The sequence below is a fragment of the Trichosurus vulpecula genome, chromosome 9, assembly GCF_011100635.1.
Source record: "Trichosurus vulpecula isolate mTriVul1 chromosome 9, mTriVul1.pri, whole genome shotgun sequence".
Classification (NCBI taxonomy): Eukaryota; Metazoa; Chordata; class Mammalia; order Diprotodontia; family Phalangeridae; genus Trichosurus; species Trichosurus vulpecula.
This window is the reverse complement of record NC_050581.1, coordinates 46,793,588-47,260,070: the sequence shown is the minus strand read 5'-3', so window position 1 is coordinate 47,260,070 and position 466,483 is coordinate 46,793,588. Positions and strand designations below refer to the sequence as shown.

The 466,483-nt window shown below is 38.7% G+C and overlaps 3 protein-coding genes, 1 long non-coding RNA gene and 2 pseudogenes across 6 annotated transcripts; 5 read left to right on the top strand and 1 right to left on the bottom strand.

Moving 5' to 3' along the window:
* Positions 1-75,718: 75,718 nt before the first annotated feature.
* On the top strand, positions 75,719-89,651 carry PLA2G10 (phospholipase A2 group X). Its single transcript, XM_036739427.1, has 5 exons — positions 75,719-75,871; positions 76,042-76,094; positions 79,304-79,454; positions 81,965-82,071; positions 88,578-89,651. The coding sequence occupies exons 1-5, from the start codon at positions 75,825-75,827 to the stop codon at positions 88,718-88,720; spliced, it is 501 nt and encodes a 166-aa protein (XP_036595322.1). The 5' UTR covers positions 75,719-75,824; the 3' UTR covers positions 88,721-89,651.
* Positions 89,652-91,161: 1,510 nt separating this feature from the next.
* On the bottom strand, positions 91,162-115,156 carry BFAR (bifunctional apoptosis regulator). Of its 3 annotated transcripts, XM_036738197.1 has the most exons (9): positions 114,873-114,964; positions 114,566-114,653; positions 100,634-100,965; positions 99,558-99,762; positions 98,184-98,353; positions 96,357-96,501; positions 94,896-95,060; positions 93,819-94,021; positions 91,162-92,398 (listed from the first exon to the last, which is right to left on the bottom strand). In XM_036738197.1, the coding sequence occupies exons 3-9, from the start codon at positions 100,891-100,893 to the stop codon at positions 92,206-92,208; spliced, it is 1,341 nt and encodes a 446-aa protein (XP_036594092.1). In that variant the 5' UTR covers positions 100,894-100,965; positions 114,566-114,653; positions 114,873-114,964; the 3' UTR covers positions 91,162-92,205. The 3 variants fall into 3 exon arrangements, with proteins under 3 accessions (XP_036594092.1, XP_036594091.1, XP_036594090.1); XM_036738196.1 differs by lacking the exon at positions 114,566-114,653 and having other exon boundaries at positions 114,873-115,156; XM_036738195.1 differs by lacking the exons at positions 114,566-114,653; positions 114,873-114,964 and adding an exon at positions 112,047-112,098.
* LOC118831028 lies at positions 114,222-117,271 on the top strand. The gene is made up of 3 exons (XR_005009121.1): positions 114,222-114,496; positions 116,329-116,463; positions 117,044-117,271. It is a non-coding gene; the product is annotated as an uncharacterized LOC118831028 (long non-coding RNA).
* Positions 117,272-122,064: 4,793 nt separating this feature from the next.
* On the top strand, positions 122,065-135,822 carry LOC118832097 (annotated as a pseudogene).
* An 18-nt stretch (positions 135,823-135,840) lies between these two features.
* Positions 135,841-322,016, top strand: PARN (poly(A)-specific ribonuclease). Its single transcript, XM_036738871.1, has 24 exons — positions 135,841-136,022; positions 136,440-136,517; positions 137,997-138,076; positions 138,587-138,654; positions 138,740-138,821; positions 146,434-146,494; positions 149,987-150,152; positions 153,067-153,132; positions 153,978-154,016; positions 155,275-155,317; positions 157,413-157,493; positions 160,547-160,603; positions 163,312-163,389; positions 174,428-174,471; positions 176,045-176,087; positions 176,505-176,580; positions 179,438-179,548; positions 179,873-179,942; positions 199,464-199,519; positions 200,838-200,924; positions 221,398-221,472; positions 275,569-275,758; positions 311,999-312,192; positions 320,901-322,016. Exons 1-24 carry the CDS (start codon positions 136,004-136,006, stop codon positions 320,951-320,953), a joined length of 1,917 nt encoding a protein of 638 aa, XP_036594766.1. The 5' UTR covers positions 135,841-136,003; the 3' UTR covers positions 320,954-322,016.
* Positions 322,017-379,226: 57,210 nt separating this feature from the next.
* LOC118832096 lies at positions 379,227-381,416 on the top strand (annotated as a pseudogene).
* Positions 381,417-466,483: the final 85,067 nt, after the last annotated feature.

Sequence of the window (466,483 nt, the reverse complement as noted above, 5' to 3'; positions counted from 1 at the left end):
GTTTGTGTTACAGGGGCTCTTAAGGTCCCATCAACCCTAAATCTATGATTCCAGATTATATATACACAAAAATATAAAACAATTACTGTGGTAACAGTATATAAGTGCTTAAAATATGATGACCTGACTTTTAAAAAAATAAGGCAAGATAATAAGTTGTAGAGGAATTGTACATTTTGTATTTAGGAAGACCAGAGCTTTCTATCTAATGAAAAATCCCCTCAACAGATTGTGAGCCAACTTTCTCTTGAAAATATTCAGTGAAAGAGAACCTACTACTTTTCTACTTAGAAGTGTGACTCTGGGATCTCACTGTGTAGAAAATTTAAACTCTGTCATACAGGAGGCTGGGTTTCAGGAACTTTATCCATGATGCGGCAACTATGTTTTCCACCATTGCCTTGGGTGTCACCCTCTTTTAGGCTAGGAAAGTCCAGTCTCAGGATCTCTCCTCAGGCTATGTAGGCAAATACATGTGGTTCCCACCTTCCTCTGCCTCAATGCATCCATTATGGTTGTATTCAAGAAGAAAAGTTGGAAGAAAAAGGGAAAAGAAATTTAAAGGGAGGATGGAGCTAAACAGCTCACTTTTACAGACCAATAAAGGTGGTAGATTTTTTCAACAGAATCTATCTTCCTAAATGTATAAGCAAGCCATATCATCCTGAGGGTAATCCCAATCATTAAAATTCATCTTCTAGGAGAAGCCCAGCTGGGACCCTAATTAAACTTGGGGCTGCCCCCATCACTGAAACTTAAGAGCAATTTTTTGTCTTCTTAACAAGGTGCCAATGGTCAACAGAATTAATATGTAACCTACGGCAAAGGCCCCCAAGTTCTGGGCCCACACAGACTGTGTTTGCTTACCGGGAGTTATTGCTATAGGGACAGAGGTATTATGGATAAAGTTTCCAAACAAAGACTCACCTCCCAGTAAACTCAACAAATTGATCAGTATACTTCCCTGAGTTTAGTGGAATACAAATTAATAAAGTTTTACAATATTTCAACTGATATTTACATGTTATATTAAGTTTTGCAAAACATATACATTTGTGAAGTAACATAGATTATTTTACATATGAGGAAACTGAGGTCTGGAAAGGTTAAGTGACTTGCCTATTCACAAACAGACCTAGGTTTGAATCTCACCTCTAAGTCCCGGAATTACAGTGTTTGAGAGTTGGAAGGGACATCAGCAGTCAGCCAGTCTAGTTAATATGAAAATGGAATTCCCACTACAACTCTGACAGGTGACTATCATCCAGCCCCTGTTTAAAGACCTCCAATGGAGGTTGGAAAAATTGAGATGCTGTAGATGGATTGCTGTTTATATTGTTAGAAGAAATAAGCTTCTCCCTCACTGATAAGAGCACAGATCTATCGAAGTATGAAGTAAACATGATCACAGCTACTCTGATTTGCCATTTGTCTTTCCTTTTCTTTCTAAAATACCTTGTTTCCCATTTCCCGGCTTTCCACTTTCACTTTTCTTCTTTAAGTAGTTTTCTATTTTCATCTCTCCCTTACTTCCACTCCTCCTCCCTTAAAAGCCCTGCTCTGAATATGGTAATTTGCAAGTGAAATTACATTATTCTTTTTAAAGTATTTCCAGATCCACACTCCCTAAAGGGAAAGTTTTGGTTTGGTTTTATTTTTTTAAGTTTTTGATGGGATACAATCTAGTAGTGACACCCTGTGGCTATATACTGCTAATTCAATGTTAGTTCTCTTTCAGAACTTTAACTGGGGATTCAGCACCTCAGATCTAAAATGTACAGGAAAAAATAAAATAAAACAAAATAAAATGTACATAAAAATCCTTTGCTTATACTGGGGTACTTAGACTGAATTCAATAGGCAATTGGGAATTCTATACAATTCTTTTGATGATACAAAATATACTTAATATTTCTAAAAAAAACCCAAAACATTATTTTATCTGCTAACCTTAAAATGGATGTATACAACCTTGAACTTTGTTATTTAATTAGTACTTTCTAGGAATTAATGTTTAAATGTGTATTTATATTGAATTCTTTAGTAGTTTTCAAGTGGCCTATAATAACAGTTCTATTTATAGTAAGGGGTATATGGGATATTCAGGAAGGACTAGCACCTCTGGTGTGAAGACTTGCTGAGCTCTTTTTAGGGTTGCTCATCCACCTTAGATGTCCACCTGTCACCACACTCTCACCTATGTCTCCAAGAAGCTGTAACATGTGCAGCTGCCACACCCCAGTAAAGTCTTCTCTGCAGATAGGCTAAACCAGGTTGAGTGTTATTAATAGGCCTCAAAACCTTCAGTGATTTAGGGGGATGTCTACCTCAAGCATGTGCAGACTTCCCTTGATAGGATAGGCAGATAAGAACAATTTTCTAATGACCATGAAGGTGGCTGAAGCAGGCACCATGGAGCACTTAGTGCTTGGTCAGACATCAAAAATACCAGGGTCATCCGCTGCTCACTTGTATCCTGGGTCATCATCAGTCATCCTGATTTTTGGGTTTTTGCCACTGGACTTCAATGACTCTGGAAGAGAGTGGGGTGGATGACTTTGTGCAACTCTCCCTCACTTAAATCCAATTCATGTGCAAGTCAAGACATCATGCCATAATGTCATTGGTCCTCTTCAAAAATGAAGGGTGAACAATATTTATAGTAAAAATAGTTATTCAGTTAGCAATGTCTACTTTGAGAAATATTTTGTGCATATCCACTGGATACAATTTGAAACCCTACCTACTAAAAGTTAAAATAATAATAGCTAAAATGTAGAGTTTTAAAATTTGCCAAGTACTTTGCATAGACTGTCTCAGTTGATCCTCACTACAACCCTATGGGCACTATGTCTCCATTTTACAGCTGAGGAAACTAATGCTGATAGCTGAAGTGATTTGCTCATGATCACAAGCCAGTCAGTATCTGAGGCAGAATGCGAACTCACTTCCTTCTGAGTCCAAATCCAGTGCTCTATCCACTATACCTGCTAGCTGCCTCAACCTAAGGGAGACCGTCATCTCTATATCTTCCTCTAAATTTCAATAGGAGTATATTTTAACCTTTATTATCCATGTTCCTCTTCAGGTCTCTTCTGTGTATTCTGTATTTAGATAGATGTTTGAAACATGACTTCAAGTTTTCAAGTGGTATGGGGTTACTTGTTCTCCAAAAGGACTGGAAAATAACAGTGCTGTAAGAGTATCGTATGTCTTTTTTTAATTCTAAATAATATCATATAAATTCTGCTAAAGTTGATAGTGACCAGAAATTACTTATTATGTTTTCAAAGTTAGAAAACAAACACTGAAAGTTAAATGTTACATGACTACCTACCTAGGAGCACAAAAAACTTTTATTATTTCTTATTCTATGTACTTTCAAAACACTTCATCCTAATTGAAAAACTGAAATTGGGACCCCTTGTCCTATTTTTGTTAAGAAATAGGCAGAGGCCTGCCAAGACAAATCCAGAGATTATAGAAACACAGTTACAAAACACTTCACACAAATACAAACATATCTAAACAATTGGAAAAACATTAATTGCTCATGGGCAGGCTGAGTCAATATAATAAAAATAACAATCCTACCTAAGTTAATTTACTTATTCAGTGCTGTACCAATCAAGCTACCAGAGAGCTATTTTATACAGCTAGAAAAAATATCAACAAAATTTATCTGGAAGAACAAAAGCTCACAGAATCAATGAAAGAAATGTTAAGGAAGGCCATCTAGCAGTTCCAGATCTCAAACTATATTACAAAGCAGTAATCATTAAGATAATCTGATACTGGCTAAGAAATACCGTGGTAGACCAGTGGAATAGATTAGGTACACAATACACAGTAGTAAATGATGATAGTAACCTAGTGTTTGATCTAAAGATCCAAACTTTGGGGGTAAGAACCTAACATTTGACAAAAAAAAAAAATGCTGGGAAGTAGTTTGGCAGAAACTAGGCATAGACCAACATCTCACACTGTATACCAAAATAAAGTCAAAATGTATGAATGATTTAGACATTAAGGATGATGTAAATAAATAACTTATGGGAGCATAAAAAATGTATCTGTCAGTTTTATGGATAAAAGAAGGATATGTGATCAAATAAGAAATAGGATTATGGAAAGTAAAATAGATAATTTTGATTGCATGAAATGAAAAAGCTTTTGCACAAACAAAACTAATGCAGCCAGAGTTAGAAGGAAAACAGAAAACTGGGGGTGGGGAAGTTACAACAAATTTCTGTAATAAAGGCCTCATTTCTCAAATATTTAGGGAAATGAGCCAATTTCATAAAGATGAGCCATTTGCCAGGTGATAAATGCTTAAAGGATATGAACAGGCTGTTTTCAGAAGAAGAAATAGAAGCTATCAATAGTATCAATAGTCACATTTTAAAAATGCTCTAAATCACTACTGATGAGCAAAATGTAAAATGAAACAATTCTGAGATACCACCTAATACCTATCAGATTGGCTAAAATGACAGAAAAGGAAAATGATAAATGCTGGAGGGGATGCCAGAAAATTGGGACACGAATGCACTTTTGCTGGAATTGTGAACTGGTCCAGCAACTCTGAAGAACAATTTGTAACCATGCTCAAAGGGCTTGCATACCCTTTGAACTAGCAATATCACTACTAAGTCTGTATCCCAAAGAGATCAAAGAAAACGGGAAAGGGTCTATTTATACAAAAATATTTATAGTAGCTTTTTTGTGGTAGCAAAGAATTGAAAATTGAGGGGATACCCATCAACTGGGGAATGACTGAACAAGTTGTGGTATGTGATTGTGATGGAATTCTGTTGTGCTATAAGAAATGACAAGCAGGATGGTTAAAAAAAAACTTGCAAAGACTTACATGAACTGATGCAAAATGAAGTGAGCAGAACCAGGAGAACATTGTACACAGCAATATTGTAAGGAGAATCAACTGTTGAATGATTTAGTTATTCCCAGCATACATTAATCCAAGACAATTCTGAAGGATTTATGATGAAAAGTGTTATCTACCTCCAGAGAAAGAACTGATGGAGTCTAAATGCAGACTGAAACATACTTTTTTTTTTATTTTATTATTCCTTTTTTGGTCTGCTTTCTTTTGCAACATGGCTAACATGGAAATATGTTTTGATGACTGCACGTGTATAACCTATGTCATGCTGTCTCAGGGAGGGAGGAGGGATGTGAGGGAGGGATGAATTTGGAACTCAATAATTTTTTAAATGACTGTTAAAAACTTTTTACATGTAATTGGGAACTAATTAACAAAAAACATTTTAAAGAGTCAAAAAAGAAATAGGCAGAGAGAACTGAAAAACTGCTTCCCTGGGGATATAGAAACACTAGAGACAGAAGGAAAACATCTATTCTTAACTTCACTATCAAGGTCCAACAGATAGCTAGTTACTACTCAGATGCTCTTAACTGGTGCTAAACAATTAAGCTACTATTACAGAATGAGGGGTTGGGGGCAGGGGAGACTGAGTTGCATTTCTCAACTCAATTATTATACTACTGCTATCTATTGTTTTTGTTCATCCTTGATTTTATTTTTTGTTTGTTTTGTTTTTTGTTTTTGGCAGGGCAATTGGGGTTAAGTGACTTGCCCAAGGTCACACAGCTAGTACATGTGTCAAGTGTCTGAGGCCATATTTGGACTCAGGTCCTCTTGACTCCAGTGCCAGTGCTCTACTCACTGTGTCATCTAGCTGTCCCTATCCTTCATTTTCAAAGAGGTCCAAAATCACATTATCTCTTTCTAAAGAATTCACTCTTCAGTCAAAGTATGTTAATTTTTTTCTTCTAATATCATAATAATGATGATTAAGTGGAAACTGATGTGACAGAATAGGAGGAGATTATAAAAAATTACCATCTGAACATATTGGAACATTGCTCCATAAGTTCAATCAGTTGATGATATGGTAAGTTGAAATTAGTTATATTTTTGGTTTCATTTTCAGGTGAATTCTACAGGTTTAAAATTCGGTATTATAAAGATATTTTTTAAAAAGTACCATCACTGCCACTACATTCCCAAAGTAGGGATTGCAATACAAAAATCAGATGGTTCTTATAGCAATCTATTTCTCTTAATGGATTGGCTCTCTTTTTATGTAATTGTTTGGTTCAACAAATTATTTAATTCAGGAAAGACTTAATAAGTACCTAGTGAATACAAAGCAGAGAGTACATGGAACTGTGGAAAGAGAAGCAGCTACTGAGTCAGGAAAACATGTCTGGGTCCAAGTCCCTATTCTGACACATACTAGCTATGTGATCCTGGGCAAATCATTTAATCTCCCATTGTTTCACATATACCTAGAATGCCCTCCTGTTTCACCTCCACTTCTTGGGATCCCTCTCTTCCTTCACAGGGCAGTGCTTAGTACTATATAAAGCCTTTCCTGATTCTTCCCCTACCTCTTCCTTAGTGTTCTTCCTTTCTCTGAAATTATTTTGTATTTGATTTCCATATTTTATTTAAATAACTATGTACATGTTATCTGATCCAGCAAAATGTAAACTCCTTCAGGGTGGAAACTGTTTTGGTTTTTTTTGTTTTTTTTTGTTTTTTGTCTCTCTGTCCTTAGTACTTAACACAGTGTCTGGCACAAAATGGTTGCTTAATAAATATTTGCTGAAAGGAACAGTTTACCTAACAGATTTATGGGAAAGGAAGAATTCATGACACAACAAGAGACAGAGAGCATAGAGCTCTGGGGGCAGAGCCAAGATGGCAGCTGAAAAGCAGGGACTAGCATGAGCTCCCTGCCAAGTCCCTGCAAAAACCTATAAAAAATGGCTCTGAACCAATTGTAGAACTGCAGAACCCACAAAATAGCAGAGGGAAGCAGGGCTCAAGCCCCGGACAGCCTGGATGGTCTCTGGGTGAGGTCTATCCAACATGGAACTGGGAGCAGAGCAGAGCCCAGCGTGAATGGCGCGGACCAACCAGATCGGGAGCCAGGCGGAGCGGGCCCTAGAGCCCTGAATCAGTGAGCTGCAGCAGTTACCAGACTTCTCAACCCACAAACACCAAAGACAACAGAGAAGGTTAGTGGGAAAAGCTGCGGGAGTGTAAGGAGTTCGCTTTTTGGCTACCGTCCCAGGGGCAGTGGAGGTGGTGCAGCTACAGAACTACAGATGCAGATGCTTCCGGCCCCAGGTCCACCTGGTGGGAGGAATTAAGTGGCGGTTCAGAGCAGGAGTGCACAGCCTGCTGAAGATCTAAGTCCAGTCCGGGTTGGGGGTTCTTGAGGAAGGAGGAGTGCTGGTGTGGCACAGCTGGCCCATCCCCCCAAACTTGGAACATGGAACTTCTTAGTCTACAAGCAGTCATACCCCGCTGAAAAACTCAAGGGTCAAGTTAGTTGGTTGGGAATATGGCCAGGCAGCAAAAGCACACCCAGATTCAGTCTCAGACTTTGGATTCTTTCTTTGGTGACAAAGAAGACCAAAACATACAGCCAGAAGAAGTCAACAAAGTGCAAGAGCCTACAACAAAAGCCTCCAAGAAAAACATGAACTGGTCTCAGGCCATGGAAGAGCTCAAAAAGGATTTGGAAAAACAAGTTAGAGAAGTAGAGGAAAAATTGGGAAGAGAAATGAGAAGGATGCGAGAAAACCATGAAAAACAAGTCAATGACTTGCTAAAGGAGACCCAAAAAAATACTGAAAAATACACTGAAGAAAACAACACCTTAAAAAATAGACTAACTCAAATGGCAAAAGAGCTCCAAAAAGCCAATGAGGAGAAGAATGCCTTGAAAGGCAGAATTAGCCAAATGGAAAAGGAAGTCCAAAAGACCACTGAAGAAAATACTAATTTAAAAATTAGATTGGAGCAAGTGGAAGCTAGTGACTTGATGAGAAATCAAGATATTATAAAACAGAAGCAAAGGCATGAAAAAAATGGAAGACAGTGTAAAATGTCTCACTGGAAAAACCACTAACCTAGAAATAGATCCAGGAGAGATAATTTAAAAATTATTGGACTACCTGAAAGCCATGATCAAAAAAAGAGCCTGGATATCATCTTTCAAGAAATTATCAAGGAGAACTACCCTGATATTCTAGAGCCACAGGGCAAAATAGAAATTGAAAGAATCCATCGATCGCCTCCTCAAATAGATCCCCAAAAGAAATCTCCTAGGAATATTGTCACCAAATTCCAGAGCTCCCAGATTAAGGAGAAAATACTGCAAGCAGCCAGAAAGGAACAATTTGAGTATTGTGGAAACACAATCAGAATAATCAGAGATCTGGCAGCTTCTACATTAAGAGATCAAAGGGCTTGGAATACGATATTCCGGAGGTCAATGGAGCTAGGACTAAAACCAAAAATCACCTACCCAGCAAAACTGAGTATCATGCTCCAAGGCAAAATATGGATTTTCCAAAAAATAGAGGACTTTCAAGCTTTCTCAGTGAAAAGACCAGAGCTGAATAGAAAATTTGACTTTCAAACACAAGAATCAAGAGAAACATGAAAAGGTAATCAACAAAAAGAAATTGCTAGGGACTTACTAAAGTTGAACTGTTTTGTTTACATTCCTACATGGAAAGATGATGTGTATGATTCATGAGACCTCAACACTAGGGTAGCTGAAGGGAATATTCATATATATATGTTTATGTATATGTGAGTGTGTATGTATGTATACATGTATGTGTGTATATATATATATATATAAAGAGAGAGAGAGCAGGCACAGGGTCAGTTGAACATGAAGGGAAGATATCTAAAAGAAATAAAATTAAGGGATGAGAGAGGAATACATTGAGAGAGGGAGATAGGGAGAGATAGAATGGGGTAAATTATCTCGCATAAAAGTGGCAAGAAAAAGCAGTTCTGTAGGAAGGGAAGAGAGGTCAGGTGAGGGGGAATGAGTGAATCTTGCTCTCATCAGATTTGACCTGAGGGGGGAATACCATACATACTCAATTGGGTAATTTACCCCACAGGAAAAAAAGGAGGAAGAAGATAAAAAAAGGGGGGATGACAGAAGGGAGGGCAGATGGGGGTGGAGGTAATCAAAAACTCTTTTTTTTATTTTAAATTTATTTATGTAACATATTTAGTTTTCAGCATTGATTTTCACAAGAGTTTGAATTACAAATTTTCTCCCCATTTCTACCCTCCCCCTCACTCCAAGATGGCTTATATTCTGGTTGCCCTGTTCCCCAGTCAGCCCTCCCTCCTGTCATCCCACTCCCCTCCCATCCCCTTTTCCCTTTCTTTCTTGTAGGGCAAGATAAATTTCTATGCCCCATTGCCTGTGTATCTTATTTCTTAGTTGCATGCAAAAACTTTTGTTGTTTGTTTTTGAACATCTGTTTTTAAAACTTTGAGTTCCAAATTCTCTCCCCTCTTCCCTTCCCACCCACCCTCCCTAAGAAGTCAAGCAATTCAACATAGGCCACATGTGTATCATTATCTATAACCCTTCCACAATACTCATGTTGTGTAAGACTAACTATATTTTGCTCCTTCACAACTCATGCCCCTTTATTGAATTTTCTCCCTTGACCCTGACCCCTTTCCAAAGTGTTTGTTTTTGATTACCTCCACCCCCATCTGCCCTCCCCTCCATCATCCCCCCATCTTTTTATCTTCTTCCCTCTTCTTTCCTGTGGGGTAAGATACCCAATTGAGTATGTATGGTATTCCCTCCTTAGGCCAAATTTGATGAGAGCAAGATTCACTCATTCCCCCCTCACCTGCCCTCTCCCCTCCTCCCACAGAACTGCTTCCTCTTGCCACCTTTATGTGAGATAATCCACCCCATTCTATCTCTCCCTATCTCCCTCTCTCAATATATTCCTCTCTCATCCCTTAATTTCATTTTATTTCTTTTAGATATCTTCCCTTCATCTTCAACTCACCCTGTGTCTGCTCTCTCTCTCTCTTTTTATGTGTGTATATATATATATATATATATATACACACACATACATATATACATACATACACACTCACATATATATATATGTATATGTGTGTGTGTGTGTGTGTGTGTGTGTGTGTGTGTGTGTGTGTGTGTGTGTATATATATATATATATATATATATATATATATATATATATATATATATATATGCCTATTCCCTTCAGCTACCCTAACACTGAGGTGTCATGAATCATACACATCATCTTTCCATGTAGGAATGGAAACAAAACAGTTCAACTTTAGTAAGTCCCTTGCAATTTCTTTTTCTTGTTCTTTTTCTCGATTATCTTTTCATGCTTCTCTTGATTCTTGTGTTTGAAAGTCAAATTTTCTATTCAGCTCTGGTCTTTTCACTGAGAAAGCTTGAAAGTCCTCTATTTTTTGGAAAATCCATATTTTGCCTTGGAGCATGATACTCAGTTTTGCTGGGTAGGTGATTCTAGGTTTTAATCCTAGCTCCATTGACCTCCGGAATATCGTATTCCAAGCCCTTCGATCTCTTAATGTAGAAGCGGCTAGATCTCTGGTATTCTGATTGTGTTTCCACAATACTCAAATTGTTCCTTTCTGGCTGCTTGCAGTATTTTCTCCTTAATCTGGGAGCTCTGGAATTTGGTGACAATATTCCTAGGAGATTTCTTTTGGGGATCTATTTGAGGAGGCGATCGATGGATTCTTTCAATTTCTATTTTGCCCTGTGGCTCTAGAATATCAGGGTAGTTCTCCTTGATAATTTCTTGAAAGATGATATCCAGGCTCTTTTTTTGATTATGGCTTTCAGGTAGTCCAATAATTTTTAAATTATCTCTCCTGGATCTATTTTCCAGGTCAGTGGTTTTTCCAAGGAGATATTTCACATTGTCTTCCACTTTTCCATTCCTTTGGTTCTGTTTTATAATATGTTGATTTCTCATAAAGTCACTAGCTTCCACTTGCTCCAATCTAATTTTTAAAGTAGCATTTTCTTCAGTGGTCTTTTGGACCTCCTTTTCCATTTGGCTAATTCTGCCTTTCAAGGCATTCCTCTCCTCATTGGCTTTTTGGAGCTCTTTTGCCATTTGAGTTAGTCTATTTTTTAAGGTGTTGTTTTCTTCAGTGTATTTTTCAGTATTTTTTTGGGTCTCCTTTAGCAAGTCATTGACTTGTTTTTCATGGTTTTCTCACATCCTTCTCATTTCTCTTCCCAATTTTTCCTCTGCTTCTCTAACTTGTTTTTCCAAATCCTTTTTGAGCTCTTCCATTGTCTGGGACCAGTTCATGTTTTTCTTGGTGGCTTTTGGTGTAGGCTCTTGCACTTTGTTGACTTCTTTAGGCTGTATGTTTTGGTCTTCTTTGTCACCAAAGAAAGAATCCAAAGTCTGAGACTGAATCTGGGTGTGTTTTTGCTGCCTGGCCATATTCCCAACCAACTAACTTGACCCTTGAGTTTTCCAGTGGGGTATGACTGCTTGTAGACTAAAGAGTTCTATGTTCTTCGTTTGGGGGGGATGGGCCAGCTGTGCCACACCAGCACTCCTCCTTCCTCAAGAACCCCCAACCCAGACTGGGCTTAGATCTTCAGCAGGCTGTGCACTCCTGCTCTGATCTGCCACTTAATTCCTCTCACCAGGTGGGCCTGGGGCCAGAAGCAACTGCAGCTGTAGCTGCCCCACCTCCACTGCCCCGGGGGTGGTGGCCGAACCTCAAACTCCTTCCACTCCCACAGCTTTTCCCACTAACCTTCTCTGTTGTCTTTGGTGTTTGTGGGTTGAGAAGTCTGGTAACTGCCGCAGCTCACCGATTCAGGGCACCAGGGCCCGCTCTGCCCAGCTCCCAGTCTGGTTGGTCCATGCCATTCACGCTGGGCTCTGCTCCGCTCCACTCCCAGCTCCATGTGGGGTAGACCTCACCCAGAGACCATCCAGGCTGTCCTGGGCTGGAGCCCTGTTTCCCTCTGTTGTTTCGTGGGTTCTGCAGTTCTAGAATTGGTTCAGAGCCATTTTTATAGGTTTTTGGAGGGACTCGTTGGGGAGCTCACACTAGTCCCTGCTTTCCAGCCGCCATCATGGCTCCACCCCAAAAACAAACACTTTCAAAAGAGGACAGGGTCAAGAGAGAAAATTCAATAAAGGGGAATAGGTTAGGAAGGAGCAAAATATAGTGAGTCTTTCACAACATGAGTATTGTGGAAGGGTTATACATAATGATACACATGTGGCCTATGTTGAATTGCTTGACTTCTTAGGGAGGGTGGGTGGGAAGGGAAGAGGGGAGAGAATTTGGAACTCAAAGTTTTAAAAACAGATGTTCAAAAACAAACAAAAAAAAATTTTGCATGCAACTAAGAAATAAGATACACAGGCAATGGGGCATAGAAATTTATCTTGCCCTACAAGAAAGAAAGAGAAAAGGGGATGGGAGGGGAGTGGGGTGACAGAAGGGAGGACTGACTGGGGAACAGGGCAACCAGAATATATGCCATCTTGGAGTGGGCGGGAGGGTAGAAATGGGGAGAAAATTTGTAATTCAAACTCTTGTGAAAATCAATGCTGAAAACTAAGTATATTAAATAAAAAAGAGATAGAGAGCATAACACAATGCAAAATGGAAAATTTTCATTATGTTAAGTTGAAAAGTTTTTGTATAAACAAAGCCAATGCAACAAAGATTAGGAGGAAAGCAGAAAATTGGGAGAAAATCTTTACAAATAGTGTCTCTGTTAAAGGCCTCACCTCTAAAACATACAGGGAACTGAGCCAAATTTATAGGAATACAAATTATTACCCAAATGAGAAATGGTCAAAGGATATGAAGAAGCAGTTTTCAGAGGAAGAAATTAAAGATATCTGTAGACATATGAAAAAATGCTCTAAATTACTGCTGATTAGAGAAATGCAAATCAAAACAACTCTTAGGTACCACATCTCTCCTGTCAGATTGGCTAAGATGACAAAACAGGGAAATGAGAAATGCTGGAGAGAATGTGGGAAAATTGGAACACTGTTACAATGTTGGTGGAATTGTGAACTGATCCAGCCATTCTGGGGAGCAATTTGGAACTATACTCAAAGGCCTATAAAAATGTGCATACCCTTTGACCCAGCAATACCACTTCTAGGGCTGTATCCCAAAGAGAACACACAAGTGGGAAAAGGACCCATATGTACAAAAATATTTATAGCAGCTCTTTTTGTAGTTACAAAGAATTGGAAATCAAGGGGATGCCCATCAATTGGGGAATGGCTAAGTAAGTCGTGGTATATGAATGTAATGGAATACTATTGTGCTATAAGAAATAGGGAAGATATGGACTTCATAATAACCTGGAAAAACATACACAATATAATGCTGAGTGAGCAGAGTAGAACTAAGAGAACATTATACACAACCACAAATATATTGATACTGTGATGACTAACCTTGATAGACTTGGCTCTTCTCAGCAATACCAGGTACAAAGACAACTCCAAAGGACTCATGATGGAGAGAGCCACCTACATCCAGAGGGAGAACTATGGAGTCTGAATGCAGATGGAGGCAAACTATTTGCTCTCTTTTTTTCTCTTCTTTTTTGGTTTTGTTTCTTCTTTCTCATGATTCATGATTCATTCCATCGGTCATAATTCTTCTTTACAACTTGACTATTGTGTAAATAAGTTTAATGTGAAGTTATATGTAGATGATATATTGGATTGCATGCCATCTTTGGGAGGGGAGAAAAGGGGGAAAGAAAATCTGGAACTCAAAATTATGTGGAACTGAGTGTTGTAAACTAAAAATAAAAAATCTTAATTTAAAATAAATAAATGCTGAATCGAATGCCCAGAGAAGACAACTCTTCAGGGAAATATCATTTCTCCCTTCAAAAATCTGGAGTTGTCTTGTGGAAAAGAAATTAGATTTGCTTTCTTTGGTCCTAGACAGCAGAAAAAAGACCAAAGGGTAGAAACTGCAGAGAGGCAGATTTTAACTCAGGTTAAACAACTTCCTAATAATTAGAGCTATCTAAAATTGTAATGGAATACCTTAGAGAGTAGCAAGTTCCCTAGCATTAGAGGTTCTTTTGTGAAGCCTGGATTACCCTCAAGTTACAGAATGTCTGACTGGCTGATCAGAGCAATAGGAGCTCAGAATGCCACAGATTGGGCACAAAGAGTCCATGTGAACATTTGGGGAGGATTCACCAAATCTGTGCATATTGCATTTCTTTTGAGCTTTTTGAGGGTTAGACCAGATGGCCTCTGAAGTTCCTTCCAATTCTTGATCTATGTGAACCTTTGACCTATGAAGTACCTTCCAACTTTTTAATTCTATGATTCCATGAAGTGTCACCTTGTCCTGGGAATTCATACCTTGTCCAAGGGTCAGTAGCCAGGGAGGAGCTTACTGTATTCTTCTTGGTCCATATCTAGACATTCTTGATATATTAGAGATTCTGATGAATGTATTTTTTTGAGGGGTGGGGACAAATGTGGGGTGAGGGAGGGGAAGGTTAAAAATATCTCCAAATCTTGCTCATAGCAGAGTTGTAAGTAGGAATTCTCCTATTTACCTGGGGCAAATTTAATGATATGGTGGTGGAGGGAGATTTTAAAGGTATCCAATACTGTTACCTATTAAAGTAACATGATAGGCAGAGATTATGGGTGTTGAATAGGTTAAGGAACTGGGAAATCAGAGTATTTGAAGGGGGCAAGGACTGAAGGAGAGTCAGGATAGTGTAGTGGATAGAGAGGTGGTCTTGAAACCAGGAAGACCTGGCTTCAAGTCCTGCAATTGAAACATATTGGTTGCTTGACCCTGCTCAGGTCTTTTATCTTCTTAGAGCTTTAGCCAACTCTTTAAGATTACAGGTTACAAAAAGGTTGCTAACCTGAAGTGGTGAAGGAAATTTCCTTACCTGAAAATTCCCTATAACAATGAAATCACAGGTTTAGTCATGCCTAAGAATTAAGGTAAAGAAGAAAATACTGTGAGCCAGGTATCTTTTGGGGGAGGAAGAAGAATTACCTAACTGTCCAAAGGTGATACCAACAAGGATCTTGACAGGATGGAATCAATTTTGAAGATGGTTGCTAAGTGAGAGTCTGAAAGTGGCATCAGGGAGCAAGATGTATACTAACTTTTATTCCTGGTCCTGTGTGTCAGAGGATGTAAGAGCTGAAGCAGTCATCCTTGGAGAGGGTGCCAAGAGATGTGATGTCTTCAGGAGAAAGCTCAGCTTCGGTATGTACCAGAAAATGAAAAGAACATGAGAAGAAGAAATTTAGAATGAAGGTTAGTTTGTTAAAACAAAACAAGATAGTTTCTGAGTGTGGGCAGTAGAAAGCAGGGCAGAGAAGTATGGGGACTGGGATGACCAGAGCTGAGTTTACTCTTATGGTTGGGAGCCACTTTCACTACTGAAACTCCTACCCATTCCTGGGGTTTGGTGTAGGGAATGAGAAGCATCCCACTAATCCCAGGGTCAGTATCTAAAGCAAAAACCTGCTAGTTTTGGCTCTGCCTCTGGGTTCCCTGAATTCCCTGAATTTTACTTAGTCTGTATTTTGGGGATATGACCATTGTCCCTTTTGCTGATGGGCTAAATTTAAACAACCTGTATGCCATTGGAAATCCTGTCATAGGATCATAGATTTTGGACTGGAAGGGATCTTAGAGGCTACTGAGTCCAACCCCCTCATTTTACAGATAAAGAAACTAAGACTAAGAGAAGTTAAGTGACTTGCCCAGAATCCCACAGCTAGTTAAGTATTAGAGGAAGAATTTGAACTAGCATGTTCCTGATTCATTTTTTTCTTTTTTTTTTTGTAGTTATTCATGTTGGGTTATTTTTTTAATTAAGCTTTTTTTTTATTTTTAGTTTACAACACTCAGTTCTGCATGTTTTTGAGTTTGAGATTTTCTTCCCCTCCCTCCCCTTGCCCCTCCTCCCTCCAAGATGTCATGGAATCTGATATATCTTCTACATATACCTTCACATTAAACTTATTTACACAATAGCCAAGTTGTAAAGAAGAATTGTGACCAATGGAATGAATCATGAGAAAGAAGAACCAAAAAAAATAAGAGAGAGAGAGAGAGAGAAAAGAGAGCAAATAGTTTGCCTCCATCTGCATTCAGACTCCATAGTTCTCCCTCTGGATGTAGATGGCTCTCTCCATCATGAGTCCTTTGGAGTTGTCTTTGCACCTTGTACTGCTGAGAAGAGCCAAGTCTATCAAGGTTAGTCATCACAGAATCAATGTATCTGTGGTTGTGTACAATGTTCTTCTGGTTCTGCTGCCCTCATTCAGCATCATATCATGTAGATCATTCCAGGTTATTATGAAGTCCGTATATTCCCTATTTCTTATAGCACAATAGTATTTCATTATATTCATATACCACAACTTATTTAGCCATTCCCCAATTGATGGGTATCCCCTTGATTTCCAAATATTTGCTACCACAAAAAGAGCTGCTATAAATATTTTTGTACATATGGGTCCTTTTCCCACTTGTGTGTTCTCTTTGGGATACAGCCCTAGAAGTGGTATTGCTGGGTCAAAGGTTATGCACATTTTTATAGGCCTTTGGGCATAGTTCCAAATTGCTCCCTGGAGTGGCTGGATCAGTTTACAACTCCACCAACAATTTTCCCACATCTTCTCCAGCATTTATCATTTTCCAGTTTTGTCATTTTAGCCAATCTGACAGGAGAGATGTGGTACCTAAGAGTTGTTTTGATTTGCATTTCTCTAATCAGTAGTGATTTAGAGCATTTTTTCATATGCCTATAGATCAATATCTTATACCGTATACCAAAATAAAGTCAAAATGGGTTCATGATTTAGGAATAGAGGCTGATATTATAAGCAATTTGGGAGAGCAAGGAATAGTTTACCTATCAGATTTATGTGAAAGGAAAGAATTCATGACACAACAAGAGATAGAGAGCATTACAAAATGCGAAATGGATAATTTTGTTTATGTTAAATTGAAAAGTTTTTGTATTAAAAAAAGTCAATGCAACAAAGATTAGGAGGGAAGCAGAAAATTGGGAGAAAATCTTTACCATCAGTGTCTCTGATAAAGTCCTCATCTCTAAAATATACAGAGAACTGAGTCAAATTTATAGTAATACAAGTCATTCCCCAACTGAGAAATGGTCAAGGGATATGAACATCTTCCTGATTCTAAACCCACTGCCCTATCCATGTCTGTGACTGAAAAAGCAGGGGTAGAAACATCTAATGCTAAGCCTGTATTGTAGGCTTATTTTAATTTCATGGTAGTAGAAGCAAGAATTTTTCATGTACAGCTAGTAAATTGACACCAGTTGAATTGTAAAGTAAAGTTCTACAACCTAAGTCCCATGCAAACCCTTCAGAATTACATGGGAAAATAAATCTTCATTTCAAAAGAAGACTTCTAAGTTTATTTTTGAGGTGGAAAACAGAAAGCTACTTCCTGGTATACCTACATACTTTTGAGAAAGTTGGTAGATCACTTGTATTGGCTTTAAAGTTTCTTTGGCATTAAAAACATACCAGGTTGGCTTACCCTGGCTCTTTGAGAGATTAGGACTGCCTTATTACACAATTCTAGAAAGCTCTATTTGAGGGCCTTTTTGTAACAGTCTCCTGTTGGTTGGCGTAAAGTACAAGGTTAGATGTAGCCAAAAGGAACAAAAGTTCTCTAGTTTCACCACTCCTAATGTAGACAAAATGATTGGCTGATTTAGTGAATATTTTACTTTTCGACTAGGTCTTCTAACATTATGTACACATAGTTTTCATTTTTTACTGAAAAGCAAAATCAAGATATCATTAAACTGTCCCCAATTAAAGATTTTTACTGTTAAAAAACACTTTCCATTTGTATGTAGCTGACTTCATTTATTTGAGGTATAAGGTCAGAGACTTTGAGCTGAAAGTGACCTTATAGGCTGTGTAGTCCAAAACTTCAATTAACAGATTAAGAAACTATGGCTCGAAAAGTTAATTGACTGACCCATATAAGTAGCATAGATAGTGAAGTCGTAAGTGGCAGGGCTGGGATTTGAACCAACATCCAAATCTTACTCCAAATCTAGAATCCTTCCCACTGTACCTTTCAGCCATCCATAATAGCACTCACACACAGGAGAAGCATATTCCAATGTCCCTATAAGGGCCTGCTGTATTGTAGTGTTTTCTATCTCATAACAAAGAGATAAAATTTTTCATCCTAAAATTAGAGGTAAGGTTTTAAATGCAAAGATCCCTAGGAGAAGTAAAATATTGACTTAATTTATACTAAAATATAAATCTCCCACCATACTTTATAAGTTGCTGAGCATACGATGGATGATTCAGAAATTCTCCTTGAATCAAAAAGTTTAGTTTGACATAATGATACACTGTAATTATAAGTTCCTTTCCTAAGAAAACCTTTCATTAACAACGAAAATGAATTTGGTCCATACATATAATTCAACAAAACTGGATCTCAACTTTTATTTTTGTAAATGATGTGAAGCCAAATCATGTTTAATGCTATAGTTTGTTTCCAGATTTGAATCACCATATCATTTTCCTGGATTCTTCACTTAGATGAGCTGTGCTTTGAGTATTACCACAAAATTGTTTTCACTTGTAGCTGGCCAGCTATTGGGGGGGAGGGTTGCCTTCTTACATGTAAACTTAGGGAACTTGGGAATCTTTTTACTAAAGCCTCTTTCCTGAATGCTGGGAAGTTCTTTACATTAGCCACTCAGAATTAACCTAAATAAACATTAATGTGAGTGTGCAGATTTTCTTCTGTTTAGGAAGGAACTGGGAATTCCTCTTCTTTTGTTGTTACTTTTTAAATTTTAAAGTATTTTCCCAGGTGTTTAAAGGTAGTGATCAGGACAAGTAAAGGATTCCAGATAACATTATTCTAGATAATCTATATCAAACTGAAGTGTTTGGTTCAATTCATTGTGGATTTTTAAGAGCAACAGCCACATGCCCAGCAACGCACAACAAAATATGAGGAATCCCAAAGAAATATCTGTCAATTGATCTGTTATCTCATCTTTGTGAATATTCTTTCCATCCATTGTTCCATGGTCCCCTTTGGCTGAAGGCCATGGATCTGCTGAAACCTATAGACCTCTCAAAATACTATTTTTAAATCATAAAATAAAATGCATAGAATCACAAAGGAAACCAAGTATACTGATATAGACCTATCAGAATATTTGAAAACCAAGTTTGCGGATCCCTCAGTTAAGAACTCTTCCCTAGATCTTTTTAAATTTTGTGGCTACCAGTACAATACTTAGGCTCAGAGGAATAATCTGCCATTTTGATGCCTGGAGCAAACAGCACAAAATAGGCTGGAATGAGATGGGGGACACAGCTTGCCTGGGAAGTTCTCATGAAATATTTCAATGTGCAAGGAATGAAGCTGATTAAATAAATATTGAGACTGAATCACTAGGATACAAGGAGACTTGGTGTTAATTAATATTGGTGGTGACTATTTTATTCCTTTGGTCTTGTTTCAAGATGTTTATGTTTAAGTTTTCTTGGTTACCTTGGTGACATGTAAATTCTCCCTTCTCAGAACTAGTCCATTGTGAGCCCTCTCCGTAGTTTAATCTGTACCTGACTTAATGTAATTGTGCAATTACGAGAATTGTGAGAAAACTTTATTGCATTGTTTTAATCTAGCCCTGCATGGCTGAGAAACTGGACCCTTTCTGTGGGCTTTTTAGAGACGCCTAACCAAAGGCCTATATTATGCCGACAGAAACTCAGATCCAAAGATTCCAAACTTGTGTGTGTGGACTCCTGGGCCATCTGAAGAAAGTCCCTACTTCTAAACGGATGGCAAAACTCTCCAGGGACCTCAAGCTTGTCTAACATGAACCCAGAAGCAGCCAACATCCAGATGAGACAGCTGTCCCAAGACTCTGAAGGAGGGCTAAGTATATTGTCCTAGTTTTTTTTTTCTCTTCCCTTTTGTTATGTACCCAACCACCAAGGCCCTGATTCAAGCATGTGTTGGCATTTTCTCCCTCTACATTCTTGTCCCCCACCCCCAATTTTCTGCTTGCAAGGAAACAATGGCTAGACAAGACCTATTACTCTATCTGCTTTTGCTCTTTGCCCTATTGAGAGTTTTGCAATGATACCTGGGATATATTTCCCTGATAGGTCCTTTCAAGGAATTAACCCCCTGGGCAACATCTCATCCTGGCGCTGGCCCAACTGGCCTTTCACAGCATCTTGGCTTATGCCTGCCTCTCTTTTGTTGCCCAGAAGGGGAGGGGTTCATGCAGACCCCCTTCCTTTGGCCAAAAGGGGGAAATGTCAAAATATTAGGAGACACCCTGTTTTCCAGAACTAAGGTCCAGCAGGAAAACTGTGCCCTGCGCTTGGCATAACAACAATCCTTTGCACTCACCTTCTCTCCCGATGATCTCACCCTCTGGTAAAATCACATAGTTACTGTATGGCTTTGACCAGCACCAGTTATTCTTTCAGCTTAGACAAGCACCAGACAAGCTTGGACAGGTACCCATGCTCTGGTCATAAAGTCCTGCTATGAATCCAATTTCTCTTCTTGTTGCTATTACCCCTCACTGTCAGGGCTACAGTTCACTACACAGCCATAAGTATAAGTATTGAGATCTGCCTACACTAAAGTGGGTCCCCCCACTAGGAGCAGGGCTCCACCATACGTGTCTTTGCTTACAAGCCTTTTCCCTCACTTTGAAATTAAACTTCTGTTTGGTTGCTGACTCTCCTGTCCCTAGACTGCTTTGTTTTAACTCCAGTTGTCCACAGACGAGAAGCTAGTTCCATTGGGTTGACAGTACTGATATACTAATTCTATACACTAGCATTGACTGAACATCACGCTCTGGACATCTTTCATTTGGTTTCACCTATATGAATTTTAGGATAATCTCTTAAGTTACCATGTATTTCACTGAGTTGGTATGGTAATGTTTTGGCATTTGAGGCAATCAGCAAAATGGAATGTGCGAACATCAAGGGGACCTCACCATGTCTATAGAATCCCTCTTCCATTAGAAGCCTATACAGGTCAGTCTCCATGACAGTGAATACCTTTGGTGAGTATACATCTTCCAATTTTAACCTTGCTGGACACTAATGATGATGCCTTCACTAAACAGTTATCTATATTGTACTGATAAAGGAAACTTGTATGACATTAACATATCATTATGAGACTCCTTGATGAAAGAAACCCTTAAAGGATTCAGTTTATATTTTGCTCTATGGAGTCAAATGCTTTAAAGTAAAAATTATTAAGCACAAAAATGCAACAGGGATCTTATAGTCTCTTTACCTTTTAGTCACATATGTGACTATAAAGATGTAATATGCTATAGAAAGTTTTATGCAAAAGCCTGCTTGCTCCCTTCTCTTATTTTTTTTAATCAAGGATCCTTGTGAGATAAATAGATAGATCGATAATTTCTTTTGGAGGAGGAAAGGCAAGGCAATTGGGGTTAAGTGACTTGCCCAAGGTCACATAGCTAGTGTCAAGTGTCTGAGGCCAGATTTGAATTCAGGTTCTCCTGACTCCAGGGCCGGTGCTCTACTCACTGCGCCACCTAGCTGCCCCATATAGATAGTTTTCATAAAGATTTTATAAAGATGGAAAAAAGCATATTGGTCAGGGGTTATTAGTGTCTCTTGATCATCTTTTTGGATTATGACTCTCCAATCCCCATTCTTTTGGCATTTTCTTCTTTCTAAAATATTTTATGAAATATCTCATCATTGCTTTAAAAAATGTGGCATCATGAAAAGGATCCATATGTATAAAAATATTTATAGTAGCTTTTTGTGGTGGCAAAGAATCGGAAGCTGAGGGGATACCCACCAACTGGGGAAACAGATGAACAAGTATATGATTGAGCTAGAATACTATTGTGCTGTAAGAAATGATGAAGGGGTTGGTTTCAGAAAAACCTGGGAAGACTTAACACGAACTGATGCAAAGTGAAATAAAGAGAACAATTTACACAGTAATAGCAATATTGCAAAGATAATCAACTGTGAAAGACTAACTCTGATCAGTATAATGAATGATCCACCACAATTCCAAAGGACTCATGATAAAAAAAATAGAGAACTGATGATAGAGAACAAAGTGCATACTGAACCTTTGTTTTTGCATTTAGAACATGACTAATATAGAAATACATTTTGCATGATTTCATATGTATGATGGATACTATAATTCTTGACTTTTCAATGGATGGGGGGAGGTTGGAACTTAAAAATAAAATCGAATTTGAAAAATGACATCACCAGCATGGATTTCCTTTGTGTGCACTTAAATGCCACTTAATAAACATTTATTAAGAACATATTATGTATAAAGTACAGTTTTAGGCACTGGGGACACAAAGATGAAAGTGAAACAGTCTCAGCCTTCAAGAGGCTTACATGCTACAGGGGAATGGAAGAGATGCAGGAACACAAGTAAATACAAAATGTATTGTAATGACTTGCTAGTCAATGAAGATCCAATCCTTAGATCATGCTGATGGGGTGCTGGGTGCTTGTGCTTGGACCCTAATTCTAACATTTCTCCTTAGTCTCTGCTTGGGTGCCTGTCTCTGGACCCCAGTTCTAAAATCACATCTCTCCCTAGCTTCAAAGCATTGACCCTAGCAGTCCCTCTCTAGTTCAAGGACAGCATGCCTTAGCAAAACACTTATCTCTCCTCTTGATACTGCGGCCAGCTGCACCTATAGAATTTATTAGTTTGGACACCCTGTGTATTGTTAATTGGCCGTGCACTGGGACATAACAATATTTACTGCTTACTGACCTTCCTGATGTGTATCCTAGACATAGTCAAATGTATACTCCCTTACATTCATCATGTCTAACAAAACATTTGATGGAAGCCACCTGAATATTTCCAGTCAGCTGTGACTGCTAGTTGACTTAGTGATGTTTCATGGTCAAAACCACACCCCCAGGTAGCCCTGCCTTGGGCTATTTCCCAGTGAACTCTGGGTAAGATACCTGCGCAGTAGATACAAAAAGTTCATGTTCCTTTAAGAACTGACCACCCCTTAACCACTCCCTAATCCCACCCCGAAACACCTAATTGACAGGCTTCACCCCCAAATCTCGTATTTAAACTTTCCCTGCACCCTGGTAAGGTTGCAGGTTCCCTAAGAACTCTTGCCTGCTGTAAAGTGTAATAAATCTTTGCCATCTTGACTTAAAGAATGTTTAAGATTGTGAATTCATTCCTGATGGTCCCGACCCTCTCCAGTACTCAGGAGACCTTAAGCAGTTAGAGTCTGTAAAGGTGCTCCTCAGGATCCCTTCCTAAGCAGTTAGAGTCCATAAGGATGGGTAAAACCAATTTGATTTCAGAATCCCTGGGTTTTTCCCCCTCAATAATGCAAAATTTTTCTATTGTATCTCTACATGCAGTCTTGGCAAGCCTGTTTCTGTGATAAAGGGACCCTTTCCCCCAATTCAGAGCATGTGCAGGTATCTTGAATGTTTCTTGTTGACTTAATACATAATAACAAAAAGATTTTTAATTGACTATTGAAACAGGATTGAGTATGAATACAACAGTCTCAAATAGAGGAAATCTCTCTTTTTCCTGGTGGCAATTAGGTAAAAACTGCTAGGATCCTCTGGGTGGAGGAAGGTCCTCAGTCTCTCTTTCTTCTTTAGCCCACATGTAGCCATGAATGCATGACACCACTGTTCATTTCTTGTTGTATTTATTCTTCCTTGATCTGACTCATGGCCCTCATCCATAAAATTAGGAGTTGGACTTAATTTCCTCTAATATATCTTATAAGAGGCAGTTGGGTGACTCAGTGGATTGAATACTGGAACTGGAATCAGGAAGACCTGAGTTCAAATCCAACCTCAGACACTTAACTGTGTGACTGTGGGCAAGTCCTTTAACCTCTATTTGCCTCAGTCGACCAGAGAAGGAAATGGCAAAACAGTCCAGTATCTTTGTTAAGAAAATCCAATGGACAGTATGATCCATGGGTCATGAAGAGTTGGACCCAACTATACAACAACAAAAGGTCCCTCATAGCTCTAAACCTCTGATCTTATGAATGGCTTAATTGAATAGGCTATTGTAATGATATACATAATCACTTTTTTTCTTTTCCTTCAAATTTGATCTTGATTTTGACCTTTGCTCTGACCACTTACTGGTCAGATGTTCAAAGAAAGCTGATTCTTGTTAGATTCAAACATTCCCTAAAATTCTGTACACTGTCTCACCAATACTTATAGAGTCCAGGGAGAAAGTAGGTTTAAATACAGAGAACACATGTGACATAGGGATAATTGACACTTTCTGGTTTACTTTGTAGAGCATGGTACTCATGAAATTCCCTTTAGGCCTGGTGTAGCTTTTATGCTGAGTTCTCTGAAGAGTTTTGAAGCTGCCTTTCCCTAGGACTTTTACTTTTTCCACAACTCTTGATGTAGACACTTCCCATAGCCACTGCTGTCCCAGGGATGCTGCTTGGATGCTGATGAAAAGTCCAAATCCTCCAATCTTCCAAAGTTTTTAAGTTCTTCCTCTAGTCAAAGGAACTGAGAAGAGACCAAGACAAAGGCTGAAGCCAGAAATATTCTCTTTCCATTGAGTGATTACTTCTCTGGAGCTTGACTCTCTCTCCTCTAGGCTACCAGATATGCAAATCACTGATTACAAAGTAACTTGCTGGTTTTATTCAAGCTCCTTGGGGTTTGTGCTCTTCAATAATCCAAATACTTTTAAATTGATCAAGAACTTTCTGCTCTTCAGTGTAAAACCTAGTATTCATTGCTTTATGTCAGAGGCTCTTTCACATCTAGTTCTGATAGGAAGGAAGGAAGGAAGGAAAGAAGGAAAGAAGGAAGGAAGGAAGCCAAATCTCTCTGGCTCTCACCCATTGGCCACAGGTCTCAGCCCAAGCCTCACTTGGTCATTGTTTGGGTTTTGATAGCTCAGAATGAGTGTAAATAGCTCTGTTTTGGCCAGCAACCCTGTGGGTCCTTTTTTTTTTTTTTTTACTAGATAAAAGAGGCCATTTGGGGCCTCATTTCTTAGCTAGCCTTAATCACTGAATGGGCATTGCCTCAGACAAATTGAGACTTGTGAAAGACCTTAGCTTAAAAAGGCCAAGGTCTTCCACTGCATCCTGGGCCATCTCTAATCATCCTGATCTGTCTTGCCACTGGACCCAAATGGCTCTGGAGGAGAGAGTAAGGCTGGTGACTTTGTGCAGCCCTGCCTCCCTTAAATCCAATTCACTTTCAAGTCATGACATCACCTTCTGATGTCATTGGTCCTCATTGAGAACAACAACCACACTTCTGATTGTTCTCACCAACAAGAGGCACCAGAATTAACATCTTGGCAATTTCTTTAACTAGGGTGGGATAATTGACTCAGTGGTCCCCTACCCTGAAAGGCAAAATAAAAAATCAGGCCTAACCCTTGAGGAGCTTACATTCTACAAGGAGAGTTTGTTATTGTTTAGTCTTTTTCAGTCCTATCCTAATCTTGGTGACCCCTTTTGGGGTTTTCTTTGCAAAGACACTAGAGTAGTTTGCCATTTCCTTCTCCAATGTATCCCCATTTTATAGATGAGGAACTGAGGCAAAGAGGTCATACAGCTGTTAAGTATCTGAGGCTGCATTTGAACTCAGGGCTTCCTGACTCTAGGCCCAACACGCCATCCATAAGGCCACACAGCTGCCCCAAGGGAAAGTGTATGTATAGTGTGTGTGTGTGTGTGTGTGTGTGTGTGTGTGTGTGTGTATTTTCATTTGAAGAGGGAAAGAGTGTCACCAACAAGGGTATTCAGGAAAGATTTCCTGTAGGAGATAGCATTGAACCTTGATAGAAGACAAGAAGTATAAAGACTGAGGTAGGAAGAAGTGAATTCCGGGCATGGAGGCATAGCAATAGCCTATAGAATGATAAATTTGGGGGACTGCAAGTAGGCCACTTTGGCTGGAACATGCTGAGAGGAAGGAATAATATGATATAAAGGTAACTTGGAACCAGATTGTGATGAGATGGAAATGCTAAGTCAAGTCGTCTGTATTTTATCCTAAGAACAACAAGGAACCACTGAAGGTCCTGAAGCAGGGAGTCACACGATAAGGCCTGTTTTAGGAAAACCATTTTTGGCCAACTCGTGGAGAATGGATTGGAGAGGGAAAGATTCAGAGACAGGAAGCCAGTTGGGAAACTCTTACAATACAGTTGAGAGGTGGTAGGGGACTCTTGTAATTCTTGTATGGTTACATGTGTGGAGAGGAAAGGATAGAGGCGATGGTGTTTAAATCAACAGAATTTAGCAATTGATTTGATGAAACTTTGTGTTACCTTCTCAATGAAACCTCTCTTTATTCTTTTTCTCCTCCTCCTCCTCCTCTTTCTTCACTCTCTGTCTCTTCATATGACCTCTCTCCCCCACCCAGTGTTATTTCTGTTCCAAACTATTCATTCTCCTCATTAAACTTTGCGTTCCCATTTACTTGACTTCATAGAATCACAGAGTTAGAAGGGACATCAGAGGCCATATTGTCCAACCTGTATTTGAAGAGCAATGCCTTATACAATAACCCCAAGTAGTCTTCTTATCGCGTGAAGTCCTTAAGTGATGAGGAACCCATGACTGCCTGTGGCAGCCTATTCTGCATCAGAACAACTCCAAGCCTTAGGAAGTCTTCTGTTCCATTCCTGATATCTTACACTCCAGGATAGTGGAGTTTAAAATCTTTTAGATCTCTGGGAATTTATAATAAGTTAATTCAGTCTCCTTTCATACATTTCAGTTGAGTGTAGGACATGAAACAAAACAAGGGCTCCTTTGTCATTTACACCTTTTCTTCCTGGCTCTGTCCCTGGGGAGTAGCAAAATGAGTTCACTCCTTTCATGAGATAGTCCCTCAAATATTTAAGTTCTGACTTGGATCGTAGATATTTGCTTATGTGTCTTAACTCCCTGTTGGAATGTAAACTCTTTAAAGGTAAGATTATGTCATATTTCAACTTTGTATAGCTAGTACCTTGTAAATTTTTTTAATTAAAAAATTTGCCCCATTACAATAATATATAGTCAATCAAAACAAATGTCCACATTGGTCATGCCAGAAAAAACTTTTTTTATTCTGCAATCTGAATCCTTTACCTCACAATTGGGAGGTAAATAGCATATTTCATTTTTAGTCCTCTAGAATTTTGTTTGGTCATTATGGTGATAAGAGTTCAACACAATAGTGGCATTTTTTAAAAAAATTCAATTTTACTTTATTCTCAGTTCTAAATTCTTTCTCTCTCCCCACTCCCTAACCCACTGCAAAAGTAAGAAAGACAAAACCCATTATATGGTTACACAAAACAAATTCTCACATTACCCATGTCCAAAAAAGAAAGAGAAGAAAATACCTTTCACTCTGCACTCTGAGACCATCAGCTACCTGGAGGTGGAAAGCATATTTCTTTCTTCTTTAATATTTTATTATTTTTCCCAAGTATATGAAAAATAATTTTTCACATTCATTTTTTTTTTAATTTTGAGTTATGAGTTCTCTTCCTCTCCCCTTCTATCCTCCATCTCTGAGATAGTAAGTAATTTTGATACAGGTTATACATGTATAGTCATGTAAAACATATTTCCACATTAGTTGGGAAAGAAAACACAGACCAAAAAAAAAAAAAAGTAAAAAAATAGTATGCTTTGATCTGCATTCAGACTCTATCAGTTCTTTTCCTGGAGGTGAATAGCATTTTTCATCATAAGTCCTTTGGAATTTTCTTGGATCATTGTATTGCTGAGAAGAGCTAAGTCATTCACAGTTGATCATCATACTGTGTACAATGCTCTCCTGGTTCTGCTCACTTCACTTTGTATCGGTATTTCTGAGAGCATCTTGCTCATCATTTCTTATATCGCAATAGGATTCCATCATAATCATATACTACAACATGTTCAGTCATTCCTCAATTGATGGGCATTTCCTCAGTTTTCAATTCTTTGTCACTGCAAAAATATCTGCTTTAAATATTTTTATACAAATAGCCGCCCCACCCCACCCTCACCCTTTTAAAATCTCTGTGGGATACAGACCTAGCAGTGGTATTGCTGGGTCAAAGGGTATGCATGGCTTAAAGCCCTTTGGGAATAGTTCCAAATTGCTCTACAGAATGGTTGGATCAGCTCACAGTTCCACCAACAGTGCATTAGTGTCATAATTTTCCCACATTCTCTCCAACATTTATCATTTTCCTTTTGTGTCATATTAGCCAATCTGATAAGTGTGAGGTACCTCAGGATTGTTTTAATGTGCATTTCTCTAATCAATAGTGATTCAGAGCATTTTTTCATATGACTATAGATAGCTTTGATTTCTTCATCTGAAAACTGACTTTTTATAGTGGAAAACCAATTTCATCATGAGTCTTTTGGGATTGTGGTTAGTCATTGCAGCCCAATGGTATTCCATCACACTTCTACAACACACCTTGTTCACTTATTCCCCAAATTATGGGCAGCTCCTCAGGTTCACATTCTTTGGCAACACAAAAAGAGCTATAAATATTTTGTATACCCTTAGAATTTGTTTTGTTTAGAACATAACTAACCTTTCAACTACACTCCCTCAAAATCTCATCTTTCCCTCCTATTTTGTTGATGGAGATGCATGTGTGTATATATTCTTCCCTCTTTTGACCAGTTTAAATGAGTGTGAGGTTCAATTGTCAACTGCTTCCCCACCCCACCCCTTCTCCTCTTTGTATAGATGTCTATTTGTGCACCTTAATTATTTGAGAGACTTTTCCCTAAACTTCCTTTCTATTCTCAACTGCTTGGTGTACCCCCTCTTCTCCTCTCCATTCTTTTGTCTTTTTTCGGATAGATGCTTGCAGCTTTCTTAAAAGGTGATTTAGCTAGGTAACTCATGAGAAAAATCATTGTCCCTTCCAAACTCCCTTCTTAAGGACTAAATGAAGGCCAGTCTTTCTATTTGTCACAGAATGAGATAAAATATATATATATCTAAAACTTTACTGTGATAAAAGGGAGGGTGGATTTGGGGAGGCAATAGTCAGAAGCAAAACATTTTTGAGGAGGGACAGGGTGAAAGGAGAGAGAGAATAGAGTAAACAGGGGAATATGATGGAGAAAAATACAGCTAAGAATCATAACTATGAAAAAAATGTTGAAGCAAGTTTCTCTGATAAAGGGTTCATCTCTCAAATATATAGAGAAATGAGTCAAATTTATAAAAAAAAAAATAAGAGCCATTCCCCAAATGACAAATGATCAAAAATATGGACAATCAATTTTCAGCTGAAGTAATCAAAGCTATCTACAGCCATAGGAAGAAATGCTCTAAATCACTATTGATTGGAGAAATGCAAATTGAAACAATACTGAAGGTATTACCTTACACCTATTAGATTGGCTAATGAGACAGAAAAGCAGAGTGATAAATACTGGAGGGGATGTGGGAAAATTGAGACATTAATGTACCATTGATGGATTATGGAGAGCAATTTGGAACTATGCCCAAATATTTATAGCAGCTCTTTTCTGGTGGTAAAGAATTGGAAATTGAGGGGGATGCCTATCACTTACAGAATGGCTGAACAAGTTGTGGTATGTGATTATGATGGAATACTACTGTAATATAAGAAATGGATATGCTAGATGCTCTCAGAAAAACCTGGAGAGACTTACATGAACTGACGCAAAGTGAAATGAGTAGAATCAGGAGAACACTGTACATAGTAAGAGCAATATTGTAAGATGATCAACTGTGAATGACTTGGCTATTCTAAGCAAGACAATGATCCAAGACAACTCTGAAGGACTTATCTTGAAAAAATGCTATCCATACCCAGAGAAAGAACTGGTGGAATCTAAATACAGATCAAAGCAAACTTTTTTACTTTCTTTATTTTTCTTGGGTTTTTATTTTGGTCTATATTTTCTTTTACAACATGACTAATATGGAAAGATGTTTTGCATGATTATACATGTATAACCTATATCAAATTTCTTGCCTTCTCAATGAGGGATATGGGGAGAGAGGGAGAGAATTTGGAATTCAGTTTTTTAAATGAATGTTGAAAATTGTTTTTACATGTATTTGAGGAAAAACAAAACGTTAAATTTTAAAAACTATCCTATGGAAAAAAAACCATCAAAAAAAGGTGAAGTTCTCCATGGGTGTCGCAAAATCACCTTTTTTTTTTCTTCCCCTAGTGTGAATTTGTTCATTGCTAGAATGTTATTGAGTTTACAAACACAAAGCCCTGTTAATGGTTAAGACATAGGCATGGTTTGGACCAGATCACAATGTACAAATTAGGGTTACTTGAAACAAGACAACTAATTTAGATGCTACAACTAATCACCTTGTATTATTTTAACATTCAAAAGAAAGTTTTCATGTGAGAGCTTTCATCCACAGCTACCTTAGGTCACAGACACTGAAAAGATGTCGAGCGTTATTGATAAACTTTAGTCCTTCTTCATTTTTCTCCTTTGATAAAAATCCTTTAAATGAGTTAAAATAGGTTTCCGCTTTTATTTTTTTAATTTAGTATTTTGTTTTCCTCTAGTTACATGTAAAAACAATTTTTAATATTTGTTCTTAAAACTTTAAGTTCCAAATTCTCTCCCTCCCTCCCTCTCCACATCCCCTCAGTGAAAAGGCATACAATTCAATATAGGTTATACATATGTAGTCATGCAAAACATATCCATAATAGTCATGTTATGAAAGAAAACACAGATTAAAAAAAACTCAAGAAAAATAAAGAAAGTTTAAAAAAAATGCCTCAATCAGTATTCAGACAACATCAGATTTTTCTCCAGGTATGGATGGCATTTTTCATCATGAGTCCTCAGAGTTGTCTTGGATCACTGTATTGCTGAGAAAAGCTAAGTCATTCACAGCTGATCATCTAACAACGTTGCCATTACTTTGTACAAAGTATATGACACTTTGCATCAGCCCACGCAAGTTTTTCCAGGTTTTTCTGAGAGTATCCCACTCATTATTTCAAATAGTACAATAGTATTCCATTATAATCACATACCACATCTTGTTTAACCATTCCCCAATTGATGGGCATCCCCTCAGTTTCTAATTCTTTCCCCCCAGAAAACAGCTGCTATAAGTATTTTGACATAGTTCCAAATTGTTCTCCATGATAGTTGTCAGTTCACAACTCCACCAATGGTGCATTAGTGTCAATTTTCCCACATCCCCTCCAATATTTATCATTCTCCTTTTCTGTACTCTTAGCCAATCTAATAGGTATGTGGCAGTATCTCAGAATTGTTTCGTTGTTGTTTGTTTTTTTACAAGAGGGAAGATTTTAGCATTTGTGCAGGGCTACAAAGAATGAGATAGTGCATAAAAAGTGTTTAAAGGTTAGAAAGACAGAAGGCAATGTAAGGAATTTATAAAAATACAGTTGTTGTTCATCCTTCTTTTTCAAAGAGGACCAATGACCTCTTTGAAGGTCTTGACTTGAGTGTGAATTGGATTTAAGTGAGGAAGCATCACACAAAGTAGTAGGCCTCACTCTTTCTTCCAGTCACTGAAATCCAGGGACAGGATAAAAGTCAAGACAACTGGCAGTGGCCCAGGATGCAGTGGATGACCTTGGCATCTGTGATATCTGACTAAGATCTAAGTCCTTCCCAGCTCCTGTTTCAGCTGTCTTCATGGCTGTTGGAACAAACTGTTCTTATCCTCCCATTCCACCACGAGAAGTCTTTACATGCTGGGCTAGATTCACCTTAACTCACCCATGGGTTTGTGGCCCATCCATTTACCCTCAACCTGTTTTAGCCTGTCTGCCAAGATAGTTTCCTCAGGTATGGCCAATGTGTATGCTATAGCTTCTTGGAGCTACGGGTCAGAGTTGAGTGCCAGGTGAACACCAAAGGCAAATGAGCAGAACTGAAAATGACTGTGCAAGCCTTCATACCAGAAGGTTCATATAAGTATGCTAGTATTCCTTGAACAGCCATACATCAATAAATGCAGTAGAACCAGAGCCATTCCCCAATAGACAAACGGTCAATGGTTATGAACAGATAATTTTCAAAATAAGCTATCAACAACCATATAAAGAAATGTTCCAACTCACTAACAATAAAAGTAATGCAAGTTAAAACATCTCTGAGGCTCCACCTCACACCTATCAGATTAGCAAAGATGATTTTAAAAAAACAAGGAAAATGATAATTCTTGGAGGAGGTGTATAAGGACAAGCACACGAATACACAGCTGGTGGAAGTGTGAAATGCTCCAGTTGTTCTGGAAAGCAACTGAGAACTATATCCCCAAATTCATTTAACTGTGCATACCTTTTAATTTAGCAATATTGGGCTTATACTTTAAAGAAATCAAACAAAAACAAAAAGGGAGTAACATGAACAAAAATATTTATAGGAGCACTTTTTGTTGTAGTAAAGAACTGGAAAGAAATTGAGTGCCCATCAGTTGGAGAATAGTTGAATAAATGATGGTATAGGCACGTAGTTTAATATTATTGTACCATAAAGAATCACAAAATTGATGGATTTATAGCAACCTTTGAGGATTTTGTGAACTGATATGGAATGAAGGGAGCACAAATAGAAAAATTATCTATACAATGACTATAACATTGTAAAGAAAAACTACTAAAAGAGTTAAGAACTATGATCAATACAACAACCAATCACAGGTATAGAAATCTAATGATAAAGATGCAGATTCAAGATGCAGAATGACACGTACATTTTGAAATATAGCCCATATATAGATTCATTTTGCACAACTGTATCTATTCCAGGGAAGGGCTTTTAGTTTTATTTGAGGTAGTTTAGGGAGTAGTAGTTAGTGATAGTGACATTTTAAAAAGAAGAGTGGCAAATATCCATTTAAAAATAAAGAGAAGGGATCAGAAGGAGGTTCAACAGAGGATGCAGGCAAGCAAGACAGCATCGAAACTACCACGTTAAATTTGAATTATACAAAGAAAAAGTAAAATATTTATATGCAATGGGGGGCAAACCAAGCTGCACATAACAAAAGTTTAGTTTCATAAATAATCTCCTTGTTTGCTCTTCCTTGTATAGTGAAATGTCCAAATTTGTGGTTTATTAAATTCACAATTTAAAAAAAAAGAAACAATGAAGGAAGAAAAAAGAGAAAGGATGTTTGACTAGGGTCAAGCTCCAAGAGCAGAGGGGAAGTAACTAGATCAATCAATGGACAAGCATTTATTAAGCACCTACTATGTGCTGAGTAAGCAGCTAGTGGTGAAGCGGCACCAGGCCTGGAGTCAGGAAGATCTGAGTTCAAACCCTGCCGCAGACACTTCATTAGCTCTGTGACCCGGGCAAGTCACTTAACCCCTGTTTGCCTTGGTTCCTCATCTGTACAATGGGGACACAGTGGAGAGGGAAATTGCAAACCGCTCCAGTATATTTGCAAAGAAAACGCAATGGGCTCCATGGTCTGATATGACTGATTGACAATAATGAAAACAACAAAAACAACAACATTCAAGTCACTATGCTAGATGCTATAACTTATATTCCATCAGAAGAGACAAAACATATATATACATACATGCATGGATATACACACACACACATATATATATATATATACACACACAGATGTCTGTATGTGTATGTATGTACGTTGTGGAAGCATATTTTAAAACCTTTTTTTCTTTTTCATATTTTTATTATTTAATATTCTTAGTTTTCAACACCGATTTCCACAAGATTTTGAGTTACAAATTTTATCCCCATTTCTACCCTCCCCCCACTCCAAGATGGCATATATTCTGATTGCCCATTCCCCAGTCTGCCCTCCCTTCTGTCACCCCATTCCACCCTCATACCCTTTCCCCTTACTTTCTTGTAGGGTAAGATAGATTTCTATACCCCTTTGCCTTACTTCCCAGTTGCATGCAAAAACAACTTTTTTTTTTGAGCATTTGTTTTTAGAACTTTGAGTTCCAAATTCTCTCCTCTCTTCCCTCCCCACCCACCCTCCTTGAGAAGGCAAGCAATTCAACACAGGCCACACATGTATCATTATGCAAAACACTTCCATAATAGTCATGTTGTGAAAGACTAACTATATTTCCCTCCATCCTATCCTGTCCCCCTTTATTCAGTTTTCTCCCTTGACCCTGTCCCTTTTCAAAAGTGTTTGCTTTTGATTACCTCCACCCCCATCTGCCCTCCCTCTTATCATCCCTCTCTTATCCCCTTCCCCCTACTTTCCTGCGGGATAAGATACCTAACTGAGTGTGTGTGTTATTCCCTCCTTAAGTCAAATCCAATGAGAGCAAGATTCACTCATTCCCCCTCACCTGCCCCCTCTTCCCTTCCAATTGAACTGCTTTTTCTTGCCACTTTTATGTGAGATAATTTACCACATTCTATCTCTCCCTTTCTCCTTCTCCCAATGTTCCTCTCTCACCCCTTAATTTCATTTTTTAAAAATATCATCCCTTCATACTCAACTCATCCTGTGCCCTCTGTCTATATATATATGTACATTCCCTTCAACTATCCTAATACTGAAAAAGGTCTCATGAGTTACAAATATTATCTTTCCATGTGGGAATGTAAACAAAACAGTTCAACTTTAGTAAGTCCCTTATGATTTCTCTTTCTTGTTTACCTTTTCATGCTTCTCTTGATTCTTGTATTTGAAAGTCAAATTTTCTATTCAGCTCTGGTCTTTTCATCGAGTATGCTTGGAAGTCCTCTATTTTATTGAAAATTCATATTTTGCCCTGGAGTATTATGCTCAGTTTTGCTGGGTAGGTGATTCTTGGTTTTAATCCTAGCTCCTTTGACCCCTGGAATATCATATTCCAAGCCCTTTGATCCCTTAATGTGGAAGCTGCTAGATCTTGTATTATCCTGATTGTGTTTCCACAATGCTCAAATTGTTTCTTTCTGACTGCTTGCAGTATTTTCTCCTTGACCTGGGAACTCTGGAATTTGGTGACAATATTCCTAGGAGTTTTCTTTTTGGGATTTTTTCAAGAGGTGATTGGTAGATTCTTTCAATTTCTATTTTACCCTCTGGTTCTAGAATATCAGGGCAGTTTTCCTTGATAATTTCTTGAAAGATGATGTCTAGGCTCTTTTCTTGAGCATGGCTTTCAGGCAGTCCAATAATTTTTCAATTATCTCTCCTGGATCTATTCTCCAGGTCAGTGGTTTTTCCAATGAGATATTTCACATTGTCTTCCATTTTTCCATTCTTTTGGTGCTGTTTTATAATTTCTTGATTTCTCATAAAGTCACTAGCTTCCACTTGCTCCAATCTAATTTTTAAGGTAGTATTTTCTTCAGTGGTCTTTTGGACCTCCTTCACCATTTGGCTAATTCTGCCTTTTAAGGCATTCTTCTCCTCATTGGATTTTTGGAGCTCTTTTGTCACTTGGGTTAGTCTATTTTTTAAGGTGTTATTTTCTTCAGTATTCTTTGGGGTCTCCTTTAGCAAGCCATTGACTTGTTTTTCATGTTTTTCTTGCATCACTCTCATTTCTCTTCCCAATTTTTCCTCTACTTCTCTTACTTGCTTTTCCAAATCCTTTTAGAACTCTTCCATGGCCTGAGACAAATTCATATTTTTCTTGGAGACTTTTGATGTAGGGTCTTTGACTTTGTTGACTTCTTCTGGCTATATGTTTTAATCTTCTTTGTCACCAAAAAAAAAAGATTCTATAATCTGAGTTCTTTTTTTGCTGTCTGTTCATGTTCCCAGCCAACTACTTGACCCTTGAGCTTTATGTCAGGGTATGACTGCTTTTAGAGTAAAGAATACTTTGTCCCAAGCTTTAGGGCACTTGTGCTGCTGTTTTCAAAGCTACTTCTACTCCACAGTCACCAAAACCTCTGCCATACCAGCACTCCTCCTCCCTCAAGAACTGCCAACCAGGACTATAACCCACATCCAAGCAGGCCAAAGCAAGAGAACCCTGCCTCTGTACCAGCAAAGCAATTCCTGCACTCCCACTCTGATCCACTGCTTGATTCCTCCCACTGTGTGAGCCAGGGACTCGGGAAGCAGCCCCCTCTGTAGCTCTGGAAGCAGCTGCAGGAGCTTCTTGCTGCTGCTGCCACCACACCACCTCCACGGCAGGGGGGGGGGGGGTGCCCCTCCACCCCTGGCTGGGGCCAGACCATGCACTTCTCTCACCCAGATCCAGAAGTTTTCCCACTAACCTGCTCCATGGTCTTTGGAGTTTGTGGGTTGAAAAGTCTGGTAACTGCCATAGCTCAGTGATTCAGGGCCCTCAGCCCTGCTCTGCCTAACTCCCAGTCTGGTTGGTCCTTGCACAGCCCATGCTGGGCTGTGCTCCAGTCCCAGCAAGGGACCCTTCCCAGCAACCATCCAGGCCATCTTGGGCTGGAAACTTGTTTCCCTCTGTTATTTTGTGGGTTCTATAGCTCTAGAATTTGTTCAGAGCCATTTTTACAGGTGTTTGGAGGGATTTGAGGGAGAGCTTAAGCGAGTCCCTGTTTTCCAGCCACCACCTTGCCCCCCCCACTATAAACCTCCTTTCTTTAGTAAAATTGAAAATAGTAAGAAATAACATCTCTCTATTCTAAAATCTCTTTCCAGACTTTTACCTTTAGGAAAGTCGGTAGAACAAAAGCTAAGGCCTTTCTTAGGAAATTAGATGAAGGATGAAAACCAAATTGAACTCTTTCCTAGATAAGATTACTACCTCCCCATTCACCAGATTGATACCCTGGGACAAAATCCCAGTTCCATGCTTCCCGCACTGATGATTGCAGTTCTGGGCCTTAATAAACTGTACTATCTTAATGATCATAATTTTCATTCGTGAAGTGCCATAAAAAATCATCCAGCAGATAGTCAGAAAAAGGAGAGCAATTTATCTAGCAAGATGCAAAGACCATTAAAGGGTTATCAGAATGCAGTCCTTTACAATTTTAGGTTAGCTGAACTGCACACAGTTTCTGAGGCAAATCTCTACTGAACTGATGTGAACTGTGACATTTCATTTTGCTTATTTTCAAATGATAACAATATTCTTTTAAGCACATTTATATGATGCTTTAAGGTTTAAAACACTCTTGGCAACCTGGCAACAATCCAGTGATGGAGGGAGTACAAGAATTATAATCCTCCTTTTATAGATGAAAAAAATTGAGACTCAGAAATTTTAAGTGACAACTAAGTCACACACCTAATTTAAATCAATCAATCAGTGAGCATTTATTCAGTGCCTACTGTGTACTGGGCATTGTGCTAGGCATTAGGGATACATAAACAAAACATGAAATAATCTCTAAACAAGAGGAGTTTCTTCTGACAGGGAAGCAATGTATACATACATGCATACAATACAAGTAAACACCAGGTAGTCAGAGAGTGGGTGGGGTGACTCAGGAAAGGCTTCATACAGAGGGTTGAGCTAGGGAGGCATTCTGTGAGGTAAAGGTAAGGAGGGAGGTTATTCCAGGCTTAGAGAACAACCAGTACAAAGGCACAGAGGTTAGAGAGGGAGGGCTATGTTTGATGAACAGAGAGAAGACCAGTTTTTCTATATCTAAGTACAAGAGAGGAAGGTAATGCACAACAAAACTGGAAAGATAGTTTGGGGCTAGACTGTGAAAGTCTTTAAAAGCTAAACAGAGCTAGGATTCAAGCTGGTGTACTCTGACCCTATGGGCAACCCTTTCTGATCCACCCAACTGTTAGTGCTGCACCCCTTCTGAAATTACTTTTTTATTTACTTATCTAGACACATGTAGTTACCCACCCAAATCCTCAATTAGGATGTAAGATCCTTGAGGACAGGAGCTATTTTTTTTTTTTGGTCTCTGTATCCCCAGACGTAATGCCTTTCACTTAATAGAAAACAAAATCCTCCTAAGTATTTAATAACAATTTTAATGCTCCCTAAAACAATCACAATTCTATAATAAAAAATTGTAAATGTATTTCTGGTTTAAAAAAAAAAGCTACATGGTTAACCTTACCTTGTATGAGGGTAGCCAAAGCTCCTTGCCCTTGCATTCTGAATCTAAAACACAAATTGAGTCTAGTAGACATAAACACAGGAAAAAGTATTATTGCCAGTTCATTTCCAAACAAGCACCACTAATAGAATTTGAGAGTATGAATATTTCAAAAATGGTTTTTGGATTATGTTAAATGCTTACTGGAAGGAAAAAAAAACACCAACAAGTGCCAGCTATTGGAATGGCTCCTGTTTCCGCCCTTATTTACAGAAATGAGTAATATTTATAATCTCTTCCCTTCAATGTTTATAGTCTAATAATACATAGCATTTACAACTAAATCAGCAACTCTGAATTTGTCACCAATTTTTTTCCATGAAAATAGAATTTTCAAGATGCAAAAGGTTAACATAATTTTAAGCTTCTCTGAAAATAGCTTAAATTCCCTATTATACCAAACCCAAACTAGCCCAATGAATATAGTGACTACATTCAAAAGATATAAGAAATCCCTTTCAGTATCCCTCTAGGAAAGAATTTTTATAAGAACACTTCACTTGGACAGGAATCATTTATTTATCCTATACCCTCGGAAGTGTGGGGAGGCAAATATTATTGTCCCATCCCCTTCATAGGTGGAAAAACTAAGACAGACTAGGAAAGTGAAAAGCAAAAATATGGTGATATATAATGTTAGGACTTCCAGACTAGAACTTTCTCCACTAACAATAATAATTGTAATAATAATGGGTGGGTGGGTGGGTGTGTATGCTAAAGTTTGCAAAGAGCATTATATTCATTAACTCATTTAATCTCTAGGTTAGTAGTTCTTAAAATATAGCCTGTGGACCACTGACAGTCTTTGTAGGTCTTTCAGGTATATATAATGCAATAGTCTCTTTTAGTATTAATGTTTAGAAAATAATTATGTCGTTTTGATTTCTAGTATGACTTAATCTTTCTTCTTCTGTCCTTTTAGTGATCTCTCAACAAATGTAGCAGCAATTTCCTCCATTAATTCTGATGAGGTGTATTTTTGTTGTTGGTAGCGGCAAAATGAATATTTTTTATTCATTTTGAACTTAAATACAAAAAGACACCCCCCCAAAAAAAACCATTTCCATGTACACAGCACAACATAAAAAGAGGATTCACTATAAAACCATGATTTTACATTTCACATTGTTTCCTTTTTTTAAAAAAAAAACTACATAATAAGTACTACCCATCATTTTCAAAGCTACTCTCCTCTCTATGCTTCCTTCTAAATTTTCTTTTATTCTCTACTGTGCACTTTTTACATTTTTTCCCTCTCTTCCCACCCTGCACCAGAGATGGCTACCATTAGGCACAAATATGTATGTATGTATGTATGTGTATATATATATATATATATGTGTATATATTATGTATATGTAAAACCATACTATGCATACATCAATTTATTGGTTCTTTCTCTAAAGGCAGATAGCATCTTCCTTCACAGATCCTTTGTAGTTAATTTGAGTATTTATAATGCTTACTCTCTTAAGAACACTCAAAGTTGTTCTTAAAATAATATTATGGTTACTATATACAATGTTTTCTCGGTTCTGCTCATTTCACTCTTCATTATTTCATGGGTAAAATGAATATTGACCCATCTGTACTTTGACTTACATATATATAAGCCTTCCCTTGAGCCTATGCTTTTCAACTATTATCCTGCGCCAGTCCTCTGACCACTGTGAGTCTCAGTTTCCTTGTTTATAAGATAAGGGGACTTAACCAGATGACTTCTAAGGCCCCTTTCAGCTTACGGCTTTAAAGAGTCATTTAAATTACAACCAGAATTGTCCTGGGTTTTATCAAACTTGGAGAAAAGGCCAGGAGGAAGGAAAGGAAAGGGAGGAAGTCGCTATATCAGCTAGTCCTGGAAACATCCTAATTCTCATAAAATGGACCAGCACCAAAGTGAGATTAATCCTTCTCTGTTCTGCACAAATTCATTAACTCTTAGAATGTGCTTTGAGAAACGCTTTTGCCTTCAAGGCTGTTTTTGTTCATTTCAACCTGATTTCACTGATACCAAAAGGGCCTTTATACGCTACAAATGGGCTGACTTAGGGTAATAAAACTACCGCTTTCCAGACTGCCACTGGTAAGGGACATGAAAGATATGTGTGAAAGTATGTCGTCACCATACTCATAAACAACATACAAATTCTCATTGACTTCTAATTTGCCAAATCCTTCATTTTGTAGGCTGTCCAAGGGAGAGGAGCTTGTATATACTTAGCTACATTGGGCTAAAGTTTCTGCTGATCAGAATTGTGGAGGTGTTTCTATTTTACCTAAAGATGTTTGTTGCAGCTGTCCTCCTTAAATATGAGCTTTTCTTGTTTTTAAGAAATGCTTTATTGATATGTTTTGTTTTTTGCATGACTTTTATTTATGAATATGTTCTAGACATAAGTTCTTCTGGTACGACTGGAAGATAAACCCTATAATGTGTTAGCCAGTGTTGTGGAGGATGTCCTACCCAGAGCCGTACCTAAAACTTCTCTGTAGGAACAATATGGTCCAATTTGCAGAAGGCATGCTAATGGTATCTAGCCATGGAATATTCTTTTTAAAATATCCTGTGAAATCATTAGTAATGAAAAAGAGATTAGCCTAACCATCCAAAAAACACCAAGTAAATGAATAATGAATACAACACAGACAATGAAATGCCAATAGCCCATTGATTTAGTTGATAGCCAAATACCTTAGAGAGGAACAGTCAAATGGACAATAAACTGATCCCAGAAGTAAAGGGTAAAAGGAATTTTAGCCAGATTACATTTTGAATTTTTCACATTGTTCAATGCTCCCAAACTACCAGCCACTACAAAGCCCATCTCTTTAACATTAATATCCCCCCAGTGAATGAATTCAAACATCAGGCTTTCAACCTAACAGGATAGTTATTCACCTCTTGGTGCCCCCAGGCAACTTTCTAAGACAGAAAGTTTCAGAGAAAGTATTGACCTGCGTCAGAAAAGGAAGTTCCTCACTAGCCACACCCCACACATAAGAAATCACAGGCCTCAGGCCTCCAAATCACGGCACACAGGGGCAGCTAAGTGGTACACTGGATAAAGCACTAGCCCTGGAGTCAGGAGAACTTGAGTTCAAATCCAGTCTCACACACTTACTTAGCTAGGAGACCTGGGCAAGTCACTTAACCCCAATTGCCTAAAAAAAATCATCATGGCATTCCATGATCTCCACAAAATCAAACTTAGCAAACAAGTCTGCAACAGCAGGGATAACCCTGCGATCACCCTATGCCTCTAAGTGGGTTACAGCATTTTACTAAGGATACTCTGTATGTGAGAAGTGTTGACACAGATGTCAAATACATAAATGATGAGGAAAAGAAGAAAACTAATTACGTACTGAGGAGAAACAGGAAGTGACATAGGCTAGATTTGAACCCAGCTCCTCTGACCCTGGAGCCAATGGTTTTTTCCACTGAGGATTACGCTTCTATCTCATGAAGAAGAAGGAAAAGCACCACATTTAGTAAAGAGCAAGTTAATATTCTTATTAGCAAATTTGAAAAGAATTCATATCCTGACATAGAAAGAAGATAGAGAACTTTTCAACCACCTCCATATTCTTGAGTCTATAACATAGGTTTGGCTTCAAAACCAAAAACCCAGACAATTAGCATAACAGGAAAAAAATGGGCTGTTATGGCTTCCATCAGCTCAAGAAGATAGATGGGCCTGGAAAACTCATAACCAAGTTAAATTCTTGAGGAGGACCTCTCTGTGAATGACTTATCACCACCAAATGCAAGCAGGTCCTCCTTATGAGCATGGGCAAATGAGCCTAGTCATGGAATTGAATGAAAGAGTACCAGCTCCATAGATAGAATGACTACAGCTTCAACCCCAGAGGCTTCCTCCTTACAACGTGGTGTTTCACAAGGCCATCACTTTGGCTCTTCCCCAAACATGACTCTCAACTGAATTTCAGTTTTCCATCTTCTTCAGGCTGGTATTCCAGGAAATTCCAGCCAGGGCATATCTTCCTGGGCTCTGCAGCAGTCCGGCCACTATGGTATGTACACATCCTGACTTGAGGGGCAGGTAGGTGGCGCAACAGATAGGGCACAGGCCCTGGAGTCAGGAAGACCCTTTGAGACCCTGGGCAAGTCACTTAACCCCAACTGCCTCAAAAAAAAAAAAAAAAAGAGGACCTGAACAACAATGTTCTTTGGAGCAGTCCTGGACAATGGAACAGTTGTATTCACACTATCCTCCATTGTCTTTTCCATCTGGACAGGAGCTGCTGCCACCAACACTGCTGTCTCATCATCCCACCTGTCCAGGTATAACAACTGGACAGCTATTGGACAACAGATGGAAAACAACATCTCAGCATCAGTCACTACAGGGGCATCAAAGCCAGATAGAACCACCCTAAATGATGAGGATGAAAGAGGGGCCGAATCAATTGTTCCCTCCTCTCAACCAGCAAGAAAAACTATAGACCACTAATCTATCCAAAATAATTGGACTGCTTAGGGCTTCATTGCTTCTCCCCAAGATCTGGCTATCCCCCTTCTCCCCCTCAGTAAGATCTGGTTGAGACACCAGGTACTGGAGCCAAGTAGCCGAATAGTCCAGATGGCTTACCGGATGACCTAAATGATGACTTCTTGAGTCATCATGGAGAATAAGGATCTTTTACCATCATGTGACAGGCACTATAATAAAAGTCTTTATAATGTTTGTCCATAAGGGGTAGGTGCAGTCTGAAGAAGCTTGAGGATGTCCAAGTCTAAGCATTTTGTTTAGTTTGTTTTGTTTGTTTGTATGTTTGGTTTTTGTTCTGTAGGATCAGTATTTAATTCAAAGTCATCTAGGGGCTTTACTAACAATAGCAACAAAACAAAAATACCGGGGTTTAACCTAACACTAGGGTTACTAGCCTCTCAGTGCCCCCAGGCATCTTTGTAAGACTACAAGTTTCAGAGAAAGTGTTGATCTGCTTCAGAAGAGGTGGTTCCTCACTAGCCTCAAGCTAGTGAGGAAAAAAGAAACAAAAGACCAGCATGGTAATCATCTCAGTTCTCTATAGCCAAGGATACTCTCAAGGTACTGGAAAAGATAGATACAGAGAGAATGGGACCCAAAAATAAAATTAATATGAATATTTTGGGGCACTTCATTTTTGTTTTTTCTTAATTCAGTTTTACTTTATTTTCTGTTCCAAACTCTCTCCCTCTCCCTTTCCCTCCCCACATTGAGAAGGCAAGAAAAAAAAAACCCATTATAAATATATATAGTCCTGCAAAACAAAGTACCTCATTAGCTACGCTCCACCCCCACCACACCCCCCAAAAAAAGACAGGGAAGAAAACGTTTCAATCTGCACTCTGAATCTATCAGGTCTCTGTCCGGAGGTAGATAGCGTTTTTCATCATAAATCCATTTGGAACTGTGGTTGGTCATTGTGTTGACCAGAGTTACTAAGTCCTTAGAAATGTGTTTTGCATGACTACAGACATGTATAATCTATGTCAAATTCCTTGAGTTCTCAATGGGGGCGGGGAGGAGGGGGAGAGAGAGAGAGAGAGCGAGAGAGAGAGAGAGAGAGAGAGAGAGAGAGAGGGAGGGGATTTGGAACTAAAATTTTGAAAATAAAGAATGTTAAAATTGTTTTTACATGTAATTAGGAAAAAATATCAAATAAAAATCTATTTTACTTTTAAAAAAGTGACAAAATCTTTCCAAGTTGTCTCTAGGATACTGTTATTACTGTATAAATCATTCTTCTGGTTCTGCTCAGTTCACTTTGTATCATTTTGAGTCTTCCCAAGAGCATAGCAGTATTCCATCATGTTGAGGTATATGGGGTGTTCAGGAGGACTAGCATCTCTGGTGTGAGGGCTTGCTGAGCTCTTTTCAGGGCTGCTCAACCACCTTTGGTGTCTACTTGTCACACAATTCTCACAGCACACCCAAGTAAAACTCTCTGCAGATGGGCTAAACCAGGTTGAGGGTAACTGAAAAAGCTTCAGACCCTTTGGTGAGTTAGGGAGATGTCTACCCCAAGCATCTGATGACTCCCCACTAGGAATAGGAAGATAAGAACAATTTGTTCCATGGCCATGAAGGCAGCTGAAGCAGGCGGCTATGGAGCTTGTCAGACATTATAGATGCCAAGGTCATCCACTGCATCCTGCTGACTTTTGTCCTGCCACTGGACTTCAATGACTCTGGAACACAGAGTGAGGCTGACGACTTTGTGCAACTTTGCCTCACTTAAATCCAACACATCACCACATAATGTCATCCCTCCTCTTGGAAAAGAAAGGACAAACAACAGCATTCCATCACATTTATATACCATGATTTGTTCAGCCATTCCCCAATTGATGGGTACCTTTCTTGGTTTCCAATTCTTTGCCATCATAAAAAGAGCTGTTATACATAATTTTATCTCTTTCTTTGATCTCTTTGGGGAATGAAACTGAACTTTTTAAAAAGAAGAAAGACAGGTACAGAAAAGACTTGAGTGATCTGGAAGAGATTGTCCGCAATGTCTGGACCCTCAAAAAAAAACTGTTGAATTTGGGAGTGTCTAGGAGAGTAGAATATGGATTCATGTCTGAGCTCTGCCAAGATTGCTAGCTATATGACTGAATAGCCTCAATATCCTTGTCTGTAAAATGGAGGGGGTGGGAAGGTTGTGCCAGATGATCTCTAAGGTCCAGTTCGGCTCTGACATTTTATGATTTTTCAATGATAAATCTTAAAAGCTTTTTTTGTCTGGATGCTGTTATATACGAATTGGACTTATAGAAGGATGTGATAAATTCTTAAATATTCAATGAGGTATGCTTTGTTATAAAGCAGATCAATAATACATAATAGCAGATTTTCATTTGAAATTCTTAGCTATTATGAAAGTGTATGGGGTGGTTTAAAGATGCAACTTCAACATATTAATGATGAGTCAACTATCAGGTATTTGCTGTATGTCTGAAGCCCCAGAATATGGGTAGTTTTAATTTATAAGTCAATGATAAATGAAATGTTGACTGTCAGAGAAATACCAGGAAAGATGTTCAAGTCCTAAGTTGTTGTTGGTGAAATTTTGCTATTTAAGGTAAAAATTCCTGGAACTGTAATTTACTATTGTTTTGAACTCTGATTACAGGGATGGTTCCCTGAATTGTCATGAAGCCAGTAGTAGAAAATGGGCATGGGCTGAAGTTTGGGAACTGCTAACGATGGATGTCTGTGCCTGAGAAAAGTTTTGGGGACAACCTCAGACACGGCCTAGGTAAGAACCTCCTGATTCTATTTCCCCATTGTGCTATTTCCTTTCTGGAAAGGAAAATTCCCACCTGGTTAATCCTGAGTCTTGCTTTTTAACACTCTGTGAATACATGATTGGCTATCAGATATGACTCACGCCTAGAATCAAACGTAGCTAAGGGAGTTTTTCATCCTGTTAAAATATATGACATTGTTATAACTGTCCCTCTTTTTCCTTTTATGGCAAGTTTCTATAATCATCATGTTTGGTAAATGCAATAATAAATCTATTAAATAATATGTTGATACTGGAAAACCTCTGACTTACTATAATAGGATGTAAGTATAAACATCTTACAATCTTAACCTACATTTGTGGTCAAATTATAATATGGGGATAATGTCCTCCTAAAGGGGAAATGACTAAGCAAAGTAATAAGACAAAGATGAAATAATAAATGGAATAGTGAATTTGAGAAAGGAACAGAATTGGACTGTTTTCTCTAAGAACTATATATACATGTATGCGATTGGCTTCAAAATTTATTCATCATGGAAATTCAGGCTTTGTGTATATTTTAGTAATAAGTTCTCAAAATTGGGTTAAGGATTTATTAATTAAGGAGAAAGGATTTTACACATAAATTGTATTGGTAATGGTAAAGAAAACAAAATTATTTTCCCATTTTTATAGTATCTGATAATTTTAAAAGGCAGAAGAGTAGGTCATAAATGAGCTTCCTAAGGAAAAAGTGCCCGGACCAGATGGATTTACAAGTTAATTCTAACAAAGATTTAGCAACTAATTCCAACATTAAATCAATTATTTTGAATAATAAGCAACAAAGGGATGCTATCAAACTCCTTTTATGAAACAAATATAATGATACTTAAAACCAGGAAGAGTAAAAACAGAGAAATAAAACTATAAAAAGTTTCATTAATGAATATGGATGCAAAAACCATTAATAAAATACTAGCTATAAAAGATTACAACAAAATCATGATTATATCAATAGATGCAGAAAAAGCTGTTGATAAGAATAACACTCATTTCTATTTTAAAATTTGAAAATAAGGGTATAAATGGGTTTTCCCTTAAATTAATAAAGAGCATGTTTATCTAAAACCATCAGCAAACATTATTTGTAATGGGTATAAACTAGAAACCTTCCTAGTAAGATCAGGTGTGAAACAAGGATGTCCACTGTCACCAATATTATTCAATATTGTATTGGAAATCCTAGCAATAGTAATAAGAGAAGAAAAATAAATAGAAGGAATCAAAATAGAGTTGAGGTAGTAAAACTTCCCTTTTTGCAGACAATATGATGATATATTTGGAAAATCCCAAAGACAACTAAAACATTAGTTGAAACAGTTAATAACTTTAGATATATCACAAACAAAACCCTGCAAGAAGAGGTAGTAAGAGATGCCCCATTTAAAATGACTCTAGACAGTATAAAATACCTGGAAGTACATCTGCCAGAAATACACACACACACACACACACACACACACACACACACACAGAGGAACTGTAGAAGATTTAAATAATTGGAGAAATATAAATTATTCATGTGTAGGCAGGGCCAATATAATAAAAAAAATTTAAAGCCAAAAATCATAAAGGAGGAGAAGGCCCAAAAGGGCTTGCCACCTGTAACAGTAGAGGCTGCACGCACACTGATGAAACCACAGATCGGAAGAAAGTTCTTATTAGTTAATCCTACGTATCAGACTTAGGATGTTCACTGGTAGATTCACCTTCCAGCTCAGTAGCAATGGTATGCAAATGTCCTATTATTAAAAACTTTGCTAGGTGGTGAAGTGAGTAGAGCACCGGCCCTGGAGTCAGGAGGACCTGAGTTCAAATGTGACCTCAGACACTTGACACATGTACTAGCTGTGTGACCTTGGGCAAGTCAGTTAACTCCGAACTTCCCTGCCCAAAAAAAAAAACAAAAACAAACAAGAAAAAACATTCCAAATCACTAATAATTAGAAAAATGCAAATTAAAGCAACTCAGATTCTGCCTCAAACCCCTCATCTTGGCAAATTTGACACACAAAAAAAAGAAAACGACAATGTTGGAGGGGTAATAGTAAATAAAAGAGGCACATTAATTCACTCTTGGTGGAACTATAAATTGGTCCGGCCATTTTGCAAAGCAATTTGGAACCACACTGCAAAAGTTAATAAATGTTACACATCCTTTGACAAAACAGTACACTGCTAGCCCCCCCAAAAAAAATCAAAGAAAGAGGAAAAGGATTCATGTATGCAAAAGAATTTATAACAGCTCTTTCTGGTAGTGGAAAAGAATTGGAAACTGAGGGCTTGCCTATGAATTAGGGAAATGGCTGAACAAATTATGTTATGTAGTAATAATAATCTATCATTCATATATTGCTTTAAGGTTTGCAAAGTGCTTTATATACATAATCTCATTTTATCATTGTACATGAATAATGTACTTTAAGAAATAACGAAAAGGACAACATTGCAAAGAAAACAACTTTGAAAGAACTCTTACTGTGCAATGAATGACCAACCATAATTCCAGAAGACTAAAGGTGAAACATGCTATTCATTGAAAGAGAAGTAATGGACTCAGAGTGCATAATGAGACAAATTTTTTGGGATATAACCAATTCAAGAACTCATGTTGCTTAGCCATGAATATTTGTTACAAGGGTTGGTGATCTGCATAGAATGCTGGACCTGGAGTCTGGAAAGACCTAAGTTCAAATCCAGACTCAGATACTTACTTATTTGGGTGACCCTGGGAAAGTCCCTTAATATCTGTTGCTTCAGTTTCCTCAACTATAAAATGAATAATAATAGCATCTTCCTCACAGGGTTGATGTGAGGATAAAATAAAATAAGAATATCTGTAAATCACTTTGCAAACCTTACAATGCTATGTAAATGCTAGCTATTATATTTTTCCAATGGGAGGAGGTGGGAGAGAAAATAGATTTTTCTTAATTGAGAAGTTTAAATTGAAAAAAAATAATGTGCTATTACTGCTATACTGGCTTATCTCAGTATCCTGGGTTATAAGTTTGTAGGTTTTGTTTTGATTTGGTTTGGCTTTCCCAATTTAAAGAAGCAGAAAAGAACCCTGTAATCTATACAGAAACTTTCATTTTTAGCATAAAAAGACCTAGAGAAACAAGTCTGAATAAACATGCCTGTTAATGCCAGCCAAGGACATTTGGGAGAAATCCAGTCATTGCTGCAGTCTCGAATTAGGCAAAAAATAAGACAAAACAAAAAACAAGCACCACTGTGCCAAGATTTTTGGTCCAAGATATTTTGCATGAAATTTAGTTAAGTAACATCAGAGGGCACCACATGCCAATGATCTTATTTGCTTTGATCACATTCACACTGTTTTCCCCTGCTCTAAAGGAAGATTAAACACAGCCAATGCTACAGCAGTCTTCAGATATTCAACTGCACTTTAAATCTCATCAGTCCTACCTACACTGGGATGTGGGGGTAGGAGGAGAGAAGCATTGGCAAATCACTGCTTAGAAACTGACTGCTACGGCACCACCCTAATATACAGTTCCCAGGATAGGTCAAAGGCAACATAGCGAAGTAGGAGGCATTTTATCCTGAATATCCTAATCCACTCCCTCTTTTTATAAAAAATTCTTTAAAAATTTATTTTATTTTTAATTTATGTAATAAAACAAGCATTTCCATAACATAGTATAATAATAATTATGATAAAAATATGATTGTACTTTCTCTTCAAAGATCCACTTTCTCTCCCTTCCCTATTCCTTTGTTGAGAAGGCAAACAAAACCTGTTTTAAACACGTATAATCAAGCAAAACAAATTCCTACATTGGCCATGTAAAGTCTTAATCTGCATTCTGAATCCATCACCTCTCTGTCAGGAGGTGGGTAACATGTTTCATCAGGAAACCTCTCAAATTATATGTTCATTAGAGTTCCCAAGTCTTTCAAACTTGTTTGAATATTGTTATTGTATAGTATGTATATCTATCTATAGATCTATCTACATTATCATAAGGCCTCAGGCATTTCACTACTTCCTAAGGTAGGCCATTCAACTTTTGGGACATCAATCCTAAATTTTTTTCTTATATTGATTTGAAATCTGCCATTAAAATTCCCACAATTCCTCCTAGTACTATCCTCTGGAGTCAATCAAAACAAATATAATACCTGTCAGTCATCGAGTCTTCCTGAACCCCTACACTATGTGTAGGAAAGCTCAACAAGGCTTGCCATACTCCAACTCCTCCCCGGGTTTTATCATTTCCACCTAATTCCCATTTTCCTCACTTGATAACAATAACTTTCTTTTTTTCAGCTCTGACCCACAATGACCCAAGAGCTCTGAATCTCACAGATTCAGAAGATCACCTCCAAACTTGCACATGTCCATCTCTGAATATATACTGATTCACCTAAGATCAGGAAAGAACAAACATAAAAGCAGAAAAGGCAGACAGGGACCCAGACATAAGCATGCCTGGTTGAGTCCCCTTGCTATATGACAGTGGGGGTGGAAAGGGCCAGCCCTTTACTACCCCTCACTGAAAATCTTAAAAGTTAGATGGTACCTCCTGTCATATAGATGTAAGACTGCTGGAAAGAAACTGTTTCTTCTTTTAACTGATGTAAATCCCTCTTTCTTGTTGCTGGGGAAGGGAAGGGTTGGGGAAGATCTACAGATGATTCAAAATAATGGTAGTCATACTAAAACAACAAGTCATTTCAGCATGGGATGGGTGTGGGGGGTGAGGGTGGTCATCACATGACTAGGAGCAGTCCTCAGAACTCCTGAATAGAAACCAGAAGGACAACTGATCATGCTCCAAAGAACAGTCCCCATAGGCCAATTCAGCCTCTGCTATGCAGATAAATTTAGACTTCTGATTCTTGTTTTGATGAGGTTTGGGGTTGAGGGGTGCTCAAGACCCCAGAATACCCACACGTCAGGTCCTGACGAATGAATTCGACTCAAGCCTTCTCAGCTAAGGAAAAAGACAAAGTTTATTAAAGGTTCGCTATATTGGGTAGATTTTCAGGGAGCCTAAGCATTTGTGATGCTTATACTGGGGGGCCAGATCAGTCTGAGCTGAGCTAGATTGAATCTGAGCACCTTCATGGAGGCAAGATGAAACTTATATACACAAAGATTGTGGGAGGGATATAGGGTGGTCCTGGGGTGATGGGAGGAGGGGTTTAGGGAGGGTCTTGAGGAGGAGTCTAAGGAGGAGCTTGATGGGACTGGGATGAGGTCAGATTCCAGGAACCAAGAGAATGGGATTAAGGGTGGGAAGTAGCTGAAGGATACCTGGAGATAACAGACCTTGTAGGGCTAGGCTAGTTTAAGGGTAACAGATTTGGGCATAGAAACTTTGACAAGAACAAGAGTGGAAACTAGCCAGACAATGGAGGGCTAGGCTAGGTTACAGTAACCTAGCCTAGAGATTTGGGCCTAGCAATAATGAAGGGTTTATGGCCTCAGGGAAACACCTCATCTAGTGGGAAGATTCAAGGGTAGTTCAAGGGGGCTCCCACAGTCTAAACCCCAACAGTTTGACAGATGATTGACATAGAAGTTGAGAAGTTTCCTTATTGGAATAAAGTAGTTAATTGAATACACAGCAGTAGATGTCATCCTGAAATGAGAATACCAAGTGGGGTTTGAATCACCATCCATGAAGTCCTTAGATATAGCAGTCTCCCAAAGAATCCCCAGATCACATGGAAAGAGTTTTGAATTACAAGAACTTTGTACCCACATGTTCTTTTGTTAGAGCTGGAACTCATTTTCCTGCTGTTCTGGGAGTGACTACAAATATTGACTAGGCTATAAAGCAAGGGTGGGGAAATTTTTCCTTCTAGGATCACTTACCTAATACAAAAACAATTCACTGAAGGTTATCCACTATCAACCAAGCGAACTAGCCTCAAAGTGAGGCAACTATGCGGTGCAGCTAAGATGGCAGAGCAAAAGCAGGGACTTACTTGAGTTGTCCCCCAAACCCCTCCAAATATCTGTAAAAGATGACTCTAAACAAATTCTAGAGCAGCAGAACCCGCAAAGTGAGGGAAATGGAAAATGCAAGAAAAGACACATGTGCCGGAGCCCTGCCTCTGGTGCAGTTTGGGGGTTCTGGCAACCCCCGAAATGTCAGGGTACAGGGCAGCATCCACCTGGAATGAATTCAGAAACTCAAATCTTCCTTCCAGTTTTTTGACAAGGTTTATTTTAATGTCAATAGTGATGACAAGATTCTTAAGGAATCTGCAATTTAATGAGGGTGAGACTGATGCTTATATGCAAAAAGGATAGAGAAAGGAAATCTGGACGGGATTAAGGAGTGGTAAACAGTCTGTGTTGGGCCAGGTGCAATGATGAAAGGACCATCAAGCAGATTAATTAAGTGACCTAGGTGGGCTGGGGTGGGCCAGATGCCTTGGGCAGAGGTGCCCCTGATCTGGGCTTCTGAAAAGTATGGAAAAATTCAGGGACTGGGTTGCTTTCAAAGACACAGTTTTCTCCTTTTAGGGGTCCACGTCTCATCACCCCATCACCCCTGCTGGGGAAACCCGCTTTAGTGTAGGCAGATCTCAATACTTATACCTATGGCTATACAGTGAGCTGTACCCTGACAACGAGGGGTAACAGCAACAACGAGGCAGACTTGATTCATAGCAAGACTTCATGGCCCATCAGGTGCCGGTCTGAGCTCAGAGAACACTTGATGCTGGCCAAAGTAATACAATAATTATACGAAACAATTCTGGGGTTTTGTTGTGTCTGAAATCAGCCAGAGGGTGAGTGCAAAGGATTGTTGTTATGCCAAGCTCAGGGCACAGCTTTCTGGAAAACAGGGTGTCTCTTAATATCTTCACACTACAAATAAAAAGCAATTTGGCTAAGTTTGTCTTGTTAGAGGTATATAAAATTCATTTATTTTTCAATTGAGAAAAAGGTTGAGCATGACCCATTTGTCATTCAATTTTGGATGCATACAGATTATAGCATTCAGTGTGAGGTATTTCAGATAATCCATCTACCTCATTTGCCTCAAGCCCTTAGCCAGGCTTAGTGATTCAACAAAATTGGATTTAGTCAGTTTGGTCAGTTTGCCACTTACTACCTGGTGACTTTAGGCAAATTGCTTAACTTCTCTCAGTTTTACTATCTTCTTTTATAAAACGAGGGGGTTGGCCTATGTAATTTCCAAGGCCCCTTTAAGTTCTCAAACATTCTAGCATCTAAAACTTAGCTTTCACTGTGAAAGTAAAATGTTTAAACACGTCTAAAGCAATTAGTAAATGAACATGAAAATGAATGTTAGCATATACACATTCTCTTCAGAGATTAGAGTCTCATTCCCAAACCAATGGTGCAAAAAACCAATCTCACCCAAAGCTGAACTTTTCAGCATGGCAATGACCTTGTTATAGCAGTCCCCGAAGGCTGGGAAGATCTATTCATGTTATATCTAGATCTGTGCTCAGAGTGTCCACTTACTGGTCTCTGTTATTTCCATCATACTGGGAAGTCCCCTTTCTCTCTCTTTCATCTCTCTTAGACTGATCTGAGCAGTTGGCAAAAGATGACACCGTTGCTGTTGCACTTCCTGTATTGAGTATGGCCATGGCCATCTTCTCATAGGGCTTCCTTTCTTTTTGAAAGTCTCCTTTACCCTCCTGATGCAATCATCCTCTGCCACAAGCATGGAGTTTCACAGGAATTGAAGTACCAGCAACTTCAAACAAACCTATTCTTGGAATCCAGGGTCTTATAGGAAATGTAAAATTGAAAATTGATTTTAATTCTATTTTGCTAACACTTAAACTAGGTTTAATATTCACTTTGCCACTTCCTTCCCCTTTGTAAATTTCACCCAGCACCCACATTCCAGAGCAGCTTGCCTAAAGGCCAAGCTTCTGTCTTGGTATTTGGAGGGGTTTGGGGGACAACTCAAGTAAGTCCCTGCTTTTGCTCTGCCATCTTAGCTGCACCGCATAGTTGCCTCACCTTTGTAATCCCACTCAAAGGTCAAATCTCATCAATTTAAAATATTGTTTTCCCACCACTGGAAGACTACTCCCTCCACTTGAGAGTCTCTGTTTAGGGACTGGAATCACTTGTCTTGGCTGGGGTTAGGTGGTTTCAAATGAGGCAACCTAAATTCTGACTTAATTCTTGACTCATCACATCAGTCAGTGCTTAAAGAAATTAATTCGGGCTATTCATTGGAAGATCAAACACTGAAACTGAAACTCAAATACTTTGGCCACATAATGAGAAGATAGGACTCACTGGAAAAGACCCTGACATTGGGAAAGACTGAAGACAAAAGGAAGACAGGACTGCAGAAGATGAGATGGATAGAAAGTGTCATGGGAACAATGAACATGAACTTGGACAGATTTTGGGAGATAATGTTTCAAGGAGTCATGAAGAGTCTGACATGACTGAACAACAATTCTGACAATATCATCTGTACTGTTATAAAGAGATCTATAATTTTCATATTAATCGGTACGTGTAGTTTTCTTTTGATTCCCATCTCTAGCCTGATCTGTTCATTCCTGGCCACCCACAGGTTAGAGACCAATCTGGTCCAATTGACAATAGCCAACCAGAAGAAATCCCACCTATGTTGCTTGAGATTTTGCTCTCTTTGTTTTTATTGTTGAGTCTTCTCTGTTGTATCTGACTGACCCCATTTGGGGTTTTCTTGGCAAAGATAATGGAGTTGTTGGCCATTCTCTTCTCCAGCTCATTTTACAGATGAGGAAACTAAGGCAAATAGGGTTAAGTGACTTGCCCTGGGTCACACAGCTAGAAAGTCTCTAAGGCCAGATTTGAATTCAGGAAGATGAGTCTTCCTGACTTAAGGTTTTGGCACTTAACCACCTAGCTGCCTTGTCATCTTGCTAATTGTTATTAAAAAACCCAACAGCCTTCACTCGAGGTCTTTGGTTGCACTGATGCCATTTATTGGTAATTGCTAGCCTTTTTGATGGGGCTTAGAACTTTCTCTCTCAGAATTTCTATGTCCACAGAACCCAGGTCCTTTCTTTTCAGATATGCCTATATTACCTTTACACACCCTCCAAAAGTTTATAGTCCCTGAAAATTGTATACACCCAGTGTACAACTTCATAAACCTCCATTAATTTGCATAAATGCACTCCCTTCCTCTACATATTTCTACATCTCCCTCCAACTCCTTGCCCCACAAAAGATTTGCAGTTTCTGAAAATCATACTGGGAATATAGGTATAGCTATAGTTACACATGACAAAATCTTCATCAATTTGCATATAGTGTCATCATAGGCAATTATCCCACTCCTTGACTCTCCATCACTTCTGTCTTGCTTTTCTCCAAGTAGTCTAATTCATTCTACCTGTGGGTAGGCAGTAGGTTGATTAAAAGACAAAATCCGTCAAGCTTATATTGCTCAATTTATAAACTACTTTTACATACAATGATTATCTCATTTGGTCCTTACAAGTACCTACTGAGGTAGAGAAGGCAAAGTATCGTTATCTCCACTCTACAGATGATAAAACTAAGGCTCAGAGACTTTCTGGTCAAGAGTCACACAGCTAGTAAGTGGCAAAGCCAAGATTCAAGCATGACTTCTGACTTCTCAACAAAAGAGAAAACTAGACCAAAAAAAAAAGGAACATAATGGACTCTGAGGAAAGATTATTCAGATTATGTCCCTTCCCTGGCTTACAAATCATAAGCATTCATCATTGTCTATTGAATAAAGTAAAAATTACTGTAATTTTTTTTTGTATCATCCTCCCTCCCTTTAGTTTTGGAAAGAAAGCTATATCCCAAAACAGTGACATTGAGGAGAGTCTGCTTTCAACCCCACATTTTGGGAACTTGGTCCAATGGCTTCTATACCAACTAGCATAACAAGCTGCTAATTTTGCTTTTGGCAACTTTAATCTTCTTGTTGACATTTGGATCACTCTCCCTTTTTGTCTGGAATTAGGTTTCAAGCTGTGTGACTTATTACCTTTGAGCCAAAAAAGAAAGGTAAGGAGTAGGTGAGCCTGAGGCAAGGGAAATTTGAAAAACACTTGAAATCAATTGGGAGGATAACCTCAATACCCCCACATTACCTTTCCCTAATAGCTGTTTGAGTAAAGAGGCACATCTGAAAGAGTGGCCTTTATGGTTTATAATGTATAAAAGGTACAAAGTTGAAAATTCAGTATAAGATAAGTCTCTTCTAGAAAGGACCTTTCCTTCAGAGGAGTATAGGGAAATGCCAAAACCACTATGCTAAATTTAATATACACTTTAAGGAAAAAAAAAAAGCTTTGTGTACTTGAGATTCAATCAATGTTTCACATAAAACCTTCTTTTACTATTCTTTGCATATGTAAATATTCGTGTTTGTTGTTCAGAATAAAAACACTTTCCCTCATCAGAAAAACCTGGGAAAAATTATAAGAACAGAGTAAATAAAATGTTGAAAACAATAGACACTGTAACCACAACAATATGTATATGTACACACAATATCATCACCGCATTCCTGGACTCCTGCAATATCTTGCTGATCTCCCTGCCTGAAGTCTCTCCCCATGCTGGTCCATCCTCCACTCAGTTTTCAAATTGATCTTCCAAAAGTTCAGGTCTGACCATGTCCCCTTCTATTCAATCAAGTCCAGTGCCTCCTTTTCATCTCAAGAATCAAATATAAAATCTATTATTTGACTTTAAAACCCTTCCTAACCTGCCTTCTACCTTGCTCCTCTTCAAATACTCGTATCTTCATGTATATTCAGTAACACTGACCTTGTTATTCCTCTAACAAGACATTCCATCTCACAATTCTATGCATTTTCATTAGCTGTTCCCCATGCCTTTGAATTCTCCCCTCCTCATCTTCACTTCCTGGCTTCTTTCAAGTCCCAGCTAACATCTCCCCTTATACAAATGCCTTTCCCGATCCCCTTAATACTAGTACCTTCACCTGTGTTGATTAGTTCTAATTTATGTTGTCTATGCCTCGTTGTATATAATTATTTAATAATTATTTATACATTGTCTTTCCTATAAGACTGTGAGCTTCTTGAGAGCAAGGACTGGTTTTTGTTTTCGTTTTGCCTTTCTTTGTATCCCCAGAGATTAGTATAGTGCCTGGAACATAGTAGGTGCTTAATAAATGTTAGATGATCTCATTCAACAAGAATGTCATCCTTTTTTGAAGAGGACCAATGGCATCACAAGGTGATGTCTTGAGATGAGTGTGAATTGGATTTAAGTGAGGCAAAGTTGCATAAACTCACTCTCTTCCAGTGTCACTAAAATCCAGTGCCAAGGCAAAAGTGAAGACAATGGCAGCATGCAGTGGATGACTTTGGCATCTGTGATATCTGACCAAGCTCTAAGTGCTCCAAAGCTGTCTTGATGGCCTTAGGAACAATTGTTCTGATCCACCTATTCCAGCAGATCAAATCTTCACATGCTTGGGGCAGACATCCCCCTAACAAACCAAGGGGTTTGAGGCCTTGTCAGTTACCCTCAACCTGGCTTAGCCCATCTGCAGAGATACTTTTTACCGGGGTGTGGCCGATGGGCATGCTACAGCTTCTTGGAGCCACAGGTGACAACTGAGCACCAGGTGGACACCAAAGGTGAATGAGCAGCCCTAAAAAGGGCTCTGCAAGCCTTCGTATCAGAGGTGCTAGTTTTCCTTGAACACCTCATACACTAAAAAGAAGGCAAACCTTGAGTAAATAAAAAACTAATAATGGCTCCAGAAGACAAATAATGAAACATATCTCCCTCCTTTCAGCAGAGAACATTAGAATGGCGTATTTATGTTTTGTCAGATGCGGCCAACATATCTGATGTTTTCTTTGTTATAAGACAGGGTTCAATTCCTGGGCAGGAAGGGATAGTCCCAGAAATGAGCATGATGTAAAAGCGATAGGCATCAACAAAACTTTGTTTTAAAGGTTCCTTCCCTCACTTCCCCCTCCCCACCAAAAAGGAAGGGAGGGGGAAAAAACTTTCCTAAGTACATCAGCATTCAGACCAAGAAGGCAATAAAAAATAATCCCTTACATTAAGGTAATTCTATAGAGTTTTTAAAGTACCCTCCCTTGTGTGTCAGCAAGGCAAGAATAATGATATGGATGATAATTGACAAAATGCCTATGTGGTTCCATATTGCAAAGTGTATGAGACTCTCCACATAGAAGGTAGAAGAAATAAACCATTTATTCAGACACCAGAGAATCGTATCCCATAAGCCATCTGCTCAATCCATCACAGCAGCAAAGAAGTTGATATATAATATCATGGTATGGAGCCTTGCTGTAAATCCATCAGTAAAGCCATCTGCCCCCTGCTGGGGCCTTCCCACAAAATAATCAAAACTTACAGTATAGCTATCACAGGTCGGCTCTCTTTCCCTTAGCTCTAACTGTCATAACTGCCGTAACTGCCATAACTGCTCTCTCAGCATTTCCTGTGACACAACTTCCTTTTCCTCTCAGCAAGCTCCTCCTACCACATGTGACTTAGGTTTCCTGTGACGTAAGCAGGTCACATGGCCTATTAATGAATTGGTGGGAAAGATCTTCAAATCTAAATTGCTAGTACACCTTGCCATTTGTCCTGTGTGTCTCCCTACTTAACTCTGCCCTGAGATGTCAGGTAATATTTACAGAAATCTTGAACAAGGAAAAGGCTATCTTAAAATTCAGTCTAAGTTAACCTTCTGGAATTAAGCAACCAAGTCCCTATCTCATTCCCCTAGAACCACTGCCCAAGAGGAATCAATGGGGTCCCTTCCAGAAATCCATATAGAGAAGAGTAGACAAGAGTACTTCCCCAGCACCAATCACTTCAAGTGGATGGGAAGGCAATGGTGGAAACAAGAGTTAAATTTGGTTAAATCACCTCTTAATACATTCACCCAATCAAAGGCATCCCTCCCTTCCATTCCATCTTGACCCATCTTACAAGGATTTTTGGAAAGGGCTTTAGAGAAAAATATTATTTCTTAATATTTTCAGTTTTATTTTAAAGGAGATTTTAAATATGCTTCATAATCCCTATAACTACTCTTTAAGTCAAACATGGATGACTGTTTCTATTTGTCAGATGAAGAAACAGAAGCTCTAGAAAGGCTAGATGACTTGCCTAAAGGCACTAGGTTTGTAAGTGGCACAATCTTCACCTAGGATGCAGTTCTCCTGACTTCTACCTCCGGTGACTCTCAGAAAAGGTTCTATTTAATGCATGAACACTCCAAAATTAGGTTAATTTTCATGCCCAGTATCTTTCTTTTCTCACCTGTCTTGTATTTCAGGACAAATTTTGAACAGGGAAATGTATAAAGGTCACTGAAAAAGAATCATCATAAAGGAACTATTTATAATGTATTTTGATACTATGAGATGGTTTAAGTCCCATGACATTTTGCTCTCCTTTTGGAAACTGGAAATTGACTTACAGTGTTAGTAAATACATCAAAGGAGATGGGTAATATCTAATGCTGTGCCCAAGTATTACTCCACCTACTTGTCAGCTATCTGGATGGTCTTAATACCTCTTGAAGAGATTCAGATCCCTGAGTCGGCTACCAATAGCCTATTCCCTAACAAACTTAGATCATCTATATCTTTTATTCCAGGGAGAAGCTAGAAGTAGAGAATCTAGGAAGGAACTTCAAAGTCATCTAGGGTTATAGATTGAGAGCTGGAAAGAATCTTGGAGACCATCTAGTCCAACCTTCTCAAGTTACAGGTGGAGAAACTGAGGTCCAGGGAGGTTAAATGACTCGCTCCAAGATCACACAAGTAAACACCTGTGACTCAGGCATATCTAGGCATGGAGGCCCTTGTGTCCACTACCATGTGGGAGGGTATGACCTCCTTTGGTTGGCTGCATAACTGGAAAAGGCTGTCTTTAAAATTAGTAACACAGACAATTACTCTCTTTCTGGGACACTTGCTTCTTTTAGTATATCTACAGGGTGAAGATCACAGTGACCTCTCAGCTATTGAGAAGGGAAGGACTTCCTTCCCCTACTTGCCCCCTCTCTTTTACCCCAGCTCTGAGGAATGGGCTTAGGGGTATTTGTTTTTGTTCTGTATCCTTTGTTATTAGATTTTTTTTTTCTCCAGACCCAGGAATTTAAGCCATGGTGACCTCTGAGCCAGGATTCCAGGCGGGATATTGCAGCCAGCCAGCCCAGCAGGCAAGCCTTGAGAAGCCAGGGTGCACAGGAATTCAGCCTTATGGGAACATTTTGGATTGAAAACTTGGGCCTATGCTCTATCTATAGGAACAGAGCTAGAGAATCCTGTGGGGAGGATGAAATCTAACATGTGAAGTCCCAAACCACCCCATCTACAATAAAAAAAACTCAGGCAGAACTCCAAACTAATAACCATTTATTAAAATAGGACCTCAGATCTTCCTCATGATCTGAGATACTTCCTTCTTCCAGGGCCTTAGTTTTATAGTGCTTGATACTAAGATGGTACAAATGAGGCAAAGTAAAATACGGAATTGTATTGGTCGATAAACCTATATCCTGACCTTCTACAAAAACTTTTGGTTCATGTATATGATCAATGACCATGAGAGGATGTCCAAAAAATGGGCAGAGTTGATGGTCATTCACTAGCCCCATGTTGGGCAATTGAGAGCCATAGGCAGCTCTGACAATTTGAAGATAAGGTCACCCATTAGTCAAGTGCCCATAGGCCCACTGTCCCACAAAAGGGCAGAGTACGAGGGTATAGGCACAATCAAAAATAGCCACACTGGGCTTGGTCACCTACTCTTCAGAAAGAAAGGGTAGAGGTTCTCTGATTAGCTTCCTATGATTAAACAAATGAACTTCAAAACAAGCAAGTGTACTTATAATCTTGTAGTTTGGGGCCTGTTATAAGGAAAAAACCTATTTTATCTAATTATCTCTAAATATATTTACATGCATATATAAAATATATGTTAACACATATATTAGTGTTGTAATATTAGTTGACTAGACTGGCTAAATGTATATTGATAGACAAGTATAATACTGATAATTCTGAATAATTACTACCCCTATGGAATCACACTAAATGGATTGATACAGATTGGAATAAAATAGAGGTATAATGAATCATTTCACATACACACCTGGCTTTCAGACAGTGGGGACCAGGGTGGTTAGTGTTATATATCCAAGTCAAGATTTAAACTCAAATCCTTTGACTCAAGAGTCAGTGCTCAGACACCCTTACCTCCGTACCACAATGCTTTCTCAATCCAGCCTCCTACTCAATACAGGAATCATCTCTGCACATCCCTCACATTTGACATCTAGCCAACATTTAATTTTCTTTTATAATTCAAGAGAGAATATGGCAGAATAATAGTGAGAAAAAGAAAATCTTCCAACAAACAAGTCATGCAATAATGATTTAGTTCTCATATAATTATATATAGTCTTGATTTCTTCATTGAAAAACTGCCCGTTCCAGTTTTCAGAGGAAGAAATTAAAGATATCTATAGGCATATGAAAAAATGCACTAAATCACTATTGACTGGAGAGATGCAAATCAAAACAACTCTAAGGTACCACATATCTCTTGTCAGATTGGCCCACATGACAAAACAGGAAAATCATAAATGCTAGAGAGGATGTGGGAAAATTGGAACACTGTTACATTGTTGGTGGAATTGTGAACTGATCCAGCCGTTCTGGAGAGCAGTTTGGAACTATGCCCAAAGGGCTATAAAGATGTGCATACCCTTTGACCCAGCAATACCACTTCTAGGGCTGTATCCCAAAGAGATCACACAAGTGGGAAAGGGACCCATATGTACAAAAATATTTATAGCAGCTCTTTTTGTGGTAGCAAAGAATTGGAAATCAAGGAGATGCCCACCAACTGGGGAATGGCTAAATAAGTTGTAGTATATGAATGTAATGGAATACTATTGTGCTATAAGAAATGAGGAGCAGATGGACTTCATAATAACCTGGAAAGACTTACGTGATCTTATGCTGAGTGAGGGGACCAGAACCAGGAGAACATTATGCACGATTACAGACACAAGGTATCTGTCATGACTAACTTTGATAGACTTGGCTCTGCTCAGCAATACAAGGTTCAAAGACAGCTCCAAAAGCCTCATGATGGAAAAAGCTATCCACATCCAGAGAAAGAATTATGGAGTCTGAATGCTGATTGAGGTAAACTATTTGCCCTTTTTTTCCCCTTCTTTTTTGGTTTTGTTTCTTCTTTCTCATGATTCATTCCATTGGTTATAATTCTCCTTTACAACTTGTCTATTGTGTAAATAAATTTAATATGAAGGTATATGTAGAACCTTATATTGGATTACAAGCCGCCTTGGGGAGGGGGAAAGGAGAGGGAGGGGGAGAAATTTGGAACTCAAAAATTTGTGGAACTGAGTATTGTAAACCAAAAATAAAGAGTAAATTTAAAAAAAATAAAAACTGCCTGTTCATATCCTTTGACCATTCATCAATTGGGGTATACCTATTCTTATAAATTTGACAAAGCTCTCCATATATTTGAGAAAAGAGACCCCTATCTGAGAGATTCTCTATGAAAATTTTTTTCCCCAATTTTCTGCTGTCCTTCTAATCTTGGCTACATTGGTTTTATTTTTACAAGAACTTTTAAATTTTAAATAATTGAAATTATGCCTTTTATACCTCAACAATGCTCTCTACCTCTTGTTCCTTCACATATTGTTCTCCTATCTGTGAGTCTGATAGGTAATATGTTCCATATTGTTCTAATTTTCTTGTGATATCTTTATATAGCTAGGTCATGTATCCATTTTTACCTTATCTTGATACATAGTTTAATACTTTGGTCTATACCCAATTCTTGCCAGACTGCTTTCCAGCTTTCCCAACAATTCTTACCAAACAATGAATTCTTATCTCCAAAACTTTCATCTTTACATTTGTCAAACACAACTTTACTATAGTCCTTTACTACTGTGTATTGTATGTCTACTCTGTTCCACTAATCTACCTATCCATTTCTTAGCCAGTACCAGATAGTTCTGCTATCCTTTTCTGCTTTATGGGTAAATTCATCCCATTCACATTCTAAGTTATAAGTACTTGTTATGTATTTCCCTCCATCTTATTTTTCCTTACTATCCTTCTCAGCCTATTTACTCATCCCTCCTCACTCTAGTTTATTTCTACCCATTACCTTGCCCTCCCATTCCTTAATCTATCCACCCCACTAAGAGTCCCTCCCTTATCTTCTACTACCTTCCACCTAAATCTACCTAAGAGTTTCTTTCTTATCCCCTTCTCCCACTTAATTCTTAATCTATTCACCCTTCTAAAAATTCCTCCCTTATCCTATCCCCAAGCCCTCTTATTTCTTTCTAAATTTAGAAGATTTTTATACCCTTCCCTATGAATATGTTCCCTCTTTAACGCATATCTGATGAGAGTAAGGTTTTGGTACTACCCACCCTCTCCTCACCTGCTTCTTCTATATCAATTCTTCCTTTCATGCCTCATTTGTACAAGATAATTACTTCTTTTTCTTTCTCCCTATGCAGTTTTATTTTTTGGAATTTCCCCATTCCCCCAAAGCCTTTCTTTCAAACTGTCCAAATAATGTTGATAGTCATAAGAGTACAGATAACATTTTCACATATTAGAAGTAAAAAGTTTGACCTTATTGAGGCCCTTATAATTGTTCTTTAATGTTTACTTTATGTTTCTCCTGGATCTTATGTATTGAATTTTCCATTGAGTTCAGCTCTTTTTGTTACAAATACAAAAGTCTTTCAATTTGTTAAATTTCTTTTTTTTTTCATTCAGAATTATACTCAACTTTGCTGGGTAAGTTACCCTTGATCCTAACTCCTGTTCTTTTGCTCTATGAAATATAGTGTTCTAAGACCTATGGTCCTTCAACATAGAAGCTGCTACCTAGCAGCCTTCTGCATCTTGTGTAATCCTGATTGCATCTCCTCAACACTTAAATTGTTTTTTGTTGTTTTTTGTTGTTGTTGTTGTTGTTGTTGTTGCTTGCAATATTTTCTCCTTAACCTGAGAGCTTTGAAACTTGGCTAAGATATTCCTGTAAGTTTTCCTCCTGGGATCTCATTCAGGTAGTGATCAGTAGATTTTTTTTTCTATTTCTGCATTATCTTCTTGTACTAGAATGCCAGGGTAATTTTCCTTAATAATTTCTTGTACTACTGTATCATTTCTTTTTTTGATTGTGCCTTTCAGGTAGTCCTATGATTCTTATATTGTCTCTCCTTGATCTGTTCTCCAGATCAGTTGTTTTTCTAATGAGATGTTTCACATTTCCTTCTATTTTTTTCATTCTTTTTGTTTTATTTATTATTCCTTGGTGTCTTATAATGTCATTAGCTTCCCCTTGCCCCATTGTAGTTTTCAAGGAATAATTTTCTTCCTCAAGTTTTTGATTCTCTGCTTCCAGTTGGTTGAATTTCTTTTCATAAATTTCCTGATTTTCTTGGATTGCTCTTCCTCTTTTCCCCTAATTTTTCCGTGATCTCTCTGGTTTTTAAAGTCTTTTAAAGTTCTTCCAAGAGCTCTTTTTGAGCTTAGGATCATTTGACATTTCTCACTGAAAAACGAGTGGCTTTTTTAGGTCCATTATCTTCCTCTGAGTATGAACCCAGATTTTCTCTATCTTCATAGTAGAAATTTATGGTTGGGTTCTTTCTCCTTTGCTTACTCATTTTTATTTTAGCGCCTTATTACTATAACCAAGTTTTAGTCCTGAGGTGTGAGGACTGATGCCCCAGGCCTCAGGTCCTTCTTTCAGTTATTTTTCCAAGCTCCATCCTAGGTTCTAGCCTTAGACATTCCTCTCTATCCCTAAGCTACAGCTAGGACGCCCAACCACACTGTCCCACAAACACTCTTGCTCCTGGTGGTTCCTCTGGTGGTTGTAAACTTCAACCGTCCTCTGCCCTGGAACTGAAATCTGGGACTCTACTCTCCTGCAAGTGTTCACAGCCAGCAGGGTCCTTGCCCCTCTGTTACTGCACTCAACAGGCTTGTGCTAGTTCCTTCTACCCCGGAGCTGCAGCCCAGGACCACATCTGGTCAGCACAGCTGTGTCTGGCATCCATTGACAGGGCAAAGTCCTTCAATCTTCTCTCACTCAGGCATCAGACCCCCGACACTGTCTGTGAGGTGAAAGTTCCTTAGGCTAAGGCTACCTCCCAAACCAGCTACCCCAGAGCTTGTGTTTGTTGATTCCAAGGAGTTGGCCTGGTGGTGTTTGTACTTCACTCAGGCCAAACCTCCACCCCTGGAGGTCCAGTCTTTCCTAGGGTGTTCTTAAGTTGTCTTAGGAGGACAACTGCTTTACTCGAACTTTTGTTTATTTCTGCTGCTCTACATTCACTCTGAAGAAATGTTCTCTTTTTTTGTGGAGGAAATTTGGAGAACTCGAAGTTTTCTGACCTACCCTGCCATCTTTCCTGAATCCTCCAAAACAAACATTTTAAACTATAAAAATCTTTTCACACTAAGATTGAAGGAAATCCTTTCTTCTTCCTCCCATTCCACAATTGTACAAACCTGAGGTGGTGATATCTTTGGGGTAATCATGCTGAAAGGAAAAAAAAAAGGGCAGAGGCAGATTCAGCAGAGTTTGGGAATTGGTCAAGATAGTTCAGACAGGAGATGAGGAGAGGAAGAAATGTATTGCCTTCTTAGGGATACAAGCAGAGACCCTGGACCAAGAGTAGTCTAAACCTGACAGTCTAGGGGGAGGCTTCTAGATCTGAGTGATTCAGGAAGGTGTCGTTAATGAACAAAGCTGAAGTCTGCCTATATTTTCTGCACCCGTAATTTCTGAACTGGACAGTTTCCTTGTTTATACTCATGCCTATTCTGGGAGGCTCTCAATACAGTTGCCCAGAGAATCTCCATTGTGCTCTATTCATTACTATGTATCACACAATTTAGTGAGAAGATATGGATAAAAGTTGTAGGATGGGAAAGCATAGACAGGTTGCAACTAGCATCACTGGAGGGAATGGCCACATCAATGAGATCACAGAAGCATCAGCAGTTAGTTGTTAGGTCATCAAACATTCTTTAAGTCCTACTATGTGTCAGGCACTATAGTAAGCTTTGGGGGATGGAAAGAGAGTCAAAAGACAGGGTCCTGCCCTCGGGGAGCTCAACAGCAAGTAAACAAATATGTATAAACAAGCTATATACAGGATAAATAGGAAATAATTAAGAGAAGGAAGACAATAGAATTAGGAGGGATTGTATATAGAAAATGAGATTTGAGTTGGGACTTGAAGGAAGCCAGGGGAATCAGGAGGCAGAGATGAGGAGAGAGAGCATTCCAGGCAAGGGGAACAGGAGCTGACAGATGGAGTGACTTCTTTATGAAGCAGAGGAGACCAGCAGCACTGGGTTCAAAAGTACTAGGTGAGGAATAAGGTGTAAGAAGACTGGAAAGGTGAGGTGGGACTGGGTTATAAAGGGCTTTGAACATCAAAGAGAGGATTTTGTATGTATATTTGAGAAGAGAGAAAAAGGAGCGTGTTCAAGAAACGCTGCAAAAGTGAAGTTGACAGACCTTGGAAATAGATTCTATAAAGGGGGTGGGAGGAGTGGGGAGATAGTGAGGGATTGAAGATGACATCTAGGTCGCCAGCATAGGAGAACTGGGAGGGTGGTGGTGCCCTTGAAATTCAAAGAGAAGTTTGGAGAAGGCAGATATTTAACAGTAGGTCAAGCTGTATAAAATTTAGATTTTGATCAATACTTAATTTAAAAGTTAGCTGTCATCCTTTCAGAATCAGAGTTCAGAGTCCAGGTAATGAGTTATCAGCAGATACATAAATAGTGCTGAATTCTAGGAAAGGAACCATTTAAGAGATCTACATGCCAGGGGATATAGGGAAATTGGGACACTAATTGACTGTTGGTGGAGTTGTGAACTGATTCAACCATTCTAGAGAGCAATTTGGAACTATGTCCAGAAGGCTAAAAAACTGTGCAAATCCTTTGACCCAGTAATACCACTACTAGATCTATAAACCAAAGAGATTTTTTTAAAAGGAAAAGGACCTATTATTACAGCATATAGCATATATATACACATATATGTATATACTGCTATAATTATAGCAGGTTTTTTTGTGGTGGCAAATAATTGGAAATTGAGGGAATGCCCATCAATTGCAGAATATCTGAATAAGTTATGGTGTATAATTGTGATAAAAACTATCGTGATATAAGAAATGAGGAATAGGATGCTTTCGGAAAAACCTGGAAAGACTTAGATAAACCAATGCAAGGTGAAATGAGCAGAACCAGGACAGCACCGTACACAGTAACAGCAATGTTGTACAATAATCAGCTCAGAATGATTTAGCTATTCTCAGCAATACTGTGATCTCAGATCCACAAGATTTATGATGAAAAATGCTATCCTCCTCCAGAGAAAGAACTGATAGAGTCTGAATGCATCTCAAAGTATATCTTTTTTTTTAAACTTTATTCTTCTTGTAGGTTGTTTTTTTTTTTTTTTGGTGTGTGCTTACTTTACAGTATGACAAATGTGGAAATATGTTTTACACATTATGTTTACACATAATTACACAATATGTTTTGCACATATATAACCTATATCAAATTACTTGTGATCTCAGGGTAGGGAGAAGGGAAAGGAGGGAAGGAAAGAATTTAGAACTCAAAATTTCAAAAAACGAATGTTAAAAATTTTTACATGAAAATTAGGAATTAAAAAAAAGGAGATCTCCATGTCTTAACTATTGCTTAAGTAGTACTATTAGTTAACTATTGCTTAAGTAGAGGCCTGATTGAGAATACTTAGGTGTGTGGGGGCAAATCTGGGGACTAGCACTTTCTCAGCCAGTTTACAGTTTTGTGTATTTTAGAAAATTACAGGCTAGGGCAGAAAAATTTGAATAATTTTTTAAAGATAAAGGAAACAGGACATGCAAACTCTAAAACCAATATCATTCTGATATGACAGACGTATTTTTTACAGATACTCAGTGATTTGCTATATTACTTTTTATAAATCTGTATAGAAACAGAAAAACAGCTGGGCCTAGTAAATAAAAGGAAGAGAAAGGGAAGGGAGCAAGAATTTATGAAGTGACCACTATGTGCCAGGCATTGTGCTAAATTCTTTCCACATATTATCTCATTTAATTCTGGCCTTGAAGTCAGAAAGACCTGGATTTGAATTCTGCCTCTGACACATACTGGCTTTATAATTCTAGATAAGGACTTCCAGGGGTGGGGAATCTGTATCCTCAGAGGCCAAATGTGGCCCTCTAGGTCCTCAAGTGTGGCCCTTTGATTAAATCTAAACTCCATAGAACAAATAGTTCAGATTCAGTCAAAGGGCCACACTTGAGAACCTAGAAGGCCACATGTGGCCTTGAGGCCGAAGGTTCCCCATCTCTGAACCTCTCAGTCGTCTAGGAAACTCTCTACGACTACAAGGTACAAAGAAGGTGTCAAAGTGCTTTAACTCCCTACACCAATGAAATCGCAGGTCCATTCCCTATTCCTTTGTATAAATAACTATCATTTCTATAGGAATTTCATTAGGTCAGATATCTATAAACTGTCAAAAGTATCAGTGGTAAGAGAGGTCTCATTTCAGGTCAAATCTAGACTTGATTCAGATTTTAAATAAACAAATGTTTGTTTATTTGAATGACCTAACATTTAATATAATAATAATAATAATAATAATAATTATTATTATTATTATTATTATAGCCAGCACTAATGTAGCATTTTAAGATCTGCAAACACTTTACAGATCTTGTTCATTTTACCCTCAGAACAAACCTGTGATATGGACACTATTATACCCATTTTACAGGTAAGGAAACTGAGGAGGCTGAGTGAGGTTGTTCAGAGTCACACAGCTAGGAGGTATCTGAAGGAAGATTTCAGTTCAGGTCTTCCTGTCTCTATCCAGTACTCTGCAGGTTCTGCATTGAATATTGGATATATAACATATATAATCTATTTATAATATACATGTATAGATATACATATACACACATACACATACATATATACACACATACACATACACATATACGTACATACACACACACACACACACACACATATATATTAAAACATCATGCAGTAGAACCTTCTACAGAAAAATAGGTATATTCAGGGTATAACTGAAAATGTTTGTGTCCACGGCAAACACCACCAATTGCAACTGGGTCAATGGCATTAAGCTTCCCTTCATACCCTACTCCTTAGACAAGAACTACCAGAGGACACAATTCTGCTGCAGAGGCCACTGCTAGAAGAAGAAGGAGGGGAGGAGAAGAGCTCATTTCAACTCAGCATCTGGTAGGTTCCTATTCTGTTTTTCACTAATTCAGTGTTAAACTCTCTTACTTATAAAACTGAAGTATAACACAAGAGGAAGGATACAGCAGCTAGGTGGTAGAGCACTGGGCTTAGAATCAGGAAGACTCATCTTCATGAGTCTGAATCCTGCCTCAGACACTTACAAGCTATGTGACCCCGGGCAAGTCACTTAACCCTGTTTGCCTCATTTTCCTCATCTGTAAAATGAGCAGGAGAAAGAAAAGGCAAACCACTCCAGTATCTTTGGCAAGAGATCCTCAAATGGTGCCACGGAAGAGTCAGACAACTCAACTACAACAAATAAGAGAAGAAATGCATTTACACTACCCTTTCTATGGCTCAGAGGATACTAAATTTACTCCATGACTCTAAATACACTGATTGCCCCTTCCAGTTTGACTGTTCAGTCCACTCTGCATCCTGTGATTCTGAGATTCTGTAATTTTGTGTATAATGTTCCTGATACATCCTGATACAAGGACTAGTATTCCCCCTGTAGAGTGGAAACTCCCCGAGAACTGGAACTGTTTCATTTTTCACTTTGAATCTCCAGCATTATCAGACAGAAGGTACTTATAAATGGGAAAATGAAGCACCCATATGATAAATTCTTACTTGAGTTTCCTTGCAAGTAAGTTCCTCTATGCAGATGAATCTATTTCCTACCATCAGACAATGAAAACCATGTTAACCTCATGTATTTCCTTTTTTGTTTGGCAGCGCTATTGTTTTAACTGTTGCCTGGAGGCATTGACTATTTGTGTATGTATATACCAAATTTACCAACTATACTGCCATAATAAGAAACATTTTTCTAGAAGTTAACTCAATCTGGCTGATAAATATGCATTCTTTTGGGCCTCTATAAAATGTTTAGTAGTACTCAGATCCTTTGTGAGTTCTAATTTCCTAGTATCAAAATCTCTCTGTTCACTAGTTAGGAAGCACATACAAGGCAGTCATAACTGAAAGTTATCATACAAAGATAATAATCTTCTCCTTGGGTTTCATTTATAGAATTTTGGGGGGAATTCTATAATATATTTACCATGTAATGTTGTGTATTATCATTTTCTGTGCTTGCGTCTCATACTAGCCTTAAAATTCCATGAGGACAGGATATACGATTTTTACCTAAACTTTGTATCTTCCCTATATATAGCACAGTTCTCTGTATACAAGTAGTGCTTAATATATGTGTCCTGAACAAATGAAATATTGCCACTCTTTCTCATACCCGTACCAGTGGCAGCACAGTAAGGATGATAATAGGACAGATGTGGCAAGTTTAAAAAAAAATTTTTTTTTAACTTGGATTCATGCTAGAATGTTGGGATCATTTGTTAGACCAGTTCAACAAAGCCAGTATAAGGGTGAGGATTGATTGACTAGATCTATTGAGGTATCCCATCCCTCAAAGTAAATGATAAAATGTTTAACAAGGTAAGTACACAAATCGATCAATTAATCATAGGTTTTGGAGTTAGTGAGAAAAAATCCTTGAGCAGATGGTGTGACTTTTGGGCACAGGAAGTGTGTTCAGGTTGATTGAGGAAATGTGGTAACAGAAGTGAAAAGATCTAAGCAAATGGAAAGTGAATTCCAGATAAATCCCTAGAGAGGAGAGCCCCAGGCTTTGGGTCTCAGTCTCCTTCCCACACACTGCTTGACCAGAAAAGGACCTTATGAACTTCAGTGGTCCAGAGGACTTGCTCTCTTCCCATTAGCATCCTCAGATCAGCTAATGACCATGGACAATATTGTCTGCATCAGGAGCCATAGACAGACTAGATACAGATTCACTGTTCTATGAAGAGTTCAGCACAAGAAACTACATCCTTTTGGGGGTGGGGGGTGGCATGCAGTAGAGACTACAACAAAAGAGCTTCCAGAAAGTGTGAGTTATCCCTTTGCCACATATGCTCTAAGGTTCAATTCACTCTCTACTACACTCTGTGAGTGGGGGAAAGACTTTTTGAGGAAATGTATGTACCAAATTTTTTGAGGAAATGTATGTACCAAATTTACCACCAACTATACTGCCATGTTAAGAAACCTTTTTCTAAAAGTTAACTCAGTCTGGCTGACTAACTGATAACTGAAAATCATGGTGGGAAGCACAAAGGAAGGGCTTGTGAGCTCTAGCATTAGAAAAACACTTCCAACCGCTCACGGTGTGCCCTAAAGACCTGAGGAAACATAGCTAGCCTTGTTCTGGGTTCCTGACTTGTTAGAATGGGAATTAAGAAAGTTTTCTTGGAGCATGTGCTATACCAGTAAGACCCTAGAGAATTATTTCTCTCTCATATTAATAACCAATTATTGAATTAAGACCTTAGTCTTAATTTTCCCCCTTTCTGTTTACTCATTCAGAAATCAGTTCCTTGTAGTCAGCATCTGAAGGACATTGAGATTGGATTAACTTTCTCCTCAATCCTGTTAAGACCCCACCCAAGTGGGGAAGCTAGTTGGGTTCTACTCAGGCTTAGGGGGTGGGGGTGGCATAGATCCTTTGTCTAGATTGCCCCTGGCTGGGGGTTGTCTGGGAATAAGAGTGGCATAATCAATCCTGTCCCCCAGTCCCTCATTCAAATAGGTCCACCTCTCATAATATTCATTCTCTCATTAATTATCAACTGATCAGAATTAATTGCCAAACACCCACTCTTCCAAGGGCATATAGGCCACCATGATCCCTTTTTCGGTCCACGAGAAATGGCCAAATGACCAATCCTTTTATTATTTACTAGCCATAATTAATAAAATGATTAATTATCCGGAAATTATGTCTCTTGAACATTTTATACATCACAGAATCCATCTTCAAAGAGTCCTCAACACATATGCAGAGTTCCCAAGAAACACTGGGAAAGTTAATGAAATTGAACTCAAAGCAAAAAAAAACCTGACTGATGAACAATTTTTGTGCCTAGATGTAATTCAACAATTCAACAGGCATTTGCCCTATGCCTACTGTATGTAAAGCTGTTTTTGGCATTGTTCTAGAGTCAAAGTTTAGTTGAAAAACTGTCTCTGCCTTCACAGAACTTAGAGGGAAAAAGATACACATAAACAGGTAGGGAGGGGGCACAGTGGATAAAGTACTGGAGCTGGAGTCAGGAAGACCAGAGTTCAAATCCAGCCTCTGGATTGGTGTGGCCCTGGGTAAATTACTTAACCTTGTTTTGAGGATAAAATGAAATATTTGTAAAGTACTTTGAAAACCACAAAGGGCTATATAAATGCTAGCTCTGTTATTGACTACCATACACAATAAACATTAAGCACTTTAGATGAGTCCCTTCCACCCACCCCAAACACACAGAAACTCAATAAACTCCAGTGGCTTCTAATCTTTTTTAGAATTAAATACAGGTTCACATAGCAGGTAAGTGTCTGAGGCTGGATCTGAACTCAGGAAAATGAGTCTTCCTGAGTCCAAGCTTACACTCTATCCACTGTGCCGCCTAGCTGCCCTTCTGAACTTTACTAAGTAGACAAAAGAGATCCAATGAAGTTCTTCAGCAGATGAGGGAAATGACAAAATCTATATAATAAGGAAGATTACTCTGGCAGAAGATTAGGGGATTTCAGCGAGAGGGAGGAAGGATAGAAGTAGGAAGACTTATTAGAAGGTGACTTGTAACAGTCCTCTCTGGCTTTTGACCCATGCTTTTAAAACAATTTTATTTTTAATTTATGGAATAAAACATGCACTTCCACAACAGTATAATAAAAAAGATGATTGCATAGTGAACTATAAATATACTACGTACAACTTGCTATTCCCTTACATATACAACAATTTATCATGTAAATTTCTTTTTCTTCTTCCCTTCCCCCCAACCTAGAGATGGCTATCATTAGACACAAATAGGTATATACATATGTAAAATTATTCTATATATGCTTCTATTTATCAGTCCTCCCTGTGGATGTAGATAGCATCTTCATATGTCCTTTAGAGTTAATATGGGTATTTATAAGAGTCAAAATAAATTATTCGCTCAAAGTCATCCTTAAAACCGTATTGCTGTTACTGTATACAGTGTTCTCTTGGTTCTGCTCATTTTGCTCTTCATTATTTCATGCAAGTCTTTCCATGTTTTTCTAAAATAGACTTGCTCATCATTTCTTACAGCACAGTAGTATTCCATCACAATCATATACCACACCTTGTTCAGCCATTCCCCAATTGATGGACATCCCCTCAATTTCCAATTCTTTGCCACCACAAAGAGAGCTGATATAAACATTTTAGAACATACAGGATCTTTTCCTTTTTCTCTATTTATCTTTGGAAATAGCCCAAGTAGCGGTATTGCTGGTTCAAAGGGGTATACAGGTACAGGTACCGATACAGGCAGCAATTCCAGATTGCTCTCCAAAATGGTTGGATCAATTCATAATTCCACAACAATGAATTAGTGTCCCAATTTTTCCACATCCTGACCCACGCTTTCCAAAACTAGGCTCACAAAACTCAACCCCCCACCAGAGATGCAACTGTCGAAAGGGAAAGTAGTTTATGTCTAAAGAAAGGTCAGTGGGCTGGCCAGAGACTTTAGGGAAAACAGACCCCTTAACGAGTTCAAATGCCATAAATAATATGTCATATTGATTGGGATTAGTTCAAGGTTAAGTTTTATTGAAAGATTATTGGGAAGAGAGGGAGAGAAAAAGAAAAAAAGAGAAAAGGGGGGAGAATCAAAATACAATTCAGACATACAAACTAACATACAGAGTCAAATTTACATAAGGGCAGTGCCTCATTAGGGATCACAGAGAGATGGGTTCATTCAATTGGTCCATTCAGGTGGAAAGGCTTGGTTCCATGAGAGTAGCATGTTCCCAGGGAGGGGAGATGTAGTCCAAAGCATCTTTCTGAGAGTGGGATATTTAAACCCTAGTGGACACCTATAGCTGGCCAATTTGCATATCAAGGTTCAGGGCACACAGGGGATTTTTGAGGCACACAGGTGCAAAGTGAAAGACAAAATGGTAGTTGGAAAAATACTATTTTGGGTCACACAGATGTATTAACCTTAAAATATTAATGTCAGTATTTTTTCATGGACTAAACTTAAAGCAATGGTTTCCATGCATAGATTTTTTAAGATACAGGCTTCCTTAAAAGAGATGGTCATGGTGATCTTAAGATCATCAGCCCTTAGAAGGCTATTGTAATAGCCCAAACAGGGAGGAATAAGGTCCTGTATTAGGAAAGCAGAAATAAGAATAGAGGGCAAGAGAAGAGATATGAAATATTGCTCAAATAAAACTGTTAAGACTCAGTAAATGATTAGGTATGAAGGAGAGGGAAAAGGCAAAGAAAACCTTAAGATTACAGACACAGGAAGCAGTGAATGGTGGTACCTACTACTAAAACACTACCAAAACAAACAAGGAAGTCAAAGCTTGTACTCCACTGGCATTGCCCTCGAGAATACAGAGCCACCTTCATGCCACAAAGTGATATCAGAGGAAGACTTCATTGGAGGGTCTTATACCCAGACCTGAGGCTGAATTGTCTTACTGATGACTGAGTAAAAACCTACCTAACCCAATATATCTAGCTTTCCCCAATCTATGTTTCACATTCCATATAGCCATCCCCAAGGATACCAAGACCTCCCATGCACAGGTATCAGGAAATCTGCCCTGTCACTGCCCTTCTCCCAACCAGATATATTAATTCTCTAGACCAAGACTTCTAGAAATCACCCCTTTCTCCCATCTTGAAGGAGTTAATCTGTTGACTTTCAGGATTCTGACCTAGAGCTATTCTGACTGATGCATGAAAAATTAACCTATATTATATTTAGCTGGTCACGGACAATGCTTTATATCCCATCCAGTAATCCACCATTATACCAGGGCCTATCCAACACAAATACCATACAATCTTCCCTGCCACCTCTCCCATCCCGACTTATGCCTTTCACTGTAGTTCTGGCAACAATAATCAAATAAATACTGGCATCACTAGTGGAAGGGGGTCTAACAATTTACTTTCATATGCCTCCACTCAAAACCCATGACTGCCCAGACCTAAACTCTGCACACTATTCTCCTATTATGCGTTGTACCCCCCATTAGAATGTAAAATCCTTGGGGTCAGAGACTGTCTCACTTGTGTATTCCTCTAAGTGCCTAGTATGTGGGAATTACTTAATAAACGATTGATTGCTAGATGCTGTTGTGTTCATTTGTGTCTGACACTTCACGATCTCATTTGGGGTTTTCTTGGCAAAGATTACTGGAGTGGTTTGCCATTTCCTTCTCCAAATAATTTTACAGATGAGGAAATGGAGGAAAACAGGGTTAAGTGACTAGCCCAGGGTCACACAGCTAGTAAGTGTCCATATTGTGCCACCTAGCTGCTCTGATTGATAGATAACTGGTCCTTAATATATATTCATTGAATTGACTCAGTTTTTTTTTTTGGTGACACTAACATATACTTATAAACACACACACAAAGTTTTATGGTTTCTATTTTCCTTGTCTTTTCTATGAGAATACTTTTTTTTCTTGGCAATTCAAAAGCAGATATTCAGCAAATATTATGTGCCCATCACTGTGCTAAGAGTTGAGATGTCATGGATCCTCTTAAACTTGCTATTTCTATTAGAGTCAGCATGCCAATCTGGCCCTGGTATCAGAAGCTTCACCTCTAAACTTACCTGTCCTGAGATTACCCAAAATAGCCAGGAATCAAGAGTTAAACTACATGGAAGTTGGGATAGAAGATGTGGGAAAGGGGGAGGGGGGCGCTCAAAGCTGACACCTCCTCTTGCCTCCTTTCTGAACCTTACTCTCTACTCTTTAGTATTCTAACACGCCCTCTGGTAACTGCTTGCATGCCACAGGTTAAAAAAAATGCTCTATAAATATTGACTCAATTAATGGGATCCTTTCCCAAGGAAGGGAGGAGGCAAGCCAGGAAAAGGATGGAGAAAAGGAGAAGCGAGAGCAGTTGAAGAGAGGTGTTTCTCAGACCCAGGCGCTTGAGCCAGACTTATCTTGAGTTCAGCGGATGGGGACCAAGGTGTTGAGGGACTGGGACCAGAAAGGGAATGTCTGAACAGGAACTCAGCTACCCCAGCCCAGTGACTCCTCCCAGGTATCCAGCCCCCTAGGCCAAATTGAACCTCTAGCACTGGTCAGCTAGGTGGGGGTGGGGTCGGGGCGGGCTAGGGGTGGAACGCTGGGGGTGGGGGAGGGGGGAGATAACTAGAGCGGCTAGGTGTCTGTAGAGGGGTCAGCCATCCACAGCAGCACTTACACCTGCAGCTCAGACGAGATGGAACTTCTCCCTCTGCTTCTACTGCTGCTCTTCACAACTGGTGAGTGTGGTGAAACTTCTTAGAGCGCGCGCGCTCCTTCCGACTCCAAAGACCGGTCCGCGGATCGGTGGAGTGGAGGAGGACGATCTGGGCACCTAGAGAAAAAGGGGCTGCAGACCCAGGACTCCTATCCGTTCCTAAGCATCAAAGACTCCGCCCGCACTTGCTCCTTTGGTCCCAGTTTGTGGAGTCACCCCCTTCCTCGGGCTCTCTTCCAAAGTCTAGCTGGATAGGAGGAGGAAGGATGGGGAGGGGTGGGGGGAGAGGGGGAGGCGCCAGCTTCTGTTCCCTGGGCAGGGCTGTGGGATTTTATGGGAGACAGAATTTGGGGTATTGCCTAGTTCTCTGGACTGAACACGAAGACACAGGAAACCTAAATATCCTTGAAATCTTCACGCGGCAGGGAGATGGACTGGATCTTAACCACAACGAAGAGTAGGTGGGGGCTGCCCTGAATAGGGAATAAGGGTAGGGGCAAGCTCATCACACAGTGACCCCCTGGTCCGTTTTCATGCCGGCGGCAGCAGGTGAAAATGAACCTCAAGCGTGCTTTATAGGGGAAAAGACGCGTCGAAGGGCAGTCTCAGGGTGGGTGTCTGTAGGAGGAAAAAAGCGCCTCATCCGCCTTGCTTTGATTATAGTGGGGGTGGTGGGGTGGTGGTGGTGGTAGTGGTGGTATGGATGGGTTTCTCGTTTTCGTACTTGAGCCTTGGATCCTTTTTTAACTTTTACTGGTTTAGTTCTCTGCTTCTTCTCCCCAACTACCAACTACTTGAAACATGCCTGTTAGGAAAGCTCCCAAAGTACGGGGTATGTAATCACTTCGGACTGCTAGCCAGAGGTGGTAGAGGGTAGGAGGGCAGGATGATTCCTGGGGATAAATGAAGAAAAAGGAACTGTTACTGCTTGAGACCAGCTCTGTTTTCTAAGACAAGATCACTTCAGCTTGCCTCCAGTATACTTAGACCCAACTGTCGCTTTGGCAGTCAGACATATACACAAGACATAGTTTCATTAAAGGGGCCTGATGTAGTATTTTCTTTGGTCAGCATACACTGTTCCCTCTATGTACCCCATCCTGGTTCTTAGGACGTATTTGGGTCCAGCCAGAGTCAACTACATGGAGAAATGGGTGGGTGAAGGGAGGGAGGATGGAAATTCAAACTGAATGTCTGTTGTAGATGGGGCAAGGAACAGTAGGGTAGGGGTTAACCCGTGAGTATTGGAAAGTGGGAGGGGGTGCAATTGGGGGAGGGAGTTGGAAATCTTTCAATGGAAAGAAAAGGTTGGAAAGAAAAGTAAGTGGGAGTCTGAAAGGAGGGTGCCATGTTTCCCTCTTCATAGAGGCAGCTAAGCAGCGCAGTGGATAGAGTGCCTCTTCTGGAGTCAGGAAGACCACAAATTACAAACCCATCCTCAGACCCTTAGTAGCTTTGTGACCCTAGGCAAGCAACTTGACTTCTTTCTGCCTCAGTTTCCTCAACTGTAACTGGGGATCATAATAGCACTTACCTCATAGGGTTGTTTTGAGTGTCATTTTAGATGTTTGAAAGCATTTAGGATGATACCTGGTATATAGTAGGCCCTTAACAAATGCCTGTTCTCTTCCTTCTCCAATCCCATCTCTCTTCCCACCCCCACCCCCAACAATGTTCTATCAGGGTGAGTGCTCAACTCTTATTTCTCTTTTTCTCTCTTTTTCTGCCCTCACTTGGTACCTGAACTCCTCTTTATTCCGCCCCTGCCTGGATCTAGGACTCAAACAAGCTCTCTGTGGGGCATGTACTTCCTAGGCAGGACAAATAAATTGAAGCTGGATTTTTGTATTTGCTCACCTCCTCTTTTGGGACCATCTCCATCCTGGGTGCCTGCCCCTAAGCACTTGCCTTTCTGGGGCAGTAACCCAAGATCTGGGTTTCCTCCCCACTCCCCACTTCTCCCTCCATCAATTTCAGTCTCATCTCTAATTTCTTAGCTAGCTACCTCCTTGAACAGCAAAATGGTTAGTAAATCCTTTTCAGCAACTTGGAAGGTTAATGACAAATAACAAACCCCTTAATAAGCAAACTTGAGGGAAATTTATATTAATGGATGACTCTAGAAAATGAAATTAACTCTTAAGGAATGAATCTCTTCAGCTACTGGGAAGTGATTTTAGGGGGAGGATGAAAATGGGCCATTTTGATGTTCCTTAAATCATAAGATTTTGGTTTTGAATCATTTCAGTTATGTCCAACTCTTCATGACCCCATTAGGGGTTTTCTTGGCAATGATACTGGAGTGGTTTGCCATTTCCTTCTCTGGTTCATTTTACAGATGAGGAAACTGAGGCAAACAGGATTAAGTGCCTTGCTCAGGGTCACACAGCTAGTAAGTGTCTGAGGCAGGATTCCACCAGCTGCCCTTATTTATAAGATCGGCTTGGCTCAAATATTTTTCACTCTTTTGTCTTGAGTCAGGGGGTTGTTTACAGAAATTGTAAATTCCTCCCCTTTTTTGGAAGATTTGTTCAGATGAGGTTTTTGGATTATCTGTAGGTTTGTTTTTTAATCTACCATCTCCTCTCTCCACTCCTACACAGCTATAGATAATCAAGAGATTCGTAAAACAATCATCATTTTATAGGTCCCAATAAAAAACTTGATTAGATTTTTAAAAAAATATCCTGGAATGTATAAAAGAGCATTGCCACCATTTTTACTTCTCTTCATTGGGAATAAAAGATCACACAGAGGTTGGATACAAGCAAGGACTACATTATAGTGAGTTTTGCCAAACATTGAAACAGGCACCATGGACAAATGGTGTCCTTTGAGACATGGAAACAGGACGATGAACTCGTGGACTTCCAGCCCTGGAACTCTGGAAGTGGATCAGCTTTGGCAGGCTTTGGTTCCAGAGCTATTCTTAGTCACTTCAAATGGGGTCTTGCACTGTTGGGTAAGCGAGGAGGGAGAAGGTAGCCCATAATCACTAGCCCTTCTACCACCAAGGCAAATCTGTCCTTCCATATGCTACAGAAGTGGTCTTTTGGTGCTTTCCTTACCCTTCTAAAATGCCCTTAATGTTGATTTTAACCTCATGTCATCCGTTAAAAAAAACACTGCAGTGGAGGAGTGTGTGTGTGTGAAGGTGTGGGGAGAGCTGATAATCAAACACTCCTATGGTTCTGATGGATCCCTTCTAACTTAAATTTTTCCCCCTCTCAGTTTCAGGGAAATCCCATGTGCATAAGAGGGGACTCTTGGAGTTGGCAGGAGCTATCAACTGTGCTACAAGCCGCTCAGCACTTGCTTTTATGAGCTACGGCTGCTACTGCGGCATTGGAGGAAGTGGTTGGCCCCGGGACAGAGCTGACTGGTAGGTATATCATCCCAGCCCTCCAACCTCCCCAAGAGCCTACCTGGACTGACCCTGCTCAGATCATGTGGCCAGGAATACCTGAGCTACTCCGCTACTTGACTTGTTCCTCATCTTTCCTCCCATAATCAGTTGAAGACTGGTTTTGATTTTGGTTCTCGCTGAGAGTCAATTGCATGGAGATAATCCAAAAAGGGATTTGGCTCAATAGATTTCCACTGTTATTTATGATACGCTGGTGCTGACCTTCCTACGTAAAGATGTTTCAAGCACTTGGAGAGGCAGTGGGTTGGGCTGAAGCAACCACACTCTTCACGGTCCTCACATGACCAAAGATGTCCATTTGCAAGGGGACAGCATTAGGCATTTAGTTTATTGCCATGGAACAAAGGAAAACTTAACTGATTAACACAGGGATTCAGTCCAGAACTTTAATGGGTTTTTTTGAGTGCTCTAACCCAGTAAAATTCATTTTTAAAATTATTTTTAGAAGTAACCATATTATATTAACTTGGACCCTCTATCTTGAGATGGAAACTTCCTGCAGACCTGGTTGGGTTTTAGTGGATAAGAGTACTGGACTTGGAGTCAGAAACACCCAGGTTCAAATTCTAAAACACTTGGTATGTCTAGGCAAGTCACTTAATCTCCCTGAGTTTATTTCTTTTTCTGCAAAATGAGAACAGCCCTTACCTCCTAGGGCTGTTTAAAAGATAAAATGAGATATTATTCTAGTGAAATACACACACCTCTGCTTTTCCATCTGTCTTCTAAGTTACCTAGAAGTTTTTTAGTGGCCCCAGAGCTATGAGATGCAGATTATAAGTTCACTTGCTTAATCATAGGAAGCTAACTAGAGGCCCTCCTCCACTCTTGTTTTTACTTGTCAAGGTTGACCAAGCCCAGTGTGGAGGTGACCCAATTACATGGAAGGTCTTCCAACTTATTTTTGTACCTCCAGACCACTCTCTTGTCCAACATGAGCAGGTGACCATCTTATGATCACTTAGTCAGTGGATATGTACCATGCTTCTCCCAACCTGAGACAACTTGCCCTTCTCTCCCCCCACCCCCTTAACATACCATTTCTAGCTGATGATCATTTCTGGCTCATGAAGCAAAGACTTTGTATAGTCCCTTTAGAGTGTTTAGTATCAAATCTGGCATCAAGCCTTATAAGAATAAGGCCCTGGAAGAAGGGGGAAATCACAGATTGTGAGGAAGATCTGAGGTCTACTTCATTAGAGGGGATCATGGACCCTTTGATAAAGTGTCATTGGCTTAGGGCTCTGCCTCAGTCTCTTTTGTAGGTTGGACAATTTTTGTTTTTGTTTTTTTTTTTTTTTTGGAGGGAGAAGGCAGGGCATTTGGGGTTAAGTGACTTGCCCAAGGTCACACAGCTAGTAAGTGGGTCAAGTGTCTGAGGCCGGATTTGAACTCAGGTCCTCCTGACTCCAGGGCCCGTGCTCTACTCACTGTGCCACCTAGCTGCCCCAGGTTGGACAATTTTAAACCTCACACTTTTATCTCCCTATCCTCTTCTTTCATTTTCTTAACAAATCTTGCCTTGCTTATCCACTCTCTTAATTCCTTTTTCTCTTTGTCTCTTCCTCTTTTTTTGGCAATAACAATAAACAACTTACATTAATAAAACACATCAACCTTCTCAGCCAGGTAATTCAAATATTGTCATCCCTACTTTTGAATGGCAAAACTAAGGCCTTAAGCTGTTAAGTGACTTGCCCATGATCTCACAACTAGGAAATTTCTGAGAGATTTGAACCTAAACTCCATGACAAAGCATTCTTATCTACTGCCCCACAGTGCCAATCAACATCACTCCAGAGGATCACTTAGGTAACACTACAGTCTAGGATTGCTTTTTCTTCTGTGTTAATCTTATTTCCCTAGGTAGTTTATAAATTTTAGGCAAGGATAATGCCATGTGCTTTTCTTGGCTTCCCTGGAGTACCTAGCAAAGTTTTAAGAACACAAAATTAAGTACTGAGAAGGAATCAGGTCAATATTTGGTGAAGCCCTGAAGTGAGAAATCATACTATGTACTTTTTTCTATGCTTCACAGTACCTAAAAATTGGACAGATTCATGACTTACTAAGGAAAAATGATATGTGGGAGACACACCTAATTGTTGAAATAGATGCTGGGGGTGGGAATGGTACCTTCCCACAACACATTCCATGGTACCCTTGTTAGGAACAGAACACGGAAATGGGCTGAACCCACTACAGCATTTCTAATGTTCCTTGCTAGCCAAATGTCACCATGGATAGTGGGTGAATGGAGGAGGAAAGCCAACAGGTGATTCTGTACGTCCCTCCTGTGACTTTCACTCTTAATTTTGCCTCCCACTCCTACCACCTAAATTCAAGGGTTTTGTTTTTTTTGTCTTTGTTTTACATATGTATAGTTTAGATCTTAGTCCCCTCAACTACAATGATGACCTGAGTACAGCTCCTCAAATAAATTGCATCCATAACCTTGTTTCCAGGTGCTGCCAAAAACATGATTGCTGTTATTACAAGGCTGAGAAGGCTGGTTGTTCCCCTAAGATGGAACGCTATAACTGGGAATGCAGAGACCAGAGGGTGGAATGTGGTAAGTCAAGAGATTCCTCTTTCCTAGCCCACCCCCCCTTGCGATCATGTCCTTTTCTCTGATAATAGCCTGGTTGTGCCCTAAAAGCTGGGCTGAGTCTAGCCCTTTATTTAGCAAATCTCAAAAACATCTGTTAGGTAGTTAAGTTTTCTTTAAGTGGACTACTGAACTGGTCACTGAATTACAGCAGGTTAGAATGGGCAGAAATTCCAGCCTGGAACATTTGGGTTGGAATCTTCCCTGTGACATATCCCCTGTTAAACCTATTCCATTAAGGCCAAGTGACCTAGTAGACAGGGTGCTGGATTTGGAGTCAGGAAGACTTAGGCTCAAATCTTATCTCTAACATAACACCGACTGGAGATGAAAAGCACAGATGTCAGTAGCCAAATTAGCAAAAGAAGTTAGGGGAGACAGCTTTGGTTCCACCTGTGAGTTATTTCAGTGACCCAGGAGTACTTCCCAGTTAACCAGGCCCTGCCCTTGCTAACAACCAGTTCACTGAACTCAACCTAAAATTAGGTACTGGTTCTGTGCAAACCAACTAAATCCCACCATGCAGTTAACCAGAGGGAAAGGAAGGATTTCGGTTTTGCTATAATCACCTTTTCAATGTGAGGAATCAGAATATGGAAGCCAGACAAAGAGACCATGAACTAGACTACATAGACTGTACACTGAAGCACAGGCATTGATCTTTATTGGTAGAGGGAATTTTCTCACCAAAGAGCTCCTTAGTCTGATAAATCACAGGTTAAAGCCACATATTTCCACTAGGGGGTGGCATGGAACAAGGAAGAGAAACAACAGTTATAAAGCAATACTCTTCTGGGTGTGTGTATTGAGGAAGAAGATGGCAGAATTAAGACTTTCAGATTCAGTGATTATGTTTCCCCTCCCCTTACCAGACAGTCTTGCAGACTTATCAGATAAAGGTACCATAGGGGTGGGGGGGGGGAATTTATTCTATTATTAAATTATTACTTCTAATAATTTAAACAGGGAAATGATTTACCTAATGTGGTCCAGGGAGATTCAATAACTTGTCTCGTCACAAAGCTGTTTCACAGCAGAACCAGTACTAGAATTACAGTTCTAGAAAAACAGCTAATCTTACCCCCCTCATTTTACAGTAAGAGACTGAAGTCCAGTAATTAACCAACGAACTTACCTAAGGTCATACAGTTAGGGACAGGTCCAGAACCAAAAGACAGTAGTGTACTTTCTACTACAAGCACTTTCCTCTACATCACTAGTATTTAGTGAGATAGCACCTAAAATATTTCCCCCTGCCTCCTTAATGTTAGTGCCTTCCCTCTGTGGCTATCTTTTATCTCATTTGTACAGTTGTTTGAATATTAGCTTCTCCACTGGACTATGAACTCCGTGAAGGCATTTGCTTTTCCAGTGTGTCCCTATTTTACAGATGAGGAACTGAGGCAAACAGGAGTTGTGACTAGCCTAGGGTCAAACAGCTAGTGTCTTATCAGACATTTGAACTGCATTTGAACTCAGATCTTCCTAACTCCAGGACTGTTGATCTATCCACTGTACCACCTGCCCAATACATAGTATGTGCTTAATAACTGTTCTGACCTTAAAGGTGCATGTTACATTGTTTTAACTGAATGAAAATTGTTTTCAATATATTTGTTTACATACCTTTGGTTTATATTTGTCATGTATCGTTGGTTTAAATACATACATAACACCCCCACCCACGTCCCAAAAAACTCACCTCACCCTGTTTGGAGATACTCTAAATAGTGTTCTCCATTTTATTTAAATTATATGTTTGCCCAATTTCCATTTATGGGACAAGCTTAAATATTAAGTAAAAGCGGAGTATGGTAATATTTACTTATACTCCTCCAATAATTTAAAATGTGGTATGCAAACCACTTAGCTTTTTAGTCTTTCTTGATACTTTCGGGGGTTATCCTCTCATTTTTATTAGTCCTTGTGAAATATTTGTTTCCCATACCCTCTGGCTCTAGTAAGAAGCTCAGCCAGCATATTGTTTTGGAAAAATTAGACCACACCTTGCACTGGATTGGGCCTGAGGCATGGCTTTCATCCTGCTCTTTCCCCTAACTACATGCCTGATGTCTTGTTCTTCCAGCAATATGGCTCAAAAAACCAGTTAAATATGGCAAAATATCAAAATGATCCCTATGTTCCACCCATTCCACAGCAACATCTCTGGTCTCATTAGCTATCATTCTTCTCTTAGCCATAACTAAGGTTTGCCATATAGTAAATGTGAGCCTTTGCTTTCCTGTAAAGCAAAATGTATGGAAAAGTTCACATCTTGGGTGTCAACAAGTACATAAAATTTAAAAAGCTTGATGCCATCTAAGTCTGTTCCTTGGAATACAATGTGCTGAGTCAGAAATAGGTAAGAGGGTGAAAAATTAAAATTAGATTTGGTGAGAGACAAAAGTTGGAAGTTATCTTAGGAAATCATCTACCCCAGTGATTGCTAATGGGTTTTTTTTTCTATTTTATGAAACTCCCAGGATAACTTAAAGTACTACTCATGATAATTCTTTACAATTATTTACTGCTTAAGGCATGAACCCCTCAGACTATGGTCATGAGAACCATTTCCCCAATGCAGAAATCCTCTTTACAGAATCCCAGACCAGGAAGTCATATAATATAGCCTTTGCTACAACATCTCTAGTGATGGGGACATCACTACCTCCTAAAGGCATGTTTCATTTGGAAATAGCTCTAATTATAAGACATTCCTAGAACAAAACAATCTCAAGACTTGTTTTTTTCTGGTGGAATTTTCAATCATCATCCCTGGAAAACAGACTAAATTGAGGCTGAAGAAGGTTAATATTCAGAGTCCATGGAACACAAACCAGAAGTAGACATTAAGTCCTGATTAGCATGCTCTAAGTGTGTTCATACAGGCAGGTACATTTATTCTTGTTTTTAAAATCTACCCGGGAATCTGCTTGGTCCACTCAACTCATAATTAGCTTAGACCTAGAGTTTGCTTCCTGATCTAAGATCCTAGTAAGTATTGTCTGAGTCAACCCTCCCTAAACATGTCTCTCAGAGCTGAGGTTGAAGTTTTTCTCAGGATAAGTCAATAATCTGTACATAACAGGGTTAACTGTAATAAGACAACACAAAAATCAGCTTATTCACTTGAATTTACCATACATAAGCGACCTGTACATATGGGCTCTCTCTCCCTTGGATATTCAACCCTCTATGGCTCAGTACATAAAATTCTCTTATGTAGATTTGAAGTGGATTTTAACTCAGGTCTTCCTGACTCCAGGACGGAAGAACATGAATCATGTTATAAAGCTCATGTGACTTAGCAACAATATTCTAAAAACTCAAAGATGAAGCTATTAGCATAAGAGAGTGGAAACTTTTCTACTGAGGCCCCTTTCCTTCTGAAGAATTTTTACTTGATTATTCATATGTGTTATAAGGCATTTTTTTCTTTTTCTTCTTTCCAATGGGTGAAGAAATGAGAGAAAATAGAATTTTGTTGAATGAAAAAAATTAAATTCCATTTTTAAAAAAGAAAAGTTTATGCAAAAAATGTTGCTTACAGAGCTTCCTTCAACATTCAAGAATGGCTCTTTCCAGCGGTCTAAAGCCTTTCACACAGCATGTCTTTACTAGGCCCTGGGCAAAGACGAGGTAGGATAACCTGTAGTCATACTAAACCTTAAGAAAGATGAGGCCTAAATCACAGTGAGGAGAAAGATAAATATGAAAATAAAAGGAGGTGAAAAACCCACTTTTAATGCTGTGGCTCCTCTGAAATTCTGTTAACCCGAGAAAGTGCAATAGATTGAAACAGTTTCAATCACACTTTAAGAATCCACTGAGTGTATAAATATTCCAATACCTAAATCTTATCGTGAATTTCCACAAGTCTAGAAGAAAGCAAAGAACAGTATTTGCTCCTTTTCAACAACCCAAAGTCACCGAAGACCAAACCAACCTTATCCCATGTACTAAAAAAGTGAGATTTCCTCCACTGTTAGCTCTGTAGTCTCTATGGACTAGAAGAAGACTTGTAAAAGGAAAAGATCTGGATTCCCATTTACATGTACAGTATCTGAGATTCTGTGTCTAACTGCAACCTAATATAGAGTGCCATTAGATTTGGAATAATAGCTCACAGATCATCATGAGAGCTGGAAGGGATGTCAGTCCAACCTATTTATTTCAGATGAGGAAACTGAGGTTCAGAGAGGTTACTTGCCTTGTCCAAGGTCACACAGAGAGATAGCAAGTTCGGTGTGCTTCTCACTGTACTAGAATGCCTACATAACATTAGTTAACGCTCCCATTTTACAGGTGAGGAAACTGAAACTCAGAGAGGTGCATTACATGACTTTCTTGGTACACAGGTAGCATGTAGGAACTGGACCTGAATCTCCTGATTGAAACAGACGGTGGTAGGTTTTGTACTAAGTAATCTGGATGTTCTCATTCTCAGTCCTAGTTTCACTTAGATCTAGGCCTGAGTTCTAGACCAAATTCTTGAGTACCTGAAGTTGTTTTGGGCTGTCCCTTCAATGTTCTTTCCCTTTCATGAACCTCCTAGCTCCCCATCTCCATCCCACTCAATGGCTTCTGTCTACGTGGAATCCTGGAGGAAATAATGTTCATTCGCACTAAAATGTTAACAAGGTTCATTTCTTGCTCTTCCCGGATTTATTCAAAATTGGATCTCTTATGATCAATTGGACCATATGATCAATTTAAAGGTGGTAGAGCACATCGCTTTGCAGTTGAGGAAACTAAGGACCAGATAGGTTGAGTTGTGAAGTGCCACTGAGGCAGAGAGGCAGAATTTGAACACAGGTCTTCTGACTCCCAAGTCTAAAACTCTTTGCAGTAAACCATACCAAGTAGGATTACTTAAAAGTAATACATATGTATTTACTATAACTTTCTGCTGTTAGGGATCTTACTTAATGCAATCAGGTGTTCAGAAAAAGCCCAGTGGATGTCTTCCAAGCCTCTTCATCTAATCACTACTGCCTCAATGGTCTAATACAGAGAATTAATGCCCTTTGATTCCTCTTAAGGAGTTCTAGGGACCTGAAATTTTAATAAGAATTAATGGCATTAACTAAGCTACCTCACACCCTACCCCAAGACTGATTCAAAAAATGGGACTCCACAAGGAAGAAACATGGAGATCTGGTATCTTTAGCTAAAGTGTTTCTATACTGGTCTAGTCAGATTCAAGAGATTAGCATCTTTTTGATAGCCTTTCTCTTTTAGGTACAATAGCTCTTTTTGACTTTGTATCATAGTCAATTTGCTATCTGTGAATAATAAATTTATTTCTGGTTCTATTTGCCCTGAGATTCTCTAAGCTTTTCATCTACTCTGATAAGTAGAGATAACTCTAGTCAATTCTAAGTTTGCTTCCATTGGAGTGGAGGAGAGCTAGACCTTCTGTTAAGGGATAGTTGTTTGACCAGAATAATGGCTCATCCTAGACACTGCAATATAGGGTTATGTGCCACTAACGTTAGGCAGTCAGTCAACAAGCATTTAAGCCCGTACTATGTGCTAGGCACTGTAGATACAAAGAAAGGCAAAAGACAGTCCCTGTCCTCCAGAAGCTCACAATCTAATAAGGGTCAAGTTTGAGAGATTTGAAATGAACTAAGGTTACCACAGTACTCAAAGTGCCATGACTGCAAGTTCTCTTTAATCTGGCAGCAAGAAATCAAATGCTACCATTTGGTAGCACCAGGAAAATGATTCTGTAGAGGGCACCTACATTCAGTGACAAGGTCACAGTCAGCCCTGAACAATTGTGAAATAGGTGTGGTTTCCTATGGAGCTAGGAAAGAGAGAAGTAGATAAGAACCTTTACTCTGCCCTAACTGGAGCACTGGTGCTGTTCTTGCTTTGGGAAAAGAATTTTTACATACCCAGAGTCAAAGAAAATTTCTAGGTCATGTCAGTCATACTTGGGCTCTGAAGCCTCACACTTGGAAACCTCTCTCTTTCTGGGATCTCAATACTAGTCCTCTCTATCACTGTTTACCAATCTTGAGTTCTTTTCTCTCATTGACTTGCTCTAGGTAATTTTCTGTCATAGTAATAGTAGAGTAAAAGAAAATTAAGGCACATCTATGCTGGCCAGAGATATTCAGAATAGGTTAATACGGGAAAATTTCCATCTAATAATGGAATTTCAGATGTTTTGTGGTTCCATATACAACTCTCAAATCACGTAAAAACAGCTACATAAATGGCTGCCTATTTCGCTGACTTGACTTGTGAGGATAGTCTTGTATTGTTCTCCACACCCAGGGAAGAGAATAAAATCTTGAAATGAGAGATAGTGTAACAGTGCTAAGAGATACTGTTGAATCGTACAGTGTAGTTGGAATGTCCATTTTTCCATGCCTGGGTGTTCTACACCTCTCTTGCTTCTAGCCTGTACTGCTCAGTGTACCTGCCACATCTAATCCCCATCTCTCTGCCTCTTTCAGGTGCCAACCTGAACAAGTGCCAAGAAATGATGTGCAAATGTGACAAGGAAATTGCCCACTGCTTGGCCACAGCAGAATATAATGCAAAGTACATTTTCTTCCTCCACCTACGTTGTGGAGATAAGCAGCCGGAGTGTGACTGACGTACCTTGGAAATTTTCTTTTTGAATGCGGGTATATAAAAATAATTTTCCGTAAGCAAAAAACAGTATCAGTGTTTAGTAAGGGTAAAATAAAGGTTCTTACCTACTTCTCTCATAGGCCTAAGGCATGGACCCCATCTATTGCCATGCTTCATCTCAGCTGAAACCTAGCTGGAGGCCATTTTCTTACTTTCACCCCACTGACAAATCCAAGAAACCGAGCTGTTCTACTGTGAGAATGGGAGGTTAAGCAAATTCTTCCCGTTTTACCCATATTTTTATTTTTTACTTATATTGTCCCCTTCTGGGAACAGTGACAAACCTAGAACTCAATAAAGATGGGGATTTAAGTCAAAGGAGATGGGCAAAGGTGGTAAGCAGGCCTAATGTCAGAAGACATGGGTTCTAATACTTCTTATCTCACTGTGTGGCCTGAGGTTTGGCATCCTATAAGACAAAAGCTTAATTTCTTAAATTCTGCTTTTGCAATGGTAAATTGGCCTTATCCTCCAATATTTTTTATGGATTTCTCTTACCTTTAGAAATTTTAGCTGGTAAACATTTTTTACCCTGTTTACTCTAAGGATCCCAAGCAGCTAGGTGGTGAGGTAGATAGAATGCTGCTCAGGAAGACCCGAGTTCAAATCTGGCCTCAGACCCTTACTACCTGTGTTGACTTTGGGCAAGTCACTTAACTTCTGTCCAAAACAACAGCACCTGCTCTCAGGGTTGTTGTAAGGATCAAATGAGAATATTATTTACAAAGTGCCTGGCACAAAATAGGTGCTATATAAATGGTAGCTATTATTATGAGGGTTGAAATGTCATTGAAAGTTTATAAGTATAGTTTCCTGTTAGAACTGTAAGAAATGGAGATAGGGTACAGGCCAAGGACTACCTCTTTCTTCTATTTCCAAGTTCTTGTAATTAAATCAAAACTTATTTACCTGTTTTACAGAACTGCTATTATATTGATAATCTTATAAGTGCTAAACTTTAAACTCTGCATTTTATCTAAATATTTTACTTTTCCTGGTGTCTAGCATTGATTCTCTGTACAAAAAAAATAAATGTTTACACCAGATTATTGGTATCATTCAACTCTATTCATGTGCTTTGTGTTTATGAATTATTAATTATTCCTGGTCATTTATTTTTATGATTATTAAAAAACTCATTTATATAGAACCTGAGGTTTTACAAAGTGCCTCCCTTATACAAGGACTCAGTAAATATTGTTAGTACTATATTTCAGATACATTCGGAGATTAAGGGATCAAAGGCAGGTCTTGAATCAAACTCAACCTTAGGTCTAGTGTTTTATCACCACACCTATCCTCTATCAAAAAACCAAGCTTCAGGTGGACAATAGTCCAAGCAGAACACAGGTGATAAGAGTGCCAAGCCTCAGATACTTACTAGCTATGTAACCCTGAGCAAGTTACTTAACCATGTTTGCCTCCTCCTCATGTGTAAAATAAGCTGGAAAAAGAAATGGCAAATCCCTCCAGTAACTTTGCCAAGAAAAGCCCAAAGGGAGCCATGAAGAGAGTCTGATTCACTACACAACAATAGGCATGTGCCCTAGAGCAACTTCAGGGGAGGAACTGTTGATTTGCTTAATTAAGGTTAATTACCTTAAAGAAAGTACATTTATCTGTTTTGCACATGTGGTTTTTTCATCTCAACTGCAGCTAAATAACGTTATCTCCCCCCCCCCCCCAGGCTTGTTTTAAACACTGGAGAAGGCAAAACGATTCAGTATTTTTGCCAAGAAAACCTTAAATGGGGTGACAAATGGACACAACTGAACAAGAAAGGCTGGGTGAGAGAGTTGCTTTTGGTCTTTTTGGGTTTTCTTGACAAAGATATTGAAGATACAGCCATTTCCTTGTCTAGCTCATTTTACAGATAAGGAAAGTGAGGCAAACAGCTTAAGCGCCTTGCTAAGGATCACATAGCTAGTAAGTATCCGAGGCTATCAACAACAGAACCTCCTGGCTGGTTTCTGAGGCTGGATTTGAACCTAAGTGACCTGGGACAAGTCACTTAACCTCTGCATGCCTTGTTTCATCAGCTATAAAATGGTGGATCATAACCCAAGGGTTGTTATGAGGATCAGATGAGATAAGCCTTTGTAAATCTAAACATGCTATTATCAGTAAATGCCTTTTCATTTCTACAGTTCCAGACTCATAAAATAGGTAGAAGGGAATTTAGACATCTTGTCTTATCACAGGTCATAGTTATTAGTGGCAAAATAGAGATTAGAATTTCCCAATCCAGTCTGGTTTCTGCCCTTACTGCCTCTGTTGACATAAGTAATGATGAAGCCCTGAGGTTTAGTATCCCATGTATCTCAATATCTAAGAAATTTGGATGTGTTTAGTATGTCAGGTCAGTGTGATATGTCTCCAAAAATTCAGTTCTAAATTCATAAGGAGTTTTACAAAAAACCTTTTATTTTTGTTTAAAGTTATTTGTTGAAACCTTCAGATGCAAATATGAAATCCTCACTTCTAAGACAAGATACAAAGGGTCAAAGAATGGTTCAAGAAGCCACCACACTTCTCTTTGGATAGTTCATCATACTATTCATATTTACAAATCACAGCTCTTGGTACAGATATCACATCACAAAGACAATGATACAGTGTGAGGTCAATTATCAAATGTTTCTTAAACAAAAGTACAATCTTGAAATTTGTCACAGATCCAATTCTTTTTGAAAAAATGATTTTTAGGAAGCATTGAGACAGCAAAGAATGGCTAAAATTAGTCTTCATTACTTGCTCAAAGTTGTTCAATATCCCTTTTCAAATGAAAGGACACAAAACATTGATTAAAACTGGCTAGGAGGGAGTATGTCAGCAACTCAATGACTGCAGTTTTCACTATGTCACCAACAAGACAGCATCTTCCACACTACTTCTGGTCTGCAGCTGTTTGTCTATGGTTATACCACACAGCCACACTGACTGAAAGTTCACTTACTGAGAACATTTGGAAGGCAAGGTCCTGCCTGGTAGAATTTCATTTTCCCATCATCAGTACTCCAAACAAGATTGTCGTCACTTACCGGCTCTATCAAACTAGACCTCTGAAGGCCTGTTGAGAAGCAAACATACACAACCTAATTCCATGATACTTTAATGTATGTCTCATCTTCTTTGATGTCCTTCACAGCCATCATCTCATTGAGCCTCACAACACCTTTGTGAGGTAGTTATAGTATGTGGCAAGTATCACTGCTATACAATCTGAATAAACCAATACTGGTTTGGGAATGATGGGTCCTGTTTCCCATGCCAAGAAAAACTTTGTTGCGTAGCTTTTAAAAAAAGCAGCTCCTTTCATCACTATTTATAGAAAAGCAGACCCCACCCCCCCTCACCCTCATTCCCACTGCAACTCCCACCACTCTTCAAATTTCAAAGCTCCAACCTCCTGGAGGCCAGCTTCACTTGGAGCTGGGGCAGCAACACTCACAACACTTGGGTTTCTAGTCTGCGCACTTCTTTGACCACAAGATCAATGTTGATAATTGGGTTAAAGTACAGGGCCCAGTAAAATAAACAGTTGCAAATAAACTGAGGAATAATAGGCCAAAAAATGGCCACGAAAAGTCCCTGTGTTGATACTTTCCAAAAATGGCTCCACATTATGTGAGGAACAGTTCTGAAAAAAGAAGAGGATTATGTTAGAATGAAAGTGTCTGTTAATTTCTATGGCCACTAACATGCCTTTTTTCAACTAGTGGAAGAATCATCTCACTTATTTCCAAAGAACCTAATCCAGACAAATATATATGACCTGGTTTGTATAAAAGAGTATTGTGCACAGTAGTTGCTTCTGATTTATTTGCCCCCAAATTTGCAGGTACTACAAAGTTAAATCTCTTTTCTTGAAGAGAAAAATGTTTCTCTCTTACTGAATCCCTATGTGAAACAGCATAGTGTCACAGAAAGAGCACTGGACCTGAATTAGGAGAGAGCTGGGTTCAAATCCTGGCCCTGACTTTACTCTGGGAAAGTGACAACCTCTCTGGAACTTAACCTTAAGATGGAAAAAATAATACACACAGTACTGGTTTCATAGGATTGTTGGAAAAGAACTTTTTAAACTTGACAGTTTACATATGAGTCATCAGTTTCTAAGATGTCTTATTCTAGATCCTCTGGGGTAAGTGAACATTTGCATTATCCTTTAGAGTGAACATCCAACTGGCAGTGTTGATTATTTTCTGACTGTTTTCATGGGGATGCTGGGGCTATGGGAAAGAATGAATACAGGAATGTAAAGGGAAGAAAATGTAAAAAGGCAGAAATACAATTTCTTTAGCATTCTGAAAGGAAAAACATTCTAGCCTCCCCTGCCCAGTTCTGATCAATATTCCTCCAGGAGTCATTTTATAATAGGATCATAGAATATTAGAGCTGGGAAGAAACCTTCAAGATCATTTAGTCCAAGCCCCTCATTTAGAGGAAGCTAGGTGGAATATGAAAGGATCATTATGCTCAAGAGTCAAGAAGCCCGGAGTTCAAATCCTGCCTTAGATACATACTGTGTGAGCCTGGGCATGTCATGTAACCTCTCAGCCTCAGTTTCTTCATTTCTAAAATGAGGAGGTTGGGATGAATGACCTCTTTCCAGATCTAAGTCTATGATCCTATTATCAAATGAAGGGAAAACTGCTGCCCCAGAGCGATTAAATGACAGTAAGTGAGATAACAGTATTTGTAAAGTTTGTGGCATACAGTAGGCATTTAATAAATGCTTGTTCCCTCCCCTTTCTTCCTGTCAAGTCACACACCGGGAAGAAAACCTGGACTGCCTAATGTCCATTTCCTGTTCTACTATATCATTGTGCAATTTGCCAAGAAGGAAATATTTTACTTCAATCCTTTTCTCAAAAGATCTCTTCTCCCAAGAGTATGTTAATGTACATGTGTAAATAATACTTGGGGAAATATTTTATAAGTGATTTTTTTAAGAAGTCCCCACAAATAAGAGAACTTTCAACATATTTCAGAGAGCTAATTGCCTTGAAAAATATTTCTTTCCCAGACCCTGCTATTTCATCCATTTCTATACTTACTTCAATTCATTCCTTGACCAAATCCTCCAAAAGGAAAATAACTCCAGAACAGAGAGCAACATGGCATTAACAATAAGAAACCGCGATGTCCAGTAATGCACATCCAGCCAATCCCAGGCAAATTCAGCAATCAATTGATATGGAAGGAAAGAATATTTAACAAGGAATTCTCTCCACTGCTTCCAAGTGGGCTCTTTAAAGTCCTTGGGGAAAAGAAAAAAAATTTGTGATTTTTATGAGAACTAGTTGGTTGTACCAACCAGTTTACTTTTTATTCCTTTTTGAAACAACCTAAACTGAAGTTAATCTTAAAATTAAAACAATCACCCAGACTATATTGTGATTATAAAGGCACTCATAATACTTAGTTTCTGAAGCTCTCCAATAGATCTTTTATTAAATGATGTTGAATGAATTAAAATAATGAAGTCCATTAATTTTCCCCTAACACATACATAACTCAGGCACATGGGGTAGAGAGGAAGAAGAAAAACAGAACAATGAAAAAAAATCTTAAAAATCATAATTTGTTCCTTTAAAAAAAAAGCCCAGTAAAAGAAAGTACAAGCATCAGCAAAAAAATTGGAAGAATGACTAGTTAAAATAATTTATAAAAGACTATTATTTCAAAATAACATTAGAAATCCAAAAACATGTGTGCCATTGATTCAAGAATCTAAGCAAAGAGATGGCTAATTGATATTTTAAAAAGTTAATAAAACACACACACACACACACACACACACACACACATACCCCTTTTTAACAAATGGAAAGACTGCCTAATTGAGTAGAACAAAGAAGCCTACAAAATCAAATGTGAGAAATCAGGTAGGCCACCTTTCAGAGTTAATAGTAAGAGGTCTTTCTACATCTTAAAGTGGAGCATTATTATTAAGTCAAGGCAAATTAAGTTATTTCTGTTGTTCCATACCAGGTTCTTATCAAAACATTTGTTTTCATCATGTTATGTATATGTATGTATGTATGTGTATTTTATATATGTGTATACACACATATTTTTACACATATAGAAATAAAAAATGGTTGAAGTCAACATATTCTAAAAAAACTTACAAGAAATTTTGTGATGATATCCTCTTTTTCTTGCACAGGGCATATTGTGTGGATGAAAGGTAAGAAGGTTTCTGCATAATCAAACAAGTACAGATATAACATACTCAGTCTTGGGGAGCTCTTCAGGGCATACAACAGGAATAATGATTTGCCTGGGTTGACAGCCTGCAATGCATTAGAGGTTGAACAATGTAATATTTAAAACAGGAGGAAATTATCCTTTTAAACTCACTTCAAATCACTTTGTAAGATAAAATTTACAATTCTTTTTTTTTTTGGCAGCCTTAAATAAATGAAGTAATGCGGTGAGAGAGACTAATATTTATCATTAACATACAATATGTAACTTAGATTACATAAAGTCCCAATTTCTAAAATAATCTTTAAAAGTTTCTTCTACATCTGGCGAGCAAAGATTCTACAGTACTGCAAATTCCGGTTATAGAGTCTGACAGTGCCAGGGCTGGTTTCATTAGGAGTCTTCAGGAAACAGCACTCAGGCCAACTCTAAGATTCATATTAATGGAATACTTATTTGATAGGAAAAAAATACTCTATTATGATATAATGAAAATACCACAGGAAGGAGCAAAAGGACACTGCCAATAACCATGTGACCTTATGCAAATCATGAAACCTCTTTATACCTTCATTTCCTCAAACATGTAAGTTAAGAGATTCTATGAATCTATACTAAATAATCTCTTTTTTAAGGTCCAAAATTTGGTGCTCTTGTTATGGTTACATTTCCTTTCCTTATATAATCAACCCTCAAATTAGTGATATAGGAGTGAACTCCTGGGTGAACAATTTCTTCTACTAATGTAGGCTGGCACCTTCTCTGCAACTTGTAGTCTTAGAGAATTGTTTATGTCACTGAAGTGAAGTGATCAGCCAGTAGGGGGCAGATGCTGGACTGAAATCCAGGCTGGCTCACTATCTACTATGCTACATTGCCTCTCAGGTTGATGGAATGGAAATCACTAACACAAAAAAAACCAGTTTGGCTACAGAATACAGCATTTCCTTTTGCAACAGAATTTTTTTTTTAACCAACTATGATATTCTCAATATCTTAAAGATCTACTTGCTATCTAGAAGTGAAGAATTTAGGATTGGGAAATACTTTGGTTATTAAATCCTAGAAGCTAACCAAATGGTTGGAATATATCTAACTCTCTCAGACTTATGGGGCTTTCATAGTATATTACAATTATGCTATATTCATAGAATTTGAACTTAAAAGGATCATTTGTTCTAATATACCTAATTTTATAAATGAGGAAACTGAGACCCAGAGATCAAGAAATGACTTATCTGGGGTCATCTATCTGGTAGTACTAGAGTTGGGACTGACCACAGGAGGGAGACCTAGGTTCTAATTCAGTACTTTATCTTAAAAACTTAACCAATGATTTAATCTATGTATGAAGAAGGGAATCAGCTGCTATGAAAGTTTACCTTGTATTCCCAAAGATTCTGTGGGGGCTTTACTCCTAAAGTTTTGACACGCTCCAGTTCCATTATGATGGCTTTTCTGTGGCTACTATTCTCTATGTTATATGGAGCCTTTGAAAAGTCTTCATCTGTCAATGTTAAAAGCAATCTATGGTAGGGGAGCAAAAAAGAAAAAAAAAATCTGTTCTTTTGAGATCATGTGTTGAAAGCACTTCCTTCTTGGAAATTATCCCAAACTTGTAAAAGAGCTAAAACATTTAATACACCTAGAATTGCTTAGCACTCTGGGGTAAACTATTCACAACAAGAGGCCAATACAGCAAAACATTGCTTTAAAACCCATGAAGTGACTGAACTTCCAAATCCCAGCAACAAAATTTAATGGGAAATAAAAGCATAGAAATGAGTATCACATAGGAACAGAATATAGGGCCTCCCAGCATGTGACAAGCAGACAGCAGAGAGGGGCTCTTTTCTTGGTAGAGCATAATGTTTAGTTCATGCTTCACATGATCTGTTCAAATTTAATAAGCTTATTCAACTTCAATAACATTTAAAAAAGCAAACATTAACAAGAAACTTGATTTTTTTAATCAGAAGCATATTAACTAGAAAACGATTTTAAATCACCTGAAACAGCTGTATATAAAAACATTAGAATCACTATACTAGGTAAGCCTCACAATCCATCCAAAACAAAATTCAGTCTTTGACATTAGTACCAAGGCTGGTTTATGGAAAAGAACAGTTCATGTAACATCACCCCATAGCTAGAGTTATATCCCAAAATAGTCCTAGTTTCCATTACTATCTGTTTCTGTATAGTCATATACATTTCTCTAAATACCTCCTTAGTCTTTAACATGGGGTACAGAATTCTGTTTTTCTATCTGTTAGCTTAAAGTAGCATTTCCTCATATTTGTCCTACTTTTTACATTCTGAGAGATACTTTCTAGCTGTGGTTTTTGGTGAATAATTCCATGTTCAACTCTATCCAAAGCCTGTCTGGCTTTATATAGACTTAAAACACCTCAGCCTTGGTCTGGAGTCCTGTTTTAGTCCACAAACAAAAGCTTTTTCAGCCTCACTCACAGGTATGTAACCTTCTCTAGTTCCACTGGTTTTTGTTTGGTTGGTTTTCTGGGGGGGGGGGGGCGGGATGGGGAGAAGAACCACTCTGTGGTATTAAAATCTAGTTTTATTTTAGAAACACTTTATGATAGGTCACAGAGGCAAAATGCAAAGTAATAGTACAGATTCAGAACGACCATCTTATATTCTCCAATTGTGAGTATAGCTATATTTACAAGAATTTCAACTGTGAAAAAACTGAAAAGTTTAAGAAGACTTCCAAAACATAATACTGAGGTGGGAGAGAAGGTAAGTGAAATTTTGGCAGCTGAGGTCTGTCTCCATATTGGAGCATCTTTTCAATAATTTTTTGTTTGCCCACAAAGTGACATGTAGGTTTTACTTATTCTTCAACACTTGAAGGATTCATGATTTCTTCAGAGTATTTACTCCATCTTTTTTTGTGGGGGGGGGGGGGAAGGCAGGGCAATTGGGGTTAAGTGACTTGCCCAAGGTCACACAGCTAGTACATGTGCCGCCTTTCCAGCTTGGTTAGACTTGCCGGAACTTGCTCTCCCCTGACAAAGCCTTTCAGGGAACTCAGGGTCACTTGCATGCCACAAGATATAGGAATACCGTAAGTGGAGGATCAAGATTTTATTTAGAGTTTAATTTAATCACACTTATTTTTTTCCATCTGAAAGGTCTGATCTACCACAACAGTGGGTTATCCTTAAAAATGTCAATGTATCACTTACCTGCCATTAACTCTTTCAGATAAAAATCTTTCTCTATAAAGAGAGGCCCAAGGGCCCAGTTGCTCTAGCCAGAAGATGACTTCTTCAGCCGTCCATTTTGCAACAGATTTGTGAACAAGAAGGTCATGCTCTGATTCTCTACTGCTCCAGTGATATACAAGTAGAACCACCTAGAAAAGAGAATGACAGCAAGCTTAAGGCATAGATAACTGTAATGCTTCAGTGCTAAAAATTGAACTTTTAGGGGAAAAAATAAAGCAGATTTCCTAAGAAATGACTTAGCATAGTGTCTGGCACATATAGGTTCTTAATAAATGTTTACTGATTTCTTGACTGATGATGAAAACCTTTAATATGAAAGCAGGTCACCTACACCATTATAAGTCACCTTGAAAAATATATATATTTACCTCTTTGCTCGTTGTTGTATTTGCCACATTCCACCTAGAATCTGAACAGTCAAGGAAACACCAAGACACGCGCTGGTAAACTCAGACTGGTGAAAACTCAGTCTGTTTTCTATAAACTTGAAATAAACACCACGTTAAGTGGGACCACCTGAAGGCTGAATTTACCTCTTGAGCAGCAGCACTAATCCCATGGGGGTAGACAATCACATGGCTTCATGAAGAGGTAGCAATGTGGAGTAGATGAAGTCAGAGAGATCTGGGTTTAAGGGATGTTTTTACACAAGACTGTGTGATCCTTGGACAGTCACAACCTTTGAATGCCCCCAGGCAGCTCTCCAAGAACAATAAAGTGCTGGACAGCTACCAATTGTATTGGCAGAGGGAGTTTCCTCGCTGGCAGCTCCTTACACCAATGAAATCATAGGTCCCAAACAAAACAAAACAATAACTTTAATCTGGTGTCTTTCAATTTAAATAGAAAATGGAATATTTAAGCTTTTATAGTGTGTAACATATAAGGAAATACTGTTAAGCTTTAGTATATCAAAGTTCCATATCTGGGGAAATTTATATGAAATGAGCAACTGTAAATTCTAACCAGTGAACTATTGTATAACTTCACTTAATTAAGTCTTCTTTCTTCCATTTTGTTTGTTTTTTGGATGAGACCTGAGATTCCATTGGTGTAGGAAACTCCCAGTTTTCTACCTCTTCTTGCCAATGCAGATCAGCACCTCTCCTGCACTTTCTAGTCTTGGAGAGCTGCCTGGAACGCTGATAAGTAAAGTGACTTGTTGAGGATCTTACAGTCAATGTGTAAAAATAAGACTCAAACCCAGGTCTGTACCTACTACATATGGCTACCTCTCCATGAACCCATTTAATGATCTAACCATATTTAAAGAGAAATGGGCTTAAATTATCAGATGAAGTAGAGAAGGAATTAGACAAAAGATAAACTTACTGCAACACCAGTTAAAGCTGTCAGTACTCCAGAAAAAAATCCTCCTCCTCTTTGAGGATTTGCTCGCCCTGTATTGGGAGCTATAGAAATCTGATCATTCCCGTATTTATGAAAGGCTGTAAGACTATGGACTATGTCGGAGTTCTGCTGAATGTCTTCTAATCTCAATTTGATGGCATCAGGAAATAACTTTTCAATGGCATCTCTACAGAGAAAACAAAATCAAGAAAGTAATTTAACTAAATATATCACAAGGCTATAAAATAAAGCGATTAAAGTGATTTAAGTTCTGGTAGGAAGAAAAGTGTGAGTATACAGCTCATGACGCAGCAGGCTCAGTTGGTTTAACTTTCCCTAACTAAAGAACCTAAGAACAGTTCAGTGAAAATTGAATCTTGTAAAGAAGCAAACCCCAAAGGATAAAAATGAGGTCTTTCAAATGTAACCCAGCACCATTTTCACTAACTTATGCATACCTCTTTGTTTGATTACTTTGCTGATGCGACTAATAGTGAATTCAGTAATAAAGAGATGAGCAAAGGCCAGGTTTCCAGCCCCACTTTGTCCAAGATTGAATATATAACATGATGCTATAGAAATTGAAAGTCCTTGCTGATTATCTGAATTGTCACGTACTGCTTTATAATACATACTGTATAATACAGGAAAGACTTTCTACACATTGTGGGATGATTCAAAGGTTGCACAAATGATCATGCCAATAACGATTATTTAAAAGAATTGTATGGTTAAACCATTTGCCCTGAAAAGAAACATCTAGGTTAATCTACGGAAGTCATTATTACAAGGCAAATTTTTTTCAAGTAACTGTCCGATAACCAGAACTATCCTTTTTACTTATTTAAAAACCTTAAGAATCACCTAGGTAGGAAGGAACCAAGTTTTGCCATTTGTTTTAAAGCTCCAAATGATGTTACAAAAGAAAAAGAGAAACAGCAGTTAGAGCCCCTCTGAATTTGCCTTTTTCAACCATACAAGGCAACAGTATCTCCTATTAATAAGATCATCGTTATAGAAGCTGCCTATCTGTGCTCTGGATATTGGTTGAGAATTACCTGAGCAGAATATTTACTTTAGGAAAACCTTCCCATTTCTCTCGGCACTCTGGACATTCTGTTTTCTTTGAGGACACCCACCATAGAGCGAGGCAATGTCGACAGAAACTGTGCCCGCAGTTCAAGGTGGTGGGATTCACCAGGATGTCGTAACAGCAGTGGCAAGAAAATTCACTAACAGAAATTTGACGACTAACACCAGAGATGGGCTCTTCTTCAGTGCTCGTCATGTTGGGTGCAATTAGCTGTACGTCTTCCATCTTTTTCTAGATCATTCCGTACTCTGAAGATATTTATTTCAGACTCTTAAGAGCTGCAAGGCATAATTAAATCTGGGAGAAAAAAGGCACAGTAGAAAATGGGACAGTTTGCTGAGAAAAACTAGGAGTTTACCAAAGTCATCATAGAACTCATCATAGAACTGCCACTGTCTTATAAACTTAAATCACTAAAATTTTAAATCAATCAGGATAGATAAGGTTTATAAAAATCCTTGCCATTTCTTGTTTTTATTTTCTGAACAGATTTCATTGGTTGAGGAAAAGTCTGTTGTAGTGGCATTTATAATTTTCATATTAATTGATACCATATGTGTACTATTTAGATTTGTTGGAGCTTCCCTACTTTCCAGGGGACCCTGACTTGGAAGCTGAGATTGCAGCTGACATGCTACAGCCAAAGTGATCAATCACATCCCCTGACATGCTAAAAATCTCTGAGCTTGTAACCACCAACTGAACCAAACCAGGTGCCTCTCTTGTGCTCCCGGCCATGCCAACCCTGGTTCTGTGATTGTTGAACAATCACAAGGGTCAATGAGCCCTAATGACTTGGAGACTGTTCACAAGACCCAAGAATGCCTGTCTGTGGTCCAACTGTTTGTGGTTTTCACCTCCTCAGGAAGATCTGTTTGACTCCTGATTCTCCTGCTGGTTACAGGCCGTTTCCATCCAGTTGACAAGTCCAATACAGGTTACAAGCTGCTTAGCAACTGGAGTCTTAGGGAGTTGAGGGCACCAAAAGCCTGCGTAATTTGCTGAGGGTCACAAGTGTCAGAGAGGGGAACTACAACCCCGGATCTTCTGGCCTCTACTCCACAGCTGCCTCTCACTTATTACTTACCAGTCCTAAATCTTATTCCCTGAGGGTTTTACACTCCAGTTTTAAGTGAAATGCAAACAAACTAATCATAGGCAACATGTTAATGGACGGCAAATATAAATGGGGAAGTACTAAATCCCTCCTCCACCCCACCCAGGTAATAAAGTACATTTTTAAATGCGTTTTGGAGACAAGTGTCATAATAAAGAAGTAAGAAAAGGTGAAAATTTCAGGTACCAGGACATGTCAAGGGAGAATATGGAAATAAGCATTTTTTAAGGTCCTATTATGTGCCAGGCATTGTGCTACTTTAAAAATATTCTCACAACGCTCTTGTGACCATTTTGTTGCTGTTGTTGACTTGTTTCAGTCATGTCCAACTCTTCGTGACCCCATTTGGGGATTTCTTGGCAAAGATATTGGAGTGGTTTGCCATTTTCTTCTCCAGGTCATTTTACAGATTGAGGAAACTGAGGCAAACAGTATAAAAATGCCTTGCCTAGGGTTTGAACCAGTATGAAATGAAGCAGCCTAGTTAACTGGCTAATCACTTTTGAATGGCTATAGATCTCATTATATCAAGTACTAGATAACAGAACATCAAATGGGGTAATCAAAATGTCACTTGTATATTTGTGAAAGGGGAGGACTTTTATGGAAGAGAAGGAGGAGGAAGAGAAAAAGAAGAAAGCATCAATTAGACACAAAACATACAGAGAAGAGAACAGAAGAGACACAGGCAAAAAAGGCAGTTTGGGCATTACCGTGCCAGAGTTAATGCATATTTAAAAAACAAAAACAATAACCTGTCCATAGTAGATTTACAGTTTCATATTCAATCTTCTTTTTTTGTCCTTTTTTGCCTTTTGAAATGTTACTGTTGAGGTCATAAAAATACTTATTTTTTAAAAAATGCTTATTCTAAAAAGTTATTTTAAAATATCTGTAAAAAGGGACACCTGTCTACAGGTCCATATCTACAAGAAATTTCTCTTCCATTTGTATTTTACCTGGAACATCCACCATAGTCAATCAAAAATGTAATGATAATAGCAAATACTAATATTTATATTAAGGTTTACAAAGTTCTTTACACATGTTATCTCATTTGATCTTACTAAAATCCTGTTAAATAGGTGCTATTATTCTAATTTTACAGATAAGGAAACTAAGGTTGAGAGGTAGGAAATGACCTGGGTCCCAGATTATAGGATGAAAAAAAGTAGTCTGGAATGCATTTGGAAATTGGACAATGATACTAAGAAGCTCTATGAAACAAAAGCCCAATTTTTCAACACCAGTATTCTTTAAGTGACTTTATATTGCTGTAAATCATGAACCACCATAAACTATAAAGAACAGAAATGATGGGTCTCCTTTTACGTATAGGAAAATATTCACAGCAGCACTTTTTGCTCAACTCCTGTCCAACAAGAACCCATCACTGAGCCCTAAAGGGTGGAGCCAATGGGAGCTACTAGGTATCCATTTTCCTAGACACCAAAACCTGTCCAGATCCCACCAGTATTTCCCTCTCTTAGGTCTGGAGCCCCTTCCAGCCTCCTGGCTGTGAGAAAGGCATGGCTGTTGACATTGCTTTGACAACTACAAACCTTCTGGTAAGAGACGACTGCTAGGCTTTCCTATCTGCCCTGCCACTAACTCCTAAGGGCTCTTGGCCTCGCCATTTACTCTGTCCTTACACTGTAGGTACCGCCCAGTCTTTCCATCCATTCTGTATTTGATCTCTCCTTTATGTGCTGTTTCCTCCAACTACAACGTGAACTCGTTAAGGGCAGAGATTGTTTCATTTTTCTATTTGTATTCCCAGAAGTGCTTGCAACATAGTGGGCGCTGTGATAGGTAAAATTTGAAATAACTGAGGCAACAAAGGTATACTAATTTGTTAAGCAATGCATACCAACTGTATAACAAATCAGGATGCCAACCCTCCTCAGCTTGGCACTAGACTCTGAATATAGGAAGAGACAGATTTTTATGAATTGAAAGAAAACAACAGGATATAAACCAGGATACAAGATTAAGTAACATGATTTCCAAATGAAGGTAATATTAGGGGTTTTTCAAGTTGGGAGGGGGAGAGTGAACAGTACAATTCCCAATCAGAAATCGGAAAAGAAGTTGTCCTGCTCCCCCCTCCAAGTGTCTGTATTCAATCAAAGGGACAAGGAAACAGTAACTGACCACTTCAGAACCAGTTTTCAGATAAAACACATGGACTACTTGAGATCTATAATTGTGGGAAAAATCCTTGCATCAATCTTAGAATCTGACTGGGTTTCTGATCAACATAACCTAGGTTCTTAGTTAAGGTTCTCTAAACAACAGGTACAGATGGTCCAGCTTGCCAGCCATGCAGTGATGGGTTCAAACAATGAAGTAGTTTTCTCACAATTCCCATAACTGAATAGTTTTCTCACAAGACAGAAACTGGACTAGACCTATAATTGAATAGAAAGGGAACTGAGCTAGATCCAGAATTGAGTAATTGAGTCATAATATGAAGTCGGTGTGGTTCACCCAATTCTCACAGCACTTAAAAAATGCTTTTCCATTTCAAGGCCCGAAAAGCAGAAAAAAGTAGCTCTGAAGTTAGAGGATTTGGGTTTAAATTCCACCTTTGATGCTTATTACCTTGTATGACAGTCAAATTACTTAACTCCTTGGGCCTCAGCTTCCTCAACTGTACAACGAAGAAGTTAGATGGCCTCTGAGGTGCCTTCCTATGATCTTATGAAGACACCACAATAATGTAAATGAAAAGAACACTATTGGCACTCTAGAAGAGCTGAAGACAGGGATCTTGGAAAGTGGGGAACTATAGATATGGACCATAGTCTGCAGTGCCTGGTGCAGTCTTTGACAGCTGGTTCTCTTAACCATTTCTCTTTGTGATAAAGGAAGGGTCACTGGAAGAGGAGGGTGGATAGCATAACTGCAAATGACTGCTGTAAAAACAAAGGGCATCAATAACTTAAGGGAAAAAAAAAAACTGCTGTTAACCCAAAGGCTAAAGGAGGAACAACTCATGGCCATAAATAAACTTCAGTGCATTACCAATGATGCCTCTCACATGTGAAAAGTAGCACGAAAGATCCTATCAGGGAAATATATGCTTGTTTCACAAGAAAGGGGGCTCAGTGTCTATAGGCAGGACAGTCCCTTGGTTGCTGTCACATTTCTAGTTTTGTCAGAATGGCTTCCCCAGGCTTGTCTTCCAAACTACCTGCTCCACCTGTTGGTGTGGCAACCATGCCTCCAAGACCATGTGTGGCCTTTCTCGGGGCTGGCCAGGTGGCCTTTGTCCCCACCAGGGGCTTCTCAGCAACAAGCATTCTGACTTCCCACAAGATAATGGCTAGCTCTCCAGATGTGAGCCTGCTGGAGATTGTACAATTTCTTGGTTCAGAGCCATATTGTTGTTGTCGGTCAGTCGTTTCAGTCACGTCTGACTCTCTGGGACCCCATCTGGGGTTTTCTTGTGCAAAGATGATGGAGTGGTTTGCCATTTCCTTTTTCAGCTCATTTTACAGATGAGGAATTGATACAGAGTTAAGTGACTTGCCCAGGGTCACACAGCCGGTAAGTATCTGAGGCCGGATTTAAACTCAGATCTTCCTGACTCCAGGCCAGTCCCCTATCCACTATCTATGCCACTTAGCTGCCCCTCAAAGCATTACCATTTTTTTTGTCTGTTTCTTGCCTTCCTTCCAATTTACCCTTAAATGCCTTAGGACAATTTGTATTAGCTGTATTAACCAAGTTTTCCATAAACTTGTTTTCCATAAGATAGTATTTCTCACTATCTTATGAGGCAATACTCTATTCATGATCTTCTACCATCCTCCCCTCTAAGAGTTCACAAACAAGTGTATATTCTAAACTGGAGATGCAATCAAGTGCCACCTCTTTCCATTTGGCAAAGAAAGTGTTTATTTGCTAAGATAGTTTCTAGGCTCTTCTGGTCTCCTCATTTTGGCAACTGATATCAAACTTCCATAAGAAATATAGTTAATGTTGAATGTCCATTTTTTCAAATCCACTTTCTACTCTTCATTGTGGAGTTGCCTCAACTTTACACCATGTATTCTCATTTTTATTCTTTTTTTCTAGTTTAATATTAACTTTGACCTCTGCCTTAACAAAGATGGCAGTCTAACAATACATGATTATATAATTCAATTAAGTATCACACTAAAACCTAGTCATTTCCTGCCTGTTAAGACAGAATCAGTTTAACTTTCTGCAGTGTGATTTGGTACTTTCTGATTCTTTTCTCAAAGCATTTGTGATAAGTATGAGGCTTTGGTGTAGTCTATGAGTCTTCAGCCTCCTCTATTTCCTTTATTATACCTGAACCATATTTCATAATATAATTTTTGCTCTCCTCTCAAGCTCACCTTTGTATTTAAGCCACCAAGCACTGAAGTACATAGATTTAATTTGGAGCCTCAAATTAGTATATTTTCAATTTGCTTGCTATGCCTAACACTCAGTTCTCTGGTTCTTTCTTGTTTTTTTTTTTTAAATTCACTGCAGAATTTCTTTTTATTCTCTGCAAAAGAGATTGGTGCATAAGATGCAGTTATCTTCGTTGTAGTCTTTTTTTGTAATTACTTGCCATGAACACTGTACTATGAAATTATCAAACATCCCATGAAATTTTATTTTTGGCTGTCTTTGGACATGTGATAAAACCAATTTCACTACTTCCTATTTTTATGCTATGTATTGTGTGTGGATATGAACATAAGGTACACTCCCTATACATGCTAATAACCTTAATACAAAGCACTCATGAAAGATGAGATCAGTGGTATAGATATATGCTACAGAAGTTCAGAAGACGGAAGAAACATGATGGATTGGTGTGGTAAAGGAAAGATTCATGAAGAAACTGGGATTTGTTAGGATGAGTAGAATTTTGCTATACAAAGGAAAGAAAATAAAAGAAGACAACAAAGATATAACAAACAACATGGAAATATAAATGAGCAGATTAAGTTTAGAGGACTGAGAAAGATTGGCCTAGAAGAAGCAGATGGTTCAGGCTGGAATGTAGTTGGAAACAAAAGTCAGAAATACAGGATGAACAGACTCAGCAGCCTTGAATGCCAGGCAAAGTCATTTAGATTTCATCCTACAGATGTTTTTTATTCAAAATATGTTTTGCTAAGATCTTAACTTTAAAGTTTTTTTTTATATGAGCAGACCATTTTGACTTTTTAAAGTTATTTTAAATTGCCATAAAAACAAAAAGAGATGAGGAAAAGGTATTGTTTCATAGGTCATAATAGTCAACTACATAAAATTGGGTAACAGTGGACACCAATCTAACTTCCCTGGAACTAATTACAGATATCCATCTGTTCACTACTAAAAGGAACTGAGAGAAGGGGCTGGGTACAAGAGAGGCAGTAATCATTGGAAGGATGAATTTGAGATACGGATTTTTCCTGCAATACCTGTTTTAGCCTCAAGGGAAACAGTGGGGGGGCAGGGGAGAGGGGAATCAGTACTTTGCCTTTATTCTTTTTCTATCCATAAACAATGAGGAGCCATAAACTCTACCTCAAAGCAATGTTTAAGGAAGATTCACCAAAGTGATATTAGTAGCATAAAAAAGACTATTTGGGAGGTCCTAAAGTAATTCAAGAGTAAGGTGTCAAGTTGGAAAGTAAAAACGGAAAATTAATTGGGAGATACTAAAAAAATAAAAAATCTAGTAAAACTTGGATATCATGTAGAAGAAATAATTTTCTTACGATGAATCCAATGTTTCCCATCTGGATGCTTAGCAAAAATCAGTGATGTTGACAGAATTAGGAAATTCAAGAAAAGTAAATTTTAAAAAGAACACAATTTTAATTTTAGATAAATTGAATTTGAGGTGATAGCAGGCCATCCAAATGGAAATAACTAGTAAGTACTTGGAGACAAAGAACTGAAGCTGACTAAGAGATGAAGGTCAAAGATTCAGATATGAGTCATTCACATAAAAATTAAAATAACATATACTAAAATCTATTGCTCCTAAATTGTCCAATTGTTAGCATTAGACATTAGTTCTTTAAAAATTTGGCCATATCTGAAAATGATCTTGTCATAAATGAAATATGCATTCTTAAAAGAGTACCCAAATCTGCCTCTTAAATACCTTTCTAGTCATAGTAATATTAAAAATATTTTTATAGATTTGTTATAACAATTCGGCTAGCAGCTGTTGTGGGATGTAAGACCCAACGAGACCAGCAACAAGAGCTGCCAGCATAGGTTCTTTTGATCTGCTTTACTAAGGAAAGTAACATTAAGGGGTTAACAATCTTACTTTAATTAAACATATGCAAATATCATTCACTTAGTTCAGGAGGAAGAGCCAGCATCCTGAACTTCTGAGCAAATAAAACACATTACAAACATACATTAGAAACAGACCAAATCGCAATTCATAGTAATCAAAACGCATCAACATCTGGGTCCGTGAGCTGGGGAGCTCTTAACAATGGCTGGCCCAGAGTCATGCACCACTCCTGCTGTGGCTCAGAGCCCCAAGGGAGAATGCCAACCTGTGGGTTTATATATCTTGTTCAGGGTCAAAGGTGAGTCACATATGCAACTCACCCACATGACCTAAAAGCATCACAAAAATACAACTTAAACCCACATAGTCTAAAATCCTCTGATATCACAAACATGTCACTCAAACCCATGTAAACTAGGTTTTCCCTTGAGGCAAGGAGGTCATCGAGGAAACAAAGGCCAAACTCTTCAAGGGCACTTGATTGAATAAGTACTAAAAGCCCACCTTAATTACCAATACAAGATTGTATTTTCAAATATTAGTCACAAGAAACAGGATGTCTTTCGATATAACTAACATTGCAGTAAGCAATTAAAATTATCTATTTTGCAACTGATCAATAATAGATTTTAAACTTTTTTGATTTCAGCAAATTCTTGGGAATTTGGAAAATTTTATACTTATACTTCATGGTACGGTGGAAACAGTGCTAGATTTGCTGGCACAGGAGCTGTATCTGAATCCTGGCTCTGCCACATACTATCTGTGTGGCCTTGGTAGAGTCACTATGGGCCTCAGTGTCTTCCTTCATAAAATGAGGAGGTTGAACTAGATGAACTAAGTCCTTTCCAGCACTTAGTTTATTAAGATCCTTATGCTATGGACGGACTCATTTCTTTATCTCATCATTTATTTCCCTTTGTTGGTCTATTTTATGTGTAAATTGCCTTTAGTACTCTATTACAACCTAAATAGGCCCAGCACAGTCTCCACTATCCTTTGTGTGGCCCACACTTTTGACATCGCATGATTTGCAGCAATATAGAATCACCAAAGGAATACTGGTATTAAAAAGACAAAATTTGTTTCATAGAGAAGCTTGGAGTCATTAAAAACACAGGGCTGTTTGCAAATACAATCCAGTCCGTTGTGTTTTTTTTTTTTTACTTCTGTTCAGTTCTGAGCTGAGGTCATCCTCCATCATCAGTGTCCTTCCAAGCTTTAAGTATCAAAAAACAAAAGAAACCAAAAAAAACCCAGCCCTTTAGGTTATCTGCCCAATACCATTACACCATTTAAATTAGACAACTTTTATCCACTAGGTCTTTTTTCCTGTGGGTATAGTCAGTCTAAACTCTTGAATGATTATCCTTCTCACATAGGAGAATCTGCAGTTTTCTGGTACTTGATAATGCAATGACGTCTGCAAATGAGCATCTGGAAGACGTCAATGGTAAATTTTATAATGTCCTAAATTTGCAAAGTTAGGCAAAAATATTCATTCTTTACTTTGTGTTCTTCTGGTTACAGTAGTTCTTTCTACAGGTTTTCTGTCTCACATTCCAATACTTTCTAGTAGATGTGTTATACTTATGCCCTGTAAATTACTACCTTGAGAAGTAAAGGGCTTCACTGCAGTACCTAAATCAAAATCAGAAACTAAATTTACAAGTCACAGTTTTGTGACTTTTGAAAATACTTTTTGAAAGTACTGCAACATGATTAAAGGTGTTTACAAAGAGGCAGTTAGGTACCTATACACTATTTGTGAACTTACAGCAAATGAGAACAACAGATTGTATTGCTTTGGAAGTAAGTGTGTCCTTATTGTGTAATTCTGAGTCAACTCCACAGGGGTGAATATCCTCCTCTGTTAATTTTTTACAAGCATATCAAATGGGAAACAGTTATTATTAATATAAAACAATAAAAACTTGACTATCTTGTGTCTTTGAGAAATGATACCTTGGATAGCTGACAGTTATTAACCCTTTCACACTCCTAATTTTGGGAAGGAAAGAAATCTTTCTAAAATGTACTTTGTATTTCCATGCCTCCTTACATTGGGTATGCCAAACCTAAGAAACTGATAACTCATGAACAGTGAATCATTGTATCATGCTACAATATAATACCTTTCATAATACATTACTTCCTTTCACACACTCTGCCTGTGCAAAGTCATCGATATTGGAGATAGAATGTAACATAAATATGACAATATGCAGGCCAGTCTGGTTAGAATATGAATGTGTATATGGAGAAGAGTAATGTGTAGTAAATCTGGAAGGGCAAGCTGGAACTAACTTTTTAAGTGCTTTAAATGCCAAGAAAGTCTTAGTTGAAGCTAGAAACAAGTGGTAGCCACATAAGGTTCTTGTGTAGGAGAATAACATGATCTTTATAATATGTGCTTTAAGAATATCAATCTGGCAACTCTCGGGTAGACTGGAGAGGGAGATACTTGAGGCAGAAGATTCATTAGAAAACTTGCAATAATCCATGTAACAAACTAGGGTTTCTCAACTGGAGTGGAGAGAAGGCCCAGTAGATAGAACCCTGGGCCTAGAGTAAGGAAGACTTAAGTTTAAATCTGGCCTCAAATAATATCTATGTAGCCCTGGACAAGTTACTTAACTTCTGTCTACCTCAGTTTCCTCAACTGTAAATTAGGAATATTAATAACACCTACCTCCTACTGTTGTTAGAGGGCCAAATGAGATAATATTTGTAAAGCCTTTAGCACACTGGCTCCAAGTAGGCGCTAAATAAATACTTGTTCCTTTCTGCTGGTCCCCATTCAAGAGGCAATACTGGTTTTTTTGTTTTTAAATTAAGCGGCTATAAAGAGCGAAAAAGAGTTGAAGACAACTCCTAAGTTATTAAGTTAGGTGACTGGAAGGTTGGGAAGTCAGAAGAGTTTAAGGAGAAATATTGGTTTCTATTTCGGACATAGTGGACTTCAGATGTATATGGGAAATTCACTTAAGCACTTACCATGTGTCCTGCACTGTGGTAAATATCGAAAATCCAAAAACAAACAAAAAGCAGTCCACAACCTCAACAAAATCATACTGGGAGAAATAAAATACAAAATAAATACAAAGTAACTGGACAAGGTGAGAATCAGGAAAGGTCTCTTTTAGAGCCAACACCTGAACAAGCCTTGAAGTGAGCTAAGGCAACAGATGAAGAAGAACAAAAGAGTATTCTGTGCATGAGGGACATTGTAAGAGTTAATGGCAGGCCTGTAGAAACAGAAAGTCATGGATAAGGATCAGGCAAAGAAATATAAAATTAGTCTTAAATCCAGGGGGAAAAGGTCCCTGAGAAAAAAGGGAAGAGCCATGTCAATTATATATAATCTCTTGACCTCCTAAAGTAACAAAAGAATTATAAATTAACTTTATTTTTTTCCCTTTAATAGAAAGTTGCTTAGTCAGTATAAGCACTTTAGATTTCAATAGTTTCTAAAAACCGAAAGTCCTCAGGCTTTGCAAACTATATTGCTACTTTATCACTATCAGCAAATCTCACCACTATTCATTATGTTCTTTAACTTGTCCACTTCCCTAATACCCTTCAAAAGTGACTTAAGTTATTTAATCTCTGGTACTCGAAGATTTCTACCTCTTCTTGACTCAGCCTATACAAAATCCTGGACAGCAGATTCTGTTAATTTTGTAAGAACTGTTCATTTAAATTAATTCAAATTCAATAAACTGATTACAAGCATGCTAATCACTGGGGGAAATACTAAGTTTAAAGACTACTGAATTATACAGACACAAGGTGACTAGTGGAAACTAAAACACTGGAGCCAAGAAAAGAGGAATTCTAGTCCCAGCTTTGACATTAGCAAGTCATTTATTTAAAATTTAGCTTCTACATCTGTCAAATGGGAATATTTTTTAAATCACCTTAGAAGCTTATTCTGAGGACAATACTTTAGGAAACATTATAGAAATGTAAGCTATTATTATGTCTCACCTTTTAGGAAGAAAATCTATAGCCTTCAATCTATCAGCTTCCCATTCTAGAGCGCACAGACTCATCAATCAATCAACAAACATTTATTTAAAACCTTCAACGTGTCAGGCAGCGTGCTAAGCCTTGAGGACACACAAAAAGAGGCAAAAGACAGCCCCGCCTTAAGGAATTTACAGTTTAATGAGGGAGGCAATATGCAAAGCTACACATAGGCTAAATAGGAAATAATTAACAGAGGGAAGGCACTAGAATAAACAAGAGTTGGAAAAGGTTTCTGGTAAAAAATGGGATTTTAGCTAGGACTTAAAAGAAACCAAGAATTCTCATCAACGCTGTGCCAACATTTTGCTTGATGAGAGAATATTTAACAGAAATAGGAATTGATTAATGCCCAAGAAGACAGCCTCAAAACAAAATGCACTGACATCTGTGTTATTAGACAACAAAAAAAGGCACATGATATAATCAAGCAATTAGAATACACATACCCCAGAGGACAGATTTGGCCCCTTACCACCTAAACCAAACTGCAAAGCAGTTATTGTACAAACCGCAGAGAAAAATGCCTTTCTTTATGAATTCCACAACTGCTGCATGTAGGAACACTAACTCCAAGACCAAGATTCAACTCAATTCAATAAACATTTATTAGGGTTGTAGGTGTTTGGCTAAGTGTGCTGGTCTAATCTAAAAACGAGCATTTACAGCACAAATCTTTTTAAATTCCTTACTATTAAAAGACCCCATATATTATTACATGCAAAGTGTTGTGCAGAGATCTACTGCTCTATTTCTAATGTTCTTGTGATAGAAAATAAACGTATGGGGAAAGGATTGGTAGAGAAAAAACAGCTGAAATCCTAATGCTACATGTATACTGTCCATAGATCTTTGCAAGTTGGCCCTCTCAGTTTCTATAAATGCAAAGCAAGTTAATCAAAGTTCAAATGATTAACAACTTCTAGGCTCTATTTCCCACATTCAAATACACATATAATTAGGTTGGTTTTGAATTCTCCAATTTGAAATATACACATGCCCCTCTCTCAGAAATGTGAGAGGTGGTCACTTTGTATTTTGGCTTGCTGCCTTCTTCCCTTTGCTTTTTGATAGTGTCAGACAAAACTGCCATCATTTAAGAGCCTCTAAGTGCTAATTCCTTTTATGAAAGCATTTACTCTATACTAAACGCTAAGAAAAACATCAAAGCACTTCTGAAACAACAGTGAACTCAGTGAGTTCTCCTTAATTATTTTTAAAGGTGGTATTATGCCAAAACTGTAGCCTGTATTCTAGACCTTTATCTTTAAATACATTTATGGTATACCCAAAATTGCGCTTTACTATTTGTCTTATACTCTAATTGTACCATTTCGTAGTATTTTATTATCTCCTGAAGGCAAGGATCTTATTTTGTACCTTTTTGTATCAAATGGTGTCTAGAACAACATGATGCACATTAGACTAAGTACCTACTGATTAAATTCAGAGTAATTGAAGGTCTGTTATAGTTCTGTTGGAAGGGGATGGATTTTCCGCCATTATTAGTACAAAGTGTCTGTGAAAGAGTTTATGATCAATGTAGGGAGCTAAGAAATTTTAAAAAATTAAAATTCTAGATTCCTCATTTGTAAAATTAAGAAGTGAACTAGATAGATCAGAGGTTCTTAACCTAGGATGCTGAAAGTTGTTTTTTAAAAAATATTTTGATTTTAATACTTCAACATAATTAGTTTCCTTGGTAATCCTGGATATTTTATTTCATGCATTTTAAAACATGATCTGAGAAGGGATCCCTGGGTTCCACCAGAGTGCCAAAGGGGTCCAAGACACACAAAAAAGTTAAAATCCCCTGGACTAGATGATCTTTTAAGGTCCAGATTTAAGATTCTTTATAAGTTATAACAACAAGAAGAGACTTAAACAGTGGAAGAAATGCCACAGTGCAGCACGAGATTAACTGACATAAGAATGTTTCAGGAAATAAATTGATTCATTTGAGAGAACTGCGGGCTAGAGGGGTCATGGAAGGAATTCCAGGGTTGGGTGGATTAAACATTCAGACTGCACTCGAGTCTGGCCTCTAGAGGGACAGCAACAACTTCCTTGAGGTCATATCCCAGGGGCCCTCTGCCCCAACGCCGAAAATAAAGCCCCGAACCAGGTAGGGACGGCATTTCCCCTCCGGGTCCATGATTTAGTCCAGCGCCCTCGGACGGGTCAGGGGGCCTTGACGTCACCCCCCAAGGGCTGGCCAATCTGCGCCGCGAGCCAGGACTTTTAACAACCGCGGGGATGACCCCAGGGTCCGGGGAAGCAGAGAAGGGGGAGTCCCAGCGTGGCCAGCTCCGGCCCCAGAGAGCCTCCGCTACATCCCGGCAGGTCCGACGCTCCGGGCGACACGCAGCAAGGGCTAGCCGAGAGGGAGGAGTCCCCTGAACACACTCGAGGTGACCAGGTCCCCCACCAGCTGGGGCCTCCTCCCCCGCCCCGCTCGCCTCGCCCACAGCCCAGGTTACCGTCATTTGATTTCATCCCCCCAGGGAATGCGCCCGTAGGATTTCCTCGCCCTGGGCCACGGCCCCCGCCACAGGAAGATGGAGGGCACTGAAATGACCGGAGAATACTTGGGTTCGGGGCGCTGAAGGAAAAACCCTTGGGCGCGGGCCTGCCACGGCCTCGGCCTCCGATCCCCAAATGACGTTGTCGGGGCTCCCCAGGGTCCGCCAGGAACGGGGGGGTTCTTGGGGCGTCCCTCCCCTGCACCCCCCCCCCAGTGCCGCCTGCCTCCTGGCCTCCCTCATTCGCTGGGCCCCCACCTCTTACCGCGCGGTGCTGGAGCCGGTCCCCGGCAGACCCGAGCATCCCCCCGGCGCCCGCGGCGGCGCTGCCCACCCCGACCCCGAGCCGCGGCGGCCGAGGAGGAAGACCTCACTTCCGGAAATAAAGTGGGGGGGGGGGGCGGACGGACTACGCCATTGGTGCGCCCCCCCGCAGCAACCATAGAGCACGTTCGGAACGATTCCCACCGTCTCTAGCGTAGCATCTCCCCGTCGGCTAGAGAGGCCCCCGCTTTCCCGAAAGGGGTGGAGGGAGGGAGGAGTGCGGAGGGGGGAAGTTTACGCCTGCGCAATAAAGTCACCGGGCTCTGACAACTCCCCCCACCCCCCCACCCTCCCATCGCTCCCCCTTTTCTTGGTTGTTTAAGCCTTGGGCTAGTAGACTCGGCCAAGCTCTGAGTTTTAGTAGCTGCGATAGAGGCTTAGTTGTATTTCTGTTACCTGAGGGTTTCTGGTAAAAGAACTGACTCAAAAAGAGAAATCGGGCAATTATTAGATACTAGTAGAACTACGGTCTGAAAAAACATAAACTTCCCTAACACCTTGTGAGCAGGGATCTTTTATCTGTTCAGCCAGCATGTATTAAACACCTACTGTGTCAGACTCTATGCTAGCGGCTAGGATATGCAAAGAAAAACAAAACTATTCCCTTACCTCAAAGAGCTCGCGGTCTAATGAGAGAGACAGCATGCAAACAGTGTGCAAACAAGATATACAGGATAAAATTTCCATTATCTTGCACGGTACCTGGCACACGCTCGTTGAGTTAGGTAACACATCAAAGACTTTATGCCTACTTCCCGTTTCCACAAAAGCCCTGCTTCACCTTAACAAGTATTTATTAAGCACTTACTAGGTAGGTGCCGGGCACTTTGCAAGGCCTGGTATTACGATTATGAAAAAACATGCTGCCCTTAAGGAGTTGATTTTCAGTAGGAAGATGAAAAACATGCACAAATAATTACAATACAGACAGAAATGTGGTAAATGCATCACAGACCTCCCAAAGGAGGAACGAGACAAGATTGCTATTATCACATTTACCAGAGGTAACCATACATTTATCCTGTAATTTATGTGGTTTAGGATCATGGCTAAAGCCCTGGAACAGACTTCAAATGCCATTTAGATCAACTATCTTTTTACAGACTAGATGGCTCAATAAATGGAGAAGCAGACTGGTAGTAGGGTTCAAATCCTACCTCAGGTACAGCCTAGCTAGGTGATCCTGGGCAAGTCACTTAACATCTCCCAGCTTTAATTTTTTCATCTGGAAAATGAGGGGATTGGACTAGATGTCTCTAAGGTCCTTTCCAGCTGGGTTACCCAGGTAGTAAACATCAGAGATTGAATTTGACTTAAGGTCTTCTAATTTAAGAGCCAGTATCCCCACCACCCCATCCTGTTGGTATTTACATATGTACTTATTTAAATTTTTACAGATTTGCTGAATGATTTGAAGTCTGGATGAACCTGGAAAACTGATAACAGGACCCTCACCACATTTATCAATATGTCGATGGCACAGTTTTATGACAGTGGACATCAACAGCCCCAAGGATCACAATATCACTGCTGTATTTGCATCTAAAATATTTATTCAAATTATTATTAAAATTGCCATAACCAAATTTATCTCAAGACTAGGTTCTTTGGGCAACTTATTTTTATGACTGGACTAGAGGCTATAATATTATTTAATGACACAACATGCCCAGTGCCTAATAATGTGTGCTATCTTTCCTATTTAACGTTCTTTTATTACTTTTTATATTTTGTATAACTAATGTACTTCTTTTGAAAGTGAAACAACTTAAAATAGATAATAGATACTAATGCTTTACATAAAACACTACTCCCCTCTAGTGGGCAAAATCGTGAAACTGCTCTTCTTTTAAGTATTCCTTACTTTCTGCTCCACTGTTGCCAACTGTGTGTTGGCTCAACTTTTCTTCCAAGTTAGCAACAAACTGTTCCCACTCAGAGAAGAGCTCTAATTTGTTGACATTAATTCTTCTGGTAGTCATTTTGCTTTGGGGGTGCTGCTTTTGCTGAATGCGAATATTTAGCTTGGAGAGGATAAGTCTATGATCAGTCCAGCACTCTGTACCACACATTGCCTTCATCACTCTCACATTCTGTCTCTTCTCCTTACAGTCACATAGTCTATTAAATGCCTATGTTTGCTGCGAGAGTGCATCTATGAAGTTTTATTGCATTTAGCTAAACAGAAGACAGTATTGGTGATGAGAAGGTCATGAGATGCACAAGTCTTCAGTAGTAAGTGACCATTGCTGTTGCTGTTTCCAACTCCATTTCTCCCTAGGACTCGCTGCCAAGTCTGATAGTCTGAGCCTACTCTAACATTAAAGTCTCCCAGAATTATAAGCTTGTCCTCTTTTGGCACGTTAATGGTAAGGGTCTCCAGGTCTTCATAACATTTTTCTTTGACCTCATCAGGGCCAAAGACCTATGGTGCATTTCAACTACTCAGTATTCATGGAGCCACATTGATTAGTGATAAAGACAAGAACCTGGAGAGAGGGGCTGAACACTTCCATAGTGTTCTCAACAGACCATCATCAATCAATGCTGAAGCCATTGATCATTTACCTCAGGTTGAGGTCGATCCCTCCCTAGCTGAAGCTCCAACTGATGAAGAGGTTTTGAATGCCGTTAGGCTCCCTTCATGTGGCTAAGCACCTGGTGCCGATTCTATTCCACCTGAGATTTACAAGGTCGGGGATCCATTGCTCATACAAAAGCTAGCTGAAATTTTCCAGGTTATTTGGCAAGAGGAGATTATCCCCCAGGAGTTCAAGGATGCCTCCATAGTCCATCTCTATAAAGGCAAAGGAAATAGATTGCCCTGTGACAATCACAAGGAGGGGTCTCTCTGTTAGTCATTGCTGGCAAGATTCTTGCCAGAGTCCTCCTTAATAGTCTGATCCTTCACCTAGAAGATGGTCATCTGTCTGACAGCCATTGTGACTTCAGGAGGGGCCGAGGAATAGTTGATATGGTGTTTCCTGCCCAACAACTTCAGGAGAAATGCCAGAAGCAGAACAAAAGTCTGTTTTCAATGTTTGTAGATCTGACCAAGGCCTTTGATACTGTTAGTTGTGAGGGCTTATGGAAAATTATGTCAAAATTTGGTTGCCCAAAGAAGTTGAATAGCCTTGTATGTCAATTTCATGACAGCATACTTGCCTGGGTTCTAGATAATGGACAATGCTCTCGTGCCTTCCCAGTCACCAATGGAGTGAAACAAGGCTGTGTGCTTGCTCCCATGCTTTTAGCATGATGTTTTCAGCTGTGTTGTCAAATGCTTTCAATGTGGATGAACACAGCATCAAGGTCAGCTACCACACTGATGGTAAATTCTTCAACTTCAGAAGGCTACAAGCCAAGACCAAAGTGGAGGGAGTGCTGGTGCATGATTTTCTGTTTGCAGATGACTGTGCACTCAATGCAGCTTCTGAAACCGAGACGCAACAAAGTATGGATCAGTTCTCTGCTGTTTGTGCTAATTTTGGCCTAACAATTAACACCAAGAAAACACAAGTGCTCCATCAGCCACCACCACACCGTCCATACGTGGAACCATCAGTAACAGCAAATGGAGAAGTTTGGAATGCTGTGGATAAGTTCACTTACCTCGGTAGTGTACTTTCCAGGGATATACACATTGATAATGAGGTTAACCCACACATTGCCAGAGCTAGCTCAGTGCTTGGGAGACTCCAAAGCAAAGTATGGGAGAGAAGAAGTATTAAGCTGATTACCAAACTGAAGATCTACAGAGCCGTGGTGCTGACCTCATTATTGTATGCCTGTGAAACCTGGAGTCTACCAGCACCATGCCAGGAAACTGAATCACTTCCATTTGAATTGTCTTAGGAAGATTCTGAAGATCACCTAGCGGGATAAGGTACCAGACATGGAGGTTCTTACTTGAATTAAACTACCAAGCATTCAAACTTTGCTTCAGAGAGTGCAACTCCGATGGGCTGGCCACATTGTTGGAACACAAAATGTAACGCTTGCCAAAAAGACTATTTTATGGAGAACTCACACAGGGCAAACGTTCACATGGTGGTCAAAAGAAGCGATACAAGGACACTCTCAAGGTCTCTCTCAAGAATTTTGGAATTGATTGTGTGCCCTGGGAGACATTGGCACAGGTCCACTCAGCATGGCATTCCCACATCAGAGAAGGTGCTGTGCTCTATGAGCAAAGCAGAATTGAAATAGCTCAAAGGAAACACAGGATGCGCAAGTTTAGAGTATCCACCCCAAATGTTCACATGGACAATTTGTGCCCAACCTGTAGTAGAACATTCCGAGCTCGTATTGGCCTGATCAGCCACAGCCGGACACACTGAATCTTGACTCAAGCATAGTGATGTCATTTTGGTCCTCTTCGAGAACAAAGGACAACAACCAAACAATCAACCAACCAACCAAGCAACTTAACCTCACTGAGGGCCATCTCCAGTCCTCCTGATCTATGTCTTGCCACTGGACCCAGATGGCTCCAGAAGACCTTACACAGCCCTCCCTCACTTAAATCTAATTCACTTGCACTGTATCATCTTCCTAATGTCATGGTCCCCTTTGAGAAGGAAGAACAAACAACAACTTAACTTTACTATACCTAATCTATAGAGCACAGTTAAATTTTAAGGGCATGAACTTTTGGGAACTGGCAGAATGAAGGATTGAAAGCTGAGCTAGGATCCTCATGAATACTACAGACAAACTTTGAAAAGAAACCAAAGCGATAGAAATTCTCACAAAAAAATTATATTCCTCTCACCCAAAATTTGATCAGAAAGCTGAAGAAAAACTCCAAATAAATAGTTCTCTTCTTCTTTGCTTATCAAAGTTGTGTTTGTTGTAGTTTTTTTTTTTTTTTAATGTGGGGTAAAAGAAGCACCCAAACCAATAGATGCCAAACATTATTAGAAGTAGCATCAGAAAAAAAAAAAAAACTAAAAAAATCCTTAAGATGTAATAATGAAATGGATACAGGCATATATGAAAAATGAAATTAGGAACTAAAATGAGTAAAAATCATTAGAGGAATCAAAAGAAGACCTGAACCAGCTAATAAGATCGATCTGTTAGGAATTAAAGAAATGTAACAACAGTGTGGCTAGCAGCTGCTGGAGGGGTGTAAGACCCAACAAGACCAGCAACAAGAGCTGCTAGCACAAGTTCTTTGATCTGCTTTTCTAAGGAAAGCAACTTTAAGGGGTTAACGGTCTCACTTTAATAAAACATATATCATTCACTTAGTTCAGGAGGAAAAGCCACCACCCTGAACTTCAAAGCAAATACAAATAGAAATTACAAACAGAAAATATCAACAGATCAAATAACAACACAATTCAACAGACAGGCTTTGTCTAATAAGGACATCACATACATAGTTACCAAAAAGAGAAGAGCCAACATCTGGGTTTTCTTCAAAGCTGGAGGGTTCCAGCAGCTACCCACAGTCTCCACATCAACACTCTTCCAGTGAGTGAGAGCCCCCCAAAACATGCTAAGCTCTGAGTTTATATATATACCCTGTTCAGGGCCAAAGGGCATCACAACCATGCAACTCAGACCCTTGTAAACTAGGCTTTCCCTTGAGGTAAGCAGGTCATCAAAGACTCCCAATTTATTCAAAGAAACAAAGGCTAGACTCATCAAAGGCACTTGATTACATAAGCGCTCCAAAAGAGAAAACAGTAAAAAAGTTCCACCCTGCTTAACCTTACAAGGAAGGGCTGAATATAGGCACAATACATTATGATGCTTTAATAGATCTGTGATATCCCTAAAGATATAGATAACAACCCTTCTGTACCTGCCTCTCCAGTGTGATTCTTGTCAAGGGCCTATTATAACTTTATCACAGAGGAGTCATTCCATATGCTGGAGGCCTTCCTTGATTGTTCCTGGTATTAAAAAGATATCAGTGGAGCTTGTAGAATGTCTGTCATCTCCTAACTCACATGACCAGCCCATCTTCTCTCCCTGTAATACATTTCCCTGATGACACCTTTTACTCCCATTCTTCTTCATAGTCCCTTATTCATTATATGTTGCAACCCATTCACATGCACTGTGCCTTTCTTTGTTGCCCTTTGTATAATATTCATTTTCACTTCCTCAAAGGCTTATGTTACCTGGTTTCCAGCCATACCACAACACCAAAATAATATTGGCATTAAAAAGATCCAGGAGTAGTTTAGGGTCTTTAAGAGAGCTTTGTAATTTCCTAAAGGCAATAAAGGCAATGTTGTTCTCTTCCTATTTGATTCGAGACTCAACTTGTTGCCCATTTATACTGTCTGTTCCAGATGTACAAACCGATGGACAAGTTATATAGGTTGTCTGTCTAACTGCAAGTCATTATTAATATACTTGATCTTTCTTGTGTGTATTGCCAGGCAGAACTCTCTTGAGGGATTACAATCCTTTTAGGAGACTGCTGTGTTCTAGGCTTAATATACCCAACATAATGTCATCTGAAAATTTAAGCTGCCTCATGACCTCATTTTCCACAGGGATTTCCTCTTCAACTTGAACTCTGGACTGGATCTCCTCCCTCACAGTGTTGAACACTCTTGGCAAACATATGTCTCTGTTTTATTCCTTTCCTGGTCATTACAATCAGATAGTCAATGAACAGGGTTATTTCTGTTTCCATCTTACAAAAAATCTTGACCAATTTTGAAGTATAAGCAGGAGACACTTTGTTGGAAGGGAGCCTTTAAGATGGTATTTTGCTCAACTAGAGGAATTGCTTTTTCCATAATCAACAAACAAGCACAGTCTGATCTTGTGAGTCAGAGAAAACACTCAGCAGGTCATCTATTTTGGTTGAAAGGTCCTGCCCAGTGAGGTGTTAGTCAAGGGCAGTATGGATTAACTCATGTTAGGACTGGAAGCGTCTATTTAATAAAGAAGCTATATTCATCAAGGAACTTTTATGAACAGTTCAGTAGACAGAAAAAGGATGCTAAGGTTCACAGCTCCATAGGGATTTTCCTAACTCGATTGCCCCCTTTTCTTGTGCACCCAAAGTGTGTCCATTCTCCCCTACAGGTGTTGAGTGCATTGGTAGGAGTGTGTAACTCATTTTTCTGTGTAGTATTTTATTATTCATGTATTTGTTTAGTATGACTAACGGTAATATTAATATTTCTTTTGCCTTACTGCTAATTAAGAGGTTATTATAAGATCTAAAAGTGTCACTTTTCTAAGTGGCTCGTTTTGTGTAACTAGAAAGTCATTGGATAGGCCAATCTGTAAGTGAAAGATCTTTCCCACCCATTGAATAGACCTCAGGTGGGGCCAACAAAGGGAGGCCTGATTAGAGGCAGACTCACATCCTTTCACTAACTAGGTGTAAGGCCCCAGGCCCCACACCTTTTTGATAAGTAGGCTCTGAGCCCTCAGGGCCCTGAACAGGGCATAAGAGCTCTGAGGTTGGCGGTTTGCCTTCGGGGGCTCACTCATTAGAAGAGTGTTGGTGATGAGACTCTGGGTAGCAGAAGGAGCCCTCCCCCCTTCCAGCTTTAAAAACCCAGATGTTGGACAGACAGCTAGAAGCCTATCTACCGCTTTGTGTTATTTGTTCTGTTTATATAATATATGCTTCTAATTTCTGTTTGTGTTCTCTCTGAAGTTCAGGATGCTGGCTTTTTCCCCTGAACTAAATGAATGATATAAGTGATGGGGTACAGGATCTGGGAGCCACCTTGAACTCTCCTTGAATCTTCCCACTAGATAAGGCATTTGCCTGAGGCCATAAGCCTTTCATTATTGCTAGGCCCAAATCTCTAAGCTAGGTCACTCTTAACCTAGCCTAGCCCTCCATTGTACAGCTACTTCCCACCCTTGATCCTATCAAAGTGCCTATGCCTAAATCTGTTAGCCTTAAACTAGCCTAGTGTACATTGTGTATTATCTCCAGGTAGCCTTCAGCTACTTCCCACACTTAATCCCATTCTCTTGGTTCCTGGAGTCTGACCTCTAGTTACTCCAATCCCATCAAGCTCCTCCTTAGACTCTTCCTCAAGACCTTCCCTAAACCCCTCCTCCCATCACCCCAGGACCACCCTAGATCCCTCCCACAATCTTTATGTATCTAAGTTTCATTTTGCCTCCGTGAAGGGGCTCAGATTCAATCTATCTCAGATTGAATCTGGCCCACTTGTGAAAACAAGAGTCACAAATGGTGAAATTTCTTAAGACGACCCATTATGGTGAATCTGTAATAAATTCTGTTTTTCTCTTTGGCTCTGAGAAGGCTTGAGTCGAATTCATTCAAGCAAGACCCAGGTATTGGTATTTTGGGGTCCCGAGCACCCCTAAAACATATGGTTCCTTAACCTCATCATAAGTATGTGTAGTTAAAGTAAGATTGTTAACCCCTTAAAGTTGCTTTCCTTAGAAAAGCCCATCACAGGGGTAAAGACAAGATGGTGGCTGGAAAGCAGGGACTTGCTTAAGCTTCCCCCCAGGTCCCTCCAAACACTTATAAAAATGGCTCTGAACAAATTCTAGAGCTGCAGAACCCATAAAATAGCAAAGGGAAGCAGGGTTCCAGCCCAGGACAGCCTGGGTGGTCACTGGGAAGGGTCTATCGCAAGGAGCTGGGAGCGAAGCAGAGCAGAGTCCATCGTGGGCCACGCCAAGACCAACCAGACTGGTGTTATGCCCTGCCCCCCCCCCCAAGTTTCTCCATCTTGCCCCAGCTCACCCCACTGTTTGTATTCCCATCTCCACAGACCCCACTGTTTGTGTTCCCTTCTCAACGGAAATAATCCTGCCTCAGCTTGTCCCACTGTCTGTGTTCCCATCTCCATGGAAATCAAATTGTGTTCTTTCCCTTTAAGTACCCTGACCCTACCCCTGCTCAGGGCTGTTCGATTTGAGTCTTTACTCCGAACAGTCGCAGGCTTGAATAAATCCACATCCAAATTTATATTCGGGTCTTGCTCGCTTTTTTTTTGCACAACACTGGGAGCTGGGAGAAGCAGGCGTGGCACCCTGAATCAGTGAGCTGTGGCAGTTACCAGACTTCTCAACCCACAAACACCAAAGACAACAGAGAAGGTTAGTGGGAAAAGCTGCTGGGACAGAGTGAAAGGAGTTCGAGGTCAGCCACCACCCCAGGGGGTTGAGGAGGTGGTGCAGCTCTGAGGCTGCTTCCAGAGCTACAGCTGCAGGTGCTTTGGGCCCCAGGCCCACCTGGTGGGAGGAATTAAGTGGCGGATTAGAGCAGGAGTGCAAAGCCTGCTTTGCTCTGCCTGGATCTGGGCTGCAATCCTGGTTGGCAGTTCTTGGGGGAGAAGGAGCAGAGCTTGCTGTGGAAAAGTGGCTCTGAAAACAGCAGCACAGCCCCTCAAGCTTGGGACAAAGTACTCTCCACTCTACAAGCAGTTGTACCCTGACAAAAAGCTCAAGAGTCAAGTAGTTGGCTGGGAACATGAACAGGCAGCAAAAATGGTCTCAGATTCAGACTCAGACTTTGGAATCTTTTTTGGTGACAAAGAAGACCAAAACATACAGCCAGAAGAAGTCAACAAAGAGCCTACATCAAAAGGCTCCAAGAAAAATATGAACTGGTCTCAGGCCATGGAAGAACTCAAAAAGGATTTGGAAAAGCAAGTGAGAGAAGTAGAGGAAAAATTGGGAAGAGAAATGAGAAGGATGCGAGAAAACCATGAAAAACAAGTCAATGACTTGCTAAAGGAGGCCCAAAAAAATACTGAAGAAAATAACAGATTAAAATATAGACTAACTCAAATGGCAAAAGAGCTCCAAAAAGCCAAGGAGAAGAATGCCTTGAAAGGCAGAATAGCCAAACGGAAAAGGAGGTCCAAAAGACCACTGAAGAAAATACTACCTTAAAAATTAGACTGGAGCAAGTGGACGCTAGTGACTTTATGAGAAATCAAGATATTATAAAACAGAACCAAAGGAATGAAAAAATGGAAGACAATGTGAAATATCTCATTGGAAAAACCACTGACCTGGAAAATAGATCCAGGAGAGATAATTTAAAAATTATTGGACTACCTGAAAGCCATGATCAAAAAAAGGGCCTAGATATCATCTTTCAAGAAATTATCAAGGAGAACTGCCCTGATATTCTAGAGCCAGAGGGCAAAATGGAAATTGAAAGAATCCAACAATCACCTCCTGAAAAAGATCCCAAAAAGGAAACTCCTAGGAATATTGTGGCCAAATTCCAGAGCTCCCAGATCAAGGAGAAAATACTACAAGCAGCCAGAAAGGAACAATTTGAGTATTATGGAAACACAATCAGGATAATACCAGATCTAGCAGCTTCTACATTAAGGGACTGAAGGGCTTGGAATATGAAATTCAGGAGGTCAATGGAGCTAGGATTAAAACCAAGAATCACCTACCCAGCAAAACTGAATATCATGCTTCAAGGCAAAATATGGATTTTCAATAAAATAGAGGACTTTCAAGCTTTCTCAGTGAAAAGACCAGAGTTGAATAGAAAATTTGTCTTTCAAACACAAGAATCAAGAGAAGCCTGAAAAGGTAAACAAGAAAGAGAAATCATAAGGGACTTACTAAAGTTGAAGTATTTTGTTTACATTCCTACATGGAAAGATGATGTATGTAATTCATGAGACCTCGGTACTAGGGTAGCTAAAGGGAACACACACACACACACACACACACACACACACACACACATATATTCAGAGGGCACAGTGTGAGTTGAATATGAAGGGAAGATATCTAAAAGAAATAAAATCAAATTAAGGGATGAGAGAAGAATATATTGAGAGAGGGAGAAAGGGAGATATAGAATTGGGTAAATTATCTCACATAAAAGTGGCAAGAAAAGCAGTTCAATTGGAAGGGAAGAGGGGGCAGGTGAGGGGGAATAAGTGAATCTTGCTCTCATTGGATTTGACTTAAGAAGGGAATACCATACACACTGAGTTGGGTATCTTACCCCACAGGAAAGGAGGAGGAAGGAGATAAAAAAGGGGGGGGTGATAGAAGGGAGGGGAGATAGGGGGAGGAGGTAATCAAAAACAAACACTTTTGAAAAGGGACAGGGTCAAGGGAGAAAATTGAATAAAGGGGGATAGGATAGGAGGGAGCGAAATATAGTGTTTCACAACATGAGTATTGTGGAAGGGTTTTACATAATGATACATGTGTGGCCTATATTGAATTGCTTGCCTTCTTAGGGAGAGTGGGTAGGGAGGGAAGAGGGGAGAGAATTTGGAACTCAAAGTTTTAAAATCAGATGTTCAAAAAAAATTGGTTTTGCATGCAACTGGAAAATAAGATATACAGGTAATGGGGCATAGAAATCTATCTTGCCCTACAAGAAAGTAAGGGAAAAGGGGATGGGGGAGTGAGATGACAGAAGGGAGGGCTGACTGGGGAATGGGGCAAACAGAATATATGCCATCTTGGAGTGGGGGGGGAGGGTAGAAATGGGGAGAAAATTTGTGATTCAAAATCTTGTGGAAATCAGTGCTGAAAACTAAAAATATTAAATAAAAAAAATTCAACTCAAAAAAAAGGAGATCAAAGACCTTGTGCTAGCAGCCCTTTTGTGGGGTCTTGTTGTTGGTCTTTAACCCCCACAATAGCTGCTAGCAACATTGTTGTTACATGGTTAGAGCGGTAAATAGTGAAAATTGTCATTTTGGGACAGGAACCATATCATGAACCCAGTTAAACTAATGGAATCTGCTTTAGTGTTCAAAGACCTGGTCCTCACCCACCAAGTCTGGAAAATATTTATAAGGAGTTGTCACCAGAAATAGATGACTTGGCCCATCCTAGTTATGGAGATTTATCTGGTTGAGCCAAATAAAGTGTTCTCTTCAGTACAGTCCTTGAACGGCAAGTCTATGTTCATTAGGAAAGAGGTTGGGAGCAATTTAAAGATGTGGTGGTATTTAGGTTAAATCAAAACTTGAGTGGATTTGATTTCCTGCTCTGGGTAATTATTCTTAGAAGAAAAGCATTTCTATTGATAGAAAATGCCACCACATCCTGCATACTGTACATCCCACTGCATTGTCTGTGCATAGAAGGCTCTTTGGATGCCAGCATTTCCCCAAGATCAACAAATTGCAAAAGAAGTCTGGCAAGACATCAGTTGGTTCAAAAGTACTTTGAAACAGTTGGAACAGAGGGAGGATGGCTCTTTCCATTTTTGAAAAGTTCCTTTTGGGGGGCATTTCTAAAAATACTTACGTGAACTGATGCTGAGGGAAGTAAGCAGAACCAGGAGAACACTGTACAGAGCAACAGGAACATTGTGTGATGATCAACTATGATAGACATCTCTTCTCAGCAATACAATGATCCAAGGCAATTCCAAAAGACTCATGATGGAAAATGCTATCCACATCCAGAGAAAGAATTACACACTCTGAATGAAAATTAAAACATATTATTTTCACTTTTTTTTTGTTTTTCGTGGCTTTTCTCTTTTGTTCTGTTTATATTTTTATAACATGATTAATGTGGAAATATGTTTAACATGATTACACATGTGTAACCTATATCAGATTGCTTGTGGTCTTAGGGAGGGGGGATGAGAGGGAGGAAGGAGAAAAAGTTGGAACTCAAAATCTTATGAAAAATGAATGTGGAAAACTCTCTTTACATGTAATTGGAAAAAATAAAATACTATTAAAAATAAAGATTCTGCTAATCATATTGAAAGTGAAAGTTCCAAAAATATAACATAACTTTTGCTGAGATCATTCATGAAGAGTTTCAGGATGGCAGAAATGTATACAAAATATTTGGTTTTGTTCTTTTAACTAAGATTTCTAATTTGAGATGTTTGGTCCTGAGCATTTCAAAATATCAGTTAAAGGGTGGTAAAAGAAAATAAAAGTAACTTTTTATTTTTGATTTTTTCCCTAGTCCCTTTTTCCATTTAGATTACAAAGTCCATTCACGGCTAAGATCTTGGTCATAAGAATACACACTTATTTTCTTTTGGAGTAATGGACATTCAGGCCCCTTAACATTCTAGGGGCAAAGTCTTGGAAGAAAGTTTCTTATTGCATGCCTGTCTCTATCTTTGGGATTGGGGCAAGAGTTTGAGGCCCTGGAAGAGAAGGGGAGTAGCAATTTTACTTTCATGAAAAAATTCCTTTATTATAAGCTTATCTCTCAGTTGAGACTTCTTCAAAGCAATGCTAATTATAGAAAATGAAACTCAGTTTTTATAGACTGCAAGACCTTTTACGGACCACAATGCAGTACAAATTATATTTTACAAAGAACTGCTAAAGAATTGGTTAAAAATTAACTAGATATGCAAAATTATCTAAATCCTTAATTAGAGAAATGCAACTCTAAGACTGGACAACGGGACAGAAAAGGAAAATGATAAATGCTGGAGTGGACAGTAATGCATTGTTAATGGAGTTGTGAACAGGTCCAAGGTCTCCTTTCTGGAGACCTGGAGTTGTGAACAGGTCCAAGGTCTCCATTCTGGAGAGCAATTTGGAACTATGCCCAAAGAGCTGTAAAACTGTGCATACCCTTTGACTCAGCAATACCACTACTAGGTCTCTATCCCAAAGAGATCATAAAGATGGGAAAAGGACCCAGATGTACAAAAATATTTATAGCAGCTCTTTTTGTGGTGGCCAAGAATTGGAAGTTGAGGGGATACCCATCAATTGGGGAATGGCTGAATAAGTTGTGGTATATGAATGTGACGGAATATTACTGTTCCATAAGAAATGATGAATAGGACTTCAGAAAAACCTGGAAAGACTTACATGAACTGATGCTGAGTTAAGTGAACAGAACCAGGAGAACATTGTACATAGTAACAACATTGTGCAATGACTAACTTTGATAGACTTAGTGCTTCTCAGCAATTTAAGGATCCAAGACAACTCCAAAGGACTCAGGATGGAAAATGCTGTCCACATCCAGAAAAAGAACTATGGAGTCTGAATGTAGATCGAAGCATATTACTAGCTCTCTCGTTTTTGTTGCTGTTATTGTTGCTTATTTCTTGTGGTTTCTTCCATTGCTTCTAATTCTCCTCTACAACATGACTAATATGAAAATAGGTTTAGCATAAATATATATATATGCATAACCTATATCAGATTGCATGCCGTCTTGGGGAGGGGAGATGAGGGAGAGGGAGAAAGTTTAGAACTCAAAATCTTATGGAAATGAATGGTAAAAACTATAAATTGATTAAGTAAAAGAAACAGGAGAACATTGTACATAGTAATAGCAATACTATGATGCTAATCAACTATGAAAGACTTCTCTGTTCTGATCAATACAATTATCCACTATAGTTCCAAAAGACTCATGACGAAAAGTACAATCGACTTTTGGGGAGAAAACTGATGAACTCTGAAGCACAATTTTTTCACTTCCATTTTTGTGTGTGACATGGTTAATATAGAAATATATTTTGCATGACTTTACATCTATAATGGATATTAATTTTCTTGACTTCCAAATGGGTGGGGGAGGGATGGAAGGAAGGAGAGAATTTGGAACTCAAACTAAAAAAATGAATGTTAAAAGAGAACATTAACTGTAGACTAAATAACTTAATCCTAAAGAATGAGTAGACCAAATAACAGATGATAGAAACAATCAGTAGTTTCATTAAAGATAATGACAACAGTTGAAAATATATACCAAAACTTTGGGGATGCAGTCAAAGCAGTCTTTCCTTAAGGGAAAATGTATTATCTATAGACACTTTTATTAATAAGAAAAGAAAGAATATATCAATAAATTGGGCTTACAACTAAAAATATTAGAAAATTAACTAATAAAAAAATACCCAATTATACCCAACTAACCACCAAAATAGAAATCCTAAAAAATCAAAGAAAAGATAAACAAAATTCAAAGCAAAAATAAAAACATTGAATTAAGAAACCAAAAGTAATTTTTTTTTGAGAGTTGGTCAGAGTAATTGAGCCAGCCCTAAGACTAAATAGGTGTCTGTCTACATGTCCTGGTGAGTGCTATGAGGCACTACAAGTGAGAATGGTCACTCCACACACCTATTACACAAAGGAAAAATGAAATTCCATGCCATTCAAGGATGTTATATTGTACATGAAGAAAGACTTTGAGTCAGACCTGCACAGTTTGGCAGTAGGTAGTGGCTAAAATTAAAATAAGCTAAACTTCTTCAGGCTGCAGATAGGTTTTTAGCAGCTCACTTTCCAAGTAAAGGTATAATTAATAATTAAACTATTTTGCAAACAAACCATATTTTTAAAAAAAGGATATATCAATATTAATTACATTTATTACTTAAGATTTTTATTTATCATGAAATCAGAATGGTGTTAAAAATTACTTTGCTAAGCAGTACAAATTTTAATTCATTTTTCCAGGTTTTCTTATTGTTTACATTTAGTTAATTACACTTTTTGTCAGAAATCAGTGTATTGTACTCCAGAATCATGTTTAAAATCAATTTCTTTAGAAATCTGAAAACTAACCTTAGTAGCCGCCTCATTTTCTGAGTTTACTTTCTCGAAAATCTGTTGTTCCCCACCGAGATTTTTCAACAATTTGGATGCTTCAATTTGTTTTTCATTGGTGTCCAATTTGCTTAAGTCAGGATGTTTTGATTTGAAACAGCGACTAAGATTGTATTCCTTCAGAAGGGCCATTACTTCTCCGCAAACAAGGCACAATATTTTGTCTCTCATGTAAGTAAACAAGTATCTGTTTGTCCATGCCGGATTAAACACTATGTGTTCTGACTCAATCTTCTGTTTCTTTTTATCACCCATTTTACAAAGTCACCCCAAAAACTTTAATGTTAGAACCAAAAAAATCTCCATAGCAACTGCTCACAGACAAAGAAATACTGAACTGAGTGTCTGACCTTGGAGAGAGCACCGGACACTCATATAACTTGGAGAGCACATAGGAAGGGAAGCCCTCGAGTTGTTGCCCCTCATTGCATTGCCAGCATCAGCTGTGTTGGCACATGGCTGCACTCGCTTTGTCCCTGTTCAACACCAGTAATGACTGAAAACACAGAGAAAAGATATGATTCTCGCTCCTCTCAGACTAGAGACAGATGGTTGCCATGGGTCACATGACAAACAGGAGAGAGTACACAGTGCCAACCTACCTGCCATGTCACATGATGGGCACAATAATGACTACTGGAAGGCAGGTAAAGTGGGGCACAGACAAAGCACTCATATCTTCACTTTCTTTTACATCCTCCACATTTTTCACAGACCGCCTGCAATGCTTTAGTAGGCCACTTACAGCCCATGGGCTACATGTTGTGTGGGCCTGCATTGTGTCCTACTATGCCCAACTCCTAAAATATGCAGCCCTAGAAATCAGAATTTCTTCTTACTAACTTATAACCTCTCCTGCTAGGTGGTTTGTAACTTCTTGCACATCAATACTTATACATACTGTTGTTAATAAGTGTGTGTGTGTGTGTGTGTGTGTATGTACGTACACACACACACACACATATATCTTAACCTCATAAGTACAACATGAGGGAGTCGTGACTGTATACTTTGTGTAAAACAAACCTGGGGTTTTTAGTGGATTGTAAGTTCAATATAGGGTCTCAGATTTTGAACATGAAGGGATCTTAAAGGTAATCTAGTATAACTTGCTCATTTTACATATCAGGAAACCAAGGCTCGGAGAGTTTACCTTTGCCCAAAGATAAACAAGTAGTAAGTTTCAGACTGAGGATTCATAGGTCCTTTGGCTCCAAATCCAGAACTCTATCACTGCTTCTCCACTGTGAATCAAAAGTGTAGCCAACAAAAGTGGCCGACAAAAAAGGTGAAGTCATGGTATCCAGAACAAAAGAGGAAGTAGTTCTGCTATGCTCTGTCTTGGCTAGATTTTCTGGAGCACTGTGTTCAATTCTATGTATTATATTTCAGGAAAGACAAAAATAATCTGAAATGTGTGCAGAAGATGGTAATCATCATCATATTTACTATAATAGCAGATTTTCATTTGAAAATCTTGTCTGTTTTGAAAGTATATAAGATGGTTTAAAGATGTACCTTCAACATATTAAGAATGAACAACTTTTTGGTATTTGCTGTATGTTTGAAGCCTCAGAGTATGAGTAGTTTTATTTTATAAGTAAAGGATTAACGAAATGTTAACTGTTACAGAAACATCAGGAAGATATTCAAGCTCTGAGTTGTGGTTAATGAAATTTTGCTATTTAAGGTTAAAAAGTCCTCAGACTGTAACTTATTAATTTGGGCTTTGATTACTGGGACAATTACTTGAATTGTCATAAAACCAATAGTAGAAAATGTCATGTGCAGTAGTCTGAGAACTGCTAAGGTAGATGTTTGTACCTGGAAAAGTTTGTGGGGACGACCTAGAACGCAGCCTAGGTAATATACCCCTGTCTCTATTTCCCTACTGTTCTGTTTCTTTCTGAAAAGGAAAATTCCCCACCTGGTTGATCCTGAGCCTTGCCTCTAACACTCTGTGACTACATGATTGGCTGTCAGATATGATTCATGCCTGGAATCAAACAGAGCTAAGGGAGTTTTTCCCTCTGTTACGACCATGTCCATCTTTTTCCTTCTATAGTCAATTTGTGTAATCAAGAAATTTTATAAATACAACACTAAATCTATTCAGTAATAGATTGATACTGGAACATCTGTAAGCTATTAAGTATGAACATATTACAATTTTAACCTGTATTTATGGTCAAATTATAATATAGGGATATCATCCAAAGGGGGAAATGATTAGGCAAAGTAATAAGACAAAGATGTAATGATAAAGCTTTCTAATTAAGTGGAAGAACAAATTTTGAAAAATATCAATAAGATTAGATTTTTCTCTAAAGAACTATATACAGATGTATATGGTTGGCTTCCAAAGTTTATCTATCATAGAAAATCAGGCTTTGAGTTTTAGTTTTAAGTTTAGTAATATGTTTTGGTAATAAATTATCAAAATTGGATTAAGGATTTATTAAGGATTAATTGGATTTTACACAAAATTGTATTGCTAATGGTACAGAAATTTAAATTAATTTCCCATTTTTAAGCATCTGATAAAGAAGAGTCCATTTTCAGTTAGACCCTCATAAATTTTCAAAAGATTCTTATATCAGGTACAAGATTTAGGTAAGGATAGAAACAGCAAATGATACATAGACTGAAATTCTCAGAAGTTTCAAAATTGGAGAACCAGATTTAAGTCATTATATTAGATTAGGTCAGAACCTCTAGATTTGGAACCAGGGAAGCCCCTTTTAGAGTTGTCCTGAGAACAAAGATGTTAATGTTTAAGTTTTCTTGGTTACTTTGGTGACACGTAAATCCCCCTTCTCAGAACTAGCCCATTGTGAGTCCTCTAAGTAATTTGATCTGTACCTGGTTTGGGGAATTGTGAGAAAAGCTTTATTGCATTGTTTAATTCTGGATCATCTGAAACGAGCCCCTTCTCTCAGAAGCAGCCAACATCCAGATGAGATAGAGGTCTTGAGATTCTGGATGAGAAGCTAAATCTACTGTCCTAGTTTTTTCTCTCTCCTTTTGTTATGTATCCAACCACCAAGGCCCTGATCATTTTCTCACTCTGATATTCTTGGCCCCCTCTCTTCTCAATAAATTACCTGGGATACACTTCCCCAACAGGTCCCCTCAAGGAACTAACTCCCTGGGCATATCCTGAGACACATACCTACCTCTCCTTTATTGGCCATAAGGGTAGGGTTCTTTCAGACACCCTACCTTTGGCCAAGGGGGGAAATATCAAAATCATTATGTTTCCCAGAGCTAAGGCCCAGCAAGCAGGCTGTGTCCTGAGCTTGGCATAAAAATAACCATCGCTTAGGATGATGTCACCCTCTGGCAAAGTGTATTGCTTAGGCTAGCACCAGGTATTCACAGAGGGATTTAGCTTCCCCTATTTCCAAGGGCCGTCCATCACATATTCACAACCCCTGTTCCTTGTTACTGACAGGTACTGAACTCCTGTTTCCATCACAGAACTCTGGTTCTGTGCCTGGCAAGGTGGGCACGACCTCCAAGACTTGGGACAATACTGTTCTCACAGGACCCATGGGAACAGTGACTCAAGACCTAAAAATGATTATGTCATGGCCCAGCCCACAATGTATATAAGACCTGCCTTTAGTCTCCTTAGGAGAGAGGGCTTCCATAGCATACTTCATATTCCTCACTCTCAAATTAATTAAACTTCTGTTTGTGTTCTGACTGTCCTGTCTCTAACCTGCTCTGTTTGTTGGCCACCCATAGGTTAGAGGCCAGTTCTGGTCCAGCTGACACAAGAAAGATTAAATTTGTGCTGCTTAGTCTCGGGGGGCAATTAGGATCAATTGGCAGAAGTTGCAGAGAAGTAGCTTTAAATGATCTAAGTGTAATAACTTCCACTGTCCAAAAGGTGATGACCTGCTTCAGGAGGTCGAATGTTATATATATTGTAGAATAGATTCTTCAGGTGGGAGATGGGCTAGATGACTTTTGAAGTCCTTTCCATAGGATCATGGATTGAGAGCTGGAAGTCATCTTAGAGGTCATCTGGTCTAATCCTCTCCTATTACAGAAGAGGAACCTGAGGCCCATATAGTTTAGGTGACTTTCCCCGGCTCACAGATAGTAACAGATAGGATTCAAGCCCAGGTCCTTTGACCCCAAATCCAGCACTTTTTCCTCTGGACCACACTGCCTACGAACCTGAGGTTCTGTTCATGCCATTGTCCTATGACATTCTGTTGGTGGAATGACAACCTCATAGGATGGTGTTGCTTTCAGCAGTTATAGGGAAGTTTGGAAGGGAGGAGGGTTTTGGGGAAAAGATTTAAGTATTCAGTTTCAGACACGTTGATTCTAAGATGTTTACAAGACATTCCGATTCGAGACGTCCAATGGGCAATCGGAGATGGCTCTACTGGAGGTCGAGAGAGCGGTTAGGGCTTTTCAAGTCGCACTCAGAATCATCTGCGTAGAGAGGATCATTGAATTCATGGGAGCTTTTGAGATCATCAAGTGAAATAATATAAGGGGAAGAGGGTTCAGGACACAGTCTTGGGGATCCAAAATTAGCAGGTGAGGTTTGGATGAAACTCCATCAACGGAGATTGAGAAGAAGCGGCCAGACAGGTAGATGCAGAGCCAGGAGCGAGCAGCAGGAGGAAAACCTAAAGAGAAAGTGACGGACGGTGCCAAAGGCTGCAGAAGAGGTCCAGGTGAGGACTGAGAAGAGGACATCCATTAGATGGGGCAACTAAAAAGTAGCTTGGGAGTGAGCGATTTCAGTTGCATGATGAGGTTCAAAGCCAGATTGAGGAGAAAACAGAGAGACGAAAGGAAGCGGGGACCGCAGAACACCTTCGTAAGGACCTCAGACGCGAAAGGGAGGACAGGCATCGGACCGCACAGACCCAGTGAGGGGATTTTCGGTTTGTTTTTAGGCTGGGGAAGACAGGGGCGTGTTTGTAGTGGGGATGCGACCAATAGACGTGGAGAGATGGACGATTAAAGAGAGATGAAGGTAGAGGCTGCAATCTGCAGGATCGCTCCGCTCACACCGGGAGCCGCTACTTAGCCCAAGGGGAAATCGGGTCATTCCAGGGCGGGGACTCCCCTACTGGAGGGCGGACCCGCAACGGGAAGCCGGGCTGCCGAATTACGATGCCAGCTCCAGTCGTGAGAGCGCGATTATGTCGCGACAGCACAATATCTGAACCTGCCTACGACACCCCACCTTCCCGGCGGGAGAGCGTTCTCACTCTCCGAAGGGAAGGGACGGGGGGGGGGGGGGGGGGGGGGGGGCCCGGGGGCGGGACTCGGCAAAAGGAAGCCGGGAGGGCTCTCGTGCCCCTTCGGGAGACGTGGCCGGCCACGTGACGCGCGTCGGCGCGCGCTGTTTCCGGAAGTCTCCGTCGCGCGCGCCCCCGCTCTCGCCGCCGCTGCCGCCGCTGCCACCCCGTGCAGTTCAGGGGGAGGAGGGCTCGGGTGCCGCCGCCGCCGCCGCCTCTGCGACGCCGCCGGGGTGGGGGGGAGGGTGGGGTGACGACGAGGCTGCAGGATGGAGATGATCCGGAGCAGTGCGTGCCTCTTTTCGCCCTCGCTGCCGATTCCGCAATGTCCTCTCCCCACCCTCCCTCCACCCCTGGCCCGGGCTCCGACCCCCGGGCCTCCGTCAGGCCTCAGGGGCCGGGCCTGGAGACTCGTCCGGCTGCTGCCCTTGGCCCCCCGGAGCTGTGTCAGCGGCGCATCTAGCCCGCGCGCCGCCCGTCCTCTCACCTCCATCCCCACGTTGTTGCTGCCGCTGCCGCTCTCGTTGTCCCCCCACCCCCACCCCCCGTTCCCCTGCCCCTCCAGGCAGCTTAGGGGCCGTGAGCGCTGGGGACGCCTCGGTCCACCCTCTCCCTTCCCCCTCCCTCCCCCTCAGCCTCCTGTCTTCAGATTTGGAGGGCTGCACCCGGGGCCCTGGTCTGAGCCTTTTCTTGGTTTCTCTGCAGATTTTAAAAATAATCTCCACAAAGTGTACCAGGCCATTGAGGAGGCGGATTTCTTGGCAATCGATGGGGAGTTTTCAGGTATCCCGTCCAGGGTTTCGATAGCGTCCTCTCCCAGAGCTTGCTTGTAGACGGCCAGGGACGTGATGTTGGGTCCACTCTGGTCCATGGCCACTTTGGGTAGCATCTCCTATCTTAGGCCCCACCCTGCTGGGTAACCTGGGGCAAATTAATTAACCTCACTGCATCTCTTCTTACTACATCATAATGTACACGGTTGTACCTTGAAGAGATCATTAGTGTTTAGTTAATTTTTAAAATCATTTTAGGAACTACAAATAAATCTCACCATGTAGGGTAATATATGTAGAAGCAGTCAGGTGGGCTTTGGCGTTGGTAAGGCGTCTGTTGATCGGGAAATAGGACAACTACTTACAAATAAGGATGAAGCTCTGTATAGCTGTAAACGTATTATTGACAGTCCAGAGGGTATGCATGTAATGCTGGATCAGTGCATCTACAACTATTTATTTTTTGAAAAAAAGCCTGATACTGTTAATTAAAACTGGTTTGAATACTTTTTTTCCTTTGATTCAGACTCCTGGGTTTGTTCCCAGATTGGCTGAATTGATTGGCAAATGTGGAAAACCACTTAATTGTTTGTAAAGGAAATTGACGTCCTAGTTGGTCCATAAATTTCTCAAAGCCCAAGGAAACAAGAGTTTACAGCTTGTTCTTAAATTGGTAATCTTTAAAAAAAAAATCTTTTTTTTTACTTTGAAAATGTTTTTTGTTGATTGTACTAAACATATTTTTGGCCAAAACGTTTGATTCGTCGTCTCTATGTAAATTTTTTGGTTACTGTGAAAGAAAGCATTTTCAAAGACAAAATCTGCCTTTTGGTGATGTTACTAGCTTATCCACAAAATGAAGATTGATAGAGATGGAAAAATATTCATCACCTGGAAGCCAAACTTCTGGTGATGAGCCTCTGTTAACTAGGCAGGTCCTTCCACAACGTACAAAGTCCTTTATCTGGTCCTGTATTTGAAACCTTTTTTTGGTTTCATAGGATATATGTGAGCTTATGCTCTGCTGGCATTGATTAGAACCTAGAACTGCCTCTACAACGTAAATAATGCATTTAGTTAAGACTTTAATGAGGTTAATATTCTTAAACTCCTAATTTATATAGCATACTCCATGTTTGCAGGTATATTTACACTTCTGAAAGAAACTAAGTAACTGTTAAATGAAGCCTTTTAAAAATATTTTAATTTCAAATCAAATCAAAACTCCATTGTGGAATTTTTTTTTGATATTGACTTTAGACTGACAGATGATTGTGTGTTTATAGATGATAATGATTATTGTTAATAATAATTGTCCTTGATAGAAGAGTTTCTATTTACTCTGCATGCAAAGTCATGAAGCTATGTATATTGTTCTGGAAAACATTTTCTTTACATTAGTGTTGATTGGTCATTGAATTTCTACATGATGTGTTTAATCTTGAAAAGTAGTTAAAATATTAAGTTTAAATTTTCCCTCTAATTTTAGGAATCAGTGATGGACCTTCAGTTACTGCATTAACCAATGGTTTTGACACCCCAGAAGAAAGGTATCACAAACTTAAAAAGGCAAGTTAGTTAAAAAACATTTTTTCCATCTTTTTCAATCTCTTCCCCCCACTGAATTGTGTTGAAGAGGAATCATGTATATCTTTTGTAAAATACACTTTTTAAACAAGCTCCAACCATAAAACAATGTTGTTAATTAATTAAAACAACATAATTATTTACAAAAAATTTCAAGAAAATTTCAATATATTTGATTTAGAGTAATCTAGATATGATTCTCTTTTTTTTAAAGTTGTCTTTTGGCTAATATGACTTTTTGAAAGGAAGTAGCTGCCCAAATATAAAAGTTACAGTTAAGGCAATAAAGGTGGTCTGAGCACATCAGATAAGGTTAATTAAATAAATGTCCTACTTGAGTTAAAAGCATTCATGTGATGTCCCAGAAATTTTCTGCCAAAGTGTAATTAGATGATATAGAAATTCTACATGAGTGAAACTATTATTTCTTCAATTTAAAGAAACTTCATTCCCCTCTGATATTGATTGACAAATTATTTTCTTCTTTTTCAGCATTCCATGGATTTTTTGCTGTTTCAATTTGGCCTTTGCACTTTTAAGTATGACAGCACAGAGTCAAAGTAGGTTATTTTTTAAAGCATTAATTATTCCGTTATTGTGGAATGATATCACCTCTCAATTTGCTTGTGTCTTTCATTTTCATAGGTATATAATGAAGTCATTTAACTTTTATGTTTTCCCAAAACCCTTCAGTAGAACTTCACCAGATGTCAAATTTGTTTGTCAGGTTAGTAGCAAAACTTAATTTTTTAATTTGCCAGTAGTTGCTTTCCCATTATTTGTGATCATGAATAGTAATAAATGATACTTTAAGCATTTATTTCATCCCTTAGAAAATGCAAAAGATGAAAAGGCCTCAGAAAGAGCCCACAAACAAATATAGAAAACACATAAGACATTCAGAGAAACTCTTATATAGATAGTGAAAATTCATAAAACACTCAAAATTATTCTTAGAAAGAACTGGACATTAGGTTAACCCTTTGAAATTTCTAGCAATTTCTTATAGAGATTCCTATATAATCTTTCCCAGATTCATGTGTCTCTTTGTGGTTTAGATTCCCTCTAGAAAAACCATTAATTTCAACTTTCTTCTCTAGAAGCGTTTTGTTAAAGCTAGATTTTCACAATTAGCAAAATGAATTGATTTGAATTTTCCCTTCTTTCACTTTATTGTTACAGAATTGTGCGTGAATAAAAACTTTGAGATCATCTAGCCTCTCATTTTATGCATAAAGTCTGTGCTCAGTCATATAGTGAATAACAGAAGCTAGAGGTCTCCTACAATATGTTTCCTCTTTGCAAAATGATAGGGTTGAACTAGATGATCTCTAGAGTCCCTCTATAACTTTTTTAAAAATTAAATTTCATTTTTTTCAGTGAACAACAACCTGTCTTCCTATAGTTTTACTCTGGTACCCCTAGATGAAAAAAAAGAAGCTCCTCCCATCCTTGCCCCCAACAAACACCCCTAGGCAAACAGATTCTCAAGTTCGCTGTGGTCTAAAAATTCGTGTCCCACTCAGCATATCTAGCTGATCACTTCTTTGTTAGGAGGTGGGCAGTATTGTAAGTTATCATGCCTCTGGGATCATGGTGGATCATTGAACTGATCAAAGTTCTTAAATCTTCAAAATTGTTAGTTTTTATAGTCTAGAATTTTATTCTCCTGGTTTTTCTTCATTCTGTATCCTTTTAAAGTGAGGTTTGGGTGATTCCCTCTTTCCACCCTTTCATTGTTTGTAGACGTCTATTCATCTCCCCACCATTGCATCTCTTTTCTTCTCTAGTGTATTCTTTTTCTCCATCCTTTTCCTTTCTTCTAAGATCATTATGACATAATTTAAAAAACTCCATTATTCCCGGTGCCTCCATCTTATTTGACTTCCTTTATTTGACCCTGGCTGATGTCACAGTTCTCTGGGGATGCTTATATCATTTCTTTCTCCCCTTCCCATAAGAATGCAATTTCTTCAACTTTATTAAGTCTTTTCAAATTTCCCACTTTGTTTCTCTTTATTCTTATGTTTATGTTTCAAAGTTTCCTCTCAGCTTTTGCCTTTTTATCAGGAATGCTTGGAAGTCCTTTGTTTCATTAAAGATCCATTTCTTTTGCTGTAGGATTATATTCAATTATGCTGGGTAAGTTATTCTTGGCTATAAGTCTTTGTCTTTTTGCCTTTTGGAATATCACAATCCATACTCTTCACTCTCATTTTGCTATTTGTGAAACTCTAGCTTTAAATCTAGCTGCTAAATCTTGTGTGGTGCTGACTGTGGCTCCATTGTACTTGTACTCTTTATTTATGGCTGCTTGCAGTATTTTTTCATTGACCTAGAAGCTCTAGATATTGGCTGTAATGTTCCTGGGAGTTTTCATTTTGACGTTTCTTTCAGGAAATGATGGTCTTTTTTTTTTTATCTATTTTCAGTTTATTTTTTGGTTCTAAGAGATCTAGCAAGTTTTCTTTGAAGATTTCTTGAAATATGATATCTAGGCTCTGTTTTCGATTGCGGCTTTCGGGTTGTTAAATAATTTTTAAACTGTCTCTCCTTGATCTGTTTTGCACATGAGCTGTTTTTGCTATAAATAGTACCTTACACTTTCACCTATTTTTTCAATCTTTTGACTTTTTCTTAATATTTCTTGTTGTTTCTTGGAGTCATTAACTTTACTTTATTCAAATTTCAGGGAGTTTGTTACTTGGGTAAGGTTTTGCACCTCTTGTGCCAAGCTGTTAATTCTCTTTCCTAGACTCTCTTCCATTCTCTTTCCTAGTCTCTCCTCCCCTTATTTCTTTTCCACTTTTTTCCTCTATGACTATCATTTCATTCATATCATTTTCAAACTAACTTTTGTAGTCTTTTTAAAAAATTTATTTCCAATTACATATAAAAACAAGTTTTAAATATTCCTTTTTAGAATTCAGAATTTCAAATTTTCTCTCATCCTCCTTCCCCACGCCTCTTGTTGAGAAGACAAGCAATTCAATATAGGTTATGCATGTGTAGTCGTGCAAGACATTTCCATATTAGTCATGCTGTGAAAGAAAACAGACCAAAAAAAAAAACCTCAAGAGAAATAAAGAAAGCAAAAAAAAGTATGCTTCAGTTTGTCTTCAGGCACCATCAGTTCTTTTTCTAGGAATGGAAAGCATTTTTCATCAAAAGTCCTTCAGAATTGTCTTGGATTGCTGAGAAAAGATAAGTCATTTTCAGCTAATAATCCTACAATATTGCTTTTACTTTGTGCACAATACATTTCACTTTGCATCAGCTCATGTAAGTCCAGGTTTTCTGAGGGCATCCTTTCTTATAGCACAGTAGTATTCCATAACAATCATAATTTGTTCAGCCATTCCCCAATTGATGGGCGTCCCCTCAATTTTCCAATTCTTTGCCACCAGAAAAGAGCTGTTATGGATATTTTTGTACATGTAGGTCCTTTTTCCTTTTCTTTTTTATCTCTTTGGATACAGACCTAGTAGGGGTATTGCTAGGTCAAAGGGTCATAGCACTTTGGGCATAGTTCCAAATTACTCTGAAGAATGGTTGAATCAATTTACAATTCCACCAACAATGCATTAATGTATCATTTTTCTCACATCCTCTTCAACATTGGTCATTTTCCTTTTCCTCTTAAGCAATGTAATAGGTATGAGGTAGTACCTCATAATTGTTTTGATTTGCCTTTCTCCAATCAGTAGTGATTTAGAGCATTTTTTTATATGGCTATAGATAGCTTTGATTACTTCATCTGAAAACTGTTCATATCTTTTGATCATTTATCAATTGGGAAATGTCTCTTATTTTTATAAATTAGACTCAGTTCTCATTTGAGAAATCAGGTCTTTATCAGAGAAACTTGCTTCAAATTTTTTTTTTCGCAGTTAGTATTGCTAATTGTATTTCCCTTCATCCAGTTTTCTCTTTATTCTATTCTGTCTCTCCCCTTTCACCCTGTCCCTCCCCAAAAGTGTTCTGCTTCTAACTACTGACTCCTCCGATCTGCCCTCCTTTCCGTCACACCCCTCCTCCCCAATTCCCCTCCCTTCCTACTTTCTGTAGGGTAAGATAGATTTCTATACCCAATTGTGTATATGTGTGTTATTCCCTCTTTGAGCCAATTCTGATGACAGTAAGGTTCACTCATCCCTCCCCCCACCTCCCCCATTTTTCTCTCCGCTGTAAAAGCTTTTTCTTGCCTCTTTTATGTGAGATAATTTATCCCATTCTGCTTCTCCCTTTCCCTTTCTCCCAATGCATTCCTCTTTCTTAACCATTTATTTCATTTTTTAGATATCATCCCCTCGTATTCAACTTACACTTGATCCCTCTGTCTGTGTACACTATCATCTTCCCATGTAGGAATGTAAATAGTTTTAACTTTATTAAGTCATTTATTATTTCTCTTCCCTGTTTACCTTTTTATGTTTCTCTTGAGTCTTGTATTTGAGAGTCTCATTTTCTATTCATCTCTGGTGTTTTCATCAAGAATGCTACAAAGTCCTCTATTTCATTAAATATCCATTTTTCCCCTGAAAGACTGTACTCTGTTTTTCTGGATAGGTGATTCTTAGTTGTAATCCTAGCTACTTTTCCTCTGAAATATCATATTTTCCAAGCCCTCTGAACTGTTAATGTAGAAGCTGCTAAATCTTGTGTTATCTTTAACATGCCTCCTTGAGACTTGAACTGTTTTTTTCTGGCTGCTTGCACTATTTTCTCCGTGACCTGGGAGCTATAGAATTTGGCTGTAATATTCATGGGAGTTTTCATTTTGGGATCTCTTTCAGGAGGTGATTGGTGGATTCTTTCCATTTCTATTTTACTCTCTGGTTCTAGACTATCAGGGCAGTTTTCCTCGATAATTTCTTGAAAGGTGATGTCTAGGCTCTTTTTTTGGTCATAGCCTTCAGATAATCCAATAATTTTCAAATTATCTTTCTTGGATATACTTTCCAGCTCAGTTGTTTTTCCAGTGAGATATTTCACATTGTCTTCTATTTTTTTTATTCCTTTGGTTTCATTTTATTGTTTCTTGATTTCTCATAAAGTCATTAGCTTCCATTTGCTCCATTCTAATTTTTAAGGAATTATTTTCTTCAGGTTGCTTTTGTACCTCCGTTTCCATTTGGCCGATTCTGCTTTTCCAAGCATTCTTCTCCTCGTTGGATTTTTATACCTCTTTTACCATTTGTCCTGTTATTTTTTTTAAGGTATCATTTTCTTCAGGTTTTTTTGTGTCTCCTTTACCAAGCTGTTGACTCATTTTTCATGATTTTTCTTGCATCACTCTCATTTTTCTTCCCAATTTTTCCTTACTTGATTTTCAAAATCCTTTTTGAGCTCTTCCATGGCCTGAGACCAATTCATTTTTTTCTTGGAGGCTTTGGGTGTTGGAGATTGATTTTGTTATCTTTTTCTGAGTGTGCTTTTTGATCTTCCTTGTCACCATAGTAACTTTCCGTGGTTAGAATTTTTTCTGTTATTGTCTCGTTTTTCCAGGCTATTTCTTGACTTTGAACTCTTTGTTAAAGTGGGGCTCTTCTTCCAGGGTCGAGGGTGTACTGTCCCACACTTCAGGGGTTTTGTGTAGCCCTCTTCAGAGATGCCTCTGGGGACCTGTAAGTTTTCATTTCTTCCAAGGTGATATGCTGTAAGGAGAGTTGCATTTACTACTCTCCTGGCCTGTGCTCTGGTCTGTGAATGACCACAAGCACTCTTTTCTGCCCTGGAACTGTGGGCAGGAACTGCTGCACTATGGCCACAAGCTCTAGTGTGCTTAGTGTTCCTCTTCATCCTGGCATTGCCACCCAGATCTGAGTATGGGCAAAGCAACAGAGTCCTGCCCTCAGTGCCAATAAAGAGTCTCCTGTGTTCTCCTTCTGACCAGTTGTTTGATCCCGTTACCATCTGTGGGCTATTAGTTCCTGAAGCAGCTGGTGCTGCTGCTGATTCAGTGGTTCCCAAGGCCTACATATGGTTTTCTGGGGCCTGGTCTGCGCTGGTGCAGCCTGCACACCAGTGTCACCCAGGTGCAGCAGACTTTTCCTGCTAATGTTCTAAGCTGTCTTTTGCTGGCAGATTATTTCACCCTGTCCTTTTGTGGATTCTGCTGTTCCAGGAGTTGTTTTATAACATTATTTAAAGGTATTCAGAGAGGTTTTAGGGAGAGTTCAGGCAAGTTGCTGCCTTTTCTGTGCCATTTTACCTCTGTCTGACTTTCGTACTCTTGCATAATTATTTCTAATAATTCTAATTGATGTTTTGGGCAAGCTGTGTTTTGCTTTGAGACTTTCTTTCCCTGTAAGTTTTTTGGAGTTATCTTTTTCTTTTGGGTTTTTGTGTTTTGATTATCCCTGGACTAAAATAGATCTTTATTTTTTTTATTTAATCATTTTTCCAGCAATATGTTCTAGGCAACCTGGTTATTGCTGGCCTAGTAGGGAATTCTTCTGGGGCTGAGTCTGTGATCTTGATTAATCTGGGAGATCCCACTAAGGTACTTTTCCTAGATGGTACTCTGGGCAATGAGCTTCTGGCCTGGTCTGGGACTGAGTTCAAGATCAACTCTGGACATCCCTGCACTGCACACCTAACATGGAACTCTGGGAGCTGACTTGCACTGACACTGCACACCACTGACTTGGTGCTGTGTTCCCAGCCACAAACCTCAGGCCTGGGCCAGTTGATGATTGGCTCTGGAGTCCTTGAGCTACAGTGCTAAGTTCTTTGGGCTGCCTGGGACAACCTTTATAGTTAGCTTGGGCCCAGCATTGAATGATACACCTTGGATATCCCTGTGCTGCTGGCCTAGCTTGGAGCTCTAGGCTCTGAGCATGTGCTCTTGCCCTAAGCTTTTGGGCAGGAGCCCAGAGCAGAGTTTGTGATCACCTCTGGGTGTCCATGAGCTTTTGCCCTAGCTCAGTGCTCTGGTCAGTGAGTCTTTGATCCCAGCCAACCCTTGGTTCCTGCCCTAGTCACTTGCCTGTAGGTCAAATTTGTCATCTTGGGCAGGAAAGATGCTGGGAAAGGTAATTTCTCCTACAGTTTTCCTTTTGCTACTCTGGCATTCTTCTTAAATTATTCTTGGTATAGTTGTGTGGGAACTGGGCTGTACTGTTTCTTCCTACATTTCTTTCTTGGCTGCATCCCTCTCAATAACATTTTAAGATTCCATAAAGTTAAGAAAACGTGGGTTGAATGAAGACAGACTTGTGTACCTAATACTGTTGTTAGGAAATTGATAGCATCCTTTGAATCTTGAAAGTGCTAAATTTAGGACAAAAGAAATAAAATTTTACAAAGTCAATAGTAAAGTCATTAGGAAGGTAAATAAAATATTACAAAGTCAGTAGCTCCAAGAGGTGGTAGAGACTAATAATAATATGTAGCTTTAGGAAAGATTTAGATCATTTCATAAATCATGTAGTTATATTTGGTTAAGAGAAGACTAGAATGTCTTTAACTTTTCAAGTTAGTGTCTGAGGACAACCATTCCCATCTACAACATCCTTCGATCCCGCTGTGGAAGAACTTGTATTGGACTGGATAGATCACATATTTAATCCACTATAGATGTAGTGAAGTATTGAATTGTGAGAATGTTCATCTGTAGAAGTAAATAAAGCAGGACTCTTTCCTTAGGAAGAGAGTCAATCTTGACCATAGAACTGGGAGAAAACAAATAAAAGGGAAAAGCTGTTCTGACGTTAGTTTGGCTTGTTATCAAACTCTAGGAAACTGCTGAGTGTTTGTATTTCTTTAAAAAATAATTTAAGGTTTATGCCTTTTTTAGGGGCCATTGTTTATTTTTCTGACCTGGAATTATGAAAATCTTGTTTTAAGTTGAATGTTTACTTTTGCAAAAAGACTAAAAATAATCTGCACTTGCATACACTCCATTCAGCTTGGTGGGATGTTACTTGGATATTTTTCCTTGTCAGACATTCTGTTAGACTGTCATACTTTCGTCACTGTGCCAGTCTACCAACTAAAAATTTCGTTTCTACCTTTTTTGTGTGTAGTGTAAATGTTTTGTACCTTGACTTACGCAGTAGATATTTTCCTGAAACTGTGTATGATGAAAGAATTTTGTTTGCAAGAGATGGAAATTGGAATTAGCAGCAATTAATAATACAAATTAATGGTAAAATGAATTGTTATAATTTGGAATAGAAGCCTGTTTCTACACGTAGGTAGCATATTGCTATTTTGACTTTTTGTCTTTACCTTCTTCCCCAGATGAGTTTCTTGTCTGCTCCTACGCAGTTTTAGAGAGCACATACCTCTCACTCGTTTTGCTATTAAAATGTTTTGTTTTTCTCTTTTGATAGAGCTCAAGCATAGACTTTCTGGCAAACCAAGGATTTGATTTTAATAAAGTTTTTCGCAATGGTAAGATTAGTTTTTACTTGCCTTCAAAAGTTATGAAGCTTCTGAATTTAGTGGGGCGTGGATCTGGGTCTAGTTTAATTGTAATTTTGTGCATATTATCTGGGGAAAAGGTATGACTGGAAAAAAATGGGTCCGTCAACTACTGAGAGTTAGAGATAGCTAATGGAGATCCTTTGTGATCTATTGGTATTCATTCATTGTTAAGAGAGCAACGGGAAGGCCCCTAACTGTTAGATGGACCCCATTGTAGTAGATTTTGGAGATGTACAAGATTAGTTCAGGATGAATAGGCATGGATGGGTTTCATTCTTAATGGTGTTAAGCTCACAGATCCTCAGACTGCTCTGCCAACTAGCCCCTGTGCATAACATTTTATTTCCTGGAATGTACTGTCTCCTCACCTGTGCCTGACAGGATTCCTAGCTTGCTTTCAAGCTCAGTGGTGTGGGTGTTAAAACCTCAATGAGCCCTTTCTTGATCCCCTCAGTTGTTAGTACTCTTGGCCCCTTGAAAATTATTTTTTGTCCCATTCTAAAGAAGTTGAAAGTATCATATAAAGTAATAAGAGGAAGAAAGTACTGGTTTTTATGCTGGTTTTTCTTGTTCCTTATCTGTTGTATTGCAGCCTGCTCATATTCCGAAAGAAGACTGTAGTATTCCATGACTTGTAGCCAGGCAAAGAGTCTCACAGCATCAGTAGAATATTGGCTTTGGAAAGATGGACCTTTATTTCTTAGTCATGAAGCCTTTCCTTATCTCCTTTCAGTTGTTAGTACTCTATTGAAATTTTTTCATTATTTTTTATATATTTTGTATTTCTCTTGTAAACAATGTTGAGCATAGGGCCCCGTACACATTAGACACTTAATTTTTGAATGTAACTATCAGAGAATTGTGGGAGAAACAAATGATCCCGGCAGGTTTTTTTTCAGTTCCTAATAAGTGTCTTTTCTTCTAGGCTAACCATGAACTGTAGTTGGAGCTTATTCACCTTTTTATGGGTTCATGTAGGCAGGAAAACAAAATATTTCTTTTTTTTCTTTTTTATTTGATATTTTTTAGTTTTCAGCATTGATTTCTACAAGATTTTGAATTGCAAATTTTCTCCCCATTTCTACCCTCCCCCCCACTCCAAGATGGCATATATTCTGATTGCCCCATTCCCCAGTCAGCCCTTCCTTCTATCACCCCCCCTCTCCCCTCTCCCCATTGCTTTTCCCCTTACTTTCTTGTAGGGCAAGATAGATTTCTATGCCCCATTGCCTGTATATCTTATTTTCCCGTTGCATGCAAAAACAAGCTTTTTTTTTTTTTTTGAGCATCTGCTTTTAAAACTTTGAGTTCCTAATTCTCTCCCCTCTTCCCTCTCCACCCACTCTCCCTAAGAAGGCAAGCAATTCAACACAGGCCACACATGTATCATTATGCAAAACACTCCCATAAATAGTCATGCTGTGAAAGACTAACTTTAATTCCCTCCCTCCTAGCCTGTCCCCCTTTATTCAGTTTTCTCCCTTGACCCTGTCCCTTTTCAAAAGTGTTTGCTTTTGATTACTTCTTCCCCTAATCTGCCCTCCCTTCTATTGTCCCCGTTTTTTGTCCCCTTCCCCCTACTTTCTTGTGGGGTAAGATACCCAGTTGAGTGTGTATGGTATTCCCTCCTCAATTCAAATCCAATGAGAGCAGGATTCACTCATTCTCCCTCACCTGCCCCCTCTTCCTTTCCAATGAACTGCTTTTTCTTGCCACTTTTATGTGAGATAATTTACCCCATTCTATCTCTTCCTTTCTCCCTCTCTCAATATGTTCCTCTCTCATCCCTTAATTTGATTTTATTTTTTTAGATATCATCCCTTCACATTCAACTCGCCCTGTGCCTTCTTGTCTATGTGTATATATATGTATATGTATATGTGTATTCCCTTCAGCTACCCTAATACTGAGGTCTCATGAATTACACACATCATCTTTCCATGTAGGAATGTAAACAAAACAGTTCTGCTTTAGTAAGTCCCTTATGATTTCTCTTGTTTACCTTTTCATGCTTCTCTTGATTCTTGTGTTTGAAAGTCAGATTTTCTGTTCAGCTCTGGTCTTTTCACTGAGAAAGCTTGGAAGTTGTCTATTTTATTGAAAGTCCATATTTTGCCTTGGAGCATTATACTCAGTTTTTCTGGGTAAAACAAACTGTTTCTAATATATTTCCTGGTTAGTCCATAAATCCTTATCATACCTCTCTATTTTCCCCCAATTTATGAAGTTATTTAACATGCTTGAGGGAATAAATGCATTCTATCAAAATTGTCTACAAATGAAAATGTAACAAAATAAATCCCATTTCCCATTGATTTTTCTTTTAAAATTTGAGAAGCATTCCTGTTGCTAGCCAGATAGCATGCTGAATGTGGTAGGCAGCTGTGTGGTGTGGTGGACAGAAAGTAGACCTGGGGTCAGGAAGTTCTTAATTCAAATTTGGCCCCAGATACTTAGCTTTGTGACAATGGGCAAATCACTTAAATTCTGTCTGCCTCAGTTTCCTCAGCTGTAAAATTGGGAATATTAGCATTTACCTCCCAGGGTGGTTGTGAGGATTAAATAAGATTATATAGCCCTTAGTACAGTGCTTGGCAGATAGTAGGCTATTAGCACAAATTTCCTTCCTCACATACAAGGGGAGAGAATTTTAAAGTGTACCGTGAAGCTCTGATTATTAATTAAGCATATGGGAGATGCTCAGTAAAGGTTTTTTGATGTATCAAATGTGCATCAATGACACAATTCATATTTTTTCTGTATTAGATTCTAAAGTATTTTATGAACTTTGACTATGAACAGAGGCTGATTTTCTCCCCCCTACAAACATAACAGAATGTATATAATTTATCTATGTAACTGTTGTGTTTTAAGGTAATCAATCACCCTTGCCATTATAACTATGCTGCCATTGTTCAGAACTTTTTAAAACTACTTTTTTGCAATCTCCTTGAGAGCAGAGTTTATGTTTATTTTGACTGTACTCACTTGACAAGCCTTCGTTTGTTAAAGATGTTGATTTTTGGAAATACCCAGAAGTCATTTGGAATTACGTACATGCTAAGGTGGATGAACGTTTGATAATTCTGCATTTTGTTCAAAATGAGAGGTCTAATAAGAAAAATAGATTTTTGGGTATCTGTGAATGTCTACAAATGAATTCTCAAGATGGCTGCAGAAGAGGTGTATTGGAAAAAAGGTTTGGAACAATGGCAGCTTGGTTAGAAAGGATTTGTTGCCTCCTCCAGGATGATCCTTGGAGGACAATATTCATTTGCATATTCAAGATCTAATGTGTTGAAAGCTTTTTTGTTATTTGTCTTACCAAATGTTATTGTCTTTTATGGTGATTCTGAGCTTTTTATGCCTAGTTGTAAATCTTTGCTGAATTGCCATAATCTTATTTATTAAAAATTTTATATTCAAATTTTATGTTTACTAATAAAATGTTATTTTTAGGAATCCCATATTTAAATCAGGAAGAAGAAAGACAGTTGCGGGAGCAATATGATGAAAAACGTTCACAATCCAATGGTGCTGGAGCTTTGTCATATGTATCTCCTAATGCTTCAAAATGTCCTGTGGTTATTCCTGAGGATCAGAAAAAATTTATTGAAAAAGTGGTGTAAGTTGTTATACCAACAAATAAAAAATACATTCATTAATATAGTGGAATGACTTTAATGGTAGTGTTGGTACAGGAATACAAGGTATTTTGGTTAGATTCTATTACATCAGGTTTTTATTGTCTACAGACAATGTTTTGAGTCAACTTGAATCATGGTATATACAAATATATATATAATAACTAGCTACATTATAAATAAAATTTCATGACACCACTTAAACTTGTTTATGTTATATAACAGTTCTCATGGTATTTGGCAAGCATGCTTTCATATTGACTGTCAGCCATTTCCATGCTTGTCAGTGATAGAATTTTTTATTTGCCAAGAGGAAGTATGATATTAAGGACAGAGAAAGGTATTTATATTAAACTCTTTCTCCTATTCTTTATTTTTAAAAAATTGGAGACAAATGAGTGGGTAGTTGGTGGAAAGTGGGGGTAGCTAAATTTTAAACGAGGAAAGCAATACATATAGAGATAAAAATAAATGAGGGTTTTTACAGTCTTAATCTGTTGTCTTGGAATTTGATCTTCCTTAGAAGATGTAGTCTTCTTAAAAAACTTACTATTTTTAGAAGATGTAGTTTTGAATCTTGAATAGTTAGTGTACATCAAAATACCTAATTGATTATTTTTGAAAGTATTTTGGTGCTGTGCTGGAATTTGAACCTAGTGAATCTTCTAATGCCGTATCTGATCATCTTAACATCTGTGTTTGCAATAGCAGGTAATTTTAACATAGCTAGTGTTTCAACCCCAAATGAATATTTGTATGATGCAGTCTAAAATTAAGAGATGAAAAGTCAAACGTAGCATTTTGGTTTTCTTATGACATTTGTTACTAGTACATGTTGACATCAGGTCTTTAAGGAGTAAAAGTCTTGTAGAAAAATGTCTAGACGGATGTAAAAATATGTAAGAAAACAAACTGGTAGAAAATAATACTGCTTGTGTCTTTCCCTACTTTATTTTAACTGTGCTCTAGGACTGAGTTTTCTATCTTGAAAGAAGTGAAAATTTTTTTTTCTTGTATACTGATATTTTTAGTTTAACAAATGTTGTGGGAACAAATATTCTTTTACCAGAACAAGATGGGATGAAAGCAGATAGGAAGGTTCCAGGCTCTTCAGCTTTGGCTCAATGAGGGTGACAAGTAAAATGGAGGTTACAGTACTGTTTCAGGTGCTTTGTACGTGGCTAGGCTCAGCCAAAAAGAAAGTCACACTTCACCCCTGAAATTGCCCACTTTACTATCATTCAGGGTTCTAATTCGTGTTACACCTCCTAGTCTTATCCTAAGAGAGGTCGGGGCACTTCCTTCATTATCAAAGAGGAAGCCACAGCCTTCTGCCGCATTCTGGTTTACATTTGTAAGCCCTCTGTATTGTGTCTCCTTCTTGACAAAGGAAGTTTATCGTTGAAATGCATCCTGTTTATTAGTTTTAAGTATTAATGCATCTGTTTTGTTTTTAAAGCTTAATTTTCAGACAAGATTTAGTTTACTAAATACAAGAATGTGAATATGTCATTGTTGAAGTTAAACAATTTGTGTGGCTTGACACTGTCTGCTTAGATTAAACCCACTCTGTAAACAGCCTCTTCACCATAGGATGTTGCTAGAGTTTGAGGACTAATATTAGCCCTGATGGAATAAGTTTAGATTGTTTATTGACACACCAGATGAATACCTTACCTTCTTGTGGTCAGACTTCTTACTTTTGGGTGCATGAATTCTTGTTGACCTTAAAATTGTGGTGCCCAGAGAGTTTTACTTTAATTAACGAAAATCTTAGCTTTCTCAATTTCTTTAAAAGAGAATGCCAGCACCAGTTTTACAAACTAAGTCTTTTTTCCCCAACTAGTCAGCTATTCATTTATTGAGCACCTCTCGTGTAAGGCTCTGCAGGAGATATGATGGAACTGCAGAATGATTTCTGTCTTTATGGCACTTAACATTAAGAGAACCTTCATTACATTGGGAAAGCCTAGTACTTTGGATGATTGCTTCTTATATTTCTATCAGATCCAATTCTTTTCATTTATAAAACGTTGGTCATTTAAACTTTGGGGATCCTTGTCCTAGCTCTCACTCACACTGATGAGTCAAGTCCCTGAGCAAGACTGTATCTTCCCTGGGGGGTTCCTGGGACACCCATGGGGATATAGGGTTTTCTAGTGCTGTTGTCTCAAGCCTCCCTTGTAGTGTGTTTTCCCCAGTATCAGTTACCAGTGATTAGCATCTGAGATTCTTTTAAGCAGTGAGCATCAATTACATGTTACTAAGGAGTCCTTACTGAGGACTAGAGCAAGAAGAGAGGCACACTCTCCTTTACAGGCCCTGGGGACAGTGGGCTCAGACTCAGAGCAGTTTCTGTAGAAAATCTTCTGTATCATGTTCGCTCCTAAATGTGGCATAGCCGATGGACAATTGATTGCTTGCTTATGGAATCCAGCATCTTGGCTGTTGGGTCATTCTTTGCCTGAGCCAGGATGTGGTTGCTCTTCAGGACTGTACTGGCTGCTTGGGTGCAGCTTTTCTTAAATTTTGCCATTGACCCCAGATCCTGGGCGTCTGTTAGGTTTTCTGAACTTCTGAAGTTCACAAGGTCACAAGCCTTGTTGGTTCCTTTGCCTCAGGAAAAAAATGCAACAAGGGGAGAAGCAATTACAGGGCTCACATGTTTATGACTTCATGTGGCAGAGTAGGTCACTGGTACCCGCTCTCTTTCCCGCCTTGAGGCTTATGGCAGTCTTCGTTTTTCACTTGGAAGCAACTAGGCAGGAAGCTATAGAAGTTTATTATTTGATAGTACATTGTTTGTGTGTTTAGGCATTTTAATTTAATGATGTTAGAGAACCTAACTCATTCTATAAATATGATTTTTTTCATTTTCTTTTTCCATTTCACCAGAGAGAAAATAGAGGATTTGATACAAAATGAAGAAAACAAGAACTTGGATTTAGAACCATGCACAGGGTTGGTTGCTCTCTATATAACATTCTGTTCTTTTTGGGGGAAAGAAAATTATACATGTGTCTTGACACTGAGTCTTCTTTGATTAAACCCACTCTGTAAACAACCTCTTTATTATAGGATGTTGCTGGAGTTTGAGGACTAATGTTAGCCCCTTTGGAATAAGTATAGATTGTTTATTGACACACCAAATGAGTACCTTACCTTTTTGTGGTCAGACTTCTTACTTTTGGGCACATGAATTCTTGTTGACCTTACACTTGTGCTGCACCTTCACACATATATAGCCTCTAACTTTGCGCAAGTACGTGAAGAGCTCCCAGGAAAGGGAATGATTATAGTGGAAAAATACTGGCTTTAGAGTCAGGAGACCTAGGTGTAAATAACATTTGCTGTAGTTCTGTCACCTAAAGCAAGGTGCTTCATCTAGATGGCCTTCAGTTTACTAATCTGTAAAAGGGGGTGGGGTATTAGGTGAACTTTAAAGTCATTTTCTGTTCTATGATGGATGATAACTATTTACATATGATAGGAGGTAGTGCAGAACTTGGTTGACAGTGACTTTTAAATGCCTTCACTTTCACTACTATGAAAATACAGACATCCTCTAAGAACGTGGAAACCCAGAGGTCTCTCTTAGTAGTTGGTATTTTTTAAACAATGCCCTAAATGAGTGTTGATTCTTCTTGTACTGTGTAGGTACTCTTTTTACAGTAGCCAAAAGGAACATATTAGGTAGATAAGGAGATATTTTTTTAAATTACAGAAATTTTTTCCCTAACTTCTCTTTGATCAGTTAATTTTCTCAAAATGTACCACATATAATAATTTTTCTTTTGCTTTCATAGATTTCAAAGGAAACTAATTTATCAGACTTTGAGCTGGAAGTAAGTGTTCATACTGTATTAGTTTCCCCTAGGAACTCTCTAGGAGAGACCTAGGTTTTAAAGACTCAATATAATCTCTTAGCTTTAGGTTTACTTTTGAATTTCTGCTATTTTTGTCAAGCCATGTGAAGGAATAGCTCCCATGAAATACTTTGAAGGGTATGGACTAGAAATAAAGATTGTATTTAAAGTTGTACTGCTGCTTTTTAAACTAGTGTACAAATGCTCTTTTTAAATTAAATCTATGTACAGCAACAGTTTTCTGGAGAAAAATCTTGATTGGAAATTAAAATATTGTAAAATGCTTGTTGGTTTTTATTATTTTCAGTTTTGAAGACTGTAAAATCATTTATGCTATTGTGAGGTCTTTGGCACAGTTTAGGAGCATGCTGCTTGGAGCATATATCATAATTAAGTTACACAGTGTACTTAGGTCTCATTTGAGTGCCTTTTCTGCAGGCATATAACTAATGGAAAGATAAAGGCTACTTAGTAATTTCTCTTTGTCTCTGGGTTTTTTTTTATAGTTTTAGTTTTATAGTTTACTGTTAGATATTTGGAAATTTACTTTGAACACAGTAATAGATCTATAATAGTATCCTGATTTAGGAAAAGTAGGGACATTGTCTAATTTGCTCAGCCTGCTTCCTTGTTTAGGTATTCTTGCAGCTAATAGTTCCAGTCAGACTGATACAAAGTATTTTACCAACATAAAATATAGCTGTCATTTCTTAAACTTTTCCCAAAACAGAAAATCGTTTAATAAATGTTGAAGGGCTTGTTGCAAACTTCAAATTAAATAGGATCTGTTAGATTTTAGTAATAAGAGCAGTTAGGCAAAGTAGGTGCTTGCTTCTATTCTGGAAAGTAAGTTTTGACTGTATTGGGAAATTGAAAATTGTCAGTGTTAAGAAAATGTAAGATAAAAAAAAATGTAAGATCTTTCTCACAGAGTACATAATGTTTTCACATGGTAAATAGAGCAAGGTGAAACAGAATTCCCTTTTAATTTAGGTAAATTCTTAAGCATTTTGCATCTTATTCAGAAATACTAGTGAGAAAATATAGCAAAAAAATTATTAAACATTTTTCAGACCAAGTGAAATTTTATTCTTTCTCTAGTGTAGTTCATATTTAATGACAGTCATTTCATTTGGTTGAAATATAGATGGGCATTTACTGCTCTAGCATTAAGCATGGAGTTTTAATTGTTGGCTATCAGTTACTCATTTACTAATAATGCATTTTTCTTTTTTAGGTATCCCAAAGGCATACATGTTGAGACTTTAGAAACAGAGAAGGTAATCTAAAAAATGAACCAAAGTTACTGTTTAATATATATTGAGATCATATAATAAAATATTGACACTCAACATTCACCAAAATACCCATCTGTATTCTTAGGCTAGGTTTTGTCATTTATGCAGGTTGGTGAAATTGAAAGCCATTTGACAAAGTCTTCTACAATATCACTGTTGATTAGATAGATCATCTTATAGTTAGGCAGGTTCAGAACTGGTTGAATGACCAGAAGCAAAGCATTGTTAGTGCTGAGCTGAAGGAAAGACTTTAGCAGATTGCACTAAAAGCTTCATTCCCTTGACTGTGTTTTTCCTTCATTGACTTGAATGAAGGCATAGACAATACTGTTCATCGGATTTGTAGGTGACATGAATAGGGTGGGATGGCTTTTCTGTTGGGTGACAGAATGTGATCTAAGATCTTGAGAGATGTGAATGATCAGCTGAAATAATAAAACTGAATTTAGTAGGGATAAATGTAAAGTATTATACTAGGTTTCAAGGGATCAACTTGACAAGTACAAGGTGGCAGAAGGTAAGGGGGGTGAGAATGCAAGAAAGTATTATGAGGTAATATTAGTATGTTATACACTTGATAGACCTTGAAGCTCAGGTTATTGTTATCATATAACCATTATATTTTAACCAGCACCTACTATGGTATGCTGTAGATAATAGATAAAAAATGTGTTGGATAAATGACTATTTAAAAAGAAATTAGAGATTTCAGTGGACTGCAAATTCAGTATCAGTCAACAGTATATTGTGGTCAAAAAAGCTAATGACCTCTCAGGCTGCATTAATAGCCTAGAACAAGGCTAAATGAGTGGCTTTAACAGGGGTGGTGATAAGGCTGATTTTAACACATCTGGCAGATTGTTCTGGGTGTCACGTTTTAGGAAGGCTATTATTGACAAGCTTGAGTATGTCCAGAAAGCAGCAGTCAGCTGGTGGAAGAGCTTAAAATTGTGCCATAGAAGATAGGTTGAAATGATTGGGGATATTTAGTCTGGAAAAAGAGAGAATTAGGGAGGTGAGTCTTGATTTCTGTCTTTACATTTTTGTAGGATTGTCATGTGGAGACAGGGGCAGTGTAGTACGGCACTCACTTCAGGTACAGGTTACATAGAGTGGATGACTTTTGGTGTCCTTTCCAACTCTTAAGATTCTGTGATTCTAGACACCAGAATTGGATAGATTGTAAGCAGAGCTGCCTCCAAAAGGTGCCCAAAGTATCAGGGACATTACTGAGAAGTAGTGACTGATTCTAATGTAATATTTTTCTGAAAGCTTCAGAATGTAAAGTTAAAATGCTGTTTAAAAGTCAGTTATTTTTAAAAAAGCAGTGAATGGAAAATGGTTGAGAAGTAGTATGGTACAGTAGAAAAAGCCCTGGATTTGGCGTCAAAGGAGCTGGGTTTGAATTCTGGTTCAGCTAATTATTATTTGTGTGATTGTGGGCACAATGTTTTCATTTCTCTAGGCTTCAGTTTCCTCAGCTTTAAAAATGAGAGGGGTTAGATTAGATTACCAAAACCCGTTCTGTCTGTGGATAAAATGTGTATTTATAAGCAGGTGTGTTCATATTCCTTTCTAAAGACTTAAAGTGCATAAATTGTCAGAAGAGTGAATATTGGTGAAATGTTTAGTTGATATGATATGTAACATATCATAGAATATCAGGTTTTTCCCCACAACTAGCTAGAAATAGAATGGGAATGTTTTCAAAGTATTACTTTTAAAAAATTCAGACATCAGGTAAAACTAATAACCAAAAATGTTTAAATGCAATTAATTCATTAGGATAGTTTCTTACACTAATAATAGCTTATACCTTTTTTTGGACTGTCATAAATTTAGTTGAATTAATAAGATTTGAGAGAATACTTGTAATGGAAATGCTGACCCAAGATTTTAGATGGTAAATGTATCACTATACAATACTTGCATCTGAGTTTGACTCATGGCAAATGATAATAAAATTGGTGACTGCTTCCAATGTGGTCAGATTTTTAAATTTTCTGGGTTTAACTTGCTTCCAGGATATTTTATTTGTAACTTAGTGTTTTTTTTTTTTTTTTTTTTTTTTTGTCAGAAAGAGCGATATATTGTTATTAGCAAAGTAGATGAGGAAGAACGTAAAAGGAGAGAACAGCAGAAGCATGCTAAAGAACAGGTAAATTGATTCCATTTTTTTACTTTAAGCTGACAGAATTTTTTTTACCACTTTTTCTTTTTATTAACTTCATATATGTATCATGTTAATAATTTGAGGGAAGGTTTTTCATTTCAGAAGCATCTAACTCTATGGTTTGGAGGAAAAAATAGGTAGCAGAAAAAATTTAAAGCCCACAGGTAACAGTATAGGCATAGCCAACAAAATGAATCATGTTCTTCCACAGTTACTAATTCTAACACGTATTTGACTTCATCTTTGTCCAGTCTGCACATATTATACAAGAAAGTCCTTTAGAAATTGTTGTTCTTAATCATCATTTAGTTTCTGTAAAGGATATTGTCAAACTTTAACATCTCTAATTTGATTTTTTCATGTCTGCCTGTAAGAAAGTACAGTTGAATCCTTGTTCTGGGATATGACTAACTGAATTATCAACTAGTTCTGTTTTTCATTCATGTAGTTATATTTTGAAAGATAATCTAATCAGTAGCATATGTAATATGAATTACATATTTAATGTATGCTAGGAGATTTTTGATAAGGATCTGCTGCATGTGGTATGTATTCTAGAAACTATTTGGAAAACAATTTTGATATTTTAAAAAACACTACTGTAACATTCATTGAAATTTAAATATTAAGAGGAAAGCAATAGGGGAAGAACTATATTAGTGGATTTTTGGAAGAGGTAAAGATTTTCTGCCTAGTGAAACATGAAGGTCCTAGTGGCATCTGGTTATTTATTCTGAGCTATTTCTATTTTGCTATTGTGGTATAGTTGTTTTTACTTGTATCTGACTCTTCATGACCCCATTTAGGGTCTTCTTGGCAAAGATACTGGAGTTTGCCATTTCCTCCTCCAGCTCATTTCCCAGATGAGGAAACTGACATAAACAGGGTTAAGTGACTTGCCCTCAGTCACACAGCTAGTAAGTTTCCGAAGCCAGATTTGAACTCCGGAAGATGAGTCTTCCTGACTCCAGGCCTGATACTCTATCAACTGTGTACTTAGCTGCCCTTATTTCTGGTTAACAGAGTTAAATTTTATTAGTGTTCAGATTAAACTCTTCTTGTGTTGTGTGTAATAGATTTTTATTTGTGCAGGGTTATCTTCATTCATTCACTTATTTTTGGTATTTTTATATTAAGACAGCTTGTACTTTGGCATTCTGAACTAACAAGGTAAATTACTTCAGTGGACCTCTGATCACATTGCTGGGGGAACTTTATACAGCGGTGCAAAGTGTAGTGCATCTGTCCCTTCTCATCCATATCTTCCTCTGTGTACATCTTTTAAAGGATGTCAACCCACTGTTGCAGGAGAGTCTTGTGATAGATCTCTTGAAATCATACAGACACCAGTAGAGCCTCTGGGCTGTTAAGCAAATAAATTAGTGGCCAAAATTTCCTCTTGAGGATTCTTCACTAAGGTATTCATCGGTGTTTCTACATTATGATTTCTGTTAGTCTATTTAAGTACAGTTTGTGACCACAGCTTTTCAAGAGTATGGTCATGACCTCAAAGGTGGCACTTCTGAGCAAAAGTCTGTGAGCAGGGGTTGTGGCCCCACTTTCCACAGTTCTGTATCCTGTTACCCGTTCTTTAGAGGGAGCATTCCAATAGGAGATGACTCGAGGGCTGTTTATTGAAATCTGAATTTGTTCCTTAAGAGTTGAATCAGCAAGGAATTTTCCTTTTGATAACTTTTTGTTTTATGTTGAATGTAATTTGGAGAGTTCAATTTAATTAATTCATTATTTTTTTCTGACAGTTTAGTTCAGGTCTATAAATATTTGGCACCCACTATCTGCAAAGCGGGATAGTTAGGTGGAGCAGTGGATATCGTAATGGTCCTGGAATCAGGAAGACTCGTTTTCCTGAGTTCCTATCTGGCCCCCAGACACTACGTGACCCTGGCCAAGTCACTTAACCTGTTTGCCTCAGTTCCCTCATCTGTATTTGTTTTTATTTGTTTTGTTTTTTGGCAGGGCAATTGGGGTTAAGTGACTTGCCCAAGGTCACACAGCTAGTAAGTGTGTCATGTCTGAGACCGGATTTGAACTCAGGTCTTCCTGACTCCATGGCCAGTGCTCTACGCACTGCGCCACCTAGCTGCCCCAGTTCCCTCATCTGTACAATGAGCTGGAGACGGAAATGGCAAACTCCTCCAGTATCTTTGCCAAGAAAACCCCAAATGGGGTCATAAAGGGTCAGACACGACTGAAAAATGAGCAGACAACAATATCAGCAAGGTATTGCCTTGGACGCTGAGTACACAGAGCTGAATAAAACTGTCCTTGACCTCTAGGAGTTTACGTGTTGGTAGTGATGAGAATAGGCATTTAAGGTAGAATATAATATATAGCCATACAACAGCACCTGATAGTGGTCTAAGTTTAAGATGAGTGAATTAAGTGTTAATTGTCTAGATTTAACTGTGCTACTAAGGGATTGTCTAGGAGGAATTAACTGCTTTTCTTACCCTAATAATTGCCAGTTAATACAAGGAATTTTTCAAGACTAGGTGCATGAAAGCAGAATTTTCTGAATAAAAGAGCAGGAATTACAAGAATATTTGAGATCAACAGACCACCACTTGAATTTGACCTTATTTGTTCAATTTAATTTAATTAAATTCTTTACTTCCCTGCAGTACTTAATTTAATCACCAGATGGCACATTTCTTTAATCAATCAGAAAGGATTGAAGGGTGGGGCAGGTAGGGAGGAGACTGAAGCAATACCACCATTTGACTTGTCCGAAGTGTTCAAGAACTATTTACCCTAATGGATGATTTCTGGTATCTTTGTAGAAGGTGCAAGTGACTAATTTGCCGTTTGTTATTGCTTCTTAGTTCTAGTTAATGAAGCTAAAAGTTACTTACCTTTGTAGTTCAGTTATAGCACTTATTTTTGAACATTGCAAAGCACACTGTAGCCCAAAATGAAAGTGTCTCAGAGCTTTTCTGTATTGAGTATTGTATAAAACCTTGGTGTGTCTAATTTTTTATGTCCAACATTTATTTAAACAAGCCTTTTTTTTTTAATAGGAGGAGCTAAATGATGCTGTAGGATTTTCTAGAGTCATTCATGCCATTGCCAATTCTGTAAGTGAACCAGAACATTTCCTTTAGCTACTTTCTATTAAATCCTCGAGATTATCATTTCGAAATGACAGAGTATAGTGTTAATAGAGAGATTTAAATTTTTGATAATTTGGAGATGATAAATGTGAAGGAAAATTATTAGATGTCTGTGGATAGATATCATTATTTTTAATCAATTTTAGACATATAAACTGTAAGGTTCTTTATTAAAATGGAAACCTGTTCCTATAGTGTGTAGAAGGAATATACTATATTGTTTTTATTGATTTACATAAAGAAAATAATCATTGTGGTTTGTGTTTGAAAACAATAATAAATAAAGGAGTCGAGGAGGAAAGCAAAGGATTTGGCAAAAAAGGATGTTCTAAAATTTTTTTTTTAAAATAATTCCTTTTATTGTAGAAAATGCTACAGATGGGAAATATGGAAGTGTATATATCATTAACCTTATATTTTTCCTTTTTCTGTAATTGTATTTGGATATTATATTGGTTAATCTTACTGACATGTTTTCCAAAATGTGCTGATAACTTGGGTGAGTTTTACACACATTTTCTCTCTCTCTCTCTCTTTCTCTCTCTCTCTCTCTCTCTCTCTCTCTCTCTTTTTCCCCTTCTTCCTCTCCTATTGATGATATGCGCCAGACTGGAACAATATTGTTCCAGTATCCACAGTTAGCTATAGACAGATGGTGAAGTACAGCATATTGCCCTGTGCATTACTCCATCTAGGTTTTGCAGGTAACTCATGGTGCTCTGTGCCTACAGGTTGGAATCTGAGATCTTTTTTCTGGAGCAGAATGTGCCTTGAGAAAAATCTTCCTTTATATATAGCCCCTTGGACTCTAAACTTTGTAGCAAGAAGCATATAAGTAAGGCCAAGGAAAGTTCCTAGGACATAATTCCTTGGACCTCTTTACCTGGCATAGTATAGTGTCTCTGTGGTTTTGTTTCTTGAGACCAGTCTCTGAGCATAAGCATACTCTGAATGGCATTGCCTTGATTGTGTCCTTGAGCAATAACATTTCTCATTAATGTTCAGTTCAACATATTCATGTAAATGCTCTCTATTTTTACTGTTTTGGGGATTGGGGAAGATAGAAAGTTTAGATGAGATATGATTCCTGCCCTTGCAGAGCTTATGGTCTTACTCTTTTCAATATAGCCTCAGAGCCAGATGTAAAGTAATGAAATTCCACAGTAACATAGTTTCTCTGAGTGCCCATTTATATAATTCTTATGCAATTAACATTCCCCAGTAAAGTAGTTTCATCTAATGTGCTTTTTATAGAATTCAATAATGTAATGAAGGGTATGCCTATTACTCTGCACAATATTGTTAGATTTGAGAAAAGCATACTAGGTGAATCCAGTTTACAGGGGAAAATTAATTTCATAGGAAACACAGTATAAATGGACATTCAACTTCCATTTGGTGATGGCATTTTGATCTTCAAACTAGGATGTCTTAACAGCTTACCAAATTGAAAGTCTACACATTTTTTTTTTTTGCCCCACTTCTTCTATGTAATTCATGACATTTTACATCTCTCTTAACAGTAGGGCGAGGAGCCATCCTATGGGGAAAAGAAGCGCAATTTATGAAGTTCCTCTAAGTTACCAAGACATTTTGAAAAACATGTCATAGTTTTAGAATGTTTTTATCATTGTAAAGGTACTCAGAGATACTATACATAAACAGTATGTTAGACACCTTATTTGTTAAATAGCTTACTAAACAGACAAGGATTTGGGAATGAATGTGATCCACAGTTTTCATTCAGTAGAACTTATATTCATATTATCCAAATTGTTTTAGGGTGGTTTGTCAGCTAAGGCAGGGGAAAAAAGTCCCTCCACTCTATTGTATCAAACTGATGTCATAGTGGTTTTTGTTGAAGTGGTATTCCACCTGCATAGACAAAAAACTCCATTGCCTTGTTCTATTAGTTAATTTTTTAGGTAAATGGAGTAATTGAAAAATTGGAAAAACATTTATTTATTTTAGGAAAATGCCACATATGAACTTTGACATAGATGATAGTGATGATAGCATCTGTTTTTGCATCTCAAATACAATTGAATACTGGTTTTTACTGTTTAGTATTACTATGGTGCAGCTATTTTTATTTTTCTGAATTTGTGGAGCAGAGTTGTATAATTAAAAGTCCTGCAAAGTATGTTCAGGATTTTCTTACAAGTTGTTTGATATCCCAGAATACTCAACTTTTACAAGTTTGACACTTTTAAACTCCCCAAATAGAATTTTAAGTTACTGTGAATTATAGCAAATGGCAAGACAATGTCTGGGGAACAAAAAACCTCAAGATCATTTGATCCTTTCTTACCATGGCTCTTTCTCCCTAAATTAAAAAAAAAATTAGGGGAGGAGAAAGCATAGGCTTCTTTAAAAGATAAATTTTATTGATATCTTTTTTTTTTTTTACATTACCTATATTTCCCAATGAGTATGTCCCCCATCCTCTCCCAGAGAACCATCCTTTATAAGAAAGAAATAAAAAGGAAGATGAAAGGGAACAAATTCTGTGAAGATAAATAACATATACATACAACCCTCTAAGCAACACATTAAATATAACAAGTGTCTACAGTGGAACCAGAATTGTACTTCTTTGTTCTTTGAAATTGATGTCATATACAGTGTAATGTAATACGAAGAAGTTATTTTATAAACCTAACTCTCTTTAGGGCAAACTTGTTATTGGGCATAATATGCTCTTGGATGTCATGCATACAATTCACCAGTTCTACTGCCCATTGCCTGAGGTAAGTGATTTGCCAATTCTTGTTAAAAGTTCCAGATAACACTCTTCTGCACTATATGCACACAGTTTCTTTCTTGCATGTTATGTGTTCCATAGAAAGGTGCTTATTAGGGAATAGAGTAGGTCCTTTACATCACTGAAGAGACGTGTACACTATTTTAAGTAACATCAGGGGGTGGTCTGAATTCAGTGTTTTTTACCTCTTTTCTGTTGAGGATTGGGTCCTAAACCATAGGAATTTTTTAGTTGGCTGATTATAAAACTAGGCACAGAGACAGTAGAGGTGGGTTATGTTTTAGGAAAAAATAGCAGTTGGATCATGAAAATGTACATTCCGTCATCCTGGATAGTTTTATTCAGACTTTCTTCTCATCTTCTTGGAATTTCTTTCCCTAAAGGAGTTGATATATTTTTATTTTGATAGATTCTTTCTAACAAACACCCAAATTTGCTTCTATATGCGTTAAGTTCTCAAAGATGAGTCCTTTACTTTTGGCAGTCTGTTCTTTTGATCTACTTCTCAGTTCTTTAACCAAGGCCAGATAGTTTTGATTGAATGCTCCTTTATAATATAGTTCAAGATGCAGAAATGCTATTCCCCCTTTGTCCTCATGTCTTGTCATCATTTCCCTTGAAGGTCTAGATCTTTTATTTTTTCCAAATTAATTTTTGATATTTTATCAGTTTCTTTAAAGTATCCGTTTGATGATTTTATTGGTATAGCATTACAAGCATGAATTAACTGACAGTATTGCTGTTTTTATGATGTTGGCACGGCCCAGCTAGGATCACCTTAATTTCTTCAAGGAGTACTTTGTACTTGAATCTTTTGGATAACATTATATAGAAGAGACCTTAGAAATCATTCAGTGCAGCCATCCTTGTGGTATGGGCTTTATCGATGAACAGCATAATTCCAAGTTGTTTTCCAGAAAGTTTTAGCCAGTCTAAACTATGTCTTTTTATAATCGTTACTGTCAGAGCGATGGGTGAAAGGTGAAACCTCAGAGTGATTTTAATTTGCATTTTTCTTACTAGTGATTGGGAGCATTTTTTCATGTTGTTATTTATAGTATACATTTCCACTTTTAAAATTGTCATTATGCTTAAACTGCTGTCTGTTGAGGAATGGCACTTAGTCATATTTCTGTGTCCAGTTCCTACTGTATCTCAGATATCAGATTTTTATCCCAAGTTTGATACAAAGATTTTTTTTTATACTTTTTTTTGTCTTTTTGGAGGGGGAAAGGCAGGGCAATTGGGGTTAAGTGACTTGCCCAAGGTCACACAGCTAGTGAATGTGTCAAGTGTCTGAGGCCATATTTGAACTCAGGTCCTCCTGACTTCAGGTCCAGTGCTCTATTCACTGTGCCACCTAGCTGCCCCAATACAAAGATTTGTTTTTCCTACTGGATATCTCCTTTTTTTTAAGTTTTATTTCTTTTGTCATGCTTTTTAATGTAATTAAAATTGACTTTTATGATTTCCTTTATCATTTGGTTAATCAATATTCCCTCTAGTCATAGCTGTGAAAAATACTTTTATTCCTTTTGGAGAATATTGTGGTACAAGATGTTAAGCTAAATTTGCTTTTTGCTAAACTGCTTTTTAGTTTTCCTGTTGGTTTATTGGATTTATCCATATCTGGGCTATGTTCATTTATTTCTAGATTTTGTTTGTCTAGTCTGTTTCATTTTTATATTTTTAACCAATACCTAATGATTCTCATAGTTACTGGTATAATGTGGTTTGAGTTCTGGTAATGCTAGTCTTTCTTTCTTCCTAATTTTTTCCCTTGAAATGCTTGACTGTTTTTCTTATTATTCCTCACTAGTTTTACCTCTTACTTTACAAATGAAGAAACTTAAGGCCAAGGTATGATTTAAATTGCTTGTCAAAGGTCACACAGAAAGTAAGCATTAGAGGCAGGATTTGAACCTGGGTTCTCTGACTCGAGAGTCAGCACTCTTTCCTTCATCTCATGCTGCCTTCCTCTCAAGAGCCACTTTTACTCTGCCCCAGCATTTTTAGAGCCGTAGTGTATAGAAGCAGAAGTGCTTGGTTCAGCTTGCTCACTTTACAGAAGAGGAAACTGGTGCTTCCAGAGGTGGCATAGCTTGTCCATCATCTAGGGATTGTAGAGGGGAGAGCCTGGATTTATGCCCAGCTTCTCTGGCTCCAGATTCAGTTTGCTAAAAGCAGTGACCTGTTTCCTATCTGTTTTTTATGTTCACCACCTGACATTGCATCCTGAGCCTACTGAATTCTTAAAGGCTTAATGAATTGAATCTCAGCACAATACTTGAGGTGTTTGATCAGTAGCAAGTATAGTGAGACTCCCTTTTCCCAAAAGAGAGATAATCTCTTTTAAATAACAGTCAATTTTGTGACTCCCTGCAGATTAAGCCTGGAGGATCTCAGAGTTGGAAGGTACTTTAACGCTCCACAGCCCAACCTATTCACTCTGTCACATCACTTAAAAGTAGTCATCCCACTTCAGCTTGTAAATATCTAGTGATGGAAGAATTCACTGCCTCACAAGGTAGCCAATTCCATTTTTTAACATCTTCAGTTTTAGGAAGTTTTGCCTGACATTGAGGGGAAAGCTTCTGTTCATTTTTTCCTGCTGGCAGTCAGACAAAATAAGTATTTCACACGAGCAGCCTTTTGGCAATCAAAGAGATTCAGTTGTAAAAGCAGCACAGCCCACTTGTAGTTGAAACATCCCTTATGCCTTTGACCAGTTTTCAAGTGTATCGTTTTCCAGATTCTTCACTATCTTTGTTACTCTTCTGATGACCTGCTGCTATTTGTCATTGTTTTTCTAAAAATATGTGTGAATCTAGTGATACTTTAGAAAGTGCTATGTGGGGAGTCAGAAGATACTGCTTTTAATCCTGACTGCCACTTAACACCTGTGTGGCCTTGGGGAAGTCACATAATCTTTCTGGCCCTCAGTTTCCTAGACATGAAATGAGAGTGTTGGACTAGATAACCTGTAAAATGCCTTCAAGCTCTAAATCTTTGATTCTGTCGTTCCCTTCTTGCCATTCTCCCCCTTGGTGATCTCTTCTCCTACCTTGGCCTCAGTTTTTACTTCTAGAGTTGATTTCCAAATCTCTGTCTTTACTTTCAACTGCTTCCAGAACCAAAGTCTCACATTTCCAACTGCATTGAATATCTGCTTGGATGTTCTGCCAGTAGTGTAGTAGACAGAAAGTAGGACTTAAAGTCAGTATAACCTGGGTTCAGATCCCACCTCAGATACTAGGTATGTGACCCTAGCCAAGGCTTTTCACTTCCGTAAGCCTCATATTTCTTCATCTGTAAAATTACTGGGTTGGACTTGATTACCTCTAAGTCCTTTCCAGCTCTGAAACTATGGTCCTTTGTCCAGAAACTTGCTGCTCCTCCTAATATATCTGTTACTATTAATGTCATCATCATCTTTCACATGCTCCATCATATTTCTATAACTTCGGAATTTTTTATTACTTTTCCCTCTCTCTCACTTAACATTCAATTAGTTGTGAAGTCTTGTCTCTTCTCTTCCTTTTCAGTTCTATCTTAACAACCACTTTCTTTTAAAGAAAAAACTTAATTGACACTTCAAAAAAAATCTTTTCCACATATATTATCCTTCCCCACCTCCAAAAAAAAAAACCCCATAATCTGACAAGCATATACAGCATTGAATCCTGTAGTCTCTTTTCATCTCTCTACTTGAAGTTGTGTATATTCTCCTGGTTTTGTTTACTTTGCTCCTTGCTTAGATCTCTTGATACTTTATAGTTGGTAGCTCTGAGGACACGAGACTCATTGTGCTGTTCCCAATAACATCTGACACATTGCCTGGCATATGTGATCTCTTTGATGTGGACACTTCTTTTGGTTAGTGCACATTACAAACCAACCACACTCTTTCATCCTTTATATACAATTTTTGCTTGTGTCTTTCTTAAATCACAATAGAGATTTTCTTCTGATTCTTTTACATATATCCTGGAAACTATTGTAGTACTTGTCTGTTCATCTTTCATCCCTCATCTGACAACATAACCAGCCTACCTCATTTTCCTGTCATGTATCTTTGGCAATGTCGTTACACACACATACACACACACACGTACATGTATATGTATATACATATGTATATTTATACTATATATGTGTATGTATTGTGTGTAGAAGTAATTGTTGGGAATAATGCTGAAATCTACTTAAATCCTTCATGTTTTTTTTCATGACTTTGTGGGTCACCTGCAGTTTTAGTTCTTCTGAAATGGAATATTCCATTATTTTTGGTCATAAAGCATTACAAGGAGAATATTGATGTTAAAAAGATGGGCTTTTATGAAAATGAATAGGTTGGTATCATTGAAAGTATGAATCATCTTTTTCCCCCCCTTAGAAAAGAGGAAAAAAATTCCCAAAGGAGACAAATTTAAGATGAACTTTTGGGGAAAATATACCTTGTTACAGTTTCAATATCATTAGGAAATTGTACACTATCTCCTTGTGATTCTCAAAACTGTAGTCATTCACACAACTTAATCGCATCACTTATTTTTAGTGTCGATAATGGGGGGTAGTGGGGAACGCATCTTCATGGCTTTAGATTCCCAGGGGGAAAGAGAGTAATCTATATCTCATTAAAGCACTATCCTTTTTTTTAATTTTTTAAAATTTATTTGTTTAACATATTTAGTTTTCAGCATTGATTTTCACAAGAGTTTGAATTACAAATTTTCTCCCCATTTCTACCCTCCCCCCCACTCCAAGATGACGTATATTCTGGTTGCCCTGTTCCCCATTTAGCCCTCCCTTCTGTCACCCCACTCCCCTCCCATCTCCTTTTCCCTTCCTTTCTTGTAGGGCAAGATAAATTTCTACGCCCCATTGCCTGTGTATCTTATTTTCTAGTTGCATGCAAAAACTTTTTTTTTTGTTTTTGAACATCTGTTTTTAAAACTTTGAGTTCCAAATTCTCTCCCCTCTTCACTTCCCACCCACCCTCCCTATGAAGTCAAGCAATTCAACATAGGCCACATGTGTATCATTATGTATAACCCTTCCACAATACTCATGTTGTGAAAGGCTAACTATATTTTGCTCCTTCCCAACCCATCCCCCTTTATTGAATTTTCTCCCTTGACCCTGTCCCCTTTTCAAAGTGTTTGTTTTTGATTACCTCCACCCCCATCTGCCCTCCCCTCCATCATCCCCCCCCTTTTTTTTAATCTTCTTCCCTCTTCTTTCCTGTGAGGTAAGATACCCAGTTGAGTATGTATGGTATTCCCTCCTCAGGCCAAATCTGATGAGAGCAAGATTCACTCATTCCCCCTCACCTGCCCTCTCCCCTCCTCCCACAGAACTGCTTCCTCTTGCCACCTTTATGTGAGATAATCCACCCCATTCTATCTCTCCCTATCTCCCTCTCTCAATATATTCCTCTCTCATCCCTTAATTTGATTTTATTTCTTTTAGATATCTTCCCTTCATCTTCAACTCACCCTGTGTCCGCTCTCTCTCTCTCTCTCTCTCTCTCTCTTTATATGTATATATACACATACATATATACATACATGCACATTCACACACACACACGCACACATATACACATAAACATATATATTCCTTTCAGCTACTATGATATTGAGGTCTCATGAATCATACACATCATCTTTCTATGTAGGAATGTAAACAAAACAGTTCAACTTTAGTAAGTCCCTTATGATTTCTCTTTCTTGTTTACCTTTTCATGCTTCTCTTGATTCTTGTGTTTGAAAGTCAAATTTTCTATTCAGCTCTGGTCTTTTCACTGAGAAAGCTTGAAAGTCCTCTATTTTGTTGAAAGTCCATATTTTGCCTTGGAACATGATACTCAGTTTTGCTGGGTAGATGATTCTAGGTTTTAATCCTAGCTCCGTTGACCTCCGGAATATCGTATTCCAAGCCCTTCGATCTCTTAATGTAGAAGCTGCCAGATCTTGGGTTATTCTGATTGTGTTTCCACGATACTCAAATTGTTTCTTTCTGGCTGCTTGCAGTATTTTCTCCTTAATCTGGGAGCTCTGTAATTTGGTGACAATATTCCTAGGAGATTTCTTTTTGGGATCTATTTGAGGAAATTCTTTCAATTTCTATTTTGCCCTGTGGCTCTAGAATATGAGGGCAGTTCTCCTTGATAATTTCTTGAAAGATGATATCTAGGCTCTTTTTTTGATCATGGCTTTCAGGTAGTCCAATAATTTTTAAATTATCTCTCCTGGATCTATTTTCCAGGTCAGTGGTTTTTCCAATGACATATTTCACATTGTCTTCCACTTTTCCATTCCTTTGGTTCTGTTTTATAATATGTTGATTTCTCATAAAGTCACTAGCTTCCATTTGCTCCAATCTAATTTTTAAAGTAGTATTTTCTTCAATGGTCTTATGGACCTCCTTTTCCATTTGGCTAATTCTGCCTTTCAAGGCATTCTTCTCCTCATTGGCTTTTTGGAGCTCTTTTGCCATTTGAGTTAGTCTATTTTTTAAGGTGTTGTTTTCTTCAGTGTATTTTTCAGTATTTTTTTAGGTCTCCTTTAGCAAATCATTGACTTGTTTTTCATGGTTTTCTCGCATCCTTCTCATTTCTCTTCCCAATTTTTCCTCTACTTCTCTAACTTGCTTTTCCAAATCCTTTTTGAGCTCTTCCATGGCCTGAGACCAGTTCATGTTTTTCTTGGAGGCTTTTGTTGTAGGCTCTTGCACTTTGTTGACTTCTTTAGGCTGTATGTTTTGGTCTTCTTTGTCACCAAAGAAAGAATGCAAAGTCTGAGACTGAATCTGGGTGTGCTTTCGCTGCCTGGCCATATTCCCAACCAGCTAACTTGACCCTTGAGTTTTTCAGTGGGGTATGACTGCTTGTAGACTAAAGAGTTCTATGTTCCACGTTTGCAGGGGATGCGCCAGCTCTACCACACCAGCACTCCTCCTCCCCCAAGAACCCCCAACCCAGACTGGGCTTAGATCTTCAGCAGTCTGTGCACTCCTGCTCTAATCCGCCACTTAATTCCTCCCACCAGGTGGGCTTGGGGCCAGAAGCAGCAGCAGCTGTAGCTGCCCCACCTCTGCTGCCCCAGGGGTGGTGGCCGAACTGTGAACTCCTTCCACTCCTGCAGCTTTTCCCACTAACCTTCTCTGTTGTCTTTGGTGTTTGTGGGTTGAGATGTGTGGTAACTGCCACAGCTCACTGATTCAGGGCGCTAGGGCACACTCCGTCTGGCTCCTGGTCTGGTTGGTCTGCATCGCTCATGCTGGGCTCTGCTGTTGACCTACCTTGGTCATAGATACTCAGATATTTTTCTGGATGAAGGAATTTAATTACTGTAATCTGGCATCATATTATACTTAAAAGACCACTAGGCTTTGTAGATTAGGAAGTATTTAGAATAATTGAGTTTGGTTCTAACTCTGTTGTTTTGTATCTGAACAAGTCAATCTACTTGCTTATTTCTTTCTGTCACATGTTGCTAATAGTTTCTCTGCTCCTGCCTAAGAAGGAAATCATGAGAATAAATAAAATGATGTCTGAAATAAAATGAACTTCCTAGAAGAAAGTTTTTAGTAATTTCTTGGGACCTCAGGGTTTTCATATCTAAAATGCATAGGGTAATACTTGTAACAACTTATGGCACAAGGTTTTTATGAGGAAAGTATATTGGAAACTTTATTCTTTTTGGGAGCGGGGCAGGGCAATTGGGGTTAAGTGACTTGCCCAAGGTCACACAGCTAGTAAGTGTGTCAAGTGTCTGAGGCTGGATTTGAACTCAGGTCCTCCTGACTTTAGGGCCCGTGCTCTACTCACTGCGCCACCTAGCTGCCCCATATTGTAAACTTTAAAGTACTATGCAAGCTAGTAGTATTAATTTCCTAGTTATTTTAGAGCCATATGTGCCATACTTTCTTTGGGATCCTCGTTGTGGAAACTTTTTTCTAGGAAACTGCCTCAGAATGAAATTTTTTTGGTATCTGCTTAGAGAGTAGACGAGACCTTATATAGAATTGTGCTCTGTATTGTGGTCACAATCCTAATTACAGAATCATAGCTGCCTTCTAGACCAAGTCACGCCAGAAGAGGTATTCCTTCTAAAATGTTCCCAACATGTTATCATCGAGAACCTGATTATAGTAGTTTTAAAACATAAATGAATATTGCTGTTAGTGGCATTCCTTCTGAAGGATATTTCGTCTCTTTACTAATTACGTACACGTTCATTTCCATTTGTCCACTTGCTTTGTACTTACCTCATCTCAATGTCCTTTGCTGGGATATAGCTTGGAGTAGTAGAAGAACACTGAGCATTCCACCCTGGGTCCTAGTGCTAGCTCTTCCATGAGCAAGTAGTGTGACCTTGGACAAGTCAAGTTAGCCTTTCTGGGCTTTGGTTTTGTAGAATGGGGAAGGGAGTGTCTATCAGAATGTATATAATTAGGGGCTATTTTGGCTGTCATTTGTAGAGCTGTAAGCTACTTTCTCATTGTTCTTCCTGTGAGGTTGACTATAGTCATGGAAAATTGATTATAGTCAATGAAAAATATAGTCAGAATTTCAGGCTTATTCCTTTCATTAATTGTAAAAATAGAATAATTTTGATATTTCTGGAATCTTGAAAAGGTAATTGGATATGATATGTTCCTATGAAGTGTTAATAATGTTGAATAATAGTGTAGTAAGGTTGGGAATATGACTTTTAAGTCTAATGTCATTATTTATACTAATTAGTTCAGAGTTAGAGCAGTCTCATTTCAGTTTTAGAATTTCTGATCAGAATCAGTTTACATTAAGTACCTACTATCCTCCAGGCATTGTGCTATGTACTAGAGATACAAAAAGAGGTCAAAGATATTCTCTGCCCTCAAGGAGCTCACCATCAAATGGAGGAGAAAACATGCAAACAGATATATACATATATGCATATGTGTGTGTGTATGTGTGTGTGGGTGTGTGTGGGTGTGTGTGTATCTCAACACACGCAGGGTAAATAGGAAATAATAGAGGAAAGGTGCTAGAGTTAAGAGGGATTGAGAAAGGTTTCTTGCAAAAGATGGGATTTTCGTTGGCACTTGAAGCCAGGGAAGTCAGGAGACTGAGTTGAGGAGGGAGAGCATTCCAGCCCTGGGAGACAGCCAGAGAAAATACCCCTAGCCAAGAGACGAGCGTCTTATTGCTGAAACAGCTTAGAGGCTGCTATCACTGTATGAAACAGTATATGGTGGGGAAGTAAGGTGTTAGAAGCCTGGAAAGACAGAAAGAAGCTAGGTTAGGAAGGGCTTTGAATGCCAAATAGAGCATTTTGCATTTGCTCCTGGAGGCAACAGGGAACCACTGCAGTTTATTGAGTAGAGGGTGACATGATCAGATTTGTGATTTGGGAAAATCACTTTGGTGGCTGAGTGGAGGATGGGATTGGAGTGGGGAGAAATATGAGGCAGACCCTTTAGCAGGCTATTGTAATTAAAGCACCTGTGAGGTGATGAGAGCCTGCATCAGATAGTGGCACTGTTAGAGGAGAGAATGGGGAGTATTGGAGAGATGTTGCAAAGGTGAAATTGAAAGGCCTTGTGTAACGGATTGGATATGGGGTGAGGGTAATTCTGGAATTCAAGATGGCTTCTAGGTTACTAGCCTGAGGGACCAGGAGGATGGTGTTCTTTGCAGTAAAGGGAAGGTAGGAGGAGGAAGGAGGGTTTAGAGCGAAAGATAATGAGTTCTCTTTTGGACATGTTGAGTTTAGTTGTCTGCTTGACATCTAGTTTGCAATATCTGAAGGGCAGTTGGAGAGCGGAGATAGGAGGTTGACAGAGAGCTTGCTGGAGAAATGTCCAATGTTAGCCCTAGACTACTAGTGTTGCTTTAGTAATTGTCAGGGTAGCTCGAATAGTTGGAGATAATGTTTTTACGTGGCTGACTTTAACAAGTATCTTAAAGAGGTATTTGAATGCTTACTAAATGCTTATCCTGCTTTTTATTATGTCTTTGCTGAATGATACAAACTTATTATCTTAATGTACTTGTCCTTACATAAAGGCACAAGGTGTTACCTCCTACTAGAATCAGGTTTCTTGGTCACATGGAAGTGTCTAGAATGAATGAATAAATAAAGCATTTACAGAGCACTTACTGTGTTCAAAGTGTTGTGCCAAGTGCTCAGGATATAAATAGAAAAGTAAGACAGTCCTTCTTCTCAGGGAGCTCACATTCTAACGGGAAGACAATACTTGTAGAAGGTTTCAATTGCAAGTCAGATGAAGAGGTGCCATGGTCCTCAGTGTGCAGCAGCAAAGCGAATGTTAATGTCTTTTCTTTAATGTCATCTCCACTGATACAATCATACCAATTTCTGATGTTAAACTATTTGACAAAGATTTTGACAGTAAGAACTTTCTTTTCTGGGTCTTCAGTAGCTATAGCAATAGCCCTTGCAGGAGCAGGTGCCAGGCTGAATCTCCACAGGGGACGTTTCCCAGGATGACTACAGGCATTCGACCAGAGCATTGTTATTCCTTAGGTTCTTGGGTCGAGCATCCTGGGCTGTCTTCATCAGTGTTTGAGGGGAGAATTGTGGTCAAGGGTGGTGGTTGGACTGGCCTGTCACATGTGGCTTCCTGTCCTTTCCTCAGGATGCTTTGCTACTTTAGCTATGGGCCTATAGAAGTATAGAACCTTAAGAATTTTTTCAAAAACAGCATATTTTTATATAATTAGTTCAGTAGTTTTTCATTGATACTATTATTTTGTAAACACACATTGTTCGAATTTTGAGTTTTCAAAGGCTCTTATGAAATAAAATCTCCAAGAGAAATAGATTTTAAAGTTGTTTAAAGCGACTTTCTGAGGTGCCACAGTTCGTTTGGAATGTTTCTGGAAATATTCCCACAGAAAAGACAAAGCCCTGTGTTGTTTCTGGATATTGGGTTTTTCATATTGAACATAATTGTTTTTGAATATAGAATGTGTCAATCTAGCTATAATGAGTTGATACTTTTTATTTTAGGACTTAAATGAATTTAAGGAGGTAACAACATGTGTCTTCCCCAGGTAAGCTTTCTTTTCACTGTCTCTCATATGAAAAAGCATTTGCAACAAATATATTATATTTGGGGATGTACTATATGTGTACTGGACTGTGAGCTGGAAGAATAGATTGATAGACTCTTATCCCTTCTGGGTTATTTATTGATGGTTTCAAAATTTTAGCTTTGTGATTATTTATTTTTGGAATTCCTATTTTAAGAATTCTCAAAATAAACGTGTGTTGGCACTGAATCCAGGGTGCAAGAGAGTATATTGTCTTTTTCTCTTTCTTTGATCTCTTTGAAGTCTGGATATACTGAGTCAAAGGGTATTCACAATTAGGGGACTTTTTGAGCGTGGCATTAGGTATTTCCAAAATAGTTGAACTAGTTCACAACTCTTATCAACAATGCATTTGGGTGCCTGCTTTCTCATAGCCCCTCCCAACAATATAATTGCCTTTTTTCCTCATATTTGCCAATTTCCATTTTTCTACTTATTAATGATTTGGAGCAATTTTTATATTGCTATTCATAGCTTAAGTGTCTTCCTTTGAAAACTGCCTGTTCATAGCTTTTGAGCATTTATCAAATGAGGAATGCCCCTCATTTCTTCTACATTCCAGTGATGTCTTTATATATCTTGGAAAATGAGAACTTTGTCAGAGACTTTTGCCACAAAGATTTTTTCACAATAACTATTTCCCTTCTACTTTTGACTATATTGATTTAGTTTGTGCAAAAGTTTTTAGATTTTATGTAATCATTATTGTCTTTTATTTTCTGTGATCCTCTTTATCCATTGTTTTGTCATGAGTTCTTTGAATTGTCCATTTTATCTCTTACTTCCATGCCTTTGCCCCATGCTTGGAAAATGTTCCCTCTTCTATTCTCCTTCTTGGAGTCCTTATCCTTAATTCAAAGTTCAAAACCTACCTCACAGAGTTGTTATGAAGATCAGATGAGATGATATATTTAAAGTACTTAGCACAGTGCCTGGCACATTAAACCCTTTTCCAGCCCCTACCCCTGATTCCCCATCTGCCACCTTTGCTGATCCTCCTATGTATAAGTCTTCTCTCCCTCATCAAATCATCTTGTATTTACATATATGTATAAATATTGTATCTCTTAGTGTAGTATAAGTTCTTTAAGGGCAGGAACTTTTTTTATTTTGTCTTTCTTTGTATCATTAGCTCTTAGAATGGTGCTTTGCACGTAACAGACACCTAATGCATGTTTGTTGAATTAACTTAGATTGAATCATTATACTCTGCATTTTTGGTAGAAGAGGAGCATGTCAATTCACTGCTAGAAGTAACACTACAGAGGCAGAGCTCTTCCAACAAATACCTGTTTGTATTGCTACCATGAACTATTTAGTAAAATAAAGTAAAATTTCTAACATATTTATATTCACATAATAGGAATACACCTTTTAATCTGAAGATTAGATAAAGTGTTCTCTTAAATGCATTTGGCAACACTAGCCTTTTTTTTTAAAGATTTTGAAAGGATCATATCCAAATAAGTAATAAATTAATTTTTTTGGTATTCAATTACATTTTGTTTTCATTTTGACCATTTTTAAATTTTAGGTTACTGGATACTAAACTGATGGCAAGCACGCAACCTTTTAAGGTAATTTCCAAATATGAGCTATTATTGCCAATTTCTCACAATTTTCCTGTTTAAAAAAACTGATAGATACCTTTTGTAACTGAGGTATTTTTGTAACCATTTGACATTTTTCAAGTGCCTATCATATACTTGAAATGATTGTGTATTGTGGCAAAGGCATAGTTTTGCCATACCATTACTCACTACAGTATTGTAGAAATAGGCTCATCCAGAAAAGATCTGTTTTGATTATATCTGTATCTGACATACTAAATATAAAACCTGCCTGCTTAGCATATTTAGTAAACTTTGACAGCTGTGAGTGTCACTAAAGGACATAAGGTGGCAGTACTCATCATATTTAGTAGTTAACTATCATCAAATATAGTTATCCAATACAATACATAATAATTGCTAATTCTTTGTTTCTCATTTCAGGATATTATTAACAACACATCCCTTGCAGAACTGGAAAAGCGATTAAAAGAGGCACCATTCAACCCCCCTAAAGTTGGTAAGAGTTTAAGGAAAAAAAATGAAGCCATTTGATTATGAATTAATAAACAAGTGATGTATAATAGACATAACTGATTCCATAATGAATGGAAGTTGTCATTGAGTTTGCTACCTAATAACCAACATTGTATTGCTGGTTTCTGATTAACCATGTCAGTATCCTCTTTAGATGTGTTTTTAGTTGGATAGCTTGATCATCGAGGAGCAAAGTGATTCAAATTTATATATCATCACTTGACACTGGTGGCATTTTTCCAAAAATTAAAGGGATTTTTTTTTCCCTCCAGAGTGAATCCTTCTAATGTAAAGAGATAACTGTTTATGGTTAAGCACCAACACCACAATTTTTTATGCCCTTGGCAAGTTTGAGAACTGTGTCTCTAGACTGAGAGGAATGGAAATCCCCATACCCTCTGTTAACTTGGTATGGGAGTGGAAGCAGGGCAAGTAATCTAGGTGGCAGTTGAGAAAACTGAACATAACAAGGAATACTTCCAGATTGAAAAATATTTGGTCTTACTACATTTGATCTATATACCCTGTGCTCAGTTTTTTTATCTCTTTCCAAACTGTATACATAATTTGTTTACATTGACCTAATTGCGTCATTGTTATGTGTTCCAGAGATATTTTATTAGATTCCTCTAGATTTAACTGAAAATTTCTAGTCATCAATTATAGACTGATGCTTTATAACTTTCCAAGCACAGTCTCTTCAATCATCCCAGGTTATAGTTAATTGTTTTTCTTTCTGGGTAATTAGCCCAAGGGAAAGGGGATAAAAGAAAGAAGGAAATTTAAATCATGCCTAATGTGTGTGTGAATGTGAGTGAAAGAGAGCTGGTGGGAGATTTAAGGAATTAAGTTATGTAGATAGGGAACATTTTTTTTAATTTTTTTTTAATTTAAATTTATTTATTTAACATATTTAGTTTTCAGCATTGATTTTCACAAGAGTTTGAATTACAAATTTTCTCCCCATTTCTACCCTCCCCCCCACTCCAAGATGACATATATTCTGGTTGCCCTGTTCCCCAGTCAGCCCTCCCCTCTATCACCCCACTCCCCTCAAATACCCTTTTCCCTTCCTTTCTTGTAGGGCAAGATAAATTTCTACGCCCCATTGCCTGTGTATCTTATTTTCTAGTTGCATGCAAAAACTTTTTTTTTTGTTTTTTTGTTTTTGAACATCTGTTTTTAAAACTTTGAGTTCCAAATTCTCTCCCCTCTTCCCTTCTCACCTACCCTCCCTAAGAAGTCAAGCCATTCAACATAGGCCACATGTGTATCAATTATGTATAACCCTTCCACAATACTCATGTTGTGAAAGACTAACTATATTTTGCTCCTTCCCAACCCATCCCCCTTTATTGAATTTTCTCCCTTGACCCTGTCCCCTTTTCAAAGTGTTTGTTTTTGATTACCTCCACCCCCATCTGCCCTCCCCTCCATCATCCCCCCCCCCTTTTATTTTTTTTTATCTTCCTCCCTCTTCTTTCCTGTGAGGTAAGATACCCAATTGAGTATGTATGGTATTCCCTCCTCAGGCCAAATCTGATGAGAGCAAGGTTCACTCATTCCCCCCTCACCTGCCCTCTCCCCTCCTCCCACAGAACTGCTTCCTCTTGCCACCTTTATGTGAGATAATCCACCCCATTCTATCTCTCCCTATCACCCTCTCTCAGTATGTTGCTCTCTCATCCCTTAATTTGATTTTATTTCTTTTAGATATCTTCAATAGGGAACATTTTTAAAAAGACAAAAGTTTCAGGCTTAAAGTATTCTTATTTATTATCTTTTTGTGGTTAGGAAATTCTCTGATGAACATCATATTGATGTAAAAATCCTTTTTTTAAACCATTACTTACATTCATTACTTGATTTTAATATTGTAGCTTTTATCTTAAATGATCAAGGGAACACTGTACTGATTTGTCAAACTCCGTTATATCTGTTTTTGTTTATGATTTTGTGCTTACATATTGGAACTTCACTATGCCTCTTTTCACAGTATAAGGCAGGATTGTCTCAGGTAGACTTCATCCAGATAGGTTTAACTACTCCCTTCTTCCTCACGTCTCTCAACTCCAGGATAACTAACTATAATAAAATAGTAAAAGCTCTTTGAGTTGGCCTTCTCATTAAGATAGTTCCATAGAGTGGACCCTGAGGACATAACATTATTCTGAGGATTTGGTGTATTTTTGGATTCAATTGTGCTTTCGCATTTTGTTGCTTACACTTGGAGATATAGTACAGAAAATGTTCTGAGCCTGAGTCATTAGTCTTTAACTTTTCAGCAAGTTCAGTCCTGTTAGATTGGGTTCTACTTGTTAATGTAATCTCTTTAAGAAATACTTTCATGAATTTGGAATGGTTTCAGAAATAGAATTTTTGTCCTTAGAGTGCTTATTGGTTGGTGGTATCAGAAATTTGGCTTCTAGTTTGGGGAGGGCAAGTTTTGCAGCTCGTAAGGTATTTATTAATCATTAAAATCAGGTGAAGGTATACTTTCTGAGTTATAAGGCTTATAAAACTGAAATACTTGAAAATTAGACACTCTAAAATCTTTGATGCTTGATAAAGTTAATATTATTGTGTAGAAAAGGCATTTGACATTGTTAGGGATAGCAGCTCTCATAAGGAATCATATTAGCCTTATCAAAGTAAGTCTTGGACTATGGGAGAAATAGAAAATATTTAAATTACTGAAGTAATTTTTCAAGACATTATTTTATGGCCACATAGGTTATCTCCGTGGAGATTATTAACAGAATGAAGTTCAGTGTACAAAGGAGGCATCATTATATTTCATGATACCCTTGGGAAAACCTTTTTTTCTTCTTTCCTTTTAGAAAGTGCAGAAGGATTTCCAAGTTATGATACTGCATCTGAACAGCTCCACGAAGCAGGCTATGATGCATACATTACAGGACTGTGTTTCATCTCCATGGCTAATTTTCTAGGTACTTTATACATGTCAATATCAAGAATTCACATAATTGGGGTGGGGGTAAAACTTACCTGTCCACTTTTTCCTATGACCCACTCATTTGGAGGTGGGAGGGTATATGAGGTGGAAGTCAGAGTAGAAAGGGAAGCTCTGTGGGAGAACTTCTGAGCAGGGAATGGAGTAATTTTCCCTCCCTAAGCACTTCAGACAATGTGGAAGTTGGTTATTGAGTACTTTCATACCTTACCAAACTTGTTTGTTGATTTATATATTTTTACCTGAATTTTCAGACCTCATATACACAATGATTTATCATATCCTGCCTTTTTTTCATTAGGTTCTTTTCTCAGTCCTCCAAAAATTCATGTGTCTGCCAGATCAAAACTGATTGAACCTTTTTTTAACAAGTAAGTGACCCATGGGTCCCAGTGCAGAAATTATCTGACATAAATAAGAGTGGGTTTAAGAGTGGAAAGTAAATGGTCTGTTGATCAGGGATGATTTTTGAGGGGAATTTATTTTTTGGATAAAGTAATTGCTTATCTGGGGCAATCAAGTTATTTTTTTAAAATGATAAGATAAGCTTTTGGGGTCATTTTAAACTTAGCTAGTAAGCTTATTAAATAAATTGGTAAAAAAAAAAGAAAGATAATTCCAAAAATGCAATGCTATTCTTAAAGATAAAAGCATAATTAAAGCTTTTTATATTTAACTTGATCATTTCCAATTAAAGTATTTTTGTTTTGTAGTTCCACTTAATCCCTAAGTTGATTAGATGAAAAATTAACTAATATTAATGTCACTTGAATAAAACATTGATTTTTAGAAGATGTTCTATATTTAAGCTACATTTAAGAGAACATGTAGAAAAATTCCATGGACTTTCTTTTATAATTTTTCAAATACAATCATAGTAAAATCCCACTAATTTGTCCTAATTGGAAGAAAGTCATTGAGTTCTAAAAAGGACTGGAGTTATGAAACTTTTTCAAAGAATTGTGATTTTATTACTTTCAAATGCTATGCTAGTCCAAGGGTTGAGAACCTTTTCATGTTGGAAGACCACATTAATATTTAGCTGTAAATCAAATAAGGCTGCATTCTAGAAACTTCAGTTAGATATGCTTAAAATATACATAATTTTGTAAAAATCTAACTACTATATACTTAATAATTTCAAAAAAACGAAAGCTATTTGTTAAAGTTAACTAACCTTTTAATTACTGTGTTGGGTCTGCTTTTTGTTGGAAAGCATTGGAATATTTGGTTGCAGCATGGAGGTCTGCAGTTTCAGTTGACCCTCTAGATGGGTATCAGTCATTTGTGACCTTAAGGGTGTCTTGATTTGGGTGAGGTAGGAGAATGTATATTTGCAGCAATAAGTGGTTGAAAAGCAAGAAAGCATTTTTTCAGGCATGTTGCCAAAGGCATGAGTATTCTATTGCATTTTTCCGTATTTCAGTCGGATCTTTCTTAGCATCAAACAATGACTTTAGAATGTCATCTACTGAGAGCTCATTCAGTTTCATCTGTAGTTCTTTAGGTGTGTTGTTGGTGATATCAACTAGGTGAGGCTGAAATGCTAATTTGAATATGATGTCATGATTTTCAAAGTCAGTGAAACTTTCAGTGTATTCTCCAATTCATATAACAGCTGTAACAGCTGCACATTCTTCAAATGATTTGCATAGATCATCCTGCTCATTAATGACCCTTTCTAACTGGAGAAAATGTTCATCTGAAATTTTCTTTTGAAGAGGAAGTGTTTTGAAAAAAGAGAGCTCTTTTGGAAATGCTTGGATTTGAGGCCACATATCATACATAGACTTAATTTTACCTTGCAAAGAAATATTCAGGTCATTTTGATTTGACATGATATCATGCAGAAATGCAGCATTCCTACAGAAATCTTCTTACAATAAGTCACATTGCTGATTCTGTTCTTCATAAAATTTAACTATCTATTCTCGCAGAGATAAAACTTTGGCTACCACCTGTCCCTGTGATAGCCAGCGCCCTTTAGAATGATATGGCAAATCCACACTGAACACTTCATCATTCAACTTTAGCATGTTACGAATATGACAATGCCATGTTACATTTGCACAAATATAGTTAACGATACTTAGAACTTGTTGTAAAGTGTTGCTTAAAATAGTAGCTTTGGCATAGAGATTTTGCTGTTGCAAGATACAATGAAAAGAAATGAGAGCATATGGTTTTGTTAATGTTTTTTTTATTTGTACAATAAACGCTTCATGTTTTCCTGTCATGGAAGGTTCACTGTCTGTACATACGCTCACTAAATTTACTTACTTCATGACATTTATTTTTTTCTCTTTCTTTATTAGTTAACTTTATTTTTAGTTTTCAACATTCATTTTCATAAGTTTTAAATTTTCTCCCCTTCCCTTTCCTCTCGCTCCCCAAGATGGCCTGCAATCTGACGTAGGCTCTACATGTACATTCCTATTAAACATTTTCACATTAGTCATGACATTTATCTTGAAAGTTGTTGAACATAGCTATTCCCGGTGTTCTGGTCTCAAGAGTGCCCACAGTGAGTAACCCTTTGGAGCAAAGAAAATATTCTACTATGACCCAAATGAAGTATAAAGCCTGTGCTGAGTCAGTAGTATCAGCTGATTGATCCAAAGTGATTGAACAATATATATTTTCCTTTTGAAGTATTGCATGAAGTTGTTCTGTTAGGTTGAAGGCTAATTCATGCTGCCGATCAGTTATGTTTCTCCTTGAAAGAGGCAGTTGTTTGTACTTTGAAATGTTATCGGGGTTTAAGCATCCTACAACTTCAACAGTGCATTCTTTCACAATTTCTACATCACTGAACAGCTTCCTTTTTTTCCTGAGCATATAAGCTACTTTATAAGTTGCTTTCAGTGGCATTATTTTCAGGTCTTATTGCTGCTTGAAAGAATTGTCTTTGCTTTTGCTTTTCATCTTTTAATTTCTGCAGTATAACCTTTCATGCCTCTTCCTCTAATCTAAAATATTTGTGGTCCTTATGAGTGTTATAATGCTGATGAGCATTGAATTTCTTTAATGTTGATATTGCAATTCCCAGTTCTCCTTTCTTCCTTCAGTGTTCTCTTGGTTTTCTTTGACATGATTGGCTGTTAAGCAGACAGAATTTAAAAATACTGTTGAGTTGTGCAACTCTTCACAAATTGAACTCAAACAGAAACAAAAAACGCTATTGTCAAAAGCTGATAAAGGATTGGCTTACTTGGTCCCCATAAACTAAATAATTAGCGTAGTAGCTGTCAATTTAGCCCTTATGGCTTACTAATGTTCTAATTGTGCCATTCAATCTCGAAGGATTATTTTGTTGAAACTTTATTCTTTGGGATTTTAAATGTGTTTGTTTAAAAAAAATAAAATATAAAAGATGAACAAAAATGTATTAATGAAAATAAAATTATTTGTTCTGTAAAATTTGGATTCAGTCAAAAGGCTGTACTTAAGGACCCTAGAAGGCCGCATGTGTCTTCAAGGCCACGGGCTCCTCACTCCTGTGCTAGCCCATTTGATTAGAACTTACCACTAATGAAGTTAAGGTTATAGTTTTGGTCCTTGAATGACCTGCTTAGGTTTGGTCTGATGTCATGGTCACAGACTTACTTATGGCTGTCTTACAAATGTGCACTGTTTATGCTAGTATAGACTGCTGAAAAAATGTGATTTAAACAACACAAACCCATAACTAGGACTAGGAAGAATAAGGAAAAATATATATCTTTCTCACCTTGACATCACTTTTAATATATTAAGCATGGCATGTTACATAGATGGATAAGAATAATTTATAATTACAAACTTAGCGTAAATGCTTTACCTACAAAAGCTAAACATTTCTATTGTTTATACTTTTATTCTGCAAACTCCCTTTTCCACAGATAATGAAGAGTAGACAGAATCATCATAGATTCTGAATTTGTATAGCAAAGGGAAGAAGAATAAATATCCCAAAAGACAAGGACTGTTATCTGTTATTTTATGTTGCTTATACTATAGTGATTGCCATATTGTGCTTTTAAAACAGTTTAATTAGCAGGTAGGATGACAGCATATTCTATAAAAGGAACCATTAAGTAATTTCTTGAGCTTTAATGTCAGCCATCTTATAGTTTTGCTTTTATTTAACTTTTATTTTATAATAGTTCTCAGTAGAAAAATAGCTTTTATTAGTTTTTAAAACATTGCAGTAAGTCCCTGTGAATGTGGTAAATATATAACATCTGCTTTACATGCTAAATTTATGTCCATGTCAGCCATGTATACAGATATATCAAAAGAGAAAGCTTAGTTCTAAATCGTATTCCTGCCTTAAAGACTTGCAATACATTTAATTTGGCTTAATGTCGTGGCACATATGGTCAAAGAAACTAACTATATGCAGACAATTTTATTGTAATAAAAAACGATTAACTTGGTGAGAATTTTGCTAAATGTAGAAGGGTACAAAAAGTGATTGTTTGAAAAGGTTCATGGGGAAACCCTCTCTGAAATCTCTCCATGAAGCCTTGCTTAACCTGTATAATTTCTCATTGTTTTTTTTCCCCTTTATTGTAAGACATTCTTTTTTTCTGAGACATTTGAAAGTCAACCAGTGCTTGAAATGCGAAGTAGTAAACCAGATTTGTCATACTGCACTAGCAAAAGATGATCATGTACAGTTAATCGTTCTTAACCTGTTTAGATAGGGAGAAATACAAATGATTTGGGGTACACTTTGTTTTATGTTGTTATTGACCTTATCCTAATTGATGTAACATTTCCTCTTAAATACAGGTATAATTTCTGTCTTTAAAATCTGGATGGTACCATTTATTAAACTGTCTCTTCGAGGAAAAATGCTCATCAATCATTGCAAGTTCTTCATGCACATCTGTGTTTTTTGTTATTTTATGGATATATAAATTTTTATTGATATGAATAAATTCTTTGGGTATATATATTTGTATAAGTAAATATGAAATTTACTAAACACATATTCTTTACACCATTTGAGTGGCTAGCAGAGAGCACAAGTGTATAAATATTATTTTGTTCTTCTTGGGCCAGACTTTTGTATTTTAAAAGTAAATAAATATGGCTTCCCTTGCTGTTCCCCATTCTTACCTCCACCCAAAACAAAACACAAAACTTCAAACCTACCTTATTTACCATTATCTCAAATTAGCATTCTTATTTGTCTTTATTAGTGATCCCTTCTGGGAATTTTAAGTAACTGGAGTTTAGGCAATGTGTGGAGACTGAATATGGATTAGAAGGGCTTTTTGACTCTCACATTTCTAGAAAGATGGCATTTTATCCTGAGAGTTTATTGCCTTGCACCATTTTACTTTTGGTACCAAGCATCTTCCACATGAAGTCCTTGTTTTGTTTGACTTTTTGAGGGCAGGGTAAAAGAGTGTTATATTTTAGTTATTGAAGTGAAGTTCAAGCTACTCCTAATGGTAGGGTTATTTTTAATAACATTTCCTCTTGTTTATCTTGGAGGCTTTTGTAATATGGAAAAGATTTACTCTCTTTTATAGCCTTGGTCAGTTTTCATCAGTATGTAGGAAAAATAGACTTAAAGCAGATCCTTTGGAAAGATCCTTTTAGTCTGGAACAGGCTAAAAATATTCTTTGCTTTCATATTTCATTGTACCATAGAAAGTACAAAATCACATTCCTGTCTCATTTTTATGAGGAATAATCTTTTTTTTTTCAGTAGGAATTTCTTTGGGACACTTTGAATCTTGGTCATGGAATTGTAGATAGCCTTTTATCAGCTTATTTTTGAGAAAATTGTGCTTTGTTGCTCTAGTTCTTAAAAAATTAGTGGAGCAGAATGTCAAGAGCACTGGGTGTGGAGTCAGGAGATTGGGGCTTGGGTCCCAGCTTTGCTGCTGACTGAATGTAATTAGCAGGACTTTGGAGGAAGTCACATCGCCATTTTGATCTTCAGTTGCCTAAACTGAATAAGGGAGTAAGATGCTCTCCAAGATCCTGTCTAGTTCTAATATGCCACGAGTCTATGAATGAGACAGCTGACTTTTGTATGTATAGTTTAAAAAAAATTTCTGTATTTGCCTCATGTAGTTTTTGTTTTATATTGTTGTTGCTACAGCTGTGCTGCCTGAGATGAGGTCACTTTATTTCTTTTTCATGGTTTGAGGGCTTTGGACCAGTAGAGATGCAGAGGACTAAGAAGCCACAAGTAAGATAGTAAAGCTTAGAGCGGATGCAAGGAAACAAGGAGGAATGGTTGTACATTAAATATGATATGATATTATAGGATAAAGATTATTTTTGTTGAAACTGAAGAAAAGTCATGCTGGAAGAATTTGATTTACATGGCACATGATAGGATGATTTGTGGTGAATTATAACTTGGTAATGATAATAATATGTGGAATCAACTTGGTTGTGAACAATGAAGTGGAGTTAAACTTACAGTGCAATTTATAGCACGTGAGTAATATTTCTTCTCATTCAGACAGTACCTCACTATTTAAATTGATATGTATGTAATGGCGGAATCTAAGATTACTGTGATCTGGAACATTTTTCAAAGTGTCATTTTTAAAATTAATGCAATTCAGGAAGTTTTGGAGAATTATTTAATTTCATGTATTAATGTTGAATTTAGGGGAAACATTTTTGGTGCCTGAATCCTATTCTCTGAAAAGAAGTTGAGGGATTTCTTTCTTTGTCTTCTTTGCCTTCATATCATTAACACCAACAAAAACTTGGAGCTACTTTGTCCTACATGAGTATGTGCTGATGAGAATTAGAAGACTCCTACTAGTAGCAGGCTTGTAACACAGTGAAAAGAGCCCTGGAATTGGAGTGAGAGCTTGATTTCAAGTCTGGCTTTGGTATTTAATAGCTCTAAGACCCTGGGGAATTTTATACCCTCTATCAACATCAGTCTGGAGATAAATCAGAGATAATAATACACGGGGTTATTGTTAGGAAAACATTTTGTACACCTCAAAGCCTTATATAAATGGGAGGTATTAAGAGAATGAGTGTTGAGGAACCATAATGAATATACATTCTTCAAGTGGGGAGCTGTGCTTGATAACATTTAACTGTAAATCTCTCTCTTACTGGAAAATCTCCTTAAAGCTATTTAGTATTTGCATGCTCATTCTGATGAGGAACAGACCCTGACTAAAAATAAATTAATATTAGAAAAATGAACAATATAAAACATTTTTTTTGAAAAATTACATAATAATGCTTTCTACTGGTAAATAAAGATTAGATCAGAGGAACTTTTTAGGTGTTTAGTATTGAGACTATTTCATATTCAAAACATTCCTTCGTAAAAGCACATTTTCTTATTACTGAGCAATTATTAACTCTTTGGATGTTGTTACTGTAGGGTATAGCTTCTATCCCGTGAAGAAGTTGAGAGCTCCCTGTTTGACATCTTTTTTGTAGGTTTTATTGATGTGAAAATATGACAGTATATATAGTGAGGAAAAAGAGATGACAGCTACCATCCATGCTGCACAGAAGTGATGATGTGACTTGCCCAAAGTCACATTGTTTTTAGGGAAGCCAGGTATCTACTTTCCCCATTCCCTTTATAATTTGAAGAAATGCAGAACTAAGAGCCAGAAGAATTCTCCTTCACTTGACCTTTTTATTCCCTTACTCTTTAAATGTGCTTTGGTATTTAGTTTTAGCCATTGACAAAAAATTCAACTTATGGTTGACTTCATGCCTGTATTTTCGTTCTGTATATGCCTCACACCATCCTGTATTTGAGATGCACAGCTATTGCTTTGACTAACATTACCCAATCTGATTTAGTTATGGAGCAATGGGGCAAGTATTGACAAATTTATAAACTGGTTCAAGGGACTGTGTTGGTATGTAAAATCTTTGAACTAAAGGGGAGGCCATAGGGATTTTAGTGCAAAACAGAGGAAATTAAGTTTCTTTTCATACCTAAAACTGGCAGATACAGTCACTATTATTGATACGTAATTTCCATGTTTAATATTTTAGTGAGAAGAATATCACTAATGTTTTCTCATGAAATACCTTTCCTGTTTATATCATATAAAATGCAGTTAGGGAAATGCTTATTTAGACCAGTCCACTATAGTATTTTTTTTAAAACATCCTTACTAAGCTTAATTCAAACACCACTTCCTAAATGAGGTCTTTTCTCATCCTAGCTGCTAATGCCTCCTTCCATGCAATTTACTGTGTATTTATCTTGTATATATGTGTATATGCATATGTTGTATTTCCTCAGAGAAGGAAAGCTCCTTAGGGGCAGAAGCCGTTTGATTTTTGTCTTTGCATCCCCAGTGTCTGTTACAGAGCCTGACACATAGTAGTAGTAATAAATACTAGTATTTGTAAATACATGTAATTAATAAATACTTTTTGACTGAAGGAGAAAAGAAGATTTTTAACCACTGTTTGTCAGCTGTTCGTATTAGCCACCTTGTTTTGTTTCAGGCATCTCAGTGTGTCAGAAGCGCACATCTTGTCCTTGTACTCTAAAAACCCTTAATTATCTTAAGTTTAAGTGAAGTGAATAGTGAAATATAGGGACTGCCTTGCAGTCAGAAAGACTGGAGACAAGGCACTTATGTGCCAGAACTAGGTAACTCTCTAAGGACTTAAGTCATGGGTAATTTGTGGCTCTGCATAAGGAGGGAATTTCCATATCATGAGTTCCTTATATGCATGAAATTATGGATCTAGTTCCTTTCCTTTTTCTCATCTGCCCCTTCCCTTTGAAAGATGTATAAATCTTTAGGCACATAAACTCTCATATTTTCAGTTATTGGATAAAGAATTCTTAAGTTTACCTGTATAACAGTTTTGTACTGGTTTGTAACTTTTATATTGTTATAGATTTAAGGCAAGTCATAAGTATTTAGTGCTGTCACTGGGGAAGTCAGAGGGACTGTCTCGTTTTTCTTGTCAGTTGATGCCACACATAAGCTTTTTGGTGTAATTGTGTATCTTTGGGTAGCGCTTTGTGTGTTGACAGGAGGAGGAAGAGCTGAAGGGAAATAGCTGAAGTGCTCGACTCCTATAAAGTCTCCTTTCAGAAGAGCAACTCAGCAAGGTTCTTGAGAGAACACTTCGTGGCAATCTGTATTTTACTTTAAAAGATCTCAACGCAAAATTGAATTATGAGGGAGAAACAATCTGCCTTTATGTTGTTTGCAGTTTTTTAGGATTGGGGGAAGTTGTGTAAGTTGTGAGGAAATAAGAGAATGGCAGCTTGATCTTCTCCTTCAGCTTATTATCTGAAGTTAGCATATAAAGCTGAAGCAGTGCTTTTCAAGTACCATCTTCCAGGACCCTTTGGTGGTCACTGCAGGGAGAGTTCTGGAGAAGATGAAGACAGAGGCAAGATAGGAGAAAGCAGCAAGCTGATAGCATTCACCCACAACATGGCTGTAGAAGCAAATGGCCCCAGAATTTAAGGGTGGTAGTTTAATTCTCTTTTAATGGTGGCAGCACCAGGGAACTAGATGAATCACCATCCTTTTAAAATGTAACTTAAGCCATGGGGAGTTATAATTCAGCCTTCTTTTAAGCTCCATCAAATCAGCTGCCATACACATTCTTTTCCAGATAAAATGAGCAGACACTTTAAAAATGAAGTCCATTTTGGGAGTCTGCAAAAATACGCAAAGGTGTATTCAAAGGCAAGTACTTTGGTGAGTCGTCTTCTAGACAAGTTCAAGGAAACAGTAAGCCTGTTGAATTTGTTACCCCTCCATACCGTATGCATCGGTCCTACATATATTTATTGAAGCTGCTTCCTCTTCCTTGTGCCCATTTGCCTTTTTCTCTCATTGCGCCAAACCACCAGCCCAACGCTCCTCGAGCATCACCTTAGTACAGGTACTTCAAGAGTAATTTACAAGTAGAGACTGCCATGAGGCAGAGAGAAGGGGGAGGAGAGTATTGCTTATTAATTTATTTTCTGGCTTGTCTGACTTCCTTATTCTGTCCTGATTTTTTAAACTATGTCTGAATCAGTACTGGTTTTCAAGAAACCATCAGCAAAGGGTTTATCTTAGGTTGTTATCTGTTGTCCTGCATTAACTGTTCTTAATTACCAAAAAGTCTTGATTTTAAATAAGCTAGGCTTGTGTTTGAGGGTTAGTCTATGTGAGAAACCTTAAATGGCACTCCCCTGAACTCATCCTAGAGCCCTGGCACCGTCAACAATACTGACACTTAGAAAGCAGTATGAGACTGTCCAAACACCAAGCTGTCATGATGTGGTGAAGATGCTTTTATTACTTTACAAAAATTTCTCTTCAGTGTAAGTATTGACTTAATATGTTTACTTTAATTCTGCCTTGTTTGGAAAAATAATATCAACCCACACATCCATATTTTAGCAGCTTGTCCTCTCCATTAGGGGGAGATTAGCAGTGAAATGCATGAAAGCAGACTTGCCTTGTATTCACTGTGCATAAGCTGCTCAATGCTATAAGCAAGAAGATGAGTAGCTGTTTTTAAGGGTCCGTTGTTATCCTGTATTAAGGAGCAACAGTCTCAAAAACAGAGAAATTCATTCCAGGAACTTATTTGTTTGTATTTAAAGAAAGGTAATTTTTGTTTTCACAAACTACTTAACTGGTGGGTTTTCAGAGTTCTTAGTGACTTAACTATCTTGAGCAATCATTGTGTTTAGTTTACTTTATATTTGAAAAGCTAAATGCGCTCCAAGACCTACAGATATTACCTCCTCTAAATGGCCACTTCAACATTTTTGTTCCTGTATATTCTAGATATAATTTGATGTGGTTCATTCGGTGAATGCTCTTCAAATGAGTTTTCATCCCATTGGTGTTGGTAATGCTCCATCTCTGTTCAGAGGGAAGCACATGAATTGACCCTGGGAGACAAATGTCAGGCAACATTCTCTTTGTCTAAAGAGCAAGTGACTTGATTGAAAATTGTGTCCCCAACTGACTAGAATTAAAATGATTCTAAAATAACTCTCTTCTGTGCTTTCTACTTGTATTTTGTACAGAAGCATTACTGAGCATTCAAAATAAATAGTCTGTTTTGGGACACATTTCTGCTTGCCTTTTTCCCCCTGACGATAAAATTAGTTTTTCATAGCCCATAAATATGTATAATGATGAGTCTTAGCATACAAGCTTCTTATGCAGTGCTTTTGCTGCTGTGGCCTGGAGGAAATACCAAGACTATTTGCAAGTACAGTAGACCCGGTGAATCGTTAAATGTTTCAATTTTCAGTTGAAAGGCACATAGTGAAGCTAAGCTCTAAATTAATTCTTCACTAAAATTGCATTGAGATTAGATTTTACTCAATAGCTCTATCTGCTAGTTTTCATTGGGGTGAGAGAAGCACTATTTCACTTGAAAATATATCTGTAATGCTGTGTATGTGATCTCTTGAGGAGGAGTTTATTGGAAAGAAGAGCATATAGTTTTGATGACAGCAGGTAAAATGAAATCTACATTTTGACCTGGTATATGAAGTAAATAGCATTTTGACAGAAAGATTGAGAATTTTAAATGACTTGAGATTTTGTTTTGTCAAAGAAATCAAAATAAGTTTTCTTTTTTGTGAAAACACACAGCTGATTAAAGGTCTCATATTAGATTCTGCGTATTAAAGGATCTCCTGATCAGCTCTTAAGTTTATGATTCTATCACACTTTGCTTCTCTGGTTTAATGATTCTGTGACTTCTTGATGGTGATCATTACATTTGAGTTCAGGTCACTGGAAAGACTTGATTCATGTGCCTCTTTAATTTTGTAGCATACACTTCACAACACACTTGGAAAGACTACTCTTTTGAATTGTGGCTATAGCTAATCGGATTTCCTGCCTATTGCTCCATCCTAACTTGCCTCTTAGCTGCCTGAAGCCTTTCCTTAGAGAAAACTTGCTCATAGGTAGGTTTTAGGATGGTTCTGCCACAGTTTCCTCGCAGACAATTGTGCTACATTATTTGAAACTAAATTAGTCTGTTTTTAAAATATCTCTCTGCTCACCTTTTCAGTTGTTACTGTGCTTCGGATAGCTGGTTTGTCAGCTAACCACTGCTTGGGGATTCCTTTGTCACGTAGTCTTTTTATATAGACAAAATTGTGCTTTGATAACCATTGCTTCAGCATTCTGTAGTGGAAAAAGCGTTGCACTTGGAGTCAGGAGAAATCTGGGTTTGAATCTTGGCCTCTAGCCGGTCAACCTCATCAAGCTCAAGGTTGCTCATTTGTAAAATAGAGATAATACATTCCCCACCCACCTTAAAGGAGTGCTTTTTAAAGAGGTGCTGTGTAAACCTTAAAGCAAAATAGACATGTGAGACATAGACATTTTCTTCAGATGGAGGATGGGTTTTGTTCTTGATTGCATTCTTAATGTTATTCTTCCATTGCTCTTGTATTGAGTCTCTCAAGGAAATAGATCAAGACTCCACATAGAAGTCATGGAAGGTTTGGAATATGAGGTCAGACAGGTTAGACACTGCCATTTCTTTGTAGTTTTTGGTTGGTTACTTTCTGTTCAGCATTACCATACTCCAATCACACAAAATAGTGTCCCAAAAGTCTTAATACAGTTTAGTGGATTTTAAGGTTAATTGAGTAAAAATATTGAAATTTTTAAAATTAAAATTCAGCATAACCACTGTCTTGTACTATATGTACATGCCCATTCCAGATTTTTGCTTTATAAAAACTTTGATTGACTTCTGCTCAGTGACTGAAAGGATTGCATTTGTAATCCTAGCCTTAATATTATCCAAAGAACAAGGGTTTGATGTATACATTTTACTTTTGACATGATTGCACAAGAAGAATTCTAATGGAGATTGATCTAGTAACTGAAGTGGCTGAATAAGAGGACCTTTTCTACTGAGCCACTGGTTCGAGAAAAAATCATGCATAAATTTTCTCACATATAATGTATAATAACAGCTGCTTTGCCTTGCTAAAATTAAAATTAAAAATTCATGAAATATATGTAACAGAAGTTTAAATAATTAAACTTTTAATGAAAGTTTGTAAAATTGGTACTTAGGAAGTTATTAAAGCTTAAAACTACACCAAGACTTTTGGGATACGCTGTATCTATAAACCTTGTATTTGCATTGATTTCTTTCTTTTTTTTCATGAAAATGAGAGAATCATTGTAGAGCATGCTTCCTTAATAGCTGATTGTAGTAGTAATTTGTATTTTAGTAATTTTGTAGTAATTTTAGTAATTTGATGATTAAAATCTTTGATTGTCTATAGGGTTTCCTTGTTGTATGTGCACCCAAAATCATCTTTAACTTTTTTTTTGTTAGTTTGTAGAGTTAAGTAGACTTTGCACAGCATTCCAGAATAACCAATATGATTTCTTCTAGGTATACTTGAGTAGCAGAGTCCCGTTAGGAACGTAGACTCAGAGTTATAAGGAATTTCAGAGGTCACCTGTTGTAAGCACATCATTTTTAAAGACAAACAGCTGAGGCCCAGAGAGGTTTAAGTATCTTGCCAATGGTCACAAATGGGGCAAAACACAGAGCTGGAATTTAGACCCAGGTGCTTTGACTCCATATGCATCATTTTTCTGTCCTTGAATATAGCTACATAAAATAGGTGACAAAATGTCTTTTGGTAATTCTTTTATATTCATCAGGTCATAGCAAATGGCATAGCAAATCAGTCAGTAAACTTTTATTAAGCACCTACTGTGTTCCAGGCACTGTGCTAAGCAGTGGAGATAAAAAAAGAGGTGAAAGACAGTTTCTGCCCTCAAGGAGCTTATAATCAAACGGGGGAGAAAAAAATACAAACAGATATATACATAGAGGAAATAATAAATAGAAAATAATAGAGGGAATGGACTAGGATTAAGAGGGAATAGGAAAAAGCTTCTTGTAAAAGATGGGATTTTAGTTGGAACTTAAGGAAGGCATCTAGGTGGCACAGTGGGTAGAGTGCTGGGCCTGGAGTTGGGAAGACTCATCTTCTTGAGTTCAAATATGACCTCAGATTTGTGTGTGACCCTGGGCAAGTCATTTAACCCTGATTGCCTTAGTTTCTTCATCTGTAAAATGAGCCAGAGAAGGAAATGGTGAACTACTCCAGTGTCTCTCCCAAAAAACCCTCAATGAGGTCACAAAGAGTGGGATATGACTGAAAACAATTAAATAACAAAAGGAAGCAAGGGAGTTGAGTAATTGGTGCAGAGGAGGAGAGAGCATTTCAGCCATGAGGGACAGCCAGAGAGAATACCTGTAACTGAGAGGTGGAGTGTCTTATTCGTGGAATTGCCAGGAGGTTCCTTGATGGCTACTCAGAGTTTCCACACCAACACTCGTCTGATGAGTGAACCCCCAAAGCAAAATGCTAACCTCCAAGTATATATATGCTTCTTCAGGGTCAGAGGGTGTCACAACCATGAGACTCAAACCCATGTGACCTAGGCCTTCCTGTGACTTAAGCAGGTCATCAAAGACTCCCGATTCAATCAAAGACTATTGATTGAAACAAAGGCAAGACTCAAAGGCACTTGATTGTCTTAGTGCTGAGAAGCACTCCAAAACAAAAGACAACAAAAAGTCCCACTTTACTTGCCATTACACTCCCTCCCCTCTTCGTAAAATGGTAAGCAATTTGATATGTTATATATGTGCAATCATGTAAAACATTTCTATATTAATCATGTTGTGAAAGAAGAAACAGAACAAAAGGGAAAAATACATGAGAAAAGTAAAGAAAGTAAAAATAATATGCTTCGATCTGCATTCAGAGCCCTATCAGCTCTTTCTGTGGATGTGGATAGCATTTTCCGTCACGAGTCCTTTGTAATTGTCTTGGATCATTGTACTGTTAAGAAGAGCTAAGTTAACATAGTTGATCATCACACAATGTGGCTGTTACCGTGTATAATGTTCTCCTGGTTCTGCTCACTTCACTCAGCCTCAGTTCATACAAGTGTTTCCAAGTTTTCTGAAATCTGTCTGCTCTTTGTTTCTTGTAGCACAGTAGTATTCCATTACATTCATTTACCACAGCTTGTTCATCTATTCCCCAGTTGATGGGCATCCCCTCAATTTCCAGTTCTTGGCCACCACAAAAATTGCTGCTATAAACATTTTTGTGCATGCCAGTCATTTTCTCTTTTTTCTGATCTCTTTGGGATACGGGCCTAGTAGTGCTATTGCTGGATCAAAGGCTATGCACAGTTTGATTGCCCTTAGGTCATAGTTCCAAATTGTTCTCCAGGATGATTGGATCAATTTACAACTCTATCAACAGTGCATTAGTATCCCAATTTTCCTACTTTGGCTAATATATTTATCATTTTTCCTTTCTGTCATATTAGCCAATCTGATCGGTGTGAAGTGGTACCTCAGAGTTGTTTTAATTTGCATTTGGAGAGAGCAGTTTTGGTAGAGTGATAAAGTTAGAAGCTAAATTGTCAGGGATTAAGAAGAGAGTGATAGGGGAGAAAGTGGAGGCACCTATTACAGAAGACCTTTTCAAGGAGTTTAGCCACCAAGGGCAAAAGAGAGGACAGTAGTTGTCCAGGATGGAAGGATCAAGTGAGGGTTTTTTCCAGGATGGGGGAGCCAGTGGCATGTTTGTAAGACAGAAAGGAATGAACCATTAGACAGGGAGAGATTAAAAATAAGTGAGAGAGTGAGGATGACAAATAGGATAATATATTGGAGGAGGATGGAATGAGATCACTTGAACAAGTGGATGGGATAGCTTTGGTAAGGAGTAAGACCACCTCATTATGTGAGACAGTAGTGAAGGAAGAGATAATGACAGAAGGTATCATCTTTGTTGTTAATGTCAAACAAATGCTAAATAAATGTTAAAATATTCATGAAAAGAGACAGGAATTACATTAAGGTTCTAAGAAGAGGATTTTTCTTGACTTTTTTGTCTACACTTCTATGGCCACATAGCACCATCACAGAAATAAGAATGAGGTTTTGTAGAATTGTTGGTTTGAGTGAATATCTTTTGATATCTAAAGATGAAAGACATTCTAATTATTCTTAGTTCACAGTGAAGGAATAGCTTTTCTCATATACATACCAAAATTTTTGCTTGTTTACGGGTTTCCCTGTTTTTGCTTAAAATTTAATGGCATGTAAGGTGATTTCTTTGTAAAGTGTTTTAGCTTCTCATTTCAGAGAATCATTGTAGGCCCTATGACAGCTAGCCCGTGTGTAGTATACATTCACTTAAAGGGTTTTATTAAAATTTCAAAGACCACACATTTTTTCCAGCATAATGGTCTGCAAGTAGCATTTTACAAGGAAGATGACAGTTTACTGGGAGGAATTTGCCTTGGTTTGTATTCCCAGAAGCAAAGCTGCAAATACAAGAGTTCATTTTACAGTCTCATGACTCATTCAACATATTGTTGGCTGCCAAATTATATGCAGTGTGGGCTTTCATTGTTTTGACATGGTTTGAGTCCATTGTCCAATGTCCAAAACCAAATCACCAGATCAGAGGCTTAGGAAAAAGTTAAGAAAAGGTATTAATAAATTGTACATAAGGACTTTCTATTTGATTGAAATAATAAGTAGACAATGCTGTTTGGATAGTTTTTTGTCATTTGGGTATTTCGACTGGAAATTAATTTTAATTCAAAAAATTTTATATACAGTAGAAATAATTTGCCTGTAGGCTGTAATATTTTGACTGTCAAGGAGGAGAGAGTGATTAACCATGTCAAAGGCTATAATGAAATCAAGGAGAATAAGGATTGAAAAAAGTCCTTTGGATTTGGTAACTAAGAGTTTACTGGTAACTTTGAAGAGAGACATTTCATTGGAATGATAAAGTTGGAAGCCATGTTGTAAGAGCTTAAGAAGAGACTGAAAGTGGAGGCAGCTATTGTAGATGGTCTTCCATCAAAGACACTTGGCACAGAAAATAAATTTACATTGTTTCTATAAATAACCCCTATTAATGAGATTAATCCAGGAAGAGCTTTTAAAATATTAGATCATAGACCATATACATATGTAGGCTCACTGGAAAGATTGCACAAGTTTTCCACATAAAGTACTAGGTAAGCCTGTAATTAAAAATAACAAACGAAAAGGAATCCTTTGTTAATGCATTTTCAATAAAATTATTTCCCTTTAAACTCATTTTCTTCCTTTACTGAATGAGACAATATAGACAATATTGATAGAGGGGAAAATCTTAGTAATTAAAATTAAGGACAGTAAGAATTAATGAAAATTTTCAGCTGTACCATTTCACTGTTTTCCAGTTTTACAAACCAAAACAATTAACATGCTTTCTAAGTAGAGATACTAGCGAACTTTCAATAGGATTAAATGAGTCGTTTATTATTAGTTATTAGCAACATAATACATTGGCTATAGTGCTAAATAAAATCTAAAAAAAATCCTCTTAGGTGGATTAAATATGGCTCCTATATAAATTTGTTCACACTTGAGTTACTTAACAAATCCCTTTTTTGATAAATTGTACAAAAGTGAGGAAAAACAGTTCATTTTAATTATTACAAATTCTAAATTATCATTTTAGTAATTTCCCTATAATAATTACAAAATGTTATACAGTTTGAAAAATTAGTTTAAATTTGACTTTTGTCTCATCTCCAATTAATTACTAAGCCAAACTAGATAAACACTAGCCTGGGATATCATTTATTAATAATGTCATACTTTCAAATGTGTTCTGGAAAGTTGCCTATTAACTGAAATTTTAGATATTAAAATTTTTTTTTAAAAAGCTTACACTGATCATGTCAAAGGTCATCCAAGAGATCATAGATTAAGAGCTGGAAGCAACCCTGGATTCTATTACCCTTATTTTATATATGAGGAAACTGAGGCTCAGAGAGGTTAAATGACTTACCCAGGTTTAATAACTTGAGCACCGTTGAGTAATCATGTAATAATCTGAGGTAGTATTTGAATTCAAGGCATCTTGACTTCAAGTCCTCTTATGTACTACACCCATCTAGCTGCCATTTTGAGTCTCAATCTTTAATTGGAAACTATTTCTAGCACTTTAGGTTTTCATAACCTTCATTGTCTCTTGAATCTAAGTTAATTAATAATAATTATTGCTTGGTGACCACAATAGGAAAACTATTTAAATGTTAAAACTACTATTTACTACAATTTTTTTGTTAAATCAATTATTGTTCTTTCATTTATCTCTTCCTTGTTCTTGTAATCTTATATTTTAATGCTTTTTCCTTTTCCAGGAATGTATTTCTCAAAGAATGTAATTTTACTTAGACATTTAGGTTCCTAAACCTATAAAAAGAGGATTCACTAGAATTGATGGATTAATCTCTGAGTTCTCCAGATGGAGAATTGACACTATGAATTTTTATGGTACAATAGAATATTGAGACCTCTCAGTTATTTATAAGAATGATTTCCCAAGTTCTGAGTTTGAATTAACTCCTTCAGTCTAATTCTTAGGTGTTAGGATTAATTTATTAAATAAAAGGCATCTTGAAACATCAGCACATTTTTAAAAAAATAAGAAGATAGACTCTTAACCAGTAGATCAGGACCATGAAGTTGTATTATAGGTGAGAAATTATTTTAAAAAATAAAACCATTTTAATAGTTAAAGATTTTACTGTCATGGGTAGTGTTTTTGGCTTCTTTGAGCAACATGTTTATTTCTCCTCTTAGTGCTATTGCTTGTTAAATAGATCACTAACTCTTGAGTAATGAGTAGAAATGAGCCTTTAATTGCAAGATAATGACAATAGTCTAATACAAGACTTATTCCAAGAATAAAGTAGTTTTTAATTGATTATTAAAAAGTAGCAGTTCTTCAAAATGTTAATTGAGTAAATCAAATTTTGAAAGTCAGTAAAAACAAAATCACTTTTAGTGAAGAGAAGAGAGAATTTGGAGGGTTAGGAGAGAAGTGAATAATTTACAACAGTGATTTACATTGAGAGAAGTAGCGCAAGAATCATAATCAAGGAAGGACATGCATAAAAAGTAAAATAAGCAAACAAGTCATTTTGAGAATGAAGGATAAAATGCATATAGCATGAGTGTTACTTAGTATCCAAGAAATATTAAAAAGCAGAGAGGAAATCCTTCAGTGCATTGGATATATCTACTGTGGAGGATTTATGGAAATACATGGATAGGAACGTCAAGACGAGAAGCACTGGATAAATTATAATTTATGCTGGTAGAAGTGACTATACAACAGACATCATGAATATTTAAATATAAAATTTATCATTGATATTTTAAGGGCCTCTTCATTTAAGAAACAAAAATCGAAACCTTTTTATAATTAGCTCCTATCTTACTTTATTATTCAAAGTCAGAAAAAGTCATTGTTTAGGATGGATGAATGAATAAAGCATTTGCTTTGCTTAACTGTGCTAAGTACTGGGAATTCAAAGAGGGAAAGGAAGACAAACTCTGCTCTCCCTGAGCTCATGTTCTAATGAGGAGACAACACAAGGTTTCAGCTGTAAGTCCCATAGTTCTTAGGATAACAGTGTCAAAGCAGATATTAATTCCCCTTTAATATCATTTGTACTGATAAAATCATATAAGTTTCTGATGTTGAACTATTGGATAGTGTTTAAGGACTTAGGTGGCAAGAACTTTCTTAGGTTATACTTGTTAATACTTGTATTGTTTCATCAAAGGCTAAATGTCTGTCTTTCTTTGTCATTTTAATGGTGCTTATTGATCTTTGTCAAAGCTCCTTTTCTATATGTAGTCACTAATTAGTCGAAGTTAGTATTTTGTCTTATATAGATGGTATTTAACTGTTGCTGAGATTTGTGAAATGTTGTTTCTGTTCAGAATATTTATAGAATCCTGTATTTCCTTCAAAATAAAATACAAGTTTGGCCATGACTATTTCTCCTTTCTTGTCACCTTAGGTTATTTCTTATGAGGGTCATGGATATCCCATATCTCAATTTGGAAGGACCAGACTGTAAGTGATTTTGATTTCTTTGAATTTGGAAAATTCAAAATGTGGTATTTAGGACTAGCTGATGAAATATCTCTTTAAAAAGCTCCTGATTCATTTCAGAGTGGACAATGATTCTATTGTTAGTGTAACTAAATTAATAGGGCCCTTCAGCTTTGATTAATTCCTACTTATATTTATTTTCCATTGCTTATATGATTTGAAGTTTCTTTTTCATATGCTTTCTAAAGTGTTTATTTCAACTAGAATTCTGATTTCATGATTTCCTTCAGATTTTTATGAGTAGTTCATAAAGAAAAATTAAACATTTGTTTCACTTATAGTTATTCGGTAAACTCAGTATTTCTTCCAGCATTATCTTTTAAAAACAAAACAAATGACTGCTAGTATTTTGAGATTTTTCTCCCATTAAAAAACCTATGAAAAAACATTATATTTAGAAGAAAAATGCTTATCATTTTTTTCTTTCTTCTGCCTGCCTGATTCATTATCCCCTTTTTTATTTCACTTAGATAATGTGCCTTAGAGGTGGAGAATTGAGGGACTTACATTTAAGCAAAACTGCTGCATATAGGTTGGGCAGTGAGTTATTCATTCTCCTTTAAACCAACATATGGAATGAACAGATTAAAATGAGAAGAAATGGTTCAGTTAAAGATCCTGAACAAAGGGATTTTTATATCTTTAAAAATAAAATTAGAGTTACAAGGAAGTTTTGTAAAAAGAAAGAATATTCTAGCATAAGGATTCTGGGAGGTTCTCAGCAGTATAGATAGCCCGGTGGCACAGTGGATAGAGTGCTGGGCCTGTAGTCAGGAAGACCTGAGTTCAAATGTGGCCTCAGACACTTTCTAGCTGTGTGACCCTGGGCAATTCATTTAACTTCGGTTTGCTTAAGTTTCCTCATCTGTAAAATGATGATAATACTAGCATTCGTTTAATCCTTACTACTCCTAGGTAATTGTAAAGATCAAATGAGATAATTATAAAATGCTTCGCACGGTGCCTGTCACGTAGTAGACACTATAGTAATGTTTCCTATTGTTTGTTGTTGTTATTACTATAATTGTAATTACTATGGTAAAAACTGAGGTCCTATGTAAGACGATAGTCTTATTAATCTTACTAAAGAGTCATAGTTCTTGAGCACCATTTGTTAACATGTAACATTAATAGAGAATCCCCAAGTTAATCTGGCCTTGGTATCTACCAGGAAATGTCTGTTGTAGCAAAATAAGTTAAAGAAAGTAGTAAAGCTCTGGTTGCCTTTGGAATAGTCACCTTTCAAATGTAAACCTTCCATTAAAAATGTGTCTCATAGTGCAACCCAAAAGAGATCATGTTCTACATGTGACATTCCCCAAAGAATGGAAAACCAGCGACCTATACCAGCTTTTCAGTGCCTTTGGTAAGTGACTTAAAGTTAGGTTTACTTTTGAGGTTTCTTTCTTTCTTCCTTCCTTCCTTCTTTCCCCTCTCTCTCTCTCTCTCTCTCTCTCTCTCTCTCTCTCTCTCTCTCTCTCTCTCTCCCCCTCCCCCTCTCTCTCTCTCCTCTTTCTTTTTGCATAGATGGTCAGTACTATGTAGAAAGCATCAGTTTGGGCATAAAGAAATGTTATATGCAAGGTTTAAACAAGTTTAAACCAAGGTTTAACTTCTAGCATAAGGTAACCTTTAATAAAAACTATTAGAGTTGTAATATTTAGGAAAAAATCACAACAAAGCAAGCTAAACTTACTTTTGATGTAGCTAAATTTCTTTTGTATTGCCATGGAAAACAAAGAAGTCTAGACAAAGGATGACATCTCTATTTCATACTCCTTGCTTTTTTTTTTTTAAGTATATGGTAAATTCTACACATTACTTTCAAAGTGGTCTGAATTATCTCTACTTTCTGAACTTCCTCAGTTTTTTGCATTTAAAACAATGTTTAAAGAGGGAATCTAAGGTGTCCTTTTTATTTTTGTTTTTTTCCTTACTCCTTCTGGATCAGGAATTTATTACTACTACATTATCATATGGCTCCTTCAAATTGTTCAAATAAATATTCCTTTTTAGCTGTCTCTCAACTCTTGTGTTTGTATTTCAGAATTCCTACTCAGCTCTTGTCTTTTCATCCGAAATGGCTGGAAGTCTTCTATTCTATTAAAGATTAATTTTTTTTTTACCCATGTGCTCAACTTTTCTGGCTAAGTTATTCTTGGTTATAAGTCTGTATTTTTTAACTTCTAGAATGTCGTATTCCAAGATCTCCTCTGTGTACAATAAAAGCTGCTACATCTTATGTGAACCTAGTTCTATCGTATTTGAACTTCTTTTAGGATGCTTGCAATATTTTTTTTCTTTGACCTAGAAACTCTGGATTTGGGCAGGAACTTTCCTGGGACTTTTCCTTTGGGGGTTATTTTCAGGAGGTAATCGGGAGATTCTTTCAAACTTTACTTTGTCCTCTAGTTCTAATCGATCTAGATAGTTTTCATTCATGATTTCTTGAGATATAGCATCTAGGCTTTTTTTTTTAACTATTTCTTCAATCTTTTAGTTTTCTTCAAATATTCCTTGTTGTCTCATAGAGTCATTGATTTCTATTTCATGTATTTTAGCTTTTAAAGTATACTGCTTGGACAAGGTTTACCACTCACTTTCTCTTTTAAGCTATTTATTGTCCCTCTAGTTCTTTACTCAGAAGATTTTGTTTAATGTTTTTTGTTCTCCTGTTTCATTTTTTTCCTAGATAATAATGTAGCCCTGTGGAGAATTCACTTTTTTCCTTTGAGTTTCTATGTATGTGTATCTTCTTTTTAGAGATCTTTAGCTTAGAATGATTTTTTGATATCATTTGGTGTTTTCTTTGATTTAGTCATTTCTCAACCTTTTAGTTTCTGAATTGTGGTTTTTCACCATTCCTAGGTTTTGTCCCTTCTGGGCTTTTGTGTGGAAGAGCCCTTGGGCCTGTGCTGTCCTAGTCTGAATATTATTGCTCTGTTGTTACTGCCCTTTATGCTGGGGCTTCCACTATGAGGTTTTCTGATCACATTGGAGCTTTATAACCCCTTTGGGTGTTTCTTAGGGGACCTTAGTTTTCTGACTCTGGAAATAGAGGGCAAAAAGTGTTCTTGCAGGCAAAAAGTGTTTTGTCTCTCTTACTGAGAAGGGCTAGTCCTGACTTTGCTGAGAGGAAGGGTGGCCCTTTCTTGTTGCCTGTGGATGTCTGGCTTACTTTTTGTGCAATTCCTGGTTAAAAGAAGTCACTCATTCTAATTTCTTGTTGGATTTCTTATTTGGTCTGGTGCATACTTAAGGGTTTTTCAGGGGTAGGTATATGGGAGCCAGGGGCATCTAGGTGGCATAGTGGACAGAGTGCTGGCCCTGGAGTCGGGTGGACCTGAGTTCAAATTTGGCCTCAGACACCTGTTAGCTGTGTGACCCTGAGCAAGTGACTTCAGTTTGCTTTAGTTTCTTTATAAAATGAACTGGAGAAAGAAATGGCAAAAAACTTCAGTATCTGTTTTAACAACCCAGCTAGCAGCTTCGGTGGGGGCGTAAGATCACTCCCCCACAGCCGGCACCCAGGGGGCTGCTGGGACCCAGGAGGCTGCCGGGACGCCGGGAAAGCACAGGTTCTTTTTATCTGCTTAAACAAGGAAAGCACGGTGAAGGGGTTGACCAGCTTACTTTAATATAGCATTCAGGTAGCATACAGACAACATTCATTTAGTTCAGGGGAAAAAACACCAGCATTCAGTTAGTTCAGGGGAGCATACAGACAAGCATCAAGAGACAGACCAAATACAGATTCATTGAGTTACTTCAGGGGAAAAACCAGCACCCTGAGGTTCAAAACATTCATTTAGTTCGGGGGAAAAACAAACCAGCACCCCGAACCTCAAAACCAAAATACAAACAAGTTACAAATACAAACAAATACAAATACAACAGACAGACCCAACACAATTCATAGTTACCAACATCTGGGCTCACCCGAGAGCAAGGGCTGGCCCAGAGTCACACTTGCTTGCCGCTGCTCCAACACCAACCGGAAAAGGAAAGAGAGAGCTTCAAGCTGTCCTCTCCCCTCTTATAGGGTTTTTGACATCATCAAGCGTCGCCTGAATGACCAGGGCCGATTGGTTCTTGACTTGGCCCCTCCCCCTAGGGTAGACATTAACACCTCCCCTCAGCCAGCCCCATGACTCATCACACAGGAAGTTTTCTGCTTCCTGACATGCTCTCTAGGCTTCCTGCCCCGGAAGAGCAAGCCACAGCATCCAGAGGCTCAATGAGGTAAGCTGAGCCATTCAAAGAAAATAAAGGCCATTCTGGTTACAGTATCTTTGTTAAGAAAACCATAAATGGGATCTTGAAGAGTTAGACACAACTAAGCAACTAAACAGCTTAAGGGAGCTGGACGTTCTGTTTCAGCTAAATCCTCAAAGTTTTGGTATGTTGTCTCATTATCTTCATTGATGAAATTTTCTGCTATCTCTTCTATTCACCAGTTCTTTAGGATTAGGTTAGTATCCAATTAATTTTTAATGCTTTCTTCAAAGGCCTTATCTTGAATATAATTTTTATTGCATTACAGTGAGTAAAGGAAATGTTTAGTATTTGTTTATTTCTTGGCAGAGTTTTTATGCCTCAGTATATGGTCAGTTTTTATATAATTGCTATGTATACTTGAAAAACACGTGTACTCTTGTCATTCACTAATCATCAGAGATGTATTATCTCTAATATTTTTCTATTCTAAGTTCTCTTTGATTCCTTAATTTCTTTGTTGGTTTATCTTTTTGTTAGATTTGTCTAGTTTTGAAAGTGGTATATTTCAATCCCCTGGTACTAGAATTTTATTCTGTATTATTCCCTACAGTTCATTTAAATTTTCCTTTTAGTATCCAGATATTATATATTTGTTGCATATGTTGGTTTTTATATTGGTTCATTATCTGTAGAACCTTTAAGCATAATATTTTTTCTTGCTTATCTCTATTTTGCTTATTTTCACTGTTGCCTTGTACTTCCTGCTGCCACCTCAACAGTCTCCTTGCTGCAGGTGCATTGGGGCATAGCACATCCCCTGAGGAAAGGCTGCTGCGGCCAAGCCAGGTATCTTTCATCTGCATAGGGAGTCTATTCCTCCCTGCCACTAGCTTTAGCCAGCCACCTCAGATGAGAAGACCAGGAGTCCACTACTGTCCAGAGCCTTCCATCTCCTGCTTGGTGCAGCATATCCCCTGAGGATATATTATCCTTCTTTTTTGTTTATATATGAAGATTTTTTATTTTTAGTTTACAATACTCAGTTCCACATGGTTTTGAGTTCCAGATTTTCTTCCCCTCCCCTCTCCCCCCCCAAGATGGGATGGAATCTGATATCTCTTCTACATATAGCTTCGTATTAAACTTATTCACACCACAGTCAAGTTGTAAAGAATTATGACCAATGGAATCAATTATGAGAAAGAAGAAACAAAACCAAAAAAAAATGAGAGAAAAAAGGAGAGCAAATAGTTTGCCTCAATCTGCATTCAGACTCCATAGTTCTTTCTCTAGGTAGCTAGTTCTTTCCATCATGAGTCCTTTGGAATTGTCTTTGAACCTTCTGTTGCTGAGCAGAGCCAAGTTTATCAAGGTTAGTCATCACAGAATCAATATATCTGTGGTTATGTACAATGTTCTCCTGGTTCTGCTCTGCTTACTCAGCATTATATTATGTAGGTCTTTTAATGTTGTTATGAAGTCCATTTCTTCCCCATTTCTTATAGCACAATTGTATTCCATTACATTCATATACCACAACTTGTTTAGCCATTCCCCAATTGAAGGGCATCCCCTTGACTTCCAATTCTTTTCTACCACAAAAAGAGCTGCTATAAATATTTTTGTACATATGGGTGTCTTTCCCACTTGGGTGATCTCTTTGGGATACAGCCCTAGAAGTGGTATTGCTGGGTCAAAGGGTATGCACATTTTTATAGCCCTTTGGGCATTGTTCCAAATTGCTCTCCAGAATGGCTGGATCAGTTCACAACTCCACCAACAATGTAACAGTGTTCCAATTTTCCCGCATCCTGTCCAGCATTTATCATTTTCCTGTTTTGTCGTGTTAGCCAATGTGACAGGAGAGATGTTGTATCTAAGAGTTGTTTTGATTTGCATTTCTCTGATCAATAGTGATTTAGAGCATTTTTTCATATGTCTATAGATATCTTTAATTTTTGCCTCTGAAAACTGCCTGTTCATATCCTTTGACCATTTCTCAATTGGGGAATGACTTGTATTCCTATAAATTTGACTTAGTTCCCTGTATATTTTAGAGATGAGGCCTTTATCAGAGACACTGGTTGTAAAGATTTTCTTCCAGTTTTCTGCTTCCCTCCTAATCTTTGTTGCATTGGCTTTTTTGTATAAAAACTTCTCAATTTAACATAATCAAAATTATCCATTTTGCATTTTGTAATGCTCTCTATCTCTTGTTGTATCATGAATTCTTTGCTTCCCTATAAATCTAATAGGTAAACTATTCCTTGCTCTCCTAAATTGCTTATAGTATCAGTCTTTATTCCTAAGTCATGAACCCATTTTGACTTTTATTTTGGTATGCGGTGTAAGATATTGGTCTATGCCCAGTTTCTGCCCTACCGTTTTCCAATTTTCCCAACAGTTTTTGTGAAATAGTGAATTCTTAGCCCAGAATCTGGATTCTTTGGGTTTATCAAAGAGTAGATTGCTATAGTGGTTGAATACTGTGTCTTGTGTACCTAACCTGTTCCACTGATCTACCACTCTGTTTCTTAGCCAGTACCAAGTAGTTTTGATGACTGCTGCTTTTTATGGTACAGTTTAATATCTGGTATGGGTAGGTCACCTTCCCTAGCATTTCTTTTCATTAATTCTGTAAATATTCTAGACTTCTTGTTCTTCCAGATGAATTTTGTTATTATCTTATCCAGCTCTGTAAAATAATTTTTTGGCAGTGTGATTGGTATGGCACTGAATAAGTAAATTTAGGTAAAATTGTCATTTTTATTATATTAGCTCGGCCTAACCATGAGCAACTGATGTTTTTCCATTTGTTTAGATCTGTCTTTATTTATGTGAAAAGTGTTTAGTAATTATGTTCATATAGGCCCTGCGTTTGTCTTGGCAGGTAGACTCCCAAGTATTTTATAGTGTCTGCAATAACTTTAAATGGAATTTCTCTTTCTGTCTTTTGCTGTTGGGCTTTGTTAGTAATGTATAGGAATGCCGAGGATTTATTTATTTATTTTTTTAAATTTAATTTATTTAATGTATTTAGTTTTCAGCATTGATTTTAACAAGAGTTTGAATTATGAATTTTCTCCCCATTTCTACCCTCCCACCCACTCCAAGATGGCCTATATTCTGGTTGCCCCATTCCCCAGTCAGCCCTCCCTTCTGTCACCCCACTCCCCTCCCATCTCCTTTTCCCTTCCGTTCCTGTAGGGCAAGATAAATTTCTATGCCCCATTGCCTGTGTATCTTATTTCCTAGTTGCATGCAAAAACTTTTTTTTTTTGTTTTTGAATCTGTTTTTAAAACTTTGAGTTCCAAGTTCTCTCCCCTCTTCCCTTCCCACCCACCCTCCCTAAAAAGGCAAGCAATTCAACATAGGTCACATTCATATCATTATGTATAACCCTTCCACAATACTCATGTTGTGAAAGACTAAGTATATTTTGCTCCTTCCTAACCTATCCGCCTTTATTGAATTTTCTCCCTTGACCCTGTCCCTTTTCGAAAGTGTTTGTTGTTGATTACCGCCTCCCCCTATCTGCCCTCCCTTCTATCATCCCCCCTTTTTATCTTCTTCCTCCTTTCCTGTGGGATAAGATACACAATTGAGTGTGTATGGTATTCCCTCCTCAGGTCAAATCCTATGAGAGCAAGATTCACTCATTCCCCCTCTCCTGCCCCCTCTTCCCTTCCTACAGAACAGCTTTTTCTTGCCACTTTTATGTGAGATAATTTACCCCATTCTATCTCTCCCTTTCTCCTCCTCTCAATATATTCCTCTCTCATCCCTTAATTTGATTTTTTTTAGATATAATTCCTTCATATTCAACTCACCCTGTGCCCTCTGTCTATATATATATATGTATATATGTATGTATATGTGTCTATATATGTATGTATATATACATACACACATACATATATACATACACACACACATATATACATACACACACATACACACACACACACACACACATATATATGTATATATGCATATTTCCTTCAGCTACCCTAATACTGACGTCTCATGAATCATACACATCATCTTTCCATGTAGGAATGTAAACAAAACAGTTCAACTTTAGTAAGTCCCTTGTGATTTCTTTTTCTTGTTTACCTTTTCATGCTTCTCTTGATTGTTGTGTTTGAAAGTCAGATTTTCTATTCAGCTCTGGTCTTTTCACTGAGAAAACTTGAAAGTCCTCTATTTTATTGAAAGTCCATATTTTGCCTTGGATGCTGAGGATTTATGTGGGTTTATTTTATATCCTGCAACTTTGCTAAAGTTGTTTATTATTTTAAGTAGTTTTTTAAAAATTTATTTATTTAACATATTTAGTTTTCAGCATTGATTTTCACAAGAGTTTGAATTACAAATTTTCTCTCCATTTCTACCCTCCCCCCCACTCCAAGATGATGTATATTCTGGTTGCCTTGTTCCGCATTCATCCCTGCCTTCTGTCACCCCACTCCCCTCCCATCCCCTTTTCCCTTCCTTTCTTGTGGTCAAGATAAATTGCTACACCCCATTGCCTGTGTTTCTTATTTTCTAGTTGCTTGCAAAAACTTTTTTTTTTTTGTTTTTGAACATCTGTTTTTAAAACTTTGAGTTCCAAATTCTTTCCCCTCATCCCTTACCACCCACCATCCCTAAGAAATCAAGCAATTCAACATAGGCCACATGTGTATCATTATGTATAACCCTTCCACAATACTCATGTTGTGAAAGACTAACTATATTTTGCTCCTTCCCAACCCATCCCCCTTTATTGAATTTTCTCCCTTCACCCTGTCCCCTTTCCAAAGTGTTTGTTTTTGATTACCTCCACCCCCATCTGCCCTCCCCTCCATCATCCACCTCCTTTTTTTTTCTTCTTCCCTCTTCTTTCCTGTGGGGTAAGATACCCAATTGAGTATGTATGGTATTCCCTCCTCAGGCCAAATTTGATGAGAGCAAGATTCACTCATTCCCCCCTCACCTGCCCTCTCCCCTCCTCCCACAGAACTGCTTCCTCTTGCCACCTTTATGCGAGATAATCCACCTCATTCTATCTCTCCCTATCTCCCTCTCTCAATATATTCCTCTCTCATCCCTTAATTTGATTTTATTTCTTTTAGATATCTTCCCTCCATCTTCAACTCATCCTCTGTCCTCTCTCTCTCTGTCTCTCTCTCTCTCTCTCTCTCTTTATATATATATACACATACATATATACATACATGCACATTCACTTATGTGTGTGTGTGTGTATATATATATATATATATATATATATATACATAAACATATATATATGCATATTCCTTTCAGCTACTATGATATTGAGGTCTCATGAATCATACACATCATCTTTCTATGTAGGAATGTAAACAAAACAGTTCAACTTTAGTAAGTCCCTTATGATTTCTCTTTCTTGTTTAACTTTTCATGCTTCTCTTGATTCTTGTGTTTGAAAGTCAGATTTTCTATTCAGCTCTGGTCTTTTCACTGAGAAAGCTTGAAAGTCCTCTATTTTATTGAAAGTCCATATTTTGCCTTGGAGCATGATACTCAGTTTTGCTGGGTAGATGATTCTAGGTTTTAATCCTAGCTCCATTGACCTCCGGAATATCGTATTCCAAGCCCTTCGATCTCTTAGTGTAGAAGCTGCCAGATCTTGGGTTATTCTGATTGTGTTTCCACAATACTCAAATAGTTTCTTTCTGGCTGCTTGCAGTATTTTCTCCTTGATCTGGGAGCTCTGGAATTTGGCAACAATATTCCTAGGAGATTTCTTTTTGGGATCTATTTGAGGAGGCGATCAATGGATTCTTTCAATTTCTATTTTACCCTCTGGCTCTAGAATATCAGGGCAGTTCTCCTTGATAATTTCTTCAAAGATGATATCTAGGCTCTTTTTTTGATTATGGCTTTCAGGTAGTCCAATAATTTTTAAATTATCTCTCCTGGATCTATTTTCCAGGTCAGTGATTTTTCCAAGGAGATATTTCACATTGTCTTCAATTTTTTCATTCCTTTGGTTCTGTTTTATAATATGTTGATTTCTCATAAAGTCACTAGCTTCCACTTGCTCCAATCTAATTTTTAAGGTAGTATTTTCTTCAGTGGTCTTTTGGACCTCCTTTTCCATTTGGCTAATTCTGCCTTTCAAGGCATTCTTCTCCTCATTGGCTTTTTGGAGCTCTTTTGCCATTTGAGTTAGTCTGTTAGTCTGTTTTTTAAGGTGTTGTTTTCTTCAGTGTATTTTTCAGTATTTTTTTGGGTCTCCTTTAGCAAGTCATTGACTTGTTTTTCATGGTTTTCTCGCATCCTTCTCATTTCTCTTCCCAATTTTTCCTTTACTTCTCTAACTTGCTTTTCCAAATCCTTTTTGAGCTCTTCCATGGCCTGGGACCAGTTCATGTTTTTCTTGGAGGCTTTTGTTGTAGGCTTTTGCACTTTGTTGACTTCTTTAGGCTGTATGTTTTGGTCTTCTTTGTCACCAAAGAAAGAATGCAAAGTCTGAGACTGAATCTGGGTGTGCTTTCGCTGCCTGGCCATATTCCCAACCAGCTAACTTGACCCTTGAGTTTTTCAGAGGGGTATGACTGCTTGTAGACTAAAGAGTTTTATGTTCCACGTTTGGGGGGGATGTGCCAGCTCTGCCACACCAGCACTCCTCCTTCCCCAAGAACCCCCAACCCGGACTGGGTTTAAATCTTCAGCAGGCTGTGCACTCCTGCTCTAATCTGCCACTTAATTCCTCCCACCAGGTGGGCCTGGGGTCGGAAGCAACTCCAGCTGTAGCTTCCCCACCTCCACTGCCCCCCGCGGCTGGTAGCCAAACAGTGAACTCCTTCCACTCCTGCAGCTTTTCCCACTAACCTTCTCTGTTGTCTTTGGTGTTTGTGCGTTGGGAAGTCTGGTAACTGCCACAGCTCACTGATTCAGGGTGCTAGGGCCCGCTCCGCCCGACTCCTGGTCTGGTTGGTCTGAGCAGCTCACGGTGGGCTCTGCTCCGCTCGGCTCCCAGCTCCCAGCTCCGTGTGGGATAGACCTCACCCAGAGACCATCCAGGCTGTCCTTGGCTGGAGCCCTGCTTCCTTCTGCTGTTTTGTGGGTTCTGCAGTTTTAGAATTGGTTCGGAGCCATTTTTTATAGGTTTTTGGAGGGGCTCGGTAGGGAGCTCACTGCTTTCAAGCCGCCATCTTGGCTCCACCCCTAAGTAGTTTTTTTTACTTGATTCTCTAGGATTCTCTAAGTAAATCATCATATCATCTGCAAAAAGTGATAATTTAGTTTCTTCTTTGCCTTTTCTAATTCCTTCAATTTCTTTCTCATCTCTTATTGCTACAACTAACATTTCTAGTACCAAATTTAATAATAGGGTGATAATGGACATCCTTGTTTCGTCCCTGATCCTATTGAGAATTCATCTAGCTTGTCCCCGTTACATATAATGCTTGCTGATGGTTTTAGGTAGATGCTATTTATAATTTTAAGGATGGCTCCGTGTATTCCTATGGTTTCTAGTGTTTTGTTGTTTTTTTTTAACAGGAATGGTTGTTGTATTTTGTTAAAGGCTTTTTCTGCATCTGTTGAGATGATCATATGGTTTCTGCTAGTTTTGTTGTTGATATGATATGATCAATTATGCTGATAGTTTTCCTAATACTGACCCAGTCTTACATTCCTGGAATAAATCCTACCTGGTCGTGGTGTATTATTCTCATGATAAGTTGCTGCAGTCTTTTTGCTAATATTTTATTTAAAATTTTGGCATCAATATTCATTAGGGAAATTGGTCTATAATTTTTTTCTCTGTTTTGACTGCTCCTGGTTTGGGTATTAGTACCATATTTGTGTCATAAAAAGAATTTAGTAGGACTCCTTCACCTATTTTCCCAAATAGTCTTTAAAGTATAGGTATTGATTGTTCTTTAAATGTTTGATAGAATTCACATGTAAAATCATCTGGCCCTAGAGATTTTTTCCTAGGAGTTCATTGATGGCTTGCCCAATTTGTTTTTCTGAGATGGGGTTATTTAGGTATTTTATTTCCTCTTCTGTTAACCTGAGCAATTTATATTTTTGTAAACATTCATCCATTTCCCTAAGGTTGTCAAATTTATGGGCATACAATTGGGCGAAATAATTGCTAATTATTGTTTTAATTTCCTCTTCGTTGGAGATGAATTCACACTTTTCATTTTTGATACTGATAATTTGGTTTTCTTTTTTTTTTTTAATCAAATTGACCCAAGGTTTATCAATTTTATTGGTTTTTTCATAAAACCAGCTCTTAGTTTTATTTATTAATTTGATAGTTTTCTTAATTTCAGTTTTATTAATCTCTCCTTTGATTTTCAGTATTTCTAATTTGGTATTTAATTGGGGATTTTCAATTTATTCTTTTTCTAGCTTTTTCAGTTGTATGCCCAATTCATTGATTTCCTTTTTATCTATTGTATTCATGTAAGCATTTAGTTTTATTCATTAATTTAATAGTTTTCTTCATTTCAGTTTTATTCATCTCTTCTTTGATTTTCTGTATTTCTAATTTGGTATTTAATTGAGGATTTTCAATTTGTTCTTTTTCTAGCTTTTTCAGTTGCGTGCCCAAGTCATTGATTTCCTTTTTCTCTATTTTATTCATGTAAGCATTTAGAGATATTAAACTTCCCCTAAGAACTGCTTTTGCTGAGTCCCATAGTTTTTAGTATGTTGTCTTATTATAGTCATTCTCTTGAATGAAGTTATTAATTGTTTATATGACTTGTTCTTTGGCCCCCTCCTTCTTTAGGATTAGATTATTTAATTTCCAATTAAGTTTTAGTTCATTTTTCCATGGTCCTTTATTACATATAATTTTTATTGCATCATGATCTGAAAAGGATATATTGACTACTTTAGCCTTTCTGCACTGAATTGTGAGGTTTTTATGCTCTCGTACATTGTCAGTTTTTGAGTATGTGCCATGTACTGCTGAGAAAAAAGTATATTCCTTTTTATCCCCATTCAGTTTTCTCCAAAGGTCTATCATAGCTGCCTTTTCTAAAATTCTGTTCACCTCTTGAACTTCTTTCTTGTTTATTTTGAGGTTAGATTTATCAAGTTCAGAGAGGGGGAGGTTGAGGTTCCCAACTAGTATAGTTTTGCTGTCTGTTTCTTCCTGTAACTCCCTTAACTTCTCCTCTAAGAATTTTCATGCTATATCACGTGGTGCATATATGTTAAATAATGATATTGCCTCATTGTCTGTGGTGCCTTTTAGCAGGGTATAGTGTCCTTCCTTATCTCCTTTAATTAGTTCTTTGTTTTTGCTTTGTCTGAGATTAGGATTGCTACTCCTTTTTTTACTTTAGCTGAGGCACAATATATTCTACTCCAGGCTTTTACCTTTACCCTGTGTGTATCCCCATGTTTCAGATATGTTTCTTGTAAACAACGTGATGCAGGATTATGGTTTTTAATCCATTCTGCTGTCTGCTTCCGTTTTATGGGAGAGTTCATCCCATTCACATTCACAGTTATGATTACTATCTGTGTCTTTTTCTCCATCCTTTTTCCCCTGTTTATGCTTTTATTTCTCCCTTCTCTATTCCACTACTCAAAAGAGTTTTGCTTTTGACCACTGCCTTCCTCAGTTTACCCCCCCCTCTTGATTCTCCTCCCTTATCTTACCTTTTTCCCCTTGCTACTTCTTCCCTCCCTTCTGACCTCCCCCCTCCCTTTTCTTTCTCCTTTCCCCTCCTACTGCCTGTAGGATAAGTTTTATTTCTGTACTTATCTGAGTATGTTATTCCCTTTTTGAACCAACTCCGATAAGAGTAAAGCTCAAATACTGCTCTTCTCCCTCCCTTTTCCCCTCTACTATAATATGTTTTTGTTACTCTTCTTACCTCTTCTCCCAGAAGCATCCCTTCATATCTCTTTATTATGTTGTTTGTCATTACATCAGTTATTTTATACTGATACCCACAGTCTATGTATATGCCTTTCAATTGTTGTAGTAACTGTACTGTTCTCAAGATTGACATATACATAAAACATACAGAAAACAATATAATCCTATATAAGATTGTAAATAATTTGCCTTGTTGATTAATAAGAGTTTTTCCCCCTTGGTTACCTTTTTATGTCTCTCTTGATTTTTGTATTTGAAGATCAAATTTTCCATTGAGCTCTGGCCTTTTCGTCAGGAAGGTATGGAATTCCCTTATTTCATTGAATGTCCATCTCCTTGCCTGAAAAATTATGCTCAGTTTTTCTGGGTAGTTGATCCTTGGTTGTAGTCCAAGCTCCTTTGCCTTTTGGAATATCATATTTTAATTTGTCCTGTCATTTAATGTAGAAGATGAAAGATCCTGTGTGATCTTGACTGTAGTTCCGTAATATTTGAATTGTTTCTTTCTATCTGGTTGCAGCTCACGGTGGGCTCTGCTCCGCTCGGCTCCCAGCTCCCAGCTCCGTGTGGGATAGACCTCACCCAGAGACCATCCAGGCTGTCCTTGGCTGGAGCCCTGCTTCCTTCTGCTGTTTTGTGGGTTCTGCAGTTTTAGAATTGGTTCGGAGCCATTTTTTATAGGTTTTTGGAGGGGCTCGGTAGGGAGCTCACTGCTTTCAAGCCGCCATCTTGGCTCCACCCCTAAGTAGTTTTTTTACTTGATTCTCTAGGATTCTCTAAGTAAATCATCATATCATCTGCAAAAAGTGATAATTTAGTTTCTTTCTCCTCCAACAGATTGCCCCCTCTTTCAGTCTCACTCTCTCTTTGTTGGCTCATTTCCTATTGCCTACAAACATGCCGAAGTTTCCCCTCTCCTGAAAAAACCCTCACTTGATCCTTCCAAGCTTTCTATCATTCCATTTCTCTTCTGTCCTTTGTAGCTAAACTCCTCAAAAAGACTATCTACAATAGATGCTTCCACTTTCTCTCTCACTGTCTGCTTAAACCCTTACAATTTGGTTTCCAACTTATTATTCCACTAAAACGTCTCTCCAAAGTTACTGATGATCTCTTAGTTACCAAATGCAATGACCTTTTCTCAATCTTTATTCTCCTTGATCTCTCCACAGCCTTTGATACTGTAAATCTTTCCTCCCTGATATTTACTTCTCTAGGTTTTCAGGATGCGACTCTGTCCCGGTTCTCCTCCTATCTGATTGCTCCTTCTTTGTGTCCTTTGATGGATTTTCTTGCATCTTTCACGTTCTTTTACCATTGGTATCCTTTAGAGTTCTGTCCTGAGTCTTCCCTCTCTGTAGTATTACACTTGGTCATCTCACATGAATTAATTACCATCTTTATGCTGATGATTCTCAAATCCACCTTTCCTACCCCATTCTCTCTGCTCACTTCAGTTTCACATCTTCTTCCACCTTTCAGATATATAGAACTGGATGTCCAGTAAATATCTTAAATTCAACATGTCCAAAATTGAACTTATTATTTTTCCCTCTAAACCCTTCTCCCCTCTTACTTTCCTTATTACTGTAAAGAGCGACACTATTCTCCTAGTCCCTCAGGCTTTTAACTTAGGAGTCATCTTGGATTCCACACTATCTCTCATTTATCATATCCAAGCCACTGCCAAAGCCTACTGATTTTATCTTTACAACATTTCTTGAATATGCTGTCTTCTCTGACACTGCCACCACTTTTAATGCAAGCCTTCATTACCTCAGTCCTTGATTACTGTGATAGCCTGCCGGTGAATCTGCCTGCCTCAAGTCTCTCCTCACTCCAGTCCAATCTACGTTCAACCACAAAAATGATTTTCCTAAAACACAAGTCTGTTCATTCCCCCTATTCAGTAAACTCTAGTGGCTTCCTGTTGCTTCCAACTACAAATACAAAATGATCTGTTTGGCATTCAAAACCCTTTATAACCTAGCCCCCTCCTACTTTTCCAGTCTTCCTATACCTTAGTTCATGACACATACTCTTTGATCCAGTGACACTGGCCTCCTAGCCTTTCCATTAATAAGAAACTCCATCTCTCACCTCTTGACATTCTCTCTGGTTGTCCCCCATGCCTGAAATGCTCTTCCTCTTCCACTTCAACTACTGACCTTCCTGGCTTCCTTTAAGACCTAACTAAAATCCCACCTCCTATACGAAGCTTTCCCTAACCTCTCTTAATTCCAGTGCCTTCTCTCTATTGATTAGTTCCTTTTTATCCTGTATAGAGCTTGCTTTATATATATTTGTTTACATGTTATTTCCCCCATTGGATTATAAGGTCTTTGAGGGTAGGAACATTTTTTTTCCTTTTTTCGTATCCTTAGCCCTCAGCATAGTACCTGTCATAAAGTAGGCACTTTATAAATGTTTTTTAAATTGAATTGCTACCCTACTTTTTTTTTGTTCACCTGTAGTGTCATACGTTTTTTCTGTAGCACTTTTGTCTAACTCTATGTGAATTGTTATTTTTCAAGTTTTTGGAGTTTTGTCAGCAGGTTTTTTGGTCAGTGACATTTTCTCTAATTTATCCTACTGTCCTCTTCCATTTTTGAGTGACTCCATCATATTCACATTAAGTTATTATTTTTATTGTTATTTCTTATTCTTATCCTTTCCTGTTTTTTTCCCCTTTTTTGCCCTAGCCTCTCTCTTTATAAAGAAGATGACATTGGTGAATGAGGAGTTTGATTAATACTTGTTATCTATAATTGAAGCAACATGTTTACATTCATTTCCCCTTATTTTCTTCATCTTGTCCTGTCCCTAATTATAGGTTTTGACTCTTTTACCCCATATTCCTTGCTTGGAAGTCCCCTTTCACCTCTAGCCTCTGATATTGGCACTTGTATTGCTTATTACTAGTCTTTGATATATTCTTCCCTTCCTTTCTCTGTTCCCTAATAGTTTTCTGCAGAGATAAATGTATTTCTATACCACATTCATTGTATCTGTGGCTGTGTGTGTGTGAAATGTGTTCAACTCTCTTTTTTGGTTCAGATGGAAGTGAGATTTATTGCATACCTGTTCTCCTTCAAATCTTCCATTTTCATATAGTCTTCAGCCCATGCACTCCTATTTTGTGACATAATAAGGTTCTTTCTCTTGTCCTTCCTTTTCTCCCCAGCATATTCCCCCCTTTTCTCATTTTTCTTCCTTTTTCCAGGCCATCAAAACAGAACTGAACAACTCCTAGGGCATCTGCCTGTCTTCATTAACTTTTTCTGTGATTCTAGGGTTCTCAGAGGACATTTGCTTTTTTCCCATATTATAGTGTAAATGATTTATCAGATAGTTCTTTCAGAATAATCAAATGTATCTGCCTTTCTGTGTTTCTCTTGATTCCTTTGTTTACCTTTCAGATATTCTGTTGAATTCTGGCCTTTTGATGAAGATTGCTTTGAAGCCCTCTATTTTTTAGTGAAATAGAGTTCTTTGAAGCATTTCTAAACCCCAGAGGGAAATCTACAAGGAATGTCATCAAAATCCAGAGCTTCCATGTCAAAGAAATCATACTGCAAGAAGGTTAAAAAAAATTCAAGTACCAAGGAACCACAGTCAGAGTCACACAAGACTTGGCAGCTACCATGATTAACAGAGAGGAAAGTCTAAGATATGACATTCCAAATGAAAAAGGATAAAGGCTTACAGCCAAGAATGACCTCTCAGGCAAACCTGAGTGTAATATCTACAAGGATTTACATTTTAAAGATACTCTTTTTGCCTTTTCAGTAGAAACGCTTGGAAATCTCCTGATTGATCCAGTAGGTAGTTGCTCAGGCTAGGCTCCATCTTCTGTAGAAATCACTAGGTTTTGGTTTTTCTTGATTATTCAGATTAGGTTTTGGCCTTAGTTGCTCTGTCTCCTTATACAGTTTAGAGCCTAGATTTGACTCTCTCTTACTGTACATCTCACAGCTTCAACCCTATAAGTCTGACAGATTGCTGATGGAGCTGGTAGTTGGTTTCATAGGACTCTATAGTTATTTTGCTTCTCAGGGACTGTCATGACTCTTTATCCAGCTGTGGCTTGGCATGAATTTCCTGGAATGCCTAGGGACTGTACTATCTGGATCTGGAGATGGGGGGATGGAGTGTCGTGTGTGAAAGAACAGAGAGAGAGCCAATTTGGCTGGATCATAGAGTATGGGAGGAGGAGTCATGTTTAGAGAATCTAGAAAGATAGGTTGGGATCAGGTTGTAAAGGCCTTTAACAAACTAAACCTAGAGGTTTATATTTGATCTTAGAGGAAATAGGAAGCAACTGGAATTGATTGAGTAGGGGAGACATGGTCAGATCTGCACTTAAGGAAAATCACTTTGACACACGGAATACAGATTGTAGAGACTTCAACAGATTAATTCGGGAGCTGCTGCAGTAATACAGGCAAGAAGGGTTGAGGGCCTGAAGTACAATGATAGCTGTGTAAATACAGAGAAATGTCAGGTGTGAAAGACTTTGTAGAGGTAGAAATGTCAACATGTGCTGATTAATTGGTATGTTGGATGAAGGAGAGTGAAGAGTCAAGGATAATGCCATGGTTATGAACCTTGTGAATAGGATGGTGGTCCCTTCACAACACGTGTTAGCTGTGCTGTGTAGAGAGAAGGAGTCAGATGCAGGAGATGCTATGAGGCTTGAAATGCTAAGAGAATTGATTTGGTATGTAGGTGAGCAAGTGTGAGTAGTTGAGAATGATGCCAAATTTACAAACCTGGAGACTGGAAGATCAATTCGGCCTTTGAAAATAGGGAAGTTTCAAAGAAGGGAAGGTTTTGGGTTCTTAGAGGTTTGAGAAGGAATGAAAAAGCATGGAAGAGCCACTGCGGAGAGAGGGATAGTGAGTTAATTAGGAAGCTGTAGCCTTGCAACAATAATAGCCCACTTCAGGTTATGTAACACAAATTTGTAGTGGACTCAAGTCAGAATGGTTGTGTGTGATTTTCTCCATCTTTGTTCAGCAGCACTTGTATAGGAGTGAATACGGTGAATGGTGAGAGTAATCTAAAGCTGAGGTTTGTCAGGAACAATTGGTGTTGTGATAAGGGGGCCAGGGACTCCAGAGAAGAGGATAGCGTAGAGTTAAACTGGTTCACCAAAAGATCAGGATGGGGAAGAAGGAGAATATACATAGTACATGGCTGATGGCCCATAGAAAACTGAGGGGTTGAGAGGCTGGAGATTATGGCGTGGATAGAGAACAGGGTTTGATGTTGGAATGCAAAGGGCAAAGATGGAAAGCCAATAGATTGTCAAGAGACAAGGGAATTTCAGAGTTCCTGAACATGGAGGTGGTTGCATGCTAATGGCAAGATCCAGGGTTTGACCATCTTTGTGTATGGCTCAGGCGAGGGAGAGGGAGGTGGGAAATGAGAAAATGTCATGGGAAATGAATGATAGATTGAGGAACTTGAAGTTCTTAGGATGTTTGAATTGAGTGATATCAGAAGCCAGGCTGCAGAGTGAGAGAAGAGGCAGTGGAGGCAATGAGTATGTACTGCTTTTTTGTTGTAGTTTGGCTTAGAAAGGGTGAAAAGGGTAGGTGACTATAGTTTGAAGGGAATGGTAAGGCCTAGTTAAGGATTTTGAAGCATGGAGGAGACTTGAGTGTTTGAAAACACTATGAATAAAACTAGTAGATAGAGAAAAGTTAAAGAGAAAATGGATAATTGAGGGGGTGGGGCAGTCTTTTGGCAAAAATTGGAGGGGATGTGATCTAGGAGGAGTTGGTTTTGGCCAGTAGATCTTGGCCACCTCTTTATCTGAAAATGAAGGAAAGAGGAAAGTATGGGAGATGATGTAAAGGGACTTGAAGGTGAAGAGGGAGTTAAAAACATACCTCAGTTTTCTCAGTAAAATAGGAGGCAGGGTCCTCAGCTGAGATTAAATAAGGTTATAGGCAGATTTCATGCGAGAAGAGAATGTTTGGAAATGCTTCAGTGGGGATCGAAGTAGGAAGTTAATTAGGAAGGAAGAACAATGTTCTCTTAAGATTCTTTCCCACTTAAAGTTCAGTGATCCTGAGCAACTATAGCAACTTTCTAACCGATTTCCCTGACTTTAGTCATTATCCTCTCAAATCTATCCTACAGCTAGATTAATAAAAAGAGTACAAACTCAGTGACCTGGTCCTTCAAACCTCAGTAATCTGGACCCCTTTTGCCTACCCAAATTTTCTTTTCCTTTCCTTACTTTTCCAAACCTTCTGTTTTTGCCACCTCTATTCTCACTGTTCATGGAACACATCATGTTCATTTCCCACTCTAATCTTCTATTCTAGATATAGTTCATCTCCCTCACCCCCATCCTTGTATATAACCAGCTAGTGGATGGAGGGCTGGACCCGAAGTCAAGACCTGAGTTCAAATCTTGCCTTAGAAAATGTGTGGTCTTGGACCACTTGAGCTTTGCCCCAGTTTCCTCATCTGTAAATGAGGATAATAATACCACCCATCTCCCAGGTTTGTTGTGAAGATAAAATGAAAATATTTGTAAGGCACGCTGCAAACCTTAAAGTGCTATACAAATGTCTTGTTATCATGACTAATTGTACCATCAAGACTTACCTTTCCAGAACATCTTTTCATCAAGATTTCTTAACCTGAGGTCCATTAACTTCATTTTTTGATAACCGTGTTTCTGTATCATTACTTTTCTCTATAATCCTGTGCATTTTAAGTTTTTCTGAGAAGTGATCTGCAGATTTCAACAGACTCTGAAAAGAGGGGTTATGACCCCCCCAAAAGGTTAAAAACCCCTGTACCACACTCATCTTGGCATATGTTGCATTGATTTTTACTTAATGTTTTCATTTATGTATTTTCTTTTTTCTCCAAAAGAGAATTTTAGCTGTTTAAGGTCAGAAATAATCATTTCTTTTAGGTCTCACTTAACGACTAGCACAGTGCTTTGCGCATCTTAGGTACTGAGTAGATATTTGTTATTAAATAACTAGTTTTACTTTGAGCCTTTCTCCTTCTATCTCTCCTCCTTTAGCTCTCTGCTTATGCATATATGTGTATTTACAGTTAGCTGTATTTCTCTGTCTGTAAGTGTCAGCCTGTAAGAATGTTGGTCTCTTTATCCTTTGTCTTTTTCCCTCTTTCTTCACAATTTCTATCTGCCATTTTCTTCTACTCCCTTCTCCTTTTTTTTTCCAACTGCCTCTTTTAACTGGATTTAATGTAGAATCAAAATATGCTTTTATTTACTGTGAATAATTGAGTAATTTTTATAGCCCTTTTATTTTGAAAACGGTGTAAGTGGGACATTTTATATTTCTCTCAAAAAGTAAAAGTTGCCTTTTTACTTAGGTGATGTTTTATTTTTCTTTGTGTCAGACACTCTCAGATATGTTTCTTCAGTATAGTGTAGGTGTAGGAGATGGCCATTGAGTTGTGTTTTTTTCCTTTTTTAAATAAATTTTTGTTAAGAAATTGTTTTTTTTCCTTTCGTGTAAAAATTAAATACACAAAAGTATTCTGGCTAATTGAGAGCTCTGACTGATGTTTTAGGTAGCAATGCAATAATACTAATACTGAGAATCTAGTCAAAAGTTTGTATTGGTGCTTAATTATTTTTTAAACATACAAGAGAGAAGTATTTCAGATATGTAAATCAGATTTGAGAGTACCATGAACTCACATATTCACTTGAATTATGTTTCATTGTTACAGGTAACATTCAGGTGTCTTGGATTGATGATACATCAGCATTTGTCTCTCTGAGTCAACCTGATCAAGTGCAGATTGGTAAGTATCTGTGACTATGGTTCTTTTCCAATCTGATTATTATATAATGTGTGTACTTTACCCCTAGAACCTAAGAAAAAATACAGTGGCTCTATAAGACTCTTTAACTATCAAAGACTTGTCTAAATACTGCTTCAGGAATATTAATGACATCAGTAGAAACCCTCATTAAGTGTAACAGTTGGACTAGAAGTCAGTCCAGATTTCTTTATTCCTCTAAAATACTTAATCTTTAGAATAGAAACTTTATAATAGACTTTACTTTTGTTTCTGTTGCAGTCTTTTTTTCCATTTCATTACAAGATACAAAATGCAGCTTGAATTCATCAGTTGCACTTTATCACATCAATATAGGCTTTCTTTTGAGCATATGAAACGATAGCCCTAAAATTGGGACCACTATATTGACCAATCTTTATTAGTTTCACATTTGAACTTTTTAAAGTTGGAAATGCCAGGATAATCATCCCATTAAGGATTTATGTGGCATTCATTTCACAGGAAGATGTACTGAAGGGTATTTTATTTTCTTGTAAAAACTAAGCTTTTCAGAGATAGATTAAGCACAACTTCTGATCTCAAGCAGTGAGACTGAGTTTCCCAGTTCTTGCTTTACATTCTTTGTGGTGAAAAGATAATTTATTGAGGAAAAATGTGTAGCTTTTAGTATTTGTGAAACTAGATCTTTAAGAATGTCAGATATCTTGAAGCTTAATAATTGAAAAGCTATTGCGTAAGGAAGGTATTTTTAGTAATATGCCAGATTTTAATGGCAATAAAGTGCTAGATGCTGAGCTTACATAACCATAAGAGTATAATTCCATTATGTGAATAGGAACATTTTTAGTCATATATTCTCTGATGAATGATGTCTGGGTCATAGTAAATACAATGATGGCCTCAAAGCCAGGAAATCGTATGTTCAAGTCCTGTTTCTGTCACATAACTAGTAATGTGTCCCCTGGGCAAGTCACTTAAATTCTCAGAGTTCTAAGCAACTCTCTGAGATTGTAACTTGCAAAGAAGGTATTGGTGTATTACCAGTGTCAATGGAGGGAGTTTGGAAGTAATTTGTGTTAATGAGATCTCAGGTGTAGCTTCTATCCCTTTACCTATTTTCTGATATACATATTCTCATTTCATCAGATAGTTTAGTAATCCCATCTGCCTGTGTCTATGATGTTATTCAGTCAGCTTAAGAATTAAATGTAAGTGCTCTAAAATGAATTCAGAGTATATATAATATCAGAGTAAGAAAAAACAAGGAAGGGTTGGTGGCGCAGGGAGTAAAAAAGGTGTTGCTGCGGATTTGTTGTTACATAGAAATTTTTTCCTTGATTCTAAACTAATAAATAGCAAAAGTCACACACATAATAAATGGCAAAACCTTGATTTGCACCAAATTCCTGTAGCTCCCAATCCAGCAGCCCTTCCACTGTTGCCAAGCTGCCTCCTATGTTTCAGAGTTCAGGATCCAAGAGTTAGAACAGTCACTGATGATAGTAAAATCCAGAGTGTAGTATATTGTATATTGTATGTGTGTGTGTGTGTATTTTTTTCAATATACATGTATTTTGAAATCCCCAAGTATGAAACCAAGAGGTGGCATGTTAGTGAAATGCCACAAGCCAGGCACTGTATTTTTTGAAAAATGAAGGAGTATGACTTGAATACTGGTAGATGTCTACTGGAAGGATATTAACCAAGTAATAGTGGTAAGAGTGAACCTCAAATTAAGAAAGCTTCCTAATTGGTGGCAAAGTGATGGTCTGAAAGGTAGAAGGCATCCTATTTGATCTTCCTAAGAACTTGTTGGGCAGCGTTAAGTATTAGGAGAGATTGTTGTTGTTCATCCTTTGTTCTTGAAGAGGACCAGTGATACCGGGGTGATGTTTTGACTTGCCAGAGAATTGGATTTAAGTGAGGCACAGCTGTGCAGTCATCAGCCTAACTTTCTCCTCCAGAGTCATCAGAGTTCAGTGGCAGGACATAGGTCAAGGCAACTGGTGATGGCCTCAGATGCAATGGGAGACCTTGGGCTTTTTAAGCTAAGGTCTTTCTCAGGTCTCAGTTTGTCGGAGGCAGTGGGCATTCAGTAGTTAAAGGCCAAGTAAGAATGGAGGCAAAAGATGGCCTGGTTTGCCTTCACAAAAGAATCACTTTGGGAGGAGAAGACCCTCAGAGTTTCATTATGAAAGAGAATGGTGTTATAGAAAGAATACTGGACAAAGACTGGACTAGGAATGATGAAGTCTTGACACTAGTCCTTCCTCTGCCACTGACTTACTGTGTAGCCTTGCACAAGTCATCACCTCTCTAGATCTCAGTTTTGTCACCAGTAAAATGACTTGGGGGTAGGATGAGTTATCTCTCCAAGGGCCTTTCCAATTGTAAAATTCTCTGTTTTCCTCATTTTAGAGATGGGAAAACTAAGCTCAGGGAATTCGAGTAACACTTGCCCAAAGGCACACAGCTAATAAATGGAGAAGCCAGAACGTAAGCCCAGGTCTGACTTCAATTTCAATATTTTTTCCACTAGAAAACTTTTCTATAGAGCAAGATTTAGTATGTCTGATTCATCTTAGAGATGATCCAGTGAGATTTATTTAATGAAATATCAGCGATAGGTAGTGTCCCTTCAGGACAGAGACCCCTGAGGATAACATTGGGATTTTTCAAAGTGTTAATTTAAAATGTAAACATGATTCCTTCTTTAAAAGTATTGGGTATACAAAATATTTTTAAAGAAAATGTTCAAATGTTTTTATCGCTCCACCCATTACAGAAGGATGGGGTTTCTTTTGTTTTTTAGCTGTACCCACTAAGCAAATTATCTCACTCCAAATTTAAATGAGGAAACTACAGTTCAAGATGAGACAGTGTTAGGTATCTGAATGGATTCTATAGACAATAAATGAAAAATCTTTAGTGTTCTTTAAATCTTTTTGTTAGTACTCATTTTTGATATAACTCCATCCTCCATAAAATGCATTCCCAGAAAATAATTAAACAGAACCACTTACTAAGTGTACTTGCAACTGCTCATGTGTTTTCAAAGTCCTTTTTTTCTAAAAGGAAAAAAATTCCTTACATAAATGATTGTCTCTAGACATGCAGTTTCCTAATAGACTCTAAATGTCACTGTAGTCTCTTTTCGTATGTTTTGGAGGGCTTTTAACATAAACATTCCCATTTAGCCAAGTGTCGTTCATAGTTGGAAAGACTTTTTTTTTTAGGCTGAGATAAGATTGCTAATGTTTTTGGTCTTTTGCCGTACCTTTAGAAATTGTTCTGATATTTCATTAGAAGACTGTCAGAATTTGGATTTTGATAGTGATAATCCTTATGATAAGAGAGATAAGGACCTATGTTGTCTTTAATGTGCTGCAAATGTTAATTTAAATTACTTAGTCACTACAGTGGAAACATTGGCAGTTCAACCAGTACTGTAACGTTGGAAAAATCTTAGATACCTATTTATGTAGTAGCTTGCAAAGGCATATTTAGTTCATTTATAAGCATTTTTTACTTATGTTTAAGGAATTTTTAAAGATACTTGATTTTTTTAAATTAATGGCTCATAACAGATTCGAAGTTTCGACAGTATTTTATGTTTTATAATTTGAAAAGTGTATATATGCATTTTAAAGACATGATAAACATCTAATGTGAAATAGTAAGTTCGTTTCTGAAACTTAATTTTAAAAATTTCTATTCTAATGGGAAATTTTTACTTTTATAAAATTAGTTAAATTGTTCTGTGTCACTCATTTCAATCTTCTTGTTCTTGCTGGTTCTTGTAGAAAGATAATAAGTGTATATGATGGCTTTTTGTGACAGTTGTGATTGTCTGGAGGTGGCATGCACCAGACCTTTAAATTTACTTTTCAAGCAAGAAGTTTATAACCAAGACAGAAAGTTTAGTCCTTGAAACCATGAGAAAGATGATTTATTCAGCCCTACTGTTTGAAGACTTGTTTTGTTTGTTTTTTTCCTCCTCATCTCAAATATTTGGATATGGCAAGGGAGCACCTTTAATGCCTACACTTTTAATATTTTTCCTGTCATAATCAGAAGCTTAGGATTTCATCTCAAGTTTTTCTTTGGAGAGCTAGAAGCCATCAGGATTTTAGAGGTTAGACTGTTCCAATGTTAGCAATTAAAAAACCCACCTTTTGGTTACATATTCTAATATGACATTTAGCAAGAGTCTTTATTCTACCAACAGCATTAAATGGGAGAAAAGAACCTGGTGATCGTTTAAATATATTAGAACTTCCTGGTCTTAATCACAGTGTTTAAATATTATCTCTTATTCTTTCCTAAGTATCATGTAGAATATTACCCCAGTGTCAATGATTTTTTTTAGAAATGTTTCAAAGTGGTGACCGAAATCACTCTGACATTTATTCTGATTGCTTGAGATCAGTGCTCATGTGAACGGTATAATTTAAAAACACAAATTAACAGTCTTTCAAAGGAGATGGATATTGGAAATGTGTATGGTTAAACCACCCAAACTCTCAGGTAGTTCCAGAAGTTATTCCTCAATTTCCTTAAGAACTTGCTTAAAATTATTTAGTATTTGGAGTTGGAAGGTACCTTAGAGATCATCTAGTCTAGGGGTGGGGAACCTGTGGCCTCGAGGCCACATGTGGCCTTCTAGGTCCTTGGCCTTTTAACTGAGTCCCAGTTTTACGGAACAGATCCTTGTATTAAGGGTATTTGTTCTCTGAAGTTTGGATTCAGTCAAAGGGCTGCACTTGAGGACCTAGAGGGCCACATGTGACCTTGAGGCCCCAGGTTCCCCACCCCTGATCTAGTCCAATTCCCTAATTTTACAGAGAGCAAAACTGAGATCCCAAGAGGTGAAGTGATTTATCCAGGCTCATGTACGCACAGGTAGTCAGGAGTAGAGTCAGGATTTAAACCCAGTTCCTCTGATTCCAGCTCTCTTACTTTCTCTACTCTCCCACATTGCCTTTGTTCAGTCACCCAGTTGATCAGTAGCATTTATTAAGTACCTACTGTGTGTCAGGGATTGTGCTGGGTTCTGGGCATACAAACACAAAAGACAAGACAGTTTCTAGTCTTCTTTATATTTGATTTGCTACAAGTAAAATATATATGGTCTCAGCTAAATCTATAGTATGTGTGTGTGTGTGTGTGTGTGTGTGTGTGTGTGTGTGTGTGTGTATGTGTGTATCCTCTATGTATAATAAATTACACTGAACCATCTAATCACTGACTTCAATTAGATAAGAAGATTAGAGGAGTAGAAAAAACTGTTCAGGGAAAATTAGGTAGCACTTGAATTTGCTGATTGTAAATCAAAATTTCTACTATTAACAAAAAATAAGGCTACCCTTTATATTTTGCAGCAGTTGACTTTAAACTAGCTTTGTTTAATTCAGTTTTGTGAAATACTAAAGTTGAGCCATCAGAAATATCTGTGCTTGAGAAGAAACAATCTAGTTCTAATTTACTTTCCTTAAGCAATTAACATTTAGAGTAATGTTAAGAAAATTCACTTAGAACAAAGGTGATGTCAGGATGAGGTGTTATGAAAATAATACTTTTTGTGGTTAGTGTACATCAGCAAATGCTTGTTCATATTGAAGAAAGTCCAGAAAATCCACAATTAAGCGCAAAACCTATAAATAACTATTTCTCACTTGCATGCAAAGGACTTTTTAATCTTGAACAGCAATGTAGTATTGACTTCTCTCAGAAAATTACAAAGCTAAGTAATAGACACTTTAAATTATGACTTTATACCTCTTTTGTAAGGATAGCTGCAGTAATCAGTAATGTCTTTGTTCTGCCAGATGCTTTTCATGTTTAAGTTGTATATAAATTTATGAATTTCTTATCCTTTTACCACTGGGCATTATATATTTATGTTAAGCACAGTGCATTTCCTTTAAGAAAAGTAAATGAAAATGAGATACAGGTATGAATACATACTGCATGTTTATCTGATTACAAAGGATAGCATGGAGCAATAAAAAGAAACTACTGGATTTGGAGTTGGGACCCATTTGAATCTTGACTTTATTTAACTTCTAGGACTGTGGGCCAGTCTCATGACCTTTCTGAGCCCAACTTCATCTATAAAATGAGGAGGATTGGACTGTATCATGTGTTCTTAACCTGGAGTCTGAAATAAAAAGAAAACACAACATTTTGATAACTTATTTGGTTTCCTTTGTAATCCTGTATATTTTATATTTTATGCGTTTGAAAGCATTCTAAGGAGAGATCTACAGCCTTCACTAGATTACCCAAAGTGTCACAAAACTTCTGGAATAGATCATCTTTAAGGTCTCTTTATGATCCCATAAGACACCTCAAAATCTGGACTAATTTTTCCTCTCAACCCTAAACTTTACTATTTCTGTCAAAGGCTTTACTGTCCTTTCAGACTCCTAGGTTTGTAATCTCATCACTATCTTCACTCTCCTTCACCCCACATAACTAATCAGTTGACATTTCTGCCTCCGCAACATCTTTCAATTCATACAGCTACAAACTTAGTTAGTCCTTTTCACTTTCTGCCTAGATTACTGCAAGCCTCCTAATTGACCTCCCTACCTTATTTCTCACTGTTCCGGTCTGTCCTTTATGCTGCTGCCAAAGAGATTTGATTCAAGCACAGATCTGACCATATATACAACCTGGTTTCAACCTATCTTTCCAGACTTACTGGTCACCACTCCCCACTCCTCTATTCTGGTCTCTCTTTATTACCTATAATACTCAATCTCTCTTCTTCCATCTCTCTGCCTTCGCACTAGATATCCCTTTTACCTGAAATGTATTCCCTCCTTTACTCTGCTTTATAGAATTTTTTCAAAATATAGTTCAAACACCATCTCCTGCATAAAGCCCTTTTTTCTGATTACCTGGATTGTTAGTGCCTTACCTCCCAAATTACCTTGTATTTAACTATTTGGTGTTTATTTGTTACTGTTATCATTTAATTTATACTATATATGTGTACTTGTTGGCTCCCCCATTAGAATGAAGCTCCTTCAGAGTAGGGATTGTTATATTCTTTGGATTTGTACTGCCAGCACCTAGCACAATGCTGGGTACATAGTAGGTACTTAATAAACGCTGGTTGACAGCTTGTTGATCCACCACTTAATTTATGGTTAGTGAGCTCAGTGTTATAAAAATAAATTAAATACCTTTGATTTTTTAAAAAATATGATCAACATAATATTTTAACAATGTTAGCACTTTTACTTTTAATTATCAGATGTTTTTCCAAAACCTTGTTATATTTTCATTGTTATAGCAATGCTCTGTCTGAGGATAGTGAGTTTAAAGAGAAGAAAGTGAAGGATCACCAGTTGGTGGGAGGTAAGGTAATTGGGAGAGAGAACACTTATAGAGGAGGGAAGGAAGTTTTGGTATGAGAACATGTACTTTAATTGTATGGGTAATCATTCAGAAATAACAGACATAAGTATGACTACATTGTATTAAACCACCGAATAATAAATTAGTCTTATTAATGAATTGTATTGATATACATAGCCCATATTAAACCCTTAAATAAGTTTGGATCATTTCTGAGTGTGAAAATTAGTTTATATGCTATCACTTTTTTTTTTTTTTGCATTGGATACTAAGTCATAACATCTCTTAGGGTTGTTGCAATTTTTTTATTCCTTAACTGTTTAGCAAGACATTGCTCCATATTGCAGCTGTCATCACCAGCACATCATATTGCAGTTGTAGTTGGGGAAGGGAGAATTTTAAATTTCTTCTGTGATTTTCCATTTTGAAATCTATAGTATCATGTTCTTGTCTCACTATCAATAAGATAGTTTTTCCTTACTTATTTAAATCTTTCATTTAAAGTCAATCCTTAAAAAGGTATGTATGATGGATTTTCCTAAAATTTTTTTGATGATCTATTTCCAAATTATATCTCTGAAGGACTTCCAAAGATACTTAAAAAATGTTTGTCAGGCATAATTGAACAAATTGGCCAACATGCCAATTGCTTTCTGCCAAAAGAAATGTCAAAAAAAGAGGTTGCTTTTGGAAAGCTTGCCCATTTATGTATAACACTAATCCAGGTCAAAAAGAGACCTTAAAAGATAGTATTTGCAGTACAGTTTTCCATGTTTACCTAATGACATCTCAGAGATTTACAATTGAAGGATTTTTTTTTTTAAAAAAGAAGACTTGCTGCTTTCCTACATCTGCTTTTTCAACAGTATTATTATTGTAAAGGAAAAGGGCCAAATTGCATTTATTTGGGAACTAGCCATTTCCAATAAAATGCTAAATAAGATACAGAATTGATTGTTCTCTGCTAAGAATGCGTGACAATGTATTATTTACATTTTTGTACTTAAGGAAATTGGGCAGCTAGGGGTACAGTGGCTAGAAGGCTGGGCCTGGAGTTCAGATCCCTCTTCAGACACTTACTAGCTCTGTGACCCAGGGCAAATAACTTAACCCTGTTTGCCTCAGTTTTCTTCATCTATAAGATGAGCTGGAGATGGAATTGGCAAACCACTCCAGTAACTTTGCCAAGAAAACTCCAAATTGTGTGACTAACAGTTGGACACAATGAAAGTGACTGAACAAGAACTTATGGAAAGTGCCCCATGATTAAAAGAGAATTCATAACAAAAAGGATTCTTGACCTGTTGAATTAATTCATTCAGTAAATATTAGAGTATTTTGCATAAAGCACCTTTCAAGCACTTTGGAAACTACTAATTATGTATCTTTGTATTTGAGGAGCTTATATTTGTCTGAAAAAGAAGATACACATGTTTTAAATAATGATACAGGATACATTGCAATGTAACATGTCATCAGGTGCCAGTTCTTTTGAGTTCAAAAGAAGTGAGGTCTGATGGTTATAATGACTTTTGGAAGGATATAGGATTTTTGAGCAGGGCTTTTACCAATCAGTAATATTTTTAGCAAACAGGTTAGGGGATAACATGAGTAAAGATAGAGATGTACAGGATATATATAATTGACCAGTTAGGTGAAGAGGGTTTATGTAAGGTAGTAAAGAAAAAAAAATTTGGAAAGGTACTTCTGATTCTAGACCATGGAATACTTTGAATGCTTAATCAGGTGCTTGGGATATGTTATGTGACCAGTGGGGAACCATTGAAAGTTTTTGAGCAAGTAAATGATATGATGAAAGTATTGTTTTAGGAGTTGTGGCAGTGTCTACAGAGTCTATGGAGGAAAGAAACTGGAGGCAAGGAGATGAGAAAATATTGCAAAACTTCTCACTTTTGTCCTTTATACTGGGATTATAAAATCAGACAAGTGTCAAGCACTTTGAAAATTTTGAACCAATATCTAGAAATTAGCTATTAGACATTATCATTGGAGTCAGGAGACAAACCTGGGTTCTAATCTCAGTTCTGACATTTCTTGCCGTGTGACCCTGATCTAGGAACTTGACACCTCCAACCCCTAACTTCCTCATTTGTTAAAAGTGAATAAGCATCCTTAGGCTACCTCTCTCACAAAAATAAATTTGTTTTTTAAGGAAATGTTTCCTAAATCTTAAAGCAAAATGTGAATTATTATGGTATAGTTGGATTGTTGGGAAAACATTTTAAAATTTCCATTAACATGATTGGTGTTTTTATATTTACTTAAATTCACTGGAATTGTCAAAATCTTGTTAAAATGTAGAATTTGTAAGTTTCCTTCCATTTTGGGGATAATTCCTGTGGAAGAGCAAATTATAAAATGTTTGAAATTATAATCTCTTTTCTGCTCCAGTTTGATTTTCCTTTCTGATGAGTTTTTGACTCATTCCACCAGCCACAAGATGGTGCTGTCATGCTAATAAAAACAAGATAGTGTTCTAACTCCAGTAAAAACTTTTTATCTTAAACCATATCCATATCTATACATCATTCTTCTGATCAGGTTAATATAATCATAGACTGACAATAGAAAGAGGACCTCAGAGTTAATCTTGTCCAGTACCCTTCTTTTACAGATGTGGAAGCTTAGGCAGGTGCTCAACATCTGAGAATCAGGATTCTAACTCAGAACCTTTGACTTCAAGTTCAGTGCTATTTCTGTTCTACTACTTGTCTTTTAATACTTTGAGCGTCCAGTCCACTAACCCTTCTTTCAAAGAACTTATAATATACATATAAGCTTTTTTGATTCTCAGTAATCTTTTTAAAAGGTAGGCATAACAGACAAGGAAACAGAAGCTCAGAGAATTTAATCATACTGCTGGCTTTCCAGGGTTTTTTTTTTTTTTTTTTTGCTATATTATAAATCTAACCTGAAGTTAACAGAATTCAGATCAACATATTTTTGTAACCTCAGTTAATCAGGTTGATTTAACATATATGGCTCTTGTAAGTCATATTTGATACCTCTAGATAGTGAAATTTCATGGAAGGGCAAACTAGACAGTACTTTAAGATATTGATTTAAGAATCAAAACTCTTGCCAATCTAGAGCTCATAAAGACTGACAGTAAGGTTTTGGTAACATTACTCACTTGTTCGCCACACTTTGGCATTTGGCATAAGTGATATTTTTAATAGGAAATAGCTTTATGATTTTTTTATATTGTACTAAACCTGTTTATAGTCTGCTTAGTTTATCTATATGGAGGTCAGGGGAATTTCCATGATGAAGAGATTGTTTACATACATATACACACAACACACACATGTGCACACACACACACACACACACACATACTCTTAATGGTTTTTCTTTTTTTATATTTTTATTGCTTCCCAGTTTTCCTTCCCCTTTCCCCTAATAAAGCCTTCTTCTTGGAGTAAGCAAGTACATTTAAGGAAAACTAGCATGTTGGTGATATCTGACCACTTACATTTCATTCTGCACCTAGAGACCACTTCCTCTTTGCCAAGAGGAGGGGATTATGGTTATGTTTAACCATCAGCAATCTAGTCATGAAGAAGCAGGTAGGTGGCTCAGTGGATAGAGCACTGGGCCTACTCAGGAATACCTGAGTTCAAATTTGGCCTTAGACACTCACTGGCTGTGTGACCCTCGACAAATCACTTAACCTCTGCCTTAATCCACTGGAGAAGGAAATGGCAAACCACTCCAGTTTCTTTGCCAAGAAAACTCTATGGACACTGTGACCCACAGGGTCACAAAGAGTTGGAAAGGACTGAATGACTGAACAACAACAATATTCTATTTATGATTGTACATTGCGTTGATCAGGGTTCTGTCTTTCGATGTCATTTTCCTTTACATTATTATGGTCATTATATTAATTATTTTCTTGATTTTGTTGTACTCTGAGTCAGTTTATATAGGCCTTCTCATATTTCTCTGAATTCCTTAATTTGCCATTTCTTCTTTTTTTACAGTGCAGTAACAGTCTATTATATTCCTATACCATGATTTATCCAGACACTCCACAGTTAATGGGTATCTATTTTGCTTTCAAATTTTTTTTGGTCCCCATGAAAAGAGCTGCTATAAATGTTTTTGTTTATATGGGACCTTTACCTCCTTAGAATGTATACTCGGTAGTGATATTGCTTCCACAGAGGGATATGTATGATGTAATAATTTTTCTAGTATATTTCCAAAGTGTTTTCTAGAAAAAGTGGAGCAATTCACACCTCCACCAACAGTGCATTAATCTGCCTGTCTTTTTCTTCTCTTAATAGTATTTTTTTTTACAATTGCATGTAAAGATAGTTTTCAACATTCATTTTTTAAGATTTTGAGTTCCACATTTTTCTCTACTCCCCCTCCCCAAGACAGCAAGCAATCTGATATAGGTTATACATGTACAATCATGTTAAACATACTTCTAGCATCAGAACAAAGGGGGAAAACCATGAGAAAGGAAAAAAAAGAAAGTGAAAATAGTATGCTTTGATCTGCCTTCAGACTCCATAGTTCTTTCTCTGGATGTGGACAGCATTTTCCATCATGAGTGTTTTGGAATTGTCTTGGATCATTGTATTGCTGAGAAGAGCTAAGTTATTCATAGTTGATTATCCCACAGTGTTGCTGTTAATGTGTACAATGTTCTCCTGATTCTGCTCTCTTCACTCCACATCAGTTCGTGTAATTCATTCCAGGTTTTTCTGAAATAGGCCTGCTCATTATTTCTTACAGCACAGTAGTATTCCATTACATTCATATACCACAACTTGTTCAACCATTTCCCAATTGATGGGCATTCCCTCAATTTCCAATTCTTTGCCAACACAAAAAGAGCTGCTATAAACATTTTTGTACATGTGTACTTTTCCCTTTTTTTAATGATATCTTTGGGATACAGACCTAGTGGTGGCATTGCTGGATTAAAGTGTACACACAATTTTATAGCATAAGCATAATTTCAAATTGCTCTCCAGAATGATTGGATGAGTTCACAACTCCACCAACAATGCATTAGTTTTCCGATTTTCCCCCATCTTCTCCAACATTTATCATTTTCCTTTTCTGTTATATTAACCAATCTGATAGGTTGTTTTAATTTGCATTTCTCTAGTCAATAGAGATTTAGAGCATTTTTTCATACGACTTTAGATAGCTTTAATTTCTTCTTCTGAAAACTGCGTGTTCATATCCTTTGACCATTTGTCAGGGGAATGACTTATATTCTTATAAATTTGACTCAGTTCTGTATGTATTTGAAGAATGAGGCCTTTATCAGAAACACTGGCTGTAAAAAGTATTTCCCAGCTTTCTGCTTTCCTTCTAATTTTAGTTGCATTAGTTTTGTTTGTGCAAAACCTTTTTAATTTAATGTAATTAAAATTATCCGTTTTGCATTTCATGTTCTCTCTCTCTTGTTCAGTCAAAAATTCTTCTGTTCTCCATGAATCTGACAGGTAAACTATTTCTTGCTCTCCTAATTTGCTTATGGTATCACCCTTTATGTGTAAATCACGTACCCATTTTGACCTTATCTTGGTATTGGGTTTGAAATCTCCCTGTCTTCTCACAGCCCCTCCAACCTTTACTATTTTTGTTATCTTTGCCTCTGATGGATGTGAGGTGAAACCTCAGTTGTTTTAATTTATATATTTCTTGTTAATAGTGATTTCCAGCAGTATTTCATGCTGTTATTGATTGCATTTCTTCTTTCAAAAACTTAGCTATTTATAATCTTCCAGTTAGGGAATTACCTCTTGTTCATATATATTTGTATTCTTTGTTTCATCTTATATCACTCATATCTACCTGCACAAGCAATCTTCTCAATGTCTTCTCTGACAGATTGCTTTCTATCATCCTCACTCTATTACTTATGCCTACAAACACGTCCATGTCTCTCCTTCATACTGAAAAAAACTCTCATTTGATCCTTCCATCACCACTAACTATCATCCTATATCTCTTGCCCTCTGTGGCTAAATTCCTTGAAATTTCTACGGTGGATATCTTCACTGTCTCTCCTCAACCCTCATCATTCCAACAAAACTACTCAAAGTTAGCAGTAATCTCTTAGTTGCCAAATCCAGTGGCCTTTTCTCAGTACTCATTCTCCTTGACTTCTCTACAACCTTTGACACTGTTGATCACCCTCTTTTCTTTAACAGGCTTTTTTCTGTAGGTTTTTAGGACACCACCTTCTGCCGGTTCTCTTACCTATCTGTCCACTCCTCCCCAATTTCCTTTTCTGGATCCTCATCCAAGTCATACCCTTTGACTGTAGGTATCCCACAAGGCTCTGTCCTGGTACCTCTTCTCTTCTTCCTCTGTACTGCTTCACTTGATGGTCTCATCAACTCCCATTAATTCAATTGTCCTGTCTGTACTGATGATTCTCACACCATCCCTGTCCTGCCCTAGCCTCTCTGCTGACCTTCAGTCTTGCAGTTCCAACTGCCTTTCTCAACTGGATGTCCAGTAGATATCTTAAACTCAGTGTGTACAAAACTGGATTCATTATCTTTTCCCTGTAAACTCTCCATTACCCTCCAAATGATTGTAGAGGGCAGTATTATCACCTTGGTTCTTCAGGCTGGAAACCTAGAAGTCACAATGGATGCCTCACTGTCACCCTCTGTATCTAATTTCTTGGCCAACGCCTGTCAACATCTCTTTGCAATATCTCTTTGCAACATTGCTCCTCAACTGAATAAAGTACTATGGCTCCTCAGTATCAAATACACAATCTCTGGCTTTCAAAGCACTTCATAATCTAGCCCCTCCTGCCTTTCCAGTCTTATTACACTTTACTCCCAGATGTGTACTTTTTGATCTAGTAACACTGGTCTCCTGGTTGTTCCACAAACAAGATGCTCCAGTTCTTGGCTCCCAGCTTTTTCTCTGGCTATCCCCCTATGCCTGGAATGCTCTCTTTATCTCTGCCTACTGACTCCCCTGGTTTCCTTTAAGTCCCAACTCAAATTCCATCTTTTATATGAAAACTTTCCCAGAACCTTTTATTTCTAGTGCCTTTCCTCTTTTAATTTTTTTTCCTCTTCATTCTATAATCCTGTATATAGCTTGTTTATATATATTTGCTTGTTGTCTCTCCCATTAGACTGACAGCTACTTGAAAGTAGGGACTCTTTTTTGCCTCTCTGCGTCCGCTATGTTTAGCATAGTGCCTGGCACATAGTAGATACTTAATAAATATTTATGGACTGAGTACCTGACATATGTTTTAGGTAAGAAAACCTTGGATGATCAGACTTCATGTGTGTTCCCCTTTCTTATCTCTTTCTACAGATTACTACATTACACTTCTAAACAGAAAAACTTGAAAATTAAGATCTAAAGTGATATTCTCATCGAAGTAAATATTACTTTCTTGGGGAAAAAAATAAAGTGATATTCTCCCCAATTCGTTATAAACATGTAATCAGTTCTCATTTATTAACAATGATGGGGCAGTGCGAGGGCATGAAAATTTGGGGAATTACCTGTGAATTTCATTTATGTCAGCCACTTTTAAGAAAATCTAATATACAAAAATCTTTATCACCCAAAAAACTACCATGGGGGTGTATTTACTTTACAAAGAGAGCCTTTAATTTACAAAAAGATTAACTACATTTCCCAAATGATTGACTTTTAAAAATTTCAATTTACTTTGCTTTTCAGGAATTCCTATCTTATAAAGTGAGGGAAACTTGCCTATCATCTCTTCCATTACATTTTTGATAAGTGCTACTGCAGGAAGTAAAAATTACTGATTTTAGTTTTATTTCCTTTCCCTTTCCATGGCCACTTAGTGGTGGACGTGCTAATGAGCAATAAAGTAGCCAAGATGTTGACAGAAAGTGGTAGAAGGACGAAAACAAAATGGATAATCCAGAGACTGAATGTTCATCCCCTAAACAGTCAGCAGCTGACTTAATGCAAAACTGGATAGAAATAGGCAGGTAACTTTTCTGTTTTTCATTCAAATTTTGGCCAGAAATTTCATGGATGACTTATGATTTATAATTTTAAAGTGATATGCAAATGAATTATTGTTTATTATTATAAGGAAAATATGAAAGCAAATTAGAAAACTGGCTCAATTTCATGTTCTTGTAGGGAAAGAACTTGAAAATCTTAAGTATTTTGACCCCTACCTACTAGAATTTCATTAGATTAATTGATAAATATGTGACCAATGCAACCAGATTAATTAGTTTAGGCTGAGGTCTGCATTACACAAATAGGTGTGTTTTTATTAGCCCCTTAAGAGGAGGAGACCTGTAAAACACTGTTCACTGTGTGCGTGTATGTAATACAAATTTGGGCCTCTCTCAAAGAGTTGAAGGAGAGGAGAAAAGGAATTTCACCTTTTTAAATTTGAGCTGTCTCCTGAGTTTTGCTCTCAGAACCTTCTTCTGGACTCTGTCATGTGTTGGTTTCTTGAATTGAATCCCAGAGCGCAAGCCACCTGTAATTCATTTACCTATGACCACAGCTGTCAAAAGGGGGTTGGTATGTCATCTCTTAAAGGGTCCCAGGTGCATCAACCAACCATGAGGCATTTATTCAGCTCCTACTATAAATCAGACACCAAACAAAGAGTAAAGGAACTCTGAAGGAGTTTACATTCTAATGGGAGAGGCAACAAATACCTATATAAATATGTCAAGCATAAATATGAAAATATATACAAAATAGTTAAATACAAGGTAATTTGGGAAGGAGTACACTAATATTTGCAGGTAATAGGCAAGGCGTTATGCAGGAAATAGCTTGAGATTCATCTTAAAGGAAGAAAAGGACTGAGGCAGAGGTAAAGAGGCAGCAAATTTCAGATGGCTAGGGCAGAGGCACAGAGATGGGAGCTAGAGAGTTGTATCCAGTGAGACTAGAAAGATCAGGTGAGGGCAGGTTGCATAGGACTCTAAAAGCTAAAATGAGGAATTTATATTGATTTTAGAGGCAATAGGAAGCCACCTAGAGTATTCCTGAGGGGAGTCACATGGTCAAATCTGCACTTAAGGAAAATCGTTTTGTTAGCCATATGGAGGATAGACTAGTGTAGGCAAAGACTTGTTGTAGAGAGGCCAATAAGAAAACTATTGCAATAACCTAGACAAGAGTTGATGAGAGCCTAAGGTGGTAGCTGTGTGAGTCAAGAGAAGGTTTTAGATGCAAGAAGTGTTGTGGGAAAGGAGATGGTAAAGATTTGGCAAATAATTGGATCTATGGGATGAGAGAAAGTGAGGAGTTGAGGATAAGACAGAAGTTATCAACCTGAGAGATGGGAAGAATGGTGGTTTCTTGATAGAAACAGGATGATTTGGAAGAGGGGAGGGCTGGGGGAAAGATAATGAGCTCAGTTTTGGACACATTGAGTGTAAGATGTCTTCATGATAAACAGTTTGAAATAATCAATAGGAATTTGCTGAGACCAAAGCGAAGCTCAGGTGAGAGACTCAGTCTGGATATATAGATATGTGAACCATCTACATTGAGTTAATAGTCTCATGGGAGCTAATTAGGGTACTCAGAGAGAATGTAGAGGAAGAAGAGAGAAGAATATAGGTCAGAACCATGGACATCACCCACAAGTATGAGGCATGATATAGATAATGAGCCAGCAAAGGAAAAAAAGGAGAGAATCAGAGAGGTAGGAGGAGATCCAGGAGAGAGTAGAATCACAAATTCCTAAAGAGGAGAGAGCATCTAGGAAGAGAGGTTAGTCAACAGAGTCAAATGAAGCAGCTAAGTCAAGAAGGACAGACTGAGAAAAGACCATAGATTTGACTATTGAAATGCTCATTGTACTTTGTGTCATTGGAGAGAGCAGTTTTAGTTAAGTAATGAGGTTTAACTCCAAAGTTATTGTTTGTCCTTTGTTCTCAAAGAGGACCATGACATCAGGAAGGTGATGCCGTGACTTGCAAGTGAATTGGATTTAAGTGACGAAGGGCTGTGCAAAGTCACCAGCCTCACTTTCTCTTCAGGAGCCATCTGGATCCAGTGGCAAGATATAGATCAGAATGACTGGAGATGGTCCCCAGTGAGGTTTGAAGTGAGATTGCAAAGGGCTGAGGAAAGAAGGGTTAAGGTAAGAAAGAGGAAGTGGAGACAGAGAATGTGTAGACAAGCTCTTTCAAGTAATTTGCCTGAGGAAGTGAAGCAAGATATAGGTTGACAACTTGATGGAATGGTAAGGTATACTAAAGGTTTTTAAAGAATCTTTGTGCCACAGTGCCCCTAATAGGTATGTCCTAGGATAAAAAACACCATAAGGTGAATATACTCCTGCCTAAATTTAAAAACTTTTAAACTTTTTGCATTCTCAGTATCTTAGTTTGAGTACTGTGAGAGGATAATTAAATGTCTAACCCCTTTATGCAATCTCTCCTTTCACCTGTGTAATATTAGCACAGTCAGTTATCTCTAGTTAGAATCTGAAATCAAGGGAAGTATTGCTTAATTGGAAAGCACTTAGGCATGTTCAACTAATATAATCATTCTATTGACTGAGCAGCCCTAACCCTGTAATTTGGCCTACAGAGTCCTTTAGCACATGAATGATAATGAAGAGAATATGCATTAGGATTCTTAACTCTATCTGTTTGCATAGGATAGTCCCATCTAATCGTGATGCTCTGTACTTTCGCAGAAATTATTTCTGAAGCTAGAATATCAATGTTGGACCAGTCCATTAATTTTAATTTGGTGTTTGTGGTTGTATGTCTAATTTTTATGGAATTTGGCAGTTCTACCTCACTATTTTAGAGGGAATGTTTCTGGTTTGCATATCACTTACGTAACATCATAAATATTGGATACTAACAATTCTGTGTAATTGTAGAAAAGTTTAAGCAAGATTCCTTGAGATTTCCAGATTTTGCCTTTTCTTGATAGGAGGTTTTATCATTTCTTGATTAAAATAACTTCTTAGCCTTTGTTTGCAAATTTGCTTCTGCATCTTCCAAGTTTCATGTTTAATAAGTACTGTGTAAGAACTTAATTCCAATGGATGTTCTTCTCATGGATCTTTTAACTGAAATTCCATAGAGAGATTATATTTAAGAACCTCATACAACTACAGACAGGCAGAAAAGGAGAATTACTGTACTCAGGGATTCTATGTTGTAGGAGCTGGAAAAATCTGTTTATTACTCTTTTGCATTTTGAAATCTATCATTGTTTATGATTATTGTTACCATCTTTTCTAATAGAATCAGGGTTGTGTTGTTATCTTCTCTGTCCCACTCATTAAAATTGTGGTATATTACTCAGGGATTTTAAGAGATTCATTTTGTCACAGATTCTGAATTAGCCAGATGAGTGTGTAAAGGTTTAATCTTTGGGATTCAGAAACAGGTTAGCTTGATCTGAAATGGAACATTAGGTCATTAAATAAAGTGACACAGTGATTTTAGTAGAGATTGTTATAGTTCATGTTAAATTAATGTGGAAAATTTAAGAAACATTTGGTGCTTCATCAAAATATTAATTATTCCATAATGGTTTCTATTAGACTGAAAAATAATTTGACTAGGAAATTTGAGGGAGATATTCGTATTAGATATTTAATATTAATTTTAATATAATTTCCAGTAGTTGCTTGTTTAGGTTTTCTATTTATGATAAATAAATCTTTTAAATATTTGCAAATATTTAAACCAGTGACCATTAATTGTAACTTCATCTTTTTGTGACAAATTTAAGTTGTCTTTATATTGCAGTTTAGCATGGTACAAAACTATGATGATTGGCTTGGATCTTTTGTCCTACCAGAGAAGTTTATATAATTTATGTTTAGGTAAGAAAGATATCAGGCAGGGAGTTCTGATTACCTACAAGACTAAGGATGGATCTAGAGTTTGGTAAGGCAGGATTTGCCTTTCATTGCAGCTATAAGATATCTGTTACTCTGTTTTTGAGAGTTTATATAAGTTTAAAAAACAAACAGTAGAAACCTCATAACTAGATAATTTCCCTAGGTATTGTGGCTTTGTGTCTTGGGTTAAGAATTAAGAAAAATTATTATTTGCATTTATTCCATTTTTTAAATAGCTAAAAGCATATTAATTCTGCAGTCTTCACATTACTCCTAGGAGACATGTAGGGGTAGATAGTTATTTTCCCTTACATAATTAGCTGTATTCTTTTATGTTAAATAATGTTTTTTCTCAGATTTTTTATATACCATTAGCCTTTCCTACATAGATTCTCTGTTTGTATACTATTTCATTTTCTGATAAAGTGGGATAGGCCTTTACAATTGTTTTTCGAGAAATGAAGGAATGTCATTCTAACCTGTCCCCCACAAATCTAGTTCCGTGATCTAGTATATCTGTGGTTATTAGTTATAATAAGAATCTTTAAATTTAGTTAAAGATTGGTTTTTCTAATTTTAATTCTTTATACCACTAATGTTATTTGTAATTCTTAATATTTATAATATTCGGTCAATACTGCTACTACCACTGGTGTTTACATAATGCTTTGATGTAGATACGCCTTGCTGAGTGGTCCTCTGCCAGTGTCTCCCATGTCACACAATCAATTCCAAAGTTTTGTGGTTTTTTTTTTTAGGGGGGGATGGCTGGACAATTGGGGTTAAGTGACTTGCCCAGGATGACACAGCTAGTAAGTGTGTCAAGTGTCTGAGGCCGGATTTGAACTCAGGTCCTCCTGACTCAAGGCCGGTGCTGATCAGTGTGCCACTTAGTTGCCCCAATTCCAAAGTTCTCAATAGAGACCTTGAGAGTGTCCTTAGACATTACTTCTTCTGACCACCATGTAAACGCTAACCCTGTGTGAGTTCTCTATAAGTCTTTTGGGCAAGCATATGTTTTGTATTCAAACAGCATGGCCAACCCATCGGAGTTGTGCTCTCTGAAGTGGAGTTGGCCAAGCAGAATTGAGTAGCTCAAAAGAAACATGAGATGCACAGATTGAGAGAATCCACCCCAAAGGTACACATGGACCATTTGTGCCCGACCTGTGGTACAACATTCTGAGCTCGTATGGGTCTAGTCAGCCACAGTTGGAGACACTGACTCTAGCATGGTTATGTCATTTTGGTCATCTTCAAGAAAGAAAGACAACAATCAACCAAAATAATGCTTTAAAGATCACTTTACAAATATCTCATCGTATGCTCACAGCAACGCTTAGATGCAGGTGCTGTTTTACTATCCCCATTTTACAGATGAGGAAGTTGAGGCAGACAGAGATTAAATGACTTGCCGAAGGTCACTTGAAGAAGTTACAAGTGTGAAGATGGCAGCTGAAGAACTTAATGTTTTAGAATCTAGTTTATATCTTCACAGTCCCCATGGCTGTATGCTTCAAGTCCTTCCAGTAGTTTGTATATTGTATATACAAAGTAGAAACAAAATAACTTTGGGAAAGAAGACACTAGAAGCTGGGGGCTAGGAGAGGCCTCAGGTAGAAGATGCTATTTGAATTGAATCTTGAGGGAAGGTAAGGATTCTAGTAGGTGAGGGCAAGCAAGGGACAGGGCATTTCGGGAACAGGAAACCACTGGTACAGTGGAGCATCTTATGTAAGAAACTACAGGTGTGGCCATGTGACTGGACTGTGGAGTGAGGAGAGGAGAGTGATGTTTAAGAAGCCTGAAAAGATAGAAAGCGATGAGGTCATTAAGGGTTTTAAATGCCAAATGAAGGATTTTTATTTTATTTTAGATGTTATAGCAAGCTATTGGAATTTATTGAATAGGAGAATGGTATGATCAGACCTACCCTTTAGGGGAATCATTATAGCTGCTGAGTGGAAGATGGATTGTAGTGGGGAAGGAAGGCGGCTAATTAGGAATCTATTACAATAGATGACAAAGGCCAGAACTAAGGTTGTGACTGAGGAAAAAAGAGGGCATGTCAGAGTGATAGAAATGACAGAATTTGGCAGTGGGATTTGGCATGTATTGAGTAAAAGTGAGAAGTCACAAGCACTGAGGTTGTGAACCTGGATGACTGTAAGGATGCATGTGCCCTCAGTGCTAAAAGGGATGTTTGGAAGAGGGATGGATTTGGAGGGAAAGATAATGAGTTCTGTTTAGGACTTATTATGCAAAGTGGAAAACAACTGTTCTCTACTGGTTTTGAGTATTGTAAAGTTATTCCATGTGTCTCTATACTGACATGTGACACCATTTAGGATTTACCACGTGTCAGATGTTCAGGAGATTGTGGAACAGGAGGTCTCAGTGGGTCAATACATTTTTAGAAAGCCTTTCTTTGCTTTCAGACAGCAGGCAGGCTCTGGTCCACAGCAGCTGCAACAGCTCAAGTTTTGGTATATTTTTGTACAACTCATACTTGAACTGCTAATCCCTTTGAGTGTGAAAGTTCTGGGGGAGCCAAATTCTGATCAAGTTATTTTAGCCAAGGTTTAATCTCTCTAAAGAGAAGTAGAGATTTTAGAACATTACATGTTGACTACTGTATTTCATTTTTCTTTCAGTATAATGTATTTATTTTAGGTAGGTACATCATGGCAGTTCTTATTAGAATTGAATGCAATAAATGTCATAACAAATTTTTAAAAAATGTAATTTAATTTTTATATCACATTCATTCCAAAATATGCCCTTCTCCTATCCAGAGAACCCTCTCTCATAAAAAGATTAAAAAAGAAAGGAAAATGAAGCAGTTCAACAAAATCAACCAACACATAAGCCATGTCTGAAATTATCTGCAATATTTACCAGTACTTTTTTGCCTCTTGCAGTTTAGGGAGGAAACAGGAGCACATTTGATCTTAATCACACATTGTTTGGTTTCATTTTATTGGTGTGTTGTTTTTTTTTTAATTTGCGTTGTAGTTACTGTGTATATAGTTTTCCTGGTTCTGCTTGATTCACTTTGCAGCTGTTCATGAGTCTTCCCATACTTACCAGAATTTTTTATATTTGCCGTTTCTTATAGTGCAGTAGTATTCTGTTACCTTCATGTGCCACATTTTAGTTAGCTATCCCCAAAGTCAGCTGGGAGGCTAAAGCTGTGGAACAGAAAGCAAGAATATATTCTGCTCCCAGCTACATAGATTATGTTTGGGTTGCTGATAGAAATATTAAGTTTCTTATTTTAAAATGAATAGCAAAGACTCAATGATAGCCCAAAATATCTATAATATCACTTTTCATTGTAGCAAAAAAGTGAATGCCCATTGATTGGGCAGTGGCTAAACAAATTATGGTACACAATAAAATATGTTATAAAAAACAGTAAGCATGATGAATACAGAAAAGCATAGAAAGACTTTTATGAACTGATACAAAGAAAATAGCCAAGAAAATAACTTACACGTTGACAGCAACAATATAACTGGAAACAACAACTACTGCAAAATAATTGAAACCGAATACTGCAAAAGTAAAAAAAAAATGAAGATTTGCAATTTTGCTGAAATTTTTTTCTCTTCCCAAGGGGAAAAATAAATTCATATAAAGGAAAGCTAGAAGATGGGGAGGAGCAAAGGGGGATATCTAGGCAGTGTAAAAACAGATATAAATAAAACCAGTTACTTTAAAGAATAGAGGGGAAAGTTTTATGCACCTCCCACATTGTTCCCCATCTTTGCAAAGAAGTAGGAGGAGGTGTCCTCTCATGTCTCTTCTTTGGGGCTGAGCTTGGTATCATAATTTCAAAACATTCAATTTCCTTTTTTTAATTGTCATTTCTGTCATTCTCTCCATTTGCATTGTTATTTATTTCAGTCACGTCTGACTGTTCATGACACTATTTGGTGTTTTCTTGGCAAAGCTAAGGGGTGGTTTGTCATTTCCTTCTCTAGCTCATTTTACAGATGAAGAAACTGAGGCAAACAGGATTAAGTGACTTGCCTAAAGTCAAGCGTCTGAAGCCAGATTTGAACTCAGAGAGATGAGTCTTCCTGAGTCAAGGCCCAGCAATCTATCCTTGGGGCTACCTAGTTGCCCCATTTACATTGTTACTAATCTTTTATTAGATTTATGCAGTTTGGGAAACTGGAGAAACTAGAGGATGAAAAGATAATGTTTTATGGCATATTCATAGAAGAGTTCAAAGATAAACAGGATTTCATGTAATCTTAGATATTTCTTTTTGGGAAGAAGAGGAGGGAGAAGCTAACCGTAGGAGCTTAATGGATTGTGGGATTGTGGAGAGAGGTTATTTTTTCCTCTTTTGAGTATTAAAACACCTGAAGGAATCGGAGTTGGAAGCTAGATAATTGTGTCATTCAGACTTTTATTGAATTTCAGTGTTTCTCTTACACCACACTTCAATTACTAGGATTTGACTGCAGAGAAACACTATAGAATTTGTTGATTGGGGACGCATGAAGTCGTTTCATCTTTATATTAAAGATCAAATTAAAAGGTAAAATTAATGTTTCCAAGCATGTAAGTATAAGTTGTCCCTACATGCTCTCAGGTTGATGGGATAAAAGCTGAAGGAAAATGCATAGTTTTTGAAGCTGTGTTAAATAGATAGTCTTCATATTTACAAATATAAATTTTAAGGACATATGAATTTGTAAGCTATATAACAGTTTTTTTTCCTTTCATAATGCTTCATTACCAGTGTAGAAGTTCATAGTAAAAAGTTAATTTCACCTGTATATCTTTGACATTCAGCTGTGTGATTTCTTGCAGTTTTTCCATATATACTTGCTGAAAGATTTTAAATGATATCACAAGTTTAGAGACCACATTGGCTAAATTCCTTATAATATTTAAGAAAATGAGTTATTTTAAGAATTAAAGCCATTTTCTAGATTTTTAAAGGTATGAAGAATTAAGTAAGTGTAGGTAGGCAGTCTAGGCATAGGGAGCAATGGGCCAAAGGTGATGAGGACTGGAAACTTCAGGGTGTATGTAGGAGAGAGTCAAATTTGACTGGAGCATGGGCTATTTAGAGGGGAATTTAGTATGAGGTAAAGCTAGAAAAGAGGATGATTCCAAATTGAGTTTGCTCTTGAATAGGAGTCAAATGCAGGTATTTACATGGTAGTCAGTAAGTAGGGTAGCCATTGCAAAGTTTTGAGCAGAATAACATGACTAAACACATACAGATTTTCGTTTGTCTCTTGGGATTTGTGCAGCAGCAGTACTTCTTACTGTAGACTTTAAGGCAGATCCCTAAGATACTATAAAATCTAGCATTTACTTATGATGCTGTAAATTTACTTCTAAACTTACAACCTTGTAATGTGGAATTCACAGTAGTAGAAAGTCTTGGCTCTGCTATTTTCACAAAATAATTATCAAGTTATTGAAGATATCACTACTGCACTCTAGTTCAGAAGTCTCTCATCACTGCTGGCCTAGATGATTATAACTTCCCAAATCATTCCTGGCCTCACTCTTTCAACTCTGTTCAAGTCACACTGTTAATAAAAAAAACCTTGCATAATAAAGTACAAATTCCTTAGCCTGTTATTCAGAGCCAGATACGATCTGGCAACAACCTACCCTTCACATACACATTTGTGTTCTAGGACTTTTGGATTGCTCCCTGTATCCTAATTTCATCCTACCTTCTATGTTGTTTGCCATGCTTCTCATCATGCCTAGAATTGACTCATACCGACCCCACCCTGTCCATCTCCAAATCTACCTCTTCCATTAATCTTCCTAGCTAGATTCATCCTCTTTTCCTGATCCCCTTAGCTAGAAGTGATCATTTCTCTCTAATCTTTCATAGCTCTTTACCATTCCTATATACTTACTATATTCTTAAATTTTATATTTATGGTTCTTTTAGTGTGTCTTACCTCTTCTCCTAAACTGTAAGCTACTTGAGAAAAAGGTCAGTGAGTTTTATTTAATCTTTGCATTCTGATACCCAATACATGGCAGATAATTAGTAAATGTTTGTTGAATTGACTACACAGTAGTTATCTGGCCTTGGAGACATTCCGCAGTAACTGCTTTAAAATATTAAAAGATATTATGGTAAAAAAAACATTAAAAAATAAGTATAAAAAATACATATTATGAAAAAAGTACAGAGTAAATGGTATAATGACTTTGGCATGTATGTGTACATTTTTAACCTATATTTTCCAGAGAAAATCACTTGTTTAAAAAGGGGGGTGGAAATCATTTGAGGACCACCTACCATCAGTATTTAGAAGTACAGCATCAAGCTGTTCTTCGTTCTACCTGTGGTGGCTACTGCTTTAAAAAATTTTCTTTATTCATTTGTTTAGGCATGAAAGATTTGGTAAGTACCTACTATATTTAAAGCAGTGAGTTCTGGAGACTCCTTGTAACTTGCAAGAACCCTTAGGTCAAGGTCCCAAGATATGTCTTCATCTATCTGAATTTTCTTCTATCTGTCTTAACAGAACTGGTCCTGAAAAACAAATGTCTATTGTATGTGTATATATTTTATATTAGCTAATATTTCAGGCTCATGTTGAACATTAGCTGGCTAGTGCCTTGAATATTACCCATACAATGATTTAGCTAGCCTACCAGCAAGGAAAGGAAAGTATAACTTAGAATTTTAATAGTAATAGGAATGGATTTAAGCTATATCTAGATAGACTTGTGCCCTTCCTCCCCTCCCCCCCCCCCGGTCTCTCTCTTCTCCTCTTTCCTCCAAATCTCCCCCCACCCCCAACTTGTGTTTTTGAGAAACAGCACACATTTGTGAAAGTAGATTGTTGTGCAGAGTATATAGTCTGGGGTCCTGGGACAGAGCAGAGTTAGCTTACAGATATGAGATCCAACCCATGAATTTTTTATTTTATGGTATTTTATTTTTTCCAGTTAACATTCATTTTTTATAAGATTTTGAATTCCAAATTTTTCTCCTTCCCCTTCCTCCCTCTCTAAAGATAGTAAGCAATTTTATATAGGAGATAAACACACACTTATACGTATGTGTGTGTGCGTGTGTGTGTGTATATGCAATCATGCAAAACATACTTCCATATTAGCTATTGTTGTAAAAGAAGAAACAACAAAAGGAAAAAACTGTGAAAAGAATAAAGTGAGAATAGTATGCTTTGATCTGCATTCATTCTCCATTAGTTCTTTCTCTGGATGGAGATAGCATTTTCCATTGTGAATCTTTTGAAATTGTCTTGGATCATTGTAGTGTTGAGAAGAGCTAAGTCAGTCATAGTTGATCATCACACAGCAGTACTCTTAATGTGTACAATGTTCTCTTGGTTCTGCTCATTTCACTCAGCATCAGTTAATCCCAGGTCTTCCCAGGTTTTTCTGAAATCTACCTGCTCATCATTTCTTATAGCATAATAGTATTCCATTTCATTCATATACTATAGCTTGTTCGGCCATTCCCCAATTGATGAGCATCCCCTTAATTTCCAGTTCTCTGCCACCGTCAACCCATGAACTTTTAAAAGATAATGAGACCATGACCTTATCCTCCATGCTCTAATTTGCTCAAATAATCGATCTCATGCTTTGAGGTAAATACGTTATTTTTCCCCTCACAGAAAAGACATCAGATTATTCATAGGGTAGCATGAATATGTGAATGATTTATTAAAATAAAAAAATTCTATAGTTTAGAGGGAGTGAAAGGAAGAAATTAAAGAGCTAGTCAAAAAATAGGACTTTGCGCCAAAATTACTTATCAAATATCTGAAGTCATTTCCAGAACTTCTGTGATCTGATTTATGTATTGATGGAAGCAAATTCTTTACAAGTTTTGTGTTGGAAATAAAACTTTAGATTGACAAGATATTTTCCCCCTTCCTTGCAGTAAATTGTCTGTTTCTTACTAACATTGTCTGCTCTTTATACTGTTCCTGTTCATCTCCTTTCTTCCTTGATGTATGTAACTTTCTATCTTCTTAGTTTACCATATCAGGACAAGAAGCTTGGCTAGATAGTTATTGCATTTATTTTGCATGCCATGGTCAATAACATGTCAAGATTTTGATATCTGAATAATTTGCTAAAATATTCTTCAAAAAACAAATTTCTCCCAGTTCTCTTCCTCAGCCTCATTCCTACATGAGTAGATAGTCTGAAGTGATTGGACTTAAACATAGTATCCTTAATGTTGCCTTACAGAACTAAGACCAAGTTATGATTTTATTTTTTCATATTCCTCTTTCCTTATTTCCAAACTTCTTTTTTTTTAACTTTCAAAATATAAGAGTTTTAAAAATCATTATTTTAGGACTCTCTGTATGATTGCTGGTTCTACACACTAGTTAGCTTAGATCAGATATATTTTCCTAGGTAGTTATGCCTTACCAGCCTCCATTTTACTCCTTTAAATGTCAGTGAGATTGGCAGAAAAGCACAGTGCTGGGAAGGTCAGTTGCCTTTTATGTATTGATTAACAGGGTTCACGGTGAAGTAGCTGACAGCTTAGAGAGAATGTGCAGTTTGAGTCAGTTTCTATTCAGTTCTTGGAAAATCTGATTCGGCAAAACTCTTTGCATGATGGCAGAAGTGACCCTGATTTTTCCCTCTTTTGTCTAATGTATACTTTTTCTTAGCACTCTACTGTTCACACTGCAAGAGGATGATGTATATGTGACAAGGGTTCTCATATTCCAAAGATGCTTGAGATGCTCTGGCAGAAGCACCGGGAAAGTTAAATAATTGTCCAAGTAACTATGCCCAAAGGACTATAAAACTGTGCATACCCTTTGACCCAGCAATACCACTTCTTGGTCTGTATCCCAAAAAGATGATAAAAACGGGAAAAGGACCCACATGTACAAAAATATTTATAGCAGCTCTTTTTGTGGTGGTGAAGAATTGGAAAATGTTATCCACATCCAAAGAAAGAACTTTGGAGTATGAATGCGGATGGAAGCATACTATTTGCTCTCCTTTTCTTACGTTGTTTTGTTTTGTTTCTTCTTTCTTGTGGTTCCTCCCACTACTTCTGATTCTTCTTTAGATCATGACTAATGTGAAAATGTTTAATATAAATGCACAAGTAGAACCTATATCAGATTGCACACCATCTTGAGGAGGGAGGGGGAGACAATTTGAAACTCAAAATTTTATGGAAGTGAATGTCAAAAACTAAAGATTAATTAAAAAAAATTAATTGTCCAAGTCTTCTGGAGGCTCTGCAGAGTAGTTGTTGGGCAGTTGTGTTTCTTTGGTTTTGTTGTCATGGTTACAGTTTTACGACTGCTTACCGAAGGCAAAAAAAACTTTTTATAAGAATCATAACACTTATTTATTGCTCATTTAAAAATTTATTTTGATACCTTTTGTTTTTACATCACCTACAAATCACATACCTGTATTTCCTCCCTTCCATTTCCTTCCAAAGGTGTTATCCTTTATAATAAAGCATGCCAAAGGAAAAAAGTTTCACAAAACTAAACAACATCAAAAAGTCTCATATATTTAGCATCCTTCCCTATTCCTGTAAAGAAGTATGAGGAAGTATCTTCTCATATTTCTTCTTTAGGATCAAGCTTGTATGTTAGAATTTACCAGCATCCTGTTTCAGTGCTATATTCTTTCTTTCTTTCTTTTTTTTTTTTTTGAAAAGGGAGTTAAGTGATTTGCCCAAGGTCACACAGCTTGTAAGTGCGTCAAGTGTCTGGGGTCAAATTTGAACTCAGGTCCTCCTGACTCCAGGACCGGTGCTCTACTCACTAAGCCACCTAGCTACCAATCAGTTCTCTATTGTTGTTGTTCTCTTCCTCTGTCTACATTGCTATAGTCCTGATACATGTTTTTTCCTTGATTCTGCTTATTTCACTTTGCTCTACTTCATGTAACTCTTTCTGTGGTTCTCTATGTTCTTTACGTTCATAATTTCTAATAGCACAGTAATATTACGTTCATGCACTGCATCTTGCTTAGCCATTTTCCACTTGATGGACATCAACTTTGCTTTCAGTTCTTTGCTACCACAAAATGTGCTACTTACTAATATTTTGACATATATGAGGACTTGCTTTTTGTCATTGACCTACTTAGGGTATAGACCTGGCAGTGGAATCTCTGGGTCAAAGGAATTTGATATTTTAGTCACTTTCTTTGCATTATTCCAAGTTGCTTTCCAGAATGGTTCCATCATTTTTGCAGCCCTACCAACAAAGTATTCATGTGTCTATCTTTTCCACAACCCCTCCAACACTGACTAGATACTCATTTTTATAGGACGAGAGGAAAGAATATGGAGAGTTAGCCAGTCTTTCTATTTCTAATTTATATTAATAAAGTTCAGTGCTAAACAGTTATTTCTTTCAGTGATAAAAAAGAAAGAAAGAAAGAATTACACACACGGTTTTGAGAACATATTGAACTGACTTCTGTTTGAAATAAATAACCTTCTGGAAAGGGGATTTTTTTTTCTCTTTTAAAGTTTGTTTGATTTATCATTTGTTTAATTTACTTTTAAAAGTTTTATTGATGCCTTTTGTTTTTATATTGCAGTCATTTCCAAATATTATGTCCTCCTCTCCTCTTGATCCCATCAAATGAGACCCCCATGACAAAAACAGTTAAAACCATTGATACAGTGACTGAGTCTGACAGTGTATGAAACACTTCACAACTGTAGTTCTTCAACTCTTCCAAAAACGAGGGAGGTATTTATCTCTTCTCTGGGGCCATTTTGGTCATTATGGTTACTTAATGTTCAGTTTCATTTTAGAGTTTTTTATTTATTTATGTTGTAGTCATCGTGCATATTGTTTTTCTAGTACTGCTTACATTCCTCTGCATTAGTTTATTTAGATCTTCTCATGGTCTTCTGAATTTCCCATATTTGCTGTTTTATGTTTTTCATATGCCACAATTTTTTCACCCATTTTCCAACCCATGCACAAAGTCACTTTTTCCCTAGTTTTTTTCTGCTACAGAAAGTACTGCTATGAATATTTTGGTGTATATGGATCTTTTCTTCTGTCTTTGACCTCCTTGGTATATGTGGATTTCTGGGTAAAAAAGTATGAACAGTCCAGTGATCTTTCTTGAATAATTCTAAATTACTTTCCAGAATGGTTACAGTAATTTACAGCTTCATTAGCTGTGTCTTCCTTCCAGCATTCATTATCCCTATTTTTTATCAATCAGTCAATCAACAAACTTTTATTGAGTATATACTGTGTGCCAGGAATTGTGATAGGTACTGGGGATACAAAGACAAAAGTGTAAACCTTTGCCCTCTGTCATTGCCCTCAAAGTTTGCATTCCAGCAGGGGAAGGAAAATCAAAATGGACAAATACAGCTTATACAAAATACATACGGCGTAGATATAAGGTAGATGAGTAGGGGTGGGTGGGAAGGAAACTTGAAGCTGGTGAAAGAGAGGGAGGGGGGATCAGGAAAGACCTCATGTAAAAGATGGCTCTAGACTGAGCCTAGAAAGATATTGGTGATTCCGAGACCTAGAGGTGAAGAAGGAAAGTGCATTCTAGGAACAAGAGAGAGCTAACTGCAGAGGCATGGAGGTGGGAGATGAGTCCTGTCAGGAATTTCAGAAATTGCAGTTTGATTGGACTCCCCTTATTTGTAAGAGGAGAAGAGTACAGTAAGTCTGGAAAAGTAGTTTGGGGCCAAGTAGCAAAGAGTTTTAACAGTGGAATTTATATTTTATCCTAGAGGTAAAAGGGAGCCACTGGAGTTTATTGAGTAGGGAAATGGCTTTCGTTTTAGGAAAATCACTTGGACATCCATGTAGATTAAGATGGATTGGAAAGAGAACAGATGAGAGGCAGAGATCAGTTAGTAGTTTCTTACAATAGGCATTGGAGTGGACAGGAATGGATGTTAAAGTAGTAACAGTGAGATTTACAAATGATTGGATAAGTAAAGCGAATAAATTGAGGAGTCAAAGAATACACCAAGGTTGGGAACCTGGCTGATTGAAAAGGTGATGGTAACCTCAGCAGAAGAGGGAATTTTGGAAGAGGGATGGGTTTGGAGGAAAATATAATTAATTCTGTTTTCGGCAAGCTGTATTTGAAATGTGTGTGAGGCATCAAGTTTGAAATGTTCAGTATGTAGTTAGATTCATGTAACGAGCTCAGAAGAGAGACCCAAATTAGCAATATAGAGCTAAGAATTATAACATAGAAGTAATCACTAAACTTGTATGAGCTGATGAGGTTTCTGAAAGTAAGTGTAGAGAGAGAAGGGCAGGCCCATGACATAACCTTGAGGGATAAACCCACAGTTGATGTGTTGATGAGGAGGCTCTAGCAAAAGAGACTGAGAAGGAGTAGTTAGGGAGAAGAACAGAGAGTGTAGTGTCATGAAGACTCAGAGTTTGTCATCTTTGCTAGTTGGCTGGATTTGAAACCTTAAAGTTATTTTGCTCTGCATTTAGTGATTTGGAGCAGTATATCATAGTGATAATGATAGTAACTAAGATTTACTTAGTGCTTTATGGTTTGCAAACTATTTTACATACATTTTCTCCTTTAAGCCTCACAACTTTGGGAGATGTTGGCAACATCCTCATTTTGAGGATACTGAGGCACTTAGAGGTTAAGTGGCTTGTCCAGGGTAACAAAGCTAGTGTCTAAAGTGGGATTCAATTTGAACTCAGGTCCTTCTGCCTCTAAGTCTAGTACTCTCTCTACTATACTACACTTCCTCTCTATGTGCTTGTCCTAACAGTTTTTTTACTTATATTTTTTCATTCATTACAAGCCAAATTATTTTTCAGCCAATCATGACTTGGTTATATTTGCCGATGTTTTTGATCTTAAGATTGGTGGGCTCCAAATAGTACCTTATATTTTTGTGCTACTTACAGTTTCAAAATACTTTACAAACATAATCTAGTTTGATTTAAAATATTAAAAAGTTAGTGATTTACTTTGCTTGTATTTAGAGTTGAAAATTAATTTCATTTGTAAAAGTGCCCTTTTATGCGTAAATGGTTTTATATTAAAACTGTACTAACTTTTATGATAATTTTTTCATAGTTATAACTTACATGTAGCAGAAGAAAAGACATGTATGATATAAGCAAGTGGCGACATTTTTATTAAATTATAAATTCTTCCTTCCTTTAATGTTTTTGTGGATTTGTTTGAAGTAACTGGTCTTGAATTTTACCAAATTAAGTTGAGTGTTGCCATTACTTTTTCCTTTGAGGCAGCGTATCTAGCTAACGAAGATGAAAATTCATTCACTGTCCTCAGACATTTGGTCAGACTCTCTCCATCTTCTGCCTTCTAACAAGTAGCCTGATTGGTTTTTTACATCTTTTCTTCTGCATTTTTTAGGCAGGCTAATTACTGTATGGAAGCAATTTCTTATCTTCTGTAGTCTGGTGAGAGAGGCTTTCTCCTTTTAGAATACTGTCCTTTGTGAGGGAGGACCCCTAGTAGGTAAAGTACTCTTCATGTTTGTGTGGCTTCTACTTTTCCAAACAATATTTTTTATGAACAAAATTTAGGAATATAGCCAATTTAAATGGTTGCTTTAATTTGCTAATGACATAAAACATAGATATAGAAATTTCAGGATGAAATGGACACTAAAAGTGGTCTAGTCCTAACTTCCTCTTTTCCAGATGAGAAGACAAGCGCAAAGAGGGGGAATAATTTGTTCAAAGCAGCTCAGCTGGATAATGACAGAATCATGGTTATAACCAAGGTCTCCTATCTTCCAATTTTGACTTTTTGCACTACACCACAAAGATTTCCTTTCATTGTGATACTACACATAACTCTTAGGTACTTGATTAAAATACATACCCCTCAAGTTAGTTCCACAAAATCTGACATTTGAGAAACTTGATCGACTGATGAATACATTAACCTAAAGTAAATTTATTTGATCTTGTTTAATATTGAGTCAATTCTCATCATGTACAACGCTTTAGTTATATTAGTATTGTACTTAAAACTTATTTGTAAGGTGTCACCACTTTATATATCAAATTAAACATAGTTCCAGTGGTTACTTAAAATGAAAATGAAAAAGGGACATTTGTCAGTTATTATGAAACATTCCAATCTTTGTGTGATGTTTTCTGGGGGTTTTTGTTTTTTAATTTGCCTATCTCTGTATTCAGATATCCCAATTTTGTAATTAGCAGCAACATAAAGGGCCACAAGACCTAGTGATATTTGCTTTATTTGTCATTTTACAACTAGAAATAAATGTGACTATTTTGTCACGAATTATTATAATGCCTTTTGTCAAGCACATATAACACAGTAATTTTCTTGGAAATTGCTGGCCCTTTTGATTGTCTGCATTGTCAGTGTGAATTGTCATCCCATCTTATTAGTCTGAAACAGAATCTGGTGTTGACATCTAATGATTGCCTTTAAAAATAATGATTTGCAGCTGCATGCTATAGTAGCCTGGATATCTATTTGATAAATATGGCACTGAAAGAACAAAACAATTTTAAGCTATTTGTATCACTGTGATTTTCTGTGATGGGTTACATTGGATCAGCTGTGTGTAATATGTTCTCTGATCCTGTGGTTCATTCTTTCTTAATAGGATTATATCTCTACTCATTAAGCAGTTATATTTTATACAGAGTGAGATTCAGTCAGCGTAGCAAATTAATTGGAAAATTGCAGGTGTTAAGTAATCCTAATAAGATAATTAGCCTCTTGATGCATGAATACCTTTATATTCTTTCTGTAGTCTAACTTTTTTTTTAAATACCAAGAATTGCAGTATCATATAAGAAAAGTTCATGGATCACTTATTTCCCTCATCCTCCAATTGGCAATGGAAATTTAGGTTAATTACCAAGGATTATTACGCTCCAGATATTGATCTTTCCAATCACTGTAATCTCTGATTGGCATGATGGTTTGAAATGTGCATTAAGACATTCAAATGAACAGAAAATGTTTTTGGTGATAAATTAATGGCAAATTTGAAATGGTTCAGATTTTAAGAATAAATCCTATATTTTACTCTCCATTTTCATCTTTTTTCCTTTCAGTGCAATAAGCATTAAATACCTACTATGTGATGGTTATAGGCATTTTAAAATGCAAATGCACTTGAAATTTTAAGTTACAAAGAAACAATGATTACACTTGTATAGAACTGAATTTATTTTTCCCACTACTTAAACAAGTGGTTTTTAAAATATATTTTCAGGAATATTTGAAGAAGACATGGAGAAACTGGTCACAGTAATATCCATGTTAAGGGCAGAGTATGTTTTTATCCTATTTTACCTCATTCTGTTGAGCTACAAAGTGAAATTGCTATAGTATAATATTAATCTAGTTCCCAGCCATTTTTTATCTACAAGAGATACTGGAAACCTATGGTATGTATGTGAAAGATGGAATACAAACCAAATGTTTCCTTGTCCTCCCCTACTTTAAAGAGTCATTGCCTGTTGCTTGCTGCGTAGAATGGTCCATTTAGGTACCAGTGCTGCCTCCTCATCCTTCCTGTCCCAAGTCACTGCACAGTTAGCATCTTCCACCACGCTAAAAGAAATTGTTTGAAACCTTGAGCACAGGACTTTTTAGAGGCTGCCAAACCTTTTCGTCATGAAAGTTAAATTGCACAAGGGAACTATTCTTTGACCTCTCTTGCACATTACCTTAGAATCATATTTTGCCACTTTATATAGCAAGATGACCTCTTCCCCAAAAAGCATTTTCCACTGTATAAGAATGTATGCAAAGGAAGGAGTCCTTCTTACTGTTTCCCCACCTTCACTGAGTTTTTCTGCATCCAAGTTTTACCTGACCCTGTCCAATCTGTATATGTACTTTAAACTCAGAAAGCATTATGTCTTTTCTTTTTCCCATTTTTCTTTGTCTGACTAATGTGCTCTTTTCTTCTTGTCTATACTTGATGTGTCTCTGTCATTAAAACCACACACACACGTCCTTCCGATGTTAATTACAAGGAACTCTTAGCATCTCTTTGTTGTTTTTTAATTCACAGTACAAATTGACTTTTATAAAGTAATGTCTGTGGAGATCCATTCACTATTCTACTGACAAGAATAAAAACATGCAGCACTTCTAGTTTCAAAATTTAGTCTTTACCATCAGAATCAGAATGACAGTTGACTCCAAATACTTGAAAGCTCTTTTGAGTCCTCAGTGGTCAACCAGTCAACCTTCCCCACCTTCCTAACTACATGAATAACATTCAGTTAAGTTCTATGAAGAAAGGTGCACAAGGTCTTTTAGTTATCTCCCTTCTTACAGAACACTTATGTAGTCTAAAGGGAGCAAATGGAAATTGGCTATGAATTATAACTGCTTTTTTGGCGTACGAATGAAGGGAAAAGAAGCCTAGAATTGACTCCAGGGAACATGATTGGCATTGGTTTTGTCCCTTGTTTGTAGAATTTACTTCTGATCTCAGGTAACTGTTTCCTTAATTCATCCCCCATAGTCTTTAAGTGTACATTTGCAGGGGGAAAATGTCTATGTGGGAGGAAAGAGGGAAGGGCACACCTAGGCTATGGAGCCATAACCTCTCACAAATGACTCAGCACTCTATTAAACCACAAACCTTCAGAGGATACTCTGAATTATTGCTTTAATAAAATGGCAACATGTTGCCAGGCAACCTGAAAGTTTGTATGTTTTTTCCCTTTTAACAAAACTGCCCTGTATCAGCTGCTGGCGTGGAGTAGGGTGGAGTAGGAGAGAAGCTTAGTTGGTCATTTCTTTTTCTTGTTTTCCAAAATTCTACCTGCATTTTGACAACCCACTTTGCCTCTCTAGTTCTTTTTTTGTGTCATATGTAAGACAAATTGGTAATTATTGCTCACAAACGTGCTTTTAGGGAGTCAGTGCTAGAAATGGCATTCTGTTTTATCTTAGGCTCAGGTATTTTTAATTGTGGATTCTTAACTGAGCATGAGATATGAGTGACATCATAGCCAGGTGACTTTACATTTTATCAAAAAAGTCTAATTATGGCCGTTTAAGTAAAACAGACTTGTTCTTATCTTGGTCCTCAACTGCTTTCCAGACCTAAAAAGGGAAAAGTGCAGTGTTTAGAATAGTAGCTGGAAATATGGCTTCTCATCATGGGAGGGCCTGGAATTTTACATGGAACTTATTATACAATTGATAGCTTTTCCTTGTTACAATTGCACTGTGATCTTGCTTTCATAGAAAGTTTTCTGAAATAATTGAAATTGAGTTGCTGAATGAACAATTAGATTTTGGAGCAAAATCAAGTTTTGAATGGTAATGGGGGAACATAACTGTGTGATTCATGGAAAGTCATATTATCTTTAAAAATATTCTTTATGCTGAAGATATACAATGTTAGTTGTAATTTATATGATTACTTTTTTAAGAAAAAAAATTTTAATTATAAATTCATAGCCTCAAAAGACAATTTGTAGTCCATCAAGTAAATAGGTAAAGAGTTTTTTTTTTGTTTTTTTAAGTGTCTTTTTCTTTCTTTTAGATTGCTAACTTGTGTTCCAAAGAATAGCATTATGGTTTTTAGGAAATTTATAGGATTTTGGAAATTATACAGATTAACAATTGAAAATTTTCAAAAGTGCAGCAAAGCCATATGGCAACCTTTGCTACTATGTCAGATTCTCTGCTTCTAGGGGACAGCTGAGTTCATGCCAGTTGATTTTCATCAAATATCCTTAAAAATAACATCTTCTGAAGTTATTTGGTATGTTGTCCAATAAGAGATATCCAACGATGTTAGCAACTAAGCTTTGCAAAATCGTATGCCAGGAAATGACTAAAATCCTGGTGTCAGCTTTTTTTCTTTTTTTAAATCCATGTCACCTTTTCTCATTCAGTAAAATATTTTGAAGGTGCTTCAAATATCCAACAAACGACCCAGAAATAAATGATATTGTTTGTATTTCGTGTAAAAGTTGATTTTTTTCAAGAACTTTACAGTAACATCTAATCTTCAAATGTGGAAAATATTGTTTGTTGCTGACACGTGTTAAAATATCATTTAGTTTATGTTTCTTCTAGCAGCTTTTAAGGTATCCCTTAAGGTTCTCCTTTTGAAAATTGGCCTGACTCCTAATAAAGGTTGTTCGTGGATCTTATTGCTAATGTTGGCAGCCCTTCATTCTTTATAGCAGAGTATTGGTATTAACAATGAAATTGGAAATAAAACTGCAAGTAAGGAGTTTTGTTTTTGTTTTGAAAGAGTTGTGTTTTTAGGTCATTAAACAACATAGGAAAATAATTAAATAATAATAATAAATAATAAAATAATGCTAATAAATAAATAAATGATAATTAAACAAAAAGAGGAAATGACTTTTTAATCCATGATACAACAGTAAACGTGAGCAAGAGATTTCGCTCAAAGTGACTGTTAGAATATTTTGTAGCTAGTGTGTAGAATGTAAACTTCCAGTGAAATAAATTGATTGTTGGATAAAATTATTTCAGCGAAGATAAAGAATAGAATAGGTTCAGAAATTTAATTAAATTGTTTTTTACTTTTAATTCGTTCTTCCAGAGTTATATTTCCCCTTTTGGGAGGTCCAGGAAAGGTAGGTTAGCTTCAGATTTGTCTCTTCCAGAGAACGACCTCTGAAGAGATCATTTCAAGCTGATAGCGTCATTGGCCATTCTGTATGAAAGGTAAAGACAGTCCTACAACTCTCGACCATGACATGGAGTCAAATAGTGTGTGATTTAGCAATGAAAACGAGGTTCATTATTCACAGTGTTTAGCTTCTTGGTAGCCAACAGTCATCCATGCGATGTCACAGAAACAGGGAGAAGTGTGATTGAGGAGCAGGTGAGAGACTAATCCTTGAAAAAAAACTTCTTAGTGTCTTTTGTTTGCATATCAGTTCCATTTCCATATACACACAATACACCTTTCCCTACCCAGAAAGCTGTCCTTTATCACAAAAAATCAGAACAAGTAAAAGCAGTTCTTGATAGAGTCTAAATGCAAATCAAAGCATACTTTTTTTTTTTAGTGAACAAATAATTAACATTTAATAAAAGTTAGGAGTCTGATAAATGTGTGTTGAATTAACTAAAGGTAACCAGAAAAGACAGCTAGGTGGCTCAGTGGATAGAGCCAGGAAGACCTGAGTTCCAATGTGGCTTCAGACACTTCCTGTGTGACCCTGGGCAAGTCATTAACACTGTTTGCCTCAGTCTCCTCATCTGTAAAATGAGCTGGAGAAGAAAATGACAAATCACTCAGTTATTTTTCCAAAAAAATCCTAAATATTAGGGTCATGAAGAGTCAGACACGACCGAAGAAAATGACTGGACAGCTGAACAAGAAGAGCCAAACATTTCAACGTGATAACTTGGTGAAAATGTCATCAACTCATCTTTAAATTAATGGAAGTGATTGACTTAGTTGCTTTGGTTTCCACATATTCATAGTTTTTGAAACTTTATGTGAACATTTATCAAGAATTAATCTTGATAAACCCTGTCGTCTAGATCTACTTCCACTAAAAATGAAAATCATGCTCTCCCTCATGAGTTGAGCTGAAGTCACTTAGTTAAGGCTGGCTAATTTATTGCTTCAGAGCCAACGTTTTAGCAACATCATTTCTTCAACATAAAAAGTATTAATGTTTCAATTGATTTCAATTCAATGTATTTGGTTTTTTGTTCTTTTTGATTCAGTTTTTTTTAAAAGAGAGATTACTTAATTTAATAAGAGCGATCTACATTTGAAAATGGCTACTGAAATCTTGAAACTTAAGAGAAATGAAAAAAATTTCTTGAAATAATTTTTATATTATGTTTAAATTGTTTATATCTAAGAAATTTAAAATACTAATAAAAGTCTGCCACCCAAGTATATAACTGAGCCATATAGAGGCAACCAAGCCAACTGCTTCAGATGGATTTAGGGGATATTTTGATAGATCATAATTGTGGTAGTAGAGGTGCTCCTTCCAGTAGTGTAGCTAATAACCCATTCTTGCCTTCTCATCCTTTACAATTCTAGCTAACAGCCTTCTGTAAAATCTTATAGTGAAACTAACCAATACATTGGAGGTTTGCTTTGGGTCTTTTAACATTTTATGAATACCAGTGTAACTTATTTCTCACGTTTGCTATATGACCACCCAATCTCCTTTTCTTGTTGTACATTTCTCTAATGGTATCCTTCCTACTACTTCTTTTTTTTTAAATTTATTTATTTAATATATTTAGTTTTCAGCATTGATTTTCACAAGAGTTTGAATTATGAATTTTCTCCCCCTTTCTACCCTCCTGCCCACTCAATGATGGCATATATTCTGGTTGCCCTGTTCCCCAGTCAGCCCTCCCTTCTGTCACCCAACTCCCCTCCCATTCTCTTTTCCCTTCCTCTCTTGTAGGGCAAGATAAATTTCTACGCCCCATTGCTTGTGTATCTGATTTCCTAGTTGCATGCAAAAACTTTTGTTTTTGTTTTTGAACATCTGTTTTTAAAACTTTGAGTTCCACATTCTCTCCCCTCTTCCCTTCCCACCCACCCTCCCTAAGAAGGCAAGCAATTCAACTTAGGCCACATGTATATCATTATGTAAAACCCTTCCACAATACTCATGTTGTGAAAGACTAAGTATATTTTGCTTCGTCCTAACCTATCCCCCTTTATTGAATTTTCTCCCTTGACCCTGTCCCTTTTCGAAAGTGTTTATTTTTGATTACCGCCTCCCCCTATCTGCCCTCCCTTCTATCATCCCCCCCTTTTTTTCTTCTCCTTCTTTCCTGTGGGATAAGATACACAAATGAGTGTGTATGGTATTCCCTCCTCATGTCAAATCTGATGAGAGCAAGATTCACTCATTCCCCCTCACCTGCCTCCTCTTCCCTTCCTACAGAACTGCTTTTTCTTGCCACTTTTATGTGAGATAATTTACCCCATTCCATCTCTCCCTTTCTCCTTCTCCCAATATATTCCTCTCTTATCCCTTAATTTGATTTTATTTTTTTTAGATATCATCCCTTCATATTCGACTCACCCTGTGCCCTCTGTCTACATATATATATATACACATATATACACACACACATACATACATATATACATACACATACATATACACATATATATACACACACATATATACATACATATATATACATACATACATACATACATACACACACACACACACACACACACATATATTCCCTTCAGCTACCCTAATACTGAGGTCTCGTGAATCATACACACTATCTTTCCATGTAGGAATGTAAACAAAACAGTTCAACTTTAGTAAGTCCCTTGTGATTTTTTTTTCTTGTTTACCTTTTCATGCTTCTCTTGATTCTTGTGTTTGAAAGTCAAATTTTCTATTCAGCTCTGGTCTTTTCACTGAGAAAGCTTGAAAGTCCTCTATTTTGTTGAAAGTCCATATTTTGTCTTGGAGCATGATACTCAGTTTTGCTGGGTAGATGATTCTTGGTTTTAATCCTAGCTCCATTGACCTCCGGAATATCATATTCCAAGCGCTTCAGTCCCTTAATATGGAAGCTGCCAAATCCTGTCTTATCCTGATTCCTGATTGTTTTTCCACAATATTCAAATTGTTTCTTTCTGACTGCTTGCAGTATTTTCTCCTTGACCTGGGAGCTCTGGAATTTGGCGTCAATGTTCCTAGGAGTTTTCTTTTTGGGATCTATTTGAGGAGGTGATCTGTGGATTCTTTCAATTTCTATTTTACCCTCTGGCTCTAGAATATCAGGGCAATTCTCTTTGATAATTTCTTGAAAGATGATATCTAGGCTCTTTTTTTGATCATGGCTTTCAGGTAGTCCAGTAATTTTTAAATTCTCTCTCCTGGATCTATTTTCTAGGTCAGTGGTTTTTCCAATGAGATATTTGACTTTGTCTTCCATTTTTTCATTCATTTGGTTCTGTTTTATAATATCTTGATTTCTAATAAAGTCACCAGCTTCCACTTGCTCCAATCTGATTTTTAAGGTAGTATTTTCTTCAGTGGTCTTTTGGACCTCCTTTTCCATTTGGCTAATTCTGCCTTTCAAGGCATTCTTCTCCTCATTGGCTTTTTGGAGCTCTTTTGCCATTTGAGTTAGTCTATTTTTTTAAGATGTTGTTTTCTTAAGTATTTTTTTTTTGTATTTTTTGGGGTCTGCTGTAGCAAGTCATTGACTTGTTTTTCATGGTTTTCTCGCATCACTCTCATTTCTCTTCCCAATTTTTCCTTTACTTCTCTAACTTGCTTTTCCAATTCCTTTTTGAGCTCTTCCATGGCCTGAGACCAGTTCATGTTTTTCTTGGAGGCTTTTGATGTAGGCTCTTTGACTTTGTTGACTTCTTCAGGCCGTATGTTTTGGTCTTCTTTGTCACCAGAGAAAGATTCCAAGGTCTGAGACTGAATCTGAGTGCATTTTCACTCCCTGGCCATGTTCCCAGCCAACTTACTTAACCCTTGAGTTTTTGTTGGGGTATGACTGCTTGTAGAGTAAAGGTTCTTTGTTCCAAGCTTGTGGGGATGCGCTGTTGTTTTCAGAGCTATTTCTATACAGCCAGCTCTGCCACACCAGCACTCTTCCTTCCCCAAGAACCCCCAACCCGGACTGGACTTAGATCTTCAGCAGGCTCTGCACTCCTGCTCTGATCCACCACTTAATTCCTCCCACCAGGTGGGCCTGGGGCCAGAAGCAACTGCAGCTATAGTTCTGTAGCTGCACCACTTCTGCTGTCCCTGGGGTGGCCCAACCTCGAACTCCTTCCACTCCCCACAGTTTTTCCCACTAACCTTCTCTGTTGTCTTTGGTGTTTGTGGGTTGAGAAGTCTGGTAACTGCCACAGCTCACTGATTCAGGGTGCTAGGGCCTGTTCTGCCTGGTTCCTGGTCTGGTTGGTCCTGCCACCGCCCACCCTGGGCTCTGCTTCCCTCTGCTCCCCTCCACTCCCACCTCTGTGTGCGATAGACCTCACCCAGTGGCCATCCAGGCTGTCCGGGGCCAGAGCCCTGCTATTTCATGAGTTCTGCCGTTCTTCTCTGTTGTCTTTGGTGTTTGTGGGCCACAGCTTACTGATTCAGGGAGCTAAGGCCTGTTCCACCGGGCTCCTGGTCTGGTTGGTCTGCACAGCTCATGCTGGGCTCCTGTCTCCTCCGCTCCCCGCTCCGTTCCCGATAGACCTCACCCAGCGACCATCCAGGCTGTCCTGGGCTGGAGCCCAGCTTCCCTCTGCTATTTTGTGGGTTCTGCAGTTCTAGAATTTGTTCAGAGCCATTTTTTATAGGTTTTTGGAGGGACTTGGTGGGGAGCTCATGCAAGTCCCTGCTTTCCAGCTGCCATCTTGGCTCCACCTCCCCCATACTTTTTAAAGTTTATTTTTCTTGGGAGTTTTTTCATCTGTGTTTTCTCTCACATGACTAATATGGTAATATGTTTTACATGACTACACATGTATAACTTGTATGAAATTGCTTGTCTCTTCAAGGAGGGCTAGGGGTGAGAGGGAGGAAAAGAACTTGGAATTCAAAACTTTTAAAAATAAATGTTTAAAAATTTTACAGATGTTAAAAAAATTACATGTAATTAATTTTTTTTTTTAAAAAGCAATTCTACAAAACAAATCAATACATCTAACACACCATATATAGTGTTTTGCTTTCATAGATCTCACCTCTAGAAAGAAAGTGACGGAGGTGTATTTTCTCATATTTTCTTCAAAACCAAGCTTAGTTATTATAATTACTATCAGTTCCTCACAGTGATGATTGTCACTGTCATCTGCACTTTTATTGCTATCATTTTGTGTATTGTTTTTCTGGTTTTGCTTCATTTTGCCTCAGTTAATAAGTCTTCTGTTACTTCTTTGTATTCTTCATATCAGTCATTTTTTATGGTACAGTCATATTCCGTTACCTTCGTGTTCCATAGTTATTTAGCCATTGCTCAACTGATTGACTTGTTTCTAAAGTTATTTGCTAGTACAAAAATATTTAATATTTGGTGTACATGGGACCTTTCTGTCTTGGTCTTCCTTGAGAATGTGTGCCTAATAATGAGATCTTTGGTCAAAGATATGGGCATTTTAGTCACTTTTATTTTTAAACATAATTCCAAATTGCTTTGCAGAATGGTCAGACAGCTTTACTGCTGTATCAGCAGTGCAGTAGTATATGATCCTAACCCTAAATGCCTCTGACTAATCCTAACCCTCACCTCTGACTGTCTGTCTGTCTTTACATACACACAGACACACACACATACATGTAGGTATATGTAGCTTCTCTAGCATTGAGTATTTGTATATTTCATCAGAGGCAACTAGATGTGTCGTAGACAGAGGGATGAACTTGGAGTGAGGCAGATACTAGTTCAAATCCACCCTCAGATGCTTAATAGCTTAAAGCTGGGCAAGTAACCTAACGTCTCCTGCCCTAGTTTCCTCGTCTGCAACATTGGTGTAATTAATAACTGGAAGGTACATCCCAGGGTTGTTATGAGGATCAAATGAGATAATGTTTGTGAAGCACTTACTTCTATAGTGACCACTATATAAATGTTAGCTAGTACCATCATTGTCATGTCCAGTTTAGTGACTAAGATTGAATTTCAGGCTTGATATGCATCAGGTAGCTAGGTGGCATTGTAGATAAAGCATGAGACTTGGAGTTATGATATTTGAATCCTCCCTCCAACACTTACTGCCATGTGACCCTGGGCAAAACCTCTCAGTTTTAGTTTCTTCTCATATAAACTGGGGATAATGCCTTCTTTCGTCATGTTGTTGTGAGATAGCATGTAAAAAACACTTTGCTGACCTTTCAGTGCTATATAAATGTGCTGTTGTTTTCATCAGTAATTGGATTTAACTTTCATATGGTTGTCAAAAGTTTGTAGTTTTCCTTTTGAGAATTGTTTGTTTATATCCTTTGACAATTTATCTATTGGAGAATGGCTCTTTTGTCCTATATATTTGTACTTGTTCTTCACTATTGAACCTTTTTCAGAAAAATTTGATGCAAAGATTTCCCCCCAATTTACAACTTCCCTTCTTGTTTTAGTTTTATTGATTTAGTTCATGCAAGAGTTTTGCAGTCCGTGTAACTAAAGCATGGTTCCGGGGTCTGTTTTATCTCCTTTGATTGCCTCTAGGCCTTGTTTAATCAAATATTCTTCCCTAGCCATAGCTGTGAAAGGTCATTGTAACATGCAGTAACAAGTCCTGAATGGATAATTGCCAAGAAAACTAAAGAAAAAAGAGTCAGCATGTGATTGGGGATTGGAAAAGTCATTAAAATAGAGTTTGAAGACTTGTTCGAGGTACATAAAGATGGACATGAAAAGTAAGATGAGGACAGGGTTTCTGTGGGGGTCCAGGATGGGGGAAGATTGCAACTGAATAGGTAAGATAGAAAAGATCTTGACTGCATGGCAGTTTCTAGAGGGGGTGGTGTTGGGTAGACTCTGGATCTTAGATGCAGAAGACAGGAGAAACAAAGGAATCTTTGGCCGTTTCGTAACTTTTAATGGGGACTACATGAAATTACTTGCTTTGTTTTCATTCAGTCATTCTTCAGCGTTGTCCTTATAAGTTGGGAGAAGCAACTTTGGTGACTGACACACTTTCTCCCAGAAAAAATGATTCACTGCAGGTATGAAAGCACAACCTGATAAGGACCTGTCATTTCCATCTTTCTGCAACTTCCCCTCTCTTCTTGGGTTACATTTGGTTAATGAACAAGCTGAATCATCAGCTATATCAGTTCTTTTCTCAAATATAAACCTTCAAAGCACCCATGTAGTCAGTCAACTAAAGCTTAAATACTTCAGCAAATTAGTCATCCAATTTTTTATTTACACATAAATCTACTTCTCAGTCTTGGGATTCTTGTTAAATTATAGTGATACTTTTCTAGGCTTTTTGCATGTATAGCAATAGAAAGGGAAACTGAGGAGGTAGAAAACATATTCTGGTTTTCCTCACTTTGTGAAACAGATTAAGGGGGCCCTGCACAGTATCTTGTATGTAGGTGCTCACATATGGAACTAAATTAAGGTCTGTTTTGGAAAAAGGATGTGTAAATTAAATTTTTCTAAGTTTAATCTTTTTAGCTGTACCAGAGAGCTTGAAACTTAAAGAAATCCAGTGATGAATCATTTTCTCAAGTGAATATCATTACCTCATTTTTTTTTGGTAAGCTTAATTTTTCCTATGTTAAGATTCTTTAAAAGCAGTTTATAGGTTACTCCCATAAAAGTTATTGATAATGTGATTCATCTTTAGTAGTAAGTACCACTTAGTGGCCATCTGCCAAAGTTAATTAGTCTGTAATTACCTTTCCGATCCATCGTGTAAACAGTTTTCTGAATGGTTAGTAACATCAGAGAGTTCTCTTAGATTTAAAGAATCTTTGTATGCCATCCTAATAGTTTACACAAACAGAAAAAAAAGATAATATAATTTAGTCTTCCCCTTGGTGAACTTAATCTTCCAACCATTTTTGGCTATTTTCCAGGATCTATATGACTTAAAATGTTTAAATGATTTTAACTAAGTTTGTACAGTTAGCACATTAATCTTTCTCTCATAAAGTTTAAAGAATGTTAAGATTGTTCAGGTCTTTCATAGCTGTCAGTCAAGTTTCTCAAACCTGTTAAATGTTTTATCACAGCTGTAATTGAGTTTTGCTGGACTTTGTAGTGGCTTGAATATCTTAAAACTCAGATTGCATATCTATTTATTTCTGTATGCATTTATTTCCAAATTTAAATTTTTTTACCTTCCCATTTAGATTCCTTTAGCCCTATGTTTTAAATTTTATTCCTAATTCCACAAATGTCCATTCATGTTCATTATAAAATTATTTACTCCCTTTTTTCTCTTTGCCAGAATATTTCATCATTTACAGCTGATTCACAGACTTACTTTGTGTGTGTTTATGGTTTTGTACTTTGGAGAATTTGTTAACTCTCGACCCATTAAGGACCATGGAAAAATAGAGTAGCCTTTCCTGCTTGTCTAAGCAAAATTACTTAATGCCAAACAGGATTAGAAACCTGTGACCTCGGGTTTCTCCCTATGAGAGTCCTCTGTGGATGCATGTCAGTGTCTTCTCTGGTCTTATATAGTTACCTGGAGTGCTGAGTAGTTAAGTTACCTACGCAGGGTTACCCTTTGTCAGAGGGAGAACTAGAACCAAGTTGCTCCCAGTTCCAAAGCCATCTTTTCTGAATTGTTTAGGACAAACTAATTAATGAAATTTATTGACTTAGGCCATGCTGCCTCATGCCACCTCATGCCAAATAATTGGAATGAAAAGGTAATATAGGTTGCTGGTTAATTGATTTCCTGGGAGGGAATACCCATGATGATGACAGCACAAAACGCTGAAATTTTGAATTAATGTGTATGGTACCTCTGTAGTAGTGGTGATGCATTTAAATGCAGTTTTCTATAATAACGTCCTGAGCCCAGGCAACACACGTAAGAATGAATGTTTAAAAAGTAATCTGTGATGACATCAGTTAGAGGAAATGAATTAATAAATAAATGAAGTTGAATTAATGGCTTCAGTAATTACATTTTAATTTGAAATTTATAGTTTTTTAAAATATGGGTGTAGCACATCTGTGTAGATAATTTCCATTTTTGTCTTTACCTTTGTGTAAGATTTTGCTAAATTAGATTCATATACAGAATCTTATTATTTCATTTAAACTCCTTTGAGCTGTGGTAATATGTAAGACCTACCTATAGTATTGTGAAATGAACTGAGAATATCTTTATATAACCTCTTAATTGGGGTTTATAGTCAACCAATTCATCTTCTGATATTGAAGCCTTTGATTGGTATTTCAGCTATGGCATGAATAAAATGCTAACACTATTCATTTGCCTGATTTCATACAATTTTTATTGAGTCCTAATGTTTTCAATTTTGGGCGTATACCTAAAACTAAGTAACTGCATTCTAAGCTAGTCTTCACACTTCATGGTGTGTTAGGTAACACTTAGAAATAATCTTTCTCCAAATTTGTTTTTTTGCCTCCAAATGCAAATTTTGTTTAATAAATATAAAAGAAAATTTCCTCTTTGTTCTTTGAGGCAGATTCTGAGTTCAGCTCTCTTCATCCTCCTTTGCTGCATTATAAGACTGTGTTTTCTATTAGTATACTCTTTTTAACAAAATCTGCTATTGTAAAAAAAAGTTTGAATAACCTTTGGAATTTTTTGGAATGAGAATTTACTTGTATTTTTGCTTAGCAACCACTGTTTCCTTGTAAATGTTCTTAGGCTGTGAATGGATTCTGTCTTTCCAATTAGATTTTTTTCTCATGGAAAGGCAAGTACTGTGTCATATACTACCCTCATACATGGCCATTGTATTTACAGTGGTGTATGAATTATTCGGACCAAAATAAATAATTTGTTGACTTGATAAACCTGACAGCTGTTTATTTTTGAAAAAATCTTTTAATTTAACATGTCTTCTTTTTATTGCACTCACTTTTCTTACATGATTAGGCATTGAGGATACAAGATTTTGTTGTGTATTCTTTGTAAAATCAGCATTTATCATATTGGATATTAAATGTTTGTTTGATGAAGTCTGTTTTTCCAAATCAAGGCTTGATTATAATCCATGAGTTTTCAGTGGATTTCATGGCATTTGAAACCCAGGTCATTAAATATGTTTGTCTCGATCACGTAGATAAGTTTCATAGCCTTTTGTGATGTGTAGCATGGTACAGTTATGCTGTGTTGCAGTAGTCCATCTCTATTTGGGCATTTCTGTAATTCCAGAATAATTCTTCATAATATGTCCAATATACTTATCAGAGTCCATCATTCCCTCAACTGGGACATGGCTTTAAGACCCATTGTAAGTAAAAAAAAAGTCCCCAAAACATTTTTTGGTTGGATGTTTTATAGTCTGATATGCTCAGTAACTGGATTACTTCTGACAAAAGTTTTGATCTTTTAATGAAAAAGTGAGGGGTTTTTTATTACCTTTTCCCAGTCTTCATTATACCAGTCTTGATATTATCTTCTCCAGGACAAACTTTTTTTTTTTTTTTGTAGCAGTGATTAATAGCATTTTTTACTGGTTTTCTCATCATTTTTCCATTATCAAGAAGCTTATGCTGTATTGCAGAAGACTCCGTCTATGGGCAGTTAGGTGGTGCAGTGGATAGAGCATTGGCCCTATAGTCAGGAAGACTTCTTTTTTGAATTCAAATCTGGCTTCAGACACTTACTAGCTGTGTGATCCTGGGTAAGTCATTCAGCCATGATTGCCTCAGTTTCCTCATCTGTAAAATGAGCTGGAGAAGAAACTAGCAAACCAGAAAAGCCCAAATGGGGTCACGGAGAGTTGGACACGACTGAAAAACAACTGAACAACAAAAAGAAGAATAAATAACCTCTCCAGGTACCAGATCCCTCTAAAAGTCCTTGCTTGTTTTCTGAAGATTAATCATACAGCACTAGTTTGCCAGCTCTTGATGTTACCTTTCATTTTTCTGCTTACTTTCAAACTTAGTCTTTGGGTGTGACTGTCTCTGTCTTATTGTTGGCTTAAAAGATCCAGCTGCTGCAATATCTCTGACAGTCATTCAGTCATGCTTTTTAAGACCTATAACTTACGCACATTTCCTTGGAGTGTTATCCATTCTCAAAAACCACAGAATTGGGAATACAACCAGTGAAAGCAATGAATTACATATGTAGAGCATTGAAACCAGCTTATTCTGTTTTATTTGCTTAGGTCAGCCTATAATCAACCAAAGAATACACAAAACAAAATGGTGTTAAAATTAGTCTGTGTCCCAAATAATTCATATACCACTTTGATAGTACGGTGTTCTGTACCTTATGGGGCCTTGCTAAGTACTTAATAATTATATGACTAGATGAATTATATTTATATAAAAATCGAATATAATTATGCAAATGTAGATTGCCCTAAGGGATGTTTAGATAAGACCAATTGTTCCAAAGAACAAATTAAAGGACCACCCCTTCTACTGACTACATCTTTTTGAAGGTATGACAGTGACTGAGTTAATGATAACTAAAGGGCATTCTAGTCTATCAGCTCATTTGCATGAAGTTTATAAATGGGGAAAAATTAATTTCATAATTTTATAGCATCGTAGTTTATCTATGGCTGAAAATATAGCTTTTTCTCCTCTCTGCTCTTTGACCCTTTGCCTAAGGAAAAAACTATCTTAGTAGCAGTACCCAGAGTGCTGTAAAAAGTAATTTCTTCTCTTATTTACAAGACTACAGTGTCATTGTCTAGACATGCAAGAGAATGTTATAGAATTAATAAGCAAATCTCGTGAAATAAGAGTAGAAAATTGTAACTCTTATGATAGTCTTATAAGCAATTCTTTCTCTTAATGTACCTGTATATCTATGTATGTGCATAAATGCATCTCATTATTTCTATTTACTTAAATATACGTGTGTTATATTTTTTAATTAGGTACATAGTGAAGTGATTAAATGTTATTTCTGCACAAGGCATAAATTTGGGACTTTTCATATTCTCTCAAGATTGTTTTTTTCATTAACCATTATCTACATGTATAAATTTAGGCTTTAACTGATAATGTTATAACCTTACTGGTTTGCTATTCCCAGTGTTTTACAGGGTCATGACTTGACGAAAAAAATTTTTTGTCTTTGTATGGTTGAGTTGATCCAAAAGGAATGTGAATAGTTTGTCTGTTTAATCTACTAATGGTTGAAGGGAAGGGGGGAAATAGTAGTTCGGTTTTGTTTTTAACTATAAGGGATGTTTATAGTGATTATTCTTATTTTTCTTAGTCTTTGAGAGTTTGCTCTACTATACATCCCGAGAATCTATCGTCGTTTCTATTTTGGGTGACATTTTAAGAAACTATTATTCTATCACAAACCCTTCATCTTCACACACAATTATATGTTATATGAGAGAAACGTTGCCAAGTCTTCACCAAATGAGTTAGATACTTTTCAAACTAAGTAGGTTCTTCTTTAAGGACCTTGAGCATCTACCATCAAATGCTGACCATATGCCTATATATTGCCACAGAGTTGAGAGCTGAAAATGACAGTGTAGTAAAATAGTATTGGCCCCGACTGGGTGGAGTTAAATGCCATTTTAAGAGCCTTCAAAGCAGATGCTACTCTCCACTATATTTCTGGCTGAAGAAATTGACTTTACCATCATTGTTAATTAAAGGCAGCCCTTATTGAGGGTGGGGCTTGCATTGGGAAATTTGAAAGGGGTGACTCTTGCATATGTAGCCACTGATGCTGTGTAATGCTGACTAGATCATTAAGCTAACAATTCACTCTCGTGTTCTTAATAAGTAAAAAAAAATCTTTACGTTCATATGGGTTCATATGTAAAAGAATTCTCTTGAAAATGTATACTTCAAAATTAGGTATAGACCTAGTAAGGTCAGCCATCTGCTCAGAATATTTCCATCATTCCGTATTGCCTTTTTGTTGAAATTTATATTCCTTTTCCTGGCACAGAGTCAAGGTCCGTTACAATCTTACCTTTCTAGCTTTATCTTATACCCTTCCCTTTAGTCTGTGCTGTAGCCAAACTAAGTGCTCTCATATATGACTGGTACTTTCCCACATTCTCGCGTATATCTTGAACATCTCTCTCTCCCACTCCTATTATTTCTTACCTGTCTTTTTTAAAGCCCATTTCAAATGTCTTGATCCCCTAAATCAAGAATAAATTTCCATTTATGTATCATAAATAACCATGTTTAAGGGCTCCTCTCACAAAACTCAATGTATCATTTTGTACTGTAATTATTTGTCTCTGTGTCATGACCTCCTGCTAAACTCCAGTCTGCATGTAGGCAGTGACGATTTCTTAATCTAAACTTTTTCTCCCCTCACTTGGTGCTTTGCACAAAATTGGTGAGTAGAAAATATTTGTTGAATTTGGATTTGAATTATTTTAGGTGGTGTTGATTGATGGTAAGAGTTGCATGTGACCTAGAGTTTTTCCGTTAGTGGGTAAGCTCATGAGATTATAGAAATAATGGTGTGGACAGTTTTCATTGCTGTGGAAGTTTCATAATTCATTAAATCTGTTTCAGAGGTCTGTAGACTGAATGGTAAAATGTTTCTAGTTTAGTGAGGAAAGCTTGATAAAATCCCCGTTCCAGTAGTACTAAACATTTACGGTACTTATCATTTATAGGGTGTTATTTGTATGTCAGTAAAGACATTATCATGAGATAATCTTTTAGCTATTTTTATTTTTAAGCTAAGGCCCGATTTACGTTATTCGTGTTGAAAATGAACTATGAAGAGCCTCTTAGATTTTTAAAACAAATAGCACTGAAATATCATTTTGTAAATAAGAAATTTAACTCATGAAAATGAAATTGTCTTAGAAAAAAAGTGACAAATGCAAATAGAAGAAGACATGGACAGATAACAGAAATAGCATTGACTTTTGTAATATATAGGGAAAAATCTCTAGCAATTATTAATATGCTTTGTTTCCAAAGTGTTTTCGAGAAGTATAACTGAAAAGTGGCCTTGAATCATTTCACCAACTAATTTATAGAAGGTTAGAATTGACTGACCAGTCTGCAGTACACTTTTTTAAACAGTCAGGCTGGAAACAGGGGAGGACACCAGTTGACAGCCAATTTATTTTGCTGATTCATCCATTAGAGTGATGGCTATGGGCCAAAGCTTGGCTTGCAGATTAGAGGCTGTGAACTGCAAAGCTGCTGGGACTTGAAGGAATGTTGGTAAATTGTTGCTGTGCAAAGGCCTTCCCTTCCCCTGCATCTCACCTTTTCTTTTTAAATGATCCTGATACTCCATATGTTGAGATAAATCCCTTCTCTGTACAGAAGCAGTTGTTTGTTATATGTAGTCCAAATAGTTAAGGGGTAAATTATTGGGGAATAATACTACTTATTAAGATATCAGCTTGGCTCATTAGTGAGCCTGATCATCTTTGTCATTATGTAAAATATTGACTTAAGCCTGCTTTATTTCCTCTGTAACCAAAATTAATCTTGATAAAAAGATTATTGCCAGCACAGTCCTTTTCAGACACACTTGCAAAATAAACCTGCTGAGTTAAGTAAAGAAAGAGACTTAAAGAAAAAATTTAGGAAGCTTTCTTTTGCCAAGAAGCAATCTGGAAGACATGATGATCGTAGAATTGATGTTTTCTCATCACTTTGAGAAAATTAACCCTTTTGTAACACCTAGAATCATGCTTACAAGGAATCTACTTTAAATATATTTTGGTGTAGATTATAGATTTGAAACCGTAGTCATCTGGAAAAAGGAAAACTAATAACATTCACTAGAGAATAAAATTTTTAAGAGAGGGACAGAATCTATGTGATATCAATAATTTCCCCTTCAGTTTTCATCTACTGAGATAGAGTATATCGAATGACTGTCTTTAAATGTTTTATCTCCTTCACGATGAATCACAGCTGGTTCTGGCACATACTTTTTAGTAATTCACTGTCCTGTTGGAAACTTCAATGTGCAGAAACTTTAAGATTCTGAGATTTTACTTTAGAGTGTGTTCTGAATACATTTGGTAAGTACAGTATAACTTTGCTAATTCAAACAAGTTGGTGAAAGTATGAGGTGTAAGACTTTTAAAGTGAAATATAACTATCATTTTTATCATAATTCATAATTCATATTTGGCATAGGGCACATAGGCTGAACATCTGAACCAATGCTGTGTTTTAGAGCTGCAGTGCTCCCAGCACAAACACATTCAAAGCTTCAGGCAGACCTGAGCCACCTAGATGAAAATTTTAAAAACCCATCAGTTTCTTCTTTTTTACTATCATCTACACGTATAAATTTATGTTATTTGTATAAATAAATGGAACATCTCCTTCATACACCTGCTTTTCTAAAGATCTCTAGTATGGCAGTAGGCAGCTGCTTTGAAAGCTCTGAGTGAAGATAAATACTTACCATCCCCTTGATGATTCCTGCTGCTTCTCTTCCTGTAGTGCTTTGTGAACTGCCTGGACACCAAGACTGCCGCCTGAGAAGGAGGAGAAGCTTTTACTCCAACCTCGGAGAAAGATTAACGTTTTGGGCATTGGTAGTGGGCTGGGAGAGAAGCAGAAACATGCAGGAGGGTAGTAATTAAGCAGTGCCCATCTGCCAGTAGATCTTTTATCCCTTTTCTCTCATAGTTTTGTAGCTCCCATAGTGCCCTGTCCAACAGAGGCTACATGGAGGAAGAAGTGGCAGCACAGAATTTGGCTTATGTTTTGGCATAAAGTCAAGATAGGGAAGTCATAGCATAACTATAGCACTTTAAGTGATGGGTGGGGTGGGATAGGGATGAGAAGTAACAGCTTTGAAGAATGAAGAGAAAAATGTATGATAAAAAAGGGACGACATAGCTGATTATTATAAATCTTTAATTTGCCAAGTCCACAATAATTGGGTTTTATTGTATTTGATCTGGGGAAGGGAGGAGGGAAACAAACATTTATTAAGGGCCTATCGTGTGCCAGGCATCGTACTAAGTGTTTTTAAAATATGATATCATTTGATGAGGTAGGAACTGTTATTATCCCCATTTTATAATTGGGGAAACTGAGGCAGACAGCTTACAGTGACTTGCTCAGGGCCACACGGCCAGGCAACATCTGAGGCTAGATATGAGTATGCTGCCTACAAGAGACTATGTTAGCTTTTACTACTGAGGTTTTATACTTTTCAAACTAATAACGTTTTCTGTTTTTTATGTGTATTAGAAGAATTGAAAGAGATAATGTTTCTGGGATAAATTAAACAATTTTTACTTAAAGAAACTTTTTTTTTGTAGCCGTCAATACCAGCAAGTATGCAGAAAGTTATCGGATCCAGACTTATGCTGAGTATGTTGAAAAGAAACATATGGATAAACAGAACAAGAGGAAATGGACAGAAAATAGTTGGAAGGAGGTTGAAAGAAAGCGGTTAAAAACTCAGTGCACATCGTATGTCCCACAGAGTCGATATTACAGTGTTAACAGGTAAGAAATGTTTAGTAGTAAACTCTTAGTAAATGTTGATGTAAATTGAATTTATTAAATTGATATTGGATGGAAGAGGTAAAATGACCTTTGTATCAATTTTTCTTCTTGTTCCTCATAGAATTCTAGATGGAGGCACTGACTTTTGAGGAAGAATTTGTTTTCTCACTCAGCTAGAATATGTAATCAGTACTTCAGACCTCCAGCATAATTCCAAAGCTACTTTTGAGCAAATGACATTACCAGTGCCCTAATGAGTATTTGAAGCATTCGTGTTATAGGTAGTTTTAGTGAAATCCCAAACTATTTTAATAGTTCTCACCAGCCATACAGACAAATTGTGTACACTTCAGTATGAAAATCCAATTCTTTTTTACTGTGTTCTCAGCATGTAGAACAATAAAGGACTAAAGTAATCTATAAGCTCATCAGAACCTTCCCCTCCACTTGTTGCCATGTGGCCATGCCTAACAGGACCATGTCGGGCTGGCCTGAAGGCAAAAATAGTTGTTCATCTCTGCTTTAGAAAGTAGGGACTTGAATTTGGCACATGTTACTGTTACTCCTCCTTTCCATGTCCTGAATTGCTTCTTAGAGTTAGAAACAAGATACGAGATTGGGGATTTTCTTCCACAGCTTTGGTAGGAAATGTATCAATCTGAATTTGTTCCCAGACTCCTCATACTAGACTTAGTAAAGGTGTTTAAAATTAGACTTGAATTAATATCATAAAAGAGTATAATCTACCTCTTACAGTTAAGAGATGTTTTTGTGTGTCTTCTGCATTCTTGGTGTTTATCTGTTAACCATTTTATTTGAGAATTTGATTAAAAAAAGGATCATGTACTAAAGTACATTAGTGTAAGACTATATTACTATAATATGAATAGATGTTGCACTCACTATGGAATGGAGGAGTGGAGAGAAAACTTAAAAGTTTAAGCGATTTAGAAAGTCACTCAGTTTCCATAGGCTGTGTGGTTGGCAAGCTGATAGCTGCAGAAGTGATTCACTTTAAATTACCTTTAGAAAATTGGCTTTGAGATCTAGCCAGAGCCTCTCATGTCATCTTAGCCTTTGCTGTTGGCAGCTAGTGTTGCTAATACAGATAGATTTCCATCTCTTCTCTTGTTTGGGTCTATATTGTTGGTAGCTTGTATCTTCTTTCAGCAATAGAATCAATGTCCAAAATTATACAGGGATTTGTACTTGACAACTGGAAAAATATAGGGCTTATGTTTTAGGGAAACTGGTCTGGAAGCGAATTTGTCTGGATAGGAAAAAAAGGAGATTTGGTCCAGAAGTGCCCTGAAATCCAAACACAGATAAATAATGTATGTAGAAAATATTTTCTGTAGAATTAGATGTGGGTAAAGTAATGAAATTCCTCTATAATTAGAGGAAATAATTTTCCAAAGTCAGTTTGACATTTATAAAAATTCAGCTTATTCAAAGCTATGGATTATTTGGTATCTGATTTAGTTTGGCTACCCATAAACACTTCCTTGGTATATTTCCTTGTTTTTGGCCTTTCTTGTCCTCCTTCTTGTAAGCCTGAAGCTGTAAAACTTCCTAGAAAATTGAAAAGCTCCTCGGTATTACTAATCATGAGGCATTTGCTAACTCATATATCAAACTTATTTGCATTGAATTAGTGGTTTTCTAAAGTAACTGTGTGATTTGCAGTTGGATATGGGTAAAGTCCAATTACAAAGTTCTGCAAAACAAAGTTATTTCCAAGCCTCGTGGAAAAAAAAAATAATGCTTTATTGAGCTGGTTACAGTAAATAGGCCTATGAAATATGTGCTTTCATTGATCCCCATATATTTAAAGTTACTGTTTACAAAAAAATTACCTCTTTATTTGCTGTTTGCATATTTGTTCAGTCTTCTGGCCTTAGTTTCCTTAACTATAAAGGGGTTGGACCAAGATACCTTGTAGCTCTAAACCTATGAATCAAATTGAAATTATTCTTCAACTCTTCTTAGCATTTATCATCTTGGCATTCTAGTCATAAAAAAAAAAGCCCACCTGAATTCCTAAATCACTGAGAAAAGCAATATAACTCAGGAACCTGGAAAGTGGACCTAGACACACACACACACACACACACACACACACACACACACACACACATACACACACACTTTTGTCTGCTGATTTGAAACAAATCTTTTACTTGTTCAGTTGCTGCGGAGACAGTATAATGTGGTAGAAAGAGCACTGGATTTGGAATTAGTGGACCTAGGGTTAAGTCCTGGTTTTGCTAGTGATCCTGTATGATCCTGGGCCATTTACTTCACTTCAGAGCTTCAGTTTGTTCTTCTGTAAAAGAGGATAAATATACTTGTACTGCCTCTCTCCACTGGATTTTTGTGAGAACACAAACCGGGAGTTGATTTTTAACACATTCTATTCAGTTTTTATCAGATTCTTTTAAAATACTTGTCCCACGGAAGTTTATAAAAGAACTTAACATATAGTAATTGTGCGCCCTCATGGAGCAAATGCGTACGCGGGCCTGTGTGAAATTTTCCAATAAGAAGGCCAGGCAGTTGTATCAGAATAGATTTAGAGAAGCTAGCTTTCAAAATTGGTATTGGATTACAGACACACAGATGCACACACATGCTTCATGTACACATGCAGACATAGATTTAATTGAAAATGTGATATATTCAAGTTTATTTAAAATCTTAAACTTATTAATGATATTCTTTCTGTTTAGTGATTCATATACTTACTGAGAAGCATCTGTGGTGCTTTTTAATTTGGTAGCCTTCCTATTCATGCCAGTTTTCTGATTTACAAATTCCTCTTATCCAAATTAGCATGATCTGTAGTATCTTTTGATAGACACAACTTTTATAAGCTACTTGCCTTCAGTTTTCCCTGTGCTATATTTAATAATTCATTTTATTTTCCTTGAGACTGGGAGTGATTTTGTCTTATGTGTCATGGGATGTAACTTTACTTGTTTGAAATCCTTTAACATAATAATTTCATTTACTGGTGTCTAGAGAGATAAGCAGTTATTCTTCTTTTTCTTTCTTCAGGTTTACAGGCTTAGTAACCTTTATCACATAGTCTTATTTTTCCCTCTCTTCTAACTAATAAATTTTGGAGGGAAGAAATCTTTACTCTTTCTTTCCTTTCCCAATCTCCTTCCCTCCTTTCTCAGGTACCTTCCCTCCTCATTTCTCCCTCCTAGCTTTCCTGGCATCCTTCAAGTCTCAGCTAAAGTCCGACCTTCTTTTCTTGATCCTCCTTGCTACTTTCCCTCTGTCAGTTATCTCCAGATTGTTCTGTAGATATCCTGTTTGTACATAATCGTTTGCATATTGTCTCCCCTATTAGACTGTAAGCTCCTTGAGAGCAGGGACTTGTCTTTTGTCTTTTTTTTTTTTGTAGTATTGCTAGTACTTAGAACAGCACCTGGCACATAGTAGGAGCTTAGAGAAGCACTCATGTGCTGGCATGCATGCAGGTGTGTACACCTCCACCCGCCACCACCTTCCAGCGCCCCTTAGGGATGTCTTGGGAGTGGCTGTAGTGAGAATCAGTGAATTAAATACTCAAATAAACACACATTTGCCCCAAAGAGGGATTGATATGTGCTGATCTTGCTCTCGTATGCTTCTCTTCTAACTGTCTTAGATATTTATAAAATGGGAAGTTGAGAAAGTGAATCAGAAAATCTGGTTTGTTTTAAGCTTATCTATTCATTCTTTCAACAAGCATTTATTAAGCACTTATTTTCTACCAGGTGCTCTGGTAGTTGTTTGGGATATATAGACAAAAATAAAAATAGATGCTTCCCTTAAGAAACTTACATTCTATTAAGAGAAGCAGTATGTACACATGTAAGTAGATATACAATACATACAAAGTAATTTCAGGGGGAGGCAACTTGGGAATAAAGAAAGACCTTATATGGGAGGTGGCACTACAGCTTCACTCTGAAGAATATGAGGGATTCTGAGAGGTTCAGGTGAGGATGAAGGACATTCCAGGCATGGGAACATCCAATGGTAAAGGTGTGGATTGCTAAGATCTGGGGATGTAAAGAAAGGCAAAAACAGCCTTTATCCTCAAGGAGCTTATATTCTAATAGGGGTGAAATGTGTAAATAAATAAATACACCCAGGAAGACCAATTAGGAGGCTTTCACAATAGTCCAAATGAGAAGAGATGAATCCCCAAACTAGTGTGGTAGCTCTGTGAGTGGAAAGAAGGAGGCAGATATGAAAGCTGTGAGAGAATTGGTGTCTTGCCTCTTCTTATCTCCGGGCAGCCACTGCAGTTCCTTCATATGTAATGATTTCAAGATTCTTGAGCATCCTGGTTGCCTTCCTCTGGATGGAAGAATTAGAGCTAGTGAAGGAAGAGTTCAAGGCAAGAAATGTAGTTTTGGGAGTCATCTACACTATAGTTCATAGCAGAAATTGTAATTTTGAATAAGCTGTCTAAGGGGAGAAGTATAGTGGTTGGGCTAAAAGCTACCTGTGATCTTGGTAAGTCATTTAATCTCTCCAAAATTTCCAAGGTCCTTCCCATCTCTAAAATTCTGAGTCACATACTTTCTTTCTGCCTCTCTTTCTCCCCCCTTCAACAACTCCTCCAATCCTCTAAGTCTTTCCTGGGTTATCTAATATGGGCTTCCATTCTGACTTTTGGGTTAACGAACATCAATCAATCAATCAACATGATTGATTATGTGTCAGGCCCTGTTATAAGTCTCAGGGATACAGAAAGGCAAAAGACAGTCCATGCCCTCAAGGAGCTCACAGTCTAATGCGGGAGACAGCATGCAAACAAATACATGCAAAGGAAACAACGTAAGAGGATAAAGAAGAAATGACAAAGAGAAGATACTGGGGAAAGGCTTCCTGTACAAGATGGGATTTTAGTTGAGACTTAAAGGAAGCCAAGGAGGTGAGTAGTTGGAGTAGAGCTCAAAGAAATGCCCAGAGCCAAAGAGGTGGAGTGTGATGTTGGCAGAAAAGCCCGGTACATGGTGGGGAGTAAGGCATTAGACTGGAAGGAGAAGGCCTTGGATGCCAAGTAAAACATTTTTGTATTTGATCCTAGAGGCTATGGGGATCCACTGGAATTTATTGAATAAGGAGAGAGGGTGAAATGATCAGATCTGTGCTTTAGGAAAATCACTTCAGTGGCTAAATGGAGGATGGATTGGAGTGCAGAGATACTTGAGGCAGGCAGACCCATCAGCAGGTTTTTATAGTAGGCCAGGTGTGAGGTGATGAGGGCCTCCACTAGAGTAGTGGCAGTGTCAGAAGAGAAAAGAAGGCATATTAAGAGATTTTACTTCCCTGGATGGAACCACCAGAATTTATTTGGAGGGAAGGGATGTCATGATTAGAAAATCACTCTAGAAGCTGAATGGAAGATGGATTGGAGTGGGGAGAGACTTAAGGCAAAGAATCCAACCAGCAGGCTATTGCAATATTCCAGGCATGAACTGATGAGGGCCCACATCAGGGTGGCAGCTGTAAGTGGAGAGGAAGGGACATAGACAAGAGATGTTGTGAAGGTAGAAACGACAATACTTAGCAACAAATTGGATATGTGTAGAGTGAATATGAGAGGGGAATCAAGAGTGGCACCAAGATGGTGAGCCAGGGTGACTGAGGGAATGATGGTGCCCTTTACCTTATTAGGGACATTGGGAAGAAAGAAGGCTTCGGTGAGAAATGAATTGTGTTGTAGACATACTAAATTTGAGGTGGCTACAGGATATCCAGTTTGAGATATTTAAGAGGCAGTTACTGATATGAAGCTGGGTCTGAGGAAAAAGGAACCCAGAGAGGAGGGTGTCCAGGAGAAGAGAGTGATCAAATTTCAAAAGCTGCAGAAAAGTGAGGGATGAGATTGAAAAGGGCATTAAATTTGGGATTTAAGACATCATTGGTAGTTTTGGAGAAAGCAATTTCAGTTGAATGATGAGGACTTGGAAGGCAAATTGCATAGAGTTGAGAATTTAGGGAGAGTTAAGGAAGTGGAGAAAATTAATATAGATGACTTTCTCAAGGAGTTTAGCTGAGAATGGGGGAGGAGAGATATAAGACAGTAGCTAACAGGCATACTCAGATCAAGTGAGGGTTTTCCAAGGATGGGAGAGGCATGAGCATGTTTGTAGTAAGAAAGCAGCCGTTAGGGAGAGATTGAAAATTAGTAGAGAGAGCAGATGAAAAAGGGGACTGCCTCCTAGGGAAGATCAGATGGGATCAGAAGAATGTAATGATTTAACTTTGGCAAGAGGAAAGGCTATCTCTTTATGTAATATGGGGGGAGGACATATTTGAAGTGTGAGATGAGGAAGGAAGAAGAGGGAACTTTTGACAAATTGGCCTGAGTTTTTCAGTGAATTGTAAGGTGAGGCCGTAAACTTAAAGAGAATGGAGAGAGGGATGGCTAGGAAGGCTTGAGGAGGAATGAAAATTACATTGCTAGGTGAAGCAATATGTCACATGTAAGTACTACAAAATACATAAGGTGATTTCTGGAGGAGGTCCTGACAATAAGAATAACCACTTTGGTGAGGGGCTAATGTAGATCTAGAGCAAAACAGTGCATAAGGATTGCCTGTCTGCAGGGACCAAGCACAGCTGAGACTGTGAAAGATAAATTTGTGTGGATTCAGTCAGCAAAAGGTAGTGGGAGTGATCCAAGATTGGGTTTTGACAGGTCTAAGGGACTCACATGTAGAGGGTAATATCAGGCTGAATTTATTCAGCAAAGGGTTAAGGGAAGTATGGAAGAGAGGAGAGTGTAGCCAATGCGCTGATGATTGCCTTGGGAAGAACTGAGGAGTAGAGGGATTGAGGTCACAGGAAAGATGAAGAACAGGGATCATAAGGCAGAGAATAAGAAAGAATGATAAAAGAAGACCTAACTAAAGATTTAACTGTAGCCACTTTTTAGATGACGACACCTCAGGTGCTTTTCCTTATACCCAGTATTTTTTTGCTTCAGTTAATTTGTACAACTAATCCACTGAGCAGGTACCTTTTGTCCTTAATGCTGTTCTGAAAATGGAAAAATATGCACAGGAATTGAAGAAGACAACTCATATGACCTCTCTAAATAGCTGATCCAATATTTAGAACCTCAGTTCTTTCCCTAAAAGAAAGTGACAAAAGGACATATTAAAAATTAATTTTTAAAATGATATACATTCGGATAAAGATTTGCATGTCATTTTAGTGAAAATCAGTTTTATTTCCTGATGTGTCAGAACATGTTTATCCCAAGCAGAGAAAGTGCTAAAAATAAACAGATTCCACTTGGGTATCTGTCACCTTGAATATTGACATCATGGATGCTAATAAAAGATAAAGGCACTTATGTTTTTAATTAAAAATTGGTGTAATAACAATCAAGGAGGGATATAGACACCCCTATAGACCTTTCATATAATCCAAGTTCTCCAGAAACATTAAAGGTAGAGGCATGAGGTCCATTCAAATTTCTTTGAATGTTTAAATCTGACCTTTAATTTGTTGGTGACCATCTTAATAAAATGTACCTGAACAGATAAACTAGAATATTTAAATTCTGACCCAAAAGCGCAGCCTGAAGTTTAAAATCTGATGAATTCTAGTAGAAACCAGGTGTTCTGCAGCTACCACAAATTAGTTCATATTTAATATACAGTGTCCCAAAAGTCTAAATGCATTTTAAAGCTTTCGATAGTTTAAAACTGCACTAAAGATTGAAACGTACTTTTTTTCATTTCATTGGGGGGGGCAATATGGCTCATATGGGAATATGTTTTGCATGGCTTCACATGTATGATAGGCATCATATTTCGTGCTCTAGAGAGGAAGAGAATTTGGAACTCAGAAGTTTAGTTCTTTTGGAAATCCAGAATGTACGTGATAATTTTCAGGTCTAGATCCTCTTTTAAGTTGTGTAAGGACATATACGTTTATTTTTATACATGCATGTGAATACGATACATTTACATATATCTGTATATACAGTGTCAAACACTAGATAGACCCCTGGCTTAGATGTAGAATATCTTCGATTTAAGTCTTACTTCTGAACTATAGCACCTCTGTGATTCTTGACAAACCACTTCAACCTCTCAGTGTCCTGGGCAACACTTTAAGATGATAAATTACACAAGAGTTATCAGTCTGCATTGGTAGAGGGAGTTTCCGCACCAGGAGCTCCTTACATGAAGGAAGTCACAGATCTGGAGTAAAAATGCATCTCATTCAAGTATACTGTCTTACTGCAATAAATGGTAACGTGAAGGAAATGTGTTAGAGTTAGCCATGCTTCTAATGCATCAGGGTCTTTGCCTTACTCCTCAATGGAGGGAAGGCTGGCCTCAGGTTCCCAGGGACCAACATGTTGATTATGAATCAGCAGTTAATTAAAAAGCAAATGTGGTACTGGTAGATACTAATAGGAGTTTGACATATAAAAGCTAGAAAGTAACCTTTCTGTATTGTTCATCCTTGGTCAGAATCTTAATAGTCTGCAGTACCCGTACCTACATTTTAAAATGAATGTGGAGAAACCGGAGTAGGTCCAAAGAAAACCAACTTGATTAAAAGAAAGGGAAATAGGCCTGTGAGAAAAGGATTTGGTCACTTTAGCTTGTGGCAAAAGAGACAAGGGGAAGAGGCAAGAAAGGGACTTCAAGCTTTCTGAACAGTCCCTTCCATCTTCACAGAAGACTGGGCAAGAGGAAACAGGTTTCAAATGCATAAACATAGTTTTTGCTTAGACATAAGAAAGGACTTTTAAAAAAACTATTAAGAGTGATCAAACACTGGAACCAAGTTATTTTAAGAGTGTATTGAGTCTCTATCCTTGTCCTTAAAGAGAGGAAATATATCCATCTATCTTTCATCATTCAAGCAATCACCTGGAGGCCCAAGACTGAAATAAGTAACTCTTAAGAGCCATGTGTTTTAATGAATTTCCAAAAGGTACAGAAAGATTTTCAAAAGTTTTTATCCTTGTAAAAGCTTACTAAGCTGTAAAATTTCACAAGTCCTTCCCTCTGTTACTAGAGATATAAATGCATATAGGAAACATGAATAAATGCAGAGCTGGTCTATAGCCTGTGCTTTCAATTTTTATGATTAATTTTGCTTCCCTATAGCCTGATTTCTTTCAGATCCAATCTAATTATTTTAAGGCCTTGGTCTCTTGAGCCTTGCTAATTTGTGTGTCTCTATTAGCTAATACCTTAGGATTCCTGTTTTCTAGAAAATATAAATCTCATTAACAAATTGGTTTCTCCACTGTTACTTACGTAATTTTTAAGATGTCTCAATGTATAGAGTAATTTGCATCATAATTCTTTTTTTTCTGGGAATTTTGCTAATCTTTCTAGAAATGCCTTTTCAGATATGCCAGTTTTAACCAGTAGAATAGTTTTTGGAAATGTTCATGAGTATGGTGGTCCTATTTTACAGTGGTAAAGATTTTTATAGTGAAGAAAAAGGAGTAATAGTTTGCCTCTGGATCTAGATATTCCCTAAGAAGCTGTAGGATTTTGAAACTGAAAGAAATTAATTTGTATGTACCTTGTATTTGTATAATTTTTTAACATTTATATAGTACTTTCATATTCATTATATTGCTTCTTCCTTACAACAGTGATTTATGATAGGTAGGATGAGTGCTTTTATCCCACTTCAACAGCAGCTAAAAATGAAAGAAATTGTGAGCTGCCCAAAGTCACACAACTAATTACTAGAAAAGTTGTGGAACTCATTACCTTTTCCCTCCAAATTACCCCCTCTTCCAGACCTCCCTATTCTGTCAAAGGCCATCTTTCAGGCTCCCAAGTTTATAACCTTGACCATTATCTCCAACTCCTCCGTCTCCTTCATTCCTCATGTCCAGGCAGTTGCCAGACCTTGCTGTTTTCACTTCAGCAGCCTCCCTTCTCCACTCACACAACTACTACCTTAGTTAGACACCCATTGCCTCTCACCTACATTATTGTAACAACCTCCTAATTGGTCTCCCTACCTCAAGTTACTCATCACTCTAGTCTACCCTCCACATTTCTTTAAGTGCAGAGCTTCCTATGTGACTTCCCTGCTCAGTTAACTCCAGTGATTACCTGTTGCCCTTGGAATCAAATATAAACCTCTCTGTTTAGCTTTCAAAGGCTTTTGCAGCCTGGCCCAAACCGGCCTTTCTCCCTCATTACACGTGGCTTTCTCTGTGTTCCTCTGACACATGCTCAATCTGTCGTCATTGAGCTTTTGCCCTTACTGTCCTCCGTGATTGGAATACACAGCCCTATAGAGTCTCTCCCTCCTTCAAGATACAACTTAAGCACCACCTTGTACAAAGCCTTTCCTGATCTCACAAACTGCTGGTGCCCTCCTTCCTAAACTACATTTTATTTAAGTACTTTGTGTTTATCTGCATTTATTCAACCTTGAGTCCTCTCTCTCTCTCTCTCTCACACACACACACACACAGAGTCTAATCTGTTGCCAAGACTTGTCCACTCTACCTTTACAATATCTCTTGAATATGCTCCTTTTTCTGATGTTGCTACCACCCTTGGTGCAGGCCCTTATCACCTCACCTCTAGGTTACTACAGTAGCCTGCTGGTGCATCTGCTTCCTCAAATCTTTGCCCACTCCATTTAATCTTCCATTCAGCTGCCAAAATGATTCTCCTGAAGTGTGGATCTGACATGGTTACACATACCTTTTTCCCCCACCACCCACTCAGTAAACTCCAGTGATTCCTTGTCACCTCCATAAAATGCGCTGTTTGGTATATAATGTCTTTTATAATCTAGCCACCCTCCCTTACCTTACTCCCAACCAGGTACTCTGATCCAGTGACCCCAGCTTCCTGCCTGTTGCTTGGACATGACACTCCATCTCTTGGCCATGCCTGGAGTGCTTTCCCTCCTCATCTCCACCTTTTGGCTTCCCTGGCTTCCTTAAGGTCCCAGCTAAAATGTCATCTTTTACAAGAAGCCTTTCTTAACCCCTCCTAATTCTAGAGCCTTCCCTCAGTTATTTCCTCTTTACTTGTCTCCCTGATTAAATTGTGAGCTCCTTAAGGGAAAGACTATTCCCATGCCTTTTTTTGTACCTACAGTGCTTAACACAGTGCTTGGCACACAGAGGCCCTTAATAAACAGCTCTTAAACTTCTCTTGATATTTATTCTGTATCTGCTTAATAATATGTTCTTGTTCCTCCCATTAGAATGTACACTTCTTGTAAGGAGGGATGGCTTCATTTATTGTATTTGTATTCTCAACTTCTTAACATAGTGGCCGGCACAAAAGAGACCCTTCCTAAATGCTTCTTGGTTGAATGATTACTAGTTTTTGCCCAAAAAAAAAAAAATTCTTTCAAAGGTCTGTGCAAATCTCACTCAGTAACAATGACAGACTTTTTTTTTTCTTACTTGTTTCCTATGTCTTCTAGGACAGAGGTAATCAGGATTTTAGTGATAATTTTACATATGCAGTACTAACCGCCCATCCTCCTGGCCAATTGACTTGCAACCCTTTGCCCCCATCACAACTAAACAGTGAAAGGAAGGGGTCAGAAACTGTGCTGTAAGTAATAGATTTTCAGAAGAGCTAATAAATATGCAACACAAACTAGGGCCTGATTAGTTTAAAATGCATTTTAATTATGCATTTATCAACAAATGGAATTATTAACAATACAAATTGGTCTTCCCAGCTGGAATGTTCCCAGGATATAATAAAAACCAAGAATTATTATTAAAGGTATAAACCTTTTAGACAGAGATTTCGTATGACTTCTGAAAAGGTAAATTCCTTCACCTTAGCACCAGTGATCATATGAAAGAAAAGGATTTGGTTTTCTGAATCACAATCTTAGAGGAAGGATGGGCTCTTGGCTGGTAGTGGAGTATGTTATGGGATCTGGAAAGAAAGTACTCTGCTTAGCTGTGGATTTGCCAATCTAGCAGGAGGTAAAATGTCCAGCCCTTTTTGCTTTAGATGCCTCCTATTTATTTTTTAAAAATTTATGATATGCCTGATATCCTCTGTAATATCTGGACATTCACCAAAAGAAACATCTCTCCTCCAGATTATAATAAATTAGAGAAATACCTCCAGTTGTTCCTGTTTACAGATACCCAGATACTGTAGAGGATATTAGGTATGGCAAAAAATCAACAATGGAGGGAGGAACCTATTAACACACAAGAGAAAATAACTGGGAAGAGGATAGTAACAGTGTTATGACCTCAATGTTTATAATGCACAGTTTGAATAATAACAATAGTAATAAAAAATGACCTCAAAATTTTCATACAAGTATGAAAACAAGATGTCATTAGCTGTCATTGAGACTTGGTAAGGTGAGATTGATGAGTAGAAAATGGCAATTAAGGATTATGTTGTGTTCAAAAAACTAAATGTTTTAGGGGCAACAGAGTTGCACTATATGCCAAAAAATTATATTCCCATGTTCAAATCCATGAACTTGAGATGAGAGGTGTGATAGGAAGCATTTGCATGAGGACAGAAGAAGAAAGAAATCAAAGTTATATCTTTGTGGAAAAATAACCTCAATTGGGGTTGGCAAACTATGGCACAGGAACCAGAACTGGTTCACTGCCTTGTATGGTCAGTGAAATAAAAATGTTTTTTACATTTTAAAATACAATTTTTAGCTTTCCTGTACAGAAATAGGCAGCAGACTGGATTCGGCCCCTGGGCTGTAGTTTGCTCAGTTGCAAAGTTGAAATAGTTTCTGATATAGATCACAAAACTGGAAGAGAAGAGATTCATTGGGAATGGGCAAGTGAGTTAGGGGATGGGGTGGTTAAAGGGGAAGGGAATAAGTATTTACATAGCACCTAGTGTGTGCTAGGCTTTGTGCTAAGTGCTGTACAAACTTTATCTCATTTGGTCCTGACAATGATCCTGTGAGGTGGGTGCCATTACTTAACCCATTTTCCAGTTTACAGAGGAAACTGAGGCAAAAAAGTGAAGTGACTTGCCCAAGTCTCACACATCTAACAAGTGTCTGAACTTGGGTCTTCCTGTTCCAGGTGCTATTTTCTGGATATCTGGTGGAAAGCTTATCTGTAAAAATAAAATCCTCTAATAAATTATTGGCTAATAGTGGTATCACCAGAAGGTAGAGAAAGAGAGGGGCTGTTACTGTAAACTCTATTCTGATCAACTAGGATAAAGACAAGTTAGTGAAGTGGGTTTAACAGTAACTATGGGCGGAAATGACCATGTCACCTTAAAATTCGCAATGGCCAAGGAGGAGAAGAATAGGCATAGTTGTACATGTGTCCTGGACTTTAGGAAAACAGATTTCACAACATTCATAGTAAATATGGATATGATTTCATGACCTGAGACTGTAAACAAGATGACTTAACACTCTCTTAAAAATAAAATTCTTATACTTCATTTTTAATGATCCCAGTGAAAAAGGGAGGAGAGTAGGGAAATGTCAGTTATTTTAAATGATCAGTGTGGCATGGTATCAGGACTATAACCAAAGAATACAGAAGTGACACAGATCAAAGGCTATAGACCAAAATGAACTTAGAAACCTGAGAAAAATATATAACGACAACTAAGACCATATATATATATATATATAAATTATATTATATATTATGTGTATATATGTATATGAACAGGAAGAATATGAGGAAGAGTTAGGTGTACTGTTGCACTGTTTGTAGACTATGGTGATCATGTATGATAGAGAAAATGCCATTTGGTGGATGATCAGAGAAAATTTTTTAAAATTTAAAATTATTTTTCTTAATTTAAACAACAAAAAATTATTAATTTAAAAATACAGAAAATATTTTGTAATCCTGTAGGTTTTGAGTAATATTTTTATTAAAATGCCTTTTAGGTCTTAATAATTAAGAAAATATTCATTAAACTCTTTGAATTTTAAGATAAAGCCATCATTTTCTGATTTGTTAAATTTGCTATGGTACCTGGTAAGCAGATGGATTAAAGTTTTATATTAAGCTCTACTTCTGTAACCAAATTGGTGTGGGGAAAGATCAACTGTACAAAAGTTAATAAGAGTAGAATTGCAGTAAAATCTTAAATAGTAAAATTTTGAGACCACTCTGCCCGGTTTATTTCAAACCCTGAATATTTTCTTTATTTTTCAGACATTTTTAACAATAAACATTTGTTTTTATATCCCTTACATTTCCCAATATGTTGAGCCCTCCCCCCAGAGTGGATATCCAGCCTTTATAACAAAGACTAAAAAGAGCCAGGGGTGGAGGGGAGTTTAATAAAACTAAACCAACATCTAGAAGAAGTCTGACATTCTATTGTAGTTCCCCCACCTTCCAAAGAAACAGAGATAGATGTCTTCTCCTGTCTTTTCTTAAAGGCTGAGCTTGGTCAGTATAATTTCACAGCATTCAGTTTTGAGTGTTTTGTCATTATTATTGTCTGTCTATTTACATAGGGTTGTTGTGAGGTCCAAATGACATAATAAATGTAAAGCGGGTGGCACAGTGCCTGACACATAGTAAGAACTATATAAATGTTAGCTATATATGTGCCACGGTTTGTTTTTAATTTGTTTTATCATTCAAATGGACATAGAATTAAAACCTAGATATTTGGGATGGAGCCAATATGGTTCCTGGAAAGTAGGGACTCACTTGAGCCCTCCCCCAGGTCCCTCCAAACACCTGTAAAAAATGGCTCTGAACAAATTCTAGAGCTGCAGAACCCACAAAATAGCAGAGGGAGCAGGGCTCCAGTCCAGCACAACCTGGATGGTCACTGGGAAGGGTCTATGGCATGGTGCTGGGAGCAGAGTACAGCTCAGCATCGGGGCCAAGACCAACCAGACTGGGAGACTGGCAGAACAGGCAGGGCAGAACAGGGCCCATAGGGCCCTTAATCATAGAGCTGTGGCAATGACTTCTCAACCCACAAATGCCAAAGATAACAGCAGGTTAGTGGAAAAATTGCTGGATAGGAGTGGGAGGAGTGTGCATTTGGCCCAGCCTCCAGGGGCTGCGGAGGTGGTACAGCCCTGCGGCTGCTTCCAGAGCTCCAGCTGTGGTTGCTTCTGACCCCAGGCCCACCTGGTGGGAGGAATTAACTGGCAATCAGAGTGGGAGTGCAAAGCCTGCTTTGCCCTGCTTAGATCTGGGTCTCAGTCCTGGTTGGCGGTTCTTGGGGGAGGAAGAGCACTGGTGTGGCAGAGCTTGCTGTGTAGAAGTAGCTCTAAAAACAGCAGCGCAGCCCCTAAAGCTTGGGAAAAGCACTCTCTACAAGGAGTCATACCCTGACAGAAAACTCAAAGGTCAAGTAGTTGTCTGGGAACATGGCCAGACAGCAAAAAAAGGACTCAGACTTAGACTCTAGAATCTTTTTTTGATGACAAAGAAGATCAAAACATACAGCCAGAAGAAGTCAACAAAGTTGAAGAGCCTACATCAAAAGCCTCCAAGAAAAATATGGATTGATCTCAGGCCATGGAAGAGCTCAAAAAGGAGTTGGAAAAGCAAGTAAGAGAAGTAGAGAAAAAATTGGGAAGAGAAATGAGAGAGATGCAAGAAAATCATGAAAAACAAGTCAATGACTTGCTAAAGGAGACCCCCAAAAATACTGAAGAAAATAACACCTTAAAAAATAGACTAACTCTAATGGCAAAAGAGCTCCAAAAAACCAGTGAGGAGAAGAATGCTGTGAAATGCAGAATTAGCCAAATGGAAAAGGAGGTCCAAAAGACCACTGAAGAAAATACCACCTTAAAAATTAGATTGGAGCAAGTAGAAGCTAGTGACTTTATGAGAAATCAAGATATTCTAAAACAGAGCCAAAGGAATGAAAAACTGGAAGACAATGTGAAATATCTCATTGGAAAAAACACTGACCTGGAGAATAGATCCAGGAGAGATAATTTCAAAATTATTGGACTACCTGAAAGCCATGATCAAAAAAAGAGCCTAGATATCATCTTTCAAGAAATTATCAAGGACAACTGCCCTGATATTCTGGAGCCACAGGGCAAAATAGAAATTGAAAGAATCCACCAATCGCCTCCTCAAATAGATCCCAAAAAGAAATCTCCCAGGAATATTGTCGCCAAATTCCTGAGTTCCCAGGTCAAGGAGAAACTATTGCAAGCAGTCAGAAAGAAACAATTTGAGTATTGTGGAAACACAATCAGGATAGCACAAGATCTAGCAGCTTCTACACTGAGGGATCGAAGGGTTTGGAATATGATGTTCTGGAGGTCAGAGGAGCTAGGATTAAAACCAAGAATCACCTACCCAGCAAAACTGAGTATAATGCTCCACGGCACAATATGGACATTGAATAAAATAGAGGACTTTCAAGCTTTCTCAATGAAAAGACCAGAGCTGAATAGAAAATTTGACTTTCAAATACAAGAATCAAGAGAAGCATGAAAAGGTAAACAAGAAAGAGAAATCATAAGGGGCTTACTAAAGTGGAACTGTTTCGTTTACATTCCTACATGGAAAGATGATGTGTGTAATTCATGAGACCCTTCTCAGTATTAGGGTAGTTGAAGGGAATATACATATATATATATAGACATAGGGCACAGGGTGAGTTGAATATGAAGGGATGATATCTAAAAAGTAAAATTAAGAGGTGGGAGAGGAATATATTGAGAGAGGGAGAAAGGGAGAGATAGAATGGGGTAAATTATCTCACATAAAAGTGGCAAGAAAAAGCAGTTCTGATGGAAGGGAAGAATGGGCAGGTGAAAGGGAATGAGTGAATCTTACTCTCATCGGATTTGACTTGAGGAGGGAATAACATACACACTCGATTGGGTATCTTACCCCACAAGAAAGTAGGGGGAAGGGGATAAAAGCGGGGGGGATGATAGAAGGGAGGGCAGATGGGGGAGGAGTTAATCAAAAGCAAACACTTTCGAAAAGGGACAGGGTCAAGGGAGAAAACTGAATAAAGGGGGACAGGATAGGATGGAGGGAAATATAGTTAATCTTTCACAACATAACTGTTATGGAAGTGTTTACATAATGATACATGTGTGCCTGTGTTGAACTGCTTGCCTTCTTAGGGAGGGTGGATGGGAAGGGAAGAGGGGAGAGAATTTGGAACTCAAAATTTTAAAAGCAGATGCTCAAAAAAAAAAAGTTGTTTTTGCATGCTATTGGGAAATAAGATATACAGGCAATGGGGCATAAAAATCTATCTTGCCCTACAAGAAAGTGAGGGGAAAGGGAATGGGGGTGGGGAATGGCATGACAGAAGGGAGGGCTGACTGGTGAATGGGGCAATCAGAATATATGCCATCTCAGAGTGGGGGGGGGAGTGGAAATGGGGAGAAAATTTGTAACTCAAAATCTTGTGAAATCAATGCTGAGAACTTCGAAATATTAAATATTTTATACCACTTTTAACTTTTCAGAACATTTTTGTAGCTCTTCTTTTCAAATTAGTATTATTTGGAAATAAATATATTTATAGCATAAATTTATTTCTTCTGTATCTTCATAGTATTAGTCATACGTAAGACAAGTCAAGTTAAATCTAGTTAGCATTATCTGCCTCTAAACAAAGTATCATATTGGATTGTTCACTAACTCTTCATGTGTATCAGTGTAACTGATTTTTTTTTGTTATAATGTCTTCAAAACAAGTACTCAGCACTGATATAAAAGACGTATAGACCTCGCCCATACCATACTTGCATGATATAGAATTTTCTTAAATGTTTAGTGATTTGTGTGAAATCTTATTGATGCTGCACTTGAGTGATATCAAACTCAAGTAGAAATGGGAGCCACTAAATCATATATGAGCATCTCTGTGGACATATATATATATATATATATATATACATATACCTATATAGATATAGATATAGATATATATATATAGATAGATAGATATGTGTGTGTGTATATGTATATAGGCTTAGAAAACCACATTAACATCATCTGTATTTGATTGTATTTTTGTTTATTTTATTAACTATCTCCCAATTACATTTTAATTTGGTTAAGGCCACACTGGAGTATTGTAATGTGCATGTGGGCTGTGAGTTTGACACCTCTTTTGTAGATAAAATCTATTAACAATCTCTTTAGTAATCATAGACTTAAGTGAAAGAATTTTGCTCCTGAAAAATTGTCATGGTCTGTAACTCTGACTCCTCTTTGCTTGCAAGACAGTATGTTAGGATAGAAAGAGCCCTAGACGTGGACTCTTGCCTCCAAATCATACTAGTTGTGTGACCTTGGATAAGTCACTTAACCTTGCTGAGAATCTTCACAGAGTGGTTGTAAGGATCAAATGAAACTGTTATGTATAAAGCACTTTGTAAACCCATCCAAATGCCAGCTTCTGCTGTTACATTTGTCTCTCTGCATGAGGGCAGAGATCATGTGTTATTTATCTTTGTGTCTCTCCCAGCTTTTTAACACAGTGCATTGCTTGTAGGTTTCTAACATACCATTGTTAGACAAATAAGTGAGTGACTAAAGGATGTCATAGACGTATGCTACTGGCTTTGAGTCCTGCTTTGGTATTGAGCATGTTGGTGTTTTTCTAATGGACACTTGCTACCGGTTTGTAAGGTTTCTTTTTATTCATTTAAACATCTCTGCCACAGAGGACGAGTTTCTGCATTATTTGTATCACTAAAACCAAAGTCTCTACTTGAAAGGAAAACTGAACTTCCTCTCCATGGTGTTTACTTTTCCAAGGGCAAAATAATTAAAAGCTATTGTGTGTTTTCAAAGTTTCATTCAAAAAGGATGTTTTCTTCTGGAAATGTATATTTCTCTGTAGCACTAGGTAGACTTTGATAGGTGATTAATATTGGTCTTTGACAGTTTCTCAAACAAGAAATTATTATTTTCTGACTTCCTCATTTTTACCTTTATCTTAAAGCACTTCATTTGCATGTTAGTGTTGCTATGAATACCAGGTCACCTAAAAATTAAAACAGGTATATATTATTGATGAATGGGAATGTTACAGTTTTCAGGGGTGGGGAACCTGCAGCCTCGAGGCCACATGTGGCCCTCTAGGTCCTCAGGTGCAGCCCTCTGACTCCAAACTTCACAGAACAAATCCCCTTAATAAAAATATTTGTTCTGTAAAACTTGAACTCAATCAAAAGGCTGCACCCGAGGACCTAGAAGGCCACATGTGGCCTTGAGGCAGCAGTTTCCACACCCCTCAACTTTTAACTACTTGAACAGGTCAAATTTTAACTGCCAGGAAAAACATTTTGCCTGGCAGATTCATTGGACCTTTCCTATCTACCTCACTAGCCTTGTGATGGAGACATTTTCCAGTACGTCTGAACTAACTGACCACCGTCTATTCTATGAGACACTTTTTCATGTTAAAGTAATGAGTTCTAAGCCTTCGGGGGTTTTTCCCCCCTTTCTCCTCCTTTTCCTTCTCCCATCATCTATTTGAAATAGAAATGAATAATTCTTAGGAACGACTGTGAGGTAAGTTAGGCATAAATTTTAGCTAGATACATCTAGATATTGTGACTTTGCAATTGGCCTTACTATGGTTATCAAGCATTTGTTGCGATATAGAAAACCATCTTCCTGTAAGTAGTAATAGCCATGAGAATAGCTGATATTTATAAAGCTCATAAGATACTTCAAATATGTAATCACATTTGAGCCTCAGAAAACCTATGAGAAAGTACTGTGGGCACTATTTATCCCTATTTTATAGGTGAGAAAACTAAGATTCAGTGACTTGCCCTTGCTTGGCCAAACTAATAAATATGAAAGGCATAGTCCAAATCAGGATCTCTGTCTCCAAGTCCAGTGCTTTTTCCACTATTCTATGCATGGTTAAAAACAAAAAGCTATTTTTTTTGGTTGTTTCACTAACTAAAATGATATTGCATGGGTCACAGAAGATAAATCAGATAGTACTTTTTTCTTTATTTGCTCTATTTTAAAGTTCCGTAAATCTTCCTGTTGATTCATCAAATTAGATTTTTAATGCCAATCATACACAGTCCTAATTGGACTAAGTACATGACTTCTTAAATGTACTTTTAGAACGGTTAAAGTAATAAAACTAATGAAATCGTTAGAATTAATGGCATAATTTCCCACTTGGTATTTTTCATTATCTTCTCTGGTTTTCTTTCATCCCACAGTTTTTCTCCTTTAGGTCTGAACATGCTGTTGCACTGTGAGTCAGATAAAGGTGAAAGTCAAAACTTAGCCTCGAACCTTGTAGGAGTTTGAAGAGATCCATGTGTCCTCTTTAACTTTGCAGGCACTAGACTAAAGCAGTGAGTGGCCTCTCTCCCAAACCTTGTCTACCAATTAACATTTGTAGGCCTTTTTCTTTAGGTTAGTTGTAGTTGGTTTAAAGGGCTGCTAGGTGGCACAGTATATAGAGTACTGTGCCGAGAGTTGGGAAGACAGCTTTCTAAATTCAAATCTGGCCTCAGACACTTACTAGCTGTGTGACCCTGGGCAAGTCACCCTGTTTGCCTCAGTTTCCTCATCTGTAAAATGAGATGGAGAATGAAATGGCAAACCACTCCAGCATGTTTGCCAAGAAAACGTCAAATGGGGTAATGAAGAGTCAGACATGGCTAAAACGACTAAATGATGAAAGTCAGTTTAAAGGAAAGAAGATAGAAAGAAAACCAAAAATGATTATTTGCTAAGGAAAGGGCTTATCTAAAATTTTTTTAATAAAAAGGTGTATGTGCACATACAAATATATTATTTTAGACCGTATATTTAATTGTTATTTGGGTAATTGAAGTTTTGAACAATTTTCTGTCCATTTTTGTCACTTGCCATTGTAGGAATGATAAAGCCACATTAATTCAAATTAATTGAGGGGAAACCCAACTTGAATTGTAAAAAAAATTTTAAATTCTATATATTTGTGTGTGTGTGTCCAGAACCAGGTTAATAAAGTAATACCTAGATGAAATAATAGAATTTTGGAATTAAAAAGGACCATAGGGAGTATGTAGTCCATTTTGCAGATAGAGGAAATGGAGCCCAGGCTATTTGTAATTTTTTCAAGGTTACACAATTCTTAGTGGCAATAGAACCCATCTTTGCTGAGTTGACCAGCCTCGTATCCTAAAGACAACTTTTAAATTAATAGAAAAGAATAACTTTTTAAAAACTTGTATCTCAATTATTTGCATGTAAATGGTTGTTTGTGTTTAGACTAAATTATTTTATAGGACCCTTCTAGCTCTGAGATACTGTACTTATATCTGGAATACTTATATCTGGAACAGTTTTTTCTCTGAAATAGCTGTTCTCCTAATAAAATATTTACCTTGCTTTGCTTAGTAAATACTTCTTTCAAAGATAATGTGTGTGTGAACCTTGGATCTTGAGCCTTGGAATCGAAATTAATGAATTAATTCTTGATTAGACACATAGTTTTTAAAATAAAATTTTGTTGGTATCTTTTGTTTTTACCTCACATACATTTCCCACTATATCTGTCCCCTCACTCAATCCCAGAGTCATCTTTTATAATAAAGAGGAAAAATGAAGTTCAGCAAAATTACCCAGCATAACCATAGTTCCCCATCTCTGTAAAGAAAAAGTTATCTTCTTATATCTCTTATTTGGGACCCTCCTTGGTTATTATAATTTTGCAGCAGTTTCTGTTGTTTTATTGTGCTTTCCATTATATTATAATTGAAGCAGGTGGCCACATACTATAGTACTTCATACTTCTCTTATGGGGCTTCACTCCAGCCTATTTTTTACATTGGCAGGTCTAGGTTCTCAGAGAAAGACCATCACTTCACAGTTAAACTCAAACTTCATTAGGGTGAGGGAATATACTCTAATATTACACTACCACTCTGGCTCACAAGCCCCCACTGATATGTTTCCATTTACATAAAACTATCCAGTAACTGTAATGTAAACTTTTAGATCTTAAAACCATTAACTTAACAATAAGACAAAATAAATAATAAAGGTATTAATATATTAAAGCAAATGTGAGAATAATGAGTACACCAAAATCTACACATAAACCTGTCTCATACTTTCCCACTAGTGCACTCAGTGTCTTTGGGGAAAAGTAATACACTCACATTTACAGAGAAACCTGGCAAGAAAAACATTAATGGGAAAAACCATGTGCTTGGGAACTGTAAACTTTGGTGTCTTCTTTGTGTCCCCCAGGAATTGTCTTTAAAAATTATTTACAGGCATGTCCCCTGTGTTGAATAGATGCTTCCATTGCTACCTTAAGTTGTTCTGTGGTAAGCTTGACTAACAAATCACTGGATATGACATCTCAGCCAAACTATTCTATCTACTGGGTGACTTCTCAAAATGTTAGCTTCTGAACTATTGCTATTCTCTGTTGCATCTTGAGGATCTGTAACTTCCAGCTTCAGACGTAACTGATGTAGTTCTGAAATCTTTGCTTTCAGCTCTCTCTCTTTTTAACTTAGCAGGTTGAAAATTAGGGTCTTCCCACCTTTGCTTCTGTAAGACACAATTGAAACTACTCAGCAACAATGTCTCTCCCAGTAGATTGTGGGCTCCTTGAGGGCAGGGACTGTCTTTTGCCTCTTTTTGTATCCCCAGCACATAGTAGAGTGCTAAACACATAGTAGGTATTTAATAATAATGTTGATTGAATAAAAGAACTGCTTTTTTTGGTAATTGAATAAAAATATTACGATGGAAACTCATCTTTAGTACTGCTGTAACAGGCAGGATGACAGATTTCTCATCCTTTTCCCACACAGTAGTAAATTTCTTCCTCTTTTTTTTTATATTTTGAAAGCTTTTTGTTCTATGTAGTTTGGAGATTACGAGTATTCTATATGTTAACACCACTTAATATTGTTCTTAAGTTTTTATAGATTTTTGTTATGTCTGGCCAGTTGTTAGCAACAGTTCTGTCTATAATGTTGCTTTAGTTCCAGTACAGTTTATTGGTTGAATTTTCCAAGATATTTTGGAGATTAATTGGTAGTACAGACATCTGTCATCTTTTCATCTATCGAGGTCAGCAAGCTTTTGGTATAAAATAATCATGTTTTTCTAGTTATCTACTTAGTGCTTAAATTTTCAATCTGAAGTTATATGTCATATAGATTGCACCATTTCGTTGCATAATTTGCTTCATTCAGTAAGTTTGGGCTTCCTAAAAATAACCTTTTTGTAACTTTAAGCAGCATTGAACTAATCCTGAATCATTTCTGCAGACAAACCCCTCTGTTTTGGTAAACAAAGCTTTACAACTCAACCATTTTTAATACTTAATGACAGGTGTTGGCTGAGTTTTTATGACACTGACTACAGAGTACCTTATGATTTCACTCTTTCTTTGGCCATTTCACAGGCTTCCTCATCTGTATATAAATTGCTTTTAGTAACATTCAACAAGTCCAGTGGCATATTCCTTTTGTCACCTTTACTATTCATTTGTAAAGTGAAATTTATTTGTTCCAAAATGATTTCTGTCCATTTTAACCTGTTTTTTTTGTGTGCTCTTAGAAAATGTATCCATCTTCTTTCTCCTTTTTGACACGGAGGAATCTTTCTGTAGTTGATTTGGGGTGGTAAGCACTGTGGTATAGGTTTTTGATTGGACATTTTTTAGATAATTTGTCATCCATTTTTCAGTACCTCACTTTAAGACTGGTATTATGTTTAAGTTGTTCTAAATGTCTTTTTCTCATTAAATTTTTACTTCAGAATGCTAATCAATCCTTTAACAAATTCAACCTTAGTTCTCTGCCCTTGATAGCCTTATGCTCTGTGTGTCTTACCTGAAGAATCAGACTAAGATATTTATAAGTAACACATCTGTCCATTGGTTCATTTTGGCTTCTTGATTTCCACCCCAAGCCTTCAGTTTCTGTTCTTCTTCCCTGGTTCACACTGAGAATTTTATACTTTTCAGATACAAACAGCATTTTGATGATTGTTAGAGAAAATTTTCACAAGATTGATTGGCCGTTTGATGTTTTTTTTAGATCAGCCCTATTGCTTGATGTCAACTATGCGCTCCAAGTGATTAATACAGTGTTTTGGTACAATTCCTTTTTTTTCCTTTCTTTAATTTTTTTCCCGGTTGTTTGTAAAAACGGTTCTTAATATTTGTTCTTTAAAAATTTGAGTTACAAATTCTCTCCTTCCCTTCCATCTCTACCCCTCCCAGAGACAACAAGCAGTTTGATGTAGATTATACATGTGCAGTCATGTAAAACATATTTCCATATTAGTCATGTTGTGAAAGAAGATAAAGGCTAAAAAAATGCACAAAAAAATAAAGTGACAAATCGTATGCTTTGATCCTCATTCAGACTTCGATTCTTTTTCCAGAAGTAGATGGCATTTCTCATCCTGTGTCTTTTAGAATTGTCTTGAATCATTGTATCGCTGAGAATGGCCAAGTCATGCACAGTTGATCATCATTTGATATTGCTGTTGCTCTATACAATGTTCTTCTGGTTCTGCTCACTTCCCTCTGCATCAGTTCATGTAAGTCTTTCCAGGTTTTTCTGACATCATCCTTTTCGTCATTTCTTATATCACAGTAGTATTCCATTACAATCATACACCACAACTTGTTTAGTCATTCCTCATACAGTTCCTTCTTTGACTTGAAAGCCATACTTAGTTCTCTTCAGAAGTGATGATAATGGATTTAAGGCTGAACAGAACTATAGCAGACTTAAACTGTTTTTAATGCAAAAGGCCACATTTTATATCAGTTTTTTTTGACCTCATTGTGTTGATGGAGTTTTTTGAGTAGAGAATAGCTTTCCATGTAGATATCAGATACTCAGCTATCCTCACCATGCTTGGATCTGGTTTACATATTTTCAGCATTGGACTAAATAATGAGTGCAGAACTGAATTGAAGGCTTTGTGGTAATCCACAAAAGTGGAATAATTCTTAGAGTGTTTTGGAATGGCTTGTTCAACAGTCACCAAATTAATAATGAGTTATTCTTTATGCCTTTGGAACTTTGGCATCTATCTATCTGTTTGTCTATCTATTTATCTATCTATCTATATATATCTGTATTTGTTCCTCAGTCAACATATTTTTCTTGTGTTTATAGAAGTTTTGAGGTAATATAACTTGTGAATGCTTTGTGTAAAATAGATAAACATGTAATTGGACAGTGTTTTAAGGGGTTGCTGGTATTCTCATCCTTTGGAAATGCATATGTAGTTTCTTTTCTTAAGAAAGATGGGATCAGGTTTGCTCCGGGGGGAAAGCTGGTAAACTGCTTTGCTAGGGATTTATGCACCTCTGTGAAGTGTTTGAGCCAATAATTATGGTTCTTATATGGACATGTTGCTTTACAGTTTTGCGGAGATATTTGCATTTGTCTCCAACCTTGACATAATCCTCTCTGTCATTCATTATATTAATGGTACATAAATCTTCTGTTGTGCATTTGATCCAACTTGAGTTTTCTTTGTGTTGGGCTTTTTTTTGACCATGGAAATGACCAGAAATTTTTCAGATCTATCTTTAGGGGTTCTCTTCTTTTTTTTAAAGCCTCTATGTTGTAGTTTTTAATTGAATGAATTATTTCTTTGTGCTGCTTTGACACATCATATTGCCTTAACCTTTTGTATTTCAATTATTTATTAAGGGTATCAACGATTTTTGTTTTACTTTTGTTTTCCAGATTTCATTGTGCAGGTTTCTTCTTTGTTGCCTTTAATTGGACAATAGTGTTCAGCTTTTCTACTGCATGTACTGGCTAGATATTGATGTGATTAACCTTCCAATGTTTTTCCCATTAACTCTTCAATAGTTTTCTTAAGCCTTTCCTTCTATGATGGTATTCCATACCTGTCCTGGGGCATTTTCTTTAACAAATCTACCTCTTTTCCTATGGTTCTTAAAATGTCAGCATCTACAGCTTGGGCTGTTGTGTACAGGGCCTGCAATTTTTTTTTATACTTTTTGTCAAATATTGGAGGAGAATACATTTGTTTATGATAGCTATAATGAGTCAGTCAGTAAATATTCTGTTTTGGTCTCTTGGTTGTATGCATGCTGTCAATCTCATAAAGGACTTCTCATAATTCCCATCTAAGTATGTTCTTCACTCCACACTCATTCAGTACATCAATGTTATTTTTGCCATCCGTTTCATTATTAGGTAATACTTCTGGAGTTTGCGTTAAGTATAGATTTTCAATGCCTTCAGATTCTTCAGTTTTTCCCTCTTCTGATTTAAGTAACTCCTCAATTTCTACTCTTATTTCATCTAATTTGGGCTTAGGAATGAAGTTATTTCTTACGATTGCCCTGCATAATCTGCAGTACGTTGTTGTATAACTTGGAGCTGAGGATACCGTTGACAAAAAGCAGTGTGAAGCCCTTGTCAATGCCTGGTAAGATCTGTTTCCAATTTCTAGCGCTGACACATAGTAAATACATTCATGTCTTCAGTCCATTTCACGCGCACTCCTGGTTTGCCTGCTCAGTGGTCAGCGCCTCTTGCGCAGAAGCATTTCCAGTAGATAGAGTGTTTTGTTATTCCGATGTGAGAGACCAAAATAAAAAAGTGTGCCCACAACTGAGGATAATCAAAGTAGGGACAGCCTACAGCTCTGTGCTAGCCCATCTTTTTCCTATGTCATACTGGCCAGGATGCTAGCCCATTTCGGGGTGGGGTCTATGTGTGTGGGAGGTAGTGGGAGAGAGAGAGAGGGAGATCTTGATCTTGCATGCCTCAGTCTTAAGGCACAGAATTCCATTGCACGGCAGCCTGGCTGGCATTCCCCTACTTGGCTGTTCCTTCCACCCCAACCCCCTACACTCATAACATGGATGATGAGCTGAGCTTGGGGGAGGGGAGCAGAGGCAATTGTTGTTACTACCACCACCCACTGGTAACAGGATTCTCTCTAAAGGTGGTTGAATGTTTGGGGCTCTGGGTGGGGATTAGAGACAGAACTTTGATTTCATCAGAATAGTGAACTTCAGTCTGCAAATTCCCTCCACAAGTGCAAATCATCACCTACTCGTAACATTCCAAGTCACACAGTCATGTTTTAGAGGCAGTACTTGAACCCCTATCTTCCAGGCTCATAAGGATAGCCTTTCATCCAGTGCACCACATTAAGTACACCTAGCAAATAAAGAAGGTGTTTTAAGAAGTGTTAACAATAGTTAATTGTTCTGCCAACCCAACAATTCACCCGTATAATTCTTCCATTCCTTTAGCAGCAAAAAGAAGTAAATTATACAGGTGAACATACATGCTGTACTTTAAATAAATATACGGAAGTTTCACTGTTTTTTAGAAGGTCATATATTCAAAGTGTGCTCAGTATATAAAGTCAAGATTTATGAGGTTTTACTATAGTTGCATTGTTCTTTGAACATTACAAATTGAGCATCAAGGGTTGAAATAATCATATTATCAGTATAATCATAATCAAATATATTACACGTGGAAACTGTAATCTCTTACACCTTCCTCCATTCACCATCATTACCTTAAAAAAATGCAACATTATACCCATCCTATTAAATATAACAGGAGTTACTCCTTGCAAATAACATATTGTTGGATTCTGGTTTCTAATCCATTTTGCTGTCTACTTCCCATTTTATGGGTGAGTTTACCGCATTCATATTCACATGCTGTATATTTCCCTCCATCCTGTTCTCTTCTCTTTAACCTTCTCTCTCTCTCTCTTTTTTTGCCCTGTCCTGCCTCCAGTATTTGTTTTGCTTCTGACTACTGCCTCCGTTGATCTGTTATTACTCTCTCCACTTTGTTTTAGCCCCTTCCCCTCCTGCTTCCTTGTTGGGTAAGAGGGATTTCTATACTCAGCTGAATGTGTGTGTGTATGTATGTGTGTGTGCGTGTGCGTGTGTGTGCATATGTGTGTGTGTGTGTGTGTGTGTGTGTGTGTGTGTGTGTTTTCATCTTTCTTTGAACCAGTTCAGATAAGAGTGAAATTCAGGTGTTGCCCTCTCCCCCATTTTTCCCTCCATTATAAAACTCTTCCTTGCATGCCTCAGGAATTAGTCCTTAAAGTGCTATATCTTACTCCCATTGCAAGTTTTTAAAAAATGTTCCAAGTTGCTTGTAAAGGCCTCAGTCAATACACTCAATGCTTCTCGCCAAAAAGCACCTTTTAAATATCACTTGGGAAAAAATAATTTTTCTGTTATTGCCAAGGGAGGAAAGTATTTTAGGAACTTGAAAACACAGTTTTTCTATCAGCAAACTTATTTTTCTAGGGAGGGGAGGAAATTAATGGTGCAGTTCATCCTTCCAGAATTTAATCAGTCTATCTTCAGTTGTTAGCAGTAATATAACTTATGTCATAATTCTCAGTTTCCTAAGTACTTTCCAAAGTACTCAGCAACCCAGCAGTTTTATTACTCTAAATGCTTTTCGAACAGGGCTGCTTTGCTGTTTTATTTCACATGCAAATGCTTATCAAGATTAATATCCATTTCTGGTCTTCCAAGTTGTACCTGTAACACTTTATTTCTTAATCACCACTTCTTATGATCCATTTAAACGTGCCTTCCATAATCATTACAAATAAGCTTATTTTGTGCAATGTTATTATAGGGCATGCTAATGAACTTCCCAACAAGAAAAGTTATTTTTTTCTAGCTCTGTCTTAAAATATAAATTTAGTGTTGAATTTTGATTCTTGAACTTACCAGTTAACAACTATTTATTTAGAGCCCACTGTGTGCATAAATGTGCTAGTTTCACATATATCTTAGAGCTACATCTTTAATTAGGCAACAAGACATCACCTTACCTTGAAGAAATATTTGCCTTTGGGAGTGCAAACTAATGTGTGGGAACTAAGAATCTGTCAAGTGAACTGTTACTTTCACTGATCTTTTTAGAAACACCAAGGAATACTAGTTATCAAATTATCGAGAATCTTCCAAGGTTGAATATTATTGTTATTTGTATCTTCGTAACTTCAAGGAATTTCACTTAATGGATAATAGAATGGGTATTAATCAAGAATATTAAAGTAACAACCTGTACTTGGTATAAGATTTTGGTGATAGAAATTTCGCCTGCAGAAATTCAGATTATGTTGGGTTCTGATAGGTGAGCTTTTGCAAGTTTATCATGCGTGGAACCCGGGCTGCAAGTCACTTGGCCATGACCAAAAATAATCTGTCTCATTCTGCATTTGAAGTCCTTTACTTTTCCATCAGGGTGTGAAACATGTTTATTATAAAAATGAAATGTTTAAACATCAGCATGTTTCATTATTAGTTCTCTGGAATCATAGTTGGTCATGACACTGAGAAGAGTTCAGCACAGTCATATTCCATCACATTAACAGATTATAACTTGTTCATCCATTCCCCCTCATATTCCCCTCTTTTGTCACCTCAAAAAGAGCTATAAATATGCTCATGTATGCCAAGAATTTGTGTAGGACCAATCTCTCCCTTGGTTATTTATGCCACATGTGCTCAGGCCATCCTCCTTGATTCCCTCTCACTGGAACCTGGACTCTGCTCTGCTTGGTGAGCTTTTGCATTATCTTGCTTGGAGCCAAGCCTCCAAACCATGTCATTTGTAAATCGTGCCACCACTTGGACACCTCCCCTTAAACCACACCACAGCCCCTGCCTTTCCATCTCTGCTTTATTTTCTTCCATTAGAATGTAAGCTCGTTTTGGGCAGGGACTGGTATATTTGTATCTCCATCTCTTCATACAATGCCTGGTACATAGTAAGCACAAATAAATGTTTTATCAACATTATCAAATGGCCAAACCTTACTTCCCATACAGTGTCCATCTAGTATATGTGAAACCATTCTAGCTACTGAACAAAAATTTTTTTAACCAATTTCCACATTCGCTTTAGTTCTTTAAGAGACTTTAGAATTTGTTGGTCTAGCTTCATCTACCCGTTCTTAAGATGAGAAATTGAGGTTGAAGAGAGTTGCCCACGTTCATGGCAAAGCTAGGAGGAGAATTTAGGATTGTTGCCTTCTGGTATGGTCTTTTCTTTTTGTTTACCATTGTTATTATCCTTAATATTAATAATCCTTTGAAATGGATTTGGATTTTATAAATCTACTGAGATCATTTTTTAGAAGAAGTTTAATTGACTTTTAGTGAGAAATCCCTTTTACTATATAAATTCGTAAGCCTTTTCAATCCTATTAAGAAATTGGAAGATGTTTTGCCCACATTCAGGTAATCAGCTACCTGGATCCTGTAGCCTTGGTCCAGACATAACTAGGATCTTTCAATCTTAGTCACAGATCCTAATCTCCCTATTTCTTAGCCTCACACTTCTGTTGAAATTTCTGACATTAACATTACCACTGTAACGATGTTCTTGGGTTCTTTGTCATGTAATTGTGTTATTAGGGAAATAATGTTGGAATCTGGAGCTTCTGTTGGCCTGGCCTTTGAATAAGGGCATAGGGTGGGTGCCTTTTGCTAAATTCTGTGCCATAACGGGACATGCTATAGTGATAGTCTGTTTTTACAGGTTATAGAATAAACATCAAAAATTCCAATTCATGGCTGAAAAAGTTTAATGGACAAATAAATTAAGCCTCCTTAAGTATAGAACAGATAAAACTACAACCTTGCCAAAAGATCTAGGTCCCTATTTTCCAACTGTCTAACACTGGGAAAAGCTATAACCTCTTCTAAAAAGGCTGTTTCTTTGTGTGTAAGATGAAGGGGTTGGACTGGGTGACTTCTCTTGTTTCTGTTAGCTCTTAAAGGCTTATAATTCTATGATGGTATTTTCAGCTTCCCAGCACATTTCAGCATCTTTACATTATAAGAATCCAAGTCAACTTAAGCAAAAACATTGCTAAGAAGACTTATTTTGTAGCATATGGTATCCTGCCCCATGGCTGGAGTTTTAGCAATGCTTGTTAATGAACCAAGTTTGCGCATACCATCATTGCTATTAAGTTTATTTGTGTTCAGTTGAAATTATGACAGGATACTAGAATATTTCCACTATAAAAGAAATGTTATACATTGGTTAAGCAGCTGCCTTTGATGAGTCCTTGGAATCACATTTTAGATAAGAATAATGCCAAATGTCCATCTCCCAAATTCCTGCAACTTAATATTGGTAAGGGATATGAATCTTAGTTCCCTTTATTCAAGTCTAGCGCTTATGCCCATATTCTCTGAGTGAAATAGCTCTTTATCAGACGACCTGGTGTTTTTTGGACTACAGGGTCTTACAAATAAATGGCAGTTTTTAAAATAGTAGCTTTGGGAACTTTTGTAATACTTCACTATTAACTATGTACACATTGTGTGTGTGTGTGTGTGTGTGTGTGTGTGTGTGTGTGTGTGTGTACGTACATATAAATGTATGTATGATCATTGCATATATGTGATTTTCATATACACATACACCACATATACACAGTGATCCTGATATACAGTGATATACATGTGTGTGCATGCATATATATTTATACATACACATATATGCCATGATCATTGATCTAGAAGTAGATGGGGATTAATCTAGACCATTCCTCTTAATTTTACAGATAAGGAAACTGAGGCTCAGAGAGGCTAAATGACTTGCAGAAGGTCATACAGATAATTATAGGTAAAGCTAACATTTGTATTGTGCTTACTGTGTGCCAGTCACTGTGGTAAGTGCTCTTCATTTATTATCTCATTTGATCCTCCCAACAACCCTGTGAGATAGGTGCTATTATTATCCCCATGAGGCAAACAGGTTAAGTGACTTGACCAGGGCCACACAGAGAGTAAGTGTCTGAGGCTGAGGTTTGAATTAAGGTCTTCCTGGCTCCAGGCCTAGCACTCCATTCATTGTACCATCTAGCTGCTCCCGATTAGTGCAAAGTTGGTATTTCAATCCAAGTTTTTTGTCTCTAACTCCAACACTCTTCTACTGCACCACTTTCTGCTTATTACATGGAAAATTTGTCGAGATTAAAAGAAGGCATGAGTTTACATTTCCCTGGACAGTTTTTAATTCTTTTAATTTCCTTTTTTTTAAGATCTTAAATATTTAATTTGTTTTAATTAGCCCAAATCTGCCTTCTCACCTTCTTTGCTAACCCTCCCCCAACTGTTTATGCAGCCTAAGATTACATTAGCTCTTTTGGCTGCTTCAAAGAAAACAGTGGGTGTGAGAGTTTCATGTCTATGTGTAAGATACAATCTACTGGGAAGAGTATAGTATCATTTGTTCTATATACCTGTTCCAACACCCAGTGAAGTTAAAATTTGATGGGGAGTGGGGAAATCTTAAATTTTGGAACCCTAGTTTTTATGCCACAAATTTCTTCTAGTTCTTTGGAGACAGTTCTTCCCCTAAGAAGGTCTTTTTTTTTTCTCCTTAGTCAGTGGTATTTGAAACATTCTTGACTGCTAGGACAACTCTGGAAATTACATTTGGGGCACATCCAGTCTTCAGGTTGTATTTGTGTTCTTGTAGTCCCATATCACATATGGGTTTCTTAACCATTGTAGATATCTTCTGCTTTGTGAGGCAGTGTACATTCATAACAGGCTATCTGCCAGGGAAAATTCATGACCTTGCATCTTTAGTGATTCTAATTTTCTGTTCTGCTTTCTACATTTTTACAGTCCAATAGTATCTCAGGACTTTAAAATGGTGCTTTATCTTGTATTGCAAAGTCTCTAATGCAGTTTTCAGTTTCTCATACTCATCCTTTATCTGTTTGTTCCCAGGTGCCTCTTGAATGTTCCCAGAAAGGTTCTGTCTTTTACCCAGTAATCCATAGTACTTGTTCTGGTGTTATTTTCTTTTTTTTAAAATACTTTCAGTTTTTCCCTTTTATAAATCTGTTTAAAAGTCTGGGGGTTTGCTGGTTTTCTGTTGTGCATGTAGGGCTATACTGTCATGTCTGGCAAGACCTCTGTGGGGGATCCTGGGATCTAATGATTTTCAATAGAACTTTATCCATTATCACTTAGGGTCGCAACACTTGTTTCATAGTCTTTTGTACAATTAATATTATCTGCATTTTAAATCCCAGGTCAAATCAAGTCAACAAGAATTTATAAAGCACTTACCACGTGCTAGGCACTGTGCTAAGGTTTGTAGCAAAAAAAAAAAAAGTCAAAAAACAGACCTTATTCTCAAGAAGTTCACAGTCTAATGGGAAAACAGCATACAGACAATCTGTACAATAATATGTGTGTGTGTGTGTGTGTGTGTGTGTGTGTGTGTGTATACACACACACACACACACACACACACACACACACACACACACATATATATATGGCAGATTGTAAGATTAAGCAGAACTGGAAAAGCCTTCTTGCATATGAGACTTTAGTTGAAACTTGAAGGAAGCCAGAGAAACCAGAAGGCCAATATGACATTTTGATCCAGGCATAAGGGACAGCCAGTGAAAATGCCTGGAGTTGAGACATGGAGTGTCATGTGAGAGGAATAAGAAGAAAGCAGTGTCACTGGATAGCAGAAAAGGTAGAGAGGAGAAGGTATGAGAAGAAGAAAAATAAGGACACAGGTTATGAAGGTTTTAAAAGCTAAACAGAGGATTTTGTATTTGACCATGAAGGCAAGTAGTAAGAAGGCACTGGAGTTTTTAGAGTTGGGATCTGGGGGATAATGGCTAGATTTGTGCTTTAGGAATTTTTTTGAACTAGGCCAAAGCTTCCATATCTGTGGAGATTCCAAAGTACTTTCCAAATTTTGGAAAAATTCTACAGGCCCAGAAAGGCAGGGATTTGGTCCTAAAAATTCTTAGTAAATATTTTAAATCATATCCCAATCTTTTAAGGTTTTGGCAACTTTTAGGTAACCAAACTAAACATTTATTGAAGTCTTGTTTGGAGGAGAACTAACAACTATGACTAAAGCACATATTTCCTATATTTTCAAGATACTTTTTTTTCATATTGGTAAACCTAATTCTTAATTGATTGATTTCTGTTACCAAAAATATTTGAATTTTGGACCACTCTCTTAAGGTTTCTTGGTCCCCGTATTTCATAGGGTAGCTACTATTTGATATACTCTCCACTTTTAGTTATTTCCTGTTTTTTTATATTCTTTTGATGTTTCTATTGAATAGAAAAATTATATTAGTCTTCTCAAGTAATAGGAAACATAATCTGTTTGCCACAAGACTGGTACATTGGTTCAATATTAAAGTTCTATCTCAGCATCTCTTCAATTTTCTAAATTATTCCAACTATCATTCTTATTGTACCATGTAAGTACGGTGGTACTTTGAAGCAGCTAGGTTGCACAATGGATAGTGTACTAGGCCTGGATTTAGAGAGGCCTCAGTTTAAATTCAGCCTTAGACACAGGCACCTGTAACCCTGGGAAAGTCATTTAACCTCTTTCTGCCTGCATCTCTCTTTACCATCTAAACCTGTGTGATTTTTGTTCATGTTTTCCCTCAGATATTCTGTAGAAGATCTACCCAGCATAGGAAAGCTAGACCTTCCTCTTGTTTTTTTTTTATTATCTGGGGGATACAGAGGAACAATTTAACTGTCACATGTTCTATTTTTCCATTAGACCAGCTAGATTTATGACCTCTTAAGTCTGTCATTCTTGCCATAAGGTTGGCCTACCACCTTTTTCTATCATTCTTATCCTTGATAATCTTTTACCCCATTTCTCACATACACATCATCATTTGGTACCATTATCACCTATTTATGCCAACCATTTCCATTTTCCTTTGGATTATTTTTAGTTCATTCCATGAGTTGTAATCTTATAGTTATATATTTATACACATACACGTAAATGGTTTTTGGTTTTTTTTTTAGTGAGCAGTTTGTGATCATTAATATACTTATTAATTTAATACTGTTACACAATCTTAGCTACATTATTATTTATTTTTTCTGCCTTACTTTTTCTCTAGCTGTCACTTAGCATTAGCCAAGTTTTCCTTTATTATTTTTAGTAATTTTTAGTACTAACCACCCTCTCGTGAATTGTTGCTACAACCATTTAGTTAAAAATGTAAGTACACAAAGTTTATCATATTCTGAGATCTACAAGGGTGAGTTGGTCTGAATCTATGTTGTCCTCTGTTCATCTTAACTTTCCTCTGAAATACCTCTACAGGGGGAAAATTTCCAAAACGTTTTTTAAGTAGAGATGAAACAGGAATAATTTCTAAGTATGTAACTAATCCTTAAAACTATAAGCGCAAGAGTTCATTGCTTTCCATTCCGAAGACCCAGGGTCACATCTTGAAGACATCAGAAAAAACACAATTCCCTTTCTCTTCTTAGTGATCCCAAAACAATGAAATGTGTCAAGTGTGTCTTCAGAGGTGATTTGAGTGTATAAGTAGTTTGAATAATCAGTTAACCAAATTTTCTGAAAACCTATTTAGAAAAGTTTTATTCTCAGCAAGGATATCTTTGTAGGTTTTTTTGTGTTTTTTAAACTTATGTGGCATACCTCATTGCATGAATATGGTTTTTTGGTTTTGGTTTGTTTGTTTTTTTCTTTTCATAACTTTGGGGCAGCATATGCTTATTGCATGTAATTTTATTTCAAGAGACTTTGTATATCTGAATCCACAAGCAATATTGTCGTAGTGTTTTAGTGTATATCAGTGCTACAGTATACCCATTTAATTATCATCCTTGGTATATTCAAGAATACTGATATGAAACCCTAATCTAAAATGACTGTTTTCCTAAAATGCATCATGGATCTAAAGCTAGAAGTGACCTTAGAGATCATCTGGTCCAATCCCTTTTCTAGTCAAGGAAACTGAGGCCTAGAAAGATTAAGTGACTCACCCAGGGTCACACAATAAGGAGGAGAGTCAGGATTCAGACTGGGGTCTTGCGACTCTTAAATCCATTGATCTTTCCATTGCACCACTATATTCTCTGCTAAATTTTTAAAAGCCTACTGGAGCATTTTGTGCCTATATGTTGATATAGAAATATATTTGCACTTTTTTCAAACCAACTCTTCTGAATATGTTGATACAGAAATATATTTACACATGCACAGTTTTCAAACCAACTCTTCTGAATACATCTTCTAAATAGTAAGCTCCTAGATTTTATTACTTAATAATTTCTTTAACTTTCAGCTGCGGATAGCATCCATTTTGCTGATTGCTGATTAAGTGTTATTGGCAGTAAGAGTATTTAAAATGTAAGGAGATTGGTTTATAAAAATAACTTTGACACCTTTTGTGTTGTTTCCCTTTTTAAATTTCAGTTTTACAGCTACCAGCACAGTAGGAAAGAGAAACATGAGTCCCATTCAGGAGGAAGCTGGCTCTGAAGACATAGAGTCAGTGGAAATATCAGACTGTGAGCTTGATCAGATGGATTCCTCTGCAGAGTCCCTTACGGAAGGGAAGAAGAAAGCCAAGAAATGTAAAAAAACGAAGAAAGAGCTCTCTCCAGCCGGTAGGTATTATTTGCTAAAGGTCAGAGCTTACTTTCTCAACCTTGAAACTTACATAAATTTATGAGTTTGGGGAGGGAATCATAGGACCATTTAATTGTGACATACTATGTAGTTCTCCATGAGACCAGAGAGATTTAAGACCTATATTTAATTGCACCTGTAAGATTCAGTACAGAATTTTTTTTTAAAAAAGAACTACAAAAAATCCCAATTATGTTTTGGTGGTGTAGAGGAAAGGATGAATATTAAATATTGCTATGGTTTTTTAGTTGTAGGTATGAGACATAGTCCATATCCATCTTCCTTTTCATATTTGAGGTTAATTGAATTTCATTAATATTAGTAAAATCAACAATGAAGCTAAAATGTTGCATGTACTTTTAAAATATATCATGGTAAAGCTTAATTGACTCAAAACTGTAGTACATACTAGATGCACTGATTATGTATCCCAGCTAGCTCAGGGAACGTGTCTCTGCTTCTCATATTACTTGCCATTAAAAAAAAAAGGAGAAAAAAAACCTTATGCATTTGTATAGTTTGAAGTCTTTGGCATAAGTAGTGTGCACCTCCTGCCTACCTCATTGTAGATACTGGTCAGCTATTAAATATTCAGCATTCTGCCCAGTAAGATTCTTCATGTAGTTTCCTTATTTGTGTTTCACTCTTTGTATCTCAATTTTCCTCAGATTTTTCCCAGTTTTACATAGTGAACTTTGCCATTTATTTGTCACTTCCTGGGGAGAAGTTTTCAATTCCTTTTCTGTTCATTTCTAGATAATCTTTAAAACTACTAAAAATAATTCCTATTAATAGAATCCTGTAATTAACTCTCTTTGCTGCTTTTGTCATTTTAAGTGAAAACATCCTGTAGGTTATTTAGGGTATCAAATTTATATTCAAATCTATAATACTGCAAGTAAAGCATACATTTTTCTCCCATTGACAATAAAGCTGTCATAGTCTCAGAAATTGAGTGCAAAACACTTAACTCTTTTACTTCTGTCAGACATGTGACTTTTAAGAAATTGACAACTTTTAATTAAATTGGCTAAATTAAGTGAGTTGTGTTTTCTTCTGGATTGTCATTCTTAGAATAAAACCTTTTAACAGTTCAAGTATAGCAGTTTCATGAATCATTTTAACCTGGTTTGTGTAAGCATTTAATCCTTATTAGCATCAGTAAGATGTGGGTCAGTGATAGCAGATGCTTCACATGTTGAATCTAACAATATTGATTATTCAGTTATTGTCATAAGGCACTGTTAACTTTGTGAAAATTCAGACAGTCTTTGTGGTCTGTGTTAAACTCTGTAAAGCAAATAAGTTCAGTGTTAGAGCAGCTTTTTTTTTTTTAATACTCCTGTTGTGATGAACAAAGTGAAGCTTCATGAAGAACCCTGAGAGCAGAACTTGAAGGTGTTCCCACAACTGTGAGAGCTCAGCAAATGGACTTCTAAGCATTAATGTACTGATGTGTTCAGTGCAGCTGAGGAAAACCACCTGGGAGAAATTCCAGGATAAGGAGTTTAAGCTTCTCAGCTTGGGAATGATTCCACCAGAATTCAAGAAGGGTTCTTTGTGTGTCCAGCACTCATTTGTAGTAGTGGTATAAAAGAAACGTAAGATAATGGGCTCTCTCTACAAGTTAATTATGTACATGTTTTAGTAATCGGTTACGCATTACAGAAATAGCGAAAGAAGTATTGTTAATCAAACCTCACAAAAAACACTTGAAATGTTTAGTAGCTTCTGTGTTGTGTAAAGGTTATGAACCAGGTACTTTTCAGGTAGTAATATTTACATGGTATAGTGCACTGGATTTGGAGTCAGAGGATTTGGATTCAAATCCTGCCTCTGCCTTTTACTCCCTATTTAACTCTGAACCAAGTCCCTTTTCCTTTCTTGGCTTTGGTTTCTTCATTTGTAAAATGGTGGATGGGTTGGATGGCCTTAAAGGTCATGTAGAGCTTTTAGCTCTAACTCTGTGAGCCTTTGATCCTATTATTAGATCAATAAATTATTTATTTATTATAAGAGGAGTGTTACTTTAAAAGGTTTTGTTATGAAATCAGTAATATTGATATTGATAACTGATTTCTGTAAGTCTTTGTATGCATTATCTCATTTTATTCCTGAGGCAGATAATACAAGTGTTATTATTCCCCTCCTGTGGGAAACTCATTGAGGTTCCTAAGGTTACACATGGCTAGTACATAACCCAGCCTACTAGACTTAGCCCTAAATGTTTTGTCTTACTAAGTCATATAAGACTTAGCCTTTATTTTCTTTTATCATACCACTTTCTGTGGGCACCAAGATCACTTAAATGTACAGAAAGAATATTAAAAAATATAATAGAAAAGGAATTACTTTTTACAAAGGTATTTCCTACTACTATGCTGGTAAAAAAAAATAACCTTTATTTTCATATCCTCACAGCAATTAGAATCACTACCTTTTAAAAAAATATCAGTTCTCACTAAATATTTGTTGAATGAATAAGCTTTTATAAAAAGTTCATGGTTCAGGATTTGTGCATCTCATTCCTTATATTCACAGGAAGCAAGTGCATAAAGAACAATAAGTTTCCTGTTTGTATTTATTGTAATCAGTATTGGTTTATTAGTCTCATTATGTTTTTCCTCAGAAGAGCTCAAGGTACAGTGTTTTTATACTGTTTTGGAGTTGAACGTTAATGAAAGAAAAACAGTCCAGCATGTAGCGTGAATTTATGTTTGTACAGTATGTTTGTATCTAGGAAATGTAATTCCCAAGATTCCTTTCAATAGAAGGGGCTTATCCAGCCCACTAAACCCATATAGTGAATCAGTCATGAGTATATGGCATAAATACAGGCTAAGTGCCATTTTCACTGGCATTTTGGAGTTCCACATGCTCATCTTTCTATCACGGTGATCATCTTACAACCTTCCTTCCTATTACACTCTACCAAAAAAATTACATGACTAGTAAGACAGCCACATCACAACAAGAATGACAGGCATCAAAACCTTCTTGGATACCACTGAAACAGAGTCTTTTTGGAGGAAATTTCTAGTTGTGTGCAAAGAGAAAATATACCAAAATACAGTTCATGGTTAAACTTTTTAATGTAAAAAGAGAAATCCATTTCCAAGTTTGGGGCTCTTCCCTCCCTTCCATCACCCCTCTATACACATAAAAAGCACGATACATTAGACCTTTAATGTTTGCCAAGAGCTGTGTTTTATTGGAGTCTTGGAAAAACTGCTGAACTTTTAAATCTTATACCCTTAAGGTTACACTGAAAAGTTTAGAATCTACTTAAAGCAATAATCTTCTCAGATACTGTTACAGGTTTCATTAAAGTTAGAAGTAAGTTCTAAAGTTGCTGTCAATCATATGAAAGGCCAGGCAAAAGGAGTTCACTTAACCTCCCATGAATATTTTTAATGACGGTGTTAGGACTGGTTTACAGCTTAAATAATTGAAAAAGAGATTTGTGAAGCAAATAGCAGCTTGCATGTTGAAATCCGTGCTTGTCTCTCTTCTTTTCCTGGTGATGTACCAGAGCTTCTCAGAATATGCTATAGCACTCTATAGGAGGTGTATGCTGTCGGACCCCCATGGGGAAATACTGCTTTATAATGAGATTCCTTGGAGACCTTAGTAACTAAAGGATAGGATCCAAGATTGACTGGCCTTTTTTTGAATTCTGTTTTTTAGTGATTGTATGTTGTCTCCCTTGTTAGACTGAACTCCTTGAGATCTTGCCTTTGTCATCTCTAGTGTTTAGCACAGTGTCTAGCATATAGGAGGTATTTAATAAATGCTTATTGACTAACTCGTTAGCCAGTTTGGGAAATTTTTAAAATTCCATTTTGATTTGGCAGTGAAGATAGTCATTAGTTGTGGGAAAAGTCTGTTTGCCTTTGTGTTTTTCCCTTTTACAACCAAACATTCAAATTTGATCAGAAGGGCAAGTAGATTGAAGTAATTTATAGAATCTTAGAGAAATCAGACAATTGTAAGGTCATAGATGCAGAGTTGGAAGGATCCCAGGAGCATCTAATCCATCCCCTTCTTTACAGTTGGAAAAACAGGCCCAGCGAAGGTGACTTGTCCAACCAAGGCACGTGCATAGTATATATCTATAACAGAATCTAACATTGTAGCTTTGAAGTTGGAAGGGCCATCATATCCCATGCCTTTATTTTAGAATGAAGAAGCAAAGACTCAGAGAAGTTACGTGGCTTGACCAAAGTAGTTGGTGGCAGAATAAGAAACAGAGCCCGAGGTCTCCTAATCCTAGTATTGTGGGTTTGGTTTTTTAAATTTATATACCATGCCAGAGATAGAAGTAATTTCAGGAAGGACCGGGGGAAGGGGAGAGACCAGGATGAGGGGGTATGTGTGGGTGTTCTTTGCGCTACTGTAAAATATGCCTATGCAGATCCAGTGCCAAGAGGGCCTGGTCTTCACTGTTTCAACTTTGGACTTAGGAAATTCAAGAGTTTCAGGTACTTCTTTCTTTTGTAGTTGAAGAAAATTACAGGCGACTGGCTGGGTTCACCTTTTTTTTTTATCTAAATCTCAGAAGTAAGCCCTAAGAAGGTAGACTTTAAAACTAAGTAGGAAGATTTTTTAAAAAGCACATCCATAGGCATAAGGCATAAGATGCCTTGATCAGGCACAACATTCTTGGCTATTGTAGCTGTTCAGTTTTGTCGCTTGAAATAGGCATTTCCATGTATTCAGAGAATTACCTTCCCAGACATGCAGTGATTTTGATTTCACAGATAAAGTTTAGAGCCACATTAAAGGTCGGGTAGGGAATGGCAAAAACAAAAAAACAAAAAAAAAAACAACTTCTGGCAAAGTCGTCATTAGCTCTTCTAATTCTTTCCGAACTTGATGAAATAGATGTAACACCACACTGTCCTAATTTACTTTGATGGTAGCAAAGTATAATTGAGTCTGAAAAGGAGTTGTACAGCCTAGATGATACATCCATGAAAACCTAGAAGAACCTCCGTACCTACTTGGAAGATTTTTTTAATGTGAATTTGTTGGAGAAATTGTATAAGATGAGAACATATGGATGGGTTGATCAGTACAAGTCTTCACATCAAGATTATGGATCTCTCTCAAAGTATAAAGAATGTTGTAGTGGAAAGGCTAGACTTGGAATTAGGAAATCTGGGTTCGATACTTGTTCTGTCGAGCGGAACATTGTTCTGACACTGTCTAGTCAGTGACCATGGGCAAGTCACTGAATTTATCTGACCATGTTTCTTGGTTCATTATTGTTGTTTGTCCTTCGCTCTTGAGGAGAACAGGGATTAATCATGTTTGAACTGCCTGCTTCAAAGGGTTGCTGTAGGGAAAGCACTTTACATTATCTCTTCAAATGTAAGTTGTTCTAATTAGGTCTGCAGACCTCTGTGTCATTGCTAATTTTTATGAATAGGTTGCTGGACTCAAGCCCATACCACTTTGTGGTTTCCAACCATTGTTAATTTCAACAAATGATGCTGGTGACCCACTAGCAGAATGATGGAAATCAGAAATCTTGGTATGAGGCTGATCAGTTTGAGTCTGCAGGATGCTGATATCTTTGTGGGTATGTAACATTGCAAAGAAGGGTACTTTTAATATTGGCGGCCATCTCCAGTTGTCCTACATCTTGCCACTGCACCCAGATGGCTCTGGAGGAGAGAGTGAGGCTGGTGATTTTGCACAGCAATTCACTTCCAAGTCAAGACATCAGGTTTCTGATGTCATTGGTCCTCTTCGAGAACAAAGGACAAACAACGGTCTGTGAGTAGTAGTAGCTGGCAGTGCTCGCTCCTTCCTTCCTCCCTCCCTTCCTCCCTTCTTTTCTTCCTCCCTCCCTCCCTCTCTCCTTCCCTCCCTCCTTCCCTCTTTCTCTCTTTCCTTTCCCCTCCTCTCCCTCTGTCCACATGGGGAATCATATCCTTACCTGTGGGCCCCCTGCCCAAAGGAATATAAATTTTGATCACTGAAATCTCGCAAAACATCTTGGAGTTTATGGGCTAGATTTTTTTTCTTCCTTATTTATTTATTATATCATTAAAAAAAACTAGGACAATTAACTGTTTTGCCTATTGTCATTTCATTTATGATTTCTTGAAATATGGGACTGGAAAACCAGGCTTTGATAAAAGCCCATTGGGATTCAAATGGAGCTACTTGACCATACCTTAAAACCCAGGTCACTCTGTCTAGGACTGATTGGCCAAGCATAGGTTTTATCCCAAACCTCACTTGATCGTTGTTTGGGTTTTGTTGGCTCAGATTGAGTATAAATAGCAATTGTTTCTGTTTTGGCCAGAAGTCCTGAGGGTCTTCCCCTCCTAGATTCATTTTTTTTTTTTGAGCAGGTAAAAGAGTCCATTTTTTGCCTCATTTCTTACCTAGTCTTCTTAATCACTGAATTGGGTGTTCCCCCAGACAAACAGACCTGGAAAAGACCTTAGTTTAAAAAAGCCAAGGTCTCCCACTGCTTGGGAGCCATCTCCAGTCTTCCTGATCTAAGTCTTGCCACTGGACTCAGGTGACTGTGGAAGAGAGTGAGGCTGATGACTCTGCACAGCTCTGCCTCACTTAAATCCAATTCACTTGCAAGTCAAGACATCACCTTCCTGATGTCATTGGTCTTCTTTGAGAATGAAGGACAAACGACAATGTTTAATACTACTTTTTATAAATGCACACATTTTTAATGTCAGAAAATTTCCTTCCTTATGGCCTGCAGATATTTATTTTGTTCTGTTCCAAGTGTTACGGAGAGAGCTTAAAGCCTTCCAAGTAAATTATTGGGGGTGAGCAGGGAAGAAGAAGAGGCAGAGATGTGGATTTTTCAAACCTGACTTTATCACCACTCCAATTTCATTTTCATTCATATTTCATTTAATGATTAAACTTTAAGAAATAACTAAGTCTTGGCCTACTTGAAGGGAAACTTCCCTACTCACAGTGAGGTAAATTAGGCTGTCATGATAAAGGCGTAGTTATTATAATTTACACAGATTGGCTCACTAACAATATTTTACATTTGTATAGTTTTTGATCTACAAAGCAGTCCCACAAGGTATGTAGGGCATATATTTATTTACCCCAATTTTGCTGATATGGAAATTGAAGCCTTGAGAAGCTAAATTACTTGATTTGGGCCATACAGTTAATAAATGTTGGAGTTGGAACTCAACCTCCGGGTCCTAGTCCATTTCTCTATCTACTACACCAGACATAACTGTTCATTCTTATCTTGGAGTGACTTCCATGGTACCGTCTTGCTTACCATGCTTACCTTCTGCTACATTTTCTATACGTACATAGTGGACTTTGTTTTCCAACCTAACATTAGCTACAAATTTCAGGAGTGTTAAATTAATATTTAATTTATATAAGTAATTTGTATTAGTTTTTTCTCTCAGCTGTTTTTTAATTTACTGTGATTTTCTGTGTAACTGTAATACTTGGCTGTGTATATTTTATCTTTGTAAAAGTTAACTGAATTCTGGGATTCTATAATGTTTCTGTGACTGCAGAACAAATTAAAAGAGCATTTTTTCATGGCATTTCTCTTTGTGACATCTTTTTTAGAATAAGTAATTTATGAATGAGTCATCTTGTTACAGCAGGCCATCCAGTCTATTACTTTTTAATCACTTTATCCTCTTTTCACACAGGCTTTCTAAAATTTTCTCCCTATTTAGGAATTGTCTTATTCCACTCTCCTTTTAAGCTAGTTTTCTGCCTTTTACAGTACCATAGTCTTCGTCACAAATTTAGGCTGAAGATCCATTGGACAAGAAACTAAAAATTCTGACCTATCTCATGCCCACTTACCTAAATTATTTGTATTTATTTTTAAGTATTTTCCAATTACATGTTTAAAAAAATTAACAGTCATTTAAAAATGTTTTTTACTTCCAAATTTTCTCCTTTCCTGCCCCTTCTCCCTTCTTGAGAAGGTAAGCAATTTGATGTCGGTTATACATGTGAAGTCATGCAAGACATATTTCCATATTAGCCATTTTGCAAAAAGAAAACAATAAAAATAAAGTTTTAAAAAGTGTTTCAGGCTGCATTCAGAGTTAATTAGTTTTCTCTCTGGATATGAATAGCATTTTTCATCGTAGATCCTTTGGAAATGTCTTAGATCATTGTCTTGATCAAAGTAGCCAAGTCTTTCACAGTTGATCATCCTTACAATATTGCTTTTACTGTGGACAGTGTTCTCTATTGATCAAAAACAAAGAAACTAACTTTGTCATGCTTTTGTCTGCTGGCCAGTGGATATATATATAGTAGGTCTAGAAGTTCAGGAGTACAATATTCTGTGTTCTCCACAATTTTAACATCTTTAATAAAAAGGGAAAAGCAAAGAGACAGAAACAGTCCACATCAACCCTGAAACTCCATTAATCCAACTCTCTGGCATTTTCTGACTATGATTTTCTGCAGCTTTTCATTATTTGCCCTGCTCCAATCTCTGTAAATACAGACATGGTCCCAAAGGGCTTTTTCTAGTTGTGGTTTATGCAGCTGGCCCCACCCTACCCCTGGTATGAAAGCCAGCCTCCCAAACCAGAGCTATACACTTATCTCTGCTTTGAATTGTTTAGCCTTATTTTTTTTTCAAGATGCTATCTGTGGATTGTAAAGTGGTTGGTTTTTTTCCCCCCTTTTCCACCAGGAAGCATCTCGAGCAGTTCTGCCAAGCTCTTTGAAGTTCCTGATTCATGGTAGCCAACAGTTGAATGAAGAAAGCAGGGGACTCGGATTCTGAGAAATCACCAGACTTACACCACTTGGAAGCCATACTGTATTTAATTTAATAAAATGTGGTGTGGGCGTGGTTTTGAAAACAAAGTATGTCTCCTGAAAAACCAGTTTGTTTTTTTAAACTGTCCATTGAACAATCATTGCAGCTTTAGAGTATCATAAATGTATATCTCATTAACTGGTTAAATTTGTGTGTCTGTCATGTGGAGCTTTTGCTGTCATATATGTTAGATCAGATGATCAAATTTAAGTGTGTTTGGGGCCACCTGAGATGGGATGCTGGCTGTAAAATGTGCAGAAGGAGCTGCTGGCATTCTTTCTTCTGTGCTATTGTAAAGATTTTGTGTTGAACTCTTTCCTGCTTTCAGGGTTATCACACATCTCTTCGTATTGGGGTTTGTAGGCACTTGCAACACATGGTCGTCAGTCTCCCAGTAAATAGGCCTGTCACCATCTCATTGCTTTTCACCCATTCCTCTTCCTAAAAGCATTGCATTCTCAAGCTTGTTTTTCCAGTAAGAGAATTTCTACCATTGTCAGCTCAGAAATGAACCTGACATATCTAGCAGCTTTTTGAAACCATAATTTATGGATTGACTTTGCCAAGACATGATTTTCTAATGCAGGAGAGGCGGACACAAAAGAGTTATTTTTTGGTACACATTTTGCCCATCTTCATTCACTGTTTAAATCTTGATCTAGCTTTTGGAGGGAAGGGTAAAGAGGTAGGGGGGAATCTTTTGATAAAGGGGTGTGTGTGTGTGGTGTGTGTGTGTGTGTGTGTGTGTGTGTGTGTGTGTGTCTTTGTATGAAATCTGTGACAGACCTACAAAATACACCAGCCCTTACTCTGTTAAAAGAAAAAAACAACCAGTTAAACAAAAGAAAAAAAGATTCTATGGATCTGCTGTAGTCCAGATCTGCTTCAGATCATTGTTAGATATTCAGCATTTTTGTATCGCGGAAATAAAAATGAAAATGTATTTCCATAAGATGAAAATTAAAGACATTTTCATAGGACTCAAAAGGTTTTTTTAATTTAAAAAAAATCTTACCAGCTACACTAGTTGGTGTTTCCTCCCCTTGTTTATATTCTCCTCTGAGGGTTACCCCTGGAAATGTCTAAAAGGAGGTGACTTAGACTAGTCTTTGGGGATTTGGCGGGATTCTTGGGTTTTTTTTTTACCTCTATCCTTGTGTTTGTTATGTTGGACTAAGTTCTCAGCAGCGTTAGCATGAAATTAGCTATGTAGAGCAGTGCCATAACATTTTGAGGTCTTTCAGTAGACTGTTAGGACTGACAAGCCCAGAGCTCTCTGTGGACGGGTCAGTTTGATTTTACACAACACTTTTTATCTGAAAAACAAACAAAAAAACCCTCTTTTCCTTCTCTCCTCCTCACTTTCCCAGCCTTGCGCAGTTTATCAGACTCCATTCGAATAGTCAATAAGCACATGTTCACTGCCAAAAAGAACCACCCTTAGACAATTCTCATCCCCATTACCCACAACTCTGTAAGGGAAAAAAAAAATCATAGGGTGGAATAAAGACAAGCCATAAAAGAAGATATTCGATGAGAAAACTGAAAGAAGCTGCTGGACTCCATTGAACTTAGAAATGAAAACTTTAAAATGCAAACAAGTGGTCATTAATTTGTCTCATTTTTGTAACATAATGAAAAAATTTGGAAATAGCAATTAATGATCATATGAAAGAGACTGTGGTCATCTTTTTCACATTCAAGGTTTTTGTTAAATAGAAGTTTTATGGGAATAGACTCTTTGTCTTAGAATGCTGATAGTAGAGATGGAACCCAGATATAATTACATCTCATTGTATGCAGTTTTAGGCAGTTTAGAGCTGTCCAATTCTAGGCTAGTCATAAGATTTAAAGCCATTGAGAAACCTCAGAAGTCATCTAACTACCTCAGAGATGTCACACACCTGACCAGTAGGCCCACAATGCTCTTGAATGTGGCCTGAACTAGCTTAAAACATAATTGGGAAAATATTTAGCAAAATAAATGTACAATGAAACAGATGCTACATTTTTGAAACTCCATGGGGATCATTATAAATGGTTGAAAGGCCCCCCCCATTTCTACTTGAGTTTGACACACCTGATCTAGACCAACACCCTCATTTCATAGAGGAGGAACTGAGGTCCATGTATGTTATGTGACTTGTCCAAGGTCATCATGATGGTACATGATAGAACCAGGATTTGAACCCAAGTCCTCAGATTTGAAATACAGCTTAGATGGTGCAGTGCATAGACCACAGAGCCTAGAGTCAGGAGGACATGAATTCAAATGTCACCTCAGACACTTAACCAAGGATGTGTCCATGGTAAATCATTTCACCTCTGCCTCAGTTTCCTTATATGCAAAATGGGAATAATAAAATCCTGGCCCCCAGGGTTGTGAGGATTAGATGAGATAATATTTGTAAAGCACGTAGCACCATGCCTGGTACACAGTAAGAGCTATAGAAATGGTTAGCTGTTAGCCATAATCCGTATGACCTTCCACCAGGCACTAAGACTCTGCACCTCCATTTCCTCATCTGCTGGTGGGAGGAGATAATTTCACCTGTCTTAAAGGGCCGTAAAGATCAAATGAGGTAAGTGCTTTGCAAACCTTAAAACGGTATAACTATGAGTTTTTGTGGGTCTTCTTCCCATTTGGGCAGTGGAGAAGAGGAGGGATGAGGAAGGGGAGGACAAGTTACTAGAAGAATTATTGGGGACTTCATTGACTGGCAGGCAATTGTCTTTAATTGAAATTAGAAGGGAGGTGGACTCATCACTGCAATTTCTTGCTCACACATTTTTAGCAACTTTTCTCGTGGTGTAATTTTTTTTGAAAACCAAAGCATTTATGACATAAAAACATTAACCAAATGTGTCCTTAGTTACCACTGCCTGCCAGGCCAGGAAAATCTGTCTCCTGGCAAAAAAGACTTGTGAGTATTAAAAATAGATCAATCTTTTTTGGATGCTTTTTATGATCTCATGACTTACTAGGTTTCATTCCTCTGGGGGTGGGGGTGGGGGGGGGAGTGATCAAATGACACATGGCAAAAAACTAGTTTTTGAAGAAAAAAGAATTAACATTTATTTGCACCTCCAGCCTATTTCATAAAGATGTTGCTCCAGTATTACCCTAACCCTTCAGCTCTCTAGCCATTTATATTATCCCCAAGCCTCCCTCTATCAGGTAACAGTTGAACAGGGCACTAGCTGGGAGGGGCTGTTTAGGAGACTGAAGTGCTTTTAACAAGGCAAACAATCTCTCTGCGCCACCCCCACCCCCCCACCAAAGGCAACTTTTTATTTTTAAACACCATTTTCCACCTTAGGTTTCAGTAATTTTAAGCTATTATGTTAGAGAGGGATTGTGAACAGCCATGTAAATTTATTTGTTTTATTGGCGTATGCCTGTGTGTATGTGTTTTAAGTGAAATACATCATGAAACACTAGGCTAAGAAAACTGAAGTCACAGGAAGCAATGCATGTGTGCCAAATGAACCTTTCTAAAGTATGCTTTATTATATGGGGAAATGTTATAAGCCAATTTCAGGCCAACTTTTCCATGGAAAAATTGTACAGAATAAGGAATACCAGTGAGTACAAATGAATCATTTTTAACTTTTACGCTTTTCTACCAGATGGGAGGATGGGAAGCAAGAGCTATTTTCCAGATTTTCTTCCCCTTTACAGGTGGGTTAATCCTAGAAATGCAGGTCCTTCCCTGCCAGCATTCATTTTTGCATGTAGAAGAATCATTTTCAGAATTTGAGTCTTGTGCACAGTAGGCACTTGGTAAATGTTAAATAAATGAAAATGGTTCCTAGGAGCTTGGCATTTAGAGATGAGACGGCATTAAAATATGCTCCTATGATTTAATCTAGAGTCTGGAAACTGATCAAGCGAATCATAATGCTAAGGTGGACCACAAGTTCCACCCATCAGGTTTGCCTCAGTCTGCTGGGGAGGGAGATTAGATGGACAAGGGATTCGAAAAGCACTTCCTGGAGCTCTGTGGTCACAAAAGGCACCAGGTAAATGTTTGCCCAGTTGTTAGAGCCAGGGCTTCTTGATACAAAGTGGAAAGGAAGAAGCACAGAGGAATTTTGTTTAATTCCACAGCTATAGTCAGTCCACAGTCTAATCTTTATCATGACTTCTGTGTGTATCTGTCAGTCCTACGATATTCTGATGAAGCATCATAAAAACTAAATACCCTGGAAGTAATTTTTTAAAAAATCCTCATTTTCTCATCTTTCAATTGAAGGCCACTTATTTCCTTCCTAAGAGAGTGAGGCTGAGGACTTTGTGCAACTCTGCCTCACTTAAATCACATCCAATTGAGGAAACAAGTCAAAACATCACCCTCATGATGTCCTTGACCCTTTTCAAGAACAAAGGACAAACAACTACAAAATCTCCACCAGTCAATAACTGAGTTTGGAGAAATAAACGCATTATTCACTTAGCCCTTCAATTTAGGAATCATAAACACTGACCAGTTTGTAAGTACGGAATGTCTACTGTCACATGCTAGTTTGGAAATCAAAAGACATCATCCCTGAGGCATAGTACCTTCTTAAGTAGGATCTCTGACAGGTATGTAATCTAATACTTTCCCCCTAAGACTTCTGCTGTTTTCTCTTTCAATACAAGGGCAGTCAGAAGCTAGAGGGCATCTTTTGGAAGGAAGATGCTAGACAAAGATAGGAAAAAGAAGCAAAGGTTGGAAAGTGGACTGTCTAACATTCCCTTTGTCCATGGCTCCATAATACGCCTGTGGACTTGTGACATGTTTTAGGATCCCAGGCACTGAGGTCCAGCTGTCTTTGTCCACATTTTCATCTATATTTAGAATGGTATAATATATTTGAATATAGCTTTGTAACTATAACAAATACCCATAAATTGAATGCATACATAAATGTCCGTTCATTCTCTATCTCCCTTCCTTTCTCATCACCACCCCCTTCATTTGTCAAAAAGAAACAACAAAACCTAAGGCATCCTTGTATCTTTTCAATGTCCATCTTTACCCCAGTCAGGACAGAAGAGGGGCAGGGAGGGAGCAAGGAAGCACCAGGGAAAAGACTCTTTTTGAGGTATGCTGTATGCTAAACAAAGGTACTGTCACATCAGGAAGCCTGGTTATTCTCATGTTGGAACTGTGCTGATCATGGACAGCCTGTGCCTTTAAGCAGATCTGTAAATCTTCAACAGTGATGTCCCAAACCTAACAGGAAGAGGTAAGGAGCTGTATCACTAGGCAGAGTAGGACTGTGAGGTAATTTGAGACAGAAGATCCTTACCTTTTCTACTCTCAACTACCGAGATGAATCTCTGATCTCATCAGTTTGGAGGTTTCTTCCACTAATGCAGACAACAACTCACTGGCCATATCCACCACACAGAAGTTTCACCAAATGTTGGGGAGTGGAGGATTTCCTCTACTGACATCTTGAGGGTACCAGTGGAGTACCCAGTACCTCTGCCAGCCTTAGTCCTAGCCACATCACCAGGGCATCTCTTTGTGTATCAGCCTTTATTCCAATTCTTGGAAGGTTTTTTTTTTTTTTAACGTTGTAAACTACCTCCTACAATTCCTTTGGGCTTACTTCCTTTGGGTTGTGTTGCCCTCTCTAAGGTCATCTTTTAAAATGCAAGTACCCTTGGGAAAGGCAACATTAAGTTTTCAACATCTTATAGTAAATGAATGTCATGGTCCTTTAATGGTAAGAGATATCCAGGAGCACTTTGAGAGCACTAGGTATCTGGACAGGGCCACCTCAGATAATGTTAGTTTGGGAAGTTTAGCTTACTTCACAGTTTTACTTAGGGCCAGACCTGCAGCCTGATGTTGAAGGGTGGATCTAAGAATCCCCAAGTCATCTCTTGTTCTTCTGTATGGTCCATCTGCAGCCATAAAAGTATATGGGACCCATGAGGGCTGAATCTGAAGGGTTAGGCCAGCCTAGCCGCCCAGCACAAAGCACCTATTTACAGCGTTTAAGAGACATCCATAGTGGTGAAACAGAGACTCCAAATATTTTCCCCTGAGGGTTGGGGAGTGAGAAAGGGAAGCCAAATGAAATGCGCACAGACATCCAGATGCATGGAGGAAATTTGCAGGCTCTTCCAGAAGTTCTGTTTGCAATAAGAGACCAACCTTGGCATGCTTCAGACCTTTCTGTATTGTAAAAACAGACCGATGTACTGAGAAGCAGCTGAGCTCTGAAAGCAAATATACTTTATCAGAGGGATAATTATAACTCATTTCTCTGGTGCCTTACTGAGTGCTTTCCTGCAGCAACATTATAAGATATGCAGTATGAGTATTATGTCCATTTTACAGATGAAACTAAGGCTTAGAGGGGTAAAATGACTTAAGGCCACATAGCTAGTGTCAAAGCTAACACTTCACTCCAAGCTCAATGGAAGTGGAAAACTCCTGGGAAATGGTGAGATCTGAGAGCAGCCTTCAAGTCTATAACAGAAAAAGACCAAAAAACAACTTACCCTCTACTGGGCTTTAATTTGATCTGCCTGCTAAAAAATAAAGTGAATTTTAAAAGCAGCAAAAATGTGGCTATAATTCTACCAGAGAAAATAATGCTCCTGGGGTGGTGTGGTGGGTTGGGGGGGGAGGTGGGAGAGATGACTTCAGGTTAAAAAAAAAAAAACTTCCTAGACCCCAAAGGTCCTGAAAGCTGCCTGTTTGTAATGAAGGTTTAAAGGGTTTGCCTGTTGGTAAGTGAGGGGGGAGAAGCTCAGGAACACCTAGTTCTGCTTTATTTCTACATTTGTAGCTTTCCATTTCACGAAAGTTTTAAAAGAAAAGAGAACGTGTTAAGCTAGAGTGGGAGAAGAGGAGGGACCAACAATCTTCAAGTATGACCTACCACACACAACCATCCCTTTGGGCTAACAGACCCTCAGCACCTGTTACTCTCTTCATTTCTCTGTTAGTTAATTCCTGCTTACCTAGCAGTGAATTACTCCTCAGCCCCAACATATTCTCTCACCCCTATGGAAAGATACAAGATTTGTATAGGGGGGTAGGCTATCCTGCCAGCTTCATCAGTTGTAAGGTCTGCCCTGATATGTCAATTCTAGGGACACAGACCTTCTGAGAGAATACTGAAATAACCAAGGAAAAATAACCAGGCCAGCTTGGCAGTAAATATGTATAGATTTATTGGAGCTAAGTAGGTTGTTTAAGGGAGTTTACTCACTAGACCAGTTGTCCTGGGCAGCAACAGGACAAAATGGTGGAATGGATCCACACACCAATCCCAGGCCAGGTCAGGTATTATATAGAACTAGAACAAAGAAGGCATAGTGCCAGGGATGGCCCAGGGTCATGTGCCACTGTTCCCATGGGATAGTTGGAGCTTCTTTTATTGTTTACATTTGCTCAAGGTAGTTTATATTCTCTGTGAGACTCAAGGCTCTGGCTTATCCCTGTATATCTACCCTCTCATGTCCTACTCCAATTCTGCTCACCTCTTCCGCTGTGCCTTTAGCAATTCCCTATCCATAATGAACTAATTTCTTTCTGGACCTCTTCCTCTCACACAGTTGGTACACAAGAAGTGCTTGATAAATGCTTTTGCATTCGTTGAGTCATATACTTTATGTAGACTTCTAGAGGCTTGGTTTTCCCCAAATGACAATGCATCCCTGCCCTCAAGGAGCTCACAATCTAATGGGGGGCAAAAAGTAAGTAAGCTATATACAGAATAAATAGGAATTATTGTGAAAAGAGAAAAAACTCTAGAGTTAAGAGAGGTTAGGGAAGGCTTCCCATAGAAGATTGGATTTTAGTTGGGACTTAAAGGAAGCCGGGAGGTCAGTGGGTGGAGATAAGGAGGGAGAGTATACCAAGTACGGGCGACAGCCAGAGAAAATGCCCAGAGCCATGAGATGGAGTGTCTTGTTTGTGGAAAAGCCAGAAGGCCGTGTCCTGTGGTCCATCCAAACTGATTTGGCAAGCACTCCATCTCCCCTTTCTGTCCTTTATGTTAAATGTATTTCCTTCCTGCATTTGCCTCATTGATTTCCTCATTCTCCTCAAAATTCAGTATCTTCTGCATGAAAACCATCTTGATTCCCATAACTGTTCATTTATTCTCTGCTTCTGTCTCTGTTTCTTTCTCTTTCCTTATATGTACCACATATATATATACACATGTGTGTACACATATGCATATATTTATAATTTTCAATTTTTTTCTCTTTGCGTCTCAGTGTCTTGCACATAGTAGGCCCTTAATAAATGCTTATCAGTTGATTGAATAGAAAGGAGGGTTATGGGTAAAGCTAGGATAGTGGGAATACAGTTGGATTTGAAGTTAATGCACCTGGACCTAAATTCCAGCTCTGCAGCTTACTTCTTCTGTGACTTTAGGCAAGTCTCCTGACCTCTGGGAATCAGACTAGGTGACTTTTGAGCCCCCCCCCCCAACTGTAAATAATAATAGCTGCCATTTATATAGCACTTTAAGGTTTGCAAAGGTTTATAAGTATTGTCTCCTTTGAGGCTCACAACAATCCTGGAAGGTGAGTGCTATTACTTTCCTGTTTTATAGATGAGAGGTCTGAGTCAGAAAGAGTTTAAGTGACTGGCTTAGGGTCGGAACAGCTGGGAAGTGTATGAGGCTGAATTCAGACTCAGGACTTGCTGACTCCAGGCCCTAGTGCTCTGACTACTGCACCACCTAGCTGCCTCTGTAATCCCATGAACAAAAGATGAGCCACCAACTACCTACCTTGGGTATCTAGAATGGTTCTCTGAAAGGGAGCTATGCAAGGTGGCCTCCAGACGTGTATTCCGGCCCAGGGGTTCTACAGCTGCTCACTCACATCTGGTGTTTTGAGCCCGCCACTTCTTCCTACTATCTGCAGCTGATGATTTTCCTCTCCAAATTGCTCATGGTTTCCCATTCACAGTGGGAGAATGAGAGCAAATCTGTAGTTGTTAAGTTGTGACTCCATGGATTTTTGTCCATGGGGTTTTCTTGGCAAAGATATTGGGGTAGTTTGCCATTTCCTCTTCCAATGTGTCCCCATTGAGGCAAATAGAGGTTATGCAATTTGCCCAGAGTCATACAGCTAGTAAGTGTCTGAGGCTGGATTTGAACCCAGATCTTTCTGGCTCCAAGCCCAGTACTCTATCTACTATACCATCTAGCTGCCCCCATTCCCATATTACTCAACTGCCAAAGTACAGAGCAGGTCAAGACAATGAACTCTAAGCCCCTGACTTTGAGTCCAGGACAATGGCCACCCATCCATATCTTACATTGGGACAGTATCCTGTGGTTTACAACTGTGTATGAGCAGATGCAGATCCGGTCAGGCAGCATGAAGAGAGATCAGACCAGCGAGCACAGAGAGAAAAGCACTCCAGAGTTCCTTCTGCAGGATACATTAGCCTTGTGGGAAGAAATGTTTTATTTCATGAAGCACAAGCAAGCAGCTTGGTGTTGTTCTGTTGTTCTGTGGATGCATATAAAACATCTATTATTCTGCATATAAAAGGATTCTTTACATGTTAGCCAGCTACCGAGGCCACAGGTAGGTATAGAGTATGTGTTTTTCTTAAAAAAAAAATACCTACATATGTCAGGCTTCCAACTAGTCTACAAACCTCTGGACCCTTTTTATTTTTTCATTCTAGGCTATAATTTTCCAACAAATTTTTTCCACCATTCTAGCCTGTGTCTGTTTTTGATTTGAAGTTATAGAGGGTCCAGATATATTGTTTTAATCTACCTGACTCCTTCATGCATAATAGATAAGTGACTCTTAAAATATTTATTGATTGGGTTACTGATTTGTTGGACCTCTGGATCAATGACATTGGTATAAAGCAAGCAGTTTTCAAAAGAAACCAATGCCATCTCCCTCCTGCAAGAGTAGTGCTGTATATTCTTCAGAGATCCCAACAGAGAAGACCAGTTTGTTCAGGTAAGATTCTGGTAAGTCATAGGACCCTAGATTTAGACAGAAGAGGTCCTATATGCTCTCTAGCCCAACCCTTTCATTTTACAGGTGAGAAGACTGAGGCCCAGAGGAGTTAAGTGTTTTGCCTAAGGTCGCATGGGTATAACAGGTGGGATTTCAACCCAGAAAGTCATCTGACTTCCAATCCAGTATTCTTTCTACTCTGTCACCTGCCTCTAGTCCTAACTCGGGGACAGGAAGACATGAGTTTGAATCCCTGCCTCAGAAACTTAATATCTGCGTAATCCTAAGCATAGTCTTGGCCTCAAGGTCATCCTCTATAAAATGGGAGTAAAAATAGGGTCGTAAGGATCAGAATATGCACACAAAGCACTGTGCAAACCTTAAACTCTACAAATGTTAGCTATTATTATCATGGGTTAAATGATTCTCCAGTCAACAAGCATGAACTTGTGTTCTGTTTTGCATTTCTCAGTCTCTGTGGATTGTCAGAAAATGAGATCTTCAGCCATGGGCCAGGTAGGTGGGGTTCTGGGCCCTCTGGGCCCTCTTCTTTCTGCTTCCAGTGGCTGCCAACAGTAAGCAATAGCTTGTTACTCTGTCACAATGACCCGAAAGTTAAAAGTCATTTGTCCTTGGCAGTCCAGATCACCCACAGATAGATAGTCTGTCATGGAAATAAGGCAAGATAGCTGTCAGACAGCCTAGTCAGAAAATTGAGAGAGAATTCATTCTTGTCCCTGAATCCAGAATTTAATTGAATTCAACAAGCTTTTATCAAGGGCCTCTTCTGAGCCTTGCATTCTCCTAGGCCCTGAGGATATAGGGAGACAAAAATGAAATAAAAGTAAATACAAGGTAATACGAGGGGGAAGCTGAGGTCTAACAGCTGGAAAGGAAAATCGAGAAAGGCTTAGCCTTGAAGGAAGTTAAAATTTGAAGAGGCAGAGATGTGGAGGGCTCATATTCCAAGCCTGGGAGACAGGCTGGGCTGGAGACCAGAGATGGAATGTTTGGAGAGCAGCTTGTAAGCCAGTTTGGCTGGCGTGTGGAAGAGAATACTACTTGGAAAGATAGCTCCTAGGAGTTACTGGGCCTATTTCAGGAGATGCATTTGACGGTGTTAAGAAGCAAGGGCTTGACTAACTGTGTGACTCTGGGCAAGTCACTTAACCCTGACTTACAAAATTGTTTTTAAAAATTAAAAAAAGAAGAAGCAGCAAGGGGTTTTCCACAGATAAGTGAGACAACTTTGGAACTAATGCACAAAATGAGAATATATACTTAAAAAAAAACAAGCTGTATGAATGATATTTTTGATTTCATGGGAAATCCTTTTTCTGTACTTTGTATATGGAAATGCTCATGTTTATCAAGTTCAAAGAAACAAAAAAATTTAAGTTAACAAGAAGAAAAGAAACAAAGGCTCCTTCCAAGGAACAGAGTGTAGAGAATTGAGGGAATTTGCTGGGAAAGAACAGCAGGGGAAAATGAGTTAATGCCAGGAAATAGAATTAAGGCATACAGAGTCCCTGTCTGCCAAATGGAATTCGGTGACTTGATTCAGCCTTGTGAAAAAAAAATACAAAAGAAGCCTCATTAATTTGGAACCCACTAATTTGTACTTTTTTTTTACTTTGGATGCAAGAAGGCCCTATTATCTATGAAAAAATGTGCTAATTAATAATAATGACAGTGGTTAGTTTAATGAGATTTTATAACAGAAGCAGAGTTGATAAAGCTCAGGGCCTGGAGTCAGAAAGATCTGAGTTCAAATATGACTTCAGGCATTTCCTAGCTGTGTAACCCTGGGCAAGTTAATTAACTCTGTATATCTCAGTTTCCACGACTGTAAAATGTCTATAGTGAGAGCACCTTCCTATTGTTATGAGTAGCAAATGACAGAGTATAGTAAAGGGCTTGGCACTGTTCCTGGAACAAAGTAAGGGCTTTATGAATGCTTGTTTCCTTCCGTAAAACTAGAAGGGACCTTAGAGTTCATCTACATCAGGGGTGGGCCCTATAGGTCCTCAAGGGTGGCCCTTGGACTGAATCCAAACTTCACACGAGAAAGCTGAGACTGAGAGAGGAGATATTACTTACCCAGAAAGACACAATTCAATTAAATTCAACAAACATTTATTAAGCACCAACTGTATACGGAAGAAAAGCTGAAGGTCATTTAGAGAACTTTGTAGTTTCCCAAAAGCAGTCCAGGTTTTTCTTTAATTCTGAGCTCAACTCGGTGTCCATTTGTACTGTATGGCTAAGATATGTGTTCTGATAGATGAACTATGTTCATTCGACAAGCATTTATTAAGTACCCTCTATGTGCCAGGCACTTTGCCAGGTGATGTGGATACAATGACAAAAATGAAAGCACCCCTATCCTGAAGGGGCTTACGTTTTATTGTGGAGAGGGACACTCAGATGATGCACACAGAACAGTAACTGCAAGATAATTCAAACAGGGAGAAAGAACTAATGGCAGGAGTGGGGATGGGGGTTTACACTTCACAGGGATCAAACCTCAATCCTGGGATTTTTCTTCTGTTCTCCAGTTGTCCCGGGAGGACCACTGTTCTACCCCAACTCTTGTTTATTTTTAACACTCTACATTCACCTTGAGGCACTATTTTGTCTTGTTTTGCAGGGAAATCTGGAGAGCTTGTGATATTCTGAGCTACTGCATCATCTTCCCAGAATCATCTCCTAAATTTTCTATTCAGCTCTGGTCTTTTCATCAAGAATTCTTGAAAGTCCTCTACGTCATTGAATGTCCATTTTTCCCCCTGAAGGATTATACTCAGTTTTGCTGAGTAGTAGATTCTTGGTTGTAATCCTAGCTCTTTCGTCCCCCAGAATATCATATTTCAAGCCCTCTGAACTTTTAATGTAGAAGCTGCTAAATCTTGCTTTATCCTGACTGTGGCTCTACCATACTTGAATTGTTTCTTTCTGGATGCTTGAAATGTTTTCTCCTTGACCTGGGAACTCTGAAATTTGGCTGTAATATTCCTGGGAGTTTTCATTTTGGGATCTCTTTCAGGATTTGATCAGTGGATTCTTTCAATTTCTGTTTTACCCTCAATTCACTTCCAAGTCATGGCATCATCTTCCTGATGTCGTGGTCTTTGAGAATGAAAGACAAACCACAACCTGTGAGTAGTCTGAGCTGCCCCACTGGGGACCCAACTGGCCAGTTCCAGTGGGGCAACTCAGCTTCTCTTCTCCCCTCTCCTCCCCCACCTCCCCTCTGCTCCTCTCCCCTCTCTTCTCTTGCCCTCTCCTCTCCTCTCTCCACATGGGGTATCATGACCTTACCTGAGGACACTCTGCCCAAAGGAAGGTAAATTTTGATGGCTGAAACCTACCTTGATATCTTGGAATTTACTGGCTAGCTTTCTGTCTTAAAGACCATGCCTTAAACCCAATTTACTCTGGCTCTCATTGATTGGTCAACTATGGGTCCCTTCCCAAGCACCACTTAATGGTTATTTTTTGGGCTCTGATGGTTCAGAGTGAATGTAAATAGTAATTGTTTCACTTTTAGCCAGAAACCCTGAGGGTCTTCCCCTCCCAGTGTGATTTTTTTTTTTGGATTAAAGGGGCTATCCCTTGACTCACTTCTTAAATTGCCCTAATTACTATATGGGCATTGCCTCAGTCAAAGTAAGAACTTGGAAAGAACTTCGTTTAAAAAGGCCAAAGTCTCCCACTACATCCGGGGCCATCTCCAGTTATCCTGATCTACATCTGGTCACTGGACCCAGATGGCTCTGGAGGAGAAAGTGAGGCTGGTGACCTTGCACAGCCCTCCATCACTTAAATCCAATTCACTTGCAAATCATGCCATCATCTTCCTGATGTCATGGTCCTCTTTGAGAATGAAGGACAAACTACAGAACCACACACAGGATTATTGAAGAAAGGAAACTTAGAGATAATCTAACTTGCCTTTATATAATAGTACTATGGTTTTCTAAATGCTTTCTTCACGATTCTGTAAGGTCAATGTTTGCTGCCATCATCATCATCATCATCATCATCATCGACAATAATATTATTTCAGATCTATAATTTCATCACAGTATGGAGAACTCTCTGTCTTGAACATTCACCCACTAATGCCGACCTGTAACTTATATGTCACTTGTCTTAGAGAATCTTCTAGGACACTGAGAGGTCAGGGAGATTTGTATAGAGTCACACATTCAGTCTGTCTGAGGCAAGACTTGAAACCATCTTTCTGACTTGATCCTAATTCTTTAGCCATTGTACTTTTTAAAAATTAATTGATAAACTTAGTTTTAGTTTTTGAGTTTCAAATTTCCTCCTCCTCCCTTGCCTCCCCCCTCCCTACCCAAGAAAGCATGCCATCTGATATAGGCTCTACATATACCTTCACACTAAACATATTTTCACAACAGTCAAGTTGCAAAGAAGAACTACAACCAAAGCCACTGTACTTGTAGGTATTATTATCTTCATTTTTAAAAAAATTTATTAATTTTTACAGTTAGAGGCTCTGAGGGGTTAAGTCATTTGTCCAGTTACAAAGCTAAGAAGTAGGGGATCTGGGACTTGAACCCAAGTTTTCTAATTATAAATCTAATGTTCAGTTCACTATGTCATGTTTCCCCTTACTCATCCCACTAATTTTATAGAACCAGGGAGGTTAAATGACTTAGACAAGGTCACACAACAAGTTGGTAGCAGAGCAAGAAAACCCAGCTCCCAGATCATGGGTCCTACTATTCCTCCTATCTTGATAACAGTAGGATTTAATATTTAAAAATACAAACAGTCCTTTGAAATTTACTATAATGAGATTTGACCAGCTTGTTCTTTCTCTCTGTGTGTCTCTTTGCCTTCCTTTTAACAATTTCATTGTTTTACTCTTTGAAATTATCAACTATTTTTTCAATTACCAATATTTTCAATTATCAAAATTTCAATTTATTCAATTATCAACTCATTTTCTCCTCCTACCTCTCTAGGTGACATAGCACCAGGGCCTGAAATCAGTAAGACTTGAGTTCAAATCTAGTCTCATAGACTTAGTAGCTATGTGACCCTGGGCAGGTCATGTAACCTCTGTTTGCCTCAGTTTCCTCAACTGTAAAATTAGGATAATAAAAGCACCTACCTTTCAGGGTTATCTGAAGATCAAATGAGATAATTGTTTGCAAAACAGTTAGCATACTTCCTTGTGCTTAGTAGGTGCTGTGTAAATGCTTGCTCCCTTTCTCTTTCTCCCACCCATCTCCTAATCCAGCCCCCATTCCTATTGAATCTCTCCTTCTCTTTCAGTTTGTATTGCAACTAAGTAGTCTACACCTGGGGCCTGCAAATTATAGCCTAAAGGCCAGATTTGGCCTGGTGCCTTTTTTTGTACAACCAGCAAGCTAAGAATGGTATTTTAAAATGCCATTTGATTTTTTAAATTTATATCTATATTTTAAAATTTTCACATTAAAAATGTAATAACTATTCTTAGTTCATAGGTCATACAAAAATAGGCAGTGGGCTAGACTTGGCCCCTGGACCATAGTTTGCCCAGCCTCTGGTATAGGTTATTTTATCACAGTGATAGAACTTCGATTTCTCTTTCCTTTTTTATCCTCATGAAAATGCTCCCTACCATGCTTCTTGTCTCAAGTTCATGGATTTCCACTCAGGAGAAAAAGGAAGGAAGGAAGGAAGGAAGGAAGGAAGGAAGGAAGGAAGGAAGGAAGGAAGGAAGGAAGGATGGAGGGAGGGAGGGAGGGAAGGAGGAAGGGAAGGAAGAAAGGGAGAGAGGGAGAGAGGGAGGAAGGGAGGAAAGGAAGGAAGGAAGGGAGGGAGTAAGGCAAGAGGGAAGGAAGGAAGGAAGGGAGGAAGAACAAAAGGAAGTAGAGGGAAGAAAAGAGAGAGAGAGAGAAAAAGGAAGGAAAAGAAAAAGCATAATCCGAACAAATTTCCACATTGGCTATGTCCAAAATGTGTTTCTTATCCTTATTCTTAGTCCACCATGTCTCTGTCATGAGATAGGCAGCATTCCTTTTAATCTAGTCTCTGCAATCCTGAATCATGGTTGATTAGTTAATTGATCAGAATTTTAAGTCTTTTCAAAATTGTTTCTGTTAATAATATTGATGTTAGAGTATAATTTTTTTTTCTGGATCTGCTCACTTCACTCTGCAACAGTTCGTGCAGGTCTTTCCATGTCTTTTTAAAAGCACTTTCCTAATTTCTTACAGCGTGATAGAATTCCATGACATTCATTTCTCACAATTCATTCACTACCCACCTGGTGGGCACCCTTTAGTTTCCAGGGTTTTTTGCCATCACAAAAAGAACTGCTATGAATATAAATATAAATATAAAACACGCACATATAATCTTTTCCTTTCCCTTTGATCTCTTTGGGGTACAGGCCTAGTAATAGTTTACTGGGACAAAAAGTATGTACTGTTTAATAATTTTTTGTGCATAATTTCAATTAGTTTTCCATCAATATGCCTTCTCCCATCCCCAAGTCCCTCCAATATTTGTCTTTTTTTTTTCTTATCAGCTTTGCCAATCTGTTGGCTGTGAAGTGGAACCTTGGAATCACTTTAATTTGTATTTCTCTCATTATTAATGATTTGCCTCCTTATTTCTTTGTTGTTGTCCAGTCATGTCCAACTCTTCATGACCCCATTTGGGATTTTCTTGCAAAGATACCGGAGTGGTTTGCCATTTCCTTCTCCAGCTCATTTTACAGATGAGGAAACTGAGGCAAATGGAGTTAAGTGACTTGCCCAGGGTCACACAGCTAGTTAGGGTCTGAGGTCAGATTCAACCTCAGGAAGGAAAGCTCAGGAAGCTGAGTCTTCCTGACTCCAGGCCTAACACGCTACACCAACTAGCTGTCTCCTTACAAGATGAGTAATGTCAGATTTATGGGACAGTGGCTAGGGAACTCTTCTTGAATGAGATTCACATGTATTTTTTTACTCTCTCAGTTTTCTTTGTTAGATCTTCACTGATATCCCTGGTGTTCATCTTCAGAATTATCTCAGTGTTACAGCAACAAGACCTAGATTGTTCATGTTTTCTGAGGGTGAATGATTCTCTTTGGCTTTTCATGAAATGTGTCTAAATTCAGATTAAAATTTCATCGTGTTCCCTTACCCTCACTCCTCTCTAAAGCGGCAGGTTGGACCATTTCACACATAGCGACATGGATCTTAAAAATCATCTTAAATATAGTAAAATTCCACGATTACAACAGAATGGAGTAGGACCAGGAAGAAAGATAGATAGAATGAGCATTTTATTAAACACTCACTATATACCAAGAACCGTGCTAAGAAGTGAGATTACAAAAACCACAGTGCGGCCCTCAAGGACTTTAAATTTTAATGGTTTTAGACCGGAGGGAACAAATAGGAGGCCTGGGGGCATCGTCTCCTGATCAGGACCAGATTAAAATATAATTAGGAAATGTTTAGCAAAATAGATAAAAATATAATAGAACACAGATCAGGTTAATATGGCATTTAAGTGGTGCAGTGGATGGAGAACTGGGCCTGGAGTCAGGAGAACCAGAGTTCAAATGTGGTCTCAGACACTTACTTGCTTGTCTGCCTCAGTTTCCTCACCTGTAAAATGAGCTGGAGAAGGAAATGGCAAACCACTCCAGTGTCTTTGCCGAGAAAACCTCAAATGGGGTCATGAAGACATACCTGAAACAACTGGACAACAACAAGGTTTTCTAAGTCAATATGTAACCTATGGTGATTCTTTGCACCTTCCTTCCTTCCTTCCTCCTTCCTTCCTTCCTTCCTTCCTTCCTTCCTTCCTTCCTTCCTTCCTTCCTTCCTTCCTTCCTTCCTCCTTCCTTCCTTCCTCCTTCCTTCCTTCCTTCCTTCCTTCCTTCCTTCCTTCCTTCCTTCCTTCCTTCCTCCTTCCTTCCTTCCTTCCTTCCTTCCTTCCTTCCTTCCTTCCTTCCTTCCTTCCTTCCTTCCTTCCTTCCTTCCTTCCTTCCTTCCTTCCTTCCTTCCTTCCTTCCTTCCTTCCTTCCTTCCTTCCTTCCTTCCTCCTTCCTTCCTTCCTTCCTTCCTTCCCTCCTTCCTTTTTTCCTCTCCTGAGTGGCCCCTTGACACCACTGGTTTAGATGATGCATAAATGGCAACTGGAGAACTGGGGAGAGTTGAAGGAAGGATATCCTCATGGGTAGATGGCTTCTGATGAGGAGGTGGAGGAATCTGGAGAGAGATGAATAAAGCCGAAAGTGAAGTGTACCTGTCCTGGGTACCTCAAGAAATTATGTCCAGATCAGAGACTCATCAATCTGAAAAGAGGGCCACAGGGAGGGAGCAAGAATGAAAAATAAAATATCTATCTGTCTTTCTGGTCCTGCTCCATTCTGTTGTAATCATGGAATTTTACTATATTTAAGATGATTTTTAAGATCCATGTCCCTATGTATGAAATGGTACAACCTGCCACTTTAGAGAGGAGTGAGGGTAAGGGAACACGATGAAATTTTAACTTGAATTTGACAGTTTGTCACATTTGACAATTTGTCAAGAAATTGACAATGTATCTGAAGAATTTTATTAGAAAAAAATATATTCTATTTCTATTTGATTAGGCATTTTATTCTTTTATGTTGTCATTACAATATACAGAAATTGAATTTTAAAAAAATATATAAAAGGTTCAACAGCATTCATATCTCCTTTCCCTGTCATTTTCAACTTATTAAAGCAGTATTTTCACTTAAGCTATTGTAAAGAGAGTGGGGGTGGAGGTGAGGTTCTGTTGAACCATTTTTAAACATGTTCATAGGAAGTTTAGCCTCTTTAAGAAGCCTCTGTTAAGAAATTTCCCACCAGAGTCAAGTTGTAAAGAGGAGATAAACCCTTCGTCAGAAAGGAGGGGAAACTGAATCTTAGGAAGAAAAAGAGAAGGAAAGAAAAAGAGAGAGGAAGGGAGGGAGAGAGGAAGGAAAGAAAAAGGAAGGAAGGAAGAAAGGAAGGAAGAAAGAAAGAGAAAGAAAGAAAGAGAGAAAGAAAGAAAGAAAGAAAGAAAGAAAGAAAGAAAGAAAGAAAGAAAGAAAGAAAGAAAGAAAGAAGAAAAAGAAAGAAAGAAGAAAGAAAGAAAGAAAAAAAGGAAGGAAGGAAGGAAGAAGAGAAAGAAAGAAAGAAAGAAAGAAAGAAAGAAAGAAAGAAAGAAAGAAAGAAAGAAAGAAAGAAAGAAAGAAAGGAAGGAAGGAAGAAAGAAGCCCACTATGAAGGCAGTCATTTGTATGTCCCACCATGTTAGAACCCTTTTCTTCTAGTCATGAATTTGTAGAAGCTTAGGGCTCAGAACTGAGAAGACTCGGTAGAGTTTTTCACATGAAGAAGTTGAAACGAGTAGGTAAGGAGGGCAATGTAACAGAGAAGTGGATTGATAAAAAGTTAGGAAAAGACAACAATTAAGAAGCAATTAACACTTTTATTTTGATAAGCAGCTAGATAGTGAAAGCTAGAGCACTTAGTAAGACAATAAAGTCATGGGACAGCCTCAAAGAGGAGAGACAACCAGTGAGTTTCCTCATAGCTTTAAGAGATGCTTAGTAAGAGTTTACCACTAGTTGTGTTTATTACTAAGAATATACAACATACTTAGGCAGTTGTTTTTTTCTAGTATATCACATTTATCTTTAGGAATTAGAGATTTAAAACAGTATATTTACTTTTCATTTATTTCAAAGTATATATTAATTTAAGCAGTATATTATTTGTGTATGTAGTGCCCTCCTCCAGAGCTAGTTCCTCAACTTTTGCTTGCAAGGGTGGACTGGGTCTCCAGAGGGCAATTGATCACTTCTCTACTTGGGGGTTCTAGGGCTAGCCCTGAGAGAGTGTTGGGGTTGATTTCTAATTGTGCCATGCACAAGCCTGTACAGTTATCCCTTCCACATCTCTCAGGTTAGGGGCGTGGCATGCCTGTGATCTGAAAATCTGTGGAAAATATTTTGGTCCTTCTTTCATACCAGAGAATAAGCCTGAATTATTATGGTATTAAAAGACAAAATATGTTAGTATTATACAATATTATACATCTATTTTATGCACTTCTGAGTTTCTGAACTTTTCTGTGTCATCTGCTGACCTTCCCATGTCGTCTGCAGTTTCCACAAAACTCCCCCAAAATTTCCATTTAATTTCTTATGCCAATCTGCAATATACTGAAACTGTGATGGGGAAAGTCACGATGTAGAAAGGATAACTAACTGTATTCTGTATGCTCCCCGATATTAATTTAGTAGTTGATATCCATTAGCTTTTACAAATAGATATTTACTAAAGTAGTATAAAAAAAACACTAATTAGTCCAAGCCATCTCCCAAACCAGGAACACACTCTCCTCTTGAGCATACACAAAATCACTTGGCAGAGGGGGCTCAAATTCAGAGAGCTCATATGTGCACAGGATTATATTATAGTGTGAACGTAACTTTTATATACAGTGGGAAACCAAGAATCTGTGACTCATTTTATTTTGATATTTGCTTTGTTGCGGTGGTCTAGAGACAAGCCTGCAATATCTCTGAGGTATACTCCTACAAAGAGCCAGAGATGTATCTAATGCTTTCAACCAATCCCAATACACTTTCTGTGTAACATTATTTTATTTCATCCAATGGCTCAAAGCACTTCACTCTTCCCAAACTGATCAAAGACCTATTCTCACCTAGTTTACACACTTGGTGTACTGATTGAATCAATAGAGGTGTCTAGGAATTGCTCACGTCTACTTTACACCTTGGATTGATTCTGTAACTCAATCAAAGAAGCATTCCGACCTGATAGGTGTATCAGAGTATAAAGCATACTTCTTGTTAGTTACATTAATTGGTGTTGAGCCATGTGGGATATCCCTCTTAGAGATGATATAATAATACAATTTTAAACAGCGCATTTACTGTTAGTTTAACAAAAAGATCTATTTTCCAAGGGAAAAAAATGAGTGAACTGTTTATTATATACCTGCTTCTTTCAACCACCCACACTGATGGGCTTATAGGAGCAGAAATAGACACTGAGATTCACCTCGTGGCGGCTTTCCAGAGCTCTAAGAGTTTAGTTAACCTCTGTCAGGTTAGCCATACAACCTCAAACCTCATGCTGAAACCTCACAGTAGTATTTTCTAAAAATGAGAGCATTTAGGGCCAAGGTGGGACATATTGTAGATGTGACTCATTTCTCACCGTGCCTCTTTCCACCAATGTTCATTTGTACACATCACCATTTCTCAGTCCAGTTTGTAATAAGCCTGTAACATTTCCTGTCCATTATTTTTCAGAAAGTAGAAATCCACCTCAGTGAACGATGCAGTGGGATGAAAGGCAAATAACTCACTCAGATCAGATGAAGCAGTCATTGAGGAAAGGACCACAGTGAGCCAAATCTTTCAAGCCCTTAGCAACATAGGGAACGTTCACACAAGACTGGAGGGAAAATGTCGACCCCTGAAGAGTTTCTCCAAGCGAAAGACCTAGGAGCTCTGTCTTTTACCATTCTGGAATAACAAGAAAGAAGGAAAAGGAAAAGTGGTTATTGGGTATGGGGCACAATAACGCGCATGAAACAAATAATTGTTAAGACCAGAAGATTGGCTTGTTGGAAAGTTAATGGCCAAAGAGAGTCTGGTGCCTGCAAATGTTTGGAGATTACAAAATGCTTTTCTGAAGGGATATTTTTAGATTTTCCTCTCTTAGTACTTTAGGAGAAAAAGAAATTTTTGTTATTGCTTTTTCAGTTGGTCCTCTCCAAAGGTTCAGCTCTATAAAGAGACATTTTAACAGTAAGAAGCATTAGTGATTATCTTCCCTAGGCTTTCACATCTGAAGTTTGCCCCTGGGTCTTCACATGCTTTATTTCTTGTGTGAAGGGGCAATGGAAAGCTGGCCCATTTTCGAGGTGGGAAGAAGGTAGTTAAATGAAGATGAAAGGGCCCAAGTCAAGCAGTAATTTGGAAACTGGCTAGGCTGAGGATGACTTCTGATAGCTTAAATCCTTTCCATGTTTCTCTTTCCTAGACCTAGGCTTTAGGAAGTTAGTTACCACATAACCCAAAGGATCACAGAATTAGGGGCTGAGAGAGACCTTAGGGGTCATCTCACCCAGCAACCTCATTTTACAAGTGGGGAAACCAAGGCCCAAGGAGGTTAAATGACTTGTCTAATGTTACACAGACAGGAAGTGACAAAGTTATGATTTGAACCCAGGTCCTCCTCCAATTCCAAATTGATTACTCTTTTCCTGCATTGTGCTGCCTCCTACAATATACAATATTATCTAGTCCTAGGAATACCATAGGGCAGATCTAGTGCTGTCGACACAGTTCCAGTCCTTTCTCCTTCCCTAGGAGGCTCTGACCATCACATTTTGTTTATTCTTTTAGCTCAGGAGTTCTTAACCTGGAATCATGAATGTTGTTGCTGTGGTTTTTAAATATTTTGTTCACTGCATTTCAATTTACTTTATTTTCCTTTACAATCCTATGTACTTTTTCTTATGCATTACAAATATAATTCTAAGGAAGGGATCCCTAGTTTTCACCAGACTGTCAAAGGGGGCCACTGACACCAAGAAAGGGCTAAAAAGCCCTGCTCTAGCCTGACGTTAAAGGTTCAGGTGTTCCAAGTGTATGTTTGTCTGGACGGGTGTGGGACATCAGGATGGGCTAAAAATCCCTTTTGCCTCTTCCTGTTTTCCCACCTTCATTAGATACAGGTGGCCACAGGATGAAGGAAAGGAACATAATGCTTTAGAAGGGTTTTGTGGAAGACATGACTCCCCAAGCCCTTATTCTTTGAAATAGCTGGAGTCCAAAATGCTGTTTTCCACCTGGGACTAGAGCTGGTTTTAAAATGTAAGTGCTATAAATTTGAAGGTGGCAGGGCAGGACGAAGGAGAGGCAGAATTGATTCTACTTTTTCATCCAGCAAGACTGTTTATCTTTCCAAATATTTCAGTTCCTCCAAACAAACAGTTTTCAAAACGACCAGTTTCGTCTTAAGGTGATATGAGGGTCCATGGAATAGCTCTGACAGCTGGGATTCGTGAGGTCAAGACCTTTAAAAAATGAAAAGGGGAGCCAGAGGAATCTCTAGCTGCCAGGGCCCTGGTGGGTTGTGAACTTGGCCTGTCCAATTACTAGTGGCCAATCCGTGGGGCTGGCAGCCCAGAGTGGGAGCCCCAGCTTCCTTAATTAGAGCTCAGAGAAGCAAACATGACCGCAGGTGAGCTGACTGGGCAACATTAGCTGAAGTTGTTGTAGTAGGAAGGGCAAAGAAGATGGCCAAAGGGAATGAGATGAAGGGGAGCAAAAGCAGGTGGGGGAAAGGGATTTTATTTACATGGTGTGGGGAAGGCCTGTGGTTAGGAGTACAGATGCTCCCTGTGTTTCGAAGCCAGTTGTGTATTAGGGTTATTGCCATACTCCTAGGAGCTTTGGGGCACCTAAAGGTTACTGCCACCTCATCTCCTTCCCCCATCATCCCCTCGGCCACTCCCTCCTCCCTTTCTCTCTCTATTTCTCTCTGACTATATCCATGCTGATCTTTGCCAGATTTAAAAAACAAAACAAAACTCAACCATATGTTTGGTCAACAAACTATTTAAGTTGGTAGCATCCCAACAATCCAAAAAAGAGATTTCCCACAATTTTTACTGGCAGTAAAGTAGATGTTTGCTTTAAGAGGAGCTTAAACAAGATTAGGGGTGTGTTAAGGACCTGGGTTTCAAGGGGCTGATAAATAGCTTCTTCCCCAGTTTTCTTTTCATTTCATTCCCAAGAATTTCATTTATTCATTCACTTAGCACATATTTTACTGATCACCTACTAAGTGCTAGGCACTGTGGAGATATACAGAGATGCTTAAATCAAGGAAGTGATGACTTAGAAGGAAGGATAAGCCATACCCACACATAATTACAATGCAAAGAGTTGGGACCAATGTATTGTAAGAGTAGGTGGACCATGGAAAGATAAGAAAATCATTGATTTAGAGCTGCAAGGCCATTGATTTCAACTCCTTCATTTTAATAATGAAGAAACTAAGGCACAGAGAGGTTAAATGACTTATCAAGCCAGGGTGATATGGTTAGTAAGTGTCCAAGGTGGTATCTGAATCCAGGTTGCTCAGTCTCTCTTCCAACTCTAAATCTATGATGTTATGACCCTATACCAAATGAAAGGTGACCTTTTGGAGGGAACCATCTCTTGATACTATCAGAACTTAATGCAATAGAGATGAATAAGGGGAGGAAAACAAAGATGACATCCTATTCTTCCTCATCCCCTGCTCTCCAGGCCTTGTTGTAGAATTATACTCAATATTTGCTGAATTGGTATTGAAATAACTCACATTTGGAGAGCATTTTATTTTTTTTAAGATCCTTTCATATCTCTTATTTCATTAGATCCTCCTAACAACAATAGGAATCAAATACAATAAATTATTATTACCCCTGTTTGAGAAGGAGGAAGCTGTGGCCCTAAGAAATTAAATGACTTGGGGCGGCTAGGTGGTACAATGGATAGAGCACCAGCCCTGGAGTTAGGAGGACCTGAGTTCAAATCCAACCTCAGGAGCTTACTAGTTGTGTGACCATGGGCAAGTCACTTAACCCCAATTACCTCCAAAAAAAGAAAAAAAAAGAAATTAAATGACTTGCCTGGAATTTCATATTCATTAATGGCAGAGCAAAGACTAGAACTCAGGTCTATTAACTCAGAATCTAGTGTTTAAGAACCTAATGCTCTTCCCACTTCTTCCTATTATAGCAAAACTCTAATTAGGGCAAGTCATCTGGGCTTTGCCCCAGGGCAGGAAACTTAGAGCTTGCCAATAGTGCCATCCAAGGAACATGTTTTTTCCAAACCTTCTCCCTTGCCTGAATTTGACTTAGAATATAGAAAGTTTAAAGGACGTGGATAACACCATCCTGAGCTTCTTCCCCTGCACCAGTCTTCTCCTTTTCCTGGCCTTTTTCTCCTACAGCAGAGACACCGGACTTAACCCACGATACACTTCTGCAGTCTGGCACTCAAATTCCCATTCTCCTTATATCACTGACAAGCATTGTAGGAATGTCTTGGTATCTTGGTGCTGCTTCCTCTCCAAAGGCACCCGCGGTGACCCTCCCCGCCCCCCACATTTGCTTGCCCCAACTCCAAGAATTAATCATTTAGTCTTCTCACCGCAGCGTGGCTCTCCTGTTTTAATGCGGATCCTATCCAACAGTCTTCTTTGACTTAGTCCCGTCAGCCCTTTAATTATTGATACTTGTGGCTATAACACTTCAGAGGGTCCTAATTTGTTTTTTGGTTTTTTTGAGATTGTGTTTCGAGTCTCCCTAGTGTGTGGGACAAAAGACCACTGGCTCAAGTAAAAAAAACAGGGATGTCTCTGTTTCTCAAGGCAGAAAAAAACCAGAAGCTTTATTTGATCAAATCTCAAGAATTGGGCATCTCTCACTACCAGGGCAGAGATAGCAGTGAAGAGAGGCAAGGGGGGGAAGGCAAGCAGGGAGATATATACCCTTGTACAAACAATTCTAAGAAATCCCACCCCAGAGGCTGGACCCCCGTCCCCATTCGCGGAGACGAGTGGCCTCACAATCTAACCAGGAATAAGTTTTTACCCAATACAAGCACAGAAACTACAGAATTACCTTATAGGGAAACTTTAATGCTAAGATGGCCATTTGTAAGTAGGCTAGGGGAGGGGGAGAGGGGAATATCATCTGGTTTCCCTGAAATCATATGATTTACAGGAAAACGAAACTTAGGCCTGGTGAGGTTCACATCCTAACTAAATTTGTACTATCTCTATTTGAATATTGCCTTGCATGAGTTATTCATAGGGAAGCTTTCACAATCTTGTATTCCATTCACAGCTGAGGTGACATCTATAAATCTAAAGAAGGGGGAGAAAGACATTCCTAAAGGCTAAATAATCAGACTCCCACAGACTCAAACTTATCCCATTTCCCCGTTCTCTAAATATTGATTCTCAAACATTTTAGATATAAATACATACATACATACATATATATATATGTGTGTGTATATATATATATATAGATATATATACATATTCCCTGTGAAGTCTTCACACACTACCTCACACACTAGTTAGAGCTTAAAATCACAAAGATGGGGAGTTTTGTATTGTCCTTCCTCGGTGCACACAAAGTGGAAGATGTGACCTTTAGACTGTGAGCTAGGGTAAGGATAGAAAATACTTTTGCCTTTCTTTGTATCTTTGTATCTTTCTTTGTATCTTCACACAGTGCCTGGTAGATGTAGTGGCTGGGCAAATGCTTGTCAATTTTACTTGCCTTGACTAGTCTTAACAAAAGAGTTGTTGTTTGTCCTTTGTTCTCAAAGAAGACGTGACTTCAGGAAGGTGATGCTGGGACTTACGAGAGAATTGGATTTAAGGGAGGGAGGGAGGGCTGTGCAAAGTCACCAGCCTCACTTTCTCGTCTGGAGTCATCTGGGTCCGGTGGCCAGATATAGATCAGGACGACTAGAGATGGCCCCCACAAAAGAGTAAGGGATGGAGATAGGGGCTGGACCCATGATTTCATTGGTATAAGGAACTCCCAGATGAGGTGGCTCCCTCCCCCAATGTGATTGGCCACCTTCTCAGCAACGTCTAATCTTTGTTCTCGTTTAGTAGTTTCAGTCATGTCCAACTCTCCATGATGCCATTTGGGGTTTTCTTGGCAGAGATACTGGAGCAGTTTGCCATTTCCTTCTCTGCCTCGTTTTACAGATGAGGGAACTGGGGCAAACAGAGTTAAGTGTCTAACCTTAGAGTTGCTTAAAGCATTGAGTTGTGAATTAACTTGCCCAGAGTCCTTGAATCTATTCAGTCAGTCACCAAACATTGATTTAGTGTCTAACCCTGTGCTAGGCACTGTACTAAGCACTACAAATACAAAGAAAGGCAAAAATCTCCTGGCCTCAAGGAGCATCATGTTCTAATGGGGGAGAAAACATGTAAAAAAAATAACTAGGTACATCAAGCTGTGTGAGAGGCAGGACTTGAACCCAGATCTCCCTGGCCCCAAAGCCAGTTTTTTGGCATTATACCATGCTGATGGCATGAAAATGTACCTGTGCCCCACCTAGTCCAATGCATCTGGCTCATTGTACCCTTGGAAAAACAAGGCTCCGTGAATAAGGTGCATCATGTTGGTAAAGAAGAAGGAAGCCTTGGCCCTGAGTTGCTGGGCATTCATTGTGCCTTGAAGTTCTGGTTGCCTCACTGATAACTGCTGCCTGTTCTCAGGGGGCTCAGAGAGGAATCCTTTAAGCCCAAGACTGCCTTCCTCATGCACATTGCCTCCTCATGATGCTCCCAGATTGACTGAGCACTGGGGCTTGGCCACAGGCCTCCTTGCCAGCAGGAAAACTGGCCTTGATCCAAGGAGGAAAGAAATGCTTTTCCAGAACAGGCCATTTTCCTTTGCAGCTGAGACCACTTCAAAGGGAATGGTTCCCTCTTCAGCCCATGAGCCCTGGGGCCCTGGCACCTTCCTATGGGACCTCATTGTAATGGGCCTCAATGTAAAGTGGTGTAAAGTGTTTCTTTGCAGGGAAACACGCAACCAGAAAACACTTTCCTCTTGGCTTTTTGGTCTTTCAGGACGCTGTTGGTTCTGGGCAGGGTAACGGTTGATGTATAACTCTCCTCAAAGGAGTCACGGATTCCTGCTTGAGACAGTTGAATACTCGATGTTCTAAGAAGGGTTGTGTTGAGTATGTGACTGGTCTATGTGTACAAATATGGGGGGGGGGGACAGGAAACTGGACCTATTCTGTTGGATTCGGCAAACACTAAATGAGCACCTACTATGTGCACGTGTAATACCAATTACGTTGGGACTTTTTTGCTGTTCTTACTTTTACTCTTTTACTGTTTACTTGTTTACTGTTTTACTGTTTACTAGAATGATAGATTAATTAAGTGTCTTTGATTGAGCCTTACTAGGTGCAAAGCCCCAGGCCCAAACCCCTACCTACTAGGTGCTAAGCCTATGTGGGTGTGAAGCCCTCAGGGTCCTAAGGGGAGTTGCTAAGACCAGAGCCAATAGTAGGAGCCTGAGTTCTGGTAGCTCAGATGACATTTAGGCTAAACAGTATATAAAAAGAGAGAACAGAGTTATTGGCTTGGGGCTCTCATTCTTGGAGGTGTGTTGATGTGGAGACTCTGGGCAGCTGTAGTTAAGAGCCCTCCAGCTTGTAAACCCAGATGTTGGGACTTTGTTAAGCCCTGGTAACTATGCATTGGAATTTGAATCAGACAAGGTCTGTTGGTTGATGTTTGTAATTTGTTTGTATTTGCTCTGAAGTTCAGGGTGCTGGCTTTTTCCCCCGAACTAAGTGATATTTGTATGTTCGATTAAATTGAGATTGATAACCCCTTAACATTACTTTCCTTAGTAAAGCAGATCAAAGAATCTGTGCTGGCAGCGTTCTTGTTGTTGGGCTTGTGTTGGTCTTTCACCCCCACAGCTGCTAGCCGAATTGTTGCAACAGCATGGCATAGAACCAAGGATCCTTTGACCCCAAATGCATCATTCCTTTCACTGTACCATGCTGTTTCCTATTCGATTTTAAGTCAAATTCATTGGCCATATGTAGTTCCTGTCCAATATCTATGTGCTGAGGGACTAAGCAATCGGCTACCCATTTATTGGTTTGTCACAGCTAAGTAAGAAACAATTTTCATCTATTTGGTTTTTCCTGTGTGGCTCCTCAGGACAAGTTCTCTCAAATGGAGGAAGTTCTCCTGGGACTTAATAGAAACAACCTATAAACCAGCACTTATTAAATATATACTATGTGCCAGTAGTATATATTAAGTATATATTAATGCGCTAAGCCCTGGACATATAAAGAAAAAATTGAAACAGTTCCTGTCCTCAAGGATCTTACATTAAAATGAGGAAGATATCTATACAAACATACATACACATATATGTATATATATAATGATACTTAAATAATATAATTATTTTAAAATTATTAATAAAATAGTATTTAAACAATACAATTAAAATAATATATACAAAGCAAACACAAATTGGCCTTAGAAGAGTAGGCATTAATAGTTGGTGGGGGGGAACCAGGAAATGCCTCCTGCCGAAGGTGGCTCTTGAGCTAAATATTGAAGGAAACCAGAGATTCCAAGAAACGGGGAGGAGAGAGAGCATTCCAGGTATGGGTAACAATCAGAGCAAAGGCTTAGAGATGGGAGTTGGAGCACCATCTGTGAGGAACTGAACAAGTAAGCTGTTACAGTTGGATTGTAAAGAACATAGAGAGGAATAATGTGTAAGAAGATTGTAAAGGTAGGAAAGGATCATGTTTTGAAGAGCTTAAAATGCCAAATGGGCATTTGTGTTTTCTCTCAGAGGTAAGAGGAAACTGGAGCTTACTGAGCGTCCAATGTGTGTACGCTGGTGGTGGTGGTATGACCTGTTCAAGTCCCCTCTTTTTAAGCTGTACAGAAGTTTTACCATCACCTTTGGCTACTGTATGAAAGACCGATTGAACCAGGGAGAGATTTCAAGCCGGAGGAACAATGAGGAAGGTATTGCCATAATACAGGCGAAAGATGATGAGGGTTTGAATTTCGGTGATGGCTGTATGAGTGTAGAGAGGGTATGTTTATAGAAAACGTTGTGAAGGTAGAAATGACAAGACCTGGCAAATGATTAGATATGTGGGATTAGTGAAAGTGAGGCGTCAAAGAAGACGCTGAGATGGCAAACCTTGTTGATTGGAAGGATGGTGGTGCCTTTAACAGTCACAGGCAAGTTCATCAACTTGTCTTCCACAAAAGAAGCATCTAGAGAATCTCATGACCTGTCGGACATCTCTCCCTCATCCCTCCTGAAGGACATCTTCCATGAAAATGGAGGTAGTCTTCTGTGACCCTCTATCTCCCTGATTTATTACCCACTTGATGGTGGAGGTCCATTGAACAAAGTTATTTCTGTGGTTATATCTAGCAAAGACACTTGAATGATTCTGATGTATGCATGGGAGATACCTTGTTGAAAGAGAGCCTTAAAGGCAGTGTTTTTCTCTGCCAAGTCAAATGTATATTAATTAAAAAAAAACAATAAACACAGTGGGATCATGTATTTTTTCTACCTCTCAGTCTTCCTTGTGACTGAAAGGTACAATCTGTGGTAGCAAACAGTTTGGGAAAGCCTGCCTATTCTTGTCTCATCATTTCATTATGTATCGATAATGCTCAGAATCTTTAAATTGTATTATAATATTTTGAACCTTTGAGAAAAACAATACTCAAATACCTAAAATAAAAGCAATAGATCCTATACAGTCCTGGTATTTATAAGGTAGAACCAAATAAAGTAATAAGTACATGAACAACAACAAAAAAGTTTTATTCTATGTTTCCTAGGTATGTCTGAAATTCCAATATCCATAAAACAGCGGCTCTTAACTTGGGTTCTTGGCTAGATTTCAAGGGGTCCGTGAACTTAGATGGGTAAAAATTTCCATTAACCTCTAACTGAAATTTAACTTTTCCTTCTATTATAGATTTAAAAAAAATATTACTCTGAGAAGTTTGCATAGATTTCACCAGATTGTCAAAGGTTATGACCCCAAAAAGTTAAGAGCTGCTGCAGCAGTTTTATAAAGATACATAGATAGAGATATCAAGATCAATATTTAACGGTGTCCTCTTGAATGCTTGTGCTTTTGCATTTAGGAAATGCTATGATTTTTCTTCCCAACTATTTAGCATTTCTTCCTATTTTGGGTATTTTGAAAATCAGTCTTTCAGTGCTTTCAAACACATATCAGTTGCAACACCAATTTCTTCTGCATATGCTTGACCTACGCCAGTTGCTCTTGCAGTCTCTGACTTATTTATTGCCCTCCCTGTTTCCTCAGAGAGCACATTGGGTGCTAGAATCTAAAAGTGGTGTTTCCACTATTATTAAAAATGAAAATAAGTTGTAATAGAAAAGTTAATAGATAAGATCCATTTCTCATCTATTGTCCTCTGTGCACTTTTACCTCTAAATGTTGTTATTATCTGGCATAATTGGAGTTCCTGTCAAATTGGTGCAGACTCATTTTCCCTTCCACAACTCAGTCATTTGTGAGGTTGTTATTCTCATAATCTTCCACTATCTTCCTCTGTAGGATTTTGCAAACTAATTTATATCTTAAACCCATGTTGCCATTGGATTCCGTGTTTCTCCACTTGGCAAAGAGGTCAAGTATTTTCTGGCCAAGTTGGTGTCTGGGCTTTTTTAACTCCTTTGGCCTCGTCCTTGTGGGCAATACCTTATGTTGATTAAACTTTTTTTAGAAAATGCTGAGAGACCATGGTTCACCCTTCAGCTCCCTCAAAATACCAAGCAAAGTCTCTCCTCAAGAATCCTCTTCCTTCTTTGCAAACTCTAGTTAAAAGTTAAAACACCTTTGTTAAGAATGGAGTTTTTCTCACTCTCTTTCTCTCTTTCCTTCTCCAAAGTTTCTCTCAAATTATCCATCTTAAAAATCTCTCTTCAGACTCATTCCTCATAGATTTCTACTTATAATGTTTCTTTACAATATGATTTAAGCAGTTCTCTCAAGAAAGGGTTTCTTCGTCCTCTTTCTGTTTTCTCTCTGGTTTCTCTCAAAGCATCTCTATTAACTCTCTTCTCAATTTCTCCAAAACTGCCCTGGCAGGACTATCTCATAGAAAGGCAATTAAAAATGTTATTCTCCAAGTTCTCCTACGTCTTAAAGAGCAAGATTAAATACAGTTTCTCTAAAAGAGGCATTTTTGGAAAAGGGCTATGCCCAAGAACTATATGAACACAATTACAAAACACTTTTCACACAATAGAGTCAGATCTAAACAACTGGAGAAATATTGATTGCTCATGGGTAGGCCCATCTAATATAATAAAAATGACAGTTCTACCTAAATTAATTTACTTATCCAGTGCTATACCAAACAACCACAAAATTGTTTCCTAGAAATAGAAAAAATAATAACAACGTTCATCTAGAAGAACAAAAGGTCAAAAATGTCAAGGGAATCAGTAAAAAAAATGTGAGTGAAGATGACCAAGCAGTACCAGATGTCAAATTGTATTACAAAGTGGTAATCATCAAAATAATCTGGTACTGGCTAAGAAATAGAGTGGTGGATCAGTGGAGTAGATTAAGTACACAATACACAGAAGTAATTGACCATAGTAATCTAGAGTTTGATAAACCCAAAGATTCAAACTTCGAAGAATTCGCTATTTGACAAAAATTGCTGGGAAAACTGGAAAGCAGTAAGGCAGAAACTAGGAATAGACTAACATTTCATACCATATACCAAGATAAGGTAAAAACAGGTACATGATTTAGAAACAAAAGGTGATATAAGCAAATTAGGGACCATGGAATACTCTACCTGGCAGATCTATAGATAAAGGAAGAATTATGACCAAATATGAGCTAGCATTATGGGATGTAAATGCATAATTTTAATTACATTAAAAGATTTTTCAGAATCAAAACCAATGCAGCCAAGATTAGATGGAAAGGAGGAAATTGGGGAAAACTTTTTTTTACAGCAAGTCTCTCCTATAAAAGCTTCATTTCTCAAATATAGACAATTGAGTCAAATTTATAAGAATACAAGTCATTCCCCAATTGATAAATGGTTAAAGGATATGAACAGGCAGTTTTCAGAAGAACAAGAAATCAAAGTATCTATACTCATATAAAAAATGCTCCTGAATCACTATTGATTAGAGAAATAACAAATTAAAACGAGTCTGAAGTACCACCTCACATCTATTAGATTGGCTAACATGATAGAAAAAGAAAATGACAAATGCTAGAGAGGATGTGGAAAAATTGGGACACTAATGCACTGTTGGTGGAGTTGTAAACTGATCCAACCGTTTTAGAGAGCAATTTGGAACTGTGCCCAAAAATCTATAGAACTGTGCATAATCTTGGATACCACAATACCACTACTAGGTCTGTATCCCAAAAAGATCGAAGGAAAAGGAAAAGGTCCTATATGTACAAAAATATTTATAGTAGCTCTTTTAAAATATTACTTTTTTTCCAATTACATGTAAAGATAGTTTTCAACATTCATTTTTGTAAAATTTTGAGTTCCAAATTTTTTCCCTCCCTCCTTTCCCTCCCTCCTCTCTTTTTTCCCCCTTTCCCAAGAGAGTGTAACAGCAATGTTACTTGCAGCTACTGTGGAGGTATAAGGCCAATAACACCAGCACACAGGAGGGCTGTTAGCACAGCTTCTTTGATCTGCTTTTCTAAAGTAAAGCAACTTTAAGGGGTTAACAATCTCATTTTAATTAAATGTACATATATCATTCACTTAGTTCAGGGGTAAAAGTCAGCACCCTGAACTTCAGAGCAAATACAAATAGAAATTACAAACAGAAAAAATAACACAAATCAACAGACAGGCTTCTAACTGTCTGACCATAGCAATACACACATAGTTACCAGAGAGCGAGAAGCACCAACATCTGGATTTTCAAAGCCAGGGTGGGGCTCCTTAATAGCTACCCAGAGTCTCATCTGTCCAAATCACACAAACACTCTTCCAATGAGTGAGCCCCAAAGCAAAATGCTAACCTCAGAGTATATATACTGTTTCCAGTCAATGACTCTTGATTCAATCAAAGACTCTTGTTTCAAACAAAGGCACTTGATTGCCTTAGTGCTGAGAGGTACTCCAAAAGAAAAAACAGCAAAAAGTCCCACTTTGCTTGCCATTATAGACAGCAAGCAATCTGATATAGATTATATATGTGCAATCATATTAAACATATTTCTACACTAGTCATGTTGTAAAAGAAGAATCAGAACAAAAGGGGAGAACCATGAGAAAGAAAAACAAAAACCAAAAACAAGTGAAAATAGTATGCTTTGATCTGCATTCAGACTCCATAGTTCTTTCTCTGGATGTGGTTAGCATTTTCCATCATGAGTCTTTTGGAATTGTCTTGGATCATTGTATTGCTGAGAAGAGACGTCTATCATAGTTAATCATCAGACAATGTTACTGTTGCTATGTACAATGCTCTCCTGTTTCTGCTCATTTCACTCAGCATCAGTTCATGTAAGTCTTTACAAGTTTTTCTGAAATCAGCCTGCTCATCATTTCTTATAGAACAATAGTATTACATTACATTCATATAACACAACTTGTTCAGCCATTTCCAGCTGCTCTAAGCTCTTTTTGTGGTGGCAAAGAATTAGAAATTGAAGGGATGCTCATCAATTTGGGAACGGTTGAACAAGTTATGGTACATGATTGTGAGACAATACTATTGTGCTATAAGAGATGACAAGCAGGGTTCTTTCAGAAAAACCTGGGAAGACTTATATGAACTGATGATGTGAAGGGAAGTAAGCAGAGTCAGGAGATCATTCTACCCAGTAACTGCAATGTTGTACAGTGATCAACTATGAATGACTTAGCTATTCTCAGCAATATAATGATCCAAAACAATTCTGAAGGATCTATGATGAAAAATGCTATTCACTTCCAGAGAAAGAACTGATAGAATATGAATGCGGATTGAAGCATACTTTTTTACTTTCTTTCTTTTTTTCTTCCATTCTTTTTCGTTTTTTCTTTCTTTCTTTTTTTTTGGTTTATGTTCTCTTTTGCAAAATGACTAATATGGAAATATGTTTTGCATGACTGCACAAGTATAATCTATATCAAAGTGCTTATCTTCTGAAGGAGAAGGGAAGGGGGAAGAAAAGGAATTGAGAACTAAAAAATTATAAAAAATGAATGTTAAAATTGTTTTTATATGTAAACGAGAAAAAAAATAAAAACATTTTTTAAAAAAGAAAAAATGTTACATATCACCTCTTGATCAAAAAATTTTTAAGTCCCTGAAAAGCACTTGGGAGCACATCAAATACATATTAATATTAAATACAAAATAATGGTGATAATGCAAAGCATCCCTTGACAGGATATTTTAAATAAGGAGAAAAACAGTAGAACACTAGCAATGGTGTTAAATAGAATAATAAGATACACATAACATATCAAAAAATACAAAACAAAATTATACATAATTCAGCAACAAATTATACCTAACTGAATAACCACTTCTCTCGCAACATTATAATTTAGCCAACTTCTAGGTTGGATGGTTCTAACTCTGTTTTTACTTATTTCTCTCACTATATCTGTGTAGTCACACTAGCAGTATTTTTTAATTCTGTGGTTTGTTTCTTTACACTAGGGGACTGTATAGCTGGGACTCTAGGCAAGAAAGGCACTACCTCTAGGTTCTGCCTTCCTCCCCCCCTCAGTCCTAGGCAAAGTTCTTGGGTTCCAAGATGTAATATATGCTTTACTAGAAGCAACATCTTCATCAGGAGTTCCAGGCTGAAGGAGAAATAAGCCAGGCATCAACATTCTTGAGCTTCTCTTTCAATGTGGTAGTTTTCTTCTGAGCACCTTTTAATAGCTCTTTTATATCCAGCTGATGACTTGTTTTATTTCTTGGAAATCTTAATGTTTGCTCTACTTCCCTTTGCAATTTCTACTTCAGCTGAGTTTATCTCACATTTAAGTTTTTCTGTTTGGTTAATGAATCTCTTTAACTTTTGTTTCAAATCTCTCCAATATTCTCTGAATACCAAAGCTTTTCAGTAGAATTCTATTGTCTTGCTTCAATACCTGTTGGCAAACTCAGGCTTCATACTACAGTTATACCTCCCACATCTCTGGGGCTGGGGGTGCAGGCCCCACCCACCCACCCCCGCAATTTTTGGCCCTGCTTTCATACCAAAGAAGTCTGAATTATTATCGTATTAAAAGATAAAATATGTTGGTATTATACAACACTATACATATATCTTATGCATTTCTGAGTTTCTAAACTTTTTCTGTATTGTCTACGGCTTCCACAAAACTCCAAAAAATTCCCATTTAATTTCTTATGACAACCTGCGTTGTATCAAAACCACAACAGGGAAAGACACGATGTGCTTGTTTCTTGACTAACACAATTTCTTGGATGTCGACTTCCTCCAAACCAAATGATAATGCTCCTTTTGAGGTAAGCTGACATATTGTGGCCATCTAGTCCACATTCATTATAGAGCACATTTCTGTTTTTCTGACTATGTCTCGCTGGTGATCGTCTCATATCAAATTGTTGTGATCTAACAGATGATGAGGTCCTAATTCCTGATTTCCAGGTCTGGACGGACCTCTTTCCCTGACCCCATCTTAGTTTCCCAATGCTGCTTTTTTGGATAGCAGCTTCTCTCCAACCAACTCTGCATTCTTCTTTTGGGCAGAGTGATCACCCATGTCTATTCAGGTCACAGTAGTCACAAAAGATACTTCTGGATGGTGACAAAGCACTCCACATAGAGTTGGGCTGATTCTTAGAGAGCAGGGACATATAGCTTTGCTGGTGGTGCTCTCACATCCCATGATTATAACCTTTGTTCTCTGGGTCTTCCATTTTCATAGAATGAACTGTTGTGTGATTCTCTAGGGTGCTGTGGGCCCCAAATCTGCGTCTGAGCTCTCTGCTGATGCATCATGCTTTCCATTACACAAAAAACAGATACTACAAACCTAGTGGGTTCTGTAGGAGTTGCTGACTGACTATTTTGTTATCTATGGAGGCACTGTGCACTCACACTGACCTAATGGTATTCTCCTTTTCAGACCTTAATGCACTGACCTTGACTGGTCTTTGTAATGTGGAATTCACACAACCCTTACTCTCTAAGCATCCCTGTCTCTTAAAGAGACAGTGATTGTTGCTATAGTAGCTTTTCAAATGGATATTAGAGACAAAATTTAGAGGGTTTACACTCTCCCCACCCTACATGGTCTGCATGATGTGGAAAGTCCGTGGACTTGCTGTCCCTTTACCTTATAATCATTTATAATAATAATAATAATATAATATAATATATAATATAATAATAAACCTATCATTATTGACTTATCCTAGGTTTGAGTAAGGCAGCTGTTAGGGGTTGGAAGTTTGTGGTTCTGCTGTAGAGGCACAGGTTGGACATCTGAGGACAGCTCCCCAGATGCAACTATGCCCCACCGTAAATAAAATAAATAAAAACTGTACCCCTAAAGAAGGCTACCCCTGGCACAATGAAGAGGAAGGCCAGGAAGGCCCACAATTAAAACCAGTGGGAAAACTGCTCCAAATGAGTTCCTCCCAAGGCCTGTCCTCTTCCCTCTCCTGGTGGCAGCCTCCCATTCCACCTCCCATCACTGGCCTTGCCCTAGACATCCGAATCGCTAGTCCTGTCTCAGCTGATGGCCACTTGGTGTTCTTCGTTTCACGGGTTGCGATGGCTAAACATGTCATCATGTAGGGGCCCAATTACTGGTGATGAACCACTCAATGTATAGTCGGGCTGATTCTTAGCTGACAGAATCTGTCATGGGGACTTTAGTTTGTGCTCCATTAGAATAGCCTTTTGGAGGACTCATGATGGAGAATGCTATCTACATCCAGAGAAAGAACTATGAAGTATGAATGCAGATTGAGGCACACTTCATGCTAGCCTTCCCCCCCCCTTTTTTTTCTTTTTCTCTCTTTTGTTTTTGTTTTTGGGTTTGTTTTTTTTTTGTCCTGTTTCCTCTTTCTCATGATTCATTTCATTGATCACAATTATTCTCCATAACTTGACTAGTGTGTAAATTAATTCAATGCAAAGTTATACGTGGAAGTTATATGGGATTCCATGCCATCTTGGGAAGGGAGAGGGGGAGGGAGGGAAGAAAATCTGGAACTCAAAATTATGTAGAACCGAGTGTTGTAAACTAAAAATAAAAAAAAATTAAAAAAAAAGAATAGCTTTTTGGAGTTTCCCCACCACAATGAGGCTGGATTCAAGCTTGGATCTTCCCAACTCCAGACCTAGCACTCTATCTGCTCTGCCACTCAGCTGCCTCTAGAGGAAGAGAGAACTTCAGTCTTCTCCCTGGTCCTTTAGTCTTTTTTTTTTTTAGCCACAAATAGCTCTTGGTTGCTCCTTCCTAGAGGCAAGCAAACATAGCCCAAAGGAGCTCTGGGTGGCCCATTCTGGGGTGCTTTTTGGTGGAAGGGAGTCAAGAGGAGGAAAGCAGTAATAGGCACAGGTTGAGGAGAGGGGAAAATAGAATTGATTATTACTAGAATATTCACGGTTTCTCAACCTTATCCTTTTATCACCTACTGCCTTACTTTTGCACCAGCTGTGCCCCATGCCTAGGATGTATTCAGTTCTTATTTCTGTCTCTCAGAATACTTGTCTTCATCCAAAGCTCAGCTCAGGCACCACTCATTGCCCTCACTCCTTAGTATTCGCCTTCTCAAATTACCTTGTATTTATTCTGTATGTGTCATATATAGTCTTAGAAAAAGGTAAACTCTGGGGTTTTTTTTTACAATTAAAACCAACTTTATTAAACATTAAAAGATGCACCTGAAGGTTAAAAGGATATAAAATGCTGCTACTTTGGCAATTACCAAATCAGGAACCCAACTACAGGCAACTGGAGGTCTGGGATAACCTGGGATGTCATTGCCCACTAAGCTAAGTCTCTATAATTTAATGTGTCAAGAGCCAAACAACCTCCCCACCCTGTTTAAAAAATTCTTTTTATGACAACTCCAAAGGACTCACGATGGAGAATGCTATCTACATCCAGAGAAAGAACTATGAAGTATGAATGCAGATTGAGGCACACTTCATGCTAGCCTTCCCCCCTCCTTATTTTTCTTTTTCTCTCTTTTGTTTTTGTTTTTGGGTTGTTTTTTTTTTTTGGTCCTGTTTCTTCTTTCTCATGATTCATTTCATTGATCACAGTTCTTCTCCATAACTTGACTAGTGTGTAAATTAATTCAATGCGAAGTTATACGTGGAAGCTATATGGGATTCCATGCCATCTTGGGGAGGGAGGAGGGGAGGGAGGGAGGAGAATCTGGAACTCAAAATTATGTAGAACCGAATGTTGTAAACTAAAAATAAAAAAACAAACAAACCAAAAAAATTCTTTTTATTAATTTATTTGTTTACTTTTAGTTTTCATCATCCACTTCCACAAGATTTTGAATTCCAAATTTTCTCCCCATTTCTCCCTTCCTCCCTACCCCGAGGGTGTGAATTCTGATTACTCCTTCCCCCAATCTGCCCTCCCTTCTATCCCCTCCTTCTTTTATCCCCTTCCCCTTCTATTTTCCTGTAGCGCAAGATAGATTTCTATACTCCATGGCCTGTATATCTCTTTCTTTGAGTTTTTTCTAACTTTTTTTTTGTCTGGAGCTGTGGTTTAATACATTCAGGGAACTCAGGCATATAACAAGAGTTTGTTGAATTTTACTGAATTGACATATTCCAGGAAAACTGATAAGAGCCCTTAAACTTCCCAGCCAGCCACAGTAGAAATCTTTCTCTCCTTGAGAAAATGCACCTTCCTTCCTTGCAAAGGTTGGGGGGCTATGGCTGTAAATACCTGGAATGTTCTCCCTCCTCTGCTCTGACTACTGACCTCTTGGGTAGGAAGCCATCCCCAGCCATTCTTTTTTTTGTTTGTTTGTTTGTTTTTTGGCAGGGCAGTTGGGGTTAAGCCACTTGCCCAAGGTCGCACAGCTAGTACACATGTCAAGTGTCTGAGGTCACATTTGAACTCAGGTCCTCCTGACTCCAGGGCCCGTGCTCTACTCACTGTGCCACCTAGCTGCCCCTCCCCAACCCCTCTTAATTCCAGTGCCTTCCCTCTGTTCATTATTTCCTATTTATCCTGTATAGAGCATGATTTGCATATATTTGTTTGCATGTTAACGCCACCATTAGATTGTAAGCTCTTTGACATCAGGGACGGTCTTTTGTTTTTTTTTTTTTTGTATCCTCAGTACTCATCACAGAACCTGGCAGACAGTTGGCCCTTAATAAATGTTTATTGAATTGAATTGAAAAATATTATCTCATTTGATCCTCATAATTATCCTGTAGGGTAAGCATTTTCATTGTTCCCTTTTTACAGAAGAGGAAGCAAAGAAGTTAAGTGACTTGCCCAGGGTCACACAGTCTCTGGAATTTGATTTGAACCCAGAACTTCCCGACTTCAAATCCAGCACTCTCTCCATAGTTGTCCTGATTTCAGCAGGCAGCAGGGCAAGCACAGGGAACAGCCTATCCATGTGTACAGAGATGGAAGAATACAGGATGAAACTGAAAAACAGCTGGTATTCCAGTTTGGCTGGAACACTGAGTTCAGAAAGGAAAGTCATGTGAAATAAGGCTGGAAAGGACGGTTAGTGCCAGATTGTGGAGGGCCTTGGATGTCAGACCAAAGAGTCTGTATCTTATGCTATGAACAGTAGGGAGCCACTGAAGGTTTTTGAGTAAGGTAGCAATGTAGCAAAAAAAAAAAAATGACTATATGCAATGTGTATTCCTGTTTCCAAGCCAGTGTAGAGTGATTTTTGTTCCTTGTTTTACTCTCCCATTCTTCTAAAAGCAACGTCACAGAGTTTTTTGAAGCTAGGACCGAGGAGAGGGAAGGATTTAAATGCTCAGGGGTCCCAAGAGAAGGCTCAGGGTACACAGCCTTACTGAGAGCCCACATGTTCCAGTGACCAACATTAGCATGGCTGATTTCACAAAGGAAAGGACTTTTCCAAGAGGGAGGAAGGGGGAATCTCTAGACTCTGGACAGAAGAGAGAAATGTGGACTTTTGATGGGGCCTCTCTCCCAGAGACAGCCAAACCACACTTCAAGTTCTTGATGAGGGCTTAGCTTTGGCTCCTGCCTGTGTAGTCTGGGGCCCCTCAACTTATCCCAGGGACCTCAGAATAAAGGTCACCCTCCTTTTGTGGGACCAGCAACACTATGGAGACAGTTTTTTATAAGCCATAATACCAACAGACTGGGGCACCCTGGTCCAGAGCTAGAGCCTCCCAGCAATCTCAGGTATTAACGGAGGCAAAGGCAAGGATTAAGACCAGGTCATCCCTGATTAGAAAGAGACAGAAGCAGAGAGACCATTGCCATTCTCGATTCGGACTGAGTCTCTAGGAAATTGGGGCCTGTGGTGTAGTCACTGGGTGGACCAGGCTTCCTTTAGTTCTCCCTACAAAGAAGTAAAGAGCACCATAGTTAGAAGAGATCTCAGAGGTAATAGGGTACAACTCAGAACCTGACCAGGAATCCCCTCAGTACCATTTCCAACGACCTACAATCCTCTTGAAGACCTCCAGTGACAGGGAACTCACTGTCCGACCAGGCTACTCATTTTACTTTCGGATCGCTGTGATTGTTAGGAAGTTTTTATTTTTATGATCAGAAATCTGCCTCCTTGTAGCTTCTATCCATCCGTGCCCATTTTGCCTCCCGGGGACCAAGAGAATAACCACGCGGTTTTGTAGGGCTTTTGAGGCTTTCAGAGCACTCCCTCCCCTCTCAACAACCCTGTGAGGCCACAGAGAGGTGAGGGAAGCTAGGGCAGAATGCCACATATCTTGTGAGACATTATCTCTGTTTCTGATATTTTCTCCTTCGTTGTTTCCTGTATCCTAAGGGTGGCTGCACAGTCTGAATAGGGGTAGGAAATGACTGTGAGGTACAGGGACAAACAGAGCCGGAGTCAGGAAGAGCTGAGTTCAAATGCAAGTCGCTTAACCCTGTTTGCCTCAGTTTCCTCATCTGTAAAATGAGCCGAGGCAGGAAACGGCAAACAATTTCAATATCTTTGCCGGCATGACCGAGCAACAACATGAGGACAAAAGGCATCAATGAAACATTTATTATATAGGCATTATTATCCCATTTTACAGATGAAGAATTTGAGGCTGAGAGAGGCTGAACTAGGGATATGTGGCTAGCAAGTACCAGAAGCTAGGCTCGTTGTACCCTACTTCCTGTCTCACATGACAACCCTTCATATTCTCTCTTCCACAAGCCCCTCGGTAACTGTTATGACCCTCCTGCAGCCTTTCTTCTACAGGCTTGCCATCCTGTATTCCAACCTCAGTTTGAATCACGAAACAGTTTTGAGCCTTCCCAACCGGCTTACTCATTTGGGCAGACCTGAACACAAGACCACAAGAAGCAGGCTGACCAGTGCAGAGGGATGCAATGGCTACTACCTCCCTCTCTCACTCTGGGTACCTTGTTTCAATCATTGTGGCCTAGGATTGCACATAAAACCATTGCATTCTTCCATTTTGAGGCAAACATTGTCTTTGGTGCCCCTCTCTCCCCCTAGCTAGTAGTACCAGCTACAAGGAACCCAATCTCTTTGTCTTATTCTCTAGCCCAACAACATTTCCCTTTGAAGTGCCTTCCCTCACCCCTTCCCAGTAGTCTAGATTATTTTCCCCTTTTCCTTATAAAGGTTTTTATTCCTTCCAGGGTCTGCTAAGTAATTGACTATTTTGATGAAATACTTCATGCTGAAATGTTAATAGCTCGATTTATTTTTACCTGGAGTATTAACACTTAAAGGCTGTTTCTGAGTAACAATGTTTTGGCTCAAAGGAATTAATTTTTAAATGGAAACTAATAATTATATTTTATACTGTATTTATATAACTTCATAGTTTAGAGTGAAGTAGATGGAAGACTAGATTTAGAATGAAAAGAGCAAGGTTTAGATGCTCTGTTCTGTGACCTTGGGCAAATTGATTAACCTCTCTGGACCTAAGTTTCTTTAATGGTGAAATTTCAGGGTTAGACTAGATTGTTGTTCTTGAGTTGTTCAAGTCGTGTCTGACTCTTCGTGACCCCATTTGGGGTTTTCTTGGCAAAGATACTAGAGTGGTGTGCTATTTCCTTCTCCAGCTCATTTTACATTTGAGGAAACTGAGGCAAACAGGGTTTAAGTGACTTGCCCAGGGTCACACAGCTACTGAGGCTAGATCTGAGCTCAGATCGTCCTGACTCCGGTCCCCGGGGCCGTATCCCCTGCACTACGTAGCTTCCCTATTATGGACCAGGCACTGTGCAAAGTACTTTGCAAATATTATCTCATTTGATCCTCACAGCAACCCCCGGAGGTAGGTGCTATTATGATGCCCAATTTACAGTTCAAGAAACTGAGGCAAACAGAAGTTCAGTGACTTGCCCAGGGTCACCCAGCTAGTAAGTGTCTGAAGCCAGATTTGAACTCTAGTTCTCCTGACTCCTGGACCACCCCGCTGCTCCCTAGACTAGATCAGGAATTCTTAATGTGTGTGTGTGTGTGTGTGTGTGTGTGTGTGTGTGTGTGTGTGTGTTTGTGTCTGAGACCCTTTTGTTAATCCTATGAAACCTATTCTCCTGACCCCTTCTCATAATAATGTTTTTAAATACACAAAATAAAATATATAGAATCACAAAAGAAGCCAATTATATTGAAATACGGGAGTAATCAGCTGGGCATGGTGACAAATGCCTGTAATCCCTGCTATCAAGGGACACCGAGACTGGTGAATCACTTGAGCTCAGGAGTTCTGAACTGCGGTAGGGTAAAAGCCAATCAGAACTTCACACTAGGTCTTGTGCCAGTATTGTGAGCCCTCGATGCATTGGGGTTCAAGGTATCAGACCACGAGGGACACCAGGAAGGGACAAATTCACCCAGGTTAGTTGCTGCACTTCTGGCCTGGGCAAGATAGGGAGAGTCAGGCTCAAGAAAACCCACAGTTATTAAAAATAATTTTTAAAAAGTTAATAGGCCCTAAGTTAAGAACCTCTAGATTAGATATTCTCTAAGATCCTTTCCAGTTCTGTGTTCCATTCTCTCTGATTTTGTCCTTACAACATAAATTAGAGATTAGTTACTTTTTATAGATGAAGACAATGAGGTTCAAAGAACCTCGCACAAGGTCAAAAAGCCAATTAAGAGTTGGAATCAGCTCCAATCAGATCTTCTGGCTCTGTCGTTATTATTATTCAGGTGTTTTTCAGTCGTGTTCAACTCTTCCTGACCCCATTTGGGGTTTTCTTGGCAGAGACACTGGAGTAGTTTGCCATTTCCATCTCCAGCTCATTTTACAGATGAGGGAACTGAAGCGTTAAGTGACTTGCCCAAGATCACACAGCTAGTAAGTGCCTAGGGCAGTGAAGAGGAGTCTTCCTGACTCCAGGCTTGGCACTCTATCCACTGCACCACCTAGCTGCCCCTTCTGGCTCTAGCTCTAGAATATTTTCTTCTCTACCATTAGCGGAGTAAAAACAAATCAGAGAATAGTGTTCTCTGACTAATGGAATTGTGGGGGATGGAGGGAAGGGCAAGGGAATATGTTGAGGAAAAAGGTCTTTTCAATAGTTCTCTTTAAATATCAACTGGGGGAAACCAGCCAAATTTAGAAACATTTCCCTAAGATGGATAGGATGAAGAAATCCCAGCCCCTGATGAGAGACCAGAAGTGTTTGAGTGATCTTTCCTCCTAGAGAAGAAATATGGAAAGGTCCAGGGGTGGTTTCTTTCTATAACTTTAGCAGATATAGTTTTCTCTCCTGGGAAGTTTGTTTTTAAACTTGGAATTCTCTAATAAAGGTTCCGGAGTTGCCAAAATATATTCATATTTGGAGCAGGGGAATTTGCTGGCTTCCTCGGCTCATGTGTCAATTCAACTTCTGCATGTGAATGATGAAAAATCATTAGGAAGATAACCTTGGCCCCTGCCCCACCTCCAGCCTTGGACACTTGGTTCTGCTCAATCAAACCAAGGAAAAACAAAGGTTTTAGGAATTGGCTTCCACTTCCAGTTCTTCCCCCAACGTCCTTTCCACATACATCCCTTTCATCCGCCTACATCATCTCTGTTTTGGGGTCCTTGCTCAAGCCATCCCAGCCAAGATGGAGCAGAGCTGGAGTCTATTCCCAGAATAGAGGAAAGGGAGACCCCATTTCCCATTTCCTGACCCAAGGCTGAGTATTGCCTGATCTAAAAAGAAATTGAATTCGTCAAGAGGAATGGCTCTTTTCCAGCCTCTCCAGTCAGTCAGGCCAAGGTTCTCCATGCAAAGGTTTGAGTTTGGCTTGGGAGCTGGTGGAACAATCATCATCTTTGGCTGAGTTGGGCTTCCCGCCAGACATCCTGCAAAGTCATCAGCGGAAACTTCTTCTCACCCCTTCTAATGGGGCTATGATCCACAGAAAAGCTGTAACTCAGAGGGATTTTCCTTTCTTCAAGGGCCAAAATCAGATCCAATGCCCTGACTTTTACGGAAGTGGTAACTCAGAATCCCTAAAATGAAGGGCAGCTAGAGGGAACAGTAGATAGGGTACAGGGCTTGAGGTCAGGAAGATGAATCTTTCTGAGTTCAAATCCAGCCTCAGACACTTAGGTAGGTACATGATCCTGGGCAAGTCATTTAACCCTGTTGGCCTCAGTTTCTTCATCTAAAAATGAGCTGGAGAAGGAAATGGCAAATTACTCCAGTATCTTTCCCAAGAAAACCCCCAAAAGGGTCATGAAGTCAAACACAACTGAAACAACTGAACAACAAAACCAATTCTATAAATAATAAAGAGTAAATTAGAGACCTCCCTAGACCCATTCCTCCCCAACCTGTTTTCAACCTAAAGACCTGCCTCAAATTCTAATGTACTCCTCACAGGTTCTCAACCTAGCCCTGTCTTACATGTGGACAATTTTATGGTACGGTGGGAAGAGCAATGGCTTTGGAGTCAGAGGGTCTAGGTTCAAATCCCAGCTCTTCCACTTGCTATCTGTGTGACCTTGGGGAAGTCATATAATTTCTCTGGGACTTGGTTCCCTCATCTCCCCTTCTAACTCTAAATCTATGATCTTATAATTCTCTTGGGGCAGCTAGCTGACACAGTGGATGGAGTGTTGGATAGAGTGGATAGCGTGTTGGATCTGGAGTCAGGAAGACTGCTCTTACTGAGTTCAAATCTGACCTCAGACACTTGCTAGGTCTGTGACTCTGAGCAAGTCACTCAACCCTGTTTGCCTCAGTTTCCTCATCTGTAAAATGAGCCAGAGAAGGAAATGGCAAACTGTATTGGTGATTAAGGTGGGACTTTTTACTATTTTCCTAATCAGGTGCCTCTGTTTCTTTGATTAAATCCAGGAGTCTTTGATGACCTGCTTATAGGAACAAGAAAGCCTAGTTCACATAGGTTTGAGTCGCATGGTTGTGATGCCCTTTGACCCTGAACAGGATATATAAACTCAGAGGTTGCTTTGTTTGGGGCTCTCACTCACTGTAAGAGTGTGTGTGATTTGATCAGAAGCTCTGGGTAGCCATTGTTAAGGAGCCCCCCGGCTTTGAAAAACCCAGACGTTGGTGCTTCTCTGGTAACTGTGTATGGATTGGTTTGTGTTATTTGATCTGTTGATATTTCTCTTTGTATTTGCTCTGAAGTTCATGATGCTGGCTCTTCCCCCTGAACTAAGTATGTTTGATTAAGGCAAGATTGTTAACCCCTTATTGTTGCTTTCCTTAGAAAAGCAGATCAAAGAACCTGTGCTGGCAGCTCTTCTGTGTGCTGGTGTTATTGGTCTTTACACAGCCACAGTAGCGGCAAGCCACATTGTTGCTACACAAACTGCTCCAGTATCTCTGCCAAGAGAACCCCAAATAGGGTCATGGAAAGTTAGACACGAATGAAACCACTGAACAACAACAACCACCTTCCATCCGTCAGCATTGAGTCAGGCTGAAAAAGTAGAAGAAATGCCAGATTTGAAGATATTGGACTTGAAGAACTCAAACCTAGGTTTGAGTCCCCAGGCTCTCCCATTTATTGACTCCATTGACTTTCATCACATGACCTAACATCTCTGAAACTAACTTTTCTTACCTGTGATCCAATTTTTTAAAAAATTCATTTCTCTGTAAAATGAGGTTTTAAGGCAGTGTGGCATAGTGGATAGAGATGACTGGCCCTAGAATCAGGAAGACCAAAGTTCAAATCCCACCTCTGACGCATACTAGTTACACGACCATCAGTAAATACCCCAACTTCTCAGTGCCCCAAACATCTTTCTAAGACTGTAAGTTTCAGAAAGACAGAAGAGTTTCCAGTCTTCATCAGCAGAGAGAGTTTCCACACCAGAAGTTCTCTACCCTGATGAAATCATTAGTCTAGACTGGGAAAAAAAATGGGAATAAAAATGGGGATGTTTGTACTACTTAGTACACAGGATTATTATACGGATCAAATGAGACATAATGATGGTGATGATAGCTAACATTTACTTACTATGTTCCAGGCACTATGCTAAGCACTTTTGCAATTATAATCTCAGTTGATCCTCACAATAACCCTCCAAGGTAGGTGCTGTATAGTGCTCTGGGAGGGGCAGCATAGCATAGATACTAACAAGCCAACTCCAGGGTCATGAAGACCTGGGTTTAAGTCCCTTCTTTGATATACACCGGTTATATGTCTAAGACGATAAATCACAGAGTGGGTGCTGATTTGCACTAGATAAAGGAATTTTTTTTCACTGGACATTCCCCATGCCGATTAAATCACGGGTCCAATTCAAGAGAAAAGGTGGGGCAGGGAGGGCTCTTTGTATAGCTAATATTGTTAGTGACTAATATTGTCTCCCTAACCATTGAGTCCTCTCTTTGTCCTCAGATCAGCCCTCGGATCTAGCTCTCTAGAGATCCACACTACTACTGGCTTCTGTGTCCCTCATCCCCACTATGTCGGGCCTTTACAATTTAGGAGGAAAAGTGCCTGCTCAGCTACAGGCAGGCCCAAATCCCAGACCCTTACCTCTCTCTCTCGCTAGGCCTCCAAATACAGCAGAAAGAAAATTCCAAAGAGGACTTGTCCCCCAGGTTCCCACCAGCCTATCCTTAACATTCAAACTCGGTTTTGATTTTGCATTCGGCTGTTCCACTTTATCTCCCAAATTAGTTCCACATTCAGGCCAAGGTCTGTGGTTTCCACTTGTTTTTTGTAACCCAATCTTCCCAAGTCATTGGCACAGAGATTAGTAACTTAGAGTCTGCTAGAGTTCTTTTTTTATTTATTCAGAAATAGAAAGGATTTCAGATTGTTTCATTGGAAGAGAAAAGGTTGTGCAAGGAGATAGGTCTGCCATCCCACTGAAAGGCGGTTTGAAGCAGACCATTAGCCCAGCTATTATTAAACACTAAAGTTTTGGTGCATCAGTTTCCCAAGATGCAAGACGGGTCACATCAAGATCTCAGCAGCTTTGGAACCCTAAGAGGGAAGAGGCAACCTAGAGCTAAGCTCCCTGGATGGTTCGGGCCCCGCTTTCTCTTCCCTGCTCCTATGGAGATGTTTGAGACTCTGTTGTAAAATCGTGTCTGACTCTTCATGACCCCATGGACCAATACTTTCCATGGGGTTTTCTTAACAAAGATGCTGGAGTGGTTTGCCATGGCTTAATTCAGTGGATTAAGGCAAACAGAAGTTAAGGGACTTGCCCAAGGTCACAGAGCTAAGTAAGTGTCTGAGGCTGGATTTGAACTCAGGTTTTCCTGACTCCAGGCCTGATGATGTACGTATTGCACCATCTAGCTGGCTCAGTGGGAGGCTGTACTCCTCTTCCAGCATTGCCCAACCTTCTTTCTGGGCTGTGATTCATCTTAGAACTTGCTAAGGTTCACTGAGAAGCAACCAGTCCCTTTAATCCTGTCTAGCCACCTTCCCAGTCCAGTCCCTCTACCTCTCCCTTCTCCCCATCCATCATTCAGTTCAGTAAACATTTACCAAGCACTTATTATATGCACAATTATAAATGCTGGGAATATAAAGACAAAACCAAAATAACATATTTCACTGCGTAATTGTCGCAGATTTTATGACAAATTTTTTGCAGAAAAGTGGGGTGCGGTCATTAGATGAAGTTTTTTTTGAAAAGTTGTGTCAGTATTAATTAAAAATCATTTTTACTAAACTATCTTTGGTGCAAGATTAGGATGCACGGAATATTCGTGAATATACATTAAAACTGGATCCTGACAATGCTCGTGCTCTGAGAATTCTAGGCTCAGGGCTCCCAGTGCTCTAGAGATAAATGTGTATCCATATGCCACTGGTGCCACTGTGCTATGCTATACACTGCTGCTCTGTTTACCTTTTAAGTGGCATGATGAACAGAATTATACCTTGTGACAATTGCACAACGAAAGGTTATAAACCAGTTTTTGGATTGAAAAAACCCAGGGTGCGATGATTATGTGGTGGTGACAATTATGCGCCGAAATACAGTAGTTCCTGCCCTCAAGGAACTTATGTTCTCCTGGGAGGAGTCAATATGTACAAAGATTAGTACAATGCAAAGAGGGGAGTACAGTTGGGCAGGGGAAAAATCAGATGGAATATTCTAGAAAAAATTGAGGAGGGAGGTATCGGAAGGCTTCACAGAGGAAGCAGATGATTCCAAAACTGATTCTTGAAGAAAGATAAAGATTTTGAATAATGGAGATAAGGAGGGAGGACATTCTCAGCACGGGGGTGGGGGGGGGTGGGGAAGGTTATGTGGCTTGTGGGAATAAATAGAAACAAGAGAGGGAATACTGAGGTATTTTAAAAATCCCTACCTTTTTGGTCTTTTTACACTTGAATCTCCTCCGCACATGCCATGGTCCAACGACTGTGGCCTGTTTGTGGTTCCTCACTGATGCCACTTCCATCTCCCGACTCCAAGCCCCTAAAGAAAGAGATAACTTCCGTCTGAGCTACTTTTCTTCATCGCTCTGGAATGTCGAGTCTGTGATAATTTCTCTCAGACTTTTTGTGGTTTGGGGCTGTCTCCTTCCCCTCTCTTACCCCTGGTATCTGTTGTCATAGCACGCTACAGCTGGAGCAGGTGCTTCCTGGGTGAGCCTAAGCCTGGACCTCAGCTCCCTGGCTCTCTTTTCTGCTCTTCCACCGAACTTAGGTTTTTGTTGTTGTTGAGTCCTTTCAGTCGTGTCTGACTCTCCATGACCTCATTTGGGATTTTTCTTGGCAGAGATACTGGAGTGGTTTGCTATTTCCTGCTCCAGTTCATTTTGATGGTGAGGAATGTAGACAAACAGGGTTGGGTGACTTACCCAGGGTCACGCAACCTGTACAAATGTCTGAGGCCACATTTGAACTCAGATCTTCCAGCCACTGCACCATCTAGCTGCCCCACAGATGAGGAGCTTAGGTTACCAGACAGCAATCCCAAAGTGGATATTTCCAGCCTTAGGAACAACCTTGTGAATTCAGGAGCTCCTAGGTCCCTAAGTCAGCACCAGCTAAACTTCAGGAGGTATCCCCTGAAACTACTCTTTGGAAAAGAAGATTGTCCTGACCAGAGGATGAGCCAGGTCCTGGTCTTGCTTGCCAGAAGACATGGACCCTGAGGGAATTACTGGACAGAGCAGAGCCAAGGTGAAGAAGAAATAACTTCAAAAATCTCACAGACAACATGCAAATAACCATGTACGCACAAGGTATGTATACTATTAGTGGAAGATAATCTCAGAAGGAAGGCCCTAGAAGTAGCAGGAGAGAAGTAGCAGGGGAGGGCATTAGGAAAGGCCTGTTGCTTAAATTTATGTTTTAAGTTTCAGCCTCCTAGGAGAGCCTTATAGGTGTTATGGGTTATAGTATTATACTTTAGGTCTTTGTCAAAGTACGCTTATGAATCTTCTGTGTTTTAAGCATTTCTTTCGTGCAAAAGAAATAAATAGCTGTCCTATACTCATCTACCTTGTACGCTGAGTACCTTTCTATTCCCTTGTGGGAAGAACCTTGGCATGAAACAAATCTAAGCTCTAAGTGACTTTTCCCTGAGCCTCCGTGTTAGAATCACAAAGAGTCAGAGATTTGTGGTTTTTCCCTTTTGTTCTGATTATTCCTCCACAACGTGACTCATGCAGAAATATGTTTAATACGACTGTACATGTATAGCCTATATCAGATTCTTGCCATCTTGGGGAGAGGAGAGGGGAAGGAAGGAGAAATAAAAATTGGAACTCAAAATCTTATAAAAATGAATGTTGAAAACTTTAAAAAAAATTAATTAAAAAACAACAAAGAATCAGAGATTGTGAGAAAGGGCCTGACTGCCCTTTATTTAGAGTCTAGGCTATAAACCACATTTTTTTTGGTAGTCATTGTGTAAATGATCCCCCTGGTTATGCTCACTTCACTCTGGATCAGTTCATAGAAATCTTTCCAGGTTTCTCTGAATCCATCAAGTTTGTCATTTCTCAGAGTGCAGTAACATTCCATTCCATTCGCATACCAAACTTTGTTTAGCCATTCCCCCAACTGACGGGCCCTAACTTAGTTTCCAGTTATTTGCTACAACAACAACAACAAAAAAGTATTCCTATAGATTTTTTTTTGTACCTTTGAGCTCTTTCTCTGTCTTTATGTCTTTGGAGCATATGCCTATTATTGGTCCAAAGTTTGCACACAGTCTAATTAATGACTTCTGGAGTATATTTTCAAATTTCTTTAGAGAATGCTTGGCCCAATTCACAACTTTGATGCACTAGTGTTCTTGTCTACACAAACCTTCCAACGACCTCCCTTTTCTTTGTTTATCAACTTCACCCATCCGACGGAGCTGAAGTGGAACTTGAGAGTTGTTTTAATTTGCATTTCTCACATTAGTGATTTGAAACTTTTTTTTTCACATGGTTGTTGATAGCTTGCATTTCTTTCTCTTTTTTTTGAGAACTGCCTCTTCATATCCTTTGACCATTTACCTTTTAGGGAGTGACTCTTTTTCTTATATATTTGTATTATCTTGGCTATCGGGTGTTTATTAGAGAAATTTGCTACAAATATTTCTCCCAGTTAAATTTCTCTTCTAATTCTAATTGTACTAATTTTGTTTGCTATAAAATATTATTATATTCTATCGTATATTATATATTAATATTATATTATATATATAAAATAATATATTAATAACTGGAAGAGATGGATGTTGGAGGCCATCTAGTCCAACCCCCCATTTTACAAATGAGGAAAGGTTTTAGTAAAGTGCCTAAAGTCACAGAGATAGTGAGAGATCAGAGGCAGTATTTGAATCCAGACCCTCTGACTTCAGTGCCCTTCAATTTCATATAATTAAAACTGTACATTTTATTGATTTTTTTTATTATTATCTATATTCTTTGTTTGATCAATACCTCATCTCCTATCCATAGTTCCCTTCTCTTTGAATTTTTTTTCTGATATGACCTTTTATATTTAGGTCATGTGTATATTTGGAGCTTATTGTATTACATGGTATGAGGTACTGATCTAAATCTAATTTCTGCCCTGCCTCTTAGCTAGGAATAGTGGCTCACAGTCAAAGTGATGACTAAAGAAATGTGATTCTATCCTTATCAGGGAGAAGTAGCTTAGCATGGTGGAAGAGAAATGGATTTGGAGTCAGTGTACATGGGTTTGAGTCTTGGCACTGCCACTTACTACCTTTGTGACCTTGGGTGAGCCACCAAAAACTTTCTGGACCTCAGTTTCTTCATCTGTAAAATAAAGGGACTGAAATACAAATGGAAGCATCAACCAAGAAAACCCTAAGTGAACACTGTACAGTTATAATCATCAAACTTGTCCAGAAAGAGGAGATGAGAAAATATACCTCCCTCACTTCTTTGCAGAAGGGGTGGGATATTGTATGTACTGTCAGACTCCATCAGTACGTTAGCTAGTTTACTAAACTGCCTTTTTTCCTCTTTACATAGATAAATGGATAGATTGATGGATGGATGGATGGACAGATAGAGAGATGGAAAAACAGATAGACAGACAGATAATAGAGAACTTAGTATTTCCCAGGCACTGTGCTAAGCACTGGGCTACTGGGGATACTAATCCAAGAAAAACAAACAAACAAGATGGTCCCTCCTCTCAGTGAGCTCATGTTCTAATAGGGAAAGACTAAATATAAAGGGGAGCTGGAAAATGGGGCATGGGGGTGGGGAGGGGGAGCAGGGAAAATACCTGAGGGGAGAAAGAGGTGGATAAGTTGAGTTGGGAGGGAAGGGCATGACCTCCAGAAATGATGGTCTCTTTATTCTTTGTTAAAAGGGATGATTCACTCATTAGGGAAGCTGGGAGGGATGAAATGAAGGTGATATAAAACAAAAAGCCATAAATAAGCACTTTTTAAATGAAGAAGTTAGACTGGGTAGCCTCTAAGGTAAATCTTCCCACCTCCAAACCTATGGTCTCTATATTCTGATAGATAGGCAGGTGTGGTGAATAGAGCACTAGGCTCAGAGTCAGGAATATCTGAGTTCAGATCCAGCTTCAGATATTTATGAGCTGTGTGGGCCGTGGGCAAGTCATTTAACCTCTGCCTGCCTCAGTTTCCTTGATTGTTAAGATAGGGACGATAATAGAGCCTTGTTGTGAGGATCAAACAGGATAATATTTATACAATGCCTGCCACATACGAGATATGATTGATATATGTTTGTTTTGCCTCAAGTCTCCCCACTCCAATCCATCCTTCCTTCTCCTGAAGCTCAGGTGCAACCATGTCATCTCACCACTCAATAAACTGCAGTGGCTCCCTATTGCTTCCAGGATCAAATACCCTTCTGACCTTTCCAGTCTCCTTAAACCTTACTCCCTATCATGTACTCTTTGATTCAGTGACACTAGCCTTGCTGTCCCATGAACAAGACACTCCACTCTCAACCAGGCATTGTTTGATGATCGACTATGATTGACTTACCTTTTTTCAGCAATAAAATGGTCCAAGACAACTCCAAAAGACTCATGACGGAAAATGCTATCCACATCCAGAGAAAGAACTATGGATCAAAGCAGACTATTTTTACTTTTTTTTGTTTTGTTCTGTTTCTTCTTGCACAATATGACTAATGTGGAAATATGTTGTAGCCAGAATGGCCTTTGTTTTCTTTGAATGACTCAGCTTACCTCATTGAGCCTCCGGACACTGTGGCTTGCTCTTCCGGGGCAGGAAGCCCAAAGAGCATTCCAGGAAGCAGACAACTTCCTGTGTGATGAGTCATGGGGCTGGCTGAGGGGAGGTGTTAATGTCTATGCTAGGGGGAGGGGCCAACTCAGGAACCAATCGGCCCTGGTCATTTGGGCGGAGCTTGATGATGTCAAAAACCCTATAAGAGGGGAGAGGACAGCTTGAAGACTCTCTCTTCCTTTTCCGGTTGGAGCCAGCGACAGTTACAACGACAGTTACAGAGGCAGTTACGACAGTTACGTCAGTTACAGCCACAGCGACAGACACAGCTGAAGCAGGAGCTGCCAGTAGCAGAGCTAACCTACGGGAGAAAGCTGAACAAAGACTTCAGGCCATTACAGCGACAGTTACAGCGACAGTTGGAGCCAGAGGCAGTTACAGAGGCAGTTACGACAGTTACGTCAGTTTCAGCCACAGACACAGCTGAGGCAGGAGCTGCCAGTAGCAGAGCTGATCTACGGGAGGAAGCTGAACAAAGACTTCAGGCCAGTGGGTAATCTTATTACCATCGAGGGGGAAGCATGATTTTGCTTTACGCAATCATGCTTCTCTGTAGCCTCCTGGTTACTCTTGCAAGGCGTACTTATTGGGCCTGGAAGATTTTGATCAACATATCAAAATGGGGCTTCTGGTTCATGGGTTGGTTACTGTGGAGCCTAAATAAATGTTTTGATTCTTCTGCCTTCTACTTTGAGAGTTTCTTATATCCGGCGGTTCCGAACCTTTCAGACATGTTTATGATCCTCTTTGAGATTATAAACTCTGCCCTCCTGATACATTTGGCGTCACGAACAGGATCGCTAGGTATAAGATCTCTATTTAGAAGCAGAACAATTTCAGAGGAAGAGATGAATATCCCAGGATGGGAGGATCCATTTTATTCCTCCCTAGCAAAAGAATTGGCTAAAAAAGCTGGACCCTGTGAAAACTGGGAACCAAGGCTACGGAAAGGAGATCCTAGGGATTTGGAAAAGTGTTTACGAGAAGTTGGGATTCAGTCAGGGGCATCACTATCTAGGCAAAGCTGGATAGTGTTATCAGCCTACCGGCTAGTATACGAAAGATTGAGATTAAGTGAAAGACATGGGGGCACTCCTACCCCACAGGAAGAAGAGGAATCTCAGATAGCAGAAGACCAAACTGACTCAAATGAGAACTTTTCTATTAATGTGGCTAAGAGCAACAGGAGACCAAAAAAGCCCAGAGTGCATTTCAACCCAGCCCAGAAAGAGCCTGACTGCCTGCTTCGTCCTAGCCATGGTGGCAGAGGAAGTGAGTGGGGAGAGAATGAGACAATGTTAGGGGCTGAGGCACAAAACACTACTGGGGTTCAGGATGTGCCTCACACAGAGAATAGGAGATGGTTAAATGATCAGACAAGGGCTCGACCCATACAAAGGAGGAAGACAGAAACCCGAGGTGAAGATTCAGTTACAAGGGAAATTCAGGAAGATTTCTCACCGCAAGAGGTCACAGATATTTTGAGCAGATTCAGCCAAAGAATAGGAGAACCATTGATATCTTGGATGGTAAGACTCAGTGATCAAGGGGCCGGTGGAATATCAGTAGATGGGACAGACTGCATGAGATTCATAGGTATCAGCCATGATCCTCTAGTTCAACAAGCTTTTAGGGAACATCATCAGCAAGGAGATGGTGATAGCAGGACTACTCTGTTGGCATTAGCCGCTGTGGGATGCAATAAGAGATATGCTACTGATTCTATGTGGCCCACTGAGCACAGACCCTGGTATTCACTTAGAGATTGTATCATGAGACTAAAGGAGGAGGTAATGAAGACTGCCATTATGACAGGAACTGCAGACAAATATTACAATGATTCAATGGAACTGCCTCATAGGAATTTAATAATTAGGACAGCTCCCCCTGCTTATAAACAACTAATTTTGAATTTATTACTTGGAGAAGTAGGGAGCCGTCTTACAACAGTGATAAATAAGATTTTACAGTTATATGACTTAGGTGACTGGGGAAGGGATAGATCTCCTCAAGAGAGAAGGGTGAATAACCAGCAAACTTGGCGCCAAAGGAGAGTAACAAGGAAAGAAATGTTTACTGCTTTATTGAGAGCAGGAGTAGGTTTTGAAATGATAGATGGAATTCCAACCAATGAATTATATAGAATGTACAGAGATAAAGGCCTTGATAACAGGAGAGATAGGGAAATCAGAACTGCTCCTGCAAGCCCACAAGCCACTCAGAGTGAAGGTGACCTTGTGTGATTAACGGATGAAAACTTGTACATTTGGGGAAAGGCTGGGAGGACAATCTTAGTCTCTATCTAGGGTGGGATCCTCTTGGCTTCCTCATTATGTTCCTTTTGAAAAGAAACATTTCCCACCTGAGTTTGGCTCTGATGTTGGATCTTTGCATAACTGAAATCTCAACCAAACTTGAGATGATTTTATTTGAAGAATTATAGTCCATACTTGTCTATTCTTTTTGTCCTTTGTTTTGGCTAACCTTGTTGCTAGTTTGTTTCCTTCAGGCTTAAGCACCCTGCACTTTCCGGTGACTGCCTAAGCATGTAGCATTCTTGGAATTCCTGCCAGCTTGTTAAAGAAATGACCTCTGGAATGGGACTTTTTGGGGGCAGGGCCATCTCTACATCCAATTTCAGCATGAAGAAGCTATGGAAAATGAGACCTTCACCCCTCACCCCAAGATTTTGAGCCCCAATCGTTCAAGGGGGGTGGAAATGATGATAGTGTTCTGTTTACTTATTTTGTGTTATCCTTGCTGTGTTGTTTTATTGTTATGATATTATTGATCCTATGTAATGGATACAAGGATTTAGGGGTGGACATTTGAATTATTAATAATTATTTTGGGGATGATTGATTGAAGAGATTATCTTGCTGGGACCTAGGGGTGGATCACATTTGAATCGTAAACCAATATTTAGGAATGTCACCAAATGATATGTTTTGCTTTATAATGAATGATATGTTTTAGTTTCCTTTGTAATTGGATCACAATGTATGTTCTAGGATACATGGCTGATTAGATTATGTATCCTATAACAAGGGGTGGAGTGTAGCCAGAATGGCCTTTGTTTTCTTTGAATGACTCAGCTTACCTCATTGAGCCTCCGGACACTGTGGCTTGCTCTTCCGGGGCAGGAAGCCCAAAGAGCATTCCAGGAAGCAGACAACTTCCTGTGTGATGAGTCATGGGGCTGGCTGAGGGGAGGTGTTAATGTCTATGCTAGGGGGAGGGGCCAACTCAGGAACCAATCGGCCCTGGTCATTTGGGCGGAGCTTGATGATGTCAAAAACCCTATAAGAGGGGAGAGGACAGCTTGAAGACTCTCTCTTCCTTTTCCGGTTGGAGCCAGCGACAGTTACAACGACAGTTACAGAGGCAGTTACGACAGTTACGTCAGTTACAGCCACAGCGACAGACACAGCTGAAGCAGGAGCTGCCAGTAGCAGAGCTAACCTACGGGAGAAAGCTGAACAAAGACTTCAGGCCATTACAGCGACAGTTACAGCGACAGTTGGAGCCAGAGGCAGTTACAGAGGCAGTTACGACAGTTACGTCAGTTTCAGCCACAGACACAGCTGAGGCAGGAGCTGCCAGTAGCAGAGCTGATCTACGGGAGGAAGCTGAACAAAGACTTCAGGCCAGTGGGTAATCTTATTACCATCGAGGGGGAAGCATGATTTTGCTTTACGCAATCATGCTTCTCTGTAGCCTCCTGGTTACTCTTGCAAGGCGTACTTATTGGGCCTGGAAGATTTTGATCAACATATCAAAATGGGGCTTCTAGTTCATGGGTTGGTTACTGTGGAGCCTAAATAAATGTTTTGATTCTTCTGCCTTCTACTTTGAGAGTTTCTTATATCCGGCGGTTCCGAACCTTTCAGACATGTTTATGATCCTCTTTGAGATTATAAACTCTGCCCTCCTGATACATATGTTTAACATTATTACATATGTATAACCTCTATCAGATTGCTTGCCATCTCAGGGAGAGGGGAGGGAAGGAAGGGAGGGAGAAAAATTAGGAACTCAAAAGCTTATAAAAATGAATATTGAAAAATGATCTTTACATGTAGTTGGAAAAAAACCAAAATACTATTTAATTTAAAAAAAGAAAAAGAAAAAAGGGGCTAAAGCTTCTCTTGTGCCAAGTGCCTCAAGCTCCTTAGTCTTTGGAGTCATTGGACTCAGCACTTCCCTGAACCAGCCTTATTAGCTGCAACCACTCAAGATGCCTGAGGAAGTACACTGCGGAGAGGAGGAGGTGAAGACTTTTGCCTTCTATGCAGATATTGCCCAGCTTATGTTCTTTATTGTTAGCACCTTTTATTCCAATAAGGAAATCTTTCTTCAAGAGATCATTTCTAATGTCTCTGATGCTCTGGACAAGATTTGCTGTAAGAGTCTGACACATCCTTCCAAACTGGGTAGCAGCAAAGAGCTGAAGATTAAAATCGTCCCCAGCCTTCAGGAGTATATCTTTACTTTGGTGGATACTGTCATTGGCAGGATGAAAGCTGATTTGATCAATAACTTGGGGACCATTGCCAAGTCTGGCACCAAGGCTTTCTTATGGCAGCTTTTCAGACTTGAGCAGACATCTATATGATTGGTCATTTTGGTGTGGGTTTCTATTTTGCTTACCTGGTGGCAGAGAAGGTAGTTGTCATCACCAAGAACAATGAGGACTGAACAGTATGCCTGGGAGTCTTCTGCCAGTGGCTCCTTCACAGTCTGTGCTGACCATGGCAAGCCTATCATCTGGAGCACCAAGGTGATCTTACATATGAAAGAAGACAAGACAGAGTCTCTGGAAGAGAGGTGAGTCAAGGAGGTTGTAAAGAAGCATTCACAGTTCATTGGCTATCTCATCACATTTATTTGTAAAAAGAATGAGAGAAGGAAATCAATAATGATGAGACAGAGGAAGACAAAGAGCAAGAAGAACAAGCTAAAGATGAGGAGAAACTCAAGACTGAAGATGTAGGATCTGATGAAGAAGATGAAGGCAAGGACAGCAAGAAGAAAATGAAGATCAAGGAGAAAGATATTGAGAAAGAAGAGCTGAACTAGACCAGGCCCATGTGGACACATAATGTAACCCTGATGATTGGTATCATCAATATCATATATGCAAGAGGAGTAAGATGAGTTTTATGACCTCACCAGTGGTTGGGAAGATCATTTGGCAGTAAAGCTCTTCTCTGTGGTGGGTCAGCAGGAATTCAGAGCTCTTCTCTTCACCCACCATCAGGCTCCCTTTGACCCACTGGAAAACAAAAAGAATAATAACCTTAAGCTTTATGTGTGGCATGTACTCTTCATGGATAAATCATTAAACTTATCTGAGGTGTAGTGGATTCTGAGGATCTGTCCCTCAGAATTTCAAGGGAAATGTTGCAGCAGGATAAGATCCTGAAGGTCATCTACAAGAATATTGTCAAGAAGTGTCTACAGCTCTTCTCTGAACTGGCAGAAGACAAAGAGAATTGTAAAAATTAGAATTATATATATGATATATATAAAATTATAAAAAGTTGTATGAGGCTTTTCAAAAAACCTCAAGATTGGAATCCATGAGGACTCAACCAACAAGCAATGTTTATCTGAACTGTCACATTATCACACATCTCAGTCAGGAGATGAGATGACTTCCTTGTCTGAATGTATGTCCAGAAGGAAGGAAACACAGAAATGCATCTACTAAATCACTGGTGAGAGCAAAGAACAGGGGGCCAACTCTGCTTTTGTTAAACAGGTATGGAAACATGGTTTTAGTAAACATGATAGAAACCACTGATGTGTACAGCTGTGTGCAACAGCTAAAGGAATTCACTGGGAAGACCCTTGTCTATGTTACTAAGGAAGGGCTAGAAAAAGGATGAAGAAGAAAAGAAAAAAAAATGGATGAGAGAAGGCAAAGTGTGAAAACTTGTGCACAATAACAAAGGAAATTCTGCATAAGAAGATTGAGAAAGTGACAATCTCCAACTGGCTGGTGTCTTCACCCTGCTGCCCTGGGACTAGCACATATGGCTGGACAGCCAATGTGGAACACATCACGAAGGCACAGGCATTGAGAGACAACTCCACAGTGGGTCACATGATGGCCAATGAGCACCTGGAGATGAGCCGAGATCACCCCATTGTGGAGACTCTCCAGAAGACTGAGGTTGACAAGAATGACGAGGCAAAGACCTGGCGGTACTGCTTTTTGAGACAGCTCTGCTTTCTTCGAGCTTCTCTCTTAAAGAATCCCAGACTCACTCAAATCGAATTTATCGCATGATGAAACTAGGTCTTGGCACTGATGAGGGTGAAGTGACAGCAGAAGAGCCCGGTGCTGGTTGTTCCTGATGAGATTCCCCAACTAGAAGGAGATGAAGATGCATCCCTTGTTATTCTGAGAAGGGGTCCGTAGGCTTTACCAGGCTACAGGTTAAGAACACATTGGCTAGAAGAACATATACTTGATATAATATCTGAGACAAACTGCCAGTTAGCTCTCCCCTTCCCTTCCCTGCCCTCTCTGTACCTTTCTGTCTTCTGTACTATCCATTCTGTATTCTTACCAGGGAAATGGCATATTCTGGTCCCTCCAGTTAGGACTTGTATATAATTTAGAGTGGTGACATTTGGTGGAATTCCAGGCTGCCTGGGCTGACCCTTTAAAATTGGCTTTCCATAAGTCACTGACATACTAGCTGTTCACCTTTATGGTTTAGATGGCAATGTGCTGGCCACGAACTCTCAGGCCACTGGCATCCCTCAGGAAACGGGAGAACGTACTAAGAGCATGGGAGTTGCAGGGCTGTGCTGGAGAACAGCCATCTGAGATTCACTGGCACCCTCTGTCTCTCATCATCAAAGCCACTTAACTGACAGAACCTGTCAGTTCGACACAACAAACACTTATTGTTTACCTACTCTTTGCAGGGCACCGAGGAAGATACATAGATAAAATAGGACGAAGTTTCTTCCCTCTAGTATAGTGGAAGAGGAAAAGTACACAAGTAATTATAATGCCAATTATAATATGATTAGTACAAAGAAGAGGTCAGAATGATCTCCCCAAAAGCAGCCTAAGATTGCATCCGTTGCTTTGCCTGCTACATCACACCGCTGTTTCTGCAGGATGAGCAAAAAAGAGGGTGCCCAGATTTGGGGAGACAGTGAGAAGGAGTATCAGATGAGGGGAAGTGTAATATTACCTTGCCTTTATGATGCCACTCAGCAAGAACATCCAACTTTTATTCTAGGCTCATTCAACAAGTTTTTGATATGAACGTGGTTTTCCAAATAAACCTGCCTTCTAAGAAGGGAAGATACTCCAACCGATTCATATCAGTATTACGATCCTCTTATTATTAATATTTCTTATTGTAAATTAATAAATAGACATGGTTTAATAATATGAAATAGGTGGATGGTAAAAAATGACACCTCAAAAAAATAGTGAAGAATATAGATGGTTTAGTGAATGGAGGACTGGACCTGGAGTCAGGAAGACTGAGTTCAAATCTGGTCTCAGATATTAATGGCTGTGTACCCTAGGCAAGTCAATTAACCTCTGTGCCTCCGTATTATTATCCCTGTTTGTAAAGTGGGGATCATAAGAGCATCTAGCTCCCAGGGTTATTGTGAGGATAAAATGAGGTCACATTTGTAAAATGCTTTGCAAACCTTAAAGAACTATATAAGTGCTACCTAATATTACCAACCCCCCCCCCCAAAAAAAACTGTTTAATTGAGTCTGCAGAAAGCTTGACATGAGGACAACAAACAGATGAAAAATGGAACAGATCTTTTGGCTTTCTATAACAAATTACTTCATCATCGATGACAATGGAAGCAACACATTTGGATTAGAGAATGGCATCGTACAGTGGACAGGGTTCTAGAATAATAGTCAGAAGATTTAGGTACAAATCCCAGCCTTATTACCTGTGTGACTTGGGGCAAGTCACTTAACTTAGCCTCAGTTTTCTTATCTGTGGAATGAGGGAGTTGGACTAAGTGACATCTAAAGCTTCTTCTAGCTCAAAGTCTGTGATCCTATGATAAAAATCTCCAGTGTGCTCTCTGAAGAGGTGGAAATGGTAAAAAAATGAAAACTAGAAGAGAAGAACTCAAAGAAAAGTAAAAGAGAAACTTGTACCAGACCAGAAATGGTAAGAAAATGAAAACTGGAGGAGAAGAACTAGAAGAAAACTAAAAGAGAAACTTGAACCAGACCAAGTACTCATATAAAAGAAATCACGATGTTTGAGAGCTTTTTGAGATTAATTTTCAATATAGAAAGATATAGAAGATCAGAAAAAAACATGGACAGTATTTTTATCAAAATTAAGTCAGTCAGAGGATGTCAGTATCCTAGTACTCTCTTATCTCTGAAAAATCTTTATTTTTATATACATATTAAGTCATCCTTGATGATAATAGAATAGGTTGACTTTCAGAGATGATTTTCTGGAGCACACCACATCTTCATGGTCACACATGATTGAAAGGTATATGGAATACAAGATTTCATCTTTATATTTGTTAATTTTTAAAAAATCTTTGATTCTAGCAAATAGTAGGATCATAGTAGCCAACATCTATAATGCCTGCTAGTGTGGAGACGAAAGCTGGTGGAACTCTTGAGCTTAGGAGTTCTGAGCTGCAATGGGCCATGCCAACTGCGGGTTCACACTAAGTTCAGCATTAATATGGTTAGTTTATCCCTACCTCCACAGAAGGGAGCCACCAAATTGCCTAAGGTGGGTCAAACTAGTCCAAGTCAGAAACAAATGGAGAAGGTCAAAGGTTCTGTACCCAGTCAGTAGTGGGACTGAGCCATGAGTAGCTTCTGTACTTTCACACTGGAGGAGAAAGGGAGACCTTTAAAAACAAACATAAAAAGGTCTTTAAAAACAAACAAAACCCTCCTTTAATTCAGTAGAGTAAAATGCTACCTTAAAATCTCCCTAGAATATCTCCTGTGCTTGCATTTACATCATATGAGATTCCATCACTTCCTGGCAAATAGAGGGAAGAAATGGAAACTGTGTCAGATTTTATATTCTTGGGCTCAAAGATCTCTGCAGACAGTGACTACAGTCATGAAATTAAAAGACGCTTGCTCCTTGGAAGGAAAGCTATGGCAAATCTGGACAGCATACTAAAAAGCAAAGATATCATCTTGCCAACAAAGGTCAGCATAGTCAATGCTATGGTTTTTCCAGTAGCAACGTGGAGCTATGAGAGTTGGATTGTAAGGAAAGCTGAGAGCTGCAGAATCAACGCTTTCAAATGGTGGTGCTGGAGAAGACTTTTGAGGGTCCCTCGGACAACAAGGAGATCAAACCAGTCAATACTTTAAGAAATTAATTCAGACTATTCGCTGGAAGGTAAAATATTGAAGCTGAAGCTTAAATACTTTGGAAAATATAATGAAAAGATAGGACTCATCAGAAAAGACCCTAATGTTGGGAAAGATTGAAGGCAAAAGGAGAAGGGGACTGCAGAGGATGAGATGGATAGACGGTGTCATGGAAACAACAAATATGAACTTGGACAGACTTTGAAAGATAGTGGAGGGTAGAAAGTCCTGGTGTACTACGGTCCATGGGGTCACGAAGAGTCAGACATGATTGAGCATTTGAGCAACAGCAAGATTCCTTCAAAGATATAATGACAAACTTTCTTCAAGGATCCCTTAATTATCAAAATCAAACAATATTAAACAGCAAAGTATGCTTACCAAAAGTGTTTGCTTTTTCTGTCTTCTCTACAAATTAAAAGCATAGGATACTTGCAAGGGGTTCCTTGGGAAGGTGGTGAAGGTCATACTTTACTTGCTACACTATTTTGCTTAGGACCAGTCCCACTTATTTTTTACTTAGTCTCTCAAGGACCATTAAGAATAAATGCCTCTTGGGGCAGTTAGGTGTCGCAGTGAGTAGAGTACCAGCCCTGGAGTCAGGAGGACCCGAGTTCAAATCCAGCCTCAGACATTTGACACGCTTACTAGCTGTGTGACCTTGGGCAAGTCACTTAACCCCAATTGCCCTGCCTTCCTTACTCCAAAAAGAAAAAAAAGAAGAAAAGTCCTCAACAACCGTCAGAGGGCAGTAACCTCTATGGAAAAGAGGCCCACTATCCTCACCGCCACCATCAGCTGTCAACCACCATCTCAACCACCACTAACATCAACTGTCCACCAACTGACCCACAGATAACCTCAAGAGCCCCCAGAATAGCAGTTGTTCCAAGACCACTGGCTCTGCTTCTACTCTGGCCCATACAGACATCACTGACAGGTGGGACCAACTCATCCATGTGACCTAATTGCCTAGGCAAATGTTACAGCCACAAGTACTGAAGACTCAGGAAAGAAGATTCTCTCCATCAAAGTCCTTCGTGCTGTCAAATAGTTAAACATCAGAAATGGTTATAACTTTGCCAATGGAAATCACACTAGAAAAGATGCATTACTGTCTGTGATACCAATATTCTGATTCTCTTGCTATTAATAATGCTCCTTGTAAATTAATAAACAGACCTCTGACCTCTAGCTCTACATGTTGCCTCTTCCTACTAGAACGTGAGGTCCATGTGAAATGGGACTGTTTAACTTTTGCATTTTTTTGGTAGAACCAGGAGAACAATTTTTGTGATGGCCACAGCAATGCAAATAGGAAAACAACTTTGGAAGAATATAGCACTCGGATCACTGTAGTGACTTATCATAATTTCAAAAAACCGATGATGAAGCATGCCTCCTACCTCTTGGCAGAGAGGCATTGAACCAAAGGTGCATGATTGAGACCTATGCATGCATTTTCAGACCTGGCCAATATGTTCATTTGCTTTGCTTGACTCTATTTATTTGTTACAGTAAAAACAAAAATGTTAAGTTTGTTATAGAAAGTGGGAGAGGCAGACTAATTATAATAGCCACCATTTACATGGACTCTAAGTCTTGCAAAGTCCTTTGTATATATTATCTCATTTGTTCCTTACAATAAACCTATAAGATAGCTGATAATATCATCCCCATCTTACATATGAGGAAACTAGGACTGGGAAAAGTCAAGTGACTTACCAGCGTTCATGAAGTGGGTAAGTGCCTGAATTGGAATTTGAATCCAGCTTCCTGATTCCCAGTTCAACATTCTATCTCCTACCACGCACTGCCTCCTATTTTTCCAATGGTGAATGAGAATGATAACAAAGACTTATCCTGCCAAGAGTGATCAGTGGGGGGGTTGGTTCTCTGTCTTTGTCATGTGAGGAGACCGGCTTATATTACAGCAAAGGGGATTGAAACTGGGCAGGTGGTAGGAATTTCTGAAACATTAGTGGAAGAGGTAAAATTTCCTTTGCTGGGATTAGTTGCTTATAAAGGAAGTTGAATTTGGTTTGGATTTTATATTGCTCTGACTGGGAAGGCCAAGTCCTCTCCAAAGGAGGACCAGGATTGGTAATGCTTGAATTAGTAAGTCCATAAATTGAATTAGTAATTGATAAGTAGTGCCTGCTTCAAAAGATTGCTTTGGGGGAGGAACTTTATATTATCTCTGCAAATGCAAGTTGTTCTAATTAGGTCTGCAGACCTTCTGTGTCAGTGCTAATTTTTATGAATAGGTTGCTGGTTTCAAACCCATTTCACTTGTGATGGTTTTCAAACCAATGTTAATTTCAGCAAATGATGCTGCAGAATGATGGAAATCAGAAATCTTGGTATGAGGCCGAGCAGTTTGAGTCTGCAGGATGCTGACAGGGAGGCCATATATATCCTTGTGGGGATGGAGCATTGCAAAGAAGGATACTTTTAATATTGGGGGCCATCTCTAATTGCCCTGATCTATGTCTTGCCACTGCAACCAGATGGCTCCAGAGGAGAGAATGAGGCTGGTGATTTTGCATAGCTCTGCCTCACTTAAATCCAGTTCATTTGCAAATCAAAACATCACCCTCCTGATGTCATTGGTCCTCTTCGAGAAACAGTGACTGGAAGTCATACTTGGAGAGGCCTGCCTACCTGAGTGTTCTGGGAGGGCCTGAGGTTCTGAACTGAGGGATCCTTGGGATTCCTTCTCCAATTCATCCACTGTCTTCTGAGCCCTTTTTAATGGGTTTTTATTCTGGATATCAGGAATCTGTCTTTGAATCCACTATAGCTCACTTTATGCTCGACTGAGTAAAAATTATAATTTCTACTTCCAGAACCTTGTATTGAGGCACAGCTTTCAGACGTCTGAGAGTCCCGGAATAGTTAATTCACCTCTGCCTCAGTCTTAAGGGAGTAGAGCTCTGAGGCCTAGTCTCGGAGGTTAACTCCTTCCCTCCCTCTTCCCCCTTTCCATCAATTACAGCACCAATAAGTGGTTCTCCCTTCCTGCCTGCCAATCTAACGTGATACAGGGCCTGTTTCTCTGATTTGAGTTACAAGAGAAGAAGAAAAATCCAATTAAAATGATATATCCTACTCACATGGAACTGTGCAGGACTGGAACCCTTGTTTGTTTGGGGTCCCCCCATTCAGTCCGTCCAGTCCCCAGCCTCTGGGGAGAGAAAGAGAGATGGGGCATCTAGAAACAGGCTCCATGACTCTATCCTAGAATGAGTTTATAGGATCCCTGAGGTTCTGAAGGGAAAGATTCCACAGCCTGACGAAGACCCTGGGGGAGGCCAGGGAGAGTCAAGGATGAGTGTGGGAGGCAGAGGGGTCAAGTTCCAGCAGAGGCGTAGAACTACAGTTATCCCTTCCACACTGCAGGGGTTAGGGGTGCAGCCTCGATCTGGAAAATCCTCATAAAATGTTTTGGTCTTCTCTTCGTACCAGAGAAGTCTGAATTCTGACTCTTTTTTTATGAGGTGTTTACAGTACCTTCTTGTAAAATTTGGGTTAAATATTTGATCATAGGCTTTATGTCACCTGCTGACCTTTGTGCATCATCTGAGACTTCCAAAAAAACTCCCCCCAAATTCCCATTTAATTTGTTATGCCGATCCGCGATATACCAAAACCGCAATGGGGAAAGTCGTGATGTAAGAGCACTATACTTGGAGTCAGGAGACCTGATTTTGAGTCTGGCTCTTCCACTAACTGTATATCCTTAGACACAGTGTCTAATGTCTCTGGTCTCAGTTTTCTTATCTGTAAAATGGGGGTGATAATAGCACCTACCTCAGAGGGTTATCATGAGGATCAAATGACATAATATATATAAAAGGCTTTAACAACAAAGTACAATGTAAATGTTAACTATTATTAATTTCTACTTTCTTTCATTGGAATAAATAAATATACTCAAGCAAAACAAATCAACACAGTGACCATGCCTGAAAAGGAAGGCTTGGATGAGAACATTCTCTCCAGCAAAGTCCTTCATATTTGCTAAATGGTGAAGCATCAGGAAAGGTCATGCTCTAGAATTGAGATTCTTAACTCTGGGTGCGTCTTAGATTCCTCTGGCAATGTTTCATGAAACCTATGGATCCCTTCTCAGAATATTTTTAAATGAAAACAATAATATACCAAAGATTACAAAAGAAACAAATTACATTAAAATAGTCAGGAAATAATAAAAAACAAAGTTCATGGAAGTCCCAAGAGCCTTCTTAATAGCCCTTCTCTTTAGTCAAAACTTATCTTTCCTGTGTCCCCTTCCCTTAGTGCTTTTCCTAGGGACTAGAATTACTCTAATAAATGAAGGAAGCAAAAATGTTAACATTTAATGTTAATTTAATGTTAGAGCTGTTAAAATGTTAACAGTTGCCAGCATCTTGTCATCCTTTCTAGGTAATGCATTATTTCTAGAGGAACCTTCAATTTGACCAACATCAGGATTTTGGGCAATGTGGTTGATCGAAGGGTTCTAAAATCCCACCATTGAGGCAAATCACTTCAAACAGGGAAACCGAGATGGAGAATATGTGATGGGAGTCAAGATGAACAATGGAAGGATGGCAGACATCTCATAGCTTTCTTTCTCCCTTCACCCATATAAAGAGATGAGAGAATCTCTTGGCTTTCCTTCCTGGAGGGAGAGGCTAGTACCAGGGACACGGTCTGAGGGGTGAGTTTGGTGGGAGGCCTCAGACGGGGCTGAAAAGATTGGGTAGGGAGGTCAGGAAACGTTTAGCTGCCCCCTCTCCATGCTCCTGGTAGTTCTCACTGCAAGGTCAGCTAAACATTCCTAGACACAAAGGGCCCACCAGCGACTGACTAACTGTTCTTAGTAAGAGATGAATCAGTGGAGGGAGTAGGAAGCTGAGTCAACATTTGCACACAGGCTTAGTCCTTTTTCCCTCCCCCAGCTCTGGTCTGGGACTGGGACGAGGGAGATTTCCATCAGAAGTTTCATTTTCTACACTGTAATCTTTGAAATAGAGCAAATAAAAATCTGTGGGTTATTTGGGGATGGGGGTGGGGGTGAAGGTTGCAGTAAGGGGGCCTGGGGAGAAAGGAGGTTATGCTTTTATTTGTAGAGGGATAACAAGAAGGAGAAATAGGAAAGAAATCTTCATTAATTATTCCCAAGTGCATTGACAATTTTCCCTACTGCTAGTAACACAGGCATCTTTTGCCTTCTGGGAGAGTCTTGGGCCAGTCTGGGACATCTTGGTGTGTGACAGGAACAGTTGCCCAGGGCAGAGCTTATACCTTGGGTTAACTGGACATCTGGCAGAGGGAGGGGGAAACTGTGTCCCCCTTTTCTCTCAAAATGTTCCCTATGCTTGGTTAAGATGGTTATATCAATAAAGCCCATGTCTTGAGACAGGAATCTATTATGTTGTTCAGTCGTGTCCAGCTCTTTGTGACTTCATTTGGGGTTTTCTTGGTAAAGATACTGGAGTGGTTTGCCATTTCCTTCTCCAGCTCATTTTACAGATTAGGAAACTGAGGCAAACAAGGTTGACTGTGTTGCCCAGGGTCACACAGCTAATAAGTGTCTGAGGCCAAATTTGAACTCAGGAAGATGAGTCTTCCTGACTCCAGGCCCAGCCCTCTATCCACTGAGCCACCTAGCACCCCACCCCCACACCCAAGCAGAAGACAATGGTGTTGTTTAAAAAACAAACAAAAAACCACTGTTTGGGGACCAGGTCCTGGTGCTGGCATTGCCACTAGGCAGTGTAGTTCAGCAGAAAGTGTGTTGACCTTGGGATTTTAGGGCCTGAATTTTAATTCTGGCTCTGTCATTTACTACCTTTGTGACCTTAGGAAGATCACTTAACCTTGTTGGGCCTCAGTTTCTCCATTTGTAAAATAAGAGAGTTGGAGCAGATGATCTCCAAAGTTCTTTCCAGCTTTAGATCCTACAAATGATGAACTAGTCAGCCATGACCTGTTACAATCAAAGACAATGGAAAGGGCCAGATTAATACTAATAGCTGACATTTATATGGCATTATAAGGTTTGTAAAGAACTTTACATATATCATCTCATCTTGACCCTGTGAGGAAGAAGACCATTCTCTTCCCTGGCCCTTAGCTTCCTCACCTATACAATGAGGAGATCAGACCAGATGACCTCTACAATTCCTTGTAGCTCTAAAATCCCATGATTCTTATGATAAAGTTCTCACTCGTCCATTTTTTCTAATTTTTTTGTTGTGTTTTTGGTAATATATTTTTTAAAAAGCCCTCATAATATGAAGTAATGTGGCTATGTATTTTCCACAGGAGAATTCCTTCCCTCTGGTACATATTCTCCTATATATACCTTCTCTGATTTCTGTTTTGACATTGACTTGGATAAATGGGTTTCTTTGCTAGATAGACGGGTAGACGGATAGCCAAGCAACACAGAGAAACAGAGAAAGAAGGAAAGAGGGAGGAAGGGAAGGAGAGAGAGGGGGGAAGCAAAGAAAGGAGACACAAAAGGAGGATTCTATACAAGTCCACCCCCAATTAAAAACTGAGAGAAAGAAAGAGGGGAAAAAAAACCCCATCCTTTTAACAAAGCATGAATGAATGCAAACAGTGGCCAAGTCCAAAAATGTACGTTTCTGTACCTCTAGCATTTCCTTTGTCTTCCTCTGTTTCTCACCCTGCTCCTACCTGGACAGATGAGGATATTGTAATGCACAGACTCTCATTTCATGTTGTTCAACGTCCTCCACTAAAGGTTCCTTCTGATGCCACACATGGCGTGGAAGGTGACGTTCTGGGGTTCTCAAAGGTCTGGTGGGTCCTACCAGGCTGGGCAGGCCACTAGAGCTGCCCACTGGCAGATTCTGTGGGTGTCTGCCATCAGACATCTCTTGATTTTTATCTCTGAAGAACCTGTGCCTAACATAGTGCCTTGTGCATTTTAATCTTTAATTTTGATCTGTGATTCCACCAGCTGGCCTTAATCATTAGTAGCTGTGTGACCCTGGGCAAGTTACTTACCTTCTGTTTGCCTCAGTTTCCTCACCTGTAAAATGGGGATAATAATAGCACCTACCCCTGAGGGTTGTTGGGAGGATCAAATGAGATGATATTTATAAAGGGGTTAGCTCTACAATATTGTAAAGCATTTATCTTTATCCGCCTGGCACAGAGTAGGTACTATGAAAATCCTTATCCCCATCTCTTCCTTTCTTCTTCCCAGTGAGAAAAATCCCTCTGCCAATGCAGATTAAACTTGTAAATGAAAATTACGATATAATTTATATTGGTATTATATGTTCTCATATAACATATAATATCACATTTTACCTAATATAGTTATGTAACATTTTTCTGCCACAGAAACCCAGGAAAATTGTAAAGGCATTGAGGGCTTCTGGGTAGTGGGGGAGTACCCACACTAATAAAATCTTGGATCCTGGAAGTGTTCAAGTAAATTTTGCAGCCTGTGGGGCTAATAAGATATTTGAAAATATATAGATTGTGTGTATGTGTTGCTATTATATGTATGTATATTCCTTAATTTTATGTTTATGCTTCATGGCCCCCATACAAATTCCACAGTGTCTAAAATTCCTTCCTTAAAGCTTAGACTTTAAACTCCATGAGGATAGGGATTAAGTATGTCTGATTTAAACATTGGAAGCCCTGAGCAGCTAGCACAATTCTCTGCACACAGTATATGCCTAACAAATGTCTGTTGTATTTTTATTTATTCATTTGAATTAAAATATTGCCCTTTTCCAACTGTTCCCCCTCCCCCCCCAAAAAAAAATCACTAGAATATTGATTTGAAATCATTTATCACATTCTTTTTTTACTTGACAGAAGGGGTACTTTGTAGAGTAGACCCCTCAGGCCCTTTGATTGCAGGAGGCAGAAAGAGACTTTGGAAAGAGAAGGTGAAGGCCAGCTATACCAACCTCACGATCGTACCTGGGCCAGCCCTCAACTAAATCAAGAGCATTCGGGGTGGGGGTGGGGGGCAGAGCCAAGATGGTGGCTGGAAAGCAGGGACTTGCTTAAGCTCCCCCCCCCAGGTCCCTCCAAACACCTATAAAAATGGCTCTGAACAAATTCTAGTGCTGCAGAACCCATGAAATAGCAGAGGGAAGCAGGGTTCCAGCCCAGGACAGCCTGGATGGTCGATGGGAAGGGTCTATTGCATGGAGCTGGGAGCCAAGTGGAGCAGAGCCCAGCGTGGGCCATGCCAGGACCAACCAGACTGGGAGCTGGGTGGAACAGGCCATAGGGCCCTGAATCAGTGAGGTGTGGCAGTTACCAGACTTCTCAACCCACAAACGCCAAAGACAACAGAGAAGGTTAGTGGGAAAAACTTCTGGGACAGAGTGAAAGAAGTTTATGGTGGGGCCACCACCCCAGGGGCAGCGGAGGTGCAGCTCTGAGGCTGCTTCCAGAGCTACAGCTGCAGTTGCCTCTGGCCCCAGGCCTACCCGGTGGGAGGAATTAAGTGGTGGATTAGAGCAGGAGTGCAAACCTGCTTTGCCCTGCCTGGATTTGGGCTGCAATCCTGGTTGGCAGTTCTTGGGGGAGAAGGAGTGCTGGTGTGGCAGAGCTTGCTGTGTAGAAGTAGCTCTGAAAACAGCAGCACAGCCCCTAAAGCTTGGGACAAAGTACTCTGTACTCTACAAACAGTTGTACCCTGACAAAAAGCTCAAGGGTCAAGTAGCTGGCTGGGAACATGAACAGGCAACGGAAACAGACCCAGATTCAGACTCAGACTTTGGAATCTTTCTTTGGTGACAAAGAACACCAAAGCACACAGCCAGAAGAAGTCAACAAAGTCAAAGACCCTACATCAAAAGCCTCAAAGAAAAATATGAATTGGTCTCAGGCCATGGAAGAGCTCAAAAAGGATTTGGAAAAGCAAGTAAGAGAAGTAGAGGAAAAATTGGGAAGAGAAATGAGAGGGATGCAAGAAAACCATGAAAAACAAGTCAATGACTTGCTAAAGGAGACCCAAAAAAATACTGAAGAAAATAACACCTTAAAGAATAGACTAACCCATATGGCAAAAGAGCTCCAAAAAGGCAATGAGAAGAATGCCTTGAAAGGCAGAATTAGCCAAATGGAAAACTGAAGAAAATACTACCTTAAAAATTAGATTGGAGCAAATGGAAGCTAGTGACTTTATGAGAAATCAAGATATTATAAAACAGAACTAAATCAAGAGCATTCCACTTAAGGAAGGCTTGGACTCCTGTAGTTTTGCAATCCACCTCACATAGCTTGTAACCTAATTGAAGACATGTTTTATTGTTCTCTAATTATTTCATATGGCAGTTAGATGGTGCAGTGGATAGAGCATTGGGCTTAGAATCAGGAAGACTTACCCTCTGAAGTTGAAATCCGGCCTCAGACACTTACTGGCAGCACGACCCTGGGCAAGTCACTTAATCCTGTCTGCCTCAGTTCCTCATAAAACGAGCTGGAGAAGGAAATGGCAAACCACTCAGGTATCTTTGCCAAGAAGACCCTAAATGGGGTCATGAAGAGTCAGACACGACTGAAATGACTCAACAACGAAACAACAATAATTATTTCTTGTGTGAAAATGTTTCCCCAAGGGAGAGCAAGGACCCCATCTTCTGTTTCTGAATTCTGTGCAGAGTTTAAAACCGGCCAGTACAATGGCATATATTAGATGTTCACTGAACACTTTCCCTGTATATGCTGTCTCCCCCAGTAGATAGATTAAGAATTTTTATTAAACATTTACTCAGTGCCAGGCACTGTGCTAAGTGCTGATGACACAAAGACAAATAAAATACACGCGCGCGCGCGCACACACACACACACACACACACACACACACACACACCCCATGGGCTAGAAATGGGAGGGAGAGCAAGTGAGGGATTATCCCTTCAGGGTTTAGGTGGAAGAAGCCCTAGAGCCTGGAAAGAAGTGAGCATGGATCAGCCAGGCTCTTCATGAAATAGTGGTGAAAGGCAGGAATTCGCCTGTCAGAGGAAAGGTCTCGGGGTGAAGGAAACATCTCACTTGCATTTGTATTTCTAGCACTTTAGCCCAGAACCTGGTAAATAGTGGGCGCTTAATAAATGCTTAATGACTATTTATTGATGACTGACATAATAGCCACTTAATAAATGCTCACCCATGTTAAATTAAAGGGCAAAACTTGTTTCCTTCCATTCAGACTAAGTTATCTTGCCCCAGAGGCATGCATACTTGTGTTAACTAGCTCAGGGTGAAGGAGCCAAGTTGGTTGGGGAGGGCATACTTCCTCCTGTCCCCCCTTCAATTTCAACACTTCCTCTCTTTATGGAAGGCTATTCCTGTACCTCATTTATCATTATTTATCATATTATCCTCTGGAGGCACAGCACACAAACCCCCACCCCTTGATGGGCTATCCCCTCCTACTGAGTCTCCCCTTCTCCCAAACCCCTACCCCATCCCACCATGATTAAGTGAATTCGTCCCAGACAAACTTTCAGCTAGTTATGGCTCTAGGTGGCTGATTCACAAAGGAAGAAACCTGTTTGGTTTAAGTGTTCAGTTCTGCACTCATTTCTTCTTCCTCTCCCGTTTGGTTAAATTCCATACAGACACTTAATTTTCTCCCTGTTCTCTGTGGTTTTCACTGTGTTCCACTCAATTATTTCCCGTCCCTCCCCCCTGTCCCACCCCAGGCAACCATCTCAGCTCAGACAGATGCTCAGATGGGGAATGAGGCTTTTGGTAAAGTGAGGCCATAAAAACCAGCACTTGGGGGTTGGGTGTCAAGATGAATGAAAGAAAAAAAAAATGAATCAAAAAACATTCACCAAATACTTACTGTGTATATAAAACACTGTACTGGGGATACAAATAGAAAATCGGGCTGCTCCCTGCTTTCAAAGAGCTTTTATTCTGATAGGAGGAGATAACACATATAGGAAGGTTTTGCAGCAGGGTGGATGGAAAGGTTCAGAGTTCAGTGACAGGGCTGGAGTATAAGATAAAGCCGATGTATTATCTCTTCTCTTTTTTTTAATTAATTAATTTTTTTCTTACATTTTAAATTCCAAACTGTCTCCCTCCCTCCTCATCCCAACCTAGAGAAAGCCACCATCTAACGTATGTTTGTGTGTGGTTTTATATACATGTGGTTTTACATCTATATGTGTTTATGTATATATACACATAATAGATGTAAAATCATACTTTGCATACTTCTAGTTATCAGTTATTTCTCTGAAGGTGGATAGCATCTTCCTTCATAGATCCTTTGTGGTTGATTGGGGTATTTATAATATTCAGGAAAACTTAGTTGATTCTTTGAACAACATTGTTGTTACTGTATCCAATGTTCTCTTGGTTCTGTTCATTTCACTCTTCCTTATTTCATGCGAGTCTTTCCATGTTCTTCTAAAATCAACCCGCTCGTCACTTCTTCTAGCACAGTAATGTTGTATCACAATCATGTACCATGACTTGTTTGGCCATTCCCCAATTGATGGGCATCCCCTCAATTTCCTGTTCTTTGCCCACACATATAATCTCTTTAATATCATTTTCACTCAATAAAGTCCTGTTTCTGAAGCTATACCATTTAACATCGGCAGGTGCTTTGGTAGAGAGAACTTTCTTTTCTGGGGTGGTTCCCCTCAACGATAGTAGAAAGGTGGGCTACGGACAAAGCTGATGAATTTTGGGGAGCTGCTATTCCTGGAGGGTCTTGGATCATTTTATGGGGGTCCAGAGGGAGATGCTGGTCATGGTGGTGGTTTGACCAGATTATTATGGAGCCTTTTGTGTCTCCTTTGGGGCATGCCACTGCTTCAGGCTGGCTTACTTACCTGCCCACTGGGGTCAGCTGAAGATGAGGCCACATCTCCACAGGGATTGGCTGCTATGTGGCCTAGAGGATGTTGCTATTCCTACGGTCCTGGCAGCCTTCAGGGTGGGGTGTGGGGAGAGTGGTGGTTGTTGCAGCAGTCTGCTGGCCACCTCGCTCAAATGTCTTATCGTCCCCCATCTTAGGAGAGTGGAAGAGTTTAGGAAGAAAGGTTCTTACCTGGTATTTTCAAACAACACTCTCTCTTCTCAAAGTTCTTCCACCTTCGTTGTCTAATTTACTTCTGGCAACAGCTCTCTATGTTGCTATCCCCACTTTGCCAAGAAGGAAAATGAGGTGTGAAGTCATGTGACTAGAGAAAGGCCATACATCTAGTGGATACTAGAAGCCAGGTGTCCTGACTCCCAGCCCAGTCTTCCTTCCAAAGGATCATGCAGTTCGAAGGAAAGATGGAACTTAACCTAAATCTCCCATCTTCCCTCCTCTATAATTTGTGTTGATGCCTTCTGTTACCATGGATAGCAATGAACGCCCTCCTCACTTCTACCTCTTAGAATCCTGTTTTCTCCAAGGCTTAGCTCAAGAGCAGCCCCCTACAGGAAGACTATTCTGACATCCCCCCACCCCATTGCTAGTGCCCTTCACCCACCCCAAGTGATATTGTATATATTTTGTATATCAATCTCTATGGCAGGGGTTCTTAACCCGCAGATAGGTTCTAACATGTAGGTAAGTTCTAACCTGGGAATAGACTTCAGGCAGTCTGGGAAGTTGGATGGGAAAAACAAAATTACATCTTTATTTTCACTAACTTTTGGTTTCTTTTAAAATCTTATGTATTTTATTTTATGCATTTAAAAGCAATCTAAGAATGAGAATATAGGCTTCATCGGACTGACAAAAAGGTTTACACAAAACCTTAAGAGCCCCCATTCTGGGTGCATGTTTCTCCCAAAGAAAACATAATTTTCTTTAGGACAGGGACTGGTTTCTTTTTGCTTTTCACATCTCCAATCCAGCACAGTGCCAGGCACATAGCTGGCACTGAACAAACTCTTTGGCTCGCCTACCTAAGAGATAACACTACAGACCACAGCGGGCCTATAAGAGGGAGATTTTTCCTTGGCTGTCACTTTTTGGAAAGAGACACGGAGACTGAATCTCCCGTTGCCCTGTGGCCAGAAGAGGGCCTGAGACCTCACTGTGACTTTCTGAACCACATCTTGACAGCTCAGGCCAGACTCCAAGTTCTGTGTTCTGAGCTCCGCCAGAGGCAGAGGTAGAGTAAGGAGCTGTGTGGGGGCGTGAGGGCTGGGAAGAAAGGGTTGGTGGAGCTGAGGAGTTGCCTCATGGATGAGGAAACTCCTTCCCTACAAGTCTGACTCTTAGAATAGGGATGGGGTCCTGGAGAGGAATGCCAAAGGTACAAATGTAAAATTGGAAGAACTCTCATCTAACTGCCAGCACCATAAAGAGGAGGGACGAGCGTGGGGTGGTTTATCAGCAGAGAGTGAACTACATGGCCTGTGTTACAGTTTCCAGGCTTTATTTTTTGCTTCCCCCCAAAAAAAGAATGAACAAAGGGCAGCTAGTTGGCACAGTGGATAGTGTCCTGGGCATGGAATCAGAAAGACCCGAGTTCAAATGTGATTTCAGATGCTTATTAGCTTATTCGATCCTAGAAAGTCACTTAGCCACTGTTTGACTCAGTTTTCTCCTCTGTGAAATGGGGATAATAATAGGACCTACTTCCCAGGGTGGTTGTGAGGATCAAAAGCACTTAGCACAGTTCCTGGCACATAGTAGGTGCCATATAAATGCTTATTCCCTTTCTATTCTCCTTCCCCAAGTCCCTGTGAGCACTGGACCTGAGCTCTAGGCTCCTGTACAAGTTCAAGTCATTCATTTATTCATTTAACAAGCATGTATTAAGCATCAATTCTGTACTAGGAACTTAGAATGCAAATACAAAAAAAGGCTTTTTTTTTCTTAAAGAACTTATATTGTGAGGAAAACAATATGTACATAAATAAATAAATGTATATATACACATATGTATATATAAAATATTAAATTGTATACATATGAAATATGTGTACACATATAATATATATGTACACGTATATAATGTATACATTTATAAACATAGAAAATGTACATATATATGTACGCCCATAGAAAATGTATACATATATGTGTGTATATATATAATGTGTACATATGTATACATATATGAGATGCATACATATATAAAATATGTAACACAAAGTAATTTTGGGGAATGGAGGCACAAGCTACTAGGGAAGCTCAAGAAAGTCCCTCTGTTGGAGATAACGCTTGAGCGGAGCTTTGAAGGAAGTTAGGAAGTCCACAAGGTAGCAGTGAAGAGTGAGGGCATTCCTGGCAGGGGGCAATAGCCTGGGCAAAGACAAGGAGGTGAGAAATCATTAATGAAGAGCAGCAGATAGGTCAATTTGGCTAGAATGCAGAGGGCATAAAGGTGAGTAATTCATAAAAAGCCTGGAAAGGTAGGTTTGGAGTGAGGTGGCGAAGGGCATTAATTGTCAAACAGAGGAGTTTGCAGCTCACTTCATTTCTCGGGGCCTTGATTTTCTCATTTGTAAAATGAAGGGATTGGATGACTAGATGATTGTTTGGGTCCCTTCCGGCTCTAAAATTCTATGATTATATGGAATCAAAATGAACAGGAGATTTGTGACCAGAACTCGTAACTCTCAGACCTGGAGCTAAACAAGAGGTTCCCAAAATTTTTGTGATTCTGGACACCTGTCAGTAAAAAAAAAAAAAAAAAAAAAAAAAAAAAAAAAAAAAAAAAAAAAAAAAATCTGAGCTCTTACCTCCAATATGTGTATATTTTTCGTTGCACAGTCATTTTAGTCACGTCTGACTCTTCATGACTCCATTTAGGGTTTTCTAGCTAAAAAGGCCAGAGCAGTTTCCTTCTCCAAATCATTTTACAGATGAGGAACCTGAGGCAAACAAGTGACTTGCCCAGGGTCACACAACTAGTAAGTGTCTGAGGTCAGATTTGAATTCAGGAAGATGAATCTTCCTCATTCCAGGTCTGGCACTCTATCCACTGCACCATTTAGCTGCTCCATGTGTATATGTACTTCTTAACAAATTATATATATGTGCTACTATGCTAATAATTATGCACAGTATAAAATTTATACAAAATGGAAATTAAGAATTGATGAGATAAAGTTTGACATTTAATCCTAGAGTCGATATGAAGCCACTGGAGTTCATTGAGTCAGGGTGGGTAACATGCTCAGAGAAACACTATAGGAAAAAAATTTTTGGCAGATATTTGGAGGATGCTTAGGAAAAAAGGAGACACTTGAAGGAGGAGAGAGATAATTTAAAAAGCTATCGCAGTAGTCCATGTTAGAGGTGATAAGGGCTTTGCGAAGGGGACAAATTCTAGAGATATTGTGGAAGTAGAGATAGGACCCAATCAATGCAGAGTGTCCCAAAAGTCTTGGTGCGGTTTGGTGCGGTTTTAACTCTGGAAGAGTTTTGGGACACTTCCAAAACTCTTTCAGGGTTCAAACTGCACCAAGACTTTTGGGACACTCTGTATGTGGAATGAAGTAGATGAGGCTGGGTGACTGAAAAGATGGTGGTGCCCTCAACAGAGACAGGGAAGTCAGGAAGAAGATTTGGAAGGAAAGAAAATACAATGAGCTCTAGGGTAAAGAACAGCCCATGGTGTGACTCACTCTGCCCCACCCAAAAGGGAGGAAGGGGAGACAGAGCTCTTACTCATACATAGGTCACTGCCCCAAACAGCAGAACTGTCCCTCTGAGGGCTTCCTGAAAAGGCCATGAGGGGATCTGAGGGGCAGGGAGTGGGCGTGATGGGGGTGGGGAGGAATTCTCCGGGGCACCTGAGCATCTACTGTTTTGGGGATCCCTGAAGTTGTTAGTTATGAGTGCGCCGAGACAACCCACCCATAGGCTCCGAAGTGGGGCATTGGGAGCTTCCAGGAGAGAGCCTGGAAGAGTGTTGGCAGATAAGGATAGGAATAGTTGTACATAGCAGACAAGACCCAAGATTGGCTTTTATGGGGAAGGTGGGGTGCAACCCATCTTCCCACCCTCTGATAGCTTTGACGCACATACAATCAATCAGCATGCCAGGCACTGTGCTAAGACTGGGGGTGCGATATAAAGGATAAAAGCGTGCAGGCTTGTGAGGAAATTGCATCCCAAGAGCTAGAGAGACTGTGTGGGTGTGTGTGTATGTATGTATGTGCATGTGCATGTACAGGTATAGACATGCATGCATATGTACGTGCACACACACATGTGTATATCCATGTATACACACGTGTATAGATATGTGTACATGCATGCACATATATAGCAAAATAAATACAAATATATACAGCATAGTTAAATACAACATTGTTTGGGAAGGAGGGCAGTCGGAAGGTGATCAAGGACTTCGTATAGAAGATGGTACTTGAGCTATGTTTTAGGAATAGACTATCTATAGGGTTGGAGTAAGAAGGGGGTACACTCTAGTCATGGTGCAATGCCAGTACACCGAGAGATAGAGTGTAGCATGTGAGGGTAATAAGAGAAGGCCAGTTTGGCAGCACCGAAGGGTGTGGGAGGGGTAGCAATTTCCAGATGAGTCTGGAAAGATAGGTTGGGGCCAGGTTGTGTAGGATTTTAAAAGCTAAATGGAAGAGTCTAGATTTTTTCCTAGAGGCATAAGGAAGCCACCAGAGTTAACTGAGCGGGGGAGCCACAGGGTCAAATCTGTGATTAAGGAAACACTTACTCATGGGGGTCAGGCCTCAAGCCTCAACTTTGGAGACAATAGTCTAGACAACCTTCTCCTCCCCTATTGCCCTCTCTGAGGATGGAGAAAGTGTTTGATCAGAGAGGAGAAATGATCAGACCTCAAACGCAAAGAGACAATTAGCAAACAGACTTGGGTCTGGGTTAGAGTACCTAGGAGCAATCAGGGGTTTGCAAATCCTGCTTAGGGGAAGAGAAAGGGGGTGGGTACGGGAGCCAGATTACTCCCTTTGGCTAGGAAAACTGGCTCTATTTTTTAAAGAATAATGGAGGTGGAGTAGGGGAAAGTGTGTGGGCAGTCACCACTGCTCCAATGACCTACCCCTGGGAACAGTTTAGTGGCCTGGGGCTCCCTCCCACACTGGCTTTAACATTAGGAAATCTTCCACCCACCAGGTGTCCTTACCTCTTCCACCCCACCCCCACGCCCCCAAGAGTTCTCTGGCCACGAGGAATGAGCCAGCTCAACCTTCTAGCTGGATAGGAGCCCCGGACCCCTTAACCATCCTGGTTACAATCAGAGGGCCAGAGCTTGTAATCCTGCCTCTCCCGACCTGCATGTCTTTGGGCAAGTCACTTAACCTTTCTTTGCTTCAGTTTGATCATCTGTAAATGAGGTGTTTGTACTAGAATGACCTCTAAAGTCCCTTGGAACTCTAAAGTCTTTGAACTTACAGCTCCGCTTTAAGAGCCTTCGAGGAGGCAGAATCTCTAGTCAACAAACTTTCGATGGAAATGTTGATGTGCCTTTAAAAAAAGCCGCAAACTTAAAAGACTTAGAGGCCAAGTTTTGTTTACTACTAGCACAGACTTAGAAAAAAAAAAAAAACTACTCACCCCTCATTCTTCGGCCCTTCCCCCTTCTCTTTCCTCACTCTGCCCCAGATGCCACGTTTGAGCCCTTGACATGTTCAGTCTGGCCTTGAGTACACCCACGTGTTCCTTCCCTGCACATGCCTGTCTCACCAGCATGTGCCATATGTGCTGGGATGGCATGGCTAGGGGGCAGGAATCTTAGGAAACAGGATTGTTCAAGGCCTGGAATGGGTTTGCAAGATCTTTGTTACTCAGAAAACCTGGCAAAGACTTTAGACTTGGATCATAGGATCGTAGATTTGGAGCGTAGAAGGGAGTTCAGTCCCATCCCCTCATTTTACAGACGTGAAACCTGTGGGCCAGAAGGGCGGAAATGACTTGACCAATGTAATGCATCTGGCGCGTGGTACAGGAGTTCCCATTCCATTGTCCCATGCACTGTACCAGACGGTCCAACGCTCTCCCCATTTTACTATTAAGGAAACAGAAGCCCAGAGAGACAAATAACAATCATAATCATACTTAATGGTTAAACACCTTACAAATATTTTGTTTTATTTATATATAATATATCATATATTTGTATATAAAATATATATTATTTTATTTTATATTATTTTATCCTGACAGTAGTTCTGGTAGGTAGATAGGTCTTTTTTTTTCAACTGAGAAAACTAAGGCAGATGGGTTAAGTGACTGGTCCAGGGTCATACCGCTACAAAGTGACTGAGGAAGGATTTGAACTGGGGTCTTGTTGACGCCGAGCCCAGCGTGATCTATCCAAAGACACACAAATAAGAATTAGAGCGGGATTCAAAACAAGCACTCAGGCTGCAAATTCTGCTTTCTTCCAATTACATTATACTGTCTATGTTGGCATGTATCGATCATGCCAGGGCAAGGTTGTAAATCGTGTTGTTGCTCAATGGTTTCAGTCGCGTCTGACTCTTCGTGACCCCATTTGGACTTTTCTTGGCAAAGATTCTGAAGGGGTTTGCCATTTCATTCTCTGGCTCGTTTTACAGATGAGGAAACTGAGGCAAGCAGGGTTAAGGGACTTCCTCCGGCTCACCCAGCTAGTAAGTGTCTGAGGCCAGATTTGAACCCAAGTGTTCCAGACCTCAGGTCTGGTACGCTGTCCACCACGGCACCTAACTGCCTCTAGTAAACCATCTTAACTCCCTACTAACTAGTATGATGGGGACATAATAAAAATATGAAAAGATTCATAGTTATTTTTATCAGAACTGAAACTCCCTCCACTGACACAGATTATGGCCTTTCCACACTGTCATGAGTGACTATGGCCAAAAAGATTGTCACCTGGTCCTCAAGCTTCTGGTGCTAAGCCTCTATGCGCTTAGCTGGGTTTATCCTCATTGGATTCATTCTGGCCTAGCTTTTAAATACCCGGCATCATCCAGGCACCAAGACAAGGCACCAGACAAGGGTTATCGGGAGAAGAAAAGTAAGAGTAGTTTTCACCATCCCCCAATCCCCACTCCCCTCTTCCCCCCACTCCCGTTTTAAGGTTTACAAAGCACATTCCATTGCAATAGTCCTATGAGGCAGGGAGTCAATGGCAAGTGTGTTGTGCCATGCACTGTGCTAAATGCTGGAGTTGGAAAGAATGGTAAAAACGCAAGTCTTTGCCCTCAAAGTGCTCCCATTCTAATGGCGGAGATGGCTTGTAAACAGGTAGATATATGACATATATCGAGGATGTGAAGGTAATCTAAGAGTCCGAAGGCACTGGCAGCTGGTGGACAGAGGAAACAGAGACAGGGGAAAGCCTACTGAAGAAGGTGGCTTTTGTTTGTGGTTGTTGCTCAGTCATTTCAGTCGTGTCCAACTCTCGTGATTCCATTTGGGGTTTTCTTGGCAGAGATAGCAGAGTGGGTTTCCATTTCCTTCTCCATCTCACTTTATTGATGAGGAAACTGAGGCAAACAGGGTTAAGTGACTTGCCAGGGTCACACAGCCAGTAAGAGTCTGAGGCCAGATTTGAACTCAGGTCTTACTGACTCCAGGCCCAGCACTCTGTCTACCGTGTCACCCTGAAGAATGTCCAATTTAAGCTAAATCTTGAAGGAAGACAGGGAAGTAAAGGCAGAAGTGAGGAAGTAGAACATTCCAGGTGTGGAGGACTGGATGCACAAAGACAAGGAGACCGTAGATGGAGTGTCATGTTCAAGAAACTGCTAGAATTTAAAGCACACGAAGGGGAGTAAAGTGTAAGAAGACCAGAGATGTAGTGAGGGGCCTAGCTTTATTATCACCTCCATTTCACAAACGGGGAACTGAGTCTCACAGAGGTTAAGACTTGCCCATAATCACAAAGTTAAAGAATGTCAGAGCTGAGATTTGAACTCAGGTCTTTTGATTTCAAGTCTAGCCCTCTTGCTACTTCTATACAATGTCGTTCCTCCCTATAATGGCTCCTCTGGCTAATCCGAGAAGATGATTATGATTACTAATATTATTATTTATAATACTTGCATTTTATAGCATTCAGTGGTTTTCAAAATACTTTCACTTCTACTCTTTTTTGATCTTTACAACAATCCTATGAGATAGAGTGGGTTGTGGCATTTCCCATTTGATAGAATAGGGAAGATTACTGACCTTGTCCATAGTTGGTAATTGTCTTCTTTGCCAGGAGCTCTTAATTTGGGGTTTGTAAACTTTTTTTTTTAATTTTTGATAATTGTATTTCAATATAACTGATTTCTTTTATTATCCTGTGAATTTTGTTTTGCTCACTTAAAAACATTATTTGGAGGAGTCCCTAGGCTTCAGCACATTGACTAAGGAGTCCATGACCCAAAAATGATTAAGACTCCCTTCTCTATACTATGCATGTGTTGCCAATTTTCAGATAATTAGAATACGAAAGAAATTAAAAATCACAGGTCCACCCTAGAAAAAGCTATACTTAGCACAAAACTAATGAAGATAGCTTATATTTCCCCCTTGTCATCATTCAGGAGGCAGGCATTTTGGAAGCTTGCTAGTATGAGCATGTTATCATTTCACTGTGAGTGTGCAAATAATTCAAAGTTCCAATGGATCTGTGATCTCATCATGTGGGGTATTCCCTTCAGTGATGCAAAATGCAACCCGTTTCATGGCTGCAGAAGCTCCCGTTACTGGTGAATTTTGTTTTAGTCTTTGTTTATGGGTTTACAATATCCTAAAAGATGGCGGGGGGGAGGGGTAGGGGGATGTAAACTAGGATTTTAGAGTTGCAAAGTATGTCCCAAAAGGAGGCTTGGAAATAACAGTAATAGACAAAATGAATAGTTCCAAGCTTCATTTCTGTCTGTGATGTGAGGAGAAGGGAGAGGAGGAATAGACGATTGAGTTTGCGTAGTTGGATCTGTTTGTTTATTTTATACAGTGAAATCCAGGATTTCATCAACATGAGGCATTCCCAGTGTGGGAATTCCTACCACCAATGCAGATTACACCCCATTACAACCAATGCAAATTATGGGATTACAGATCTAAAGCTAGTGGGACCTTTCAAAAGTAAATCAACCCCCTTATTTTCCAGATGAAGAAATCTGAAGGCCAGAGAAGTTCTGATTTACCCAGTGTCATAAGGCAGTAAGAAGTGGTAATCAGAATTTGAACTCAGGTCCTAGGACTCCAATTTCAGTATTCAGACAAATCCTACCAGATGCCTGAAAAGGTTAAGTGAGTCATAGATAGGAATTGTCAGAGACAAGATTCGAACCAGGTCTTCCTGACTCCAGGTCCACTACTCTTAGTTAAATTCAATCACACCTTTTCTTTCACCAAGAAATTTCCATGAGAACACTAACCAAATCCACAGCCTTTAGCTGAGGCTCCCAAGAGGTTGGTGTGGGAAGCCCTTGGGGATGGATCAGCAGAAAAGCATGGAAGATCCAAACGAGACAGAATATGCGGATCCCAAGGTCCTTCAGACCACGAATGAATCATGGCCAGATCAAAAGGACGCTGCCATCCCCAGGATATGCACCGCTTCTTCCCAAGTACCCTGGATTTTTAAAATGCCTGACTACACAGTAATACAGTGGAGGGAAAGGGTGGAGTGTCTGAATAATCCTGTGGGCAGGAAAATTTGGGAGCAGCTCTTTCTTCAGGCTACTCTCTACTCCACCCCAGGTATTTTTCCAAATTAGGAAGGAACTGTAACACAGTCCCAGGCTTCTCAATCGCTTAATCAGCCTGCCTTAGAATCAGCCCCAGGGCAATCAGGGCCATAGCTGATATTTATCTAGGATTTTAAGTCATACCTCAGCTCATCTGATCAGAGAGATAGGTGCTTTTATTCTCCCTGCCCCAATTTTGCAGATGAAGACACGGAGGCTCACTGAGGTGCAGGATCATGCAACCAGCAAGGGTCCAAGATAATAATTGAAGCAAGGTCTTCTAGGTTCTAAATCCAACCACTATATCTTGCTGCCTCTCTGACTACGGTGCTGAGGTTTCTGGGAGATTAGTGCAGTGATGGACTGGCTTCCCTTCCTTAGAACTTGATTCCCTAGGGAGAAATGTCTCACACTTCCATTGAACAGGGGAGTGTGTGCTTCTGCTAACTAGCTCATCTGCCTCCTATTCCCCAAATAGAACTTAGACCCATCCTTTCTTTTAACAAGAACTGTTTCCTGGAGCACCTACTTCCAAACTCACTCTCTCAGATTAAAAACTCATTTAAATTTACTCCTTCACTCCCCAAGCATATCTTTTTCTTCTACCGAAGAACTTTGCCTCACTTTAAGCAAACGTCATATACATTTGAAGGGTTTTTTTTAACGTAGGATTTTCTTTAAGCAAGATGCATCTGTTAATTTATATTTTGTTGTTGAGTCATTTCAGTCATGTCCGACTTTTTGTGACCCCATTTTGGGGTTTCCTTGGCAGAGAGACTGGCATGATTTGCCATTTTCTTCTCCAGCTCATTTTACAGATGAGAAAATTGAGGCCAACAGGGTTAAGTGACTTGCCCAGGTCCCTACAGCTAGTAATTGTCTGGGGTCAGACTTGAATTCAGGTCTTCCAGGTGGGGGTGGGGGGCATGGGGAGTGTGGAGGTGTTCTATACACTGCACCACCTAGCTGCCCTTTAATTTACACACCCTATTCATAAATATTCTTCAGTTGCTTTCAATATGAGGCTCTGTTCTGTGTCCCAACTCACTCTCCAGGAATGGGAAGAATTATTTGGGTTTTTCTGGTCACTCTCCATCTACAGAATCATACATTCTTAGAGCTGACAGGGACTTAGAGCTGATCTAGGCCAATCCCATCATTTTACAAACAAGGAGACTGGAGAGGGAACCGGTAAAGCGATATGTCACAAGGTCACTTGGTTGGTTGGCTTTCATCATTGTCTGCATGGGTTCTAAATATAGCAAGTTCTCGGTGTTGCTGGTTATAACTGAATTCTCGAGGTCAGTGGTCTCCAAACATTTTCAGTTTCCATTCCTATTAGTAAAAAACTTGGTGAGCATAACCCCCAATATGAATATGCTATTTACTTATTTAGAAGTTACATACATGTACCAATGGGCTAATGCTCATATTTTTAATATAACTTATACAAAAATGACAGTTTTAAAAAGGATAACATAAAGATGAATTAATATGTGATCTTAGAATCAATAGGGAGCCAGTGGACTTTATTGAGTAGGGAAGTTATATGGTCAGACCTGTGCTTTAGGAAAATCCCTGGGATAGCACTAGGGAAGATAAACAGGAGAGGAGAGAAATTTGAGTCAGGGAGGGCGATTTGAAGGCTATTTTTAGACCAGGAGAGAGGTGATGAGGTCTTGAATAAGAATGGTGAGTGTGTGAGTAGACAGGGCAGATTTGAGAGATGTTGTGGAGATAGAAAAGACATGATTTGTCAAATGAGTAGATATGATATGCTAGATGTGTGAAAGCGAAAGGTTGAGGATGATGCTGAAATCAGGAGCCGAGGTGAATGGACGGATGGTCATGTTCTTGACAGAGACAGAGAAGTTTGGGAGAGAAATAGGTTTGGAGGCGGAAGATGCTGTAATAAGATCTTCAATGCAGACTTCAACCCACCCGTGCCTGCTTATTCTGAGTAATTCGTTGTCCCACAAAACATGAAAATAGGTTTAGGGGAGCAGCTCTTACCAGACATTGCCCTGGAGCCCTGAGTCAGCAAAGGGGCACAGAGCCAGTTGAGGGGTTCCTGCTATAGTCACAAGATGATCTGGAGGGCAGGGTGTGGGTGCCCTGCCAGGGAGTGGGGTGGATTTTGCTAACATCGCTTGTGCTGCTTATGCTTTGGAAGCCCAAGTCAATTTTAGTTTATAATCACCCTGAAGGTCCCATGTTGGTGCAAAAAGGGAGAGGCTGGGAGTTTTCACAGAGTAGAAAGGGGTGGAGTGGGAGAGGATGTTGGAGTGTTGGAGATGAGTCTCATGGGGAGGGTGGGATGCAGCCCATCCTACCACTCTCCAATCACAGGATGGTGCACCCTTAGAGTCAGGCAAGGGCCCCCACCTGGGAAACCACTGGTCTAGAATAGATGATCACGGATGCCTAAACTATTCCAAAATATTTCATCAGGGCTTGATTTCAGAACAATAATAATAATAACTTAGATTTGTATCATGTGTTAAGGTATACAAAGTGCTTTACATATATCATTTCTTTTGATCCTATCTGAAAGGAATGTAGTCTAGTGAGGAGGACTATAGACTGAGAGTCAAGTGACTTGGCTTCTAGTCTTAGAAAAAATAGAAGTAAAAATCATTTAGAGAGTTGTGAGAATCAGATATGAAAATGGATCTGAAATGGCCAATGGGGGAATTTGTTTTGCTTGACCAAATGTATTTGTTACAAAGGTTTTGCTTTTGTTTTTCAACTGGGGTGGGGTCAGGAACAAAAGGGGAGCTAAACACAGTGTCATCAAATAAAATTCAAAGAAGGTCATCGGAATATATTTTTTAAATGCACAGAAAAGAACAGAGGGCAAGCCGAAAGGAAACACGGGAAAGCAGGACAGCTTTGAAAGTGATATGTTAAATTGGTGATGTACTTCAAAGGAAAAGCAAACTATGCAATAGAGACTTGCAGTTTCATGTGCAATCTTCTTTTTTCTGTCTTATTTTATATTTGGAAATGTTCATTTTATGTGGTGTTTGCTGAGTTCAGAACAAAATTTAAAAATAAAAGAAACAGAAAACAAATACAGAAGCATTTTTGAGGAGTAGAAAGTATGATTTAAACATAAGGTAATAATGATGCCTGGGTAGCACACTGGGCTTGGAATCAGGAAGACATCTTCATGAGTTCAAATCTCACCTCTGACACTTACTAGCTATGTGACCCTAGGTCAATCGCTTAGCTCTACTTGCCTCAGTTCCTCATCTGTAAAATGAGCTGGAAAAGGAAATGGCAAACCACTCCAGTATCTTTGCCAAGAAAACCCCAAATGGGGTCATGATGAATGAGAAACAGCCGAAATAACTCAACTACAAAAAATGATATTTGTATAAAACTAAATGGGAAGAGGCAACATAGTTTAATATAGGTGTTCCCAACTGAGTGCACATATATTCCCATTGGGTATGAGAAACACGTAATGGAGGCATGGTGAATATTGAGTAAGTTACCACTTTATCCTATTGAAATATCCCAAAAGTAACAGTGAAAAATACTGTGGATTGGAGAAAGAACATGTCAGGGAGAGGTGAGGAAAGTGGAAGAAAGAGAGCAAAAAGGTGAGTAGTACACCTGAAAATTTTAAGAGAGAATTGAAGGGATAATTTCTATTAACAAGAACTAAATACATGAAATTTGGATACAAACCCCTTGTCACGTTAATTTAGAAAAAAAAAATCCATGGCAACAACCTGGTGAAAGATGACTTAATCGATTTCCAATTGGAATTGATTTCTGGTCAATGATGTTATAAGAGTTGGTGTACTCTTAGCCCATTCTTACTAAGCGTGTTCACAAGACTTTAATCCTATTTATAACAACTTGTCTCTATGAATCAGGATTCTTGGTCCTATTCTCAGTCAAATCCAAAGAAAGAAATGAACCAGAAGCTAAATATAATATGGGGGTATCTCTTTCAAAAACAATACGGAGAATAAAACTGTTTGTTGACAAGAAACAGGATCAGGGTCTCACTAATTTATATGACTCTGTTCAGATACACATTTAGCAGCGTTTATGATACTAAAGGATGTTAAGATGTTCTTACACATGGAATAAAATTTTCTTCATGAAATGTGAATCCATTTTATTTCTTATGTGTGTATGCATGGCAAATTTCTAGAATCTATTTTCTTTCATGTTCAATAGTAGGTACAGGAAAGTTTATTGAAAGTCAAGGTGTATGAGGAATGAAAAAAAGTTGCGAACCTCTGGTGTAAATATCCTGCTTTGGAGTCAGGAACATCTGGGTTCCAGGTCCACCTCTGAAAACACACTCACTGACTGTCTCTTTTTGTTGTTCTTAAGTTGTATCCAACTCTTTGTGACCTCTTTTGGGGTTTTCTTGGCAAGAGAATATTGGAATGGTTTGCCATTGGCTCAAATTACAGATGCAGAAACTGAGGCAAATAGAATTAAGTGATCTGCCTAAAGTCACACAGCTAGTGTCTGAGGCCAGATTTGAACTCAGGAAGATCAGTCCTTTTGATTTCAGGCTGCACATTCTATCCACTGTACCACTTTGCTGTCTGACTCTCAATCCCCACAGGCAAACCTCTGATACAAGGTTTCTTAATCTTTTTGGCATCATAGATACTTTTGGCAGTCTGATGAAGCTATTGGACCCCTCCTCAGAATAATGTTTTTAAACGCATAAAATAAAAGACATTAGATTAGGAATCCAATTATGTTGAAACACACTTACCAAGATAATCTTAAAAACAAATTCAGGGACTCTAGGTTAAGAACTCCTGAAATACTGTAGGTTGCAAAGTAAATGCCTTTCTGTATTGCTAGAATGAATTTTCTCTCCCAGATCTCCTTAATGAAATCGCAAGTCTAGTGCAAAAAATTCCTTAAACCCAAAGTGAGTTAAAATTCCGTGTTGAGAATCTTCTGAAACCTTAACACTTCCCCTCACCCATACCGATTGAGATACGTATTTTGGATATGGCCAATATGGGAATGTTTTTCTTGACTAGGCATATTTATTACAAGGGTTTCGTTTTTCTTTCTTTTCCTTTTCAATGTAACTATATATGGAGGAGCTTTGGAGGAGGTGGGAGGGAAAGAAAATAGATTTTTGTTCATTGAAAAGTTTAAATTAAAAAAATGTTTTAAAGCTCTGGTGAGTCACCTACCACAAAAAGAACAATATTTTGCTCTGCTTCCCACCTCGAGGTATTTGGAGATACCCCAGGAGTGACAGTCAGGGTTGGGAACTGCTATTCTAAATTGAATCTTGTTCAATGCAAAAAGTACTGGCTGATAAAGTCCTAGCTAAGCTCTGGTGAAGGAAGAACATTCCTTCACCCAAGGGTCCTCACTTCTTAGCACTGGGGGCATGAGGCTTTCAGGATAGGTATCACACTGTTGCTGTTGAGTCATTTCAGTCAAGTCCAACTCTTTGTGACTCCATTTGAGGTTTTCTTGGCAAAGCTACTGGAATGGTTTGCTATTTCCTTCTCCAGCTCATTTCACATATGAGGAAACTGAAGCAAACAGGGTCAAATGACTTGCCCAGGGTCACACAGCTAGCAAGTATCTGAGGTCAGATTTGAACTCAGGAAGAGTCTTTCTGACTCCAGATCAGGCACTCTATCCTCTGCACTACCCAGATACCCTGGTGTGGTACTAGCTGGATTTCAATCAGATGGAATTGCTTGGGTGTCCATGCCCACCGGAGAAAGGCAAGCCTAGAGCTATAAAATCATGGAATCTAAGTGTTGGAAAGGACAGAGAGTACAGAATCATAGAAGAAACTGAGACCATCTCATCCAGTCAGTGCCCCCAAAGAAATTTCCCCTAAACAACATCTCCCACTGAAGATCTCCAGTGAAAAGAAACCTGTTGCTTCTTGAGGAAGCCCATCCCACTTTTGGATGGTTCTGATAGTTACGGACTTTTTCTTCGTACTATGATGAAACTGGCCTCTCTGCATCTTCTAATGATTGTTCCTAGTTCTTTCCTCTGGGGCCAAACAGTCTAAGGCCAATGCCTCTTTCACTGTGATGACCCTTTAACTCCTTGGAGGTAGCTGTCCTGTCCCTGCTAAGCCTTCTCTTCTCCAGGCTGGATGCCCCCAAGTTCTTTCAGATGATTTCTGAACAGCATGGCTTCCAGTCCTTTCATGGTTCTTGTCCCCATCCTCTGGATGGATTTCTAAGAGAAGGGCATCTCTGGTTGACTCCTTATTCTCTGCTACCACTATAAAATTCCTAAGTGTCTAGCTGTAAAATCCCAGGGAGGAGGCAGGGAATCAAATTGGTATAGGAGACAGGATGAGCTGTGGGCAAAAATTCTATAGAGTCAGAGTTGGAAAGAATTTTCATAACTCTCTCCACTTTGATCTATCCACACCCAGCTGCCAAAATGATTTTCCTACAGGGAAAGTCTGCTGACTCCATAAACTCCTTTGGCTCCCTATTACCTCTAGGATTAAATATAAGCCTCTCCATTGGACATTTAAAGCTCTTCACCACCTGACTCCTTCCTCATCTTCCAGCTCTATTACACATTAATTCCCTTCATGCACTTTATAGTCTAGTAGAATGGACCTTCTTGCTCCAAGGCACCCCACCCCTATGTCTTTGCCTGGCTGTCCCTCATGCTTGGAATACTCTCCCTCCTCCCTTCTACTTCTTAGACTCTTTAGTTTTCTTGAAGAATCAGCACAGGTGCTGCCTTCTACATGAAGCCTTTTCTTCTCTGCCCCACCCTCCCCCTCTCCATCAGTGCCTGTATGGATTGCTAGGTGGTGCAGTGGCTAGAGCACCCAGGCTGGAGTCAGTAAGACCTGAGTTTAAATGTGGCCTCAGCACACTACTACATGCTCGCCTTTTCTGCTTCTCTTTTGTTTTTGGTTTTGGGTTTTTTTTTTGTTTTTTTTTTTTGGTTCTGTTTCTTCTTTCTCATGATTCATTCCATTGGTCAAAATTCTTCTCCACGACTTGACTAGAGCATAAATTAATTCAATGCGAAGTTATACATGACAGTTATATGAGACTTCATGCCGTCTTGGGGAGGGAGGGGGGAGGGAGGGGAGAAAAACTGGAACTCAAAACTATGTAGAACCGTGTGTGGTAAACTAAAAATAAATTAAAAAAAAAAATGTGGCCTCAGACCCTTACTAGCTGTATGACCCTGAGCAAGTCGCCTAACCGCTATTTGCCTCAGCTTCCTCATCTGTAAAATGGAGATGATAAAGGCACCTACTTCCCAGAGTCTTTACGAGGATTAAACGAGGTAGTAATTGTTAAATGTTAGCTATTATTAGTGCTTTCCCCACTAATATTATCTTCAGCTGTTTCATACATGCCCATATACACACTCGTGTCGCCTCCCCACAAGAATATAAGTTCTTTGAAGGTGGGACTGTTCTTTGTGTCCTCACCACCTGGCACAAAGTGGGCAGTTAATAAATGTTGATTTTTGGTTAATTAATTAGAGATCATTTAGTCTAACCTCCTTAATTTAGAGTTGAAGAAATGGAGGCTCAGAGATCTTCCCCAAGGTCATAGCAATCAGCCGCAGGGTTGAGACTGGAAGCCCTGGGATTCAGGATTAAATTACTTCTTTCAATATGTGTGCACCATAGCTTCCATGCTCTATCAACACAAGTAATGGTTACACATCGCCTCTTCCTCAGAAGTCTGACAGCCTAGCTAAGCCCAAGTCCGAACAGGATATTTTTCAAGAATGCAATGTCCCCTTGTTTCTTCACTGTGGCTGCTGCCCAAACTACCCTCTGCACACAGACTTCTGGCTCCCAGGCAGGGTCCTGAGGGCATTTCATCATGGGAGTTATATGCTATGGAACAGCTTTTGAATTGTCCCCATCCCTGTTCTTCTGGGATCTGTTTGTAAGGGGCCAGAGAGGCCTTTCTGACCCATGCTCTTAACGCCTCGGATTTAAATGCAGGCTGCTGGATTTTATCATCTGTTTTAAGCATACTTCACACACATACAACACACACACACACACACACACACACACACACACACACACACACACCTCAGGCTGACAGAAAGTACTTTCCATCCCTTTTCTATTTCTCTTCCTCAGCATAGTGTCACTGGCTGGGGGGCTGGGAAGGGAGATATTCATAGTCATAATAAAAGTTCAATAAGCAGAACTGGTTTTTCTTAGCCACACGTATAGCACAGAATGTGACTTGGCCTCCTGGTCTCTAAATTTGAAGCTGGTTTGCATTTGGGCTGAAGCATTTGCTCTGGCGTACGTGGTTTTACCTTTCTCGGTGGGGGGGGGGGGACTCTTTTTCTCTCTTCCACAGGGACTTCAACTATGCTCCACTTCACTCATGATTCAGTTACTCACATTTCTCCTTCTCCTTCTTCTTCTCCTCCTCCTCTTCCTTCTTCTCCTTCTTCTCCTCCTCCTCTTCTCTCCCCTGCTGCTTGGCCCCTTGTGATAATGCCCTCCCTCTTTTTCCCTCTGCTCCCTGCTTTCTAACTCCCCTAAATGTATTGTCTTTTTCCACTAGAATGTAAACTCCTTGAGGGCAGGAGCTGTCTTACCTACTTGTATTTGTATTTCTGGCACTTAGCACAGTGCCTGGCACATAATAAACAGTAAATTCTCTCTCTCTTCCTCTCGCTCCATTCATCTGTCTATCTATCTATCTATCTATCCATTTATCTCTTCTGAGCCTTTAAATAAAAGGATCCTATATAAGGTCCCCTATGCCTCTGATGCATAGGCATAGCAAATGCCTATGCAGACATCAAGGTTATCTAGCAACATTACCCAAAGCAGGTAAGATAGTCACCAGTAAGAGGCAGAAATAGCAGGTGCATTCCAAAAGGATGCTGGCAAAGCCACTTTCCCTGAGGCATTCATTCCCTCCTCCCTGAATGAGAAGGGAAAACGTTTAGTGTTTTTGAATGCAGCAAAAGCAAACCCCAGTGATTTTTATCCGAAGCCACACATACCAAAGAGCAATTTTTCATACTGATGAGTGACTCTCTGGTGTGACCATCCATGTTGCTAACAGAGCAAAGGGAAGTGTTAGTGAGCACAGATTGTGTATGTGCTCGATACAATGCCAGGTGCTAGAGACAATAAGAGAAAAGAAGATACTGTCCCTGCCCTCAAAGAATGAAGAATGTGCCTTCTAGTTATGCAAGACTAAGGTAAACACACACAACTAAAGTACAAAATGAGATGATAACAAGTCCAGAACTAAATTGTGTGATTTAGAAACTAAAGCCTCTTGGAGATCAGAAGAAAGATTTCCTTTGGTTCAAAGCAGCACAAGCATCATCGAATGATGGGGGAAATTTTAGGAAAACACCCGATCTGGGGTCTGTTAGATGTGCCCCACACCTATATAATGGTTAAAGGGTTGGACTTGCAGCCAAGAGGATCTAGGTCCAAATCTTACCTCTGAAACTAGCTGTGTGACTATGGGCAAGTCACTTAAAGTCTCTGAACTTCATTTTCCTCATTTATGGAGGGGTTGGACTAAATGGCTTCTAAGGTCACTTCCATCTTTAAATCTATGATCCTATCATCCCAAGTCATCCCGCTTCTCTAAGTCTCCATTTCCTTATCTGTAAACTGGAAATGATCATAGCATCTACTTCTCGGGGCTGTTGTTTGGATCGAATGAGAAATTGTACTCAAATAGTTTTGCAAACTTTAATCTGTTGTTATTGTAAAGTCGTGTACAACTCTTCTTGACTCCTTTTGGGCTTTTCTTGGCCATGATACTGGAGTGCTTTGCCATTTCCTTCTCCAGCTCATTTTACAGATGAGGGAACTGAGGCAAATGGGGCTAAGTGACTTGCCTAGAGTCACACAGCTAGTAAGTGTCTGAGGCCAGATTTGAACTCAGGTTTTACCTGACTCCAGGCCCTGTCCTCTGTCCACTACGCCACCTAGTTAAACCTTAAAACATTATGTAAATGACAGCTTTAAAATTGTATTTGAAAGAATAAAATATGAAACAGAATGCTGAGTAATTGTAATGACTGACCTTGGCCCTGGAGAAAATGTACCTCCCTCCTTTTTTATAGCGATAAGAATGGGGGGTGATGTTGGGGTTGGTGGCCTGTGAGTATGGAATATTGCATAAAAGACTTAAAAATGTATTTCCCTTCCTCCTTTGCAGAGGTCGGAGTCAGGGTGGGGGGTGGGGTTGGTGGAATTATGGGTGCGAGACATTCCAAAAACTGTTAAACACAATTTAATGTTGGTTGATTTTGCTAAACCGCTTTTTCAAAGAAAAATTCTTTGTTACAGGGATAGGGGAGGTGAAGGGATATATTTGGAAATGAAGATAATGTTAAAACAAAAACTATCAATACAAAATTTAGAAATAACAAAAGTTGCATTATGAATCATTTTATTAGGTTTTCCTCATAGGTTTTTTTTGGGCGGGGGAGGGGAGGAGAAAGCAGAGAGAAAAAAGGTTTCCATAGGCCTACAAAAACATTTTTTAATTTTAATGTGTTCTTATCTTCTACAGTGTCCAGCATGGTTGCACACATCTTGTGTCTGATCATGTTTGCAGGGCATTTAAAATATTTTTCACAGCTTTTGCCATCGATTATGCCCATTTGATCCTGAGAACTAACCTGTAGGGCTGATGTTATTGCTTGTTCGCAGATGACAGATAAGGAACCCAAAGTACTTGGAGGTGAAAAGATCACATAGTGATTAGTGGAAGATTCAGGACAGACACTCAGGTTCCTTGACTCCTGACCCAGTACTCTTTCTACTAAATTAGATTCAAGCTAAACTCCTCTACTTGGCATCTAAAGCTCTCCACAACCTACATTTCTAGCCTTATCAAACATTATCACCCACATTAAGCACAGGGCCTGGAGTCAGGAAGACTCATCTTCTTGAGTTCAAATCTGGACTTCGTATTGACAAGCTGCATGGCCCTGAGCAAGTCATTCAATCCTGTTTGCCTTGGTTTCCTCATCTGTAAAATGAGCTGGGGAAGGAAATGGCAAAGCACTCCAGTATCTTTGCCAAGAAAACCCCAAGTGAAGCCATGAAGAGGCCTGAAAAATCACTGAACAAAAAAGATCTGTTAATCCCTTCCATGCACACTGTGATCCAGCCAAATGGGCCTTCTTGCTGCTTGTCCTACCTACCACTCCCTCCATTTCCTGTCTCCGTGTCTTTGTCCTGGCAGTTACCCACACTTGGAATGCACACCCTCCCCACCTCCACTTCTTATGATCCCTAAGTTCTTTCAGGACTCAGCTACCAGCTGTCTACATGTGTACATGTTGCCTCTTCTGATAAATCGTAAGGTCCCTGAGGGCAGGATCTGTTTTGCTTTTGTGTTTATATCTCCAGGGGTACCTCAATCAATCAATCACATTGAATGATTGAGGCGCCAATCAGTAAACATTTATTAAGCATCTATTATATGCCAGGTGCTGTGCTAAGCGTTGGGGGTACAAAAAGAGGTAAAAGACACTTCTTGCCTTCAAAGGAGCTTACGATCTAATGAGAAAGGCAACATGCCAACAAATATATACCAAGTAAGATACATACAGACTAAATGGAGAATGATTAACTGAGGGAAAGCACTGGAATTAAGAGCGGTTGGGTACATACGCTTTGTTGTTTCTTCATTTTCAGTCGTGTCTGACTCTGTGACTCCATCTGGGGTTTTCTTTGCAAAGATAATGGAATGGTTTGCAGTTTCCTTTTCTAGCTTGTTTTACAGAAACTGAAGCAAACAGGGTTAATCGACTTGTCCAGAGTCACACAGCTGGTGTCTGATGCCAGATTTGAATTCAGGTCTTCCTGACTCCAGGCTTGGCACTCAAACCACCATGCCACCTAGCTGCCCCGTACATGCAGCAGACAATTAATAAATGCTTGTTGGTGGATTGATTGCTAAAATTCCTCTTCTGGAAAGTTTGGAAGAATAAGGAATTTACTGTCTCTAGTTGTATGCTATGGCCTCCCACTTCTAATAAGAGCTGAAGATAATCCACCAAAGCCTTCCCCCCAACTCCCAGGTTACTTTTGCTGTAGTTCCTTTTGTGCCTTGCCCTGAAGTCCAGAGGAGCAGACTTTAAACGGGACCTACAGGCAGCAAGAGCATCCTCTCCTTTTCACTGAAGCTCTTTTCCTCCCAATCCCTCCGTCCTCAGTTTATAGATGGATGTTTCTTTAAAAGCCAAGCCCTTTTCCGATGAATTTGGAAACTGACTTTTAGCGTCTGCTCCACCTCCCCATGAAGCAGGCTTGCTGAGGAGAAGAGGTCACTCTGACCTCCTCTGGTAGAGCCACTAGGGTTTCCAACTTCCCCACCCACTGTAGCCACCCCTTGCTGCAGTGCTTTCTAAGCCAAATACAGAACGTGTCTGTTTCCATCCTAGACTTTGGACTGCGATACGGTAGGGATGGGCAGAGAGTGAATGCTCCATCTTTACCATAATGGGAAAGAACCATAGAAACCACCCAGGCAGCTGGTGGTACAGTGCACTGGGCCTGGAAGCAGGAAGATCTGAGTTCAAATCCATCCACAGATAATTACTAGCTGAATGACCCTGGGCAAGTCACTTAACCTTTGTTGCCTCAGTTTCCTCAACTGTAAATTGGTATAATAATAGTACCCATCTCATAGGGTTTTTATGAGGATCAAATGAGGTAATATTTATAAAAATCCTTAGCACAGTGACTGGCACAGAATAGATACTCTATAAAGGCATATTCCCTTTCCTAGTTCTTTCCACTCAGCCCAATCCCCTTATTTTATGAGGAGTAAATTGAAACTCAGACAGGGGATGTGACTTGCCCGAGGTCACATGGTCCAAAACAACTTTTTAAACTTTAAACACATGACACCTTCATGTTCTCTATGGTCCAATCAAACTGGCTTACACGGACACTCCTTCTGCTTCCATATCTTCACACTGGCCATCACCCATGCTTAGGATGTTCACCTCTGACTTTGCATCCATAATTTCCTTCAAATTTTGTTTATATTTGCATATTTATATGTTATCTCACCTGATTGAATGTAAGCTCCCTAAGAACTGAGACAATTTTATCTTTGTGTCTACGTCTGATACCTGGCACAGGCCCTGTTCTTACTAAATGCTTGTTGATTTTTTTCATTAAATGATTGTAGTGTAGCCAACTGGGATTCAAACACAGATCTCTTGACTCCAAAGTCTCCTCTCTTTCCATTTTACAGCTTAATCTTGACAGCCTTTGCAAACTGGGCTGCCTATTCCCAGGGAGAACCTTAACAGTGGGCAATTCATGGGGAATAGAGGCAGACCCATCTCCCCATTCCCTCCTCAAATATGCATAAACTGGTTCTAAAACCAGTTAGATTTTCTTATTCACTGGAAATACAGCATCTAGGAACCTATCCCATATGCCTCACAAAGATGAATTAGCATACCTAGCTGGGACCCTAGTTCCATGATCCTTTTGGAGTTAGGTCTGAAATGCTTTGTTTCACTGGGGCTTCTCCCTGCATACATCTTTGAGTGGCCCCCCAGCTATCTGGGAGGTGGGGGTTGTCAGTTACCATCAGGAGATACCAGATATTGCAAAGGGGTTTGCAACAGCACTACTGTTCAAAGATTCTGTTCTTGCCTTGATTTCTGAGGACCTCTTCTCCCCACCCCCTGCCCAGATGTAGGGGATTCAAGCATGTTATATGACCTCAAGTCACTGACCAAGCAAATGTCAGACCTGATTGAGATCCTGCTGAATTAATGTACTTTGCTGTTATGGCTACAACTTTACATTTTTAAATATTTATATTAATTTTAACTTTTTAGGAGAAAAAACTATTTTAATGTCATTTTATATTTTTATCCTTGAATGGTACAGCAGGTGGTGGCATACCCATTCTAAAGACAAGGCGACTGAGATCCATAGAGATATCAGAGCCAGGCCTAGAACTCAGGGTCTCCTGTATCCCAGACCATGCTCTTTCATTTGCAACGCTCAATAAGACAGCTTTGGAGGGGGCAGCTAAGTGGCACAGTGGATAGAGCACTGGCTCTGGGGTCAGGAGGACCTAAGTTTAAGTAACAACTTCAGACACTTACTATCTGTGTGATCCTGGGCAAGTCAACTAACCTTGATTGCCTCCCCAAGGAGGAAAAAAAAAGACAGGTTCTCTTGGACTGGCTCCTCTTGGGGAACCCTTTGTCTCTTCTCCTGGTTTAGACTTAGGGCATCCTCTGCTTTTGGCTCTGACTCAGCCTCCTGCTGACTTCTGCAGAAGTTAGCTCTCTTTCTTTGGCTTATCCCTGTGAACCTGACCTTCATTTTTTTGTTGTCATATTTTTGCTTTGGGGACTGCAGCCAAATGCCTCCTTTTCTTGCTGGGGTAGAGAGGGAGGCTTAGAGGCCACAGTTCAGTTTGTTTGGCTATGTCCAAACTCCTTGAAAGATCTTACTTAAGTCTCTATCTTTTCCTCTGTGGTGGGGGTGATTAGGATTGTTAAAATAGACCTTACTCTTGAAAACTTTTTTTAATTAAAAAAAAAAGTCTACCCGCATCCTGCTACCACATGGTTTTGATTTCTTCTGCTAGTTGTCTATATTTCGAAAGCCTTTCATTATCGTTATTAGTATTGTGGTCATCATTATCATCATCTTCTCATTCTTCTATGGAACTTCAATGAAAAAAATCCTGGGTGAAGACTCTATCTTGTTATCATTCTTTTTTTTTTTTTTTGAGGCAATTGGAGTTAAGTGACTTACCCAGGGTCACATATTATCTGAGGCCACATTTGAACTCAGGTCCTCTTGACTCCAGGGCCAGTACTCTATTCACTGCAGCACCCAGCTGCTCCGTTATTATTCTTTTATGATTAATTTTCTATGGAAATAGCTAGGTAATGTATCAGGATACAAGCTGTAATCTCCGACGCTGGGGAGGGAGGCCGAGGTTGATGTATCTTTTGAACTCAGGAATTCTGAGCTGCAGTGGTTCTAAGGCTGATTGGGTACTCTTACGGTCTCACACCAATATGGTAAGTATTTGGGATTGTAACCGATAGTCAAAATATTGTTCTTAAATTTGTTATGGATCAATGATGCGTTTGGGCACTTGGGGAGGATTTGCTGAGGATGTTCCAGTTCCAATGTAGTTTATTTGCTGAGCTCTCAAGGCTATTTCAGGGTTTCATATTTGTAGTAAGAGTATTCATTGTCTATCAGGCTAAAAAAGATGGTGAGCTAATGCCATATATTTCTAGCCCTTGATTGTATCTTTCTAGATTTCTGGCAGATGCTGGGTTGTTTTTTTTTTCAATGATTTATTGCAGAGTTTCCTCCAATTTGTTGCATAATCTTCCTTGGTCAATAAGTGCAGCCTCATTAGAGAAAATCTTTCTATAATTCCTGGTAGCAAGGACACGATCCTATAAATCCTCTATTTGTATAAACAAATCTGCATGACTTAGTCATTTGTTTGAGACTTCATCGATGTTTTGTTGGCTGAGTTCATTTGAATATTACCCTTTTTTGTTGTTCAGTAACTTCAGTTGCATCCAGCTCTTCAGGACCACATTTTGGGGTTTTCTTGGCTGAGATACTGAAGTGGTTTGCCTTTCCCTTCTCCAGGTCATTTTAGAGATGAGGAAACCGAGGCAAACAGGGTTAAGTGACTTGCCCAGAGTCACACAGCTAGTGTCTGAGACCAGATTTGAACTTGGGAAGATGAGTCTTCCTGATTCCAAGCCTGGTACTCTATCCACTGTGCCACCTAGCCATCCAATATTACCCTCGTAATGCCTTCTGATTCCACCCTATGGTCTCAGTTGCTTCATTGGTTCTATCCAGAGATAAATAGCTTTTGTTTACAATCATCAAATCTGGTGGTATGTACCTATTGTTAGCCTTTACTGTTGCTTTGTGAAGTCTGTTTATTCTAAAAAAAAAAAAATTTCTGCACATTTTTAACCTATTATGTGCTTTGAGAGCATCTCCTGGTCTTTGTCCTTTTCAGTCCTTGTCTTTGAGAGAGCATCTCCTGGTCTTTGTCCTTTTTCAGTGATGAATTGTTCATCTTTCTATAGCTGCCTTGGAGTAATAAGCCCTGCATTTCATTAATATTGTATAGATTTTTGTTGGGACACCTACATCTATTTTTACTGTGCTAAAGATAACTGGTAAGATTGGTATTGTGTAGGCATTAATTGTTCTAATTCTTGCTGATTTTTTTTATTTCAGGATGTCAGTCTCTTTTACATATACATATACACATACACATACATGTAGGTATACACATGTGTATGTATATATACTCAGCTTTAAGTTCAGTGTTCAGCCTTAAGTTCAGTGTTTATTGCCTAGAGAAGATCAAGGTTGTGGGAAGATAGGCACCTTAGCTCATTGTCAATCAAGCTGTGAATCGGTGCAACTATTTTGGAAAGCAATACGGGATTATCCAAATAGAGGGAGTAAAATGTCCATACTCTTTTATCCAGAGATTCTACTACTAATCTTGAGGAGATCATTAGTAAGAAAATCCCCATCTATGCAAAAATATTCGTAGCAGCACTTTTTATGTTAGAAAAGAAATGGAAACAAAATGGATGCCCATCGATTGGGGAATGGCTTAACAAATGGTGATACATGAATCTATTGGAATGTTTCTGAGCTGTAAGAAATCATGAATATGATAAATAAGAAAAAGATTTACATGATATGATACAAAGTAAACAAAACCAAGAAAAATAATATTCAAAATGACTACAATGATATAAACAGAGAGAATAACCATTAAACAATCAAAAATGAAGGATGTGAAATTACAAAGAGTAAATGTGGTTCCAAAGAAGAGATATGGGGAGATAATCTCCACCCCACTCCTTTGCAGAGGTCTGGAGATCCATGAGTATGGTACATTGTACATATAGTCAGAGTTTTCCAATGCATTTTCTTTCTTTTTCCTCTAAAAAATGTTATTTGTTGTATGGTATGCCTTCCTAGGAGGAAATTTTGGTGATGTAAAAAGCAAATATATTCATTAAAATTTATAAATAAAAAGTACCATCCATTGGTTCAATTTGATTCCCAGATTTAAGCTCAAAGCCTTTAGTCTCTCTTCTTCCTTAATACTTATTCAGTATTTTATACTTAATGAGGCCTAACGATATTTTTACAAGGTTGGACAAAGTTTCCAGGTGATAAAATGGCTTTTGAATGTGTTTTTCAATGGAGAAATATATCCTCTCTTCTGGGTACCTCAAATGGCTAGTTCCTCATTTTGGTACGATCCTCTATGTGACTTTCTGAAAGCCATACTCAGTTTAATTCAGAAATGATGCTAATAGATGTAAGGCTAGCTAGAACCATAGTGGACTTAAATTTTCTCCACGGAAGATGCCACATTTAATATCAACTGCTCGTGATGTTATCACATTGGTGATGTGTTTTAAAGAATGTAGACATCACATACTTTAGAACTCTCATAAACTTGGATCTTTTTATGAATTTGAAGCATATGAAATGAGCCATGAGTGCAGAACTGTCAAAGGCTTTGCAATAATCAATAAGAGAGTTGTAAATGTTATGCTGCTTTCAGGTGACTTCTTCAATAAACATCAAATCTTTAATAAGTTGTTCTTTTCAAACCTAGGAATCTTTCAATATACTTTCTTTTTGCTCTTCAGTCAACATATTTTTTTTGTTTATTTATAGATTCTTTGAGCAATATAAACTAAAAATGCTTAGTATAAAGTACACAAGGGGCAGGTGGCACAGTGAGTAGAGCACCTGCTCGGGAGTCAGGAGGACCTGAGTTCAAATCCGGTCTCACACTTGACACACTTACTAGCTGGGTGACCTTGGGCAAGTCACTTAACCCCAATTGCCCTGCCTTCCCCCCCTCAAAAAAAAATAAAGTACACAAACATTTAAATAGCCCACATTTGGAGGAATCATTGATGTTTTCATCCATTGATAATAAATAGATAATGTCTTTTCTAAAGAAATATAAGATCAGGCTTGTTTCACAAAGGAAGATAATAGAGTACTTTACTAGTAATTCATGTGTCACTGTGGAGTGTTTGAACCAATAATTATGCATCTTGTATGGATTTTATTTGACTTCTCTGCTTTCGGGTTTGTATAGAAGTTAAGAGTTTCAGTCACCTCCCTTCACATATCAGTTCTGTTAGTCATGATAGTAGGTAAACTATTTGTTTCATACTTCATCCTACTTGTACCTTCCATTATAACAACTTCTTTTGGCCATAATCAGGGTAGGGAACTTGTGGCCTCGAGGTCCTCTAGGTCCTCAAGTGTGGCCCTTTGACTGAAGTTGGATTTGGTCAAAGGACCACACTAGAGGACCTAGAGGGCCACATGTGGCCTTGAGGCCACAGGTTCCCTACCCCTGAATTATATAGATAATCAGGATTTTCCACCTACTCTGTATAGGATTAATATCTACCAGTGTTTCCCTACAACATGGGTTAGGCAATATAGATTAGGTCCACACCTCTTCCTTGACTCTTGCAACAGGGACTAGTTTTTCCTAAAAGGAGACAAAGTTGTCAACGCCACCCCCACCTCCACCTCCTACCTGTTTTCCTGAGGTGGCTTCCTTGTCACCTAAGGATATTTTTAAAAGCTGACCCAGGTGAGGTCGGGGCCTCTCTGACTTGGTAGATTTCTGAAGACTATGTGAGTCACTCACCTTGTCCTGAGGACCAAATACATATGGAGACGAGATGCCCCTGCTCAGTGAAGGTACGTACCATTACCACCTTGTTGCTGTTTTAGGGCAAAATAAATTTCCCTTTGTTAACTTTACAGTGACCTGAAGTTCCTCATTTCATCCCAATATCAAACCTCAACTAAGAGCATGCTGGCCTTGGGCCCTCCTCTTAATGTTCTCCTCCAGGGTTTCTCTCTCTTCCAATTTCTTTGCTTCTCAAACCAATATCGTATAGTTTTTGACTAATGTTGAACTGTTCACTTTTGGTTTTTGGGTTGTTTTGATTCATCGTATCACTTTCACCTTTAAGATCTCATTTTTAATAGTTAATTATAGATATTGGGAATCCCTGATATGCTTTTGTTTTCCAGATGCCATTCTGTATGTTTCTTTTTTGTTGCATTTAAATGGGCGGGGGTGGGGTGGGGTAGGGAATGCGTTCCTGTTTTCTACTGTGCACACAGGCTAGATATTGATGTAATCTTCTAACGTTTTCCCACAGGTATTCAGTAACTTTCTTAAGTCACTTCTGCCATGATAGTATTTGACACCTGTCCTTAGGAATATCCTTAGATAGTTCCACTCCTCCTCCTATGGTCCACCCCATTGAAAGTTATTGTTTTTATATTCTCAAAATCAAATATTATGAGAGAATGTGTTCGTTGGTGATGGTTATTCCAGACAAATTTTTTAAAATAGTCTGTTTTGTCATAGTTGGTTTGTTAATTGTATTTGTGTCACCAAATTTGAAATTCCATCCTAAGAATGTCCATATCCTTTTTGATCATTCGAGACTTTGGCATTATCTTCGCCATCCATTTCATTATTATTATTTCATCATCCCAGCTGAAATTCATGTGAAATGAAGATTTTCAATGCTTACAACAGGTTCTTTACCTTTCACACTTTATCTTCTTAACTTTTGCTCTTATTTCTCCTAATTTGGCTTTAAGAAGGAGGCTGCAGTGTTTTCTACAATTGCCCTGCATTCATCTTTGATATATTGTTCTGTAACTTGGAGTTGAGGATGTTGTTGACCAAAAACCCCAAAAAACAAAAAAACACAAAACAGTGTTCCTTGTCTGGCCCTGGAAAGGTACGCTTCAATTTCGTTTTGTATAACATTTATATCTTCAGTCCATTTCACGCACACTTGGGGTTTACCCTACTTAAGTGGCCAGCATGGTCTTCACCAAGTTTCTTACATTGTTCCAGTGTGACTTTGCTTCCTTGTGATCCTAGAACAAGAAAGAGCACCCTTAATCCTCTGCATCAAACTAACCAATCAATAAAGCCTCATTTGATGATCTTGATGGTCCTGAGCACAGCCAGCCTGCAACCCTATGCCGCTCTATTTCTTAGGTTCACAGGAGAATTTAGGTCATACTGGCCAGGGATCTAACTCAATCACTGAAAGTCCTGGGACCTAATTGACCAATGCTTTGGGATTCCTGCCTACTGACTACTATAGGGGTCTCCAGGTATACAGAGTCCCTGCTATATATCAAAGTAGATTAGGGGTTCTTAACTTGATATCAGTAGACCTCTAAGAGTTTTAAAGTGTCTGTGAACTTAGATGGAGGAAAAAAATCTTTATTTTTAATACCCTCCAACTAAAATTGATTATTTCCTTCAATTATGAATATAGGCAACAGACCTTATTCTGAGGAGTCTGTTTCACCAGACAAAGCAGCCCATAGGACTAAAAAGATTAAGAACCCCTGCCCTAGATAACATTCCTTTTTTTTGCAGCTTTGCCCCTCTCCCAGTGACATAGACTCTGTTGGACTTGGCAGGGGCCCTTCTGAGATGCTCCCTGCAGGGCCTCAAGAAATCTTTGTAGCTTAATGATCAAGGCATTGATGAAGAGATCTGAGGGAATGAATTGATTCGTCATGAGCTCCGTGCCCTGGTTTACATGACGTAGTGCAATGATAGGATAGAGATGGTCTCATTGCCAGAGCTCTCCACTTATTGTTGTAGAGCGAGTCTGGTGATTAAAGGAAGAAGAAAGACATGGGATACTGTTGGCCTCCAAACGGGAGACACCTTAGAAACACTGCTAACAGTTAAAATTACCCCTCTGCAAGCATCTGGTCTCAACTCGCCTGGTTTTGTTTCCAGACAGCTCAAACGTCAAAGTGTGCGATGTCTGAACTGGAAAGAAGCATGTGATTATTTGTGTGTGTGTGTGTGTGTGTGTGTGTGTATGTGTGTGTGTATGTGTGTGTGTGTGTATATATATATATACACACATACGCACACATATATATATATATATTACATATATAAGTCTCCTTTTCTTGGCTATTAATGTTAAAGCTTTTATGAGCATGTCTCCATTCTATAATATGTCTTCCCTGCCCCCTCGCCCCGACTTGCTTCCAAATGACCTTTTATCCCATGAGGAATCCCTTCAAATCTGTATTTGGCATTATAAACCCCGTCATAAAAGACTGGCCAAAGAGTTTTAATAAACATTTCCTGAAAGGTCCCCGCCCCTCAAAGTTCTCCCATCCGTTGGGAGGCCTCCATCCCTCTAGAGTTTCCTTGATGGGTGGGTAGCTACAGGTACATTCATTCACAGGGGCCCCTCTTCTTTGGATTTTCCAAATGCTAATATGCAGCTCGTTTTTCCTAACAATAAAACAGCTTGACCAATTTTTTTTATGACTAAGCGGCTCGGGGGTCTGCTGTGCTTATGGAAACCGGTGCCACCTCTGATAAAGAGGGGAGGTCTGCTAGGGGAATGGGGCCAGTTGGTAATTTTCACCCAACAAGGAACTGGCTTGACGTATAAGCCATAATTTCAGTATGGCTTATTTCCCCCAACAATGAAGTTAAGGAGGGAAGAAAAAAAAGGGTGGGGGGTGGTGCTGAGAAGGAAAATGGAAATTTAGCACCACGAATAGGTCTTAACACAGAGTGAAATTCTTGCAAATACAGGCCTTTGTTGTGGTCTGAGTTGTAATTTGTAGATAGTTACTAACTTCTCTCTTTCTCTCTCACACACACACACCCCTTTCATTCTCTGTGGGAGTGTGTACAGTTCTGTTTGCTTTCCTTCTTTGCCGAGGAGGATCGGGGCAAGAGTGGAGAGCGGCCAGGCCACAGCCCCTGACCCCCCAGCACCTGAGGCTACAAACCTCCAAAGCACACTTCCTCAATTAGTATATGTGTTTGTGTATGACTGTCTGTCTGTCTGTCTTCAGCCCAGCTTTGGACAGCCTGAGCTCAACTTAAGATCATTGACTTAGAGCTTGAAGAGATGTTAAAGGCCATTGAAGCCTCATCCCCCACTTCCTCTCTCTACTTTACAGATGAGGAACTGAGGCCCAGAAGATACATTACACCTTGCCAAAAGTGACACAAGTAACTAAGGTAAGGGGGTAAGAATTTGAACTCAGGTCCTTTGACCCCACATCTACTTCTCTTTTCATTGTACCATGCTTCCACATTGCTTCTAGTTCTGACCAGGCCCAGGGCCTATGTTGTTTCCTATGGAAGTGTGGCACAGAGGATAGACTACTGGACTTGGAATCAGAAAGGCCTGGGTTCTAATCCTGCCTTAGAAACTGACTAGCTGTGTGACTCCTGGTGAGTCACTATCATAGATCTAAAGCTGGAAGGAGCCTTAGAAGCCAAATAATCCAATGGAACCAAGGCCATAGGAGGTTAAATGATTCGCCAAAGATCACAGAGTCATAAGTTAACAGAGTCAGGATTTGAACCCAGCTCTTCTCACTCCAGAGTCAGTCCCCTTTCCAATGTCCTAAGTCACTTGGGGCCTCTGAGCCTTTCAAATGCAAAATGCTATGTTGCGGGGAGTATTGTGAGGATCAAATGAAATAAGATGCAATATAAAAGTGAGCTAGCATACCAATAAAGAACCTCCATGGGGTAGCTAGGTGGTACAGGGGATATAGCACCAGCCCTGAAGGCAGGAGGACCTCAAAAAAAATAAAAATAAAAAATAAAGAGCCTCCCCTTTCTCTCTCCCTTCTGTAAAATTCTTAGGTCCTCTTTTCAGCAGAAGAAGCCTGGGCAAGGCGGGAGCTTACTCCTTCCCCTCTCCCCTCACTCCATCTCTCCTTAGGCCATCGGTTCAGCCAAAGCTGGAGAGGTAAACAACAGCTACTTTCCGCATGTTTATGATCCGGAGTAAATGTTTACGACCAGTCCCACGTTCTGGGAAATGCCACAGGGGAATGTCGGATGAGCCAGAGTGGCAGGAGCAGAGAGTCAGCATGTGCCTCCTAGAGCCTCTGCCTCTGGGGAGGGGTGGAAGGTGCTGTCCAGTGGCATTGGACTGCCCAACAGGCTCAAAATCCCCATCCCCCCAACCCCCCCACTCCAAGAGGGTATCCCCTCATTGCCCACACTGGGAAGGATCCCAGAGTCCAAAGTAGAAACCCATTGTCAGTGATGGTTATGTTTGTCATGGGAAGGCTTCCTTGCCTGCCCCTCCCCCACAGCCTTGGTTACTCATGATTTCTCTGAATGCCTTTACTACCTTTCTTCAGCCCCATCATGATGCGTAGTCACAACCCTCACATTTTCAGGGCATTGTCTTCCAAGAAACTCAAAATGGTACTTGCCCCTTCTCTGTGCTTGTACCCATATGTCCCTAATCACACATAACAATTCAGGGCCAGATTCCAAAGCAACATTTCTTTTTAATGGTTTTAAAAAGAACTCTCTCTAGAGGAATTTCTGGGCTCCGTAGCTGAGTATGAGTCAGCAACATCTAGCTTTGGGGTTATTGTACGTGTGTGTCTGTGCTTTTAAAAGGCAAGCTTGTATTAACAGGAGCACAGAGAGTTGTAACTTAACAGCCTTTGAGTCTGTGGGGAAGGATTTAGGTCGTTCTCATAAGAAGAAACAGGGACTGATTCCCATGGGTGTAGTGGAATCCTCTGGAGAGGGAACCCTTCCAATGCAGCTCCGCCCCTTCTCTTTCACTTAGGGGCTTAGAGCAGAAGTGTCAAACTCAGGGTAGTGGTGGTGGTTCTGCCAGTGGCCCGAACCAGACTAAAATGTAACTGGGAAATGTTTGACAACATAAATACAAACACAATACAACATTATGTTTGTTTGTTTGTTCAGTCACCTCTGATGCTTGGCAAAGAAACTGGAGTGGTTGGCCATTTCCTCCTCCAGCTCATTTTACAGATAGGGAAACTGAGGCAAATATGGGGTTAAGTGACTTGCCCAGGTTCACACAGCTAGTAATTGTCTGAGGTGGAATTTGAATTCAGATCTTTCTGCCTGTGTAGACAGTACCCCATCTACTGCACCACTTAGCTGCCCCATGATACAATGTAGATTAATGGTAATTTGTGGTTTTTCTAAGTTGATAATGAAGTTTCAGAGATCCCTCTCTTTCTGAGTTTGATTTACCTGGCCTAGAGCACTGAAAAGTTAAGGGACTTAGCCCAGATCACACAGTCCATATGCATAAAAGGCAAACTAGAATCCACATTTTCCCAGTTCCTACCTAGGTCAGCTATCTATCTACTATACCAGAGGTTCCCAAACTTACTTGGCCTACTGCCCCCTTTTAAAAAATACTTAGCACTCCTCTGGAAATCTACTTTCCAGGTTTTTTTTAAATTTGCATCATTTCAAAAAATATAATTTTTAAGTGACATATCTTAAATTTAATAATTTATTGTAAACGTGTGGTTTTTTTCCTGCATTGAAATTTTGATGATGTAATATTGTGTCATATAACCATATAATATTGTATTGTAAACAAGTAATTATACACATCCCAAGCAATGCATGCCAGACTTCCCAACAATGCACCACATGTTCACCAGTGGCCCCATCTCCCAACACGCACACAATCTGAGTGGAAGTTTGGAGGAGGGGTTAAGCTAGAAGGATACTACAAGAAAAATGAACCGGTAATGAAACCCATGACCTTAGAAATTTATACACAATTACACCAATTACCAGCAACAAGCAAGTCGAGATCTAATTCAAGGAAGGAAATTTAACCACATAAGGCATCACTGAAACATGGAAGGCTAAGATTCATAACTAGGCTATGACTCTAGAAAAGTATTCTCAAAAACTCAAATGCATCCCTGATCTTATCAATCTGGATGTTCCCATCAATGATGCCTCCCCAACCCATCCATACCTGCCCCTCCTGTGCAATGCTTTTCTATGTCCTCCAATAGATTCACTATAGAGAGTACAGTCAGCATACTGGAGGCCTTACTCCTATTTCCTAACATTGGAAGGATACCTTGATGTCATCTTTTACTCTTAGCTTTTCAGGATCCTCATTGGTTATATGTGACAACCTAATCAACACCTACCATGAACCTCTTTGTTGCACTTTGTGTTACATACTCATCTTTAATTCTTCAGACTTCATGTCTCACAGTCAAATAGCCAGATACACCTTATTCAAAAGGAACAGGATGGATAAAAGGGGCAGGAATGGGACAATATTGCATAGTAAGAAGATATACTCATGTGAGGAAATTCTATGAACCAGATAAGGAAAACATGATAGAGAACACGTGTGTAATCAATAAAGGTAAAAACAGAAGCAATATTTTTATTGGAATGTAGTGTGCTTCATTTGAACAAAAAGTAGAAATAAATGAAGAGTCTGAGGAACAGATCATAAGCCTGATAAAGAGGAACGAGATAGAAGTGATGGAGGATTTTGATTAGCAAGATATGTATTTGAGCTCTTCTCTGCCCAAAGCAGAGCAACTAATAATTTCTAGAATTTCCTTAATGACAATTTCTCACTTCAAAAGATGGAGGAGCCAACAAGAGGAAAATTTATTCTGAATCTGATTTTCATTTAGGAAGTACTGGTCACTGGGATGGAAATGAGAACTTTAGGGTGAATTGATTTGGAAAGAACACATTTCAAAGGGTTCAGAGAAAAGATAGGATTAATTACACTAAAATTCTACTGGGGAAATGAGCCCAAGTACGATGAGAAGTTCTTCATTACATTCTGAAGACACAAAGAAAAACAATTCCATTGAGAAGGAAAAGAAGAAATTATCTAACAAGACTGATGTGACTCCTCAGGGAAACCCTTAAACTGATTTAGGATTTCAAAAGATATGCATAGAACAAAGAAGAAAGGACAGGCAGTGGACAGCGAATGAAAAAGTGTGGCATTGTCCCATAAGATCACTATCCTATCAGGTACACTAAGGCTCAGAATGAGCTGAGTTTAGCAAGGAAAATATGAAAAAGAGGGGTACGCTGGTGAAAAAAGTAAAATCAGAGGATAGGGTTATTGTTTGAAGTGAAGAGGGGGTTACATTGGGACCACCCAGAATCCTGTACTATTCCATATTATTTTTGAAAGATGGTTGAAACATCTAGAAAAGGAAGCGGCGATCACAAAAAGGTGTCATGGCTTCATCAAAAACAGGACATGCCTGACTGACCTAATTTCCCTTTTTTGACAGGGTAACTAGATCAAGTGAATGCTACAGTTTATTGAGATGTTAACAGAGCATTTCACTGGGTGGAGAGATGAAATTTAGACACTAGTACGGGCTGGTGGATTCATAGCTGGTTGGGTAACAGCACCCAAAGAGAACTCATTAATGGCTCAAATTCAGCCTGGAAAAGAACCACAGGGACGGATCTGTGTTTGGTGATGGTTAACATTATTACCAATGATTTGGACAATGGCATGCTCATGAAACTCTTGAATGAGGTCTTCAGGGAAAGGCTGGATGACCACTTGGCAATGCCATAAAGGAGATTCATTTTCAGGTAAATACGGTAGAGTAAGTTGACTTCTATGGACCCTTCCAACTCTGAGATTCTGTGATTCTATGAGCTCATACTCATAACAAATAATTTAATGTCAGAAAATTCTGCTATCTGTGCTGTATAGACATGCACCCATTTTATGATGCTGTGTTGTATATGTTACAGTGAAGGCTCCCACTTCCTGGTAGGTAGCAATACATATCAGGTACAATTTTCAGAGGCAAGAAGCAAGAGCCCACAATTTTTCAACCTTGTTTAGGGTACACAAATAATAACAATATAGCATTTATGTAATGGATGAAAGTCTACAAAGCATTTTTAAATATGTCAAGCCAACAATCATTTATGAGCATATTATGTACCAATAAAATACAATAAACATTTAATTAGTGCCTGTTTTTTTACCAGGCACTGTGCTAAACACACACATTTTTCTCATTTGACCCTCACAACAATCCAGTGATGAAGGTATTATTAATATTTCCATTTTATAGATGAGGAAACTGGGAATGAAAGGGGTTAGGTGACTTACCTGGGCAGTTAAGTGTCTGAGGCAGCATTTGAATTCGAATCTTCCCAACTCAAGTCCCGTACTATCTATTATACTTTGTCTGGGCTCTGCTTCTCTATCCAAAATTGCTCTGAGACAAAGTGTTAAAGATAAATAGATAATAAAATAAAATAGAAAATAAGATGATAAAATAGTTATTATTTTAAAAACTAGTGGGGAAAACATATATGACCATATTTTTCTCCTCTTGGTAGGGGAGAGGCAGTACCAAGGACAAAATGATAGGTATTCTCAAATGTTCTTACTATATGTCCTGAAATGACAGTGATATAAAAACAGAAGGCACTGATAAAGCTCACTGGTTTTGTTGGTTTGTTTGTTTTGTTTTTTAGTCAGCATAAGTTTGAGCAAATGTGAGAAAGGGTGGGATGTGTGCTGGCACCCTCTACAATGTTCAAGTTTAGCTGAAACATTTGGTATACTAAAACTATGAGAAAAGGCAAGGCTGGAAAAGTGGTCTGGACCCAGATCATAGAAGGCCTGGAGTGACAACTTAAGGAGTTTGGATTTTAACGGAAAAGTCAGGTAGTCCCTTTTGCCTGTTCTCTGATTGTGTCACTTTCTCTCCCTATTCTCTGATTGTGTCAATTTCTCTAAGGTCCAGATCATCCATCTGATCTCTGTCTGAGATGCAAGGTGGCTGCAACACTTTTCTCTGAGTATGATAATAGGAAAAGAAGAGCTGCAAAGTATAATTTCCCTGTGCAGGCTAATTATTTGACAAGTATATATTCCTCATTCCCTCTACCATTCCACCAATCAGAACTTTAAAAAAAAAATTTATAATATATATGCACACATACATACACACATATATGCCTGCAAACACACATATAAGTAAAAATATATTAGCAAATATTTAGATTGGAGGAGGAAATGGCAAACCATTCCAGTATCTTTGCCAAGAAAACTCCAAATGAGGGGGGTCAGGAAGAATCAGACACAACTAATTGACTTAACAACAACAAAGAGAGAGAGAGAGAGAGAGAGAGAGAGAGATGGATGGATAGATATTAGGCTATGACTTTACTGACATAGGGAACTCCCACAGGAGGATATCCCCTCTACTGATGCAGATTGACATCTTCTCTGTAACTCACAGTCCTAAGATTTGCTTAGAGCACAGTGAGGTTACTTGCCCAGAGTCATTTGACTAGTATCAGAGACAGAACTTGAACCCAGGACCGACCGGTGGTTCTCTCTCCACTGAGCCATGCTGCCCCTCATGCAATAATTTCTGCAATTTAAAATTTTAATTTCATCCTCTGTGCCCCACTGAAGAATTATGAAGCTGGAAGAATGCTTTGAGTCTTTTAGCACCTCAGCCCCAGCTAACTGTGTCTTGTTGTGCAGTGCTGCTGTCTTGTGTTTTCCTTTTCTCTAGGAAAAAAACAACAGAAACGCTCTAATCTCTCAAAGTGAGACCCAGTGCCAAGTCCCAGCCCAGAGCGAGGCTCCATTCCCCGCCAATTCAAATCCTCCTGAAAATGGGATTAATAATGGAAACACTAACAAACCCTTCCCTCTCTCCCCGGTTGCCTGGCCCAGGGACAAGGCAGCACGCTGAACCTCCCCAACTCCTAATTAAAAGATAATGTCAATAAATGCCCATTGTCTGGGGATAAAGGCCCAGGGTTTATCTAAAACAAACAGCTGGGGGAGGGGAGAGCAGGGAAAGGCTTGGGGCAGGGCCAAGTTGCTGACTTCTGCCAGTGGAAGGCATTTGACCTGTGGCACATTTTCTTCCTTCCGTCAGTGTCTCTGTACCATGGGGTGAGCAGGGAGGGCGGCGCTGGCTTTCCTGTTGGAAAGTGAATGCAGGATTGCAGAGAGGGTCAGCTGTGCCAAAGGGCCAGTGCTGGAATCTGCCAGTCTGCTAAGCAAAGTCTTCTCTCTTCCCCTCCCCTCCTTTCCCCTCTCCTCCCCTCCTTTCCCCTCCTTCCCTTCCCCTCCCCTCCTCTCTTCTCTCCTCTCTCCTCTCCTCTCCTCTCTTCCCCTCTCCTCTCCTCCACTTATTTCATACACCCAAATATTTATTTTATCATGATGATTCCAAGTAGAGCCAGCCTGCAACTCCATGCTGCTCTATTTCTTAGGTTCATAGGAGAAATTATATTGTACTGTCCAGGGATCTAATCCAATCATTCGAAGCCCCAGGACCCAATAGGCCAATGCTTCAGGGTTCCTGCCTACCAGTGTTCATGACTACCATTGTGGTCTCCAGGTACGCAAAGTCCCTGCTATATATCAAAATAGATCTCCCATCTCCCCTCCCCCTTCCTTTCCCCTCTCTTCCCCTCCCCTCTCCTCTCTTCTCTTCCCCTCTCCCCACTCCCTTTCCCTCCCTCCCTCTCTCTCTCTCTCTCTCTCTCTCACACACACACACACACACACACCCCACTTCTGTCAGTTCGTGTTGACCCTAGAGGCACAATACCTATGGCTGTTCATGTTCTGGCCCAGTGCTTATTCTAAACAGGAAACATCAGTCCGGTGACCAGTACTATAGTCTGTCTGTGTGTCCAGGTCCTAGGTGTACACAGGTGGGCCCACCCTGGGCCATTGGAGGGCACAATCCCCCCCCAGCTCCAACTCCCTTTCCACACACATAAGTTCACATATTGAAAAGTAGAATTAGAAGAACTGAGGTCTAGAACCTTGGGGGTAGCTGCCTTGCTCCATGGGACACTCTAGTCCTCAGACTCCCAATCATCATAGCCGGCACTCATGTAGCACTTTAAAATTTTGTTGTTCATCCGTCTCTGACTCTTTGTGACCCCATTTGGGGTCTTTTTTGCAAAGATACTGGAGTGGTTTGCCATTTCCAGCTCATTTTATAGTCTATAAAACTGAGGCAAACAGGATTAAATGACTTGCCCAAGGCCACACAGCTAGTAAGTGCCTGAGGCCAGATTTGAACTCCTGTCTCCCTGATTCCAGGCCCAGTGTTCTAACCACTGTGCCACCTAGCTGTTCTCCTTTAAAATTTAAAAAACACTTTATATTTATTATCTCATTTAATTTGATCCTCATTACAACCCTGTGAGGTAGATGCTGTTATCATTCTCCTTTTACAGAAGAAGAAACCGAGACTGAGAAAGAATCAATGTCTTGCCTAAAGCCACATAGCTGGTTGTGCTTGAGTCAGCATTTAAATTCATGTTTTCCTGACTCAGGGTCCAACACTCTATGCACTGAACTACCTCCCTCCCTGATTACACTGCTCTTTATCTTATCTGGAAAATTAAAAAAACAAAACAAAACAAAACAACCCTGAGCTGCCTCTCTCAAAGGGAAATGGCCTTCTCTGGAGTGCACCTGGAGAAAGAAGTGAGTGACTCCCATCCCTACCACTAGGGACCTGAGTTGCCCCTGCTGTGTGACATGAAATGGAGGGTTCTTTGTGTATATGTGGAAGATATGAACCTGACTATGGATGCTTCAGAGCAACTAATTAAAGTAGGGAGAACAACACTTCCAATTTCTTTACCATCTACTGAGAGGGAAACAAATCTCCAAGCTGTCTTCTCTAACCAAAGCATTGCACACAGTAAGCACTTAAATGCATCATTCATTCATTCACTCATTCATTCACTCACTCATTGACTCATTCACTCACTCACTCACTCACTCACTCATTCATTCATTCATTTACAGGTTCCAGGCCCAGAGAAAGCAGTAAAAGTTCAGTTTGTACTTAATTGCTTCATACCACTTCTCCCGGTGCTTACATAAGCAGGCCTTACTGCTCAGGGTTACTGGTTAACTGTTTCCCATGTCTTCCCAAGGTGGTTCTAAGGTCCTTCATCACATGAGCTGCATTTCCTTCCCACCACCTCTCATCATACCCTGCACAGTTCTCAGGCACGTGTTGACTTTTCCGTTGGGCTGTGACACCCTGGGTCGCTGGAGGGCATAATCCTACCCAGGTATAGGAGCTTTCCAGCTCCAAGTTGTCTTCCCAACAAATAAATTCATATACTGAAAGCTAGAAGGAATCTGGGAGGCCATCCTAGTTGAACCTGATCATGCTTCGAATGGTTAAGTGACTGAGGTCATGTAGTAAAACTGTCAGAAGGGATATTTGAACATAGTTCCTCCTACCCCAGAGCCAGTCCACTGGACCATGAGGCACACCGTTATTTAACTCTTTATGTGTCTTATTCCCGGAGTTCACTTAGTCCAAAATTCTCCTACCCTTACAGCCACAGTTCAAATATTTATACAGGTGAGTTTAATTTTAAAGGAATACATACTATTACTTTCAATTTGATTCCCGCCTATGATCTTTGATATAGAAATAAATCCTATGGATTTGCTGAGGCCCATAATAGGTTGTGTTTTACCCAGAGTAACACAGCTAGTTAGTGTCAGAGTCAGGATTTGAACCAAAGTCCTGACACCATTACCCACATTCCATCATTATATCCTCTCCTCCACCCACCCCACCCCACCCCACCTTTGTTTTTGTTTGTTTGTTTGTTTTCTGCAAAAATATTGTTAGCAAGCTTGTTCCCAGAGAAAGCAGTGTTTGTGTGATCTGGGCAAAGGGAGGATAGGGTTCTCTTGTCTGTGGGATCAGCTACAAGGCTTATTCTATATCTCATGAACCACGTAGATTATTCCAGCTTTTTTCATCACTTCTCTCTGTATGTCAAGGAGGCCTCCAGAGTGGCGGCTATTTTAGGTACTTGCAATTTTGCCATGATGAGAACTTCTCTCTACAATGCTGACCACCTTTCTGGCCTGTGAAGTGTTTCTTCTCTCCATGTTTCCAGCTCAGGGACAGGAAGCATTGAAGAAACCCAGTGCCAATGGGTGTGTGTTAGGGGCAGGAAGGAGGTGGGCACCGAAGAGGAGTGTTGGTTGGTTGGAAATCTGCATGCCAATTGGCAAAGCAAACAGTAGGGATGGAGCAACTGGGGCAAGCCTGTTGTCGACAGGCCTGGCCAGGCCAGATTTGCTCCCTAAGACTGACCTCCTTCCAATGTTGCCTGGTCTTAGCAAGAAGCAGATGCTGCCTTTTCCTCCCATGATATAATTTTGTCACTTACTGTAGAGAATATTCCCTGACATTCTGTTCCCTTCTTCATCCTAGGCATTTAATGCTCAAAAAAAAAAAAAGAGCACAATTATGTGTGCATGTATGCATGAAAGAGTCCTAGATTTGTAATCAAGGGATCTGGATTCAAATTCTGGTTTTGCCACTGAACTACCTTTGTGACCTTTTTAAGTGAGTCCGTTGAACTCTCTGGGCCTTATTTTCCTTAGCCCTAAAAAGAAGATACTTAAAGCAAATGACAAGACTCTGTGGTACCTGCTCTGGACTTCTGGGACACTCTGTATTTAGAGCTAAAAGGAACTTAGAGATCATTTAGATTTTTTTCCACAGAGAAACAATTTCTTCTTCTTCTTCTCCTTCTCCTTCTCCTTCTTCTTCTTCTTCTTCTTCTCCTTCTCCTTCTCCTTCTCCTTCTCCTTCTCCTTCTCTTCTCCTTCTTCTCCTTCTTCTCCTTCTTCTTCTTCTTCTTCTTCTTCTTCTTCTTCTTCTTCTTCTTCTTCTTCTTCTTCTTCTTCTTCTTCTTCTTCTCCTCTCCTCCTCCTCCTCCTCCTCCTCCTCTTCCCTCTCAGGAAGGCAGGGCAATTGGGGTTAAGCAACTTACCCAAGGTCACGCAGTTAGTAAGTGTGTCAAGTGTGAGACTGAATTTGATCTCAGGTCCTCCTGACTCCAGGGCTCTACTCACTGCGCCACCTAGCTGCCCCGAAACAAATTTTTAAAAAATGAAATTAACGTCCTGGAGACACTGTAACCAACCAAATAACAAGCATTTATTCCATATCTTTTCTTTTACCCAGAAATCACCTCTTTTAGTATGTCCCCAGCCAAACCAAGAACAGGAGAGATATACTGAATTTTGGAAGGAGGACCGAGTGGTGGCAACTATCCCAGAGTGTAGTATCACAGGGACACCTGGAAGTGTAAGAAGCAGGGAAAAGGAAGACTTTTAATGGAGGACCCAGGACCCCCCAACTCTGGTGCCAAGTCAGGTAAGGGAACAAAGCTCTGGGGGAGGTGGGAAGATCTGGCACTGAGGGTGGGTGGGGAGGGTGGCAGTACAGAATAAGTCTTGATAATACCGAACCTATGTGTGATGCTCCCAAGCATTTTCTCATCTGTAATCTTAATTCCAACAATCCAGTGAGATAAACCAGAGCAGGCCTAATTATCTTCTTGTCCACCTAAATTTCACAGTTGAAAGCAACAGTGGCATGGGCCGATGGGCTGACTGATGGATGATACAATTTTCTGACAACAAAGAAGTTTGTAACACTGTACAAGCACTTCTTGGTGCCTCACCATCTGGGTTTTTGAAGGTATGGTTGGGGCAGGAGTGGAGGATATTGGGGAATGTACTACATCGTCCCTGATACTTTTTGTCCCAAGTACAGAAGGGCTGTTTTGGGGATAGAGTTGTACTCTAAGTTCTAAATTCCCTCTTTCTTGGATTGGGTTCTGGTTTGCAGAGTTGGTTTTTTTTTTTCTCTCATTAGCTGACAACTGTAGTTAATGTTTAAATCTTTGGGAGAAAGACAGTCCTGAGTGCCAAAGCCCAGGCCTCTGTTTATTTAATAGACACACTAGTCATGACATGTTGCAGACAGAACTCTGTCCAAAGACCAAAAATGGAATCCCTCATGACATGCCCCCATAGTCCGTAGTCAGACATCTGGATAGGTATTTCAAGGAGAGGACTTGGAGATTTTCTGAATATAGAGCTGACTAGAAGTTGCAAAGCAGGTGCCAACCTGCATTGGTAGGGGAATTTTCTTCACCTGGAAGCTCCATATTCATTGACATCACAGGTCCCATCCCTGTCCCTATCCCTAAAGATGACTAGATGCTTCCAAAAGGAGCCTTTTCTTTCTTTTAAGAATTTTACTACGAATTTAATCATCAATAGACATGAATATTTCAATATACAAAGAACAAAAAAGAAGGCTATTAAACCATGAACTTCTATTATGTGAAGTTTGGCTTTTTTAAGAGTACATTAAATTTAACAATACTTTAATAACAGAATTGTCCTGTTTGTTTTCCCTCCTAAACTTTTCTTCATTTTCTTCTATGTATTTTCAAATGTTTTACTGATTCACTTTTCCTGCTTTTTTTTTTGCCTCTCTATCACTGCCCACCAGCTCATCTCCCTTCCTCCCATAGAAGTCCTGCCTTATAATAAATAAGCACAGTTAAGCAAAACAAATCCACATATCGACTGTGTCTGAAAATGCTTGTCTCATTCTGCACCATCATTTCTGCCAAGAGGTGGGTGGCATGCTTCATCATCAGTCCTCTGATGCTGTGATTGGCCACTGCATTGATCCCAGTGAAAGGAGCCTTTTCTAATTGATGTGCCCTTCACAGAGCTAATGAGAGCTGATGCCTGCTTTTTCTCAGGCTTTCACACATATTCTTCCTTCTATCACCACTGTCTCTCGCCTATGCTCAGTCTCTCTCAGACACAACTAATACAATGGAAGTTCAGCCTGCCAGGAGACACCTTGTTACTTTTTGGCAGGAGTGACTAAAGCTCTGTTTAGAGACAAGTGAGATCCGTGGACTTGCCCGGCTGGAGCCTCAGAAGAGATTGGTTTCCAATGTGTTCCAGGCACATGTGTCCTGATATGCCAAGCTTCTCCTGCTGAGGCAGAAAGTCTTTATTTGCCTCCCAGTCTTACTCTAGATTCTCCTCCTCTCCACAATTCCCTGGCTTAATGAAGGCACATAAAACTTTGCAACCCACACTCCCCCTCCCCTCCCCCAGCCAGTGTTCTCTTGGACTTGAGACACTTGACAGCTTAATTTTTAAGTGAAAGGGGAGCTTGCGAAGGACAAGAAGAGGAAGGCATTGGAACTATGGAGATTCACCTCAAGGGCTGCCAAAGATTAACTTTTTCCTACTTCATAATTTTGCCTTAAACTTGGCCTCACTATAACTAGGAAAGACCCCTAATATCCTGTTCTGTGGGATCCTAGAATCACAAGGGTGTGTGTGTGTGTGTGTGTGTGTGTGTGTGTGTGTCTGAACATGGCTTCCTACGAAGGTTATTGCTAACTGATACATCTGGAGGTAAGTGGCAGTACGGCATAGCACAGGTATGGGGACCCTGTAGCCTTAAGGCCACATGTGGCCTTCTAAATCCTTAAGTGCAGCCTTTTGATTGAATCCAAATTTTACAGAACATTCCATAAAATTTGGATTCAGTCAAAAGGCCACACTTAAGGATTCAGAAGGCCACATGTTTCCCATCCCTGGCATAGTAATTAAATCTAGTCTTGAAGCTAACCTTTGTTCAAGTTCCACCTTTCATACACACTGGCTCTATAGCCTTGGAAAAACTACTTAACATTTCAGAGTTCTAGGCAAGACTGCCAAGGCTGTAAGTTACAGAGAAGGTGCTGACCTTCACTGGTAGAAGACCTTGCCTTCCCTGGAATACCAATAGAACCAAAGGTGCCGCTCTTATCTCCTATCCCTATATCTGAAGATGCTTTCCTTCTGAAAGTGACCAATGGCTTGCCACACCACCTCCATTCCCTTCATTTTCCCCATCCCCTGGATTAGAATCAGCCTTAAGTCAGGAGAATTTTTCCATACTCAGCTCCCAACATGGAAGAGAACTGACCTGAGAAGTTACCACATCTTCTGAGATCTTGACAGATGGGAGTCATTTACATTGGCCATTAGGAAGAGCAAATCTGTATTGCATGAACATCTGTTTAAAATGAACATCAGACTCAAGCTTCCAACCTCTCTGAGTCCCTTCCAATGAGCTCCACAGCAGCCAAGAAGTGGGGGAGCATTCAAGACATTGTTCCAAGGGAGAATAAATTCCCCAACTAACTCACTCACTCTCTCTCTCTCTCTCTCTCTGCCTCTGTCTCTCTGTTTCTGTCTGTGTGTGTGCGTGTGTGGGTGCGTGCGTGCGTGCGTGCGTGCGTGTGTGTGTGTGTGTGTGTGTGTATGTGTCTGTGGCTTTTTCTCTGTCTCTTTCTCTGTCTCTCTGCCTCTCTCTGTCTGTCTTTCTGTCTGTATCTTTCTGTCTCTGTCTCACCCTGTCTCTCTGTCTCTGTCTCTCTCTGTCTCTCTCTGCATTTCTCTTTGGGCAGAGAATTTGTAACCACGCAAACTGGCAGCCCCATTTACTAAGCACAGAGTCTCCCATCCACAAGATTTTCCAAGCTTCTCTGCTAAAGGGCTGCTTTGCTTCTGATCTCTGATTTGGAAGGAAATTTAAAGGGCCCTTGTCCTCCTAGTTCTGTTAATTCTTGTAAGTCTTTCTGGAAAAATATATTGGGGAAATACCATGAGGCTTTCTCCCCATCAAGGCCATAGGACCCCAAGAAATGTGCTTGGATTCTACATTTACTCTTTTCCATTTTAGGTGAAGGGATTGGATTCTCTGATGTTGTAAATTCAAAAGGTCCATAAGGGTATTGGGATGGTGTGTGTGTGTGTGTGTGTGTGTGTGTGTGTGTGTGTGTGTGTGTGTAATATTTGCACTGTGTTCTTGCTATATCTGTGAAGTAAATATCATTTTGTAAAAGCTCATCGATGTAAAGTGATTAAATGGAACTGAGTCACTAGACCCTAGCAACACAGCCAATGGGAGCTTAAGCCAAGGGCATTAGAAGAAAGACCCCCAAATCCTCTCCGAGCTCCTTAGAACCCTGAGGGATCAGATATAGCTTGCCTGGCTCTAGGAGACTGGGCCAGAATCAACTGGCTACACCACGTTTCTCTGAAACCATCTCTTTCATCATTCTTATGGTACAATAATTTTCCATTACATTCACATATCATAATTTGTTCAGCCATTCCCCAAATGATGAGTACTTCTATAGTTTCCATTACTTTTCTTTTTATAACAAAAAGAGCTGCTGTAAATATTTTTGGACATATGGATTCTTTTCCTCATTCTTTCTCAAAACGGACAAAATCATCTTCCTAAGGCACAGGAGTGACCATGTTGCTCCCCTTCTCAACAACCTTCACTAGCTCCTCATTGTTTCTAAGATAATATTCAGATCTCTCAGCCTGGCATTTAAGGCCTTCAATAATTTCACTCTTACTTTAACTCTTCTCCAGCCTTATCTCCTACTATACCCCTAAACAAATACCATGTTCCAGCTAAACTAGCCTGTGAGCTGTTTCTCAGAATTGAAACTGCATCTCTGACCTCCTTGAATTCACACAAATCATCTTTCATAGCTTCCCCCCATCTCTTCTCAGAATTCTGATCTTCCTCCCAATTCCGTCTTCTCTATGAAGTTTTCCTTTATATTCCCCGGTTGTTACTGCTTTCTCCCTCTTCAGATTGCCTTTCATTATATTTATTTGTGTTCACTGAGTCCTATCCATCCATCCCTAGCTTCTCCAGGTAGAACATAAGCTTCCTGAAAGTAGGGACAGTTTTTTTTTTAACTTTCTATCCCCTGCACATGGAATACTGCCTCGAAGACAGTAGGCACTTCGGAAACTTTAGTTGGATTGAGTTGCCCAGTATGGGGTGGGGGGAGGATACAGATGTGCAAATCCCTGTCCTCAAGAAAGAGATGAGACACACATGAAGCAATAGCAAAGTTTTGCACATTGTAGCTACTTCATATCATTGTTGTATGACGAATGAATGAATGTTGAACAATATAATGTGCACGATGTCCTAAAAGTAAGTTTTAAGCTATTAACATTTTTACTGTTGAACAATGTGATTGCTTCAGAAGTTCAAAGGCCATTAATTTGGGTTGGACCAGTCAGGGAAGGCTTCCTGAGGAAGACCACAGTAGGCCTTGAAAAGTGGATAGGATTTCCATCAATGGCGGTGATAAAGTAGGGAATCATAAGACCTTAAACTTGGAGCTGGGAGGGAACTTAGGGGACATTGAGTCCAATGCCCCCATTTTATAGATCAGGAACCTGAAGGCTATAAGAATTTCTTCCACTCATGAGGGAGATGAGAACATGCCCTATCATCGTTTCATGTATATTCTCACAGAAAGCTGAACCCAAGTTTTTTTTCTTTGGTATTCCCCAGCACAGTCCCTATTATCTCCATCAGGTGTGATAAACACTAACCTATACATTCGCCTTTCATCCAAAGCCCACCAAACCCTTATGAGCCTCGGTTAAAGGTGGGCCTCATTGCAAGTAAGCACCAGACCCTTAGAGAAGTGGAGCATTTTGCTCAGGATCAGAGAGTGTTACAATTATTCTGTGGGGAGTAAGCTATCAGGTGATTGGTTATAATTGGCCAAGGACTGCCACAGAAGAATCCCTACTTTGTTGAGATATATAGAATTTAGAATTGGATCAAAGAATCATAAATTTGTAAATGAAAGGGACCTTATAAGATCATCAAATTAAGCATCTCCCTCCTTACTCCTGCCCCCACATATTTTACAGATGAGGGAAGAGGAATTAATCCACTCACCCAGCATCACACAGTGTCAGAGGTAGGATTTTAATCCAGGCCTTCTTAAGTCCAAATCCAATGCCCCATCCATTATTCAATACTCTCTCTCATAATCTGTAGGAAGGGAACCCAGAGATCAGCTAGCCTGACCTCTTCATTTTATAGTCAACCAATCAATCAGCACGCATTTATTAAGCACTGACTGTATGCCAGTCACTGTACTAGGCACCGAGGAAACAAAGATTTAAAAATGGAATAGTCCCTGCTTCAAGGACCATAATAAGAAAACTTTAGCCTTATGGAGGTAGAGTGACTTAACCAAGGTCACAGAGTGTACGTATGTAAGAGTGATAGAATCGGAACAAGACTCCGGACTTGTGAATTTCAGTCCTATGCACTTTTTCTTTTTTAAAGTTACATAGATGTCACTCGCTCTTCACTACAGAGACTTCTCCAGTGCTCTGCACCAGACCCACTTCCAACTCCCAGTTTCTACCTACTGTCTGGACTTCCCTAGGTCATACCTTTGCCTGCTCCTTTCTGCTGGGAGGTGGCCTCCTGGACTTCACGGGCCGCATCACCACCACCTGGCATGAGGTTGGACTTTGAGAGAGGAGAGCCTTGAACAGTCTAATCCCCTGACTCTTTCAACAGACTTCTCTTCAGCTTCTGATATTCTACCTGAACTTATTTCTCAATGTTCCCCATTCCAGGATTCTAAACTCTTGGCTGATGAAAAACAGCTCCATTCCCTATCCTGAACTGCCTACTCCCTCACTCCCATAACACTAGTCCCCAAATGTCTTACTCCAGATCTACCCAACCCTTTTTTGTACTCTCTGGAATACTTGCTCCATAATTAACAAACTTGCTTTAATCTAAAACCTTATTCTTTCACAATCCTACCATTTTCTGGTACTCACTGAGACCTGGCTTCCTCCAGATGACACCACATGCCTGACCACCTTTTCTAGTACTGATTGCACTGTGACTCATACCTCCTGACTCACTGGTCATGGTGGGCGAGTTGAAATACTCCTCTCTCCCCATTTCCTCTTTTAGACTCTCCTTCTACCACCATCACCCAGTAATCTCTCCTCTGAGTTTTATACTATTCAAATGTATCATTCAAGCTAGCTCTGGTGGCCTTTTACCCATGATGCTATTATTCCTTCAACAATGAGTCCAACACGTGGCTTATAGTCTTTTGCTTCAACCCAAATCTTTCTTTCATTAACAGGAGACTTCAACACACACAGCAATACTCCCTTAAGTACTCTTCACTTATCACCTCTTCAATCTACCCAGTCCCCATGATATACCTCTCCACTCTACCTCGTCTCTTTAACAAAACAAGGGAGGTACCTTTTATCTCTTCTCCAGGATCTAACTTGGTCTTTATAATTACAGAGTGTTCAGCTTCATTTTTAGGGGGTTGGTCTTTTTGTTTACATGCAGCATCAGTTCATATGTACAGATGATTTCTAGATCTATTTATCCCTCGCCTTTCATCTTCCCATGTTTTTCTGAATTTCCCACATGTCATTTTAAAAGTACAATAACACTCTAGTATATTCTTATACATATGTACAAAAAGAGAAACAGTTACTAGAGAAACAGCAACCCTGAGGGTCTTCCCCTCCCAGTTTGATTTTTTTTCTCTGTTTTCTAACTAAAGGGGCCATCCCTTGACTCACTTCTTAAAGAGGCCTATTCACTGAATGGGAGTTACCTCACTCAAAGTGAGAACCTGAAAAGATCTTAGCCTAAAAGGGCCAGGGTCTCCCATTGCATCCTGGGCCATCTCCAGTCATCCTGATGAATATCTGGCCACTGGACCCAGATGGCTCTGGAGGAGAAAGTGAGGCTGGTGACCTTGCACAGCCCTCCCTCACTCAAATCAAAGTCAATTGCCAGTTACATCATCATTTCCCTGATGTCATGGTCCTCTTTGAAAACGAAGAACAAACACAACAACAATACATTTGTACATAGGTAAATTACAATAATACTCTATTATGTTCATGGATTTGTTCAGTCATTACCCAGTCAAGGGACATCCACTCTGTTTTCAGTTCTTTGCTACTACAAAAAGTACTGCCATGAATATTTTCATATTATATGGCACCTTTCTTTCTCTCTTTGACCTACCTTGTTTTATATGCCCAGAAGCAGGATAGCTGAGTCAAAGAATAGAGACATTTTACTTGTTTCGGGGTTTGAGTTCTGGGGATTTTTCTGCATTATTCCAAATTGTTTTCCCAAATGACTGGACTAAGCCGGAGTGGGGAACCTGTGGCCTTGAGGCCACATGGGGCCCTCTAGGTTCTCAAGTTCAGCCCTTTGACTGAATCTACTGGATGTGGGTATGGACTTGAAGACCTAGAAGGCCCCAGCCCTGGACTATGCCATTGTTTCCTATGCTTTCTCCTCTCTACCACCCATCCCCTAAGAAGTCCCAGATAGCTTGGGCAAGGATTCTTTACTGTTGTAGATAGCCCTCTGATTCTACCTCACTCTAGGAATTTGGATAGAGTGGGAGTGAGCTCCCAAGAATTCCCTCTTCTACTTTTCCTGCCCTCCTACGATAAAAGGATTAGTGTCTGAATGACCCACATTTGACCACAATATTTAGAGGCTACAGCGCATATCAAGCCCCATTTTAGCTAGCAATAGAGAGAAGCAGAGCAAGAATGCTCCTAAATGCAGCAGAATGTATGAGGAGGAATCAGAGCCTAATATACACATCTGCTCTGTTCAGTTGGCTCCAAACTTAGGGGACATCTCTGCCTGACATGTTACGGGCACAGCAACAAGGCTAGAATGTACCGTTCCCAGCCCCTGGCCCCGAACTGGGAAAGCCGGGCTGTACTTCCTTCCAGAGCTGTAATTTTCTCTTTAGAGAGCACAGACCAGTTATTAACTTAATTTTATTTTATTTCCTTGGAGTGTCTCTAAATTCATACCCATAAGTCCACATCCCAAAGTGGTCACTGAAGGCTTCCTCATCACAATTTTCTCTATTACTGCCTCTCTCCCTTTCTCTCTCTCTCTCTCTCTCTTTCTCTCTCTCTCTCTCTCTCTCTCTCACACACATACACACACACACACACACACACACACACACACACACCCCTATACCATAGCACCAAGTGATCTGGCAAGGCCACTGGGCTAAAAACAGATATAGGGGAATTTAAAAATTTCTCCTAGATTTCCAGAAGGCCACTGTCTTCAACATATACCAGTTGTGACCACCACTCATGATGCCAACCCAGAACCTTTGTGCTAAGGTAGGAGTTTGGATCAGGGATTTGGGATTGTAGTTGGAATGTATGTATTTAAATATATTTATTTATTCCAAATATATAATATATCTGTATACACACACACACATATATATACATATATACATACAGGTGTGTGTATATGTATATATACTAATCAGCACCATCACCCTACAAAGAAAGAGAAAATCTCAGGTGATAAGAGCTGCAAATTAAAATGTTCCGGAATGTATTTGCTTGGTCTTTTCAGTTGTGTCCAACTCTTTGTGATACATTTGGGGTTTTCTTGGCAACAATTCTGGAGGGGTTTGCCATTTCTTTCTTCAACACATTTTACAGATGAGGAAATTGAGGCAAACAGAGTTAAGTGACATGCCCAGGGTCACTAGTAAGTGTCTGAGGCCAGATGTGAACTCAGGAAGATGAGTTTTCCTGTGTCCAGGTCCAGCCCTCTACGCATTATGATGCCACCTAGCTGTCCTCCGGGAGTTGTGGGAGGCAGTTATTACTGCCTTTAGTTATTACTGTCATTAGTTGCCAGACTGTTGGGCCATGTGTTTGATACCTCTCATGTAGAGTACAGGGAGCTGGACCTAGAGTCAGGATGTATTCAATCCCATTTCCAAATGATATTGTCTATGGGAATCTAAATAAGTCACTTAACTTCTTAATACCCCTAAACAACTCCCGAACACTATAACTTGCAAAGAAAGTGCTGGTCTGCTCTCGTAAATGAAGTTCTTCTCTGGGAACTCCTTATACTGATGATGTCAAAAGTCCAGTCAAAAAATTGACTTCTTTATGTCCTACTCTACTTTGACTAGAAATTTGCCATACTTCCCCGGCAAATACGAAGACTAGATTTTGGGTAAGAAGATTTGGGTTTCAATTCTGGCAGGACCACTTACTACATGTGTCAACGTGGGCAAGTCAATTAGTTTCCAGTGTCATCGTCAGAAAGCCCCCATAGGGTCTCTCCTGAAACTGATGCTGACTTAGCCTCTGCATCGTGCCAGTCAAAAGACTCAGTTATGGCCATCTGGGATCTATACTCTCTAGACAGAAGACACCGCCAGAGATAACTGTAAATGACACAGACACTTGAATAATAAGCATTCCACAAATGAAACATGATAGAGTATTTACTTGAAAGGAGAGATAATAGTTTATATTTGTATGGTGCATTAGAATTGACAAATCACTTTACAGATGTGATTTCTTTGCTTTTCCTAACAGGTGTGAGATAGCTATTATCCCCATTGTATAGATAGGAAAATTAAGGCTCAGAGTGTTTATGGGGCAGTGGTGGCAAATTTCTAGTTAAAGTAGAGTGTACAGAAGTCAATTTTTTGAATAGATTCCTGACTTCATCAGTATAAGGAGGTCCCAGTGAGAAATTTCCTTTGCCAATGCAGATCAACACTTTCTCTGCAATTTATAGTCTTGGGATGTTGCTTAGGGGTACTGAGAAATTAAGTGACTTGCTTAGGGTTACATGGACAGTATGAAGCAGCTAGGTGGTGCAGTGAGTAGAGTAATCAGGAGGACCTGAGTTCAAATCCAGCCTCAGACACTTGATACACTTATTAGCTGTGTGACCTTGGGCAAGTCACTTAACCCCAACTGCCCTGCCTTCCCCCTCCAAAAAAACAAACAAACAAAAAAAAGAAGTGGGATTTGAATACAAGTCGTCCTAACTCTTGCATCCAGCTCTCTATACTTTATGTCAGAGGTACTAAACACATGGACCAAGGCTCTGAACCAGATTAAAATGTAGTTGGGAAATATTTAACAAAATAAATAAAAATACAATAGAATATAGATAATGTTAACATGTGGTTTTAAAGTCAATATGTGGCCTGCAAGGTTAAACATCTCAGTGGGTTCAGTTTTTATTTGATTTGACACCATTGTTTCATTACACTACCTCTCAGAAGTCAGTACCACTTGCAAAGTTGTTGAATTTGTGATTTCTCTAAGCACCATCTAGTAATAGTTTAAAATCCAATCTAATATTCCATTGCATCAACATAAATCACCAGATTAAACGACAATCACGACTTCAGAGGACTGACATCAAGGCACACCTCCCATCTCTCTGCAGAGAGATAAGTGGACCCTAAGTACAGACTGAGACATATGTTATCATACATGGCCAAGATGCTGAATGGTCTTTACTTAACTGTAGTTCTTTTGGTTATAAAGGATAGTTTGGTGCTATTGGAGGGGAGATTCAATGGGAAGTTTCAGTGATGGAAAAAAAAAAGCATCAGCAAAATATTTCTCTTAAAGAAGAAAATAATGATCATTTTCTCGAAATGCCACTGTTTTATTTTATATTTTATCACTTAACCCCTTAGGGATCAGTGATTTCCCCAGTTTGGATATTCCCTCTAATGATGCAGATGGCAAACCTTGTATGACTTTGAGAGCTGCTATAGAACAAGAAAATTAATTACCAGGTGGACAACCTGTTGATGAACCAGGTGATGAGCAGATTGTAAACTGTCCATGCTTGCCTATTCTATGTGACTTTTAATCATGATCTCCTATAGCTTCTTCAGAGGGTCTCTACCTCACATGATAGGAGGTTTCCTCAAGTTTCCTTTATCTCACAAAGATAAGAATGGAACATACAGGCTGTCCTTCAATGATCCTTCACTCTCAGTCCATTTTTTTAATCATACATTTCTTTACACAACTTCTCCTTCACAATCCTTTGTTTGTAATATGTTGAAACTTGCTCACTCCCAACACATACCTCTCCCACTTCGAGTGATTCTTGGTTTCAGTTCCTCAGAGACTTCAGGATTCCATACAACTAGTCTTTAAGAATATTGGTATTAAAAAGATGAGTTTTTACTTCAGGGAAATGCTTAAAAGAACTATAAAAATATAAAAATAACTATAAAAGAACATTAAAAGAACTATAGTTTCTCAAAGGACATTCAGTCCCTTCTTTTCCTCCTAGTCAATTCTGTGACCAATTCATCATCCCTTTGCAATGTCTCTCAAGATGTGTATGTACTTGTAGATGAGGCCCATTCTGCTGCAAAAGAAAGTCTGGACCAATAGTATCAGACTCAAAGAGAAACATCCCTACAGGCTGTTATTGACTTAGAAAATCACAGATTAACATTATCTCTATTGTATTTTTGTTAAATATTTCCCAACTACATTTTTTGGGAGCGAGGCAATCATTAGGGTTAAGTGACTTGCCAAGTATCTGAGGCTGGATTTGAACTCAGGTCCTCCTGACTCTAGGACCAGTGCTCTATCCACTGTGCCACCTAGCTGCACCTCCCAATTACATTTTAATCTGATTCTGATAATACTGGAGAGTTTTGCAGGTAGGTGTGTAGGCCAAAAGTCTGACACCTCTGGTCTGGACAACAGGTGTTTGTAATCCACTTGCATGAATGAAGAGTTTCTTGAACGTGTTTCACAATAGCAATCATCACCCCACGCAAATTACCGAAAGATGTAAGAATACAAGATGCTGTTGTAATTGTTATGAGTTGCCTATTTAAAAAAAAAAAAGAAACTGAATTGGAAGAGCAAAATGCCACCTTAAATATTCCTCTTCAACAAGGTGTCTCCGAAGCGTATTTCAGAATTCTACAAGACTCCTTGAAAGATATAATAACAGAGATAATCTGTTCAATGAATCTCTGATCATTATTATCAAGTGAGGCAAAAAACAGGGTGATAAACCCTTGACAAAGGTCATGGAAGAGATCTAGAGCACAGTCCAAGATGTAGATTCTTTAAAGATGATAAGGTTCTCCAGACACCAGTGACATTGTGCTCATTACAACAAATCTCAGGACAGTGCAGGGTCTTCTACAGGAGATCCATAACCAGTCAAAAGAGTTTGGCCTAATTATCCATATAGGAGAAGCCAAGTGAATGAAGAATGTCTGTTGCCCAGAAGTAGAAGCTGGTATGATAAAATCTCTTTAATGTGGGTCCCACTTATCTGTAATGTGTAATAACTTGGAAAACTTAGACTGGAAACTTAGTTGAAATTGACTTTAGCACTAACTAGGCAAGTCTATTAAGCAAATGAATGCTAATAAGTTTTCATGGGGAATGCTTATCCCGTTAAAAGAAAAGCCAATATGCAATTCATTAGATTTTGGTTTGAGAATTTTAATAAGAGGATAGGGGACAGGGATTGGTACTGATATAGGGAAGCCCCATGTAAGGAAATGCCCTCTACCAATGCAGATCATTACATTCTCTGCAGCTGAGAATCACCTAGAACACTGAGAGAGAGATTAAGTGACTTTCCCAAGGTCACACAACCAGTACGGATCAGAGGTAGAAGTTGAACTCAGGTCATCATGGCTCCAAGGCTAGCCTTCTATTCACCATACCAGACTGCCTCTATTATTGGATCATTACTAACAAACATAAATTGAATGCCTACCTAATACTGATTGGCAACATGACACAGCAGATAAAAAGCTGATGTTACGAGGCCTGAAGACAGGAGTTCAAATTTTACATCTGTCCCACATTGGCTATGTGGGCAGGTAGGTGGTACAGTGGATAGAGTGCTGGGCCTGGAGTCAAGAAGACCTGAGTTCCAATCTAGCCTCAGACACTTACTAGTTGTGTGATCCTGGACAAGTCACTTAAGTTTCCTCAGTTTCCTCATCTATAAATTAGCTGGAGAAGGGAATAGCACACCACTCCAGTATCTTTGTCAAGAAAATCTCAAATGGGGTCACAAAGAGTTAGATATGACTGAAATGACCAAACAACAGCAATTTATTGGCTATATGATCCTTAGATGAATTGTTTGAATTTGTGTGCTTTAGGTAACTCTCCAAGACTTTTAAGTTGCAGAGAAGGTGGTAACCTAGAGTGCTGGACAGTTCCCTTTCCTGGGAGTTCCCTAGATCAATGAAGTCACTCATCTAGTCCCTATTTCTTTCCTTTTACTAAATGCTAAACATTGGGGAACCCAAAACACCATTGTGAAAAGCTGGGGGTGTTGGCGCTTAGGACATTTTTAATACACTAAAGAACATTTTATGTATAGGGTGTCCCAAAAGTCTTAGTGCAGTTTTAGGCTTTAATAGTTTATTTTGTATATTTATATATATATATGTAATTACATATATTTTGTTTATATTTATGTATGCACGTGGTAAATGTCAACTGTTAAAAGGTAAGGTCCTTGAGGACACGGACTGGATTGTTTGTGGCTTTGCCTCACCAGACAGTGCTCAGTATAAAGTTAGCCCTTATTAAAAATTTTGATCGATTTTTATTGATAATAACTGATATTTATAGAGTATTTTGACATTCACAAAGTGCTTTTAGATTTACAATCTCATTCGATTCTCAGAATAATTCTCCATCATCATCATCCCCATTTTACAGACAAACAGACTGACGGAGATGGTTTGACTCATTCATGGTCACACAACTTGGCAGGATTCAAATTCACATCTCCCCTGACTTCAAGTCTTTCCACTACACCCTGCTGCCTAACCATGCATGACTCAATATTAAGTACAGATTTCTTGCTATATGGGAAAAAGTTTGTGTTTGGGGTAAAGGGAATTGTTAGAGGAATACAAATGGCACTTATAAATAGCCAATGTTTGATGATACTGCCTTAAAATTCTGTGATGTCATAATGGCTCACAGGAAGGGGAATCACTTCAACACCACCTCCATGGAAGGAGAGCTATAGGACATCGGGTGTGAAAAGATAAGGTAGGAACATCTCTTTCCCAATTATGATTTGTGAGATGGAGTGGAGACATAGGAGGGTTCAGTACAAAACTGGGTTTGCAGGCTGGGAGTGGGGGAGCAGCCTTTGTTTTTTTACAGATTTCCCCAAAATTATGTGTCAATAGAATTCTCATAAGTCAAACCCTCTTAAAAATTACACAAGTCTTTGTCACAAGACATCCCCCCAAGGGGTAAGGGCAAGGTGGGAAGAGTGCTGAGAATCCTCTTATAAGATAAACCATTACCTCCCAAACTTACTGGATTTGTGAACTGGAGTTTTCACATATAATAACCTTTGAACTCTGAGAAGCCACTTGGCATAATGAAAGGAGAGCCTGCCTCAGAGTTAGGAAGACCTGAATTCAAGTCCTGCCTCTGATACATATGGGCTTTGTGGTCATGAGTAAGTCACTCTCAGTGCCCCCCCGGCCCCTTTCTAAATCTCTAAGTTGCTAAGCTTCATGGATAGAGCATTTTCTCATGGGGAGCTTGCTATACTAAGGAAGTCACAGGTCTGGTCCAAAGTCTTTGTGGCATCCAGCATGACAAGGACATAGGATGTTGTGGTTATGAGTTAATATTTCCATATATGCCACACATTCCCTCTAATTCTTTGAAAGTTTGCTGTACAAAATCTACTTCGTGTAGCATAGTACAGAAAAAAGATGACTGACTCTGGAGTCGAGAGTATTGGGTTCAAATCCTAGATCTGATATTTAACTTACTTTTGTGACTTTGGACAAGTCATTCAACCTTCCTAGACCTAGATGACCTATCTCATCATCTATTCTTTCTCTCTTTTTCTATTTTCCTTTCTTTCTCTTTCTTTCTTTCATTCTTCCTTCCTTTCTTCCTTTCTATTAACATTTATTAAGTACCTATGTGTACCAGGCCCTTTGCTAAGGTCCAAGGATACCAAAAGAGGCAAAGGATAGTTCCTGCCTCAAGGAGCTTACAATCTAATGGGAAAGACAACCACCAAGAAATATATACAACCAAGGTACATACGGTTAAAGAGGAAAAAAATTTAAAAGGCACTAGAATTAAAAAGAACTAGGAAAGGCTTCCTGTAAATGATGGCATTTTAGTTGGGAAGGAAGCCGGGGAGGCCAGTAAGTAGAGATGAGAAAGAAGAGCATTCCCAACATGGGAGACAGTCAATGAAAATGCACAGAACCAAGAGATGGAATGCAGTGCCACTGGATCAAAAAATACACGGAGGATGTAAGTAAGATAGAAAAAGAAAAGGTAAGAAAGGGCTAGGTTACAAAGGGCTTTGAATGCCAAATAGAGGATCTTGTATTTGATTCTGGAAGTGATAGGGAGCCATGAGAGTTTGTTGATTAGGTCAACTGGCGCATTAGGAAAGTCACTTTGGTGGCTGAATGTAGGTTGGATTGGAATGGGGAGAGACTTAAGCAGGCAGACTCTTCAGAGTCTGCAATAGAACAGGCATGAGATGATGAGGTCCTGCACCGTAGTGGTGACAGTGTCAGAGCAGAGAAGGGGGCATATTCAAGGATGTTGCAAAGGTGAAATCAGTAGGCCTTGGCAACAGATTGGATATGAATGTGAGAGATAGTGAAGAGTTGAGGATGACATTGCCCTCTCCAGTAATAGAGAAATTAGGAGAGGAGGGTTTAGGGAGAAAGATAATGAGTTCAGTTTTGGACACATTAAGTTTAAGATGTCTACTGGATCTAGTTCAAGATGTTTGAAAGGCAGCTGGAAATGAGAGCTCTATCATCTATCTCTCAATCATCTATTTATCTACAAATCCATATATCCAACCTCTACCCAAAAATATAGTATACATATGTGTGTGCATGTGTGTGTGTATATGTATGTATGTGTATGTCGCCACTCATATATATACACACACATGCATATATATGTGTGTGTGTATATGTGTATATACATGTGTGTGTATGTGTGTGTGTGTATATATATATATATATATATAGGATGTTCAGAGATATCTCCAACTCAACATGCCCCAAACTGAACTCCACATATCCAATCAGTTGCCGAATCTTGCTGTTTTTATCTCTACAGTATTTCAGACATCCACCTTCTCTACTCACACAGTTACAACTTTGGTTTGGACCCTTATTATCTCTCACTTAATAGATTGTTAGAAGAGTCTTTAACTGGTCTTCTTGCTTCAAGCCACTCCTAGCTCCAGTCCGTCCTACACCCTGCTGCCAAAATGATTTTCCTAAAGGAAAAAAATCTGTTTATATGACTCACCTCTTCAATCAGCTCCAGTAGCTCCCTAAACTCCTCTGTTTAGCTTTTAAAACCTTTCACAGCCTGGCTCAACTTATCTTTCCAGCCTTATTGTACATTAGTCCCCTTCTTGCTCTCTGTGGTCCAGTCAAACTGGTGTTCTCTCTATTCTTCACACGTATCACTCCATCCCCTCTCTGAGTCTTTGCATTGGTTATTTCCCATGCATGGAATGCATTCCCTCTTCCCCTCTGCCTCATAGAAACCCTCTCTTCCTTCAAGACAAGGTTCAAGGTTCATCTTCTACATGAGTTATTTTGTGATCAACCCAATTACCAGTGTCCTCCTTCCCAAATTACCTTGTACTTAAATGTATTTAAATGTATTTATTCCCTATTTATTCTGTATATACTTAGATATGTTCTCTCCCCAGTTAGAATGAAAGCTCCCTGAGTAGGGATTGTTTTATTCATTGTATTTGTGTCCTCAGAACCTAGCATTGTTCCTGTCACATAGAAGGCACCTAATAAATGCTTGCTGATTGACCTATGACTTCTGAGGTCCCTTCCAGCTCTGGATGTATGATCCTACGCTAAAATATCCCTGAGAAATATAATCTCTGAGGAGTCAAAAAAGTTTCAGATATTTTCTTGTGCCTGAGTATACCAGTGACCATTATACATTATAAGAATGCTGTAGAATTACCATGTTCTTGTTTGATGGGATGTATCTTATAGTATGGGGTCTACTTACCAGGGGGCATGCCTGTTTTCCTCTTGTGTTTAGGCTCTGAGTTGCAGAGGTATCCTTGGAAACAAGAAGTTTTCCTCTAAAATTCAATCTAATAAACACTTATTCATTAAGTGCTTGCTTTAAGTGGAACACAGTGAGGGACACACAAAGTTGAAAGAAGCACGGTTCCTACCTTCGCAGATCTTATAGTCTAGTATGGGGATGAAATATTACGTAGGTAACTATGATGTCCTTATTGTGTATCATCATGTATCATGGAGGTACAAAACAAAGGGCCATGTGAAAATTTAAGACAGAATCACAGCTCTAGAACTGGGAGGAACTCTGAGACCACCTAGTAGAACCTCCTCATTTTATATATGGAAACCAAGGGGCTGGGGCAGGGCGAGGAGAGATGTGGGTTAAGTAACTTCTCTAAGGCCAAAAAGAAAATGAGTGACAGAGATATGATTTGAACCCAGATCCTTGGACTGCAAATCCAGTGTTCTTTCCACCACACCATGGTACCTCTCTAGAAAGTCATCACCAACCAACGAGAAATGGGGAAGAGAAGAGGGAAGGCTTTATTTAGAGAAGAGGCAGTATCTGAGCTGAGCATTGAAGGATAAGTAGAATTCAGCATCCAAAGAAGGGAATGGAGGATATTCCTCATATGAGGACAGTGTGAGCAAGAACACAGAGGTGGTAAAGCTTGGGCTGAGTTTAGGAATTATAGAATTTAGAACCAGAAAAGGCCTTACAGAGATCATTTAGTCCAATCTTCTTACTTCACTTACTTCTTACTTCACTGACGAGGAGGCTGATGCCTAGAGTGGTTGCTTGCTGTTTGTGTTTCATTCTTGAAGAGCACCATGACATCAGGGAGGTGATGCAATGACATAGAAGTGAATTGGATTTAAATGAGGGAGGGCCTCACTTTCTCTTCCTCCTGAGCCTTCTGGGTCCAGTGGCCACATACAGATCAGGACAATTGGACGTGTCTGAATAGGATCATAGATTTGGGGTTGGAGGAGACCTTTAGACATCATCTAGCCTTCTTTCACAGATGAAGAAACTGAGGCCAGAGAAGTTAAGTGACTTTCCCAATGTCACACAAGAATTAAGTGGCAGACATAAAGGGATTCACATCAGAGGTATGCCTTTTGTTGCTAGACCTATATTATTTTGCAGTAATATTGTTCATTTTTTAAAAAATGCCCATTTATGATGCTCCTATCCTATGAAGAAAGCTGTCCCCCTGTTTACTTAATGACTTATTTCCACAGAGCCTATCTTAGGTAGGTGTTAATGTCTCTACTCAGCTACCTCATTAGATAGGTCTAATCATTTTCTAGCAGTTCACCTTTGTTATATTAAAATTTGAGAAAATGTGTGTTAGAAAAAAAAGAATTAAGTGGCAGAGCTGGGATTTGAACTTGGGTCCTCCAATTTCTTCTATATCTAGGAGCCACACCATGACTCCATTTAGATGGAGCTGACAATGATGAGATAAAGCTAGAAAGGCAGGGTGTTACCTGACTATGGAGGGCTTTAGATACCAGGCCAAGGAGTTTGCAGCTTCCTGAACTGTTTGTGCAGAAGAGCAATGTGACCAGCAAATTCCATACCCCTAGAATTCAGAATGAAGTAGTAAGACTCATCCCTATCTCAAGAGTTTCTAGAGATCAGTGTTTCCCAACTAATTTTTTGTAGTGTGTGACAGTGGCCAGGAGACTCAGTCTTTCTGTCTACTACTTTTCCATTCTGGGAAGAAGGGGGAACAGAAGGGAGGAAGCGTTTATATAGCACTTCCTGCGTGCCAGGCATCATGCTGAACACTTTTACAAATATTATTCCATTGGATTCTCACAACAACCCTGGGAAGTAGGTGCTGTTTTTATCCCCATTTTATGGTTGATGAAACTCAGCATCACGCAGTTAGCATGTACCTGAGACTGGATGTGAAATCAGGTCTTCCTAATTCCAGGCCCAGGGCTCTATCCACTGCACCACCAGAAAACCAATACTTTGCTCAGAAAATAAATATTCTCTATTTCTCTGTCTTTCTCTGAGTGTGTATATATGTGTGTATATGTATATATGTGTATATATATGCATGTATGTATGTATGCACACACATATACATATACAGATATGCACAAATATATAGCTATATGTATATAGAAATACATGTAAGTACATACAAACGTGTATGTGTGTATATGTATAGTACAGGCCACAAGAGAAAAGTGGTCAATTTGCAGCTTGGCACCCCAATCTTCTAATAGGTTCACACTGGGAGAAATGTTAAGACCTATTCACAACCAGTTAAAAAGTCAACTCACTTTGAAGAAGTATCTTGTAATAAGCATAATAACCGAAACAATGAAACTCATTAGCACGGCACTCATTAGACAGCTTGGCTTTGAAGAGAGTGAAAGTAGGTCTCCTTCCAGCCTTGGGCACAGGTTTGTTTTCCATACTTGTCTGAAGCTGGAGCCAACAGGTCTAATGGTTGTAAATGTCTTCAAATGTATCTATACATACAGGATACTCCTCCCTCCTTTCTCCACTATACCTGCTACCGCCTCCACCCTCAAAAAACTGGCAAAGTGAAAGGGAAGAATCTCAAAATACTGAAACACACTACTTTACAACACAGTGTTATAACACACTGGTGGGCAAACAGCGACCCAGAGTTCAAAATAGCAAAACCGAGAGACTCCTCTTCTCAGATTCCCCATTCTCTGAATTCCACGTCCCTCTTGACCTTCTAAACTCTCCTGTCCATGACCCTGCATCTCTTCTCTATGACTGTCTACTGTCTATCTCCTTTGCTGATTTATCCCCTCACCCTCTAGATGTGGGTATTTCCCAAGGGGCTATTCTCTTTCTTCTGCTCTTCTTTCCCGTATGATTTCAGCCATCACCAATCCGATTAACGCCAAATCTATACTTCTGGCCTTGACTTCTTTCTCTGTTTGCAGATCTAAGTGCATATGGGACATTTCCACTTTGATATCCCATCATTATCTCAAAAGTAACCTGTCCCAAACTGATTTAATCAATTCAGCCCCCTAGCCTGCCCCCCCCCAATAAAAATTTAAAATACAATCTGGAGCCATTAATTCCCCAAATTATCTTCCAATAAGTCCATCACACCCTTTCCCCACCACCCCTAAAATAGCCAAAGGCTTTTATTTCTATGTGTCCCCTGGGAAAACAAGGATATTCCAGAGGGCAAGTCACTAAGTAAACATGGAGCAGGCCCCGTCTGCCCCCTTTAGACTACATTCCAAAGCCTTAAACCCGCTTGCTCTTTTGAGAACTCTTGGAAGTTATAAATAGACTTCTTCCTGAGTCCTTAGTCAAGGCCCAGGATGCTTTCTAAGGTTTGTGGCGGCAGAGCTTTGTAGGATTTTTTTTGGTCTTCCTCTAGCTTCTAAAAAGATACAAACCAGGGTATCCCACGGAAACTTGTAAAAGGGACTCTGTTCATCCCAGTCCTGTCTCTCTACACCATCCATCATGGGCAGTCAGGTCTGTCTTGGTTTTGGGTTCTCCAGCAGAGACTTGGGGACAGGGGAGGAGGGGCGGAGGGATGTATGTAGAAATAACCACTAAGGCCTCTGAGGCATCTCCCAGGGCCATTTAGTGTGCAATGTGAGCTCAGTCCCTGGGAAGGTCCCTGCAACAGAAGAGCTGGCACTTGGTTAAAATGTCAGTAGTTTATTCTTGAAGCAGGGGTGTCGCTTCCAGAGGCAAGCAGCCAGCCAGGTTGGCAGGGATCAATTCTTTTCCCTGCTGTCCCTGGACATTTGTCACATTAGAAGCTTACCATCTCTTAATTAGATGCCACAGAGAAACCATGGAATGTGATCCCATGGCCAAGATTCTCCTCTAATGAAAATTTGGACTCTTTTCAGATGATTCCTTCTTCCTGGGAATAGACAATCAGAGGAGTTCAAAAATACGGAAGGGGCTACAAGCCCCTGGAGCTCCATGGTTCGCTTAACTTCAGTCTCTTAGAAAATATTATCTTGTGGAAATATGTTTAATATGATTGTTCACATATAGCCTATATCCAATTACATGCCATCTTGGGAAGGGGGGAAAATTTAGAACTCAAAATCTTATAAAAGTGAATGCTGGAGAGTAAAAATAAATTAATTAATTAAGAAAATATTATCTTCCTGGTCTGAATGGGTTATAGTTCTATTTGGAAGCAGGGGAAGGAAAGCAGTGATATCAAACAGTGTTTCTCAGTCTTGTTGTTGTTGTTTCATAGATGATTTCAGTGGGGTCAAAAAGCCTCCTAGGCTGTCTATCTCCCTTTATGCTTCAATAATAAACCTTCCCCAAATGAAGGGAAAGATTGGCACTACTTTCTAGAGGGCATTCCAATGAATAAGAGGCAGGCAATGGTTCAGATGATAGCGCATGGGACCTGGAGTCTGGAAGATCTGAGTTCAAGTCCAGCCTCAGACAAGGCTGTGTTACCCTGGGTAAGTCTCTTGAGCTCTGCCTGTCATCTGTAAAATGGGTTTAATAATGGCACCTATCTCCTGGCATTGTTGTGAAGATCAAACAAGATATCTGTAAACTGCTTCGCAAACCTTAAAGCACTATACAAAGATAAGCTGCTATTTTAAGATCAGACTATGAATTTGTGACAACATACCATGTTAGAATGCCAGCGGACCAGAAGTCAGGAAATCTGGTTCTAGTCCTGACTCTGCCACTAATTCCCTGTGTAAGTCACTCAAGTTAGACTAGAAATTCCTAAGGTCTCTTCTAGTTAGTCTAAAAAAAAAAAGTTATTCTAGGGTATAAGCTCCTTGAGGGCAAGAACTATTTTGTTTTTGTCATTATATTCCCAGCACTTGGCTTTGTGAATTGCACATAATTAATTCATCATGGTGACAGTGATACTGATGGTGATGGTGATGATGGTGGTGATAACCGACCTTTAAAACTTTTTAAAGCGCACCTGAGTCTCCCAACAGGCATGTAGAGCAAACCCTTTTTTTAAAAAGTACACTCACATAAATAAATCAATATTGAATCAAATTCAACAGAACTGTCTGAGGCAGAATTGCACATGATGTAAAGAGCTAGCCTTGGAGGCAGGAAGAACAGGGTTCAAGTCCCATCCCTGACATTCACCTGCTTAATCTCTCCCTGCTCTAGGCAACTCTCTAAATTGTGGAGAAGGTGGTATCTGTATTGGTAGATAAAGTTTCCTCACCAGAGAGTTCTCCGTGCCAATGAAATCATAGGTCCAATTGCTGCTCTTCCCTATCCCTGAACTGAATTAACTCTAAGATTCTGTATATGCCATAAGCAGTAAGATTTAATGCGTTTGTTTTCTGGAGGCAGAAGACTTCCCTTCCACTGATTCCCCCACAAACAATCCCTCCCTGTAGCTTTACCAACTAGACTATGATAATCTATTCTAATCATATTTCTGCTGCTCCTGGAGCCAATACTCCTGGGGGTCTCAAAGAGGGATGTAAGTGGCAATTTTTTCTTCATTAAAGTGCAAAGCTCTTGAGTAAAAAAAAAAAAAAAAAGATGACAGTCTTTGTACCAAAGAGACTAGAGGAGGCTCTTGGCCTCCACCTGCTCTAGGTGACTGGTGAGAATCGAGAAGCAGAACCATTTATCCTCATCCCAACTTGTATTTATAGCTACTTCTGTCTTTTTAAATCTCTCTAGGCTTCTAAAAATAGGAAACATTTTTTTTTTGGTTTCTCAAACCGTGTTTCAAATTGATATCATTTTTACTGGGAGGATTTGTATTCTCTTTAAAACTGACTGGGTACTGAAACTGCTGGGTCCTCAATATGCTTATGCATATTCAAAAATGAATCCAATATGTTACATGATAAGATCCTTTAAATAGGCTTCATATCACACTATTATTGTATGGCATGGTGTATGGAAAAGAAGGGGTAGGAAATATGGAGGGGGAAAGACAGCATTCACATAAATGGGGGTCAATTGGGGAGACACAGATTCTAAATCACTTCTAAGCCACAGGCCCCACACTCCCTTCAACTGCTGAGGGATGGGCTTGGCCATTTGCATGTGATAGAGATTTAAATTTCCCCAAGGCTCCCACTTAGCTCAGGAGCTGGTTAACATAAATCTTTATTTATGAGGGCTGAATGAGAAGGGACATAATAAAATATCCTTTCAACTATATACTGTCTACCCCCATCTGCACCCTAGAGATGAGGTCTCAGACTTGGGTTTGATCATAAAGAACACAGATCTGTATGACTCAGCTTCCCCAAAGAACCCAGAGGTCATAATCTCCTATTGTACAGCTTAGAAGGACTGTGGAGGAAAGTGTTGATAGGCAAAGCTCTCAGGCAAAGTGAAACTGCATACCCATAAGTTCTGGCTGCAGTTGGGCTAAAATGCTACCAAACTTATGCTTTGTGTTATGCTATTAAACGGAGAGGAGAAAGCAGGAAGAGGAAATGGCAGTATTGCAAATGTGCATGCATTCAGGTGCATATAAAACAGCAAAAGACTAGAACTGGCTAAAGTCAAGACTAACAAAACAATCGGCTAAGAGCCAAAATGATTCAGGGAAAGAGATACAAATTCTGATTATTAGCCGATAAAGTTAGTATTAGCTAAAGGTCTGATAACTGCCAGCAGGTAGAACAGGGCTGTCCAACCTTAGGTTTTTATTGAAACAATAGACAATATATTTTGATTCGCCATTTTAGTGACAGCTCTGCGGTAGCTCAGCTTCCTTTACTAAAGCATTTATGTAAATTTCTATGCTTGTAGGAGGCCGCATAAATTACACTTTGGCCAGCATTTTGGACAGCCCTGAGGTAGAATATAACAAGGTGTGAGGAAGGTACTTCAGGGAGACTGCTGTCCTACAACAATCTGTCCATGGGCTAATGTTAACCCATGCTGTCAGCGCTATGACATGGAATCACCAAACCTGGAAACATATTTCTGTAGTTGCTGGTGAGTGGGCCCCTCCTCTCTACTCCTGGGCCCTTCTACACATTTTAATTTGGGATTCTGACTCATAACAGTGAGCATGACTGCTTCAATTCAATATACATTTATTAATCACCTCCTATGTGCAAAGGATCACCACCTTAGGTGCTGGGAACAAAAAGATACAAAATGACAGCTCTGGCTCTTAGAGAATTTACTCTCTAATAGAAGAGATACATAGATAGGATCAACAAATAAGCCTAACACAAAACAAAATGTGATATATGGAAAAGAGAGATTCAAACAGTGCTCTAAGAAAATTTGAATAGGAAGAGATTAACTGCAGGAAATTAGAGAGGTCGAATCGAAGAGGTTCATATAAGAAGCAACAACTGAGATAGTCCTTGAAGGAGGTAAAGGATTTCAAGAGGCAAAAATGAGAATGGAGTGTGATGCAAACACAGAGAATAACCTGTGCAAATCCACCAAGTTGCAAGAGCATAGGAAAAACATATTAGAAAATAACAAATAGGACCTAAGAGGAAAGATGTTATTATCCACCTTCAGGAAAAGAACCGATAAAAAGAAGTATGTATAGTATGGTTTTATACATATGTATGTGTGTGTACATACATTTATATATATACACACACATATATATATATATATACATACACATATATGTATGCATATGTATATGTTTGTGTTTAATTGTTGCCTTCTCTAGGCTGGGGTGGGGAGGGATGGAGAAAAAATAAAAGTGCACAGTAGAGAACAAAAGAAAATTTCGAAGGAAGCACAGAAAATCAGGGTAGCTTTGAAAATAATGTATAGTATTTATTACATAGTTTCAAAAAAAAGTAACAGTCTGAAATGGAAATTCATGGTTTTATACTGAATCCTCTCTTGTGTTGTACATGGAAATGGTTTTTTTTTGTCTTTTTGTATTTAAGTTCAAAATGCATAAAAAAAATTTTTTTAAAAAGAAAATGAGTTTGACTACAATGTCCAGAGCATGAAAAGAAGTAGTATGGAATAAAGCTGGAAAGGTAGTTTGCAGAGAGATTACGACTGGCCTTAAATGCCAGGATGAGGAGTTTGTACTTTATCCTTCTGGCAATAAACAGCTAGTGAATGTTTTTGAAGAGGGGAGGGACATAGTAATACCTTCACATAGGAAGATTAATAGGTGAAATCATTTAGGAGGCTATTATATTTCAATTCAGGTCCTGACAAGAGAGGATGAGGAGTTAAAATCGGGTCGTGGCAACGGTGAAAAGGGTGAGGAGGATACAATTATGAATTGGACTATAAGGGTAAAGTGAATAAGACTTGGGAACTAATTGACCACAGGGGGTGAAGAAGAGCAAAGAATTATACATGGCTTTGAGGCTTCAGGTGATAGGAAAGGTGGGGATGCCATCATGAGAAATAGAAAATCTCAGTGGAAGGGTAGGTTTGGAGGGAGAAATAATGAACTAAGCAGCATATCATGGTGGATAAGGACCTAAAATTACAAAGACCTGAGTTCAAATCCAGCCTCAAACAATTAGTAGTTGTGTGACCCTGAACAAGTCACTTAACCCTTCTTGGCTTCCATTTCCTCATCTGTAAAATGAGAGGAAGGACTCAGTGATCTCTATGGCCCTTTTCAGTGCCGAATCTTATGCTGAGTTTGAGGACATCCAGATGGAAGTGTCCAGCAGGCAGCTGGATTTTCAGGGCTGGAACTCAAAGGAAAGATCTGACTGAATATAAAGATGAGAGTCCTCTGCATAGAGGTGAAGATTGAAGTCATAGAAGTGAATGAAATCTCCAATCGAGAGTATTGTAAGAGAAGAGGGCCAAGGTTAAAGCCTGGGTGACACCCACATCCGAGGAGGAAGATGAACTAGGAAAGTATGCCAAGAAGAAGCAGTCCTCCTGGTAAGCAGAGAACCAGCCAGGAGCAGTATCAGTGAAGGAGAAAGTACAAGAAGGGGCAGGTATGATGAATCTATCAAATGCTACAGAACTATTAGAGAGGATGAGCACTGAGTAAAAGCCATTGGACTAGTCAACTGGGAGGTCACTGGTGACCACAGAACAGCTTCAGTAGAATGGCAAGGATAGAAGCCAGATTTCCAGAGTTGCATGTGAGTAATGAGGAAACAGGGGATTGACAAGATAGGCTACTCTATATAAAAATTTTGTAGTGAAGAGCTGATGTAGGGGGTCTTTCTAATACCCCAATCAATATGTGATCTCACTGACATGAGTATTCCCTCCACTATCCAGATCACAACCCATACTTACCTTCCTGTTCTGCGTGACTCTCTTCCATGATCCCTCACAGGTTCACCACAGAAGGGTCCACCCAATGGGCTGCATGCCTTCCTTAGGTTCTCCCATTGCAAGGATACCAATGAAGCATTCAGGCTGTTCTTCTTTTCACCTTATGACCAGCCCCATACTCTCTTCTGATCACACATGTATTTGGTAACAACCTTCACAATACCTCTCCTTCATGATTCCCTCCTTATAATGTGCCTCTCTGTTGTCCTTTTGGTCTTTCTCAATTTGCTATTTGGAGACTGTAGTGGTTCATAACATACAGCCATCAGGAAAAAAAATGGTATTTAAAAAGTAGATCTTTTTTATTTTCAGGGGAAAGCTTGGGCTCATTAAATGAACCTGCAATTTTCCAAAAGCAATCCATCCTGTTCTCCTCTGTTCAATTATGGGCCCAGCTCATTGTCCATTTGCAGTGTTTGTCCAACATACACCTATTAATGGTTCAGTTTCATGGGTTGTCTATCCATTTACATATCACAGTCTGGACAACAGACGTTCTTCATCAACTTGGTTTTTCTTGTGTGGACAGTTAGGTCAACCTCTTATGAGTAATTATGTATCTCATTTAGGAGAATCTGCAGTATTCTGGGGCTTGATACAATTAACACAATGTCACCAATAAACAA

Excerpts from the sequence above, each read along its gene's own strand:
- PLA2G10 (XM_036739427.1), top strand. The coding sequence starts at position 75,825 with ATGTCTGAACAGGAACTCAGCTACCCCAGCCCAGTGACTCCTCCCAG. Across the intron at positions 76,095-79,303 it reads ACTGCTGCTCTTCACAACTG|TTTCAGGGAAATCCCATGTG; the intron begins GTGAGTGTGGTG and ends TCCCCCTCTCAG. Across the intron at positions 82,072-88,577 it reads AGACCAGAGGGTGGAATGTG|GTGCCAACCTGAACAAGTGC; the intron begins GTAAGTCAAGAG and ends TGCCTCTTTCAG.
- BFAR (XM_036738196.1), bottom strand. The coding sequence starts at position 100,893 with ATGGAAGACGTACAGCTAATTGCACCCAACATGACGAGCACTGAAGAA. Across the intron at positions 98,354-99,557 it reads CAGCTTTAACTGGTGTTGCA|GTGGTTCTACTTGTATATCA; the intron begins GTAAGTTTATCT and ends TCTCTTTTCTAG. Across the intron at positions 94,022-94,895 it reads ATATCATCACAAAATTTCTT|GACTTTAAAGAGCCCACTTG; the intron begins GTAAGTTTTTTT and ends CTTTTCCCCAAG.
- PARN (XM_036738871.1), top strand. Across the intron at positions 138,822-146,433 it reads ATGTCAAATTTGTTTGTCAG|AGCTCAAGCATAGACTTTCT; the intron begins GTTAGTAGCAAA and ends CTCTTTTGATAG. Across the intron at positions 146,495-149,986 it reads TAATAAAGTTTTTCGCAATG|GAATCCCATATTTAAATCAG; the intron begins GTAAGATTAGTT and ends TGTTATTTTTAG.